Below are 576,716 nucleotides of genomic sequence, written 5' to 3'. Positions count from 1 at the left end.
ATATTGTTTAAATTATGATAATTCTCCCACTGCGTCTTCTGTGAACTTGCCATGATTGTATGCAAAGGGAGAAAGTAACCATATTTACTTCAAAAGAATAAGATTCTTTTGAGTATTTTTTAATAGCAGTGTTCCTTCTGAGTTTTACATGGTTGCTTTACTATTCTAGAATTATTTAACTTTGTGTTTTTCGAAAACTGAAGACCCAGGCACATAATTTGTTTTTGACTACAGTCTTATAACTAAATTATTCAGCTTGAATCACTTTACCCCCCCCCCACTCTTTGAGAGAAGATTCAGCCTAGAATTGAATAAAAATGAAAATTTTATCTTGCTAGGGTCTGGAGATCATTTCTGATAGCACCTTTTTAATGGTCTTTACATTGAAAAAAAAGCTGAATACATTTTGATTTGTAAGAGTTTAAGGAGGAAGAGATTAGAGACATAGGACCAGGGAAGGTGATGAGGAAAGGAGATCATGCAAGAAGGTGCTGGAAGATGCAGATAGTTCTTGAACCAGAACAAGGAGAATTATCCTATAATCATGAATGGTGGTCATAAAAATGTTGGAACCTATAGTCTTAGAGAAGAAAAAATGAAGGACAATATTTTCCTATACTTTGTTCTAGTCAAGTACTCAGAAGTAGTGTTATGAAAAGGGCCAGCTCTAATACCAAGGCTTTTATCAATCTGTCTGGACAAACTGTTGATCATATTATTGAAGTATATTATTATTGAAGTATATTGTCCTGCCTATGTCTTAATAGCTCACTCAGCCTTCTTCAATTGGTGCATGCATCAGCATCCTCCTACTGTTTTAAGTTCTCCAAAACTAACTTTTAGGATGTCTCATGTATACATTCTAGGCATTTTAGTTGTCTGTTTTGTTTGTCGCTCTATGCCTATTGCCAAGCTTAATGCATTGGACAGAGCAGGTGTTTAATAAACACTTGTTGAATGAGTGAATGAATGATGAATGAATGGCTCTTTGGATATCTTGATTGGTGGGAAAAGGCAGAAGATCTCCTACTTATAGTTTAATTTGGGCCCTTTCCTTACTCAACACACATACATATATCTTTTTACATCCCTCTCTTTCCACTACAGTTTGGCACAGACTCCTGCAACTTCATGTCTGGACTTTCCCAGAAGGACCCTCTGGCCTATATCACTCTCTTCTATTGCCTATTTAATTAACATATGCAAAATATTGTTAGTGAAAATCTTACAACCTAACTTACACTGATATAAACGAGTTTAATATGCTAGCTTATGTATGTGTAGGAGGGATTAAATTAAAATTAAGAAGATGAATTTTAACAGAAAAATTTGAGAGCTCTGAGAAAAATACTTGAGGAAGAAGTATATTCCAAAATCTTCAAAATGTATTAATGTTTTTAACTTATAAGACTATAGTGTATCTTTCAGTATTCTATTACTGTGTACAAAGTCACCCAAAAAATAAAGGTTTAAAATAAAATGTTATTATCATTTCTCACAGTTCTATGGGTTGACTGGATCTAGCTGGGCAGTTCCTACTGAGCGTCTCTCACATGGTAAAATTGAAATCATTAAAATCCTAAGTTAGATATTCAAGATGGTTCACTCACAAGGCTGGCAGGTGATACTGTGTCATCTGGGAGCTCAAGACTAGAGCTCCTACCCATGGATTCCACTTACAGTATGGGCTTCTCACAGCATAATAGCTCAGTTCCAAAAGGGAAAGTCCCAAGAGTGAGCATTCCAAGAGGCACAGAAAGAAATGGCCTCAGAAGTTTCCGAATATCAGTTCCATAGAATTTTACTAGTAGGGCAACAGGATCTAGCTTGATTCAAGAAAAAGGGAAATAGACTCAAACATTTCATGTAGATGTAATATGTGAGTACAGGGAGGAATAAAATTGATGGTGGCTATATTTGGAGACAACTTGCAACCGGAGGGACATCAGATATAAATAAACTTAAGTTTTTACTAATTCATCACTTCCACTAATGATCACTCAAGTTTGGCAGTGGTTAGAACTACCCATTTACATATAAATAAAATTGCTTAAAAAATAAAGGGCTGCCATTTATTTATTAATTTATCCTCTTAACAAGTGTTTACTGTGACATAAAATTTTAGAGCCTAGCCTCTTAACATTCATAATATACGGTAAAAAGATCAAAAAGCTCACTCTGAAATATTCACTTATATCATTTGGTGAGCATTCTTCTAGACCCAGCTATCTCTCTTTTTCTTGTTGTATATATAAATATATCCATATTATCTATCTAACATCATATTAATATATATATATATATATATATATATATAACCATGTTATTTTATAACATTTTTTAAAAGAAATGATGTACGTGGAGCATATTCCCATGTCAATAAATTTATAGTGTATTCTTTGGACTTCTGGTCATTCCACAGTCAGCTTAGCATTTGTGGAAGAAAAATAAATAAAATTAATTTGTTTTCAAACATATTGTAAATATGAACTCTAAGATTGATTATGATTTTCATAGAAGCCTTATTATGTCCTTAATAAAAATTAATGTTCCCAAGTGGTGTGCATATACTTAGGGCTGTGTTAGTTACTTGTTTCAGCTTACATTAAATTAAGTATAATTCCTGGAGAAATTATTTTCATAGCATTTGCATATTAATATTTACTTTTATTAACTTTGCAAGATTCATTGGTTACAACAGACCAGTGGGTCAAAAGTATTCGTTGATGGGCAAAAGAAATGATGAAAATAGGAGCAAAAAATCTACAATTTAGAATAATATAATAATTTTAAGTCCAGTTATTCAGTGCATTGTTGTTTTCAAACTTGGTCTGCCTCTTTATAGTTGCAGGGAATATACTTGAACAAGAGAGTGGGAAGACTCAAAGGAACTGTACAGAGGACGCAGTGTAAGAAACTGAGATTTTTGGAGGTAGTTCAGTTCCAATGATGCAAAGGTCTGGTGAAGTAAAAAGAAGGTCATCGGATCTGAGAAGAATGTTGATACCACTGATAATGGTGCCAGAAATTTGGAGTGTACAAGAATATTCTGAGGTAGGAGCTAAAATGCAATTGCTTTGAATAGTTCCTCTAAAATAATACTAAATAATATTGATGATAAGGAAAACGCTGTTTTATTTCTAACTTTAATAGACATGTTCCTAAATATAACCCTTGAACATGGTGCTAAGCATTCATTTGCAATATACCTGTTTATCTGTTTATGATCTTTTTTTTAATTGTCAAATTGGCTTACATACAACACTCAGTTCTCATCCCAACGAGTGCCCTCCTCAATGCCCATCATTCATTTTCCCCTCTCCCTCATCCCCCCATCCACCCTCAGTTTGTTCTCTGTATTTAAGAGTCTCTTGTGGTTTACCTCCCCCTTCCCTACCCCTATGGTCTTCTGTTAAGTTTCTCAAGATCCACATATGAGTGAAAACATATGATATCTGTCCTTCTCTGACTGACTTATTTCACCCAGCATAATACCTTCCAGTTCTATCCAGGCTGCTACAAATGGCATGATTTCATTCTTCTCGTTGCCAAGTAGTATTCCATTGTATATATAAACTACAATTTCTTTATCCATTATCAGTTGATGGACATTTACGTTTTTTCCATAATTTGGCTATAGTTGAAAGTGCTGCTATAAACACTGGGGTACAAGGGCCCCTATGCATCAGCACTCTGTATCCCTTGGGTACATTCCCAACAGTGCTATTGCTGGGTCATATGGTAGTTCTATTTTTAATTTTTTGAGGAACCTCCACACTGTCTTCCAGAGTGGCTGCACCAGTTTGCATTGCCACCAACAGTGCAAGAGGGTTCCCTTTTCTCCACATCCTCGCCGGCATCTGTAGTTTCCTGATTTGTTCATTTTAGCCACTCTGACTGGTGTGAGGTAGTATCTCAGTTTATGATGTTTTTAATAAGTATATTATCCCCACTTTTAAAAAATAAACTTTTTTGACATCTCATTATAAGTTCATATTTTTCCTCTTATGATCTTTTCATATTCATTAATACTTGAAATATATTGACTCAATATAACTTCCTATTTTTCTAGCTACTTTCACTAGTTGTTTAACTCCAACAATCTTTTGATCCCCACCAGGACCTATAAGACATTGATAAGGCCACCTTTTTCATGCTCATCAACCCTCTATATCATCAGTATGTTCTTTAAATTCCATAGAAAATATTGTTATCACACCCTTACTTACATGTTCAACTTCCTTAGTCTTACTCCATCCATCACACCAGAATGGCAAAATGTCAGCCAGTTAAAAACAGATGCAACAATATTGATATTAATAAAATAAAATTAAGAGAAAATGCTAGTCTTAGAAAACTGTGCAATAAAGACAGTGCTTTTGTAAATCTCAAAACAAGGAAGACCAGTTATTTAAGAATTCATTTATATTTTGGGGAACCTGGATGGTTCAGTAGGTTAGTTGTCAAACTCTTGGTTTAGGCTCAGGTTATGATCTCTTGGTATGTGAGTTTCAGCCCTGCGTTGTGCTTTGTGCTCACAGTATGGAGCCTGCTTGGGATTCTCTCTGCCCCTCCCCCACTCATGCTCTCATCTTCTCTCTCTCTGTCTCAAAAATGAATGAATAAACTTAAAAAAAGGAATTAATTTAATTCTAAAAACCCACAAAAGCAGGAGAATTATAATTACAAAACTCAGGATGTGGCTGGGGTGAATAGGTAGAGGAATGAGTTAGGATAAAAACACATTATTGGTAATGTTCTATTTATTTAAGTGGTGGGTCCATAGGTTTTTATTTATTATTATGAATTATAATTTATATATATCTTACATATTTACATATAGAAAGACAAAATATTTAATATATTCTGGTATAGTTTTGAGAGAGCTTTGTAAGCCCTTGTTAAGGGTTTGGGGATTCATTTTACATATAATATGGACTGTTTTAGGAATAGGTGTGAAATATTTATATATGTACTTTCAAGATACTGTATCACTCTGTCAGCAGTTTGGAAAATGAACTAGAAAGGGTAAGAATGGATATGGAAAGACTCAAATTTGTTGGAGTAGTGTAGGAAAAACTAGACAGTGGTTTTCAAGATAGAAGTGGTTATTATGTTTGTATAATTTCTAGTTTGAATTATATTTCTGCTACTAGAATGAAGGAAAGTTGTTCATGGTGATTTATTTGTTTAATATACTACTGTAATTTATTTATGAGTGTTTATTTTCAAATTGTGCATATATACAGAATTAAGTAATTTATACTTAGTTTGCATTATCTTTGTGAGATTTTAATATTGGGGTTATATCACCTTTATTGATATATTTAAAAAATTTAATGTTTATTTATTTTTGAGAAGAAAGGGAGAGTGTGAGTGGGCGAGGGGCAGAGAGGGAGACACCGAATCTGACGCAGGCTTCAGGCTCCAAGCTGTCAGCACAGAGTCAGATATGGGGCTTGAACTCATGGATCATGAGATCATGACCTGGGCTGAAGTCAGATACTTAACAGACTGAGCCATCGAGGCACCCCTTTATTGATATCTTTAAAAGGAAACATAGTTATGATCAGAAATTATTTAACTACATAAATATTTTTGAAAGGTTTGAAATAGTTCTTTAAGCACTATTTTCAAAGGTAGCTATTTGCCTACATTTTATGTATTTTGGCATATTTAATTTTTGCCTTTTTACGTAAGGTTGCCAAATAAAATACAGACTATCTGATTAATGTGAATTTCAGATAAACAATGAATAATGTTTTGTTATAAATGTGTCCCAAATATTGAATGGGACATATTTTATTTTTTAAATATTTTTTTTTCAACGTTTATTTATTTTTGGGACAGAGAGAGACAGAGCATGAACGGGGGAGGGGCAGAGAGAGAGGGAGACACAAAATCGGAAACAGGCTCCAGGCTCTGAGCCATCAGCCCAGAGCCTGACGCGGGGCTCAAACTCCCGGACCGCGAGATCGTGACCTGGCTGAAGTCGGACGCTTAACCGACTGCGCCACCCAGGCGCCCCTAGAATGGGACATATTTTAATAAAAATTTTTTATTATTTGAAATCCAAATTAACTTTGCATCCTGTGTCTTTATTTGACTAATTCTGTCAACCCTATTCTTAGATCAGTTTTGTTATAATTTGAGGCAATAATCTACTTCATCCACATTTCAAAATTTATCATTGAATAAATGATAAAAATCATTTAATCATAAATCATTAAAAAGAATTCTCAGACAAGCATTTCAAATTTCTTTTCATCTGTGGGTATTTATACATGGTTCTTTCATAGTTATACTTCCGACTTTCTAGTTAGTATACCTGCTGTTTTATCTTTTGCCCTCTTCCCCAAAACTACTACATCAATTTTTTCTTGCTTTTCAGTCTTCTTATTCATTCACTTTTATAATTTGAATTGCTCTTGTGCTTGCCTAGGTTTATTCTCTTTTTTATTTATTTATTTATTTATTTTTTTAATTATTTTTGGGACAGAGAGAGACAGAGCATGAACGGGGGAGGGGCAGAGAGAGAGGGAGACACAGAATCCCAAGCAGGCTCCAGGCTCCGAGCCATCAAACCAGAGCCCGACGCGGGGCTTGAACTCACGGACCACGAGATCGTGACCTGGCTGAAGTCGGACGCTTAACCGACTGCGCCACCCAGGCGCCCCTATTCTCTTTTTTAATGAGAAAGAAATAAGTTCATATTGCAAATAGGATTGGGGGAATATCAGAAACATGTTTCTCCAAAAATAGTCTGATTAAACATTTTTTGTAAAAGGAAAATGACACATGGTAGTCGTCTTTAAAATTTAAGGGGTTTAGGTAAGGAAGAAGTAAAACTTCCACTATTTGTAGATGGCATGATACTATATAGAAAACCCAAAGGTTTCCACAAAAAAAAAAAACAAAAAAACAAAAAACTGCTAGAACTGTTACATGAATTCAGTAAAATCACAGGATGCAAAATCAAAATACAGAAATCCATTGCATTTCTATACACTAATAATGAAGTAGCAGAAAGAGAAACCAAGAAAACAAGTCCATTTACAATTACACCCAAAAGAATAAAATGCCTAGGGATAAACTTAACCAACGAAGTGAAAGACCTATACTCTAAAAACTATACAATATCGATGATAGAAATTTAAGATTACACAAACAAATGGAAAGATATTCCATGCTCTTTGATTGAAAGAACAAATATTGTCAAAATGTCCACACTACCCAAGACAATCTGCAGATTTAATTTTTTTTTTCCAACGTTTATTTATTTTTTTTGGGACAGAGAGAGACAGAGCATGAACGGGGGAGGGGCAGAGAGAGAGGGAGACACAGAATCGGAAACAGGCTCCAGGCTCTGAGCCATCAGCCCAGAGCCCGATGCGGGGCTCGAACTCAGGGACCGCAAGATCGTGACCTGGCTGAAGTTGGACGCTGAACAGACTGCGCCACCCAGGCGCCCCGACAATCTGCAGATTTAATGCAATCTCTTTCAAAATACCAACAGCATTGGGCCACCTGGGTGGCTCAGTTGATTAAGCATCTGAGTTCGGATCGGGTCATGATCTTGTGGTTCGTGAGTTCGAGCCCCACGTCAGGCTCTGTGCTGACAGCCCAGAGCCTGGAGCCTGTTTCACATTGTGTGTGTGTGTGTGTGTGTGTGTGTGTGTGTCTGCCTCTCCCTTGCTTGTGCTCTCTCTCTCTCTCAAAAATGAATAAACATTTTAAAAAAATACCAACAGCATTTTTCACAGAACTAGAACAAGTAACACTAAAATTTGTATGGAACCTCAAAAGACCCTGAATAGACAAAGCAATCTTGAAAAAAGAAGAACAAAATCGGAGGTATCACAATTCCAGATTTCAAAATATACTACAAACCTGTATTGCTGAAGACAGTATGGTTCTGGCACAAAAACAGACACATAGATAAATGGAACAAAATAGAAAGCCCAGAAATAAACCCATGATTACAACATTAATTAATCTTTGACAATAGAAGCAAGAACATGCAATGGGAAAAAGATAGTCTCTTCAAAAATGGTGTTGGAAACACTGAACAGCTATTTGCAAAACAGTGAAACTGGACCACTTTCTTACACATACACAAAAATAAACTCACAACAGATTAAGGACCTAAATGTGAAACTTGAAACCATAAAAATCCTACAAGAGAGTACAGGCAGTAATTTCTCTGACATTGGCCATGGCCACATTCTTCTAGATATGTTTCCTGAGGCAAGAGAAACATAAGCAAAAATAAACTATTAAGACAACATCAAAATAAAAAGCTTCTGCACAACAAAGGAAACAATCAACAAAACTAAAAGACAACCTACTGAATTGAAGAAGATATTTGCAAATGATATATCTGATAATGGGTTAGCATTAGTGTCCAATATATATAAAGAACTTCTAACAGCTCAACAGTAAAAAACAAATAACTCAATTAAAAAATGGGTAGAAAATATGAGCAGACATTTCTCCAAAAACAGACAGGCAGATGGCCAACAGATACATGAAAAAATGCTAAATATCACTCATCATTGGGGAAATGAAAATCAAAACTACAATGAGATATCACCTCACACCTGTCAAAATGGCTAAAATAAAAAACACAAGAAACAACAAGTATTAGAGAGGATGTGGAAAAAAGGAACCTTCTTGCACTGTTGGGAAAGCAAACTGGTGCAACCACTCTGGAAAACAGTATGGAGGTTCCTCAAAATTACAGATACAATTACCATATGATCCAGTAATTCCACTATTGGACATTTACCCGAAGGATACTAAGTACAAAAACATTAATTTGAAGAGATATATGCACCCCTATGTTTATTACAGCATTATTTACAGTAGCCAAATTATGGAAGCAGCCCAAGTGTGTTAATAGGTGAATGGTTAAGGAACATGTGGGGTGTGTGCATGTGTGTGTCTGTGTGTATGTATGTGTGTGTGTATATATTGGAATATATATATTGTGATATACACATGGCTATAAAAAAGGATGTAATGTTGCCATTTGCGATGACATGGATGGATCTAGAGAGTACAATGCTAAATGAAATAAGTCAAACAGAGAAAGACAAATAACAAATACCATACAATTTCACTCATATATGGAATTTAAGAAACAAAATAAACGAGCAAAGAAAAAAAGAGAGAAACCAAAAACAGACTCTTAATCTATAGAGAACAACTGATGGTTATCAGAGGGGAGGTGGGTGGGAGAGTGGATTAAAAATGGGAGGGGAAAAAAAAATGGGAGGGGATTAAGAGGACACTTATCATGATGAGCACTGAGTAATGTATAGAATTGTTGATTCATTATATTGTACACCTAAAACTTTATGTAACAGTATATGCTAACTATACTGCACTTAAAAAAAAACATAAAATGTAAGGAATTTAGTTCGTAACACAATTTGAAAATAAGATTTATCTCTTTATATTGAGTGAAAGGGAAATTATACTCCTACACCCACATACATACACAGAGTTTCTCTCTTGCTATATCAGGTAAGGATATAATTAAATGTAGTCTTACAAAGAAATTTCTTTGATTAAGCAATTATTTTTTGTTTTTTGTTTTATATCAATTTGCTCATAGCTCATATATGGCTTAAAGGAAGCCCTATAAATCACGGTAACATTGAAAAAGTACTTGTAAATCCATGGTAGAAATCTTTGCCTTAATTGATTTCCAATAATCAAAGCTGGGTAAAAATATTCCACAATTTATTTAACTAAAGAGAGAATGGTATTTTTAAATTCTATAAGTTTATGCTATCTCATAAATGTTTACCAATTTTATGGTCTTATTTATTAATGAAACTTTCCATAATTATAAATGTTTCTATAAGTGTAATGTTAGCCACAGCCCATGTTTTGATGTTTAATATTCTTTTTATAATCATTGTCTAAATAATTTGCAAGTGAGGTTTTATATTCTTCTTGGCTCCAATATTACTTTAAGGAAAGACATTTTTCTTAACATTTCTAAGTGGTTGTGTTGGGTTGTTTATGTCTTTTTTATGTGTAGATTAATTGCACTGTCATCAGCAAATAGAGTTTGCAAAAAAAAAAAAGGAAGAAAGAAAGAAAATGTAGTTTGCATTCTATTTGGGGAATTACTTGATATTTTCTTTGTGTCCTATTATAGCGTCAATGTTTGAAATTTTCTATAAACAATTTTAAAAGTATATTTTTGTGTGATACAAACTTTTCTCTCTACAGAGCTATTTCAAGAATCTGTTATTCAGATTTCTCTTATTTCTTGGATTATTTTGCTTACTTGTTTTATCAAAGACTGAAAGAGATATTTTAAATTATCCTAGCAGTAATACTTTTCTGTGTTCCTTTTTATTTCTAGCAGTTTTTATTCATATATTTCGATTGCAAAGTAATTTATCCACTTCAATTACTAGATTTTATTTGCTTTAGTATAAAAATAGATATATTTCCAATTCAAGATCATAAACACTTCCAGAGAGACATGTGACTTACCTTTTCATCTCTGGTACCATTATGTCTGGCCAACAATAGATAGGAAAAGTTTAAATACTTGGTGAATGGCAATATTTTAGGGTCTAAGTTTATAGAGGATGAAAACTGGTGCCCTCTGGAGTTTATGCTCTTGGAAGACGTAAGGCACAAAACATGTTTGCTAAGTGATGAACCCTCTTCTTCCACGTAGTACCAGCCATTAAGTCACAAACATCTTGCGTCTATACCTCCTCTTTTGAACTCTTTTTAAATGATATTCACAAAATATCTTATCTCATGAAAATAAGGATATAGACTTACAGTAAACTTGACTGTGAGTAAACTGCTAGGAAAACTTCCCAATATTCAAAGAGCAAGAAACTGGCCTCTAAGACAGAAAGATGTCCCATTTTAGGAGATGTAACATCAGGATCTATAATTTATGCAGTTTATTTTTATCTATAGTATAAACTGTTCTTTTGGAAACTGTTTAAAACAGTTGATATATTGCCACTATTGTAATCATTATTCAATATTTACTTACTATGTGCCAGGATCTGCTCAAAAATTCTATACCCTAAGCATACTAAACAGAGAAAACAGCAGTGCTCAGCCAAATATTAACTGCTATTCCCCTTACCTTGGAATCTTACCAAGGCTTTGGGAAAAGTCATAATTTGTCTTTAGTAATATATCTGTACTGTTTAACTAAAACCCACTTAAATTATTTATCGATGAAGTAGAAACAGTGAGTTAGGTTCTCCTTGGTAATTAATGATGAAACTTTTAAACTGGATGAATATGATATGCAATAAATACTCTGGATGTGAAAACTAGCAAAAGCTCTCTCACACATCTTTTCCAAGGTAGAGGCCAGGTTGGCATGCGGTGGATTAATAAAAAAGTTTATTCTTTGTACACAACAAGTAGTCTGGAGGTGGGAAGTATGCAGTTGTGAAGTGTCTTCATGTCTTCTTCATTAATATTCTGAATCTTTTTTATTTTCCTGGTGTGCCCTCCTTTGTGGAAGAAGTTTGTCTTCTTATTGCCATCTAACTACAAAACGGAGGAAACATCCTCAGCATGCTAGCTGTTTTAGGACCAAAAAAGAAAAAGGAAAGGAAGCAGAAAAAGTTGGCAATTCTACAAATCTCATACACTCTTAGCTATAAGGTGGTTTGAGAAGCTGTATGTTTTTAACTGGACATATTGTCTTCATGAATAAATCCAGGTTTTCTTAGGAAGAAGGAGAATGGGATATCTGGTAATCATTAGCAGTTTTCCACAGGAAACCTTCTTTTTTTTATTTTATTTTTTGAATTTACATCCAAATTAGTTAGAATATAGTGTAACAATGATTTCAGGAGTAGATTCCTTAGTGACCCTTACCCATGTAGCCTATCCCCCCTCCCACAACCCCTCCAGTAACCCTCTGTTTGTTCTCCATATTTAAGAGTCTCTTCTGTTTTGCCCCCCTCTCTAGTTGTATATTATTTTCGCTTCCCTTCTCTTATGTTCATCTGTTCTGTGTCTTAAAGTCCTCATATGAGTGAAGTCATATGATTTTTGTCTTTCTCTCACTGACTAATTTCACTTAGCATAATACCCTCTAGTTCCATCCACGTAGTTGCAAATGGCAACATGTCATTCTTTTTGATTGTGTGGGGTGCCGGGCCCCGGTGCCAGGCTGAGACCAGGTCGAGCAATGTTCCCTGTTGACTTAGCCAACCTGGTGGTTCCCCCTTCCATTCCCCCACTTTCAAGGGCATACGAAAGCCTTGTCAAGGCTGAGAAAGTTAATTCCTGAAGCCTGTGGTCTGCAGGTGTTGGCAGTAATGCTACCTCCCTTTTTCTACCCCGAGTCAGATAGAAACAAACATGGGAATTGTGTTTTGCTAGCAATCTTATCAACAAGGTCTTGTTGTGACCCGTCTAGTAAATGCACAAGAAACACAGAACTAAATGTTTTGGTTGGCAGCGATTATGTGAAACCTGTTTATTCTTAGAATGGCCTGACCCATAAGAGTCTGGATATAAAAGATTGTGTACAGCAACAATAAAGCCGTCACTTGGGCCATCAGCCCAGGGGACCCTCCTGTTCCCAAACTTTCTTCTCTCTCTTTTTTCTTGCATTCCCCTACCCTCAGGACCCTGACCTTGGTGTTTGTCGCTCCGGTTGTGACAGATTGCCAAGTAATACTCCATTGTATACCTACACCACATATTCTTTATCCATTTATCCATTGATGGACATTTGGGCTCTTTCCATACTTTGGCTATTGTTGATAGTGCTGCTATAAACATTGGGGTGCATGTGTCCCTTTGAAATAGCATACCTGTATCCCCTGGATAAATGCCTAGTAGTGCAATTGCTGGGTTGTAAAGTAGTTATATTCTTAATTTTTTGAGGAATCTCCATACTGTTTTCCAGAGTGGCTACACCAGCTTGCATTCCCACCAACAATGCAAAAGGGCTCCTCTTTCTCCTCATCTTCGCCAACATCTGTCGTTACCTGAGTTGTTAATGTTAGCCACTCTGACAGGTGTAAGGTGGTATCTCACTGTGGTTTTGATTTGTATTTCACTGATGATGAGTGATGTTGAGCATTTTCTCAAGTGTCGGTTGGCCATCTTGATGTCTTCTTTGAAGAAGTGTCTATTCATGTCTCTTGACCATTTCTTCACTGGATTCTTTGTTTTTTGGGTGTTGAGTTTGATAAGTTCTTTATAGATTTTGGATACTAACCCTTTATCTGATATGTTGTTTGCAAATCTCTTCTCCCATTATGTCGGTTGCCTTTTAGTTTTGCTGATTATTTCCTTCACTGTGCAGAAGCTTTTTATTTTGATGAGGTCCCAGTAGTTCAGTTTCGCTTTTGTTTCCCTTGTCTCTGGACTGTGTTGAGTAAGAAGTTGCTGTGGCCAAGATCAAGGAGGTTTTTGCCTGCTTTATTCTCGAGGGTTTTGATAGCTTCCTGTCTTACAATTAGGTCTTTCATTCATTTAGAGTTTGTGTGTGTGTGTGTGTGTGTGTGTGTGTGTATGGTGTAAGAGAGCGGTCCAGGTTCATTCTTCAGCATGTCGCCGTCCAGTTTTCCCAGCACCACTTGCTGAAGAGACTGTCTTTATTCCATTGGATATTCTTTCCTGCTTTGTCAAAGATTAGTTGGCCATACGTTTGTGGGTCCATTTCTGGGTTCTCTATTCTGTTCCATTAATCTGAGTGTCTGTTCTTGTGCCAGTACCATATTGGCTTGATGGTTACAGCTTTGTAGTATACCGTGAAGTCCAGGATTATGATGCCTCTAGTTTTGGTTTTCTTTTTGAAGATTGCTTTGGCTATTCAGGCTATTTTCTGGTTCCATACAAATTTTAGGATTATTTCATCTAGCTCTGTGAAGAATGCTGGTGTTATTTTGATAGGGATTGCATTGAGTATGTAGATTGTTTTGGGTAGTATTGACATTGTACCAATATTTCTTCTTCCTATCCAGGAGCATAGTATCTTTTTCCATTTTTTTGTGTCTTCTTCACTTTTTTTTTCATAAACTTTTTATACTTTTCAGTGTATAGATTTTTCACCTCTTTGTTTAGATTTATTCCTAGGTATTTTATGGGTTTTGGTGCAATTGTAAATGGGATAAATTCCTTGATTTTTCTTTCTGTTGCTTCATTGTTGGTGTATAGGAATGCAACCTATTTCTGTGCATTGATTTTATATCCTGCAAATTTGCTGAATTCATGAATCAATTCTAGCAGGTTTTTGGGTTTTCCATATAGAGTATCATGTCATCTGTGAAGAGTAAAAGTTTGACCTCCTCCTGGCTGATTTGGATGCCTTTAATTTCTTTGTGTTGTCTGATTGCAGAGGCTAAGACTTCCAATACTATGTTGAATAAGAGTACCAAGAGTGGACATCCCTGTCTTGTTCCTCACCTTAGGGGGAAAGCTCTCAGTTTTCCCCATTAAGGATGACATTAGTGTTGAGTCCTTCGTATATGGCTTTTATGATCTCGAGGTATGCTCCTTCTATCCCTACTTTCATGAGGGTTTTTATCAAGAAAGGATGCTCTATTTTGTCAAATGCTTTCTTTGCATCTATTGAGAGGATCATATGGTTCTTGTCCTTTCTTTTATTGATGTGATGAATCACATTGGTTGTTTTGTGGATATTGAACGAGCCCTGCATCCCAGGTACAAATCCCATTTGGTCGTGGTGAATAATTTTTTTAATGTATTGTGGGATCTGGTTGGCTAATATCTTGTTGAGGAGTTTTGCATCCATTTTCATCAGGGAAATTGTTCTGTAGTTCTCCTTTTTAGTGGGGTCTCTGGTTTTGGAATCAAGGTAATGCTGGCTTCATAGAAAGAGTTTGGAAGTTTTCCTTCCATTTCTATTTTTTGGAACAGCTTCAAGAGAATAGGTGTTAACTCTTCCTTAAAGGTTTGATAGAATTCCCTTGGAAAGTCATCTGGCCCTGGACTCTTGTTTTTTGGGAGATTTTGATTACTAATTCAACTTCTTTGCTGGTTATGGATCTGTTCAAATTTTGTATTTCTTCCTGTTTCAGTTTTGGTAGTGTATATGTTTCAAGGAATTTGTCTATTTCTTCCAGATTGCCCATTTTATTGGCATATAATTGCTCATAATCTTCTCTTCTTATTGTTTTTATTTCTGCTGTGTTGGTTGTGACCTCTCCTCTTTCATCCTTGATTTTATTTACTTGGGTCCTTTCCTTTTTCTTTTTAGTCAAACTGGCTAGTGGTTTATCAATTTTTTTAATTCTTTCAAAGAACACGCTTCTGGTTTCATTGATCTGTTCTAGAGGGTTTTTTTTGGGGGGGTTTTGATAGCATTAATTTCTGCTCTAATCTTTATTATTTCCTGTCTTGTGATGATTTTCAGTTTTATTTGCTGTTCTTTTTCCAGCTTTTTAACGCGTAAGGTTAGGTTGTGTATCTGAGACCTTTCTTCCTTCTTTAGGAAGGCCTGGATCACTATATGCTTTCCTCTTGACCGCCTTTTCTGCATCCCAGAGGTTTTGGGTTGTGGTGTTATCATTTTCATTGGCTTCCATGAACTTTTCACTTTCCTCTTTAACTTCTTGGTTAGTCCATTCATTCTTTAGCAGGATGTTTTTTAGTCTCCAAGTATGTATTACCTTTCCAAATTTTTTCTTGTGGTTGATTTCGAGTTTCATAGTGTTGTGGTCTGAAACTATGCACGGTATGATCTCGATCTTCTTGTACTTGCTGAGGGCTGATTTGTGTCCCAGTATGTGGTCTATTCTGGAGAACGTTCCATGTGCACTGGAGAAGAATGTATATTCCACTGCTTTAGGATGAAATGTTCTGAATATATTTGTTAAGTCCATCTGGTCCACTGTGTCATTCGGAGCCATTGTTTCCTTGTTGATTTTTTTTATTAGATGGTCTGTCCATTGCTTTGTGATTAATTGATTTATATATTTGGGTGTCCTACATTTGGCACATAAATGTTTACAATTGTTAGGTCTTCTTGGTGGATAGACACCTTAATCATGACATAATGCCCTTCTTTATATCTTGATACAGTCTTTATTTTAAAGTCTAGATTGTCTGATATAAGCATGGCTACCCCGGCTTTCTTTTGTTGACCATTAGCATGATAGATGGTTCTCCATCCCCTTATTTTCAATCTGAAGGTGTCTTTAAGTCTAAAGAGGGTCCCTTGTAAACAGCACAGGGATGGATCTTGTTTTCTTATCCATTCTGTTACCCTATATCTTTTGATTGGAGCATTGAGTCCATTGATGTCTAGAGTGAGTACTGAAAGATATGAATTTATTGCCATTATCCTGTAGAGTCGGAGCTTCTGGTGGTGTTCTCTGGTCCTTTCTTGTCTTTGTTGCTTTTAGTTTTTCTTTCTTTCTTTCTTTCTTTCTTTCTTTCTTTCTTTCTTTCTTTCTTTCCTTCTTTCTTTTTCATCTTTTCTCTCCTCAGAGAGTTCCCCTTAAAATTTCTTGCAGAGCTGGTTTAGTGGTCACAAGCTCCTTTAATTTTTGTTTGTCTGGGAAACTTTTTATCTCTCTTTCTATTTTGAATGACAGCCTTGCTGGATAAAGAATTCTTGGCTGCATATTTTTCTGATTCAGCACATTGAATAATATGTCCTGTCACTGTTTTCTGGCCTGCCAAGTTTCTGTGGATAGGTCTGCTGCAAACCTGATCTGTCTTCCCTTGTAGGTTAAGGACCCTTTTTCCCTTGTTGCTTTCATGATTCTCTCCTTGTCTGAGTATTTTGTGAATTTGACTATGATATGTCTTGTTGATGGTCAGTTTTTGTTGAATCTAATGGGGGTCCTCTGTGCTTCCTGGATTTTGATGTCTGTGTCTTTCCCCAGGTTAGGAAAGTTTTCTGCTATGATTTGCTCACATATCCCTTATACCCCTATTTCTCTCTCTTCCTCTTCTGCCACCCCTATGATTCTGATGTTGTTCCTTTTTAATGAGGCACTGATTTCTCTAATTCTTAAATCATGCTCTTTTGCCTTAATCTCCCTCTGTTTTTTCACTTCATTATTCTCCATAAGTTTGTCCTCTATATTGCTGATTCTCTGTTCTGTCTCATCCATCCTTGCCACCATGGCATCCATTCTAGATTTCAGCTCAGTTATAGCATTTTTTTTATTTCATCCTGACTAGCTTTTACTTCTTTTATCTCTGCAGAAAGGGATTCTAATGTATTTTCAACTCTAGCTAGTATTCTTATTATCGTGATTCTAAATTCTGGTTCAGACATCTTGCTTGTATCTGTGTTGGTTAAGTCCCTGGCTGTCATTTCTTCCTGCTCTTTCTTTTGGGTGAATTGCTTCATTTCATCATTTTGAAGGGAGAAAAGGAATTAATGAGGTAAAAAATAAAGTAAAATAAAAATAAAACTTAAAAATATTAAAATTAAAAATTAAACACATACACATGCACACACACACACACACACACACACACACATCGAATAAATGATGCTAGATCCTAAGTGTGTTTTGGGTGTTAAAAGGAGCTTGATAAATTAGAGACAGAAGGGGAAAGAAAAAAAAAAGGAAATCGTTTGAAAATTTGAAAAAATGAATACACTGAAGCAGACTAAAATACAATGATGGAAGTAAATAGAATTTGAAAAAATTTACACAAAAGTAAAAAATATAGTAGAAAAAATTTAAGAAAAATATTTTTAATAAAAACTGAAAATAAAAATGAATTTTTCTCTTTCTGTATTCAAGGAAAAGAAAAGAAATGAAAAAGAAAAGAAAAAAGAAGAATAAAGAAAGAAAATTGAATAGATGGACAGGCGAACAGACTGAAATATGACTGAAATTATATCGTTTTTCCCTAGAAGTCAAACTATGAAGCTCTTTATAGTCCATTAACTAAGCAGGCAGAGAGACTTGTGTTCCTGAAGAGCGAGGTTGGCCCAGTTGGGCGGGGCTTAGTGTAACGGCTCAGTTCTCCACTAGATGGCGCTTCTTAGCTTACTGAGGTGCTTGTAGGTTCGTATGTGCATGTGCGGGGGTAGTGAAAATGGCGTCACCCAGCTACCCAGTCTCTAATATCGGAACTCTGTTCTCCCTGATCAGCAATTGCACACCCGTCTTTGTCTTCAGCTTCTGTCCACTCCCTGCTTTTACACAGTCCATGACCAAGCCCCAGGTAGCACCTCCCTCTTGAGTATTGTCTCTGATGTGGCTGTTTTTCCTGACCCCTTACTCTGAGGGACTGAGGCTTTGACCCATTCTGCCTCTGCAGGAGGTTCTCAGGGAGCAATGGCCTGGTGCTGGCCACACCCAGGAATGTTTGTAGGGCTGTGCTGCTGCCGATGCCCAGATCCTGCAGCCAGGTGCCAGCCCGCCGCTGAAAAAGTTCATGAGATAGTATAGCAGAAGCATTTCAGTGATTATGGAAAATCACAACACACGTCTGGCACCAGGCTTCACCCTTAATGACCTTGTTCCAGCACCAGCAAATGTGGTTGTTCTCCTGGGTCCACTGGGGCCTTGCCTTTGGGGTACCCACACAGCCTCTACCAGGTGTCTTCCCAGCGGGGGAACCACTTCTCTCCATGTGGCCTGAAGAACACCAGATTCCACTCTGCTCCTGGGGATTCACCCTTCCCACCAGAGCACTGCCAGGTATCGAGCTGCAGAGTTTCAGACTCTGTGCTCCCCCTGTTTATAATCTTAATGAAATTTAAACCCTCTCCTTTCTCCTTTCTCCCTTTTTAGTTCAGCCCCTGTAGCTGTTTCCACTTTTCCACTTTCCCACTTTCTCTCCAGCTGCTTTGGGGGGAGGGTTGCTTTTCCCATATTCTCCCACCCATCTCCATCCTCTCTCAGCACACAAGAGTGGCTCCCTGCCCTCTGTGGCTTCTCTCTCCCTCAGTTCACCTCTCCACACTACTTGCCTGCTGAATTCTGTGGTTCAGGTTGTGCAGATTGTTGTGTTAATCCTCAGATCAGTTTTCTAGGTGTGCAGGATGGTTTAGTGTTGGTCTGGCTGTATTTCATGGACACAAGACACACAAAAAACTTCCATGCTGTTCTGCCATCTTGGTTCCTCCCTGGGATCCTTCTTTTCATATCAGGTAGATCACTTCCTAGCATTAGGTAACTATTTCTATCTATGCTCTTATGGAAACAGACAGGAAAATGGGGTGCCTGGGTGGCTTAGTTGCTTAAGCAACTGACTTTGGCCCAGGTCATGATCCCACCATTCAGAGTTTGACCCCCACATCTGGCTCTGTGGTGTTCACTCAGAGCCTGGAGCCTGTTTCAGACTCTGTGTCACCCTCTCTTTCTGCTCTCCTCCACACTCCCCTCCCCCTGCTTATGCTATCTCTCTCTCTCTTTCAAAAATAAATAAACATTAAAATAATAATAATAATAATAATAAGAAGAAGAAGAAGAAGAAGAAAAAGAGACAGACAAAGCTGTTGTGACTTCATAGGGTGTCTTTGTGAGAATTTGAAAAAACTGGAAATTCTGAAGGAATACAGCCCTATGTTGTAACACTTACTTTGGGGTATGGCGCGTGGCTTAGATTCCAGCCTCCATTTAACCTGCTTGTCAAGATAACTGTGTGCAGTGAACAACCAATACAGCCATATGTGGCAGAACTAGGGACAGGAAAGAAGTAGAAGGAGATGATTAGTGATCAGTGTTGGCTTCTTTGACATAGATGCACTTGTTTCTAATGTTTTCTGCCCTTCTTTGGAAGCAAAGGTAATCATGCTCAACAATTCCTATGTACTAGCAGAAACTGGGAAGCAGATGTACGAAATTTTCCTGATGGCTTGTAAACATTTGATAGCTGATGAGAAAGGGAGGGAGAATCTACTTCCTGGGGATATTTAAGTAAAACCTTAAATCATCAAAAGGAGTTGCCAGTGAGTAGGTTATTAAACAAATGTGAAGAGTTATAATAATTATTATAGGAGTATATAAAAGGCATATCCCAAGGAAACAATATTCTCCCATGCAACTAGGAGGATATAGTTAACACTGCTGAAAAGGAGAATACTGAGGCTAAGATCATCTGTCTTTCAGTGTCTCTCTCCTGGATTTAGGATACTTTTCCCCCTCAGTGTAGAATAATGTAACAATCGCAAAAAGGAAGCACACATGGTATCTCTCCACTATAATTGTATTTACTCCATCTCTCCTGTTTCATCTTGATAAAGATGCTGTTGCCATCATTCTAAACGTGATGGTGTTTGCAGAACATAAGATATGATCCCTCTTTAAATAGAATGCTTGCCAATCATCCTTAACTGCTTTCTCTTAAGGCACTTTGTCTTCTGGGCAGGGTTATCAAGAGTAAGCTCAGTTCTTTCTTTGAAGGTGCCAGATCTTATATTACCTCATTAATCCTTGCCCTGTCCTCAATTCTGCTCTGGATACTTTGCCCTGTTTTTTCTTTTTTCTTTTTCAATTTAACAATTAGAATACATTCTGACTAAGTAAATAGCCTACAAGGTGCAGGCTTTATTTATATAACATATCAAAGCATCATAGAAAAGACTTTAAGAAGCCACCTGGCTCAGCTTTTATCCCACTTCGATCATTTGCCAAATGATTGAAATCTAATAGCCACTCTTCTTGTTTATATTTTTATACAGCCCACAATCTTTCTTGATATCATTTTGTGTCAATCATCCTTGTGTACAAAATTTTCCATATGTCCATTCACTTGTTCATTCATTATTAATTTCTGGTTTTGTTGTATTATGTTCAGAAAATGCTGCTTGTAGCAATTCTACTTTATGGAATTTACCAATGCTTTATTTTTCATCTGATAGAAGTTGATTTTTGTGAGTGTCTCTTATGCATTTGAGATGAAGGTGTGTTCTTTTCCATTAGAGTGCAAATTTCAATGTGCATTCATAAAATCTACCTTACTGATTGTTATTATTGTTCATATCTTTCATTAGTTTTGGTATACTTGGTCTGCTGAAAGTTATGTGTAAACGTCTCCCAGAAGTTCTTTTTCCTATGTCTCTGAATCTCTTGTAGCTTCTGCTTTACAAAAGTGGTTGCCATATTATTTCATATATAGATACTTGTAATGGTACATATTTCTTATGTATTTTGGCTTTCAGCACTAAAAAGTGTCCTTTTTCAGGCTTAATTCTTTCTGGCTTGAATTCTGATTTGGTTTACTTGATATAAATATTGAAACTCCAGTTTTCTTATTGTTTTCCTCTTACTAATATAATTTTAACTTTTACTTTGTTTTTAGCCCCCCTGATTTTTTTGTTTTAGGTGTGTCTCTTATACATAACATATAATTGAGTGTTACATTGTGAGGCAAATTGATACATTTTTTTTTTACTAGGTAAGGTAAGCCCTGTTCTCATCTATTGGTTTGACTGATATTTTTGAACTGAACTGTCATATCATTTTATATATCTCTATAAGATGGGTTTTCTTTTATTGAAAATTATTTTTTAGAAACTTTTGTAGTTTTATTTCAGGAGTTACATTTGTGTTTATACTTTATACTTTTTAATGTTCTTTACTATGTTTTTGTGTTTGACCACATACCATCTGGGTTGTTGATATTTAGTGTCAGTTTTTAGTGACACCCATCTATTGCCTATACAATAATCACTGAATTTATTCAACTTTTCTATTTCCATTTTCTTAGTCTCAAAAAGTTTTTCAAAGCATACATTTATGTAATATTTTTTCAATCTTGTCTCCAAACTTGTTTTCATTTTAGATCTATAATTAAATATATAATTTCTTTATCACCAGTCCTTTTGCCAAAATTTCTCCAATTATTTCTTGGTTGAATGAAGGTCAGTCTTTACTGTATTTCTGAAGAGGTCATGGGTACAGAACTCTCTCAGTTATCGAATGTTTAGCATTGTTATTTATAGTCTTGATACTTGTAAGACAGCTTAGCTGAGAAGAAAAATCCTTCAGTCATATTTTTTTTACCTCGAATTTCTTGAAAATGCTGCTTCGTTGTTGTTTTGTTTTGAATGTTGCTTTTATTTTTTTTTTTCAACGTTTATTTATTTTTGGGACAGAGAGAGACAGAGCATGAACGGGGGAGGGGCAGAGAGAGAGGGAGACACAGAATGGGAAATAGGCTCCAGGCTCTGAGCCATCAGCCCAGAGCCTGACGCGGGGCTCGAACTCACGGACCGTGAGATCGTGACCTGGCTGAAGTCGGACGCTCAACCGACTGCGCCACCCAGGCGCCCCTGAATGTTGCTTTTAAATATTTTTTTGAATATTTATTTTTGAAAGAGAGAGAGAGAGAGAACGAGCACAGGAGGGGAAGAGAGAGAGGGAGACACAGAATCCGAAGCAGGCTCCAGGCTCCGAGCTGTCAGCACAGAGCCCAATGTGGGGCTCAAACTCATGAACTGTGAGATCATGACCTGAGCCAAAGTTGGACACTCAACTGACTGAGCCACCCAGGCACCATTTGAGTGTTGCTTTTAAAGTCTGATGCCAGTATAAGGGCCCAGAGCAGGCCGCACCAAGATGGGTCACTGGCATAAATATTATTTTGATTTAAAAGTAAAAACCCAGCAGATGCAGGAAAATCCCCCTCAACTGCTTAAATCTACTCTGGAAAGAAGAGTCTGTAACAGGAAGAGAGCTATTAACAGAGACTCCTCTTTACCTAACGAATTTATCTGCATAATGGGGCAACCTTGTTTTTCCAAAGTCTGCTTTCACCTTCTTGCAAATGAGATTTCTTTACTTTGCATCCTCAGACCCTGCCCCTCTCCTTAGCTCATAAGCATCATGTTGTCTCACTGTTTTTAGAATTTCATTTCTGTGTGGATTCCCCATACATATGCCTAATAAGTTTGATTTTCTCCTGTTAATCTGTCTCACATCAATTTGATTCTAGGTCCAGTTAGAAGGATCACAGGGCAAAGGAAGTTCTTCCCAATGCCAGTCTGATTCTCCTCCCTGTGAAATTCTTTGGTAATATTGATGGGGCTTTGAGAACTTTAATCATCTTTAAAGTCCAATATTTTAATAGTATAAAACACTGAGTAGATTGCTGCAGGCAAAATATCCTAGCAACTTTGTAGGCCCTTTCAATATGTAGATTTAGGTAGTTTTTTTTTTTTAATTTCTGGAAGGTCTGTTTGGATTATATTTTTTTAATATTAGTTCTGCTCAGTTGTTTTGTTTGGCTGAAGCCAATAATTATATAAATAGCATATAATTTATATGTAATTAACATATATAATTACAAATGCTATATAATTATTGACTGGGCAATCTACCTGTTGAATTTTCTTTGATGTCTTGCTCTTTTCTCTTCCTCTTCTTTATTTTATTTTAATTTTTTAAATTCTTTATTTTTGAGAAAGAGACAGCGAGACAGAGTGCAAATGGGGGAGGAACAGAGAGACAGAAACACAGAATCTGAAGCAGGATCTAAGCTCTGAGCTTTCAGCACAGAGCCTGATGCAGGGCTCGAACTCATGAACCACAAAATCATGACCTGAGTCAAAGTTGGATGCTTTACCAACTGAGCCACCCACGTGCCGCAAACCTCTTCTTTTTTTATAAACTTATTTTACTATTTCATTTTTATCCTTTTGATTATTTTCCTCCTTTTATTCAATGACTAATATTAAACTCTCTTTGGATTTATTTTCCTGTGAACATATCTTGCAATTGTTTCATTTTTATGATATTTTTTTGTCTTCAATTTCTTTCCTGTGTTTAATCATTTGTCATTTCATTCCTTCCGTTTTTATATAATTCTGTTTTTAATTTTTGCATTTATGATTCAAGGTGTTTTAGTTTTATATCCCCAATTTCTTTTTATAAGGCTATTTCAATGTAGAGTGTTGTTTTACAGTTTTCTTCTACTTATTTATTTATTTTATTTTAGGGGAGAAGGGGTTGCTTACCAGCAGAAATGTTTAATTCCCATTGTAAAAATTTATTCATTTTAGTAGCTTTGTATAATAAATACTGCTTGCATCTCTATATTTCTTAGACTGGAGTCATAGTTTGGGGTTCCCTATGCAAGAACACATTCTGTCATATTAAAAGATTGCAGTCTCTTTAATGATTTTTTTTTTGGTCAAGATAGAGTTATTTTCTTTGAAATATTTGGTTTACTTTTGCCTTGAACTACTGTAAAGATTCCCCTCGTGCTTCTTTTACCCACCATAACTCATTCTTCAAAGAGTATCTCTCCTTTCGGTTTTACCTGTAACGCCCTAGATTATCAGGTTTCCCAGACTGACTCCTTGAATTCTGTGTGCACTTTTAAAGCCCTTACCCATAGTCAGTGATCTGATGTGCCAGGACTCTTTCTCAGTATTTTTGCATGTAAGGAAGGCTTTCTTTTTCTGGGAGTGATTTTATCTTAAACTTTTGTTCTCTATTTAGCATAGTTTTTCTGGGTCTCTTTGCCTTTCTGCAAAGACTTGCATCAGGAGCTTGCTAAATAGATATGCTGGGAATTGATATTATTTTAATTTAACTTAATGTCCTTTTTAATTTTAAAGTAATTTTAAGTTTGTTATGCTGAAATAATGGGAATTGCATGATTTATTTCCCTTTTGTTTGTTTGTTTATGTGTGTACTCTTAGATGATGGCTAGAGGGATTTGGATTTAGAGAATTATGCAGCTAGCTAGAATACCTCTATTGTCTCTGTTTTATAGATGAAAAATCCATGAAACAATGAGTGCAAATAATTACCAAAACCCAACTTAAATGTCATATAGTCACTTGACCACTATCCATACTGCCTATGTAATGACATAGTATTGTTAAATATTTTCAGGGCATCCAACCAACATGTGTTATTTATAGTAATTACCACAGGAAGAAAAATTGACATGGTAGCAGAGAAGGGTATCAAAGTGTCCAAGCTCTTTAGAGAAGAGCTTTATATTTTTTAAGTTTATTTATTTATTTATTTAGAGAGGGTGTGTGTGTGTGCACACAAGTGGAGGAGGGACAGAGAGAGACAAAGACACAGGATCTGAAGCAGGCTCCAGGCTCTGAGCGTTCAGTGCAGAGCCCAATGAGGGGCTTGAACCCAAGAACTGTGACATCATGATTTGAGCCAAAGTTGTACACTTAACCAACTGAGCCACCCAGGCCCCCCTAGGAAGCAGCTGTAAAATGATATGGTCCAGGGGCACCTGGATGGCTCAGTAGGTTGAGCTTTTGGCTCTTGATTTCAGCTCAGGTGATGATCTCATGGTTTGTAGGGTTAAGCTCCGCCATCAGGCTCTGTTCTGACAGCATGGAACCTGCTTGGCATTCTCTCTCTGCCTTTCTCTCTCTGTCCCTCCTTCGCTCTCTCCCTCTCAGAATAAATAAATAAAAACTTAAAATATAAAAAAAATATAATTATATGGCCCACACTTTAAGAGAGAATAAGTAAGTGCAAATCAAAATGAACAGATTAACTATGAAATTAGCCATGTGAAATGGACCGAAGTATACAATGAAGGAAAGCAACTTTAGCAATAGTGGAGAAGTGAAAAAGGTGGTGAGGTTAGGAGGGTGCAATTTGTTTCCAGGGAGAGAAATCCATGTAAGCGCTAACTTAAGTCCAGGATAAATACAATTAGGGAGATAAATTTCCATTTTCCTGGAAGCTTAAAAGCCAAATAAAATTAATGGGATATAACCATTTTTTAAATAATTCTCACCATTATTCTCATATAAGAAATTAAGATTTGCTATTTGCTTGAATACATGTGATCTTGTTCTGAAAATGGCAGGTTGTGTTTTTAACGAGTAGTCATTTTCAAATATTTGAGGACTGGAAAAATGAAGCTGTATACAGGACAGATAATTACCACTTGAAAGCTGAAAGGAAGTGGATCCGTGAGCATGCAGAGAGATAAGTGCCTCTGGAAGAACTAAATGTTCCCAATAATACATTGCATCTCTGGGCCTTAGATTGATTCTGAGAAATGGCAAGTCTAACCTATGGATTTAGGAGATGCTTAACGTGAAATAAGTGGGCATTCAGGATGTTTCTCAAGAAATCTTGCTCTTCCAAGGTATTAAGAGACTACACAACCAGTCTAAAACCACATCTGCCTAATGCCAGCCTGGTATGTCTCTGGAAAACAGGCCTAAAGTTTTGATGTTATGGTTATTTGTTACTTTCATATTCTGCTCAGAGGGAATCTGGCCTGTGGAGTAGGCAGACAGCCAGTAATTCTGTAACCTTTAGCCTGTTTTATGTTTTGGTGCTTCATTTTGTATAAAGAAAATGTTTCCTTCTGCACATTTCTAAAATCAGTGAATGCCTCACTCGTAAAGAACAGAGATGCAATTTTTTAGTGGGTAATGTAATTTGGGGGAACATCAGCAACATTTAAAGTTGTTATTTATACACAAATGAGGGCACAAGATTTTACTGGGAAGATATACGAAACTGTATCGAAACTTAGAGACAACATTTCTTGCAGAATGTTATTTCCTTAGTGAAATAAGTCATTTGTAGTATATGGTCATCTACTTAATTTGACATCGATGATTGCTCTCTCCATATTGAAATTCTGCTTGCATTTATACTTTCACAATTTCTTTCTCTCTTTTTTTTTTCCTCTTGGAGAAAATGGTATATTTATTTTTATTTTTACTTTAACTTAATTTTTTTTATTTTGATAAAATACCTATAACATAGTGCTTACTGTCTTAACCATTTTTAAATGTACAGTTCGGTGATATGAAGTACATTTGTATTGTTGTGCAGCCATCACCACCATCCATGTCCTGAACTCTTCGTTTTGCAAAACTGAAACTCCATACCCATTAAATAATAACTTCCCATCTACCCACCCCCTCATCCCTTGACAACCACTATCTACTTTCTCTCTCTATTTTGACAACCCTAGCTACCTCATATAGAGGAATATTACATTTGTCTTTTTGTGACTGACTTAGCATGTTTTCAAGATTCATCTGTGTTGTAGTGTATCAGAATTTCTTTCCATTTAAGGCTGAATAATATTTCGTTGTGTGTGTATACGTATACACACACAAATATACACACAGCATATTCTTATCTGTTCATCTGTCAGTGGACACTTAGATTGTTTTCATGTTTTAGCCATCGTGAATAACACTGCTTGATCATATAGTAGTTTCATTTTTAAGTTTTTGAAGAACTACTATATTGTTTTCCTTGTGGCTATACCACTTTAAATTTTTACCAACTGTGCACGAGGGTTCCAATTTCTCCACATCCTTGGCAACACTTGTTATTTTCTATGTGTGTGTGTGTGCATGTGTGTGTGTGTGTGTGTGTGTGGTGTATTTTGATCATAGCAATACTTAGTGAGGTAATTTCCTGTTGTGGTTTTTATTTGCATTTCAAAGTTGACCATTTTTCATATGCTTCTCAGCCCTTCATATATCTTCATTAGAGAATGTCTATTCAAATGCTTTGTCCATTTTGAATGGAGTTGTTTGTTTTCATTGTTGAGTTTTAGAATTTTTCTATATATTCTGGATATTCATTTTGTTCTTTTATGAACATTTCTTCCTCTGTACATCACTTAAATGAGTATCTCTCTAAATGTGGTCTGCAAAATATATTATCAGAATCACTTAGGATTTGTATTTGGAACCCGCAGTCTCTGAATCCACCACTGTACCTATTGAATCAGTCATTAGACTAGGGACCTTGGATGGTGCATTACAACTTTTTGAAATTTTGAGAACTATTTCCTATAATACTGGCTCTTTTTGGGGTTTCTTGCCCAGGTAATTGTTCTCAGTCTCATGGTTTAAGTGCAACCTACTGATACACTGACAACTTTCAAAGGTATTATTTGGGTCCTGACCATTTATTTTCATATATTCAGCAGACCTAGGCACCTCAAAGTCAACACATATAAAAGATTTAGCATCTTTCCCCACAAACCTGCTCCTCCATCTATAGTTTTCATTGATAGCACCATCATCCATGTAGTCACTGATGTTAAATCGTCGGAGAATTGGAAATTGATTTTCCCCTCTTTTACACCCCTCCCTAACCAATCAATTAATACATTCTACAGATTTTACCTCCAAGTATTTCTCAAACATTTTTCCTGCTTCTCTAACTCAATTTTAATGAATACAGTTTAGTCCTTGACCTTGTCTCAGCTGGGCCATCATCTTCTTTACGGCCTTCAGTTTGGCTTATCTAAATGCAAAGTGTATCAGCACAGGTCCCAATAGGAAACAAAGGGTATTTTCCTAAGATAATTCAAGGAAACTTTATTTACAAAGGGACAGTTTCCACAGGTTTGGTTGTAGGAACAACCACAACAGATGCTGTAATAATCTGGCCTAAGTGTGATCACCTTTAGACTCCATGAGATGAAGTAAGGGAGTGATTACTGGTATATGGGAAAATTAAGTGGGTAATGCTGTCTAATTTGAAAGAGCAGAGGTCTTTCAGTAGCCAAGGGACACCCCAAATCAAGGTATGTTCAGATCATACAAGATAAATACCCTATCCTCTCTTCCACCCCCTCTCTGATCTCCTGAATGGGCTCCCTATTAGCCAACCCATTTGGAAATCAGAAGTCAGGAGAACTCCTTCATGTAGTGTATACTGGTTAGTCTCCAGGGCAGAGCACAGAATTGAGGAAGGTGGAGAATGGATCTGGAAGAGCATTGAAACAATCCAGAACACAGATCTTACAACATAGCTCCAGTACTTGCAAACATTTTTTTTTTTAATTTTTTTTTTCAATGTTTATTTATTTTTGACAGAGAGAGACAGAGCATGAACGGGGGAGGGGCAGAGAGAGAGGGAGACACAGAATCGGAAACAGGCTCCAGGCTCTGAGCCATCAGCCCAGAGCCTGACGCGGGGCTCGAACTCACGGACCGCGAGATCGTGACCTGGCTGAAGTCGGACGCTTAACCGACTGCGCCACCCAGGCGCCCCACTTGCAAACATTTTGACTCCACATCTCTTATTAGGCAAAATTTATCTCTTTAAAATAAAACACAAAATATTCCTCAATTCCTCATTGCTTCTTTGTCTGGCAGTCTCTGTCTGGCTCACCACGTTATAGAATACAAATTGCTTGTGGTTGCATGTTAACCTCCTAGTGTTTCTCACCTCCATCTTTTGATTCAGGCCTTTCTTTCTGGAGGACATGCTCTCTTCCTCACTCCCAACTTCTCCCAAGATAAAAGCTCACCTGTATCCTCAACTAACATCCCTCTCCCTATCTTTTACAAACATCCTGACTTGGCTAGTTTCTGGTTCTCGGTATTGTGTGAATCTCTCTATCGTTGCTTTTACCACATTGTTTCATCATCTTCTATTTCTATGTTTGTCTCCCCAACAAGACGCTGAATTTCTTGAATAAAGAAATAACATCTTATACATGGTTATAGTCCCAGAGATGAGCCCGGTGCTTATTTGCTGTAAGAAAAAATGAATTAGTAATTTCTCCTCATCTCTTTTCTTTGGCTATGCATGTGCTAATAGTCAAAGGAATCGCTTTCAGATTTCTAACAAATGGTGTGCATCTAAGTACCTCTCAGTGGGGCTGCAGCCAGCATTAATATTGAAGTGGTAAGTGATGGCCAATTTTGTTTCCTCTGTAATGGGAATTGATGGAAGGAAGGTTCACTATGGATAATTAGATTGATTTTAGTTTTACTACTTTAATATCTAGACAGTTCTTGAAAGTGATTGTTGTAATTAGAGAAAGACAAGCTGATTCAGAAAACCATTCTTTATTTTTCTCTCTCCAATCTAGACTCACTGAACTGGTAAAAAGACTTTCTCAATTCTTCCTCTATTTCTCATTCTCTGCACACTTTCCTTAAAAAAGTTGTATTTTTATCTTTAATTAACGTCTTATCAGATAAATATAGATTGAAATGTGGAAGATGGAGGTTATAGTAAGGGCACAGAATCAATCAGTGTAAGAAGTGATTTTCATTTAACGTCTTTGGGGCATATACCTTGATTGTAATGTGACATACCAAGAGGTGTAAGGCAAACGTCCAGTCTGCCTTCCAAAACCTTACAAGTTGCCTCTGTAAAAAGGTAGATGGATATTAGAAGAGAGGCACCTTTCACAAAATCCTGCTTTCTGCTAGGAGGGATTTTTCCTAAGCAGGCTCTCATTCTTCTTAACCTCTTCCTACACTGTCGGCCTCTGAGGAGCATGTGGTGCATCAGTTGTTTACAGGTGTGGTTAATTTGAAACAGAGAGCTATATATGTCTCAGAAAGGCTTCGGAATATAGGGGGATATCCGCCATCCTATTTGTGATATTTAGAATGGGTAGAGCCTCTCATTCACTGTAATGCTTTCGTTAAATAAAGGGCCAAGGAAATAAATGCTGGCATCAACACCACAATCAATTATTTTTTACAATGACAGTGTTCTAGGTGCTATTCAAAATTTTAGTTAGAAACAGAAAACTCTTATTCACCTGTCTTTTTTCTTTGCTATGGTGCAAAGTAATAAAAATATGGTTTATGAAGGAAGCTATCTCTCATTTATATTGGGCAACAAAACAAATAGGAGAAGGAAAACAGGAAGCTCACTTAGAAAATAATAAAATTACTTCGGTGAATAAAAATGACAATAAGAAATCACAACATAAGGCATTGTGATATCCTTGAAGATAAAATTTGTATTCTCTATTGTTCTGGGCACAGTACTTTGCATATTATTAGTGATTAGTGAATTTTTTTGAATTGAACTTAATTAATTCAAAGCATGTTTCTCTGTGGTTCAAAAATTGTTCATGAGAAAGTCTCAGGAAGGAGCATATTGATTTAGGCATCACACTGTGTATTGACATACATGTAAATATATTTCCAAAATTATGAGGTACTTTATTAAAGCGAATTCTGTTTGGGTTTTAATGAATCTATATACATTGTTCTCTATATGAAGACCACATATTTTGCTCCGCAATGAAGGGTCTGATAGCTTGACATGGTTTGCCAGTGAAAGGGATTGGATGCACTGAAGTGCTTCCTTCCTTGCTGACACCCTATTAAAGTTTGTTCACATGGTTTTGTTATAATTAGCAGTTAAAACAAAATTTGGAAATAACATTAGCTTTTAAATACATAAGCTATAGTTGTTAGGAACATGGCCACTGGAGTTAAATCATGCAGTTAGATTCCACGCCAACTCCGTCCCTCACTAGCTATGTGACCTGGGAACAAGATACTTAGCCTCTTATGCCTTAATTTTCTCATCTGAATATGTGCATAGTAACACCAACTCTTTTTGAGTTTTATAAGAATCAAATGAGATCAAATATATGAGGTTTTTGCATGGTCTCTGACAGACTGTAAGTACTCAATAATTATAGCTAATATTATAGATAAATTATGGAAATTAACTTGTAAATGAGCAATAATGTTTTTTTTAATATTTTAAAAGTTTATTTATTTTGAGAGAGAGAGAGAGAGAGAGAGAGAGAGAGTGAGAGCGTATTAGAGGGGCAGGGAGAGAGGGAGAGAGAGAGAATCCCAAGCAGGCTCCAGGGTGGAGCCTGATGTGGGGCTCAAACTCACAAACTGCGAGCTCACAACCTGAGCCGAAATCAAGAGCCTGTCATTTGCCTGAGCCACCTAGGCACCCCATAAATGGGCAACAATTTAAAAGGTTTATCGAAAACGTTCCTGTAACAAAAAATAAAGATATACCCTAAGGTGAAGCCTGGCTGTTTTGACATTTCTAAACATCTTGAAGACTAAAAATGTTTAAATTAATTATTTGTTCATTAATGAGTTAATATGTTTAAAAAGAGAATATGTCAATATAAATAAGGGGAAATGAAAAGAACCATAGATAGTGCCCACACAGAAGTGGGAGAGGATGGGCCTTCTGTGTTCCAGACTCATCTCCTCTCTTTCACCAGCCAACTTGCATCCAAGCATCACCTGCTTTGGTAAACTTCCTTGTCTCTCTAGATTACATGTAATTCCTCATAAATGTGTTGCCTTCTCCATAACTATCTGGGGTTCCAACAAATAGCTCTCTCTTCCTCTCTTGAGTTTTGAATCAAATGAAATTTGATAAAAGGTTATGGCAAATGGAGACAAAAGGGGACAGATGGACTGCATGTCTATTTTTTTTCTCCTTTTAGATAAATTTACCTTTCAGAAAATTTACTCCTCTTCCTTAGGAGACAAATGAGTGAGAGGCAGAAAATCTGAGATTATGCCTGTCTTGGAGTTCTGCCCACATGGAAAGAAATATTGGGAGTAAGAAGTAAGTCTCTCCCCCAGTCCCACCTAACCACTAATAATTGTAATTATTTGATACATTTCCTATCAGAATGTAAGTTATGTTAAAGGAAAACATAAGTTTGATTGATTGTTCTATCATTATACCAAGTATAATGAATGACTTATGTTAGGTGCTTCATTGATATTGAGGAATCACTATGTGAAAGAATGAATGGACCCACCTGCTCCAGTCTCTTGGCTACAATTACTCTGCTGTGCATTGTATTGTATACATCAGGCTGTTATAAGCCATATCATTAATTGTTCAAATGATACTATATTTTTGCACATTTACTTGTGCAAGAAACTGTTATAAATATTTTACGTATATTAATGCATTCAGCTTTCACAACAATCCTAGAGGTAGATTTTATCATTATTGCTATTTTTCAGATGTGTAAACTAAGACCAAAAAAAGTGATTTATTTTCAAAAGTCACATGCTAGTAATTACAGAGCTAATTACTGTGATCAGTACTCACTTACAACGTGATTACAATTTGGCTCCCTTATCTTACAGAGAAAGAGTGGGTGGACCATAGGACGGGATATCTGTTTGCTTGTTTTAATTATTATTCATTATTTCTATTGAAGTATAGTTGACACACAATGTTATATTAATTTCAGTCGTAGAACATAGTGATTCGACAAATCTATACATTATTCTATGCTCACCATAAGTGTAGTAACCATCTGTCACCATACAGTATTATTACAATACTGCCGTCTATATTCCCTATGCTGTACCTTTCATCCTGAGATTTATTCATTCCGATAACTGGAAATCTGTACCTCCCACTCTCCTTCACTCATTTTGCCCATCCCCTCACCAGCTCCCCTTTGGCAGCCACCAAGCTTTATTTTTAATTACTAATTAGTATACTAGCATCCATCTGTAGAAAAATTCCTTGGTAGAAATTTGTCCCCAAGACTCACTGTCTTCTTTTCATAAGTTGTCAAGATCAAAAATCCTAGCCAGTTAAATAAGAACTCTGTTGTGTCTGTTGTACCAAGTTGATGCCAATCTGTGGGGTTTCTTGGTGTCCAACTAACTGGTTTTTCTCTGGTAACATAGGTATTTCTTTCCCAGTCTCTATAAAACATCAAACTCACTGAATATTTTAACTAATGTTTCTCTATAATTCTGGCTTCTCTACTGTACTACTGCATCCATTATAAGCAGGCACTGAATCTGATTCATCTCTGTATTGTTAGTTTCTTATGCTGAATTCAAGACAGATAATTTATTCAATAAATTTCTGTTTGAGTGAATGAGACATCCGTATTCTTTAGTCTGAAATGGCTGTTTGGAATTTGGGAATAGTCTCAGAGTTGGAACAGAGTTTAGTTTTCTGCAAAACACCTTGGTTTGACAGGAATATATGTATACCTTTGACTTCTTATTCTAACAAATGGACCAATTACCACATACATAATTTAAAAGACATTTGATCTGACAACTCATTAATCAAATAACCAATTTTGAACATTTGTTATGTACCTAAGCTGGCTAAAGAGGGACCAAAAATGCTTATAGTTTGGACAAATGAATAGAGAAAAATGTCATACAGTTTATTATCAAGAGCTAAGATCCAGGTAAAGACCATAAATGCAATGGAATCATGTGGTTAAAAAAGTTGACTAAAATTCCCCAAGAATTAGACTTTGGTTTCCTTAAAGAATTGGTGGAATAAGATAGGTTAAAGAGGTAAGAATCCCAAGATGGCTGGAAAACATGAAGAAGAACAGGAAGCATGAATAAGGGTGGCATATGTGGAGCAGCTCAGTCAAGATAAAGCATCACACATACACATGTCACAGACAGGCAATCCGATTCTGCCAGGTGTTCGCACAGCTCATGGTATCCAGTACCATAGTCATGTGATTTTCTTCTATTCACACCAGTTGGAGAGAAACATACCCTTTTGCCTTACTCTTTTTATACTATATAGAATATAAAGTATTCTATGAGCTGAGATTATAAAACATACTTTGTTTTTCTGAAGGCATATAAGTGGGAACTGTAGCATAAAGAGAACATGCATGGATATAGAAAGCAGTCCTAGGTATGAATTCTGACCTGGACACCTGGTATGCAACTTTGGTTACGCTAATTAACCTTCTCATCTTTTTTTTTTTTTTAATGTTTATTTTTGAGAGAGGAGAGACAGAGTGCAAGTGGGGGAGGGACAGAGAGAGAGGGAAACACAGACTCCGAAGCAGGCTCCAGGCTATGAGCTGCCAACACAGAGTCCAACACGGGCCTCGAACCCACAGACTGTCGAGATCATGACTTGAGCTGAAGTCCGACACTTAATTGACTGAGCCACCTAGGCATCCTTCATGTTTTAAATAAGAGAAAATTCTGATAGTTATGCATAGAGTTATAAAGATTAAATGAGAAAAAGATGGTCATAAGTGCACTGTTAACACTGGCTGTCATATGGTTGACAGTTGATGACTAGTGGCTACTAATATTATATTGTTTAGTAACCCATAGCACCTACTATTATGCAGCTTTACACATCCTAGGGTGCCAAGAGCTAATTTACACTTCTTTACTTCACTTTCCCCAGTTGCCTGTTATCATTCTCCCCTACACTTGAGCTATTGTGGATGCTTGCTCTTTCTTCATATGAACCAAAGGTGCTTTTCCAAATCCAAAATATGAAAGTAGGTAAACATCATTCTACCATGAATTACCCAAACCATTTCTTTCTTTCAGCTTACAGGTCATTAAAAAAAAAAAAAAAAAAAAAAAAAACAGTAACAAACATTACTTGGACTGATAAATCATACAGCACCCTTGTCCTGTGCAGTAAGGAATTAGGAAAAAAAGTTCTAAAATGTCTGGATTCAAGTGTTATTACTTACTGCTATAGAACTTTGATGGAGACTCTTTTTTAAGTTAAAAAAAATAATATCAAAGATTGAAGAAGGTTGTTAGTAATCTCAATGAATCAGAACCAAGATGTTTAATTCCATTCATTATAATATATTTTTAAAGCAAGGGTGTCACAGAAATAAATTATGTACATAAAAGTACTATGTGCTGAGATGGGCACATTAACTTACTTTCCATTAGGAAGGTATTGGTGAATTGTCTTACAAGTACACGGTATCATTTTAGGTTATTATTTCCACAGTGCCTCAAAAGGACTTTCATGTTCTCTGCAGCATGGAAGAATTAAAGTACTTCCTTTAGCTCTTTGTTAGCTTTTAACAGCCTATAAATGGGATATCTAAGCTTAAAACGTAATGTGGTTGCTTTATTATTTTTTTGAATGAGTGGAAAGGAGAATGTGCTTTCTGTTTACACATTTTGTTATGGACTGAATGTGTCCCCTCAAAAATTTACATGTTCTAGCCTTAAGCCTCAATGTGACTGTATTTGCAGATAGAGCCTTTATGGAGGTGTTTAAAGTAAAATGAGATCATAAGGGTGGGGCCCTAATCTAATAGGACTGATGATCTCGTAGAAAGAGGAAGCGACACCAGATCTCTCTCTCAACTTCTCTCTCAATCTCTCTCTCTCTCTCTCTCCCTCCATGCATACACAAAGAAAAGGCCAAGTGGAGACAAAGTGAGAAGGTGTCTTTCTGAAAGTCTGGAAGAGAGGCTTCATTAGACACCAACTGTCTTGGCATCGTGATCCTGGACTTTACTTTCCAGATTATGAGAAAAGAAATTTCTGTTGTTCAAGACACCTAGTATCTGGTGTTTCTTTTATGGAAGTTTGAGCAGGATAATAAATAAATAAATAAATAAACACACACACACACACACACACACACACACGTATATAAATTAAATTAATTAAATTTAATATATATTAAAGCATGTTTTAGCTTAAAGTATAGTTTTAATTGGTATATATAATTAATATCAAATTCTGTTGTTGTTTTTTTAAATTTTTTTAATGTTTACTTTTGAGAGAGAGAAAGAAACAGAGTGTGAACAGGGGAGGGGCAGAGAGAGAGAGGGAGACACAGAATCCAAAGCAGGCTTTAGGCCCTGAGCTGTCAGCACATAGCCTGATGCGGGGCTTGAACTCACGAGCCATGAGATCACGACCTGAGCCGAAGTTGGACACCCAACCAACTGAGCCACCCAGGTGCCCCTCAAATTCTGTTTTTTTAATGTCCACTTCAACAGCTTGTTTTAAAATGATGTGTTTTTTATTTTACAAAGTCTAAATATCTTCATACTGCTTAACATTAAAAATAGTATTTCTGGGGGAAAATTTATAGAATTTGATATTTCACAAGGGTCAGTATGCTTTATTATTTGTTCATGGAATTACTTCATTACAACTTGACTTCATCTAATAATGAATTACTTGTCTATTATCATAATTGCCACATAGCACAATGTTATGTTGATGTTAAATTTCATCTAGAGCCAGTACATGACTGAAACACTGTGACTGTCTTCCTAATGGTACATGATTATAATTATAATAACTTCAATTTGACACATTATCTTTTCATGAATTCATTGCAGAGTATTTATATTATCTTCTTTACTGTAGTTTAGGTAATAAATCTCAATGCATTACAAGGACCAATTTGCTTTAGAGAGTTTGTCTTTGTCTTTTTGAAGGTAAGTAAACCGGCAGCCTTCTTAGCGATGTCCAGGAGACAAATGCTCACTATTCTAAATAGATTTGCCTCATGTTTCTTCAGGATGTGCTTTGGCTGAATAAGAATAAGATTGCTGCTCCCCTCTTTTTTTTTTTTTTTAGTTTCTATTTAAAGTGCAGTTAGTTAATATACACTGTAATATTAGTTTCAGGTGTACAATATAGTGGCTCAACACTTCCATCCAGCACCCAGTGCTCATCACAAGTGCATTCCTTAATATCCATCACCTTTTTAACCCATCCCTCCACCCATCTCCCCTCTAGTACCCATCAGCTTTTTCTCTATTGTTAGGAGTCTGTTTTTTGGTTTGCCAGTGTCTCTCTCTGCCCCTTTTTCCCCTTTGCTCATTTGTTTCTTAAATTCCATATATGAGTGATATAATACGGTATTTGTCCCTCTCTGCCTGACATATTTTGCTCAGCATAATACTCTTTAAGCTCCATCAACGTCGTTGCAAATGGCAATACCTGATTCCTTTTTATGGCTGAATAATATTCCATTGTGTATATATGACCCATCTTCTTTATCCATTCATCTGTCAGTGGACACTTGGGCTGTTTCCATATTTTGGTTATTGTAAATAATGCTGCTATAAACACCAGGGTGCATGTATCCATTTGAATTAGTATTTACGTATTATTTGAGCAATTACCTAGTAGTGCAATTGCTGGATCATAGGGTAGTTCTATTTTTAACTTTTTGAAGAACCTCCATACTATTTTCCACAGTGGCTGCACCAGTTTTCATTCTCACCAATGGTAAGATTGCAGCCCTTTTAAAGAACAGCATTGCAGTCAATGATTGGTAGTTAGCATAAATGTGTATAATAAAATGATAATTTTCATTTAGTTTTAGAATAATGCCATAATAATAACCAGATCCCAAATCAGACCTTGAACACTTACTCTGTTTCCAATCCCAGAGCCCTCTGAGGTTACATCATTTCTAAGTGCTCTAGAAGCCAAGAGTTGGGGGAGTTCTGTAATAAGAAATCCACAGACAAACCCTGTGTTTGTTCTTCATTCTGTTTCTTTGAAGTTCAGTTTCAGTGTTGTGGGTGCCTCTGGCTCCTTCATGTGCTTCTGTCAAAACACTGAAAGGACACTTAAATTCCCAAATGATAATTCACATTATTTCAGGTGTTTCTAGGACATAAAATGAAAGCAATATAACACAGCAAAAATTCTGCTTAGCTCCCAGTGTGTAATGATTTGTGGTATTTCTTTCAGGGCAGTCCAATAACATGTCAGGAACTGAGAACGAAGGGGTACCTATTGTCCTTTAGATAACCCCATGTCATCTCTGAGGATTTCTCTAATAGTTCTCACCTCTATTCAGATTCAGCTCCTGTCTCCACTTCAGAACCTGACAGTTGATTTCCTGGACCTATAAAGACCATATAGGCTCATGTATTAAAGAAAAAGAGCTATTATGAGGCCATTTTGTAGGAACATGGAAACAGGCAGTGGTTGAAGCGCAATTTAAACCTGTTTCCAGAGAAAAGATATGAGCAAAATGTTATTGCATGGGTTCACGATGGCAAAAGAAGATTAGTATGAAAGGACAACAGCTAGTTCCTGAGCATTGGTCCTCTGGGGCTGTTTATAGAGAATGCTGGTCTTGAAACTCTAAGTCCTAAATGTAGGGGTGAAAACTTTGGCCTGACCTCTCCACTGCTTCACCCATAACACAAATTCAGCCTGACTTTTTCAAAATCTTCATTTTGCAACGGTACCCTTCAACAGGAGCATGGACATAGATCTTGCTAATGCAATTCAATTTCCAGCTTTTTATCAAGAGTGGAAGAAATATAGATAACATGAAGTATAAGAGCCTGGGCATCCACTAGCCCAAAAGAAAGCATGTTAAAAAAAAGGCTAAAGAAAATTTGGAGTCTATAGGAATATTCTACACTTTCAACTCATCCTTTCCAACTTTCAAGAAAAAGGACAATTTTTTAATCAATACTTTATATCAGGGATTGAAAAGCTTTTTCTGTAATGGGCCCAGATAGTAAACATTTAAGGTCCAGGCTTTCTGGACCTTATTCTCTCTAATTGTAACTACTCCACTCTGCCATTAATGGCTTCCAAAGAAGCCATTAGTACTACTTAAATGAATGAGCATGGCCATGTTTCAATAAAATTTATTGATGGATACTGAAATTTGAATTTAATATAATTTACACACGCATAGAATACTAATATTCTTTGACTGTTTTCATTCACTAAAAATTATTTTTAAAATATTAGCTTGAAAGCTGCACAAAAATAGTTGACTAAAGCGATTTGGCCTAAGGCCACAGAGAACTGACCCTTATATATTGATTCACTCAGTGCAAAGGTAGAATTGCTTCCAGTCATCTCCTGCTCTTGGATATGGAGGTTTGGATAAGTGTATGATGCTTTGAGATCATTGAAGTCATGCCTTACTTTTGTGGGAACAGAGAAGCAAGTAATAGGGAGCGCTTAAATGCCAACATGTGGAGGTCTCTGATGGCCAATTCCATACACTTCTGCTAACCTACACTGCATCATTGTTGAAATTTGAAAAAGCCATCCTCTCTGAGCAGACAGAGTAGAAAAAGGTACCATTTCTGGACAAGGAAAGTAGAAAAAGGAGTCTCCTGTAGACTAATAAAAATAGAAAAGAACTCTGGGTAGATCCACTGTGCCCCTTTCCTGTAAGTGCCCTTCATGCTTGGATCACAATTTTTGCAAGTAAGGAAAAGGCAAAATTTCAGCTCCCTCTTGCCCTTTTCCAACATACTCAGGAGATCTCCAACAATATGCTTACAAACTGTCTTTGTTCTCTCAAATAGACTTGTTCAATTTCCTTAGAAAATAACATTACTCTTTGGAGTAGAAGCCTCTTCTTGAAGTTTTGAGGGATTTGGGGGAGGGGTTGGGGGTGGAAGGGACCTGCTATTGCATGAAGAGACTTTCAAATAAAGCTTGTTTCTAGTAAACCACAACTTATTCTAAGCCTTCATTGGAATTGAAGTATTTGAAGTTTTCCATGGAAGACAGACTACTTCCCTGTTGGAGAATCTTCCTTACATGACTCCATCAAGCTTTATGAGTATCAGCAATAGCCTGATTTTCTTTCCCATCAGTCTGTTTACATCTCTCATTGAGAAGCGACTTCCCTCATTTTTATTTTGTTTATAGAAACAGAAACTTCTATTTTCTTTTCATTTTAGAGAGAGAGGGGGGAGGAAAGGGGTTTGTTATCTTCATCCGTGGAATGAGAATTTTCTTTTTGAAGTTATCAAACTGATTACAATGGAAGCAAATTGGACCACTTTGAGAAATATTGTTTAAGTGGATATGAATCCCATCTATCTTTCTGTGCCTCTCTCTCACCCAGAGCATAGGTTAGAATTTTGTCTAGACTGTCAGCTTCATCATTTTTTTAGCTGTGAGAGATTGCACACTATTCAAAGTAATTTATATTATCTTATTTAAACCTCAACAAATAAAGCTGGTAGTATTTGTGATTTTCCCCATCCACAGATGAGGAAATTCAAGTTTGTCAAGTTTGGCCAATTTAAATAAGACATTTATGGTTAGTGTAGCATATTACAATCAATATCCTATCATTACACTACATTATTTTATCTTATTACTTTGTTTTGAGTGTCAAATAGGAAATAAAGGTAGAACGTCTACTCAGCAAACAAATGGTACCCTTTTAGAAAATTATTAATCTTAAGCCTAAAACATGAAACTTGTACCTAGCCTTAGCTGTTGCTTTTCCCCACTTACTCTTCTATCTTCTGACTACTTGACTGAACCCTATTCCTGCTCCAAGATGGTTCCTTCCCTAAAGGCTGTTCTAACTAGTCTGAGTTCTGTATTTGTTCATTCTCCCAATTATTATATTTTCTTTAATCTTAGGGTAGTATTCATTGTTACTTTTTAAAAATGTGTTTTAGTTAGTATTAATACATTCTTTTAATGTAGAGTCATATAATAAATTTCTGGTGTTCTTTTAAGAGCATACAGAAAAGGACTAGGCAGAGATTACGCATTCAAATATGTATTGATAGAAGATTTGATTAAGCACAACACCTATAAGGCTCCCAAATTTACTTCTTTAGGTGTTCTAGAGAGCAGATGTATGTTTGTCATGTGACATTAGTTTTCCAGGTATTTAAATATGAATCTGAAAACCCAGAATATATATATTACATATATATGTAATACATATATTAAAATGTATATATTACAAATATATGTAATACATATATTAAAATGTATATATTACAAATATATATTACATATATATATATATATAAATGTTTAACTATATATATGAACTGCTATCTATAATAAAGTACTAAGAATTGAACTTTATAGTTACCATGCCCTTTTTCCATTCTTCATTCTTAATTTTCCCACTCCATTAATACATTCCATTAATACACTAATTCTTTTTCTGCAGTATCATGGGAAGAGAAAGAGAGAGAGATATTATAATTGATACTTTTCCATCACTTACCCTCTTTTTTTACTTCCAGGGACAACTTTGACAATTGGCTCCATTTTCCCATGCTCACCAAAGAAGAAAATTAACAGGGAGGAAACACTGCACAACTTACAGCTTTGTTGAAAAGCAAAAGTGAACTATTGGGACCTCATCAAGAAAAAAAAAAGCTTTTGCACGATGAAAGAAACAATCAACAAAACTAAAAGGCAACCGATGAAGTGGAAGAAATATCAGAGAAATGAAATATTGATATTGCAATGAAATATCAGATAAAGGGTTAGTATCCAAATTCTCTAAAAACTTGTCAAACTCAACACCCAAAAAATAAATAATCCATTTTTTTCTTTTCCAAAGGAGACATCCAGATGGCTAACAGACACATGAAGAGATACTCAACATCACTTATCATCAGGGAAATACAAATCAAAACCACAATGAGATACCACCTCACACCTGTCAGAATGGCTAAAATTAACAACTCAGGAAACAACAGATGTTGGTGAGGGTACAGAGAAAGGGGAAAACTTTGGCACTGTTGGTGGGAGTGCAAACTGGAGCAGCCACCCTGGAGAATAGTATGGAGGTTCCTCAGAAAATTAAAAATAGAGGTACCTCATGACCCAGCAATTGAACAACTAGGTATTTATACAAAGAATACAAAAATGCTGATTGAAAAGGGCACGTGCACCCCAATGTTTACAGCAGGACTTTCAAAAATAGCCAAATATGGAAAGAGTCCAAATGTCCATCAAGTGATGAATGGATAAAAAAGATGTGGTATATATACGCAATGGAATATTACTCAGCTATCAAAAAAGAATGAAATCTTGCCATTTGGAATAATATGGATGGAATTAGAACGTTTTATGCTAAACAAAATAAGTCAGATAAAAAAAATACCATATAATTTCACTCATGTGGAATTTAAGAAACACAACAGATGAACATAGGGGAAGGGAAGGAAAAATGAAATAAGATAAAAACAGGGAGGCAAATCATAGGAGACTCTTAAATATAAAGAACCAACAAAAGGTTTCTGGAGGAGAAGTGGGGTGGGGAGGATGGGCTAAATAGGTGATGGGCATTAAGGAGGGCACTTTTTGGGATGAGCACTGTTATCTGGAAGTGATGAATCACTGAATTCTGCTCCTGAAACCAATACTGCACTGTATGTTAACTAAATTGAACTTAAATAAAATAATAATAATAATAAAATAAATCTTTGTTAAGAGCAATGTAAAAGAAAGTATGGTTGATGGACATTTGGGCTGTTTCCATAAGTTGGCTGTTGTAGATAATGCTGCTATAAATATCAGGGTGCATGTATTCCTTTGAATTAGTATTTTTGTATTCTTTGGGTAAATACTTAGTAAGGCAATTGCTGGATCATAGTGTAGTTCTATTTTTAATTTTTTGTGGAACTTCCATACTGTTTTCCAGCGTGGCTTCACTAGTTTGCATTCACACTAAGTGCATCTGGGTTCATCTTTTTCCCCAACTTTGCCAACACCTGTTGTTTCTTGTATTGTTGATTTTAGCCATTCTGACAGATGTGAGGTGATATCTCATTGTAGTTTCAGTTTGTATTTCCCTGATGATGAGTGATGTTGAACATCTTTTCATGTCTGTTGGCCATCTGGAAGTGTTCTTTGGAAAATGCCTGTTTATGTCTCCTGCCCACTTTTTTTAAATGCTTATTTATTTTTGAGAGAGAGACAGAGACAGTGCAAGCGAAGGAAGGGTAGAGAAAGGGAGATAAAGAATCTGAAGCAGGCTCCAGACTCTGAACTTTCAGCACAGAGCCTGACGTGGGGCTCCAACCCACAAACCACAAGATCATAACCTCAGTCGAAGTTGGACACTTAACCAACTGAGCCACCCAGGTGCCCCATTCTGCCCACTTTTTAATTGCATTTTTTTGTTTTTTGGGGTGTTAAGTTTTATAAGTTCTTTATAGATTTTGGATACTAACCCTTTATCAGATATGTCATTTGCAAATTTTTTTTCCATTCTGTACATTGGCTTTTAGTTTTATTGATTGTTTCCTTCCTTGTACAGACGCTTTTAATTTTTATGAAGTCCCAATAGTTTATTTTTGCTTTTGTTTCCCTTTCCTCAGAAGATATATCTAGCATGAAGTTGCATGGATAAAGTTGTGGTACGCACACACACATACACACACACAAAGGAGTATTACTCAGCCATAAGAAAGAATGAAATCTTGCCATTTTCCATGAGACGGATGGAGCTAGATAGTATTATGCTAAGTGAAATAACTCAGAGAAAGACAACTACCATATGATTTCACTCATATGTATAATTTAAGAAACAAAACAAATGATCAGGGTAGGGGGAGGAGAAAGAGAGAGGCAAAACAAGAAAACACTCTTAACCATACAGAACAAACTGATGGTTATCAGAGGAGAGGTGAGTGGGGGGATGGGCTAAGTAGGTGATAGGGATTAAGGAGGGCACTTGTGAAGAGCACTGGGTATTGTATATAGGTGTGAATCACTAAATTGTACACCTGTAAGTAATATTCACTTATGTTCACTAACTGGGATTTAAATGAAAACAAAACATGAAGGACAGTTTGGTAAGGGACAACAACACTAAATTCTCAAAAACTAAATTGGACCAGAGAGAACATTAATGCTTATTAATAGAATCCTTTGAATGTTTAATTTTTACATAAAGATCCAAGTCAGTTTTCCTTATTCAGCAGAACCAAATTTATCTAAATCTCACCTTAATTAATGGGACTCCCTAAAAGAAGCCAGAAAGAATGAATGGTAATTAAATGCACAGTTTTTGCACAGTTAAAATTACTGCAAATTACATGCAAATTGGAAAACACAATCAGTAAAGGATCTTTCTCTGTGAAATTCCTGGTGCCATTGTCTGAATTTATTTTATGTTATATTCAGAGAGCATAGTCAGGACTTTGGGCAGAGAACAGCCTGTCATTTCAAGGACTTGGAGTTCACTGTTGTCATGGCCAGTAGTAGGCTTGGTTGATAAAAACTTGAAATAACAGTAATAGAAAAGAGAGAAGGAAATGAATATAAAGATGTTTTGAGGCAGAATTATAACATTTGCCAGTCAAATGAACAAAAGCAAAATCTCTAAAAGAGAAACCATGAAATGTGGGTTCTGTAGATGGAAGAAAGTCACCGTAATTTAAACAATTTTAAAAAGCAGTGATTATTACCAGGGAGAGAATTGAGCCTGGTAAAAGTGATGCAAATTTTGTACTTAAAAATTTTCATACAATATCTCTTCAACTTCCATGCCAATGTAGCCAATTTTAGTAATTATGAGGCTCTTCTAGACAAGTCTTCATTTTACCAAATACAGGTCTCTCTTGCTGTTTCCTGTTTTCCTCTCAGGTGATGAAGTACCAAGTACTGAGCAGTAATGAGTATTAGTTATTTTCCATTTGTCCTTCCAGATCAGCATCTGATCCCACCCTGCTCTGGGTGCTAGGATTCTGATGTCTGTAGACTCTATCACATACTCTCCCTTGCCCTCTGTTCAGCCAATCAAGGCACCAGTGGGAGATTGGTGGATGGGAGGAGAATGAAGTCAGAGTATGTATTTTTGCCTCCCATTTATTGGGCTGTGGTTTGGCAGTGGCTGTGCTCCTCTACCTAGCACCACAGCTGCTACTGTTGCAGACCCTCTACCACCATTACTGCTTTTGATGGTGTCCTGTATAGCAACATCTTTTTCCCTCTCCGGAATGGAAATGGGAGCAGCTTCTGGCTCTTGGAGTCCTAATGCTTCTCCTTCCCTGGTTGGTCCCTATAACCCTCCCCACAATTCTGTAAATAGTTCCTTCATTAAACTCGTTCAGTTATCAAGTCGATGTGTATACAGCCAAGGTAATGATTAAAATGATTCATATTTTTGAAGCAGTATTAAACCACTAATTTTTTCTTGAGTTAAATCTAAAGGTAATGGGTTCTCACTTTTTTTTAAATATGAATTTATTGTCAAATTGGCAGAAAACATGAATAGACACTTCTCTAAAGAAGACATCCAGATGGCCAACAAGCACATGAAATGATGCTCAACGTCACTCCTCATCAGGGAAATACAAATCAAAACCACACTGAGATACTACCTCACGCCAGTCAGAGTGGCCAAAATGAACAAATCAGGAGACTGTAGATGCCAGAGAGGATGTGGAGAAACGGGAACTCTCTTGCACTGTTGGTGGGAATGCAAATTGGTGCAGCCACTCTGGAAAACAGTGTGGAGGTTCCTCAAAAAATTAAAAATAGAAGGAGAATGGAGGAAGATGGCGGCGTAGGAGGACGCTGGGCTCACCGCGCGTCCTGCTGATCACTTAGATTCCACCTACACCTGCCTAAATAACCCAGAAAACCGCCAGAGGATTAGCAGAACAGAGTCACCGGACCCAAGTGCAGACGAGAGGCCCACGGAAGAGGGTAGGAAGGGCGGCGAGGCGGTGCGCGCTCCACGGTCTGGCGGGAGGGAGCCGGGGCGGAGGGGCGGCTCGCCGGCCAAGCAGAGCCCCCGAGTCCGGCTTGCAAAAGCGGAGGGGCCTGACGGACTGTGTTCCGACAGCAAGCGCGACTTAGCGTCTGGGAGGTCATAAGTTAACAGCTCTGCTCAGAAAGCGGGAAGGCTGGAGGACAAAGGGAGGGTGAGCTGCGGAGCCCCCGGACGACAGAGCTCAGTTTGGCGGGGAACAAAGGCGCTCTCCAGCGCCATCTCCCCCGCCCATCCCCCAGCCAAAATCCCAAAGGGAACCGGTTCCTGCCAGGGAAATTGCTCGCTCCGCGCGAACACCCAACTCTGTGCTTCTGCGGAGCCAAACCTCCGGCAGCGATCTGACTCCCTCCGGCTGCACAGGGCCCCTCCTGAAGTGGATCACCTAAGGAGAAGCGAGCTAAGCCTGCCCCCCCTGCCGCCGTGCACCTTGCCTTCCCACCCCAGCTAATACGCCAGATCCCCAGCATCACAAGCCTGGCAGTGTGCAAGTAGCCCAGACGGGCCACGCCACCCCACAGTGAATCCCGCCCCTAGGAGAGGGGAAGAGAAGGCACACACCAGTCTGACTGTGGCCCCAGCGGTGGGCTGGGGGCAGACATCAGGTCGGACTGCGGCCCCGCCCACCAACTCCAGTTATACACCACAGCACAGGGGAAGTGCCCTGCAGGCCCTCACCACACCAGGGACTATCCAAAATGACCAAGCGGAAGAATTCCCCCCAGAAGAATCTCCAGGAAATAACAACAGCTAATGAGCTGATCAAAAAGGATTTAAATAATATAACAGAAAGTGAATTTAGAATAATAGTCATAAAATTAATCGCTGGGCTGGAAAACAGCATACAGGACAGCAGAGAATCTCTTGCTACAGACATCAGGGGACTAATGAACAGGCACGAGGAGCTGAAAAACGCTTTAAAGGAAATGGAAAACAAAATGCAAACCGCCACAGCTCGGATGGAAGAGGCAGAGGAGAGAATAGGTGAACTAGAAGATAAAGTTATGGAAAAAGAGGAAGCTGAGAAAAAGAGAGATAAAAAAATCCAGGAGTATGAGGGGAAAATTAGAGAACTAAGTGATACACTAAAAAGAAATAATTTACGCATAATTGGTATCCCAGAGGAGGAAGAGAGAGGGAAAGGTGCTGAAGGGGTACTTGAAGAAATCATAGCTGAGAACTTCCCTGAACTGGGGAAGGAAAAAGGCATTGAAATCCAAGAGGCACAGAGAACTCCCTTCAGACGTAACTTGAATCGATCTTCTGCACGACATATCATAGTGAAACTGGCAAAATACAAGGATAAAGAGAAAATTCTGAAAGCAGCAAGGGGTAAACGTGCCCTCACATATAAAGGGAGACCTATAAGACTCGTGACTGATCTCTCTTTTGAAACTTGGCAGGCCAGAAAGAATTGGCACGAGATTTTCAGGGTGCTAGACAGCAAAAATATGCAGCCGAGAATCCTTTATCCAGCAAGTCTGTCATTTAGAATAGAAGGAGAGATAAAGGTCTTCCCAAACAAACAAAAACTGAAGGAATTTGTCACCACTAAACCAGCCCTACAGGAGATCCTAAGGGGGACCCTGTGAGACAAAGTACCAGAGACATCACTACAAGCATAAAACATACAGACATCACAATGACTCTAAACCCGTATCTTTCTATAATAACACTGAATGTAAATGGATTAAATGCGCCAACCAAAAGACATAGGGTATCAGAATGGATAAAAAAACAAGACCCATCTATTTGCTGTCTACAAGAGACTCATTTTAGACCTGAGGACACCTTTAGATTGAGAGTGAGGGGATGGAGAACTATTTATCATGCTACTGGAAGCCAGAAGAAAGCTGGAGTAGCCATACTTATATCAGACAAACTAGACTTTAAATTAAAGGCTGTAACAAGAGATGAAGAAGGACATTATATAATAGTTACAGGGTCTATCCATCAGGAAGAGCTAACAATTATAAATGTCTATGCGCCGAATACCGGAGCCCCCAAATATATAAAACAATTACTCATAAACATAAGCAACCTTATTGATAAGAATGTGGTAATTGCTGGGGACTTTAACACCCCACTTACAGAAATGGATAGATCATCTAGACACACGGTCAATAAAGAATCAAGGGCCCTGAATGAGACACTGGATCAGATGGACTTGACAGATATATTTAGAACTCTGCATCCCAAAGCAACAGAATATACTTTCTTCTCGAGTGCACATGGAACATTCTCCAAGATAGATCATATACTGGGTCACAAATCAGCCCTTCATAAGTTTACAAGAATTGAAATTATACCATGCATACTTTCAGACCACAATGCTATGAAGCTTGAAGTCAACCACAGGAAAAAGTCTGGAAAACCTCCAAAAGCATGGAGGTTAAAGAACACCCTACTCACGAATGAGTGGGTCAACCAGGCAATTAGAGAAGAAATCAAAAAATATATGGAAACAAACGAAAATGAAAATACAACAATCCAAACGCTTTGGGACGCAGCGAAGGCAGTCCTGAGAGGAAAATACATCGCAATCCAGGCCTATCTCAAGAAACAAGAAAAATCCCAAATACAAAATCTAACAGCACACCTAAAGGAAATAGAAGCAGAACAGCAAAGGCAGCCTAAACCCAGCAGAAGAAGAGAAATAATAAAGATCAGAGCAGAAATAAACAATATAGAATCTAAAAAAACTGTAGAGCAGATCAACGAAACCAAGAGTTGGTTTTTTGAAAAAATAAACAAAATTGACAAACCTCTAGCCAGGCTTCTCAAAAAGAAAAGGGAGATGACCCAAATAGATAAAATCATGAATGAAAATGGAATTATTACAACCAATCCCTCAGAGATACAAACAATTATCAGGGAATACTATGAAAAATTATATGCCAACAAATTGGACAACCTGGAAGAAATGGACAAATTCCTGAACACCCACACTCTTCCAAAACTCAATCAGGAGGAAATAGAAAGCTTGAACAGACCCATAACCAGCGAAGAAATTGAATCGGTTATCAAAAATCTCCCAACAAATAAGAGTCCAGGACCAGATGGCTTCCCAGGGGAGTTCTACCAGACGTTTAAAGCAGAGATAATACCTATCCTTCTCAAGCTATTCCAAGAAATAGAAAGGGAAGGAAAACTTCCAGACTCATTCTATGAAGCCAGTATTACTTTGATTCCTAAACCAGACAGAGACCCAGTAAAAAAAGAGAACTACAGGCCAATATCCCTGATGAATATGGATGCCAAAATTCTCAATAAGATACTAGCAAATCGAATTCAACAGCATATAAAAAGAATTATTCACCATGATCAAGTGGGATTCATTCCTGGGATGCAGGGCTGGTTCAACATTCGCAAATCAATCAACGTGATACATCACATTAACAAAAAAAAAGAGAAGAACCATATGATCCTGTCAATCGATGCAGAAAAGGCCTTTGATAAAATCCAGCACCCTTTCTTAATAAAAACCCTTGAGAAAGTCGGGATAGAAGGAACATACTTAAAGATCATAAAAGCCATTTATGAAAAGCCCACAGCTAACATCATCCTCAACGGGGAAAAACTGAGAGCTTTTTCCCTGAGATCAGGAACACGACAGGGATGCCCACTCTCACCGTTGTTATTTAACATAGTGCTGGAAGTTCTAGCATCAGCAATCAGACAACAAAAGGAAATCAAAGGCATCAAAATTGGCAAAGATGAAGTCAAGCTTTCGCTTTTTGCAGATGACATGATACTATACATGGAAAATCCGATAGACTCCACCAAAAGTCTGCTAGAACTGATACATGAATTCAGCAAAGTTGCAGGATACAAAATCAATGTACAGAAATCAGTTGCATTCTTATACACTAACAATGAAGCAACAGAAAGACAAATAAAGAAACTGATCCCATTCACAATTGCACCAAAAAGCATAAAATACCTAGGAATAAATCTAACCAAAGATGTAAAGGATCTGTATGCTGAAAACTATAGAAAGCTTATGAAGGTAATTGAAGAAGATTTAAAGAAATGGAAAGACATTCCCTGCTCATGGATTGGAAAAATAAATATTGTCAAAATGTCAATACTACCCAAAGCTATCTACACATTCAATGCAATCCCAATCAAAATTGCACCAGCATTCTTCTCGAAACTAGAACAAGCAATCCTAAAATTCATATGGAACCACAAAAGGCCCCGAATAGCCAAAGGAATTTTGAAGAAGAAGACCAAAGCAGGAGGCATCACAATCCCAGACTTCAGCCTCTACTACAAAGCTGTCATCATCAAGACAGCATGGTATTGGCACAAAAACAGACACACAGACCAATGGAATAGAATAGAAACCCCAGAACTAGACCCACAAACATATGGCCAACTCATCTTTGACAAAGCAGGAAAGAACATCCAATGGAAAAAAGACAGCCTCTTTAACAAATGGTGCTGGGAGAACTGGACAGCAACATGCAGAAGGTTGAAACTAGACCACTTTCTCACACCATTTACAAAAATAAACTCAAAATGGATAAAGGACCTAAATGTGAGACAGGAAACCATCAGAACCTTAGAGGAGAAAGCAGGAAAAGACCTCTCTGACCTCAGCCGTAGCAATCTCTTACTCGACACATCCCCAAAGGCAAGGGAATTAAAAGCAAAAGTGAATTACTGGGACCTTATGAAGATAAAAAGCTTCTGCACAGCAAAGGAAACAACCAACAAAACTAAAAGACAACCAACGGAATGGGAAAAGATATTTGCAAATGACATATCGGACAAAGGGCTAGTATCTAAAATCTATAAAGAGCTCACCAAACTCCACACCCGAAAAACAAATAACCCAGTGAAGAAATGGGCAGAAAACATGAATAGACACTTCTCTAAAGAAGACATCCAGATGGCCAACAGGCACATGAAAAGATGTTCAGCGTCGCTCCTTATCAGGGAAATACAAATCAAAACCACACTCAGGTATCACCTCACGCCAGTCAGAGTGGCCAAAATGAACAAATCAGGAGACTATAGATGCTGGAGAGGATGTGGAGAAACGGGAACCCTCTTGCACTGTTGGTGGGAATGCAAATTGGTGCAGCCGCTCTGGAAAACAGTGTGGAGGTTCCTCAGAAAATTAAAAATAGACCTACCCTATGACCCAGCAATAGCACTGCTAGGAATCTACCCAAGGGATACAGGAGTACTGATGCATAGGGGCACTTGTACCCCAATGTTCATAGCAGCACTCTCAACAATAGCCAAATTATGGAAAGAGCCTAAATGTCCATCAACTGATGAATGGATAAAGAAATTGTGGTTTATATACACAATGGAATACTACGTGGCAATGAGAAAAAATGAAATATGGCCTTTTGTAGCAACGTGGATGGAACTGGAGAGTGTGATGCTAAGTGAAATAAGCCATACAGAGAAAGACAGATACCATATGGTTTCACTCTTATGTGGATCCTGAGAAACTCAACAGGAACCCATGGGGGAGGGGAAGGGAGAAAAAAAAAAAAGACGTTAGAGTGGGAGAGAGCCAAAGCATAAGAGACTGTTAAAAACTGAGAACAAACTGAGGGTTGATGGGGGGTGGGAGGGAGGGGCGGGTGGGTGATGGGTAGTGAGGAGGGCACCTTTTGGGATGAGCACTGGGTGTTGTATGGAAACCAATTTGTCAATAAACTTCATAAAAAAATAAATAAATAAATAAATAAAAAAAAAAAAAAAAAAAGAAATTGTAAAAAAAAAAAAAAAAAAAAAAAAAAAAAATTAAAAATAGATCTACCCTATGAGCCAGCAATAGCACTGCTAGGAATTTACCCAAGGGATACAGGAGTACTGATGCATAGGGGCACTTGTACCCCAATGTTTATAACAGCACTTTCAACAATAGCCAAATTATGGAAAGAGCCTAAATGTCCATCAACTGATGAATGGATAAAGAAATTGTGGTTTATATACACCATGGAATACTACGTGACAATGAGAAAGAATGAAATATGGTTCTCGCTTTGTAAAGTCACTGTTGGTACAGACTTTGAATGGTAACTAGGAAAACTGGAACTCAATAAATGCTTAGCGAATATCTGGCAATGAGTTCCCCAAGAGAGGACATAGCTCTGTGGCACTAATGGTATTTTAGGATAGGTGGATCATCTCATTACCATATAACATCATGGTTATGAACATAATCTTTTTGCCCAGACTACCTTCTTTAGATGTGGTCTCTACCATTTGCACTAGTAAGTGACCTTGAAGATAACCTTTGTGTGCCACAGTTTCTTTATGTATAAAATGGTGGTTATAACACTGCTTATTTAATAAGTCTGATGTATGAATTAAAAGAGTTAAAACACATAAAGTGCTTAGGACTGTGTCTGGTATATAATAAGGCTACATAAATAGTTTCTACTAATTTTTATGGGTCTTATATAATATGTGAGGAGGAGAGAGTTAAAGTATCAAATTTATGGTAAGCGAATAGGATATTTCAGAACTAATTGCAAACTAGGCATAAATACATCACCACAATCTTAGTTCCTCCATTAAGAGTCTTGAAACACATAAAATTGATAACATGGAATTGTTGGTCAAAAATTTAGTCTATTGTTAAGTTCTTAGAATCCAGCAGAAGACCTTATCTTTTTCTTGGGCAGTGATCACAAGCCACGAGGTAACAGTCTTTTAAAATGCCTTCCATAGACATTCAATTTCAGGTAGCATTGTGTTATTATAATTAGTAGAGTATTTATATGATAGTTTCCTTTTTTTCTGAGTATTTGGGAAACACCACACTTTGGATTCCTGATTGTGGTTGGTATTCACTAATTTTCCAGGGACTTTTGAGAAATTAAAATAGGAATATGGACAAGGATTCTGGATGCCAAATTCATCAGCTGTAATCATATTATTCTAACAGCTTTTTCTATCATTAGTGGTTAGTAGCAAAAGTTTTGAAGTCAGACTTTTTGGATTTAAATCTATTTCTTTTACTAGCTAAATGACCTTGGACCGATTAGGTAAACTCTGTCATTTGTTTGTTTATTTATTTATTTAGAAACTATTTTCCATCAACCTTATTTCCATTTTGTTTGGCTTTGTGGAAGAGCAGCTTAAGACCACTCAGTGGTTGTTCCAGCCCATTCGGTGGCCTGAGCAGGTGGAGCTGCAGCCCGGTCTTCAGTGGTAGGCTGAGTGCTCTAGCCTTCAGTGGGGAACTGCTGAATAGGCCCAGCGTGCACCTCCATGCCTTTAGACCAGTCTGCGACTTCAGGATGAGTAACAGTGAACTCAGGAGCTGGAACAGTCCGTTCAGCCTGAAAGTCCTCCTTGGTCACAGCCTTTTCAGTAGCAGCCTGCTCGTCCTTTTCAACCTCTTCAGGATCTCTGTAGAAGTAGAGAACAGGCATGACCTCCCATGGGCATTCACAGGAAACGGTACCACATATGTGCAGAACTTCCCAAGCAAGCACCCACCACATCAGACACACTCTTGTTGTTGCAAGGGATGGCAATGTCCATATAACACACAGGAGAGTCTGTGTTATACAGAGCGATGGTAAGCAGGTGAACATAGGACGTTTGCAAGAGGCTTGTGGTCAGCTCTGGGATCAGTAACCATCAGAAATCTCTTCCCTTGAAGGCTTCCTGGATCTGGTTAGTGAAGGTTCCAGGAGTGAAGTGACCAGCAATAGGAGTGGCTCCAGGAGCAGCAGCAAACTTCAGCACAGTTCACTGGCCAGCATTCCTGGATCATATGGCACTGACATCAGCTGGGTTTTCAATGGCGATGATGGCACAAGCTACCATCAGAAGCTTCTCCCAGGTTCTCTTCAGATTTATAACATAGATACCATCACTTTTCCATTTGTAGATGCACTGTTCCATTTGGAAGTCAAGGTTGGTGTCACCTAAGTGGGTTCCTGCTGCAAAGAATTTGAGGACATCCTTCATTTGTAGGAGGGGCTCCAGGCATTGTAAAAGTTTCCCTTTAAATTATGACATGAACACAAAACACTACATGGACCCCTCCTTGGGTAGCACAGAAGGTGTAAATTCTGTTTTAATTCTTTTATATATAAAATGGAAATAATGGTACCTACTTCGTAAGGCTGTTACAGGAATTAAGTGAGGTAATCATATAAAGCTCTTAGAAAAGGGCCTGGCACAAATTAAGTGCTAAAATTGGCAAATACTATTGTTTTATTTTTAATAGACTTTGAGATAGTTCCACAGCAACTATTGATTTGAAAGAGTAGAGACAACCTATTAATGTAAAATTTATTTGTTTGTTTATTTATTTATTTATTTATTTATTTATTTATTTATTTTGTGGTAGTGTTTAAAGGTAATATGTGCTTTAAACAAGACTAGAGGGTTACTTTATCTTCCCTTTCAGGATGACTGAAAATGTGATTTAGATCTCCCTGATAGAACAACATTCTCCCTAATAATACCTGAGGGAATTATTTTAACTCTGGGCATTAAGACCACAGAAAGATTAATAGTGAGAAATCAGTTCTCTCAAAAAAAAATGCTCCATACTTAGTTATTTGACAGCAATAAGTTTTCCATTTTTAGTTTAGTTAACATATTATATGTATATATAAACACACACACACACACACACAAATGGAACCTAGTCAGGAGTGCATCAGGTAACATTATGAATCTAGTTCCTCCTCCTTTTTGGTTGAACTATTCCTATCTTGCCCTCAAGTCTATCATGCAGACATTTTTACCCATATTGGTTACAATTATTTCCTGTGTGTGTGTGTGTGTGTTTAATTAGACTCCATATTGAGTGAGGGTGTGGAGCCCAACATGAGGCTCCAACTCATGACTCTGATATCAAGACCTGAGCTAAGATCAAGAGTCAAACACTTAACTGACTGAGCCACCTAGGCACCTCAGTCACAGTTATTTCTTGATTTCTTTTTTTTTTAATTTTTTTTAACGTTTATTTATTTTTGAGACACAGAGAGACAGAGCATGAACGGGGGAGGGTCAGAGAGAGAGGGAGACAACAGAATCTGAAACAGGCTCCAGGCTCTGAGCCATCAACACAGAGCCCGAACCGGGGCTTGAACTCACAGACTACGAGATCATGACCTGAGCGGAAGTCGGACACTTAACCGACTGAGCCACCCAGGTGCCCCAGTTATTTCTTGATTTCAGTGTTAGAGCTTGTAGACTTATTGTAGAGTTCTCTGAGACTGTTCAAATTTCAGTCTACACTGTAGAATTTGCCAGTTGGTTTTATGGCACTGTTGGGATTCTGTTGTGTATAATTGTTACTATGCAAAACTCTGCTACTTCCTAATCTAGTGCCCTCAGGCAAGTGTGTCTCCGTCCCCTACCTCTAAATGAAGTTAATAACAGTACTTAGCTTATAAGGATTAAAAAATTTAACATTGTTAAAACCTTTAGAATATGACTTAGCACACAGTAAGCATTATATCAATATTTGTAAAATAAAAAAAGAAAAACAAAGATGTGTAAGACAGAATATAGACCCTAAAACATTTGATGATAGGGAAGTGACAGTGAGTCTTCCAATTTGGGGGGTGACTTGAGGTTCTTTTGGTTTGTAAGGTACCAAATCAAAGGCCTTCAGTACAGGAAGATCTACACTGGTTGATTTAAGGGGCATAAAACTGACTTTAACATATATAGAAAAGTAGATTCTGAGCTACTGGTACAGGTGAAGGAAGCATTTAGAAGCGATGTAGACAATCCCCTAAAGAAAGTGGTCCTCATGTGCTTTCAGGGCCAAAAAGTCAGCACAGTGCTCAAGGGTATAAGAAAGGAATTAGAAACCAATCAAAAAACCTGGGAAAGTGTTCCAGAAATGCAATCGGGCATTTCATGCTGGTCTATTGTAAAGATCCTGGGCAAACCATTTAAGGTCACAGCGTCTTGGTTGCTTCATTTGCAAAATATGTGCATGTTGCTACACGTTTACATTGTAAGATTGTTGTAGGGATTACATGATAGGGAATGTTCCTGTACTGCGTTCACTGTAAAATTATTAAAATATTAATGGAAGTGCCATTCAGGCACCCCTATATACCATATATTCTTTATGCATTCATCAGTTGATAGACATTTGGGCTCTTTCCATAATTTGGCTCTTGTTGATAGTGCTGCTATAAACATTGGGGTACATGTGCCCATTTGAATCAGCAGTTTTGTATCCTTTGGATAAATACCTAGTTGTGCAATTGCTGGGTTGTAGGGTAGGTCCATTTTTAATCTTTTGAGGAACCTCCATACTGCTCTCCAGAGTGGCTGCACCAGTTTGCATTCCCTCCAGCAGTACAAAGGTTTTCCCCTTTCTCCTCATCCCCACCAACATCTGTTGTTTCCTGAGTTGTTAATTTTAGCCTTTCTGAAAAGTGTGGGGTGGTATCTCTTTGTGGATTTTATTTGTATTTCCCTGATGATGAGGCTTTTTTTTTTTTGAGTTGACAATGATAGCCACAAGGCATTTATTTACACTTGCCTACCCCAGTCTCCCTGGGACCAAATCAAAGGTGACTGGCCCAGAGAGTCTGCTGACCTCTGAATACCGGGGAGGCCCAATCAGGCCATCAGCAGCCCTCATGGGCCCAGTACCAGATGGAGGGAGCCATGTACCATTGGTACTCCTTTACCCCTCTTCCCTCATCCCCAAGGGGTTTCCCTAGCCTCACGGCCTCTGGAGGCTGGCTCACTCATGTGTGGCTGTAGCTCCTGATGGCCATGGGCAGGCGGTACACTTCTAGGTTGACAGGGCAGCTGTAGTGTGCCTCCGGGCAGTGCTGCCACCAGGCTGCAGCACATCACCATGCTGGGACCAAGACTGCTGTTACCACTTGCCCCAGTGGTGGTGGTGGTTGGTAGTGGGGGGTGGGTGGGTGATTCTCGGATGCTTTTCAGTAAATATTCATATAGAACTGTAAATGTATTTTCTCTTCCTTATGATTTTCTGAATAACCTTTTCTTTAGCTTACTTTATGGTGATAATATAGTATGTAATACATAGAACATGCAAAATATGTGTCGACAGTTTATGTTATTGGCAAGACTTCCAAGCAAGAACAGGCTATTAGTACTTACATTTGGGGAACATGGTCACTGCCCAGTCCCCAGGTTGAGCGTGGTCGCCGCTCAGTCCTCAGGTTGTTCAAGGGTCAACTTTATTTCAGCCTAGACAGTTTGACATGACAAAGCCACCTCAGTGAATTACCTTGATTGATTCTCAAATATTGAACTGACTTTATAATCCTGGGAGCAGTCCTCCTTGATCGCAATGTTTAATTATTTAATATAATATTCAACACAAATTTAAAAATTTAAAAATCATTTAAAATAAATTTAAAATAGTTTAAAATAATTCCTAGATTTTTTTCAAGAATTGATATTTCTTCCTTGGATCAAAATTCACAGGTGAGGCAATTCGCTGAAATTTCCTTTGTGGAAAGATTTTTAAGTACAAAGTCAAATTCTTTAATAGATATAGACCTATTCTGATTATCTCATTTTGTTTTCTTGAGTGAGCTTTGATAGTTTGTCTTTCAAAGAATTTTTCCATTTCATATGAATTCAATTTATTGGCATAATTTTCAGAATATTCTCTTACTAACCTTGAATATTTGTAGAGTAAGGATGTCGTTTCTCTCATGTCAGATATTGGCAATTGATATCTTTGTAGTTCATTTTTTCCCCTGATTAATCTAGATTTTTCCAAGTTTATTACCTTTCCCCCATTTTTTTGATTTATTTTTCTCAATTTCTTCTTCGTTTTCTGTTTCATTGATTTTCACTTTGATTTTTATTGTTTCTCCTTTTCAGTATCTCATCTATCTTGCTTGGTAAATGCTTTTGAAAGTAATATATGTTTTGTTATTACTGGGCAGAGTGTTCTGTAGTGTCAATTAGATTAGGGTGATTAAAAGTGTTACTCGAGTCGGGTGGCGGCAGCGGCAGCAGCAGCAGCGGAGGCACCCCCGCCGTCACAGCCTCTGCGCTGGTGCAGCCACCCTCACTCCCTCTGCTCTTCCTCCCTTCGCTCGCACCATGGCTGATCAGCTGACCCAAGAGCAGATTGCTGAGTTCAAGGAAGCTTTCTCCCTATTTGACGAAGATGACGATGGTACCATCACAACAAAGGAACTTGGAACCGTCAATGAGGTCACTGGGTCAGAGCCCAACAGCAGCCGAATTGCAAGATGTGCTCAACCAGGTGGATGCTGACGGTAATGGCACCATTGGCTTCCCAGAAGTTTTGACTATGATGGCTAGAAAAATGAAAGATACAGACAGTGAAGAAGAAATTCGCGAGGCACTCCGAGTCTTTGACAAGGATGGCAATGGTTACATCAGTGCGGCAGAACTACGTCACGTCATGACAAACTTAGGAGAAAAACTAACAGATGAAGAAGTAGATGAAATCAGAGAAGCAGATATCGATGGAGATGGGCAAGTCAACTATGAAGAATTCGTACAGACGATGACTGCAAAGTGAAGACCTACTTTCAACTCCTTTTTCCCCCCTCTAGAAGAATCAAATTGAATCTTTTTACCTCTTGAAAAAAAAAATTCATTTACTCATTCTGTTTCTATATAGCAAAACTGAATGTCAAAAGTACCTTCTGTCCACACACACAAAATCTGCATGTATTGCTTGGTGGTCCTGTCCCGTAAAGATGAAGCGCTACACATCAGTTTTACGATATAAATACTTGTACTACCTTAACGATAAAGAAGCACTTAGTGGACTCCTTGCAGTTCCGTTTGCTAATGATTACTACACTGTTTGGGCTGGCCAGTTTTTCATGCATGCAGCTTGACGATTGAGCACAGTCAGGCCTTTGTATTAAAAACGAAAAATGAAAAAAACAAATAAAAAAAACCTGTTTCAAATGGGTTCTAGTTCAATTTGTTAGTATAAACTGTCATAGCGGGTTTACTGAAAACAAACCTTTAAAACTGGTTTACCTCAGGGTGCTGTGCAGAAAAATGGGTGAAAGATAAATAGACCGTCTAGACACAGCCCCACAGAGCAGGACGGCCCCCTGTACTTCCGTGCGCCCCCACCCGTGGTGACAGTGACACATCCTGACGGCATCCTGTGTGTGTTGGTTTAGCGTTGTCCGCATTGTACCAGAGACCGAGATGGGTGTCGGGCTGTCACCATTCACACAAATTTTTAAAAAGAAACCTTTACCAAGGGAGCAACTTTGGACTCTCTGTTTTTAAAACTTCCTGAACCCGACTTGGAGCCAGCAGAGGTAGGCTGTGGCTGTGGACTCTTCAGCACAACCATCGACATTGCTGTTCAAGAAATTACAAGTTAACGTCCATTCCAAGTTGTAAATGCTAGTCTTTTTTTTTCCAATAAAAAGACCATTAACTTAAAAAAAAAAAGTGTTAGTCAAAGCTTTTTTGTTGTTACTAATACTCTGCTGACCTGTTTATCAATTACAGAAAGGTGTATGTTGAAATTGTCAACTATAGTTGTGGATTTGTATATTTCTCTTTACAGTTACATCAGTTTTTGCATCATATATTTAGAAGCTCTGATGTTACGTGCAGAAATGCTTAAAATTGTTACATTTAAAGAATTGATCTGTTCATCATTATTATGAAATTAATCTCTTTATCCCTATAATATTCTTGCTCTGAAATCTTCTCTGATGTAAATCAGCTTTCTTTTGATTAGTATTAGCATGGTGTAACTTTTTCTGTCTCTTTTTTAAACCTGTGTCATTATATTCAAAGTAATTTTCTTTTAGGCAAATTAGTTGGGTCTTGATTTTTTTTAATTTATTTAGTTTTTATTAAAATTTATTTAGTTTTTATTAAAATTTATTTATTTACTGTGAGAGAGACAGAGACAGCGCAAGAGGGAAAGGGGCAGAGAGAGAGGTAGACAGGGAATCCCAAGCAGGCTCCGCATTGTCAATGTGGAGTCAGACGCAGGGCTTGAATTTACAAAACCATGAGATCATGACCTGAGCCTAAACCAAGAATCAGACCCTTAACTGACTGAGCCACCCAGGTACTCCAGGTCTCACTTTTTAAATCCAATCTGCAATTTCATTTAATTGGGTAATTAAGAACTAGTTGATTCTTGATATATACAATAGTTGTTACGTGAAGTCATCACGATCACTGGATTAGTGAATAACCTAAGTATCATTCCTTTGGGAAATACAAAGTTCTCTCCTAGAGGCTCTGGCTATAACTTATTTGTTAGACAATCAATATATAACCTTGTTTCATGTGTGTTTCTTGTTAGAGATACCTTACTGAATATATATTGTTGATTCATTAACATTGAGCTCATAAGCAGCTCATGCCCAGATGAAATTTGTCTAACACACTCATTGTCATGGTAAGGCACAACCTTCTTATGCTTAGGAACACTACATACGTTTTGAGTATGGTGCTTGGGGGTCATTTTAAATACTAAAATCACCAACCACAAGCACAAAAAATGGAAAAATGTGGCACTAAGTAGACTACAAAAAGGACATTTGTTCATAGTAGGTGAGCTGAAACGAGAAGGCAGAGTGTTGCCTTGTTTGACTTCATCTGTGAACTTGCATGTCTGGCACTTACATTTTTCACTGCTTTGCACAAGTCCATAGATTACTGACTAGAAAAAGACAGCAAATACTGATTTTGGGTGTTACAAATAAATGTTAGTAAGTACACAAATTTGCAAATACAGAATCCGCAAATAATGAGGATTGACTATACATTTAATGTGGTTATTGAATATGATATTTAAATCTATCATTTTTTCTTGTTTTTATCCTATTTGTCCATTTGTTTTTCTTCCTTATTTTTTGTCTTCTTCTGTATCATCCACATTGTTAATATATCTTCCTGGATTATTAGATATAATTGTTTTTTTAATCTTAAATTTTGTTTACTGGTGGCCTTGGAATTCGTAGTATATACTTTTAATATATAAATACCAATATTCATGTGATATTATAAAACTTCATACATAGTAAATGTATATTTTCATTTCTCTCTACTGGGCTTTTATGTTATCGTTGTCATGAATTTTACTCCTATGTATATCATAAAGCTGACAGTAAATTGTTATTATTTAACCCTTTAACAAATTGAAATAGAAAAAAAGTTTTTACCGACATAATTACCATTTCTTATGTTCCTTCCTCATTCCTTTTCATGGACACAAGTTTTTATCTGGTATCATTTTACTTCTCCTTTAACATTTCTTTAGCATAGATCAGCTGCTGATGAATTCTTTCAGATTTGCATGTCTGAAGGTATTTTCATTTCACTTTTGTTTTGAAAGATATTTTCCATGAGTAAAAATTTTATATTGATGAAGTTTTTTTTTTCTTTCTGTTCTTTAAAGATGTCACCCATAGCTTTGTAGCCTTATTGTTTCCATCAAGAGATTTGACATTGTACTTAGCAACTTCTTTCTACATATGTCTCCAGAGGCAAGGGAGATAAAAGCAAAAATAAACTATTGGGACTTCATCAAAATACAAAGCTTCTGCACAGCAAAAGAAACAACAAAACTAAAAGGTAACCAACAGAATGGGAAAAGATATTTGCAAATGACATATCTGATAAAGGCTTAGTATCCAAAATCTATAAAGAAATTATCAAACTCAACACCCCCCCCAAAAAAACCCCAAATAATCAATTTAAAAATGGGCAGAAGACATGAACAGACATTTTTCCAAAGAAGACACAGATGGCCAACACATACATGAAAGATACTCAACATCACTCATCATCAGGAAAATACTAATTGAAACCACAATATCACCTCATACCTGTCAGAATGGCAAAAATCAACAACATAAGAAACAAAAGGTATTATTGAGGATGTGGAGAAAGTGGAACAATTCTGCACTGTTGGTCAGAATGCAAACTGGTGGAGCCACTCTGGAAAACAGTATGGAGTTTCTTCAAAAAGTTAAAAATAGAACTACCCTATGATCCAGCAATTGCACTACTAGGTAATTACTCAAAGAATGAAAAAATACTAATTCAGAGAGATACATGCACCCTGGTGTTTATAGCAGCATTATCTACAATAGCCAAATTATGGAAACAGCTCAAGTGTCTTTTGACTGATAAATGGATAAATGTGTATTTACACACACACACACACACACACACACACACACACACACATATAGAGGAATATTAGCCATAAAGAAAATGAAATCTTGCCATTTGCAATGACGTGGATGGAGCTAGAGTATTATGCTAAGTGAAATAAGTCAGTCAGAGAGAGACAAATACCATATGATTTCACTCATGTGTGGGATTTAACAAGACTAATGAGGAGAGAGAGAGAGAGAGAGAGAGAGAGAGGCAAACCATGAGACTCTTATCTATAGAGAACTGAGGAGAAGAGAGGTGGGTAGGGGGATGGGTTAAATAGATGATGGGGATTAAGGAGTGCACTTGTGATGAGTACTAAGTGATACATGGAAGTGTTAAATCACTATATTGTACACCAGAAACTTATATTACACTGTATGTTAACTAACTCAAATTTAAGTGAAAACATAAAAAAAAATTAAGTAATTTATTTTTCTTCCTCTGTGTGTCTATTTTCTCTGGCTGCTTTCAAGGTTTTTCTCCTTATTATTGGTTTTAAGTGGTTTTATTATAATGTGCTTTCGCTTAATTTTCATTATGTTTCTCTTTCTTGAGGTTCATTGAACTTCTTGGATCTCTGAGTTCATAATATTTATCAAATTTGGAAAATGTTTAGTCATTATTTATTCAATGTTTTTCCTCCTTTTCTCTTTTGCATTTACATTTATTCATATATTAGGTTGCTTGATATTATCCCACAGCTCACTGATTCTTTATTCTTTTTTAAACATCCTTTACTCTCTGTATTTCATTTTGGATGGTTTCTACTGCTATTTTCAAGTTCACTAAGTTTCTAATTTTCCATTCATCCCTGCAAGGGTAGGTTTAATTTCAAATATTGTAGTTTTCATCTCTAGAAATTCAATTTGAGTCTTTTGTATATCTTTGATGTCCCTTCTAAACATGTCCAATCTTTTTGAACATATGAAATACAGTTATGTAACTTTTAATATGCTTACCTACTATCTCCACCATTTGTAGAATTTCTGGCTTTTTATACATTTTCTTCTTTATAGTCTTATTTTTCTTCTTCTTTTCATTCTTGATAAGTTTTGATTGGATGCCAGACATTGCAAATTTTACCTGGTGAGTGCTGGATGCATTTATATTATTAGAGAAATTTTGCAGTTTATTCTTAGATACAGTTATTTGGAACTGTTTGATTCTTTTACATCTCGCTTTTAAGCTTTTTGTATCAGATCATGGGAAGTTTGGCAAAAGACTTCTGAGTATGCCATCTATACCCTGTGAATTATATCATCATCCACTCTGGTTAATAGAAACAGGCAACTATTTCAGTTCTTGTGTGTGTTCCAGAGATTATTTCCTCTAATCCTTTAGGTACTTCTTTTCCCCAGCCTTGGATAATTTCCTCACAGGCTTGTGCTGATCAGAATCCACCTTAAGACTTGAAGTAAAATGTCTTTAGGTCTCAAGAGTACTCTCTTTACCAGCTCTTTGCTCTCTGGTATGCCTTCTTGCAAACTCTTGCCCAGACTCTCAGCTCTGTCTCCTCAACTTAGGAATATGGCAAGTTTCTCTGCATGGGTTCCCCCTTTTCTAAGCTGTAGTCTGGAACTTCTCTGTGTGGTAAGCTTGGGGAGTTTCAAAGTTCATTGTATTTTTTCCCATTGCTCAGAGCTCACTCTTCTTCACTGTCAGATTTCCAATGACTTGAGACCTATTTCTAATAGGTGGCTAAATCCTTTCCCTAATACTTTATTTTGACCAGAAGCAAAAGAAGTCCGGCACTAATGTTTTAATTTTATTGGTTTTATGGCTTTGTATTTTGCTTATAATTTTAATTTTATAGTTATACAATACCTATGAACATAAGGACTAAATCACAACTTCAATATTTTTGAGAAACAGAATATAATTACTGAAGCTACCTGTGGGATGAGGAAGGGGGAGAGAAAGAATGTCTTTGTTCTTTATAAGGTGTCCACATATTGTTAAAATTGTGAAACACAGGTTCAGTTTGAAGCAGAATATGGTATCAGTGTGTTTTAGCCTTAAATGGCTTTATATTTTTTAAATGACTCCTTTAATTTGTTGCCATGCTATTTGCATTAGAATGCCTTCCCACACTTTTTACTTCTGTGGCACTTGTAGTCCAGACATGCACTTTTTTGTGTGGGGTATATTATCTATAAATGCTAGGATTTTCACTTATAGAGACTGAGCATTAAAAGCACATGCCAGATTTAACACATAAGGTAATTAAACTTTTGAGATGGCTGGTAGTATACTGAATAGGAACAACTTAGGCGTATAGAAAACCATGGATAGTAGGAAAGCAGAGAAACACCAGTAAAGACTTCATCCTTACATTTTCCAATTCCTGATCCCCTATCGTTGGTAGGTTGTCATAGCCATGAAAAATGGGAGAAAGGTAGAGAAAATATTGAATCATCAGGATTTATAAAACTGTTATGGAAGTTTCTTTCATTGATTCTGGTTTAGGACAAGATATTTACTTTCATTGTATTGGAATATCCATGGGAGTAGCAACTATGTGTATCTTGTATCTTGTTTACTGCTGATACCAAAACTTAGAACAGTGTCCAGAACAAATGCTCAAGAAAAAATATGCTGAATATTCTAGAAATCCCAGAAATAATATAAATACAATTTTTTTCAGTTGAAAGAAATCAAAAGTATCTGTGTCTTCTCTAATTACTTTTAGTTCCCTACGAGGCCAAGACTAGGGTAAGTGGCATCTGTAAAACACGCCAGGAGCAACTGACAGACATACTAACTGACCTCTAGTTGAGTATTGCTGCTTCCATTAAGTACTGGAAGATCCAGACTATAAGTTCCAAGAGCAAACAAATTATATATCTTTTGTTTCTTCCTACAATCTGAGGGCCTTAGTATCTGTGTGACACATATATAATAGATTCTCAATACAAATGAAAAAATTATTATTTATGATATGAGATGACTATGAACCATCCTGTGATCCTGAAGGGAATCTGAGGGAGTTATTCCTTATCATCCATTATCAAGAGAGAAGAGTAGAATTCAGATACAGGATGGATGAATCCAAACATAGCAGTGGTGTAAGAAAGGGAAGGATTATTTTTCACTTACTATATATGTATATAGTTTCGTCCTACTCAACACATGCTTCTACTTAGTTTCATTCAGCATGTTCTTCATCATCTTATCAATTCCTCCAAATATATTAAATTTAAATCTTGCCCTTTAAAGTACTCGTTATTTTCCATATTGATTGAAAAAGTGACCTTGAATAAGTCACTTAAATGTTTGATTCCTATGTAGGCCACTCCTATTTTCCTCCCTAGGGTGGCATGCGTATTAATATTTGAAATGCTCTATCTTGTATTTGGTCTGGCCAAAGGGCCAAGATGACTTTGATAGTTGATTAAATTCCAATGACAGTCACGGTGAAGAGAAAAAAGGGTAACGCAAACAACCAGGTGGTAGAATTTCAGCAGAGAAAAGGGCATGTCAAAAGTTGTGTTAAATTATAAAGGATGAATTAGATGTGGTGAAAAGAATAGGGTCTTTCATCTCTACCTACCTATCATCTAGTCTTTCATTAAACAAATATTTAATGCCTACTACGTGATAGATACTTCTTGAGGTAGTTTTTTACACCAGTGAACAAATGATTTCTGCTCCCATCATACTTCCTTACATTCTATCAAGAATGGGAGCAGATAGAAGTGAAGACATATAAAAGAATGCAGTAATCCCCACTTATCTATGGTTTCACTTTTTGCAGTTTCAGTTACCTGGGGTCGATCATTGTGCAGAAGCAGATGATCCTCTTCTGACATATTGTCAGAAGGTGAATAGTAGCCTAACACTAGGTCATGATGCAGGCATCATTCACCTCACTTCATCTTAGGCATTTTATCATCTCACATCACAAGAAGGCCAAGTACATCACAATAACATATTTTGAGAGAGAGAGAGACCACATTCACATAACTTTTATTACAGTATATTGTTATAATTGCTATATTTTGTTATTAGTTATTTGTTGTTAATCTCTTACTGTGCCTTATTTTTAAATAGAACTTTATCACAGGTATGTACATATAGGAAAAATATAGTGTACGTGAGGTTCAGTACTACCCACTGGTAGTACTGGTTTAAGGCATCCACTGTTTTTTTTTTTAATTGTTTATTTATTTTTGAGAGAGAGAGAGAGAGAGCGAGCAGGGGGAGGGGCAGAGAAAGGGGAGACAGAGGACCAAAGCAAGCTTCATGCTGACAGCAGAGAGCCCAATGCAGGGCTTGAACTCATGAACCATGAGATCATGACCTGAACTGAAGTCTGATGCTTAACTGACTGAGCCATCCAGGTGCCCCTCCACTTGGGGGTTTTGAATGCATCTCCCACAGATAAAGGAGATTACTGTAGTAGGCATAATGAATGAGTGCATGAATGAATGGATGAATGAATGAATAAATGAATGAACAAATAAATAAATTATATTTTATGGTATGTTATAGGATGATATGGGCTTCAAGAAAAAGAAAAATAATAGAGCAAGATAAGGAAGTTTAAGGAATGATAAATGAAGGGATTGCTAACCGCAGTTTTAAGTAGGTGAGATTTGAACAAAGGCTTGAAGGAGCTGAGAAAATTAGATGTCTGTGGAGAGACCTTCCAGGAGGAAACAACAGCTAAGAAAGCTAAGACCCATGGCTGGAGGCTGCTGGTTTGTCAATGTGTCCCAGTGTGGCTTGGACAGACAGGGAGAAAAGTTGAAAAGAAAGTGAGGGAGAAAACAGGGAGCCTGATTATATGCAGCCTCTTAGGTCATTGCATAGAGTTTGGTTTTTTCTTAGGAAATGGGGAGCCTCTTCAGGGTTCTGAGCAGAGGTATGAGATGATCTGATTTTGGCTTTGAAACTTTACTCGGACTGCTGTGTTGAGAATAGACCTTTAGGTATGTGGGGCAAATGTAATAAAAGAGATATCTTTTAGAAAGTTTTTGCAATAATTGATGTGAGAGATGGTGGTTTTGACCAGGATGGTGGCAATACAGATGGTAAAAATGGTCAGATTCTAGATATAAAAATAGGGCAGAACTTGCAAATAGATAGGATGAATGCTTCTGAGGTTTTAAGTCTGAGCATTTAAACGGATGTAGCTTCCATTAACCAAGATGAGAAACTCTGCAGATAGAGAAGGATTGAATAACTGTGACTACGTAAGCCACCTGCCATTCCTTTGGTTCCTAATCTTTCTAATATGCAAAGCTGACCGCATTCTTAGCTAATTAAAAGATTACTTTGGATTATCACTTATTTTAGGATAAATTCCAAGTTTCTTAATGTGATATCATTTAATTTTTGCATATTTTTTCTTCCTGGTTTTTTCTCCCATACTCCCCACTCTCCTCACACAGGCTATTATCGAGACATATTTTTTCTTTCCAGCTGTAAGACATTCAACTTCCATTTTGCATTCACCCTGCATATGTCATCTTATATGTTACTTCTTCAGAGAAGCTATTATTCTTGAAAACTGCAATCCGTCCTCTAAATATACCCCTACATTAAGGTACTGGTCATATTAGAAAAGTTTTCACATTATATCATAATTGCTTGTTTAATTTTATTTATCATTCAAGCTTTAGAAGGATACAAATCTGACTTGTATCTCACTATTCCAGTTAGCTATGGCTGTATAATAAACCACCTCCAAACACAGAGCCTTAAATTAAAAAAAAAAGTTTATTTTTGAGAGAGAGAGAGAGAGAACAGGGGAGGGGTAGAGAAAAAGGGAGACAGAATAGGAAGCAGGCTTCAGGCTCTGAACTATCAGCACAGAACACAACACGGAGTTCAAACTCATGGACCACAAGATCATGACCTGAGCCTAAGTTGGACGCTTAACTGACTGAACCACCCAGGACGCCCAACACAGAGACTTAATATAGCAACGATCACATATTTAGCACACAAATATATAATATAGGCAGTCTCTGTGAGTGTCTGCTCCATGTGGTATCAGTGGGGGTGGCCCAACTCAACCTACACCCAAGGATCAACTTTAAGATGATTCATGCCTGTGACTGGCAGATTGGTACTGACTTCAGTTCCTCTCCATGTGGGCCTCTTCATGAACTTACTAATTCCAAGAGCAAGGTTTCCTAAAGATTCAGGCAGAAACAATATCGCCTTTTATGACTTATCCTCAGAAGTTATATAACTTCACTTTTACCATAATCACAAACTTGCCCAGATTCAAATGGAGGAAACATCAACACCCAAATCTCTATGGGATGAATGGCAGTTACATTTTAAGAAGACTGTGGAGAACAAGAGCTATTGTTGCCACATTTTTGGAACATCCAGTTTGCCATCCTTACTGTTGTGTCTTGCCACACAGCAAATTGTCTGGCATATATTAGAGGCTCAATAAATATCTTTGGAATAATTAAAATGTCTTTCTCAATAGCTTCCTATTCTACCCACTTTTTTTTTAATATATGAAATTTATCGTCAGATTGGTTTCCATACAACACACAGTGCTCATCCCAAAAGATGCACTCTTCAAAACCCATCACCTGCCTTTCCCTCCCTCCCACCCCCCATCAACCCTCAGTTTGTTCTCAGTTTTTAAGAGTCTCTTATGCTTTGGCTCTCTCCCACTCTAACCACTTTTTTTTTCCTTCCCCTCCCCCATGGGTTTCTGTTGAGTTTCTCAGGATGCACATAAGAGTGAAAGCATATGGTATCTGTCTTTCTCTGTATGGCTTATTTCACTTAGCATCACACTCTCCAGTTCCATCCACGTTGCTACAAAGGGCCATATTGCATTCTTTCTCATTGCCACGTAGTACTCCATTGTGTATATAAACCACAATTTCTTTAGCCATTCGTCAGCTGATGGATATTTAGGCTCTTTCCATAATTTGGCTATTGTTGAGAGTGCTGCTATGAACATTGGGGTACAAGTGCCCCTATGCATCAGTACTCCTGTATCCCTTGGGTAAATTCCTAGCAGTGCTATTGCTGGGTCATAGGGTAGGTCTATTTTTAATTTTCTGAGCAACCTCCACACTGTTTTCCAGAGTGGCTGCACCAATTTGCATTCCCACCAACAGTGCAAGAGGGTTCCCATTTCTCCACATCCTCTCCAGCATCTATCATCTCCTGATTTGTTCATTTTGGCCACTCTGGCCTGAGATGGTATCTGAGTGTGGTTTTGATTTGTATTTCCCTGATGAGAAGCAACATTGAGCATCTTCTCATGCGTCTGTTGGCCATCTGGATGTCTTCTTTAAAGAAGTGTCTATTCATGTTTTCTGCCCATTTCTTCACTGGGTTATTTGTTTTTCGGGTGTGGAGTTTGGTGAGCTCTTTATAGATTTTGGATACTAGCCCTTTGTCCGATTTGTCATTTGCAAATATCTTTTCCCATTCCGTTGGTTGCCTTTTAGTTTTGTTGGTTGTTTCCTTTGCTGTGCAGAAGGTTTTTATTTTGATGAGTTCCCAATAGTTCATTTCTGCTTTTAATTCCCTTGCCTTTGGAGATGTGTCAAGTAAGAAATTGCTGCGGCTGAGGTCAGAGAAGTTTTTTCCTGCTTTCTCCTCTAGGGTTTTGATGGTTTCCTGTCTCAAATTCAGGTCCTTTATCCATTTTGAGTTCATTTTTGGGAATGGTTTAAGAAAGTGGTCTAGTGTCATTCTTCTGCATGTTGCTCTCCAGTTCTCCCACCACCATTTGTTAAAGAGACTGTCTTTTTTCCATTGGATAGTCTTTCCTGCTTTGTCAAAGATTAGTTGGCCATACGTTTGTGGGTCTAGTTCTGGGGTTTCTATTCTATTCCATTGGTCTGTGTGTCTGTTTTTGTGCCAATACCATGCTGTCTTGATGATGACAGCTTTGTAGTAGAGGCTAACGTCTGGGATTGTGATGCCTCCTGCTTTGGTCTTCTTCTTCAAAATTCCTTTGGCTATTCGGGGCCTTTGGTAGTTCCATATGAATTTTAGGATTCCTTGTTCTAGCTTCGAGAAGAATGCTGGTGCAATTTTGATTGGGATTGCATTGAATGTGTAGATAGCTTTGGGTAGTATTGACATTTTGACAATATTTATTCTTCCAACCCATGAGCACGGAATGTTTTTCCATTTCTTTATATCTTCTTCAATTTCTTTCACAAGCTTTCAATAGTTTTCAGCATACAGATCTTTTACATCTTTGGTTAGATTTATTCCTAGGTATTTTATGCTTCTTGGTGCAATTGTGAATTGGATCAGTTTCTTTATTTGTATTTTTGTTGATTCATTATTAGTGTATAAGAATGCAACTGATTTCTGTACATTGATTTGTATCCTGCAACTTTGCTGAATTCATGTATCAGTTCTAGCAGACTTTTGGTGGAGTCTATCGGATTTTCCATGTATAATATCATGTCATCTGCAAAAAGTGAAGGCTTAACTTCATCTTTGCCAATTTTGATGCCTTTGATTTCCTTTTGTTGTCTGATTGCTGATGCTAGAACTTCCAGCACTATGTTAAACAACAATGGTGAGAGTGGACATCCCTGTCGTGTTCCTGATCTCAGGGAAAAAGCTCTCAGTTTTTCCCCATTGAGGATGATATTAGCTGTGGGCTTTTCATAAATGGCTTTTATTATGTTTAACTATGTTCCTTCTATCCTGACTTTCTCGAGGGTTTTTATTACGAAAGGATGCTGAATTTTGTCAAATGCTTTTTCTGCATCGATTGACAGGATCATATAGTTCTTATCTCTTATTTTATTAATGTGATGTATCACGTTGATTGATTTGCGAATGTTGAAACAGCGCTGCATCCCAGGAATGAATCACACTTGATCCTGGTGAATAATTCTTTTTATATGCTGTTGAATTTGATTTGCTAGTATCTTATTGAGAATTTTTGCATCCATATTCATCAGGGATATTGGCCTGTAGTTCTCTTTTTTTGCTGGGTCTCTGTCTGGTTTAGGAATCAAATTGATACTGGCTTCATAGAATGGGTCTGGAAGTTTTCCTTCCCTTTCTATTTTTCGGAATAACTTGGCAAGGATAGGTATTACCTCTGTTTTAAATGTCTGGTAGAATTCCCCAGGGAAGCCATCTGGTCCTGGACTCTTATTTGTTGAGAGATTTTTGATAACTGATTCAATTTCTTAGCTGGTCTGTTCAAGTTTTCCATTTCCTCCTGCTTGAGTTTTGGAAGTGTGTGGGTGTTTATGAATTTGTCCATCTCTTCCTGGTTGTCCAGTTTGTTGGCATATAATTTTTCATAGTATTCCCTGATAATTGCTTGTATTTCTCAGGGATTGGTTGTAATAATTCCATTTTCATTCATGATTTTATCTATATGGGTCATCTCCCTTTTCTTTTTGAGAAGCATGGCTAGAGGTTTGTCAATTTTTTTTTCCAAAAAACAATTCTTGGTTTCGTTGATCTTCTCTACAGTTTTTTTTAGATTCTATATTGTTTATTTCTGCTCTGCTCTTTATTATTTCTCTTCTCCTGCTGGGCTGTGGTGTCTTTGCTGCTCTGCTTCTATTTTCTTTAGGTGTGCTGTTAGATTTTGTATTTGGGATTTTTCTTGTTTCTTGAGATAGACCTGGAGTGCAATGTATTTTCCTCTCAGGACTGCCTTCACTGCGTCCCAAAGCGTTTGGATTGTTGTATTTTCATTTTCGTTTGTTTCCATATATTTTTTAATTTCTTCTCTAATTGCCTGGTTGACCCACTCATTCTTTAGTAGGGTGTTCTTTAACCTCCATGCTTTTGGAGGTTTTCCAGACTTTTTCCTGTGGTTGATTTCAAGCTTCATAGCATTGTGGTCTGAAAGTATGCATGGTATGATCTCAATTCTTGTATACTTATGAAGGGCTGTTTTGTGACCCAGTATATGATCTATCTTGGAGAATGTTCCATGTGCACTCGAGAACAAAGTATATTCTGTTGCTTTGGGATGCAGAGTTCTAAATATATCTGTCAAGTCCATCTGGTCCAATGTATCCTTCAGGGCCCTTGTTTCTTTATTGACCGTGTGTCTAGATGATCTATCCATTTCTGTAAGTGGAGTGTTAAAGTCCCCTGCAATGACCACATTCTTATCAATAAGGTTGCTTATGTTTGTGAGTAATTGTTTTATATATTTGGGGGCTTTCATATTCGGTGCATAGACATTTATAATTGTTAGTTCTTCTTGATGGATAGACCCTGTAATTAATATGTAATTCTTCATCTCTTGTTACAGCCTTTAATTTAAAGTCTAGTTTGTCTGATATAAATATGGCTACTCCAGCTTTCTTTTGACTTCCAGTAGCATGATAAATAGTTCTCCATCCCCTCACTTTCAATGTGAAAGCGTCGTCAGGTCTAAAATGAGTCTCTTGTAGACAGCAAATAGAAGGGTCTTGTTTTTTTATCCATTCTGATACCCTATGTCTTTTGGTTGATGCATTTAGTCCATTTACATTCAGTGTTATTATAGAAAGATATGGGTTTAGAGTCATTGTGATGTCTGTAGGTTTCAAGCTTGTAGTGATGTCTCTGGTACTTTGTCTCACAGGATCCCCCTTAGGATCTCTTGTAGGGCTGGTTTAGTGGTGATGAATTCCTTCAGTTTTTGTTTGTTTGGGAAGACCTTTATTTCTCCTTCTATTCTAAATTACAGATTTGCTGGATAAAGGATTCTCGGCTGCATGTTTTTTCTGTTCATCACATTGAAGATTTCCTACCATTCCTTTCTGGCCTGCCAAGTTTCAGTAGAGAGATTCATTACGAGTCTTATCAGTCTCCCTTTATATGTTACAGCACATTTATCCCTCGCTGCTTTCAGAATTTTCTCTTTATCCTTGTATTTTGCCAGTTTCAATATGATATGACATGCAGAAGATCAATTCAAGTTACATCTGAAGGGAGTTCCCTGTGCCACTTGGATTTCAATGTCTTTTTCCTTTCCCAGATCCAGGAAGTTCTCAGCTATTATTTCTTCAAGTATACCTTCAGCACCTTTCCCTCTCTCTTCCTCATCTGGAATACCAATTATGCGTAGATTAATTCTCTTTAGTGCATCACTTAGTTCTCTAATTTTCCCCTCATAGGATTGGATTTTTTATCTGTCTTTTTCTCAGCTTCTTTTTTTTCTATAATTTTATCTTCTAGTTCACCTATTCTCTCCTCTGCTTCTTCAATCTGAGCTGTGGTCGTCTTCATTTTATTTTGCAGCTCATTAATAGCATTTTTTAGCTCCTCCTGGCTCTTCCTTAGTCCCTTGATCTCTGTAGCAAGAGATTCTCTGCTGTCCTCTATACTTTTTTCAAGCCCAGCGATTAATTTTATGACTATTATTCTAAATTCACTTTCTGTTATATTGTTTAAATCGTTTTTGATCAGTTCATTAGCTGTTGTTATTTCCTCAGTTTTTTTTGAGGGGAATTCTTTGGTTTCGTCATTTTGGATAGTCCCTGGAGTGGTGGGGAACTGCAGGGCACTTCCCCTGTGCTGTGTTGAATAACTTGTGTTGGTGGGTGGGGCCGCAGTCAGACCTGATGTCTGCCCCCAGCCCACCGCTGGGGCCACAGTCAGACTCTTGTGTACCTTCTCTTCCCCTCTCCTAGGGGTGGAATTCACTGTGGGGTGGGGTGGCCCATCTGGGCTACTTGCACACTGCCAGGCTTGTGGTGCTGGGGATCTGGTGTATTAGCTAGGGTGGATCGTCAAGGTGCACAGGGGCTGTAGGGCAGGCTCAGCTTGCTTTCCTTTGGAGATCCACTTTGGGAGGGGCCCTGTGGCACAGGGAGGGAGTCAGACCCGCTGGAGGGATGGATCCGCAGAAGCACAGCATTAGGTGTTTGCGTGGTGCAAGCAAGTTCCCTGAAAGGAACTAGTTCCCTTTGGGATTTTGGCTGGGGGATGTGTGAGGGAGATGGCCCTGGCTAGCACCTTTGTTCCCCGCCAAGCTGAGCTCTGTCATCTGGGGCTCAACAACTCTCCCTCCCATTGTCCTCCAGCCCTCCCGCTCTCTGAGCAGAGCTGTTAACTTATAACCTTCCAGATGTTAAGTCCCACTTGCTGTCAGAACACACGCCATCAGGCCCCTCCGCTTTTGCAAGCCAGACTCGGGGGTTCTGCTTGGCTGTTGGGCTGCCCCTCTGCCCCGGCTCCCTCCCGCCAGTCCCTGTAGCGCGCACCGCCTCGCCGCCCTTCCTACCCTCTTCCATGGGTCTCTTGTCTGCACTTGGCTCCAGAGAATCTGTTCTGCTAGTCTTGTGGTGGTTTTCTGGGTTATTTAGGCAGGTGTGGGTGGAATCTAAGTGATCCACAGGACGCAGTGAGCCCAGAGTCCTCCTAAGCTGCCATCTTCCTCCTCCCAACTCTTCCTCTATCCCACTTTGAGAAACTTTCCTTCATTTTGGATAGTCTAGTACATTCTTTGTATTTTGGCTTTGTTTTATTTCTGAACAGCATACTATTCACAGGGAATAGGTCCATGTAACTGATTCTATGGGTTTCACCTGAATAGAACTTTTATTTCTTCCATTGAAATCATTTAATTTCTGAAATTATTACAAGAAAATTCCCAATATTTTTTAGTTATTCCTCATTAGGATATTACCACATATCTTTGAAAAATGTTACACAAAACAGAACCATCATTATACTAAGCAGCATTATTTTATGGAAACCAATTGACTAGCTTTTTTACACTTGGCCTTTCTATGAAACTTGGGACTAGACATTAATGTTTAGCTATTACAGTAACAAAACTAATACACATATTGATATGTAAGGTGCCTGTCCTCTGCAAAGTCCAAAGTCTTTACTTAAAATATTTTTTGTGTTGTTTTAAAGTAATAAATTAAGAATCTTCTTTGTCATTCCTGGAATGGTAGCTATTATAATTAAATAGGAGTTGTATTACCAAGCTTTCCAGAAAGTATTATTTCCAGTTTGCAAACAGTATCTTCTTTATATCTACATCTCCTCAAATAGATGGATTTTCAACATACCATAACAGGATGAAAATCTAATCTCCTCATTTCCTAAAGATTTGTAAGATGGACAGTGACATTTACTGAACTCACTGGAACTCTATACTATGTGATTTACAAATATACAGATCTCGGAGTCTCAGGTTGTAACTTGCTCAATATTTATCTGATATTATAGTCTGTCCTCTTTCCACTATGAAGAAGCTATTTTTTTTTCCCAAAGCCATACTTAAAAGTCCTTCAAAATTCCATTCATAGTTGCTTCTTTTAACCAGAGGAATGAGAGAAACTGGTCACATGATACATGTTTTCTTGATAATTTGCACGTGTCTTTAGAAATAAAACTTTAACATGAGGTGCCTGGGTGTCTCAGTCAGTTAAGCAACCGACTCTTGATTCCAGTTCAGTTCATGATCTCATGGTTTGTGAGTTCTAGCACCAGGTCTGGCTCTGGGCTGACAGTGCAGAGCCTGCTTGGGATTCTCTCTCTTCCCCATCTCTCTGCCTCTCCTCCACTTGCATGCATGCTCTCTTTCTCAAAAATAAATAAATAAACTTTAAAAAAAGAAAAAAATTAACATTTTCCAGGAATATTTTTTGAATTTCCCTAACAAAAACAACCCATTCCTTATCAATGTTCCCATAATGACCTTGGGCCTAATTTTTACCATAACATTTTCACTTAATATAATACATATTCTTAAAAATCTGTCTTACAAATCTAGGTAAAAGCTAAAAGTAAAGAAGAAACTAGATATTTTTATATGGATACATTTTTTCATAACATTTAGCACAAAGCCAGGCATATGTTTCCATACCTCAGTTGGAATAACAGACTTAGTTCGTATATTGCCAGAATTCATACCTTGATCCTCTGTTCATTAGCTCAGATTCCTCTAGAACTTAAGTTTGTACTTATCTTTCCAGTCTTTAAAAAGGAGTCCTACCTGCTAACTGTAGACTTTCTGATTATACTCCTGTTCTTGCAGCCAGATTTCCCAGTAGAATTTGTCTGTGATCTTCTCCATCATATTTTCTTTCCTTTTCTCAGCCATTGTTTCAGCCATCAGCATCAGTCTGTACCTTCTACCTTCTGGTCTTTGGAATTTCCCTAATGGTTTGTCTATTTCTGCAGGTCCACCTAGGGTTTTTTTGTCCCTGCCATCTTTGATGAGGATTGCTCTGCCTCTCTTCCAGCTGTTGTTTTGAGACCCTCTAGCTTAGATCCTGGTCCTTTATTGGGGAGTCTAGGTGGCTCAGCCAATTAAGTTTCCAACTTCGGCTCAGGTCATGATCTCATGGTTCCTGAGTTTGAACCCCACACCAGGCTCTGTGCTGACAGCTCGGAGCCTGGAGACTGCTTTGGACTTTGTGTCTTCCTCTCTCTCTGCCCCTTGCCCACTCACACTTTCTCTCTCTTAAAAATAAATAAACATTAAAAAAATTTAGAACTTGGTACTTTATGGAAGAAAAAACAAACAAGCATAACAAAACACTACTCATGTGACTTTAAAGTTTAGCATATAGAACTGTGCTTTTACCTAGGTGCCCAATAAGTGCATTGAATGAGTGCCTTTCCAAGTTTAAAACAGATTGCATGGAAATCACTTTAACAGTCTGAAAGAACAGATTTAAACAGTTGAAAATAGAAAATGAAAATAATTCATAGTTGCCCTTCATATTGAAAAGGTACTTGTGAGGTGATTACTATTTGCCATTCTGTCTCAGAGGGACATGTTGGCACAAATCCTTTGTTTAGAAAAGCCCACCCATTTCTTTTTTTTTTTTAATTTTATTTAAATCTAAGTTAGTCAACACATAGTGTAATAATGCTTTCAGGAGTAGAATTTAGTGATTCGTCACTTACATACAACACCCAGTGCTCATCCCAACAAGTGTCTCCTTAATGCCCATCATCCGTTTTGCCTATTCCCCCCACACACCTCCCCTCCAGCAACCCTCAATTTGTTCTCTGTGTTTAAGAGTCTCTTAAGGTTTGCCTCCCTCTCTGTTTTTATCTTATTTTCCTTCTCTTCCCCTATATTCATCTGTTTTGTTTCTTAAATGCCACATAGGAGTGAAATCATATGGCATTTGTCTTTCTCTGGCTGACTTAGTACGTTTAGCATAATACATTCTAGTTCCATCCATGCTGTTGCAAATGGCAAGATTTCATTCTTTTTCATCACCAGGTAGTATACATATAAACTACTACATATATATATATATATATATATATATATATATATATATACCACATCTTCTTTATCCATTCATCAGTCAATGGATATTTGGGCTCTTTCCATAATTTGGCTATTGTTGATAGTGCTGCTATAAACATTGGGGGTACATGTGTCCCTTTGAATCAGCATTTTGGTATCCCTTGGATAAACACCTGGTAGTGCAATTACTGGGTCACAAGGTAACTCTATTTTTAATTTTTTGAGGAAACTCCATACTGTTTTCTAGAGTGACTGCACCAGTTTGCGTTACCACCAACAGTACAAAAGTGTTCCCCTTTCTCTGCATCCTTGCCAACATCTGTTGTTTCTAGAGTTGTTAATTTTAGCCATTCTGGCAAGTGTGAGGTGGTATCTCATTGTGGTTTTGATTTGTATTTCCCTGATGATGAGCGATGTTGAGCCTCTTTTCGTGTGTCTGTTAACCATCTGGATGTCCAAACCCACCCATTTCTGATTGCTTCACCCCAGGATCATTGTGATACTGATGCACAGACCTATCGTGCCTAGAACAAATATGAATAATTATCTCTGGCAACACAAAGCACTGCTTTCAGAAGATGCTGACATACAAGGTTAGGTAGTTGTAACAATGATAAAAGATGCCCTTTTGTTTGCCTTTGAGACAAGTGCTCCAAAGCATGTCCAGTTTTCTGAAGACCAATGCCAGTTTGATCAGTTGAGACTAAGAGTGCTGAGCCAGATGAAGCCTGGCTAGCTTCTGCATAGAAGAGCTGCTCCAAAGCCTAAATGGACCCCACTAGAGTTCCTCACTAAGGAAGAACTCTGGGGATATGAGAGACATGCAGAATGCTGAAGAGAGAAAACAGTCTGATAGTCAGGAGACATTCTATTGATCAACAATTTGGCTGTCAGAAAATGCCAGATTCCTATATTCTAACGTAGTCTCAAAAAAATAAAATAAAATTAATTAGAAGGCTTTGTCCACAGACAATATCTCATTGTTTATCAATCCCAAACTCTGACCTTGCATGAGTTGATATATCTTTGTGTTACTGCTTTTTCCTTCTTAGACACTCTCTTCTAACCTCATTGGCGGCCTTCTGGCTCCTTGGACAAGCCAAGCAATTTTCTGCCTCAAGGAGTTTTGCACTGGTACTTCCTTACAGGCTCAGCTCAAATATGACCAAAGAGGTCTACTCTGACTCCTGATTAAAAAATTCTATACCCCATCTCATTCTGATCCTCCTCATCCCACTTTATTTTTAGTTTTCTATGTACAGTTTGGTTTATTACACATGTATGTATTTGTTTATAGTCTATCTCTCCCCACAAGCCTTTAAGTTCCACAAGAGGAGAGATGTTTGTTTCACTTAATACTACAGTCCCAGACCACAGAGCAGTGGCTGGCACAGAATAGGTACCCATTACATATTTGTTGAATGGATAAATTTTAAATTTGTTCCTTCACTGTATAATGCATTCTACTTTGTTGTTCTAAACTTCCACTGAAACCTGCTAACCACACAAATATGCGTAAATGTCTTTTAGAGGACAAATCAAGGAACAGAGGTGATTTCTCCCTTTAGACTGGCACAGGCAACAGAGAAGTGAATGGCTCCGAGGGGATGAGACATAAACGGGTCCAGGATTTCCACTGCTCTCGGAATTTTTAGCTAGAAATGACTATAAATATGTAAGTTCCCTACCAAACTCACAGAAGTCTTTGAAAGGACAGGATACAGAGTAAGGAACTCAATCTAATTTTATTTAAATTCTAAAAAATAAGATGACTTCAACTGACATCTACATTATGATTGACGATAATGGCTGCTCTGTATTATCTGTTATATGTTCTGTGGTTTGGATCAAGTGGAGTGGTGGTAGGGGAAGGGCAAATCAATCAATGAATAAGAAATGTCACTATCATCCATTCTGCTTGTTGGGTTTCTACAGTTGTTTTTTTATAATACTTACACACATACACACACAATGAGAAGAAGTATCAAATATCAAAGACCACTGCCTGCTAATTTCAGTGACACAGTACTCCTTTAAAGACATTAGTCATTCCTGTGAAAACTGCATCTATTCTGCCTCTCCAGCTGTGATGCGACCTTCTTACAGATGCAGAACATTGCAAAAGGGCTGATCCCGCTAGTGGCACATGAGTACTTTCTCTTGCTTCGCTGACACATGTAATATCCCCAACCTAAGCTCTTCAGGGATGAAATCTCATAATCAAGCCACTCAGTAAAAGAATTTAAGCTTACCCTGAAAGGCTTTATTTTAAATGTCTGGCGAACATTTGTAAGCAATTACCTAGTCATCTGAGGCGTTATAAAATCAAACTGCTTGGGTTTCATGTGCTTTTCTCTAGAAGGAAGAATTGTTCTCGCAATATTTTCTAAGTTTTCCAGTCTCTTAGATACCTTGAACATTAATGAAAATAAGTTCTCAAATGACAACTAAGATGAGCTGTGAAATGTTACACTTCTCTCCTGGTCCCCATTAAGTCTAAAACTCTTTAGTCATGATAGTCAAAGAACTGTGATAAACAATTGAAAATAGAGTAAAACCTTGGTTTGCAAGCATAAGTCATTCCAGAAACATGCTTGTAAACCAAAGCACTTGTAAATCAAAGCAAATTTCAAGAACCATGGGCTCAGTTGTGAGCATGTGACATTTGGGGTCAAGTACTACTCACATGCGAGACATCACTTGTTTATCAAGTTAAAATTTATTAGAAATGTTAGCTCATCCTACGGACCACTCACAGAACATGTTAATCACAATTCAAGGTTTTACTGTATATAAATTAAACACCTTACAAATCCAAATGGTTGGATATTTAATAATAAGTGGCAAAAAGTGGCAATTTGAACTATCACAAAATAGCATTTATCAAAAAAGAAAGAGTCCAAGATTATAAATCTATCAATGTATTCACAAGGAGGTTTAATATAAGCCTTAACTCAATAGTACTTTGAGCATAAATGGAAGACACTGATTCTTTAAGACCTGGAGTCTCAATATTTATCAAAGTAAAAGTGAGTCAGATCCCCAAAGCTTAATATTAAATCAGCACCAACCATTTGTAATTCAAACCATAGATGTCCATGGAACACTTTTTTTTTTTTCAGTTTAGAATTTAGAGACAGCTAAAGTGAATGATTATCTCTGCTTCCACAGAACCAGATTTAGAGGTAAGTGCTTCATGCATAACACATAGAGATACAATTGGAAATGGAATGCTCTCATTGGCCATTTGCATGACTAAGTTAAGTAGTGTTGTCTTTACCAAGACTGCAGAGTCATTCTAGTGAACATTCTTCATGTACAGAACATGACTTCCTGATTTATCTCTCCAGTGCCTGGCAAAAATCTTGGCATCTTACAGATTAGTGCTTTATTTCTCTAAGCAAAGTTTAGGATTAGTCATAGCTTCATCAGAAACAGCATACCTGTGTGGATTAGAAAAGTGGGCCCTGAGTCACTCAAGATGGTACATCAGGAAGAAGTGGTGAGGGACCATTGGTGGTACCTAGGTTATGGTATCAGGATAAGAAAAACAGTGAGTGGAGATTCCAGATTCCCATTATGCCACTCTGACCTTAGATGTAGCAAGATCAGCAAAGTTACTTCCTCAGCTAACCACATTTCTTCCCTATCTCTGCTCTTATCTCCTCCTCTCCCTCCTAGAGTCTTTCAGTAATCTTCAATAAAACCTCAGTAATAAAAACTTTCAGACCCTTAACGGCATGAATAAATTGCGAGTCTCCTATTTAAATAAACATCAACTTTTTCAGAATTGGTTCCTGATATTGCTCCTTTTGGTACTGTAAGTGGAAATTTGGTAAAGGACAAATTTTCCCATTGCTGGATTATTGCTTGTTATGTTTCTATGTGCTGATACTAGCTTTTTGACAAACTTGCCCCCCACCCCCACCCAAACTCATTAATTTTGTAGGGAGACTGAACAGAAGAAAGGAAAAGAGAATTTTTTTAAAAAATCTGGCCAGGGGCACCTGGGCGGCTCAGTTGGTTAAGCGTCTGACTTTAACTCAAGTCATGATCTCACAGTTCGTGGGTCTGAGCCCTGCATTGGACTCTGTGTTGAGTCCGTGGGATAGCCGTCAAGCTTGGAGCCTGGAGACTGCTTCAGATTCTGTGTCTCCCTCTCTGCTCCCCCTCTGCTCGTGTTCTCTGTCTCTCTGTCTCTCTTTCAAAATACATTAAAATTAAAATAAAAAATAAAATAAAATAAATTAAAAACATCTGGCCAGAGGTTTTGGGGGAAAACTGAACTAGAAATGAGCATTAAGACCTTTAGATCATTTACATAAAAACCCTTTGAAACTCACCTGGAACACAAATGTAAAGGATCATCATGGACCACATTCAGTTTTCCTTGTTATCTTTTTTGTGTGTCTTCTACTATTATTTAATGGAATAATCTGAAGACAATTAACTTGTCTCCTTATCATATAAAAGTGTCTGCTATGGGAGAATCTACTGTTCATCACGTGGGGCCAGTATTGGTGGTCATCACGGCTAAATAACCCAGCTTCATTTTATGAGTCATTTTAGACAAGGGAAATTGACAGAGCGATTTCAGGAAGAGAGAAAAAATAAACACAATGCCAAAAACAAAACAGAGATACACATTGAAGTCCCTTGAGTATTAACCGTGGAGTTATTTATGTCAGGGTAAATTGGTCCTGTGAAGCAAATATGATATCTGAGACAAACATGGAGCTTTCTGAGTGGTCCCTCTTGAGGGCCTTCGCTGTTTTTCCTACAGCTACCCTGGGAAGGAAGGCCCATTTACCAGGAATTGATGTCTCTTTAGTTCTAGTTGTCAAGACAGCCTTCAGCTTGGGGACCTGCCTGGGTACTGATTTATAACTCTGAAGTTTTCACAAGTTTATTTTTTTTATTTTTTTGTCTCTCAATCCAGTATGATTTTAGCAGGTAACTCCCGTGTCTCTTCTAGGGTATGCTTAATAGTAGACTTTTAAGACAGGACTGTTCTCCTTTTTATGGCTGGATAGAATATACTTCCCAATTGTGTGCTTAATCTCAGAGTTTGCTGAGAAGTGTGAGAGTTTAGCTGGCCTGCTGAATAAAGTCTTACAACACTCAGAAAGGATTAAAAAGTACAGTGAGCCCTGTTTCCATCTCCATACTCCCATTCTGAGGACTAAATTGATTCCCTGTTCATCTGAGGTGAAATATTCTTTTCTCATTATGTCTCTGATATCAGAGTGTTTTTTTTTATTCCCAAAGGCAAAAGTTATGAAATTCTAAGGGAGAAAATTGTGTATTTATTCCTAACTTCCTCCAAGATTTTACTATCTTATCAAAATAAGTATTCTCCAAAAACTGCCATCAAAATGAGAAAACTTGTGAGTACTTTCAATATATGTTTTTCCAAAAAAGAGCTATGGCGAGTTTCCTTTCCCTCTCTAAACTGCAGGATTACAAAAGAGAACATCCATGGTTCTTGAGGTCACACACTGTTTAGCATAGATATCTCTGGGAAATAGAATGGGTTATGGGAATCTCTAGTTATTTTAGGCTCCTCCTGATTCATGCTCCAGAGAAGATATGGGCCAGGATTTTTGCTAATGGTTATTGCACCCTTGTAATATGAGCAAATTTTGCTAGGTGTTGGAGACTGCTAAGTAGGAGACGTGGCGGATAGGAAAAGGCATCATGGTGGAAGGAGCATTGGTTGTGTTTTCATAGTCATCCACTTTTTGCCAGGTCACCCTGAGCAAGTAACATCTTGGACCGCAATTTCCTTATTTTTAAAATTGACAAAATAAGAGTTATAAGAATTGTTCTGAAGTTTACAAATTATTTATGTAAGGCAGTGGTGTGTGGTTGGTATCTAGTAAATGGTCACCATTATTATTATTTGGTCCTTGAACTCTAGGAAATTACTATACACTTAAGGAAAGTGATGGTACATACCAAAAAAAAAAAAAGGTGACCTGTTCAAGGCATTATATATTAAATTTCCATGAGTGATGGAAACACTTGATTATCCTCGGGAAAGAAGAAGCTACTAGGCTGTTTTAGTTGGGAAATCTTCAAAGAAGGGTGAGGGCTTAGTTATGATTTGTCTTTAGAGCATCACCAAGTGGAAAGTAAGATTGTAGAAAGAGTTTTGGGAGGGAAATATTTGAAGATAGGAGCAGGAAACCTAGCATAACAGTGAGTTTGCTTGAAAAAAACACCAAGATTAAAAAAACACAACTTAAGAGGTTTCAAACTCCAATTTGAACTCAAAGAATATGATCTAGTAGAAATACAGGTATACATTTATTCAGTGTTTACTAAACTCTTGCTATATGCCTAGCTTTACGTTGAAGTAAAGTGATGAATAATGACAATGTGATTCCCTTTCTCTATAATTTATAGTATAGTGAGGAAGCCAACAAAAAACAATAAAAAAACAGAAATTTTACAGTAAAAGAATAGAATGATTCTATCTATCTATCTTATCTATCACTTAACTATTTGTCTATCTAATATGTAGCTTGATATATTTAGAAAAAATATATCAAGCACCCACACCAGATAGGTGGTATAGTAAGGGCTTTTTGAGGAAGTCAATTCTGAACTGAGACCTGAAAAGTTAGAAGGATCCTACATGCAAAGAATAAGAAGGAAGAATTTTTGAGAAGGACGAAAGAAAAAAAATAAAAACAATAAAAAAACCCCAAAACACAAGATCTGAAAGTACTTGTTGCTTAAAGATTGATCCACAGATGAGAAGCATTACCATCACCTGGGACCTCATATGCAAGGCAGAATCTTGGGTACCACTTCACATCTACTGAATCTGCATTTTTAAAAGATGCTCAGGTGATTCATATGCATATTAAATTTGAGAAACAGACATAAAATTAACTTTTGAATTAAGCCAAATAGAAGTCTTTGGGTGTCTTTAAGGCTATTTCAATCAAGAGGGGTAGAATCCAGATGGGAATGGGCTGAAAAATGGCTGGGATAGTAAGGGTTGAACACAGTGTGTGTGTGTGGTTTGACTGGGATGAGAACAGATGATAGAGGCAGTAGCTAAAAGGAAATACAGGGTCAAGAGTGAAGTTGTTTAAGATGAAAGATGTGTATTTGTGTCTGTAAAGGTTATACCTAGATGAAAGGGAGAGCAATAATGAGAATATAGAGAGAATTTCTGAGGATGAGGTTCCTTGAGAATGCAGGACAAGGATGCAGCATGGCATATTAGCCCATGATGGGAGATGTGACATGTCCTACTCTAGAGCTAGAGGGAAGGTGGAAAGTGCACGTGCCCTGTGGATTTATTGATGGGAATGTGAGCAGCTTCTGGCACACTAATTGGCTTTTGTCAGAGAAACATAAGGCATGACCATCAGCTGTAAACAAGGGGGACACAGAGTGTTGGGATTTGAAAAGTGAGAAGTTAATGAACAAATCTCTGCAGAACAAACTGAAGGGAAAACAGTGGTAGGATTACCAGTAGTGATAACTAGATGGTGTTCAATACCTATTTAGATCCAGCAATCAAAATATATAATAAAATCTGCCCAGTTACATGATTTCTTTTTTTTTTTCTTTTTTCCTAACTGTGCTCACTTTATGAACACTGGTGTAGAGAAAGCAGATGGCTGGGTTCATGTAAGGTTGGGGTTAATAATCAGAAGTCTTCCTTTAACACTGCAATGTGTCTAAATCCAGTTCTTAGCAACTGTTTCTGTCTACAGAAGTTAGAGGTAGGTGCAGATATTTAGCTCAAATTATAATGGCATGGTGCCGATTATTCACCTTCACTGTGCTCAGCTTCTGCATGCATTTCCTGTCAGTTTTATAGCTATGCTATGGCTTAGATACTAATAGCCCCACTTTACTGATGAAAATAATATAAAGAAGTTTGGCAAACCTTAATTATGTTATAATTCCAGGAGGCACATTAAGATCTACTATTCAGGTCTACTTAATTCCCATCACAGAGTGTGTCATTATAATGACGAAAGGGATTTTTTTTAAAAAGGAAAAATAAAAAGATTGGAGGGGTTTTTTGTGCTTTTTTTTTCTTTTCCTCTTTTATCTTTTTGATTTAAAGCAATAAACTATGGGTTTTCATTGGATGTTTTTCTCCTTCCCCATGGTGTTATGAAATTGAGTGAAACATGACATGTGTTCTGTCTTTAATAACATATTAGCAAACAAATATACACCCTTGGAGACCTTGCCTCATATTTCCTTACCACTGTGTAGGAACTCTAAGAAGGTGCAAGTTAAGCACCGGATAGGGAATAGTGTGGGAATAGTCCTTATAAGTGTTTGAGAAGTCTACAAAGGATTTATCTTGTTACTTCTTTCCTTGTACAATATGAAGGATATGACATTTATTTGACTGATTTAAATAAAAGAAATGGTTTTAAACAATAAAATTCCTTGGGGCGCCTGGGTGGCTCAGTTGGTTGAGCGTCCGACTTCTGCTCAGGTCATGATCTCACAGTCTGTGAGTTTGAGCCCTGCGTCAGGCTCTGTGCTGACAGCTCAGAGCCTGGAGCCTGTTTCAGATTCTGTGTCTCCCTCTCTCTCTGACCCTCCCCCCGTTCATGCTCTGTCTCTCTCTGTCTCAAAAATAAATGTTAAAAAAAACAATAAAATTCCAAAGTAAACATCAGACAAAGTAATCAGATAACAAAATTGAATGCCCATAGAGCTTGGAAAGAAGCATAAAGGAGTAGAGAGGGTTGGGCAAAGGATAGTCAGGGCTGGGGCTCCATGCAGAAATTCCATCTCAGTTGCTGAACCTTATTATCCAGTAGAAAACAGATAATCCATAATTTTGTGAAATGCAAACACCTTAAAACATTTGTTGGTAAAGTCAAACATATCAGCCAGCATGGTGTTAAAAGATAAACTGAGGCATATTAAAATTTTTAAGAGTTTACTTGAGCAAACATTGATTCCATCAGGCAATGCCAAACTGTAAGTGATTAGGAATGCTTCAGAGATAGGAGCCAGGGGAAACAGTGCTGAAGCAAAAAAATATATATATATATAATTTGATTGGCTATAGCTGTCTACTTGGCTGCTTGTGATTGGTTATCTTAGTATTTTGATTTCATAACCTTGAAGAATTCAGAGGCTTAGATTTTGGTTTGTTTATACAGGTCACCATGACATAAGCCCATGGTCCTCCGGTTTGCCACTTCTGATAGAGATATTTTTAAATCTATGACAAGGATCACAGATAACCAATTACCAATGTTAATTACCGATGTTAATAAGCCAGATACCTATTAAAAACCTCTTTTAAATGGCTCATTTGAGAAATATGATCTACTAGGTATAATTATAATTAGACATCTTTTAATTTATTTTTTAATTTAGAGAAGTTACTTGAGAGAAAGAATTACCTTCAAACCCGATATAAGAGAAAGTAAGAAAAATATTTTCTTTGTACAAAGTCATGGGCTTCTCTTTAATGAATGGGTTATCGGTGTATAGGCAGAAAAAAAAAGTAGGGACTATCTCTATTCAACAGTGGTTCTCATTTATGCACCAACGAGTTCACAAACTTAATCAATTTATCATAATGAACTTCCCAGGAGTAGTCAACAAAAGCATTATAAGCACAGCAGGTAAGTTTTCTAACAATAATGATATGATGCTTCTTTCTGCATAAAGAATAATTTTAGTAGCTTTGTGCTTCAGATGTTAAGCCCATAAATACAAAGAAACTGCAGTGACAAAAATCATAGCCAATTAGCTAAGATTCACATGTGATATTGTCTAATTTTATCTCAAGAGTACTGAAAATGTGAATAAGGTTCACAACAAAGTGAATTTTTTTTGCTATTTCCTAAAAATACCTCAAACATTTTTGTGATTCCGCCTCTCATGTTGGATTTCTTTCCCCTTAACCTAGCCCTGGGTGCTTGTCAAAATTCTTTCTGCCTGCCAAGTCCAGGCTCAGAACAGCTCCCTCTCCCTTGATTCCAGTGAATGAGGGTCTCAGCTATATATGTATCCACTGCAAATTCAGGTAGCTAAGGTAGGTTGGTACAGGTACGGAATATAGATTGTAGACATTCTTTTTGGCAGAATGCAAGGAGTTTAATGGAAAAGAAAAACTGGCTAAACACATTGGATTTGGTGGCTAATCCATAGAACTAAGACTTATAAGGGTTTAGGAATAATGACAATGCTTTAACCTTTCATGTTTTGTCCATGACAGCATAGGATCTGACAGACCAACCCTACATAGCAAGGGACATGGGGCAGAGTCAGTTGACGGACTAGTCCTGGAACTATCAATCTGTGTTTTGACTAGTCCCATCTGGAAACTAGGGCCAAATTCCTTGGAGTGCAATAAACAAAAAGAATAAAGTAACTAAAGGAGCTTTTGCTGTGCACTAAGAGCATGTGGTTACATGAGAGATCTATGGCTTTAAAACAGAATTATTAATTTCTATGAATATGATCTTTTTGCTAGCTTGATTGCAATATTGGCTTTTGTTAAATTTGTAGTTAACTAAGGGCTCTGTGGTAGGCTAATCTTCAGAACCTGTGAATATGTTACCTTACATGCAAAACAGACTTTGCAGATGTGATTATCTACAGAACAATTGGTTTCTCTTCTTGCATGCTTCCCCTTTTAGATTCTATTCTCCATGCATAAGCTTCAGTATTCTTTTACAATGTACATCCGATCTTGTTACCATCCTCCCTAACCCCCCTCCCCTCCCCCAATGGCATCCTCCACACACACAGTAAATTCCAAAGTTCATACTTTCACCCACAAGGTCCTGTGTGATCTGGCCCCTCAACTCCCTCTCCAGCCTTTCTCCTACGATTTTGCTCCTTTTTTTCCCTATGCATCACTCACCTGGAATTCCTTGATATTCTATAAACATGCTATGTGTATACCTTCTTTAGAACTTTGCAGTTGCTGTTCACTTTGCATGAAATACTTTTCCTTCTGATATTCATATGGTTTGCTGAGTCACTTTGAAATTTCTTCTCAACTAATAGCACCACCATATCTAAAATAACGTACTTTCATTTGTTTTATCTTTGACCTTCCTGACTTTACTTTTTGTCATAGCACTTGTTGCTATCAGCCATCATATTATATATTAATTTGCTTATTTGATTACTTACTGACTTCATCATCAGAACCTTTGCCTATTTTATTCATTGCTGTGCCTCTTGCACCTGAAACAATGCCTGCCCTATAATATGGTAGGTAATGAGTTAATATTTGTATTAAATGTACTGGGAACTGGTTAATCTTTTAAACAGTTCCCCCCACTCCACCTTTAAAGGTAGACATATTGGATGTATGCACTGAGAATGAATTTTGATTACTACTTGAAGTTTCTTTTCTTAGAACATCAGGCCTAGGAACGTCTTTGTAAAGCAACTCTGTCTCTCTGGATGGTAGTGGTCAGTTCACTGCCACTCCCAAGATTACTCCAAGTATTTTGGAATAATGGGCTAAACTTAGAATTTGGGCTAAACCGTACCCTGACTTTACAAAAAGAAGGAAACATTTCCTCCACAAGTCCAAACCCTACCTCATTCAATGCCTTCAGATTGGTCTCTTTCAAGGACAAGTGACAATGGAGACATCAATTCATTTCTTGGATAACCCTACTCCTATACCCAGGATATACCCAGGCCTCCTATCTTAGGATATATATTTATATAAGGACATTTCCTGAGTCTGGTTGATTTGACTTTCTAATTCAGATTTTGCTCCATCAAGACTCTTCTTTCTTCCCAAGCCTTGCTCCAGAATAAAAGGAAGGGAAGATGAGACTGGCATACAGCTCTTGCTATACTTCTTTGCTCCCTTCTGTCTCATCTGAGCAAGTGCTTCAAGAAAATGTTATCTCCTGAGATAACTTTCAGGTAGAGAGCCCATGTTTGGAAAAAATATATAGATGTCTCTAAATCAGCTGGGATATAGATCTGTAAATATATCTAATTCATAAGACTGAATGACACATTTAATATCTCAGGCTCAATCTATTTGATGTATTTTTCTTTATTTCACTTAGGGCCTCTCCAAAAATATTAGTTGGGTACTTGCCTTACATACTTGTAATCATAAGGAACCACAAAAAAAGTCCTATTCAGAACAAAAGAAAAGTATTCCTCCATTTGAGGTCAAAATTATTTTTAATGTTTAATCTCAAAAAAAAGCATGCAAGGACATCTCCCTGACCATTTATTCCTTCTGAGGGCAGCATTACCTTGATACCAAAACCAAAGACATCCCCCCCAAAAGAAACCTACAGGCCACTATCCCTGATGAACATAGATACAAAAATCCTCAAAATATATTAGATAATCACACTCAATAATGCATTTAAAAGAGCATTTACCATGATTAAATGGAATTTTTTTTTCTGGGGCTGCAAGGATGGTTCAATATTTGTATATCAACATGATACACCACACCACATCAATACAACAAAGGATAAAAATCATACAATAATCTCATTAGATGCAGAAAAAGCATTTGACAGATTTCAACATCTGTTCATGATAAAAACTCTCAACAAAATGATTTCAGAGGGAACATAGTACAAGCCAAATATGAAAAATCTATAGCTAACACCATATTCAATGGTGAAAAAATGAAAGCTTTTTCTGTAATATCAGGAACAAGACAAGGATGTCCACTCTCACCATTTTTCCTCAACATAATATTGGAAGTCCTAGCTGCAGCAATCATATAAGAAACAGAAATAAAATGCATCCAGATTGGTAAGGAAGAAGTTATAACATCACTATTTGCAGATGACTTAACACTGTATGTAGAAAATCCTAAAGATTCCATCAAAAAACTATTGGAACTAATAAATGAAGTTAGTAAAGTTGCAGGATAAAATTAATATACAGAAATCTGTTGCATTCCTATACACTATCAACTAAGTAACAGGAAGAGAAACTAAGAAAATAATCCCATTTAAACTGTACACACACACACACACACACACACACACACACACAAAACAAAACAAAACAGAACATAACAGCAAGGAATAAATTAAATACCTAGGAAAACCAAAGAGGTGAAAGACCTAGCCTCTGGAATCTATAAGACGTTGAAGAAAGAAATTGAAGATGAGACAAAAAAAAAAATGGAAAGATATACTCATGGATTAGAAGAATTAATGGTATAATTCTCCTCAAGACAGGGAGTTTGTCTCCTCTTCCTTGAGTGTGGCTGGACTTAGTGACTCTTCTATTGAATACAATGTGGCAGAAATGAGGGATGTCACTGCTAAGATTAGGTTATTGAAAGATTGTGGCTTCTGTCTTGGGTTATCTCTCTCTCTCTCTCTCTCTCCCACCCCCACCCCCACTCTCTCCTAATCATTTGCTCTGAGTGATGCCAGCTGTTCTGTCATTTGAGCAGCCCAATGGAAAGACTCACGTGGTGAGGTAATGAAAACTCCTTTCAACAGCCATGTGAGTGAGATTCAGTGGACTGCAGCCCTGGCTGAAAAATTGTAGGAAAGCTGCCTCCAGATTTCTGACTTTCTGAAACTGTGTGAGAGAAAATGTTGATCATTTTAAGCTGCGAAGTTTTGAGGTGATTTGTAATATAGCAGGAGATAACATACTGATACAGTGTTTGTATTCTATTTATTACCTTTATCATATTAGTTTTGCTTTGTTTAAGGTGATAGTCACTAGACATATGTGGCTATTGAACAATTAAACCATGGCTCGTGTGACTCAGGAACTGAGTTTTTACTTTTAATTAATTTAAATTTAAATTTAAATTGCTACAGGTAACCAGTGGCTAACATATTACCCAGTGCTTTATTAGATAGTCTACCTACTTTTTTGTGTCATTTACCATCTGTTTCCTCCATCTAGAATTTAGGAATATGAGTTGATTTAGTGAAGAGGTTTTTGTCTATTTCTTGACTAATATGTCCCAAGTGCCTAGAATAGTGTCTGACATACAGAGGGAATTCCACAAATATTTGAAGAGTGAATTAATGATGTGGGATGTACATTTTTTTATCTCATTTCTCATATCTCTTATATAATTAACTTTGCAACCTCTCCAGGCCTTGGTTTTCCTGGATTTAAATTTGACAGAAGGGAATTGAACTTTCATTAAAACCTTTTCTGCACTTAAAACTGTGTAATTCGTTCTTCTCTGGAGTGACATTTTTAGCAATATTTTATCAGCTGTTATGGCCTTAGGTGAATGAAGCATCTAGCCTATGTCCATATAATTGAAGTCTCCAACTACTAATACTTCTGCTCCAGCTTTGCTCTCTTTATTAGGCAAGTAACAATCATACTCTGCCTGACTGACTAAACTGTCCTGAGTGTGTCACCATAATGATACCATGTCTCCTTCCTTTCACCTAATCCACCTGCTTTCAATCTCCCTTACACTGTTAGCTTTGTGAGTTTTTATACACATATCTCTTTGGCACACAGTTCTGTATCCCACTATGCAACCATCTTTTAAATTGGCATACATTCAGTTTTTCTGTTGATCATGTATCCCATCACCAGGACCTGATGACTTTTGTGGGACCAGAGTTACTTTTTTTAATTAAAATTCATTATAGATAAAGACATCCAAAGCTTTGTTTTCCTTTTTCTTATTTCTTTTAAGGATTTTTAACTGCTATCACATTGTTCTTTTTTTCCTATAATCACATCTACTTTTCATTACAGAAGGTTTTTGGAGTTTTTTGTTTGTTTGCTTGTTTGTTTTACTTGTTTATTTGAAAATTTTCCTTCTTTTTCTATTTGTAATCCACTGGACCAAATTGTGATGCCTTAGGTGAAGATGTTATATTTTAATCTTTACGATATTACCACTGACCATCTGATTTTCTTATATTAGAATAAAAAAAAGAAGCACTTTTTGACAAGTTCTTTTTAGTTTTCTCTTCACACCTTCTGTCAAATTATTTTCCAAGTCTTCAATTAAAAAAACAGAGAAAAAGCTCCCATATATTCTCTTCCCTACCAAGAACTTCAAGATCAATAGGGATGTAGTTCATGTTTATTGTGCCTGAATTATGAAATCCTTTATAAGCTAAAAGAAGCAGAGAATGGTAGAGTTTTGGCATCCTTTCCATGTGTTTCTGGTCACAATTCAGAAGGTAAAATCCCAGATTTTCTACTTTATCTTGCTGGTTTCATACCTTTTAGCATTCCATGTCTTACGCTTGTATTCAAAAGATTTATTATAGTCGATTGTATATTTGAATCCTCTTTATTGTTGTACAAGATATGATATCAGAAGTTCTGAATCAATGCTGCCTGGGAAGAGGTTATAACTTCCATTTAGCTAAAATGGTCCTAAATTTATTTTCTTCTTTTTCTCTTTTTATCACATTGTTCTACTTTTCAACTTCTTGATGCCAGTTTTAATTTCTATTCACCACCTTTGAATTTCCTTGACTTTCTGGCTTCCTTCCCAGATTTTGTTTCTGTCTAGAATCTTTTCTATTGTTTCTAGAAAGGCAGAGCCTTTTCAAGAATTCTTCCAGCATTTATGTTTTCTTGAATACAAATAACAACTTGCATCAGTAACATAACTAGTGACTTCCTCCAGCAAGAAGTCAAACATCCTACTCTCAAAAAGGTCACACATGAACTTGCAGGGTCAGTTTGCACTACAGTTTTCCCTGGGTTCCTGGGAACCCTGCACTACATTTTGCTGCTGGGTTCCTGGGAACCTGATCTGGAGATCTTCTTGGTCGTTCTCCATAATACCTCTATAACCTACATGGTTATTCTATGTTATGTCAGTGGTTATCAAACTTGAGAGTATATCAGAATCATTTAGAGGGTTTTTCTGTGGGTATAGGGTGGAGCTCGAGAACATACATTTCCCAAAAGCTCCCAGGTGCTATGTTGCTGGTCAAAGACAACACTTTTGAGCATCACCAAATCATGGGATCTCGAACTCATCAGCATACCATGCAGTCAGTGGCACTATCATGGAGTGCAGGAGAATCAGCAGTGCTTCCTAATGACTGCTGAGTCAGTGCATATTTTCTGACTTCTGCCACAGAAGTCTGGTTTCCATATTTCTTTGAGCATTTGGAGGTAGTTTCTATAACTACATTCTTTTTAAAAAAATATTTTAATGTTTATTTATTTTTGAGAGAGAGAGAGCGAGAGCATGAGTGAGACAGAGGCAGAGAAAAATAGAGACACAGAATCCGAAGCAGGCTCCAGGCTCTGAGCTGTCAGCATAGAGCCCCATGCAGGGCTTAAACTTGTGAACTGAACCTTGAGATCATGACCTGAGCCTAAGTCAGACACTTAACTGACTGAGCCACCCAGGCACCCCATATAACTACATTTTTAATCTTCCTGTAATCTAGTAATTTCAGTAGGTCAATTTAAAATTTTCTTTCTTAGCTTTAAGAAGTACAGAGGAGGCAGGTATATCCTACTGAGAAACATTCTCAGTCCTTTTCCAGCTCCTGTATATATTTGGAGCCACCTCTATTCCTAGCTGACTTGGTTTATAAGTAGGAGTCAAACAAAATAATATACTCGCAAACTGACCCCTTACATTCATTTCATTGCAAAATGTCTTACTCACTTTTCCTCCAAATTCCAGTATTAGCTTTTGACAGCTTTAGGCATATGTGTGTGTTTGGTGACTTCAGGGATGTATTAATACTAGCAAACTCAAGCAGTTTGTATGCAATTTGCATTCTAGAAAACTTCACAGAGAATTTCATTATGGGTCTGACTTAACTGATTTAGCCCCAGGACAGTAAGTTCAAGACTCAGCTAGAAATCTACCTGAGAGCTCCTTCCATAAACTAACACCAGCGAATATAGGAATATTTTATTGAGAGATCAAGAGCTTTAAAAACTTGAAAAACAGTTTGCAAGACTTGCAAACAGCAGCATCAACTAATGTAGTGAAAATAGTCATATTTTCATAATTCTGTTTATTTTTATTTTGAAAAAACTGAAAGCAGTTTTAAAAAATTAGTGAATCAATCATAGTTAATAAGAGGGCTACCATCGTCTATTTTCTCTATTTTTTATTGCCCTTTTTTTTATTAGAATGGCAGTAAAAGTTACTAATGATCCTTGACCATTTATTATTAGCACAGATTCTCGCTAAGCAATTTGTGTGTATTATCAGGTAACCCTTATAAGAGTCCTACAATGTAGTAGATCCTATACATGTTTTGCAGGTGAAAAATCTGAGACTTAGATTAAGTAAATTGCCCAAGGTCACAAGCTGCTAAACAGCAAGCAAAATAGCAAAATGGGTTGAACCAGATCAGACTTCCAACCTCAACCTTTAATCACTTTGCTGTGAGCCTCACAGCAGCGTCCCTGACCACTCTATCAATTATTTGGCACAGCTTCCAGGCTTTCCTAGGGTTCTTATAGGGCGAGAGCCAAGACATGTGGAGTATATTTGGGTTCCCCTGTAGTTGAAGCCATAGTAGGAACCAGGCAATCAATGGCACTGGATGAATTCTGGAGTGCAAGAGAATTCGCAGCAGTTCCAAATAAGAAAATCCTGATTCTGGGTATTTTGTGGCCACAGGAGCCTCAGATACCTTTGAGCATGTTGGGGTAGGTCCTATAACTATGTTCTCAATCTTTCCATAATCTAACAATTTCTGTAGGTCAACTAAATTTTTTTCTTCCCCTATTATTTCTCCTCTTCTCTCTTTTTTCCCCTTAAACAGATAACCAGTGAATTAAAGCAACTGAGAATTTAGCTTATTTTAATTCAAAGCTATTTTGTTTTGCCCGCCTGAACTTTTATCATTTAACCTATTCTTATTTTGTCTTAATGATTTTTCTCTCTGATTGCAGCCAGAATTATATGAATTTAGTTATAGCACCAGTTATAAAATTTAAAAGTGTTTCACAAAATGATTCCTTGTATAGATCAACTATTTCTAGTTTCCAACAATAAGATCAAAGTAGCAATAGTTCTTCCTCAATCTCAGTAAACATAAAGGGCTAATATGATGCAAAACTGAGTATTCACATCCCTGAACAAAAATGGAACGGTACTTTTTTGTTTGTCATATTAAAAGAATCTTAAGAGGTGAAATCCTGGTTTGTATTTTATTTACAAATCTCAAAGGTAGAGAGACCTGTAGTATACTATACCCACCATTGAAGGTGACATGAATGCTGATTTACCAATAAACTCTAAGTATGACATCATGATAGTATTGAAAAAAGACTTGGCATTCCATTACAAAGTACTTTCACATATATTTCCTAATTTGATCCATTTGATCCACTTGAGAATAGATCTATTTGAGAATAGAGCTATTTACAGAGAATCTGATGTTGAGAGGATAAATAACATGATTAAGACTATAGAACTAGTACTTAAGTACTCTGGTTTCCTTAATCCTTCCTATGTATTATACTGACTGTTTTATTCTCTAGCGAAAGCTCACATAAGGGACAAAAGATACTGGATAAAGTACCTTGGCAAATTAAATACAATGTAAATTATATAAATAAACAAATTCAATATGATATAAATTCCACATGGCATAGACTTTAAAATTTAGGGTGGTTACATTTCATATGGATTAAAATCCTAATGTCTTGAATACTCTTTTGTTCTGTTTAGCTATGACTTCATGTTAACATTAATAAATATTTTAAATGATGGTGATTTATTTTTGATTTATTTCAGGTGATAAGCATTCTAAAACTTCTAGTGAGTCTCTATTGTAATTCTTTCTAATGCCAGCTGATATACACTGGGATCTGCAAAGCCTTTAAGCACTAGTTGAAACACAATGACTGTGATGCTATTGAGTCGAATTGCAGATGTTAAAATATTTCTAAAACATTGGTTCTTTCCTTTAAAAAAAGATATATTCACATAAAATTTATCCCTTTATTGCATACTATTCAGTAGTTTTTTAATATATACACAAGTTGTGCAACCAGCACATGTAATTTCAGAACCCCAATAAGAAACTTAGTACCTGTTAGCCCTTCCACCACTGGTGATGACTAATCTATTTTGATGTCTACAGATTTACCTATTCTGGAAATTTCATGTAAATAGAATCATCCAAATGTCTAGCTTCTTTCACTAAACATAAGATTTTCAAGATTTATCCATGTTGTTTTATGTATCAGTACATCATTCCTTTTTTTTGACTAAATAATCTTCCACTCTTTATGTATAGTACATTTTGTTTAAGTGTTGTTCAAGTATTCTATTTCTTTGATAATCTTCTGTCTAGTTGATCTACCCATCATTGAAAGTGGGATATTGAAGTTTCCAATTATTATTTGTGAATTCTCTATCTTGTTTCATTTCTGTCAGTTTTTGATGTATTTTGGGGATTTGTTGTTAAATGCATATACATATATTTATAACTGGTCACAGATTGGCCATTTTATCACTATAAAATCTTCTTCATCTTTACTGATAACTTTTGTCTTAAAGTCTATTTGTCTGATAGTAGGATAAACACTCCAGTTCTCTTTTCATTATCATTCACATGGGTTATCTTTTTCCATAATTATATTTTTAATATTTTTGTGTCTTTGAGTCTAAAGTATTTTTGTTATATTCAGCATATAGTTGAATCATGTTGTATTCTTTTTCCATTCTGCCAATCTCTGCCTTTTAATTGGATAGTTTAATCTAGTTGTATTTAATGTAATTACTGATTAGGTAAGATGTGTGCCTGCTATTTTGTTATTTGTTTTCTATATGTCCTGTATATTTTGTGTTTCTCTATTCTTTTATTTTTTAAATATTTTTCTAAAATTTTTTAAAGTTCATTTATTTTTGAGAGAGAGAGACAGACAGAGTATGAGTGGGGGAGAGGCAGAGAAAGAAGGAGACACAGAATCTGAAGCAGGTTCCAGGCTCTGTGCTGACAGCTCAGATATGGGGGTTGAACCCATGAACTGTGAAATAATGACCCAAGCCGAAGTTGGATGTTTAACTGACTGACTTTTTTTTTTTTTTGGTGTTAAGTGACACTTTGGTAATGCTTTGGTGATACTTTTCATTATATTGTTTAAAACATTATTATTTTAGTGGTGGTTATTATCACTAACCACTTTATCACTCACCATTTGATTTATAATAATTTAGTCCTGGTTAAAAGCAATTTTATATGAATAATACATAAAAACTCTGCTCCTATAAAACTTCATTTCCCCACCTCATTTATCCTTCTATTTCCACAAATTTGTCTTTATACATTGTGTGCCCATCAACTTAGATTTATAATGATTGTTTTATGAACATGTATTTTAATAATATTGGACAAAAAAAGCCAAAAATACATTAATACTGTTTTTATATTTATCTTTGTATTACCTATGTAGTTATCTTTATTGGTACTTCTTCATGTGGATGTGAGCTACTGTCTAATGTCCTTTCATTTCAATTTGGAAGACTCCCTTTATTATTTCTTGTAAGGCAGATAAAATAACAAATTATCTCTATTAAAAATTAGAAATATATTAATTTCTCTTTCCTTTTTGAAAGATTGCTTTGATTGACTTTTTTTTTCTTTCAAGCACTTTGAATATATCATGCTACTGTCTTCAGGTCTCCATACTTTCTGTTTAGAAATTAGTTGTTAATATTATTTAGGATACCTTGTATATGATAATTCACCTCTCTTACTGCTTTCTAGATTCTCTTATTGTTTTTGGTTTTCAAAAGTTTCTTTCTCATGTGTTTAAGTGTGGATCTCTGACTTTACCATGCTTGAAAATTGTCAAGCTTCTTGGATATGTAGATTAATTTTTTAAAATGTTTTTTTTCCAAAATCTCTTTTATTCTAGTCCAAGGAATTGCTTACAAATGTTGGATTTACCAGTTATATGATTATTGTCAGGAGAGATGAATTTATTATCAAGTACTTTCCCAGAATTCCATGTTACTAATGGTATGCAAAGTCTTAGATCATCAAAAAAAAAAAAAAGCTTTTAGCATCAAAATGTTATCTAAATAGAATTATTTTTAATGATGAATTTTTGTGAAATAGTAGTTGGAACCCCCAACTGCATTTTGTATGATTATCAGCTAATAAATTCAACCTGAAAATAGCCTTAGATATCTGATTGGACATGAAAAGATGTTCAGCGTCGCTCCTTATCAGGGAAATACAAATCAAAACCACACTCAGGTATTACCTCACGCCAGTCAGAGTGGCCAAAATGAACAAATCAGGAGACTATAGATGCTGGAGAGGATGTGGAGAAACGGGAACCCTCTTGCACTGTTGGTGGGAATGCAAATTGGTGCAGCCGCTCTGGAAAGCAGTGTGGAGGTTCCTCAAAAAATTAAAAATAGACCTACCCTATGACCCAGCAATAGCACTGCTAGGAATTTACCCAAGGGATACAGGAGTACTGATGCATAGGGGCACTTGTACCCCAATGTTCATAGCAGCACTCTCAACAATAGCCAAATTATGGAAAGAGCCTAAATGTCCATCAACTGATGAATGGATAAAGAAATTGTGGTTTATATACACAATGGAATACTACGTGGCAATGAGAAAAAATGAAATACGGCCTTTTGTAGCAACGTGGATGGAACTGGAGAGTGTGATGCTAAGTGAAATAAGCCATACAGAGAAAGACAGATACCATATGGTTTCACTCTTATGTGGATCCTAAAATGTTTTTAAATGTTCTTTTATTTTTGAAAAAGAGACAGAGTGCAAATGGGGGAGGGGCAGAGAGAGAGGGAGACACAGAATCTGAAGCAGGTTCCAGGCTCGGAGCTGTCAGCACAGGCTGACAGCTGACAACACAGCTGTCACCACGAGGCTAAAACCTACAAACCACCAGATCATGACCTGAGCCAAAGTTGGACGCTTAACCAACTGAGCCATCCAGGAGCCCCGAGATTAATTTTTTTAACATGATTAACAGGATTCCTGGATAGATTTAATGCCACATTTGAATCCAATGTTCTTACTGTTGTTTGTCAGTTTTTATTAAGACTTTATTTGGGGGGGGCAGTTGTATGTTCACAGAAAAATTAAGGGGAGGTATAGAGATTTCCCATATACTCCCTGCCCCCCCACATGCATAGCCTCCCCTATTATCAACATCCTTTATCGGAGTGCCATGTTTGTTACAACTGATGAACCTACATCAAATATATCATAATCTCCCAAAATCCAGAGTTTACATTACAGTTCATGTTTGGTGTGGTGTATTTTATGGATTTGGATGAAGGTGCAACGGCATGTAACCTTCATTATGGTATCATACAGAGTATTTTCACCGTCCTAAAAATCCTCTATGTGCTACCTGTTATCAGTTCTCACTTTTTAACCCCTGGAAATTACTAATCTTTTTACTGTCTCCATAGTTTTGCCTTTTCCAGACTGTCATGTAGTTGGAAACATACAGCATGTATGTTTTCAGATTGGCTTCATTCTCTTAGTAATAATATGCATTTAAGTTAACACATTTCTTTTCATGGCTTGATAGCTAATTTCTTTTTAGTGCTGAATAGTATTCCATTGTCTGGACATTCCATAGTTTATTTGTCCGTTCACCTACCGAAGGACATCTTGGTAGCTTCTAAGTTCTGGTAATAATGAATAAAGATGTGTTGTACATCTATGGGCAGTGTTTTGTGTAGACAAAAGTTTTCAACATTTTGGATAAATACCAAGGAGTACAATTGCTGGATCATATGGTAAGAGCATATTTAGTCTTATAAGAAACCGCCAACCTATTTTCCAAAGTGGCCGTACCATTTTGTGTTCTTACCAGCAATAAATTGGAGTTCCTATGCTCCACATCCTTGTTAGTGTTTGATTATGTCAGTGTTCCAGACTTTGACCATTCTGCTAGGTGTGTAGTAGTATCTCATTGTTGTTTTGATTTGCATTTTTTGATGGCATATACCGTGGAGCATTTTTTTCGTATGCTTTTTGCCATCTGTATATCTTATGAGGATATGCTGTTAAAAATCTTTGGCTCAGTTTCAAATAAGGTTGTTTTCTTATTGCTGAGCCTTAAGAGTTTTTTTGTATATTCTAGTCAACAGACCTATATCAGATGTGTGTTTTGCAAATATTTTCTTCCTGCCTATGAATTGTCCTTTCACTTTATTAACATTGTCTTTCAGAGAACTGAAGTTTTTAATTTTAATGAAGTCCAACTTATTAATTATTCCTTTCATAGATTGTGTCTGTGGTGTTGTATCGAAAAAAGTCATCACCATAGCCAAGATTATCTAGGTTTTCTTCTAAGTTACATTCTAGGAGTTTTATAGTCTTACATTTTACATTTAGATCTGTGATCCATTTTAAGTTGTTTTGTGAATAGTGTAATTTTTGTACCTAGATTTTTTTTTTTTGCATGTGGATGTCTAGTTGTTTCAGCATTTGTTGTAAAGATTATTTTTGCTCCAATATATTACCTTACTCCTTTTTCAAAGATTAGTCAACTACATTTATGTGGGTCTGTTTTTGGGCTCTCTTTTCTGTTCTATCGATAGTTGTCTAATTCTTGTTAATACCATGCTGTCTTGATTACGTAGCTTAATACTAAGTCTTGAAATCAAGTGGCATTGGTACTCTAACTTTGTTCTCATTTAGCAGATTACTTTTTTAACTAAAATTTGAGATGTTTTCAGCAATTATGTCTTCAAATATTTTTTCTGATCCCTTTTCTCTCTCCTCTCCTTCTGGAACTCTCATTATTTTGGTTCACTTGTTAATGTCTTGCAGGTCTATGAAGATCTGTTCATTTTTCTTCATTCTTTTATCTTTCTGTTCTTCTGACTGGATAATATCAATTGACCTATCTTCAAGTTTGCTGCTTCCTTTTTCTATCTAATTGAATCTGCTGTTCGTCCTCTATGGTGAACTTTTCATTTAAGTTATTGTACTTTCCAACTATAGTGTTTCTATTTGGTTTCTTTTTATAATTCTTATCTCTTTGTTAATATTTTATTCATTAAATATTAAAATGATACACAATTATAATATTCCCTTTTATTTCCTTAGATATGGTTTCTTTAAGGTCTTTGGACATATTTAAAAGAGCTGATTTAAAGCTTTTGTGTACTCAAGTACCATATGATTCCATTCATAAATGGAATCTAAAAAACTAAATAAACAAAAAGCAAAACCAGATCTATATATCAGAAAAAACTGATGTTTTCCAGTGGGGGACTGGGCAAAATAGGAGAAGGGGACAGAGAGATACAGGCCTCCAGTTATATAATGAGTAAGTTATGGGAATAAAAAGAACATAAGCAATACAGTCAATGATATTGTAATAGTGATGTAATGGAACCAATGGTAGCTACACTTGTGGTGAATATAAATTTGTCAATCACTGGGTTGTACTCTGAAACTAATGTAACATTGTGAGTCTACTATACTTTATATATATATATATATATATATGTGTGTGTGTGTGTGTGTATATATATGTATATGTATTTAGTATATACTATATACTATATAGTATATACTAAATACATATACATATATATATATTTAGTATATACTATACTAAATACATATATATGTATGTATATATATAGTATAAACTAAATACATATATATATATTTTATTATAGTATATACTAAATAAAATAAAATAAAATAAAGCTTTTTGTCTAGTAATTCCAAGATCTGAATTATGTCATGGAGTTTCTAGTCATTGTTTTTTCCTCCTGTGTATGGGCCATACTTGGTTGTTTCCTTGCATGTTTTCTAATTTTTTGTTGAAAACTGGACATTTTAAATAATATAATTTGACAACTCTGAAAATCAGAGTCTTCCCCCTCCCCAGGGTTTGTTTTTTTTTCTGTTTTCTGCTGTTTTCTACTAGAGCAGAAAAGTAAAATTTTAGAAAAGTAAAATTAGTTTACTTTTCTAAACTAATTCTATAAATTATATATCTTTGTTGTATGTTGCTACTGAAGTCTCTAGAGATTTCTTTTTTTTTCTTTTTTTTTTTACATTGCATTTATTTTTGATAGAGAGAGGGACAGAGCACATGTGGAGGAGGGGCAGAGAGAGACGGAGACACAGAATCTGAAGCAGGCTTCAGGCTCCGAGCTGTCAGCACAGAGCCCCACGCGGGGCTCGAACTCACAAACCGCGAGATCACGACCTAAACTACCTAAGCCGAAGTCAGGCGCTTAACCGACAGAGCCACCCAGGCGCCCCTAGAGATTTCTTTAAATATCTGGAACCAATAAATCTCCCCACAGCTTTTTTTTCTTTCTGAAGGTTCTGTGTGCATGTTAGGACCTGTCTTGTAACTCAAGTTATTCAATTTAGGACTCTGCCTTAGCCTTCATTTCCTTCTTGCAGAGCCTCAATCAGAGGTTAGTGCTGAGAGACTTCTCAAATTTTTTCTGAGTACTCACACAACTCTACACCTGTATGTAGCATTCTAAATCTCCAGGAATATATTGGAGCTTTTCAAAACCTCTATGGACATCTCATCTCTCAACTTTTACTTTTAAGCTTTTTGGTTAGTATATTATTGTTCCAACTGTTTTTAATTGTCTCAGGAAGTAGTGATGTTAAAATATTCAACAAATGGCTGCTGGGAAGAAACTTTTAGCACAAGGTGAGTTCAGATGAGGTCAATGAAGGCAAGCCTTTCAAGTAGGATCTTTCAAGAAACTATTACTTGGGACAAATAATAACTCCTCTTTGGGAATGAAGTCTTGAAAGAATTCTAACACTGTTCTACTCCCTCTGGTATTGTGAATACTGGCTCTTATTTTTAAAGATATTGTGATGCAGGGGAGTGTGGGGTGGGGTGGGACTAGGCAGGGCAAGCGCAAAATGCCATAAATCTCACTGTTCTTACTGAAGTTTAGCGTTTTTCCCCACTAAATGCTCCTCATTCTCTGAACCGTTTTAGGGTTGTGGTTAATTTCCAGAGCTCTAACAAATTTATTCTGATATTTTTTCCCAGTTATCTTTTTACTTTTATGGAAAAGAAGCTTTCAAATGTCCTCACTCCAACATTTTTGCTGATGTCCCCCCTTAGAACATTGGCTCTTAAACTTTAGTTGTTGGTGGTTTTGTTATTCTGGGGTCTTTTTGTGAATCTCATAAAAGCTATGAATATAATTGTGAAAAAAATCCATGAATACACTCACACTACTTTGGACAACATTCCACTGGGTTTATTAATACATTGAGTTCAACCAGGGATCCCTTACCAGAAAATTCTGAAGTTAACAATTCCTGTTTTAGAGCCTCTTCTTCCTGAGCCAATATCAAACTCTACTACAAAGAACTCTAGGACAAATTATTCCACAAACGTAGCCTAATAGCAAACTTAGTAGATACATTTAATAGGTAAATTTGATTTTAGTGCCAATTTTCTTACCTGGAAAATCACACCTCATGAGATTGTTGTGAGGATTGCATGAGAAAATTAATATGATATTGCTTAGTATAGTGCCACTATATATATTCTAATCAATAATATTGTTCCCTTCTCCTTGTTTTCCTCCTATTACTCCTTCATTACTTCCCTGAGGAAATTCCTTTGAAGAGGACGACATTTGTGCTCATTCTTTTAGGGTTTTGGAAATGTATTTTCTACTTTTACTAACATACTAGCATTATTTTGTTGGAGGAGGTATTTGACCAGCAATCACCACTATAAAGCAGGAAGTATTATTTAACCACAAGATATGCCCTCAGTTGGAAAGGTGGCAAGTCTAAATATAATACAGAAAAGTGAAAAAGGGAAGAATTATGGATGACTGTGTCAAATGCTATCCAACTAGAGAAAAGGTTGTACATGTTTGATTTTTATAATGTTTTCCTTTGAATTACCTTATTTTTTCAGATATTTGTTAGATAAAATCCAGACCAATTTATGATACATAAAGTATATCCCCATGAAAAAAAAAAACATTTTTTGAGAGTCTGGTGATAATATGAAGTCTTTTTTCCATGCAAAGAAATGAAGTATTTGAGAAGCACAAGGGAAGTAATATAAATTAAAAATTAAAACCTCAAATTTAAAAACAATGACTTCTCAAATTCAGTCATCATAGTTGCTGTGAGGGCTTAGTTATAGGGTAGATGTGTCTTCATCTATAAATTACAAAATGAAAAGAGTCTAGAGCCAAATCTAAGTAGCATCTGCAAAACACCTACATGTTTCTTGTACTAATACTGTACACGGAGACCGAGATGTGGAAATCTTTAGAATTTTGTCATCTATTAGATAGTCACTACTGGACAGATGCTTAATTACATATTATACATTTATTCTAGGAATATTGGGTGTATTTCAGAAAGTTGATAAGACTAACGGAGACAGGAGAGAAGGGAATGAAATCCTATGAAGTTCTCCCTCACTTAGGACCTCTCAGTAGACTGTGGGGTTGCAGACTGGTGTATTGGGAGGGATTCTGATGCACCATGAATAGATAATGATCAGCTAAGAATTTGGATCAAATTATGTAGAACAAAGATCACCTTATTTTCCAAGGTCAGTTTAAAAAAGAGGACAACCATGAGCAACATACTACAGCGACAATGAAATTTTATGTCATAACTTGCTTAAATGTTAGAGAATGCCACAGACACTATATATGTAAATGAATTTATCTCCCTTGACTATTGAAAACCTTTGTTACTATATTCAAATTTCTAGATTTTGTTTTCACACACTGTACTTACTGAACTTTTTTTGTTTATCCTTAGTGAAGGACATTGGGATAGAAGTATAAAAATTTTATAATTCACATTTTTTCTTGTCTGGATGAATCCAAACTTTAGATTTTAATTTTGCATTTAGAGAAGCCAGGAATCTGTGTTAAGAATCAAAAGCAGCTTTAATTAAGACATATATAGATTTTAGGACTTTATAAAATACTCCTGATTACTTGTATAATATGTGATGCAAATAATTTAACATTTTTTTCTCTAAGTTTAACCCATGTTGCGGGTGGGCCAGTTCATTTGTGAATTTTGAAAGCTTGTCTAGGTGGTTTTATAATTAGGCCCTTCCAGGTAGCAGGAAATTTTGCTTTGCCTTCCCATTTAACAGCTGTGTTCCCAGCTGGGTCTGTTTGTTATAAATGAAAATGGCTCTTTAAATTTACATTCTCTGCGTGACCAAGCTTGGCATCAGATGCAGCTTCTGGATAATGCCAAAGATAAGCACTAAAGGGTGTCAGACTGAAACTCTGGATCATAGTGTGTTATATGGCATTATCAGCAACAACTGTATATTTCTATTAAAGCCAAGTGATGTGACCAGTAGATCTTTAAAAAGTGAATTGCTTCTAGTCTTTGAGTGTTTTTGTAATGTGACTGAGGTGAATCCCCCCGTTCCCCCATGGTATGTCTATGGAACATAATGAGTTATGGAATATGCAAGAATAGAAGTTGTGGCAACATAGGACACTAGTTGACCCAAGTGATGATATTACTTTACTTTAGGCCATAGGCTTATGGGAGAAGTGAATAATTACTTCAAATAGTACCCGTTAAACATCATAGACTGGAATGATGCCTTCCTATTTCTTGCTTTTAGAGTCAATGTGCTCACAGTTCTCCTTTTTTGCCTTCCTTATTGCAATCAATGGGATGTGTAGTCTTTTCACTAGACAAGTCCCTGCAGTGTCTATACCAATTTACTGAAAATCCACAAAGTTCTCTCAGTACAAAAAGGACAAAAGCATTAGAAGCTGCTTTTTTTTTTCCCCAAGCAGAATTTTTATTTAATATCTATGGAACAGGGCTGGGGAAGTAAAGGACAAAAAAGGTATGGCATATACTTTGCCTTCCCTAAAATAGTTTAAATTATTTTAAAATTATTTTCAAAGCTTTATCTGTGAAAAATCAACTGTATTCTTAAAAGTGACTTTCCCTACACCTTTGGAAGACAGATTATTAACACCAGGTACATGGAGCTCCAGTACAGCTTTAAACCCACTAACATTGTGAAAAGAAACATATGTATATTTAGAATTTGTGTATATGTACTGTGAACTTCTCTGGGGATAAAATTCTCTAGGTTTTTTTTTTTTCTTGTTTTTAAGATTCTCGAAATAATCCAGAAATGGTTGAGAACTACAGTTTTAGAGTATATTTTTCTCTAGCCCATTTTGGTAACATTTTTAATCGAATAAAGTATGTACAACCTGAAATATTTCACCTCTACTTGGCAGTCTGTAATCAAAAAGTAGCACATGAAAAAGTCTTCCACTCATTTAGAGTCTTTCTGATTGCATCATCCATTATTCTGTTTTGCACTAACTGGTGAAATTTTGAATATTGAATATACCTAATTGAAATAAAGTGAGGCATAATTTAAGTATCCTTTCAGTGAAAAATTAAACAGGCATTGTTTTTGAGCAGAGTTTTTGAGTTAATAACTAATGTTGATTTCACTTTTTCTCATTTGCTATCACAGGCATTGTGCAGTTGGATGATGAAGTTTCAAAATACTTTATTGAGATTTCCAGCTGAAGTTACGGTTTTTTTTTTTTAATTGGAATGACTTAATTTGATGGGCCTTAAGGAGGGCACTTATTGGGTGTTATATGCAAGTGATGAGTCACTAAGTTCTACTCATGAAACCAGTACTACACCATATGTTAACTAACCTGAATTTAAATAAATAAGTTAAAAAAATAATAATGACTTAAAACATAACAAAAGAGAGAAATTTTTAGATCATGTGACTATGTTTCTATGCATTTATCTTCCAGCATTGAGATCAAATCCTTAGAGACATGATCTCATTTTTCCTGGCTTAAACTAGACAAATAAAATTAGTACTTACAGTTCAACTTTCTATTTCATTTGCATTAATTGAAATTCTAGCACAAGGCCCCATTTAAAAGTTAGCACCTGCATACTTTAGTTAACATCCTCAAAATGACATTATTGATTTATAATACTTCACCAAAATCATGTGTATATTAGAGCATAGAACCCTTTATATCTGTCACTAAAACTGGTTCTGCTCTTACACAGGGAATAAGAGGAAGCAGAAATTATTCAGTCACATCTTTTACCCCAGCATTTTAAGAGGTGCAAGAAAATTCCACTTATTGTTATACTTATTTCTTTTTGCCCTAGTCTTTCTCGCATTAGTAAATTATATTTTTGATCATTTTTCATGTGCCAAAGAAACACTTTACATGCAGTTTTTCATTTAATTCTCATCTCATATACAAAAGGTTGGAGATATTGATTTTATTTCTCAGGTGAGGAAACCAAGATTTAGAGAAGACAAATCACTTTCCTAAGACCATGTAGATAGTGAGTAGTGAGGCCAGACTGATGACAGACCACAAGCCCCTAGCTACAATATTATACAGTCAATTGTCAATATTCTTGGATTTCATACTGAATTCCTCTACTTGCTAATATTTATTTCAAACCCCCAAATCCATTACTGCACCTTTGTGGCCATTTGTAGACATGTGTAAAAGATCAGAAAATTTGAGTCACCAGATATGCATGCTCCCAGCTGAGGTCCAACCAATTGACACTCTGCCTTCTTATTTGAGCTTTCACATTTAAAACAGGTGTCCTTCTCATGATCTATTTAGTGCCATGTTTTTTGAATTTTTGTAATTTTTGTTGGTGATTTCTTTTATAAAATGGCACCCAAACAGAAGCTGCCTAAAGTTCCAAAGGACAAGAAGGCTGTGATGTGCCTTGCAGAGAAAATACATGCATCAGATAAACTTCATTTAAGCAAGAGTTATAGTGCTGTTGGCCATGAGTTCAAAGTTAATCAACCATATCTATGAATTAAAGTGTCTTTAGACAGAGCATGCATAAAGCAAGATTATGTATTGCTCATTTGACAAAATGTGACCAAAGGCTTACAGGAACCTAACCCTCTATTTTTTCTAGGAACAATGCTTCAGCATTTGCTAATTTATTGTTCACAGCTTCTGTACAGAACAAAGCTATTAAAACTATTAACAAAGCTATTAACAATAATAAGAATCAACTTTACTGCTCTTCAATTATAATCAGTCTTTATTAAAGAGTTAATAGTCTCCACCCATTCTTTGGTTTCATTATTTAGTTTCTCCAGCCATTATTTATTTTCCCCTAAGTATTTTTATCCCTATTGTACAGATGGGTCATTTGAGGTATGATTGTCACCCAGCTAGTAGATGACTGTATGATATTTGAATCAGGCTATCGTCACATCTGGCACTCTATACAATTATGATACATATCTTGGTCCTTAACTCCATTAAAACTTCCAAATAAAACTACTAATATACGTACATCATTCTTTGTAGAAGTTCTATGTGGCATACGATTGTACAAAACAAAACCAAGCAAAACACAGCAATAAAGCTCTATTTAACAAAATATTAAGAATGGTAATAGCTGTGCAGCAATGCTAAAGTAGTCCTATGTATTTTCAGAATATGTGGCTATTTTTGTGCAATAATTTTGGAATTACAAGGGTTTTTCACCCTCCTGATTGCTTTCATTCCACTATCATATTTTTTTTTTAATTTCCAGATTCAAATGAAATTCATTGTAAGGAATAAAAACCTTCCCATTTTTCTTCCAATCAAAACCACCTGGTTGATAAAACACTAAGTGGAGTTAAGTGGTAGCCCTTTTCTCATCTGAAAAAATAAGAATTGAAGGGTTGCAGGCAGCATAAGGCACTTCAGGACCTGAGCCCAAATCAAGAGTCAGACACTCATCCAACTGAGCCACCCAGACAGGCAAGAAAGACTTTATATTCATAGTTTGCATTACTTTGGGGAGAAATAGGTGTTTGTATTACATGGGATGGGGGGAACATGGTACAGTACAGAATATGTTGAAGGCTGACCCTCACCCCAGGTATCTTTCTCTCTTATCTGCTCAGATGCTAAAAATCATTTTATTATAGAGTATTTTTATTCTAACCTTCTTTAGAATGCAAATGCTGCCTGGAAGAAGAGATGTTTTGAATCTAAGTTACTAATATGATTTTATACCTGGAGATGCCAGGACCAAGAAACAATATCCTAAGGTATGAAAGGGGCCCTCAGGGTGGCATACAAAAAAAGACAAATTTTGCATATTTCAACCTCGGTCTCTTTCCTTGTTAATTCGGTGACCAGAAAACAACCAATCAGCATGCAGAAACACACACACACACACACACACACACACACACACACACCCTGTGGTGGAAATTAGAAAGAGGTAATTAGTAAAACATTAGAGGAAATGGACAAATCAAGTCTTTATTAATCTGTAGCAGGGAAGGAGAAGGAAATATTGCAGCCAATGTAACACACAGAACCGTATAACTCTAGATGTCATAATATAGGAAACGATGGGGATAAAATTAGAAAGAAACAAACCGATGTTACTCGTATGCACTTCCTTTGTCAACTGATTGCTAACTATGACTAATGTCAGACTAAGAGTGGTGAGAATCTGGCTTTAAAACTCTTGGCATTTTCTTCCTCTGGTGTTTACAATGCTGTTACCTATAGTCATCTCCCATCACCTGTGACTTACCAGTGCTTCCCTCGTCAATAGCTCATCACTACTCTGCCTACGCACCACTTCTCAAAGAGGTTGCTGGCAACTCTCAGGAGAGTAACATTTCCCCTTTTTATGCCCTTAAGGCACTTTATTCATACCTCTGGGGAAACCCATATCAAATTGTATTATATTACCTTTTTCCTCATACACATCCTTCTCTATCCTAGAATGTGAACTCCTGCAGGTGTGCAAATCATTCCATTTTTGTATGCCTAGCACTTAAGACCAGTACATCATAAGCTTTCAAAAAATTGATTGCTGAGGGAATTAATATGATGACTATTAAAATTTTTAGTTTGTCAATTTCTTTATAACTCCCAACCTTTTTCCAGTTACCACTGGAAAAAGTTACTACTTTATAACTCCTAACCTTTTTCCAGTTTCCAGTTTCCAAATTACCACTCTTTTTTTCCAGCTTATCGGTGATTTATATCTTTTATTACATGTAGGCTAGTTCTTCCACTTTTATTCTGTGGTTTTAGTCAGGACTACAGCATACTTTCTTGCTTCATATGAATAATTCTGTAATTTTGGCTAGATTTTTTTCACATTCTCCTATTACTGAGCTTACTTTATTTTAATGTAAATAAGTTCTAATTTAATTTATTTTATAGGAACTCCATTGGCTATTTCTCTTTTTATCACGTTTTTCTGAATTTTCAATCCCCTAATAAAATTATTTTCTAGAATGCCAAATGTATCTTCCTTTTGTCAAAAAGTTTTAGTTGCCTTGAACAAAGAATTGCCGTTTTATCCTCACATATTATCTGGTTCATCATGACAGAATGATGTTCTCATGTTCTTCGTAAATGACACAGTAGTATAAGAAAAATTTTCCTCATTTTGAAGATTTCACAAATAAAACTGCATTATGGAAAATTAGTGGCAAATGGAAGTTTCCCTATTCTGAAGAAATTTCTATAAAGCTAATTATCTCCAATATTTGTTCTTTATTCACTCATTGAAAATGCATTTATTAGGCACTGGGCATGCATAATACATAGATTGCATAGAGATTTCTTTGTGGTAGGTAGAAGAGTTAAAAAATTACTGTCCTTATTTAAATGGATCCCTCTTAAAGTATTAGATTTAAATGTTACTCAGTGTAGTAGTATTATTAATGTTTGTGATAAAGTTTCATATTGATGTTATTTAACTGAGAGAATTTCTCTGAGCAGTGGTATCTGGTTTCATTTTTAAATCAACATTTTTATTATATATTTCAACTGTACAACATTATAATTTGACATCTGTATACACTACAAAGTGATCACCCCAAAAAGTCTAGTTACCATCCATCACCCTACGGATGACTCCCTTTACCTCTTTCACCTGCCCCTCAATTCTCTTCTCCTCTGATAGCCACCAATTTATTCTCTGTATTTATGAGTTTGTTTCTGTTTTAAAATCAGCATTTTTAATCAGTTTGCCTTCCCCACTTTTTCTTCATAGAACTTTCATTTCCTATACCCACTGGAGAAAGCACATTTTCTCTCCGCATATAAAACCTTTAAATTTATATTTCTCCAGATTCACACCCAAAGATTACTAGACCTTACTATCCTTTGTTTTTTGTTTTTGTTTCTGTTTTTGTTTTTGTTTTGCTTCAAAGACACTATCATAGAAGGATGTTTTATCCTACTCTTGGTTCAGGAAAAATCTCATTTATGTTATCTCATGCATATACATTTAGAAGGTTTCTTCTGAACACTGCCATTTTCCTTTGCAGCTTCCCACTATTCTGACATATTGCAAAGACAGTAGGGAGATGGAGAAGTTCTCCATGAGGACAGGATTGGAGCAAAGTCCTAAGGCACAACCTAGCATCATTTTTGCCAGTGGTCAACGGACCATATGCCAGAACAGGACCATAGCTCTTGAATGGGAGTTGGATGAGAGTCCTCCCTAATGTACCAACAGGAGGGACAGCAAGATATCCCAAAGACTCAGACATTTTAGGACTTCAGGTCTGAGTCCTAGGCCAAGTCTCCAATAAAAGAACAAGTGAAAGCCAAAGTAATTATTTTATTAAGATTTGTTTGTGAAATTGCTCTGTGAGCATAGTCTCATTTATGTAGGGAGTTTTGGAAATGATGGGCACAGATACCAGTGCTCTTGATTTAGGCACTTATTAACTCAAGTTATTTTGGGAATTAAGTGGATTATACATGGATTAACAAAAAAAAGCAACCCAAACAGGCAGTCTCTTAACTTCAGGGACATGGGCATCACGGACATCCTCATTTGAATGAGTCCCATCAGTGCACATTTGTGATGAAGTCATTTTTGGTGCTAGTTGCTGTAAGAGATACGATCACAGCTAGGGTGCTGAAAGAGAAGAAAATGGTGACACTAAGTAATTGTTGAGGGAGGTTAATCCACAAGGTGCACTTAGGAATCTACTAACCTACCCCAATTCTGTACCCCTGGAACTCTCTCAATAATAATTTAGTAAGTATTTTAGGAAAGGGTCAGAAATTTTTAAAAACTAATTGGGGTAGAGTCAGATGAATACATATATTTCTAATTTTATTAATTTAATTATTTTTTAACGTTTATTTATTTTTGAGACAGAGAGAGACAGAGCATGAACGGGGGAGGGTCAGAGAGAGGGAGACACAGAATCCAAAACAGGCTCCAGGCTCTGAGCTCTCAGCACAGAGCCCGACGCGGGGCTTGAACTCTTGGACCGTGAGATCATGACCTGAGCCAAAGTCGGCTGCTTAACCGACTGAGCCACCCAGGCGCCCCATAATTTTTAATTTTTTATTGTGGCAAAATACATCTAACATAATAAAATTCACTACAAGCAACATTTTGTACATTTACAGTGTTGTGCAACCATCACCACTATCTAATTGCAGAATACTTTCATCACTTCAAAAGAAAACCTCACACCTTTTAAACAGTCACTCTCTTATCCTTCTTTCCTCCCAGCTTGTGGCAACCATTAATTTCTTTCCTCTTTTTATGGATTTGTCTATGCTGGATATTTCATTTAATGGAAACATAAGTGGCCCTAGTGACGGCTTCTTTCACTTATTGTAATGTTTTAATGCTCACCATGTTGTAGTATGTATTTGTACTTCATTCCTTTTTATGGTGAAACATATTCCATTGTATGGATATATCACACTTTACCCATTCATCGGTTGGTATAAATTTGGTTTGTTTCTATCTTTTGTCTGTCATAAATAGTGAATATTCTTGTACAGGGTTTTGCTTGAACCCTTCAGTTCTTTGGAGTATATACCCAGGAGTGGAGTTGCTGGTTTATATGGTAATTGTATTTTTAACTTACTGAGGAATCATCCAACTGTTTTCCATGGTGGCTACAACATGTTATATTCCCATCAACAATGTACAAGGATTCCAATCTGATTTTTAATTAAACAAAAGGGAAATATTTGCAGGTGTGAAAGATATCCAAAGGTTATACAAGAAATTATGAAGTGCTAAATGCTAACAATTTGAAATTCTAAGGAAAAAAGATTTTTGACAATATAATACCTCCAAACTGATTCTGTAACAGAAAGTTTGCACATGTTAAAAACTACTGCTAAATCTTTACCCCTAAAACGATGCTGTTTGGGTGAGTTCTACCAAATTTCTAAGAATTATGTGTCTATTTAACACAATTTCTTATAGCAGAAAAGAAGGTGCACAACTCATGTTTTGATGTGTCACTTTGATGGCACACTCACACTAAGGAACTGAGGAGATTTTAATTAAGGGACTCTTTACATTGGCATGCACCAACTTTAGGAAAACCAGCAGAGAATAGTTTTGCACTCAGGCTTACAGAAGAAGTCAATATCACTCTTTGGCCTAAAAGGGCAATTCAAGGGTATTATTCACAAAATCCAGAGTGGAGCTAGGACCTTTGATAGAAAAATGCATCAAACTACAACCTAACAGAAAAGGAATTAGGGGAGTAAGTACCCAAACTTCACTCATATCTTCCCTTGAGTCTCCTGCCAGGAAATCATTGACAGCTACACCAGAAGCCAGAGGGGAAAGAGACCCATTGATGGAATCTATTCAGTCATTTTCCATGATACAGAACAGGGAGAAGGATATAGAATACATTGAAAGGACAAAGAAAAAATATCCACCAGAATATTAAAACTAGATGAAAACACTGTAAGAAAATGAATGCATTCGCCAATTTCTCTTTTGAGCATAGGTTAAAAATTTCTAAACAATAATTAGCCAACAATGTTCAGCAGCATATTTTAAAAAACACACGATGAATCAAAAAGGATTTATCTCAGAATTGCAAGGACAGTCAACATCAGTAAATGTAATAAGGTAATTTATCACACTAATGGATGCAGAGGAAACATCACATGACTATCTCAATATACACAGAAAAAGCTTTTAATAATGTTCAAAATCCATCTGAGATTTTTTAAAAGTTCTTTTAAAAGCAGAAATAAAAGGACATTTCCTTAATTGAATAAAATCTGTCTTTCCTCACCTCTATTGACATTTATCCCTAACTGAAATATAAAGCAAACAAATTAGCAAATACAAGCCAATACCAAATGTCATATTTAATGAAGAAATTTCAGATTTCTTTTAATATTATGAATTAGGCAAAACTCTGGAATACTAGTTTTAACATAGTACTGTAAATTCTGTCCAATTAAATACAAAAGGAACAAACACGTATGCGAATTAAAAGGAAGACGAATGCTCAGTATTTGTAATTAATTGATCATTTACAAAGAAACCCCATATATTCAGCAAACTATTAGAACCCATTGACATTGCAGCAAGATCAATATGCAAAAATCAATAGTATTTCTTTACAAGAGCAATAAACATTTAGAAATTGCAATACATAATAGGACACTATTTACAATCACAATAAAGACCATGAAGCCTCTAGAGATTAACCACCCAATTCCTGAAGTAAAAAAGCTTAGACTTTGTTCCAATGTCTCATTTTCTTTTGCTCCCCACATTTCATTTACCATCGTCTTAAATATTTCCCAAATTTGTCCACTTCTCTTTACCTCCATGGTTATTATCTTTATTGAAGCAAACCTCATGTTTAGATTTCTTTTCAATGAAGTTCCTATAGACAAAACTAATAGGTGACAGACTAGGAGAAAATACTTAGTACATTAAAAAACTTTAATTTTAGAATAGTGTTGTATTCACCAAAAAGTTGTAATTATAACAAGGAGTTTATATATGTATCCTGCAGCCAGTTCCTTCTCTTGTTAACAGATTAGCATGAGTCTCTTGTTACAACTAATGAGTCTATATTGACATTATTTTTTATATTGATGTCATTTCGATTAAGTTAATTTTACAGTTTCCTACAATTTCCTACAAGTTCCAAAGTCTCACACACACACACACACACACACACACACACACACACTCATTTGGGTGTTTAGGTGTTTTCTTTCTCTCTCTCTCTCTCTCTCTCTCTTTTTTTTATGACCACAATAGAAAGCTAGGTTTGTATTTTCTCAATTGGAAAGTATAGTGTAAGAAAAAAGATTCAGAGTGAAAAATATTTTTTCTTTCATTAATAGAATTTAGTGATTCATTACTTACATATAGCACTCAGTGCTCATGCCAACAAGTGTCCTCCTTAATGCCTCCTCTTGCCCATTTAACCCATCCCCCCACCCAACATCCTGTAAACAACCCTCAGTTTTTCTCTGTATTTAGGAAACTCAGGGTTTGTCTTCCTCTATGTCTTTATATTATTTTTGCTTCCCTTCCCTTATATTCATCTGTTTTGTATCTAAAATTCCACATATGAGTGACATTATGTGATATTTGTCGTTCTCTGACTGACTTATCTTGCTTAACATAATACACTCTAGTTTCATCCACGTTGTTGCAAATGGCAAGATTTCATTATTTTTGATTACCAAGTACTATGCCATTGTATATATACATGCCACTTCTTCTATATCCATTCATCAGTCGATGAACATTTGGGTTCTTTCCATACTTTGGCTATTGTCAGTAATGCTGCTATAAACATTGGGGTGCACGTGCCCCTTCAAAATAGCACACCTGTATCTTTTGGATAAATACATAGCAATGCAATTTCTGGGTCATGTGTAGTTCTATTTTTAATTTTTTGAGGAACCTCCATACTGTTTTCCAGAGTGAATGCACCAGTTTGCATTCCCACCAGCAGTACAAAAGCATTCTTCTTTCTCCATATCCTTGTCATCATCTGTTGTTGCCTGAGTTGTTAATTTTAGCCATCTGACAGGTGTGAGGTGGTATCTCATTGTGGTTTTAATTTGTATTTTCCTGATTATGAGTGATGTTGAGCATTTTTTCATGTGTCTGTTGGCCATCTGGATGTCTTTCTTGGGAAAGTGTCTATTCATGTCTTTTCCCCATTTCTTCACTGGATTATTTGTTTTTTGGGTGTTGAGTTTGGTAAGTTCTTTGTAGATTTTGGATACTAGTCCTTTATGCGATATGTAATTTGCAAATATCTTCTCCCATTCCATCAGTTATCTTTTAGTGTTGTTGATTATTTCCTTCACTACGCAGAAGCTTTTTATCTTGATGAGGTCCCAGTACTTCATTTTTGCTTTTGTTTCCATTGCCTTTGGAGACATGTCAAGTGAGAAGTTGCTGTGGCCGAGGTCAGTAAGGTTGATGCCTGATTTCTCCTCTAGGATTTTGATGGTTTCCTGTCTTAGGTTTATGTCTTTCATCCATTTTGAGTTTATTTTTGTGTATGGTATAAGAAAGTGGTTAGTTCATTCTTCTGCATGTCGCTGTCCAGTTTTCCCAACACCATTTGCTAAAGAGACTGTCTTTTTCCCATTGGATATTCTTTCCTATTTTGTCAAAGATTACTTGACCATATCTTTATGAGTCCAATTCTGGATTCTCTGTTCTGTCCCATTGATCTATTTGTCTGTTTTTGTGTCAATACCACACTGTCTTGATAATTACAGCTTTGTAATACAGCTTGAAGTTCAGAATTGTGATGCCTCCAGCTTTGGTTTCTTTCTCAGGATTGCTTTGGCTATTTGGGATCTTAAAACTAGGGGTTTATAAATAGCTTTGGCTATTTGGGATCTTTTGTGGTTCCATACACATTCTAGAATTGTTTGTTCTACCTCTGGGAAGGATGCTGGTGTTATTTTGATAGGAATTGCATTGAATATGTAGATGCTTTGGGTAAATCAACATTTTAACAATTGTTGTTCTTCCAATCCATGAGCATGGAATGTTTTTCCATTTCTTTGTGTCTTCTTCCATTTCTTTCATAAGCTTTCTATAGTTTTCAGTATATATATTTTTTACCTCTTTGGCAGATTTATTCCTAGATATTTTATGGTTTTTGGTATAAGTGAATTGGGATCAATTCCTTGTTTTCTCTTTCTCCTGCTTTCTATTGGTGTATAGAAATGCAACCTATATCTGTACATTGATTTTATATCCTGCAACTTTGCTGAGTTCATGTATGAGTTCTAGCAGTTTTTTTTGGTGGAGTCTTTTGGGTTTTCCATTTTTCATGTAGGGTATCATGTAATCTGTGAGAAGTGAAAGTTTGACTTCCTCCTTGCTGACTTGGATGCCTTTTATTTCTTTGTGTTGTCTGCTGAGGCTAGGACTTCCAACACTGTATTGAATAACAGTGGTGAGAGTGGGCATCTTTTTCGTATTCCCGACCTTGGTGGGAAAGCTATCAGTTTTTCTCCATTGAGGATGATATTAGCAGTGCGTCTTTCATATACAGCCTTTATGATCTTGAAGTATGATTCTTCTATCCCTACTTTCTTGAGGGTTTTTATCAAGAAAGGAAGTTGTATTTTGTTAAATGCTTTGTCTGCATCTATTAAGAGGATCATGTGGTTTTTGTCCTTTTCTTTATTAATGTGATGTATCACATTATTGATCTGCAGATATTGAATCAGCCCTGCATCCCAGGAATAAATCTCACTTGATCGTGGTGAATAACTTTTAATTCATTTATTGTTGTATCCAATTCGCTGGTATCTTGTTGAAAATTGTGTATCCATTTTCATCAGGGAAATTGGTCTGTAGTTCTCTTTTTTAGGGGGGGTCTTTCTATGGATTTGGAATCAAGGTAATCGTGGCCTCATAGAGTGAGTTTGGGAGTTTTCCATCCATTTCTGTTTTTTGGAACAGATTAAAAAGAATAGATGTTAACTCTTCTTTAAATGTTTGGTAGAATTACCTTGGAAAGCCATCTGGCCCTGGACTCTTGTTTCTTGAGAGTTTTTTGATTGCTGATTCAATTTCTTTACTGGTTATGGGTCTGTTCAAATTTTATATTTCTATTTCAGTTTTGATAGTTTATATGATTCTAGGAATTTTTCCATGTCTTCCAGATTGCCCAGTGTGTTGGCATATAATTGCTCATAATATTCTCTTATTATTGGTTGTATTTCTTTGGTGTTGGTTGTGATCTCTCTTCTTTCATTCTTGATTTTATTTATTCAGGTCCTTTCCTTTTTCTTTTTGATCAATCTGACTAGGGGTTTATAAATTCTGTTAATTATTTCAAAGATCCAGCTCCTGGGTTTCATTGATCTGTTCTACTGTTTTTGTTTTTGTTTTTGTTTTCAATACCATTGAATTCTTCTCTAATCTTTATTATTTGCCTTCTTCTGACGTTTTGGGTTTTACTTGCTGTTCTTTTCCTAGCTCTTTTAGGTGTATGGTTAGGTTGTGTATTTGAGACATTTCTTCATGGAAGAAGGCATGGATGCAAGAAGTCATGGATTACTACATACTTCCCTCTTTTGACTGCCTTTGTTGCATCTCAGAGGTTTGGGGCTGTTGTGTTTTCATTTTCATTAGCTTCAGTGTACTTTCTAATTTCCTCTTTAGTTTCTTGGTTAACCCATTTATTCTTTAGTAGTGTGTTCTTTAATCTCCAAGTATCTATGGCCTTTCCAAATTTTTTCTTGTGGTTGATTTTGAGTTTCATAGCATTGTGTTCTGAAAATATACATGGTATGATCTAGATTTTTTATATTTGTTGAGGGTTGACTTGTGACCTAGTATGTGATCTATTCTGGAGACTGTTCCATGTGCACTCGAGAAGAATGTGTATTCTGCTGCTTTAGGATGAAATGTTCTGAATATATCTGTTAAGTCCTTCTGGTCCAATTTGTCACTCAAAGCCATTGTTTTCTTCCTGATTTTCTGTTTAGATGATGTGTCCATTGTTGTAAGTGGGGTATTGAAATCCCCTACTATTATGGTACCATTATCAATGAGTCTCTTTATGTTTGTGATTGATTGATTTATATATTTGGGTTTCTACATGTTGGGGACATAAATATTTACAATGGTTAGATATTCTTGGTGGATAGATCCCTTAATTATGATATAATGCCCTTGTTCATCTCTTATTTCAGTCTTTATTTTAAAATCTAGTTTGTCTGATATAACTAAGGCTACTCCAGCTTTCTTTTGATGGCAATTAGCATGATATATGGTTCTCCATTCCCTTCCTTTCAATCTGCAGGAGTCTTTAGGTCTAAAATGGTAAAATGAGTCTCTTGTAAGCAGCATACAGATGGGTTTTGTTTTTTATCCATTCTGATATGCCATGTCTTTTTATGGGAGTGTTTAGTCCATTGACATTTAAAGTGAGTACTGAAAGATATGAATTTACTGCCATTGTGTTGTCTGTAGAGTTGATGTTTCTGGTGATATTCTCTGGTCCTTTCTAATTTTTTTGCTTTTGATTTCTTTTGTTTTCCTTTGTCTTTTCTCAACTTAAAAGGGTCCCCCTTAAAATTTCGTGCAGGGCTGGCTTAGTCATCATGAACTCCTTTAGTTTTTGTTTGTCTGGGAAACTCTTTGTCTCTCCTTCTATTTTGAATGAGAGCATTGGTGCATAAAGAATTCTTGGTTGCATATTTTTCTAATTCAGCATGTTGAATATATCCTGCCATTCTTTTCTGGTCTGCCAAGCTTCTGTGGATAGGTCTGCTGCAAACTTCCTCTGTCTTCCCTTATAAGTTAAGAACATTTTTTTCCCTTCCTGCTTTCATAATTCTTTCATTGTCTGTATATTTTCTAAGTTTGACTATGATATGTCTTGGCGAAGCTCGGTTTTTGTTGAATCTAATGGGAGTTCTCTGTGCTTCTTGGATTTTGATGTCTGCATCCTTCCCCAGCTTAGGAAAGTTTTCAGCTGTAATTTTTTTCACAGAAAACTTCTGCCCCCTTTTCTCTCTCTTCATCTTCTGGGACTCCTATGATTTGGAAGCTATTCCTTTTTAATAAGTCACTGAGTTCTCTAAGTCTTGTATTATGATCTTTTGCCTTTGTTTCCCTCCTTTTTTCTGCTTCATTACTCTCCATAATTTTTTTCTATATCATTGATTTGCTGCTCTGTTTTGTGCATCCTTGCCATTGTTACAGCCATTTGAGATTACATCTTTGCTGTAGCATTTTTCATTTTGTCCTGACTAGATTTTATTTCTTTTATCTTCACAGAAAGATATTGTATGCTTTTTTTCAAACCCAGGTAATATTCTTATTATTATGGCTCTAAATTCTGGTTCAGACATTTTGCTTATATCTGTGTTGATTAAGCCCCTGGATGTCATTTCTTCCTTTTCTTTCTTTTGGGGTGAATTCTTTCATTTTGTTATTTTGGAGGAAGAAGAAATTAATAAAATAAAAATTAAATATTAAAAAATTAAAAACAAAACAAAAAATCAAATAAAGGAAGCTAGATATTAGGTGTGTTTTGGTCTGCTTGTTGAAAGAAGCTTGGTTGAATAGAGAAAAAGGGGAAATAAAAGAAATAGAAAAAAAGGTAAGAAAAAATTTAAAAATTAAAAAAAATTATACACTTGAATAGAATGAAATAAAGAAAATGAAATAGAATAAAAAAAATTAAAAATTAATAATATAAACATAAACCGATAAAAATTAATTTCTCTCTGTATTCAAGAGGAAGAAAAGAAAGAAAAAAAGAAAAAAGGAAAACAATTTAAACAAAAACAGAAACAAAGAACACAAATAAATGAACCAGGAAAAAGAGAGAAATCCGAATGAAGTTACATCCAGTTTCCCTTAGAAGTGAACTTTTGAAACATTCTATAGTCCATACACTAAGCAGGTAGAGTGACTTGTGCTGGTCTTCTGGGGGATGTGCTTGGAGGGTGCAGTTGGGTGGGGTTTGGTGTAATGGCTCTCCACTAGGTGGCACTGCTTATCTTACTGGGGTGGATCACTGTGGCACACATTTGGGTATGTGGGAGAAGTGGAAATGGCTTCACCCAGCTCCCTAGTCTCTGACACAGGAACTTTGTGCTCTCACTGACCCTCAGTCAAGCACTCCTCCTTTGTCTCAGACCTCTGTCCACTCCCCACATCTACTCTGAGGTAGATGTGTCCAAGCTGCCTGCCAGGCGGCACCTCCCTCCAGAGTTTTATCTCAGATGGGGTTGTGTTTCAAAACCCCACACTTCAGAGATCTCTCTGGCTTGGACCCACTCTGACTCTCTGGGGGAGGGTCTCGCTGAGCAATGGCCAGGTGTCAGCTTGCCCCAGAAAATATTCATGCGATTGCATAGCAGCAGAATTTCAGAGATTATGGCAAATTACAACATACACCCGGCATCAGGATTCATCTCACCCTGGCATCTTTGTCCCAAAACCAACAAAAGTGGCTGCTCTCCAGGGTCTGTTGGGATCTTTGCCTGTGGGGAAGCCATGTGGTCTCTACCAAATGCTCTCAAGCAGGGGAACCACTTTTCCCTGTGTGGCACATGGACCCCTAACACCCTACTGCCTGCTCCTGGGATTTTCCCTCCTTTCTCACCAGAGCACCACAAGGCACTGTGCTCCAAAATTTCATACTCTGCGCTCCACTGTTTATAGAATCCTGGTGGTATTGAAACCCTCTCCTTTCTTCCTGTCAATGTTTTTGGGGAGCAGATTTCTTGTTCAGAGCCCTGTGAGTGTTTTCACTCTTTTTCTCTCTTTCTCTCCAGCTACTTCGGGGTAGCTAGCATGATCTAGATGCGCTGCATTCTCTCTCTTTCTCTTTCCCTTGCTCTCTCCACAAAACAGCTCCCTACCCTCCACAGCTTTTCTCTCCCCCAGTTCACCTCTTTGCACCACGTACCTGCCAAGTTCTGTGGCTCAAGTTATGAAGATTGTTGTGTTAATCCTCAGAACAATTTCCTGGGTGTTCAAAATGGTTTGGTGCTGATCTAGCTGCATTTGAGGGAAGAGACAAGTTTAGAGTCCCCATGCTGCTCTGCCATCTTAACTCTATATGGATATAATTTTATTAATAAAGTTCATGTTTTATTCACACCTCCTTAGTTTTTATATACTGTCTTTTTTTTTCTGTTCCAGGACCCTATCCAGGATAATACATTACATTTAGTCATCATGTCTTCTTAGGATTCTGCAGACTGACAGTTTCTCAAACATTCCATGTTTTGGATGACCTTAACAATTTGGGAGAACACTAATCAGTTATTTTGTGGACTATTCCTCAGTATGGGTTTGACTGATCTTTTTCTCATGATTAGACTGGGGTTATGGTTTTTAGAGAGAAAGATCATAGAAATAAAGTGACATTCTCAACATATCACATCAAGTATTCATTTTATCAACATGACTTATCACCCTTGATGTTAACCTTGATTACCTAGTTATACAGCATTTGTCAGTTTTTTTCGCTGTAAAGTTAGTCTTCTACTCTCACCCTCAACACACACCTTTCATATTGTACTCTTTAGAAGGAAGTCAACTCTGAGACCCCATACTTAAGGATGGGGAGGTAATATATTCCACTTCCTTGAGAGGACAGTCTCTAAATAAATTCTTTGTTTCTTTTTTTTTGTTTTTTGTTTTTTGGTTTTTTTTGTTTTTGCTTAGGAGAGTTTTCTCCTCATTAATTTATTTTTTAATCACTTATTTAAGTGAACATGCACTCACGTCTATTTATTTTATACTCTAGGTTATAATACAATACTACATTACTTATTTTGTTCCTCAAACTGTTCCAGGTTTGACCGTTGGAAGCTCTTTAGATTGGCATTCCACCTTTGACATACCCCCATTGTTTTATATTATTTTGAGCATTTTTTTTTAGTTTTTGGCACTTTTTACAACATGTTTTCAAAAAAATTAATGATTTAGAATATGAAATGATTTCTATATTTAAAAAATAGTTAAAGGTTACAAATAGGTGATTTTAAAAAATTCAATAGTTAATAAATATTGAAAGTATCCTTACATTAATTGATAATAAAAAGTAAATTAAAAATATGCAATAGCATTTTATAGTCATATAATTGGCAAAAATAAAAACATTTGATAAACCAGTGGCTGTTAAAGACAGCAGGAAATGGGGATTCTGTGCTCTATGTCTGAGAGTATAAGTTAGGGGAAGTCAATTTTAGCAGGAAATTGACTGTATTCTCATAAAATTGAGTAAGTGCCTACTCACTCTGGGACATATATACCCAAGAGACTCTCCTTCAGGTACGCAAAAAGGTATTTATCCTTATAAATACTATCGTATTGTATGAGCAAGAATTTGGAAGCATTCAATATGTTTATTACATATGAATGGGGAAATGACATGTACTTATGCACATCATAAGATATTAATCAGAAAAAAAAACCTGGATTAACATCCATTAACATACACTAGATATCAAAAACAACACTGAGTGGAAAAAATAAGAATTAGAACATAGTTTACAGAATCATACCATTTATATGTTAAAAATATATATGAAAATCACACTAAATTTTTATATATACATAAAGATAAATAAATATATAGAAATTGATCAAAAGGCCATGCATTAAACATGAACTCTGGCATCTAAGGGTGTGGTTAACTTGGATGGAAAGTAAAGATGAAAGACAATTAAATAATACATTTTAAATACACAGAACATAATATGTTTATGTTTTATTATATACTGAGAAGATCAATGCAATTCTTGAGGGTCAAAAAAACTAACAACCCACCAAAACCTCAATCAAAGCATACCAGCCAATGAACCAACCATCATGACTATCAGCAACCAAGTTATAAGGTACACATAAAACCATTTGTTATGTTGTTAGATTTTAAAATGGCAATATTTTTTGTTAATGATTACCATTATTCATTAAATAATTCAACAAATATTTTGGATCTTTCACAGTATCATATTGAGGTATTCAACTGAGGAATATAAACATGTATATCTAAATCAAACTTAGGAGTTTTCTAAATTGTTAAATCACAACAGTATGAAAAGTAGTGTGACATATGAACTGCATTTCTGAAACTCACATTACCAGCATATTTTTATGTTGTTCCTTGTTGTTGTTGGCTTTTATTTTAAAATTTACTTCTCATAGACTAAAATCATCAATTTAAAATCCCTAGAGAAAGTCCATTATTATATTTTCCATTCAGTTTCTAACATGTGATTGCCTTTTAAAAATATAATTTGGCATTATTTATAGTATCCTTGTCTGGGAAGAATAACTGAAAACAATTTTTTGTAGATACTGCTGTAATTTGAACTTGTACTCTCTTTTCATTTCCCTTCTCTGTGAAGCTTGTCAGATTTAACATTAGTCTTAGATTCAAAGCTATTATTAATTTATCATTACCATGCAGCTACTTTTTTATATGCAAAAGCTTACAATGCTAAAGACTTCTCCTTGAGTGTACTGGCTCTATTATTCTATGACTGCGATAAGGTAAATTCAAGAAAGCAGCAATAAAAACAAAAAAATTCCCTCAACATTGATTTTTATTCTGTAACTTCTATAACCTCCTCCTATGTATAAGTCTAAATTTATTTTTTTTTTCAACGTTTATTTATTTTTGGGACAGAGAGAGACAGAGCATGAACGGGGAGGGGCAGAGAGAGAGGGAGACACAGAGTCGGAAACAGGCTCCAGGCTCCGAGCCATCAGCCCAGAGCCTGACGCGGGGCTCTAACTCACGGACCGCGAGATCGTGACCTGGCTGAAGTCGGACGCTTAACCGACTGCGCCACCCAGGCGCCCCTGTATAAGTCTAAATTTAAAAAAATAATAATGTTTTTATTTTTGAGGCAGAGAGAGACAGAGAATGAGCAGGGGAGGGGCAGAGAGAGAGGAAGACATAGAATCTGAAGTAAGCTCCAGGCTCTGAGATGTCAGCACAGAGACACGGGGCTTGAACTCACGGATTGTGAGATCATGACCTGAGCTGGTGTCTGATGCTTAACCAACGGAGCCACTCAGGCACCCCTCTAAATTTTATTTGAACAGAAAATATATTTCTTAATCTGGATTATTACTGTATGTACTTTTTTAAAGTAATGGCATATCCTAGAGATCTCTCCATAGCATATATCCTGATATTCTTCATTCCTTTGTACCATGTCATAATACATGATGTGGATGTACTATTATTTAGTCAACCAGGTCCCAAAAAATGGACATTTAGAGGGAACAAATGGCCAAGATACCTTTTCTGATTCCCAGTCATCAGACTGCCCTCTTTATTGTCTTTGTGAATTGTTCAAACATAACTCCTATGCTCGCCAGCCAGTGGCCCTTCCTTACTTTCTGGACCTTCCTTTTCATTTATATCAATTGTCTTCTGCTAATTTCAGATTCTATTCCAAGGGGGTTCTCCTTTCATCCTGAAAGGAGTTCCTCCAGCCTCCTCTGCCTCCTCTGGACCTCACTGCAGGCCCCTTGTCCTCATCTGCAACTTGGAGAATGTGGAAATCCTGCCTGGTTTCTGTTTTTCCCCTAAGGCTTGCTGCTCTTTCCAGGAAGCATCTGCTGGGATTGTTTTTCCCCTTCTTATATCAGTACAATGCCTCATTACTGACCTCTCTTACAAATTTAGTTACTAACAGGTTGTACAGTTACAATGCTAGTCACCAGATTTAACAAATAACAACAAAATAGTTGCCTTATTTAACAAATAAAAATTCAGGATGCCCAGTAAATTTGAATTTTAGATAAACAATATATATTTTTCAGTATAGTCATGTCCCACATAATATTTGAGACATACTTGTGTTAAAAATGTATTCAAGTTTTAACTACATTATCTTACATTTTATCTGGCAATCTAATGCAGGTTGTTTTTATCCTTATGGGTAGACTCGGGGATACTTAAGAGCAATACCACCACCATAGTCACCAACACAAAATTCCTTTTCTTGGTTTGTTTTTGACTTTTTATTTTGGCTCTATCTTACAGTTATGAAATGATCCTTTTTATTTATTCACTTTTTATTTATTTTAATTACACAATAACAGGTGTGTTTTTCAGAAAGATATAGCTTTCTAATTTTTGCCTTCCTGTAGATGTCCAGGAATGTTTGTAACTAGAGATATTTGTGTCCCTCAAAACTCACATGTTGAAATCCTAACACGCAATGTGATGGTTTTGGGAAATTGGGTCTTTGGGAGGAGATTAGGTCCTGAAAGTGGAGCCCTCACGAGTGGAATTAGTGCTCTTGTAAAGCGACCCCAGAGAGCTCTCTTAACCATTCAGCCACAGAGGTCACAGAGAGAAAGCTGGCCCCTCCCTACCAGACACAGAATCTGATCTTGAACTTTGTAGCCTCCAGAATTTCAAGAAATAAATATTTGTTGTTTAAGTCACCCAGTGTATGAGTCTGCTGTAGTAGCCCAAACTGGCTAAGACAAGATGCATCAGTTGTAAATTCATCTAGCTCTGCTTCATAGATGTGTGGTCAGGGTATTGATTGGGTTGGTGGTAAGAGCTTTTGATAGGTTACTAATTTACAGTAAAATGCAGTTTATTTTGAAGTGATATTTCTCATTCAATGAATCATATAATGCTTTAAAGGAAGAATCACTTATGGCCTTGAAGGGAGAAAGAAATTTTAAGGTAACATTTAAAATAAAATGACTCAGTGTATTAGTGGGAAAGGACAAGAGTTCCAGCTATATCAAGAAACACTATTTGCTCATAAATGTTACAAGGGCAAATGATCAAAAGAAAGAGGATATAGCATTTCATCTCATAAGAGGAGAAAGGGATTAAGAGTCCTAACTAAAGAGGCAACAGATGTGTCTACAATTAAGAAAATGGGAAGGGTCTTTAAAATTTTTTTAATGTTTATTCACTTTTTTAATGTTTTTATTTTTGAAAGAGAGAGAGAGAGAATGTGAGCAGCAGAGGGGCAGAGAGAGGGGGAGACACAGAATCTGAAGCTCCAGGCTCTGATCTGTCAGCACAGAACCCCAGGTAGGGCTTGAACCCAAGGACTGTGAGATCACGACCTGAGCCAAAGTAGCATGCTTAACTGACTAAGCCACCCAGACTCCCCGATGTTTATTTACCATAGAGAGAGAGAGAGAGCAAGCACAAGCAGGGGAGGGACAGAGAGAGACAGAGACACAACCCAAAGCAGGTTCCAGGCTCTGAGCTGTCAGCACAGAGCCTGACTCGGGGTTCAAACCCATGAATTGCGATATCATGACCTGAGTCAAAGTCAGACACTTAACCAACTGAGCCAGCCAGGTGTCCCTGGGAAGGGGCTTTTAAGAGTCACAATAACTTATTGGAATATCAACTGATAAACACACACATGCATGCGTGTGCGCACACACACACACACTCACACACACATGCATACACACACCAGAAAATGAGGCCAAAAGAGAAGCATTAATTTTCTAGGCAAAAAGAGCTAATATCAAGATGATTTCCCCCATCCCCTAAAAATAAAATCACCTCCCACACTTAGGTAAAATAGGGAAAAATGCTTATGAATAGAATTTAAAAGAATGGTCTCATTCCAGAATTTCTGAATACTCTGAATCAGATCTTTCTCTCTCACGAATGCAGTTAATAAAACAAGAACGAAGATTATAGACAAAAAGCACATAAAAGCAACAAATAACAACAGAAAATATACAGAGACAACTTCACATGAAATGGTGTTTGTGATGGAAAGGTGTCCGTTGTGGAGGGTAGAAGGTAGTGTGATTTGAAGATCTTTGAAAGGAAAAAACAAGGGAAATATATGAGACTAATGATAGTGTAAAACTTTAATGAAGAAAGAGTGAATTTAAAATGACTAAGGCACATTTCAACTAACTACTAGCCCACAACGTACACTGCCACCATAGAAGCTCACACCACGGATGAGGAAGAGTCCAGGAAGGAATATTAAGGCACTTGCAGGCTGACTGTGACCTTTATGACTCGGCATGTCAAAAGCCATCATTATTCGACTATTGTTGAAAGTGCTGCTGTAAACATTGGGGTACAAGTGCCCCTATGCATCAGTACTCCTGTATCCCTTGGGAAAATTCCTAGCAGTGCTATTTCTGGGTCATAGGGTAGATCTATTTTTAATTTTTTGAGGAACCTCCACACTGTTTTCCAGAGCGCTGTACCAGTTTGCATTCCCACCAACAGTGCAAGAGGGTTCCTGTTTCTCCACATCCTCGCCAGCATCTATAATCTTCTGATTTGTTCATTTTAGCCACTCTGACTGGAGTGAGGTGGTATCTGAGTGTGGTTTTGATTTGTATTTCCCTGATGAGAAGCAACATTGAGCATCTTTTCATGTGCCTGTTGGCCATCTGGATGTCTTCTTTAGAGAAGTGTCTATTCATGTTTCCTGCACAATTCTTCACTGGATTGTTTGTTTTTTTTGGGTGTGTAGTTTTGTGAGCTCTTTATAGATTTTGGATACTAGCCCTTTGTCTAATATGTCATTTGTAAACATCTTTTCCCATTCCGTTGGTTGCCTTTTAGTTTTGTTGATTGTTTCCTTTGCAATGCAGAAGCTTTTTATCTTCATGAAGTCCCAACAGAGAGAAAAAAAAGCAATCATTATAACTACTTTCTAAAATGCTCTTTTTATTTACTTCTTTATTTTTAATTTTATTTGTTATTTTTAAAAATTTACATCCAAATTAGTTAGCGTATAGTGCAACAATGATTTCAGGAGTAGATTCCTTAGTGCCCTTATGCATTTAGCACATCCCCCCTCCCACAACCCCTCCAGTAACCCTCAGTTTGTTCTCCATATTTATGAGTCTCTTATTTTGTCCCCCTCCCTGTTTTATATTGTTTTTGTATCCCTTCCCTTATGTTCATCTATTTTGTCTCTTAAAGTCTTCATATAAGTGAAGTCATATGATATTTGTCTTTCTCTGACTAATTTCACTTCAAAATGCTCTTTTTTAAATATACTGTTGAATTCGATTTGCTAGTATTTTGTTGAGAATTTTTTGTATCTATGTTCATCAGGGATATTGGTCTGTAATTCTCCTTTTTAGTGTGGTCCTTGTCTGGTTTGGGGATCAAAATAATGCTGGCTTCATAGAATGAGTCTGGAAGATTTGCTTCTGTTTCTATTTTTTGTAATAGTTTGAGAAGGATAGGTATTAACTCTGCTTTAAATGTCTCATAGAATTCCCCGGGAAGCCATCTGGCCCAGAACTCTTATTTGTTGGGAGATTTTTGAAAACTGATTAAATTTCTTTTCTCGTTATGGGTCTGTTCAAATTTTCTATTGCTTCCCATTTGAGTTTTGGTAGTGTGTGGGTGTCTATGAATTTGTCCATTTTTCCCAGGTTGTCCAGTTTGTTGGCATATAATTTTTCATAGTGTTCTCTAATAAAAGAATTATTCACCATGATCAAGCGGGGTTAATTCCTGGTCTGCAGGGCTGGTTCAATAACCATAAATCAATCAATGTGACACATCACATTAATAGGAGAAAGGACAAGAACCATATGATCCTGTCAATAGATGCAAAAAAGTATTTGACAAAATATAGCATCTTTTCTTAATAAAAACCTTCAAGATTTGGGATGAGCACTGGGTGTTGTATGGAAACCAATTTGTCAATAAATTTCATATATAAAAAAAAATAAATAAACATTAAAAAAATTAAAAAAAAAACCTTCAAGAAAGTCAGGATAGAAGGAACATACCTTAACATCACACAAGCCATATATGAAAAGCCCACAGCTAACATCATGCTCAATGGGGAAAAAAAAAATGAGAGCTTTCCCCCTAAGATCAGGAACATGGAAACGATGTCCACTCTCACCACTGTTGTTTAAAATAACTTTGGAAGTCGTAGCCTCAGCAATCAGACAACAAAATGAAATAAAAAAAAGCATTCGAACTGGCAAGGAAGAAGTCAAATTTTCTCTTTTCACAGATGACCTGATACTCTACATGGAAAACCCAAAAGACTCCACCAGAAAGCTGCTAGAACTGATACATGAATTCTGCAAAGTCACAGGATATAAAATCAATGTACAGAAATCAGTTGTATTTATATACACCAATAATGAAGCAACAGAAAGATAAATCAAGAAATTGATCCCATTTACAATTCCACAAAGAACCACAAAATACTTAGGAATAAACCTAAACAAATATGTAAAAGATCCATATGCTGAAACTATAGAAACTTATGAAAAAAATTGAAGAAGACACCAACAAATAGAAAAAACATTCCATGTTCATTGTTTGAAAGAAAAAATATTGTTAAAATGTCAATACTACCCGAAGCTATCTACACATTCAATGCAATCCCAATCAAAATTGCACCAACATTCTTCTCATAGCTAGAACAAACGATCCTAAAATGCGTATGGACACAGAAAAGACCCCGAATAGCCCAAGTAATGTTGAAAAAGAAAACCAAAGCAGGAGGCATCACAATCCCGGACTTTAGCTTCTCCTATAGAGCTGTAATCATCAAGACAGTATGGTACTGGCACAAAAACAGACAGATCAATGGAATAGAATAGAGAACCCAGAATTTGACTCACACATGTATGGTCAGCTAATCTTTGACAAAGCAGCAAAGAGTATCCAATGGAAAAAAAGCAGTCTCTTTAGCAAATGGTGCTGGGAGAACTGGACAGCAATATGCAGAAGAATGAAACTGGACCACTTTCTTACACCATTCACAAAAATAAACTCAAAATGGATGAAAGATCTAAATTTGAGACAGGAAACCATCAATACCCTAGAGGAGAAAGCAGGCAACAACCTCTTTCACCTCAGCCACAGCAATTTCTTGCTAGACACATCTCCAAAGGCAAGGGAATTAAAAGCAAAAATGAGCTATTGGGACTTCATCAAGATAAACAGCTCTGCACTGCAAAGGAAACAACCAACAAAACTAAAAGGCGACCGACAGATTGGGAGAAGATATTTGCAAATGACATATCAGATAAAGGGTTAGTACCCAAAATCTATAAAGGACTTACCAAACTCAACACCAGAAAAACAAATAATCCAGTAAAGAAATAGGCAGAAGACATGAATAGACACTTTTCCAAAGAAGACATCCAGATGGCCCACAGCCATGAAAAGATGCTCAACATCATTCATCATCAGGGAAATACAAATCAAAACCACATTGAGATACCACTTCACACTGGTCAGAGTGACTAAAATTACCACCTCAGGAAACAACAAATGTTGATGAGGATGTGGAGAAATGGGAACTCTCTTGCACTGTTGGTGGGAATGCAAACTGGTGCAGCCACTCTGAAAAACAGTGTGGAGGTTCCTCAAAAAATTAAAAATAGAACTACCCTACTACCCATCATTAACACTGCTAGGAATTTATTAAAAGGATACAGAAGTGCTGATTCATAGGGGCACATGTACCCCAATGTTTAGAACAGTGCTATCAACAATAGCCAAAGTATGGAAAGAGCCCAAATGTCCATCAACTAATGAATGGATAAAGAAAATGTGGTTTATATATACAATGGAATACTACTTTGCAATGAGAAAGAGTGAAATCTTGCCATTTGCAACAATGTGGATGGAACTGGAGGGCATTATGCTAAGTGAAATAAGTCAGTTACAGAAAGACAGATATCATATGTTTTCATTCATATGTGGAACTTGAGAAACTTCACAGAAGACCATGGAGGAAGGAAAGGGTGAAAATTAGTTTCAGAGAGGGAGGCAAACCATAAGAGACTCTTAAACATAGAGAAGAAATTGAAGGTTGATGGGGGTGAGCAGGGAAGAGGGGAAAATTGGTGATGGGTATTGAGGAGGGCACTTGTTGGGATGAGCACTGGGTGTTGTATGTAAGCGATGCCTCGTGGGAATCTACTCCTGAAGCCAAGAGCACACTGTATACTCTGTACGTTAGCTACCTTGACAATAAATCATATTTAAAAAAAATAAAATGCTCTTCTTATATTATTATATACAAGGAAAATAAGCCATCCTCACATATACTATTCTATGAAGTGGGCTTTTCCCCCCTCGACTTGAAATGTAAATATTTTATAGTACCGGGCCGCAACTTGAATGGAGAATGCTGAAAAAAATATTTTCTCTAATACTTAATAGTGTTTCCTAATCAGTGTAGGTGATAGGTAGGCTCTAGATATTTTCAAAGTTTTTGTAAATTTCTTGTAATAATTTCATACTAAAATAAAAACTTATGGTAAACATCTTTTTTAGTAAGGGGAGAGTTTGCAAAAAAGTGTCAAAAATTCTCTAAAGGGTTGCCTTTATTGCACTGATGGGCATTGAAACAGAAGGGACATTAAATACTACGTAAAAGTCAGGTGCACTGAAAGTAGAAAGTAGTGACAAGAGGTAGCTCAGTAAGCATTTAGAGTGTCACTTTTAGAACATGTTGAAAACCAATATAAAAGTAACCAAAGTGTACCAAAGGTGTGACTTCATAGGTAAGGAATAGAAATTTAGACTTCAACCATTTTAAGCATCAGTTTTAAGTGTGATAGGATAAGCTTTGTAATCATATATTTCTAATAATCAATAAAAATATTAGAACACAGTGTTAGTTATGCCCACAGAAGAAATATATAAAACTTTGTTAGATTCAGCAAGGATGAGGAGAGGACAGAGCTTCCCTGCCAACTAGAGTACCCACTGGCCATAGGTAGCTTTAAAATGCTTGAAATGTGGCTAGTCCAAATGCAAATGGGCTGAAAATGTAAAATACACACAGGATTTTGAAGACTTCATCTGAAAAAAAAGTAAAATATGTCAATAATATTTTATATTGATTGTATGTTAAATTGATAAGGTTTTGGATATACTGAGCTAGGTTAAATATGTTACGAAAATCAATCTCACTGTGTGTAGTAAAGAATTTAAACTTGCTTAAAGAGAAGTCTAGCCTTTGCCCTCAGATGCCCTGACTAATAAGAGTGTCTTATTAACCTGGTAGTCCTGGGCCCTAGTTAGATAATCTAACAATGTGATTTATAATGGGGGCTTTGGGTCACATGGTATTAGCTCAAACTTGGGAGGGGTTGGAGACAGAGTTTAGCTACGTGGACAGTCAAATATGTCCATGTGATGGAGCTGCAATAAAATCTGTAGACATGAAGTCTCAGATGAGCTTTCTTGGTTGGTGACACTGCGTATTGCCATGCATTGACGCTGAGAAATTTAGAATCGTCCGTGATACATCTGGGAGACAACAACTGAAAGCTCCATGTATAGAACTTTCCAGGACTCTCCCCGTGTATTTCTTCCCTTGGCTGATTTTAACCTGTACCTTTTCACGTAATAAACCCTAACCATGAGTGTAAATGCTTTCAGTGAGGTCTATGAGCACTTCTAAAAAATTACCAAAAAATGAGGATGGAGCTATGGACCCTGAACTTGAAGTTGGTGTTACAGGTGAGGGTGGTTTTCAGGACCCCAGACTTTCAGTTGGCATTAGAAGTGAGAATGGTTTTCTGGAATGTTCCTGAACTTTCCAAGCTGTCTCTCTTTACTTTGTTTCTTGTGGCTACTGGAACAGTTAAAAGAATACATGTCTTGCTTTTCTGGCTTGCGTTATTTTTCTGTTGTGCGTTGCTGGGATAAAATCTTTGTCTAACAGGAAAAGGTAGAATAAGGCAACATGAGGTACCACAGTTCAAGGAAGTGAAAAATTCTTTCAATGGCAATTAGTTATTTAAGTACATGTATTTTACTTTGGATTCTAATCACACTGTTGAACATAGTGTTATAGATACCATGAGTTTGATCTATGGAAAGGTTCAAAAGGAAACTTCAGTGAGTTTCAAGGGAAGCAGTTAGAGGTTTCTGTAAATTTATATGAATCCTTCTGTTTATAAACAAAAATCCAAAATTAAATAAAGAAATAAACAAACAAACCAGTTTTTCAATGAGCTAGAAATTGGAATTAGTAAAAATAATTACTGTTGTAACTGCAGCCAGACTATCAGGTTTTGAAACTTACTCCAGAATTTGTTAGCTGTGTGAATTTAGGCAACATCAAATTATTCTGTGCATCAATTTAATTCTAAGTAATGGTAAAGATAATAGTGTACCTATCTGAAAAGATATTGTGAGCGTTAAATAGTTTAATATAAACAAAGTGCTTACTCTGTTGGCACAGAGTCCACAGAAATAAGTATTACAGTTACAGTGTCATGACTTACCCGACCATCATTAAATATCTTCTTGAACTCATCCCCTACATCCAGCGAATCATTAAGTACTGTTGATTTTGTTGATAAAGGTTTTCTGAATCTGTCTCTTCCACTCAGTTCTCTCTGCCACAATCCAGTTCAAGTCTTTATCTTTACTTACTTGGATCATTTCAAAAATTTCTTAAATGGTCTTAAAATGTCTTCCTGCTTATTCCCTCCATCTTCTTTTTACCAGTAGAGTAATTATATAACTCTTTCCCCTAAAGTACTCTGATAAGTCCCCGCTATGTACATAATGTGCACAAAATTACTTAACTTGGGATTTCAGTCTATGTTGGCCTCTTTATTTCCATTTACTCCCTTCCAATTCTGTGGGGTTACTCAAAATCTTCTGAGCACAGCAAGTATTTTTTTCCCTTAATAACCCACCAGCTGGCAATATTATTTTTTGCCCCAAATCCTTCTACCTTCACCTTTTCCGCCATGAAAATCTGGCCAGAATTCTTTCTTGGCTTATTGTTACCTTAGCATTTTGTTTACCTTGGTATTACAGCACTGTTACTGGATTATTGGTTTGCTCAGCATATCTCCCATTTGTCCTTCCAAGTCCACTCTTGTCATTTTAATTTTTTAAATATTTATTTCTTTATTTCTGAGAGAGAGACAGAGATAGACACTGAGCACTAGAGAGCAAGGGAGGGGCAGGACAAGAGGGGGACAGAGAATCCCAAGCAGGCTCTGCACTGATAGTGCAAGCCCAGCTCGAGGCTGTGAGATCATGACCTGAGCCAAAATCAAGAGTCCAACACTTAACTGACTGAGCCACCCAGGCATTCTTTATTCTTCTATGGCTTTCTCTGTGTTGTAGAATATTCACCTATATGGAAAAAACAATGGGCTCCCTTGCTCTCTTGCTTTTGGTTGGGTTTAACCAAGTATAATCACTGATATTAAAGTAAAACAAAATAAAATAAAAAAGCCAAATAAAGTAAAGTAAAAAATAAGTAAGAGAATAAGATTGTAGTTTTTATTGTTTTTCCCGTTCCTTCCTACTGGGTTGCTCTGGGATGATGCTTTTCTACCAAAAGTCATAGCCCCTGTCAAATAGTCGTCTCCATCTCTGAGATTCCAGTAACTGCTCCTTCTCTTTGCCCTTCAGACTTAGGCCTGACAGTCACCCTCTGCTCTTACTAGTCCAAATACTTCCTTTGTTACATTTCTTAAACTCTATGCATACCAACTCTTATCAGTAACACAACAGGAATGCGTACCATCAGTTTCCTGCCCTGTCTGACCCAAGGCTTATGATGCTTTTTGAGAAAGGAGATTGAAGGAGACAAATTCTAGGCTGGAAAGATTGAAATGGAAATAATTTATAATAAATGTTATGAATTTTATTATTTTCTCTTTTACTGGTAAAAGAAACAATTTAAATTTTGTCTTTGCCCATATTCTTTTTCCAAATTTATAGCACATTTGATATGTGATCTCATTAATCCTGGCCAGGCTCTCTCAGGCATCAGAAATTATTAGCTTGAGACACAGTTTGATGTAAGAGAGGAAGCAGAAACCAGCAACTTAGTTTAAGGGAGTCAAGATCTGTACTGAGATACAGGATTTTAAATAACAATATGAGAAAAGTGACAAACCATTAAAAAGTAGTTGGAAACAGGGAATAGACTCAAGGTTCAAGATAAACAGAACAGCCAAGGAAATGCTGCCCAAATCTGAGGTTATGCTTCATTTTTAAGGAGATTTGGGTGCTTGTCACATAGAAAGCATTGCATAAATATTTATTGAAAGAATTAGTAACAAAATAGTAAAGGAATGCCAGACTAGACAGCATTTGTCACTCTTCTATTAAGAATCCTTATCCAGCTGTCAGATATGACTATGTGAGGATTTAAGGTACAGGAAGAGGCAAACTCTCATTTATCGATTGCTTAGAGTGTGCTGTGCACAATCCTGGGTACATTTAATCCTTAATAAAATCCGAGTAGTAAATATTAAGATTTCATATTTTATATGTTGATATTGAGACTCCAATAGAATGAAAAAGCTGTCCAAAGTGAATAATCCAGAAACTGGACTGATTTCTCCAAATGTCATACAAATCTTAGGTTGGTGGCCCATCCATGGCTAATATGGAAATTTAGCTTGTTCTGATTCCCAGATTAGCATATACATTTTCAGACATGATTAATTCAATATAAGTAGGGAATGGAGTAAAATAAGAAAAATAGCTGCTTGGTATCTTATTCCTTTGCTCTCAAATGCTGGTTCCTTTAGGGTCCAGAGGGCAGCACATAAAACATTTTACTGAAGTTTAGTCTAGAGATCTAAACAAACCCTAGTTTTATCCCAAATCTACTGAGAGGCTGGTTGAGCCATTTCTTGGGATATTTAGGAAATATCATTTCTTTTATGCAGTCTGTTCAGGGAAGAATAATCCTGTCTCTCTGCCCAAAGCTAAACCCTTCCTGTTCTCTTGATCTCATCTTATTTTAGGCTTTGTTCCAGCCTCTCTTTAGGATTTTCACTTTTTCACAGGCTGCTTCCTTTTAACCTATAAGCATCCTTATTTTTCCTGCCCCCAAGGTTTTTATTTTCATCCTGATAATATAGTATCAGTTATTCTCACCACAACCAAGCTGTGTGTGTGTTTTCTGTCTCTAGACATTCTCTTGACCAATTTCTATCCTTTACAACCAGATTGAAAAATACTGGATTCAAATCTAAATTTGAACTCTGGTAGTTACCTGCTGAGTGTTCTTGGTGGTGATTGACTTACTATTAATGAATCCCTATTTTCAATTTTTTAAAACAAAAATATTACCAACATCTCCTACAGAATTGCTTTTACTAAGTTATACATTAATGTTTGGTCCTTAGCTCTCGGTCAGGATAAATAGATTTGCTACTACCCTTAATCTACTGTTAGATTTATATCAGGTATATTATTTGTGATATTGACCATTATTAGATACTCAAGCTGCCTCATATATAGAATTTGCTTTCCCAAAGGCATTAGTGATTTCTTTTTTCTTGTGGATAATTTGAGTCATGTAACTGATCACCTTTTGCTTCTTCTAGGAAGCTCACATGCCATATAAGCCCAAATTTTGGTTGGCTTTAATAGCCTAGGATATTATAAAATATAAACATGTTCTAATTTTTATTGGTCTCAATCTTATATGCTATATTTTCCCTATCCTGATATTTATATATTTGTATTTCTCTACAAGCCATCTTTCTAAAACAAGTCAGGGCAAGGATTGGTAGGTGGATATTGAATACATAGATGAGTAGATAGGTAGATCAGTGAGACAGTGTTGTTACTAACTAGACCTTTTTTAAATTTTTTTGTTTATGTTATAATTTAGATTTGAAATACTACTCTCTGACATCCAAATCTATTAAAATCGTGTGTGTTTTAGAGCCTACATATTCTACTCACTACGTGCTTCTTGAAGCATTTTCTAATCCTTCTACCAGAAGTGCTTTCGCTCTCTCTTTCTGCTGACCCTCATATTACTTTGTGTATTCTTACTCACTGCAATTAATCACATTAATCTTACTCACTGTAACTCAATCTCTGGTTATTTGTGGACTTTTCTAATTCTCCTTTCCTATGTGGTAAGTTTCTAAGGACAATGGTATATGTACCATTCATTTCTATAACCCACAATGCACTCAGCAGAATATGTAATTGATATTCAACAAATTGTCAAATTTAATTGAAATGAATTTGGTATGCACTTAGATTTTTAAATTACTTAAAAATTTATTCAAACTATATGTATGACTTAAACATAAACACCATCTTTTTTGGATATTTGTGTTGAAGTAACTAATTATATCCTTTTATGTGATTTATGTCCCTAAGATTGGGCAGAAAAATTCAAAATTTGTGGGTTCATGGATGGCCATGTAGCAAGGTGTGTTATATCCACTGTTTTTTTAATATTTGAATAAGCAAGCAACATGAGTAGTATCGAGTAAATGAGGGTAACATGGACAATAATGAGGAAATTTAGCAGAATGAGCACTGACAGACAGCACTTTTGTAAGGAGCAGAGTGAACTTTGGGACACAGAAATTGAAATTTATACAATAATGGAAATATTATCCATTACATAATGATCAGAGTCCAGAAAATTGTTGAAAAACTGGGTAACAAGTACAATTTTAAGTGTTCACAGATGTATCTGTGTTCATGAGGTTAGTATCAAAATGATGAAAAAGAGGTGAATGACTGAGAGAGAATAAAGACTTGCAGACATTGTAAGAGATGTTGAAAGAATGACGCAGAAGGGAGTTCTTGATTAACTAGAGTAAAGGCAAATTGGCTAAAGCAATTTGTTGGAGCAGAGAAAAATGATAAAAATGAAAAAAGGAGATTCTTATTAAAAATGGAGGAAATACCTGGCTATTCTTTCATGTCTTTAGATGTTGGCTTAGGGGATGCTTGGGTGGCTCAATCAGTTAAGCGGCTGACTCTTGGTTTCAGTTCAGGTCATGATCTCATGGGTTTGTGAGAGTTCGAGCCCCATGTCAGGATCTTCACTGAGCTTGGAACCTGGTTGGGATTCTTTTTCTCTCTCTCTGCTCCTCTGCCCCACTTGCATATGTTCTCTCTCTCTCTCTTTCTCTCAAAATAAATAAATAAAGTTAAAAAAATATTGGCTTAAGATCTCAGACAACCATAGCATTGTATTTCCTGCTTGTGCATGTGTGTATATCTCTCTGTTTCTGTGTCCCCATACATCACTAGCAGACTACATTATTAGGTTTGCAAAGCCTGTAAAATGTGTGTCACAGCAAAATTCTATGGCTCTATTTACAGAGCTCTCTCTACATAAATATTATAAAGGGTGTAATGATCCCCGATTTTTACAGTTTTTGTGGTAGAGTAAAACTTGTAGATATGGCCACAATAATATTTTTGATATCACATGTTCTCCCAGAAGGTTTTCACTATTCCTCCAAGCAGTAGAGTCTTTGTTTCCTCCCTTTGAAACTGGGAGTGCCCCATGGCTGTTTTGATAAATAGAATATGATAGAAGTGATACTTTGTGAATTCCTAGGTGATGTTATAAAATATGACTCAGCTTCTGCGTGGCTGCTCTCTCTTGGGTCATGCAACTTTGGATCCCTAAGTCACCATGATGAAAAGACAGCATACACAGACCACATCAAAAGAAAGAGAGGAAGAGACAGAGCAAAAAGCTCCATCTTTTCCAGCCCTCAAATACTTGAGTCTTTACACTGCAGGCACCAGATAATCCCAGTCCAGCCATTATCTGATAGCAACCCTTGAGAGACTTGATCAAGAACCACCCAGTTGAGCCCAGAACCATAAAGATAATGGTAAAATGATTGTTGTTTAAGCCCCTTGGTTTTGAGGTGTGTGTGTGTGTGTGTGTGTGTGTGTGTAGCAATGAATAATCAGAACAGTATTTCCCAAAACATAACATGTTAGGATGTATCCCTTTGACCAGCTAGGAAAGTGAACAGAAATGACATTTGCTTTGGTTCAATTAATCAACCTGTGTTATTGTTGGGGCTGGGATTAAAACTCATAGTTTCTCTTTCTTATTCAGACCTCTGGTCCACTCTACTTATGATAGGAGAAAACGCAACACACCCTAACATTCATTGGCATGAAAATTTATAACATACAATTTAAGGCTAGATTTTTAAAAAGCTGTTTACTGAACCTGAATAACATAGTGCACTATAATGGGTTTTCATTAGCTGAATTTATACCTTATATTAGTTGCTCTCCCAGATTGAAGCATTATGTTTTAATTGTGTCTTAAAAGTCTGACTTGATGGATGTACTTTTAAAAATAGAATCTGGAGATACACAAATATCAATATTTTTCTATTTAGTAGTACACAGAAAAATTAAACAATACCACTCATGCCTGCAAGTAGTCTCACTGATAATTAGTCAAGCTGTAGATAAACAACTTGCCCATCATCATTTTAAACTTCCTGTATGCAGAACACTAATTGGAAATAAAACAACTGGAGAATAGTCCCTGTTTTCAAAGAGTTGTTACCTGGGTAGAGATAGAAAATAGACACGTGTGAAGCATAATTCAGAAGACAAATAAGCCAAATATATACAAATTGTTCTTTTTACAAACTATATGTAATAATGAGGGAAGCAAGAGTAAAGTAGGAGATATAACCTTTCTTTCTGAAAAATTATGAATATTTAGCATACCTACATAGGCATGTTTAAAACTCAAGTTATGAATTATGCCTTCCTAAATATTTAAGCATTTACTGATATGGTGCTAGATTCATTGTCCTTGTTACTAAAAACTATTAATTTGAATATTATAAAATAGCCAGTTTTCTTTTTTTCCTCTGACTAAATGGCTTTTTTTTTCTTTTTCAAGTTTTTACTTAAATTCTAGGTAGTTAACATACAGCGTAATATTAGTTTTAGGAGTAGAATTTAGTTATTCATCACTTGAATGTAACACCCGGTGCTCATCACAAGTGCCTTCCTTAATACATAGCGCCCATTTAGCCCATCCCCCCTCCAGCAATCCTTAGTTTGTTCTCCATAATTAAGAGACTTTTTTCTGGTTTGCCTCTCTCTTTTTTCCCTTATGTTCATATGTTTTGTTTCTTAAAGTCCACGTAAGGGTGAAATAATATGGTATTTGTCTTTCTCTGACTTTCTCTGACTAGTGTATTTCACTTAGCATAATACACTCTAGCTCCATCTATATCCTTGCGAATAACAAGATTTCATTCTTTTTTATGACTGAGTAATATTCCATTACATATTTATAATTTATCTTTATCCATTCATCAGTTAATGGACACTTGGGTTCTTTCCATAATTTGGCTATATTTGATAATGCTGCTGTAAACATTGGGGGTGCATGTGCCCCTTCAAATCAGTATTTTTGTTTCCCAAAAGGAAACAATTCACCTGGGAGTGAAATTGCTCAGTTATAGGGTAGTTCTATTTTTAACTTTTTGAGGAACTTCCATTCTATTTTCCACAGTGGTTGCACCACTTTGCATTCCCACCAACATTTTACATTCCTCCCCAACATCTGTTGTTTCTTGTATTGTTAATTTAGCCATTCTGAAAGGTGTGAAGTGAGATCTCATTGTAGTTTTGATTTGTATTTCCCTGATGATGAGTGATGTTGAGTACCTTTTCATGTTCTGTTAGCCACCTGGATGTCTTCTTTGGAAAAATATCTATTCATGTCTTCTGCCCATTTCTTCATTGGGTTATTTAGTTTTGGGGTTTGAGTTTATGATTTTTTTTAATAAAATCATTGTTTATTTATTTTTTTTGAACTTTTTTTTTATATATATGAAATTTATTGACAAATTGGTTTCCATACAACACCCAGTGCTCATCCCAAAAGGTGCCCTCCTCAATACCCATCACCCACCCTCCCCTCCCTCCCACCCCCCATCAACCCTCAGTTTGTTCTCAGTTTTTAACAGTCTCTTATGCTTTGGCTCTCTCCCACTCTAACCTCTCTCTTTTTTTTTCCTTCCCCTCCCCCATGGGTTCCTGTTAAGTTTCTCAGGATCCACATAACAGTGAAACCATATGGTATCTGTCTTTCTCTGTATGGCTTATTTCACTTAGCATCACACTCTCCAGTTCCATCCACGTTGCTACAAAAGGCCATATTTCATTTTTTCTCATTGCCACGTAGTATTCCATGGTGTATATAAACCACAATTTCTTTATCCATTCATCAGTTGATGGACATTTAGGCTCTTTCCATAATTTGGCTATTGTTGAGAGTGCTGCTCTAAACATTGGGGTACAAGTGCCCCTATGCATCAGTACTCCTGTATCCCTTGGGTAGATTCCTAGCAGTGCTATTGCTGGCTCATAGGGTAGGTCTATTTTTAATTTTCTGAGGAACCTCCACACTGCTTTCCAGAGCGGCTGCACCAATTTGCATTCCCACCAACAGTGCAAGAGGGTTCCCGTTTCTCCACATCCTCTCCAGCATCTATAGTCTCCTGATTTGTTCATTTTGGCCACTCTGACTGGCGTGAGGTGATACCTGAGTGTGGTTTTGATTTGTATTTCCCTGATAAGGAGCGACGCTGAACATCTTTTCATGTGCCTGTTGGCCATCTGGATGTCTTCTTTAGAGAAGTGTCTATTCATGTTTTCTGCCCATTTCTTCACTGGGTTATTTGTTTTTTGGGTGTGGAGTTTGGTGAGCTCTTTATAGATTTTAGATACTAGCCCTTTGTCTGATATGTCATTTGCAAATATCTTTCCCATTCCGTTGGTTGCCTTTTAGTTTTATTGGTTGTTTCCTTTGCTGTGCAGAAGCTTTTTATCTTCATAAGGTCCCAGTAATTCACTTTTGCTTTTAATTCCCTTGCCTTCGGGGATGTGTCGAGTGATGTGCTACGGCTGAGGTCAGAGAGGTCTTTTACTGCTTTCTCTTCTAAGGTTTTGATGGTTTCCTGTCTCACATTTAGGTCCTTTATCCATTTTGAGTTTATTTTTGTGAATGGTGTGAGAAAGTGGTCTAGTTTCAACCTTCTGCATGTTGCTGTCCAGTTCTCCCAGCACCATTTGTTAAAAAGGCTGTCTTTTTTCCATTGGATGTTCTTTCCTGCTTTGTCAAAGATGAGTTGGCCATATGTTTGTGGGTTTAGTTCTGGGGTTTCTATTCTATTCCATTGGTCTATGTGTCTCTTTTTGTGCCAATACCATGCTGTCTTGATGATGACAGCTTTGTAGTAGAGGCTAAAGTCTGGGATTGTGATGCCTCCTGCTTTGGTCTTCCTCAAAATTCCTTTGGCTATTCGGGGCCTTTTGTGGTTCCATATGAATTTTAGGATTCCTTGTTCTAGTTTCGTGAAGAATGCTGGTGCAATTTTGATTGGGATTGCATTGAATGTGTAGATAGCTTTGGGTAGTATTGACATTTTGACAATATTTATTTTTCCAATCCATGAGCAGGGAATGTCTTTCCATTTCTTTAAATATTCTTCAATGGCCTTCATAAGCTTTCTATAGTTTTCAGCATACAGATCCTTTACATCTTTGGTTAGATTTATTCCTAGGTATTTTATGCTTCTTGGTGCAATTGTGAATGGGATCAGTTTCTTTATTTGTCTTTCTGTGGCTTCGTTGTTAGTGTATAAGAATGCAACTGATTTCTGTACATTGATTTTGTATCCTGCAACTTTGCTAAATTCATTTATCAGTTCTAGCAGACTTTTGGTAGAGTCTATCGGATTTTCCATGTATAATATCATGTCATCTGCAAAAAGTGAAAGCTTGACTTCATCTTTGCCAATTTTGATGCCTTTGATTTCCTTTTGTGGTCTGATTGCTGATGCTAGAACTTCCAGCACTATGTTAAACAACAGCGGTGAGAGTGGGCATCCCTGTCGTGTTCCTGATCTCAGGGAAAAAGCTCTCAGTTTTTCCCCGTTGAGGATGATGTTAGCTGTGGGCTTTTCATAAATGGCTTTTATGATCTTTAAGTATGTTCCTTCTATCCTGACTTTCTCAAGGGTTTTTATTAAGAAAGGGTGCTGGATTTTGTCAAAGGCCTTTTCTGCATCGATTGACAGGATCATATGGTTCTTCTCTTTTTTTTGTTAATGTGATGTATCACGTTGATTGATTTGTGAATGTTGAACCAGCCCTGCATCCCAGGAATGAATCCCACTTGATCATGGTGAATAATTCTTTTTATATGCTGTTGAATTCGATTTGCTAGTATCTTATTGAGAATTTTGGCATCCATATTCATCAGGGATATTGGCCTGTAGTTCTCTTTTTTTGCTGGGCCTCTGTCTGGTTTAGGAATCAAATTGATACTGGCTTCATAGAATGAGTCTGGAAGTTTTCCTTCCCTTTCTATTTCTTGGAATAGCTTGAGAAGGATAGGTATCATCTCTGCTTTAAACGTCTGGTAGAACTCCCCTGGGAAGCCATCTGGTCCTGGACCCTTATTTGTTGGGAGATTTTTGATAACCGATTCAATTTCTTCGCTGGTTATGGGTCTGTTCAAGCTTTCTCTTTCCTCCTGATTGAGTTTTGGAAGAGTCTGGGTGTTCAGGAATTTGTCCATTTCTTCCAGGTTGTCCAATTTGTTGGCATATAATTTTTCATAGTATTCCCTGATAATTGTTTGTATCTCTGAGGGATTGGTTGTAATAATTCCATTTTCATTCATGATTTTATCTATTTGGGTCATCTCCCTTTTCTTTTTGAGAAGCCTGGCTAGAGGTTTGTCAATTTTGTTTATTTTTTCAAAAAACCAACTCTTGGTTTCGTTGATCTGCTCTACAGTTTTTTTTAGATTCTATATTGTTTATTTCTGCTCTGATCTTTATTATTTCTCTTCTTCTGCTGGGTTTAGGCTGCCTTTGCTGTTCTGCTTCTATTTCCTTTAGGTGTGCTGTTAGATTTTGTATTTGGGATTTTGCTTGTTTCTTGAGATAGGCCTGGATTGCAATGTATTTTCCTCTCAGGACTGCCTTCGCTGCGTCCCAAAGCATTTGGATTGTTGTATTTTCATTTTCGTTTGTTTCCATATATTTTTTGATTTCTTCTCTAATTGCCTGGTTGACCCACTCATTCGTTAGTAGGGTGTTCTTTAACCTCCATGCTTTTGGAGGTTTTCCAGACTTTTTCCTGTGGTTGATTTCAAGCTCATAGCATCTGAAAGTATGCATGGTATGATTTCAATTCTTGTAAACTTATGAAGGGCTGTTTTGTGACCCAGTATATGATCTATCTTGGAGAATGTTCCATGTGCACTCGAGAAGAAAGTATATTCTGTTGCTTTGGGATGCAGAGTTCTAAATATATCTGTCAAGTCCATCTGATCCAATGTCTCATTCAGGGCCCTTGTTTCTTTATTGACCGTGTGTCTAGATGATCTATCCATTTCTGTAAGTGGGGTGTTAAAGTCCCCTGCAATTACGACATTCTTATCGATGAGGTTGCTTATGTTTATGAGTAATTGTTTTATATATTTGGGGCCCCAGTATTCGGCGCATAGACATTTATAATTGTTAGCTCTTCCTGATGGATAGACCCTGTAACTATTATATAATGTCCTTCTTCATCTCTTGTTACAGCCTTTAATTTAAAGTCTAGTTTGTCTGATATAAAAATGGCTACTCCAGCTTTCTTTTGGCTTCCAGTAGCATGATAAATAGTTCTCCATCCCCTCACTCTGAATCTAAAGGTGTCCTCAGGTCTAAAATGAGTCTCTTGTAGACAGCAAATAGATGGGTCTTGTTTTTTTATCCATTCTGATACCCTATGTCTTTTGGTTGGTGCATTTAGTCCATTTACATTCAGTGTTATTATAGAAAGATACGGGTTTAGAGTCATTGTGATGTCTGTATGTTTTATGCTTGTAGTGATGTCTCTGGTACTTTGTCTCACAGGGTCCCCCTTAGGATCTCTTGTAGGGCTGGTTTAGTGGTGACAAATTCCTTCAGTTTTTGTTTGTTTGGGAAGACCTTTATCTCTCCTTCTATTCTAAATGACAGACTTGCTGGATAAAGGATTCTCGGCTGCATATTTTTTCTGTCTAGCACACTGAAAATCTCGTGCCAATTCTTTCTGGCCTGCCAAGTTTCAAAAGAGAGATCAGTCACGAGTCTTACAGGTCTCCCTTTATATGTGAGGGCACGTTTACCCCTTGCTGCTTTCAGAATTTTCTCTTTATCCTTGTATTTTGCCAGTTTCACTATGATATGTCATGCAGAAGATCGATTCAAGTTACGTCTGAAGGGAGTTCTCTGTGCCTCTTGGATTTCAATGCCTTCTTCCTTCCCCAGTTCAGGGAAGTTCTCAGCTATGATTTCTTCAAGTACCCCTTCAGCACCTTTCCCTCTCTCTTCCTCCTCTGGGATACCAATTATGCGTATATTATTTCTTTTTAGTGTATCACTTAGTTCTCTAGTTTTCCCCTCATACTCCTGGATTTTTTTATCTCTTTTTCTCAGCTTCCTCTTTTTCCATAACTTTATCTTCTAGTTCACCTATTCTCTCCTCTGCCTCTTCCATCCGAGCCGTGGTGGTTTCCATTTTGTTTTGCGTTTCATTTAAAGCGTTTTTTAGCTCTTCGTGACTGTTCCTTAGTCCCTTGATCTCTGTAGCAAGAGATTCTCTGCTGTCCTGTATACTGTTTTCAAGCCCAGCGATTAATTTTATGACTATTATTCTAAATTCACTTTCTGTTTTATTATTTAAATCCTTTTTGATCAGCTCATTAGCTGTTGTTATTTCCTGGAGATTCTTCTGAGGGGAATTCTTACACTTGGTCATTTTGGATAGTCCCTGGTGTGGTGAGGACCTGCAGGGCACTTCCCCTGTGCTGTGGTGTATAACTGGAGTTGGTGGGCGGGCCGCAGTCTGACCTGATATCTGCACCCAGCCCACCACTGGGGCCACAGTCAGACTGGTGTGTGCCTTCTCTTCCCCTCTCCTAGGGGCGGGATTCACTGTGGGGTGGCGTGGCCCGTCTGGGCTACTTGCACACTGCCAGGCTTGTGATGCTGGGGATCTGGCGTATTAGCTGGGGTGGGTAGGCAAGGTGCACGGCGGCAGGGGGGGCAGGCTTAGCTTGCTTCTCCTTAGGTGATCCACTTCAGGAGGGGCCCTGTGGCAGCAGGAGGGAGTCAGATCCGCTGCTGGAGGTTTGGCTCCGCAGAAGCGCAGAGTTGGGTGTTTGCGCGGAGCGAGCAAGTTCCCTGGCTGGAACCGGTTCCCTTTGGGATTTTGGCTGGGGGATGGGCGGGGGAGATGGCGCTGGTGAGCGCCTTTGTTCCCCACCAAACTGAGCTCTGTCGTCTGGGGGCTCCGCAGCTCTCCCTCCCTTTGTCCTCCAGCCTTCCCGCTTTCTGAGCAGAGCTGTTAACTTATGACCTCCCAGACGCTCAGTCGCGCTTGCTGTCGGAACACAGTCCGTCAGGCCCCTCCGCTTTTGCCAGCCAGACTCAGGGACTCTGCTTGGCCAGCGAGCCACCCTTCCGCCCCGGCTCCCTCCCGCCAGTCCGTGGAGCGCGCACCGCCTCACCGCCCTTCCTACCCTCTTCCGTGGGCCTCTCGTCTGCGCTTGGCTCCGGCGACTCCGTTCTGCTAATCCTCTGGCGGTTTTCTGGGTTATTTAGGCAGGTGTAGGTGGAATCTAAGTGATCAGCAGGACGCGCGGTGAGCCCAGCGTCCTCCTACGCCGCCATCTTCCCTCATCCTCAAGTTTATGATTTTTTATAGATTTTGGATACTAACCTTTTATCGGATATGTCACTTGCGTATATCTTCTCCCATTCTGTTTGTTGCCTTTTAGTTTTGTTAATTCCTTCACTGTGCAGAAGCTTTTTATCTTGATGAAGTCCCAATAGTTCATTTTTGCTTTCATTTCCCTCGCTTCAGGAGACATGTTTAGAAAAAAAGTTCCTATGGCCAATGTCAAAGTGGTTACTAATGATGTTGTCCTTTAGGAATTTGGTGGTTTCCTGTCTTACACTTAGATCCTTCATCCATTACAAATTTATTCTTCTGTATGATGTAAGAAAGTGGTCTAGTTTCATTGTTTTGCATGTTGTGGTCCAGTTTTCCCAACAACATTTTTGAAGAGACTGTCTTTTTCCCATCAGAAATTCTTTCCTGGTTTGTTAAAGATTAGTTGACCATTACTTCTGGGCCATTTCTGGGTTTTATATTCTGTTTCATTGATATGTGTTTTTCTGTTGGTACCATACTGTCTTGATTCCTACAGCTTTGTAATATAACTTGAAATATGCAATTTTGATGTCTCCAGCTTTTCTTTTCTTTTTTCAAGATTGCTTTGGCTATTCAGGGTCTTTTGTGGTTCCATGCAAATTTTAGGATTGTTTGTTTTAGTTCTGTGAAGAATGCTGATGGTATTTTGAAAGGGATTGTATGAAATGTGTATATTCTTTTGGGTAGTATAGAAATTTTAACAATATTTGTTCATCCAATCCATGAGTGTGGAATGTTTTTACATTTTTTGTGTCTTCTTCAATTTATTTTGTAGCTATTCTATAGTTTTCAAAGTAGATATCTTTCAACTCTTTGGTTAGGTTTATTCCTAGCTACCTAATGGTTTTCAGTGCAATTATAAAACGGATCGATTTCTTGATTTCTCTTTCTGCTGCTTCATTATTGGTATATAGAAATGCAACAGAATTCTGAACATTGATTTTCTAGCCTGTGACTTTACTGAATTTGTGTATCACTTCTAGCAATTTTTTGGTGAAGTCCTTCAGGTTTTCTATATAGTGTACCATGTCATCTGTGAATAGTGAAAATTTGACTTCTTCCTTTCTGATTTGGATGCTTTTATTTCTTTTTGTTGTCTGATTGCTGAGGCTAAGATTTCTAGCACTATGTTAAATAAAAGTAGTGAGAGTGGAATCCCTGTCTTGTTTCTGACCATGGTGGAAAAACTATGTTTTTTCACCATTGAGGATGATATTAGCAGTGGGTCTTTTGTATATGGCCTTTATGATGTTCAGGTATATTCTCTCTGTCGCTACTTGGTTGACAGTTTTTATCAAGAATGAGTGTTGTATTTTGTCAAATGCTTTTTCTGCATCTATTGACTTGATCATATGGATATTATCCTTTATTTTATTAGTATGTTGTATCACATTGATTAATTTGAGAGTATTGAACCATCCTTGCAGCCCAGGAATAAATCCCACTTGATCATGGTGAATGATTCTTTTATTGTAATGTTGGATTTAGTTGGCTAGTATTTTGTTGAGGATTTTTGCATCCATTTTCATCAGCAATATTGGCCTATAATTCTCTTTTTTAGTGGGGTCTTTGTCTGGTTTTGGAATCAAGGTAATGCTGACCTTGTAGAATGAGTTTGGAAATTTTCTTTACATTTTTATTTATTGGGAGAAGTTTGAGAAGAATAGGTATTAACCCTTCTTTAAATGTTTGGTAGAGGGCCACCTGAGTGGCGCTGTTGGTTAAGCATCTGACTGGCTCAGGTCATGATCCTGCAGTTCACGTGTTGGGGTCCCGTGTCAGTCTCTTTGCGGACAGTTTGGAGCCTGGAGACTGCTTTAGATTCTTTGTCTCCCTCTCTCTTTGTCCCTCTCCCGCTTATGCTCTGTTTCTGTCTCTATCTCTCCCTCTCAAAAATAAATAAACATTACAAAAAACAAACAAATTAAAAAAATATACATTTGGTAGAGTTCCCCTGGGGAGCCATCTGGCTTTGGACTTTTGTTTCTTGGGACATTTTTGATCACTGATTTAATTTCTCTGCTGATTATTGGTCTGTTCAAATTTTCTATTTCTTCTTGTTTCAGTTTTCATGGTTTGTATATTTCTAGGGATTTATTCATTTATTCCACATTTCCCAATTTGTTGGCTATATTTTTTTTTCATATTATTCTGTTTTAATTGTTTATATTTCTGTGGTGTTGGTTGTGGTCTCTCCGCTCTAATTTGTGATTTTATTTATTTGAGAACTTTCTCTTTTCTTTTTGATAAATCTGACTACAGGTTTATCAGTTTTATTAATCTTTTCAAAGAACCACATCTTAGTTTCATTGTTCTGTTCTACTGGATTTTTTGTTTGTTTCTATATCATTTATTTCTGCTCTGATCATTATTGTTTTCCTTCTTCTGCTGTATTTAGGCTTCATTTGTTGTTCTTTTTCTAGCTCCTTTAGGTTTAAGGTTAGGATATGTATTTGAGATTTTTTCTTACTTCTTGAAGTAGGCCTATATTATTATATACATCCCTCTTATGACTACTTTTACTACATCCCAAAGGTTCTGAGCCATCATGTTTTTATTTTCATTTTTTTCCAGGCATTTTTTTATTTCTTCTTTACTTTCCTGGCTAACCCACTGATTCTTTAGTATGATGTACTTTTTGTTTGGTTTTTAATTTTTTTTTAATGTTTATTTATTTTTGAAAGAGAGAGGGAGACAGACTGTGAGCAGGGGAAGAGGAGAGAGAGAAGGAGACACAGAATCCAAAGCAAACTACAGGCTCCGAGCTGTCAGCACAGAGCCCAATGCAGGGCTTGAACTCATGAGCAGCAAGATTATGATCTGAGCTAAAGGTGGAGACTTTACGGACAAGCCACCTAGGTGCCCCAGTAGGATATACTTTAACCTCAATGTATTTGTGGTCTTTCCAATTTTTTTCTTGTGGTTGACTTCAAGTTTCATAGTATCATGTTCTGAAAATATGCATGGTATGATCTCAATCATTTTGTATTTGTTGAGGCCTGGTTTGTGACCCAGTATGTGATCTATTCTGGAGAATGTCCCGTATGTACTTGAAAAGAATGTGTATTCTGTTGCTTTAGGATGAAATGTTCTGAGTATATCTGTTAAGTCCATCTCGTCCAGTGTGTCATTCAAAGCCATTGTTTCCTTGTTGATTTTCTGCTTAAATGACCTGTCTGCTGTGAGTGGGGCATTAACGTTCCCTACTATTATTACATTATAATCAATGAATTTCTTTATGTTTGTTATCAGTTGTTTTATATATTTGTGTGGTCCAAGTTGGAGGCATACATATTTACAATTGTTAGATCTTCTTGTTGGACAGACCCCTTTATTATGATATAGTCCCCTTATTCATCTCTTGTTACAGTCTTTGGTTTAAAATCTAGTTTGGCACCTTTTCATGTGCCTGTTGGCCATCCGAATGTCTTCTTTAGAGAAGTGTCTATTCATGTTTTTTGCCCATTTCTTCACTGGGTTATTTGTTTTTCGGGTGTGGAGTTTGGTGAACTCTTCATAGATTTTGGATACTAGCCCTTTGTCCGATATGTCATTTGCAAATATCTTTTCCCATTCTGTTGGTTGCCTTTTAGTTTTATTGGTTGTTTCCTTTGCTGTGCAGAAGCTTTTTATCCAACGTTGCTCCTCATCAGGGAAATACAAATCAAAACCACACTCAGATATCACCTCATGCCAGTCAGAGTGGCCAAAATGAACAAATCAGGAGACTATAGATTCTGGAGAGGATGTGGAGAAACGGGAACCCTCTTGCACTGTTGGTGGGAATGCAAATTGGTGCAGCCACTCTGGAAAACAGTGTGGAGGTTCCTCAAAAAATTAAAAATAGACCTACCCTATGACCCAGCAATAGCACTGCTAGGAATTTACCCAAGGGATACAGGAGTACTGATGCATAGGGGCACTTGTACCCCAATGTTTAGAGCAGCACTCTCAACAATAGCCAAATTATGGAAAGAGCCTAAATGTCCATCAGCTGATGAATGGATAAAGAACTTGTAGTTTATATACACAATGGAGTACTACATGGCAATGAGAAAGAATGAAATATGGCCCTTTGTAGCAACATGGACGGAACTGGAGAGTGTGATGCTAAGTGAAATAAGCCATACAGAGAAAGACAGATACCATATGTTTTCACTCTTATGTGGATCCTGACAAACTTAACAGAAATTCATGGGGGAGGGGAAGGAAAAAAAAAGAAGTTAGAGTGGGAGAGAGCCAAAGCATAAGAGACTGTTAAAAACTGAGAACAAACTGAGGGTTGATGGGGGGTGGGAGGGAGGGGAGGGTGGGTGATGGGTATTGAGGAGGGCACCTTTTGGGATGAGCACTGGGTGTTGTATGGAAACCAATTTGACAATAAATTTCATATATTGAAAAAAATAAAATCTAGTTTGGTATTTTTTTTTCAATTAGAAGATCAAATAGTCAACTATATATATTTAATTTTATTTAAATCCAATTTAGTTAACGTATGTTATAATAATGGTTTCAGGAGTAGAATTTAGTGATTCCTCACTTACGTAGAACACCCAGTGCTCATCCCAACAAATGCTCTCCTTAATACCCATCAGCCATTTAGCCCCTCCCCCCACCTCACACCCCTCCCGCAACCTTCATTTTGTTTTCTGTATTTAGGAGTCCTTATGGTTTGCCTCCCTCTCCGTTTTTTTTTTCTTTCTTATTTTTGCTTCCTTTCCCTTTTATTCATATGTTTTGTTTTTTAAATTCTACGTACGAGTGAGATCATATGATATTTATCTTTGTCAGACTGACTTATTTAGCTTAGCATAATACATTCTAGTTCCATCCACTTTGTTGCAAATGGTAAGATTTCATTCTTTGTTGATCCCCAAGTAATATTCCATTCTGTATATCACATCTTTATCCATTTGTCAATTGATGGACATTTGGGCACTTTCTATAATTTGGTTATTGTTGAAAGCCTTTCTAATATATATTTAAAATGCTGATTGAGAAAGATGCCCTCATACAGGCAGAATGTCAACTTCCTGAAGGGAGTGGGTACCCCTCTACCTTCATTTGCTTAAGTGCATTCTTAGCTATTTAGATTGAACCAAACCAACATTCACAAAATAGACAATTGACTGCAAGATTTCCACAAAGAAGAGTGTAGATTAAAGATGATTCTAATAATGCAAACTGAATAAACAATAACAACATGGTGAAATGGCTTGACTTCTATTCCTACTTCTTACAGATTTGGTAGTTTAAAAAATGTATTCATATTTTTTCAGTATTTTAGAACAATTGGAACTTTACATATTGGGTATGGAGATGAATTATTACAAGAGCAAATAATCAGAAAAGTTTGGAAATTACTAAGAGAGGAGAAAGACAATCAGATTTGGAGTTAGATATGAGTTTGCACCAGGCTCTGTATTTTTATTGCTAGATGGGTGATCTATGACAAGTTAAAGAGCTTCAGAGAAGCTCAGTTTTCTCATCTGTAAAACAGGGGCAGCAATTTCAGGGGTTAAAGGAGGATAAAGTTTGAAAGCTAAGCATCTAGCTTGGTTCCTGACACAATTGGTATTCAAATCAGCTCTCTTTGTTTTCCTCTTCACTCAGTCCTACTGAACTTTATGAGATTTTCCTTTCTCTAATCCAGTATTAGGTGGATAATGTAAAGTAATATGATCTCAGGATCATATTTGTAAAAAAAAGAAAAAAATATCTGATTTGGGGCTGGTGCAGAAGGACAGTTGCACCAATGCACAGGAGCTTGGAGTGTGGAGTAAAGTGCAGCAAAAAGCAGGTGTTCAGAAAGCAGGTTGGCCACCCTCAGTAGGTATCTCTGTCCCTATGCTTACAAGGCAGGGGAGTGAAATGGAGCCTTCAGGCTCTTTTGTCCCCTGAAAGGCAATGCTATCTCTCCCAGATGCCTTCCAAGAAGGGATAACACTGTCTCCCAGTGCATCCCAGGGGATTCTTAGTTGCTCTGTCTGCAGTCCTTCTCCACAGGAGCACTGCAGCAGCTTCTGGGCTCAACACCTGCCACAGTGTGGACTTCTAAAACCAGTCTTTGAATTCCACTGGTCGTAAAAACTCATGATAATCAGCCACTCTAGTTTCCCTGTCAATGGCTTTGGGGAAGTCTTTTTCTTATGTGAGCCCCTGTGCACTGCTCTCTCTCTCTCTCTCTCTCTCTCACCTCTCTCCCTGATCAGGGCTCCCTCCCCTCTGTAGCACCCCCATCCTTTTCTTCCCCAAATCACATCTCCATACCTCCTACCTTCCACAACATAGCCTCTTCACTCCCTCTAGTTGTGCAGTTTATTCTGTCAGTCTTCAGATCGGTCTCTTTGGAGTTCAGAATTATTTGATATTTATCCAGCCTTGCTTGAGGGATGAGGCAAGCCTAGGGTCCTCCGACTATTCTGCCCTCCTTCCTTCTTTTCCTCTAAGATTGCCATTTTTCAACAGTTGTTACAAACTTGGCTACTTCATATAGTTCAGCCTGACCTGTCAGCTGTTGAATGTACTGTCTCAGGCTCAATTAACCCTTACCAAAGACCACAGTCATTTGACAAATGTTCAGTCATCATTTAAAAAAAAAAAATCTAATGATGGGAGAGTTGATTTTACTTGTAAATACATATGTACTATATTTTATTATATGAAACTATCAGCATTTCCATCCACACTATACATTTATAATTTTATAATAGTAGATTACCTGGGAACATTTATTTTAAAATTTTAATTATTTCTTTTCAGATTTAAGGAAGTTATCAAGTTTTTTCTAACTGCCAACCTTAGACTGTAGGACTAATGTTGCAAATCCAACTCTCCCTGTGTTCCCACTGGAGATACAATGGCAGGAGAAGGATAATATATGCAATAATCCTAGTTTGGATCCATTATCTCTTCCTTTGAGAAGCATCAAGTGCCTTATAATCACTACCTAACTAATCTTTTTGACAAAACCAGTAAGTAGGACAAAAAGTTAAAAAGTATAGGAAATGATTGAATTCCTGCTGTGGTTAAATTTTTGATAACGGAGTCAAACTCACCAGTTAATAAATAGTCAGTTACTGGTCAACATAATAAATTTAAGGAAAGTTTGTAATTTGGGGGCAATTCCAAGGTAAAATCTGAATAGTTATAAGAAATCAACATTGTCCTGCCTTATATTTTAGTATCTTCTAATCGGTGAGACTTTTTTTCTGTTTAATTGAAGCACAGAATTGATAAAACTTATATTATGCACATAATATCTCTAGTTATAGACTCCTGGTTTATGTTATCTTAAAGGGTATAGAATCCATCCTGGATCAGAATATTATCCCAACTTTAGAGCCTAATTTTTTTTTATCCAGAATGTCCTAAGGTTATGGGGAATTATTTTGTCATTTGCCTCAGGCTTTGGGGAATTAAGCTATGTTTCAAGGAGACAGCTAGTTCAGCAAGATGAAATACTAGACCATCTGTTGCTAAACTACTACCAATGCATACATTCCACACACATTCGACGTATTAATTATATAGCCACCTCTGAAAACATGACCTTTACCTCATATAAGTTAATCTGAAAATTGTTTACAAATGATTTTATTCACAAACAACTATTGATCACTTTTTATGTGCTAGACACTACACTAAGTGCTTAGATATGTTGAACCATAATCTATACAAACTTTCATTAATTTCTTTGGGTATTTAATTTCATGGAATTTTACATGTCACCCTAACTTTTAATTGTGCTTCTGTAAAATTTATAATATAGAATTAGAATTCATATCGCATTATGGTAAGATATTTAAATTGCCGGAATATGCTATATAACATGTGCATCAAGCACCTATACTTTGAGCTTTCCAAATACCTCATTTACAAAGTTTTTCATTTCATAACATCATTGAAATTCTGAAAACTGATATACGAGACTTTGAGTAAATTACTTTTTATACTCAGTTTTCCAAATTTCCCCAGATTCTATAGCAATTGTTGAATTTGAAGATGGTCCTTCCCATCTAATATTCAGTCTTGTTCCTACCAGTGTTGACCCTGATCTAGCAGCAAACCTTTTGCTTTTGACCTTGCAGGTGGTCATTGGCCCTTGGAGTGGCTTCCTTTTTTTTTAAAATTTTTTAATACTTATTTACTTTTTAGAGAGAGAGAGACAGAGGCAGAGACAGAGACAGAAACAGAGTGCAAGATGGGGAGGGGCAGAGAGAGAGGGAGACACAGAATCTGAAGCAGGCTCCAGGTTCTGAGCTGTCAGCATGGAGCCCAAAGCCAGCTCAAACCCACAAACCATGAAATCGTGGCCTGAGTCTAAGTCGGATGCTTAACCGACCGAGCCACCCAGGTGCCCCTATTGGCTTCCTTTTCATAAGAGTGATGTGTGTAGCAAAATGTGCCCAAGTTTCACCATGTAGGGGTATGACAGATTTTAAAGGGAAACCAAAATTCTTCCACTGGTAGAGTATATATTATTTTCTTTTTTCTTTCTACAACTTTTTCTTCTTCTTCTCCTTCTTCTTCTGGATGGAGAGATGCCTCAAAATCCCCAATCTATGTGTCAGTGATCCCACTTATGTGATGAGCTCCAGCCTCCTCCTTTTACAAGTCCTGTAAGGAAATCATTTAAAAGATATGTTATCTTACCTAATCTTCAAAACAAGTAGGTATTAGAATCACAAATGCTGTACAGCTGTGCTGTGCAACATAGTAGCCACTGGCCATATATGGCTTTTAAGCACATGAAATACAGACTAGTACAAACTGAGGTGTGTTATAAGTGTAAAATACATAGCATGTTTTGAAAACCTAGTTTGGAAAAAATGTAAATTATGCCATCATTAAATTTTTTATTGATAACGTGGAAATGATAACATTTTGGGTACAGTAGGCTAAATAAATGACATCATTAAAATAATTTCACCTATTTCATTTTTACTGTTTTAATGTGGCTACTAAAAATTTTTAAAATTACATATGTCGTTGACATAGTTTTATAGGACAACACACTGCTCTAACTGCAAAGCTCCTGGTACAGGAAAGAATCTCAGGATTTTTGATTAGAATTGCAAACACTTGAGCTTTGTTTCTTTGCTAATTTGATAAAACTTTCAACTGCCTTGACTAGGAAAAACAGGTACCAGGAAGGTTCCTGAAAATTAGAAGTGCAATTGAGCTTGGATACAAGCCTTGGTCATAGTCAAATGACTGAACACATTTTTTTTTTAAAGAAAAGAACCAAGGTAAATTAAATAATAAAATTATATAAGTATCTGGGATGATAAAGTACAGCAAGAGAGAAGACCAGAATGGATATAGACAGGGAAGGACATGCTGGGGGTAGAGTAGGGATCTTCAAGATGGTAGGACTATGTTACCTCAGGCCCTATGGGTAAGATAATTGAAAGGAAAGCAGAGCTACTATAATCATATCTAATTATAATATATCTGCTTGGGATCTCAGATACATCTAGTTAGGATGTGGCTCTGCTCACCCTCAGAACAATGGTGTGAAACAGACAAAATAAATATGGTTAACTCCATTAAACCTCAATGGGTCTGTGACTGGATACACAGTACGAAGTCTGTGATCCTTATTATCTCCACTGTATCCATGAAAAAACTGAAGTTTAGAGAGGTTAAGTAACTTGATCAAATCAAAAAGCTAGCACAAAACAAATTTAGATTTTAATCCAGTTTGTCCTGACTTTGGATTTCATTGTTATCGTCTGTGTCCTTCTTCCCCTATCAAAGAAGAAACCTGGCTTTAAGTAAATCTCAGCCTAGCGAAGATATATTTTGTTTTAAAAAAACAAATTAATTTGTTGTAATCTGGCCTCAATATATATTTTTTCGTTAGTGTGCTGTGCTTTTAGAGACACAATTTTGGACATGCCATTTAAATGTTTTAAAAAGTGTTGATTTATTTTTGAGAGAGACAGAGAGACAGAGCATGAGCAGGGGAGGGGCAGAGAAAGGGGGAGACACAGAATCTGAAGCAGGCTCCAGGCTCTGAGCTGTCTGCACAGAGCCAGACATGGGGACACGGGGCTCGAACGCATGGACTACAAGATCATGACTTGAGCCAAAGTCAGCCTCTTTTCCAACTGAGCCACCCAGGTACTCCTTGACCATGTTATTTTAAAATGTGCTATATATGTGAAGTGATCTAGTGTAGTTTCTAGTCAGAGAAGTTTGCTGTCTTATTTTTGCACAGCAACAGAAGACCTTAAGGACCCATCTTTTGGTCCTTATGTCCAGTTGGCATAGGGAGCATTACTGGTGTCTTTGATATTGAGCACAATGGTTTTGATTACAGGCATACCTCAGTGTTCATTGCTTCAGTGGATGTAAAGGTTGTGTTTATACTACACTGTAGTCTGTTAAGTGTATAATAACATCTTGTCTAAAAAAACTCCACAATGTATATGCTTTAATTAAAAATACCTTATTGCTAAAAAAAAAAGTTAACCATCACCTAAGCTTTCAACAAGTCATAATCTTTCTGTTGGTGCAAGGTCTTACCTCTATGGTGATTCCTGATAACCGATGAGGGTGGCGGTTGCCGATGGCTAGGGGGTGGCTGTGGCAATTTCTTAAAATAAGACAACAGTGAAGCTTGCATTTGGATTGACTTCCTCCTATGAACGATTTCTCTGTAGCATGCAATGAATGTTCTTCGATAGTATTTTACCTACAGTAGGGCTTTCAGAATTGGAGTCAAATCTCCTCAAACCCTGCTGCTGCTTTATCAGTAAGTTTATGTAATACAGTAAGTTCTTTGTTACCATTTCAACAATCTTCACAGCATCTTCGCCAGGAGTAGATTCCATCTCAAGAAACCACTTTTTTTTTTTTTTTTTTTTTTTTGCTCGCTCATAAGAAGCAACACCTCATCTGTTGAAATTGTATGATGAGATTGTAAGAATTCAGTCCTATCTTCAGGCTCCACTTCTTTTTATCCTCTTATCACCTTTTTCCCCCTAAATATAATTTACTGTCAAGTGACCTAACATAACAGTATATACAGTATGATCTTGGTTTGGGGAGTAGATTCCCGTGATTCATCACTTACATATAACACCCAGTTCTCATCCCATCAAGTACCCCCCTCAAAGCCTATCACCCATTTTCCCCTTCCCCCTGCCCCCCTTAAACCCTCAGTTTGGTCTCTGTATTTGAGACTCTATTATGTTTGAAACTATTTTTCTGTCTGAAACTATTTTTCCCCTTTCCTTCCCCCATGGTATTCCCTTAAGTTTCTCAAATTCCACATATGAGTGACAACATATATCTGTCTTTCTCTGACTGAATTATTTCACTTAGCATAATACCCTCCAGCTCCATCCACATTGTTGCAAATGGCAGGATTTCATCCTTTCTCATTCAGGCTCCACTTCTCATTCTAGTTCTGTTGCTATTTCCACTACATCTGCATTTACTCCCTTCACCGAAGTCTTGAACCCCTCACGGTCATTCATGAGGCTCAGAGTCAAATTCTTCCAAATTCCTGTTAATGTTGATATTTTGATCTCTTCCCATGAATCATGAATGTTCTTAATGGCATCTAGAATCCTGAATCTTTTCCAGAAGGTTTCCAATTTTACTTTGCTAAGATCCATCAGAGGAATTACTATCTGTGGCAGCTAAAGCCTTAACAAAAGGTATTTCTTCAATAATAAGACTTGGAAGTCAAAATGATTTAGCAGGCATGAAAACAACATTAATGTCATTGTACATCTTCATCAGAGTTCTTGGCTGACCAGGTGCATTGTCAATGAGCAATCATATTTCGAAAAGAATCTTTTCTTCTGAGCAGGTCTCAACAATGGGCTTAAAATATTCAGTAAACCATGTTGTAAACAGATGTGCTATCATCCAGGCTTTGTTGTTCCACTTATAGAGCACAGACAGAGTAGATTTAGTGTAATTCTTAAGGGCCCTAGGATTTCCGTAATGGTAAATGAGCATTGGCTTCAATTTAAAGTCACCGGCTGTATTGGCCCCTAACAAGAGAGCCATCCTGCCCTTTGAAGCTTTGAAGCCAGGCACTGACTTCTCTTTTCTAGCTATGGAAGTTTTAGATGGCAATTTCCAGTATAAGGCTGTTTTGTCTCCAATGAAAATCTGCTGTTTCCGTTGAAAATAGCCGCTTCCTGAATTATTTTAGCTAATCTTCTGGATAACTTGCTACAGCTTCTACATCAGCACTTGTGGCTTTACCTTACACTTTTATTTTATGGAGGCAGCCTTTTTCCTTAAATTGCATGAACCACCCTCTGCTGGCTTCCAACTTTTCTTCTGCAGCCTTCTCACTTCTTTCAGCCTTCACAGAATTGAAGAGAGGGAGGGCCTTGCTCTGGATTAGGCTTTGGCTTAAGGGAATGTGATGGCTGGTTGGATCTTTTATCCAGATCACTCAAACTTTCTCCATATTAGTAATAAGATTGTTCCACTTTCCTGTCATTCATGTGTTCACTGGTGTAGCACTTTTAATGTCCTTCAAGAACTTTTCCTTTGCATTCACAACTTGGCTAATTGTTTGGCACAAGAGTCCTAGTGGTTAGCCTACCTCCACTTTCAACATCTTTCCTCACTAAGCTTCATTATTTGTAGCTTTTGATTTGAAGTGAAACACGTGGGACTCTTCCTCACATGAACACTTAGAAGCCATTGTAGGATTATTAACTGGCCTAATTTCAATATTGTTGTGTCTTGGGAGATAGGGAGGCTTGAGGAAAGGAAGAGAGATGGGGGAGTGGCTGGTCTGTGGAGCATTCAGAACACATAGTGTTTATCAATTTTGCTTGGGTATGGTTTGTGAAACCCCCCAAACAACTCTAAATAGTACATAAATGATCACTGATCACAGATCACCATACCAAATATAATGATAATGAAAAAGTTTGAAATTTTGTGAGAATTACCAAAATGTGACACAGAGGTACAGAGTGAATAAATGCAATTGGAAAAAAAAATAGTGTTGATAGATTTGCTCAATGCAGGGTTGCCACAAGCCTTCAATTTTAAAGAATCGCAGTATCTTTGAAGTGCAATAAAATGAGGTACACCTGTATAGTACTTGGTGTTGATTGCTGAGCTCATCAAAACAATTGTTCTAATATGTAGATCTCTTTCTTGTTTTCCCTTCACTTTTAGATTGAGTTTGTTTTGATCAGATTCTGTTCTCACTCTTCCTAATTAGAATTTTGAAGGACCAAGTCTTACTCATCTCTGCAAACGCATTGTATAGCACAGTGTCTAGCACAGATTTGATGCTTTGTCATCCACTGTTCCATATAAATACGTTCATCAAATGTGAGTATATTTATGTGCAGTAAACACTCAACAAATAGAGATTTTCTCTCTCTTATGGGGTAGGCACCATGTTGGGGACAGAATAGTGCATATGGTCGTATGCCATACTTACAATCTAACGAGAGACAATGACATATCAGTGTGATAAACCTTGCCCATGTGTAAGCACAGAGTGCTATGGGAACACCTGTTTTGGTAAGAAGCTGAAGATTTCTAGGAAAAGTACTATTTAAGCTGAGACCTCAGGGAAGAGGTAAACAGGGGGAAAAGGTTGGGGAACTGGTAGAAAAGGAAAGGCGTTTCTAGAAAGAAAGAGAAAGAAAGAAAGAAAAAGAAAGAAAAGAAAAAAGAGAAAGAAAGAAAGAAAGAAAGAAAGAAAGAAAGAAAGAAAGAAAGAAAAAGAAAGAAGAAAGACAGACATTCTGGACTTGAGGTTTGTTCAGTTTGGAGTTTGGTTGTAGGGTTTAGTTATGGGAAGGAGTGAGAGTCAAGAGGAGTATGGGGAGAGAAGGGATTAAAGAGAAACGTTCAATCAACATCGAAGGAATTATTTTAAGAAGCAATGTATCACACAATATATTTCATTAAGAATTCTAAGGTGATTCATTTAGAGTATAAATTCTACACGATTTTATTTTAGAAGAATATTTTATGTAATTAAAAAATTTAAATGGATTATAACCGGATAATATTGGAGACCTCATATTCATAGATAAATATGCATATGTATCATATGTCCACCTCATTGAGATTCTATAGTCTGTACCATACTTATCATGAGGGACGTTTCCCTCATGATAAATGGGCTTCATTAGTAGTGGTTTGAGGCATTATTATTTATTCATCTATAAAGGTTATGAAGATTCTATTAATTCATTTTCCAAGAACTATTATTTTAAATTCCAAATGCTTTGCGCTGTTAGCTTTTAAATGAATAAGGTGAAAATCAATTCTACTTCTTAATTTGATCAGTTTATAAATTTGGGGGGAAATGGTCTTGAATAAGAAGTTTGCATGAAGATGCCTATCTTAAACCCAGGTTTTCAGTCTCGGTCTTTTGGAAGATATGTTGCATTCTTTCATTGGTCCACTAGGTTCTCTCAGTCTCAGGTAACCTAACTTCAAAACTGATACAACATTTTCTGCGGACGGGGCTTAGAGGGATCAATGAATTAAATATTGTTCATAACATTCTAAAGAATAATGTATTATTTATAAAAATTTGAAGTTGGTACTCTTATCTCATATCCAGTACTGTTTTTTGTTTTTTGTTTTTTGGTTTTTTTTTGGTGGATTCAGAGAAGGAATCCTAAACAGGCATTTAGAATTTTTTAAAAAAACATTAAAGTTTGTACATTATTTTATCTATTAATGGATAAAGTTTATCTGTAATATTATTATAATAATGATTGAAGCAAACTACTTTGTGCCACAGTATACTCTTTTCACTTTTGTACTTCATAAATCAATGATTTTTTAATGTTTTTGTACACAAAAGGATGCCCCAAGTGGATAGGCACAAGAAAGGAGAGTTCTCATTTGCATTTCTATCCTAACTAACTCTTTATCACAAATAATGCTGACCTTGCAGACTGTCCCTGTGCTATATACAAGTGGAAATTAAGGTAAACCTAAATTCATATAATTTTCATTTTGTGGCTTATTAGAAAACTAATAAAACAAGCCATTTTTCTTGCCCCGTGGAAAATGGAGAGCTTAATGAAGGGACTGATCGAGATTAGAACAGAGTAACTTTTCTCCGTGTTTTCGTCTTTTCCTCCATAAACATTTATTAAGCATTTACTATGAATCAAATATCGAAAAGATGAAAGAAGAAAAGTCACATTACATACAACCCTTTATTAGTTTTGTGACCTGAAATCAGATATTAAAGATTCTTCAGTTATATGTAGCGCATGCAGTTAAATATGCAATCATGACAACTGATCGTAATAGACGTTTGGGCATCTCGCCCTTCACTTCAAAAACTATGGCAAAAGCCCCTCAAGAGATTCACAGCCACGCAGGCTTTGCACGCACTGCTTGCACGCCAACATTTGTAGTAATTTCAGATTAGAAGCCTCTCAGTTTTGCTGTAATACAAACCTTTCCGCCCTGCCCCTGACGCCCACCGCTCCCCACTCCACGTTCCACCTAAACGGAGTAAAAACAAAAACAAAACAAAACAACAAAAACCAAAAAGCACCCCCCCAACTAGTTTTACTGGGTGAACAGGGGCGAAGAAGGTAAGGAAGTAAGGTGGAGAAGGAAGAGAAGGAAGGAGGGAGGGACGGATGGACGGACGGAACGAAACGAATGAAGGAGAGATGCCGTCCTTCCCGCTCCCCCCCCCCCCGTTGTGTTTTCTGTTCCCCGCGCGCTCTTCCCCGCTGGCTGCCAAGTAGCCTCTCCTCCAAGCTCGGCCCCCGCCCCCTAGCGTCGGAGCCCCGCAGCCAGCGGCTGGCGCCTATCTCTTTAAATGACAGCTGTGGCTCGGGTCCCAGTCCGGAGCTTGACGTCAGCGCCGCCTCCCCGGGCTGCGAGGAGTAGTTAGCGCCACCATCCGCGCCCGGGGCTCGCTGCGCGCTCGCAAGCTGCTAGGGCGGCGAGTTTTCTTTGCTCCGGCCCCTCCTCCAGCCCTCCCCGCGGGGAGCCGAGCGGCTGCCTAAGAGCCTCTCGCAAGTCTCCCTCACACTTCCCCGCCGTCACCCCAAAGGAGCAGCCGCTCCTCCTCGCGCCTCCACCGCCGCCGCGGCGCCCGCGGAGCCCCTCTCCCGCGCGCTTCGCTCCCCCGATGGATCCTGGGCGCCGCCGCCGCCGCCGCTGCCCCGAGCCCTGAACGGGGACGCCCCGGCCGAAAGAACGTGCCGCCCGGCCCGAGGGCGCACCAGGCGCACGCCGAGGCCGAGGGCTGCCGGGGGTGCAAGGCGCGGGCTTCGGGAAGGAGAAAGTGCTGCTCTCCCGTGTCACTTGGCCGGCGGCGGGGGGACCATGGCGTTGAAGGACACGGGCAGCGGCGGCAGCACCATCCTGCCCATTAGCGAGATGGTCTCCTCGTCCAGCTCGCCGGGCGCGTCTGCAGCCGCCGCCCCGGGGCCCTGCGTGCCCTCTCCTTTCCCCGAGGTGGTGGAGCTGAACGTGGGAGGTCAGGTCTATGTGACCAAGCACTCGACGCTGCTCAGCGTCCCGGACAGCACTCTGGCCAGTATGTTCTCGCCCTCCAGCCCCCGGGGCGGCGCCCGACGCCGGGGAGAGCTGCCCAGAGACAGCCGGGCGCGCTTCTTCATCGACCGGGACGGCTTCCTCTTCAGGTACGTGCTGGATTATCTGCGGGACAAGCAGCTCGCGCTGCCGGAGCACTTTCCCGAGAAGGAGCGGCTCCTGCGCGAGGCCGAGTACTTCCAGCTCACCGACCTGGTCAAGCTGCTGTCGCCCAAGGTCACCAAGCAGAACTCACTCAACGACGAGGGCTGCCAGAGCGACCTGGAGGACAACGTCTCCCAGGGCAGCAGCGACGCGCTGTTGCTGCGTGGGGCAGCGGCAGCCGCGCCCTCGGGCCCAGGAGCGCACGGCGGCGGCGGCGGCGGCGGCGCGCCGGACAAGCGCTCGGGCTTCCTCACGCTCGGCTACCGCGGCTCCTACACCACGGTGCGCGACAACCAGGCGGACGCCAAGTTCCGGCGTGTGGCGCGCATCATGGTGTGCGGGCGCATCGCGCTGGCCAAGGAGGTCTTCGGGGACACGCTCAACGAGAGCCGCGACCCAGACCGGCCGCCCGAGAAGTACACGTCCCGCTTCTACCTCAAGTTCACCTACTTGGAGCAGGCGTTCGATCGCCTGTCCGAGGCTGGCTTCCACATGGTGGCGTGTAACTCCTCGGGCACCGCCGCCTTCGTCAACCAGTACCGCGACGACAAGATCTGGAGCAGCTACACTGAGTACATCTTCTTCCGTAAGTTCCCAGTGTCCGCGTTTCCTACTTCTCCCCGCCCCTTCGCCGACCCGCGGAGCGTTTGAGCCGGGCTGGAACCCGGACCGGGCAGGTGTCCCCGGCGGGGGCTGGTTAGCTAGTAAGTGCGAAGGGCTTTCCCTTGTAAGGCACAACTTACGGTTTCGTCTCTTTTGAGTCCCGTCTTCACCAACTCCGGAACACGCAGTTCCCAAGCATTGCTTTTTCTTAACTTTAGTGACGGCGCCCTCTCCCCTTGCCCTGCTCCCGGAGGAGCTGGGCGCCCTTCTGCGGAGGGCGGGAAGAAGACACGCAGCACAAAGCTGTGTGCCCGAGTCCTCACCCCTCTCCCTGCTTCCGCGGAATTCCTGGGGGTTAACTTATGTGGGTCTCAGCGGGGTCCCTCCAGAGGGCAGTTTAGCATCGAGGCATTACCGCGCACCGCCAGATCACATACAGTTGGTGCCTTTCTGGAGCAGGAGCGTACAATTACGGTGTTTTTGGAAGGGGGCAACGCGAGCAGTGGCGACTGCGCCTACCGGGCTCCTCAGGGGTCCAGGGCAGCTGGTGGGAAAGAGGAGTCCATCCACTCATAGAAACCTCAGATTTCCCCCGCCAGTTGTCAGTAACTGCTGGTTTCCAACAGCGGCTGGTGGAAGGAACTAGAGTTTGGATGTCTGCTGCTGTCAGGGTTGGAGCTTAGGAAGGGACTTGGTGCGTGCGTGCGTTGTGTGTGGGTATGCGTGTATGTGTATGTGATTGTGTTTCCTTTCTGGGCACCTCACGTGCGAAAGGAGGATTGAGTCCACTTTCCCAGGGGGAATAAAATGCAGTGGTTTTCTGAAATGAGAGAATGGGGGCGAGGATTTGGAAAGGATTTCGCGTGGTGCTTTTTGCAGTGCGCTTCGGGAGGGGGCTCTGTGGATCAAGTTCAAGGACTGCACCAAGTATCACGGGGGCTGGGGGGGATGGGACCGGCACAGTAATCAGTGACGCTTATAAAGTGAGGGCCACAACTAGAGAGCTATTTGGACACAGCAAAAGCCAGCTGGGATGGCAGCAGGAACATCATTTGGCAGACGTTTGTTTTTTCTTTGGCAAGACACAAGAAGCTTTAAAACTTGCCTGTAGAGTTAAGGAAGAGTATCATTGACAGCCTATAGTAGAACTAGACCAGCTTTAAAGCTTTAATTGTATCTTTTTTTTTTTTTTTTTTGGTAATTCACTCACTGGGAACTAGACAATTTATTGTACTTTATTTTGATTAGAGAAGTGGAAAGCATATTTATTCCACCGCCCTCCCTCCCCCACAGGTGCAAGCTTGAATGGAACATGCTCTTTGTGTATTCTAGTAACCTTGGAAATAGGGTGACAAAACACAGCACACTGGGCCTTAGTATTAGATTGTCTTTTTTAATGGTGCTGGATTTCGTGTGAAAATCATTTCGCAGAGAAGCAAAGAAAATTCCCTGAAGTAGTAGATACCAATCTAATTGTCTTAATTATATCAAAGTGTTACTTGTTACACAGCAAAAAGTTTTATAGAAAAGCTGCCCAAAGGAAGGTAATATTTTATTGCTTGTATAAAATTGGGATCTCTTCAACATAAAGTAATTAAAACATTATTTAGCATCACTGTTTACATTTTATCCTTTATCAATGGGACCTTTATTACCATTTTAGCTCTTAAACATTTGTCATTCCAGTGTGGATATATTTATAAGCATTTTAGAAGATGAGATGAACTTTTGACTCTTTTGGGGTTAGTGGTTTTTATTAGAGAAGAAATGAGCATACATGTTCAGTAGTTCAGATTCTTGCATTTTGAAATCTTTCAGTGTTGGCCTTTTTCTCTGAGAGTTGTGGACTTGAACATGTCCATTACTTTATGAAGAGAATATAGGTTGTCACTCAATTATGAAAACATTCCCTTAAAATAGTGTATTGCAATTGGAAACTCATACACTTTAACTAATAAGGTAATTTGCGAGATATTTGGAATTGAGGATATTTCATTTCTGGAGCCACAAGGAGCGTTAAACAAAATAAAATATCCATATTACGAATAGCTCTTTGCAGAGTCCTCATACAACTAATGAGCTCTGAGATTCATTCATAAAAGTCCTAGAAATCTAAGCAATGCACAGCCTTCTTTATTGATTATTCTCGGGGGGAAAATACACAATCTCAGGTTAAATATTGTTCTTCTGAAGTGGTATTCTAGTCACTGACTAAGCAAATGTAATATAAAACAAGCCAATTTGCCATGTGAAATATTGTATATGCATTTACTTTATGTTTGTATAGATTGTAGCTAATTTTCACAAGTTCTTTTGCACAGGATTTCTTTTAATATTGGTCAATGAAAATACACTGTGCAATTTTTGTATCTCCATTTCCTTCAGTTTAGGTAATGATATAGATATACAGAGTATAATTATTTTGTCTAGCAGTCTCTGTTTACAAAGACTAACAGTGTTATTCATAAAAACAAAATCATTGGATGAACTTGTTTGTCCACCATGTTTTAGTGGCAGAAGAGGGTCTTTTAGCTTTTATTTCCCCCTTGACACAGGTTCTTCAACCAATATTTATTTTAGTGTGTCAGTCATTTTAACACCTCTAAAAATTCAGGCTATGTGTGAAATTAGCAGTATGAAGATGATCTGAACCTGTAGAATTGTTGTTTACAGGCTGAAATATGGATTTCAGCTCCTCCCTCCCTCTCCCCACTTGCCCCTAAGTTTCTATACAGACTGGAAGAGAGTGGCAAATGGTCTGGTAATCCCAGACACTGCCATTTGCCGAATGTGTGATCTTGGTTAAATTATTTACTTCTTCTAAGTCTCCATTCCCCTGCCTGTATAATGGGGATTGTTATAGTACCAATTTTATAGGATTTGAAAATACATGTAAAGTGCTCAGACCAGTGCCTGACACATAATAAAAGCCGAACAAATATCAGCAGTTACAATTATAAGCCATATTATACAGACTTTATTATTCTTGTAAATATTACATTGCAATTTTGTTTTATGGTAAGTATGGTTGAATTAATTATAAAGTTAATTAGAAAATTATTTTGCAATTAAATGATAGTATAATAAACTTTTAAAAGTTTGGCATGGCCAATTTAATAGCAAGTTCTTTCCCGGAACTTGGATTTTTAGGCCAAGTTCAAGTCACCTATGTTTGCCAGTCATATTACAGTTAGTGTTTTTGGATCAACTCCAACAGAACCCTTTTCTGATTCAGAGCCAAGAAGTGTTTTAATGCTTTCTACTAGGACTTGAAAGTTTGGTAATATTTTCTGACAAACACTGAGCTGGATTCATTATCTCCTTAAGTGCTTGTATCCACGTCATTGGGTTCTAATGCTCAAGGTTATATACAGGCTATTAAACATTTAATACCAACTTCATTTGGCTACATGGACACTTTTATCTGTTTTCAGCATTAACTCATTATTTTACCAAGTCTTTTAGATTCTGGAACCTATACTAATGATACCGTATTCCATATTACTCTTTTAATACTGAAGATTGTCCTTTTTTAAAAAAAAATAATATTTATTTCTGAAAGAGAGACAGACAGACAGACTGTGACTGAGGGAGGGGCAGAGAGAGAGGGAGACACAGAATCCTGAAGCAGGCTCCAGGCTCTGAACTGTCAGCCCAGAGCTTGATGCAGGGCTCGAACTCACGGACCGCGAGATCATGACCTGAGCCAAAGTCAGACACTTAACCAACTGAGTTACCCAGGTGCCCCTGTCCTTCCTTCCTTCCTTCCTTCCTTCCTTCCTTCCTTCCTTCCTTCCTTCCATTCTTTCTTTTTTAAATTTTATTTATTTATTTTGAGAGACAGAAAGAGAGAGAGAACACGAGTGGGGCAGGGGTAGAGAGAGGGGGAGAGAGAGAATCCCAAGCAGGCTCCACATTGACAGTACAGAGCCTGATGTGGGGCTCCATCTCACAATCACATCTCACAATCGTGAGATGATGACCTGAGCCAAAGTCAAGTGTTGGACACATTACCAACCAGTCACCCAGGTGCCCCTAAAGATTGCCCTTTCTTGAAGGAAAGCAGAGTGGTTTTTGTGCTTTCTGGGTTTTGGGGGGAGGGAGGGTGTCTGTTAAGTGTGCTTGTGGCTGCTTTTAGCTATGTCTGGAAGACAAGGCATTTTATGTTGACGTTGTATTATAGACAATAGATAGTTATAGGCATGGAATGTGATACATAGACTACCCATAGTTAGAATAAACATTGTATATATCCTTTATTTCTCATAATCAGTGTGTTTACAGAATGGTAATACTGCTTTTCTCTTAAAGTGCTTCCTGTTTTGTATTCCATGTGTTGGTTGAGTAATATTTGGTGTGAAAGTATACACTTCTCCAGGATGCACTTGATATTCTTTAAGTTTGGTATATTTTTGCTGTTGTTTTGACATATCTAGGGATTAATGCTATTACTGACTGACCTATGAATTCTGATTTGTCTGAATGGACTTTTATATCTATTCTTTCATGTATCCTGATTTATTTTACTGTGTTGGGTTGAAGTAGCTAGTTGAGTTGAAAATATTCAAACACCTCTTCAGTCCTATGTTGGCAGGCCTGTTGTATTAAAAGTTTTCTAGGAAATATCATTGAAAGGTTATTCTATTTATAAGCATACCTTTACATTTTTATATTATTTTCCTAGAACAGTGTTCCTACTTTTATTACAAACACTGTTGTATGGAAAATAATTTTGTTCATGACTTTTTATAAAGTTGGTTCTTTTCCTTCTAAAGACTTACTAGTTATTTTCATAATTATATTGTGAAAATTTCTTTTGCATCCACATGACTGAATGACTTTTGAGTCGGTGGAGAATAAGCAAAAGGAACAGATAACTTTTTAAAACAGCAAGGTCCTGATTTCATATAAATAGGTGGAGTGCTAAAGCAGAAAATGACAAAATTTGGGGGGTGCAAAAGGTTTGGAGGCTGTGCTATGGCATTGGCTCCTGTTTAAGGGCATTGAACTTTTATGTCTGGCATGGTACTGTCTCTAAACTTGATCATTTCTTATAGAGTTATGAGTTCATTTTTTCCTGCTACCCTCTACAGTGTCTTGTTGACCAACTATTATTCACATTATGAAGCTGAAAGACTGATTGATATTATGTTTTATTAGGTAAAGTCCTTTTTTGTAGCTTAGAATACCAGAATTCACAGTGTGTGTGTGTTCATGCGTGTGTGTGTATGTTCATGCGTGTGTGTGTGTGCCTTAGTTAAAAAAAAATCCCCTGTAAAAAGAGAAATAATCTGTATGAAAATAAGCATTAATTATTATCTATTCTACTGTTATGAGTTATTAACTGACAAGAGTTGAAACTGTGAAAATGATCAACTTTTCATTCAAAAGTAGCCCTTGTTTGATTATGAAAGTGATACATGCAGTTTTAAAAATTTTACAAAAGTAAAATAAAAAAAATCACCAACAGTAACCACTAATAATTAAAAAAAAATTTTTTTAACGTTTATTTTATTTTTAAGACAGAGAGAGGCGTGAACAGGGGAGGGGCAGAGAGAGAGGGAGACACAGAATCTGAAACAGGCTCCAGGCTCTGAGCTGTCAGCACAGAGCCCGACGCGGCGCTTGAACTCTTGGACAGTAATATCATGACCTGAGCCGAAGTCAGACGCTTAACCGACTGAGCCACCCAGGCGCCCCATAACCGCTAATAATTTTTTATTTATTTTCTTCCAGTCTTTTTTCTATTCATAGGTTGGTGGGAGACATATTTTTTAAAAGTTATGGTTGTCGTATACAAATGATTTGTATGATGTCCTTGTTTTTGACACATTCAATACAGCTAATGACACTTTTGCATGACATTAAAATTTTTATTGATGTCTTAAATAATAAAAGTATAATACATGTCCTTTGCTCCAGAAAGTATTATAAATTAATCTTGGTGTTAGAAGCTTAGAAAAAACTTGATTTTTTTTCAAAATACAGATTGTATAATGAAAAGAACATTTACTACATATCTAATTTTGTGATGCGTTTTATGTACATTACAGTGTTCCTTGAACTTGGCATTGGTTCCCTACTACTTCAGTTGGGAAACTATGACTTGAAGAGGTTAAGTACCATCCCTGGGTCATAGAGCTATATGGGGCTGAAATGGAATTTGAATGGTTCTGTCTTACTTTGAAGCCCTTCTTCCTAAACATTTAAAAATTATACCTGTTTCATTCAGTAAATTTGACAAGTATATTTCAGTGTCCACTCAGTACTTAGAACTTAGCTCTACAAGCAAAAAGAGGTAGTGTGAACTACATATGAATGAATCAAATATTTCTTAATCTATGTTAAATTTCCATAGGAATACAGTAACTACATGTTTTATGTCTTTACTTGATGAAAAGGTTAATATTTTTTTGACTAAGGCTACCATATTCATGGATGTTTTTCAAATTAAAGAAAACAAACCATTTGACTCAATTTAGCACTTTTTTGGAGAACAAGTAGTATTTGTAGGTTTGATAAACTGACAAATTTGAACAGTGCTAAGGTAGTCGTATACTCCTTTTCTATAGAAAATTCATTTTCACTTTGTATATTAGAACACATTTTATATGTTCTTTCCTTAGAAGGTGGCATAATGAAGAGGCTATTTTAGTTGAAATCAAGTTTTGGTAATTTTATATAGTTTATTGGTTCTGAATATTGCTTAATGCCATTAAGTTATATATTTGGCATAATTAAGTTAAAAACAGTATTAAATACCTGATGGGTACTGGCATTGACTTTCGGTATTTTTGAAGCCATGTTTTGGAAGTGTGTGTGTGTGTGTGTGTGTGTGTGTGTGTACGCGTGTGTGTGTATATACATATATATGTGTGTGTGTCTGTATGTATATTTATATAGTATATACAAGTGTATTTGAAGTTCTTGGGAAGTAGCATTTTATATTACCCTTCAGTTCGTATTTATTTACAGGTATCATTTCTAAACCCTCTTTTGAATTAACTTCAGGGTATTGAGTGAACTGTCAGCAGTTACTAGCAGCCACTATCCTGCAAGATGTGCTGGTGGCTTTTCTAATCAAGTTCATTGTTTTAGTAGTGAGAGGCTGTCCCATCAGAGGTTTTGCAAGGAGTTGCCTAAAGTTGAGAACAACTTTATTCAGAGGATTTCAAGCTCATTCCAATAGGTTAACTACCTTATAAGTTCTAAGTGTAATGGTGAACCTCCAGCTGTAGACTTGAATACACATGTCTTGTGCTTATCAGCTGTAAACTTCCCATCATTCATTTCCGTGTGGGAGTATTTCATGAAATCTAATTATTCTACAAGGCTAGTTGTATTTTGCACCTTCAAAAACAAAAGTAGGATAAATTCCTAGCAGTGCTATTGCTGGGTCATAGGGTAGGTCTATTTTTAATTTTCTGAGGAACCTCCACCAATTTGTCAATAAACTTCATATATAAAAAAAAAAAAATAAAGCTAAATACAAAGCAAAAAAAAAAAAAACCAAAAGTAGGTGAAATATTTTATGCTGAGCTCATATTATTTACAAGTTTGTATCCTAACCCGTTGGTTTTTTAAGTGTATTCTTTGGTATACTCATGAAACACTGAGTGACTCCTTGCTATAGAATCCTTTTGTGTTTAGTCTCTGTACTTCTCCAGGTACAGGGTCCTTATTGAATGTCCTACAATATGTAATTTCCTTCCTCTCTCTTTTTTCCTTTCCTGATAGGTTCCATTTTCCCCCCTAACTTTATTGAGATATAATTGACATATAACATTTAGTAAGTTTAAAGTATGCGACATATTGGACATATTGATTTGATACATTTATATATCGCAATATGATTACCACTATAGCATTTGCCAGCACCTCTATCATATCACAGAATTACCATTCCTTTTTTGCAGTGAGAACATTTAACGTCTGCTTTAACAACTTTCAAGCATATAGTACAGTGTTGTTAACTATAATCACAATGCTGTACATTAGATTCCCAGAACTTAATCATCTGATAATTGAAACTTTGTACCCTTTGACCAGCATCTCCCCATTTCCCCCACCTGTCAGCCTTTGGTAACCACCATTCTGTTCTGTTTCTCTGAGGTTTGTTTGTTTGTTTTTTTCAGATTCCACGTATAAGGGGTATCATGACGTATTTGTCTTTCTCTGTTTGACTTAGCTCACTTAGCATAATACCCTCAAGGTGCATCCATCACAAATGGCAGGATTTCTTTCTTTCTCAAGGCTAAATAATATTCCATTGCATATATACTACACTTTCTCTTTCTATTTATCCACTGACGGACACTTAGGTTGATTCTATATCTTGGCTAGTATGAATAGTGCTGCAATAAGCATGGGGAGTGCAGATAGCTCTTCAAGATCTTGTTTTCATTTCCTTTGGCTATGCACCCAGAAGTGGGATTGCTAGGTCATGTAACAGTCTCTTTTCATCTGGATCTTCTGCATGAGTCCTCTCCTTGAAAGTTGACACCAAGTCTTGCTTTTGTGTTCTCAGCAACCAGTGCAATTGCTAGTACACATTAAGAACTCAATAAGTATTTGTTTTTTGAATAAAGGTACAAATCAATGGATGAACCAGAGATGTTGGTGGTTCCATTAAGGTAGTTATTGAATTGAGATTTTGTATCACTTCTATTTAAATTGAGCTTATTGAGCAAATGCCAGGCTACATCATGAGATAAGACATACTTATATGAATGAAAGAGACCTTGCATTTCAATACTGATCTTAGTAAACTTTATGTAACTGTGAATTATGTTATTAGGTATTAGTGTATTAGCAAGAGGCCAGAGTAAAGACATGAGAAGTGGTTACACAGGCATTTATGAAGAATGAAAATAAAGAAAATGTTAACAAAAATAGGGGGCAGATTAAAATAATGTTATACATGAGCTTGTTAGCATTGTAAACGTACCCACACACATTTATTTCTATTTAAATGCTATGAAGGATGTTGGGCAAATGCTCTGTGCTGCAATCTATCTGCAACCACATTGCTGAGTATTTGCCTTTCAAAATATCTTAGATGTGGTGTGGCTGCTACCTCCAGATGTGGTCAGACCCTATCGTAGTGTAATATCAAGTCAGGAATTACCTGGCTATACCTGTAGGTATTTGCAAAGGTGAGGATCTGGATAACTCTATGTTGCAATTCCTATTCTTAGTTTTTAAAAGGTACCTTAAAAGGCACTTAACAGATATTACTATTTTGTGATCAGTATTGCAATATCAATTTTACTTATATTTATTAACCTCGTGTCAAGGTAGTTAATAAAAATAAATCAGCTTTTCTGGCAATAACAGCACATGTTTCATGATACTGGATAGAATGCTCATTATTTCAGTGTTTATTCACCAAATTTAGTTTGATCTTGTTCAGCAGGTAACTTAGAATGTTAGTACTACCATACTATAACCATTCTCGTATTAATGTCTATTTACGTAGGGTGGGGAGAGTAAGTTAAATATAACAAAAGAATATAAATTAAAAATATATGGTGTTGACTTCTCTTCCCCAGAATAGTGAGTGATTTAACCATTCAGTTGTGTTACCTCTATTTCTTTCACTAGTTATAATAACCAAACTTTGAGCATAGATGAAATTCATAATATATTGCTTTTTGTCATCATTTGGTATAATTATACAGCTGCAATTTTTGGTATAAGGAGAATAGGGAGAGTAGTAGTGTATTTAGGGGTAGACAATACCAAAATCTGTTATCTTCCACTCTTGAGAAGTGAAAACCTTGAACACTATGAATGGTTCAATATTCTTTGTGAGATTCCTTGACAATTTCTGGATCTGTCTTTGAGATCTTGGAAAAATAATCTCCCCTCTGAAGGGAAAGTGAGGGAAACAATAATGCTCATCGGTTTGTTGTGAGAATTAAATTAAATAACCCATATAAAACACTTAGGGGCGTCTGGGTGGCTCAGCCAGTTAAGTGTTCGGCTCAGGTCATGATCTTGCAGTTTGTGAATTCGAGCCCTGTGTCGGGCTCTGTGCTGATAGCTCAGAGCCTGGAGCCTGCTTCGGATTCTGTGTCTCCTCTTGTCTCTGCCGCTCCCATGCTCATGCTCTGTCTCTCTCTCTGTCTCTCGATAAATAAACATAAAAAAACTTAAAAAAAATAAAACAGAAGAATATTAGGCACAAATTAAATGCTCAATACATGTTACCTGTTGTCAGGGCTTCAGATCACATAACTATTCCCATTTCTCTACAGTATCAGTTCTCAGCATCAGATTTCTTTTTCTTTTTGAGGAAATTGGTAGCAATACTTACGAGATTGCTCTGAAAAGGTCCCATCATCATTAGTGAAATGTTACAAAAATTATTGACTTAATAAGCGTAAAATCAACATTAAGATACTGTTTCTTAAGCGTATTTATTTATTTTGAGATAGAGAGAATGCGCACGGGTTCTCGCACTTGAGTGGGGAAGGGGCAGAGATAGAGGGAGACAGAGAATCCCAAGCAGGAGGTTGACAGCGCAGAGCCAGATGTGGGGCTTGAACTCATGAACCATGAGATCATGACCTGAGCTGAACTCAAGAGTGGGACACTTAACCGACTGAACCACCCAGGTACTCCAATGTTAAGATATTATCAAAATAAGCTTATTCTAGTTGGTTCTTCATTGCTTAGGGGAAAAAATGTACTTTTCTAAGTTGAGTGTCAGTCACTGGTCAATTTTTACACAATTAACAGGAATACTGGTATTCACTGGTTATTGTCTCAAACTGTAGGATGTATTTAGTCAAAGCACCTCTTTTTTAAAATAATTTTTTAATATTTATTCTTGAGAGAGAGACAGAGAGACAGAGCGTGACCAGGGGAGGGGCAGAGTGAGAGGAGAATACAGAATCTGAAGCAGGCTCTAGGCGCTGAGCTGTCAGCACAGAGCCCAATGCGGGGCTAGAACTCAGGAACTGGGAGATCATGACTGAGCCACCCAGGCGCCCCTAGGCAAAGCATCTCATACTCCATATTTATATTTCTTGTGAATGCATTTAGCTTTCATTTTCAGCAGTTTTGTGTAAGAGAACAAATTGTCACAGCGCCAGGTGGACTCAAACATTGCTCAGAATCTGGGCACTTGGCCAAAAATTTTAGGCTAGAAATTGGATTTAAATACAGATTTCCACATTTTGAGGAAACTATGTTAGCTTTCAACTCATCAGCTCCTATTGAAACTAGGCTACACATTTTGAATGTAAGTTTTTTAGTTGTTGAAAGTCCAGGTATATGAAGAAAGCAGAGAGATCTAAGGCAGATGTTCATAGCCACTCAGAGGTAAGGCTCCCATATTTTGACCTCTTTTTTTCTGGTTGGTGAAAGCTGCATGTAGGATGTCTCTTTGCCGGTGCAGGATAAGGATTCATACATACAATTCCAGTGATTTCTGTTTTTTTTTTTTTTAAGTTTAAGGTGTGCGATGTGTTACTTTGATACATTTATATATTATAATATGATTTCCTGTGTAGCAATATTTATCTTATTATATAATTATAGTGCAATATTATTGTCTGTATTCATTATACTGTGCTTTAGATCTCTGCGGCTTATTTACTACTGGTTACAGTTTGTATCCTTAAACATCATCACTCTTAGTGCCTCCCCACCAATCCCCCAATAATCACCAATTTACTCCATTTTTTACAGGTTTAACTTGTTAAGATTCCACATGTAACTGATATCATACAGTACTTGTCTTTGACTTATGTTGCTTAGGATAACATGTTAAGGGTCCATCCATGTTGTCACAAACAGCAGTATATTCTTTCTCATGGCTGAGTAATATTATACTGTGTGTATGTACCACATCTTTTTTATTTATTATTCAATTGCTGGGCATTTCCGTATCTTGGCTATTGTGAATAATGCTGTGATAAACATGGACTTGCATATATCTCATCAAAATCCTGTTTTCACTTCCTCTGGGTATATACCCAGGAATGGAATTGCTGGATTGTATGCCAGATCTGTTTTTAATTTCTTCAGAAACCTACATATTATTATCCTTAGTAGTTGGACCAATTTATGTTCATACCAACAACGTATAAGGGTTCCTTTCTCCCCACATTCTTGCCAGCACCTGTTACCTTTTGTATTCTTGGTGATTGCCATTTAACAGATGTGAGGTGATGTCTCATTGTGGTTTTTATTTGCATATTTCTTTTTTTTTAATGTTTATTTATTTGAGAGAGAGGGAGAGAGAGTGGAGGAGGACCAGAGAGAGAGGGAGAAAGAGAATTCCAAGCAGGCTCCACACTGTCAGTGCAGACCCTGACATGAGGCTCAATCTCACCAACTGTGTGAACATGACCTGAACCGAAATCAAGAGTGGGATGCTTAACCAACCCAGGTGCCCTGATTTGCATATTTCTGTTGATTAGTGATGTTGAGCATTTTTCATGTGCCTGTTGACCAGTTTGATGCCCTCTTTGGAAAAATGTCTATTTAATTCTTTCCCCTTTTAAATTATAGTTTGTTTTCTTGTTACATTGACTGAGTTGTTTACATATTTTTTATATTAATCCTTTTCCAAGATACAGTTTGCAAAAATTTTCTCCCATTCTGTAGGTTGTTTTTTCATTTTGTTAATTTTTTTTTTTTTTTTTTTTGCTGTGCAGAAGCTGTTGAGTTTGATGTAGTTCCATTTCTTTATTTTTCCTTTTGTTATTTGTGCTTTGGGTATCACATCCAAAATATCATTGTCAAGACCAATGTCAGTGAGCTTCTTCCCTATGTTTTCTTTTCTTTTTCTTAACATTTAAAAAAATATTGATGTATAATTGACATACAATGTTATATTACTTTCAGGTGTACATCATATTGACCTGATTATTGTATACATTATTCAGTGCTTTCTGCAGTAAGTGTAGCCACCATTTGTCACCAGATGGTGTTATTACAATATTATTGATGATCTTCCCTCTGCTGTACTTTTCACCTTGGTGATTTCTTGGTTTTACAACTGGAAGTTTGTAACTCTTAATCTACTTGATCTATTTTGCTCATCCCTCCACCAGCCTCCCCTCTGGCAACCACCAGTTTGTTCTCTGTATTTCAGAGTCTGTTTGCTCATTTGTTTTGTGTGTTTTAGATTCCAAATGTGAGTGAAATCATACAGAATTTGGCTCTCTCCATTTGACTTATTTTACTTAGCATAATATCCTCTAGGTTCACCTGTGTTGTTACAAATGGCAAGATCTCATTCTTTCTTATGACCGAGAGATATTCTATTGTATATATAACACGTCTTGTTTATCCATTCATCTTTTGATGGACTCTTGGATTGCTTCCATATCTTGGCTTTTGTAAATAATGCTCTAATAAACATAGGGGCATGTGAGTCTTTCTGAATTAGTGCTTTTGTTTTCTTTGTGTAAATATCGAGTAGTGGAATTACTGGATCATATGGTATTTATGTTTTTAAGTTTTTGAGGGACCTTCATATTGTCTTCCACAGTGGCTGTACCAGTTTGCATTCCCACCAACAGTGCACAAGGTTTGCCTTTTCTTGACATCCTCACCAGCACTTGTTATTTCCTGTCTTGTTGGTACTAGCCATTCTAATGGGTGTGAAGTAGTATCTGTCTGTGGTTTTGATTTGCACTTCCCTGATGGTTGACATTGAGCATCATCTGAAGTGTCTGTTGGCCATCTATGTCTTCTTTGGAAAAATGTCTATTCGGGTCTGATGCCCATTTTTTAATCAGATTTTTTCTTGGTGTTCAGTTGTATGATTTTTAAATATATTTTGGATATTAACCCCTTATTGGATATATCATCTGCAAGTACCTTCTCCCATTTAGTAGATTGCCTCTTTGTTTTGTTGATGGTCTCTCCTTAATTTTTTTTTAATTTTAGTGTAATCTCCATAGTTTATTTTTATTTTATATTTTATTTTGAATATAGTTGACACCAATGTTATATTAGTTCAGATGTACAAGTGAGTGATTTGACAGGTTTACACATTATGCTGTATTCACCACAAGTGCAGCTGCCATCTATATACCATTGGATCTACATCACTATTACAGTATTATTGATGGAGTGCTGTGACTTTTTTTTTTTTTTTTGCTTTTGTTTTCCTTGCCTGGGGAGACATACCCATAACTGTGTTGCTAAGGCTGATGTCCAAGAGATTACTGCCTATGTTTCATTTTAGGAGTTTTACTGTGTCAGGTATCACATTTAAGTCTTTAATCCATCTTGAGTTTATTCTTGTGTATGGTGTAAGAAAGTGATTCAATGTCATTCTTTTGCATATGGCTGTTCAGTTTTCCCAACACCATTTGTAGAGGAGACTGTCTTTCCCCCATTGTATACTCTCGTCTCCTTCATCATAAATTAATTGACCATATAGGTGTGGGTTCATTTCTGGCCTCTCTGTCCTTTTCCATTGATCTATGTACCTATTTTTGTGCCAGTAGCATACTGTTTTGATTACTACACGTTGGTAATATATCTTGAAATCTGAGATTTTTGTGATGCTTCCAGCTTTGCTCTTCGTTCTCAACATTGCTTTGGCCATTCAAGGTCTTTTGTGGTTCCATACAAATTGTAGGATTATTTGTTTTAGTTCTATGAAAAATGCTATTGATATTTTATAAGGGATTGCACTGAATCTATAGATTGCTTTGCATAGTATAGATGTTTTGATGATATAATTCTTCTAATCCACGAGCCTGGTGTATCCTTTCATTTGTGTCATCTTCAGATTTTTTCATCAATGTCTTATAGTTTTCAGAGTATAGGTCTTTCACATCTTTGGTTAAATTTATCACTAGATATTTTATTCTTTTTGGTCTAATGGTGAATGGAATTGTTTTATTAATTTCTCTTTCTGTGACTTCATTATTAGTGTATAGTTATACAGATTTCTGTATATTAATTTTGTATCCTGTAACTTTACTAAATTCATTTATTAGTTTGTATAGTTTTTTTGGTGGTTTTAGGGTTTTCTATGTGTAGTTTCATGTCACCTGCAAATAGTGAAAGTTTTACTTCTTCCTTACTAATTTGGATGCCTTTTATTTCGTTTTCTTATCTGGTTGCTGTGGCTAGGATTTCCAATACTATATTGAATAAAAGTGGTGAGAGTGGACATCATTGTCTTCTTCCTGATCTTAGAAGAAAGGCTCTCAGTTTTCAACCATTCAGTTTGGTTTTAGCTGTGGGTTTTTTACATGTGGCCTTTATTATGTTGAGATATGCTCCCTCTAAACCCACTTTATTGAGATTTTTTATCATGAATGGGATGTTGAATTTTGTCAAAATTTTTTTCTGCAACTACTGAGATGATCATATGGTTTTTATATGTCATACTAATTTTTGATCATAAGTGTGTAGGCATGATTGTGTGTGTGTGTGTGTGTGTGTGTGTGTGTGTGTGTGTCCACACATGAAAATTCTTTGGAGGAGCATAAGTATAACTCCATGGCCACTGCAGGCAATTAAAAATGTTTGCCCTCTGAACTGTGGTTGAATAATGACTTATGTTTTATAAAAATGTAATACTGTTATTGATCTTGACGTTTTGTTGAACTTGCCTATTTACAAGTAAACTCAGTATTTTCAAAGTGATAATATTTTTGGTTTCTGTATGACACCCGAATCCACAAATTTTACCACTTGAAGAAATGAAAAGTCTTTTCAAGACTCCAGATTTTGTCATATTTCTTATAGGTGTTGCCTCTTTTCTATGAAAAAAATCTAGTCAAATTAAAATGAAGATGTCTTCTAGCCACTTTTTAAAAAATGTTTATTTATTTTTGAGATAGAGCATGAGCAGGGAGGGGTAGAGGAGTGAGAGAGAGAGAGAGAGAGAGAGAGAGAGAGAGAGAGAGAGAGAGAGAATCCCAAGCAGGCTCCATGCTGTCAGTGCAGAGCCAGATGCAGGGGCTCAAACTCCGGATCTGTAAGATCATGACCTAAGCCAAAACTAAGAATCAGACACTTAATTGACTGAGCCACTCAGGTGCCCCTACTTTTTATTTTAGTCAAGTGGACCTGTAATGGCATGATTCACAGACAGTGGTAAAAAGATACATATTTGTTTTATAACAAGAAGATATGGAACTTAACAGTTGTTAATGTTACTGGTAAGTGGAACCATGGATAAATATGCTGGGAAGTCCAACATCTAAGATTCTGTAGCTTGGCATAATTATTTACATTTCTTCTGCTAGACTGATGTATTTCTAAGGCGTATAAGAACCATTACAATACTTTAGTTTTTAGTTCCTGTGTTAGCATGTTTGGGCTGTAAGCTTAGTTATTTCAAGCTGTCTGTTTTATAGCTACCACTATCAAGCCATATTTATCATAATTATAATTTGGTACTTAGCGTTCATACTGGGAAGCTTGGTAATACTCAGTATTTGGTAAAAAAAAAATAAAAAATTAAAAAAAACAATAACAGATTTACCCTACAATTTCAGTAGAAGCACGAGGCAATAATGGCTAAAATTATAGTTAAATTGTATGCAGTATTTTATGGGTTGTATTGTGTCTCCCCAAAAAGATATGTTGCTACCTTAATCCCCAATACCTCAGAATATGTGATTGTATTTTCATTTTTTTTTTAATTTTTTTTTCAACGTTTATTTATTTTTGGGACAGAGAGAGACAGAGCATGAACGGGGGAGGGGCAGAGAGAGAGGGAGACACAGAATCGGAAACAGGCTCCAGGCTCCGAGCCATCAGCCCAGAGCCTGACGCGGGGCTCGAACTCACGGACCGCGAGATCGTGACCTGGCTGAAGTCGGATGCTTAACCGACTGCGCCACCCAGGCGCCCCAATGTGATTGTATTTTCAAACAGGATCTTTAAGGGGTAATCAAGTTAAAATGAGTTCATTAGGGTGGGCCCTAATCCAATAATACTGGTGTCATAAGAAGGAGAACATTTGGACATAGAGATATAAGCATGAATGCACACTGGTAGAATACCATATGAACACAGAAAGTGGAAATCGGGCTGATGCATCTCTAAGACAAGGAGTGCTATAGATTGCCAGTAACCATCAGCAACTAAGAGAGAACCCATGGAATAGATTCTTCCTCATGGCCTTCAGGGAGAACCAATCCCTTCAATACCTTGATCTTGGGCTTCTAGCTTCCCGAACTGTGAGATAATAAATTTTTGTCGTTTAACCATCCTGTCTATGGTACTTTGCTGCTGCAGCCCTAGCAAAGTAATATATTCCTTTCAAACTCTTTGTGTTGTAAGAAATCTGGGAAAAGTTTAAAAATACGATGATTTTTAAACTCCCCCTGTTTTGTAGAGGTGTTAGTTACAGACAGCAGGCTCCACTCTAGATAATTTAAGCTAGAAAAAACTTCCTATTAAGTATAATACAGATAGCACACAGATTGCTTCGGAAGCCTGAGCTTCCTTCCAGGAATGATTCCCAGCCACACCATAGAATAGGGCTATCAAGGATGGTGCAGCCTTGCAATGATGTGGGAGCTCAGAATTAGGCAGGTGCCATAAAGTTTCAGCGTCTAGACCCACCCCCTCTGCCAAGGTCAGTAACAGTCAAAATAAGATAATTAGCAAACTGCCTGTCTCTCCTTATGCCTCAGTTCACAGTGTCTGGTTATGCAATCAACATAAATCACATATGGAACTCTAGCGAAAAGAGACTCTAGAAATATACCTTTAAAAAAAAAACCAGTAATAACGAATCTTCACGGTACATTACCAACAGTGGTCTGTGCATGCCTATTTCTTATTTTTATTATTGTGTTTAAAATGTAAACCATTCAATTAATTGTAAGTATACTGGAATTAAAACTAAAAACTTTAAAAAAATTAAGCCATTCAGTCTCTACCACTTTATCCCCGTAGACATTCTAATGTATTTAATGTATATCTGTATATTTTTGTGTTCTTGCAAAATGTGTCTTTCTGTTTTATTTTCCTAAATTATTAATTTACATATATGTTATTTCTGATTAAGGACTTTAGTTTAAAGATTTCTTCATTTTCATGTGCATGTCTAAACGAATTGGTTATTTCTAACTGCTGCAAGTTACTTTCTGGTGGGTAAATGTACCTAACTAACATCTCCTTTCCTGATCTACACTCAAATTGCCTTCAGCCTGACCATGACCAAGTCCACGATGGTCCTGTGTGAGAAGTTTTTGCAGTATACATCTGGGAGGGAAATTACGAGCTCACTGAAGATGCATACACTGCATTTGATTGAGTACTCTCAGATTGTTCTCCGGATGAAGGCACCAGCCTTCACTTCGGAGAGCAGTGCACGACAGTTCCCTTTTCTCCAATTTCCTGCCAACACTTGGCAAAATTCAGTTTTCTAATTGTTGCAAAATAGATGAAAGGTGATATTTCATTGTCATTTTAAATTTCATCTCTTTAATGACTAATGAAAGAAGTACTTTTTAGCTCTCCAGTCTCTGTAAACTACAAAGCTATTGGAAAGATTTCAAGTATGCCTGTCAACAGGAGCCACTAGAATCTCTTTCCATGGCTGCCTTCTTTCCTTATTGAAATTCCATCCGCAACAATAGCATCATCAACATGTGCTCCTCCATGGCATGAAGAAATTGCCCTTCATGCATGTGAATATTTTACTTGCCTTTCTCACAAAGGGGAGACACCAAATCTCATTAGCCCTGCCCCCATTTTGGGTAACGTGCTGTACATTTATGAGATTTGAATGTGATTTCTTGTAGAATGGTCACCTGTGAATTAACATATTAATATATATGTTATTTGCCCTCAGCACATCCATAAACAGTATCAAATGGGACCTTTGGATGACTTCAGTAAGAACTTTTCTTCCAAGAATGGGAGGATGTGGGCACACAGCATTACGGGTCTATAGCAAACCCCACTGTGCAGACAGCGGAGACTCCCTTTACTGGCCATAGAATAAATTTCTTGTTGAGACTATGTGGTAGGACCGGGTTCTCCCACTGAGAAATAACAAAAACTCCTTGCCTCTTGTCCCTTATGATCCCTTTCTTAACTTTCTGTTGACACTCTTTTCTGTTAATAGTCCTCTGTGGCCACATCTGCAAGAGGCACTGGGTAGTACACGCTCTTTGCAGCAACACAGCCTCCACGACCCACTTCTTAACTTTGCAGGTTCAGAGAAATGAGGGCTGCCTGAAGGGTTAAACAGCCTAGGCTATTGATGGCCAGTCTTGCAGTTTCTTTGGCAAAAGAATTGCTTCGAAATTGTGGTGCACTTTTGGTCAGTTACACGAGTGAAGTGAGATCAATCAAAATCTTGTGTCGTATCGTTTTTAGTCTCTTTATTTATTTATTTTGAAGACTCTTTATTTTGTGTCCTCTGTGAGTCAGTCATTTCAAATGATGTTTTAGGAGGATGATGCCAGCTTTGTCAGCACGGCTGTCACCATTGTGTGAAAGAGTTATCTCCCCTGCTAACGCCGCGGTTTGGTAGTTCGATTTTGTTGTTGCTGTCGTTTCCTTAACGTAAATTTTTAGAATATGAACGTTTTAAACATAATGAAAACAAAACCCAGAAGTGAAAGTAAAACAAAACCAAAAACAAAAACCTCCCCTATGTTCATATTCTAGATTTAACAATAATCAAACTATCACTTCATCTCTCTGATTTTTTTTTTTTGCTAAAGCATTTTAAAGAAAATCCAATGCTTTATTTCACGTCTACATACTTTCACGTCTACATACTTTAGTATCTAAAACAACAAAAAGAGGATACTTTCTTTATTTTAATTTTTTTTAATGTTTATTTATTTTTAAGAGTGGGAGAGAGAACACGAGCAGGAAAGGGGCAGAGAGAGAGGGAGACACAGAATCCAAAGCAGGCTTCAGGCTCTGAGCTGTCAGCACAGAGCCTGATGCAGGACACGAATTCACAAACCGTGAGATCATGACCTGAGTTGAAGTCGGACACTAACCGACTGAGCCACCCAGGAGCCCCAAGGATACTTTCTTTTTTTTTTTTTTTTTTTATTTTTTTTTTCAACGTTTATTTATTTTTGGGACAGAGAGAGACAGAGCATGAACGGGGGAGGGGCAGAGAGAGAGGGAGACACAGAATCGGAAACAGGCTCCAGGCTCTGAGCCATCAGCCCAGAGCCCGACGCGGGGCTCGAACTCACGGACCGCGAGATCGTGACCTGGCTGAAGTCGGACGCTCAACCGACTGCGCCACCCAGGCGCCCAAGGATACTTTCTTATATAACCACTCTTCCAAGCTCAACTGTAACAAGACAAATAATAATTTTTGTCAAAATCTGATGCATAATCTACAATCGTATTTCCAAGATTGTCTCAAAGATTTTTAAACAGTTATTTCTTTTTCTTTCTTTCTTTCTTTCTTTCTTTCTTTCTTTCTTTCTTTCTTTCTTTCTTTCTTTTTGTTAAATGTGGGACTGTATGTGTCATTATTGTGTGCCTTATCTCCATATAGGATAGCTCCTCCTCTCTCTTTCTCTCTCTTTTTTGTCTCTGTATCTGTTTCTTTACAGGTAATGCTATCAGTTTGCAGAAATAGGGTCTGTTGACCTGATTAATGATCTGTGTTCTGGATGTGGCAGCTTGCTTTCTTGTGACCTCATTTAAATTGTTTTTTTGTCGCTACCTTTTCTGTAAATGAACAGTAACTCAAACTTGATTAGATTCTTTTTTTTTTTTTGGCAAGAGTATTCATAGGTGATTCTGTGTAACTCTATTAATATCTTAGTTCACAGGTGAGCATTCCACAAGTGCCAGGTTGCCCCATTTTTAATGGTAATTAATCTGCAGATGTGAGTATTGTCAGTCTGATCCCTTCATTGTAAGTGCCCAGGAAACATTTATCTAATAGTTATCTTTTTAATTTAAATCCAAGTTAGTAAATATATAATATAATAATGATCCCAGGAGTAGAATTTAGTAATTCATTCCTTAAATATAACACGCAGTGCTCAACGCGACAAGTGCCCTCTTTATCATTGATGACCATTGCCTGATGCAAATATTATATTAGGGGATGCAAAAATTGCGATTTTCTTATTTTATCATTTCTTCCACATTTGTTAGGTGGAATCTTATAATGAAGAACTCTCTTTCAAGAACTGCTTAAAATACAGTTCATAGAGAGAAAGCAGGGAAAATGCATAATTCTTTCTTATTTCTTGCCACTTTCCACAGTAAGGAGTTGGTTCCTAAGTAACTTCCAATGAAATTCAGTAAGTTGTTACTATTATTTTGGTATTTCAGGGCTTCCCCTTTTATTCCCCAGTTGTGGTTGTCCTCATCCTTGTCATTCTTCTCCTCCTTTGCCGCTTCTTTTCTCAATATCTCTCCCTCTCTCTGTCTCTGTTTCTGTCTCTCTCTCTTAAGAGTAGTTGTAAAACCATGGCCATTTCTTTTGTAGCAACGTGGATGGAACTGGAAAGTGTTGTGCTAAGTGAAATAAGTCATACAGGGAAAGACAGATACCATATGTTTTCACTCTTACGTGGATCCTGAGAAACTTAACAGAAGACCATGGGGGAAGGGAAGGAAAAAAAAAGTTAGGGAGGGAGCCAAACCATAAGAGACTCTTAAAAACTGAGAATAAACTGAGGGTTAATGGGGGTGGGAGGGAGGGGAGGGTGAGTGATGGGCTTTGAGGAGGACACCTGTTGGGATGAGCACTGAGTGTTGTATGGAAACCAATTTGACAATAAATTTCATATGTAAAAAAAAATAATAAAACCATGGCCATTTAATTTATTTAAACATTTACATCAATGACGTTTATTATTTTGAATGCTCAAACTGTCCAGTCTTTGACCAGTGAGAGACTTGGTGCTCTTGTGACAGCTGATTACGTCCTTGGAAGATTACCCGCCATTACGTGGCTACATCTTTTAACTGCTTCAGTTTGTGGTATGGAAATAGTTGGATTTGTCAACTCTGTAAGTTTCCAAATTCTAGGGCTCTGCTTCAAATTCTCTTTCAGGCTTTAGGCAAAGGGAGGAAAGAACATCTCCTTTAGAAGAGCTGGGTTCTCTTCTGTCTCTTCTGGAAGGTTTGCTAGGTGGGTCTCTCTTAACAGGCTTTGCTGAAAGAAGCAGGAAGCAAACACTACACACTAATATTCTGAGATCTTCTAGTATTTTCTCTCACACATACTATACTATATACTGTATATTATACTATATACTATATACTATAGCTCTAGATGGCATGTGTCTATATTCTAAGGTACAGCAGACCATAATTTGACCAAATGGTCACCATCACATAATAGTTGTTGTTGTCTTTCTCATCTATAATATCTTTATCCTGTCACTGACCACCTGGCTGCCTTCTGCTACATTAAACTAGGGCCATATTTTGGGTTTTGTTATTGCAGGAAAGATCTATATTCTCTACTCCAAGTCATATTTCTTAGCTACATAAAACCAAATGCACTCTAGTTAGTTTAAGGTGAGTGGGATTTATTACGGATATGCATATCTCAGAATCCTAGGAAGGATTGAAGAAAAGTGCCTTATGTTGAGCCCATAGGAAGGACTTCATGTCGCACTGGAGAACTGGCCACTGAAGGACCTGCTGCTTTGTTGCCATCAGGGAACCCAGAATCAAGACCCTGCCAGTACAGCAGGCCACTTGCTCTGCAACACCGTGCTGCTCCACACCCTGCCTCTCTCGAATTTGGAATGAGGGTCTGTGGGAGGACAGCTCACTGGGGCAACACCGATCACATCTAGAAGCCCATTCCAATGGAATCAAGAAATTTAGTTTTTAGTCATCTAGCCTCTTCATGTTAGTATGGACCCACTCCATCCACCGTCTCCAGCACAGCCTTGCCATATTTGAATTTGAGAGAAACATTGGAAAAAACGATGATTTTTATTAAAATACTTGCAAATGTATACATATTTATGCACATCTCATTTATGTAAGGATGTCTACACATAACTCCCCCCACGGACCTTCCTTTACATACAAATATGTGTATAATAGAAATGAGGCTGTTAAATTTAATCTCATTATTTCAGTGCAAGTTATCAATGAGGAAAAGTATAGGAAGTACGATTGCAGCTTGTATAATAAAAGATGAGTAATGTTTAAAGTATGTAATTTCAAAATATGCATGTTAGAATCTTAGATAAATGAAAATCTGCTCAACTATTAGACAACTGTATCTAGATATGCTAAAGTATACATGGATTCTGGTGAAGATTAGACAAAATCAAAGGATCTTGGCTAACTTCTGTCACTCTCTAGTTATTGATTTAATGAAAATGACTTAAGTGCTTTGAGATAATTTCTCCACCTCTCATCTGAAAAATGATCTGAGCATAAATGAGATAATACTTGTCAGGTGTTTTTAGCACATCAGTTGAATTGCACTATGTAAGAACCAGTAGTAACAAAATGTTAGTTCCTTTGAGTTAAAATATGAGAAAGAAGCTGATTAAAGCACTAGCTCATTCTCCTTAACAGGCAAGATATGAGCTGAGGGTTCTACCCTAGCTACTTGCCAGATGAATAACTTTTGTCTGACATTGCAATGTGAATTTAAGTTCACGAAGTGCAAGATATAAGGCAGTTGTAGGAAAATTACAAGCAACAATAATGCCTATACATTGTAATAAATAATCTTACAAAAACCTATGAATGATAGCAATTACTAGGTTACTTTAACTACCCAGAGAAATTCACTGTTAATCCACTGATGTGAATGTTTTGGCCAATCAAGTTAAGGGGATAATATCACATTAGACATGCTTTCCCTTCTGTGAAGTCTCAGTGTATCTGACAGCACTCTTCCTTCCTCTCTTCCTTTCTTTTTATAGAAAGAGAGAGAGAGAGAGAGAGGGTGTGCACTTGTGAGAGCATGCTTGTGAGCGGGGGAGGGGCAGGAGAGGGAGACAGAGAATCTTAAGCAGGTTCCATGCTCAGCATGGAGCCTGAAGTGGGGCTTGATCTCAGGATTATGAGATCATGACCAGCGCCAAGATCAAGAGTCAGATGCTTAACTGACTGAGCCACCAAGGTGCTTCTCTTTTTAAAAATTTTAATACTAGTATAGTTAATATACAGTGTTATTATCAGGTATATAAGTGATTCAACAATTACTATAATTACTTGGTGCTCATTGTGATAAGTGTACTCTTAATCCCCTTCACCTGTTTCACCCCTCCCCCCACCCACCCCACTCACTTGCCCTCTGATAACCATCAGTGTGTTTTCTATAGTTACAAATCTGTTTTTTGGTTTGTCTCTTTTTTTTTGTTCCTTTGTTTTGTTTCTTAAATTCCACATATGAGTGAAATCATATGGTGTTTGTCTTTCTGTTTGACTTATTTTACTTAGCATTAATCTCTCTAGATCCATCCATATTGTCGCAAATGGCAAGATTTTATTATTTTTATGGCTGAGTAATATTCCACCATATATATATACACACACACACACATACATACACACACTCCATCTTCCTTATTTATCCATCTATTGATGAACACTTGGGCTGCTTCCATAATTTGGCTATTGTAAATAATGCTGAAATAAACATAGAGGTGCATATGCATGTATCTTTTTGAATTAGTGTTTTTGTATTCTTTGGGTAAATATCCAATAGTGGAATTACTGGATCATATGGTAGTTCTATTTTTAATTTTTTGAGGAACCTCCGTACTGTTTTCCATAGTGGGTGGCTGCACCAGTTTGCATTTTTACTAACAGTACATAAGGGTTTCTTTTTCTGCACGTCTTCACCAACAGAAGATGTTGTTTCTTGTGTTTTTGATTCTAACCATTCTGACAGGTGTGAGGTGATATCTCATTGTGATTTTGATTCACATTTCTCTGTTGATGAGTGGTGTTGAGCATCTCTTCATGTGTCTATTGGCCATCTGGATGTCTTCTTTGGAAAAATGTGTGTTCATGTCTTTTGCCCATTTTGAAATTTGATTATTTGTTTTTTGGGTGTTGAGTTGTATCAGTTCTTTATGTATTTCGGATACTAAACCTGTATTGAACATGTCATTTGCAGATATCTTCTCCATCCTTTTAGGTTTTTTTACTGTTTCCTTTGTTGTACAGAAGTTTTTTTATTTTGATATAGTCCCAATAGTTTATTTTTGCTTTTGTTTCTCTTGCCTCAGGAGACATATCTAGAAAAATGTTGGTGTGGCTGATGTCAGAGAAATTACTGCCTGTGTTTTCTTCTAGGATTTTTATGGTTTCAGTCTGACATTTAGGTCCTTAATCCATTGTGAGTTTATTTTAGTATATACTGTAGGAAAGTGGTCCAGTTTCTTCTTTTTGTATGGAGTTCTCCAGTTTTCCCAACACCATTTGTTGAAGAGACTGTCAGTACTATTTCTTGATTTAAATAGTGAAGGGTGGTATGTGCTAGATATGTTTTTAAAATGATATTAAAAATTGTGTTTCTTCAGTTAGTGAAGCTGAATTTTTAAATTAGATTTACTCTCCGTGCCCCACTCAGTGAAGCTTCATACTGTGTCTGGCACCAAATTGTCACTTAGCAAATGTTTGTTGATTTAATTAGGGAAGCTGTGTGATGGGCGAGTAGAGACATATCATGAGAGGATTTAAGGCAGAGTGAATCAGTACTATGTTCATATTCCAACTCTTTTAGTTAATAATTGTGTGACTTTGGGTAAATAATCTTTTGTCTCCAAACCTTGGTTTCCTCTTTTATAAAGTAATGGACTAATAGTACATATTTCATAGGGTACACCGAGGATTAAGTGATATGATGCGTATAAATCACTTGGCACAGCATTTTATTCAAAGTTGAGGTTTTCTAAAACTAACTATTTTACCTATTATTTACAAAGAATGAAGGTAATACAGAGGACATAGCTGTTGCCTGAACTGAATGGAGGAATTACGGAAGGCATTAGACTTTGCAAATTAGTGACAGAATGGTGGGCTTCCACGTGAGAACTTGGGAGCCTTGTTAGACAATAGTTTGATTTGGCTGGATATCAGAGAATGTGTTAGGAAATCTGGGAATGCAGATACAGGAAAGATAATAAAGTACTTTGTATAAGGCAAAGGGTTTTAAATCATGAAGGGACATGGTCAAATATGCATTTTAAAGAAGCAGCTATGACAGTGGAGTAATATGATATTGGGGTAACCAAAGATATTGGTTAGTTGGTGGTTATTAGAAAGGTTCAGGCTAGAGATTAGCTGGTGTGCTCTAGAAGGTATAGGGAGTAAGGAATAAATTCTAGTGCTGTGTAGGTAATATCATTAATTGAACTTTGGGAGGAAAGACTTATAGTATCTAGCAGTTGTCCTATGATTCATTTATTCCCTTAACCTGGAGGATCCCTTAGGAGAAAGAAGTCAGGTGACTTGGTCTAATCTCCTTGTTAACTGGCTCTCCAAGTACATAGATGAATTATATTTCTAGGAAGAAGAGATCTTCTCTAATGAAGGCCTTTACCACATAACCTTGGCTAAAGGATGACTTATGGTAAATAAGTATAATATCTATAAGGCATGGCCCCAATACAAGCTGTTCATTTCTTTGGGTACCTATTTTGAATTTTTCACTGTTTATTTGGAGCCAGAGAGTAAATATCTTACGTGAGAAAGAAGGACCTGGGGAGGCATGAGGGATGCCCCAGACCACTCTTTGTTTCATCTGTGCCTCTATTCTTGAAATTGTTGGTTAAATCTAATACTTGGAACTCTCTTTCATGGGAGTCTATTTGTTTATCTGGTCCTGTGTCTTAGCTCAGACTTTGTGACCTAATGGATGTAGGTGTGAGAGAGAAAGAGATATAGAGGATGACTCCATAGTTGGTGATGGCCTTACATGAAATTAGGCATCCTGGAGCAGTGAGGCCCTGCCCCCATCATTAGGGAGAATATAATGAAGTTTGTTTTAGACCTTTTGAATTTGAGTTATCTGTGTAATTTTCAGGTAGAGATGTCTCATACAAAGGTACTGGAGATGAGATGGTCAGTAAGATTGGAGAGGCAGAAAAAATGTGCTGAGGCTGTTGAAGGTAGGTAAAGGTGAGTCTGGGAATGATATTGAGAAAGGCCAGGTGGACATTGAAAATATCAGAAGAGAGAAGTGGTTGTGGAATCTATGGGAAAAACAAATCTTAAGCACCAAGAAGTGAGTTTTAAGCCCAATGGTGTACATGCTACAGAGGGTTGACCATAGATTAAGACTGCAAACGTCAATTAGATTTACCAATTAGGAACTCATTAGTGATGTTAGAGATAATTAAAGAAAATTATAAATTTGTAGCGGTAACAAATTGCACGACTGGGAGACAGTCTCTGGTGTGGATGTGGAAGTAGAGAGGGTAGATACTGGGATTCATCCAGGCTTGTGGATGGTTAGTGTTGGTATGATGAAAAACAGAGAAGAGCTAGTTAAGGCTGCTGGTAAAAGAGAGTTGATACAACCAGTTGCTTCTTCCAGGATGAGCAAAAAAAAATCAATGAAGCTATGATATTCTAAATAATTTGTAGTAGTATCACCTGGGATGTTGGTTAAAATTGAATATTTGTTCCCTGCTGAACTAGAATCTCTGGAGAGTGGTGCTATAGAATATTCTTTAAGCAACTTTCCATATTAATTTTTAAGAGCCTGTTTAATTACAAACAAGTGGGTTCTGAGAAAGTTGCTGAAATATTAAGTGAAAAAAAACAGGACAGAGATCTGTATGCATAGAATGCTGTTAATTATATTAAAAAAGCTGTGAGTCAGTGTTCATGCATTAAAAAGGCTGGAAGGAAATGCTCTCAGTTATTTCTAGCTTGTAGGACTTTAATTCACTTTCATTTATTTATTTTTGCAAATCTTTTAATTACAGCATGTATTTCTTTCAGAATTAAAGATAAATTAAAATTATTAAAATTGGTAGCTAATAAATGATGCATTTCTGTATTCTGGGTTATAGTTACAGAGAGATAGGATACTGTCTTAAAGAGGCTGTTTTGATAAAATAGAAGGAAGAAAGAACATATAGACATTTTATACCTGAATTAGGTATAGAGGGAAAGATATCTGAGAGGAACATGGAGTGAAAGCAGAACTTTGTAGAAAATAAATTCCATGTACTTCATAATTTTGCCTAGAGTGGCCTATTTTCTAATACTCTAAAGACTGTAAGTGTTCAGACTTTTAGCTTTTACCCATTTTTTTTTATCAAGACTAAAACTGTCCAAGTGTCATGGAACAAATAAAATAATACAGATCACTCTATAGAATCAGTACAGTGATTTAGAGGGAACGTCAGTCTGAACAAAAAAGCTGAGGTCATGAATCCAGCTGTGTTAGGAAAATCCCAAAGGCCATCTTAGAGAAGTGGCTGAAATCTGCCATAGATTTCTAGTCACCTAGGAATATATCTGTCAACAACCATTCTGACAAAAATTGGGCACAGGAGACCAGAATATTCTTTGGAAGCTTAAACTACAGATCTCTCTCTTTCTCTCTCTTTTGTATTAAGAATTTGACAAAGCTGGTGTCACAGCATTGTCAGAGAAAAGTGTGTCAAATTCATAGATGTTTATCAAGTAAACATTATAGGCTAGACTCTTTGGTGAGGGACATCAAAATGTCTATATCATAAATATCCTTAACTTCAGTGAGCTTACAAGACAGATGGGGAGACAAAATAAATGAGATCTTTATCCTTAAAATAAAGGTAAATATCAAAATGCAGAGGCAAAGGAAGACATGAAAGGAGTAGATTATTATGGCCAGAAAAGCCTTCGGGAGGTGATTGCAAGTGTGTAGGCATGAGATGGCCCTAGTTTGAACTGAGCTGATGACAATGTAAAGGGCAAAGAGGGGAAGGGTATGAGAAATATGGTTAAGAAATAACCATTAGGGCTTTTCAACTGCTTATGGAATACAAGGGAGGTGGGGAGGTAGACTCAAAAGTGACTCTAATGCTTCCATACTTACTACGCAGAAAAACTCACAAGCATATAGAAGGTGAGAGGAAGGACTGATTTAGGGGAAGGAGGGAAATGATGAGTCATTTATTATATCAAGTTGGTCCTTATTGTCATAGCAATATCCATGAGAATTTGTACTTCTGTTTTCTTTATAAGGTAACTTCATGCAAAAAGGATTGCTAATAAATACTCTAGATGGATAGATTGCTAGGGGTGACACAAAGGTTGGAGATGGGCAAATTTTGACTCTAATATTTTCCTGGTCACTAACTCAAGATAACAAACAGACCATATGCTATATATTCATAGTTGCTCTACTTCCAAAACTATTGATTTAAAATCTCATGGCCCATCCATAATATCCTTTCCTGCCAGCTTGTGTGATCACTCTCTTATAGCCACTTTCTCTCAATTCATCAGCCTACTTTTGTTCACTGCCCTCATTATCTAATTTAGGTTACAGGTTTATAATTGCAGTCACTCTCCTGGAAATAACCTAAATACTCTTTTTCTTCTTTTTTTCTTTTTCTCCCCCAATCCCTTTTGTGGATCTGAGTAGACCCAACTAGCAACTTTCCCCTGTTATAAGCAAAAGACCTAGGTGATGCTGGAGAAAGCCACATAATAACAGATGACTTCTACTAAAAATCCACGAACACTAGCCTTAAATAGACCTTCAGCACCATCTGGCAGTTCCCCTTTGCTTCTCTGGTAAACTCTTCTAATCTTTACAATATATTCTTATTGCAACTTTGTTTTCAAACCTCCAGTTACCTCACCTATTCGTGACCATCACTTTGAGCAAATGTCTTTGCCTCTTTCTTTACAGGGAAAATGGAAGCCTTTACATTGATTCAGCTTCCTGCTGCCAGTGGTACAAACCTATCCATAACTGAATCCGACTTCTGTTACTGTAAGAGAGGAACTGTCATTTCTGTCTGAGGGTGGTTCTTCAGCTCTATGCTCTGGGTCCTATCACTTCCATCATATTAGGGATCTTACGTTAATGATTATTGCTGTCATTTCTTGGCATTTAACCTCTCTCTCTCAACTGCATCCTTCCCATTAGCTTTAAAACTTGCTGGATTTCTTTCGATTAAAACAATAATGAAATATTACCAAAGTTCCTTATTTTTCCCCAACTACCCACTTACATAGTTGAATTTTTGAAAGTTATCCCGTATCTTTATCCAATTAGCACCTTAATCAAGTGACCTTTTTGAAAGAACGTTCTTTATTTTGAGTGAACATTTCTATCTCTTTTACTTGGTGGTAATGTCTCAGCACACTTCAATCTGGCTTTTTGTCCTCAGCACGTCTTTAACACAGCCCCTTCCAAGGGGCCCAGTGTTTTTCATCCATACCATTAAATTCAGTAGCTGTCTTTCCTTCCTTATTTCTACCTCTTATCAACATTTGCCATTGTTGGGTATTCTGTCTCCAAACACACTTTCTCTTGGCTTCTGTGCATATGGCTGTTCAGCTTGTGCCTAACTGAGGGGATAGAATCAGATGTGTGATCCTCTATCCAAACCTTGTAAAAAAGCATGGACAAGTGCCAGACCAGAGGAAAAAGATTTTTCTGTTCTCCCATTCATAAGGATACTCTTAGGATTATTAATTTTAGGACACAAGAAGCTTATCTTCTCAGCTCTACTTTTTGTTTCCTATGTAGGATCATCATTCTCTCCCTAGTATTTAAATATTAGAGTTACTTAAGTTTTTGTTCTGTCTCCTTTCTTACCATTCTCTTGTCACTCAGAGATCTAATCCACCATGATGCAATGATCACTTATATGCTGACGGCTCCCAAATTTATACCCAAAGCAGACTTCATTGAGTGCTATATCTACTGGTAACTCAGCTCCCATTAAGAATTTCTGGGGCACCTGGGTGGCTCAGTCAGTTAAGCATCTGACTTTGAATCAGGTCATGATCTCATGGTTTGTGAGTTCGAGCCCCTCATCGTGCTCTGTGCTGACAGCTCAGAACCTGGAGTCTGCTTCAGATTCTGTATCTCCTATCTCTCTGCCCCTCCCTGGCTTGCACACTGTCTCTCAAAAATAAAGAAACATTAAAAAAATTAAAAGAATTTCTATGTGAATATGTGAGTGACATGTCTGATTTATTATATTCAAGTTAACAACTTATGAACAAAATTCATGATCTCCCTCCTCTCCCACTGCTACCAATATCTATTTCAATTTCAATGTTGTTTCTTTCCATAATGGCCATTTTATGCATTCTGATACTTAAGTCAGAAACTTGGTAATCTTCCTTCACACATTTCTCTCCTTGTTTTTCTTTTAGAGTTGAAAGGAATTGTAGGTGTTTGCTAGTTTAGAACTATTTGATCTGGGGCACAGGGACGTCTTGCAGGTCTGTGAATTTTCTGATATTTGATTCACAATTATTTTTACATAATCATCTGATATGATAATATTAATATGATAATATTAATCAAGATTTTGATTAACTTTCTTACTTTTGGATGAGGAAACTCAAAGCCAGAGAGGCTAAGTAACTTTGCCGGGGTCATAATTCTGGCTAGAGCCAGAGTAGGAACCTGAACCTAGGCTCCTGACTTCCAGGCCACTACTCTTTACCCTTTGAGGCATTTAGTGGTCAAAATCAAATTGTTTTCAGTAGAGGCCATCATCTCTTATCCCAAATCAAATTGCATTCACAGTAATTTAAGACTGAAGGTACTTGTTCTTTGCTGTGGATAAGCATTGAAAAATTCCCAGTTTATAATTTATTTCAGATTCAAATGGGTTATACTTATATGAAAAATAAAATTATATTTTCATCAAATTTCATACTTAAAAATTTTTAGAATTAGCCTCTTTTTAACTTGTTCGTGCAAATTAATTTCCATTGTTTCATGTGCCCTTATCTCTCTCTGACTTATGATTCCACTATCACCTAGCTCAATTCCCAAGGCCCACTTTGCTGTTGAATGAAATGATTAGGCTCCACTATGATCACAGGATGTCAAAAGCCACAAGGGAAACCTTGTACAAGATGTTTCTTGTATTATCTTAATAGTTTTACCTTTTGTATTAAGGTCTTTTAACCATCTTGGAGTTCTCTTTGTATGTGGTATTCAAAGGCAGGATTGCAGTTTTATTTATTTTTCTGTCTACTACACAGAAGCCTATACTTTATTACTACAAAGAAATGTATCTTTTCTGCCTTAATTTATGCTACCACACTTGACTCATTACCTTGTTTTGTGATATGACCTTACTTGTGTATTAAGTTGTTTTTTTAATGCTTTGGAGAGTCTCTGAGTCTCTGTTTTGGTCCATTTGCTTACTTTTGTTTATTCCAGTGTACTTTTCTCTATTCTTCCTTATGTTGATTCCTACTTGTAGGTTTTCTTTTTCTATTATGAAGGGTATTTTGTGTCTCATTGTATTTTTTAGTTGGTTATTTGGTAGTTTCTAGTGTAGAAAAACATTCACAATTTTTGTAAATTGATCTTGTATTGGATCAAATTCTTTTGTTGTTTTCAGAGTTTGTCTAATCTTATCATTTCTCTCTGTCGTAGACCATCATATTATCCAAAGGACAGGTTTATTCCTTGTCGTCTGGTCTCTTCTTTTTTCTTTTCTTTTTTTTTCTTTTCTTTTCTTTTCTTTTCTTTTCTTTTCTTTTCTTTTCTTTTCTTTTCTCTTTTTGTTTTCTTTCTTTCTTTCTTTCTTTCTTTCTTTCTTTCTTTCTTTCTTTCTTTCATATCTCTTGCCAACATTTATAGTACTATCTAGAGCATATATAATCTTGCAGTTACTTGGACAACCTTCAATTCTGTAAGTCCCCTGAAATTGAATATGCAGTTTTGTATGAATGCCTGTCTTAATTGTAAAAGGAATGTGTCTAAAGTTTTCCCCTTAAATGTAGTGTTTAAGCGTGTTTGCTTTAGGTATTAGTTCATAACCATCACTAACATTAGGCTGTTCCTTGTATTCCTAGGGAGTGGATGTCTTTTTTAATTATAAGTAAGGTTTAAATTCTATCCAATTTGTTTTTCTTTATCTCTTGAAATAATCATATGTTTTCTCTTTGTTAGTATAGTGATATGTTGAATTATATTAGTGTATTCTTTGTATTAAAATATTCTCATAATTCTACCTGATCATTTTGAATTTTATTTTAATATACCTTTTCATTTGCCTAATATTTTATTCTGGAATTTGCACATGCATTTGTAATTGAATGAGCTTATTTCCTTTCTGTTCTGTCTTCATCTAATTTGGGGATTAAAATTACATTAGCTGTATAAAGGGGGCTTTTCCTTGAAAAGTATGAATGATCTGCCCCTTGATAGTTCGGAGCAGCAAGGATGCACCTAAAAATCAGCAAGGCCAGAGGATTTGGGGAAGGAAGAGACTTTACTTTTACATTTCTCTAATACTTATTGATCTACTAAAGTTTTCTATTTCCTTTCATACTAATTTGACATTCTGTGCCTTTCCAGTAATATGTTTTGTTTAGGTTTTCAAATTTAGTAGCATATGGGTACTCACAATATTCCTTTATTATCATTTTAATGTTCTTTTGTGTCTATATTTTTTCTTACTTATGTCTTTTATTTGTATGATCTCCCTCTGTCCCTCTCCCCCTCTTTCTTCCTCTCCTGTGACTTTTTCCCCTTCTTCCCCCTTTCCCTCTCTTTCTCTCTCTTCCCCTTCTCTCTCTTTCCCAAAACTAACTGCTAGATTCTATTTATTAATCTCCATAATGCTTTTAATTGTTTTGTTTTTACTGATTTTTTTGTGGGTTTCTTCTCTGTTGATTTTCATTCGTGTCTTCATTATTTTTTTCCTCCTTGTTGCTCTGAATTTGCTCTGTTCTTTTTCCTACTTTCCAAATTCATTGATTGGTTACTTTTTCCAAACTTCTTCTTTCTTGATGAATGTACTTAAAATAAATTTCCATTGAAATGGAACTTTGTAAGTATTCTATATTTGTTGATGTACATTATTGAGTTTACTTTTCTAAAATAATTTTTCTTTTCTTTTTTTAGTATGTTATATTGTAGTATTGTACTTGGTTTTCCTTTTTTTCAATTCCTTTTTTTATTGATTGCTGATTTTCATTGCTTTTGAATCAGATATCTTTTTTTTTTTTTTTTTCTGAGAAACAGAGGGAGTTAAGCAGGGGAGGGGCAAAGGAAGAGGATGAGAGAGAATCCCAAGCAGCCTCCAAGCCCAGTGCAGAGCCCAACACGGACTTGATCCCATGACTGTGAGATCATGACCTGGGCCAAAATCAAGAGTCAGATGCTCAACCAACAGCCACCCAGATGCCCCGAATCAGATATCTTTGATATAGATAAGCAGCTGCTGCTGGTTCCTATCTGGCAAGTGGTGTGGAGCAGACAATGATTCTTCAAAGCAGTGTCTAGGAGAGGCAAGAGCAGAGTCTCTCCGAAACTAATCCTCAGGTACTGTGTGTAGCCACACTCTGCCACATGGTCTTATAATTCCACAACAGCTTTCTCATGGTTTTACATAGGTTCTTCAGATCTGTGATTCTCTCTGTCTTTTGTTATAAGGGTGATTTTTAGCTAAGAAGCAATACCCTGTTCTAGCTTGCCATCCTGTCAGTATCTAGTAGAAGCTACTAGTATTTTCTATTCATTGATTCTTTCAGCACTCAACAACTATTGATTAAGCAATAACAATGTCCAGAATAGTTCAAGATTCTGAGGATTAAGTTGTGAAAAAGACACAGTAAATTACTACCTGTTAGTACTTACGTTTTTATAATTAAAAAAAACATTTTGTTTCAGGCAAAAATGAAACATGTCCTTCTATTTATAAATGCAGAACTAACTGCTTTGTCAGATTTAATTTAGTGTAAGCATAGTTATGTGATATTAGGCATCAAGAGAAATGGAAGACTGGCTGACTGTAGTATCTGCTCCATTACCTTTTGTCTTTTTGGATGCAGACAGACTAAAATTAGTAAAACACATTTGAGAGTGGAAAAGCTTATGGTTAGTGGGAAGTTTTCTCCCTTTTAAAAAAATTTGTAAGGACACCTGGGTGGGTTGAGTGTCCAACTTCAGTCTTACGGTTCTTGAGTTTGAGCCCCACATTGGGCTTGCTGCTGTCAGCATGGAGCCTGTTCTGGATCCTCTGCCCCCCCCCATGCCCCCACCTCTGGCTCACCCCTGATTATGCTTTCTCTCTCAAAAATAAATAAAACATTACCAAAAAAAATCTCAAAACAATTTGTAAAATTTTAGTATTGGTTTTGTAGGACTGCCATAACAAAATACCGAAGACTGGGTGTCTTCAACAACAGAAATTTGTTTTCAATTCTGGTGGCTAGAAGTCTGAGTTTAAACAAACAAACAAACAACAAAAAAGTCTTAAATCAAGATGTTGGCAGGGTTGGCTTCTTCTAAGACCTCTCTCCTTGGCTTGTAGGTGGCTGTATTCTTCCAGTGTCCTCACATGATCTTGCCCCTGGTATGTTTGTGTCCTAATCTTCTCTTCTATTAAGGACACCAGTCATATCAGATTAGGGCCTACCCCAATGATCTCATTAAACCTTAATTACCACTGTAAAAATCTTGTCTCCAAATATAGTCATATTCTGAGGTATCAGGGGCTAGCACTTCATCATCTTAATTTGGGGGGGTACAGTTCAGTCCTTAATGGGAATTATATAACAATGAAGAGTTTCTCAATATGATCGACATCACTAAGTAGACAGTCTTTGTGATTAAATTAGCAGGACCATATATAATTACCATGTTAATTTTGTAGTTGACTTTTTGTGGTATTGCAAATGATGTAGAAAAGCTTTTCAGGGCTAATGTCAGAAGCAGTTGCTAAACTTATTTTCGGTCAACACACCTGGTTTATAGAGGAAAAACCTCACATAATGCTATCAAACGAGATTGCCTTCAACTGATATTTTCTAAACAGTATTTAGAGGTCTTTAACATTTTGTAAACGTTATTCTTTTCTGAATTTCCCATGCTTCTGTACTAATTTTTTGCTTATAAATGTAGAGGTAAAATTGATTGTCAGAGAAGAGAGAATGGCTTTTTACATTTTGTGTATATGTAGGAATCTATAAAATTATGTAGAAAAAGCAGGGTCATTTACAAAGAAAAGCTCTAAGAAAGCTGGGCTGGGAGCAAGGACAGTTAGAGGAGACTTTAGGAGCTGCTACTATAGAGAGAGTCAAATGTATATAGTGGAATATATACTGGTGGGTGACCAGAGGTATGGTTGGAGGAGTTGGTGGGAGACCCAGGATAGTCTCCTTATGGCCACAGGTGTGTCTTTAGAAAAGGTTGACCTACCAATATTGGTTAACAGTGTCTCTCTGGACCTTCAGAGAAGACAATGTTCATTGCATAAGATCAAACTAGAACCTATTTGTTTGGGTTAAAAATGGATAGTGTCTGATGAAACCTGTATAAATTATCTACTCAGTACTATGCTATGAGGTATAGTTCAGGGTGAAATTACGATATCATTTATATTGTTTTTACCATCAGCAAATGAAAATCTGTAAGTTCCTTCTGAATGAGTTTTACTATTAAGTCCAGTCACAAGGCTTATTCAGAAGTTTCATCACCTGCAGAAGAAAGTAAATTTTTCTTTAGGATAAAACTTCCAGATGTATAGAAGGCGTATGGATTGTTGATAACCACACTCTTCCTTTTATGTTTTAAGCAGCTCACCTTGTGTTCATAGCTAAGTGTGATAAAAAAAAACATATTTCTTTATCGTTCTTGATTCAAGTAAACAATAATCTCGTGGTACATTTATTACTTACTTTTTTTTCCCTGCTAACTTTTTAGTCTTCCTTTATCTTTAGAATTATGGGTTTGCTTTGAAAGGGAGATAAAGTTTATTGTCTCTTGTGGACCATTCTCAAGAACTTTTTCCAGTTTAAATTAACAGAGGAATTGGGTCACTTTTTATTAAGCGGACATACTCATAGACATTCCCAGGAATCACAGCTGTGTCAGTAAATGAGCTGCGGAGAAGCTCTTTTTCATTGATGTCTTGACAATTAACAAAATAATTAACAGCATAGCTATTTTACTAATGGAATATTCTGCGTTCCGAGTGTTGTGACTGTTTACTTCAAAAATTGCTAAAGAGTGGAAAAGCATGTACCCTGCATTGTGTAAAAGATGTTCACTGGAAAAACAATGCAAATGTGTCAAATTAATAAAGGGCGGGGTTTCTCAGCTTCAGTACTATTGACATCGTGGGTCCAATAATTCTTTCTGTGGGGTTTGACCTCTGTAGGATGTTTAGTAGCATTCCTAGCCTCTACCCAATAGATTCCGGTAGCACAGCCTCCTGGTCTCCCTGGCCCAAATGCGACAACAAAAAAATGTCCCCAAAAACTGCCAAATGTCTTCCAGTGGACAAAATCCCCCTAAAGTGAGATTCACATACTTGGATGTTAACATTTACCCGGAAAATGAAGCAATCAAATTTATGGTTGGTAAAATAGAGTTGTAGGCCAGTCTCTTGCTTAGCCAAAACCAACAGCAACAGAAATAACAACAGCCGTTCCTGCCACCATGCCCATGAGGACATGGAAAGGAATATTTGCTGGATCTGAACCAAGTACTAGGTACTATCTTAGGCCCTTTATGTTATTTCATTTACGTCTCCTAATTGACCTACGAAGAAGGACATTATACTTCTCATTCTTACTACCACAAGAACTGAGGTGTTATTAAGCAACCTACCTGAGGCCAAATATCTGCTCAGCAGTGCAGTTGGGATGAAACCTAGACAGACCTACCCTCCAAACCCTCTTTTTTTCTGTCTGATTCTACTGTACTTTTCAAACACTTTCTTCTGTAAGTTCTACTACTCTGTTAATGTAACATGATTCTAGCATGCAGAGTTGTGTTGTTTTATTTTTTTTTCAATTTTTATATATTAATAAAATTATTAGCTCTAATGCAAATGTGATATGGCTTTCTTTTTTAAAAGCACACAATACAAATTTGGGGGGAACTTCTTTCAACTACATCTCCTCTCCAAGGAATTCTAATATAGGTTCTTTCTTGGCTAAGAGGTTGGTTCAGTCTCCTCCCCCTACTCCTGCATACCCAAACTGAAAATCACACTAATAATACTTCTCAAAGCTATTAATATTTTTTCTAGCAATTAACAATGGAGACAAATATTCTCATATTATAAATACTTTAATTCTAAATTAAAAGTCTTTCTTTCTAATAGCAAAATGGTAGATTTAAATTTAATACTTTTTATTGTTCCCTTGGAGAGACAGGTCTGATCAGCAAGCAAATGGCTAATAAGTAGACAGGAAAACTGAGGAGAGGCAACGTTCTAAGCTAAGGATGTGAAAGTTTGAGATTCCTATTTCGTTGCTAAAGAATGCAGTGTATTACATTTAGCATAGACATTTAGAAAGATATTTCTAAGTAGCAAAACTAAGAATGAATGGCATATATTTTAGGAGCAGTTAATTAATGCCCATGCTCAGATTATGTAGCTGCTGTTAAGTGCAGAATACTTTAAATAAAGAGAAAAAAAAGGAGATCCATAGTTAAAATTGGAAACTATAGCACTATTATGAACAGGCCATTGTGACTTTTTTTTCTATAAGGATTCTGGGCTTTCTCCCAACAGTGGCTACATCAAACATTGAAACGTCTGAAACAGATGTTGCATGTTTTTTTCCCCATAATTTCTAAGGACTTTATTAGAAAAGGTAGGTAAGTGATAGGGACTCATACCATACGTCTATCATGCATATATTGTGATGGGACTTTTGTGAACTGTTTGGGGAGGTTCTGAAAAGCCTAATCTTCAGAAATTTGTCCTATTTCTTGGAAAGAAACATATACCATATGTCACTAAATATAAAATCAGGGTATGAAGAAACATTTTGCTTTCAGGGAAACCCACTTATACTATCTCAGTTATTTGAATCAAACAAGGAAGAAAACAATAATTCGTTCATGAAGAGATTCTACAAATTTCTTGTCTTCCTGTTGGAAATTCACTGTCTATCACTTTTTTCCCCTTCTACACTCTCCAAAAAGCAGCTGATTTTTGTTTCTGGACAGATGCCATCTTAAGGACCATGAACCCTGCTCTATTTTAAATGTTTGATTGTGGTTCCTTTAAAGCCTTCATTTTCTGACTTGTTCTAATTAGCTTCCTGATGGTTTTATAATCCTTCCCTATCACTCCAATCATACTATCTGAGTTTCTCTGGTAGGAATTATTATTTTATTCCATGAGGGAGGCTTTCTCAGGATTTTCCTGATCTTTTCTCCGAGTGCCTAGGGGAGAAGCCGGGAGGAAGATGTGAACTCTGTCTATATTTACAGCTCTCAGGGACTTTACTCTCTCTCAGTCTCTAGCAGTTGACCAATCATCTAGCTGATGAGTGACAAATCATGGTCTGCTCTGTATTTTTATAAGTAAACTTCTATTGGGATACATCCATGCTCATTCATTAACCTATTAGCTATGTCTATTTTTGACATAGCTGAGTGGTTATGACCCAGTCTGTATGGCTTTCAAAGGTGAAAACACTTGCTGTCTGGCCCTATGAAGAAGTTTTCTGACCCTTTATCTCTTCTTTCTACTGTCCAGATGTATCTTGGTTAATTACATCACTGCTCACCTCTTGTCTCTTCCTGTCGGCACCTGACTTTCCTTAGATTTTGGGTCAGGGGCTTTCCCTGTTACTTCAGCACTACACTAAGTTCAAGTTGTCAAGTTGCTGTTTGTTCATTGCTATAGAGTGAATATCTGTGTCCCCTCAAAATTTATATATTAAATCCTAATGCTGGATGTAATGGTATTTTGAGGTGGGGTCTTTGGGAGGTGACTAGGTCATGACGTTGGAGCCCTCATGGATGGGATTAGTGTCAGAGAGCTCCCTTACCCCTTTCACCCATGTGATGACACAGGGAAAAGATGGCTGTCTGTGAACCAGTGAGTGGATCCTCACCAGACACTGAATCTGCCAGTGCCTTGATCTTGCACTTCCCAGCTTCCAGAACTGTGAGAAATAAATTTATGTTATTTATAAGCTGCTAAATCTATGGTATCCTGTTATGGCAGCCCAATGGACTAAGACACCCATCACATTTTGTTTAAAGTTGGGAGTGAAGATATGTCAACTCTATATCTCTAAGTGATATTCAGAAGTCTTCATTCCTCTTCTCCTCACTTTTTTTTTCACCCTCACAATTTATCTGTTAATGAACCTGGATAATTTTGCAAATTTCCCAACAGTCTGTAGCTTTTGTCTATAGCATTACAATAATATGGTGTCTTACTTTCTGAGAATTCCTGGCTTGGTTCCCAAATGCTGCTTTTTTTTCTGGGCTTTCTTGTTCTGTTCCCCCTTTTGCCTCTATCCTGCAGTATTTTGATCCCATTCCCAATTTTTCCTCAGTATGGAGTCCTGTTTAGTAAGGCAACTTAGAAGGCCCCTTTGTAGAAACCACATGCAGTAAACTATTCCAGCTCCTTCAGCTCTTATCCTGGGACCCTGTTGGGACCCAGGAAGGTCTTGTGGCTGTTAGTGGCTTGAACCCACCCACTTTTACTTTGGGGCTTTGCAAAATATCTTGTTACCTAGTTTGGGTAAATATTGCCCATGAATTTGTAGTTTTGCTATGTACTGACTCTGTATGTTTTTATATGGATATTCAGAAGATATAAAATTATGTTTCCACAGCTGCCATCATTTTCCCTGAATTCTTGGTTCATTTCTTTGGCTAGTGAAGAATATTTGAATGTATTACGTTAGAGTGTTTGAGAAGAAGGATAATGAAATAATTTGAGTTTTATTAAGTACAGCCACATTTGGATATATACAAGATGGTTGTCACATGAAGAAACCAGATATTCATCCATTTAAAAATTGCAGTAGTGATAACTACTCCTTTAGGATCATTTTCTGTGTGTCATGTGCTTTCCATTTTCTTAACTAACCTTAGGAGACACACAGTATTTGTTTTTACCATTTTACAGATGAGGAGACTGGGACTCAAGGAGATTAAATCTGATTTGCACAAAGTAACACGCTAGTAGTTGGGGAGTTGGAATTCTAACCCAGGCATGTCTAATGCCAAAGACCATGCCTTGACCACTGTACTATACTCGGCAGATGTTCAGCAAGGCCTGTTTTTATTCTTTGCTCTCTTTTCCCTGAACTTCAGCCGCTGCTTTAATCCTCTCCAATAGCTTCTAAACATATCCCCACCCCCACCCCCAGTTGTTTCCCACCTTCCTTCATGACTGCTGACATTGATCTGGCCCCTTGCTTACCTGTAAGAGTATAGAACGAGAAATCTTAAGACTTCTGTGATGAGTTCTGATTGGTCAGAGATATATGGGAATGGACTCTATTACAGTTCGTATTTCAACTGTTCCACCATTGGTTCTTGCTTATTTTTTGCCCTGTTTCCGATTATTGCCTGTTACAAATCATTGTTCTGGCCACGTCCATGTATTGACCGTCTGTAGTGCTGCCATTTACTTTTAGCCTTGTGTTTGCTCACACTGCCATCTATTCATGTAGGGTCCCCTCTTTGCACTGCCATTCTTTAGTGACAGATGCTTAGGATATATATACAAGATGGTTGTCTTGTATGGATGGATGCCTGCTCTGGAGAGCCTTCCCTGGTTTCCTCCAATAATGAGCGAATTTATGGTTCCTTAATGGTCCTCACACAGACATTGGAAAAGAGCTCTATCATAACATTCATCAGAGCATGTTTAAGTGAGATATTTGTAAACCTGTCTGTTCTGCTAGACTCTGAGTTTACCGAGGAGCAGGACGTATCTACTCTTTGTAAACCCAGAGCCACCACAATGCCTGGAACACAGTAGTTAGTTAAATCAGTTTCGTTAGATAAACCCAATTTGTGTCATTGACATTATATTGCAAACAAGAAGGTTAATTGTGTGCGTCTCTGTGTGTGTGTGTGTGTTCTTTTTTAAAAATTATTACTATTTTTTTAACCTGAAGTATAGTTGATACACAATGTTACATTGGTTTCAAGTGTACAACATAAGTGATTCATCACGTCTGTATGTTATGCTGTTCATACTAGGAGTGTAACTTACATTTGTCACCATGTAATGCTATGACAACACCATTGACTGCATTTGCTATGCTGCAATTTTATCCCCATGACTTATTCATTCCATAGCTGAAAGCCTGTTATAAGACTAATTTTAACTTCTTGATTAGAAAACAAATACTTGGGCCGCCTGGGTGGCTCAGTCGGTTGAGCGTCCGACTTCGCTCAGGTCACGATCTCACAGCTCGTGAGTTCCAGCCCCGCGTCAGGCTCTGTGCTGACAGCTCGGAGCCTGGAGCCTGCTTCAGATTCTGTGCCTCCCTCTCTCTCTGCCCCAGCCCACTCACATTCTGTCTCTGTCTCTCTCAGAAATAAATAAACATTACAAAGGAAAAAAATAAAACAAATACTTAACAATTGCACACTTATTTTGCCTTACCGTTATGACATATCTAATAACATATATTCAAAACTATACCTATGTGAGCATGGCCAATCAGGCAAAGAGCATGTTATTACCTAAATTTGCCATGAAATTAATCTTTTTTTCTTGCGTGGCAGTTCTCTGAGAATTATCTGAGTGTGAATTTATATATTTTCATGTAGCTCATCATGCCCAGCAAAATTAAATATTTTAATTAACATTTGTAATCAGCTTTTCCTGTTCTTGGGTCTACTGGTTTATATTCATTTAAACAAATTGAATTGTAAAGATAAGTTAAATACAGCCTTTACAACACCGACTTCAGATTGATTTTCTTTTCTCTAATGTCACGTACTTTATCAACTTACGTTTTCATCATTCATTTATTTGTTCACTCATTTAATAAATCAGATGTGTGTTGAAAGCTAATAACTGTCATCTCTGGATAGGTCTAGAATTTGTTCAAGTCAGGGTGATGGATTTTCTGGAAAACACTGTGCTTTAATTTTTAAAATCACAGTGAGACAGAAATTTCAAGACATCAGGGGATACAGACTAGACCAAATAGTTTTACTATTCATTTATTTTTCTGATCAAATAGTTGAAACAGTATTCACAGGTTAATTGAGCTTCTGGTTCTCTGCCTAAAAGTGACATTATTCAGTTGTCCCAGTAGGTCCAGGCTCCGGGTTATTATTATTCTTTCAATGACTAAGATTAATGAGTGAAGATGTCTTACCTCGCAGACAAGTTAAATACTTTATAGGCTTAGGGGCTCTTTTAGTAAGGGGATAGGCTTTTGACTCCTTTTTCTCAGAGTAGAAATTAGGGATCTTTGAATGGCATTTGAACATAATTTTTTAAACTCACGGCACTTCAGAGAAAATTCATCTCGTTTCACACATAAATATAAGAGCAAATAATTTCCAGGAAACTAGAGGATATTTGATGTTCTTCTTTCTTATTGTACTTTGTAGTCTCTAGCTTTGGAAAAAGGCACATAGACCTTAGAGAAGCCTCTTTAGGACAATAGATACTGTGTAGACAATCTGCTAATGCTACCAGCTTCCCACAAGTAAGGAGACTTTTTTTTTTTTTCCAGTGGGTGTTGGTTTTTCAGGCCTCAGGGAGAAGATGTTTCTTAAGGATATGTTATAGACAGGGATACAAACCCAAATAGAGCATGGTGCTTTCTCTTAAGTAGTTTATAATCTAACCAGAATAACATACACCCAGAGAATCCAAAGCAGTGTGACACATTCTTTTGAGTCACCAATTTACTAGGGTAGATGGTATTATTGTTTTCAAGGCTGACACTTCTGCAAAAGACTACTTGTAGATAAAGTGCTCTCCTAGACAGTAGTAGCCTATGAGCTATAATTTGGACATACCTTTTAATAAACTTTGTTTCCTAATTTCTGTGGGAGACATAAGTTAAATTCTGATAACAAGGTAGGAAAAACTGGTAAAGACACCAAAAATGAATTTCAAAAATCTAGCTACAGGGGCAATTTGCTGTGTGAGTGAAAAGCCAAAAGTAGTCCCTAACATCATTGTATTACAGTGATCGTCGTTCAGATCTGGGAGCTTTGAAGTCAGACACACAGGGATTCAATTTCTGGTTCAATATTAATTGTGTGATCTTGGATAAGTTACTTAACTGCTCGAAGTATCGTTTCCTCATGTGTGTGATGCCTTGGAAATTTTTTTGAGGATTGGAAGAAATTATGATTGGAAAAGTTTATAGTATAGTGCATGGTAGGTAACAAGCCCTCAAAATATAGTTACTATCTTTATGTTGCTGCAGTAATGCCCCCAAAGCAGTTTCAAAATATTTCAAACTATTTCCAGTATATCTATTCAAGGAAGTATCAAGATAAAAGGAAGTGAGAGAAAGGTGTTACAAAGGGCACGGAGACCCCAGAAGGAATGGCTATCAATCTGATCCTCAGTCATGGCTGGCCAAACAGTCTCTTTGTCAGGATGCATCTTTTATAATGGACTCACAAGAATCAGGGGACACTTCCTACTTTGGTCTCACTTATAGTGGAGACCATGCTATTTCTATGTTACATTTCACCAGACAGAGCACTTTCCCCCCCCTTATTTCATATCCTAGAAACAATTTTGTCATTAGTGGTTTGCACGGTGAGCACAGAAGCAGATCAAAAGTAATTACATTATCTTCTGGAATTTTTTATCCAAGTTTTTTAAAAGTGCAGTGACACCTCCAGAACAAGAAGAGCGTACCTTTCTGATAACCAGAGTACTTCCGGGTCTCTTTCCTTTGGCCATACGGAGTAAAAACTCTTCCCAATCTTTTGCGCTTTCTCAGTTTTCTTTTTTCAGTACTCTGAAGAACACCAGACTAGTTTCCTGTTACAACTGTAACAAATTACTACAAACTTAGTGGCTTGAAACAATGTACATCTCACAGTTCTGGAGGTCAGAAGTCTGGATGGGTCTCACTGGGCTAAGATCTAGGTGTCAGCAGGGCCGTGTTTTTTCAGGAGTTTCTTGGGGACAATCTGTTTCCTGCCTTTCCCACCTTCTAGAAGCTGCCCGTATTCCTTGTTTGCTGGTTCCTTTCCATCTTCAAAGCCAGCAGAGTAACACTGCAGAAAAGTCTCTCTATTTCTCTGTCTTTGCCTCTCTCTGTCCCTTTCTCCTGCCACTTTCTTTCACTTTTAATGACCCTTGTGATTACACTAGGGCCTACCTCAATAATGCTTGATTATCGGGGCGCCTGGGTGGCGCAGTCGGTTAAGCGTCCGACTTCAGCCAGGTCACGATCTCACGGTCCGTGAGTTCGAGCCCCGCGTCAGGCTCTGGGCTGATGGCTCAGAGCCTGGAGCCTGCTTCCGATTCTGTGTCTCCCTCTCTCTCTGCGCCTCCCCCGTTCATGCTCTGTCTCTCTCTGTCCCAAAAATAAATAAACGTTGAAAAAAAAAATTAAAAAAAAAATAATGCTTGATTATCTACCTCCCCCTGTCCCCTGTCAAGATTTTTAATCACCTTTGCGAAATCTCTTTTTCATGTAAGGTAACCTATTCACATGTTCTGGGGATCAGGGGGTGGACATTTGGCCGGAGGCATTATTCTTTCTACCACAAGTACCTAGATAATCTTTCTGTGGGTATGGCAATACTGTTGATTGCATAATGACATTTTTCACATGTAACAATGCTACAATTAGATTTCCAGACTGCTCTTTAAGCATTGATTTGGGAGAAACCTAGTCCTTTCGGCAGATTTCTGTAATAGCCCATCTTATTCCTTATGTGGCTATAACCTTAGAGGTTAATGTTATACTGAAGTTTAAGTACTTCCTTTACTTACCAACTAGAAATCACAGGAGGAGGTCATATATTTCAAAGATTTCCATCTGTAGGAATGAGAATTCCTTTCCCAAATTTTAATCTTTTAAAGTCGCAAGTTTCAGTTACCTGGGAAATGCACTTGCATACAATTACTTAGTTTTTAAGGATGCTAATTCAGTTAGTTATTACTATAGCATATGTAGGAGCTTCTTAAAATTTAGCAAGTACTGTAGTCTGCCTCCTCATTTAGAGGTACTCATGCTTTTCACTGTCCTTTTAGGTAAATTATGCCATAAAGCTTCCTTTTTGAGGGTCTTTCATATATTGATGCAATATACTGGCATGGACTTGATGAGATATAATAGGTACAGTTTTTAAAGGGTACTGTATTAAACAGCAAAATGTAAGAGCAGAGTAAGCATCTTCTACCCAGGAGTGACTTCTAGATGGCATACAGGCAATATTTTATTGCATTATGTATTCATTTTATAGGTCTTGAACTCCTGAATAAATTGCAATAGCAGGGAAGCATGACCATGACAAGGTAAGAAACCTGGAAGAAAGGGCTCAGAAGAAAGAAAAGAGATAATTTTTTTTGTGTGTCTTTTGGACAAGCCCTTTGAATAAATAGAGATTATCTGCATTAAGTCTTAGGCAAACATCTTTACATTATATTAGATAATTTGAAAATATGCCTGGAAAAATGATGACATTAATTTTACATTGTATTTTGAATGTCATGGTGGTAAGTGCTTTCCTTTTCATTCCTGTTCTATCCAATTAAACACTCTTAAAATTTGTAATCTTAGGCCAAGGTCTGCCTACCAAGTTAATCAAAGAAGCAGATTTTCTAGGAATCTCTTTCATGACAGGCTAATTTTTGAAGATGTATGGCTCTATGCTGTCTTCCAGTAAATGTACTGCTTTTAGAAGTTGTACTAACTCTTCTGAGCCATTAAGCTAATGCATAATATTTTATGGATACTACATCTGAGAAATTATAACTTTGGGAACCTATTTATAATATCTACTCTTTCTTCACTAAAATAACAGTTTTAAAATGACTTTGTGGTTTTCTGAGGTAACTCAAGGCTGGTGGTTGGAGAAATAATATTGATAGTAGAAAGTAGCTAATGTAGGAATTTATCTTGCTTGCTTTTCATAGACTGTGTATCCTGGTTAGTCACTATGATAATCTTACAAGGTTTGAGCTGGTAACCCCATTTTCCAGATAAGAAAATTGAGTTTCAGATAGATGTTACATTTGTTACTCTAGATTATCTTTAAAAAATAACATAAACAAGTAAATCTCTCATCTGACCACATGCATATCTGCTCTCAAGTTTCTTTTCAAAATTATTTGCTCTGTCTTTTTATAAAATTTTTTTAAATGTTTTTATTTATTTTTGAAGGACAGAGAGAGACAGAGCATGAGCGGGGGAGGAGCAGAGAGAGAGGGAGACACAGAATTCGAAGCAGGCTCCAGGCTCTAAGCTGTCAGCACAGAGCCCGATGCAGGGCTTGAACCCACCAACTGTGAGATCATGACCTGAGCCGAAGCCGGACCCTCAACCGACTGAGCCACCCAGGCGCCCCTATTTGCTCTGTCTTATTATTAAGGGTGCTTTGCTAGAAGTATTCTAGGGTTTATTTTTAAAATATTTTTTAATGCTTATTTATTTTTGAGAGAAAGAGAGAGAGAGAGTGTGAGCAGAGGAGGGGCAGAGAGAGAGGGAGACAGAGAATCTGAAGCAGACTCCAGGCTCTGAGCTATCAGCACAGAACCTGATGCAGGGATTGAACTCAGGAACCGTGAGATCATGACCTGAGCCAAAGTCAAACTGAGCCATCCAGGTGCCCTATAAATATTCCTTTTATCCCATGTTCAATGTATTACAATTTTATCTCATTGTAATTCATGAATGTTCGTTTCTTCAGTTGCTGTAACAAAGTACCGAAAACTGGGTGGCTTAAAACAACAGAAATTTATTCTCTCCCATTTCTGGAGAAGTCTGAAATCAAGGTACTGGCAGGACCATTCTCCTGCGTTGGGGTTCTGAGTAGACTCCTCACTTGCTTCTTCCTAGTTTCTGGTCTGGCTGTCACAGTCCTTGGCTTGCAACAGCAATACTCCAGTCTCTGTTTTGGCTGTCACACGGTATTTTCCCTGTGTGCTTGTGTGTTCGCATGACATTCTTCTTCCTGTCCTCTTCTTCTCTTTCCTCTTTTTATAAGGATACCAGTCATATAAGAATAAGGGCCTACCCTACTGCACTATGACTTCATTTCAACTAATTACATTGGTGACAACCCTATTTCCAAGTAAATTAATATTCTGAAGTCCTGGGGATTGGAATTGCAATGTATCTTATTTGGGGGACACAAGTCTATCCATAACACCATGTGTTGGAAAACATTTGGAAAACCATAGAGTTATTTTTGTAAATTGTGTTTTTTGGCATTATGTTCTCAGCTTTATATCAAAGGATGTCACAACTAATGATTGTAGGAAAATAATTATTGTACTTTATAAATAGGCATTTCTCCAAGTTCCAAGAAATACTAGTTTTTCAAGATGTTTTAAGAAAAAAATGGAATGTGTGGAGAACCTGGGTGCTTAGTCTGTTAAGTGGCCAACTTCGCCTCAGGTCATGATCCCACGGTTCGTGAGTTCGAGCCCTGCGTTGGGCTCTGTGTTGACAGCTCAGAGCCCTGGAGGCTGCTTTGGATTCTGTGTCTCCCTCTTGCTCTGCTCCTCCCCTGCTCACACACTCTCTCTCTCTCTCAAAAATAAATAAATGTTAAAAAAATTAAAAAAAAAAAAGAAAAATGGAATGTATTATCAAATAATTGTGGAATATACTGAACATTATTCTACATTTCATTCACCCTTCTTGGAGACCTAGTGACCCTTAGGATGTTAAAGTCACTTGGAAGTCCTGTGTAAAATCTGTTAAACCGACCCTATGTTTCCTAAACATGTTTGATGTCGGAAACTATTATGTCACACTTGTTACTTTGTACAGCCATGTTGGAAAATGGCACATTTGGGGATCACAACATACATGCAACTGTCCCTTTTGGTTAAGAACATGGGCAGGTTGCTTAACCTTTGTATGCTTCAGTTTTCTTAGCTGTAACATGAGAATAGTAATTCTTGTTATATTGTAGAAATCTTATCATGAACAATGAGATAAAACAGGCAAAGAGTATGATCCAGTGTTCAGCCATGGAAAGAGCTCAATGCCTGTTTATCATTATTGTGATTAGTATTATGTTTAGTCAATATTTGCTCACAAGGCATTAATCCCGAGTGGTGTTGAGCTCTGTCAGACAAGAAGGCCATAATTATTAGCTTGAACACACTTTCTATATAATTTACAGAGTAAAGAGATCAGACTTTTTAAGAACTTGAATTTTTTACTCATTTTGAGAGAAAGAGAAAAAGGGGCAGAGAGAGCACGAGAGAGTGCGTGCTCTGTCAGTGAGGAGCCTTATGTGGGACTCAAACCCACGAACTGTGAGATCATGACCTGAGCCAGAATCAAGAGATGGGACGCTTAACCAACTGAGCCACCCTCTCCTCCAAGAGATCATACTTTATATCCTCAAAGTGCTTAGTACTTTAACTGTTTATAACAATGTCTCAGGAAACAAAGAAAAACAGACTACATTAGAATTGGTGTAATATGTATAGTAAGAAGGAATGTGTCGTACAGTTTAGAATTTTTGGAGAATGATTAAAATTAAGGTCTCATTAAGAATACTTGTCAGGGGAGCCTGGGTGGCTCATTTGGTTAAGTGTCTGACTTCAGCTCAAGTTATGATCTCGCAGTTCATGGGTTTGAGCCCCATGTTGGGCTCTATGGTGACAGCTTGGAGCCTGGGACCTGTTTTGGATTGTGTGTCTTCTTCTCTCTCTGCTCCTCCCCTGCTAGTGCTCTGTCTCTAAGTGTCTCTCAAAAATGAATAAATGTTAAAAAAAAAAAGAATACTAGTCATTTTATTGTGCTATTAATAAAATGATGCCACAGGAGCAGTTGAAATACATAAGGCTGAGGGAACTTGCAGTAAAAACCCCCGATAGTTATGCTTTGGATTCTTATGACTTTTCTCCTATCGACTTTTATGTCAGACGTTCAGTTGACAGTTTTGTTTGTTTGTTTGTTTGTTTTTCCTATTTCTCAGGTACTCTATTCTATAATTTATTCTAACCACTTGCTGTTTTTTTAAAATACACTATAAACTAGAAGACTGATAATGAAGGTTATTCAGTTGTTTCTAAGTTAATAAGATTGCTGAAAGCTTTTTTCCCCATGCAGATTCATTTTGGTTTGTGTGTGTGTGTGTGTGTGTGTGTGTGTACGTACGTATGTGTGTACATACATATATATATATATTTTTTTCTTTTTTTAGAGGGAGAGAGAGTGCCAGCAGGAGAGAGGGGCAGAGGGAGAAAGAGAGAGAATCTTAAGCAGGTTCCATGCTCAGCGTGGAGCTGATGTAGGGCTCAATCCCACAACACTGGGATCATGACCCAAGCCAAAATTAAGTTGGATGCTTAACCAACTGAGCCACCCAGGTGCCCCGGTTTGTTTGTTTTTAAAATAATTTATTTATTTGAAAGTTTATACAATTTAGTGCTTAATAATTGTTTTGTTTAATTGACTCACAGAATTCCTGAAAATTGAACAACTAGGTTCTCAGCATGCCACACGTTGATATTTTTTAATATAATTGTGTTTTTTTGCTTTTATTTTTATTTTTATTTTTTCAATATATGAAATTTATTGTCAAATTGGTTTCCATACAACACCCAGTGCTCATCCCAAAAGGTGCCCTCCTCAATACCCATTCCCCACCCTCTCCTCCCTCCCATCCCCCATCAACCCTCAGTTTGTTCTCAGTTTTTAAGAGTCTCTCATGCTTTGGCTCTCTCCTACTCTAACCTCTTTTTTTATTTTTTTCCTTCCCCTCCCCCATGGTTTCTGTTAAGTTTCTCAGGATCCACATAAGAGTGAAAACATATGGTATCTGTCTTTCTCTGTATGGCTTATTTCACTTAGCATCACACTCTCTAGTTCCATCCACGTTGCTACAAAGGGCCATATTTCATTCTTTCTCATTTCCACGTAGTATTCCATTGTGTATATAAACCACAATCTCTTTGTCCATTCATCAGTTGATGGACATTTAGGCTCTTTCCATAATTTGGCTATTGTTGAGAGTGCTGCTATGAACATTGGGGTACAAGTGCCCCTATGCATCAGTACTCCTGTATCCCTTGGGTAAATTCCTAGCAGTGCTATTGCTGGGTCATAGGGTAGGTCCATTTTTAATTTTTTGAGGAACCTCCACACTGTTTTCCAGAGTGGCTGCACCAATTTGCATTCCCACCAACAGTGCAAGAGGGTTCCCATTTCTCAATATTTTTAAATATAATTGTTAATATTTATAACTGTTTTCTTTTTTTTAAGTTTTAAATCCAGTGTAGTTAACATACAGTGCTGTATTAGTTTCAGGTGTGCAAGACACTGATTCAGCACTTCCGTGTACCCAGTTCTCATCAAGACACCCTACCCTGCACATTCTTGAACACATTTTCCCACATATTCAAATCGTTGGCTCAGTGACTTCTCTCCACTTGGTAAAATGTTCCTGTGTTATGTAATAACTTCACCGTTATTTCTTAGTGTCGGAAGGCCTCTCTTTCCCCATCACTTTCTCCAAATGGGTGCTGAGCTGGCCACCGCCATGCCTTTACAGCTAGACCTCTTGAGTCAGAACCTTGTCTTCCTGCCCAGGAGAGGGTGTGAACTGCTCCCCCAGTGCGGCCTTGTCAATGCAGTGCATCTGCAGACAATGCGTGGGGTCCCCTGTGGGTAGATACAAATGTCACTTTATTCAGTGTCGGTCATTTTACTTAGAAAGATCGTAATGCTAAAATGATGGTTAGAGATTTTCCATTCAGGTCTTTTTTTTTTTTAATTTTTTTTAATGTTTATTTATTTTTGAGACAGGGACAGACAGAGCATGAATGGGGGAGGGTCAGAGAGAGGGAGACACAGAATCCGAAGCAGGCTCCAGGCTCTGAGCTGTCAGCACAGAACCCGATGCGGGGCTCAAACTCACAAATCGTGAGATCGTGACCTGAGCCTAAGTCAGAGGCTCATCTGACAGAGCCACCCAGATGCCCCATCCTTTCAGGTCTTTCTGATTCAAACATATTCACACTAATTTCTCCATTGTTAAATATATGAAACCCTGCCTTGCTGTTTGTGTATATGTCATTTGAGTGGATTATTTTTTGTTTTTGTTTTCTGTTAACAAAGAATTATAGTTAAACATAACATATGTATCAGGTATATATTATCAATTTTCAAGGAGTTCATAGAACATAGAATGTGTAGGGAGAATGAAAATATGTAACAGATTTCCTTTTTGTTTAATACTTAGGGATCATTTAGTGAGTCAAGGTTATAGTTTTAACAACTACTTTGTGCTTATATTTAGAAATATGAATTAGTATTTGATATACTGCCAAGTAAAATCACTAGTCTGTGCCAGTACTTTATATACAATGTTTCATTTCATCTTTTATTGGCCGTGTTAGTTTGGCTTTATTATCCCCTGTATTGTAGATAATGAAGTCAAGTCTTGCGGATTTAACTTGTCCTTCACAGTGGATAGATGACAGGGCTGGGATTCAGTCTCAACATTGCCTGAAACCTCAGTGTGTATGTTTCCTACTCTACTGTTCTACTTCTGATGACACAAGGGTAAAAAAAAAAAAACAAAAAAACAATCAGAGAAGAGGTGAGGTGAGACCGGATTAACTTTTGAAGCAAGAGAATTTGTTAGGCACTGAGTAGGACATCCCTTGTGGGTGGAGAGTGGGGTATGGAATAGAAAATCAGCAAGTCAGAGACCTAGGGTTGTTTGTAGAACTTGGGCAGCATATTACAATTATAATGGTGGAATTTTATCAGAGAGAAATTTAGGTAGTGTTATCTTCATAACAGACTGGAATGTTTAAACTTCTTTCAGTAGGTGATGGAGAATTGGTCCAGGCTGATGGAATGTCATGATGAAAGTGTTGAATTAAAAAAAAAAAAAAAAAGTAATATGATGACTATATCAGGGTCATTGAAAAGAGGTAGTCTTTGAAGCATTAAAATGAATAAGGAGTTTGTTGTAACAAATGAGATGAGAATGATGAAAACCTAAACTAGGTTAATAAGTTAGTAGGAGATTTTTTGAAGTCAGTATCCTTTGAACTTGGTTGAGAATGAAAGAGATGACTGAAAAAAGGGAGATGTTGAAATTTTTTTTTTTTTTTAGAGACAGAGTGGGTGCACAATGGGGGAGGGTCAGAGGGAGAGAGAGAGAATTTTAAACAGGCTCCAAGCTCAGCACAGAGACAGACACGGGCTCAATCCCATGGCCCTGGGATCATGACCTGAGCCTAAATGAAGAGTTGAACGCTCAACCGACTGAGCCACCCAGATGCCCCTGAAATTTGTGTTTTAAATACGTAGAAGGATTGTGATAATATTGATTGAAATAAGGGCAATATAAAGCAATGTAAACCTTTTATGAGGAAGAAAAAGTAATGCATTTAGAAAATTGTGGGTTGATAGTTGGAATATGAAATGCATATGTCTAGAGGGCCATATGAGACAAATGGAACCGAACTCAAGTGTTGGCTGAAGATTAAGGAGAAAAATTAGATAGTCATCTATATATATTTAACATCCAAGATTTGTGTTCTTATATTTATTTAGTTGTTATGCTTAATTCAAACATTTAAATACCCAACTTGAGCTCTTAAAATTAACCTGAGAACAGAAACATTTGTAAATACAATATGTAAATTTAAGAATAAAAATAATGTGACAAGAAGCACAGATGGGATCTTCTTCACTAGAATCATAAATATGTTTTTTTTTCAAAAATTATACTTCAATTTTTTTTGGTTAAAGCTGTCATTCCCATAGATATTTATGCTCCTACATCCTTTTCTTAGGTTTGATATTTTATAGATCATGTTTGACTTAAGAGCAGAGCCATATCTCTCAATGCATGAAATTATGTTTCGAATTGAATATCCCAGCTATACTTAACTCACGAAAGATAGGTGTTATACACTTTGAGTACTGTGCTGACTCCCAAAAACTTGTCCCTTTTTTACCTTAACCTGAGAACTGAAAATCACTGTATATTCACCTCCTCATTCTTGGATGCCGTTCTAGTGTGAGAGGAAGAAGCCAGGGTCCGATGAAGAAAGCAGAAATGTCTCAATCTAAAGGAGACATGATGCATTTTTTTATTAGCTGTAACTCTACCAAGAAGTGCAAAATTTAAATGTTGATTTCAAAGAAAGAAGGGCTGCTAAAGTATCATGCCAGTCTTCTGGCATGGCCACTCCTTTTTTCTAACTCTTGTTCAATTCCCTCCAACCATACCTTGTTACAAGAATGGGTCAGAGAAGGGCATCTGGTCAGTAGTTGAGCATCCAGTTTTGGCTCAGATCATGATCTCTTGGTTCATGAGTTTGAGCCCCGCATCAGGCTCTGTGCTGACAGCTCGGAGCCTGGGGCCTGCTTCAGATTCTTTGACTCCCTTTCTCTCTGCCCCTCCCCCACTCGTGATCTGACTCTCTCTCTCTCTCTCTCTCTCTCTCTCTCTCTCCCTATCAAAAATAAACATAAAGAAAAAAAAAAGGATGGGCCAGATTATAAAGACATGCTTTGGGATGATAAAACTGTCTTACTGTTTATTATCTGGAAGAAACCAGGCAGCTCCTTCAAATACTCATAGCTAGAGGGATGATTGATCAATTGACCCCCAAATTAACCTTGACTGCCCTTCGAAAAGTTCCTAGTATTTTCCTTGGATGAGGATAAAACTGGGGAACACCCTTTCCTTGGTTTGTAGTGCTGTTTGAGTAGAAGAGATCCTGAGAAGAAAATAGAAGAGAATTAGAAAAGTGGGACACTTTTAGAAAGGTGGGACCACACCTTCTTTTACTCTTCTGTAATTATAAAGACCTGGCTGATTAGATCTTTCACCCTGAAGAGGAGCCCATTTTGCAAGTGATTTTGTTGTTTGAACCTAAGACCATGTATGAGCATTTTAAATCCTTTTTCTATTGTTGTTTCTGTTGGAACAAAAGCTGGTATGTTTGGACATGAACATTAGATCCCCAGAAGGTAGAAATTCAGATCTAAATTAAGAAGCCTCATGAATTTTAAATTTAGAAAAATAAAATTGCAGTTATCTACTTGGAACTATAAATTTTTTAGGCTTTTCAAAGCAGCTTTGTCCGAAGAAACCCAAAATATTTTTCTTCAGACGTTGCCGACTGAAGGTGAACTGTGATTATTAAGAAACAAGAGAGGCATTTAGCAGTCGAAAGTCTGACCTAAATTCTTCTCAACATTTCAGGCAATGTTGAAAGTGAGATTGCTTGACAAGCTTCATTACTTTTATGTGACTTCAAACATGAAATTAAGTGCGAAATGATAGAATGTCGAATGAGTGTGAGTTAGGAGGTTTCTTGAAATGCAAAACATGAGGATTTTATCAATTAGATACCCAGTTTCTGTATCACCTTATTCCCCTGGGTGTCTGTCTGTCAAACGGGCCAGCTCTCGAGGGCATTCAGCTTATTTCCTCTTCTGGATCCTGTCTCCTCAGGCTGGAGGCAAAATTTAGATCTTACTCAAGGACATGCTGATGTTCCTGGAGAAACTCTATACAGGGTTTGCACAATTAGTGTCCCATTAAAGAATGATGTATAGACTATAATACAAAAAGATAAAATGTCATACTTATTTGTCCTGTTGGCAAAGTCAGGCTCATATAGACATTGTTTGTGTCACCAGGCAAAGTTTTCTCATTGGTAATTTAAAATTTGTGTACTTATGACCTTTCCAAAGATACAGAAACAAGACATGAAATACAATATAATGAGAACACAGCATGGAATTTAATGTCTGGATTTAAGGACAGTTAAATATTAGGAGGGAAAAAAAAAACCTTTCTCTTTTGGCCTTCTAAGGAAAAAATTTCAATATATGACATTTCATAGATGACCATTTCTTTTCAAAATGTAGATGTCTTGTATTAAAATGGACACAACTTATTTTTCAATGTCAATAAAATGATTTCTATTTTAGAGATTAATCCTTTGAACTCTGATATTCTCCGAAGACACTGAATCTATGAGATGGGGGTATACCTCAGTTTTGCGGGGACTGAATAATGCAGTATCGGGGGCAGGCAGCTTTCCTGAAAGAATACAAAATAAATTATGAGTACAAAACCAGGTACAAAAATGAATCTATCTTTCACACGAGAAAATAAATTACAACAAACCGCACATTTAAAAAAGGTGACAAATGACAAAAAACATTTCAAAGTCCATAAAAATGACATACTTCTATAGATTCCTTTTTTCCCCCACTTCATTTTATGGCTGTGTACTCTTAGTGTCTATTACAGGCTGAATTCTGTTCCCCCAAAATTCTTATGTTGAGATTTTCACCCCACATACCTTAGAATGAAGACAGGGCCTTTTAGAGATAAGTAAGTTAAAGTGAGGCCTTTAGGGTAGACCTTAATCCAATCAGATTGATATCCTTGTAAGAAGAAGAAGGACACTCAAAGGGACACCAGACATACGTGCTCACAGAAGAGACTGTGTGAGGACACTGTGAGAAGGTAGCCATCTGCAAGCCAAGGAGAGAGGCCTGAGGAGAAATTAAACCTTGAGTTTGGACTTAGAGACTCCCAAACTGTGAGAAGATAAATTTCTGTTGTTTAAGCCCCCAGACTGTGATATTTTGTTATGGCAGCCCTAGAAAAGGACCTCACACCTTCCACCTGTGAGAAGGATTTTACAATATTTTTATAGGAAAAAATAGATAATCCAGGTGTTTTCTTGTGTGATTGATTGAAATATATTTTTTTCATTATTGGGATGCATAAAGCATGTGACTTTACATGCAGATGTACTGACTTTATGGCCAGCAAATGGAGTCATTGTGATGAATTCTGTTTTGCTCAACTCCAATCCCTCATGCATTCATAATTGCCCATGCTGCATTGTTGAATATGTTCATAAGAGATATCTTGAGCTTTAACCGTGTGTTGAGAAATTTTCCATTTTCAACTACACGTTGAAATGTTTGAAAAATGAAAAAAAAAATTCCCACAGATTAGCTTTTAGCTCATTCATTTCCAATCTTGTTTCTCTTTCACTGACCACACACTTTTTAAATTTTTTTCTTTACATTTATTTATTTTTGAGAGACAGAGAGAGACAGAGCACAAGTTGGGGAGAGGCAGAGAGAGAAGGAGTCACAGAATCTGAAGCAGGCTCCAGGCTCCGAGCTGACAGCATAGAGCCCGATGCGGGGCTCGAACTCACAAACCGTGAGATCATGACCTGATCCGAAGTTGGACGTTCAACCGACTGAGCCACCCAGGCGCCCCTGACCACACACTTTTTAGTGTTGGGTGCAAAAGGACACATTTATATCAGTTTATAATCTTCAGTCTCTGCCTTTGTGTTTCAGAGCTAAATAAGTTTTCCTAGTTAACAGGAGTGTTTTTGGAAGCCATTTGTACACTGGGATGGCTAATGTAATGGAAGCTATTTAAGATCATTTCAATATATCCGACTACATGTATTCCCAATTCATCTTCCCCTTAGCCAGATTCCTGAAATGTTTCCAAACACCCCAGTGCCAACTGCCATAAGAAATCACCATGGGAAAAGACAGCAATTATGATCAATGTCACAGGAAATATATTTTGCAAATTTTATGAAAATTTAAATGTAAACACATGGCTAAGGCCACTCCTCAGACCCGGGAAACAGCCTTGAAGCTTAAACTTTATTCACAACTGGGTAAATTGGCTTTTGAGACTCAATAGGTTTGCCTGAATTCACATAGTAGTTAATGGGAACACTGTCATATGTCTCTTTCTCTACACAGTTTTTTCTCTTTATTTGGCAAAGCAGAGATTTATGCATTTTTGTTCTTTCTGGCATATTTAAATGTCATATGACAATTAATTTCAATTAAATAGTAATTAAATACTGATATTCTGTTGAGGACTGTAATGCCAAGAGGAAATTGTCTTGGAATATTTGCATTAATAGATTGTTTACATTACTCTGTTGCGCTAAGGCCTGTGCTTAAAAGAGAAAATAAGCATTTGAAGTTGAAAGGCTTAAATTCAGAGATACTAAAATGAAAAATCAAATTGCAGCATGACTAAAATCTAAGAAGTTAAAAAAAGTGACTGAGTTGTCCTTTAATCTGTTGCTGTTCTCCAGCTACTTATCTTTTTCCTGTATACGTAGTCATTCAAATGCCAGGTTTATTTTGCCTTTCTGAATTCAGTGTTCATTCTAGAATATAGATTTTTATTCTAAAATTTAGAATTTTTTAAAAGTGTAGAAACTGAAATAATTAGGGGAATCTTTGTTGGACTACTTTATGCTTCATCATAGATTTATGTTTGTGGAACTTCATAAAATTTGTATAAAATTATTTGTATAAAATTTGTATAAAATTATTTGGGGAGACCTATGTTACTCTTGATAATGTAAAAAATAAAATTTATTTATTCAGTGTCATGTTAAGGTCGTAGTTTCTGGGTAGAGCAGTGTATGAATGGACATAAGAAGGGATGCCTAAATAGAATAGTAATTTCTGCCACTTATTTAAGATTTAGTATGACCTTGGGGCACCTGGGTGGCTAAGTCAGTGGGGTTGAGCGTCTGACTCTTGACGTCAGCTCAGGTCATGTTCTCACGGTTTGTGTGTTTGAGCCCTGCATCAGGCTCTGAGGTGACGATGCGGAGCCTGCTTGGAATTCTCTTTCTCCTTCCCTCTCTGTTCCTCCCCCTTGTGCTCTCTCTCTCTCCCTCCCCCCACAAATAAATAAACTTAAAAAAAAAAAAAAAGATTTAGTATGGCCTCTGTCCAGTGTTAACATTCTGCATGTATTAACCTATTTAGTCTTTAATAAAACAAATATAACGTAAGCGTTATTTCCATTTCCATTTTATAGATGAGGAGACCAAGGCTCAAAGATGTAAAATAACTCAGAGAAGGCGACTTAAACTCAGATATTTCTACTTCACAGCCCATGTGCCTAACCACTGGCTTATACTGCTGTTTTATCTTTGAGTGAGTCATTGCCAGCTGTAGGAAGATGCACACCAAGGAAACACACTAAACACAAGCAAGGCTGAAAAAGCTCTATTCATTCCAGAGAGTTCTTTTTTTAAAAAATTTTTTTTAATGTTTTTATTTTACTTTTGAGAGAGGCAGAGAGACAGAGAGAGTGGGGGGGGGCCGGGGGGGGCAGAGAGAGACACACACACAGAATCCGAAGCAGGCTCCAGGCTCCGAGCTGTCAGCACAGAGCCCGACATGGGGCTCGAACTCACTGACCATGAGATCATGACCTGAGCTGAAGTTGGATGCTCAATCAACTGAGCTACCCAGGCGCCCCTCATTCCAGAGAGCTCTAAAGAATTCTTACTTCTGATATGGTGACTAGAGGAAAAGTACTGAAACTAGGCATCATCGCCTTGTTGGAGAGCAGTCAGTGCCATTAACCTACTGCATTTACCCATTTGACAAACTGTATCTTAAGAAACTCATGATCAAAACAAAATATCATGGAATTTATCCATTGAACTAAAATAAAATAGTCATATGTGAATTCCCATGAGATTGATTGAGCTGGCAGAGTTGAAGGTCCTCAAAGAACTGCTTTTGATGCCTTTTTTTTTCTCCTCCCGTGAGAGCATGGTAACAGCCTGCTAGAAGAGATGGAAACTGAGAGACAGGAACAGGAGTCTGACCCGACCTCACTATCTGAATGAAGCAGTGAGAAAGTAGATGAAACCCCATGCTTTAAAATATTTTTGAATGTCTTACGTCTGATTCATACATTTAGTAGTTGTTATTTGACAGGCACTACAGACCATTATTTTAAGACTTGAAGCAACTTTACAGAAACTTATTATCAGAAATTAAATAAGACTGAGAAAAACTTAAGCCTATCTTCTTCTAGGGATAAAATAATGCAGATTTATTTGAATAGAAACAGACAGTTAAAGTATCAGTCACACAATTTGAAAATGTACTATGATGAGTTGAGTTGATAGTAACAGGAAACTGTCAGGGCGCCTGGGTGGTTCAGTCGGTTAAGTGTCTGACTTGAGCTCAGGTCATGATCTCATGGTCTGTGAGTTCAAGCCCTGCGTGGGGCTCTGTGCTGACAGCTTTGAGCCTGGAGCCCCTCTCTCTCTGCCCCTCCACCACTCATGCTCTGTCTCTCTCAAAAATAAACAAACAAACAAACAAACAAACATTTAAAAAGTAGTAAACTGTCTAGTTTCTAAGTAATGTGAGGTCTCTTTTTATCACAGAAAAAAATGCTGGATGAAAGAGTGATAGAGTGAAATTCAGAGTTGTTTCAGAGGACATTTAAAAATGTGATGATTTGGCTTACCTACAAAAATATATTTATTTTCAGTACCATCTAGAGTAGATGCTCTGTAAAAGATTTATCCCATCCACAGTTAGAGGGAGATAAACACAGCCCCACTTATGCTTCGACCTTTTTCTTCTGTTGTGTGATTAATGCTGTCGAACGTTACTTGCATCCTTATTTGGACTTGTTTGCTCTTTTTCATTTCGGGAGGGAACTTGCGATATTTAATAGGATATGTTCTACCAATTTTACTTTCTCCTCAAGTCCCCAAGCCATATACTCATTGCTCTGTTGGTTGTTCTTTATCCTGCTGGGGGACCATCCCATGTGAATTGTACTAGCCTTTTCTGTCATTTAAAAATGGCCGTTGATCTTTCCTTAAACCCTTGCCCAGGGCCACTCTTTCACCTCTGACTCTGATCCCTTTCCCTTCTGCCTCCCCTGCGATCTACTTGCATCCCCAGTCTCTCCCTGATCCCCTGGCTCTTTTGCCTCCGCTAGCATCTGAACTAAAATTTCCACATCCCAACAAAAACTTCTTTCAGTATTCTATCTGAGTGGTCTCTCTTCACTGATGCTTCTCTTACTCCCTTCACTTGCAAAATATTGCCTGGATTCTTTCACTGGTCAATTATTTGTTATCCTCCAAAATCTGGCTTCTGCCCTTTCAATATTTTATTGAAAGTGCTCTCATCTAATGGATAGATGGAATGACCTCCACGATGTGCCTGTAGTGTTCAGCAGTAGTGATCAGCTCTCCTTCCCCACCTGAAGTTCTCTCCCTTGGCTTCGGTCTCATAGTTCTATCTTGATTATCTTCATTGTGTCCAAACTTGCTAGTTACTTTTCTTTCTCCTCTGTACCAAATGTGTGAAGGCAATCTGGAAGGTTTTATCATCGAATCTGTTTTCTCATTTGTTTATTGATTTAAAATGAAATCCATTCTCCTTACCATGGACCCGAGGAGTCTGCATGAGCTAGGTCTGGCTTAGTTTCTGACCTCAATTTATACTTCTTTGGTGCAGTATGCTCCAATCATTCTGGCCTAGAGTTCGTTTTGAATTTTTAATTCTGTGATAGACCTAAGTAACCTAAGGTGATAGAGATAAAAGACTGCTTTAAGCTGAATACCTTCAAGTATCCCCTTCATCAACTGCGTGTCCGCAGCAGCTAGAGTATAGTTGATGCACAGTGGATGCTTAATGAATAAATCATTTGTCACCATGTGACTTAGGGTAAGTCACTTCTCTCTGTACTTCAGCTTTGGTGTTTATGCTTCAGTTTTGCTTTCTTTTATTTCTTGTGAGAAGTGACACAGAGAATCTAATCCTTTCAGGACGAAACAAGTGTTACAGAGAAGACATTAACGCATATACCCTGTCATCATTTTCTTGCATCCTTGATTAATGAACTATAATAGTTGACTTTTTAAACTTCTAAGGAATAAACTTCAGGCAATAAGGAAAATAAATAAAAGACTGACCTCTGGGGGCATAGAACTGTGTAAATTTGTTATTTACCTGACAAACATCATTTTAAAGATTTTCTTAGGACTCCTATAAGATGAAATACACTTTTTGAGTTTCAGTCTCTGAACCCATGAATAAATATTTCAGCTTTCTCTCAATGTTTTTACTATAGAAACATGGCTGTAAAATGAGTCCTTTGTACTAAAAAAAAAAAAAAACATCTAAACAAAAGGAAATTTAGTATCTTTTTAAAATGTAGATTTAATGTACTTCATTATGCTGCAACTACTTTTAACCACAACCAAATTAATTCCATTTGTAAGATACTATAATTGCAATAAATTGTGCTTTAAATAGCACTTCAAAATTCTTGTTATGTGTTCTTACATAGTAAGAGCATTTAACAGTATATTTTAGTTTTAACACATTAGCAATAATAAATCCTAACTTCTTTTTTCTAAAGAATGATTTTGTTCCTTTTGTAAGAAAAAGATACAAGCCTGTTATTAAAAAAAATAGATAAGCTATACAGTAACATTCAAGACTATAAAAAAGTTATTCAAATGTAACCACCCAGAAAATACTATTACCAATATTAAGCCTATGACATTCTAGTTATCTCTTTATATAACACTTGACTTCTTAACTTCCACTTTGAGCCAGGAACATAAACTCTTAGGTACCATTGATCACTGTCTTCTGCATATATGTTCATATGTGTATGTGTGAGTGGGTGTATGTACTACACATGCACACATAAGTTTTTTATCTTCATATATATGAATGTATGTATCAATATATGTATGTATGTATCAATGAATGTATGTATGAATGTATGTATCAATATATGTGCAGGTATAATCAATGTATATATATATTTAAATAGATAAATGGGCTTAAGATTTGCTATTTATAGTTAAGGTACTTATAAATCAGTAGAAAAGGTTTTACTAATTGGTATGTGATCTATATAGAGATTGTTGTTTCTTAATGTTTCTGTGGTCCCTGTTTTTATATAAACTGATTCACTCAGGTTTGGCACAATACCTTTATTTTATGTCCAATTAATAGAAATTCAAAATCTAGCTAACAGAACTTGAAAAACTATGGCTTAACAAAATTAAGGGTGGTTTTTTATTCACGTGAAAGCCCTAGATGGAGGCAGCCTCAGAAGGTTATTGAGGCCTCCTTGTGTCCCCAGAAACCGGACTCCCCTTAGGTTTCTCAGCCTGTTCCTGAGAATGTGATACTTCTCATATTTGCAAATTGGCTGCCAGATTTCAGCCACCAGGTTTGAGTTTCAAGGTGTAAGAGAAAGACAAAGGGCAAAATGGGAGATGCCAGCTGAGTTGGTGTCTTTCTTTTGAGGAGCTTTCTTAAAACTCCTTCCAATGATTTTATTTCCATTGCTGGGCTTGAAATGTGTCATGAGGACGTTCCTGGATGCTAGAAGTGGAGACAAGATGCTGACATGCAAGTTGTGGACTCTGCTACAGCTATGTTCCTAATCAGCTAGGCAGAGACTGGCTTGGCTTTTTTCTTAGGCTTTAATAAAATCATTCTTGTGTTTGTTTGTTTCTTCAGAAGTTTCATGTTGTAAAGCAGATCCATGAAAAAGTTGCTAAAGTTGTTTTCGATTCTGCGACCCAATTTTCAGGATAAACAGAATCGCAAGTATCTGTTGTAATCACAAAATCCTTCCTTGTAGTTCCGGAGGCAAACCCTGTAGTTGGATCCCACAACACCCTTTCACCTCTTCCTTCTTTCATTTCTGTCTTTTCCTTAAAGGCTGGAGAGCTGAACACTTCTTTCCCCCGCGTTTCTGGCTGGTAGGGTTGGAAAGCTCACAGTGTTTTGGCTACTGGACATAGGAAGAAGTGTGCTAGGAATGTGTATAAGAAGCTTTACTTTTTCATTAAAGGAAGACCAGGGAGAGACATTACCTCTTTCTCCTCATTCACGCCCTAAGTACAACTATGATGCCTGCAGCCTGAACATCCGCGTTGAGAACATGAAAGACAACGCATGCAGGAAAAACCTAGATAATCACGGTCTTAAGCCCTAATTAATTGTGGAGTCACTGGGCCAAGGTCTATGTCAGAACCTACATGCCTTGTTAATGTGAAAAACTGTTTGTCACTGTCAGTTTTTCCATTATTTTCAGGTAAATTCTTGCCCACTTGATGCTTTATTGATTTCTTCACTGAATCAAACTAAGGTTTTTGTTTTTGTTTTTGAGTCTTCGGCCAGGTTTAGAGTTGTGATCAAAAACCTCTACAGGGAAGGCTTCATCTGTCTAAACCTTGCATGAAATAGCAAAACGGTGTGTTACCTGCTTGAGGCTCAGTGTGGTTTATGTTGTTTGACAGACTTATGAAGCCAGGATTTGATTTTGAGGAGTTAAATCCAAAAGAGGAATAAAAATGACTACATCATGAGGTTTTCGCAACATTGAATATTATAATATGGGAATACGTATTGCCCAGACATTGGCTTTCTCTTGGAGTACTTTCAAAAAAAAAATTATGTTCATTTATTTTTGAGAGAGAGAGAGAGAGAGAGAGAATACAAAGCAGGCTCCAGGCTCTGAGCTGTCAGCACAGAGCCTGACATTGGGTTCAAACTCACAAACCCTGAGATCATGACCCAAGCAGAAGTCAGACGCTTAACCCACTGAGCCATCCAGGTGGACACTTAATTGACTGAGCCACCCAGGCACTGCTCTTAGAGTACTTTCAAAAAGACCAAAGATTTCCTTTTTGCTGAGATTCAGTTTTCTTTGAGACACTATGATTTTTAGTTTGGGATCACAGATTTTGGAAGCTCAAAGAAAAGAAGTACTCAAATTGCACTTGTATGAATTGTGAGCTTGAGCTGGTTACTTGATCTTCCTGAACCTGTTTCTTTGCCTGCATTGAAGGGTATAGAAGCACTTACCCTCAGCTAGATGAAATGATTCATGTGAAAACTCCTAGTCTTTGCCATCCTATTGAGCAATTAGTACATGCTATTTTTCTTTTGTTTCATTAGAGTTTGCTACTCAAAATTATATTTTAGAGTGAATACCCTATATTTTGAAATAAGTATTCCTTTTGATACTTTCTAATGACTTAAGAGAAAGTAAACTAGTGACAATAAGCAAACACACAGAATTGTTGGGAAATATTATATTCTTCTGAACTCTGTATTCTCATTGACCAAAACCATAGATTATCAAATTCAAAGTATACATATAATCAATATAGGCATAATACCACCTACTTTTATATTAATGATTCATAAGATACTTTCATATCTTGACAGTTACTATCAAGAAACTCCATTGTTCCTTTTTTTTCAATATATGAAGTTTATTGTCAAATTGGTTTCCATACAACACCCATTGCTCATCCCAACAGGTGCCCTCCTCAATATCCATCACCCACCCTCCCCTCCCTCCCACCCCCCATCAACCCTGAGTTTGTTCTCAGTTTTTAAGAGTCTCTTATGCTTTGGCTCTCTCCCACTCTAACCTCTTTTTTTTTTCCTTCCCCTCCCATTGTTCTTATAGTAGATTTTTTTAAATGCCATTTGAATTTATGACTGGGATTTTTAAGAAATTAACTTTAATATTTATCATGTTAGGTAGGTAGGTTCATGTCTTTTCTTCAGAGTGGTGTTTAGTAGCTACTGTTTTGAAAATACAGTATATTTATTAATGTTATTGGTGTGATTTTGATTTTCTAGTTTTTTAATTACCTACTTTTTAGCCCCATGGTGTATCAATGACTGTTAAATATAGTTTCAGACAAAAATGTTGACAGTAATTTTCTAAGGAACATAGTATTTGCACAACCAAATCTACATTCTTCATTTAACTTTCTCTGTAACTTTAAGAAAATAACATAACCTTTGTTTTTGTCCCTATCAGGTCTCTTTACTGAAACCTGATCCTACTTTTGAAGAGCCAGCAAAGCTATAGTTTGCAGTTATAATGCTCCTAAAAATACTGTGTTTATCTTGTGCTCACTACAATCAATGCTTAAATATGGAAAGAGTACAACTCTGCTATTGTCACAATATTGCATCTTTCCCACATTTTATGGCCTATTTCCAGCAGGAATGGGGATTCAGTGTCAGCAGTTTTCCCAACTATGACTTAGCACTGATCAGTATTCTTGCTTTGTAGGCTGGGAAGAAAGTGCTTCTCTGTCCTTATCTGTTCTGACAATTTGATATATTTAGGTTTATCTCATGAATATCATTTGGCGTTATTTTTGGCATTTAGTAAAAATAGATGTTTTTCAGCTGTACAGAGCTATAGTTTATAATAAACTTTATATTGCCGTGTTCAAGGAAGAAATTATGATAAATTGAGACCATTCTCTGCCTGTAAGCCAAATCTCTCCATTTTTACACTTCTCATTTAGCTTGGAGGGGAAGTTGTATCCACCATTTGGGATTATTTTACCTGGCTATTCTTAGCTCCAGAAGTTTGTCATCATCCGCATGATTAAAAATACTTACCAAGCATCTTTTTAAATGATCCTTTATATGAGTGAATCAGCCTCCAACTTTTGGATGGTCATGAGTATTGGCAGGGAAAACCAAAGTGGTTTGGAGCAATTCAAAGTCTTCTCCAAGCACGTGGAAACCATTTAACTAAGGTTTGACTTTGATGTTGTGGGCGATCTGACTCAGTGGTAGTTGAAATTATGTAATGATAATTAAACTACCAACCCACAAGCTCAACTTGTGTGTTTTGTTTTGTTTTGTTTAAGACTTGGAAGACATGGTCAACAAATAGGCCATTTCATATACATTTAACGCTTTGTTTTTGCAGAAGGCCATGCACATTACTGAGAGAGGAAACGGTCCCATGATATACCCATTTAAAGGACCAACTATCTTTCCTTCCACAAACCTGAATGTCTTTTTTCAACACAGCTTACATAAGGAAGATGTTTATTTAAGTTTTAAGGACAGTAAGAACCTATAGGTTCAATTCTATAAGTTAATGGATTGAGCGCTAGTGTGAATAATATCTGTGTGGGTTGAGAGCAGGCAGGCAAGGGGCTGTTTGACCAAAAATTTGTTCTCAACCTATCTGCCAAAGTTTCTGAAATCTTCACATCAGCAAGACTCTTTTCAGCTTGTCCTGAGGTTTGGCAGAAGCCTTGACATTTAGACAACACAGGTTGTTGGCTTTAGTTTAGGTTCAGGGTTTGGAAGACTGATTTGCTGAATGCCATCTCTGTCATTTCCAGCAACCTGCAATTTGTGTGAGATTATGTGGATTAAACATCAGGTGATGATACATCTCTAATCAGTGTAACAGTAATGTAAACCAAAGTATGCCATTTGTATTGATTCTGAAAATCTGAATGTATTTTTATGACTTAAAAATTTTAAGTGTAGTGAAATACATGCAACAGAAAATTTACTATCTCAACTATTATGTATGCAGTTCAATAACATTAAGTACACTCACATTGTTGTGCAGCTGTTGTTTAGGCTTCTATGATATGAATCCATAGACTGACTGACTTATAAGCAACAGAAATTTATTTCTCACATCTCTGGAGGCTGGGAAGTCTATGATCAAGCCACACGCTTATTTCGTGTCTACTTTTGTGTTCTGTTCTCACTGGTGCAAGGTGCAAAATTGCTCTCTGAGACCTCTTTTAGGAGGGCACTAATCCATTCATGAGGGCTCCATCGTCATAACCTAATCACCTCCCAAAGGCCCTACCTCCTCATACCATCACACTGAGCATCAGTTTTCAATATATGAATTCTGTTAGGGCACATACGTTCAGACCATACCAGCAACCGATCTCTAGAATTCTTTTCATATTGCAAAATTGAAATTCTGTGCCCATTAAACTACTCCTTATTCCTTCCCCTGGCCTCTGGCAACCAGCATTCTACTTTTGTCTCTATTAATTTGACTACTCTAGATACTTCATGTAAATAGAATCATATAGTATGAGTATTTTAGAATGGCTTGTTTCTCTTAGCATCATGTCCTCAGGGATCTTCCACGTTGTAGCATGTGTCAGAATTGCCTTCCTTTTTTATGTTGAATTATATTCCATTGTACATATATATCACATGTGGTTTATCCATTCCATATTTTAGCTATTGTGAATAATGCTGCTATGAACATGAATGTAAAACTATCTCTTTGAGACAGTTTTCAGTTATTTTGGGTGCACACCAGAAGAAGAATTGCTGGATCATATGGTAATTCCATTTATTTATTTATTTATTTATTTATTTATTTATTTATTTATTTTAATGTTTGTTTATTTTTTGACAGAGAGAGACAGAGCATGAGTGGGGGAGGGGCAGAGAGAGAGGGAGACACAGAATCCAAAGCAGGCTCCAGGCTCCGTGCTGTCAGCACAGAGCCGACGTGGGGCTCGAACTCACAGACCACGAGATCATGACTTGAGCCGAAGTCAGACGCTCAACCGACTGAGCCACCCAGGCCCTCCAGTAATTCCATTTTTAATTGTTCTGAGGAACTGCCATTTTGTTTTCCATAGCCACTGCATTCTAATTCAATAGTACACAGGGCTCCAGTTTCTCCACATCCTTGCCAATACTTGTTATTTTCTGTTTTCTTTCTCTTTCTTTCATTTTTAAATAGTAACTATCCTCATGGATATAATATGGTGTCTTATTTTGGTTTTGATTTGCATTTCCTTAATGTTTAGTGATATTAAACATTTGGGTGTTTGTACTTGTTGACCACTTTTATGTCTTCTTTGGAGAAATGTCTTTGCCCATTTTTAATCAGGTGTTTTTTTTGTTTGTTTGTTTTTTTTTTTTTTTTGGTGTTGAGTTACAAGAGTTCTTATATATTCTGGATATTAACCTTTTATCAGTATATGATAAATATTTTCTCACATTATGTGGGTTGCCTTTACATTCTGTTAATTATGTCCTTTGATGCACAGAAGTTTCACATTTTGATGTAATCCAACAGGTACTTTTTGTGTTGTTGCCTATGATTTTGGTGACGTATCCATGAAATCATTGTCAAATCCAATGTCATGAAGTTTTTCCCTATGTTTTCCTCTAAGACTTTTATAGTTTTAGCTCTCATGTTTAGGTCTTATATCCTTTTTGAATTAATTTTTTTATATGATGTAAGGTAAGGGTTCAACTTCGTTCTCATTCCTGCACTCTTCATTCATTCGTTTGCATATGGATATCCAGTTTTTTCAACACAATATGTTGAAAACACTGTACTTTCTCCAATGGAGAATCGTGACATACTTGTCAAAAAAAAGCATTTAACCACATGAGTTTCTTTCTGGGGCATCTCTTCTATTGGTCTATATGTGTGTCTTTATGCCAGTAGCACAGTGTTTTGATTACTGTAGCTTTGTATTAAGTTTTGAATCAGGAAGTGTGAGACCTCCAACTTTGTTCTTTTTTGGAATTGTTTTGGCTATTTGGGGTTCCTTAAAATTCCTTATGAATTTTAGAATGGATTTTTCTGCAGAAAATGCCTTTGGGATTTTGACAGAGATCACAGTAAATATGTAGATCCTTTGGGTAGTATTGACATCTTAATTATGGTAGGTCTTTCAATCTAGGATCACATGAATGTCTTTCTATTTACTTGTATCTTCTTTAGTTTCTTTCAGTGTTTTATAGTTTTCATTGTACAGGTCTTTTGCCTCCTTGGTTAAATTTATTCCTATAAATGCAATTGTTTTCTTAATTTTCTGTTTGGATTATTCATTATTGTTATGTAGAAACACAATTGATTTTTTGAGTGTTGATTTATATAATGCAGCTTTGCTGAATTTATTGTTTGATCTAAGAGGATTTTTTTGTTGATGAGCATTCATTTTTAAAAATAGGCAAACATATTATGCTAAGTGAAATAAGTCTGAGAAAGACACATATATGATTTAACTTATATATGGAATTTAAGAAATAAAACAGATGAACATAGGGGAAGGGAAGGAAAAAAGATAAAAACAGAGAGGTAGGCAAACTATCAGAGACTCTTAAATACAGAGAACAAACTGAGGGCTGCTGGAAGGGAGGTGGGTGGCGGGATGGGCTAAATGGGTGATGGGCATTAAGGAGGGTACTTGTTGGGATGCGCACTGGGTGTTATATGTAAGTGATGAATCACTGGGTTCTGCTTCTGAAACCAATACTACAGTGTATGTTAACTAACTTGAATTTGAATAAATAAATTTTCAAAAAAGGAAAAAAATAGGCAAACATTTGAGAGATAACAGTGAAAAATCTTATGTGACTTACACATTGAAATATAAGTGTATGTTAGCGTAAGTGTAAAATGTTACATTGAGGAATAATTGTAAATATTTTATTCAGAAAAATATTGGGGCACCTGGGTGACTCAGTCAGTTAAGCATCGATCTTCAGCTCAGGTCATGATCTTTCAGTCTTGGGTTCAAGCCCTGCATTGGGCTCTGTGCTGACAGCTCAGAGCTTGGAATCTTCTTTGGATTCTGTGTCTCCTCTCTTTCTGCCCCTCCCCCACTCATGCTCTGTATCTGTGTCTCAAAAATAAACATTAAAAATTATAAAAACAAAATTTAAAAAGTACTTATCAAAAGTTTCCATGTACATTGAAATCTAATGGGTCTATTAAGAGTGACTACAATGGGGCGCCTGGGTGGCTCAGTCGGTAAAGTGTTCAACTTCAACTCAGGTCATGATCTCCCTGTTCATGGGTTCCAGCCCCGCATTGGGCTCTATGCTGACAGCTCAGAGCCTGGAGCCTGCTTCCGATTCTGTGTCTCCTCTCTCTGCTTTTCCTTTGCTCATGCTCTGTCTCTCCAAAATAAATAAATGTTAAAAAAATAGAAAAATTTAAAAAAGAGTGATTACATTAGATAGCTTAGGAAGATGGTATATTCTTTTTGAATCCAAAATGTTTATAGAATTTTAATAATAAAAGACAGAATATAGTTACCTGACCTTGTAATAATAATTTTTAAGAATTAAACAAGTGAAGTTTTCACGTTGAAATTCTTCACATCTTTTAAGCAAGAGTGACAAAGCATATCAACATTGTACTTCAAATTCACAAGGAGAGAAACCTTCAAAATCATTACATAGGATTCATGATTAATCCTCTTCAATACAGACAATATAGGAACTGTAAAAAGGTATGAAGAAAAGAACAAATTATACAGAAGTTGAGGTATGCCCTAAACATATATATTTTTTTACTACACAGTGAACATGTAGGATTGTAGATGTGAAAATGGGTGACCATAGGGAAAATGTGGCCATAGGGACTCTCTATGCTAAGAAATTGTCTGTCCTGCACTAATAATGTCGAACTTTTAAAATATGACCATCAAATATGTGCATAATAAAATTGTATTAATAAGTAAAATCGTTTAATAACATCTCAGATTTATTCTTGTATATCATAGGTTCATTGTATAATTAAAATATTCACTTTGGCCTTCGCCTTGGCAAAATATTGATTTTTAACATGTGCTCATTCAGCATTTCATTTATAATATGTAATTGGTTCGCCTATCTTGTGTGGATAAGTATGTTTACCTGAATTATAGAAGTGAGCTGAAAGACTAGAACCTAGTGTAGCTTCATTTGATAATGCTGTTGCTGAACATTAAGAGAGTGGAGGTGCTATGGGGAAGGTTCAGGATGATATACATGATGTGTCTCGTGATAGAACAATAAAAGGGAAAAGGTAAATTTTACTTATCTTACAGATTGTCTACGGCTGTTCCGGAGTGTCACAATTATTGATAAAGTGTATGTTCAAGTATGACACTTTAGAAAACAAAGCAATATATGCGAGGAAACGTGCAATATGCCAGGAAGTTTGTGCCTTTATCAGACAATGCTAAACTTACCATTGATATAAAAGAGAAATATGAAATATTATAATAGATTTTATTTAATTGAAAAGGAAATGCCTAGTACATCAGTGGATTACAGAGTGAGCTAATACAAATTTTAGACTTTGAGCATACTTTTAAAATACAAATCAGGTTCTGTGTAATTGCTAGATTATTGTGTATATAATGGTCATGCAGTAGAATTGAGTAAAATAAAAAAATAGTAATATAAAAATTAATGTAATTTTATATAGCAATAATACATAATTCCATTACCTAGATTAATATGGTATTTCAGTCAAATTAAAAAGCTAATATCCTTTGCAATGTACTATCTCACAGAGGATATTTTATAATAAAATATGAGGAACATGGGATTTTGATTCTTAAGCAATTTATCCATTGTGATATGTCATTGCTCTTTTCTCCCCAGCATGTGTGTGAACATGCATACAGACACAGAACAGTCAGACAGACCATACACACACGTGTGCACACACCCACACACACCTGCTTTTACTCTACTTATATTAGTTTTCATCAGTTAATTACATGACTTACACAGGATTTGTCAAAGACCTAATATATACAATGGTAATGTTCAATCTTCATATGCAAAAACCTAATAGTAGGTCTCAGGAGTTCATTAGCTGGTGTGCTGTAATCCTAAAGTATGCCCACTTCAGATTAGGAACAGTGATAAACAACTTCATTTTGTTTACTTTTTTTTTTTCATTTACATTCTATTGTCAAAGAGTAACATGCATATGAAGTGTTATTTTGGTCTTTTATGCTGGTGGCTACTGAATGCTACCCCCCAAAGATATCCATGTCCTAATCCTGGAGACCTGCAAGCACATTAATTTAAAGGGACTTTGCATATGCTAAATTAAGGATATTGAGATGGACAGATTATCCCGGGTTATCTGGGTGGGCCCAATGTAATCACAAGGTCCTTGTAAGAGGCCAAAGATTCAGAGTTGGAGAAACAGATTGGAAGATGCTGTGCTACTGGCCATGAAAGTGGAAGAGGGGACCACAAGCTAAGGAACGAAGAGTGCAGGCAGCCTCTAGAAGTCAGAGAAGGCCAGCAAGCACATTCGTCTCTAGAGACCCTAGAGAAAACCAGCCCTGCTGAAACTTTGATTTTAGCTTACTAAGACGGATTTGGAACTTCTGACCTCCAGGATTGTAAGATAATAGGCTTGTGTTGTTTCAAGCCACCAAGTCTGTGGTAATTTGCAGCCATAGGAAATTTGTAACAGCAACCAATAGGAAACTAATGCACCCCAAATATTTGTATGAGTATTTCTTTGTGATTGCTTTATTAGTAAAATATGATCACTACATTGTTTATTGCAGTAATTGATAATTAAAAACCATTTTTTAATCAAGAAAATGCAAAGGTTATCTTAATATCTTATTCATTCAATGATACACACACACACACACACACACACACACACACACACACACACAGCCAGGGTGGGAAGAGAGGTGGCATTGCCCAGAGAATGGAGGCTGGAGGCTGTGTCTCACACACTATCATGCTCTGGGGTGAAATGTCAAGGAATATAAGAATTCTAAATTTCTGGCCTCCCGGTTGTTAAGACTGTCTATTTGTAAATGTAGAAGGCTAGAGCACAATTTATATAACAGTAGGTTAGCTTAATTTATATATTTCAAATATTTAGACATACGGTAGGCAGGCTTCTTTTCATTCTGGGTCCTGCAAATGTTAGTGTCAGGTATTTCTGCAATATCATTTTCTGCTGGTTCTCACTTACTCTATGTGCTCCAGATTTAACTAGTCAAGTGTGGATTTCTCAGCCTTCCATGCTACTTGATACTTTTGCATGCATTACCTCCTTTGCCAGGAGTGCCCTTTCTTACTCTTTCACCTAGGAATCTGACAAGTATTCTTAAAGACCTAGATCAAAAGTTACCTCCAACCTCCTCTGGTCACAATTAACCATTTCACTATTGGTGGTTCTTTTGCTTCTTTTATTCCTAGTACAGTTCTCATATCCCTAACTTGAATGTGAGTTTCTTAGTTGAAAGGACATTTTAATTCACATCTGTATTCCCACTGCCTTGCTTATAGCCATTATTACTTGGGGGGGGGAGGGGGGAGAGCCTACTCTGTTTCTTACATATGTTGATAGTGTGAAATGAAAATCACTTAGTTCTCTTCTTCTTGTTGGTCCCAGTTGATAGCACACATCCATACTAAATGCATAGATATTTAGGCTGAGAAAAATCAGTTTTATAAATTAAGACCCCAGAGGCCCAAAGTTCATTCCTCTCTGGTGAAAGTGTGTTGAGAGCATGACTATATCTTGAAGCTGAAGTGGGACTGGGGCCCTACTGCCTTTTTTTCCTAAATCTTCACCTTAGGACTTTTTGTAGAGAGAGGCTCTGAATATGTTTACCATCCAGCTGTTGGGAGCATTACGTGTCTTCATGCACTCATGAGCAGGTGAGGTAGAGAGCTCCATTGAACACTAGAGGAGGACTCCAGTATCACCTCAGGAATGAAGGCTTCGGGCCTGATCCTCTGTGCCTTCTTCATGGGTTGAAGAAGTGTGTGAGGAAGGCTGGTCCTGATTCTCTTATATGTCATCAGGCAGTTTGTGTGGGGTTATGGGTGGCGAACCTAAGTCTCTTTTCTGAGGAACAATAATCATAACCCTTAGCAGCAATCTTTCTAATAACATAGTCTCTCCAATCACATGATCATTTATTTTTGATGTGGAGTTAGGAGGACAGAGAAGTAAAAGAATGAGTGAAAAGTGGAGGGAGAAAGATGCAAAATATTCACTGTAATATTTCCTGAATCATGAAGGCAAAGAATGTTTCATCCTGTGTAGAAAGGAGAAGCTAGTGCTTAAGTATAATCTCCTAATGGTAGGAAACCGATATAATTTTATTGAGTGGTCCATTGGTTGTCATGACTGAGAAATCATGCATGAGGGCTACCCTTTGTTCTGCCTTCCCAGTAGGCTCTCCACTCTGTTCTTTGTACCAGGAAGCTCATGTTGATGGATTGTTTCAAAGCATTCTCTTCCTTTCTGGCTACTGGTTGGATTTCACAATAGGAGGTTTCCTGTAGACAGCTGCAGTGCATGTGTGCTCAAGAGAACATGGGATCTAGACACATAGGTCCTGAAATTATTAGCATTTTGTTATTGTTGAAGCCTAGGGAGTCTTTAAAATCACCTAGTGGCAACTCAAGAATGCAGAAAGAAATCTCACAACACTCTCCCAATGCCTTTACACTGTGCTTCTTTCCTGACCCATTGACTCTTATTTTACCTCCTGTCCCCAATCCCCCATATTTTCTTTTTAAATTTTTTCTTAACGTTTATTCATTCTTGAGAGACAGAAAGAGACAGGGCACGAGCAGGAAAGTGGTAGAGAGAGAGGGAGAACTCTAAGCAGCCTCCAAGCTCTGAGCTGTCAGCACAGAGCCTGACACTGGGCTCAAATCCATGAACTGTGAGATCATGACCCAAGCTGAAGCCGGACGCTGAACCGACTGAGCCACCCAGGTGCCCCCCACCCCAATATTTTCTTATTTCACTTCAAGTGCTTCCTTCACTTATATGTTCTTTTCTAGGCTACCTCAATTTCTGTATTTGTCAATTTTGCTTAGAATTGCCTGGCATTTTTATCCTGCCTCAAACATCACCACCACTTCCTGGGCTTTTGTGTTTCCTGTTTCTTACCTCACTCTCCCAGTATACACCCTCTGTTCCCTGGCCTGTTGCTTCTGTCCCTCTCCACTGACCATGTTGTCTGTCTCTCCTGTTGTCTTACATCTTCTGCTTACATGGAAATAATTTATGTAATGTTTAACTCTCCAATTTTGAGGTCTCAATGTAAAAGAAAATTCAGGCTAGTGAATGTGATAATATAGTTAAATTATAAGGAAGATGTTGGTTTTACCTAATATACTGTGATTTTAATAAGTTGTTTAGAGCATTAGGATTTCAGGTCACAAATTCCTGCTTAGTGCACTAGATGGTATTTATGAATGGAAAGATTGCACCATTTCTTTGTCTCATAGCTCATGTGGGGAACCTGCCTCATTTATTTGTTTTTTACTTCCAATGGTCCTTTCATTGGCCGCCATTTTTTTCCTACTCTTTTTTTTTTTTTTTAATTTTTTTTTTCAACGTTTATTTATTTTTGGGACAGAGAGATACAGAGCATGAACGGGGGAGGGGCAGAGAGAGAGGGAGACACAGAATCGGAAACAGGCTCCAGGCTCTGAGCCATCAGCCCAGAACCTGACGCGGGGCTCGAACTCACGGACCGCGAGATCGTGACCTGGCTGAAGTCGGACGCTTAACCGACTGCGCCACCCAGGCGCCCCCTTTTTTCCTACTCTTGAACATTGGTCTGTAAGAAGTTACAGAAAATATTTAAGATATGACAAAAAGGTATCAATGACTCACCATGCAGTTAGAATTCCTTAGCAGAGATTTGAAGAAATGAAATAAATTCCACCTAAGACTTTCCTGGTCAAAATTATATGTACCAATTTATGTTTTGCTCAGTATTAACTTAGAGATAACTCTATTCTAAATCACTATATAAGATATTCATTTTTAGAAAACATATGTAAACATATTTCCAGATATGTTTTCTTTCAGATGAATAAGATTATTGTATGCAACTAAAAGATAAAGAAATGAGAAACTGAAAATGTTCCCAGAAAGCACAAGTAATTTTGTAGGGTTAGTTGTCTGACTTACCTACAATTTATACTTGGTTTGTAACTTGGCAATCTTTATTTGTTAAAAGGTCAAATATTAACCATAACAACATTTATTTATTGCTAGGTATTCTGTAAGGGACACAGGTTTTTTCCATTTATCTATCTATCTATCTATCTATCTGGATCTATAATCACAGGTTTTTTTAATATACAATCAAATAAATAATTATTTATACTGAATCATTCTTTATTAATCCTAGTATCAAAGTTGATATAAAACATCTAATATTCTCTAAACTCTTCTGAAAAATAAGATTCTTTGAGGACCTATAAATACTGATAGTCTAAGGTGCTGTTTTAAGTATATTCACCACATGTCTTTGAATGTGAATTTATTTCTGAGTAGTACATGTATCTAATATAATGATATGTTTGGATATGAGAAGATTATCCTAATTATTTTGGTTGCCTTGTCTAAGGAAATCATTAGAAAGCATAATTTTAAAACGATTTGTCATTAATATGATTGCCCATGTTGAATTGAAGACTCAGAACCTGTCAAGGCTTGAAGCCATTTGCCTCTCCTTGAGAACTATAAGAAAATGATGATTTGGAGAATTATAAATTCTCATTTATGACTGGTCAAAGTTATTATTATTATTTAACCAGCATAAAACAGTGGGAAAATATGACCTTTGAAGTGAGACAAAACCAGGCAAATCCAAGCTTCAAGTAGCTTTTTGACTGTAGGAATATCAGGTAATCTCATGAGGCTTCACCTCCTCAATATTGACATGGATTCAAAGATAGATAGCTCACTGATTTTTTTTTTTTTGGTAGAGAACAAATGAAATAACAAATATAAAGAGTTTCTAATATAAAACCTGGAACATATTAGGTGCTCAGCAATTAATTAGCCCCCTTTTTAAAAGTTTATTTATTTTGAGAGAGAGAGCGAGTGGGGAAGGGTCAGAGAGAGAGGAAGAGAGAATCCTAAGCAGGTTCCACACTGCCAGTGCAGAGCCTGATGTGGGGCTCAAACTCATGAACTGTGAGATCATGACCTGAACCAAAGCCAAATGTTTAACCAACTGAGCCACCCAGGCACCCCAATTAATTTTCCCTTTAAAAAATATTCATCATTAGCTTTCTCACTGTAGCCTCTAGGTCTGCTAATGTACAGGTAAATTGCTTCTTATCACATGCCAGCACTCCTCTCCATTTTGATTGTCTTTTCCTGTCTAGGAGCACTTTTATATACTTCTTTGGCTTAGTCTACACTTTAAATTTGGGCCTGCCATCCATGTTTACATAGTAAAAACCTGTGCGATCATCTCAAAGTTGCAGGTAATCTTGACTAACAAATATTGACCATTATCCACATATAGACTAGTTTTGAAGATTGCCTAAATTCTGGAAGACCTTAATAGCTGTCCAAACTATTTTGTGTTAGTTATAAAGAATATTACTTGGGGAGAAATAGATTTAGATATTTTTAATCAAGACTGACCTTTCAATGCAACAAAGGAGGTGTGTGAAATGTCACAGTGTCTAATGTAAGGATTTTATAATGACTTGGAGTATTGACTGGCTGTCTGAAATGTGAGTGAGAGAGGAAGAAGGAAGAGTGAATAAAAAGAGTCTTGGGGCTGGGGAGGGAGGCAAGAAAATAGGGAAGAGTCAGACAGGAGAACAAAATCTGGTCAATGACTTTCTTCTAATCATTTATTCAACACATACTTATTATCTGGTGCCAGGAGTCATGTGAGTCCTGAGCTTATGGTGATGATTGAGTGATAAAAAATAGTGAAACTTACATGGTACTTAGGGTGGATCAAGTCTCAGAATAAATGCTTTAACAATATTAAATCGTTTTATCTTCATAATAACCCTATGGGGTAGATATCATTGTGGTCCGTTTTACAAATGAGGAAACAGAGATATAAACAGGCTGAGTACATACAACCATAGGGAACCTGAGTGGCAGAGCTGGGATTTGATCCCAGGCAGTCTTGATCCCAGGCGGCTCGGAGTCCTTCCTTTTAACTGCAATACTGTACTGAGCCTTCTTGGGGGTCTACAGTCCATGAACACTGTAAGTGCAGTGAAGGAGAGGGCCAATTAGAAGACATTTGTTAGAATAAAGAGCATAGGAAGATAAGGGAGCCATCTAGAAACACTTTTCTCTCATGGTTTCTGAGTTAGGAAGAGATTCCCAAGAAGGTGAGGTTTCTGACTACTGTCCATGGTTGAGTAGAAGGCAGTCATTTGAGGGGAGGAAGAAGGAATCTCAAGGAAGGGTGAGCTCCACTAGTAAAGGCAAATATTTTGCATTTATTTTATACAAAAGAAATGGTATTTGCAACAGAGTATCATTTTGTATTATTGAACAGAAAACTGTCCTTCATATTTTTCCTGAGCTGCTAAAAGCTCTCAGGGATTTCCAAAACCATTGATACAACTGGGATTTTGATTATCGTTGTGCCATAATGAAAGATAATGTGGAGTGATTTCTATGCCCCAAGCATGCAACTTGTAATAGTGTCCCAGGTTTTTGAAAGAATTGAAGCAGTGTCTCTGAACTGTGATCTGGTTTTCAGAAGCATAAGTTAAGATGCAAATCTGTGCCTGGAAAGGCATCCTATTGTTGGCTTTAAGACCTTCTCTTTCCAACACAGTGAAGGATGTTTATTGATCAGAAACTCCCTGGATTCTGAAGAGAGTCTGTGAGTAAAGTGATAAAAGAAAAAAATGCCCCAAGTTTCTTTCCATAGAAATGAATAATCCTTCAAAAGATGTTCTCTTTGCTTTTCTTGAATGCTTTACCTCCCTTCCCTCCCCTTCAAAGCCCACTTGTTTCTGTGATGTGAAATATGTGTTACCTCCTCCTTAAAGTCACCTTATGCTTCCTCCCCCCTAGATAGATCCTGTAACCTTCCTCCAACTCGGACACATACCCTCACTATGGCGCTCACATCACCAGTGTGTGTGCCTCACATACCTCTCATTCTTAGTACATCTGTTTGTTTTTCTCTAGACCATGAGCTCCCTGAGAGCAGGAACCACATTCCCTTCAGTCTAATGGATTGCATGACTGCTTATTAAAAGGCTGAATCACCTAATACCACTAAAATATCTAGTGGGGGAATAATGCTGTTTCAACTAGAAAAAGGAAATGCATGGCTCCCTAGAAATACTGGACGTGTCACCAGAATTTCCTTTGTTTTTAAACCACTTCATGGTCAGGTTTGGCCTCAAATACAGAACCAGAAGAATGTAGCTGTAAACCTGCCTCAGTTCTCTGGAGCAGGAAAACAATGTTAAAGTAAAAATTTTTTAAATGGCTAAAAAGCTAGTCAGAATAGGGAAGGAGAGAAAGCAGATTCTTTTAGATAAGTAACAAGTAAGATATACTGCTGTCATTATCATAGCAAACTTGGGATGTTACTCATCTTACAGTATAGATCTAGAGCACAGCAGGATTATAATTCTCAGTCATACTAACTAAAGAGATCACTTTTAACAATCTGGAATTATTTTCTTTCCTTTTTTAAAAAAATGTTCATTTATTTATGTATTTATTTATTGAGAGAAAGAGAGTGAAAGGGAGGGGGGGAGAGACAGACAGACAGAGAGAGAGAATCTCAAGCAGGCACTGTCAGCGCAGAACCTGATGTGGGGCTGGAACTCAGGAACTGTAAGGTCATGACCTGAGCCTGAAATCACGAGTCGGATGCTTAACCAACTGAGCCACCCAGATGCTCCTGGAATTTATTTTCACTCTTGCTTTTTGTGTATGTTTCACGACTGGGATCACAGAATATATGGGTTGCCTACTGCATTCTTCATTTAATACTTTGTTGGGAACAATCTCCAATGCGGTTACTAGTCTTTTGACAATATACTTTTAATGGCTGCCTGTATTCTATTAATTTACCAGTCCATTCATTTATCAATCACTTATTGAACATTACTAGGTGCCAGGCAGTATGCTGTACCTCAGGGATACAAATGCCAACAGATAAAACCCCTGCTTTCGTGAATTTATTTTAAAGATTTAATTTATGTGGCCAATACTGGTGGTCGGCTAAATAGTATTCATTTCCACCTCCTCCCCTCTATTTACAGGAATTGAGGCTGGAAAAGGAATACACTTTTCACACTTCTCTTTCAGCTAGGGCTGGCAATGTAACCTAGTCATGGTCTGTGGGATTTATGTAGAAGGCTCCTGATGGATTTCTGGGAATTTTTTGCTTTTTTTAATTTTTAATGTTTATTTATTTCTGACAGAGAGAGACAGAGCATGAGTGGGGGAGGGTCAGAGAGAGGGAGACACAGAATCCGAAGCAGACTCCAGGCCCCAAGCTGTCAGCACAGAGTCCGACGCAGGGCCCGAACTCACAGACTGCGAGATCATGACCTGAGCCGAAGTCAGACGCTCAACTGACTGAGTCACCCAGGCGCCCCATTTTTTGCTTTTTTTGAGAAAGGGGGTGAGCATTTTCAGGTTTGTTTGTTTGTTTTTACCATTTTCCCTTCTGAAAGAATACGTGATGTCTGAGCTGTGTCTTCCATCTTCCAGCAATGAGAATACGGGCAACGTTCTAAGGATGTCAGAGCACGATATGGAAAAATCCTGGGATCCTGGTGGCATGGTTGAGCACCTAAAGCAGTGGCAGCAACTTCTTATCAATAGACTTATTATGTGAAAAAAATGAACTCTTACTTGTTCAAGCCTCCATTAGTCAGATTTCCTGTTATTTACAGCTAAATAGAGTCCTAATGTTACATATTATTTAGCCAACCTACTATTTCAGTGTCATTAGGTTGATTTTCACTTTTTCCAATTTTTAAATTACCCTGTAATGAATAACATCTTGCAGAATTTTGAGCCCATTTCTAATTATTCTGATGAAATACATTTCTAGGACGTAGAATTGTTGGATCTAAGAGTTTGATTCTGGATGCATTTTAGCCATATTTCCATCTTGAAAGTTTGAAACATTTTATATTCTCAAAGATGTGAGAGCACCCAATTCAAATGGCTGGTACTTCTTAACTATATATTTTCAACTTATTGTACCCTTTCAATGATAGTAAAGATTTGAGTTCAGACAATGTCCCCGTGTACTCTCTGTGAGAAAACAAGGTTAAAAGAAAAGCAGTGGAATACTAATGGGTGCCCAGGCGCCTTTTGTAAAAGGAGAATATTTCCTTGTGTAAACTCTGTACGTGGAAAAAGAACCCAATCTTGCTGTTTAAGATGTAGAAACAGAAAGAACTGCAGTATCAAGAGACACTTGTTCTCATCCAACTTGTCTTTTATTCACTATTCTGAAATATCTGTGCAAATTTTAAGCCAGAAAACATGTTGAGAATTTGTGTAAATTCCAGGGATAATCCAGCCAACAGGTGTGGTATTATTAAAAAAACAAAGCAAAACAAACAAACAAACAAACAAAACCCTGTAAGTACTCAGAAAAGAAATGCCAGTAAAAGCGTTTGTGCTCATGTATTATCATCTTACCCATTTTATTAAAAAAAAAAAAAGTGATTATCAGCTTAGTTCAGCAAAACTCAAATGCTCTCACATTTATGTGCTCTACACGTTGCCAACTCCTTCATATAACATATGTTATTCCTGCTAGCAGATTGGAATGGTTATTTTCTCTTAAACATACTCTTATCTGATTTTGGACTATGGAGTATATACTGAACTAAACGTTATGCACAGCTTTCCTATATAGAACACAACAAAAGTTTCCTTTGGGAATTGTTTTCTGGAAGGCTAAACATGACCTAATTAGAAGTACAGATAACCTTGAAGGAGCTTAAATAATCTCTCTCCAATCAATTACTACAGGCTATGCTAGGAAAGTACTTCTCCCTCTTCAACGCAGTTCTATTCCTGTGTAGAGCCCTTCTATGTGAGTAAGAGCTCTAACTTTTTCCCCTTAGCCAGAAAGGAATGTTTTCATTCCGTGTCTTCCTTACAATGGTGTATATTCAGCTACTACATGAGTAGAGTCGCTGGTGTAGAAAACCTGGACGGCTAGGTTGCACGTATCTTTGCAAAAAAGGGCAGAAGGAGCTGAGCAGAGTCTATGCTGATGACTCACTGAAGTCCAGTCGAGTGTAAAATCAAGTTAGAAGCAGTCCAGTCCAGATACTGGAATGTGCCAGAAGGCAAGATTTCTAGAAAGTGTGTTTTTGTGATGATTATGGAAACTTTAAAGCTTTCTCAAAATATCATCATTGCCCTTCATATTTAACCCTAACCCTGGTCTATGTTGCTTTCTCTGGAGCAAGTGCTTTTGAAAATACTGTGGGGTAAAGATGAATTTAACAGGATTTGTTGTTTGTTGTTTCTGGGCTCACCTCTTTACCTTATAGTTTACATAACCGCTTTTCCCTTCAAAAACCTGTTCCCCTTCTGGGTACCAAAATCCACATTTGTCTTCCTTCTACAAATTCCAACAGTCAAAGGATCTAAGGCATGGCTTATTCTATCCAGATTTATAGGGGTTCTTGGTACATCAAATGTGGCCCTGCACTTAATCTCACCAAAAAATAATTTTGTTTTGGGCATTCTGCTGTTAGCTTAGTGTCACTGCATTTCAGCAGCCATTGGCTGAGTTCCACAGTATGGCTCACGCAGAATCTGATTTGCCTGTAAGAAAAATATAAACCAGACACTGATGAAAATGTTCAAAAAGCTCAATGAGATATGTGTGAAATCCTGGTTTTATCCTTAATCTCAAAGATTGGGCATGACTGCTCATATCAGAGATTTCAGCTCAATACCATCTTGATAAAGCAAGCACAAAATTTTCTAAAGAAAAAGATTTTTTCCCCTACTCTGTCATTTCATTTTGTGGGGGTCCTTGTCACAGTTATGAGATAGTAACCAGCAGCGATAGCTTTAAAGATTTTATAAAACCATGAATATCTTTGGCTAGGTGACGGTTTCTGTGGTGCCACTTGCTATATTTATACATCCAATAACTGGAAAGATATTTAAAAGATCATCTGCCTTACAGTCAATAAAAAAAGGGACACTGCCCATCACTTTTTCTGTAGCATCAATATAGTCAATTGAATAGTTAGAGGCATTAATTCTAATTTATTTCAAGTCTGCTGAGGTCCCTCAAAAAGGTGACTATTGGGGCGCCTGGGTGGCTCAGTCGGTTGGGTGTCTAACTTCGGCTCAGGTCATGATCTCGCAGTCCGTGAGTTCGAGCCCCGCGTCGGGCTCTGTGCTGACAGCTCGGAGCCTGGAGCCTGTTTCAGATTCTGTGTCTCCCTCTCTCTGACCCTCCCCCATTCATGCTCTGTCTCTCTCTATCTCAAAAATAAATAAACGTTAAAAAAAATTTAAAAAAAAGGTGACTATTGAGAGAAAATATCTTTTACTTTCATATTTAAAAATACTTCTGGGGGGCCTGGGTGGCTCAGTCAGTTAAGAGTCCAGCTGTTGGTTTCCGCTCAGGTCATGATCTCATGGTTCGTGAGTTTGAACCTTGTGTCGGGCTCTGTGCTGACAGTGCTGGGCCCGCTTGGGATTCTGTCTCCCTCTCTCTCTGCCCCTCCTCTGCTGACTTTCTATCTCTGTTTCTCATAAATAAATAAATAAACATTAAAAATAAAAAAAAATAAATAAAAAGGCTTCTTTTAAAAAAAAAATTCTTTGTAAGATAGATCACTGATAGTCTGACCATACCTGATTCCTTGTTGTAAACTTAATGCACAGGGGAAACATTGCAGTCTGATGTGCTAAACTGGATCCAGTAATGAAAGATGAACCTCTAAGAACTTTGCTAACTTTGAGATTGATTGATTGATTCATTTATTTATTCATTCAATGAGTGATTTATTGGGTTCCCTCTGGATATCAGGCTGTGTGCTGGCAATGTGATAGTAAACAAAAATAGACATGTTCCCTGTCCCCTTGGAGCCAACTGTGGAGTAGAGGAGAGAGGCATTAATCAAATATATCACATATTGCAGCCGTGATAAGAGCTTCCAACGAAGATGATGCTATGTGATTGCTTAATGAGAGAATTTCACCTCGTCAGAGAAGTCAAGATGGGCTTTACTGAGGACTTGGTGGTTGAAAGGACATGTGGAGGAAAAGCAACTGTTACCAAGGGAAAGAAGAAAAGGAAGAAGCAGCAGGCTGTCCACAGAGCCTGTGGCAGAAGGGAGCCCAGCAAGTCTGAGGGACTAAAGGAAGGAAGACAGGGAGAGGAGTGTAGAGAATGCAGCTCACTGTGAGGCTGGAGTGGATAGGTAACAGCCACTCACGCTGGTCTCAAAGTGTTTTACCTTTATCTGAAGAGCAATAGGAATTCATTAAAGGGTTTTTAAGCAGGTAGTTCAGGGAGCAGAATAGGACACATATTATATGAAATTCCAATTAGTCTCTGGTGGGGGGTTGGGGGGGTAAAAAAAGCTGGAAGACAAGGAGCGTATGTATACCTGCTGTCTGGTTAGGGCTTTCGAGGACTTTACAAATGACAGAAGGGCAGTAAGTGGAACGCTGTGTTTCTTAACCAGGTTTCCAGAAACTGGTAATGATGGTAAGTCCAAATCCTGTTACAACAAATTATGGATGCAACATTTATTATGATGATAATTGTTAGTTGGTAGGGTAGGCAAATCCATATGGCTAATCTTCCCTCTTGGAGGTCTTCATAAGCAGGATGTCTGTTTTGGTTTTGTTTTCTTGCTTGCTTACTTATTTTAATTAATTATTTTTCTAGTTCCACATTCTTTTTTTTAATTTTTTTTTAATGTTTATTTATTTTGAGAGAGAGGCAGAGCATGAGCAGGGGGAGGGGCAGATAGTGAGAAGGAGACATAGAAACTGAAGCAGGGTCCAGGCTCTGAGCCCTCAGTCCAGAGCCCTATGCGGGGCTCAAACTCGCAAGTGGAACCGTGAGATCGTGGCCTGAGCTGAAGTCCAAGCGTCAACTGACTGAGCCACCCAGGCACCCCTCTAGTTCCGCATTCTTAAGATGTAAAAATAAAAGCAAAGATTCGCTCCCAGCCCTCTCTCTTTGCACACACAGCACACACCGAAACACATACCAATGTATATACATCAGACGGCTTATATGTAGTTTTATATAAATTGTGCTAGAAATTTACAGCCTGCGTATCAAACTCCATTTATAAGGAAGATATCCCCATGTCAGTGAAACATATAGCAGCTCCACCTTGATAACTGCATCATCATCTACTGTAAGGAGTGACTAGAATTTTGTAGTAATTTCCCTTTCGATGGACATTGTGTGTTACTTCCAGTTTTCGCTATTATACAAGACTGGAATGAATATTTTTGTTCATAAATCTTTTTATCCTTGTGTAATTGTGTCCTTAGGATAAATTTCTATGTGAAATCACTGGGTCACTTGGTATACACACTTACTTATTTATTTATACTTTTATATATCTATTTATTTTGTTTATTTGAGTATAGTTGATACACAGTGTTACATTAGTTTCAGGTGCACCAGGTAGTGATTCCTCAAGTTTGCAAGTTATGTTGGCCTCACCAGAAATGTAGCTAACATCTGTCACCATACAATGCTATTGTAGTATCATTGACTATATCCCTTGCATTGTACCTTTTATTCTCCTGATTTATTCATTCCACAGCTGGAAGTCTGTATCTCTCAGGGCCCTTTCACCCTTTTTGCTCATCCCCCTCTCCCCTCCCCTCTGGCAATCATCAGTTAAAATTTCAATGTGTTTATGAAGTATCTGCCCTCCCCCAAATTTGAAACAATTTGATCTTTATCAGTTTTGGAGACGATTTCCGTCTTATCACATCTTTGTCAAGGCTGCATGGGCATATTTTTATTCTGATTATAATTTTTGGCCTTTCTGGTAGGTTACAGGTAATGCGGTTTTGTTTTGTTTTTGCTGTTTCCATTTGCTTTTTAAAATTTTAATTGACGTCATCGTTCTCAATGGCTCTGTATCACATTTTGGTGTGTTCATTTCACTTTTAGTAATTCACTTAAAATAAATATCCTTACATTAGTGTTTACTGTGACATGTCCTTTCTTTGCAGACTTTGGAGTCATTTTTCTATTCAGGGAAGTATAAGAATTTTGATGGAACCAGATGCAATCAACATGGAAAAGACACATTTCCCTTGATGCTGTTATGCAGAGCCCTGTTTTTCTCCAGAAGAAACACTCCACAATTTTTTTTTATCTAATCTTTCAAACATTAGTAGACTTTATTTTTTTTAGAGCAGTTATGGGTTTACAGAAAAATTGTGCAGAAGATGTAGAGTTCCCATATGCTCACTGCCTTCCCAACAGCATTTCCCCTCCTATTAGTTGGCATTAGTGTGGTACATCTGTTCTCGTTGGTGAACCAATATTGATACATTATTATTCACTATTGTTTGTAACATATTAACATTCACTCTGTGTGTTGTACAGTCTAAAGGTTTGGAGCATGTATCATGTCACATATCTACCATCATAGGTTCATACAGAATCAGTTTTACCACCTTACAAGTCCTCTGTGATCCGCTTACACATCCCTCCTCCTCCCCTGACGCCTCACCTGAACCCCTGGAGGCCATGGATACTTTTACAGTCTTCACTGTTTTGCCTTTTCCGGAAGGTCATATAGTTGAAATCCACACTATATGTAGCCTTTTCAGATTGTCTTCTTTCACTTAGCAATATATACTGAAGATTCCTGCATGTCTTTGTGTGGCTTATTGCTGAAGAGTCTTCTAAAGTACAGTTTATCTGTTCACTTCTTGAAGGACATCGTGGTTGTTTCCATAATTTGGGGAAAGTTATGAATAAAGTATTTCCATCTGTATATCTTTTTTGGTGTGGTGTCCATTAAAATGTCTTAAGCCTTGGGGCGCCTGGGTGGCTCAGTCGGTTGAGCGTCCGACTTCTCACAGTTTGTGAGTTCGAGCCCCACATCAGGCTCTGTGCTGACTGCTTGCTCAGAGCCTGGAACCTGCTTCGGATTCTGTGTCTCCCTCTCTCTCTGCCCCTCCCCCGCTCACGCTTTGTCTCACTCTGCTTCTCAAAAATAAATCAATGTAAAAAAAATTAAAAAAAAATAAAATCTCTTAAGCCTTTTTAAATTGGGTTGCTCATCTTCATATCACTGAGTTATATTTTGGGTGCAGTCTTTTATCAGATATGTATTTTGCAATTTTTTTTCCATGGACTGTCTTCACTCTCTGCATAGTGTCTTTCACTGAGTAGAAGTTTTTCATTTTGATGAAATCAAATTTGTCAATTTTTCTTTCATCATAGTGCTTTTGGTGTTGTATCTAAAACATCATCGCCAAAATCAAGGTTATTTAAATTTCTTTTATCTTCCAGGAATTTTATAGTTTTGTGTTTTGTATTTAGGTTCACAATCCAGTTTGAAGTTATTTGTATGAAAGTTGTAAGGATTGTGATTTTATTTTATTTTTTGTTTATTTATTTGTTTTTTAAATTTAAATTCAAGTTCGTTAATATACAGTGTAGTCTTGGCTTCCGGAGTAGAACCCAGTGATTCATCTCTTACATATGACACCCACCATCCATCCCCAAAAGTGCGCTTCTTAATGCCCATCATCCATTTTACCCATCTCCCACCCACCACCCCTCCACAACCCTCAGTTTGTTCTCTGTATTTAAGAGTCTCTTAAGGTTTGCCTCCCTCTCTGTTTTATCTTATTTTTCCTCTCCTCCCTTATGTTCATCCGTGATTTTATTCTTTCATTTGGATGTGGGTGTCCAGTTGTTCCGGCACCACAAATGGATTTGTCCATGCTTGGGACCCTCAACTACCCCTGTGTTATTGATATTAAGACTACAGACTCAGATGTAGGCATGAATATTTTGCCACTTCTGAATAGCTTGCTTGAAAGCCAAGCACAGTAACTTATATTTATTCTAAGAATCTTTAATTTACGATGATGTCACTGGCAGGAGCACTTCCATAATGTCCAGTTTTAATAGAACTGGTGTATTGTTTGGGAACACACAAAGGACTATTCAAAAGCTGGTGCAAAATCATAGGTGTGCCTAGAGGAGAAATTATGTTTCTTAACATCTCCCCTGTCTGCTCTGGTTCTTCTTACAGCTTCTCATTTTACTCAAGTCTGTGATCTTTGTCTTTGTTGGCTTGCAGTGAACCTCACTCACTGATGCTGGAGGCAGGAGAGTTTTCAGCTAGGTGCCCTCGCTCCTGATCCATACCCTTGGGGACTGGCTCTCGTCTCAATATTAAAATGTGCAGGAATACATCAAAGATACATTTTTTAAATATCCCCCTTTAACCTTAGAATATATAACTTGGAAGTATTTCTTTTAGTTCCTCAGCTTTGATATGACTTACAATGGGATAAAAAGACAGGAGTTTCAGTTCCTTTTAATGCTTCTCTTCTAATAGTTCTCTGATTTCATACCACGGTGACAGGCATCAGGAATTACTTAGGATTAATGATACTTGCAGTTGATTTGAAAAAGAAATGTATTTTTAATTCCTCTAGCTTCTTGGTTAAATTGCCATCTTGCATACAAACTCCTTTCTGGCATAAATGAATTGAAAATAATGGGGCACCTGGGTGGCTCAGTCAGTTAAGCGTCCGACTTCAGCTCAGGTCACGATCTCACAGTCTGTGAGTTCGAGCCCCGCGTCGGGCTCTGGGCTGACGGCTCAGAGCCTGGACCCTGCTTCCGATTCTGTGTTTCCCTCTCTCTCTGCCCCTCCCCTGTTCATGCTCTCTCTCTGTCTCAAAAATAAAAACGTTAAAAAAAAATACTGATTTCAAGAATTGTTTTAATTCATATAGCACCATGCTCATTTCTGCCTAACTTTACCAGGTTATTTTAACCCAAATTATAGAAACAACAACAAAAGAAAGAGTAAAGCAGATGGTTTAAATATTACAAGTACATCCTATAACACTTTTGGTATTTAGAAAATTACATTTAGAATTGCTGAGCTATTTCTTCGTATTTAAATGTCTGCTATTAAAATGTTGTTGGTCTTCACTGGGTTAAAGTTTTAATTTTTTTTTAATTTTTATTATTATTTTTTCAATTTTGAGAGATAGAAAGAGCAGGGTAGAGGCAGAATGAGAGAGAGAGACAGAGAGAGAGAGAGAGAGAGAGAGAGAGAGAGAGAGAGAATTCCAAGCAGGCTCCATGCTGTGAGCACAGGATCCAACATGGGACTTGAACTCAGACACCATGAGATCGTGACCTGAACTGAAATCAAGAGTCAGACTCATAACCAACTGAGCCACGCAAGTTCCCCTATTTTTTTAAATTTTACCTTGAATGCAGAAAGAAATAGCCACTTGAAGTTATCCTAGTACTGCCTTTATAATACACCAAGAAGCTGTGTTGATTGTTTGCAGTGTCCTTTGATATATTTTCTTCTCATTATTTTCCTACTGCAACCATTGCAGGTTTCCACTTCATCTCACCTGGACTGTTTTTATAACTTCTTGATGTCTCTGACTTCAGCCTTTTCTTGTACTTCTTTTCTTGTACTGTTTTGCCCCACACTCTACACACTATTTGATCTTCTACAAACACTGTACTGCTCATATTATTGTAGAAATTGTTCTGCATTGTGATGTAGAAGGAATATGGATTTTGGAATAAGTGCTACTTGTTATCTCTATGCTTTTGGACACACTATCTAATCTCTCTAGGGCTCAGTGCCCTTAACGGTAGAGTATTGTCAGCACTCTCCTAGAAGTTGGCGTTATGATTAAGTGAGAACAATGCTCGTTCCCTTAATACTTCTCATGTATCTAAAGAAAACAGTCCAAAATTCTTATCTTGACATATGAAATCAACCAAAATATGCATCAGACAAGCTTTCAACACACATTAACTCACCTGTATGTGGCCAAAATTTTAGCCAACACTCATACAGAACTCTCCTACCCCATTTTTGTCTTCCCTCTGCCTGTTCCTTCACCACTGTTTATATTTCTGCTGCTTGGAATTTCTTTCCTCTTCCTTCACTGTTTACTGAAATGCTCTCATTTCATTAAAGTGACCTGAAATGACATGTCCAGATTCTTGATCAAATGTAGCCAGGCTAAAATGGTCTTTTTTTCCTCCTGATATTTGTAGGGCACTGACTGTTGCTTACTCACAACACTTAACAATGACTGCTTTGAATAATAGTTATTTGTGCAGAGATCTTTTCTAAGAAGTCACAAGGGACTCAACAGCGAAGCCAATGTTATATTCATGCACACTTATGGCACTTAGACCACAATCGGACATGTAAAAAAGTTTTCAATAACCATATGGTGAATTAAGGTATCATTTACCTTTTTAACATTCATCATTATCCTATTATTTCAGGATTATCTCTCATAGAGATATTTTTTCCTCATTAAATCATTAAAAATTGTCAACATTTGAGATAATTTGTGGCTCAAGAGGACTTACTAGACCATTTCAGCACTGCAGAGTGCATGCATATCACTTTGAGTTTTTTTATTTTTATTATTACCTAGAAAGTTAACTCAAATTGACTAACAGCAGAAATGTCCCCTAATGTATCAGAGTTTGACAAATCTATCCCCATTAAGGAAAAAAAATCCGAGGCATTGTTAGTTAATACATCATATTTTCAAATATCTAGGTTATTTTTGACTCCAAGCCTTCTGAACATATAAGACTCTATTGTATTATTGAATTAATGTCCTTTTTTTTTTCAGAAGCATATGTTAAACAATGCCTCAAATAATGCATAATATCTCATTAGACACCATAAGGCTAAGGAAGACTTCTTAACCTAATACATTTTCCATATTTTCAGTCTAGTTTTACCTAAACCATTTCTGACAGGAAGACAACTTTTCTAGTCTTAATTATCCCAAGGGAAGATGATTTCACAGCCTCCCTTATAAAATAAAGATCTTCACAAATGAATGTGGTAAATGAACTGTAGAGCTATTGCAGTGACAAATAAAATATGTCATTGAAAAACTTGGAATTAGTAGGGACAGCTGGATGTCTCAGTCAGTTGAGGATCCAACCCGACTTTGGCTCAGGTCATGATCTCACAGCTCATGGGTTCGAGCCCTGTGTGGAACTCTGTGCTGACAGCTCAGAGCCTGGAACCTGCTTCAGATTCTGTGTTTACCTCTCTCTCTGCCCCTCCCTCCCTCTCTCTCTCTCTCTCTCTCAAAAATAAATAAACATTAAAAAAAAAACAACTTGGAATGACTAACATCAAGGAAGAAAATAATCTCACCTTGCCTGAGATCAGGTAAACATAAGGCATATATAATGGCTTTTAACGATGCCTCTCAGGATATCCTGCTTTGCAATAGAGAATGAAGAGAGGATAACTGACTTTGATGGATAGGGAGAAGAAAAGAAAAGAGCATTTGAGGAAACTGAAAGAGAAATATTGGGAATTAAATAGAAAAGTGCCATATGGAAAGGAATATACCCATAAAAACTATAACCTGTGCATGTATATTAACTGTTAATCTTTAAAAAAAAATAAAATCTTTAAATACTAATTTTTATGATTGCTTTCCTAGAAGTTTTCGTCAGGAATTTCTTTGTTTTCACTTTGGTTAGTTTTTCACAAGTTAATTAAATATAAGGATTGTCTTTATATTCTCTTCTCTTGGTACTCCTGGCTGTTTGAAAAAGAACACTCAATTCACTTAATAAAGAAAACACTTGTTCATTGGTCCACTTCTCAAGACTTCCAGCAGATGTAAGGATAATTAAAACCATCCATTAGTATAGTTGTTGTTTTCCTCCTGGAGCACAGTTCTATTTTTCTTTGACTACATCTAAGTTTTCTTTAAGAATTTTATGAAGTTGTCCAAGAAAGGTCACTTTAGGATCCTGGGATGGCACTGATAGATAGAAAGCAAGCCATACATAGTTAGTGTAAATCACAGGGAGCAGGGGGTCTTGATTTCTTTCATCCTTTCTTTGAGTGTACTTAAAGCAAATAAAAATTTTGTAGTTTCTTAGAGAATTTGGATAGTGTTTATGAAGCAATCTGGATAGTCTACTTTTTGTTATATTACACTTATAATTTATATGTTCCATAAATCCATTTTTATGAGTAAAACGTTTTATTAAAACATAAAACATTTAGTTGTTGGATTCCTGTAAACTTCTATCTACTGAAAAAAATTCACTGAAGTATTCCCAGTTCCCTTTATCATAAGGATAAATACTTTTGCTCTTGAGAGGTGTGTGTATGTACCCTTGATGGTAATAATCAGCTGTGTTTTTAACCCTGGTGAAATAATGCAGTATTCCTTATTTTTTAAACGAAGTCACGTGTATTGACCTATTCACTCTGCAACACATAAAGATAGAATAAAAATGTATGATTTTGTTAAGCTGTATTGCCTCAAAATTTAAAGGGAGGATTACATGTAGATTTCTTCTTCCTATTTTTTTTGAGATAGAATGTGTGTATGTGCATGCACACACAGGTTGTGGGGAGGGGCAAAAGGAGGGGTAAATAGAGAATCTTAAGCAGGCTCTACATTCCACACGGAGCCCAACATGAAGCTTGATCTCACAACTGTGAGATCATGACCTGAGCCAAAATCAAGAGTTGGATGCTTAACTGACTGAGCCTCTCAGGTGCCCCTACATGCAGATTTTTAAAAATAAAGTTTTGTCTGGTCTCAGTCTGGTCTTATCTGATCTCAGTCTGATCAATGTTGAATTTATTCAGAATGGTCTTTAGAGATTTTGCCTAAGCCTAGAGAAAATATAACCGTTCTACATAGGTTTAAGCTTTGAATTAAGCCTCACAAACAGCAAGACCAAAATAACAGGGTTAAATAACTAAATAGATGATAATTACATAAAATGAAATAATTATGTTGAGTGTCTTGAATTTTATATTACTTCAATAAAAGAATATACATACAGAAACTGTTACACAAGTATTTCGTATGTATTTCATTTCCTGCTTGGTCTCTGAGGTTTGCTTAATGTCCAGTCTGCAAATAACTGATGATGTGTATGATCAATATATTTCATAAATGATATATGGAAAACTTAATTCATTTTATTCATATCACAAGCTTCGACCTGCCATTAATTTCAATAAAATATCAATAGGGTAAGAAAATCATATAATTTCATGTGTTAGGGAAAGCCAGCTAGTAGAAGAAGGAACAGTGTATTAAAATCTTGCTAAATAAATGAGTCTAGGAAAGAAAAATATCATAAGAAAAACAAAGACATATATAACAAAAGCTTTTATAGTACTATTAACATATGTGGGACCTTCTAATTTAAAATATATGATTTGGAGAATAAAATTTTTAATTTCATTTATTTTTTGAGTTTTTATTGAACTGACATCTATTCTGGAAAGTCTCTAAATCAGACTTACACACTTTATTTAGCTCTTGCAAAGCCAACACCTGTGCAACCACATCTAGGACAGGAAATTGATCTTTAACCCCTTAATCACTATCCGTGTGTTGACCTCACAATTTTTATGTGGACTTTAAAGTTACTCATTTAATATTATTAATTTCCTTGCTTTTCTTTATAATTTTAATTCTTAAGTGTGCATCCATAACCACAGCTAAAATGGTTTAGTTGACCATTTTTTGAAGAAGTGGAATCATGCAATTCGCATCCTTTCAAGCCGAGCCTCTTACTCCCAGTGTGGTGCTTGTGATACTGAGCCATGTGTTTGGCTGTATACTATTCCCTTTCATTGCTTTAAAACTATTTATTGTTTGGCTACTTCAACAATTTTAAATCTATTCTACTGTTCACGGACATTTGAGTTGTCTCTTTTGATCTGCATGTCTCTTGGATGTGAACTTAGATGCAGAAGTGCTAGGTACACGTATCTTTAACGTTAGTGGATAATGCCAAACTTTCCACAGTGGTAGAAAACTAGGCACTGCCACCAGCCATTTGCCATTTTCCCCGTTACTTCACCTCCCTATCAACCTTTGGTTATTTGCCAAGCTTTTAAAGTCTAGCCACTCTGGGGTGCCTGGGTGGCTCAGTTGATTAAGAATCCAACTTGGGGCACCTGGGTGGCTCAGTCGGTTGAGTGTCCGACTTCAGCTCAGGTCATGATCTCATGGTTTGTGAGTTTGAGCCCCGCGTCGGGCTCTGTGCTGACAGCTCAGAGCCTGGAGCCTGCTTCGGATTCTGTGTCTCCCTCTGTCTCTGCCCTTCCCCCCCCCCCCGCCGTCTCTCTCTCTCAAAAATAAATAAACATTATAAAAATTAAAAAAAAAAATAATGTCTAGCCATTCTGATGTGCTCTGGTATCCCAGTGTACTTGTAATTTGCATATCTGACTAATTAGGTTGAGTTCCGTTTGGCCATCTGTGAAATATTTTATTTAAATCTCTTGCCTTATTTTTCTACTGGGTTATCTTTCCCCCTCCTCTACTGATTCGTATGATTGATACACACACACACACACACACACACACACACACACACACATACACACTGTATAAAATCCTGTGTTGGTTCCATTTGTTGCAAATATCTTTTCTCAATGTGTGGCTTACCTTTTTCCTCTCTTAATGCTATCTGCTAGGAACATAAAGAATTAATTTTTATGTGATCCAATTTATCAGTCTTTCTCTTCATGGGTATTGCTTATTGTGTCCTGTTATGAAATCTTTTTCTGCCCTGTCATATGCTTTCCTGTATTATATTCTAGAAGCTTTATTGTTTTGCCTTTTACATTTGCTCTACAGTTTACCCAGAATTGATTTTTATGTATTATGTGAGATAGATGTCTAGTTTCATTTTATTCCATGTGGATATTAAATTGTCCTAGAATCATTTATTGAAAGAGACTGTCCATTCCCTACTGTATAAAATGATATAAAGAGATAAAAACCAATTGTCTGTATATGCATGCATCTGGTGATGAACTCTCCATTTCATTCCATTTGTTCACTTGTCTGTCCTTGTGCCAGTTGTTAATTGTATTTTTGTAATAACTCCTGATATCCCAGAGAGCAAGTCTTTCTGCCTTGTTCTTCCACAGTAGTGTCTTAGCTATTCTTGGCTCTTTGCATTTCCACATTTTACTATCAACTTGTCCAGTTACACACACACGTGCACGTGTGTGCTCATACACACACACACACACACACACACACACACACACCACAAAGTTGCAGTTTTTATTTGGATTTATTCAATTGCTAGAGTAATTGGGGAGAAATAATGTCTTAAAATTTTGAGCCCTCAAATCCATGAATGTGATCTTCCTCTCTAGTTTTTTTAGATCTGCTTTGTTTTCTGTCAACAGAATGTTATATTTTTCTGTGAGGAGATCTTGCACATTTTTTATTAGATTTAACCCTAGTATTTATTGGTTTTTCTACTGTTGTAAATAATGTGCTTTATAAACATTTATATAACACCCTTATAAAACTATGTATCTGGCATCTTTGTAAATCTTTATAAAATTATTTTATATCAAGGTTTAGTAATTCTCACTGTATCTAAATTCAGTACTTTAATTATACACTTTGTCACTGCCCTCAGATAATCTATGGATTTGGGCTGTCCACAACAGAAACTAATTTTGGTTAAGCTATGCAAAGGAGAATTTATAAGAAGAATGTAGGTGAGATCACAGATTTCTGGGTTTCTGGGGATATGTTTTTGAAAACAAGTGAGAACCAAGGTAGCCCCAAAGCCCTCAGAGTGTGAACTAAAGTTTGAAAACGTGATGCCTTTGTGATGGCTTTCCTACACCTGTTCCTGCTTATGCCAGCATCTTGTCCTCAGTTGCAATATTCACAGCACAGAGCGCTTAATTCACCAAACATAGGTTACTTCCTGATTCCCTTTATGTAAAGAGAGGGGAAATCTGGTCTTTGGGCTTCTTTAGTGTAGGAGACATTTACTGAGAGTTATCTTTCCACCAATGCCACACACATTGGGCAAGAGATAGCATAATAGAATTCCTCAAAAGAAAATTGGGTGCTTTTAAGAAGGGGCTTTGAATGTTGGAGAGTAAAATGAACAAATAATCATTTCACGTAAGAGGAAGATAATAGACAGTCTGTTGCCCGTCAGGCAGCTTTTTCTAAAGTTTAGTAGCAAATACTTTACTAAGTATGGGTATCTACTGTAATAGGATTTCCAAATTGTGATTGTTGTTCTAACTCTCCCCCTCTTCCTCCTCCTCTTTCTCCTCCTTTTCCTCCTCCTCCTCCTTCTTCTGCCTCTTTTTCCTTCTGTATCTATATTCCACTATTACCCCTTATTGATTTTAATCTATCCAAACATGCTAATTTATAACAAAAAGATTTAGTGAAGCAGGAGATTAGAGAGTTAGGAAGCCAAGTCTTGGTATAACTATTTAATTTTTTTCTGGAGAAATTTTTACTTTTAAGTGAAACGTACCCTATACCTTAATTTCTCCAGGAGTTAAAATAAGGTGTAGAACATTTATTCATCTGTTACTACTACAACTACAGGTTAGTATTTAACCCTTTTTCCTTTCCCAGGGATGCCTCTAACTTCAGACATGTTACTCACAAAATTAGTAACTTGCTGTATAGGTGTTTCTAGATGTTTTAGGCTTGTGGGGATTAATCACATTTGGAGTAATGTTTATGTATGCGCAGGATTAAATGGTACAACGACATGGTAGTTTACTGTACTTCAAAGAGACTTCTGAGATCTTTTGGTTCAATCCCTACCTAATAAAAGAACTTGACCTATATATCTCTGTACTTTATTGTCTAGTATCCAATGGTAGCTTCCTGGGATGAAGAAAGGTACTCTGTGAGGCAACCTTGTCAATTTTTGGATAATGCTAAAATCACCTTTTCTATCAATTTTTTAAGCCTCAATGGCTTTACTTACTTTGTATATACTTCTTCCTGCATGTAATTTTTAAAACTTTAAACATAATCGATGTTTCTTTTCATTTATAATAACTTCTTTTAAAAAATTTATGCAGTTGGTAGAAAATTATATGAATTAAAAAGTAAAAATTTAAGAGTGTCTTATACTGCTAAAGTAATTCTTTCTCTATGAGATTTCCCCACATCTAAGTTCAGCCTTTTGGAGCAAGAGAATGTGCATGTATCTACTCTTTCTTCACATAAAAACATTGCAGGTGTTTGAATGCAGTTATCATGACCTCGTTGTTTCGTTTTTTCCCTTTCTTACTGTGCCATATATTTTCATAGTTAAAACAGATATTGTAAGCATATACAAGACATCTTTAAAAGAGAAAATGGAATTGTTCAATATGTTTTTATAGAAACACTTGTATGACATTCATGCAATTTGATTTTATTACTAAAATTTAGGACAGTACTGAATAAAACTGACTCTTCACTGCTGAGTTTTCACATGAAACCTCAGTATGAATACCCATTTGTACCCTTTATATATCCAAAAGGTATTTTTGTTTGGACATTCATTCAATAAAAAGAAACATAATTTTGTCATTAATATGTTATATGTCTAAATTCTCAAAAATTTCTAACAAATAGAACTGGTAATAATAATTCTTCCTTTAATAAAATAAAATCCAAAGATAGCATTACTTTAATTTATAAAATCACTGCGTTGAAAGATCTTTAGAGTGCCTCTGTCAGTACATGTATCACCTTTTTAATGAAGAAAAAAAAGTGTCTTGTCAAGGTCACATGAATGTAATCTAGTTCCTGTGCAAATAATAAATAACAAATATTATCAACTCTTCTAGTTAAGAAAGAGGTTCTTATCAAGAAGACTTAACACAGCAATAGAAAGAAGAAAAAAAATTAATGCATGCCCATGATTGTGTCACTGAGATATATTTCTTAATATTCCCCCCTAACTTGTATAACTTAAAAGAAAATGATTAAAATATATAACTACTCAGCAATTTTTAAGCAATGATATATATTTGTATTAATACAGCTATCTTTAAAAAAAATTAGCTGCTTATTGTTCCATACCTTGAGTGTTTTAAAATTAATTTATCCTTTCCCCTTCTAATGAGTATACAAGTATTTTGATTCTTTATAACAAATAATGTTGCAAAGAGCTTCTTTGCAAATGTGTGTGAATATTTTTATAATAGATTCCTTGAATTGGAAATACTAGGTTCAGAGTATGTGATTTCAGTTATTGACAGAAATACAAATTGTTGTTCTCTAATGACATTGTGATTTCCATTCACATCAGGTATGTTGCTTTGAAGAATTAATTTCCTCACATTCTCTCCAGTAATGAATAATAATCATAATATTTTTAATTTGGGCAAATTGATAGTCAAAAAATGACATCTCATTTTAATTTTTCAATTTTTTAGTTAAGGAGGTTGTAATTTGGCACCATTTGAATATCTTTTCCTAGGGCTATCCTTTCCTTATTTTTAACTGGACTGTTTTAATTATTGTTGATTTATTGGAACCCTTTTAAAATTAGGGCTGTTATTTTTTGTCTATTACATATGGTGCAAATATCTTATTCCGGTGTGGTATTTGTTCTTTAACTGTAGCTTGTAGAAATATTTTTTGCAGAGGACTTTTTTTTTCTATTTTTAATCTGTCAGTTGTTTATAATGTATGGTTTTCTTTCATGTTTATGGCAGCCTTTTTTACCCCAAGATAATAAACTGTTATTCTCTATTTCTCTTACTGATAATATTTCTTTTTTTTTTTTTTACTGGATATCAAAATAGAAAAAGAAGCAATGTAATAATTGTTAATACACATTATGGCTTGCGTAATGTGGCAGGCAATTTCCTAAGATGTTTACCTTCACTAATCCATTTAATCTTAAAAACTATCTGATCAGGTCAGGTAGGTTTTTCTGACACTGTAGATAAGGACACTGAAGCACAAAGAGATGAAGAGGTCACTCGGCAGGTATATGGTGAGTCAGGAATCAGCCCTTTGGAGTTTACCACTTCACCCTGTTCAGTAAACCATAATGAATTAGTTGCTAATGCAAACAGGTTTACTTAAGAATTATGTTTGAATATCTCTTTGTTTCCAGTACTACTGCATTGCATTCTGTGGGGGAATATGGTGGAAGGTTAAGTGCTTCTTTCTTCTCCACGGAATGAGAAACTAAGAAAGTTGTATTGTAACTTGAAAGGAAAGGAAAACAAGTACACCAGGCAATCAGAAAACAAGTTGCATACTTCAGAAATGGGAGTTTTGGGTGATAAAATTCACAGGTCATATAGCATGAAGGTTTTGGTTTTGAGAGTTCTCCTTACCTCTCTCTGAAAAATCAAGACTATATTGACTCAAAGGAGAGATTTGAAGGAACAGAGGTCACTGCATTTCTGATAGAAAAAGAAAAAAGAATCTTCTCAAAGAAGAAAAAAAAAATTACAATAATTCAATCTAGTACATTATGGCACCTAAGGGATCATCTGAAACAATCACCTTATTTTAATAAAAAGGAAAAAGAACTTTATTGAGGAAAGTGATTTTACTTGCTACTGGTTCTGGAACTAGAACTCAGTTTGCTAGCTCCTAATTCAGTATACTTTCCACTACCTCCAGTTTTTCTGCTTCATATCCTTTATAATGTAATGGCTTTGATTGAAATAATTTTTAAACTGCTAATTAAGCAGTGACCCACCTTGATATTTTAAGGAACATATTTATGCTCATATTAAATTACAAGAAGTGTGTAGCTTCCAGAGAGGGGGGAGAAAAACAACCCTGACCTTGTAAAGTCCTTCCTGTATGGATTTGGTAGAAATTTCCAACTCCATTTCATCTTCTATATTTAGATACTTTAATAACATTCAAGGTTATAGGAAAATATTTCTGGCAGTGTTCCTTTTCTTTCATATGTTGTTTTTTACTCTATCGTGAAATGGAAAAAACAAACAAATAGAGCAGATGAAATCCAGAACATCCAATTAAATAATATTTACTGTGTAGAGAGGATCTTGACTATTTTGCCAGATAAAATTATTCATTAGCTTTAATATTTCCTTTTATTTGGATGATACCCAAGGAGAGCATTTATTCAAGCAAAAGGTACAACGTATGAAATGAAATATCTACTTAAAAATATATACAGAAGTCAGTTGAATTTTTTTCCTTCAATTTTAGGTTAGTTACAGAATGGTGGCCATTATGCGTAGTGTTCCCACTCACATCCTCTGAAGGATAAGTCCAATTCTGGTGACTCCTTTGAATAGAGTTTCTCATGGACTCTAACTTAATATTCTTTGCTCCTTTCAGTTGGGGCTTTAGGAGGGGAATCCTCTGACCTAAATATTCTTGTAATACACTTCAGCTGTTTGGTCTTTTATATTAAGAACTAATGTAGTTGTTTTATGAAATTGGGTTAATCTTAATCAAGAGAAGAAAAATGCATCCATTCATTCTTTACACATTCAGATATTCATTCCTCTTTGTCTGTGGCAGTGATTAGTGATGATGGATGAGAGGGAAGAGAAGGATAAAAGGCTGGACTGAGGAAGGAAGAACAATGGCTGAATCCAGAGTAGTCTCAGAAGTGAAGCTGCCTGTGTTCCTTCCAGCACTTTCCTAATATGACATTAGTCAAATTATTTCACCTCTTTGCCTCTCACTTTCCTCATCTTTAAAAGGGGGACAAAGTGGTGTGGTAAAGAAAGAGATATCAAATAATAAAGAATGTAATGTGAGTGTTAACTATTTTTATATCTTTGTTTTGAAGATTTTGTTTCTGTTTTCATTTTAAATGTCTTCTTTTCAATAACTGCCCTTAAATTGAGTTTTGTGAAAAATGGCATGACATCTTACAATGGAGGACCATCTGTGAAAATAATATTTAATAATTTTATACCATTTAGAGTTTTCAAACTAAAGTTCTAAATGTGGAATTATTGAGTGTTATGGCAATTTTATTTTTTAATTTACTTATTTTTTGAAGTTTATTTATTTATTTTGAGAGAGAGAGAGTGAGAGTGTGCAGCATGAACCAGAGAGTGGTGAAGAGAGAGGGAGAGATAAAATGTTAAGCAGGCTCCGTGCTGTCAGCACATAGAGCCAATGTGGGGCTCAATCTCACAAACCATGAGATCATGACCTGGGCAGAAATCAAGAGTCGGACACTTAACTGATTGAGCCATCCAGGTGTGCCAACACTTTTATAGAATAGCCATCATGGTCATTAATATCCTCATACAGACCAAGCCTATTAGTCTAAGTTACACAAAGAGCAAGCTGAGACAGAAATGAAATATGAATCACATAAATTTTGCTCTTTTCATTTGATACTACCTTGCTGAGGATGTAGGTCCCTGATGGGGATAGAGAAAATGGGAATTTAAGAACATGTTAAGAGAAAGGAGCAATTACTTTCATAGCTGTCAGCTAATAATGCTTAGTCTTTCTTTTTTATTTTGCCAAAATAGAAACAAAAATGATGCAAAGAAAGCAAAGAGGTGAGAATATATCCAATACTCTTAACTCACAGCAAACTGCTTGGAATCTTTAGGATCTTAATGAATTTTAGGTAAAATAGGTAAAGATTAAAATTAAGTGAGCGATAGTAAAAAATACTTTTATTGTAAAGCTAAACAGTCTTAAGCTGTAATAAAAATCAGAAAATTAGGAAATATTCAGAGTAAGAAGGTTGTGTACCACTCAACGGTAAGGGGCAAAGCCAATAAGGGATGAAGAAGTTATGTACAGCGTATCTATATATAGGGTTAAATATGTGCATTCATGTGTTTGTGTAATTATTTTCCAAGTTTAGATAGTGATTATTTTACAAATTATTGTTGATGATAATACTCAGATTTTTAATTTCTTTAACCTTTATTATAATTTGTATTGATTATTTTCTATACTTCTGTGAATTTTCTTTAATGATTATATTTAACTCTTTCAGTAGCTTTGTTCATTTATTGAATATTTTACATAACTTCACTGTACCACATGGAATGTAAAGATGAATAAATCCCATTCTTAGAGACTGATATTATCAAATGGAGATGTATGTTAACCTGGGTTTCTTTTTTTTTAATTTTTTTTCAATGTATGAAGTTTATTGTCAAATTGGTTTCTATACAACACCCAGTGCTCATCCCAAAAGGTGCCCTCCTCAATACCCATTACCCACCCTCCCCTCCCTCCCAGCCCCCATCAACCCTCAGTTTGTTCTCAGTTTTTAAGAGTCTCTTATGCTTTGGCTCTCTCCCACTCTAGCCTCCTTTTTTTTTCCTTCCCCTCCCCCATGGGTTTCTGTTAAGTTTCTCAGGATCCACCTAAGAGTGAAAACATATGGTATCTGTCTTTCTCTGTATGGCTTATTTCACTTAGCATAACACTCTCCAGTTAATCTGGGTTTCTTGATTGTGTCCATACCCTCAATATGTAGACCAAATAATTTTTTTTAATTTTTTTAACGTTTATTTATTTTTGAGAGAAAGAGACAGAGCGTGAGGGGGAGAAGGACAGAGAGAGAGGGAGACACAGAATCCAAAGCAGGCTCCAGGCTCTGAGCTGTCAGCACAGAGCCCGACGCAGGGCTTGAACTCACGAACCTTGAGATCATGACCTGAGCTGAAGTTGGACGCTCAGCCGACTGAGCCACCCAGGTGCCCCTGTAGACTAAATAATTCTCACTGAGCCACTGGATAGTAATTTATTCTAGTTATGTTAAATACTCTATTTGTGTAGAAGTCACATTCTGACAGCTCTAGCAGTTAAATTCACTAATACACAAATGAAAACAATTTCTTACTGGAAAACATATTGCAAAGTCCATAGAGGATTACAATAGGATTAGAACCACCCATAGTGCCAGGGAATATTTTTAAAATTATGTGTAAAGTTATGTTGACTAATTTAGTAAATTTGACATCATAAACTATTAAGAGCAGGGATTAGAGTTACTAAAAATGGAAGCAATGCGTCATGGTTCCTAATGAGGAAGAAAACACCAGAAGCAACATGCCCAGCAATAAAGCAAATGTCTTCATTGATCGCACTAACTCCTGAAGGCATGACCTTATTACTGAATAGGTCAGTAATCAATATTTCTAATGACTGTACTATAAAGAAAAAGCATACATTATATTTGGGTATTCCCTGTTTTAAGACATAGGAAAGCTTATAAGATATTTCTCAACAATGTTAGTAATTTTAAAAATAATGTTTTATTGGATAAAAGGGTAAACTTTAGACTTATCTGGAAATAAGGGCAGCTGGGTGGCCCAAGCAGTTAAGTGTCCGACTTCAGCTTAGGTCATGATCTCACGGTCTGTGGGTTCCAGCCCCACATCAGGCTCTGTGCTGACAACCGGAGCCTGGAGCCTGCTTCAGATTGTGTCTCCCTCTCTCTCTGTCCCTCTCTGTCCCTCCCCCACTTGCACTCTGTCTCTCTCTCTCAAAAATAAATAAACATTAAAAAATGTTTTAATTAAAAAAAAAGAAATTGCAAAATTAAATAGGATTAAGCCTGGAAGCTGATCCGATTAAAATTTTATCATAGAAAATTAGTATAGTTTGTTTATAAGAGGTTGGAGGAAAAGAGGCAAGTTGTATGTTATTGGGGGGAAAAACCCAAAACCAAAAAACTGACAAATAAAGAAGTAGGTTAGTGATGAAAAGATTGGGAAAGATGGAGTTGTGTATGAATGTTAGAAAACTAACTTTTGTTGAGGTTGACTATATCCAAGATATTTTTAATCTTAGTGTGGGTTGCAGGATGACTAATAAAAATGCTTACATAATCCAAAGCAAATTTTCCAGTCATGATAGCATGACTGGGGCTGGAGTAGCTGTGTCTCAGTAAATCACTAGAGCACTGGATAAAATAGGTTAAACATTGGGCAGTGGGAAATGCAAGACAGTGATCACAGAAAGAAGAGAATACAATGAGGAGAGCCCTATTATCTTGGGCATTTTCCCTGAAAACATGTTCCTAACCATGATGCAAGGAAGAGAAGCCAAGACATAATCCAGTGGTCTCTCTGGTTGAAGGGACACAAATAGTATTTGGAGAGGTCCAGACTGCTGGAATTTGCAAGGCAGGAGGGAGGTATGGAGCAAAAGAGCTCCAGAACTCTAATTAGTGGTATCATTGGGTCTGTCCTTGAATACCAAACTGGTCAGGTGTAGAGGGAAATTCCATGAGGATGACTTGGGAATGAGTAGGGAGTTATAAGTTGATCAACTTTCAGAGTCACCCAAGACTAGATGTTTCAAGGCAAGAGTAGGGAGAACTGTTTGAACATCTGAGACATTCATAAAAAAAACCATAAGGGTGACACCTGAGAAACAGATGTAAATTTAGCCTAGAATAAAAGCTACACTACCCCCTCCCCAATAAAACAACCCTAAAACAAGCCTCAAAAGGATTAGCTTGATCTTCACATAACTGCCTATCAGAATATAAGTCTAACACACATTTTTTAAAGTCAGCAAAAGGCAGTACTCAATAATATAACATTCATGATGTCTAGAAATAAACAAACAAAAATTACTAGATATGCCAAGAAAAATATAACTCTTAATTCCCTTAGGAAAAAAATCAGATAATAGAAAGTAGTATAAAAATTACAGAGATATGGAAAAATCAGAAAATGACTTAAATCACTTGTAATAAAAAGACTCAGGGTTTAAAGGAAAACATGAACATAACAACAATAGGCATGGAATCTATAAAAGAGAATTAAATGGAACTTTTAAAGCTGAAATATAAAAGATATGAAATGAAAATTCAATGGATTGGATTAATAGCAGTTTAGAGAGTAGAGAAAAAGATCAATGAATTCGAAGACATAGAAATAGAAACTATCAAAATTGAAGCACAAGGGTAAAAAATAATATAAAAATAAAAATAGACCCCCAGGGATCTATGGGATCTGTAAGACACTATCATGTACTCTAAAGAGGAGAGGGGGAAGAAATTTTTCTTAAAAAGTAACAATCAAATTTTTCCAAATTTGATTGAAATTATAACAAACATATCTACAAATATCAGAGAACCCAAAGTGGCATAAAAACAAAGAAAGGCAAAGCAAAGTACATCATAAGCTAATTGCTAAGAATCAGAATTAAAGAGAAAATCACAAAAAGAGTAATAAAAGGAAGGCATGTCATATTTGGGAGTGGGGTGGGGAATATCAGATTTATTACATATATTTCATCATAAATAATTCAAGATAAAAGACAGTGGAAAATATTTTTAAGAATGATGAAGAAGAGAAATAAACCAAATCTAGATTTCTATATCCAGCTAAAGTTTCCTTCAGAATGAAGGTGAAATATAGATTTTCTTTTCCAGAGAATCAAAACCTAAGAGAATTTATCACCAACAAACCTGCACTACAAGGAATGTAAAAGGAAATTTCGAGCTGAGGGAAACTGATATAACGTAAAGAAAATGCTTGTGTTCCTACCGGTGACCAGACAAGAAGTTCGCTGGATTCCTAAGCCCATTTGTTCCTTTCAACTATTTATTCCAAAGATAAAAGCAAAAACTATAATCTATTTCATGTTTTATTTCTTTTTTAGACTATGGCTTTATAGGCAAAGAGGAATGGACATATAATGGAATTTAAATTTTGACCAAATAAAGTGAAACTAAAATATTGAATAAAGAATAAATGATTCTTTTCAGCTCAATCTAATAACTATAATTGATGCCATGCCTCCGTATTCAGTAGAGGTCTAGGCAGAGAGATAATGTAAAGTTACTGAAAGGTCAGATTCATGTTTTAAGGATCTTACAAACTTTTTGTCCTATGAGAACATACTGATACTTTACATTAATGATATTTTCTCGATTGTTATACTGTCAGAGTAACAGAACCTCATTTTTTATATCATGCCATCTAAAGGAAATATTGGGTGGAATACCAGTGTATAAAATTAATGGAAAATAAAAAAGGCAAGTGTGAGGGGATGTGAGCCTGAAGCCCTTGAAACTCAGAACTCAGTGTTTTATTTATTTCAGAAATCTCCACAGAGGTCTAGGGCTCCTGCTGAGATCCCCACACCTCCTTGGAACCTTAGATTCATGAGCACACAATTAAAGGTCGATAACAAAGATAATTTTGCAGCAGTCTCCATTATTTTTTTCTGAACAAATGGCCAAAATGATACAGAAATCTAACTTGGTTTTGATGCTAACTAAAGGGTTTGTTTAGATACTTTTAATGCACAAAATATTTTTTAATAGCCAAAAATTGAACTAATTTCAGTCCTGTGGTGAAAATATCACATCATCTAACCCATAATAATATCTTCAGAACATCATTTATTCATGCATGCCACAGTTACTTCTAAGAGTCAGGAGCTGTTCTAAAGGCTAAGGATAAAACAGCAAATAAGATAAAGTCTGTGTTCTTATTAAACTTGCATCGTCGGGAAGGAGATTTAAAAAAACATTGACCAATTTAAAAAATCAATATGTATGTCAAGTAAAATTATATATGAGGGCAGAGCACAGTAAAGGCATGGATAGGGGATTGGGAAAGCTGAGGAGCTATATTTGAACAGATATCTGAATGAAATTGATATACCAAGTGAATCAAAATTTACCCTTTGAGTGTTCCAGGCAGCCCACATGGAGTTCATTGGCTGTGATAATGGTTGTATGCAAGTGATGGGGACAGAAGTCTGCAGCGGATAGGATAGGAGGAGAGATAAGGAAGAAAGTAGATATTGACAGCTGTTTCAAGGTCTTTGACTGAATTAGAGCAGAAAATCAATGTTTGTTAAATAAATGATAGAAAGGATGGGCTAGTTTTCCTGATTCATTTTAATGCCATTTTTACATTGATGGCATTTCATAGATTAGTGGCTATCAAAATTTTTCTAAACAACAAAAATGTTTTATTCATTTTGGCAAAATATGAGCCATCATCCATAAACAGATATCCTTAGAACATCACTAAATAATCTCATGAAGTTGTTAGCTTGCATATCACCAGATGATGTTACCTTGAAATATTTAATGAGGATTTACTATTGCAAAGACTAGCATTTATGTTTATATATAAATATATACACACGCTGTCCTTAACCTGATGATACATTTACTCTAGGAATAAATGAAAACAAATGGGCGCGGAAAACAAAGGAACATGTGACTTTCCATGAGTGTTCCCCCAATTGGTTGGTTTCATTCTGTTTTTAATCTAAATGATGGAGCAACATTTGCTGGGGTGATCAGGAGGAGGTGGACTGTTAAGATTTCACATAATGGGTACAATTTTAATGGCTGAAAAAGTATTGGGAGAATGAGTATGTTGTAGAGAAAGAATTTAAAATAGGGTCAGAGGTAGGGCTCGTGGATGGCTCAGTCGGCTCAGCGTCCTACTTGGGCTTAGGGCATGATCTCACGGTTTGTGAATTTGAGCCCCGTGTTGGACTCTGTGCTGACAGCTCAGAGCCTGGAGCCTGCTTTGGAGTCTATGTCTCTCTCTTCTCTCTGCCCTTCCCCTGCTTCTCTATCTTTCTCTCTCTCTCTCTCTCTCTCACAAATATAAATAAACATTAAATAAATTTAAAAAGGGTCAGAGGTAAGGCATTAGGCAGGATAGTATGAGACATATCCAAGGAATGGTAAATGATCTGATTGGATGAAGGCAGAGGAGAAATAACAGTAAAAGGAAATTAAAATGTATTAAGTGTTTTTGTGCCCTAAAATTATCTCAATAAACTTTTGCAAAACACACCTCTGGCATTCTTATTTTACTAATGGGGAAATAAAGATGAAAAAACATACCTAGCAAACGGTAGATAGAAACAGCATTCTAAATCTTCTCTGGCTCTGAAGTGCCTTTTCTACTGCACTTTACTATTTGGATAAACCAATAAAGAATGACCGGACTCAGATTTTGGTGCACTTTCAATGCTGAGTTAAAGAATTTCAACTTCATTTATTAAATAGTAAATATGTGGAGTGCCTGGGTGTCTCAATCAGTTGAGCGTCTGACCCTTGATTTTGGCTCAGGTCATGATCTCACGGTTGGTGGGATAGAGCCCCAAGTCGGGCTCCACTCTGACAGCATGGAGCCTGCTTGGGATTCTCTCTCCCTCTCTCTGTGACCTTCCCCTGCTTTGCTCGCTCTCTCTCTCTCTCTCTCTCTCAGAGTAAATAAATTTAAAAAATATGTAGTAAGTAATAATATTAAATAATATTGAAGGCTTTTGAATAGACATTGGTATAATCAGAATTGTGCTTTGGAAAATTAATCAGGTAGCTGAGTAGAACTGAGTGGTATGAAGAAGGCAGGATAGAACCCACCAAGCATAAGTCAAATGTAGTCATGTCAGTGGAAAGTATTGAGGGGATGGCAGCCATGGGGGTGTGCCACTCAGCTATACTTTCCAGAAAGAACCTGCTGGTCAGCTGCAAGTTATAGAGTTGGTGGACAATTCCTACTGTTAATGCTTTCAGGATCCACACCTGGTTTTGAACCAAGGCCATGCTTTTCTTGGGTGGCTCTCTGCCAATGGCTGAGCATGTCAGGGGTTCTAGAGCTTGGCCATTTCTGAACAATGTGGAACTCCTATAATAGGAGGTCCTTGCTCCAAAGTTTTGTGTAAACCAAGACTTTGTTAGATCTTAACTGTGTTTTGAGGCTTTCTTTGTCCAATCCTGCATCTCTTCTCCAACCAAAGCCTTTTCTTAACATTTTACACATCTATATCACACTCTGAAGTCTTACCCTACCCATTGTTTCTTCCCCTTTTATCTTTCACAGGTATTATCCCCAACAAATCTCATGTGCTTCTAACTCTATCTCAGAGATGTTCATCCCATGATAGTTAATGTGTGAACATCAAAATGCGAAGACAGATGCTAGAACTGTTGCTGGATAATGATGATGATATAATGATGATGATTATGATGATGATGATGGTGATAAAACTGACTTTAACATCACTTAAGTTTTTCTGTAGTAGCAGCCAAAAATGCAGTTTATAAATGTACAATTTCAGGAACTGACAATGTATCCAAAGAGATGGACTCTGAGAAAGAGAGAAAAAGAAAAAAAATAAAGGAGGCTCAAGGGTAGCAAGAGGAGATCTGTGCCAGCAGAGAAGAGTTTCATTGAGGAGACGGGAATCAATATCGTAAATGCTGCCAAGCTGGCAAGGAGGGTGAACACAGCCCAAAGGTCCTGTAACCTGCTTTGTGTGTGTGTGTGCTTTGTTTTTGTTTTGTTTTGTTTCTTTCTGGAATGTTAACTATTATTTTTTAATTATTTTAGTTATTTTTATTTTTAATGTGAAATTTATTGTCAAATTGGTTTCCATACAACACCCAGTGCTCATCCCAACAGGTGCCCTCCTCAACACCCATCACCCACCCTCCCCTCCCTCCCACCCGCCATCAACCCTCAGATTGTTCTCAGTTTTTAAGAGTCTTATGGTTTGGCTCCCTCCCTCTCTAACTTTTTTTTTCTCTTCCCCTCCCCCCATGGTCTTCTGTTAAGTTTCTCAGGATCCACATAAGAGTGAAAACATATGGTAACTATTCTTAATGTGAGCATAAATGACTACAAGCAACAGGGACTGAGAGGGGTCACTAATCTAAAATCTTGGGTTTAGAACTTAATGATGTGAAAATCCCTGAGGAAATATCTCTTCCCACGTGAAGCAGTAGATGTATCTTTTCTTATAAGTAATTTTGATAAGGAATTAATATAAGAAACATAACCCACTGTAGTTAAGACCTACAGATACTCATTATTAGAAAACCATTGATCAAAAGTACAGAAACTTTGAAGATACACATACACGTACACGTTTAGTTTGCCTTTGTCTTTGTGATTCTGGCTGGTTTGCGTGCATTTTCTACCCTGGGTGAAGCAAATGGAACTAGACATAATATCTCCTTAACTTGGGTCACACCTATATTTTCTGGAGTGTGGCTTCCAGATTGGTGTTACATACGCCATCTGCATTATTGCAGTTATTTAAAACTGTGTTAAGAAAGGGGAAGTTAGAAAAATAGAGTTTTGGATAATGGCTTTACTTATCTAATATTTAGACCAATTAACTGTGTCATTTTCTGTCGTGATTTTCGCAGCTGACCTACAATCTTTACCATACAAAGTTGTGTGCTCATTTTTATGTAATACAGTCATTTTAATTATGTTTTTAACTCTGTCCTTCTATGTTATTTGAAGCTAGACACACTCATTAGGAAGGAATAGTATATTTCCAAGTAAAATTGGGCTATAATTCCTGTACCTGCTGGGTGTATTCAGGGAACAGTTCTCCAACTGTGCTATTAATATTACATTATTTATCATAAAGGAAACTTGCTGACTTATTTCAAGTGAAAGGCCAAGATTATGCCCTACAGGGATAATAATGGCATTTATTATTTTTTTTGGTATAAAAGTATTGATATAATTATTTTGTTAATAGTATCAGGAGAAACATATGGCTGCCTATATTACCATTAGCATGATTCTGGTTCATACATGTAATATTAACTTATATTTAAAACTAATTTTAAAGTCTTACAACTGAGAAGATTTGTGTAAACTTCTTATATTGATCATAAATGTCAGAATGTTGATAATGCTGATATACTTTTATATAATTCTCTCATTAATTCTACTAAGGATGTATACAAAAATTGTGACATATTTGTTAATGATTTACTGAGTTTTAGGGCTAAGTAAGCATGTTTGGTTAAAAAAAATACCTCAGGAATGCTGCATTAAACAATGGAGAATTAATAGTCAAACTGAGGAGTTTCTCCACAGAACTGTTCAAAGTTCAAATTTAAGGATGGAAGCTGGAAGGTCTGCATTGGCCAGTAGCTCTTGCTGTCTTCAGGAGTGCATGCATTCTGGCTTTGGTTGCCACTGATTAGTACCCAGAAAAAACTGGGTCACTTGCATCATTTTTGCTTTATGCTGCCATTGTTTTGGTGCTGTCGATCTTTTAATTTAGCCAGTGTAGTGAGTTTTTGCTGGTATCTTGTGGTTATTTTTGGTTATTATTTCCATGAGGATATTGAACACCCTGTATATGCTTATTGGCCACTTGTGCTTTTTTTAATTTTTAAAGTATCTTTTCCAGTTGTTTTTCCATTGGGGGGGCTATCTTTTAATTATTTTGAATAATGCTTTTATGTTTTGTACAAATATTTTGTCAGGTGATTATTCAACAACTGGTTAATTTCCAAGTAGTTGGCAATTATCTGAAATACAATTTTTAATTGAATGTTGCTGTGGTCAAATGGCATATCATATATGATTTAAATCCTTTCAAAGTCTTGATCTCCTTTGGTATATGTTCCTTCTCAACATTTTATTGTATTGTTCTCAAATTGTCAATTACTTTAAGTTGGTTGATAATGTTGTTAAAATATTTTATATCTGTAGGGATTTATCCTTTCTCCTTGTTTTATCAGTTACTGAGAGAAGAGTTTTAAATCTTTCAACTATAATTGTAGAACTGTCCATTTCTCACTATAATTGTGTAATTTTGTGTTATGTATTTTGAAGTTCCACTATTAGGTACATATACATTTAAAATTGTTCTATCTTCCTGATAAATTGATCCTTTTATTGTTTAAATCATCTCTGTTTTTTTTTATAGTACTCCTTAATCAGAGATCAGTTTTATATTTGCCACTACAACTTTTTAAGGATTAGTGTTATCAAGTAGTAACTTTTACTATCTGTCTGCTTTTAAACCATCTCTGTATTTATATTTATTTTAATGTGTGACTGTTAAGGATAATATGTGCTCAACTCTTGTTTTTTTTTCAACTATTGTTTTTTAATCCACTGTGATAATTGCTCCTTTTAATTAAGAGAGCTAATAAATTTATGATTAAGGTAATTATTGTATGGTTGATTGTCAGCCAATTTGCTAATTTTTTCTATTTGTGCTATTTTATCTTTGTTTCTTTGCCCCTTCTACCTTGCTCTTTCCTGAGTGGCTGTAAATATTCTATAATATATCTCCTGTTGGTTATTCTTTTTTTTAGATTTATTTATTGTTTAATTTACATCCAAGTTAGTTAGCATATGGTGCAACAATGATTTCAGGAGTAGATTCCTTAATGCCCCTTACCCATTCAGACCATCCCCCTTCCCACAACTCCTCCAGCAACCCTCTGTTTGTTCTCTATATTTAAGAGTCTTTTATGTTTTGTCCCCCTCCCTGTTTTTATATTATTTTTGCTTCCCTTCACTTATGTTCACCTGTTTTGTATCTTAAATTCCTCATATAAGTGAAGTCATATGATATTTGTCTTTCTCTGACTGACTAATTTCATTTAGCATAAAACCCTCCAGTTCCTGCCATGTAGTTGTAAACAGCCAGATTTCATTATTTTTGATTGCCGAGCCATACTCCATTGTATATACATACCACATCTTCTTTATCCACTCATCCGTTGGTGGACATTTGGGCTCTTCCCATACTTTGGCTATTGTTGATAGTGCTGCCATAAACATTGGGGTGCATGTGCCCCTTCGAAACAGCACACCTGTATCCCTTGGATAAGTACTTAGTAGTGCAATTGCTGGGTTATAGGGTAGTTCTATTTTTACTTTTTTGAGGAACCTCCATCCTGTTTTCCACCGTGGCTGCACCAGTTCGCATTCCCACCAGCAGTGCAAAAGAGATCCTCTTTCTCTGCATCGTTGCCAACATCTGTTTTGCCTGAGTTGTTAATGTTAGCCACTCTGACAGGTGTAAGGTGATATCTCATTGTAGTTTTGATTTGTATTTCCCTGATGATGAGTGATGTTGAGCATTGTTTCATGTGTCAGTTGGCCATCTGGATGTCTTCTTCGGAGAAGTGTCTATTCATGTCTTTTGCCCGTTTCTTCACTGGAGTATTTGGTTTTGGGGTGTTGAGTTTGATAATTTCTTTATAGATTGGATACTAACCCTTAGCTGATATGTCATTTGCAAATATTCTCTCCCATTCCATCGGCTGCCTTTTAGTTTTGCTGATTGTTTCCTTTGCTGTGCAGAAGCTTTTTATTTTGATGAGGTCCCAATAGTTTATTTTTGCTTTTGTTTCCCTTGCCTCCAGAGACGTGTTCAGTAAGAAGTTGCTGCTACCGAGGTCAAAGAGGTTTTTGCCTGCCTTATCCTCTAGGATTTTGATGGTTTCCTGTCTCACATTCAGGTCCTTCATCCATTTTGAGTTTATTTTTGTGTATGGTGTAGGAAAGTGGTCCATGTTCATTTTTCTGCATGTCGCTGTCCAGTTTTCCCAGCACCACTTGCTGAAGAGACTGTCTTTATTCCATTGGATATTCTTTCCTGCTTTGTCAAAGATTAGTTGGCCATATGTTTGTAGGTCCATTTCTGGGTTCTCTATTCTGTTCCATTGGTCTGAGTGTCTGTTTTTGCGCCATTTACAGTTGCACCAAAAACCATAGAATACTTAGGAATAAACATAACCAAAGAGGTGAAAAATGTATATACTCGTTATTTATTTTTAATTTACATAGTGAAATTTACTTTTTTATGGCTATATAGATTTTTAAAAAATGAATAGAATTATGCCACCACCATAATCAATATAATAGAATGTTCTATTAATTCCCTGTATAGTCAACCAGTTTTCTCACAGCCATTCATCTGTTCTCTATCCCTATATTTTTGCCCTTTTCAGAATATGATATAGATGGAATCAGATAGTATATAGCCTTTGGGTCCAACTCTTTCACTTGAATATGCATTCAAGAGTCATTTGTACCGTTGCATGTATTGATAGCTCATTCCTTGTTATTGAAAGTAATATTTCATTGTATGGATGTGCCAGAGTTTCTTTAGCCATACCTTGGGTAAATTACATTAAGGTTATGGTAACTATGAAAGAATAAGTTATAGATACTCATCTAGAAACTATTGTGTGCACATAAATTTTCATTTCACTTGGATAAATACTTGTGCTATGTCCACAGTGCTTAGAAAAGTAGAGCTGCTCTTAAATATTTTTACAAGAAATTTCAGGATCTTTCTTTTAAATTTCTTTTAAATTTCTCCTTTTATTTCATTCTTATTTATGAACATCAATGTTTGAAGTGTTTTATAATGACACTTATATTTAATTTAAAAATTCATATGCCATTATGTTTTATAAACTTCACGGGGCATTGATTATTCTATGAAAGTCCTGGTTCTGAGTGTTTGAGAGAGCCAGTAAAATAATTAGACCTTGGATCCTGCAAATTATTCAAGTGCTCAAATAACACAAGGATTAGGGTTTGAGTTTCATCTCTACTTTTAGTAGCTAGATGATGTTAGGGAATTTACTTTATTTTTCTAAGTCTTAATTTATTAATCTGTAAGCTAGGAATAAAAATAAAATCTACCAAAAGGGCTTCCTGAAAGTTACATATGATAGTCAACTATTTAGGATAACACCTGACATTCTATATGTCTTATTGTTAGTATTAGTATTAATTATACTTTTTTAGGTTTTATTATTTAGTGACACTCTAAAAAATTGGTATAAATACTTTATAATCAGTTAACAATCTAATTATATTGAACAGAACATGAGAATTTTATGACTGTCATTTGTTCCACCAAATGAGTTTTAACATTTTCTCTAAGTGTATGATTCTGTATTAGCTTCCAAATGTCATAACAAATCACCATAGATTTAGTGGTTTGAACAACATATATGTATTGCATGGATCAGTGGCCTAGTGGGGGTTCACAGATCAGAAATCAAGATGTCAACAGAGCTATATTCCTTTCTGGAAGTGCTAAGGAAGAATCAATTTCCTGCTCATCTGGGTCTGTGGCAGAATTAAGTTCCTTGCTGACTGTAAACTGAAGCCACCAGTATTCCAGCAACAGTGGATTCAGTGCTTCTCATGTTGCATCTCTCTGACCCACTCTTTTCCACTGTCTTCCATTTTCAGAACTGGTTTGATTAGATTGGGCCCACCCAAATAATCTAGAATTATCTCCAAGACTTTAAACTTAATCATATCTGTATAGTTTCTTGTCATTGAAGGTAAATTGTCATAGAATCTGAGGGTTAGGTCTAGGGCTATTTTTTTTTTTTTTTGGTGGGCATGGGGGAGGGGGAGTCATTATTCCACCTACCACATATTCTAATCAAGGGAAATTTCTTTTAGTTCAGGACCTACATATAGGACAGAACACCTCAAAGATGTCAGATTTTGTCTTTTCACATCCATTACAACTTCAAATGCTAACCAATGCTCTATGTCTTATTGGACAGGAACCAATAATTTTCTGCTTTTGTTATTTCAAAGGTTGGCTAAGCAGTTACTGCTGTGTAGTAATAGCTGGGGGAGAGAAAAGATCAAAAATGAGATGAACTCACAAAATAAAAAGGGAAAAATATATGTAAAAGAGGCCAAAGAATTTGATTGTTTTTGTGATCTTGTTTTAGCAACTTAATCTTTATTTTCCTTTCAGTAGTTTTTTTGTTGTTGGTTTGTTTGTTTGTTTTTTAGTTTTTGTAATGTTTATTCTTGAGAGAGAGAGAAAGAGACAGAGGGTGAGCGGGGGAGGGGCAGAGAGAGAGAGGGAGACACAGAATTTGAAGCAGGCTCCAGGCTCCAAGCTGTCAGCTCAGAGCTTGACACAGGGCTGGAACCCATGAACTGTGAGATCATGACCTGAGCCAAAGTAGGATGCTTAACCAACTGAGCCACTTAGGCACCCCTTCTTTCTGTAAATTTTGAGCGAATGATGTCACACACACGCATACACACACAATTTTTTAATTTATCCAGTTTTCACCCTGATTGAAATAATGGTACTTTTAAAACAGTCTTTTTTCTTGCCACCATTATTATGCTTGGGTTTTTTGTTAGGGTTTTTGAAAACTCCAGAATAATCATTAGTTCTCATTTTAAAATTTACTTTTCGGGGCGCCTGGGTGGCTCAGTCGGTTAAGTGGCCGACTTCGGCTCAGGTCACGATCTCACAGTCCGTGAGTTCGAGCCTTGCGTTGGGCTCTGTGCTGACTGCTCAGAGCCTGGAGCCTGTTTCAGATTCTGTGTCTCCCTCTCTCTGACCCTCCCCCATTCATGCTCTGTCTCTCTCTGTCTCAAAAATAAATAAACGTTAAAAAAATTAAAAAAAAATTACTTTTCAAGTTAAGGACTCTTTTGGCTATACATCCAACACAAATACCCAAATTTCTTGTTAACATGTTATTGGATAGTGTATTTCTTCTCTCCTGAATTATAGTTAAATATTTTGAATATTAAAAAGTTCCTTTTGCAATTTTTAAAGAAGGAAACCATATAATAACTAGCAATCACTTTGTTAACTATAGATTCCTATATCACATTTGGTCTTACAACAACTCTGCTAGGTAAATTGGTCAGGTAATATCTCCATTTTGTAGACAAAGTCAATAAGACTTAATGTCACCTAGCATAAACTATAGATTCATCTGTTAAACTACAGTTTCATGATTTTAACCTGTTTTTTCCTTTTCCCCAAAATCTAAATTCCCCTGCTGTGCAAGATTATTGAAAAATTGAAAAAAGAAATCCCATGTTTTCTCCTTTAAATTCAGAATGTGCTCTTCTATTCAATAAAGGCCCCAACTAGCTCTTTCTCTATTTTCTTGTGAGTGTAGATATATGTAAAGTATAAATATGTATGTAAAGTATAAAATATAAGAGATATTTTTCTATTATAAATACAAACTTTTCCTCACCAACTTCCATGTCATTTCCTTCTAAAAATCCAGTTCTAAATTTATACTTTAGAAAAATCCCTGATTAGCTCTACAGTAGTTAGATCCATCTATAATTTGTTTTACTTTGTAATTAATTATTAGTTAGACTGCACATTTTGGAGGTATTTATTACCTATGTGCCTTTCTTCTTTTATGATCTATCCATTGAGATTCTTTCTGGGATTAACTCCTTTTTGGACAAATTACTCTAAATATTTTCCCAATTGTCATTTTAACTATTTAATTTGTTTTCATGTATCATTTCTTCAAACATTTTTAAACATAAAATGCTTCTCTGAATTAGAGATTTGTTATGTAGCAATTTTATTCAGTGTTTCTTTTGACATACAGAATGGGAATATAATTTTATTCTTTTTTTTTTTTTTTTTTTTTTTACAAAGTGCTCATCAACTCTTTTTACATCTCCCAATAAAGGTATGTAGGTTTCTCCAAACAGATGCCACACATTTATTGTTTGGAATAGTTTAGTTTCATGATATTATGACTTTATATGTTTTATTTTCTGTTACTGCTACAGAGAAAAGTTAGTGATTTTTTCATGTTTATCTCCTTCCTAGCCATTTGAATGAAATGTTTATCTTTAGTTTTTCAGTTGATACTTGGCAAATAATCATACTTTCTCTTATAATTATAGCTCCCATTTATGTTTCATGGGTTTTTTGTTATTTTATAGATGAGAGATAGTAGCATTGTGGGGTTTTTATTTGGGTGCCTTCGGTGAAGGCATAAAATATCTATTTGAGTATGACATGCTTTTTGACTTTAAGAAAATATTCCTCATTCCTGGCTTTTTAATTGGATGGTATTAAAACTTACCAAATTAAAATTTTGATTCTATGATGTTCTTTTTTCTAACTTGTCCTATTGATAAGATATATTATTTTATTAGAAATTCTAACATTAAGGGATTTCATATTTCTGAGATGAATCTTTATTATGTATTTTTGACTATTATTTTAATACTCTATTAATTAAATTTGCTAATATTTTATTCGTATATTTAAAACTTTCTTTTATAACTTCTTTAAATTTTTTTTTCTGTTATGGTCAGAGTTCCTTTGAGGTTGTATTTCTTTCCTTGAATCAGAAGATGCTTTTCTTCAGCATTCTCCAGAAAATTGTCATTTTTATTGTATCTATATCTATACTGTACCTATAACAGATATCATCTCTTCCTTGAAAGCATATTAATTCACTAATAATTCTCAATTCACTAATAAAACTGCCACTTTTACAAAAGATTCTCATCATTAAGGTATTTTCTTTAACTAATAGTCTTTTTCATGGTTTTCAGGATTTTTGTTTGCTTATTTCATTTTGTTAAGAAATTCACTTAAAAAAATTTTTCCATTTCATTGAGATGATCAATTTTGTTAGCATAGAATGGCACATGGTATCATAATTTTCAAATATTTTTTATATGTGATGTATATAAGTTTTTTTTTTTTTATGAAGTTTATTGACAAATTGGTTTCCATACAACACCCAGTGCTCATCCCAAAAGGTGCCCTCCTCAATACCCATCACCCACCCGCCCCTCCCTCCCACCCCCCATCAACCCTCAGTTTGTTCTCAGTTTTTAACAGTCTCTTATGCTTTGGCTCTCTCCCACTCTAACGTCTTTTTTTTTTTCTCCCTTCCCCTCCCCCATGGGTTCCTGTTGAGTTTCTCAGGATCCACATAAGAGTGAAACCATATGGTATCTGTCTTTCTCTGTATGGCTTATTTCACTTAGCATCACACTCTCCAGTTCCATCCACGTTGCTACAAAAGGCCATATTTCATTTTTTCTCATTGCCACGTAGTATTCCATTGTGTATATAAACCACAATTTCTTTATCCATTCATCAGTTGATGGACATTTAGGCTCTTTCCATAATTTGGCTATTGTTGAGAGTGCTGCTATGAACATTGGGGTACAAGTGCCCCTATGCATCAGTACTCCTGTATCCCTTGGGTAGATTCCTAGCAGTGCTATTGCTGGGTCATAGGGTAGGTCTATTTTTAATTTTCTGAGGAACCTCCACACTGTTTTCCAGAGCGGCTGCACCAATTTGCATTCCCACCAACAGTGCAAGAGGGTTCCCGTTTCTCCACATCCTCTCCAGCATCTATAGTCTCCTGATTTGTTCATTTTGGCCACTCTGACTGGCGTGAGGTGATACCTGAGTGTGGTTTTGATTTGTATTTCCCTGATAAGGAGCGACGCTGAACATCTTTTCATGTGCCTGTTGGCCATCTGGATGTCTTCTTTAGAGAAGTGTCTATTCATGTTTTCTGCCCATTTCTTCACTGGGTTATTTGTTTTTCGGGTGTGGAGTTTGGTGAGCTCTTTATAGATTTTAGATACTAGCCCTTTGTCCGATATGTCATTTGCAAATATCTTTTCCCATTCCGTTGGTTGTCTTTTAGTTTTGTTGGTTGTTTCCTTTGCTGTGCAGAAGCTTTTTATCTTCATAAGGTCCCAGTAATTCACTTTTGCTTTTAATTCCCTTGCCTTTGGGGATGTGTCGAGTAAGAGATTGCTACGGCTGAGGTCAGAGAGGTCTTTTCCTGCTTTCTCCTCTAAGGTTCTGATGGTTTCCTGTCTCACATTTAGGTCCTTTATCCATTTTGAGTTTATTTTTGTAAATGGTGTGAGAAAGTGGTCTAGTTTCAACCTTCTGCATGTTGCTGTCCAGTTCTCCCAGCACCATTTGTTAAAGAGGCTGTCTTTTTTCCATTGGATGTTCTTTCCTGCTTTGTCAAAGATGAGTTGGCCATATGTTTGTGGGTCTAGTTCTGGGGTTTCTATTCTATTCCATTGGTCTGTGTGTCTGTTTTTGTGCCAATACCATGCTGTCTTGATGATGACAGCTTTGTAGTAGAGGCTGAAGTCTGGGATTGTGATGCCTCCTGCTTTGGTCTTCTTCTTCAAAATTCCTTTGGCTATTCGGGGCCTTTTGTGGTTCCATATGAATTTTAGGATTGCTTGTTCTAGTTTCGAGAAGAATGCTGGTGCAATTTTGATTGGGATTGCATTGAATGTGTAGATAGCTTTGGGTAGTATTGACATTTTGACAATATTTATTTTTCCAATCCATGAGCAGGGAATGTCTTTCCATTTCTTTAAATCTTCTTCAATTACCTTCATAAGCTTTCTATAGTTTTCAGCATACAGATCCTTTACATCTTTGGTTAGATTTATTCCTAGGTATTTTATGCTTTTTGGTGCAATTGTGAATGGGATCAGTTTCTTTATTTGTCTTTCTGTTGCTTCATTGTTAGTGTATAAGAATGCAACTGATTTCTGTACATTGATTTTGTATCCTGCAACTTTGCTGAATTCATGTATCAGTTCTAGCAGACTTTTGGTGGAGTCTATCGGATTTTCCATGTATAATATCATGTCATCTGCAAAAAGCGAAAGCTTGACTTCATCTTTGCCAATTTTGATGCCTTTGATTTCCTTTTGTTGTCTGATTGCTGATGCTAGAACTTCCAGCACTATGTTAAATAACAACGGTGAGAGTGGGCATCCCTGTCGTGTTCCTGATCTCAGGGATAAAGCTCTCAGTTTTTCCCCGTTGAGGATGATGTTAGCTGTGGGCTTTTCATAAATGGCTTTTATGATCTTTAAGTATGTTCCTTCTATCCCGACTTTCTCAAGGGTTTTTATTAAGAAAGGGTGCTGGATTTTATCAAAGGCCTTTTCTGCATCGATTGACAGGATCATATGGTTCTTCTCTTTTTTTTTGTTAATGTGATGTATCACGTTGATTGATTTGCGAATGTTGAACCAGCCCTGCATCCCAGGAATGAATCCCACTTGATCATGGTGAATAATTCTTTTTATATGCTGTTGAATTCGATTTGCTAGTATCTTATTGAGAATTTTGGCATCCATATTCATCAGGGATATTGGCCTGTAGTTCTCTTTTTTTACTGGGTCTCTGTCTGGTTTAGGAATCAAAGTAATACTGGCTTCATAGAATGAGTCTGGAAGTTTTCCTTCCCTTTCTATTTCTTGGAATAGCTTGAGAAGGATAGGTATTATCTCTGCTTTAAACGTCTGGTAGAAATCCCCTGGGAAGCCATCTGGTCCTGGACTCTTATTTGTTGGGAGATTTTTGATAACCGATTCAATTTCTTCGCTGGTTATGGGTCTGTTCAAGCTTTCTATTTCCTCCTGATTGAGTTTTGGAAGAGTGTGGGTGTTCAGGAATTTGTCCATTTCTTCCAGGTTGTCCAATTTGTTGGCATATAATTTTTCATAGTATTCCCTGATAATTGTTTGTATCTCTGAGGGATTGGTTGTAATAATTCCATTTTCATTCATGATTTTATCTATTTGGGTCATCTCCCTTTTCTTTTTGAGAAGCCTGGCTAGAGGTTTGTCAATTTTGTTTATTTTTTCAAAAAACCAACTCTTGGTTTCGTTGATCTGCTCTACAGTTTTTTTAGATTCTATATTGTTTATTTCTGCTCTGATCTTTATTATTTCTCTTCTTCTGCTGGGTTTAGGCTGCCTTTGCTGTTCTGCTTCTATTTCCTTTAGGTGTGCTGTTAGATTTTGTATTTGGGATTTTTCTTGTTTCTTGAGATAGGCCTGGATTGCGATGTATTTTCCTCTCAGGACTGCCTTCGCTGCGTCCCAAAGCGTTTGGATTGTTGTATTTTCATTTTCGTTTGTTTCCATATATTTTTTGATTTCTTCTCTAATTGCCTGGTTGACCCACTCATTCGTGAGTAGGGTGTTCTTTAACCTCCATGCTTTTGGAGGTTTTCCAGACTTTTTCCTGTGGTTGACTTCAAGCTTCATAGCATTGTGGTCTGAAAGTATGCATGGTATAATTTCAATTCTTGTAAACTTATGAAGGGCTGATTTGTGACCCAGTATATGATCTATCTTGGAGAATGTTCCATGTGCACTCGAGAAGAAAGTATATTCTGTTGCTTTGGGATGCAGAGTTCTAAATATATCTGTCAAGTCCATCTGATCCAGTGTCTCATTCAGGGCCCTTGTTTCTTTATTGACCGTGTGTCTAGATGATCTATCCATTTCTGTAAGTGGGGTGTTAAAGTCCCCAGCAATTACCACATTCTTATCAATAAGGTTGCTTATGTTTATGAGTAATTGTTTTATATATTTGGGGGCTCCGGTATTCGGCGCATAGACATTTATAATTGTTAGCTCTTCCTGATGGATAGACCCTGTAACTATTATATAATGTCCTTCTTCATCTCTTGTTACAGCCTTTAATTTAAAGTCTAGTTTGTCTGATATAAGTATGGCTACTCCAGCTTTCTTCTGGCTTCCAGTAGCATGATAAATAGTTCTCCATCCCCTCACTCTCAATCTAAAGGTGTCCTCAGGTCTAAAATGAGTCTCTTGTAGACAGCAAATAGATGGGTCTTGTTTTTTTATCCATTCTGATACCCTATGTCTTTTGGTTGGCGCATTCAATCCATTTACATTCAGTGTTATTATAGAAAGATACGGGTTTAGAGTCATTGTGATGTCTGTATGTTTTATGCTTGTAGTGATGTCTCTGGTACTTTGTCTCACAGGGTCCCCCTTAGGATCTCTTGTAGGGCTGGTTTAGTGGTGACAAATTCCTTCAGTTTTTGTTTGTTTGGGAAGACCTTTATCTCTCCTTCTATTCTAAATGACAGACTTGCTGGATAAAGGATTCTTGGCTGCATATTTTTGCTGTCTAGCACCCTGAAAATCTCGTGCCAATTCTTTCTGGCCTGCCAAGTTTCAAAAGAGAGATCAGTCACGAGTCTTATAGGTCTCCCTTTATATGTGAGGGCACGTTTACCCCTTGCTGCTTTCAGAATTTTCTCTTTATCCTTGTATTTTGCCAGTTTCACTATGATATGTCGTGCAGAAGATCGATTCAAGTTACGTCTGAAGGGAGTTCTCTGTGCCTCTTGGATTTCAATGCCTTTTTCCTTCCCCAGTTCAGGGAAGTTCTCAGCTATGATTTCTTCAAGTACCCCTTCAGCACCTTTCCCTCTCTCTTCCTCCTCTGGGATACCAATTATGCGTAAATTATTTCTTTTTAGTGTATCACTTAGTTCTCTAATTTTCCCCTCATACTCCTGGATTTTTTTATCTCTCTTTTTCTCAGCTTCCTCTTTTTCCATAACTTTATCTTCTAATTCACCTATTCTCTCCTCTGCCTCTTCCATCCGAGCTGTGGTGGTTTGCATTTTGTTTTCCATTTCCTTTAAAGCGTTTTTCAGCTCCTCGTGCCTGTTCATTAGTCCCCTGATGTCTGTAGCAAGAGATTCTCTGCTGTCCTGTATGCTGTTTTCCAGCCCAGCGATTAATTTTATGACTATTATTCTAAATTCACTTTCTGTTATATTATTTAAATCCTTTTTGATCAGCTCATTAGCTGTTGTTATTTCCTGGAGATTCTTCTGGGGGGAATTCTTCCGCTTGGTCATTTTGGATAGTCCCTGGTGTGGTGAGGGCCTGCAGGGCACTTCCCCTGTGCTGTGGTGTATAACTGGAGTTGGTGGGCGGGGCCGCAGTCCGACCTGATGTCTGCCCCCAGCCCACCGCTGGGGCCACAGTCAGACTGGTGTGTGCCTTCTCTTCCCCTCTCCTAGGGGCGGGATTCACTGTGGGGTGGCGTGGCCCGTCTGGGCTACTTGCACACTGCCAGGCTTGTGATGCTGGGGATCTGGCGTATTAGCTGGGGTGGGAAGGCAAGGTGCACGGCGGCAGGGGGGGCAGGCTTAGCTCGCTTCTCCTTAGGTGATCCACTTCAGGAGGGGCCCTGTGCAGCCGGAGGGAGTCAGATCGCTGCCGGAGGTTTGGCTCCGCAGAAGCACAGAGTTGGGTGTTCGCGCGGAGCGAGCAATTTCCCTGGCCGGAGCCGGTTCCCTTTGGGATTTTGGCTGGGGGATGGGCGGGGGAGATGGCGCTGGAGAGCGCCTTTGTTCCCCGCCAAACTGAGCTCTGTCGTCCGGGGGCTCCGCAGCTCACCCTCCCTTTGTCCTCCAGCCTTCCCGCTTTCTGAGCAGAGCTGTTAACTTATGACCTCCCAGACGCTAAGTCGCGCTTGCTGTCGGAACACAGTCCGTCAGGCCCCTCCGCTTTTGCAAGCCGGACTCGGGGGCTCTGCTTGGCCGGCGAGCCGCCCCTCCGCCCCGGCTCCCTCCCGCCAGTCCGTGGAGCGCGCACCGCCTCGCCGCCCTTCCTACCCTCTTCCGTGGGCCTCTCGTCTGCACTTGGGTCCGGTGACTCTGTTCTGCTAATCCTCTGGCGGTTTTCTGGGTTATTTAGGCAGGTGTAGGTGGAATCTAAGTGATCAGCAGGACGCGCGGTGAGCCCAGCGTCCTCCTACGCCGCCATCTTCCTAGTATCTCCCGTATATAAGTTTTTAATCCTAACTTTATTTGTGCTTTCTGCCTACCCCATTAAAAAATGTTTTGAAAAAATATAAAATAAAAATTAATGTTTTGCCAGAGTCAAGTGTATTTAATTGTCTATATGACCAATTTTAATTTCTACCTAAAACCATTTTATGTTGTCTTTTGTCTAATGAAAATTTAATCATTTTATGAATTTGCCTATTATGTATTAACATTAAAAATGTTTATGTATGTTGTTCCCATTTTGGATGTATTACAGATAATCTGCAATTGTATATTTGGATTTCACTTTGATGGCAAAGAGTTGAGCAAAGTATTTCAAAATTTCCAAGTCATATTTAACTTGTAATCTTCCCCAGTTTCTGCTCTCAGCCTGTAATATTTATGATTGTCAATTGATGTTTTGTTCCTTTGTGATCATATATTAGTTTATGTCTTGGGTTTTTTGTTGTGGTTATGTTCAAGGATCTTCTGATATTGTTAATGTATTCTCCTCAAACCTGTATTTAAGTAGTTGCATATTTTTACATAATATAGTTGTTTTTTAAAAATTCCATTGATTTACAATTTAATCCTTATGAGACTTTTTAATAATGTAGCTAATTAATACCTTGATAAATACCCTTTTAAACAAATCTGTATGCCTATCTCTAGTTATTTCTTAGAATAAATTCTCAAAAGTAGTATTACTGTGTAAAATTGGCATAAACATAAACATATAATAGTAATAATAACTGGTGAGGATTTTGTTTGAATATGCCCAATTTAATTTCTTCCTGTGTCATGTTGTGATTAGAAAATGTATCCTGTATAATTTGTGCCTTGGAATTTATTGAGGGTTTTCTGGCAGCTTACTAAAATAGGACGTGTGCTGCATTATGAAAAGAATTTCATCTTTTGTTCTTTGCTGTGTCCCAGTTACTAGAAGAGTGCCTGGCACATAGTAGACAACCAGTGTATCCAGTGACTTTTAAAAACCCCTTCGTGGTTTACTGGAATAAAAATTATATCCTTCCAAAGAGTGCTAAGTTCAATATACTATAGCCATTAACTATATTAATTCTATTCTTTAAATTCTGTCCTAATTTCTATCTTCTTAATTGACAATAAGTTGGTAGTGATATCTACAGTTATAGTTTGTTCAATTTTTCTCATACTTCTAACAGCCTTTATACCAGTTATTTTAATAATAGCATTTTAGTGTAAAGGGTTATGAATATTATATCATTTTATGAATATTAACTTCTAACTATGTAATCAGCCATCTTTTCCTTTATTTCTTTGGCAACTAATAATATAGCCATTATTCCTTTTTACATTTGGATATATCTTACAGTTTTGCCTTTCATTTTTGAAATTTTTTGTCAAAAGAGTGCCCATGTTCATATTATCAATCTCATTCACCTCAGTACATCACATCCTTAGCTCAGCTGCTATATTGTCTTATCCTTACTTTCTAATCTCTTACATATTACCAGATAAAAGGATCACTTAAAAAATGTGTGAAGAAATAAATGAGTGATGGGATCGGTTAGGAGCAATCATTAGGACATTCCTTGAAGGTCTGTCAGGTATTGTTACTATAAGTAAAAATGGAAGACTTGATCTTAATTATATCTACCCATGTGCTCAGTTCTGCCCTTGCCTACTGTGAATCACCTGGAGGATGTGGGAAAAAAACATAGTACTTGAGAAGTGTTGAGTTTTGTCCTTAAGATGGTAGCCAGGATTTTATCCAGAACATCTCCAATAAAATTCTTGGTTTGCTGGTGACTTATATAAGTACTTGATATTCTGTATATAGTCTGTTATTCTATGTAATTTGAGACAGTAATATCAGCTATTGGCCTCACATCTTTCCTAATTTCTGTATTAATATTCCTATATTTATCTTCAATACCAGTGAAGAAATACAGTGTTTTCCAAGGCTTAATCAAGTACCTGTATTCAAGATTTAATCAAGTACCTGTATGAAGAATTAATTCCACTGTTTCCTTATGGTTAAAATGAGCAAGCTCCAAAGTGAGTTCGCTGTTTGGGCCATTTGAAAACAGGAATGGCATTTCTCTCTGTTCAGTCTGGACAATTGTGCTAATCATTGGGGAGAATATAACCAGCATATTGAAATGAATTGGTCACTCACTGCATTTGACTTCAATGTTTGTCTGTCAAGTGGTTCTCACTTGAAAGGTGATTTTGTCCTCCCCTCCCAGGGGACATTTGACAATGTCTGAAGATATTTTTGCTTTTCTCAACCGGGAAAATGCAAACACCACATAGGGGATAAAGATCATGTGTAGTGGTAAGTGTCCTGAAGTTCACAGGACAGTAAACCACAACAGAGGATTATCCATCCTTAAATGTCAGTAGTGCCATGGTTGAGGCTCCCTGCTCTATCATATCAAAGAAAAGGCATTTTTGAAAGAGCGACATGAGTATGAAACATGTGTGATAAGTGGTGGCATAAAATAGAATCATTCATGATGAAATTAGTGTGATGAATTTGTTTTTTCCTAACTATTGAGGTTTTTTTTAAGAGAAAGACTAATACAGTGAGAAAAAACCTACTCCTCTTTCATTTATACTTGTCTTGCCTGTTTCATTAAAATTTTTTGTAATGTTTATTTATTTTTGAGAGAGAGAGAGAGAGAGCATGAGCAGAGGAGGGGCAGAGAGAGAGGGAGACACAGAATCCGAAGCAGGCTCCAGGCTCCGAGCTGTCAGCACAGAGCCCGACGCAGGGCTCGAACTCACGAACTGTGAGATCATGACCTGAGCCGAAGTTGGACGCTCAACCAACTGAGCCCCTCAGGGGCCCCTTGCCTGTTTCATTAATGGTAAAAGCAAGCAAAATAATGTGAGAAACTGAAAAGGCTTTGCATAAGAAGTGAAATAGTACATAAGTGTAAGGTAGAATTGCAAGTGAAGACATTCAAGTCAATAACCCTTTATTGAGCACTTATGCTGCGTGATTCTCCTGGGAATAAAAATGTTGAATAATATTCCATTCTCTTTTGTGTTGAGAGATTGAAATTTACAGACTGGGGATTAATACTTTTTAGAAGTGGGATGTTTGATTTGAAACAGTGTTTAAGGCATGACAGCCATGTGGGGCAGCTGAGCCTGAAGGTCCTGGACCATATTTCTCTCGTCTTCATTCCAACAGAGCAGACCCACGGTCAGCTGTTGGACACATACTGCAATTCCATGTAGATTGTGATTGGAAAAGAGAAGTCAACTGCTAAGAAGATTAGTTAGAAAAATTCTGGCTGAGCTACAGCTCCTTCATGGCAATTAAGAACACTTAAATTTACAGGATGGGTGACTTACTCAAGATTCTGTAGCCAGAAAATAATTGAATGATCAGTGAAATTTAGGTCTTCTGACTCCTCAGAGTACTTCCTTTAGCATATTGTATTAAACTTTATGTGCTAAAAGGTGGTGATCTCAGAGAAAGTTGCTCTGTGTTTTAATTGAAGGTATCAGTTTCTGTGGAATAACTGTATAATCATTTCTAATTAAGTGTCTCTTATTTCAGGTTTTTGAAAAATTGGTCTCAGGATGTTACGGTTATTTGCATGGACTCTAGTAGGATTGCGTGCACTCTTTCTCTCCATATGTAACACACACAAACACACACACATCTCTATATAGTATGTCATATGTCCTGTATATACCTTATATGTCATATATATGTATATATTATGCACCTATATATAGTATTATATATCTATTTGTATGTCATATTATATATCTATGTATAGTGTGTATTTGTATATATAGACTATATATACATATATATGTGTGTGTGTGTGTCCCCATATGTGTGTCCCCAACCTCTGCCATTTTTGAGTAGAAAATTCACTGCTAATATTTGGCAGAGGTTGGGGATGCCTGGATGGCTCAGTCAGTTAAGCGTCTGACTCTTGGTTTCTGCTCAGGTCATGATCTCTTGGTTCGTCGGTTTGAGCCCAGTCTTGGGCATTACACTGACAATGTGGAGCCTGCTCAGGATTCTCTCTCTCTCTTCCTTTTTCTCTTCCCCTCCCCTGCTCTCTTTCTCTGTCTCAAAATAAATAAACTTAAAAAAAACATTAAAAATGGCAGAGTCTTTCTTGCAGATTGATTTGAATTTACATTGTGTCACATTCATTATATCAAGAACAATATAATCATCCCATCACTAAGACCTTATCATGATCTGTTTTCTCTCACTGATAGCAAATCATTTTCCCAGTGCTTTATAATAGAATAAAGCGTATTATATTGAGTGGATATATTTTTCTAAAAGAAACTAATTTTATAATACTATGATTGTTAAAGTGTGTAGGCACTTTTATTCCTATCAACATTGAATTAAAATATCTTCAACACTAGGTGTGTCTGCATGTAATTAATATTCTGGTCCTAATTTATTTTTAGTTTGCATTATTAGAGGTTATAAAATTCAGAATATGTACTTATGGCCCAACAATTAGAACTTTTTTTTTCTTCAAAGATCTGCCAAGCTGGGAAGCAGCAGATCACTTCAAAAATGTAATCTTCTTAAATATTTCATGTTTTCGTGGGCTTTCTTTAGAAGTCATGTGAAGCTATCATGCCTTCTTAGTTTACAGTGTACCTGGGGTTATAGGACAGTTTCTTCATTGACAAAGTAAAATTTTTTTGTCATGTGATGAAGCATCTCTTAGATCTTAGTGACATGTGATGAGGATGGGGTCGGGAGATGTGTCACCATGCGGCATGCCTCTTCTGTGCTCTAGGAGAATGCATTTGTGCCCAAGCCCTCCCTTCTCCAGCTCAAATGGGAAAGTGATGGAAACTGAATCAGCAGCATGGACACATTGTCTTCGTCGGCACTGTTTGCCATCATTATCATCACAACCGATTCCAGCATAAACTGAGTACCTTCTTTTACTGTGTACCATGTGTCTTGCATATATATCCTATTTAATTTTCACAGCACCCTTTCTGGTAGCCATTTTCAAACCTAACGTAGGGACTTATTACTGAGGCTCAAAAGTGTTACGTAATTTTACTCAAGTTCGGACCTCTGGTAACTGTCAGATTCTGATTGGTAGATAGGTCTGTCTGATTTTAGATTTTCCGGTTTTTTTCTCCATAACCGTACACCACAATCAGCCCCTTAGTTTTTAACCTAATAGCTGCTACACACTGACTGGAGCCCCTGCAAAATAGATAACATCTTGGGAGACTGATACCAGCCATGAATCACAAAGCACTGGTGAAAATGACCTATGAAACTAAGTCCCAGAGATACAGACTTTGTAAAAATTTATAAAGAAGGGAAATCAATGTATTTCGGAAGGGCAGAATTAAATAAAACACGAGAATGATCCAGTGGCAGGGTTATGGAAAATTAAGGACAGCATTGGCCTGAGGTTGCAAGCTAGTAGTCAGTGTGGGTATAATATTTGTAAGTGAACTATCTGTCTCAGATAGGACCCATGTTTGTAAATCTTACAGGAAGTTCAAATAGTACAGTACTGACAACAGAAAGACTCACCCAAAGATCCACCTAACCACTGTGGTTCAGACATGTCTAGTCTGAAAGATGAGGCTTTTGGTTACACTAAAAGGTAGAATGAAAGTAGAAAAAGCTGAGAGGCTCATGTATATTTTTTCCCTGAATTGTTGGGGCTTTTCTATATTGAACATAAAGTGGGTGCAGTGGCCAGATTGTGAGGTATTGAGCCATGAAATTTCGTGTTCTATTTATCGTGGCATTCCTGGGAAATTCCAGGAGGTGAAAGCTGCCATGGTCTTAAGTGAAAAGTTATAGTTACACTCACTGTTGTCTCCTGTAAGCTGAAATCTACGAGGTCAAATTTAGAATAAATAAATTTATTATTTACCTGTTTATTTTTTTCTTTTTTTTAATTTAACTTTTAGTTAACATACAGTGCAATATTGGTTTCAGGAGTAGAATTCAGTGATTCATCACTTACATACGACACCCAGTGCTCATCCCAACAGGTGTTCTCCATAATCCCCATCACCCTTCTAGTCCATCTCCCACCCACCTCCCTCCATCAACCCTTAGTGTGTTCTCTATCGTTAAGGGTCTCTTGTGGTTTCTTTCCCTCTCTTCTCTGCCCCCAAACACCTTCCCATATGTTCATCTGTTTTGTTTCTTAAATTCTACATATGAATGAAATTACAGTATTTTTCTTTGATGTATTTCTCTTAGCATAATACATTCTAGCTCCATCCACGTTGTTGTATAGAGTGGACATAAATGTTACATGGAAAGGCTTTTTCCAAGATACATACATGGCTATTTATTTGGAATATTTAAAATGAGTTCCAGATTTAGTACATACACTCCATGAATGTTTCCCTGCATATATTTACTGTGTAGAACATATTATTGATTTTAATTACATTTTTAAAGTTTATTTATTTATTTTGAGTGGGAGGGGAGGGCAGTGAGAGAGGGCGAGAGACACAATCCCACACATGCTCTTCACTGGCAGCGCAGAGCCAGACATGGGGTTCGAACTCACTAACTGTGAGGTCATGACCTGGGCCAAAATCAAGAGTTGGATACTTAACTGACTGAGCCACTTAGATGGCCCAATTTTAATTACATTTTAAAATCTACCTTCCTTTTTCTCTAGCTGTCACAACCTACCCCTGTGAGCATTATGCCATTGAGAAACAGAAAGTAGTGATTTGAGCTCTTTGCATCTTAAGAAAATCACGTTGATAGACTATTATTAAGATTATGTTTAGAACTGATGCTTTACATTCTCATCTCACTTTTGTTTCCCATTCAACAAGTTTGTATCGATTGCTTATAATCTCGTACAAGGTTGGTGTTGGGTGCTCACTTTTAAACATCTGATTGCACAGAGAAAGCTAAGGGTTCATTGTAACTCTGATTAGAATTAAGAACATGAGATCGATGGATGTGTTACATCTCTATAGAGCTTTATAGTTTGCACACTGCTTTTGTAGTTGTTAAAGTTCATTCTTGTAACATTTTTCAAAGTTTGATGTCTATAGAGATCGCTTGAGGATTTTATTAAAATGTCAGTTCTGATTAACAAGTCGGGGCTGTAGCCTGAGAATCGGCATTTCTGCAAGGTCATGTTTTACCTGCTGCTGGTTCACTTCCAGTTGCAAGGCCTTTTGCACTTGTTCCCCTTTTGCTGCACGTGAAGCAACTTAGAGTAGACAGGCTGAATGACTAGCTCAATCACAGGGTGAGACCCTGCCAAGCCAGAGCAGTACCCGAGAGGCTTGATTCAGACCAGTGCGAGCGCCACCTTCCCTGATGTCACAGAAACTAGTGCTTACAGAGAGACCCTCTAAAAATAATTAGGAGAAAAAGTAACACAAACTTATAAAGAAATGTGCAAAATGAGACAGGCTTCTTTTGCCCCTCAAGATTTTCAGAATACTGCCTCAGAGACTTCATCTTTTCCAGAAATGAAAGTGATTTGTGAATGATCATTTTTTGAGATTTCCATATGTTTTAAATAGAAACACATTTTAGAAGAAAAACATGGTGAGATTGTTTGCTCTCTTAAAAGAAAAAACAGAAAATAGCGAATCTATCTTTTAAACTATTGAAATGCATTAATTTGTACAAGTCCCTAAGGTAATATTTACTTCTCTGATATTGTGTTCCAAAAGGACCACTCTGTTTCTTCTGGTACCTGCCCATGACCCCCAAATTTAGTAAGATCTGAAAAGAGATGTTTTAGTGCCAACATGTAAATGGAAAAACAAAAGCCATGGAAGGATAAGCCACTTACACAATATATTATCTAAGTGGCTGTAGAACAGGGATCAGAACCCAGTTTTCCCTTTCTCTGTACTCTTCTCCTTAGGTGCCTGGGAATGATAGACAAACCCAGTATCTACTGACAGTCAATAATGAAGTAAATCTCAGAGCTCACTAAAGATTAATGGATTTTCCAAAGTAACTTCTGGGTAGTTAAGATTTGACTCAATAAAAGCTGGAACCATCTTCTCTAGCTGAGTTCAGCCACATCTATTACTTGCTGAAGCTTAAAAGTATTCTCTGGATGCCACTGATTATATAGCAGTTTGATTCTTTGCAAGCGCAGAATAGTCCATAGTTTTGTGTTCTTAATGGCAAATCACCTAAAACTGTTTTTATTGAGTACTTACCACGCGCAATAATATCTGTATATTTTATGGATGCCTGTATGGAGTGAAAATTGCTGTAAACCAGGAGAAGATACTTGTATTAAAGCCAAATCAGCAGGATTGCCAAAGAGTATATTTTAAGAAAGCAGTCATGCAATTCTCAGTTAGGCTAAGATCTCTCCCTAGTTCAAATCTATTTGCTGGAGTCACAACAACGTATTTAGTAGGTGTTAGGAAATATCCTTTAATTCACTTACAACATGGTTGCCTTTAGTATCAACACATTTAGCAGCCATGTGGTTTATTTTTATGTTGGTGCTTTGTGCAAAGTGCCATCTACAACCAATAAATCTAATTATTATGTGTTCCTATTCAAAAATGAACGCAAGGTTTTGTATCTATATATGTACATCAGCTAAATATTAATAAAAATATTAAATACGTACTTGTTGTGAAATAGTGGCATTGCTTAACTTACTTAGAAAAGAAGTATCCCTGAAGGAGTGTATGAATTACCAATGTGCTTTGTAAGTTAATATTCTAAAACTACTTGAAGTTACCAGTTTTTGGTATTATAAATCGCTTGGAACAGTGTCTGATGCAAAGCAAGTGCTCAGTAAATGGCAACCCTTTCTAATGATTCATTAACCTTCACAACGTTATTTTATTTGTACCTTCCCCCTCACCACACAGGCCAACAGATGAGGTTACCAAGGCATAGATATGTTGAGTAACTTGCTCAAGATCACACAGCTAAACAGCTAGGCAGTTGTAAAATTGGTCAGTGAATACAAAAATTTATCCTCAGATACCACATATTCTTAATCCCTCGCTTCTGTAAGCATTTAAATAAAATAATAACAATAATAAGTAACTTTATTTCAAACTCTTGTGTTTTCTCTGAGCCTTGTTTATTTCACTATATCCTTAGGGTTTGCTCTCAGTTCCAATATTTATAAAATCTTTTGCAGCCAGAACTACTGTAGAGAACATTATACAGACATTCTTTATTACCCCATGTATTAACTAGGAAATATTTCATTTGCCAGGAAATGTAAAACAAAGACCTGTAATTAAAAGAAAATAGAGACGGTGAGGCAGAAGTTAACGTGCTTAATTCTTACTTGGAAAAAACATGGGATGCTGAAATTAATATGCATCAAAAACTGCCATATCAAAACCTGACTTAATTTTAAGCCGTTTTTAGATGAATTGCCCAAATACTTAGAGTTAAGTCACAGCCAAAGTTGTGTTTGAGGTTTCACTTCATACAGTTTGAACTTTCTTGCTATAGATATAGAAAAGTCTTTTGACCCCTGACTTTTTATGCTTCACTTATTTGAACTGCATTTTTATTTTCTCACAAATTAAAAACCATATCTTTCGGCAAAGAGCCTATTAGGGGAACAAATCTTCCTTGAAAATGTTCTGAAACAGGCTTCATTTTCATCCTTGTGTAATTTTATTTCCAAACTGAGAGCCAACTGGAGCATGTCAGAAACAGCTGATGAGTAGATGAAGTAATGACTTCTTACATAACAAGATTAGTTTTCTCATTTGGAAGAATAAAGGAATGAAAAATATGAGGTGGTTAATTCCACAGTCAGAATACCTGTTACTCATGCATGGGAATCTTTCTGGAAAACAGCTTCCTTTCAAATGTTCAGATATTAGAAAGACAGGAGTATCAATCATGGCCATACGTAGTAAATAACAAGAAGAGAGAAAGGGCTCATGAGACAAACAACTAAGGCATAAAGCAGAGGAATAAAGACACAACTTATTTATACGAAAAGAAAAAAAGAAAAGAGCTAATATGTGAAAGATAAAATGGTGCTTAAGCTTTAAACTGATAAGACAAATGTAATAGAGAGTGGAGGCAATTACCTTGGTAACTCAGGCCCCAAAGTCTGCAGGTAAGTAAAATGTATGGGAATAGACCTACATTTTTTCCTACTTTGGGCTTTCAGTAATCACTTTCACTCATCAAACTGCTGTAGTCACATTCTGAATCCGATGGGATTAAAGGCATATGGCACAAAATAGAATCCTGGTTTTTAGAAAAAAATAATCCAGATGGTGTAGACGGCTACTAAAATATATGCACGTACACACACACACACACACACACACACACACAGAGTCATGTTTAATTATAGTGTAATTGGTGCTGTGCTATTGTTCATGAAGGTAAAAATGACCCAGAGTATGAAGTGTTCAATCTTAAAATGTACAGAAGGCTCATCACACGTAGAAGATGCTCAATTTATTTAATGAATGAAACAAACAAAACACCAAAATAGTACAAAGTTGTGAACATAACAGAAAAAGCAAAGGCATACAAGGATATGCATTTCAAACTGAATATTTTTGAGCACGTCTTGGATCTGGTTATTTGCACAATGGCTGCCTTGTTCATATTTGTTTTCCCTTTATATTCAGAAATTCTATTTTGAGAAGTTATGCATTGAGTCTGGATTTTTCCCACCTCACCACTCTTTGAAGCAGATGAAAGGCATATCTTCTATCTGTACAAGTTTCTTCCTGCCCTGTTTTGGATTTCTTATGCCTTATAACACTAGGTTAATTATATCCCCTATGAATTAAGGAGATGTGGATACACTTCCTTCTGCAGAGCTATATATAAATATTTTCTACATATGGAGAGAGTTAAGACTAAGCAAGCCTCCTGCTAACATTTGCAGGCCTGGGGCAAGAATATATGCTATATGTATGACTATTTATAATTATACATCAAATTAGCAAAGTATTAAATAAAACAGATTTATTCATACCTTGACCAAGATATTTTTCATAAAATTCTAGAAGGTTAGTTTTAAACTTAGAATTCTTAGATTCCTGAGGTTTCTATTCTAGAATATGGCAGTGGGGGGGGGAGAGCTGGTCCTCAGCCCCCCCCCCCATGCTGTTTTTATCCCATTGTCTTCCCTTTGGATTCCTCCTGTCTTTTCAAGGGCCTTACCCACATGTGAGATATCCCAGCTTACAAACCCAAACTTCTGCCAACCCTCCCAAGAAACCGCTCTGGCTAGGTATCTGCACTGCAGACATTCAAACAGACAATTGCATTGAAAGCTCTTCTTGCCCAGAATTACAGACATTTCAAGTTAAACAACACTTAGAAATTCTTGTCTTAATGAAGATTATTCTTTGCACTCTACTTTTTCTTATGCCTATGAAATGTGATATTTAAAACAATGGTATAATGATATCTCTTGGTAGATACGTGAATCTGATGAAGAAAATTTTCTTCAGATGAAGAAAATGAAATTCAGGGATGTCAACATTCATAACTTTTAAAAATTCATAGGTTAAGAAAATAACACAGTTACCACAAGTCTTCAAGGGAAAGCCAATATCAATACTGGGACATTAGCAGAAGACTTCTCATTCCTGAAATACTATTAGGAACAATTACCTAGCCTAAGGTACAACTGAGGGAGAAGCTCATCAAACAAACTTTGAAAAATATTTTATGATGAATATTTATTAGTCGATTTTAAGATTGCAAGCTAGGTATGGCCTATTACAGACGTTCTTTGTCAATATTTTATGACTATGCTGAAATGTCCTGGGAGAACTTGGGGGAAAAAATGGAAATGAAATTGCTTTCTGAGAGCTAAACTGTGAAATCAACACATAGTCGATCAGATCAGAGATCTGCAAAGTTGCCTTAAAGAGAGAGATTGGCTTCCTGAATTGCAAAACTAAACAATCTAATTGAATGTAGTAAAATAGCAAAAGAAAGAATTATGCCCATCAGGAAGAAGTTAGTCAGAAAATGCAATATAGAAAAGAGAGGGTCCCAGAACTGAATTGACTATGTCAATATAAATGTACTCTTATTGGGGGCGCCTGGGTGGCGCAGTCAGTTAGGCGTCCGACTTCAGCCAGGTCACGATCTCTCGGTCCGTGAGTTCGAGCCCCGCGTCAGGCTCTGGGCTGATGGCTCAGAGCTTGGAGCCTGTTTCCGATTCTGTGTCTCCCTCTCTCTCTGCCCCTCCCCCGTTCATGCTCTGTCTGTCTCTGTCCCAAAAAAAAAAAAAAAAAAAAAAAAAAAAAACATTGAAAAAAAAATTTTTAAAATAAAAAAAATTAAAAAAAATAAATATACTCTCATGGACAAGATGGCTTTTTCAACAAATTTTGAATATTTCTATCTCAGTGGAAAGGCCATCCCTAATGTGGGTATGTACATGTCAGGCTGTCTGATCCTGCCAGTAAATATTTATATCATTTAGTTTTCTCTCTTTGTTCTAACTCAGTTCTTTCCAGGCCTTCTTCTTATAAAGAATTTGTTTCTGATGTAGTTCAGTCTAAATGGCTAATTATGCCTGCTGGGAGGATACAAATTATGTGCGATGATTTTGTTGTTATATATTAATCAAGAGGCATTGTAGTGTGTGTAGGAGAATGTTAATTCTCTGCTCAGACTTCGTATTAACAGAACCCTGATATTTTTGTAATGTTCCTAGTCTCACCAAATAAATAAAAACTACATTTTCCAGCTTCTCTTGCAGTATACAAAGGCTGAAATAACAGAAAATCAGAGGATCCCGTGGTAATGTGGAGTTGCCACACCTCTCCTAAGCTACTTACCTCTGAGTATTTTGTTATATGGAAAAACAAAACAAAACAAAACAACTGTCCCCTTCAGATAAGCCACCATAGAATCCATGTTGCCTGCACCCAAATAACAGTCCTACGTGAGAAACAGAGTCTTCTCGTCAGCCTTTGCAAAACTGTTGTCATAAAGCTGAGGATGGTGAATTAATTAAGTCAACAAGTAATAATCAAGTGCATACTGTGTGGGAAGTTCTTGGCAGACATTTGGACTTAAACCAGCACTGTTCCCGATCTAATTGCCCATGCGGTAAAAATGGGGCTTAGACAGAAGACAGAGAAAGTAGGAATCGACATGTAAAAGTAATATAATAAATTATAGTATTATTATAAATATGCTGAAGGAAATGGACACAGTGAAGTGATGGGCAAAACAAGGTAGAAAGCATTTACCCAGGGTGGTTGTTAAAGCTGCTGCCAACAAATGCACTTTTGGAAGAAAAGTGACATAAATGGAGCATGAGCATTGGAAGGAGCGTCTTCTAGGCATATAGAACAGCAAGGGCAAATCCACCTGGGAGTGCCATTTTGTGAGGCCTCCTGGTTTTGTTACCAGCCTTCTACTGTCACTGTAATCTTGTCCCTTTGCTTGACGTCTTGAGGGGTCTTAAAAGAAAGTACATTAACAGAGAGGAGGTATTAGCTAGGGGTTCTTGCAGAATTAGGAATAAACCACACACTTTGTTTCATTTCCTTCTTCCAGTCACCGTTGCACCATTGCTTGGAATTTATTATCAATTCATTAACATTGTCTCCATTTTCTCATACACAACTATGGCTTTACTGTGGTGCATCTCAGTCTCTCGATTTCAAAACCTTTCCTGAAAATGAATTCTAGCAGAGTGCTCTAAAGCTGTAATTATGCTTCCAAAATAAAAATGCTTTATTTTTCAGTGATTCTCCCTACATCACCAAAGCGTATGAAGTCTTATTTCAAAATATTTACAGGGAAAAAGCACCAACGACTAGGCATAGCTATATATCTGAATCATAACATGTATTCTTGTAATTTAAAGCAGTACCAGAATCTAAAGTGAGATTCTACTGAAGAGACTTTTGAAATCTCCCTAAGTATACTTGAAAAAAGAAATTAGTTGCAATAAAAAATTCCCTCCAGATCTGGGGTTCTCAAACTTTTCTACAACAGGGTCATTTTCTTTACACGAAATGGTGTCTGGAAGGATGGCTAGAAAGTGTGGCAGGAGATAAGAGTAATGTATTCCGGGATTTGCTACTTCGTGGGAACAGGGCATAGAACTAACTGTTAGTCTCTGCTTATCCCCCTGTCTCTGGAAATATTATTGAGACACAAGGAGAGCTTGAAGAACATAGGATTGACTGTAGAAACACCTGCACTTCTCAAATTTCAGATCTATCACTTTTGGGCATTATCTAATGTCACTTTGCAAGTTGCTGTTCTGAGACTTGATTTTCTCCTCCGAGAGGAATTGAGTAATAATTTTTCAGTGTGAGAATTTAATTAGATAATTCATTTCCACAACTGCAGGAGGGATGGATCACATCATCGAAGTGTTTTTTTTCTATTATTTTCAACTTAAACATTTTTTCTCTCTAATTGCTGCTTCTTTTCCTGCAACTTTCTCACTCTATAATTTTACACAATCTTGTATTTTTTATCACACAGTTCCTAACTCCTCTACATTTTCTCCCTATCAGTTACCTCGTATTTTAAACATCATGGTCAAATTTTATTTAGTCTTTTGCTAATCTCCCAGTTATGCACTGTGAAAAAAGCCCTGAATTTCCGTGACTCCAACTGTGTACTTTTCTGCACCTCTATTCAGATTGTGGAAAGCTGTTACAGAAAATTACAGACTGAAGCCTGTGTCACTGCAGAAGAATGAGAGCTGCCTTCAGTTGGAGCCTCAGTACTTCCTTAATAGTCAGTGTATCCAAATCTCTCTCTCTCTTCCATTATCTGTGGCAGCTATTCCAACCCTCTGGATGTCCTAGGCTAGTGAACACCCAACATACATGATCAGCTGGTACCTCACATGGAAAATAAAAGTGATAGGACAAAATCTTTGTGAACTACTGCTATCCGATTCCACACCCATCCTTTCCTCTTCTCCTGTCCACCATCTTATTTAAAGTATATTCTTCTATTCATGTGCAGGATTTTATTTTTGTCTGCCTCTTCAAGGATGTGTTTCATAAACTATTTTCTCTCCTTCACTCTCTCTTCAACTAAAATGTCTTTCTGGGGCGCCTGGGTGGCGCAGTCGGTTAAGCGTCCGACTTCAGCCAGGTCACGATCTCGCGGTCCGTGAGTTCGAGCCCCGTGTCAGGCTCTGGGCTGATGGCTCAGAGCCCGGAGCCTGCTTCCGATTCTGTGTCTCCCTCTCTCTCTGCCCCTCCCCTGTTCATGCTCTGTCTCTCTCTGTCCCAAAAATAAATAAACGTTGAAAAAAAATTAAAAAAAAAATAAAATGTTTTTTTCTGTCTCAAAGTTTCAGCCACTGGACTTTAAGTTTGCTAACGGTAAACAAGCAAACACAGGTCTACTATTTAGTCACACATTCCCAGTCTCATACCAGCCTATTTCTCCCCTCTCCTTCACTAGAAAGTTGGATGTGTTCACTGTATCCATTTCTTCAAATCTCCATCTTTCTCCAAGCTCGTGCTCTTTGCCCTCTTCCCCGCCACTGTTCCACTTAATCTATTACATCCAAGGTCAGAAATGCCATCCTTGTTTCTATATCTAGAGCCATCTTCCCACATCTCATTTGGAGTCTCTTCAGTATTTAGCAATATTGATTATTCCTTCTTGTACAGCTTTTTTTCTTTTGGAGTTCCGTGTACCAAATGATAGCTTGAGCACAAGAATGTAGCTCACTTATTTCCAAAATTGTCCTGGACTTATAAGAAATTTCATGAAAACAGGGGATACAGTTACAATGATAATAAATAAATACGTTATGCCAATAATGGATCAGAAACTTTCTGGTAGTTGGGATATAGAAAGCAGATAGCATAGACTTGATTCAGAATATACTGCAGACATCAGAAATAAGCAAGGATTTCCCACGGAAGTCCAGAGGTGCTCTAACTTCACGGTCAACAAATGCGAAGACTATTGAGAATCAGCCAGGTACTTTATTAAGTAGACAGTATTAGAATACCGGAGACAGATGCTTTTCTTCTATTTTCCTGTTGTAATCCAAGTATCTAGCATTTTGAATTTCTGACATCATGGTACTGAGAATTGTTCTCTAAACACTGAAAGGGATCTACCTGAGGATAGCTACTAGTGATACCAGAGGACGAGAAAGAAGTATTGAAGAGCTTAAGGGTACCCTAGACCAGAAGTTGGCAAAGATTTTTAACAAAGGACCACATAGCAAATATATTAGGCTTTGCAGGCCTTATAGTCTCAGAACTACTCTACTCTGTTATTGCAGTGTGAAAGTAGCCGTAGACACTCTATGAGCAAATCAGTACGGCTGCGTTCTGATAAATCTTTGTTAATGTATGTCAACTCATGCTCTAGATCAACCCCCCAAAACAAAGAAATAAAACAAAATAGGAGCGTCTGGGTGGTTCAGTCGTTTGAGCATCTGACTTCGGCTCAGGTCATGATCTTGTGGTCTGGGAGTTCAAGCCCTGCGTCGGGCTCTGTGCTGACAGCTCAGAGCCTGGAGCCTGCTTCAGATTCTGTGTCTCCCCCTCTCTCTGCCCCTTCCCTGCTCATGCTCTCTCTCTCTTTTTGTCAAAAATAAATAAACATTAAAACAAAACAAAACAAAAAACAAAATATAACTTCATCTAGTAGTGAAAAAAATGGGGGGGGGTGCCTGGGTGGCTCAGTCAGTTAAGCATCAGACTTTGGCTCAGTTTATGATCTCACAGTTCGTGAGTTCAAGCCCCATGTCAGGCTCTGTGCTGACAGCTCAGCTCCTGGAGCCTGCTTTGGATTCGGTGTCTCCCTGTCTCTCTGCCCTTTCCTTGCTTGCACTCTGTCTGTCTCTGTCTCTCAAAAATAAATAAACATAAAAACATTTTTTTAAATGTTTCTCCACTGTCAAATTGCTTATTCCTTACTCTGGCAAGTATAAATGTCTGACTTTCTGTTTCTGATCTGTGCAACTTATAGGATGATTAACCTGTTGACATGTCCAAATATTTATATAAAAAATTGCAGTTGGTCTTCCAATTCAAGAAAGAGATCACCTACGGGAGACCTACACAACTGGTGAGGAAGCAAATTTTAGACATGCCTAGTAGCTAACCTAGTACTTCATTTATATTTATGAATGGACACAGTCCATCTGACATCTGAGAAAAGTCAACATCATGAGAGATGGACCAAATTAAACTAAAAGAAAAACCAGCCCTGGAGGATTAGAAATCATTCAGAGAACAACAGAAATCTTGAAGATAACTTTAATTGTCCTTATAAAGATTTGGTATAAATTGCATCTACTGGAAAGATTAATAATAAATTTAAACAGTGAATATGGAGATAAAAAGATGGTCAAATCTGGATGGTAAAAATGGACATAGTTGAGGTGTACAGGTAGAAGAAGTTATCCCATCTGAAGGAAACCATCTGAAGGAAAAGTCAAGGAAATCAGAAAGAATTCAGACAACCCCCCCCCAAACAAACCCCACTGGAGATGAAAATTAAGAGCCAAGAAAGCTAGATCAGAAAAATCCAGTACATTTCTAAAATGAGTTTTAGAGGGAAAATAGATGCTGACTTGCATTATCTGATGTTCTGAATAAACATGGATTAAAAAAAAAAGTTTTTAATTGCTGAGCAAGATTGATGAAAAGAACCAAAACAGTAAAATTTTAGGATATCAAATTTAAAAAGAAAATCCTAAAATCATCCGGAAAGAAATAAACAAAACAAAGTAATTATGTTAAATTATGTTGATTTCAAAAAATTGGCGCTCAGAAAGACATCAGACTTTTCATCAGCAACATTGAACTGTACAACAATGACTTCCTAAATCTGAGAAAAAATGTTTTGCACTTAGAGTTCTGTATCCAGATATGTTATCAAACAGCTGTGAGGGTAAAATACACACTTTTTCATATACAGAGTAACTCATAAAGTGTGCTATACATATTTACTTATTAAAAGAATTACTTGAAATTTTCCAGAAAATAAAAGGAAATTCCCCTCCCCACCTACTCCAAAAGGGGGAAAATATGGAATACAAAAAGTCTTGTAAAGATGAAAAGGAAGCTAGAAACAAGAGTTTAAATGACATTATCTTATATCTTTATGGGTCCAATCCCACATTTTGATTATGTGATACATAATGTTTACCTGATCGTATACCTTACATTCTCTATAAATGGGTAAACATTTTTAGTATTAAGCTATAGAAATAAAGAAAATTCCCTTTAGAATTTATATTTGAGGAAAAGAATGCAAAAGTGGTAAGCCTTAAAACATAAAAGCATAACTTCTACCTAAAATTTTTGAGAAATGGAAGAAAACATGGACAGAAGCTAAGTATCTAATTTCCATTTTTTTCAATCCAAAGGAAAACTGGATAATATTAAAAGTGATAACTCAAGAAATAGAGATTACAATCTGTTATATAAGTAAATAAAAAATAAATTCAAACCCTAGAGAAATTAAAATGATTAAATAACAAAGATTTGGATATGGGGCAAGGGAAATGAGGGGTTGCATAAATTGCTTAAATTTTTCATCTTTTATAGGTAGGAAGTAAAACAGCTACAAAATTGATGAATTATGTAATACAATTTTAAGTCTAATGTTTATAAACTTGACCTCCAAATATCCTAAAAAGTGAAGAGACTAACAGTAATTGGTTCTGGAGGAGAGAAAGAAAATTTTAAGTTTTCAGTTTTATTTTTATTACTTTTTTCACAATGTCTCGAATTATTTTTATTATAAGCATTTAAATATAAATTTAAATAAAGTACTCATGATATATTCATAAGATGGAATATGGTACAGCCATTAAAATGCATAGGATCGATCCCTATATACTCATAGTGAGATATATCCACAATTTAATGAATAAATAAGTTACAGAATATAGAATATGACCCTAGTGTGTAAATATGCATAAATATAGAGATGTATATATTAATATATGCATAGACAATGTCTGGTGTAATGCACACCAAAATGTTACTAATGACTTCTGAGGAGTGAGAATGCATTGGTAAAGGAAGCAGGATTTCTTTTTTACTTAATGCACATTTTACTGCTTGTATCAGATTATGAGGAATGTAAATCATTTATACAATCAAGAAAATAAAAGCTACCACTTTGCTTCCATGATGCTACCTTTTTTTTTCTCGCTGATTTTCTGTCCATTTTTTTTTATCAGCCTGCTTCATCTTTCAACTATATTCTGATGGTTACAAATCTAATTCACCAACCCAGATATCTTCTGGAATTCGAGTCTAATATACCCAACTACAACCAGCTGCATCAACTTGTACGTCTCAAAGCATTTCAAACTCACATTTCCAAAGTAGAATACATGATCTCTGTGTTTCTCCTCAGCAACCTAAAGCAATCTGTATTGTCTGCCTCGCCTTTCTTTATGCATGAGACCTCCATCCCACCAGATGTCCACAGTAGACTTTGAGTTCACATCAGTAACCGTCCATCTTCATGACTGGCCATATTCAATCAATCACTAAATCCTGTCCATTTAACTTGTTATTGCTTGAATTTATCAGTGTTCCTTTTTTCTACAACTCCACTTTAGTTTTGGCAAAATGCTTACTATATTTACATGATCATTCATCCTCTGGCCACTGGTTTATTTCTTCATTCAGTCTTATGACTCCTTCCTCTTTTATTCAGTTTCATGTAGGTGGAGCTACTTTTATTTGTCTTATTTTGGTAGGTCTACCTTCCAGGCCTTTGCAAATGTTTTCTGTGTTTGGAATTTCTTTCCTCAAGTCCCTCCCTGGCCAACTCCTGATTTACTCTTCAGGTCACAAGTTAGATATTCTTCCCAAGCATCCTGTGCCTATCCCTGTTTTCTTGTCTTATAGGTATTTATCTATGTCTCTTACTAGGGTATTATATCTCCATTACATAAACCAGGGTGTAGTAAACTGTAGACATACGATAATTTTGTGGTAAATGCATTAGTGAATAATATGTAATTCTTCTAGGCAGAATCTGACTTGTAGATGTACCAAATAAATGGTAGTTTTATTAGTGTTGAATCACTTTACAAATCAACTCATTGCTAAGGATTAACAAGTAAGAGGGAACGTATTTTCATTGAGTTTACTGTGACCCAGCATCTACTGGTGCTTCAAAATAGATAAAGTACCAAATTAGAGACTGATTTTAAGATTATAGGTGCCCTATCAAGGCCAAATGACCTACCAGTTTCAAGGCATTGCTAGATCACAGGTCACATGACCATATGGCCATTACATTCACTATGACTTGCTTTAACTCTCCCTGCGTTAATGCTCCTTCTGTTGGTGTGCTTAGTTCAATGCTTTTGACATGCGCAAAGTCATCATTATCACTGATGCACAAAGTTTTGGGGACACACACTAAAGTGTGTCGCTTTACTCTGATGGGAGCTCATGGGCAGATCACAGATAGAGGTCCCCAGTTTTCTTGAAATGCCACCGAAAGCATGCTTGGGTTGGGTACAGCTGGCTCCACATAGGACTGTGTTACAAGAAAGTGACCCACCACCTTGCTGCTCTCATTTTGAGTATGAAAATGACTTAAAAAATGGGACAAAACTGTCTGATTTTGGAAAAATAGTCTGAACCAGGATATTAGCCAATAATACAGTTCAGAAGATGCCAGCTGCCTGCCAGTTGGAGGCTTTGGAGAAAGTAAAGATACTACATAGCACTCCTTGTTGGGAGAGAAACAAAATCTTGTCCCAGCTAGCTCATTGCCAGTCGATTTCAGGACAGTACCTGGATCATTTACTTAACAAACTTGTTTGCCTTTCCATAAACATTGTTGCATATGTAAAGTACCAACAACAAATAAAGGAATCAAATCATCAGTCTACAATGTATGTGTGTAGAAACATATTAATGCATAAGGAAAATTGTGGAGGGATGTGTATCAAACTTCAATCTTAAAGGAAGCAAAGGGTGGGCTATAAGTAGTGGTTTCTTCATACATTTACATAAAATTTAAACTTTACTTACTGGGTGAATCAAAATGCATTTAGAAGTTATTTCTGTATCCATATAGTAGTTATTTCTTCTCTATTGCCTTATTTAAGGTTTTATACTTTGGATAACTTTCATTTAATACTGAATTGAAAAACAAGTAAATGATTGAAAGGAGAAAAAAATAACATGAATATTTAATCATATGTCTTTATTATAACCTAAAAAGATAACAGATTATTGATCCTGAGTGATTCAAGCCCTGACCTGAATGCCCTTTCTGTTTGCAAATGCAATTAGAAAGTCTGTTCAGTTCCGTTTAATAGTCCATTCACGTGAGTTACCTGGCTTAGAACCTTCAACACTTTTTGAGCACCTAAATGTGTTTGGGGAAACAAAAATAATTAAAACACTCCCTCCACTCTAAAGGAGCTCCCAAAGAGCTATCTACATCATTTGTAAAATCTTTGGAGAACATTTTCCAAGATCGAACTACTTCCAAGTCTGAAAATATACTCCTCCTCGTACTCACATTTTATCTAACTTTTTAAAAATCATAAATCAAGATTCCCAAAGCTCAAAGAGAATGTGGGTTTTGGAATGGAGAGGGGAGGGCAAAACACGGAGGATCACGTGATCCTTCAGCTCTGCTATGCGTCTACAGAAAAATGAGAAGGTGGTCTGGTTATGACCACAGCTCAGTTTCTTCACTGAATTCCATACAATTAAGTATCTTCTGTGATGATGACGTAGGATTAGAACATGACAACAAGGAAACTAAGAGGAAAAAATATAACATTTAACCTTTAAAATCCAATTTAAGGGTTTAGAGATTCCAATACATTAAAGTGGCTTTCTGTTTTGCAGATCCTGAATCACTTGTATCTCAGATTCATGCTATAAAGCACATTTGTTATCTCCTCCCTTTGGGTTTTTTTGGTAGTGCCATGTTTTGTTCAGTATTAAATTTTCTATGTTTTCACTTTGGTCCCAACATTGTAACAACAGGCTCTCAGTCTGATCAGCAGAGGGATGGGTGTTTTTATATTGCGTTAAACATGCTGTGTTATCTGTTGGAGACTCTTGGGTTTCAAAATATAATAAAGTGAAAGGGGATAACATTGTTTTCTCTATATAAATATGGCTGGAGGTTGAGTGAGCAGTTTTCATTTTCATCTGACCAATGTGAACGTGATGGATAGACAAGATGATTATCTACTTTTGCGGTAAAAGAAATTCCTTTTATTACCACAGAAAATGATTTGGAGTTTGAAGGCAACACTAGATGAGACAGAAAAGTAATGGCAGTAAAGAGCTTATTGCAGATATGATCTTTATTGTCATTTAAACTGTGGATATAAAATAATTTTGAAAAGTTTGGAAGAGGAAAATGATGGGAGAAAGAAGATATTGGAAGTAAAGGCTATTCATGTCTCTAAGATATTGGTTGAAATGTTATTTATGGAAGAATTTGAAGGCCTCTGTCTTTAAAGGAGAGATTTTAGAAAATTATTTAAGAGGAATCACCAAGCCTGAAATTCATAACTATATAAAGGTAATACAAGGGAATGGGAAATAGGTGTAGAAGTGTGTCAAAGATGAGTATAGAACAACTGTGCTTTGGAAAACTGAGGACGTGATCTCTGCCTACCATTACAGGCAGTGGGAAGGGAATGGGCTTATCAGTGCTAATCTTTTCTACTGAATCCAGGAAATAGTTGACTTATACATAATTACGCAAATATGCACACACAAGCAAAATTAAATCCCTCATAATTTCGGAACTGATCAAACTGAAAGATTTTCACAAATGAAAGTAGGATTTATAACTGAAATGTCTCAATCACATCTACAATGTGTCTGTGCACTAACAGTAACTAATTGTGTTGGGATCACCGTTCCTTATTGTGCAATTAATGTTTCCTAACTGAAACATTTCAAAGTTTAAACTTTTTATGATAAGATATGGAGCGTATGATAGCGAAGTAGTTTGTTTTTTCCTCTGAAAGTGATTAAGCAGCAATATCAATGGTTTTAGAGCATATCAGGAAACATTAGGACTTAGTTTGCTGAATATGTATAAAAATTTGTATTTTTTATTCTCATTTTAAATATTTTGATTATTTCATAAAACTCTCGGTTGCCCTTTTTTATTATAGCACTAAAAACTATTCAATTCAAAAACACTTCATTGCACTTAGTGTCTCTAGGCCTAGAAATTATGTAGTAAGGATGTTTTTATATTCAAAGCTAGATTATTCACAAAGTCTCCATTATACAACCAGCATCTATACTATCAATGTATTTATTTCACCAGGCTACGTATAATTTTCAGACTGATCTCTAAAATGTTAAGTGTTTCTAAATAGTACATATAAACAAAAAAGACTCTTCTCAATTGGATCTAAATAGTAATACCCTATGCTTTTAAGAAATATATAGGTTTTTTTTTTTTCTCTCTTTCTTCTTGAAGGCTGGCTTCAGGGGCTTAGAAGTCTCAAAATGATACAAATCTTATGATCAGATCTCCTTCGAAGACTCAATACACTGTTAGGCAACTCTTCTTTACATTGCTAGATACAATTATTTTAATAGATACAGTTATTTTGACTGTATTTGAAATATCAAACATTGAGAATTGGGAAAAGAATATTAAGGATCTTGTGAAACTTATCTAACATTTTGAAAGTCATAATTAGCGCCGTTTTATCTCAGCTATACAATCCAGTAGTATGAGTCGCTGACTATTTTATGAGTAAGAGAATTAAACATAGTTGTAAGAATGTACTGGATTTCCAGTATATTGTCAATGCTCAGAATAATGCAATTTGTTAGGTTTGTACAGATATCCCCCGCTATCCAGAAGTAGAGCATCCTATAGAACATATCATAAACTAAACTGGCATACAGGGAAGAGTATCCCCTGCTTTCCAAAAGTTCATGTTAAGCCAGCTCAGTTTTGCAAACAACCTATACTAGCAGTTGGTTTCGCTAACCAAGAGAAATCTGTGGGGGGCGCCTGGGTGGCTCAGTCAGTTGAGCATCCTACTTCAGCTCAGATCATGATCTCATGGCTCCTGAGCTCTGTGCTGACCCAGAAGCCTGCTTTGAATTCTGTGTCTCCGTCTCTCTCTTCCCTTCCCCTCCTGGGGCTGTCTCTGTCTCCCTCTCCCCAAAATAAATAAAAGCATGAACAAATTTAAAACAAAAGGAATCTGGAAAGGGTTGTCACTTTTCCATAAATAGCCATTGCTGTACTAATGTAGGTCTTTTGTAAAAGCGAAGTGGTGTAACTTGAACTTTTGGAAAGCAGGGAACACTTGCATCTTCCAAGGAGACTGTAAATTCTGTGAGATATTATTTTTAGGTTATTGTAACTAAGGTAGGTGGAATTGAATTTAATTGAGGAGTTCAAGCACTTGCTTTTAAATGTTAGAGTTAAATTCTTTGATTTGGTTTGTGAAAGATGAGTGAAGGTAACTTTGACCTGTATTTGATTAAGATCATTCATTATTCAATATAATTATCTACTTTAGGTATTGAATATCAGTCATTGCCACTCCTGCTCAAACTAAGATTAAGGTGCTGTTTTGGGACAAACTCTTGGAGTTTCTAATTATAACTGTATTGTGAAAGATACATGGCAGTAATTCAACTCTTATTTTTTCTTATTTCACTTAAAAATCGTTTTAGTGTCTTAGCGAATGTTTTTGTTAGTCTGCATTTTTTGTTGTTGTCGATTAGTGTACTCTTTATTTTTAAATTGCAATCTAAGTTTGATTATTTTTATCTTTAGCTTTGTAAGAGAGGGACTGTAAACATTAAATATTTGCATAACTGTAAGACATATTTTCTGTCAATAAGTATATATATCCTTGTAAACATTACAACCTTATTTAAAAAGATGTATCCATAAAATCAAGCTAAAATATAGACAAAATGAAATATTTCAATATTTATATTATATAGATCTTGACAGGATGGATCAAATTTCACCTTGTTTTCCCTTATTTCCTCCTTTCATATTTATATATGACTCTGCTGGCTTGTGATTGATATACAATCTATTAAACCAGGAAAATGAGATTTAAATAATCTTAATGAACTACCTGAATGTGGAACAGGTTGTACTGTTTTAGGGAAAAAGAAGAAGGTTTATTATAATGTAATTTCTACTAGGGGCATAGATTTAATGAGCACTTTGGTTGATTGATTGATTATACTATACTCATATCAGTTTGAAAGTTTTGTTGCCATATCCAGCTATGAGATATCACATGTACTTAAACATTCTCTTTTTCATCTTGACCCATAGAAGATATTATTTAACTTATAAATGTGGATCACCAAATTATATATATAGGAGCACCTGCATACAATGAAAAAATCTTGTATTTACATATAATTATAATTTAATATATGAAAACTAGGCAGGGAATATATTTCAGGATATGGAGCTAAGCAATAGCGTCTATAAGAGTGGGCTATATTCCCTTGTTTGTAAGTTGCTTAAAGAAGTGTTATTAGCCTTTTTGTAATTAATGAATCTGTCTTCTGTCTGAATCTCTAAACTGTTATGCACTGAATTTCTACACTATTTTAATTTTATGTATTTTTTACCAGAGGTTTTATTTCAGTACATAAGTTTATAAACCGTAAGACTATGCATTTAAAAAAATATGTACACTGGCCTATTTCATGATAATTTCTACTTTACTCGTCATGTCAGTTGATATAATGAAAACCACTGGCCAATATGCAGCTTGAATCAGTGTTTTCTCCTGGAGTTTGAAATTTGATTATGCAATTAATTGGAAAATAAATTACAATGGAAGTAATCTTGTGTTAAACCCAATAGTCTATTATTTCTTTTGTTAAAGTTCACATCGTGTTTGTGACATACTGACATCATAATGGCAGTATGTTGAACTTTTATTAAAAACGTGCATGGGGTACCTGGGTGGCTCAGTCGGTTGAGCGTCTGACTTCAGCTCAGGTCATGATCTCACAGTTCGTGAGTTCGAGCCCCACATCGGGCTCTGTGCTGCTGGCTCAGAGCCTGGAGCCTGCTTCAGATTCTGTGTGTATGTCTCTCTGTCCCTCCTCTGTTCACACTGTCTGAAAATAAATAAATAAGACATTATCAATAATAATAAAAAAGAAATAAAAACGTTTCCTTTATGGGGCATCTGGGTGGCTTAGTCAGTTAAGCATCGACTTCAGCTCAGGTCATGATCTCACAGTTCATGAGTTTGAGCCCCGTGTCAGGCTCTGTGCCAACAGCTTGGAACCTGGAGTCTGCTTCAGATTCTGTGTCTCCCTCTCTCTGTCTCTGCCCCTCCCCAGCTTGCTCTCTGTCGCTCTATCAAGCAATAAATTTAAAAAATTTTAAAAATTTAAATTAAAAAACCTGTGCATCTAATGTTGTACTATTTTCTAAAAATGATATTACCCTTGTAAATAATGATAAATAAACAAATATTGGATGACTTCACAGTGTGAGTGTTTTGGCATTTCCCATAATATAACATACCTGTGTTAGAAGACGGGTGTCGATGAGCTAGCTTAATCTATCTATGTAAGTTCAATTAATTCTAAGTATCATACACAAAGAAAGTATGTGGTCATCATTGCTAGAATCTAGGTGTGGGCTTGGAAAACCTCTTCCCTTTCTCTTAACTTCATGTTCTCTTAGACAAATGGCTCTTCTACAATATTCCTAACATTCATTCTGGTGAAATTCTTTAGGGATGGGGACTTCTTAACTGGCTTTGCTAGTTTTTTGATTGGATAATTCTTAATAAAATATTCTTCTTCTTCTATTGAGATCTTATTCTATTCCTTCACAACTCTTAATGACTATTCTTGTGGTTAAATAATTTATCATTTATTTGAAGACGGCTGTCAAGTTACTTTTTTAAGTTGAAATGTCTCTAACTATTCTTTTCTTTTGGTTTTTCAGACTCCCTGGCCATTCTAGTGTTCTCCTTCTGCTGAAGATAATCTTAGTTTGTTAACTAACAGCTTCCTTTTATGCTTTTCTTTCTTGTTCTTTTTTAATAATCTATGGCAGAGAATGCTAGTTGTGTATTAAAACTTACTTTCACCATTACTAGGAGGTCAGTTTTATTGGAGACATATCCAATAAAAATTCACATTTCATAGCTCCCTAAGATGGCAATATACGATGGTCAATCACATTTAAGCAGGAAATGTTGGATATATTTTCTATAAAAAATGCCTTCACAAGGGGACTGACTCACATTGATGAGCCTTTAACCCTTCTCCTTCTTTCTGGCTGTAATTCACAAGCAAGAGTTGGATCAGTCATCTTCTGTCAACGAGGCAACAAGCACTTACTAAGAAGGGCTGACAGAAAGCTGAAAGGACAATAGATCTCTGATGATATTGTAGAACTGGTGTACCATCTTTGAATTGCCTATTTCCAAATTGGTCTTGATATAAGAGAAAAAGAATTCAGTAACTTGTTCATGATTTTTTGTTAGAGTTTTTGTTTCATATAGCCAAACTCAATACCTGATGCACCTGTTTAATATATAGCTCTGGAACTAAAGTAGCACTGACGGTATAGCCTAAAATGGTGATCCTGCCAAAGTATGCATTTGGCAATTTTAGGGGTGCATATATAATTTAAAGTGTTACATTACACTGCATACTGAGGTTACATTTATTATCTATTAAAATTATCTGGTTTTTTTTTTACATGAAATACCGTCCAGCTTTGTCTTCTTACATGTAGATGTGATTTTTTTAAATTCAAAATACAAGGTGCATACAAAATGCCTTGATCATTTGGTGTGAGTATTCCACATTATTCTTCATACAGATACAATTTTAGATGAATAGTGAGTTATTTATAGCAGTTTCTTAAACTTTAATATGCCTTTGAATGACCTGACCTGATCATCTTGTTAAAATGCAGTTTCTGATGCATATATTCAAGGGTGGGCCTGAGAGTTTGGATTTTTACCAAGCCTTTAGGTAATAGCAGTCCATGAATTATACTTTGAATAGTAGCAATATGGGTAACTTTGTAATTTAGGCCTCCATATTCCAATTTATGAAAAATGATTTATGTATTTTTTATTTTGACCATATGACCTATGAGGCTGGCAAAGCATGAACTAAGAAGACTAGAATTCAAGAGATATCATTTTTGATAAAGACATGTGAAGCTGTTTAATGTGTATTAGAAAAAACCAAAGGCTTTGGATCTGGGGAAACATGCATTTTTATCTCCACCTTAGTAAGTATCTAACCTTGGGCAAGTTATTCAACAGGCAAGTGAGGACATAATGCTTGACTGACCTAAACATTAAATAATAGTATCACACTAAGAAGCAAATAGCATAGTGGCTCTTGCACATTAGAGGCCTAATAGCTATTACTCTTTTTCTTTTAAACTGACATTATCTTCCTATTTTATCTTCATTTTTAAAATAAGTGTTTGGTTTTAAATTTGTTATTTCATTTCTCCCACTTTCTTTGCATTCATTCCTGTATTCTTTTTCTACTACTGTGTAAGTTAAATACTTAGTTTATTAATTTTTAACCTTCTTTTCTAATATGAGCATTTTTTTTGGACAGGTTTCCCTCGAAATGCTATTTTGATACGTAATAATATTGTACATCTTTAAGTATTTTCTAATTTCTGTTATTTTTAGGTATCTGGAGAATTATTTATTTAGAAATGTTTATTGTGTTTAATTTCTAAATATTTCAGCATTTGTTAATAAACAATTTAATTGCTTCAGGGTCAGATATATGATAGAAGTGTTGTGATAGCAAATCTGAAAATTTTTGAAACTTAGTTTGTGGTAAAGTTGAAAGATCAGATTTTATATGTGTCCAATGTATACTTGAAAACATCCATATTTTCCATTTTGGGGTAAAGAGTTATAATATACATATTTTAAATCAATCATATTAATTGTATTATTCAGTGCTTTATAGCATTACTGACATGTTGTATTGTTTCTTTCTGCTTGATCAATTATTAAGTCAGAGAGATATAAAATCACCCAGTGTGACAATAGTTTTGTCTGTTTTTCCTTATTCCATTGTCAATTTTTGAAAATATATTTTGATACTGTGTGCATAAAAGTTTGGAAATATTACATTACACTGGTGAATTTAATTATTTAATCACCATGAAGTGATTCTCTTTATCTCTGATAATGCCTTTTCTTTTAAAATATAATATTAATACAGCTGCACCTCCTTGGTTTTTACATGTCTGCTTTGTTTTTTAAAATATCCTTTGACTTTCTGTGTTTCTAAGTCATTAAATTTAGGATTTTTTTTTTATAACCGGCACATAGCCAGATTTGACTTCCAAATTATCATCTTCATCTTTTAACTCAACCGTGTATTCCATTTATAATTAGCTTGATATTTTAAATGGAGGTAATTCTATCACAAATCTTGTTAGTTATATCTCTGCCATCTTTCTTGGCTCCTCTGGCATTGATTTTTTAATTCATTTTTTCTTTCTTGTAGATTGCCGTATACACAACCTATTCTGTTTTTTATGTGTTTGTCCTACTCATGTTAATATGAATATTTACTTGAGTAAAGCATATGTTTAACCAATGGGGCATTTAAAAGACATACTGTAAAAGTGGTTAGGGTCCTTTTTTGGTGCTAGTTATCACATACGATAGTATTTTCTCTTGTTTTCGTGTAGATTGCAAAACTGATGATTCTTTTCTGCACTCTTTTACTAGAATATCACACATAAGTTTTCATTTAAAAAGAGATGGCAGGGGCGCCTGGGTGGCGCAGTCGGTTAAGCGTCCGACTTCAGCCAGGTCACGATCTCGCGGTCCGTGAGTTCGAGCCCCGCGTCGGGCTCTGGGCTGATGGCTCAGAGCCTGGAGCCTGTTTCCGATTCTGTGTCTCCCTCTCTCTCTGGCCCTCCCCCGTTCATGCTCTGTCTCTCTCTGTCCCAAAAATAATAAATAAAGGTTGAAAAAAAAAATTAAAAAAAAAAATAAAAAATAAAAAGAGATGGCAATACAAAGAATGATTTTCTCATAAAACATGTATAATGTGAATATAACCTTTTTTCTGATATCCTGTTTGGAATTAAATTTAGTTTGAAAGGCACTCTACGTTTATTATTATCTAATATTTCTACAGTAAAAATCATGATTAGAAAGCAGAAACTACATCCCTAAGAAATATCAGCCTTTGGAGGATTATAATCTCTTCTAATTTTTACATAAGAAGGAGGACTTAATTATAATCTAAAACAATGTGTTACGGTATACCTCTGTAGGTCATTTTAGACAACTCTGAATTTCCGTGACATATTAAACATAGATTAGATTTCAGCCTTTTCTCTAATTACCCACTAAATTTTTATGCAAGAAGAAAGGAGCACGCAACAGTTTGCTGTCTTACTTTCAACTTTTAGTGGGAATATTCTGGAGTTTCATTACTTGAGAAGGCTGCTACATGGAAGAAGAACTTGTAGACAGTAAGACATGATAACATACCTACTTTTTAAAGAGAAACAAGGAAGAGTGTTTCTTCAAAAATGAGACTGAGAAGATCCTTGCAAACATCTGTTCCAGTGCTAGCTAAGGATTTTAGCAGTGCATATCTTTAGGTTATGTAGCTATTTAGCTTTTTAATATTCTTTGTCACACTTTTTTTTAAGCTTCCACAGCATGTATTCACTTCTATAATGGGAAAAAAGAATGGTACCGAGCTAATTTACATTAAAATAAATTATAGTGATGTTTATGTTTCTAACCTAGCTGCGTGGCAATTTTCAAAGAGGCTTGGAATAATAAGTGGTTGGATTTTATTGCCATTGGAAACTTGAAATTAATTCGTTTGCCGCTATGTGTATTTTATCATGTTTTCACCTTTGCAGTCTGCCTGTTTACATGAGATCTATGCCTTTTTCAAAAGGTTTTATTCACTCATTACTTTATTTGCTGTCATTTAATTAATATTTATTCCATGTTTAACTTCTGTGCTGTTGTACTGTTCTTTTGAATCTAGTGAGGGTTATTCAGACCAGAAATGTTGTCACCTGTCTTTAAGAAGGTAGCATTTTGTCATTTGGATACCCAGTGGGAATGAACTCTAAACTGGTGGCTATTCTCTATACTTTAAAATTTTTTTTTTCAACGTTTATTTATTTTTGGGATAGAGAGAGACAGAGCATGAACGGGGGAGGGGCAGAGAGAGAGGGAGACACAGAATCGGAAACAGGCTCCAGGCTCCGAGCCATCAGCCCAGAGCCTGACGCGGGGCTCGAACCCACGGACCGCGAGATCGTGACCTGGCTGAAGTCGGACGCTTAACCGACTGCGCCACCCAGGCGCCCCTATACTTTAAAAAATAAAGTTCAGTCAGTTCAGTCAGGGACTTTGTTTCACACTGTGATGTCAGGATGACTATCCCGAAGCAAGTTACAGGGAACTTCTCCAGGAAGCTACTTCCTATTGTTTCTGTGGGCCTGTCAGCTCTTCCTCTGAGGTTATTTTAATGTATATTTATACTTATTGCTGCTAGAACAGAAAACAAATTTAGGAAAAGTCAGTGGTGGTGATGATACTCCCCCCCCCCATTCATTTTAGTTAATTTTATCTCACAAAAAAAAAAATAATAAAGAGGAGGGCAGCTCATTAGTGTGCGAGCGCTCTGTGAGGAAAAGTGGAGGCTTTGCCATTTCCCTGCAGGAATCTGGATCCGTGTGGGATATATTTCACTCAAACAGATCATCTTCTAATTCCCAAACCAAGGAAGCCCTGAGAGACTAGTTGTGGGAAATGAGGCGGTCTTTAGTGTCAGTAGATCTGGAAGGACTACTATAAATCCTCATCTGAGCACAGAAAGAGAACGAAAAACTTTGGACCGCGCATCCTTTAATTATTTCTGTGGCACCTTTTTGTATATATTCTTGTATACACATCTTCTTGTGTATATTTTCCATTATAGCTTCCGTTTCTGTTTTCTTCAATACTGACACTCTCTGTACCAGGCACTGTGCTCCTTGTTAAGGGAAACAGATAACTTGGACAGTTGTGGATTTCACCAGGTGTAGTCTAGTGCAGGCTCAGATATGGAAACACGAATTATAACATTGGACAATAAAAGGATGTTCAATCTGGAGCGCCTGGGTGGCTCAGGCAGCTAAGCATCTGGCTTTGGCTCAGGTCATGATCTCACAGCTTGTGAGTTCAAGCCCCGCGTCGGGCTCTGTGCTGACAGCTCGGAGCCTGGAGCCTGCTTCGGATTCAGTGTCTCCCTCTCACTCTCTGCCCTTACCCCTCGCACACTCTGTCTCTCTCGATAAACAAACAAACAAACATTAAAAAAAAAATTTTAAAGGAGGTTGAATCCGTTGTGTACTTTTAAAGCCAGGACTGACCTCTAATTACCAGAGATAAAATTCTATGCAGAACCATATATTTTTTTCCATGTAGAATTACTCACAAGTGTTAGAAAGGCATTCCACAGGGGCGCCTGGGTGGCTCAGTCGGTTAAGCGTCCGACTTCAGCTCAGGTCATGATCTCACGGTCCGTGAGTTTGAGCCCCGCATCGGGCTCTGTGCTGACAGCTCAGAGCCTGGAGCCTGTTTCAGATTCTGTGTCTCCCTCTCTCTGACCCTCCCCCATTCATGCTTTGTCTCTCTCTGTCTCAAAAGTAAATAAATGTTAAAAAAAAAATAAAAATAAAAAGGAAGGCATTGCACAAGTGTTGTGTTCCTGGACGTCTTAAACTTACCATGGAGAATTGTTTACATATATAAAATAAACATTTTCTCTTGGACTGCAAAGAGGCTAAGACATACCATATTCCTATTTTGTATCTTGGAAAGTTCTGCCTGGGAAGAAGCAGGTATGGTATTCTACTTATATATTATTAATAAACGCCATCTTTTTCAAGATGCTTTTAGGGTACCCATATTTTTTAATTAAAAACTTATGTTTTCAGAAGCAGTTTTAGGTTCACAGCAAAATTGAGGGGAAATTATAGAGATTTCCCATTAACTCTTGCCCCCATACATGCAAAACCTTCCCCACTATCAACATCTCCCACTAGAGCAGCAATTTGTTGCAAATGAACCGACATTGACACATCATTATGATCCAGAGTCCATAGTTTACACTATGATTCATTCTTGGTATTGTACATTCTTTGGGTTTGGAAAAATGGATAATGACATGTTTCCTTCATTATAGTATCACACAGAATATTTCCACTACCCTAAAAATCCTCTGTGCTCTGTCTATTCACCCACTCCGTCCCCTGATCCCAGGGTAACCACTGATCTTTTTACTGTTTCCATGGTTTTACTTATTCCTCAATGTCATATAATTGGAATCATATAGTGCAAAGCTTTTTCAGATGGCTTATTTCGTTGATTTAAAGTTCCTTAATGTATTTTCACAACTTGGTAGCTTATTTCTTTTAGTGCTGAATAATATATTTCATCATCTGATGTAACACAGTTTATTTATGCATTCACCTACTGTAGGGCACCTTGGTTGCTTCCAAGTTTTAGCAATTATAAATAAGGTTGTTATCAATATCTGTGTGCAAGTTTGATGTGGACATAAGTTTTCAACTCCTTTAACTAAATACCAAGTGTGTGATTTCTGGATCATATGGTAAGAGTATGTTTAATTTTGTAAGGGACCACCAGACTGTCTTCCAAAATGGCTTTGCCACTTTTCATTCCCACCAGCTATGAATGAGAATTCCTGTTGCTCCAGATCCTTACCACCATTTGGTGTTGTCAGTGTCCCAGATTTTGGTCATCCTAATAGGGGACATTATTTTTTAAAAGATGTGTTAAAGTACAAGGTAATGATAAATTACTGTTTGCTTTAAAAAAGAAAGAAAACATACATATATACTATATTTCACTGATCCTAAAGTTGCTGTTTAATTAATAGTTTACCAGAGGAAAAAAGATCTAAGAATACTATATTAAATGAAGACATCTATTTAGATACAAAAAAAAATGTGCATCATAGAAATACAGAATCATGTTATGGAAAAAAAATGGGGGGCACAAAAACAGTAAAAAATGTAACAATTTGCAATGTGATTTGAAATTTTAAATGGCTACCTTATTTTTACAGTTTTGTTGAAAATGTTACTACTAGGCCATTTTAATTTAATTTGTTCTGTTTACTGAATATACCTATTTGTTGAATGCCTTTGGTTTTCCTGTATTTTAAATTATGTTTCAACTTAGTACTTTACATTGGTAGCATGTTTTATGTGTGTTAGTGTTTCAATTGAATTATTGAGTGTGTTATTTGGGATTTTATGATATCAACCCAGTGCTTGGCACATAGATATGCCAAGAGTATTTGTGAAAGTACATTAAATATACTCTTTAGCTACTCTGTAGCATTAAATATACTCTTTAAAATATGGAGTGTTAATTTGGAGAACCTAATGTAGTATGCCTTACTGACGTAAAAGAAAATGGAAAGGGGTCATTTTCCATTATTTAATGGAGTATTTCAGATTATGTTTCACATAACTTGGACTATGTGACCCTTTGGATAGAATGATCCTTGGGTTGTCATTCTTGAAATTTTTAGAAGTCATTTGTATCCTTTAATTTTAGCTCACCACCAAGGCACGTACTTTTTTCTTTAGTGTTCAGAAAATCATAGAAACTAAAGATTGAAAAAGGAAACAAATGCCCAGCTTTCTGATGTCTTTATGAGAACTCAGGGGAAAAAATATTGGTGGAGCCTAAGCGATATCATTCATCACTATGTTATCAGCAGAGTTAAGTAATTTTGTGAACTTGTTAAAATCAACAAAATCATATGCAAATTATATTGGTATCTGAGATATTCTGTTTTCAGCAATAGAACTGATTTGTGGATAATGATGTTCCATAAGTCATTAATGTAAAGATTGAAACATTATAATAGCATTATAAATGATTTCTTAATCCCTAATCCTGCTCAGAAATGGCTAATTAACCCATGTGGATAGGAGTTGGAAATCAAACTAAAGAAAATCATTATTGATGGCTATATAGTTAAGGGGGAATGGGGAGAAAGTAGTTTCAATTATCTGGGGATTTACACAATTAAAAAAAAATAGTGTTTATTTTTGAGACAGAGAGAGACAGAGCATGAGCAGAGGAGGGGCAGAGAGAGAGGGAGACACAGAATCTGAAGCAGGCTCCAGGCACTAAACTGTCAGCACAGAGCCCGACAGGGGCTCGAACTCACAAACCGTGAGATCATGACCTGAGCAAAGTTGGACACTTAACTGACTGAGCCAACCAGGCTCTCCTGGAGTTGCACAGTTTTAAAGTTATCTACTTAAAGACTAGGCCAAATGTTTTACAAAAATAAAAACTATTAAAATAAAATTAATATTTAGTGAATCACCAATATTAATAATTATATATCAAAATAAAGGAAAAGTAATACCTGAAAACCTAAAGAGAACAAAAACATACTATTACAAATAATACAAATAATACATATTTATCTGCAACATTTAAAAATTGTAAGCTTTTTCTTTGCTCTTCTTCCCTTTCCCAGAAACTGTCTATTAAATGAGAATGAGTTCAAAGGACCTGACAGGAGGGCTTTCCTGGGCCTCATATATAAGAGCTACTGAGCTGGCCAAATGCCAGCATCTTGGTTCTAGAAGGCCCCATTAGAAAACATGTGGATGAAGGCACCTGGATGGCTCAGTAGGTTGAGCATCCAACTTTCGTTCAGGTCATGATCTTGCAGTCGTGAGTTCCAGCCCCACATCGGGCTCTCTGCTATCAGCCTGTGGAGCTGGCTTCTGATCCTCTATCCCCCTCTCTCTCTGCACCTCCCCCACTTGTGCCCTCTCTCTTCTCAAAAATAAATAAAACCTTAAAATAAAATGTGTATGGCCTTTTGGTTTCTCTGTCTCAGATGGCCTTTTAACCCCTCTTGTCCTAGAACATTTTGTCTCAGCCTTTCCCTAGTTCTGTGGTGTTTTCACCTTCTCTTGGCATTGAGATTCAGTGGACGTGCTTCAGGATTTTGCCAGGGAAAAGTGGGACCTTAACATGAAGGGTGCTGGTTTCTCACCCTGCTTTTAGCAATCCAGCTCCACTTTCATCTGTTCTGTATATTGGGCTTTGCATAAGATTAACTTAGGAAAGCCAGCCCAAGTGAAAATATGTAAGTTCAAAAAGTTGGGTTCAAATTGATATAGAGGATGTTATGCAGAATCAGCAATCTTCCGTTCTATTGATGATGGTGTTTGGTGAGAAACCAAGTAAAACCTCAGGGACACGTTGTCAAGAAAATCAGTCTCCGTCAGGAAATTGTTTTTCAGTATTCTTGAGTAGGTGCTCTTTATCACATTGAGACAGTGCTTTTATAAATCAACACCAGATAATCTCACCAGTTTCTATGGTGCTGAAGGGTGATAAGGAAATGAATTTGAACTAAATGCCATGAGAAAAGAACATATTTTCTTTTAAGAAAATATTTTCTTGTTACAATGAGAAAATCCGGTCTATAAATCTTTATTCGGAATGTGCTCCCCTATCATGATCATGCCAGTGCTTTGATAGCTCCTAGGTAAAGCAGGCAAGTGAAACATACAAAATCTACTAAGCTTCTGAGGGTTAGACCAGCTTCCATCTTTGGTTGGCTTTCCACGAGCTGTTTGACAGTGTTTTCATCCTAGATCGTGTTAACTCCTAAATGCTGAAAGAATTTTTAAGTAGCTATCTCTGCTATTTTTTACATTTTTATTCCATTTAGAGGGAGTAGTAAAAGGGTTCTTAGGTCTTTTTCTTTTCTTTATGTCATCAAACGATTAAAATACTAACAACCGACGTACCCCATCAGTTTCCTAAAAAAAAAATAAAAATAAAAATAAATAATAAATAATCAAAGCTTTGAAGCCTAGCATATGAAGTAATACATATCATTTGCTTTTCCCTGACTTTTTCTTGTATGAATCAGATTTCTTTATGTTCTTAGTGAGTTGCTACTCGCTATTATACCTTTAGAGTTTCCATACTTGAATCTATAGATACTGATGACTGTTTACCCACATCCAACATAAACCAAGATGCAGAACTGAGTTCAGAATTTTGGCAGTAGTTCAGGTTAATATTGTCCAGTAAGCATGGGGGATATATTAATCTACTTTTAATTTGGGCAAGCTGAACATTGCTTTTGAAATTACTGTGAACTCAATAATTTGGTGGATTATATTTCATAACTCTGGCTGAAGGAGGAAAGCTCATCAACTGAGGAAAAAAACTTTAAAATTACTTTCAAAAGAAAAGTATATAGAAAAAAATCAAGTTAAAAAACAGAAGTGTTAGTTTTCATAATGATTCTTTAGATAAAGTTTCCTGTCTGTTCAGATTCTGTTGTTTCTTTTACTACCTAAAAATTTATTTACATTTTCTCTGGGGTGTTTTATCAACATCTCTTAATAATACACAATGACTTTGTACTTAATAATTATGGGTTTGTTTGCAAGGAGGCTTGAATAGGACTTCAACCATAGAAGATGCAGAAAAATACTTTCCATAGTCCCTGTGTAAACATGTAGCAAAAAATCAGTTGAACCACTTTAGAATTAAAAAACTATAATTTTTTTAAAAAAAACTTGTTCGCAAATGGCTGGTATTTCTAAGATAAAATCTAATCCTGTAAAAGTTTCTATAATAGGAAAATTTAGGCCCTTTCAGGTTGAAGAATTGTTACTAAAGACTGAATCTTACCTGATACTTCTTTAACTTTCTCCCCCAGTATACCTAATCCTGATAACTAGTCACTAAAGAAAAATACACATCACAATCTAATTGTATTTGAATGATGGATAGGTGGGATCTGTCTTGTTTTACCTGAGAACAGTTATACCAACTTTGTATTTTAACTTGTATTTAATTCTTCTTTTTACTTTAGCCTATGATTACTTATGCCAAGGTGATTATATTAATATACCGTGAGAGATTACTACCGAGGTGTATTGGCTCATATAATATTAATATTATTATTTCAATATACTATATATTATTATATAGTATATAATTATACTAATATATATTAGATTAATGTAAAATTCTAACATACATTATATAACATATTTATAAATGATGTGTATGTATGTATGAGTAGGAAACAACAGTTCAGAGAGCATTTTGTATGTATCAATTTGTTTGAAGTTCACAACAATCTGTAGGAGAGATAGTATTTTTATTTTATAGCTAGGAATTCTGAAGACATTCAGGTAACAATACATTAAGTCTAAAATTAAAATACAGACTTTTAAACTGTATTGTTTTTTAAAGTATACTTGGTTAATGTTTTTCTTAATGATATATACTCACTAAAAAATTCAGAAACTCAAAATCTGAATTCCCAACAATAATCATTACCCATATTCTCTGAATGTATTCCATCTACATCTTCCAATATACAGAATGAGAGGGGGCAAGTTAGATGGCTAGTCAGAAAGAAATAACTTTTGAAAATTGAATGATACAATATATTTTCATATAAAGATAGAAAACTGATTAAATTTTACTTCAATGTAACTGAAATAAAAGGAACAGAAGTAAAGCTGAAGGAATTGGTCAACTTGAACGCTTCTTCATAAAAAGAAAAGCTTACCTCTAAATTTAAAATGGTCATGACCGCAGGTGCTTGGTATGTTTTTGACTGTTTCAGTTATGCAAAGTATCCACTGACTCCCTGCTAGAAAGGAAGAGGAAATTATCACCTTACAAAACCCATACTTGCTTACTTTTTTTTTTATATATGAAATTTATTGTCAAATTGGTTTCCATACAACACCCAGTGCTTACTTTTTATATTTAAATAGATTCAGTACTCATCACTAGGTATTTTTGATTTATCACGTTTTTCTATTTATTGAGCTATTCTGATTAATTTCTTATTCTGAAATCTCTTGATTTCATTGTCAGTTTGTATGTCTGTGTGTTAAAAAAAAAAAAAAAAACTTACATGAGCTAAGTTGACTAATGCCTTGCATAGTGTCGGTGTTTCTGTTGATTATAGATGAAGCAACACTTGGCTGAATATACAATTTTTGATTTATACTTCCACATTAGAACGGTGCAGTCATTTCTCAACTATCTCCTAGTGTTAATTATGTGCAAGTCATATGTATCTTCATCAAAAAGGATTAGAAATATTTTCTTAATATGCTTTAACATTTTCTTTTAGCACATGGGCTTGAAGATACCAAGGACATTTAGCCTGGAGAAAGGAAACAAGAGACACATAATATTTATCCAACTAAAGGGCTATTAGCAAGAAGGCAAGTCTTCCTTATCCTGTTTAATCTAGGCCAGGTGTCCTTTTTCTCACTTTCATAGTATTCTGTACTTCCTTTTAATACACTATTTATGAGGTTGTTTTATGATCATCTGCATACAAATCTAGACTGAATTCCTTGAGTACAGAAACATAATAAGCACTCTCTCTCTCTCTCTCTCTCTCTCTCTCTCTCTCTATATATATATATATATATATATATATATAATTTTATTTAGAAAGATTAAGTTCATCTTGTATTGATTTGTAGTGACTGCCAAGAATACTATGTTGAGAATGATTCTGAGGCCACTGCTGGATCAGCAGGGAAGGGTACACTGATCAATTAGCAATGTCTGTTCTTGGCAGAAGAATGAAAAGTGGTGCCAAAAGTGACAAGTATTGTTCATCTTAGATTAGATATGACTTATTTACCACAAATAGCAGAATCAGGACTATTAGATAAATACGCTAGGAGGTAGATTTTGGCTCAGTATAAGGAAAAGTGTTTAAATGATTCAATATGTTTAAATGTTGAGTTCGGTGCTCAAGTCACTGGATAGGTGAGTTTCCTCTCCCTGGAATTTTTAGCTCATAGGTTAGCCAACTATTTGAGAAATATGAAACATTATAGATACTTTCCCCTGTATGATTCTAACCTTGTAGGACACAGTTTATCAATGAGACCAATATGTGGTCAAGGAATTCATTTCAAAGCGGAAAAGCATTGTTAGGTATATGAAATAATTTTTAAATCTCAACTTTTATTGAACTTATGCAATTTATATGGTTTAAGTCTGTAGAGTATTTAAGTGAGAATAAACAGTCCTTGAGTTATATGTTTGAAGATGCCATGAAACCATACTAGGAGAATATTTCCTAACTTCATAAATAAAACCACCTATCAGGCTGCTTAAGCTAAGAACCAGATGGTTTCATTAATTCCTCTTTCTCTTGCCTCCCCTCAGCCAGTCCATCAACAAACTTCATGGTCTCTACCTCATTCTTGAACCTGCCCTCTTCTTGCCATATCATCTCCCCTGGTCTACTGAAATGCCTCTTATGTGATTACCTCTGTTTTTACCTTTGTTCCTATGCCAATCATCCTCCTTCCAGGCACAGTTAGCTTTCTTAAAACATGAGTTAAAACATTTCACTTTCCTACTTAAAATATCCCAGTAGTTTCCTATCACAGTAGCATAAAATCCAGGCTTTCTATATTTACCTAAAAAGCTCTACAGAAATTTATCTCTGGCCTTTCTTTATGATACCTGCTCTGTTACTTCATCCACATGCCCAGCCATACTAGACTTTTTGCCTGTTAGGAGACTATTGCATTATTATAAGTGAGAAACAAGGGCAACAGTATAGGAAATGATGAGAAGTAGTCAATTATGGATGCGTTTTGAAGATAGAGCCTACAGCAATCCTTAACAGATGTGTTGTGGCAGAAAGAGGATTTAAGGATGACTCTAAGGTTTTTGGCATGAACAACTGGAAGGACAGATTTGCCATCAATTAAATTGGGAAATGTTAAGTTTGGGGTAGATTTAGAAGAGAATGTCAGGAGTTCAGTTTTGGAGATGTTGAATTTGAAATGTCTAGGAGTTGGATATTATGACCCTGGAGTTGCAAAGAGAGGTCTGGGCTGAGATAAAATTCAGTGAGTGCGTCATTGGAATGTACTTGGTACTTAAAGTCATGAGACATCCCATATTTACCAAGAGAATGAAAATGGACAAAAATGAGAAGAGGCCAAGAACAGACCTGGGGAGTACTAGACTACTAAGAAGTGTTAGAAAAAGAGTAGAAATCCGAAAATGAGACTGAAAATGAAGTAGGAGGAAAACCAGGAGAGTGTGGCGTTCAAAAAGTCTAATGAAGAATATGTAACAAGAAAGGAGAAAGATTAGCCATGTCCAATGGTGCTGACTAGTCAAGTAAGATGAGGACTGAGAACTGACCACTGGGTTTGGCAACAAGTATGTTCCTGATGACCTTGACAAGAGCAGTTTTGGTGTAGTGGTTGGTGGAGGTGAAAGTATGAGTAGGTTAGGAGGACAGGAATTGGAGACAACAAATGTAAACATCTCTGTCAAGGTAAAGAAATGATGTAGGTTGTGGATGGAGCAGGAAATGGAGTCAAGTGTTGTTTGTTTCATTTTAGGCAGAAGAAGTTACATCACATTGATGTTGTTTTTGTGTTGATAGAAATACACATGGAGAAAGCCAAAGTTGATGATGTAGAAGAAAGATGACACATGCGTGAGTAAAGGATGTGAGTACGTGAGAGAGAATACGATTTACTGTACCAGTAGAAAGAATGGCTTTAGACAAGAGCATAAGTGGCTCATTCCTAGGAAGGCAGAGAAAGTGGGTACAGTCACTCATAAGGGGTAGATGTGAAATGGCGTGGAAATCTATGGAAGTTTTTCCTTTTTTTTTTTTCCTAGAGAAATAGAAAGCAAACCCATTAGCTAACAGAAAGTCCCAATTTTCTCTTCTGTTTAATGGGAGGATTTTAAGGAGAACTAAATGAGAAAAAGTAAAAGAAAATTGTTTTGCAAAATCAAATCCAGTATATAGCTCTGCATACTATTTTTAATGGTTATAGTCTCTCTAGTCTTATGTTAAATGGAAAACTTTTAAGTAATGTGATATCCTTCCACTGCTATGAAATAGACAAATGTCAAAATACCTTATAAACAAATGTCAAAATATCTTAAATTGTAAAATTTTAGGTGTTGAAATGATTGACTAATAAAAAACATTGCTCTTCATAACAGATTCTATAAAATACTCTCAGACTAAAAATATCTTTTATTCTCGAAATCCAGCAAGTACACTGGAACTCATTTCTTACCATCTGGCATTATTGCCTTGCTAGATAAAGAGAATGATCACTCTGCTCTATAATAAAGATTTTTTTTATAATACAGATTTTTAGTTGATTTTTCTCTTAGTATATATGTGAAGTTTAGTCAGAAATATATTTACTTTTTCTATATGCTAACTAACTTGGATGTCAATTTTAAAAAAATAAAAGCTAAAATTAAAAAATAAATAAATAAACACAAAAAAAGGAAATGTATTTACTTTTTCTTTGGTTTTCATAGATTTTTTTCAAATTTATTCAGTTTATTTAAAGAAAAAGAATCATTAACCATTTTGTTTTCTCAGGTTCTCTGTGAATCAGATATTCATATAACTAAAAAAATTAAACCCCTCTATTTCAATTTGCTGGGATAAAACTATTTTCACCTCAGTTTAGCTATATAGCTTGTTCATTGTTACATTTGAATTAATCATGATTGACTTTCAGATTTGTTAAAAACCCAAACTGAAGGCATTATGATGAATCTGGTATTGCAATTTTATTTGTATGTTTCCATTTACATGCCTGAGAAGCAGATATGTAATTGATAGACTGTACCTTTTTGATCTGTGTGCTATTCACTGCTTGTCTCTAATTTTTCACTGTGCTAAAGAGAAAACTAAAGAACATAAATGCAGAAGCATATATTTTTTTCTTACAAAGGACTCAATGCATTTTGACTGCCAGACCAAAACACACACACACACACACACACACACACACACACACACACACACACACACAAATCCTGTTTTATTTGCTTACAATTATTCACCTTTTAGAGGTATCTTCACTTACATGGTCAGGTGGAAAGTTCAAAAGAACCATAATTTACTAAGTTTTTGTATACGATGTCTCAAAATCACTATGCAGTTCTATAGCATATTATAGTATCCGTTTCATATTCACTATGGCCTCAATATTTAGTATTTTATGGTACCATGAGTCTTTAAATATTGCTAATTCTGGTTTAAATGTAATAGTGCATCAGTCCTTAATTGTTACCATAATTTCTCAATCATTCCAGATGAATGATTGCTATATGAAATGCAGGAGAATAATCCCAAATATGCTTGATATTTGTTAAGAGATTAGATACTTTACTGAGTGCATGAGGACTTATAAGAATTAAGCTGTGGTATGACAAGCCATATGTAGTTAAGCAAGTTCAGATTTACTGCTTTGTTTTGGAATTACTTCTCATTCTTTTTAGACAATTTGTCCACATGCTATTCATCCTCAGGGCCACTTTCTTTTAGGATATCATTTTGGGGATGAATGTTTCAAATGTGTTGGTCCAGCATCTTCATTATACAGATAGGGAGTGCAGACCTCAAAGAGCAAAGGACGTCTGCTTCTAACTCTTTTACGGTAAAGGATTGCTCCCATTATTGATGGTGTTTAATACCTGTGCTGTGCTATTAAAGTTGTCCAGTCTTGGTGCAAAGTTCTTTATAGCTGCTCTCAATCTTTTCTCTGCTGGTACATTTTTAAGACTAATTTCTAGTAGGATTCTGGGCTAATTAAATGATAGTGGAAAAGCATTTTCCATCATTACCGTTGGAATAGGAACAGTAAATCACCAGAGGTACAAATTGGGAACTCTGTCTTAATATCATTAGACAGAGGAAGGCACACAGAAAATTCTTATAAGTCAGACCCTGCAATTTAATGATTGTACACATCAGTTCTTTCGGAGTAGTGCCCAGAAGATGCTGGAAGCAGGTATCTCTGCAGCTTGAGCCATTTGTAGTTTAATATGTGGAAGAGAGAGAACAAGATACAATGTCTTCTAAATCTAAGTAGCAAAATATGTACTCTTTATAAAATGGAAACCAATCATGTGCATTCTTTTTGAAAAGAACAACCCATAAGTTTCACTCTGCTTCAATCAATAAATATTCAACAACCAGTAATAGTGTTGTGATCAACATTGATTCATTTGGGTGTAGATATATGGAAATAGTTTTGAAAACTGACTGAGGTTACCAAATTTTGAACAGAGTCAGTCGTGTGGTATAGTGGAAATAACATTGGTGAGCCCTTCCTTGTGCAAATCCTCCATAGTCTCAATTAAGCTGTACTCCTCTAGGCAAATTACTTAACTTCTCTTAGCCTCAAAGTACCCATTTTTATTTTTTTAATTTTCAAAGTTTATTTTGTGAGAAAGAAAGTGGATGCACAAGACAGGAAGGGGCAGAGAGAGAGGGAGAGAGAGAATCCCAAGCAGGCTCCACGCTCAGCATGGAGATCAGTGAGGGGCTTGATCTCACAATCATGAGATCTGGAGCCCAAATCCAGAGTGAGACACTTAGAGTGAGCCACCCAGGCACCATATTCATTTTGAAAACACCATATTTGGATTAGGTAATCCTGAACCTCATAGCTCTGAACTCTTTATATGTATATATTTATATGTATATACATATATATGTATATATGTATATACATATATATGTATACATATATATATACACATAAGTATATACATATATACATATATATGTATATACATATATACATACATATATATACATATACATATATACATACATATATACATATAAATATATATGTATATATATAAATATATATATACATATACATATATACATACATATATACATATAAATATATATGTATATAAATATATATGTATATATATTTGGGGAGAGATACCATCTCACTTTTCACATTACTTTTAATGAAATACTGCAACCATACTTCCTTGTTCTCTCAATTTAAACTTAATAGTACTGATATGATGTTTATAAGCCAAAGGAATCCAAGAAGAAAGCCAAAGTCACCATGTCTGTAATGGGGGGCAAGAATTCATCTAGATTTGGTAGGTGAAATGAGTTACAGGATCATAATGGAAGAAATATATGTAGTACAGAGAAACTTTCAGAGAGTACAAAGACAGAACCATTAGTATTTTTCTGGCTAGCTAGAAGGACGGCTGCATGTTAGGAAATGTATCTGTCTCCCTCTACAGTTTGATTCCTTGAGATAGTCTCCTTCACCAAGGGTAGCTGTGAGGGGAGGCATACAATGGAGGTTGTGGATCCATCCTAATTCTTGGTAGTAAGATTAGTAATTGCCATCATTGATATCTGAAGACAGGATGCTACTTTTGACAGTGATAGAAGAGTTGGGTGTTTGGGAAGAAGGGGAGATATAACCTTAATTGCTTTAAAACCTTTATTAATCTGCTAAGCAAAAAGATACCCCAAGGTTAGCAGTATAAGTTGCCCATTGCCCAGTGGCTCCCACCTATTTAAAGAAACTTCTGGGCACCTGAGTGACTCAGTCAGTTGAACATCCAACTCTTGATTTTGGCTCAGGCCATGATCCCAGGGTCCTGGAATTGAGCTCTGTGTCAGGCTTCCTGCTGTGTGTGGAGCTTGTTTGAGATTTTCTCTCTTTCTCTCTCTCTCTCCCTCTCCCCCACTGTGCTCTCTCTTGAAAAGAAAGGGAAAAAAAAGAAAAGAAAAGAAAAGAAAAGAAAAGAAAAGAAAAGAAAAGAGGGACAGAGGGAAGGGAGGGAGGGAGGGAGGGAGGGAGGGAGGGAAGGAGGGAGGGAGAAGATAGAGGAAGGGAAGGGAAGGAAATGGAAGGGAAGGGAAGAAGGAAGGAAGGGGGAAGAAAGAGGAAGGGGAAAGGAAAGGAAGGGAAGGAAAGGGAAGAAGGAAGGAAGAAGAGCAGAGAGTCTGACAGTGAACTGCAGCATAACAACAAAGAAAACACTGAGGAAAGCATGCAAAAGGTTTTGGGAGTGAGTGGAACTTGTCTCCACAGCAAAGAGATAATGGAGACAGAGTTGTCAACTCTTTTGAGTCATGGCTGAGAGGTCAGAAAGGATGAGAACAGAGTTGAGGCCTTGGATTGGCTCTGAAACAGGTCACTGTTACTCTCATCATTTCTGTTTCCAGACCCTTTTCATTTTTTCAACCTGAATGCTATTGATCACTGCAGGTGTGATAGGTTTTCCAACTCCAACAGAATTTTAAAGTATGCTTGGATGACTTCCCAGGATAAGCCCAGAGAGCCAATGACTATTGACTGTTTCCTCTACAGTTTCTAAACTGTTTCGTCATCACCTTTATAAATATGCTGCCCCTTCACTTTTCACCATTGCCCTTGTAATCAATATGAAAGTAATTACTATTATACCCTATCAATATTCTGACTTTTTAATAAGCATTTCCACTATAAAAAGCACTTCACAGCTATCTTTCTTTCTCCACAATAGGAATGAAAAGAAAGTGAGGTTAGTTAAGGACAAATGTGGGATAAAGGAAGTAACCCTGACACTTACTGTGGACATATTGAGGGAGGAATACAGAATATAAGATTAGGTGTAGACTGGAGCATCTGGGTGGCTCAGTCGGTTAAGTGTCTGACTCAATTTTGGCTCATGTCATGATCTCACAGTTTGTGGGTTTGAGGTCCACGTTGGGGTCTGTGCTGGCAGTGCAGAGCCTGCTTGGGATTCTCTCTATCTCTCTTTCTCTCTCTCTCTCAAAAATTAATAAATAAATAAACTTTTAAAAAAATTAGTTACAGAATACAGCATATTTGTAAATGATCAATATTGACTGATACAAAGAATTATTATGTATTTGGAATTTTTCTCTAATATTCCATGTATTACTTCCCCAGTGGACTTGGCTTAATATATATACATGTCTGTGTAAAAACACTGCTAGAAGTCAAACATTTGAAGACAGAAGAGGAAACCCAAATTAATGAAAAATAGAGAGGGTAATGAGTCTCCAAAAATTAAGGTTTAAATGAGCTATTACAACTGAGCACATTCCTTAGCTTTGAAATTTCTAGAAGGTGAGGCAATAGAAGAATATTTAAATAACTATGGTTTTACCAGACAGTAAGCTCCTTGAGGAACTGAATAAAATTTGTGTACGAATATAATGGTATAGTAAGAATGCATATTTTGGAGTCAGGAATATCCTATTCCAAAGTCCTATTCCAGATATGAAGCCATAAAATTCCTAGAAGAAAACATAGGCTGTAATTCCTCTAACATGGAACTTGGCAGCATTTTCCTAAACCAGTCTCTTCAGGCAAGGGAAACAAAAGCAAAAAGAAACTATTGGGACTACACCAAATAAAGCTTTTGCACAGCTAAGGAAATCATCAATAAAACAAAAGCAACCTCCTGAATAGAAGAAGATATTTACAAATGAAATATCCAGTAAGAGACCAAGGTCCAAAATATATAAAGAACTTACAAAACCAAACACCAAAAAAACCCAAATAATCCAATTAAAAGTGGGCAGAGGACCTGATAGACATATTCCAAAGAAGGCATACAGATGGCCGACACACACATGAAAAGATGCTCAATATCACTCATTATCTGGGAATGCAAATCAAAACCACAATGAGATATCACTGTACACCTGGAAAATGCATAGAATCAGAAAGACAAGAAATAGTGTTGGCGAGAATATGAAGAAAAAGGAACCATTATACATTGTTGGTGGGAATCTAAATTGATACAGTCATTATGGAGAACAGTATGGAGGTTCCTCAAAAAGTTAAAAATAGGGGCTCCTGGGTGTCTCAGTCAGTTAAGCACCCAGCTCTTGACTTTAGTTCAGGTCATGATCTCATGGTCCATGAGATTAAGCCCTGCATCAGGATCCACACTGACAGCACTGAGCCTTCTTGAGACTCTCCCCCCCACCCCCACCCTTTCCTCAAAATAAATAAAAATGAACTTTAAAAAAATAAAAAATAGAGCTACCATATGATCCAGTGATTCTGCTACTGGGTATTTACCCAAAGATGAGAGAAACACTAATTTGAAAAGATTTTTGAACCTGTATGTCTATTGCAGCCTTATTTACAATAGCCAAATTATGGCAAAGTTTTTTTATTCCCTTATTACAGATGAAGAAACTTAATCTCTTGTCCAAAATCACGAAGACAGTAAGTAGCTAGATTGGAATCTAGACCCAAGTACTCCATCTCAATGGCATACCTACAGTATTTAAATATGTGCATCATGGTAGCATAATCTGGTTTTAAATGGAAGCCACCACTTCATTTGATGTGGATCAGTGTTTTAACATCTCATTCTCTATCTGACAAAGTTATTTTCAGTAAGATTCATCTAATAATCAATTACAGCCCTTTTCTCAATTCACTCTTTAATTTGAAGATAATTGAACTCTTGGAAAGAACAGTAAATTTGAACTTTATTTAAATTCAGTAGTTAATATATAAGATAAAATGTGCACTTACCAAACAAAAATATGACACCTTGTATTTCTCTGTTTCATAGTTTATAAAGTTTTAAAGCCAGGTGGTCACATAGAATGACAATTCAAATAACTCAAGTTTGCTTTCTTTATTTTTATAATTATTGTGCCATTATTATTTATTCGAATTTCTGTGTAAACTAAGGAATATGTATTACCACTAGGATAAAGCCACAAAATGTGACCTAAGAAAGTTTGAACAATTCGGCATCCTTGGGAACTCATTTCAAAAGAAATGCATATAGCTGAGTCCACATGGGTCAGAGGCCAATTGTATAACGAGAAATTCTCAGAATTAATTTCTATATAGAATACTATGTCATTGAAAGATCTATAACACAAATGTGTTAATTTGGAGCTTATATGAATAATGAAAACTTGGTAGAAACTGTAGCAATTATTTGGAACATAGTCAACTAAAAGATGTGTTCAGGGAGGAATATTTCATCATGGAAATCGCTGAGAATTACCCAAGCAAGGTGGTAATAAAAAGACAGTCTTTTGTTTGGTATTATTATTTTTTTTAAATTGTCCACAATGTATCCACCTTATTTCCCACACAGGGGTAGATGCTTTCCACTGTGTCACTGTTGGTATCCCACTGTTGGGGGTCCATGAGAGCAACCACCCCTATATGACTCTCATGGAATAAGAAACCATAATTGAAGCAAGTTCAATTGCATTTTGATTCAGACCTCTTAAGAAATGTTTTTGTAACTGATATCAGTTGGTTAACTGATGACTAATGAAAAGTTGCTTTGCTTTTCTGTTGCTTGCTTTATGGGATAGAATTCTTCCTGTCTTGAACCCTTCTCTTTCTTCACACTACCACACTACTTGCTGGGAGCGCCTTCCCCTAGTCTCACGTTGATATGTGGGCATGCTTACTGCAGCAGTGGCTTCCACTTAAAACCAGATTGTGCCACCATCATGCACAAGAAATAAGCTGGTAAAGGATGCAATTAAGAGGGTGTTGCTTTTACATTTTATTTTATTTTCCTTTCTTTGTTGCTTTTACATTTTAAAAACATACTGTATATTTTAGTCTATTCTTGACTTTGGTTAAACCACATTTCAACTTCTTCTAGTTTATATCCATAAGCCTGATGTCAGCTTGTATCCTTATTTGTATAGTTATGGATAGTAAAGACTCCCTCCTCTAAATGTCTAGAAATTCCCAAAGATTCTTGATCTCTTCTGCTTTCGTGCCTTTATGCCTGCTATGGGTACTTTACACCATCTTTTTAATTTAGTTGTCACATTAAAAAAAAAGAAGAAGAAGAAAGGAAAGAAAAGGTAAAAGTAAGTAAGTAATGGAAAAAAGGAAAAATATCTACTCATAGAGATATGATTCATAAGTTACCTTATGTTCATACCCCACCACTTAGAATATTAAGAACTAATCTTTTACATTCCTATTTTCCAACATTTAGAGTTAGAAGCTACTTAGACTTATGTTTTCCAAGTGATCTCTGTCTCATTCCCATGTTCTTTTTGTAAGAATACTTTCCCTGTATGTGCACACAGTTTAATCAAGAAGCAACATAAAGTCTTCATCCTGCCCCATAATAGATTTATTGTTTTCACAAGAGCTTCAAATATTAATTTTTATTCCAAGCTCTCATTAAGACATATTTTCTCAGTAAATCACTTCACCTCCTAAAAGCCATTCTAGGTAATAATAATGGCTTTACAACTTTGTATATATGTAAAACACCTTAATCAGCGCAAATTATAAAGAAGCATTAATAGACTATAGTGGATCACATTCCAATCTCTAAACTGATTAAACTCCATTTTGAAGGTAAAAGAATAGATATTTATTCTTTATAGCAACCTGCCTGGCCAATGTAATTTCAATTTGAGACTATTTTAGAAAGCAGAATAAAATTTATTAGGGATGTACCTCCCAGTTCAGACCTTAAATTCTCACCACGAATGAACAAGTAATTTTCAACTAAATTCCTGGCATGGACCAAGGAATGACTACATAAACATTAACATAATATAATTAAGTTCAGATATTCAGATATAATGAAATGCAATCCAATCTGATAATGTACCATAGAAGAATAGTGTTTGAGAACCAGAAGACAGGCTCACAAGAGCTAATATGCAACCTCAGTATAATCTTATAATTAGCATTTTGTCTGACACGGAGCCTCACAATATAGTAGTGCAGAGGAAAAACTGAAGTCTTTATACAGTGATAATGAAGATTAAAAAATGAAAATACTAGATTAATTTGAATACCATTGAGGACAAAAAGAAAAAAATGAGATGTCAATGAAAAGCACCCAACATCATTCAAAAGAATGACCCTAGATTCTTAGACTTTCTTGAGTCTACAAGGCGAGTCTCTGATATTACTCCAAGAAGCATCACACATATTTGAAATTATTAAGCCTATGAGATATCTCTGTCAAAAGCTAGCATTATAAAATCTTTGTTACCGTCTCTAAAATTTGGCCACAGGGGCGCCTGGGTGGCTCAGTTGGTTAAGTGACCGACTTCAGCTCAGGTCATGATCTTGCAGTTTGTGAGTTCGAGCTCCGCATCAGGCTCTGTGCTGACAGCTCAGAGCCTGGAGCCTGTTTCGGATTCTGTGTCTCCCCCTGTCTCTACCCCTCTCCTGCTCATGCTCTGTGTCTCTCTGTCTCTCAATAATAAATAAGCGTTTTAAAAAAATAAAATAAAATAAAATAAAATAAAATAAAATAAAATAAAATAAAATAAAATAAAATAAAATAAAATAAAATTTGGCCACATATTCAGTTGTATTGAAATAATCTCTGGAGTTAAACTTGAGCACAGGGAGTTTTGACATTGGCAGATAGATCCAATAGGGCTATATAATCTTTTTCAATTTAGAAGAGTAAGCTGAATAAGTCTTTCTTTTCCTGTTGTTGCCTGTTTCCATGATTTCAAACAGCAGAAAGACTTATACAAAGATATAGAAGTTTTTAGATAGCAATAATCTAAGTTTTTCTGAGAATTGGTTGGTGTTTTTAATAAACATAGCTATGAAAATCCAGTTTAACATCCACTCATCTTGACAAGATATTTATAAAGTATATTATAATGATAGCATTTTTGGATTGTTATTGATCATTTTTATCAGTCTGCAAGTGTCCAGATTATTTGGTTTACCTGATAGTGTTGTATTTGTTCTGTTACATATATCTTTGGCTTTTAACAATGTTATTTATTAAAATGCATATTTCCCAAAAGAATTCTTAAATTATCAGTGGAAAAATGAAGAAATGCCCATGTGTGCAGTATCCTGGCAATATAGTTTATAAGTTGCTTTCTGAGTTCAGGAAAGGCGACCCCTTTTCTCTGAAATCTTCATCTTTTTCCCACATGGTTCAATGATTGGATTGAGAGACATTTTCTACCCTTCCTAAGATTTCTAATTCATATTCCAAACCTCTGCACTCTTTCAGTCATGAAAAATTCATTAAGATTTTATGATGCTAACATTGAAAATGTCTTAGTTGTTTTCTCATAGAAAATATTTATGTATAGGTCTGTTAATATACATATGACAAATGTACACACATGCTTTTTTTGACTACTCATTTGCTACTGGGAGAGTAAGCTTTTAAATTCAAATGGATAGTTAGCATCCTTTCAATGTACTTATTTTTTACCTGTATAATGGAAGCATGGAGAAAATCATGAATTATATATGCCACATGGAAAGAATATCACCTTTTGAATATTTATGAACACTTGATTTTCTGAAAATTGGGAAACATTTCTTTTTAGGGAAGAAGCCATTGAAGAAATGAACTGTCATATAACATTCAGAATTCTTTAAGCAGGTTTGTGATTCACCTATTATTCTTCCATTTTCCAATTTTGTTGTTAGCTTTCTAACTCTTCAAGTCAAATAAGAGGTTTTGTGGTTCTTAATATGTGATGTGACTCATAAAAGAAGAGGGATAATCTTCTACATAAGAACAATTTACTCTCTCGTTTTCAGAAATATCAACCCTGGCCCTCCTAAATGCTTACAGTGAGAAAAGGAATATGGATTTTGGTATTTGAAGAATTTGTGATTCTCTGTTTTGATGACTTTGCAATGATAACTGGAATCCAGCAGTTCCAGTGGTCTGTGCCTAGTTGACGGCAGAGACCCTGCCTGCCTCATTCACCACTGTGTCCCCAGTGCCTGAAACCCTACCTGATGCAACTGACGTGAACATGGATCTGTAGAATTAACGCGTGAATCAAAATGCACAGTGCTCTAACTTGTGCTACCATTCATACAATTCGTATGCACACATTACACATATATATGTGAGCTTATGGTAGCACAAAATTTTAACAAACTTTTAAAATGTTAATTTCAGGTATTGATTACCTAAAATAGTATCCTAGACAGATTGTCATTTTTCAAAGAATATAAATGCATGGGAATACACTTCATTCTACACATACTTTAAATATCTGATCATTTATGGTTTATAAAGTTTAAGTTCATGAAGGGTCTCATTTTGAATGGTCATTATTCCTTACTTTACACATGAGTATGAGCGAAAGGGAAAATTTATGCTGTTTAATATATCCTTGAAGTAGCCTGATTAGTTATTTATTTGTTTATTTTTTAGTTTGGCTCATTTGCTCATCATTTGTCCTTCTGAAAAGGTCGATGGGGAAACATGTTCCTATTGCTAACTTTTGTGGGGTTTCTTTCAAAGTTTCTAGAAGTTCAGTCTTTGTGTGCATTTATTAGATTTAACTATATAAAACTTCCAATAAATGATAGACATTGACAAAAACAGTAGTTACTTGTGGCTTAACCTAGTATATATCCATGTTAATAATATTATGGCCATTTATTGATGGCCCATTATTATGTATAGGCACTTAATATATGTCTTCTCATTTCATACTGACAATATCCCATGAGGTATAGGTAATTGTATTGTCTGCGTTTGATAGAAGTATTAATAGGGTCATACACACAGTAAACTATGGCACTGGAATGGAAAATAGAAGTTGGAATCCAAATCTGTGGACTCTTAATCATTATTCTCTTTTGTCTCTCACAATAAAATAATTATTTGCAAATTAGTTATCTGGTGTAGTCAGTATATCCCAGCATGATTGATTACTATTCATTAGGTTGAATATTCCTTCTGGAAGACTGGAATTCTATGTAAATATTGATTGAAGATGAACTCCAAATGAAAGAACTTTGAAGTACATTATTTCTTCTGACAGGCAATAATTGGTATATTAAATTAAGATTTTAATTAATTATATAAATGTAGACAGTTGTATAACTTGCTGTTAATCTTTATGGATTTTAGCCTCAATTTAGCTCCTGAGTTCATGCCTTTATATAATGTGCAAAGGGAGTATAGTGTACAACCTTCATCATTTTTCCTAGCTCCTTCCATAACAGATATAGTCAATAGGTAAGTTACCTATTTTCATATTCTTAAAGTTTGAATAAAAGGAGAAATGAAAGACGAAAAAGGTTGACAGAGGCATACTGGGAAAAAGGAATAATAATCTGGGAATAAGTGGGTTTAAAAGAAGAACTCTGATATCACAGATTTACAGAGAAAAGTCTAATCATCTTGACATGGAAATCATATGGAACAAAATAAGTATGTGTGTGTACATATATATGTATATATACATATATGTTTGCATACATGCACATACATATATTTTTTTGTAAAACAAAATTATTGATAAAAATATGGTTGCCAACAAACAATTTGTGATTTTAAAGTTTCTCTTTATGTGTAATACACCACTTATATTCCCAAAGCATTTGTTAAACCCAAGTGCTAGGACGGAAGTATATAAAAGTTTCCAAAAAAGAAAGGCCTGATACTGATTCTAGAACTTTATATTTAATACAGATACTCTGTTGAGGCTTGACAAGTGCCGTTGTCTAAAGAAAATAAGAAAATTTAACACTGCCTTATAGAAGTGCTAAGAAGTAGTTTTGATTTTATATTGGCTAAAGGGGACAATATTGATTTCTGGCTCAAATACTAGGGCAAACTTTGAGTAAGTTTCACTTTTTGAAAAAGAATGATAAGAAATGTCTCTTCTTTGTTATTGTAGGACTAATAGTAATATTAACAATAATTAATGTTTATTTAGTGTTTAAGATATGATAGATACAATTTAAAGCAACTTACCCTTTTTTACTTCATTTAATATCCATGATAACTTTTTGAGGTAGAAACTGATATTATCCCAGTTTTACAGACAAGACAATTTAGGCAAAAGAAGATAAGTCATTTTCTCTGAATTAGTAAGTCTTTGTGGCACAGTTAAGTATGGCTGCATATTCCAGGCACTTGAAAACAGTGGGAGAGATTGGAGACAGGGTCCTGCAAAGAAAAGAAATGCCAACTGATGTCATAGTGTTAGGGACACAAGAGTCTTCTTTGGAATGCTTTCAGTTTCTGCTAAGGAAATGATGTTGCTAGCAAGTGTGCTGATAGATAAATATTCTACTTTCTGTCTTGCTGTTGGATTCAACTTCTCATGCCATTTGAAGGCTGTTGACTAGGGATGCATTTTAAGACATCAGTAATCCTAATAGCACTTTTCAGTATTTTAAAACCATTTCCCTGGGTATTCCCTTCCCTTCCCTTTGTTTCTCTTCCCTTCCCTTTTTCTTTCCTTCTGTTATTTTTACAATTTTCAGTTTTTCCTAATATCAAAGTAAAACAAAATGGTAAACTGTATAGTAATCCGTCTGTAGACAATAAGAATGCACAGTGTTTATATTTGGATTTAGAAGGCTTGAAGCAACAGCAAACAATTAAGAAGTAATTGTTTTTAGGCCCCAAACATCAGTGCATTCACACAAAGGCAACACCATTAATATTGATTTGAGGTCATGACATCATTGGTGTTCCACTTATTCTCTTTGAAAGAATTCAGAGATTTAGTCATGGTTCATGTAACCTGTATTCTTTGAAAAATAAAGCAACTCCATTTCTTCATCTACCTAGATTTCCAACCAGAAGTTCATGTTTGATAGAGGGAAAGAAGCAGATTTTCAACTTACTTGTTATGCCTAAAATGTGACAAAGATTATAAAAATATAGACCTAAAAAGAAAAACTACCATATGCTTTCCATTGCTGCACTGGCAGAAGAAAGAACACATCAGAGAGAAATTCAGAATTGTCATGGGCAGAGTCAAAACAATTACACAAAAATCTCATATAGCAAACAACCCCTTGCCCTAAACTGATCTCTTATTATGGTAATTTAACATATGTTGAATTTCATAATATCAGCTATTCTACTTTACTCAAGTTTTCATACAAACTACAACATCAGTAAGTCTCACTTTGAAGTTTGAAAGACATCCCGGAGAATATTGAATATTAATTTTTGAACAAGCTGTTACACTTTCATTTGGGAATCAAGTATTAGTCCATGTTTCATTATTCTACTTGTTTGCAACCTTCATCCCACTAAATTAATATTTGTAAAAAACCGAAAGGGTGAATGTAGCCATTACATAAATTATTTTCTTTTAAGGCTATATCAGTTGTCTTTATCTACCATAAGACATTGACAAAAAGACATTGATTCTAATAAACTTTAATGCACACTTTCTAGAGGCTTTCTCATTAAAATATCTCTAATAAAATATCTCCTTAATATTAAAGAATAAAGCATTTTTTTTACCTTAAGGCACAGGTGACTTCTGTCAAGAAGGTTTAATTTTTCTTAAGTAAGCAGTGTCTTTCTATAATTAATATTAATTCCATCCTTTATTGCTTTTTCGGAGATTTTGTTAATGCAGCTGTTCCTCCTCTCTTCTTTGTCATCAGTTATCTTTTCTGTTTTGTAGATAGATAGATAGATAGATAGATAGATAGATAGATAGATAGATAAGATACTAACCTTGATCTTATAGCCCCCTTGGCAGTAATGGCTGCCATTTGTTCTGCTTAGGAAAAGAATACTTTGAAATCTCTACTTCTCATCTCCCATTCTTCCTGAACCCACTATAACCAAGCTTTATTCCCTATCACCCCACTAAAAATCAAGTCAAGATCTTGTCAAAGTCACCAATGACTTCCTCATTGTCAAATTCAATGGACACTTGTTCACAGATTATTTTTTTAGAAGCATTTGACAGAACTGTTCATTTTCTTCTTAAGTACCTTCCTTCCTTGGTTTCTAGGACACTGTACTCTTCTAGTTTTTCAATCTCAATATGACTCCTTCTCAGTCTCTGTTACTAGCTTATTTTGCCAATGGAGAGATTGTTGAGTGCCTGAGGGCTCAGGGCTAAATTCTGAGACCTCTTTTTTCTATTTATATTAGCTTCTTTGGTGACCTCGTTCATTCTCCTTGTTTTTAAATCACCTCTATTCTCTGATGATGGTTAAATTTTGGTTTACAGAACAAAACTTGCTACTGAAATCTAGTCTTGGATGTACAACTACTTACTGGAATTTTCTCTGGATATGCTGGTATCACATGGGCATTTCAAACTTAACAGTTGATTTTTGCTCCCAAACCTCTTCCTTCTGCAGTAATCCCCAACTCATTGAACACCTTGCCCAGCTCAAAAATCTTGGCACCTTCCCTGAGTCCTCTGCTCTCTTTTTATTTCTCCTGTGCAAACCATTAGAAACTCTACTAGCTATACTTTCAAAATGGATCCCAAATCTTACCACTTCTAATCCCTACCACCAAGACCCTACTCCAAACCCCTTTCATCTCTTCCATGCTTTAGCTCAATAGGCTCTAACTCTCCTCGCCACTTCCCGTCTTATTTCATTGAAGAAGTCTATTTATCACACAGCAACCAGGGTGATTTTTTTAAAAGCAAAATGTGTATCATGTCACTAATCTGCTGCTAACCTTCCTAAATTCTTGGCTTATCTGTCATGGCCTAAATGATCCCGACCTCAGTTGGCTCTCATCATGCATTCTCCGTCACTCTTCTTCCTCACTTAGCTCCCCGCCACACTGGTCTTTCTGTTGTTCTTTGAAAATTCTAAACATGATGACAGGAACCACAAGAATTTTTGCCCTTGAGTTAGGAAACTCTTCTTACATATGTTTGCAGGGGTCAACTCTCAATTCTAGCCCTTGCTAAAATGATAGCATCTCCAAGAGCATCCCTTGAGCACCCTATCTTAAGTGGCACCTGTCCTCACTCTATCCCCTTAACCTGTTCCATTTTCTTTCTTCAAAGCATTTATCAGTACTTTATGTTTTATATAATTTTATTTATTATTTTGTTATTACTGATCTTTCTGCTTGGCAGGTGAGTCCCATGAAGGTGAACACTTTTCTTCCTTTGCTCAGTGCAGAATTTCTAGTGCCTAGAACATAGTAGGCGCTCAGTTTATGTGTTAAATAAATTATGGTTATAACTTCCATTCCCCCCTACTTTTTTATTTTATTCCAGACATTTTCTAATGTTAACCTAGTTACTTTTCTATTTGCCACTCCTCTTATTAGTTTAATAATTTTTAAATTTTAACATAAAGTATTTATTTCTATTTGATGTTATCTCCTTGTGCTTACAACCAGGTTAGACTTTTCAATGTTTCAGATGCTAGTAATTCATTCTATTCCTTTTCTGGCTGGCTTCCTAATACCTAATAACTTGTGGAAAACGTAAGTATATATAGAAATTGAGTCTTCTTGTCAAATTTGTACTTAAGATATGCAATTGAGCATGTAATTATATGATCAAAATGGTCAATTTGCAATTGGAATAAATACTTAAGGATGTTTTGGGGTAAGACAAACTATAAAAACTCAATATATCTCAAAGAACATATCTCTAAAGAACAATTTGCCTTTAGACTTTTTTGCTTCTATCAAAACTGTCTAGCATTAATGGCTTCAAACATTTCACAAAAGTCATGATAAAATTCAGGCAGCTTCTATGGAAGAAAAAAGTCAGGTATAGAAAAGAACTGGAAATAGAAATGTGGTCAATTTTTCACTCCTGAACTGGCCTTAGAAAGAATTATTTGACCATACAAATTATAAGAAATTAGAAGAAATTGCCAAAGAAAATACATTTCCATTTCAAGAGGTTTGAGAAACTAAAATAGACTGTTACTTTTTGGGATGGCTTAGGTGTTTGGATGTAGAAGGATAAACTAACTAAATCTTATAATTACTTTCTGCTCTATTGAATCTCTGTTTCTATAATCCTATGTCCATTTCTGCTTGAAAAGAGAAGTAGAAGCTTTATTTGCCAGATTCAGAGTGTTAGTGTGATATGTTTATACTTGATATATAGTGGGAACCTGGCCATGATATTTGAGGAATACCGAATTTCCTTGTGACACGGGAAAGATAAATGTAATTACCCTCTCTCTACCTAACCTCTACATGTATAAGATTATGTATTATCACTCAGAAAATAAGTAAATAAATCAATCAGACAAAACTAAAGAATCTTCTCTGTAAACAAAACTTTGCAAACAAAACTTTTGGAGGCACTATCTCAGACCTAGAAGAGAGTCCTTAGCTGGATGTTTAAATGGTATTGGTATTGGGAATTTTGAAAAGGCTGCTTTCCCTTCCAGAGTTTCCTGACTCACTTCATTAGTTGTGAAAACCATGTATTTATAAATTATTGCCAATGAATGATATAGTAATAGTTAACATTTGTGAGTGCTATGTGTCAGGTATTTCACGCCAGTTTTACAGTGTAGGTATCCTTGTTATTCCCGTTTTACAGATGAAGAAACTGAGACACAGGGAGGTTAAATACCTTGCCTGGGATCACACAGTTAAGTGGTGGAACCAGATTGGAATCCAAGCAATGTAGCTAGAGAACCCACATAAACTACTTGATTCATATGTCAATGTATAAGTATTGAAGACTATCTTCACAATCAATTTAGATGAAAGGGAGTTGGGCCAGTATGAAAATAGGGTGAGGTATTATCCAGCAAAATGTAGTAAATATTCTGTTTGGGTTTTAAGGAAAAGAGCCTTCATAATAACTGTGAGGCCAAGACAAGCGGCCCTCTATCTGGTGTGGCCAAGACTCTGATTCAGGTGCTTTGAGAAATCATTTGGTCTTCACGATAACCTTTTCATTCTCCAAGCTGGGACAAATGTGACTCAGATATCAAGGAACCGAAGGACCATCAACTCATAAGAAGTGGCGCTGCCAGTCTTAAAACCTAAATCTGTCTATTTCCAGAGCCACACAGCTGTCTCGTCATTAGACAGCAAAAGAATAGAAAGAAGATAGGAATGGCTGGTGGCAGAAACATTCCTACCCATGATCTTCTCTCATCCTCCTGAGTACCTTCCCGTAAGTTACGATCATTTCCTATAAACAATAGCTTCCCACAGGACACCATTCTACTATACGGTTTGCTCCCAAGGAGTGTACTCAGTGCCCCTGCCTTTCAGTGGCTTTTCTCTCTTCCCCTATTATCACCCACTTCCTAACTATTCCCAGGTAGAGCTAGTAGATAGAATGTAAAATGTCCATGCAATACTGGGGACATACTTATACGATAACCCATTCACCACGATGGCCTGGAATTCAAATTTGACTGAGAAACCTGTATTTCTACTTGTTAAATCTGACAACTCTATAATCAGGAGACATTAATTTAAGCAGAATATCCAAATTCTGTTATCAGTAATCTTGCTCTCAGAACTATAAATTGGTTCAAACTTCCTTTTCCTTGGGCATCATCTCCATATTCAAACACAAAGATATTTATAAGAGGCTGATTTTTCATCTTCTTTTCTTATTATTCTGAAATTGGATAGCAGAAAACTTTTTTAACATGCGCATTTTTTCCAGTTTTTTTCTCAGAGTGAAATAAATACGTCCCAACATCTCCCTCTTTCCTCTAGCAGTTCCTTAAAGTGGCCAAAAAATGAGCACAAACTGTTTGAATATGTGACTTTCAAAACTGTATAAAACATGTCCGCAGGTCGCCTGGGTGGCTCAGTCCGTTAAGCGTCCAACTTCACTCAGGTCATGATCCCATGGTTTATGACTTCAAGCCCCGTGTCGGGCTCTGTGCTGACAGCTCAGAGCCTAGAGCCTGCTTCAGATTCTGTGTCTTCCTCCCTGTCTGCCCCTCCCCCAATCACTCTGTCTCTATCTCAAAAATAAAATAAACATTATTTTTTTTTTTAATTTAAAACATGTCTGCAAAGAAGTGTTTTGGGTGAGGATAATGAGAATAGGGGATAGTATAGCCAGCTGGTTTTCTACAGAAGTGAAGAGAGAAGGGAGCCTGTAAATTAATCTAATACTCCTCAGGATGTTTGAAAATATATATAAGACATAGGTATCCCTAAGGTGGGACAGAAAAATGTGGGATATAGCATGCTCAAAATAATAGAAGAGGCTGAGTTTGGCAGCTAATTATCAAAATGTATGTAACTATTCATGTTTGGAAACCTCAAAAAATTATCTGACAGAAAAGCAACAAACTCTTAACACCTAGCTAACAATGTACATGGAATCTGAGTTAACATACATGTATATTCTTGCATGTTTTATGGCTATTACAACAGGTATTAATGTGAAATTTTTCTTTAATTTTCATTAGGAAAAAATAAGATATAAATAGAAAAGAAAGATAAGATTATTCTCATAATTCAACACAGTGATAAAGGAAACTATCAAGAAAATGAGATTAAGAGTGTGGTCTAATTGGTGTTCAAATGTCAATATCCCAATACCCATATGCCAGCACTACAGTTAACTTAATTAGTATATTTTCTTATCAAGCAATAAATCAAGTAGAAGACTGATTACAGAAGAATCAGCTGATTCTTATGAAACATCATGGAATTGGTTTTCCTTTTTTAATATTTATTTATTTTGAGAGAGAGAGAGAGAGAGAGAGAATTAGCATGGAATCCAATGTGGGGCTCAATCTCAGGACCATGAGATCATGACCAGAGTTGAAATCAAGAATCAGACACTTAACTGACTGAGCCACCTAGGGGCCCCTGTAATTTGTTTTCCAAAACCAAGATACCTCCAGACCAGGTCAGAAAATGCTTGGAACATTGTGAATAATTTAAGGATTCAGTACATAATATATAACCTGTATAATCCTCACAGTGCTTTTTACATATGCTTCCAATACTTTAGCTTTTCATATTTTTTTTAAATAGTGAGAAGATAGTAAACCCTAGATCAAGCAAACAAAAACAAAAACAAACAAGCAAACAACAGCAAAAACAACTCCACCATCTCTTATTAGTTAGTGGCCATATTGAAAGAATCATATGATGATTACCCCCCAAAATGGCTGATTCAGAGCTATGATAGATTCCAATAAATGAAGACATCTGTACAACATACTTATTTCTGTCACATGGGAAATCCTTCTAATTTGTTTTGACATTCAGTTGGTTCAAACTAAGTAGAAATCCAACCTGAACCTTTGCAACAATCCTCAAGATAAACGAACCTCAAATGCTTTCATTCCTGGCAAATGATTCTGTCTCCTACTTAAGAAGGAATTTTAAGTCATTGGGTATGAACTACAATTCTTCCAACAATCAAACTCATCTGCATTTTCTCCTGTTTTTCTCTCCATCTTTCACAGTATAGTATCTCTCCTCTTGTTTCAAGTTAGTCACCCCACTTATGGTTTTTAACCCATTGTTTTCCACTTTTTCCAGAAACATTCTCCATTGATCATATCTAATTCTTCAAGATCTTTCATCTAAAAACATTCTTCTTTGAGAGGAAGCAGGTTTAAGTTTCTCCTATTAGGAAAATAAAAAACCCTCTTTCGGCTTGGATCCATTAGTTAAGTGTAGCTATTCCTTTTTCTCTTTCTCAGTTTTCCTATTTTATCTTCCTTAAAGCACCATCGATCCTTCATGTTTTTAATTCCTCACTTCACATTCACTCTCAGGGATCTGTCCTTCTTCATCCCCCCCTTCTCCCCCACACCCTCCCTTAGAAATACCCTTGCTAAAAGCAACTCTGAAAGACTGTTGCCAAATCCAGCCACCATTTCTCAGTCCTTATATTTCCGTGTGGCCTTTGAGAGGGTACATAGTTGGCCTCCCTGCCATCTTCCGCCCCTGTTTGTCCTACTTGCTGCTATTCCCTTTTGATCATAGCTGGATCTTATTGCTCTCTGTGTCCTCACCTCATGGCTTTCCACAAAATTGTGGTACACGCCCTTTGATTTTTTTTAACTTGACGATTATTTTTTGTAGTATTGTTTGTAGAGTGGTCATTTCCATTTGATGTCCATAGTCGAGACATCTTGTAGGAATTCCAGAATAGAGCGAGCATATATCTGCCACCTGGTCATCATTATCTGAGTGCCTTACAAATCACTGAAATCAACTGGTTCCAAACTTACCATCCTATACCTCCCCTGCTGCCTCTGCCCTTCACTTCCTCAAAACTGCTTTTTTGTTTGTTTTTCTATATTCCTTATCTCTTTATGGTGTCAGTGGTTGCAAATGGGGCAAAAATAATTTTAGATCCATTTTTAGTGACCTATGCTCCCACCATCCAAGTAATCGCTCACTTCAATAGTTACAATTTCTAATTATTTCCTGATTATTTTTCTCTTTTATTATCTACACTGTTATGGTCACTATTCTCTCTGTCTCCCCCCCCACCCTACCCTCACACACAATTTCTTTATTGGACTATTCAATAATTGCTTTAAATTTTATTTTACCGTGGTAAAAACACTTAATATGAGCTCTGTCTTCTTAACAAATTTTTAATTGCACAGTACAGCAATTGTAAGCACAATATTTTACAGCAGATTCTGGAACTTACTTATCTTGCATTACTGAAACTGTATACACGTTCAGTAGCAGCTCCACATTCCCTCACACCCCAAACCCAACAAACATCATTCCACTCTCTGTTTCTATGAGTTTGACTAGTTTAGATACCTCATACAAGTGGAATCACATAGCGTTTGTCTTTCTGTCCCTTGCTTATTTCACACAGTAATGCTGTCCTCCAGGTTCATCTATATTGCTGCCTATGGGCACAATCCTCTTCTTGCTTTAAGGCTGAATAATATTCTGTTGTATGTATAAACCACATTTCTGTATTCAGTCATCGTTAATGGACGTTTAGGTTGTTTCTGTATAGAATTGGCTATTGTGAATACAGGTTTGCCCTGCTTCTGTGAAGGGTTTTGTGCTACTTTGCTTTTACAAATGACCTATATTAGGTACCTGTTTTCGCTAACTGGAAGAAATCCAAAGAGGATTTTTGCTTTTATGAAATGGTAATTGCTTCTTCAACTTTGTGCCATTTTGGCTTATGAAATGTTTCACGGGAATGCTCTATTTTTGGGTGCTACAAGAAACCTATGTTACTATAATGAACAGGGAGGCTCCTCAAAAAATTAAAAACAGAACTATCATATGCAGCAATCCCACTTTTAAGTATATATCCAAGTGAATCGAAATCAGAATTTTGAAAAGATACAATAGTCCTTTTCATTTTTTTTCCTGGTTCTGGTGTTATCCTTTTCAAATCTATATTCCTTTCTGCTGCCAGCATGACTTTCTGTAACAGTCAAATGACCCTGACTTTCATATGCTGTCTTCAAAACCATTAAATGACCCATCGTTAGAAAAAATTAAAAAATAAAAAATGAAGGACCCATCATTACCCACCAGAATGAATATAAGCTTTCTAGCATGGTATGACAGAATTTCATGATATGTAGCATTGCCAGATTTAACAAATGCAATTATTGCACACAACATACTTAAATTAGTCATTATTTATCTGAAATTCTAATTTGATCAGGCATCCTGTATTTTACTGGCAGCCTTGTGATAGGGAACTGGATTACTTCTCTAAGTCATCTCCTCCTGTGCTCCACCCATAACACTATCACCACTTCTGTACATTATAATCCACCCTCCCAACAGAAAGAAAGAGAAAGAAAGAAAGAAAGAAAGAAAGAAAGAAAGAAAGAAAGAAAGAAAGAAGGAAGGAAGGAAGGAAGGAAGGAAGGAAGGAAGGAAGGAAGGAAAATTTACTGGCCAACTTCACTCTTTCTTCTGGTCCTTTAAAACATTTTGCTTTCCTGCCAGAAATGTCTCTTCTGTATCTGTCATGTGTTCCCCTTCTCTGTAATAGCTGTACCTATGTCTGTCCAGCTAGATCCCGGTTCTCAAATGGACTTGTGTCTAGGTGTGGCCATATGATCAAATGATCTCCAATGAAATAGGACCAAATGTAATAATGTGCCGTAATCTAGTCCTGTTTCGTAAAACCTCCAAAGAGTACCCTTCAATGTTCTTTGGGGTTATGAATGACATGGAGAAGGATCTTAAATCCATATATGCTGGATCCACATATCTGGACCCATCTCGATCCCTCTCGATCCAGCTACCGTCAGCTTGAATCCCTGAAAAACTCCATGGAGTAGAGTTTCTCCATCCCACTCGAGCACCTGCCTCAGACTGTTTTGTGACCAAAACCGTCTATTGAGCCATTACATTCCGGATCTAATTAGCCTATCTCACTAATTCACTATTTTCCCTTATATTCAAGTCTCAGCTAAATAATTATTTTCTAAAATGGAAAGATTTTCTGGCCTCCAAAATACTGGGTGAAGAAGGTGTAGAGTAGATAGATGAAGGAGGTTTCGCAATTCTGAGGAGTAAGAGCTGTAGGGAGAAAAGTAAGATGTTCATTAAATTTAATTTAGGGCATGGATTATAATGTATGAGGCCTAGATCCTCATTATTATGAACAAAGAAATATAGATTAGTGAATCTTTTTCTCATGGCTAAATCTGAGCTTTTCTGACTTTCACCTTTGAAAAAACAATTAGAATTTCACAAGGCTTACCATTAAAGAGGCTTTTGAATAAAATCACTCCAAAGTCAATTCCCTTTACAAGTCACTGCATTCTATTACATGTTTTTATTTTATTTATTTATTTTTTTTTCAACATTTTTTTTATTTATTTTTGGGACAGAGAGAGACAGAGCATGAACGGGGGAGGGGCAGGGAGAGAGGGAGACACAGAATCGGAAACAGGCTCCAGGCTCTGAGCCATCAGCCCAGAGCCTGACGCGGGGCTCGAACTCACGGACCGCGAGATCGTGACCTGGTTGAAGTCGGACGCTTAACCGACTGCGCCACCCAGGCGCCCTTGCATTCTATTACATGTTTTTAATATATTTCTTTAATGTTTTGCTTATTTTTGAGAGAGCAAGAGACTGAGTGGGGGAGGGGCAGAGAGAGAGAGGGAGACACAGAATCTGAAACAGGCTCCAGACTCTGAGCTGTCAGCACAGAACCCCACGCAGGGCTCGAACTTGTGGACTGCATGATCATGACCTGAAGTCAGATGCTTAACCGACTGAGCCATCCAGTTGCCCCAGTAAATGTCTTTTTTTTAATTAAAAAAAAATTAATGTTTATTTATTATTGAAAGACAGAGACAGTCAGAGCATGAGCAGGGGAGGGGCAGAGGGAGAGGGAGACACATAATCTGAAGCAGGCTCCAGGCTCTGAGGTGTCAGCACAGAGCCCGACGCGGGGCTCAAACTCACTGACCGTGAGATCTTGACCTGAGCCAAAGTCGGACGCTTAACCGACTGAGCCACCCAGGCGCCCCAAATGGTGTCTTTTGAAATTTAACAGTGTAGATTAGTTAGTGCATTTTCACTGCTCTTTAATATTTGGATTGCGTCTACAGTTCATTCACCACTCTGCACTGGACAGTTTGTACTGTTGTTTTTTAACTCTAACCAACATTGTGGCTATAGGTATCTGTGTACATTTGTACAAAATGTGTAAGTGTAAGGTTATGCATGTCCATGGGTGAGATTTTCATTTAGACTTTTCCAAGTGGAAATGCTGAGTACTAATATTACATATATTTTCAATTTTGCTATTGCCAAATTACTTTTTAAATTAGAAGTTATGTTGTTACTAGAAATATATTAGTTACCGTTTCCTTATACCTTGCTACTCAAGAGTGTTATCTAACTTAAAATTTTGCCTGTTTGATGAATGTTAAATGATTTTCCCTTGTTGTTTGAATTATAACTGCTTAGACTTATCAAGTGTGTATGGTTGAACGTGGTCTAAACGGTTACTATGTCCTAACACACTGTCTCATATGAAGAAGGTATTATTTTCACTTCCATTTTACAGCTGAGATATCACAGGCTCAAAGATGTAGGGTCGCTCGGCTAGTAAACGATAAAACCAGAAATTGATCCTAGGTGGTTTGATTTCATAGTCAATGTTCTTTACCCACAAAACTAATAATTCTCTCTCCAGTTTGCTTTTCTCTGACAGTGAGGTTGATGACCATTTTATATGTTTACTAAACTTCAGATTTCTTCCTAAGAGCTACCTGGGTATATGGTGGGCTCATTGGCTCCTTATTACTTAATTGTGCTCATTTTTATTGGTTTGAAGAGGTTTCTTTATATATTCTAAAAAGTGAACCATTTAGTTTATATAGGTTAAAAACATTTTCTCTGAGTCAAAATCTTGGCTTTTCCTTTTTTATGTCATTTTGAGTTTTTTTTTAATTTTTCACGTATGAAAATGGATCACCCTTTATTTTTTTTTCCTTCATGGTTGTCTTTTAAATTCTTATTTAAGAAATTCTTTCCTATTTCAAGGTCATAAAGATATTTCTTTATGATTTCTTTTTTATATGTCTTTCTTTTTTTCCATATGGATAGTTGATTTTACCAGTAGTATTTATGGAAAAAGCCATCCTTTGCTCCACAGAATAGTAATGTCACCTGTGACATTTCCCATTTTTCCTACATGTAAAATTATTCAGAGGCTTTTTCCATTGAAATATTTATCTCTTCACAGATAACAAAATATTTAACTGCAGTATCTTTTTAGTAAGTCTTATCTAGTGGAGTGGATTTTCTCCCACATTATGAAAATACTAACACTTGGGTATTTTCATCTCTGCAGCTTCCCATGTAAATTTTAGGGTCTGTTTGACAAATGCAAAAAGAAACAAAACAACAATAAAAATCAAACAAAACCAGCTGCTGGGTGGGGGATAATTTCAATACATGGATTACTTTAGGGAGAACTGACATTTTATTGTATTGAATCTTTGCAAACATAAACATGTCCAATCTCTCAATCTTTTGTGTCTTTCTTATGTCTTTCTTTGAGATCTAATATATTTTTTTGTAAAAGTTCCACATAACTTGGGGTAGATTTATTCTTAAGCACCTTATTTATTGTTATTATTATAAATAACTCCATTTTATACTTAGATTTTTTAATTATTTATTGCTGGAATTTATGACAGCTATAAATTCTTATAGTAGTAGTCTTCCTTATTTTGTTGCTCCTTTAAAATAAAATGTCTTTGGGGCGCCTGGGTGGCTCACTCGGTTGAGCGAACGACTTTGGCTCACGTCATGATCTCACAGTTCGTGGGTTCCAGCCCCGCAACAGCACCGCTTGCTTAGAGCCTGGAGCCTGCTTCAGATTCTGTGTCTCCTTCTCTCTCTGCCCCTCCCCCGCTCACGCTTTGTCTCACTCTGTTTCTCAAAAATAAATAAATGTAAAAAAAAAATTTAAAGAAAAAAAGAAAAGAAAATAAAATGTCTTAAACATTTCTTCATTAAGAATGATATATGTTATACATTTTGGAAGACAATCTTTAGTGGAGTTAAGAACATTCTTTTCTATTCCTAATTTACTAAGACTTTTTTTTTAAGTTTTTATTTAATATCCAGTAAGTTAACATACAGTGTTATATTAGTTTCAGGTGTACAATGTAGTGATTCAACACTTCCATGTATCACTTAGTACTCATCACAAGTGCCCTCCTTAATCCCCATCACCTATTTAACCCAGCCCCCCAGCCACCTCCCCTCTGGTAACTGTCAGTTTGTTCTCTACAGTTAAGTGTATGTTTTTTGGTTTGACTCTATCTCTTTTTTTCCTTTGTTCATTTGTTTTGTTTCATAAATTGCACATATGAGTTAAATCATATGGTATTTATCTTTGACTTATTTCTCTTAGCCTAATACTCTGTAGCTCCATTCATGTCACTGCAAAAGGCAAGATTTCATTCTTCTTTATGAATTAATAATATTCCATTATACACACACACACACACACACACACACACACACTACCACTTTATGCATGGTGGACTCTTGGGCTGTTTCCATAATTTGGCTATTGTAGATAATGCTGCTATAAACATTGTGGTATCCCATTGAATTAGAATTTTTGTATTTTTGGGGAAAAGCCCTAGTAGTGCTACTGCTGGGTCAAAGGGTAGTTCTATTTTTAACTTTTTGAAGAACCTCCATACTGTTTTCCTGAGTGCCTACACCAGTTTGCAGTCTCCACATCCTCATCAACCCCTTTTGTTTCTTGTGTTGTTCATTTTAACCATTCTGAGGTGATCTTTCATTGTAGTTTTGATTCATGTTTCCCTGATGATGAGTCATGTTGAGCATCTTTTCATGTATCTGTTGGCCATCTGTATGTCTTCTTTGGAAAAATGTCTATTCATATCTTCTGCCCTTTTTTTTGGATTATTTGTTCTTTGAGTGTTGAGTTTTATAAATTCTTTATATATTTTGAATATTAACCCTTTATCAGAAATGACATTTGCAAATATCTTCTCCCATTCCATAGGTTGCCTTTTACTGTGGTTGATTGTTTCCTTTTCTTTTTTTTTTTTTGATGAAGTTCCAATAGTTGATTTTTGCTTTTGTTTCCTTTTCTTCAGAAGACCTATCTAGAAAAAACTTGCTGCACCTGATATCAAAGACATTACTGCCTATGTTCTCTTGTAGAATATTTATAGTTTCATGACTCATATTTAAGTCTTTAATCCATTTTGAATTTTATTTTTGTGTATGCTATATGAAAGTGGTCCAGTTTCATTCTTTTACATGTTGCTGTCCAATTTTCACAACACCTTGAATATTCTTTCCTGTTTTATTGACTATTAATTGACCAGATAGTTGTGGTCCCATTTCTGGATTTTTTATTCTGTTCTGTTGATCTATGTGTCTATTTTTATGACAGTACTGTACTGTTTTGATCACTACAGGTTTGTAATAAAATCTGAAGTCTGGAATAGTGATGCCTCCAGCTTTGCTTTGCTTTTTTTTTCCCCAGGAGTGCTTTGGCTATTCTGGATCTTTTGTGGTTCTGTACAAATTTTAGGACTGTTTGTTCTAACTCTGTGAAAAGTATTTTGGTAGGGATTGCATTAAATGTGTAGATTGCTTTGGGTAGTATAGATATTTAATCATATTTATTCTTCTGGGGCTCCTGGGTGGCTCAGTTGGTTAAGCGTCCAGCTCTTGATTTCAGCTCAGGTCCTGATCTCACAGTTCATGGGTTTGAGCCCCACATCAGGCTCTGTGCTGACAAACGTGAAGCCTGCTTGGGATTCTCTCTGTCCCTCTCTCTATCTGCCCCACCCTGCTTGGGGTCTGTCTCTCCCTCTCAATAATAATCATTTAAAAAACCCAATATTTATTCTTCCAAATGCTTTTTTGCATGTGCTAAGAAGTTATTTCCCCTTTATTATTTACCGTTGAGAATTTCAGTAAGATTTTTGTCATGCTAAGCCACTCTTGGTTTACTGAAATACATTCTACCTTGTCTCATTGAATTTTTAAAAGTATACTCCTGGATTGGTGTTGCTAATGTTTTATTTAATATTTTGATATTTACAGCCCCATGTGACATGGTTTATGGTTTTCTTTCCATAAGAGATACTTAAAAAATTTATTGAGTTATATCAGTCTCACAAAATGAAAAAAGTTAGTTTCCCCTGTTTCCTGGAATAGCTTGCATATTATTGGAAGTGACAATTTGATGATTTACTGTAACCTAACCTTCAAAACCTCCTTAACCTAGTGTTAGTTTTGTATTTGAGGATATCTTTTTTTTTTTTTTTTAATTTTAGAGAGAGAGAGAGAGGAAGAACACGTGTGAGCAGGGGAGGAGCAGTGGGGCCCAGTATGGGACTGGATCCCACGACCCTGGGATCATGACCTGAGCTGAAATCAAGAGTTGGTCACTCAACTGACTGAGCCATCAAGGCACCCTGAGGATAGCTTTTAATGTATTGATTTTGCTCATTTAGTGACTAAATTTTTTTTCAGATATTCCTTTTTTTTTTCTTGAATCACATGTCAGAGTTTCACAAACATTGGAATAAAATTATGCATAATAAAGCATTAAATGCTTTTGTTATTTTTAATATTCTCATATTCCAAAATTAATGACTTTTCTCCTTTGTTCTTGTTAAATCTTGCTAGCAGCTTTATAGTTCATTAATATTTTCAAAGAATGAGTTATGGTTTTCTTGAACTAACTTTCTTTCTTTCTTTCTTTCTTTCTTTCTTTCTTTCTTTCTTTCTTTTTACAAAATTTACCAGTGACTCCATCTAGGTCTGGAGTTTTCTTCATGGGAAGGTTTTGTATTACAAATTCAATTTTGGGGGGGGGGAAGATATGGGCTAATCATATTTTAAATTTTTTCTTCCTTGAGTTTTAACAAACTGTGATTTTGAGAGTTTGTCTCTGGTGGATTAAAAATGGCTATAAATTTTTGTCACTACCTCATTTATGGCATTTGTGCCCTCCTGTTTAGATCTAGATTGGTTTGGCCAAAAAGAATCCAGAGAACATGGCATGAATGATGTCATGCCAATTCTAGACTTAGCTTTTCAAAGGGCTCACAGTTTCCACTTTCTCCCTTATTGTTTGACTCTTGGAATCTAGATGCATATAAAGAAGCTACCCTCATGGAGAATCTAAATGCATAGGGAGAGAAGTATGAACCTTTTTGTCTGTTTGTTAGTTCTTTCTAATTCTCCTGACATATAAATGATTGAAGCCATCTTGACTTTTTTAGCCCTATCTGCCTTCGGTTTGCAGCCATATAAGTGAGCTGTATGAGATTAGGGGAATAAACTACTTGGTCAAACCAGAAATTTCTGAGATAGCAAATGATCACTTTTGTCTTTCGCCATTGGGTTTTGGAATTCTTGTTACATAGCAAAAAGTAACCAAAATAGAAATTGGTCCTGCAAAGGGGTTTGACTATGATCAAACCCTAAAATATGTGCTGTCGGTAGTGGGTAGAAGCTAGGACAATTTTGAGGAAATTGTTGGTGCATAGTGTAAGGACAATGAGGAAATCTTATTGCAGGAAGTAAAAAAGACAACCTGTGTTATGCATTGGTAGAAAATGTGGCAACACTGTCACCTACAGTAATATGAGGGATAGAAAACATACCTAATGAATTTGTGGATTTGGCTTGAAAGATTTCCATGCACAATACTGAAAAGACTGGTTTCCTTTAGCTGTATGTGCTAAGCCATGGAGACAGGTGAAATAAATAGCAAACTATTCACTTGTTAAGCAGAATTTAGAGAAAGTATTTCCAACTGAGGGCTTGCAAGTATAAAACTGTTTCTAATTCCCAATCTCTCCCAGAAAAAAAAAAAAAAGATTTCCAAAATAAGTAATGGTCTTAGGGGGGAAAAAATTAGGGGTCCTTGGGTGACTCAGTCAGTTGAGCATCTAACTCTTGATTTATGCTCAGGTCATCTCAAGGTCATGGGATAGAGCTCTGCATTTGGGGTACATGCTGAGCATGGAGCCTGCTTAAGATCCTCTCTCTTTCAACTTCTGCCCCTCCCCCACTCGCTCTCTCTCTCTCTCTCTCTCTCTCTCTCTCCCTCTCTTTAAAATAAAAATTAAAAATATGAATGAATGAATGAATGAATGAATACATGTAGGAAAACAGGGTCTTAGGATCGGGATGCTGATGATCCCTTGTGCTGCTCAACCTCTGATACCTGCATCCAATTCTCAGCCTGCAACATTCAGTCATTGTCGGGTCTTACAGAGACTTATCCTGCAGGTGCATAGCCCTGCCCTTGGCCAACTGTCTGTGGCGAACACCAACCTAGACTTCTAATTTCTCCCAATGCAGTTTCTCTTCTCCAGTTCTTTTCTGCAAATTTCAGACACTTCAGCAGCCCTGAATTCTGATCTACGTCTTCTGTGCTCCACAGGTCAGCCAACTTCTCTTCACTGTGGTAAGACCATTTGGAGCACCTGGGTTAATAAGAAGTTCACTTCATGTATTTCCCTTATTTCCAGAATCTCAGCATCTCTGCCTGTCATCCAATAACTGAAGACAGTTTTGTTAAATCTTGCTCAGTTTTGTAATTGTTATGGTGGGAGGAAAGGTCTGGTATCATTTACCTTGTCATGGTGAGAGGCATAACTGTTTTCAGCCTATATTTATGTGTGCTTCTTTTTTTTAAATCTTTGTTAATATTTATTTATTTTTGAAAGACAGAGAGAGACAGACAGACAGAATGTGAGTGGGGGAGGGGCAGAGAGAGAAGGATACACAGGATCAGGATCAGAAGCAGGTTCTAGGCTCTGAGCTGTCAGCATAGAGCCCGATGTGGGGCTCAAACTCACAAACTGCGAGATCATGACCTGAGCCAAAGTCAGACACCTAACCAGCTGAGCCACCCAGGTGCCCCAACGTGTTCTTCTTTCTTTATGCAAGAATATTTTATAATTTGGGTGATGGAAAATCCCCCCTAATCAATTTTGTACTTAATTTCTGCCAGTGTGCTAAGGGTTTTACCACCTCAGAAATAATTTCCATGTTCAAGAGTAAAATTCAAAACTTAAAACCAATGAATGCACAGAGATTTTTTTTTAACTCAGCGCCCACGCACAAAAATATAACAGCATCTTACCTGTGAGCGCCCATGCACAAAAATATAACAGCATCTTACCTGTGATGGCAAACAATCTTTCTACTAAATCATCCTGGCATTATTTGCAGCTTTTCTCAACTAATGAAGAATCTGTGGCCTGAGCACCTCAACACAAGCAGAATCTGTGCCTTTCCTTCTGTTTTGCTGTGGGTGCTAAAATCTACTGAAATTCCATAGGCAGAAAACCCTTTTAGTCCCCAACCATCCCATTCTTTCCTCAAGGAACCAGCAATATGTCCATTTTGGGCATCCGGCCTCCAGAACTGTAGATAATCAATTTGCGTTGTTTTAAGCTACTAAGTTTGTGGTAATTTATTACAGGAACAATACAAAATACACTTCAGGAAACAACTATTACTTTCTTCAGTATATGCTTAACACAGAATGCATTCATTAAAAGAAGTGCTAGAATATTCATACCAACACTATTTGTAATACTGAAAGCTAGAAACCAGTGGCCCACCAATGGTAGAATGGACAAATAAATTGTAGAATATTCACATAATGGGATACTATGTACCCATCTATACATATATGAAACCATCTATACATATATGAAATAATGTGGATAATGTCACAGTGTTGACAAAGGTTCAACACACAAAAGTAAATGCTGTATAATCTAATTTACATAAAATTTAAAAATAAAGAATACTGCGCTTATTGAAATTTGAATAGTGGCTATCCCTGGGGGCAGCATAGAGCCTATGTGGGAACAAAAGCTGTGTTTGGGTGGTGTTAATGTCTGTTCATTAGTCTAGGTGATGGTTATAAGAGGGTGTTCAGTTTGTGAAAGTCCATCACTTTACTGTGTATACTTTTATGTTTATGATAGTTCAATGAAAATAAATTTAAAATATGTCCCAGATTTTTCTTTTGATTGACAACAATGAAGATTAAAACATGTGAAAAATTTAAAATACTTTTTAAATTAAAATGATTCAAAAGTCGCTTCAGATAAATCCATCAAGAAACATTAACCAAGGTCTTTTTGAGGTCTTATTTAAAAATTGAAACATTCTCTCAAGGCCTAAGGGCCTAGCCAGAGGCTAGGACACTTCCCCAGAGCACTGTCATGAGGCCATGCATATTTAATTGAATAGTTAATTGAAATACACACAGAGAAAATTTTTCCCAAAGCTGACACAATGGTAACATTTTTCTTTCTAATTATTTGTTCCCGTGTCTCTATTGAGACTAAAATCTTAATGTAGGCTGAACTTTTCGCTGCAGTCACTTCTGGTTAGATGTCTTTCAATTCCTAGTAAGCCTTGTGTACTATTTCTCCTTAGCAGACAGACTGATGTCATCAGCACCAGCTGCTCTCTGCTTAGAGAGAGGATGGGTGAGAATGCAAGGCAACCAGAATCTGGGTTTGGAAAATGAGTTGTGAGTAATGGACAAGGCCCCTACTTTCCCTTTGTACCTCCATGGAGTAAAAAAGGACCCCACCGTCAAGGTACAAAAGTCTTGAATCACTGACCCGAATTCTCATTTTCTAAAGAGCCAAATTAATGTAATAAATACAGGAGATAAGCCTTGTACTCTCCATGCTCTGCACACTGAGTAGTCAGTGATACGGAGGTGGGCAGCTGAAGTGAATGTGAAAGGCAGCAGGGGATTGACAAGGCGCAGACTAATCCAGGGAATGGCAGTGATATCCCCTTGGGTAGAAGCCTACCTATATGATCACAGCAGTTGAAGTGAGGGGCACAATCCACCATTACGGTTTCACTATAGACATAAAGAACAGCAGGTGTTTTTACGCCCTCTCTTTTGTATAACTCAGAAACAGTGTTCATAACAAGGTTGCTTTACGTGGGCTGGACTCCGGGCGTATGCTTTCAGAGGTTTGGATGTGGTTTACTAGACATCTGATTAACTCTGCCTCCTGCCATTCAAGGGCTAAGTCATTTGTTGGCTGGGACCTCTGACTTCATTGAACTGAGAATTCAATACTATGTAAGTTATTTATTTGCTTTCTATAGGCGGAGTTTTTGAAACAGAAAAGATTACATAAATAATACTTATTCTGTACCTACCCAGTGCATATAGTATGTACTCGTTAAATATTTCTTTAATTCATTCTGGAATCAGACACCCTGGGTCCAAAACCTGACTCTATCATGTTTTTAGCTATTTGACCTTTGGAAGTTACTTAACTGTTCTACGCTACAGTTTCATTTTATGAAATGGAGATAATCTTAAAGGTTTTGGCAAGGACTGAATGAGTGTGTGAGTATATATTTAATTAATATATATGAGCATATATATATGTATATATATTCGTATATACATACATATAGTCTGTCGTATTAAATATAACTTCCTAACTTTTCTTTCAGAATTCTGATAGAACATTCCTGAGATAAACCTCTTTATCAGTCACTTATAGCCCTATGTGTTTTCAATCGTTTATGAAGCGTACCAATATTACAAACATGATCTGGTTTTCTTTTTCCTGGATAAAAAAGAGAAAATGCCTGTAAAATTCATAATCAGTGCTTGACACCTACCCTGTTGGAAAGTGAAGGAAATGCAGATTAGGGATTTCATAATTGTCAAAAAGAGGACAGGCCACCCTTGAGCTTTGCAATGTAGAAGGGAAAGAGTTGGTAAGGTGGGAACGACAGGGACGTGAAGCATGGGTTTTGAACCTGAGAGACTGTGGTTCTGACCAAGATCATAGAGAAGGGAATCAAGAGTAGAGACCTGTTGCGGGGGTCTCCCTCTGAATGCTTGCAGACGCATTCGTTATGGAAAACACCAGAAATTTCTGTTTATTCCCCTGCACTTGAACAACAGCCTCAAAGGCTATGTAGACTCTGCACGTGTTTTTAATTTTTTTTAAAAGAGAGAGAGAGAGAGTGCAAGGAGGGGAGGGGCAGAGAGAGAGGGAGGCAAAGAATCTGAAGCAGGCTCCAGGCTCTGAGCTGTCAGCACAGAGCCTGATGTGGAGCTCAAACTCATGAACCATGATATCATGACCCGAGCCGAAGTCAGACGTTTAACCTACTGAGCCACCCACACATGCGCCCTTCTGCACATTTCTAAATACATTGTTTTGACCGTGGCCAGTTGATCTTTAGAACTGTGATCATGTCAGCCTTAAAGGTTTTTCAAGTTGCTGTAGGGATGTCTTTCTCTGGGCTCCATTTCCTGTCACAGCCCTGGGAAGGATGATGGAATCTTTCATGAACACAAACAAGGATAAAAATCTGCTGCTGATAATAATTCTGCTTCATGGGTGGAGTTGAAGACGTATATTAAAATATGCCGGGAGCAATACAAGACAGCGATGAAAAGCGTGTGTGGGGCTTCACAGTCTGCCTCTGGCAATCCCCGACTCTCAAATCTCTCTTTAATCTCTGCAAAATAAGGGAATAGGAAAGGAGTTGTCAGCATCTAGAGGGTAAAACAAATGTGAACAATGAAGACCGTGGGCTCCTAAGAGCAAATCATGCAACACTCACTTGATTGCTGTTTCGGTGTAGGGTTACTGTTTGTGGCTGCCAGGAAGGCACTAGATCTATCTTAATTTCAGCGAATCATCTGTTAGACTCTCAGGCATTTTTACAAATTGGTTTAAAGGGGATTCAAAGTGAATTTGCTTCACCTTTGGTGACTGGCAGTGGGGTCACGATAAATGGCACTGTGCAAAGTTCTCGTGGTTTCTGAAGGAGTTGGTATTTAGTGGCATTGCTAACTTCCTTATGATTAAATCCATATGGGGAGGCAATTGGCATGAAATGGGGAAGAGAGCTTACCAAATCTCAAAGTAAAGTACCCTCCAGACCAAGAGAAACTAGGTAGCAAGGTTAGAGGCCAAATTACTTTGGAAAATGTGGAGGCCTAGCCTGAGAGATTAAAGTGCAAGGCCATCAGAAGAACCAGGCACTCCTCCCACTGGGGAAGGAGAAGACCGAGTAAAAGTGAAACAGAAAGACAGTTAATTTCCAACTACTAAAGTGAGTCTCCTTTTAAAAATATCTCCGAAGTGTTAAATGGACAGAGGATTCTTTTTTCAAATTTTACACCCAGAAGGCTGCAGAATCATGTGGTGAACAGATTAATAAACTGCCACCACCCACACCATGCAATATAGGGAACTAACAGGCTAGACAGTGGATTGTTAAAAAGCACTAGTCCTGTGAATCATCGTTAATACTTAACCGATGCCTACTCTGCGGTGGCCACTGTTCTTCGGGCTTTCCATGCGATACTTCATTTCACCTGCATGATAACACTATGTGATATATGGTATTACCGCCTGCACATTGCTGCTGAGGAAACAGAAGCACAGAGAAGTTAAGGAACTTCCCTGAGGTCATACAGCCAGCAAGTGGGGAAGGTGAAATTGGAGACCAACCATTTGGCTTCCAGACTGTGTTCTTCACTCCCACACTTCTTGGTCTGGGAAGACTATGATGGAGCTTCAGAGACCTCCACGACATCAAAATCCTTTCTAAAGTACTGTAGCTTAAGGATAGCCTGTGATTGTCTGAGATTTGAACTGTGCTTTGCATTTTACCAAGAGATGAGACTGCATTATTTTATGTAAAGAAGGCAGACTAGACAGCTTTCCCCTCATTCACACAGATGTTCAGGTTGCTTAAATTTACCCCTGCACATGACAAGCAATTTGTGGAATTAACTAGAAACCAAGTGCTCTATTTTTTTCCCCCCAAAGCAATCTGCTTCACAGCATCTTACGATTTTCTTTTATAAATCAAAGCTAAGATAAGACTGTTGAATTTGCAACATTTATTTTAGAACTAATTTATAATGTTAGAAAATTCACTGGAGTGTCTTGATAGTTAAGATAATATGTAATAGTGCTACCATATACATGAATTAAATAGACTTTTTTTAATGGGGTAATTATGTGAACAGTAAGAGAATAACTTCATTGTACCACTGTAACTATGCAGAGAAGACTTTTTCCACTTACAGCTACTAAAATAACATGAACTTTTTTTTGAGAAACAAAATATACTATGAAAATCTAATATAGAAAACAATTGACTTCTCTATATGGAGTATGTTCTTGAGATATACTGAAATCATATATCCTATAACCCATAAAAGCTATTTAATCCACATTTCTGCATATATACACATGGCGTGTTTACATACTTACATATATATTTTTTATTTGCATAATTTGCATTCCTTCTTTTACTAATGATTTCAATTCTACTAAACTCTATCATAAATGATAGGTATAGGAACACCTGGGTGACTCAGTCATTTGGGCTTCTGACTCTGATTTCGGCTCAGATCGTGCTCTCGCGATTTGTGTTAGAGCCCCACATCAGACTTTGCACTGACAGTGTGAAGCCTGCTTGGGATTCTCTCTCTCTCCCTCTCTCTCTGCCCCTCCCCTACTCATACTCTCTCTCTCTCTCTCTCTCTCAATAAATAAATAAACTTAAAAAATAATAATAGGTGTAGACTGTATCAGAAATATCTTCAGGAAGCTGCATTCCAGATTAAAATTGTCATTAGTGAAATAATCCCCATTGGTAAATGAAACATCATAACTGGAATAAGTTGTGGTGGAGTTAGAGAGAGAGAGAGAGAGAGAGAGAGAGAGAGAGAGAGGATGAAGCTGTGAGAGTATGTAATAGTAAGAATAACCTAAGCTAGAGGGTCAAGAAAGCTTCCTTGAGGAAAGGAAGCTCAAGCTGAAATGGGAAACATGAGTAGCGGTTAAGTAGGATAACTGGTGGGGAGAACATTCCAAATAAAAGAAACAGCATATACAAAGGCCCTGTGGTAGGAGGGAGGATGTTAGGTTTGCGGAATAAAAACATAGAAAGTGAGGAAGATTGTGTACAAGATGAATCCTTAGTGGGAGAAAAGTCCACAGCTCTGATCTTGTCAAAGATTTCAGACTTCATTCTTCAAACAAAGGAAGATATAGGAGGGTTTCTGTTTTTGTTTGGTTCTGCTAATTTATTGCTGTTTTGAGTTGGATGCTTGGAGAGGGAGTGGTGACAGAAGCAGATCTGGGTGATATGTACACACAACTGAAAGCTGTGAAATTTGGACCTCAGCTGTTTCATTGGTTTCTGCATAATCTCTCAGCAGTGTTTCTCCCCTCTAACACCTGAGATTTATTTAACGAGTCATCCTATTTTAATGATGTTTCTACTCAAACCAAGCTGGCAGAGTAAGTCCTACAAAAGGTGCATATGCTCAAGGTTAAACAGACAATCAGATAAGAGAGATCTCTTATGTTATTTTGTTCTTCTGGTTAGTTGTTGCTGGACTTCTTTTCAGGATGGGGTAATAAAGATTGTCCCTCTCTTCTTCTCCTAAGTTGCAAACCAGTTGAAGTGATATGTAAGTTAGACAAATGGCGATCAAAATGTTCGTTTTATCGTTGGTAAATCTGAGTAGGATAATACAGTTTACATCTGCATCACAACCAGTCTTCCTGACACTCTTCCCGGAATTAATTTTACTCACCCAGAACTCCAGGCCACACCACCCACGTCAAACTCATTTCTGTCTCCCAAATAGCAACCTGGAGGGTCAGAGTCTGTTCTGTATGCTTAGCCCAAAGAAGCAATCTTGTGTATCTCGACAGAAAAATGGGAAGAAAGAGAAGAGGGAGGGAGACTCTTTCAAACCATTAACCTGTTAACTGTAACTCTTTCTTCCTTGAGGAGGAGCAAGAAGGTATGGAAGAGAGAGGCGTAAAGGATCCCTCCCATATTGTTCCTCTCAGGAATACAGTGGAGATTCCTTCCACTGTATTGGATTGTTGAAGCACAAGGCAAGGTGAATAAATGTTCACCCTCCCCCCTCGCTATTTAGCTATACTGTCTTTCTTTTTGTTTGTCTTATTTTGTTTCTTCAATATCTTCCAAAGGATCTGGCCCTTTCTTTTTGTCCTCCCTGCACACACACATATATATCAATGTGTACCTTTCAGACAAATTTAAACACAATATCCCAGGTGGAGAAGAGTAATTGTGGGTTGTTTTTGTTGTTGTTGTTGTTGTTGTTGTTGTTGTTGTTGTTGTTCTTTTTGTATATATAGCCTCAAAATTACATGCTTACAAATGCACAAATGAAATACTATCAACTCACAATTATTAAAAACTCTAAAAGAGATGGGAAGAAATAAACACTGCTTCCAAAATGGAACTCTTTTTAAAGTAATATACTTGATTTCAAAATGAACTCCTCCTCCTTTTCTCCTTGATTCCTTTCTGAGTGGGGGCTACAACCACTACCCACTGAGTGGCCAGCAATCGTGGAACCAACTTGGATTCCCACTGATACCTCACCCTTCAAACTCCAGGAGGCTGACCTTTCCAGCCTACATTATGGCCACTCACACTGTAGCCTCCCACAGGGCTCTGGCAGTGGGGTGCCCTGCAGGATGTTGGGAGAACTGGAGAATAATGAGGTCTGGGTATTGATTGTGCTGGCTCCCTCTCTCTCACAGGCCCCATGTGGGCGGTGGCTGTGTTCTTGGACCTGGGGCCAGAGCCCCTGCTGGACAGCTCTCCTCTCCATTGCAGGCTCTTCCCAAGCTGAGGTAGCTGCACTCCCCTCTTGCCCTTCAAGTCTGGAGACAATAAAGATAACCCTCCGTTGCCAGCCATGTAGTGCTTCAACGTCTACATGGGGGGTTCCCTTTTTTCCCACTCAACCTTTGTCCATAATCCCTTCATTAACTTTTACTCCACCAACACCTTTGAGTGCCCTGTGTCCTGCGATGACCTTGATCATACAGGAAGCCATTGTAATAAAGAGGAACTGTGTATAAAATCAAAACCTAGAATACTTAGGGGATGTTTTGGAGAGAATTGATTCATTAGACTCTTTGGATAGATACGGACATATGCCACACAATTGAAATATGTATGATATTGTTTCTCTATTACATTTGGTATACTAATTAAAATAATGTAATCACAAAATACTAAAAACGATTTTGACGGCAGACTGAAAGCTATTTGGTCCATTTCATCAATCTATCTATTTATCAATCTACCCTTATACATAATGATAACTAAGGATCTAAACCTTAGTTTTGCCTCTTACTTAACTAGGTAACCTCAGACTGACTATTTAGCTCTTCTAGGTCTCAATTTTCTCATGTACAAAAGGTTTTGAGGGTTGAGTGAAATACTGTGTATAGAAAACTTAGCACACTGCCTCACAAGTTTTAAGGGCTCCGTCATTTTTCTATTATTATTACTAGCATAGCGTTATCACTATTATTGTTCAACAGTGGTCAACCAACTCATGTTTTGATTCAATGACTTTGTGGTCATGATTTGTTATAATTAGAGTTGGACAGCAAGCCAACGTCACTGTCTGCTTCACAATTTTTCATAGGTTGTATTCATTCTTTACGCCATTGCTCCAGACTAAACTCATCTGCTAACTCTGTCATTAAAGGAAATGCCAATCAGAACTGAGCCTGAGTCTGTCTTTTCTAGAATATTCATTTTTTAAAATATTAATTTTTAACGTATTTTTCCCTGAACAAGAGTGAAGTCTTTATTCTTGTTAGGTTCACAAAGAAATGTAAGGGCCGTGTGGACTCAGACTGTGTCTGTAATATTCCCTACTCTTTCCCAGCAGGGCCTGGCATATGTGGTCTTTTATATGTTCATGGACTGAAAGGAGGTAGGGAGGATAGGTAAAAGGAGCGGCTTTCCGTTCTGCGCTCTCTCTCTGAGAGTCAGAGCAGAGACTAGTCACAACCTGCTGACTGCCCTTGACCAGGACTGGACTCCTCTCTGCTAACTTTGCCCATCCAGCTGACACTTACAAATAATATTAGAGAAAAAAGAGCTTCACCTTTCTTCCATTCATCCTAAAAAGCTTCTCTCAGCTCTCTTCTTTGATACCCATTTACCCAGGGACACCTGCTGAGGCTATCCTTGTCATCTTCAGAACTCTCCTGGAGTGTAGCTTCTACTACTTTATCAAATGGGGCCAGCTCTGCCCTGAGGGTTTTTCTTCACCTTCGAGAATAGACGGGAGCCTCCTGTTGTCTCCATCCTACCTCCCACTTGTCCATGCCCAGACACTAATCACACTTGATTTTAATTATTTTCTGTATTCTACAGAAGCTCCCCGAGATCAGAAACCATGACTGTCCTCAGTCGTAGATACCACCGTATCTCAGTCCCACAGCATCACTTTCCTAATCTATAAAATTCAGACGTTGTTAAGAGTGACTCTCTCCTGGGTTGTGTTGAGGATTAAATGATGCTTATACACAAGGGGCTTTAAAATAGTTCCTGCCACATGTTGAGTGTTATGCAGAAGTGTTAGCTTTATTATTAAATCAGTTAGCCTTATTGTGGTGATAATAGCTTAAACTTTATTTTATAGGAGAGAAATGTGAGGCACAGAGAAATTAAACAATTTTCCCCAGGTCATAATGCCAGTAGAAAATAATGTATAAATCAATAGGAAAATATTTGAAGTCATCGTATTTACACACAGACTTTTTATAGAAATGCTCTACAGTGTGTTTATGTCAGTAATACACAGTATTAAAGAAACCCCGATGCTTAGGAAAAAATACATAAAATTCTTAAAGACCATATAAGATATGCTTTTTGCTTTTTAGAAACTAGAAATCTTGCGGTAAATTGTGTTCTTAATCTAAATGTTGACAACCTTTGATATCCCACCCCAAGATACAGAATTTATATGAAAAATAAAACAAGGTCAAATCAACATAGTATACCTGACATTTCCATATGACAGTAACCTGGTTTCTATCCTTCATTTCATTGTATCTAAACCTGGGGGCAATGGTATTTGCTACATTAAAGCAAGTTTAAGCTTAATGAAATCGGGGATTGACAGATTCAAATGCTGTCCAGATTGCTGAGTGGTAAACAACCCAGTGGAACTGGAACACCACGCAGCATTGAGATGAATTAGGAAGCTACTTGAAAAAGAACAGATTATATTTGTGATTATTAGATTCCCAGAAACAGAAACACTCTGAATTGAAATGAACGATAAAAATGGTAAAAGAATTGATCTTTAGTAAAATAAGATCTTGAGGCTTTAAGACACTGAAAAGACAGAAAATATTCAGGCGAATGAAAAAACTCATAAAATAAAGAACCCAAATCATAATGGTGTAAAGATAACAACTGAAATGAATAGGAAGGAAAACACACATATCTTTCTTTCTTTTTTTTTAATTTCTCTCTAGAAAGAGTTTTGTAAGGTAAGCACCTAAATGATTCAGCTTGCTTCTAGAAAACAACGAAACAAAACATTTTAAGCCCAAACCAAACAAATAAAAACATTAGCTAAGCTAGTATCCTTTAATTTTCTTCTTTAGGTTTTGCACTTATGTAATTGTACCCAACACAGTTGCAAAGGTCAACTCATGCTATAAGATTTGTAACGAGAGTTCCCTGTACCTTCCCCCACTCAGTTTAGCTCCTCTGAGGCAACCATATTCTACTTATTTCCTCGCTTATTAATTACATCATTTACCTCCATGTTTCAATGTAAATGTGTGACACCATCTCATTTAAATAATTAAATCAAACAGGCACAAACAATAATGGAATGAACCTGTATTCCAACTTTAGAGATGAAACGCATCAGCCAGAGTTGGACTGCCCCTTCCCCGAGGGTAAAACTAATACAAAGTTTCTTCTTCTATTATAGAAGGACAAATACTACTGAATTACTTTTTTTTCTGTAAATTGAGTGGAATGTTATGGCCACTTCATTCTCTGGCTATGCAGCTACCTTGACAACTGTGGTATGCTAATGACTCTCCCAGTCCTTCCAGTCAATCAGACTCTGTGCTAAGTGGACTGGATCTATGACAGGGCAGGTGACATGATGGAGCAAATGGAGTGCAGAGTGGTTTGAGTCAGCTCTGCTGCTGAAATTTTTGACAGCTCCCCTAACCACTCCAGTCGTTAATAATGGAGAGGTGAGATCTGGGCCCTGGGGAAAATAAAGCAAGACCTTGAGAAGGTAATCAGTAAGAAAGATAATGAAGGAATGTTTAGGCAAGATGAAAGAGCCTTTTAGTCTAGAAATAGTTGTTCCTGAAACTGCCTTTTCTGGATACCTCAGCAGTGAAGTGACCACTAACACTCATCTGGATATTTTCAAAAAATAAATCTCTATTTAGATGTATTGAGTCAGAGTTTCTATCGTGGAGGCCTAGAAATTTGCATTGTAACCAGCACATCCTCTCCTCAGATGATTCTAATAGATACAAAAGTTTGGGAATTAGTAATAGTGACAATATTATCCAATTTCAAACTGCTCACTTCATTTTGTACATACCTGAAGATACTGAAGAGGTTTCTCTTTCGGCCCTTGACTTTTACAGCAACCGCTCTCATTTCATTTCTGGAGTCACTACCTAGAATTAACCTGGTAGCGACTTGTTATTCCATCAAACAGACACAGGAAAAGAAACAGAGAGAGAGAGAGAGAGAGAGAGAGAGAGAGAGAGAGAGAGCCAGGAAAGAGAGAGAAGAGAAAGGAAAAGAGAAGGGAAAAGAGAAGAGAAGAGGGAGGCGAGGCGGGGCGGGGCGAGGCGAGAGACTGATTCATTCCAAGACAAATTTTGTATAAGAAGTTGAAATTAAAAACATATATAGTGAATTGTTTAATATGCCTTTCTTATACATGAGAAACATTAAAATGATTATCAGTGGGGTGCAATATTGGTTTTTTATTGCTTCTAAGATAATTCTGAAAATATTTAAGCTACATATACGAAGATAACATTTCATTTTGGTCAAATATAGCTTCATCATAATTGTTTGAAAAAATAAGATAAAGGCTATGTAGTATTTCAAATAAATGAACTAAAAACCAAGGTCTAAGCATCGACCAAGTCAGTACTGGTAAATGTCACACGTGATTTTATACACATTTTATTACAAATAACCCCCTTCCTGGAGTTGAGTGTTCTGCCTCAATATCTCAGGCTTATAGTGTTTGCTAATTATAGTGTTCTGAATTGATTTTCCTTAAATACCCATTTAATGTCGTTATAGCTTGGATTAAAACAATTATAGAAAGACGTGAAAATCAGAGATAGGGCCTGTGTGGGGACAAACTGGGTGAGACATAGGATCCTTTTCTATCCTACGTATGAGACAAGTCACATGGCAGCTGGGGGATAACTGGGATTATTGAATAGCGACCAACTCTTGGCTCAGGTGTTTGGAATCCAATGTAATCAACTAAATATGCACATCTGAGTTTGTCATTACCACTTAGCATCTCTGTTGCCCAGTGGAGGAACACTAAACAAACAGAAAATTCAGAACCAAATTTATAAATTTGCAAGCAAAATCAATTTTTTCAGGGTGTTTGCTTGGAACTGCCTGGCACAGATGGCCAGATGGGTTCAGAAACCACTCTCTTTCCCATCCATTATGCTTGAGAGTCTGGATATTCCCAATTGGTAGCTGATGAAAATGGTATGTTCTAATAAGATCTCTAAATCCTGAAGATGAGCCTTGAATATTAAGAGATTTTAATGGCAAAGCTGAACTGAAAGTTTGGCTCAAGAATTCCCCCAAGAGAATGAACACTCCAGAGTAAAAGGAGCATTTTAATACTGAATTTTGGGTGCCTGCTGAGAGGCCCTGAAACACCCTGCTTTCTGCTATAGATTTCTGCTAGTCACTGGGTCCCTCCATCCTTAAAGAATCTTTTTTTTAGAAATACTTTAGGAGGAGTTAATTCGTAAAATCTAATGAAGTCCCTTTTAAATAATGTTTCTTGGAACACAGCTTTGTAATCAGGTGACAAGAAATGGTGAAGTCGGTACTAAATAGTGTGATTTCTTTTGTATTAACTATATGATGGACAATCTTGCTAATCATGCTTATCATAATTATTACCCCAATATTACATTTTATGTTTATCTTATCTCATCTGCTTTGAATTAGTAAATTGAATTTTATTTGAATAACTTAACTTCTATAGTCTACCTAACTATATAGTAAAGTCCTTGTAGGCAGAGACAATGGCCTTAATCTCTTCTTTATCAACTATAGCAAATAATACTACACCATGTATATATTTACTAATAATAATAAAATAACAACGGCAAGTATTTATATGGCATTTACCATGTGCTGGGCATACCTCTAAACACTGTATGTACAATTCATTCAATCAGAGTAATGATCCAGTGCCATAGGTATTAATGTTACCTCCATTTTGCAGATATGGCAATTGAATAACAAGGAGGCTATTTATTCACTTTGCCCTCATTCAACGCTATGAAATGACCAGGCTGGTTTTGAAGCCCAATAAGTTTGGCTTCAAAATCTATGTATTTTAAATCCAGACAATGGCAAGAAGTTTGAAACTATTGGATGACTTATCTGACTAACTTTCCTACCTTCTGTAAAGCAAAAGGAACAATCATTCATTCATTCATTCACCAATTGCTTCTTGAGGCCCTGTGAGATATGAGTTACTATGCCATGCATGGAGCGACCAAGGCAAGAAATGAGTGATCCTAACACCCTGCCCTGATGTAGATTATATTTTAAGGAGAGACACAAACAATGAATATGCCAAACTACATTATGAGGGGGTAACAGTGGGCAATAGTGGTGCTTTAGGTTTGTTGACAAAGAAAGACCTCTCTGAGGAAGTGACAATGAGAATAAAAAAGAAAGAAAAATCCAGATATGCAAAGAGTAAAAACAAAATTTACTGTCTCACATTTCTGGAAGCATGAAGTCCAACACCAAGGTGTCAGTGGCTCCATGCTCCCTCTGAACCCTATAGGAGAAAGACCCTTCCTTGCCTCTTGCAGTTTCTGCTAACCTCAGATATTTCTTGGCTTCTGGAAGCATTACTTTAATCTCTGCTTTATCTTCACATGACATTCTCCTTCTGTGTCTTCACATCATCTTTCTTCTGTGCGAGTTTATCTTTGTGTCTGACTTTTTCCTTTTTATGACACCAGTCATATTGGAATAGAATCTACTCTACTGACTGCATTATAATTTGATTCTCTCTGTAAAGACCTTATTTCCAAATAAGGTCACATTCTGAAGTACTGGTGGTTAGGACTACAACTTATCCCTCTATTTTGGCTGAGGGAGGAGGAGCACAATTCAACCCAAGACAGTTTCTAGAATTGTATAGCCACATACTTTCTAAGACTATCATGTATTTGGAGTAGAGACCATCTATGAATATTACCATCACCTCAAGGATATTGTCTCTCTGGAAACATTCACTGAGTCCATTTCCTCCTGTGTCATCCAAATATCAATCTTGGTATTACAGGGATAAGGAGATTCTGGGTGCTTTACTCAGAAAAATAATTTCCTGAATAACAAATTCAAAATTAAATCCAATGCAAGGATTTTTCACTCATCACCACAGTGGATACAAAGAGTATTAGGAGTAATGTAAAGGATATTATCAGAATAGTAAAATGGGAAATAAAGTAAATACAAAGACACGTAATAAATACCTGATAGACCATGTTCAGAACCTAATAATAGATTTTTTAAATACTACAAAGGTTGGATGAGAAATAGTGCTTATTTGAATAGTAGGGTAGTATGGAGATGTGCCATGAAAGATGTTTAGCAGAGACTGCTAAGTGCCCATCAAATATTCGTGCTCCGAAATGCTCACATAGACTTTTTGCTGAGGAGTAGATGCTTAACTAGGGACTGTATTTCTCACTTTCTCTTGAAATTATGTGGGGCCATATAACTAGCTCTCACCAATGAACTGCAGGCAGAAGCAAGGCATATGGCTCCTTTGGGATTAGGAAGTGGTGCCCCTTCTCTACCATCTCTTCCCTTTCTGTTGGCTGGACATTAATGCCTGGGTTGACCTTGGATGGCTTGAAGATGGGTGGTCTTGAGTAACTTTATGATGTAAACTACCACTTTCACCATACCTCACCCCATGCCATTGATGAAGAAACACCTGTATTGAACTATTATGGGAACAAGAAATAAATTTTAATTGTGTTGTCACTAGAGTTGAACAGTTTGTCTGTTTTAAGAGCTAACATCTTAATAAATGCTGATGGATATCATTGAAACGGCAAAGAGAGTGGCAGAAAGAGAGGCTTTCTGGTACAGGGAATGGCATATGAGTAAAGGCACAGAGAGGAGAAATCACAAAGGAAAGAGACCAATTTGGCCGAAGCACCTCTACTGAGGTGTAATTGGAGATAAGCCTAACTAATTAGGCCTTTATCATATAATGGAGGCTTTCAAATGCCAGATTGGGTTTTTTATATTTAATTCATAAGGTAGTGGAGGTCTGTGGAGAAATTGAGTGTGGGTGTTATATATTCAAAGGCATTTTTAGAACACTTTTTCATATTTATTTAAGTATACCATGTCTCATTAAAGAAAGGATTATAGCAACCTTTGAAATATTAATTTAGCAGTGATGTTTAAGAAAGATTGGATTGAGGAAAGAGAGGAAACAAAAAAGGGTATTGCGATACTTTAGTCTAAATCAGGGATCTGCAAATGTCTCTTAAGAGCCAGATAATAAATATTTCAGGCATGTAGGCCATGGTCTGGATTGCAGTTACTCAACTCTGTATTTGTAGTATAAAAACAGTCATAAACCATACAGAAATGAATAGGTATAGCCATGTTCCAATAAAACTTTATTTACAAAAACAGTTGAAAAGCCACGAGGCTTTAGTTTGTCCACCTCTGGTCTAGATGGAAGAGTAACAAGGCTTCAAATATGGGGGAACGGAGTGGAAGGACAAAAGAGTAAAGACATGTAACACAAGAGAAGTCAATCAAACAGAACTTGCAGAGCTAATGTAGCACTTTCAATGTTGACTCTGTAAGTAGCATACCTCATTTCTGCTACTACTAGACTAGGATCTCTGTGAAGTAAAGGCTCAGTTGTATTCATCTTCATATTGAGAACATACAAAGTAGCCAATGAAATATTTACTTAATTAATTGGATAAATCTTGACTTACTGAATATGTAGAGTGAGGAAAAATTCACAGAGACCCAAATGTTTCAGAGTGTCTATTAAGCTTGAGTTAATGTCAATACTAATGTCATTATAGGAAATATTCTTGACGTTTACAAGTTATTTAGCCCTTCCATACCTGAATGTCCCAAAGGCATTTCAAAATTAGCAGGTACAGATACCACATTTTATTTCCCTTCCTCCTTCAGCCCCAAATCTAATCTCCTAGGGTTCTCCATTTTCACCAATGTCTTTGCCATTTATCTAGTCAGTAGAAACAGAAATCCTATGAGCCATCCTTGTCTCCTTCTTTAGAGGAATGCAACTTGGGAGAAAATGTCCTGTAGAGCCTACCCCTGAACTAAATTTATAAAAAGTCCATCAATTCCTCTCCACCATCATTCTTCATATGGATTACTGCAGAACATCCTTGATTCCAATATTGATACCCTCCTTACAATCTCTACATAAATCTGTAATTTTCTATTGAATTTGTAATAAATCCATACTCCACATCACGACCCGCAAGTACATCCGTAATTACTCCCGTGTTTATATGTCCAACCGAGCATCAAGGCCACTCTCTACCTTACCAAATAGCAACCAGTCATTGTTGCTATCATTTCCTAAAAACTCTCAAGCTCTTCTTTGCCTCCAGGTATTTTTGCTCTACTTTCTTTCTGGTTCTTTCCTCCTCTGTTTGCATGTTAGGCAAGTATAGTGCCTTTGTGCTTGGTCTGCCAAACTAGGATACCCAGAATTTTCTCCTCTGCGTAGATACCAGTTAGCCTTGGACCCAAAATATAATTTGTATGAGATTCAGAAAGTGGAAAGTGAAGCGGCAGCCATATTTTTTTAACTCTCTGAATGATGATGCAGAACATGAAGACCTCTGGCATCTCACTGATATGGTGGCTGGTGTTTAGGTATGTGGCAGCATCCCAACGCACAGTTCCCCTAACCTTGGCCAAAGCTCCAACCTTAGCTTCTCTGTGTCCCAGGCATATGTGTGTAGCTGTGGAAACATGGGCTGCTATTCCTGTAGGTTACCCACAGGATCAGGGTTAGAGTTCTTTCAAGACAGACCCAGTTTTAGTAGTCCTTGTTTTCCTTTTGTCCCTGTAGGTTCCATTTTGTTGTTGCTTTCATCTACATTCAGCTTCCCCTCATGGCTTCCAATCTTCATGATTTTAAGGCAACTTTAGGTTCCACCCTGCAAACAGAGTTCAATAGGCTACCTGTACTGTCCCATCAGCTCCCACACTCACATGAGGGGTAACCCCCTTTTAAGTTGCTATAGAATCATGAAGGCGGGAAGTCATGAAGGAAAGCCTAGGGTAGATTTCACAGATCCAAGGTTAGGGGTCTGGTATATAAATCCAGGCCCTATCTCCTCTAACAGACGCATGATGGAGACCAGTTCTGCACAGAAATTTCATGTAAAACTTTCAGGATGAACCTTTCTAGCTTATACACAGATAACAGCAGCTCTCCACTCTATGTCTATTCATTTTCCTATGTTCCAACTCACAGACCCTTTTTGGCCAATCTGAAATAATACCTCAAGATAGATTTAACAATTCCTCATAGAAAATGCTTTATATCTTGTGTTCAAAGCCCTGCTTATTTTCTAGTCCCATAGAGTTAATTGTCTCTAGCATGTTATCTCTCTGACCCTTAATTAAAGATTCTAGCTTATTAAGAAATGGACTTATATTGAGTCTTAATTTAAAAAATTGAATAATTTCACTAGGGATTTTTGAAAAATTCTTTATTTTTGAGACATAAATCTCATCCTCCAATAAGAACCTCCAGTTCAAAATTGAAGTCTCCAAAAATTATTTCAATTTTAGCATGCTCTCCACAGTCTTTTTTAGTTTGGGTCCAGTTAAGAATCAGAAACCATAAATCACTTTAAACAGATTTAATATGAAGATTTATTAAATATGATACAAGAATAAGTATAAAAATGTAGTAAGAACTCTAAAAAGTAACTCCTTAAGGCTGAGAGAGGGTGTCTAAGGAAGGACACAGTTGGAATAAGGCCCTTCCTCCTTGTTATGGGTCAAATTGTGTCCACCTACATCTTGAAGTCCTGATCTCCAGTATCTCAGAATGCGTGACCTCATTTGGAATAGAGTTTTGCAGATGTCATTAGTTACATTAAGATGAAGTCATACTGGAATGGGATGGGCCCCTGATTCAACATGGTGGGTGTTCTTATAAGATGACCATGTGAAGACAGAGACACACAAGAAGAATGCCACGTGACAATGAAGGCATATATTCGAGCAAAGCTGCTGTAAGCCAAAGCAGGTCAAAGATTACTGGCAAACTACCAGGAGTTAAGAAGAGGCCAGGAAGGATCCCCCTACAGGTTCCAGAGGGAACATGGATTTCCCAACACCTTGATTTCAAACTTTTAGCCTCCAGAATTGTGAGATAATAAGTTTCTGTGTTTGTAAGCCTCCTGGATTTTGGTACTTTGCGATAATAGCCCTAGGAAACTAACACACTCCCCAAATCTGATATCAGACCTCTTTGAATAAGGTGAAATTGCAGCCGCAGGATGGAGAAGTTGCTCAGAAAACAGTCCCCTGTGGCATAGATGAGCAGAAGCTGGTGGGTAGGTGTGCAGAGGACGTAGGGGCACGAGTCTGGGCATGAGTCCTGACTCAGGCATTGTTCATGTTAAGAGGGCAATAGCAGTGACATCTGCAGTGCCTCTCTGGCCACATGGCTAAGACAGAGCACCCCTGGATGTCCCTTCACACACACATGCACACACATACACCTGATGGACCATGGAGTAGAAGCAAGGAAAGCAAAACAGAACAAACTAGAGCTCCTCCATTTCTCCTGCAGAATCCCCCCTACCACCACCCTGAGCTAACAGTTCTGAACATTATATCCGTTGTAAAGGAGAAATACTCAAAATGCTTAAATAGTCCAGTCTGTTTTTACAAAGAAGGTACTAAGGGTGAATTTGGAACTATGAGGCAATAAACCGATAACTGCTACAGAGCCCTTTTGGTATGTTGGTAGCATTTCAAGGACAGTCGTGGAACTCCTGCTGACATTTCCCCCATTTGTACACTTTTAAGTCCAGCATTATGCGTGTGTGTGTGTGTGTGTGTGTGTGTGTGTGTGAGAGTGTGTGTGTGTGTGTGTGTGTGTGTGTGCTGGCTTTTGATCCTTAGGTCCAAAATCTATTGCGTGTCTCCCAAAATAGAACAGGCAGAAAGCCAAGGAGCTCAGGGTCTAGGATCAGAATGGTAATATGGTCAAAAGCCTTCAACCAAAAGTAATTTCCCAAACACTGTGAATGGATGTACAGTCCGTGTTTAATTTTCATTTTTCATCTTCAGTTTATTTTTCTCATGTACTAGAGGAGTGAATCCTTCACCCCAAATACTTCTGAAACTTTCCAACTTTGATCCCAGCTCCAAATAACTATTGTTCTTCTCCTTTGACTTCATTTGTCTCTGTTTAGAATTAAGATGCCTCAAAGAACTTTGCATAACAAGGCACATCCCCTTGTGGAGTCAAAATCAAACTGCTCCTAAGTGGATAGCACGAGCAGAATGTCTAGTATGACCGACTTCATTTTGATGATCACATCTTTATTAAAGAAATGGAACAGGGGCATGGAGTGGCGTTTGGGGTACGATCGGGAGTAGAGTATGGTCTTGCCTTCCACCACACCTTGTCACTAGTCAGACCTGAGTTGACTCTTCAAGGATATTTCTTATGCGTCTTTTCATCAATGCGTGTTTTACTGCTACTGCATCCTAGGTGTTAGATAATATTACGTGTACCCTTCACAGACCTACTTGTACCTACTCCCTATTGTAGAAAAAACAAGTGAATATTTCAATGTCACTCTGGTTATTTGCAACCTATGAGGATACCCCTATTTTCCATCTCCAAAAAAAAAAAAATCCAAATATCCCTTTTTTCTATAGGTCCCTACATGGTAACCACTCTTTAAAACATCACCATTTGGGGATTAAGCTATATAAAGGGGGGACCTGGGTCCCCATTAAAATTCTTTTAACCTCCTCTGCCTTGCCATTGCACTATTACTTTTTAAAAGAAATGGGCATGCTGTTTTATAACACTTGTCATGGGTACTATTGATTGAATTTGTGACAGTACATAGTCTTTCAATACCGGTTTCCCTAGGATAGTAAATAATTTAGATCCATCACATTGGTGGCATGGCCTCATTCTCTACCAGCGCATCAAATGCAGGCATTCCCCTACATAGTGTCATACTAGATACTATTATGTTATCAGTCATCACTGGGAATGCCCAGTCCCACAAGGAAATCCATAGTACAGCTTAGAGATTTAGGAACAACAGACAAGTAGCATTTTATTTCTAGCTTTATGTATTCTTTCAAACTGCTACAAAAGCTATATGGCAAGCTATTAAGAATTTATCTTTTAACTTAGATAAATATGGGATAAAATTCTGAACTCATCTTGAATCTAAAGGCAAGGTTCAAGGCGCAATATCAATAAACAAGCAGTAAAGCCAGTGGAATCATTGATGAAAACATTTTGTGTACCAGATGTGCTTCTTTAATTCATGTATGTAAAATCTTTGTGCTTTCCTTCAACACGAATGCAGAAACCAAGTCTTGCAATTGCTTACACCTTCCGTATCTTTTTTACACTTCGATTTTGACTACATAAACACCCAAATAATACTTTTCACTTGCAGGAAATAAAGTAACATTTTTATATTTATAAATTACACATTGTTTTGGTCTGAATCTTATAGATAATTGGCCTTTGACCAAATTTTTAAATCATCCTAACTTTATTTTCACGGATGTAGGTCACTGTTGGAAACATGACTATCAACTTTATTTCTGTACAGATATGGTGACCACAAATTGTGTGTAAACATCACTACCATGACAAATAATTATAAAGTGATGAATTTCCTAGGGCCACCGTGATAAATTACCACAACTGGATAGCTTAAAACAACAGCAATTTATTCTTTCATTGTTCTGAAGCCTAGATGTCTGAAATCAAACAGCCATGCTCCCTCTGAGACTCTGGGTAGAATCTTCCTTTGCTTCGTCCTAGCTTCTGGTGGTGGCCTTCAGTCCTCAGCATTCCTTGACTTGCAGCTATGTAACTCCAGTCCCTGCCTTCATCTCCATATGACATTCTTCTTTCTGTGTCTTTGTGCCCAAATTCTCCCCGTAATATAAGGACACTGATCATCAGATTAAGGATCACCTTAATAATATGACCACAACTTAAGATGACCAATCTTAAGTTGATTCGATTGGCACAGACCCTATTTACAAATAAGATCACATTCGAGGTATCGAGGTTAGGACTTAAACATATCTTTTTGGGGGGTACCTAACTCAACCCACAATATAAACTAAACATTTGTCGTTTTTTTTGCCTCATGTTGGCATTCCTATTTGCTTGAGATGATCAAAATTTGACTTGCAGTGTTTAAACAATTTGTACAAATAATCTAATCAATAAAATCATGGAGTGGGCATAAACTCAAAAATCAGTTGTGACCCATACTATTAAAGCCTTCTTCACCAAGAGTGTTTTGCGATTTGGTTGATCTGTAACACTTCCTGAGGTTGCTGAAAAGAACCAGTGTTAGGCTCATGTTTGGGTGATGGTGGATGAGCCAAGAAAGCATGGAGTCGTGCCCTACAGGATGAAACAGTGGACCATGGCACTGTGAACAGAGGAGAATGAAATTGCCCGTCTAGGCACGTTTAGGAAAACACAGTTCCTGTGTTATGAAAGCCAATGGCCACTGAGCCTTGGCTGTGGTTTTGTGAAGCAGACAAAGTGTAATCATTATTTAACTCGGAATCTCACGTTTTCTTGTATCTCTAACACTTGTTTCACTTGGCTACCCTGACCCAGAAAGAGTGGAAGATGGGGCTCGAGGAAGGAATTTGGGGAAGGTCTTTGACTTAGAGACAAAAACAAATACAGACATGATGGTACTTCATGTTTCTTGCCTTTTGAAACTAGTTCAAATGACTCCTACCCACTTCCATGTTGGTGCTAATGTTTTGTTGTTTTTCTTGCTTTCCGTGGATATTTCTCTTCTGGCCAATAATAATTGCCTACAGACGAACTTAATAGTCCCTTTTTTTTCCTGTATTCCCTCCTTATTTGGAGGGCAGTAGATCATAATCTTTGTGTCCTGTCATTTCATTAGACTGCTTCATTTATTTTGCAGGAGTCTTAGAGATTCTTAGGGAAATGATCTGTGGGTGGTTGCACCAGGAATCTGCAGATTAAAAAGTCACTTTGCTAATAAGGATAAGAAAACTGAATTGTGAAATTCCAAGATGTGTCTACTGTTAATCTTTATAAAATGGCAAATTCTTTCTAGTGTCATCAACTCTAGTTCAGAATTGCCACTCAGAAAAATTTAGTGGCAGAGGTAGTTTTCGCCAATACTAATTTCCTGCTCTGTGCTATTTTCTTTCATTCAGCGTCTCTCCGTATAAAAGTCGAAAATGCCTTTTGGCTAAGTGAATGTTAGCATTTGTCTCTTTCTGCACTTCACCGTCTTATCAACCTGAGTACTTTTTAAAGCTGTGAATAAGACATGACACTGCCCAGGCGACCTGCTTCTAGTTTTATATTCTAAGAAAGACATATCAGTTTAGGCAGGCACCCTGCTCTTTTCACATTTGTGGGTTCTTTCCTTTCAGGAGAACTAGAAAGATTAATACTGACCTACTAGTTTCCAAAAGCCCCTTTGTATTATATAATTCTGGATTCATTAAATCTCTGTATAAGTTCAATGAAGCATTACAAATTGGGAAGATAACCAGATCCTCAAAGCAGTCCTGGGCTAAAATTCATGACCAGTTCTATGTAGCATTTTCTGTTACTTCTCTAAGAATCTGAATGAAGGATTTCACTTATTTAAAAAAAAATAACATTTGTTTTTGAGAGAGAGAAACAGAGCATGAGTGGGAGAGGGGCAGAGAGAGAGGGAGACACAGAATCCGAAGCAGGCTCCAGGCTCTGAGCGGGCCGCACAGCTGCAAACTTCGGAGACCATGACCTGAGCCAAAGTTGGATGCTTAACCAACTGAGCCACCCAGATGCCCCTAGGGACTTAACTATTGACCTCCTAGTTAAATATCATAATCAGAATATATAAACCTGAAATTTAAATGTGTTTAGCTTTCCGGGCGTGTGGGTGGCTCAGTCTGTTAGCTTTGGACTTCAGCTCACATCATAATCTCGTAGTTTATGAGTTCGATCCCCGTGTCGGGCTCTATGCTGGCAGCTCAGAGTTTGGAGCCTGCTTTGGATTCTGTGTCTCCCTCTCTGTCTACCCCTCCCACTCCCCTGCTCTTGCTCTGTCTCTCTGTCACTCTCAAAAATAAACATTTAAAAAAATTTTTAAAAAAACCTCTTAAATGTCTTTAGCTTTCAACTAAAATTGACAAAAGTGTTTCCATATAAAAATTATAAACTATTTTTAAAATGTTATCTAAAGTTAACTAAGTAAATAATTCTATTATTTATGTAAATTTTGCTTAAAAATGAATTATGACTCATTAATATTTTTAATTGAAAAAATCCTAAAAATAAAACAAGTTTATATCTGGGTTATGATATTTATTACTTTATTTGATAAATAGTTTAGCTTAGATTTAATATTACGCTGGTCAATATTAATTTGTACAGCAGCATTCATATTACTATTATGTATGGGTAATTAAAATGCATGATTTCCATTATAAGTAGAACTGAGAAGGCTGTTGATAAGGAGAAGACTGCATTTTTGTATACTTCAGACACTACCCCAAGCAGAAAGAGAAGAGAGACCAGGTAAAGAAAGTAGGAACTGAAGGGTTCACATGGATCATGTTGAGTCATAAACAATCACTGAACAAGTGTTGATTTTTAGAATTCACTTGATATTCAAAAGGTAAAGGGATAAAGCGATAAGGGCAATACCATTGCCTAACTGCAGGGATTTTCCAGTCTAAGGAGATAAAATTGATATTCATTACAAATAAATAAACCATAAAAATGAGTATAAACTAAATGATGATGAATTGGATAGTTCATATTATGCTACACTTTGAGTTCAAAGGAGCTGATAATAACGGACTTCATCAATGAGAGCCCATTATACTTTTATAACAGATGGAAGAAATATTGGAATTAGAGCTGGACATCATACTATAATGCCACCTTTGCCACTTTTTACCTGTATTACTTTAGAAAATTTGCATGACCTTTCTTTTAGTTCTTATGTGTAAGATGGGTTACAGGACTTGGTGTTTTTGTTGTTGTTGTTTTTGTTTGTTTTTGTTTTTGTTTGTTTTTTGAGAGAGAGAGAAAAAGCAAGTGGGGGAGAGGGTTGGAGGGAGGGAAAGAGAGGGAAAGAGAGAGAGAGAGAACCTTAAGCAGCCTCCATGCTCAGTACAGAACTGGACGTGGGGCTCTATCCTACACCCCTGGGATCATGACCTTAGCTGAAGTCAAGTCGAACACTTAACCCACTGAGCCACCCAGGCGCCCCAGAAATTGTTTTGTTGTTGTTGTTGTTGTTGTTGTTGTTTTACAGCAGTAAAACCTACTATATATTCTAAAGAATATTCTAAATAATAATCTTTCTACAAGAAGATCATTGATAACCTACCATAAATAATAATTTAAAGACTTTTGGACTTCCAGGGAAATCCCCAAGGGTCAAAAAAGGAAGGAAGAGGAGAAGAGGGAGAAGAGAATTTGGATAGTCTCTATAAGCCAAATATAGCCAAGCCCTGTATGAGGGCAGACACCAATAAGGGAACTGAGATAGCCAAATTGGAAAAGAAGGATAGACTGTATTATCACAAATCAGGGAAGCCAAGCTGATATTCTGCATTAGTCTAGGGCTGATAAAGGTAAAAAGTGTCAATTTGGGAAAACCTGGAACAAAGTAAAAGGAAACCCAAATTCTCTTTGCAAGAAAGTCATTTATACAGTTAACAAAATTGATAAACCCCTAGCCAGATTGATCAAAAAGAAAAAGTAAAGGACCCAAATAAATAAAATCACGAATTAAAGAGGAGAGATCACAACCAACATCACAGAAATACAAACAAAATAAGAGAATATGATGAGCAATTATATGCCAACAAATTGAAAAATCTGGAAGAAATGAAAAAATTCCTGGAAACATAAAAACTATCAAAGCTTAAACAGGAAGAAATAGAAAATTTGAACAGACCCACAACCAGTAAAGGAACTGAATCAGTAATCGAAAATCTCCCAACAAACAAGAGTCCAGAGCCAGACGGCTTTCCAAGGAAATTCTACCAAATATTTAGGAAGAGTTAACACCTTTTGAAGCTGTTCCAAAAAAACAGAAATGGAAGGAAAACTTCCAAACTCATTCTACAAGGCCAGCATTAGCATTACCTTGCTTCCAAAACCAGACAAAGACCCCACTAAAAATACAAACCAATTTCCCCGATGAACATGGTTGTAAAAATTCTCAACAAGATACTAGCAAACCAAATCCAACAATACATTAAAAGAATTATTCACCATGATCAAGTGGTATTTATTCCTGGGATGCACGGTCGGTTCAATACCCACAAATTAATCAATGTGATATATCACATTAATAACAGAATAAGAACCACGTGATCCTCTCAATAGATGCAGAGAAAGCATTTGACAAAATACACCATCCTTTCTTGATAAAAACCCTCAAGAAAGTAGGGGTAGAAGGATCATACCTCGAGATCATAAAAGCCATATATGAAAGACCCACTGCTAATATCATCCTTAATGAGGAAAAACTGAGAGCTTTCCTCCTAAGGTCAGGAACATGAAAAGGATGTCCACTCATCACTGTTATTCAAATACCATTGGAAGTCCTAGCCTCAGCAGTCAGACAACACAAAGAAATAAAAGGTATTCACACCAGCCAGGAGGAAGCCAAACTTTCACTCTTTGCAGATGACATGATACTTTATGTCGAAAATCTGAAAGACTCCACCAAAAAACTGCTAGAACTGATAACATGAAGTCAGCAAAGTCGCAGGATATAAAATCAATGCACAAAATCTGTTGCATTTCTATACACCAAAAATGAAGCAGCAGAAAGAGAAATAAAGGAATCAGTCCCATTTACAGTTGCAACAAAAACCATAAAATACCTAGAAATAAACCTAAACAAAGAGGTGAAAAATCTATACACTGAACACTATAGAAAGCTTATGAAAGAAATTGAAAAAGATACAAAGAAATGGAAAAACATTCCATGCTCATGGATTGGAAGAACAAATGTTGTTAAAATGTCGATACTACCCAAAGAAATCTTCACATTCAATGCAATACCTATCAAAATAACACCAGCATTCTACACAGAGCTAGAACAAACAATCCTAAAATGTGTATGGAACCAGAAAAGACCCCGAATAGCCAAAGCAATCCCGAGAAAGAAAACCAAACCTGGAGGCATCATAATTCCGGACTTCAAGCTGTATTACAAAACCATAATCCCCAAGACAGTATGGTACTGGCATAAGAACAGACACATAGATCAGTGGAACAGAATAGAGAGCCCAGAAATGGACCCACAAATGAGTGGCCACCTAATCTTTGAAAAAGCAGGAAAGAATATCCAAAGGGAAAAAGGCAGTCTCTTCAGCAAATGGTATTGGGAAAAGTGGACGGCAACTTGCAGAAGAATGAACCTGGACCCCTTTCTTACACCATACACAAAAATAAACCCAAAATGGATCAAAGACCTAAACGTAATACAGGAATCCATCAAAATCTTAGAGAAGAAAACAGGAAACAACCTTTTTTTTTTTTTTTAATTTTTTTTTTCAATGTTTATTTATTTTTGGGACAGAGAGAGACAGAGCATGAACGGGGGAGGGGCAGAGAGAGAGGGAGACACAGAATCGGAAACAGGCTCCAGGCTCTGAGCCATCAGCCCAGAGCCTGATGCGGGGCTCGAACTCACAGACCGCGAGATCGTGACCTGGCTGAAGTCGGACGCCTAACCGACTGCGCCACCCAGGCGCCCCAGGAAACAACCTTTTTGACCTCAGTCACAGCAACTTCTTACTTGACATGTCTCCAGAGGCAAGGAAAACAAAAGCGAAAATGAACTATTGGGACCTCATCAAGATAAAAAGCTTCTGCATAGTGAAGGAAATAATCCGCAAAACTAAAAGGCAACCAACAGAATGGGAGAAGATATTTGCAAATGACATATCAGATAAGGGTTAGTATCCAAAGTGTATAAAGAACTTATCAAACTCAACACCCAAAAAACAAATAATCCAGTGAAGAAATGGGCAAGAGACATGAATAGATAACGTTTCCAAAGAAGACACACAGATGGCTGACAGACACTTGAAAAGGTGCTCAACATCACTCATCATCAGAAAAATGCAAATCAACCCACAATGAGATACTACCTCAGAACTGTCAGAATGGCTAAAATTAACAACTCTGGCAACAACAGATGTTGGTGAGGATTCAGAGAAAGAGGAACCCTTTTGCACTGCTGGTGGGAATGCAAACTGGTGCAGTCACTCTAGAAAACAGTATGGAGGTTCCTCAAAAAATTAAAAATAGAACTACCCTATGACCCAGCAATTAGGCTACTAGGTATTTATCCAAAGGATACAGAAATGCTGTTTCAAAGGGGGCACATGTACCCCAATGTTTATAGCAGCATTATCAGCAGTAACCAAAGTATGGAAAAGAGCCCAAATGTCCATCGACTGTTATATATATATAATGGAATATATTATATTCCAGTAATAATGGAATATTACTCAGCAATCAAAGAGAATGAAGTTTTGCCATTTGCAACAATGTGGATGTAACTAGAATATATTAGGCTAAGTGAAATAAGTCAGTCAGAGAAAGACAAATACCATATGATTTCACTCAGATGTGGAATTTAAGAAACAAAATATATTAACATAAGGGAAGGGAAGCAAATATAATATAAAAACAAAAAGGGAAACACACCACAAGAAACTCTTAAGTACAGAGAACAAACTGAGGGTTGCTAGAAGGATATTGGGTGGGGGGATGGGCCAAATGGGCAAGGGACATTCAGGAGGACATTTGTTGGGATGAACACTGGGTTTAATATTTAAGTGATGAATCATTAAATTCTACTTCTGAAATCATTATTACACTATATGTTAACTAACTTGGATTTAAATTTTTAAAAGTAAGAATAAAAAGTAAGAAAAAAGTTTGAAAAAAAAGAAAGCAATTTATAAAAATATATATATTTCAAGTAGAGAGAAAATCATTCTAGCAGAAAAGCTCAATAGCATAGAAATTAATTATCCTCTGCATTCATATGTATATATATAGTTAAATATAAAAATGACAATATCTAAATTACAGAATTACAAAAAGTTAAAAATAGACACTACCAGCTAACAACAGCACGTACTTAGAGAGGGTGATAGAGTTCAAATTTCTACTTTCTTGTTTTGTTCAAGAGGGTGGCCAAAATATTGATCAAGCTTAGGCCTGAAGTCTAAAGATGTTACATATTTGTGGTAAAATTTCATACTAAAAAGAATAAAAACAGAGATCTCAAATTTATAGATCTCAAATTAGTTGAAGAAAAAAATATGAAATCAGAATGAAAATATAATTTAAAATTTCAATCAATAAAAAAAGAAAATGAAAGAAATGGATGAAAATGAAAGTGAAAAAAAATAAAAATTGAAAAGTAAGAGGTTAATAAAATTTCCAGCTAAAATTCACCGATTTTCAGTTAAGATTAAAAAAAAACCCAACTAAACACTATTTACAAAAAATCACTTAAAACATAAGGAAATATAAAATTTGAAAGTAATGTAATGGACAAAACAAATACTAGGTTAAGTCTAATAAAATTTGTATTTTTTTTAAACTTCAAATGTTTTATTTTGAAATCATTGTAACATCACATGCAATTGCAAGAATGGTGCAGACCGCTCCTGTGTACCCTTCATTCTGTTTCTTCCAGTGATCAATGTTTTTTTATAATTGTAGTTCAATATCACAACTGGGAAATTAACATTGAGGCACCCATTTGACCTAACTTATATCTTACTGGTTTTATGTGCACTCATTTCCATGTGTGTGTTTATTTCTATGCAATTTTGCCATGTGTGTAGGTTTATGTGACCACTACAAGAGTCAAGACACAGAACTATTCCTTCACCACAATTATCCCTCTTGCTGTCTTTTGATAGCCACACCCTAACCCCTATCTCTAACCCCTACCAACCATCAGCATGTTCTATTTCTATAATTTTGTTATTTTAAGAATGTTATAGGGGCGCCTGGGTGGCTCAGTCAGTTAAGAGTCCGACTTCAGCTCAGGTCATGATCTGAGTCCGTGAGTTCGAGCCCTGCGTCGGGCTCTGTGCTGACAGCTCGGAGCCTGGAGCCTGCTTTGGATTCTGTGTCTCCCTGTCTCTCTGCCCCTCCCCTGCTCATGCTCTGTCTCTCTTTGTCTCAAAAAATAAATAAAAAACATTAAAAAATTTTAAAGAAGAATTTTATATAAATGTAATGACAAATGAATTTTTAAGCCCACAAATATATTAAGTAAAAACAGGAATACTATAAAATTATAAAAATTTGAATTTATCAGGAATATATAAATACTATAAAACTATAATAATAAAATACAAGAAAAATAAAATAATAAAATAACTGATAAGTATGTAAAATATATAAATAAAATGCAGAATTTTACAGATTACCTTATGGGAAAATTTCCACTTTTAATTATATTAAAGTCAAATGGACAAAAATAATTAGTAAGCTAGGAAGATGGAAAAAGTAATATGACATTATCTTACAAAGTTAAATTATTCCCTCTTGTAATATATTCTACAGACTTTGTACATGTGTGTACTAGAAGACATTAGTCCGAATGCTCACAAAAGCAATGTTCATATTTGCAAAAAACTGGAAACTACTCCATCATACACTGATGGAAGGATAGACACACAATGGTATAGTATACAGCTGTGAAAAAGAATTAACTTCAGCAACTCACAACATGACTAAATCTTAGAAATATACTATTAGATTGAAAAAAGACTAATAAAGTAGGACAGCATTTTCAGAAAGCTCAAATATAAGAAAACCCAAAGCAAATATGTGTGTGTGTGTTCATGTGTTCTAAAACTATTTTTTCATTTTTTTTCAATGTTTATTTATTTTTGAGAGACAGAGAATGAGTGGAGAAGTGGCAGAGAGAGAGGGAGACACAGAATCCAAAGCAGGCTTCAGGCTCTGAGCTGTCAGCACAGAACCCAATGCGGGGTTAGAACCCACTTGAGCCAAACTCAGATGCTCAACCGACTGAGCCACACAGGCTCTCCCTAAAACTGTTTTTTAAAAATAACGTAAATTAATTTAAAAAGTGAAAGATAATAGCTAACTTTAGGGGAAACTCGGAGAAATGACATCAGAGAGAAGCCACAGGTTTTATGAGGGACACTGGTGAAGTGTTACTTTTTGAGTTTGGTAGTGTGATCACAGTTATTTGCCGTATTATGTTTCATCACACAACACATACATTGTATGTGTTTTTGTATGTATGACAGAGTATGTAATAAATATTTTAAGTAAATAAAATGAGCCTAATAATATTCCCCCATATTATGATGGTATTTTAAAGATATTTTAAGGATATACGGAACTAATGTAAGAGGAAGCCGCTTTGCCAAATAAAATTGTTTACAGACATCAGACAGAATCATAATGAATACAGTTCTGCTTCTAGATTACTGGTGAGTTTCATCTCTGCTACAGTCCCAACTTGCCCGCATCCCTAGTTCTGCTCTTACTCCCGTTGATGGTGACAGTGAGTCTCTGCTCACCTCCGGAGAACAAGCTTTTCTACTTCTCTCTTTTAATTTCAAGTGAAAACTCTCCTAGGACCTAAACTGTTTAATATCTGGCTGCAAGCCCCAGCCTCCAAGCCCATGTTAAAACCAGAACGAGTGGTCCCCCCATTCCCGTCTTCCCATCAGAGATGGGATTGTACCCCATCTCTATATGCCTACAAGAATTTTATTATCCCCTTCTTCCAAGCATTTGTTGATCAGATTTAACTGAAATCTCATGGGGGATTTTTAGTAAGACTTTTTTCCTGTGTGGTTATCACAACAAGTAATGGAGAGGTGCTCTCTGAGGCAGACAATAACCGTGAAATAGCAGTGAGAGAACTACTCGTTTTTACACCAAACTGCTTTATAATTTCCTAATCACGTAGATATATATCCTCATTTGATGAGACTTCTTTCTTGGTCATTTTATAAAAAACATTTTCCAGATTATGTTTTTCTTGATTTCAAAACAAAATTACTGTGACTGAGAGGGGGTAAATATGCAAGATAAATGCTTAGCATTTTCCTTTTGCTGTAATCAGGAAACCTCCTCTCTGTGATCCTCTGACTTCCTAAAACCCTCTCTCTTTTTTTAATGTTAATTGTGGTAAGAACAGATGACAAGAGATTTACTTTCTTAACAATGATAACTCCCCATCCCCATAACTCTTTTTTTTTAATTTTTTTAATGTTTATTTCTGAGACAGAGAGAGACAGAGCATGAGTGGGAGAGGGGCAGAGAGAGAGGGAGACACAGAATCCGAAGCAGGCTCCAGGCTCTGAGCTGTCAGCACAGAGCCCGACGCGGGGCTCGAACTCACCAACCTGAGATCATGACCTGAGCCGAAGTCGAAGTCGGTGGCTCAACCCACTGAGCCACCCAGGCGCCGCCCCATCCCCATAACTCTTAAAGGATTCAGATTCACTGAGGACACTTTAGTGTTATACAGGCGGCGGGGGGTTGGGGGGGGTGGTAAACACTTCAGGGAAGGAATTGTGAAGCAAAGGGCAGAGATAAGCGCTATCTGGTTGACTGTTGGAATATTTACATAGTGCCAAGAAAAAAATATATGATAGGCATTCACATAGAGAAATCTCAGACTGAGTTCAGAGCAGTTAATTTGCCTTGTGGTCTATTTTAACTCTGCTTTTTATTTTACCATTCCTCTGTTCTAGAACTCAAAGCAGCTTTCACCTCTTGGAGTTACTTAGCTAGAACTCCACAGTGTATGTCGGTCTGTAGGGTATATACCCCTTCCACTTTACATTCTCACTGCTCAGTCCTTCCAGCCTCTTTAACGTACCTCTGCTCATACATTCATTTTTGTTCTGTGATTTTCATTCACAGTCTTGAGTTTTCATTGTATATGTAGTGAAAGAAGGAAAAGGAGACCCCTTTTTCTAAAGTCTATCAAATAAAATGTTTACTTTTGATTTTATTGGCTTAAAGAGTGAACTCAAAAGGATGAAAGTCATATTTGAACCTGACATTCCCTAGTGGGTATCTTACCTTTGAGTAGGAATCCTGAATTTCCTATTCTTCTATTAGGTTCCCTGCTCTATCACATCTCTTTTCTCTGTTTCTCATTGCAAGAAAAGCCATTTTAAAGCAAGCCCTGCTATGGATGCATAATAAAAACCCTCCACAACAAGCCCCATTGTAACAGATCATTAAATTTATTGCTTGTGATGGGGTAAAAATCCAAGATTCCAGAACAAACACATTTTTATTCCTTTTGTTTCAATTTTTCTATTAGGATACTTAAACAGAAAGCACATGCCATTTCTAAAGTAACAAATCCTCAAGTAAAATCCACATACAAGGAAACTAAATGTCTCCTAATAAACAAACACATAAAATCCTCCTATATTGCTAGAGATTTAGATGGTAGATTAAAGATGGATCTTCAGTTTGGTGATTTTTTCTGTCTTGACATCACTTATCAAGTCAGAGATGATAAGCACCATAGAAGTAAACAAATCCTCCTGGTCTTATTTCGAATTCCTGTATGATGATGCAGCCTTCACTTTATTCAGTAGTTGCAGTATTTATAAGTGGGGGAGTTTCCAGTTGAGTTTTATGAGGACAAATGAATGTCAGGGCAGGGCAATATATCAGGGAGAGTTAAGAGGCACAGGGCTTCCATAACGGTAGCTCAATTATTCTACTCCTAGACAAAAGCTTTCTCTTTAGGATGACAAATTTGCATACATTGTACTTTTGGAGCATACCAAACTTCTCATTTTGGGTTATTGTGCAGTTTTCAACATACTTCGTAATGCCTTCTTGTGGCCCCATACGATGACCCTCATTAGGGAATGACTCATTGTACGTAAGTAGCGATAAGAGGTGGAGGGGCAGATTCAAAGGCTACTCATTAAAATGCATTCTGGAGGGGCTACAGTTCTCTGAAGGTGCTTGTGGCCATGCTCCCCGGTAATTACTTCCCTACTAGCTGGCCCTTCACGGCTCCAGGATACACAGGAGCAAATTGGAGAGATGACACCAATCAGTATTGACTGGGGAAAACCGTTGTAAAAATAATTACCAATAGCGCCTTTGGCTAAACGCTGAATGCAATTACTATATTACAATTATTAAGGTAGTGATCAGAAACTCTGTTTCCACAGAGAAAAGAAATGAATAGGAGAGAGATCATTGCTGGGGTAATTGAGAAATTTTCTTTTCTAAGGAAAGAAATTTTCTTTTCTAGGCATGGAAACTTTTCATAAAGGTTGTGTTCACTGCTTGTACTCAAAAAGTAAAACATTGCAATGGATACAGGCTTTCTTAGCCTGTCACAGTTTCCTGGGACTTCTTTAATCCTTGTCTCTTGAACTCCACAAGAAGTCCTGATGTCACTAAATAGGTCAAGTGTGATCTTCCTCAGCCTGGTCTTTGTACCTCTGATTCCCATCCCTGCTTACTCCGCCAGTGTTTTTACTGCTAGCAACTCAGCAGCAAGCCATTCCCCATGCTTTGGAACACCTAATAAACCTCCTCAGGCAAAGCAATTTCATCTTTCAGCATTATCCTAGGCTTCCTGTGGAGAATAGTGTTGTTGGTTTTTTGTTGTTTTTCCCCCCTCTGCAAAGGAGTTTTTAATATAGCATGTTCAGTGCTTATGTAGCAGTTGAATGGGTGACATGTGCCAGCAGGTTTTCACCCCCTCCACAGAATTAAGGAGATCCATGTTTCTTTAAAAATGTCAACTTTACAAGTTGACACACACATTTGTTGAGAAAGCAGTTTTGTATTCTGATAATATAGGACAGAGGAGAAGGATGGGTGAGGACTTTCCATTCAGGATGGGAATCAGGAGGACAGAAGTGGACGTGAGTTATCACTTAAAAATACGGTGGTCAGAGTTGAACTCACTGATTGAACACACGGAAGAGATTGTGTAACATGATGTACCGTTTATACCCTACTTTACCATTTGCATTACATTTAAAGATCTAATCCGTTATTTCGTTAAAAAATATTTTGGAGTATTTACTGAGTACAAGGCAAACATTTTGTGAAAGACATTTTAATCTCTGTTTTACATATAAGGATTACAAGGGATATGGTGAGTTCCAGTAGCTTGTTCAAGGTTACACAGCTGGGAAGTGACAACACAAGTATTAGAATCAAGCCCTCTGCTATCTCCAGTATCAGGTTTCTCATCTGATACTTGGGCACAAAATAGACTATCTCACGTCGTAAGTACAGCTGTTAGAAAAGCACCTGACAAATAATAAAAGTTCATCTTGAGTGATTATTAGTATTTGTATCTTCTAACTCTTAAAATAATCATGAAAGCCTACTGTATGAAAATGCAGTATCTGTATAACATGTCTTATGTAACTTTACAACAACCTTCATAGATGGGAAGTCTCTGTAGACAAATGTTTATGCACCTTCCCTAAGGTGGCCTCCAGCCAAGAAGTGATTAAGCCTGTGCTTGAACTCAGGCCTGTCTTGAAAGCATGGGCTTGTGGCAACTATCCCAGACACAATTCCTTTTCAGTTAGAAGCGTCCAGTCCAACTGGAGATGAACAAAGATTCATGTGAATTTAGATGAGATGACCTTGCTCTGGCGCCCAGAACAAAAAGAACAGTCAGCAGGTTTATCTAAGGACCTTTGTTGCAGTGCTTAGGTCACTGGATAGATAGCTTTCATTCCCTTTCAGTAGTCCACACGAGGTCCTAGACGGACGCAGCACTGACCTGGTTATTTAATATAGAACAGTTTCATCTTGGTCGCCAGCAGCTCTGAAAATTGGGTACACATGCTGTGGGCTTGTGGCTGGAGGCTGTTTTCAGTCAAGGGGATGGATACTAGGTCTTGCCAGTGGGAATCAGTGGGTCCCAAATCACCATCTCCTTCAGCTGGGATGTTTGCAAAATTCAGAGCTGAGAGGGATCACCTGGTGGTTCCCTTGTAATTGTTTTCCAAATTGAAAATTGGGGCCCAAATTGGTGGAATTCCTTCTCAAAATCCCTGCTGGTCTCTGGCAGAACTGAGACTTGAAGCCATATCTTCTGTCATGTGTCCCTCAGGCTCTTTTACTCACCAAGTAATGGGAACATACTCATTGCAATAAAAATAAAAAATTAAGGTGTAGGAGGAAAGCCCCTCTTCACTGCTCTCACACCCAGGCTCTTCTCCCTGGAGAAACTACTCTTATCAGATTGGTGTGCTTCCTTTCAACTTTTTAACCATCTTTTGTTTGGGACCTTAACACTTCCAGGAAAGGTACATTTGCTTTGCGGCTCTACGCCATGAACTTTAGAGAGGCCAGGCCTCCAGGAGATGTGTGTGTATGTGTGTGTGTGTGTGTGTGTGTGGTGTGGTGTGGTGGAGGGGCCTGTAATTGTCCAATTCTGCCTATGACATGGTAAGTTTAATTCTGCAATGCAGTGATAACAAGATTGTCCCTCACACCTCACCTCATGTCTTCCAGTGGCTTTATCATGGATACATGTGTCATTTTGTCCTCCATCAGCCTGACTACTTGGCTTATCTTTCAGTGGAGTCAGAATACATTATATTTGTTGAGTTGTTTCCCCACTTTGTCGCTAGTCTTTAATTTTTCGTTGGTAACTTTTATCCTATAGAGATTTTATATTTTTATGAAACAAGTCCTTCATGCTTTACCTTTATTGGACTTGTATTAACTAGCATAAAATTATTTTTAAAAAAACTATATTTTCTTTGAGTACATTAATAGTTTTATTGCTTACATTTGTTTTTTTTTAATTCATCTAGAATTTGTTTTTATATATAATGTGAGGTATAAATATATGTGTTTTTCCAAATGGATGGCCGGTTACTTTAACACAATTCATTGAATAGAAATGCATTCTTTATCCACTGAACTCAAATTCCAAATTTCTATAGATATATGGTTTAATTTTTGCACTTTCCATTCCATTTCATTGACATAATTTTCCGCATTGTTACAATCATGATAAAGTTTTAAAATATAATTTTATGTCTAGGAAGGCCAGACTCTCATTTTTTTCTGTTTCAAAATAGTGTAGGTTATTCTTGCATATTTCCTTTCCCAAATTATTTTAACATCAGTTTGACAATTTACATAAATACCTTGTTGAGATTTGTGTTAATCTTGCATTGCATTTATACATTTATTTGGAGATAATTAGACCTTTACAATATTATTCTAACAGGGAACATACTTTTTCCCTCCATGTATGCCATGTCTCCCAAGTCTCTCAATAAAGTCCAGTAGTCCCAAAGTTTCATGCTTTTCTTCATATATCTCTTACACAGTGTGAGACAAGAAAGAAATCAAATTATATATGATATATATAAATCAAATATATGATATTTGGTATATATTTGATTAGCACTGCCGATACAGAGGAAAGCAGTTGGTTTTTCTGTGTTGATCTTCTACCTAGCCTTCTTATGAAACTCTCTTAAAGAGTTTTCAATTGTTCCAGATCATATCACCTGAAATAACAATGCCTATTTTGTCCCTTCCCAATATCACTACTTATTTTTTATTACTTATTTTATTGACTGTACTCTTCAGGAAAAAAATTGAACAGTAGTAATAATTACAGGTATTTGGGGCTGAATTTTGACTTTAATAGGAATGATACCGCACTATCAAGTTAAGAAATTATTTTTCTTCCAATTTCTAATTTACTACTAAAAATTAAACCAGGTATGGGTATTGGGTTCTATTCAATGTTTCTTCATATCTATTGTGATGATTACATAATTTTTCTCATTTTGTCTGATAATGTAATGTATTATATGTTTTATGGTGATAAAGTCTCTTTGATTTTTGAGATAAATATCACTTGGTCATGATACATTATCCATTTGATATATTGTTGGGCTAAATTTGTATATGTTTTATTTAGGATGTTTACATCTAAGTTCAGAAAGTACATAGACCCACAGTATTCTTTTTGGTGTGTATTTTTTTCTGTATTTGAGGTCAGGATTATGATGTTTAAAGAATTAGTTATGAAACTTTCTCTCATTTTCTATTCTTTGAATCAGTTTCTATAGCATAGATCTTATCATTTCCCCCAGAGACCTGAAGGACCAAAGGAAAAAGAACTATGGATTTCCCTCTCTTTCCCTTTCTTTCTATGCCACTGTGTTTAGTATAATGATGAGTAAGAAAGGATATGATGGGATTCTTGGTCATTCTTGCTACTCAGAGTGTAATTTGCTTTCCTTCTGAATTCAAGCAAGTTCTGGTTGGAACAGAAGGCGTGGCCTCTGAGGGCTGTAGTGCCCCCCCTTCCTGTCCCTTTACCTAGTGTTAAAGTAGGATGCTTATACTTACTTTGAGAATCTCTGAAACACAAGTTCAAATAAAAGAACCATGCAGCCTTTCTGAGTGGGAAGCCCTACACAGGTTGTGAACCCATGAAGTCAGCCCTGTTTTTGTTTAATTATTAAATTATACTTGCATACAATGTTTTATTAGTTTTAGGTATACAATTTATTGATTTGACAATTCCATACTGTTCTCCGTGTTCACCACAATAAATGTAGTCACCATCTGTCACCATATAATATGATTACAATATTAATGACTATATTCCTGATACTGTACTGTTCATCTCCACAACTTATTTATTTTATAATTGGAAGTTTGTACCTTTTAATCCCCTTCATTCACCTTTCTCCAACCTCCCATCACTCTGGCAAACTACCAGTTTCGGGGTTTTTTGTTTGTTTGTTGATTTGTTTTGCTTTTTCAACTCCACATATAAATGAAATAAAATGATATTTGTCTTTCTCTGATTTATTTCACTTATATAATACCTTCTAGGTACATACATGTTGCAAATGGCAGCATATCATTTTATGGCTGAATAGTGTTCCATTATATATGTATATATATATATATATATATATATATATATATATATATATATAATAAATATAGAAATATATAAATAAATATATCACATCTTCTTTATCCATTCATCCACTGGTGGACATTTTGATTGCTTCCATACCTTGACTATTGTAAATAATGGTGCAGTAACCTAGAGGTGCGTGTATCTTTTTGAATGAGTGTTTTCATTTTCTTTGGGTAATACCTAGTAGTGGAATTATTGAATCATATGGTATTTCTATTTTGAATTTTTTAAGGAATCTCTGTATTCTTTTCTACAATGGCTGTACCAATTTACATTCCCACCAACAGTGCACAAGGGTTCCTTTCTCTCCACATTCATAATTTCTTGTCCTTTGATACTAGCCATTCTGACTGGTGTGAGGTAATATCTCATATCTACTGAATGGGAGAAGATGTTTACAAATAATATCTTTAATAGGGGGTTAATATTCGAAGTATATAAAGAACTTCTATAACTCAAGACCAAAAAAATTAAATAATGCAATTTAAAAATGGGCAGAGGTTCTGAACAGACATTTTTTCCAAAGAACACATGCAGACGGCCAACAGACATATGAAAAGATGCTCAGCATCACTCAGGGAAATGCAAATCAAAACCACAAATGAGACATCACCTCACACCAGTCAAAATGGCCAATATTGAAATATGCCCTGTGTTTTTTTTTTTTAAACGTTTATTTATTTTTGGAACAGAGAGAGACAGAGCATGAACGGGGGAGGGGCAGAGAGAGAGGGAGACACAGAATCGGAAACAGGCTCCAGGCTCTGAGCCATCAGCCCAGAACCCGACGCGGGGCTCGAACTCACGGACCGCGAGATCGTGACCTGGCTGAAGTCGGACGCTTAACCGACTGCGCCACCCAGGCGCCCCGAAATATGCCCTGTTTTTAACCTAAAAGCTAGTTAGGAACTATTCAAATAATAAATATATTTTGAATATTTAAAATATCCACACATGTTGAATAGTTAAAATATTTGAATAAGAAAAATGATTAAGTTATTTTAACTCTGTTATTTAGAGATTTTACATCACAGTACTCATCTATTAATAAATATCCTCCTTTTATTTTCAGCTTACTACTTTTTTGGCTTGATATTTTTGTCTTCATAATTTATAGTATATTATGTTTTATTGATCACTTATGTGTTCCATTTTATTTTTTACTTCAGTTTTTCCATGCATGCTTTGTATTTTTATTCTGTTAGTATTTTAAAATTTTTAACACATGCTTCACATATTTTCCAACAATATATAGAATTAATCAGCATCTATTCTCCTTCCCAATATCCTTAGTATACACTTACTTCCTCTCAGGCCCCTCACATTCCCTGTTGTAATCATTTGGATCTTTGTTCTAGATTGCCTAATATAACCATATGTATGGGGTGCCTGGGTTCTTGATTTTGGCTTAGGTCATGATCTGACAGTTCTGAGATTAAGTTCCACATCAGGCTCTGCACTGAGCATGGGGCCAGCTTGGGATTCTTTCTCTCCCTCTCTCTCTCTCTCTCTCTGCCTCTCCCCTGCTCACACTCTCTCAAAATAAATAAGCATTTTAAAATATATATAATCATATTTATATTATGACTTAGTGATTTCTTTTTTCAAAAGTTTTTTTCGGCTCTCTGCATTCTTTCTTGGACTCAGGGGCCTTATTTTTTGAGATACAAAGAGAATATGTTCCGAAGCATACCTGAATTTCTACATGGGTATGTTAAACTGTCTATATTCAATAGTTTCGACCACAAATGAACTCATGATTTTTTTCTAATACACCTAGTTCTCTACCAGTATCTACCACCTCAATATGGCAGAACCATCCAATCTATTATGAAGGCCAGTAACATAAGTGTCATCATGATATATGTACCTTCCTCATGACGCTCTCCTTACTCACCACCAGTTCATTACTATATTCTATTGGTTTTTCCGTTCTAAATTTCTATGCTATTTTCACGTGTCTCCATCATCATTACCACCACCACTAAGATTCTACTCTAATGTGTCTTCATCCTCATCTGGAAAATAAGGAGAGGCATCTAGTTGCTATTGCCCTATCTGCCTACAGTCCCCTCCCAAGCCATTCTTTCCCATTTCAAGGTGGTGGTTACAAAAACATATTTGATCTTGTTCCCAACTTCTTCTCTGTCTTAAATTGTTTCGCTGTACTCCCTTTACTCATTGCACAAATGCCAAATTTCTTTTTGGTGCCTTATAAGAACTTGAATGATCTACAACCTCTGTGGTCTAACTTGGGCCATGTTGCATAAGCGTGCTGCCTTTATTGAGTTTTACGACTTTTCATATTTGCATGCAAATGGCACCTTGCTCGTGCTAAGGTATCTTGCTTCTCTCTCCTAGTCATCCAGTACCTGCTATGATTTCTTTACCTTCGTGACTCCTTCCTGAGAGAAGCCCTTCCTTTACATTTTGGAAAACATAACTTCCTAAAATATCATGATATCAGTTAACGCCACTGTTAATGCAGTTACAGTTCAGTATTACTTTGTGTGATTGTGAAATAAATGTTTATCATCGTCGTTAGATAAATTAAACATAATTGTACATTTTACATATTTCTCCCATTGTCTGGCAAGATGTCTTCCATGTATTGACTCTCAATAAATATTAAATATATGAATCAACAAATGAAACTTGATATTCATTTTGCCTGGAGTGTAACCTTGGCAAACTATTTCAGTGAGGACCCTTGGATAGTAAAGTATTTGTGTGTCTCCACAAATAATTCCTACATTTGAATGCTAAGATAGCTGGTGACAAGTCTCTAAGTTCAAACTACTTTTTTTTTTCTAAAACCTTCAAAGGTTTTTGACTCATGGTCTTCTAGAAATCAGGAGTAATCACTGAAACTTTTCCCTAATATTTTGTCTGTAGGATGTTTTATTTTCCTCTGGAAGTGTTTAAAATTCTGTCTTTACCTTGAAATTCTGAGAGTTCATGGAGATACATTTAGGAGGTGACTTTTTTTTTACGTTGCTTGAAAACTCAGTGACTCTTTTTTTTTTATGCTTATTTATTTTTAAAATAAATAACATTAAATAAATATAGATAAATAACATTAAATAAAAATAAATGACATTAAAGTGGCAGAGGGGCAGAAAGAGAGGGAGAGAGAGAATCCCAAGTAATCTTCATGCCGTCACCGTACAGCCCACTGCAGGGCTCAATCTCACGAACCCGTGAGATCACCACCTGACAGAAACCAGGAGGTAGACACTTAATCACCTGAACCACCCAGATGTCCCAACTCAGTGACACTTTCAATCTTAAAAGTATGCCTAAGATACTTGATGGACATTTTTCTTCTATAATTTATTTTGTTATTATTGCCGCTGATTTCATTCTGCTCTTTTTTTTAAGGAATCCCTATTGTTTAGATATGGACATGCTGGATTGATTATTCTTTTATACTCCATCTATGTATCATTTTGCTGCAAATTCTAAGTAACTATCATGACATTTTATTCTAGACTATTAATTTTATTTTTAGTCATGTTCGTCTATGTGCTCATTTTATCACATCCTACTTTTATAATAAAATATTTAGTTCCCCCCAAATATACTTTCTTAGTTGTCAGCTCTTTAAAGACTTAATATCCTCTCCTTTCTCTCTGAGGATTCTAAATAGAATTTTTTTTTAATTTTCTTCTAATCTCTGAACTATATTTGTTCCAGACAACAATATTTTTGTTGTTTATCAAGTCTCTCTCTCTAATGCTCTTATTTATGTAAAATGTCTATTTTTTTTTTGTTTTCTGATATATTAATGAGTGAATGGCTAAGTTATACAGTATAGGTAGATGGCATATGCTTAGCCCAAAAGATTTTCAAGTATATTTCTCCAGCAGGACACTGTAGTGCTTAGGCTCTGCCCTACTGGGGAAAGGGGGTAGTATATGTTGACTGGATGACCTTTAGAATGTGTTGATATTTAACTAGTATATAGACTGAGGCCATCCCAACTGCATGTACACAGTACCCACTTCTTACCTGCAGTCAAATCAAAGAGAGGTTTTTTTGTTGGTCTTTTACTGGGTGGATCGCCTTTCTTTTACAAGTTCATCCATCTACCCCCTTGCTTATAGCAGACATCTGAAATTACCTTCATCCATTGAAGGAATTATCCCCAGAGAGACAGTTGATTGAGAACAGTTGGATTTTTGTCGTAGGATCAGTGCTTCTTCTGCCTTCTGTTTAGGGAAATGGATCAGCCCAGCCATATAAACAAGGCCCAGGTCTTCTGGTAACTGACCCAAGATTCCTTCCATTTCTTTTTTTTTTTAATTTTTTTTTCAACTTTTTTTATTTATTTTTGGGACAGAGAGAGACAGAGCATGAATGGGGGAGGGGCAGAGAGAGAGGGAGACACAGAATCGGAAACAGGCTCCAGGCTCCGAGCCATCAGCCCAGAGCCTGACGCGGGGCTCGAACTCACGGACTGCGAGATCGTGACCTGGCTGAAGTCGGACGCTTAACCGACTGCGCCACCCAGGCGCCCCTCCTTCCATTTCTTTTAATTAATTTACTCTGGGCTTTGAGTTCTACTAAATTATTCTTTATTTTTTATTTTTTCCTGTGAGCACGTCAAGCCAATGCTTTCTCTACTCTTCTTTAGACTGATCACATCTGCTTTCTGTAACCCAGTATTTTCCCAGTATTTGTTCTGTTCATAATGGTTGTTTTGTTTTCTAACACTTTCAGGGATTTAGTTCATTTGTTCTCTCTCTTTCTCCTTCACTTTCTGGCCATAACATTTTAAAAGGTTTTATAAGAGATTGAGCAATTAAAAAAAAATGGGGCGACTGGGTGGCTCAGTCGGTTAAGCGTCCGACTTCGACTCAGGTCATGATCTCAGATTTGTGAGTTCAAGCCCCGCATCAGGCTCTGTGCTGACAGCTCGGAGCCTGGAGCCTGCTTCCGATTCTGTGTCTCCCTCTCTCTCTGCTCCTCCCCTGCTCATGCTCTGTCTCTCTCTCTCTCCTTCAAAAATAAATAAAAACATTAAAAAAAAGTCTGCCATCTTGATTCAATTGCCTCCATTTCTTTTTCCTTCTAGACTATATTACCCTAGGGTAGAATATATTCTGTAGTCTCTATGACATCAAGCATGATGCCATATTCCCTGATGATTTTCAAAAATACGTAGTACTAATAAAAGTGATATGGGTTTAATTCATTTTTCCTTTGAGTTTTATAGAATGCACTGTGCTAAAAGGGAATATTTTTAACAAATATGCATTACCAAAAACGGAATTATGAAACAACCTTTATATTATTAATTAAATACTTAAGTTTAGACAAATTGGACACATCATATTGAAGATTTTGATTATAAAGTTTTATTCTATGTATATGTATATTTTTACTATTATAACCAAAAAGGATAAATTAATAGAACAAATGCAATAAAAACAAACATTAATAATTCTCATTTGCTTTTTGATCTACACACTCCGAATCTTCTCAGTCTTCTATATGATCTTTGACCTTGACCTCAGAGCTCTACTTGTAAAACAGTTCACAGCACATTAAAGACAAGTGGAATAGCCAGCCATTCAAGCAAAGGAGTTGTGAATCTTTAATCATTGGCTAAACATATTAAACATATTGTCCTTCTCTAATATTGATATATAGTCACAGTTGTATTAAAATGAATCATAATGTTAGTCCTAATTTCCAATTAATTAGTGATCTTCGTGTACATTTCTTGTAATTGAGAAAATGTAGCCCTAGTTTAGTTCCTTGTTATGGAAAAATTTGCCCTGAAAAGACTATATATATTTGAATTTTCATTCAAACTGTACACAAGTTGTTTAAGTAAGTTTTGTGAAGTGAGTAAATAGTGACTACCCCAGATTATATTCCCTGAACTACATGAAGTCAAAGCAGAATATTCATTTCTGTGAATCCTGTGTTCTCAGAGCTTTATGGAGAGTTCTTTAATGCATCCTACTGGGAGCAGACTCTATTACTAATGCTTCGTATATTAAAAAAATTCTATCTTCGAGCTTTAATAAATGTCTCTTAGTATATCTTGTAATTAAACATGCTTTTCCAAAAGTATTCCCAGTGCAAATTCTTCCTTTACATAGCCATTTTGATTGATCCACATAGAAAGTATTACCAGTACATCTTTTTGTCTGGTAATGGTTTCATTAACACCATTTCACAATCTTTTACTTTTAATCTGTGAGGCTTTAATGTCAGAGAGGGAGATTGATATTACTGCTGCTATTGAAATATTAGGTTTAGACTAAGTGCGCTATAAAGTGATATGAGAAGTTCAAGGTGTCTCAGTCCTGACAGAATCTACTCATTATTTAATTAGGCTCTGAAAGCTCTGAGCAGAAATTTCTGGCCTTATGTGAAAATGTTTCCTGATCAAAAGGTGCCTATCATTGAAAGGCTCAGTTTTAAAAGTGCCTAATAGTATAAATATAATTCTGATATTTTGGAAATTATAGTATCTGACAGGTCATGAGTCTTAAGATAATTCCCTCATCCTCTCTGGTTTTTCTCTGCTATAATTCTACATCTGCTTATCTAATTTCCTGATTATTTTCACCCTGTAAATTTTATAGTGGGATTCAAAACTTTTTTTTTTTTTTGAGAGAGAGAGAGAGAGAGAGAGAGAGAGAAAGAGCATGCACATGAGTGAGTGAATAGGAGAGGGGCAGAGAGAGAGCAACAGATTGAGAGAGAGAGAGAGAGAGAGAGAGAGAGAGAATCCCAAGCGTGGCTCAAATTCACAACTGTGAGATCATGACCTGAGCTAAAATCAAGAGTCAGACACTCAAACAACTGAGCCACCCAGGCACCCCTCATATCTTACTTATATATTTTTTCCTTAAACCCTATTTGCTTTTTGACCTGTGTTTATTTAATTAACGTAAAAGAACCTTTTTTTGAAATTGGCCTAAATTTTCAAAATTATGCTTTTCTGAGGATATTGCAACATAAACATTTGTTTTAAATGTGGGGAAATCTTAAATTTGATAAATAGCGATTGCCTGGTTAAAGGGCTTTGGCCCCAGTAATGGTGACAAAGAAAGGGGTTAGAAGGCATGGTCTTCATTTTCATCTGTTTAGACTTTTTAATTTATTTCTTATTAAAACAGCCAGGTATGATAGAAAAAATAGTATACTGTAGATGATCTAAAGAAATTCTAACACTTAGGTAAAGTTAAGCACTTTTATTCTCAGATTTTTATAGCTGTGCATCACGATTTAATCTTATCAGATTACTTAAAGCTCCTGAGTAATTGTAGCTCTAGTTTACAGTTTTAGAGAAGCTGATTTAAACAGCATTTTCAGGTTTTTGAAGCAGTGTATCTCAGAGCTTAACTCAGCATAAGCTCTGAAGTCTGGCAGGTGAACCTCTGAATTCTGTCTCTGCCACTCCTAAATGTGACCCATCAAGTCACATAACCTCTCTAAGCCTTGGTTTTCTTGTGAGGAAATAAGGCATGATAGGCCCTTACTTTATAAAGTTATTGTGAGATGTAAATGAGATGCCATGTATAAGCATTTAGCATGGTGCCTGGCCCATAGTAAGTGTTCAGTAAAAGTTCGATATTACTATAGTGTTGTACTCACTTGGGAAAATATGAACTAAGAGAAACGGTCCTGGTTGCATTACTTTGTTTTCCTCAGCTCATTATCTCCTTTAACTACTGGCTACACAGAAAAAGATGGCATATAGTGATGGCGTGAAACACTTATTTCACTATAATACATCTTGCTCTCTGCATTTGACCATACTTCTGTAATGAAGTATAAATTGGCTTGTGGGTCTGTGTGTATCTTTGTGTTACACACTTATTTACTTCTTGAGATAGATCTTTTCTCCCAGGACACAGGAATCGATGAGGAACTTAGTATAGGACAATAGTAGTATTTTATCCACACTAGTCGCAGGTTCTAAGGCAGGGATGGGAGCCCATGGCCCTGTTAAGTAAAATAAAAGTATATCCCTGAGATTCCTTAAATAGTGTATATTCCTATTATAATGATATGCTCATAAATGCATACTGATTTTATAGTTTCTATAAATTTCTCCCCATTTTCTGATCAGTAACATAAAGTGTATATTAAAATTTTAACGTTATGCATTTACCATTAGGTTTTAGAGTTCTCCAATGACAATACAAAGAACATGTAACTCACCTTGCTTAAGCAAAGAGGTTTCAGTTACACTTCAAAGTTATGTGCATCTAATCAAATACCTAAACAGGTGTATTAAAATGATTTTTCTGATAAGATTAATATTTTATTTGGTCTGAAATCCTTGTCTAACAGGTGAAGCTGGCCACCTATTAGAGGGATTATGGAGTCAGACACCCAAACTCTGTTAAAACTTGCTTTCTGCTCCTATTCTCATCTGTATCATTGGGGCTGGGAGACTTAGTCATTGGCAGTCATATCTGAGAGCTTTTTTGGCCAGATACGTAAAAGCCTTCTCTTTCTCTCCCCTCATCAGTGGTTTATTGTTCTAGGGATTTCCTGTTATTAATCCACCCAGATTACTTGCCTCCCAGCCCTCATCCCTGACTTAGATTATGGACATCGTTGGCAAGGCATTATGATTGGCTGAGTCTACCTTATAAACCCATGCCTACAGCCTGGGGCTTGGGGTCTGTTATATAAGATAGATAGGATCACCAAATGTATTCTCAGACAAACATACACACACAGCCAATAAAGACTTTACTCAATTTAGGGTACTTGGTTTGAGCATCAGACTCTTGATTTCAGCTCAGGTCATGATCCTAGGGTCATGGAATCGAATCCCAAATCAAGCTGAGTGTGGAGCCTTCTTAAAACTTTCTCTCTCTCTCTCTCTCTCTCTCTCTCTCTCTCTCTCTCTCTCTCTCTCTCTGTCTAAAATAAAAAAAAATACTCCATTTATTTAAGTATGGTACAAAATAGAAATCAACCTACAATTTACAGATGTGAAGAATTGAAGACAAGAATACATGTAATAGGATGATATCAATATCTCCAACTTGGCTTAAATAGAGAATGGAAGCAATAGAAGAATGAGTTTGAGAGTTTAAGTTAAGAACACACCATAGAGAGTCTTATTCATGGGGCTAGGAGATTTGGATTGTTGTGGAAAACCTTTGATATTCTCTGAGAACAAATACTGTAATAAAAGCTATGTTTCAGTGCTTATGTAGCTGGGATTTTAATATGGATTGTAGGAGGTTGATATTAGAGATGAAAAGATCTCTAGAATGTCATTTCAGTAGATTCAGGAAGAGGTTGGAAGGTGATTACAATAGACTCAATACGAGTTAATGAGGATCACAACTGTGGGGAGGAGACTGAAATGAGGGAATGACTGTGACATTATCAAAGTATGCGCGACAGGATTAGGTGGCTGTTACATGAGCAGGAAATCAATAGGGGGGGTAGGGATAGAAATAATGCAGAAGACTCTAAAAGCTGACTGATTACAAAGATTGTGCTGCTTTTATAAAAAAGAAAAATAGAAAGCATGAGAGGAGGAACTCGTTTACAGGGAAAAGAATATTGAGTTCATTTTTTTGCATGTGGTATTTGAAGCTTAGGAAATGTCCCAAAGGCAGTCAACTCATGGTGCTAGAACTTCACGGAATGATCAGGTGCTAGACATGTATGTGGACAGACAGTTCTCTGGTTATGTAGATATACCACGTGTATATATGTGTGTAATATGATGTGTGTATATAATACATAACATATTTATATATACCGTGTGTGTGTGTACATATATATATATATATATATATAAATATGTGTGTGTGTGTGTGTGTAATATGTGCATGAGGGTAGGTGAGTGTGAGTGTATGTGTGTGTAGAGAGAGAAAAAGGGTATTTTGTGGGAACATTACTTTGTAGGGTATATTGGGATGTGACACTAGGAGACTATAAACCTCATTATTGCAAATAATGGTTAATTCATATAATTGGAGAAAACAGACTAGAGATGATAACAGTTTTCTAAAATCTTATGGGCTATTAGTTGAAAGATAAATAAGATGACAATCTGGCAGGACTGCAAGAGATTGTATTTTATTTTATTTTATTTTATTTTATTTTATTTTATTTTATTAATGTTTATTTATTTTTGAGAAAGAAAGAGAGCATGAGCAGGGGAGGGGTAGAGAGAGAGGGAGACAGAGAATCCCGAGCAGGTGCCATGCTGTCAGCAAAGAGCCCAATGTAGGGCTCGAACCCATGAACCGTGAGATCAGGACCTAAGCTGAAATCAAGAGTCAGACAGTTAACCAGCTGAGCCACCCAGATGCCCCAAGAGATTGGTTTTTAATAGGGAAACTTAGATCCTGTAATGCAAATCAAATAACATCCAGTTGTTAAGGATAATATTTTCACTTAAATAAATGTCATAACTTAACATCCACCGGGGGCCAGACATCAGACTAAATAGACTTGTATTAGTTTCCAGTGGCTGCTATAACAAATTACCACATCCTTTGTGGCTTAAAACAACAGAAACTTACCGTCTCACAGTTCTAGAGGCCTGAAGTCCAAAATCACTCTGACTGGGCTGAAACCAAGGTGTCAGCAGGAACTCCCTGCCTCCAGATGTTCTAGAGGAACCTCTGTTGCTTGCCTCTTACAGCGTCTTCCTGGTGGCTGCTGGCACTCCTTGATTTAATACTGCATCATTTCAATCTCTGACTTGATGGTCACACTGATGCCCCTTTCTCCATGTGTACTAAATGTCCTTCTACCTCCCCCTTGTAAGAATACCTGTAAGTGACTTAAGATCTAATTGGATAATACAGAATAATTTCACCATCTCAATATCCTTAATCACATCTGCAAAGATTTTGTCATACAAAGTGACATCTACAGGTTTAAGATATTTGGAACTGATATATTTGGGGGGGGGCTGCTTTTTAGCCTAGTCTAAGGCTGTTCCTCACATACATCTTGACTTAAAGCAACTCTAGGAGGGAGGCACCATATTTTTTAAATATATATTTTAAGTGTATTTATTTATTTTGAGAGAGAGATAAGGGAGAAGCAAAGAAAGAGGGAGAGAGAGAGAATTCCAAGTAGGTTCTGCACTGTCGGCACAGAGCACAACACAGGGCTTGAACTCACGACTGTGAGATCATGACCTAAGCCGAAACCAACAGCCAGAAGCTGAACCGACTGAGCCACCCAGGCACCCTGAGGCACCATATTTTTAATCCTTCTTAAGCAGGATACGAAAATGACCTTGGAGATGCCCATAGCTACATATAGCTAGTAGGTGTCAGAACTTCACTTGAAACACAGTTTTGCTATTTCCAAAGGTGGAGCTTTTTTTTTTCTTTTTTTTTTTTTTTTACTGTCACACAACTTCACATTAAACTCTGCTCTGAGCTTATATGCTTCCATTTTCCTTTCACTGTAGTGCTTTTGCACGAAGCTGCCTCCATAATAGGCACACTTTTATGAATCTCAAAGTGAAAAGAGGTGGCACTCACATTAAATAGTATGGCAGCTACAAAATGTTACATCTCACTGACCATTGTTAGAAGTACTTGAAAGTACTTACTGGCAGGCAGACACTCAAGATCTGAAGAGATCTGACAAATAAAAATCCCTCAACTGTGACTTTTTGTCTGCAGTTGCTACTGCTTCTAGAATCCAAGAGTATTACCCTTTTTTTTTTTGCCCCGTCACAACCTCTTCTTTCCCTGTTGTTGTCAAGAGTTTTTTCTCAAGCCTGAGGCAGCTGTTTAGTATTTATAATAGGCAATGATAATTTACAGCCAGCATGGTTTTATGTTCACATAAATGTGTTACACACACAGCACATCGTAAGTGTACCCCCAGCCTATATTTACAGAGCGCCTTTCTTTCCCCTCCCAGGGCCATCAGATGCGTTGTAGATACAACCTCTCATTAATCCTTGCCAAGCACCATGTAGGTGTTATGATCCACAGTTTATGGATGTGGAATAAGCAAGAGTAGGCTTGTGTTCACAAATGTGAAAAACAGACAAATTATCCCTCTTATACAGAATGTGACTGTGCAAAGGGAGGTCATTAGAAGGTGACCACCTAGGCAGGTGGAAAAACACTCTGATAATATCAATTAATAAGGATTGACATATTTGGAAGTGGGAACCTGGAAATAGACAGGTTCTTAATGACAGGGTCCAAGATAAGTGTGAGCATCTTAATGGAGGGTTTTTTGGGTGGGGGTGGAATTGAAGGGGAATTTATTTATTTATTTATTTAAACACAAAAATAATGAATGTGCCACAGAATTCTAGCTCCCATGAGTGAAATGTGGAGGGATGTTTTAAATGTAGACCTGTTACAAGGTGTCTGTAACCATTTCGCATGTGATAGAGCTTCCGAAGGGGCAAGTGAATATTTAGATGCAAGAATCCAGTGCAATCACATAAGTGATGTGGAATTCTTCTGCAGAGAAAAGGAGATAGATTTTCCTCATTATTTATGGTTCCCAAATTATTTCCTTTTAATAATCTCAAAGAAATAATATAGGAACCTTCCCAAAGGAAGATTTTTGAATAATTAGAGAGACTATAAGGTCCATCTTATAAATCACTGCCAAAGGCTCATCTCCTTTGTTTTTTGCTTGTTTTTGTTACACCTGGTAAGCTTAGTTATACTTGGGTTTATCTTTTTTAGTTAAAAGAAAACAGAAAAAAAAGAATCTCTTGGGGAATAAAATAAGTCCCTGTGTGTTTAGACATTCTTTTGTAGGTAATACTAATTTTATTTAACTCAATTCTATAAAGAGTTACTGAATTGGTGTGAGCCCAGTCATGGGGTGGTGCTTCAGGAATTTCTGTTACTAATGTAACAGAAATACACTATAGTGTATTCTGTACACTACAGTGACTAATGTAGTTTGTATGTGTGTATTTGTGTGTGTGTGTGTATGTGTGTGTGCATGTGTTGTGGAGCAGAACACAGGGATGAAAGTTAAAATTAGCATAGAAGGGATTATTATTTAAGACCAAATAGGCTCAGTACTTTGAGATAGATTCAAACAAACTGCTCAGGGTCATTAAGAGAGCAAGAGATTATATCCAAATGTGAGAATGGAAGGTTTTATGCTGAAAACACCATTTGGAGCAGGTTCTGAAAGGTATGGAGCAAGGAAGGAATACAGTCCAGTCGAGGGGGGGAGGAAAACCGACATGAATCGAGCAAGGCGTTTACCAGAAACAACAAGTATATTTTGGCTACTATATAGGGAGCACTACAAGGTGGGCGGGGATAATCATGTGGGTCACACTGAGGACAATCCTCAATGTCAAACTGTGGTATTCAAGTTTCGTTCTGTCTGCAGAATGAGCCATTTAGAAGGTTTTGTACAAGTCAGATACTTGATGAAATTAGACTTCAGGAATATTTATTCAGCAATGTTGCAAAAAGGGTTTGAAGTGGGACCAAAGTGACATCAGAGAACTGGTTAAGAGACACAGTAAGAAGTGATGAGAAACTTGTTATAAGTTGTGGAAATGGGAGCAGAAAGGAAGGAATTGATTCAGGAGCCACTGTAAGGGTAGAATTAACAGGACCTGGAAGTAATGGGAAATAAAAAATGAATCCATTGGGTAGCCAAAGGTGACCTGGGGTGTCATCTACAGAAATAACTAATAGGAGGACGCAGATGTGTAAAATGGAAGGCAATAAGACCACTTTTGAAAACCTCCTCAAGTATATGTTCAATTAAACATATATTTTCTCCCACTTTTTTTTCTTAATGCTACATTACATTTACTTACTTTATTAGCACATTAGGTGCCATGACAAAACAAATCAGTTCCTGAACTGAGTGATATAAGGAAACAGAAGATACAGTCCCTGCCCTCATGGAAACTATAACCATTTTGAGGAAGAGAGGACACCATTGGGAAAGATATCTGTATGGGGTTCATGGGAGCTTTCTTAACACTTGATGGTCATCTTGGTGAACATTTAGGAACCTAAAAGAAACTGAATGCTCAATTGGTAATGAATGGTAGAAACTGTAGAAATTCAGGGAGGTGAAGATCAGTTTATTAATTTGCTCAAGCAATTACTCTGATTGAGGCTTCATAATAGGCTAGAGAGGTAGTTTCTACCTTTAAGGCATTTACAATTTAGGGCTGGGAGACATACTGTAAATAAATAAGTACAGTAAAAAGTTAACAGGTACAGGATGGATCAGAAGAATGGACTAGTGACTAATCACGTCAAGATGTAAAAAGGAATAGTGCAGTGTGTTTATCTTTTCACACACAGTGGACAGTAGAGTAGAGATAGTAGAGACTATAGACAGTAGAGACTGTAGAAAACATAAAGAAGAGTTTAATTTTTCTCATGTAGAAACTAATTTTTATTTTTTCAAATAGCCCTTTACTCTAAGATGAACCCATCTCCTATGTGAACTCTAAATTTCAATGAAGTGTGAGAATTTAACCAATGAATGAAAACTAATGCCCACTCCTTAGATCACTCCAATCACAATTTAATGCTACTCCCTCCTCCTGTCCTAGTCAAACTTCAGATACAGCTGCATTACTGTCACCCTAAGCCTGACCTGTGTGTGTGTGTGTGTGTGTGTGTGTGTGTGTCCTTCCTCTTGTAACTAACACTATGCCTGGTACACGGTAGGTGTTCAACAAATGTTTAGCAAATCAAAATGGAGTTTTTTCCCTTTTGATTCAACCGCTTAATACTTAGAGACATGTGGTGCTAATATTTAAGATGGATTGTTTCATTCTGTTCAAGTGCCACATAACCATTCGCACACCATTGGATTTAGTACTACTAAAGGGTAATTTCCCTTCTGGGAATTGTGCCTGTTGCAGATATAATTTACATATTCTGTCTTTTTTATCATCACTAGGCAGGTAAAGAGATTAAAATAAAAGGTTTTTTCAAGTGTGCAGTTGTACACATAGACTGCCTTTGGAAATGCCTGTGTATTCCCAGAAAAAATATGGAATCCCTCTTACTGAACATGCCCATGCCCAGAACTACCCAGAAATCACTTGTCTTTTTTGAAGATGAAAATATTAACATTTAATTTCTGTACTACACTAGCCACCCAAATGACTTAGACAAGCTGTAATTTCCGCCCTTTCGTATCAGTGCAATAAAATTCAATGGAATTAATTGAAAGCCCTGTTTCGCCCTATGTTACAATTTTGGCCCATTGTGATACTTTCAATTTATTTTATTTTGTTTAATGTGATGTTTTTACTACTGCCTTTAATTCACACATCTTAATAACTTAAAAGAGAGCTTTTGTGCTTTATTTTCTCAAATAAATTCCTTTTCGGGCATGAAAATTTAATACTTCATAGCCTCTCAGACCTATTGTGGAGAACGTCACAGCGGATTGCTTCAACATGCAGTATCTCCTTTCTGATTATAGCCCTGTGACTAGGTATTACTATATTCTTATTTCATTTTTATCAGACACAAAACTGAGGCCTAAAGAAGCTGGAAGACACCTGCACTTTATGTGTCCGTAGGTAGCCTGTGTAAAGCCAGAATTCGAGTGGAAGTATGTGGGTTCTTCTGTTAGCCCTCTCAATATTCAGATAAACAAATAGACCATGCTATGGCCAAATAGCATGGGTTGTTTTTGCTAGTCGTAGTAATTAACGTTTTGGGCATTTATACATGCCAGGCCCCTCCTAAATGCTTTACATGTGTTAGCTCATTTAATCCTTGCCACATCTCCGAGAAGTTTAAATGTAAGGAAGCAGAGGCCCAAAGAAACTCACCCAAGGAAGTCACACCTGGTAAGTTGTTGAACTAGGATGTGAGCCCCGCCAGTCTGCACTGTGTTGCTTTACATGTTATTCTCACTGCTGTGTTTCCACGACAGGAACAGAGTTAATGAAACAAACAAACAGCAACAACAACAAAACACTGATAATGTCTTCTAAACTACACTTCCTATCAGTAAACTTAGAGAAAGTTATCCTTGAACCCTGTACTGCTGTGAAGTGCTTTAGGGGAAATTGAATTTGTTTCCACATTTTAAGAGGTAATTTTTATTAGTGGTAACTCTTTAGTGTTTGTTATATGTTAAAATCTGATTAGAATTTTATTGCCTGGAAAAACCCTTCTTATTCATTATATAATTTAGAATTATTGAAATTTATACCATAAAGGATCTTAGGGACAAACCCCAACATTTTAACCAAAAAAAAAAAATCAAATTTTAGAGTGGTTACATGATGGGCACAAAATACTTTCTTAGAGTGGCTTAGCCAAGCTCAAACACAGACCTTCCGGGCCTTTCCCACATTGAAAAAAAATGTGAGTGTAATAAATGAAGATAATGTGTGTATGTGTGTGCATGTTGTACACTAACTGTTCCTTAAAAAATAAGGAAAAATTGAAAAATAATAATTGTGGAGAGGCATGCATGACCTAGTTAGCTGACCTGCAGGTAAGTCTGTCATTACCACTGAAAGATGATCAACTCCTAGATGAAAATCCTAATCTATTTAATGTGAAATAGCCAAATGAAAAGATTTATCCAAATACTTTTTAGAAAGTTTCTAGGTATACATATGTAATGTATACTTATAAATAATCAACTCCTTTTAAAGATTAAATCCTCAATAAGTTAAAGATTGGCTTATTCATTGATTTGTTGCTTATTCTAATAATTACTGGTGAACTTATTTATGTGATGGGAGAAAGCCCACCAAATCATGTTTCATTTTCTTTTCTTAAACTAAATCCAATGCGTGCTTTAAGTCAGGACCAAAATGCTTTTAGGAAGGTCATTTAGGTATATGTTTTATTCTATTACTAGTTGAAGAGACCACAGAGAAGTTTCTGAGACATATGCTGTTCCCATATATGCAGGACTTAGTGCTATTTAAATTACTTTTCATCTTGTACTTAAAGTATTTCATGTGGCTTTGGATCATTGAATGGAATGATATAAAATAAAAGTTTTAAATTATCCCTGGAAGTCTACAATTAGCAGGCATTCCCAAGCAAACTAAGAAACTTGGGGCACTTGGGTGGCTCAGTCGGTTGAGCGTCCGACTTCAGCTCAGATCATGAACTCACAGTCCATGAGTTCAAGCCCCGTGTCAGTCTCTGTGCTGACAGCTCAGAGCCTGGAGCCTGCTTCAGATTCTGTGTCTCCCTCTCTCTCTGCCCCTCCCCCATTTGTGCTCTTTCTATCAAAAATAAGCAAACATTAAAAAAAAGAAAACTAAGCAACTAGAGTAAATCATTATTTCCTCTTAATTTATTTAAATTTTCTTAAATTTCATGTCATAAAAAACCCATAAATCATTGTTATTTTATCTTAGCCCCAATTTGAATCCACTAAGTTATCAGTAATTACTTAAAGTATGCTTAATCAAATAGCAATAATAATACATAATATGTTATGCATTATCAAAAATTCTGACATCAATTAAAAGGAATCTATTTGTTACTCCCATTGATTTACACAGAGAACTGTCATAGTATTCTGTACATTCAAAAGTGTGGACAAAATAAAGTTAAGCACTTTTCTTTAAGTCATAATATAAACATCTGAGCCACTTTGGTCTGCTGATGTGAGCCCACATTACCTAAAGATAGCTTATGAAACGGAAGGAATGAAAAACACAAGTGTATATTTGTTTCTGGTTAATATCTGTACCTATTCTAAGTTCTTAAAAAAAAAGAAAAAAGAAGCTCCTAAGATAAATTCAGGTTCCCACTTCCTTCTTTTCAGAGTTTAAAATCTATAGTGGGAGATACTCTAAAGTGTCCATGCATTTCAAACACTTAATGTTATAAAATATCATAAAATAGACTTCGAACTTCACCAGAGCACCTGCTATGAACTTCCTCTAGATCCAAACACAGTGCCTGGAATATAGTGGTAACTCAGTACAACTCCATTGGCCAAACTGATTAATGCCTTCTTTAAAGAAGTCTTCCTGGATGTTCTGTCTTATACTACAAGAGCAATTCATTTGCAACATACATACATATATTGCATCTGCTGTATTGTGGGGTTTCTATATGTGTCTGTGTGTGTATTGGAAAGACAGGGAGGAAGCTTATTTCCATGAATAAATTGTAATGCCATTAGGCATAATAATTGTTTGTAATTTATTTAGCTAACACTTGGACTTTATGTGACTCTGTACCCTCCCTAGCATATGTCTTTCAGCATCTTCCTTCCAGTGAATCAAAATGGAATGAAGCATTTGCTCTGGTGGTACCTACTACCCTTTCTCTGTCCTGTTTTCCACTCTGATGTTATTACTTTTCTGCTTTGGTATATTTATCAAATGGTCTATTCCCCTGCCTCTTAACAGAAAATGATTTCTCATCATTCAATTATCCTTAGATATAAATTGGTTTTCCCAGGCATTTGCAGTTAATCCTTTAGTCATTATTGGGAACGAAATCATAGATTCTTCTGTAGGGATTTCAGGTTGAAGTAATGAAGGAGATTGACAGGAAGGGTAAAGAGCATTTATTGATATCCTATTTTGGAGTGGCCTAGTGGGCATTATGCTAGTTTGAGGTCACACTCACCCATAAAGATAATTATATAAATAGACTCTGCACCTCCTCCACCACCCAGAGCTCCTTCAGCAAACTCAAAATCTCCTGAGATGGCCTGGAAATCAATGATACACTCTCGTTGTTGAGATTTATTGCACTACACCCTTTTGTAGGGTATTTCAATTAATCTCAAAATAACCCTATGAGGAAAGTACTACTACCCCATTTTACAGATAAGAAAATTGAGGCTTAGCAGAGCTATGTATCTTGTTCAAGGCCACTCTATTTTCCAGAGAACTAGAATTTGATTCCAGGTCACTAGGACTTTAAACCCATATCCTTTTAAATATTATTGCCACTAAAATCTGATGTCACTAAAATACTGATCCTATAAATAATGCTGGAAAAGATGGTTAGTTCCGGTGTGGGTCTAATAGTCAGGGTCCCAGAAGAAAGAGAAGGGATATCGTATTGGGTAATTTTAGGAACGTTAATTACTGACAGTTTACAACAGAGTGGCAATACCCTCATGTCGATTACAGTGGACATGGTTAACGCTTGTCGACCTGAAGATGTGAACCTCTGTTTAATAGAATATGGAAATAGGAGTGGAAGAGGGAGGGAGAGAGGGGAAACGTGAAGAGAGTTGCTAGACAGGGCTATGCCTCCTAGTCCGGGAAAGCACCCAGGTCAGAGAAATCTTGGGGGTGGGATGGGGTGAGGGCATGGTCTTGCCAGTCTTTGTCACTGGCTGAATTCGACTGACCGCCAGAAGGCAAGGGAGTCTGAGGACATAGTTTGTGCCCATCAACTACTAAGGACAGAGGAGTGTTCAGAATGAACCTGAATAAGGCAACAAGGAATGCTACAAGTGTATCTTCTCTGTCCCCATCCCTCAGATCCACTCCCATTCTCTCTTAGCATAAAAGAAAACGACAGAGGCTTAAAAAAAACTGCTTGTTTTTGTGTTCTTTAATTCATGGTTGCAACGTTCTTGAAATGTATTAGTATGCTTTCTTAGTAAGCTTTCACAAGCATCAGCATTTCTTATACTTTTACTGTATTGCAAACGAAGTATGAAATATTAGTTAAGACCTTCCCTCAAATAGGTACATATTCTTTAAGGGTTTCTGTTTGTTTGCTTTTGGTTATGTCAATTGAGATATAGTTTACCTACCAAAAGACACCCATTTTAGTTATAAAATTCTATCAGCTTTCATAAATGCCTACAGTCCTATAACACTACAATCAAGGTATAGAGTTTTTCCATCATTCCAAAAAGTTCTTAAGTATTTTAAATCTTTAATCCTACCCAACTCAAACTTCATCCACTCAAATGTTCAGTATCTCCTTTTGTTTCTTCTGATTTTAAATGGGAAAATTGGCAATGACACCCAAGAGCATGTTGCCCATAGTACATGCTTTTATGAAGAGTATTTTTTTTCAGTAAAGTTGGTTTGTTTCCTCACTTTTCTGAGTAGTATAAAGTATTCATACTGCTTATGAACTCATTTAATTATAGTAGAATGAGGAAAGGTTCATAATTTTGCTACAGGTTGAAATCACCTGGATCTATTAAATGGCCCGATGGCCATTAAACTAGGGTGCCATCTCATTAAACTAGGATGTCTGGGGTTGAGACCAAGGCATCAATAATCTAAGCTTTCCAGGTAATTCCATATGTGGCCCAGGTTGAGACCCTATGAATTAGACCAATTGTTCTCAACGCTGTAGAATCGTCTGGGCAGTTTTGCTTAAAAACACTGATGCCTTTCCCCACTCCCCATTCTGATTTATATAATGTGTTTACAAAAGTTGACTACAAGAGAAAAATAAGATTTGAATAACCTAGTTTTCAGTGGTTGGGCTTTAGTTAATCAAGGTTTTATTATAGTTCTGGGTATCTGGTAGTGTTCAGTAAATGTTAAATGGAAGTCCTAATCTCACAGCAGAATCAAAAAGAATAAGATATGCTCCCACTTGAAAATAAACCATTTGTGTGTTTGAAATAATTATCTTCGCAAACTATCACTTTCTGAAAATTGTCCTCCTAGGCAATTTACCTCAAATGATAAGCCTTGTATTTTAAGAAAATACTATATTTCTGCTGGATTTTTCACCATAATAATAGGCACCTATATATCTTACATCACTTTCATAACCCTCTTCAAGGAAATACTGGAAACAAGATTAAGAGACTGAGGATAAGATTTAAACCAGTCTCCCACTTGGAAACATAAACAATGCTGTTGGACCTCTGGCCTCAAGAATACGGCTACTTTGTAAAATAGAGCAATGGTACTTTCTGCTTTTATAGTGCAAAATATATACACAAAAGACTCCTAGCCCAATAATTAGAACCGAAATGAACAAAGTGTCTAATGAAACAGGTATGGGACTAACAAAATATTTACATATGATATCTGGTTGGATTTCAGGATCTAGTAACTACAATAACAAAAATCGTTTTAGTATAAAGTTATTGATGATCTATTCTGGCAGAAATACTCACTTAAGAAAACCTCCCACACTTGATTGTATAAATAATTAAACAGGATGCTGCATGTTTCAAGGTGCATTACTAGACCTAGGTGTTGTATTCAATCCCTCAAATATAAACGGATACAACATAGAACATTTTTCTAAGATAAATATTCTTGGTTTAAAATTTTAAAAATATAAAGCTTATTTAATTTAACCTTCCCGCTTCTTATTTAGTTGTTCTACTTTTTCTTTTTTTCTTTTTTTCTCATTTTAGGACCACCTCAGAAGATAGTGTCACCTAAACAAGAACATGAAGATAGGAAACATGACAAAGTCACAGATAAAGGCAGTGAAAGTGGGACTTCCTGTAATGAGCTCTCCACTTCCAGCTGTGACAGCCACTCAGAGGCGAGCACTCCCCAGGACAACCCACCCAATGCCCAGCAGGCGACAGCTCACCAGCCCAACACCTTAACATTGGATCGCCCTTCCAAAAAAGCACCTGTGCAATGGATGCCCCCACCCGACAAACGCAGAAACAGTGAACTCTTTCAGACACTCATCAGCAAGTCCCGGGAAACAAATCTGTCCAAAAAGAAAGTCTGTGAGAAGCTGAGTGTGGAAGAAGAAATGAAAAAGTGTATTCAGGATTTTAAAAAAATCCACATTCCAGATTATTTTCCAGAGCGCAAACGCCAGTGGCAATCTGAACTGTTGCAGAAGTACGGGTTATAGTAATAGTCACATTCCTGCAGTATTTCAATGACATTCGATGTTCACTACGGTGTCGCCACCTGACTATATCCTAACAACGGTCAGTGTGATTCTTGCTGCTCTTCCTTTTTGTGAACAGTGGATGTGGGACAGTATTTTCTTTCATTCTTTTTTGTTGTTGTTGTTGTTTTTAGAAGTATGATTTTGAAAAGAGAAAATAAATAAATAAATAAATAAATGTTTAACCAAAATGGCATATCGGACTCAAACCATTTGCAAGAATGAAAGTAAAACGTGCATGATCCAGAAGCTTAGAATCTTGATTTTTTGAACTGTGGTCAACTGGATATGTTTGTCATTTTGTAACTCACCGAAAACAAATCATCATATCACTCCAACTAAAATGACAATATGGATGAAGCAACATCAAGTAAAATGTTAGATGATGGTTTTGGGACCCAAATCCAAAACTGTTTAAATGTTAATGCAATAAAACAAGTATTATTTTTGCATGAACACAATGTTACAAATAAATCACATGACATAGGGAAGATCTGTTTGTTGCTTGGAAAGAAAATTACAAAAAAATAAAGTAAAAAAAAATGTTTCAGGCAAAGCCTATAAATGTAAACTGTCTAAGAGATTGATTTTATTTGTCTGGATCTGTGACTTTTTGTGTATGTGTATGGTGTTCTGTATGTTAAGATGGTGTAAATATGCCTTATGCTGTTGTGTTATGGCACTGACATTCATCTATTAATGCTAGTCATGATTATTTCTGTGAAATGAGTCCTTACATCAGGCTGTGAAAATTGGTATAATAATGCTCTGAAAGATACTATTATCATGTTAATCAAAATAATTGAGGGAAATGGTAAAAAGCTTTATGTATTTATTAAAAAAAGGAAATATATTGGAATTCCTTGATTTCTATTGACTCTTCTTTGAAAATACTCAATTGTCACATTGTCTTCAATATTCCTTTAAAATCTCAAGCTGGAGAATGATTTCGTTCAACCGTGATGTTGACAGGTTAGAGTTTTAACATAAATCAAAATGGAGTCCAATCCAGATAGCCCTGGGATTGATTAATAAACCCTTAGCCTGCAAGAGAAAAAGACTTCATCTAAGAATGCACTAAAATTTTATTTTAGCTGACAACCAGATTGAAAGCTTCCCCCAAAACAATTGGGAAGTTACCTCTTGCAAATTAAGAGACAAAAACGTTAATAGCAAGCTGAAAGGTCAGCCTGAATGACAAGTGATTTCTTTCTGATTGCATATGTGGAAATAAGCTTTCACAGTTTTTGCCTCACCATTTCTACGGAAAGAAATACATAATATCATGGAATTTTACTAAAGAATAGGATGAGAGATGGTAAAAATATCTTCAAGAATTATAGAGCTCATCTCCTCTGTGGTTAGTTTATACAAGCTGAGCAGCACTCGTGGTATCATTTCTTTAGTATAATATAGGGAGATAAGCATTACTGACTTCAAATTCTTTTATCTGCATACATTTTTTAATATAGCCTTAGGTTTCACACTTACTATTAAATAAAATATCATCTACAGTGGACTATTGAAGAAAACCCAGGCATATGATTGACCTTGAATTACCTGTAAGACTTTAGGGAGTTACTGACCAATTCTGCATTTTATTTTGGGAAGGTTGGGAGTCCTGCCATGGCTTGATGTAGCTGCAACATGCTGGTTAAATGAATAAGGCTTGGTGGTTAGGTTGCCACAGTTTAAAATTGTTTAAAGTTTATTTATTTTTGAGAGACCAAGTCAGAGCACAAGCAGGGGAAGGGCAGAGAGAGAGTGAGACGCAGAATCCGAAGCGGGTTCCAGGCTCTGAGCTCCGAGCTGTCAGCACAGAGCCTGATGCCAGGCTCAGACCCACAACCCATGAGATCATGACCTCAGCCAAAGCAGATGCTCAACTGACTGAGCCACCCAGGCGCTCCTACACTGCCACAGTTTAAAAGTCCCTCCTCTTATGACCTGTGTGGTCTCAGGGATAACGGGGATGATATCATAGAAAAGACTTAACTGAGGTAATTGAAGAAAAGCATCACCACCACTCCTGGAGATTGAGGGAAAAGGAGAAGTGGTGGTCTTTCTAGAACCCAGGAACCAAGGCTATCAGATGGGGAATGTAGAATAGAGAGGAATAAGCTGTCCAGTAAGAACTGTAAGCCACTAAAGAATCACAGTCACTTCCCAATGCCTCCCGAAACAAAAAGAGGGTGGGGGGGGGAATTATCCTGGCTTCCCACATTCCAATATCCCATCAGTGTTCTCCATTGTTCCAATATAAGTGGAAGCCAGTTGGCAAAGGAGCATAGGAAATGTAATTTATAAAGGTAATCATCTTGCTATACAAAGCCCAGCAATGGAGGGCAGGGAATAGAGCTGAAAAACACCTTACACCCTGCTCTATTTTTTCCAAACATAGAACTTAAAATAGAATTGCAATGACAAGAACTTAGTAAATGTGGACTATTTCAGATCTTCTTATCTCTATGTCACAAGAGAAGTGATGACAGTAGGAATGTCTATCCTTTTAGTCCTTAGTAAATCAGAACCCATTTCAATAATAGTGTACTGAACACTTGCCATACACCAAGTTGCTCAAAGGTTAGCAACACATTCAAGAAATATGAATTGCCAGCTGTTACCTTTGGGAAGAAACTTAATGGTCTGATTCTCCCAAACCATTGTGTTTTCTCCAGAGGCTAGAATCTGACTAGCCCCAGTTGGGGTTACAAGGGTATCAAGAAAGGTGGTTAGAATGGGGACACTTCCCTAAAGAAAAGGAGACTCCAGATTTAAAGATGAGTAGGGCTAAAATTGATGGGTAAATCTCCCTTAGCAAAGAATCAAGAGATAAAATCTGGAGAATCACCAAAAGTCCAAAGTGCTGGAAGCTGGTACTGAAGTTGAGTATTTATGGAGAATAAATGTATTTTGGAGCTCACATATATATTTTTTGAATATTTATGGAGTTCACATGGTATACCTTTCTTTGGTATAGATACTCAACTTGTGACCTGATATCTTATTGTTGTTATTTTAAACAGAAATATATTGAATACCAAGATGAGAAAAGGAAATGAAAATTAATTGTGAGATTTTCAATTTTGGAAAAATGGACTAGACACACTTTTCCCTATTCTGCCCACTAAGTACAACTAAAAATCCTAGACATTATATACAAACACACTTAAGAGGCTCTGAAAGGCTGAGAGAAGAAGGAAGGCTAAGTAAGGATATTGCGACCCAAAGAACAACAGGGTAATGAGTTTCCTGGGTTTTCTTTTTGCATCATATATCCCAGTCTTGGAGCTGAAAAAGCACCTAGTACCCCAGAAACAGTAACAGGTGCAGAAAACACATACACACACACACACACAATCCTGCTCTCTCTAGCCACAGTGCTAGGAAAAGTACAGCTTAGCAACATAGCAAAAGACAAAACTTTTAGATAATAACTACTGTGCCTTTTCAGGTTGCAGATAAATTGACACAATTGCATTACACACCTATTTTAAGGCTCCCCACTTTCTAAAAGACTTGTTTAGAGTAGTTTTAGGTTCACAGCAAAATTGAGAAGGTACAGAGATTTCCCCCACACCACTACTCTCATACATTCCTAATCTCCTCCATTATCAACATCCTCCATCAGACTAGTACACCTGTTGCAACGAATGAACCTACATGGACACATCTGATCTGTTTCCTACATTGTTTTTCCCTTTCCAGATGTTGTACAGTCAGACTCGTACAGTACATAGACTTTTCAGATTAGCTTATTTAAGTTAGTAATATGCATTTAAGTTTCCTCCATGTCTTTTTGACTTGATAGCTCTTTTCTTTTCAGTGCTGAATTAATTATATTCCATTGTCCGGATGTCCTACAGTTTATCCATTCACCTACTGAAGGACAACATGGTCACTTCCAAGTTATGGCAACTATGAATAAAACTGCTGTAAACTTCCATGTACAGGTTTTGTGGGACCCAAGTTTTCAGCTCCTTTGGGTAAATACAAAGGAATGTGATTGCTGGATCATATGGTAAGAGCATGTTTGGTTTTGTAAAGGATCCATCAAATCATCTTCTGAAGTAGCTGTGCCATTTTGCATTTCTATCCATAGTGAATAAGAGTTCCTACTGCTTTACATCCTCACCAGCATTTGGTATTGTTAGTGTCCCAGATTTGTGCCATTCTAATAGATTTGTAGTAACATCTCGTTTTAATTTCCATTTCACTGAAGACATGTAATGTAAAATATCTTTTCATATGGTTTTTTGCCACCTGTATAACTTCTATGGTGAGATGTCTGTTAAGATCATCGGCCCAGTTTTTAATCAGGCTTTTTGTTTGTTTTTTATTGCCAAATTTTAAGAGTTCTTTGTCTATTTTGGATAACAGTCCTTTACCAGATATTTCTTTTATGAATATTTCTTCTAGTCTGTGGCTGATTTTATCATTTTCTTGACATTGTCTTTAACAGAGTAGAAGTTTTAAATTTTTTAAATATTTTGATGAAATCCAGCTTATCAACTATCTTTCATGAATAGTGTATTTGGTGTTGTATCTAAAAAGTCATTACCATACCTAAGGTCATCAGTTTTTCTTCTGTGTAATCTCCTATCCAGGAGATTTGTCATTTTTCATTCTAAATTTAGGTCTGTGATCCATTGTTTTTTTTTTTTTTTTGTCTGAGACTCATTTGAGTTAATATTTAAGGGTATGAGATTCATTTTTTTATATGTAGATGCCCAGTTGTTTCAAGACCATTTGCTCCATTGCATTTCTTTTTGTTTATCAAAGATTAGTTGACTATGTTTATATAAGTCTATTTTATTCCATTGATTTATATATCTACTTTTTAAACCAATACCATACTGTCTTCATTACTATAGTTTTATAGTAAGTCTTAAAGTTGGGTAATGTCAGTCCTTTTCATTCTTCTATAAAATTGTGCTGGCTACTGGGTCTTTTGCCTCTCAATATAAACTTTAGAAGCAGTTTGTTGATATCCACCAAAAAACAAAACAAAACAAAACTTTTCTGGTATTTAGCCTTGTATTACATTGAATCTATAGATCAAGTTGGGAAGAACTGACATCTTGGCAATATTGCATCTTCTATCCATGAACATGGGATATCTCCTTCTATATCTATATCTATATCTATATCTATATCTATATCTATCTATATCTAATCTATATCTATACCATCTGTATCTATATCTATTTTTTTAACTTGACAGAGAGAGAGAGAGAACATCAGTGGGAGAGAGGGGCAGAGGGAGAGGGGAAGAGAGAGAGAGACAGAAAGAGAGAGAATCTTAAGCAGGCTCCACTGTCAGCTCAGAGCTGACTTGGAGCTTGATCCCATTACCCTGGGATCATGAGCTGAATTCAAGAGTTGGACACTCAACCATCTGAACCACTCAGGCACCCAGGATTATCTATTTAGTTAGCTTGTATTTAATTTAACTCATCAGATTTTTTGTAGTTTTTCTTATATAGAATTTGTACCAATTTTGTTGGTTTTATATGTAAGCATTTAATTTCAAGGGTACTAATGTAAATTGCAGTGTGTTTTTAATTTCAAATTCCATTTGTTCATGGCTGGCATATCAGAGCCCCCCACTTTTTGGATAATAAAATCCAAACATTCTAGTATCACATTATAGACCCTCAATAAAGTAGTTTCATATCAGCTTAACTTTCTTGGGCAACAAAGCACTCCCAAAACTTAGCAACCTAAAAACAATAACCATTTATCAACTCACCATCCTGAGGATTGACAGTTTGGGCTGAAATCAGCTGAGCTGTTCTCCCACTAATATCACATGGCTTATTCACCTGGACAATTTACTGGTAATTGTCAGTTGCTAGATAATCTATAATGACCACACTCCATATTTGGCCTTTGACAGGCTTCAGTCAGGGTGCCTCAGTTCTCTACATATCCTCTCCAGTGGTCTAGCTCACATTTATTCACATGAGGCCAGAGCTTGTAAGGCCTCTGGAAGCCAAGCTCCAAATTCATACTATATCACTTCCCCTGCACTCTATTGGTCAAAGTAAGTCTTCTCAAATTCAAGGGATTTGGAAATATACTCTACCTCTTCATGAAAGGAAAAAGGAGTTTCTGACCATTTGTAATCTAGTCTGTCCTTTCCAGGTTCCAGTCTGTCCTTTCCAGGTTCACAAACTCTGAACACCAGTTACTAGTGATTTGCTAAAAGTAAAACTTATCACCCTCCGAACACACACTCATACACACATACAAAGTTCATTCACATTTGAAATCTTATCCATATTACATGTTTTGGTTCCAGTGACACCTACTCTCCAAAACTTTCTTTAGTCCCTCAGGACAGAATTATTAATCATTCTATTTTCAGATATCTCAGACCATTTACAAAACATCTTGACTCGATGTATGTATTATGTTTCATAATATAAAAGGGTAACAATATACATTTGTATTTCCCATTAGTTTGAGAGATTTTTCATGTAGGTTAAGATCTTACTTTTCTTTGAATGAGAGGAAACAATCAGTAGACAGTTTCTAGCACACAGTGGTTATTAATAATTTTGGCAAATGAATAAACACACTTTTCCAGGTAAGAATCTCTTCAGCAATCCACAATAGACACCACTGCTGCCTCACTATATGCTAAAAGCCATTTTGCAATGTTTTCAGGCCAAATCCTACTCACTGGTCCTCACTGCTAATCCCTCACAGAGAGATTACTCAAATGAGTATTTAAAAAATATCTCAGTTTGTTCCAATTTGGATGAATGTGATTTTAGCACCTCCTGCTAGAGATTCAGCAACTAGGCCTTAAAATTACTTCTCCTCCACAGGGTTTACTTTTTGTTTAGCACATAAGAAACATAACCTGTGACTGTGTATATTGGTGTTTGTTTGTTTTTTTAGTTTAGGTTAGTTAAGCAAATATTATGAAAGAATAGTTATGTTTTAGTAGTTTTAAAAGCATGCAATTTGAAAGAGTTTACTAGAAAGCCCTGAAACATTAAATCTATTTTTTTCTAAAGTATTCTCCCTGTCCATTACATAGTCCTAAAAACCTGAAGCGTAACATAACATAGGTTAAAAGAATCCCACAACCACAGGGTCAAAAGAATCTTAAAAGTCATGTACAGTTTTCTATATAAATGAACTCAAAGCAATCTGTGCCTACTTCCTGGGTGCCTACTATGGGTAAGGCATTTTACCAGATATATTGGAGATAGAGCAGTAAATAAGCAATAATAAAAATGCCTAAGAGCTTATAGATTTAATTTCAACCAGACGATGTATACACAATCACTATGATAAAGTGTAGGAAGCAGTGTGGTCTATAATAAAAGTACAAACATTGCGACATAGATTTAGAGGAAAGAGACAGTTTTAAGGTAGAAGTAGAATTTGAGCCGGGATGTTAAAGAAGGGGGATTTGGATTTGTACACACACGGAAGTTGCAAAGGAGACTCTGTGAGGAAAGGAACAAATCCCAAATAATTAAGAAGACTGGAGTAGGTGAAAATATCATAGGAAATTTTTCACACAAAAATACCATTGAATATATTTCTGAATACAGCTTTTTTCAGTGAACATTCTTATGCTGAAGAACATATCAATCAAGACTATTTTAATAATAATTTTCATATTCAAGATTATGTTCTCATAACTTAATTCTTCTTACATCCGCCCTGTCTGTTTTTCTCCAAGGCCCTCAGTCTCTGCAGCAGCAGGAAGTAAAGGTAGAGGCAAATTAAGTTTCCTTGAAATGTTGTTAAGAGACTGAATGGAAACTGGTTAATTAAAACTAATGAAAAGAAACAAGGGAATTAGAACTCAGACCAACAACATGCTTTTTGGGGGGGAGGAGTATTTTAATTTAACATTGTTTAGAATGGTGGCTGAATGATGATAATAAATAGTAGATTAATTTTAGATAATCAAAAAGTAGTTGGTTTTATTGGCATTTAAAAATTATCTACTTTTATTGCCTGCACCTGGGCAAATTGGTCCCCTCACCGGTGCTCAATATTCATTGCAGTTCAATGCAGAAGACAAACTAGAAATTATGGCATAGTTTAACAAGCACCAAACTAGAGGCATATAAAAGGACCCTCTCTACTGCAGCTACAAGTTCACTCCGTCATCATTTTCCACTTTGGCTTCAGTCATAAGGACTACACTAGCCTGCCTTCAATCATTTTCCTTCTAGTCCATTCTTCACGCCGCTAGAAAAGTGATCTTCCTGCAACACAAATTTTTCATTTTCTCTACTTAAAACCCTTCATCTCACTGCCTCTGAGGAAAAAATTTACACACCACTTTGTAAATTAATGAAGCCTCCATTTTCTGCCTGCTCACTTGATCCAGTTTTGTCACCATGTATCCGTGTGTACACCTGTATACACACACACGCGCGCGCGCGCGGGCGCGCGCGTATCCTTTTTTTGTGTGTCCACCATTGTAATATTTATTACGACAGGGACAAAATTCACTAACTGGCATAAATGTTCCCTCTGCCTCTCCCAAACTAAAGATAGTCTTCCAGTTCAGTCCTCTGGTGATATAAAGCAAAAAGAGGTTGAGAATGAAAGAAACATAGTACACAGCCCTTTCCTACCATATTTTTCTTCTTTCTTTTAGGTTTTGTTTTCATAGCAGAGTAATAAAAAGAAAATATCACCATTTTGCAAACCCTGATAAAAAAAAAAATGGACCTAAGCAGTAGTTATCCATGGCTGCCAAAATGATACATGAAAAGATAAAGGGAAACTTTACAATGGGTGGATCAGGCTGCTGGTATCTGATCCCACTGCCTAATCTCAACCTCACGTATAGAGAGACCCGAGGCATTAGTGTGCCTCTTGATGAGAACCAATAGGAAGCTTATAGCATCAGCTATAATGTACTTTACCAAAAACATTACAGCCGAATCTGATAGGTCTCTAGATCTATGCTAGTGAAAAGATGGACCTTAAAAACTCAACGGGATTTAAAAAAATAAATAAATAAGTGAATAAAAGAGAAAGCAATATATTGGGGATGGGGGTGGATAATGGAGTGAATACTAGGCTGGAAATCTCATGAAATCAAAACATGATCTCAGAAAGAGTAGTTGTATATGCAAACTAGAAGGAATGGAGAGTGTGGTCATAGAAAGGATTATGTTAATTAGTGATTTTAACAGTTTAGGTTTAAAAAGAATCCAGAAGTGCCAAAATCATTTGAATCTACTTATTCGAACTTTATTTGCTAAGGGATTGACTTTCATAATTCTAACATTATTGCATGATACCTCAATACCTGAGGGCTATCCCTAAATCCTAAGTAAATAACCCATAATTCTACTCCCTACTCAAAGCTCTCAGTGGCTCCTGTCTGCCTCCAGATTATATCCAACATTCCCAATCTGTTATCACCAGTCCTCTCTCCACTGGCCACATTTTGTTCATTTTACTTTCCTGTCATTAATTCCTATCAGTCTCTGTTCCGATCAAACATATCCTCTTCCTATTTGTTTCTGCTCTTTCTAGTCTCCAAATTTGGAATTCCCTTTTCCCTCTAAGGTTTTTCATAACAAGTCAATAATCCCATCAAAGTCCAGGGAAACACAGCAAAGATTGCCTGGGTTTGAATCCTACCTCTACCACATAGTAGGTGTATGTAATATGGTGATAATAATAGAGCCTATCCTAAGAGTTGTGAGGATTTAATATATGTAAGACACTTTAAACAATGTTTGGCATTGGCCAAAAACATTTTCAAGTACCTACAAAAGGATCTCCTGGCCATGAAGATATTTCCTTATTTGAATGTCTTTAGTAGAAATATATATAATTGCTATACCTCCAAATATTTTCACATGTTTCCTTAGATAAATTCTATAATTACACAAAAGAAGAGTTATAATCTCTGCTATTCTTGTATTTATTATGTTTAAGTGGTATTTCTCACAATTAGCTATTTAATAAATGCTTATGAATGATTAAATATCAAATATACAAATTAAATCAAGTAAATATACAAATGAATACATTAATGAATCAGTAAATGAATGAATGAATGAGAGATTAAACAAAGTAGCATGAATTTATAAGGTGAAACTTCAGAACAAATGAATGATCTCCGTTTCCCAGCTTATTCTACCATAGGATGATAATTCTTTACTTAGGCTGTAACTGTGAGATTCTGGGTTATGGCCTCCCATTAACTATTAGTCAACTTTCTGATTCAGAAAACCAAAGTGTATCTATTTTTTATCATTATAGCTGCTCCTTGTTTGTTAGTAAAGTTAAATTGCTGTACAAACTTTTGAGAAAATGCTATTTTACAGAAGTTTCAAAAACATAGCTAAACTTCATAGAGAACTTCTGTGTGCTGAGGTAATTTTAAAAAATAAATGCCGGGGTGGCTCAGTCAGTTAAGTGTCCAGCTTTGGCTCAGGTCATGATCTCCCGGTTTGTGGGTTCGAGACCCATGTCGGGCTCTGTACTGACAGCTTAGAGCCTGGAGCCTGCTTTGGATTCTGCGTCTCCCCTCTCTTCCCCTCCCCTGCTCACCTTCTGTCTCTATCTCTCAAAAATAAATAAAAATGTTAAAAAAATTAAAAATAAACTCTGAAGCAAATCAATGTTGACATTTTAGATGCTTATCCATGTAAGGGTTTGCTGTATCTAAGATTTAAATCTATCTTTATCAGTGTAGTAAAACTGAATTATCTGAATGCAAATATACTTTGAGAATCTGCTAAAAAGCTTTTTGGGGGTGTTCTTGATCCAAAAATAACATTTATTCTAAATTTTGCTTATTATTAAGATACCTTATTATCTGATTATCTTTGATGTACATAAAAATTGATATCAAAATGAATTTATTCTCTCTCTTCTTAAGTGAACAAATGTGTTCAATGTTTTTGTTAAGATACAATTCACATACCATAAAATTCACACTTTTAAAGTATTCAATTCAGTGGTCATTAGTATATTCACAACGTTGCAATAGCATCACGAGTATCTAACTCAAGAGCGTTTTTATAATTCCATAAAGTCCATACCCATTAGCGTCATTTCCCAATGCCCTTTTCCCCCCCACCAGCCCCTTGGCAATCACTGATCTACTTTTAGTCTTTCCAGATTTGCCTATTCTGGACATTTCATATATATGGAATCATACAATATGTGACCTTTTGTATGGAACTGCTTTCATTTAGCATAATGTTTTCAAGGTTTATGGATATTATATCATGAATCAATACCTCATTTATTTTCAAGGCTGAATAATATTTTATTGTATGGATATGGGACATTTTGTTTATCCATTTATCAGCTGATGGACATTTGGGTTGTTTCCACTCTTTGGCTATTATAAACGATGCTGCTATGAACATTTGTATACACTTTTTAAAGAAAATAATTATATTCCATTCTTGAGGGGATACACGTAGGAGTGGAATTACAGGATCACGTGGTAACTTTATATTTAACTTTCTGAGAAATGACCCAACTCTTTTTCACAGTGGCTGCAACATTTTACATCCCTACAAGCAGTCTATGAGGCTCCAATCATGACATCATCAACTAATGTCATGGGATGGGAATCATGATATTCATTGCTGTCAGTTTTTCTGATGATAGCCATCCTAGTAGGTGTGAAGTGGTATTTTGTTGTGGTTTTGATTTGCCTAATGACTAATGATGCTGCACACTGTTTTATGAGCTCATCTGCCATTTGTGTGTCTTTTTTGGAAAATGCTTAGTCAAGTTCTTTGTTCACTTTTGAATTGTATCATTTGTCTTTTTGTTGTTAAGTTGTAAAAGTGCTTAATATATTCTGGATACTAGATCCTTATCAAATAAAGGGTTTGCAAGCTTTTGTTTAAATGTTTACACCGTAAGTCTGCTAGTCATTGCCAAGAAGCTTTCTGTGCATGCTAGAGCATGCCTTGAACATTCAAACAGATTATTACTCCATTTTGGTTTTCACTTACAGATTGCACAGAACCTGAAAGTCAGCCAATGGTGAGAGTTTAGGACATTTTCAGGTCTGTCCTAGGCATCTACACAACCCCAGGACTGCACACAGCCCTATAAATTCTTGAGATCTTGTAGGTTCCCAGAAATACATTGCAGCTTTTTATTTTCTTTCTTTTTTTAAATTTATTTTTATTTTTATTTTTTATTTTGTAACTTTTCAAAGTTCCCTATGGGTATATCATTCCCTAACTTTTCTTTTTAATTGGTTTGGTCAGTTGGTTGTTTGCCCCAACTATTATTGCCTTAGGTAGCTATGATAATACACTATTGCCACTCATTATTTTCAACAACACTTTCAAGAAAAGACTGTTTACACTAGAAGAAGTCTGAGTCAGGTCAAATAAAAACAAGTCTTGCCAGTGGGATTATCCAGGAAACCAAGGGGATTGTGTTTTGGAAGAATCCCAGCCCCATCCCATTTCCCTCTGGAAGATGTTAGGCTTCTGGTTTTCATTTTGATTGTGAGTTGTTGGTTTTCAAGGTCAGCACAGACCTAGGAGAGAGGATTCTGGGACTAGGCCATGTTGAAATGCCATAAAACTCACTTTGATTGCCGAGATTCAGTAACATCTTGAATAAAGACTCCCTAAGTTGTTGCAAAGTTTATTTTCACCCCTTTTGCCAATTTTTTCATTGCCTTTTTGGAGAGAAGCCATTTTAAAAGTTCTTATCCATTCCTACTCTATCAGTAGGTTTTTTAAATATTTATTTATTTTTGAGAGAGAGAGAGAGCATCTGGAGGAGTAGATGGGCAGAGAGAGAGAGAGAGACAGAGACAGAGAGAGAAAGAGAGAGAATATCAACCAGGCTCCACGCTCAGTGTGGAGTCTGACGCGTGGCTCGAACTCACAAGCAGTGAGATCATGACTTGAGCTTGAAATCAAGAGTCAGACGCTTAACTGACTGAGCCACCCAGGTGCCCCTGTATCAGTGTTTTGAAATTCCTTAATGTTTGTCTTTTCTGAGGAAATTTTTCACAAATAGGAAATTGCATATTTTCTATGCACAGAAAATCTGTGCTTATCCAGTGGTATCATATAGACTCTTACAGGGTCAATCCATTCCCTCCACTGTCTTCTCAGAAGTCCTAATTCAAATACAACATAATTTGACGCTTACAGAACAGAAACCACAGGAACAATCATTTTCCTCTTTAGTCATATTTTTGCTTCTTGATTTTATCACTCTGAGATTGTATTATAATCCTATGATGAATTATGCACCATGCAAAGTAAGACTACAGTGGAATAACATAAATCAAAGAATACGTGATACGTTGAAAGTTCTATTTCTCATCACTGAAAATACTGGCAGTTCTGATCTAATGATAATAAAAACACTGACTGTTATATCTAGGTTTCTTTTCCTGGACAAAGATTGATAGTGATCAGTAGAAAATCCATTTTTCATAACTGCCTTCATTGTTCTAGAGTTTCCTGCATTCTAAATGGCATAAGAATCACTTCCCTCAGTACCTAGAAATCATGTGCCCCTGTGATAAAGACCAAGCTGGATGCTGCCACACTAAGTAATCAAGTCAATCACTTCAGAAGAGCTCATATCTTAGTCATGATCGGATAAGACCACAGTAAAAAGTTTGCTGTTTAAAATAGTTACCTTGCTCACAGCACGTGTCAGTGGAGGTATTATTATTTAAGCTGGAAAGTTCTGCTAAGAGAGCAAGATAGCCCCTCGCCAATGAAGGTGCAGGTTCAAAGCACTGGTGAGCACCTGTCTCACGTGGAACAGGATGTGTATGGTTATGCATGGACTGGCTTGTAACAAGATAGCAGGGTATCCTTTTAGAAACTTATTGGTAAATAGTCCTCTCCAGGGTGCCTGGGTGGTTCAGTTGGTTGGGTATCTGACTTCGGCACAGGTCATGATCTCTCGGTTCATGGGTTGGAGCCCCGTGTCTGGCTCTGTGCTGACAGTTCAGAGCCTGGAGTCTGCTTCGGATTCTGTGTCTCCCTCTCTCCCTGTTCCTCCCCTGCCCGCACTCTGTCTCTCACTCTCTCTCAAAAATAAAGATTAAAAAAAATAGTCCTCTCCAATTTGAAGTCAGAACAAAATGCTTTTGATATGACAGTAATAAAGTCTCAAATGAATTAAAGAATTAGCATATTTTATAGATTGCCTTCTCACTTCTCCCTCATTACTTCAACACCCCCAGACTTTTTTCTGTTTGAACTAGGATGGTGCACAAGCAGGGACACAGCAGCCATTTCATAATCACATAGAACCGTTCATAGTCGGTGTCAGCAATATTTCAGGGTAAAATTCTGAATATACCTATACACAAAACATAATTAAATTAATTGAATATTAAACTAGAATCTTGCCAATAGTAAATAAATTGTCACTGAAAATGCTACTTCTTGCCACTGGGGATCTGAAAAAAAATGAAGTGTGACATAAATACATTACTTTATATTCAGCAATTTTGCTTTTAATAATCATCCTTGAAGTCTTATGTAAAGAATATCTCAGGGGCACCTGGGTGGCTCAGTCGGTTAAGCTTCCACCTTCGGCTCAGGTCATGATCTCATAGTTCATGGTTTCAAGCCCCACGTAGGGCTCTGTACTGACAGCTTATAGCCTAGAGCCTGCCCCAGATTCTGTGTCTCCCTTTCTCTGCCCTCCCCTGCTTGTACTCTGTCTCTCTCTCTCTCTCAAAAGTAAATAAACATTAAAAAAATTTTTTTAAGAATATTTATTATCTCAAAGAAAGGAGTAGGTCACTATTCCTATAGTTGAAAAAAACCACAAAATGAATAAAGCATCATTAAGTCTTTTAATGCTCTAAGTGTTTCACTGAAAAAACTCAAATGGTTTTGCTAACTTATTTTTAAAGCAGAAATTCCTAATTTCTCCATTTGATAGTGGAAATCACCTATAGATACAGAACAGACAGGATCTGTGTTCCACTTAAGATGAAATTTCCATTTCACATGTGCTGTTGTCAGTATCTATACTGAAACAGATGCATGTATAACACAGTTAAGGATATAGTTGAAATTTAGATTTCAGATAATCAGAGTTTCCTAGACTGATATAAGTATGCCTTTACACCATATCCACCACTATCTCTTTTCATTATCTATTTGCAAACTATGAATTCTCTTATTTTAAATAGTCATTCCATAAAAAATTATTAGCGTAGAAAACACCCCATAGGTTGGCATTATGCATTTATCATATTGGTTTTCAAAGTATTTGGCTTTTAATTGGGTAGTTGAAAAAAAAAAGAAGGTAACTGGAACTCTGGCTGGAGAACCATTCATTTTTTTATTCACATCTGTACCCACCATTCCATTTACACATTCATTCATTATAAATTTTTGCTTATTTTGTTTCTGTTTTTTTTTTCTGGCTATCAAATTAAACACCAATGCTACAGTCATGGGTAAGAAAGACGTGATGGCCTCACAGAGTTTGATATCAATAAATAATATGGGTGTAAAGAAAGCTTACAAAATGGAAGCACAGATGCCATAGGAGATCATGTGGATCTCAAGTGATCTGAGAGAAAAAGAGGTCTCCCAGAAGACATCTGGCCTGCATCTGAAGAATTAGTTGGATTTTAAAAATTAAAAAAAAATAAAAGGAGGGGGTACCTGGGTGGCTCAGTCAGTTGAGTGTCCAACTTCAGCTCAGGTCATAATCTCACAGGTCCTGGGTTCGAGCCCTGCCTTGGGTTCTGTGCTGACAGCTCAGAGCCTGGAGACTGCTTCAGATTCTGTGTCTCCCTCTCTCTCTCTGCCCGCCTCTGCTTGCACATTCTCTCTCTCTCTCTCTCTCTCAAAGAAAACAAACATTTTTTAAAAATTAAAAAAAAAATTAGATTTTTCTAGATAGGAAGTGAAGAGGCTGACCCAATGCTTTTGTAGAGAGAATAGTATTTTCAAATTCAAGAGAAAGGCTTGAAGGAATAAGAAAAGAAATCTTGAAGACAGAATGCAGAAAGATGAAACTGTAGTTGTCAGTGGAGACTTGAGCCTTCTGAGCTGGGTCAGACTATACATTTTTCCTGGGGACAATGGAAAGCCAAAGAAATTGTGGAAATCGGAGAGTATGTGAAGGTTTTAGACTGTTCCTGTAGTTGACAGAGGAAGGAAGGTAAGAGTTTGTATATGACCAGATGGAATTCTATCCCAGTAATCCAAAGGGGAAATTTCTATTTAAACAGGTTGCTAAATACTGGGTATGGAGAGCAGTGAAGTAATTGGAAAGACTCGAGGCTATTAGGAATACACTTTTTCTTAGAATATCCCAGCACATCTGATACAAACGCTTCCAGTGAGCTTAACCCTTTGATAACCTTTTTATAACCGTTATAACTTAATTGTCAGTGGAAGTTAGAACTAAGTAAAAAGCATAGCAATTGGAATTCCGATTCATTATTCACTACTTACTGGCAAGTCACTTAGTCTTTTGGAATTAGCTCTTCCTTGACTAGATAGTGGAGATCCTCAATATTTAGCACATAACACAAGTATTTTATAAACTACAAATATAAATAGCATTATTATTAGCAGAAAGCATATTCAAGTAGGTGGCAGCAATAATTAGGAAGATAGGAGCATAGAGATGGGGAATAAACTATTCTTTAAAAGACAATGGGAATGGGAAGTTTAATGCTCCATTACACATTCTAAGTCACAGCCTGTTGACTACTTCATCCGTTTGTCACATCAGACATCTGCAGAAATCCCATTAGCCTGTAAAAACCAGTTTAGGGGCCAGGTTTGCAACTATAATGCCAATATCTCTTTTTATCCTATGTTATGTGAATATCAGACATTTTCTTCCCTTCCTTGTGAAGACCACCAGAAAGCTGACCCAGCACTGTCCAGCTGTTATAGGTATAACACGTATATCATTTATATCACATATCTCCAGGGCCAGAAACATGGGTGTCCAGTGCCTCAAAGTGTTCCAAGTTCATGAAGCATACTCTTCTCATATTTTTATTTACCAGCAAAATTCATGCATCTTTGATAATAAAAAAAAATACATTTGCCTCCAAATTAAATGACTCTACAATTTCTTGGCATGAGTCCGTACTTTCGGAGTTCCCAATTAGGAAATAACCTCAATAATTACGTATTGCCTTTGAATCTTTTCATTTGAATCACTCTTTGTTGCAAGAGTAATTCTAAATGGCCATATACAAATATCCTCTTACTCTGAGGCCCACTGGAGTGTTTCATTGGATTTAGATCAATTAAATCCAACCACTAGATATATTTCAAAAAATGTCAGTGTTTAGATACGGGATGTCAGGTTGTGCATAGAGACTATTTTATTGCCAGAGACTGTCTCTTTCTTGCTGACGGCTTGTGTGTTTGCTTTGGCTAGCAATTCTTTAATTCACAAGCTAAAGACAGACATGCCTTTGATGCTAAAAATGCTTCAGTTAATGCCATGAGAGGTAGTTGTATAAAGAGCTTCTTCCATGTGTTTGCTTTTCCTCCCCTGCTTGGCTTTGCTACATCATTCATGGTCACTTTTAGTCCATCTGACCACATTTTCTTCTTTATTCCTAGCTCTACATACATGAGATATCATTACCAAGCATGATGATGTTTGACTAACATCATCTAGTACAAAAAGCAACTGATGGAAATTGTTTGGTAGAATCTCACTCTCCTGTCCCCCTGACCACCCTAATATCAGTGCAAGTTGCTTGAACAGCAGTGCCATTTAATGTGCTATCGTTTGTGCTGCTTTGGCTTGTTCTCAAATATGACTTCGAGTTTTATTCCCAGACAACCAGAGCTATTTAATCTTCATTAAACTTTTGTTCTGATTATCGATACTAAATAAAACTGAATCTTACTATGTGAATAGTAGTGTGTAGATAAATAAGAATTCTGGCACATGTATTATGGCAGTGTTTCATTATTTTGCATCTCTGATGAATTTAAGGTGTTAATTAACTGAGCTAATTTAAGTGCCTCTTATATTTTAGACTCTGTTGCTATATTTGTGTTTGTTTAAATTTTTTAAAAATTTTTATTTCTGAGAGAGACAGAGAGAGAGAGAAAGCTCAAGTGGGGGGGGCAGAGAGAGAGGGAGACAGAATCCAAAGCAGGTTCCAGGCTCTGAACTATTGTCACGGAGCCCAATGTGGGGCTCAAATCCACAAACCGTGAGATCATGACTTGGGCCGAAGTCGGACGCTTAACCTACTGAGCCACTGAGCCACCCCATTGGTTTTTAAAGAAGTCTTAAAAAGCTACTTTTCTGTCTTACCAAGTACGATAGAATATGATTGACACACTTTCTCATGAGAGGATCTTGCTTCAGCTTTAACACTCTTAAAATTTCAGCTATTTATATAGATCTATGTAGACAAGCAAGGATGATCATAGTTATGGGCCTCCTGACATATACTGAAAGGCATGATTAATTTGCTATAATTTTTCCTTATGTTAATCAAATAGGTTACCATAAAAGTTTTTATATAGCTATTATTTTGTCCTCTTTGCCAGAAGCACATAATGAACCCTGAATCCCTTAGTTGTGAACAAAAATACATTTTTTTTTCTACGGGGCATTTAGAATGTTGGTCATGGGCTATGGTGGTTGAGAGCTGAAATGGAGAAATAGGAATCAAAATGCCCCTAAAGGAGACTTGATCTGTTCTACAGTGTTTCCTGGTGCCAGTCTTCAATTCTCTATCACTTTTCCATAAATTGAGTGCCTATCACTTGGACCCAATGATAGCAATCTACGTCTGCATTCAAGTTAAAAAAAAAAAAAAAAAGCGCCAATGAGTTTGCTGTCAGCTATTTTTAGCCTTCCCTGGAAAATCTCCAGTTCTCCCAGTGAAGATTTAATAGCTTCTTCAGTAATAGTTAACCTATCATCTTAAAGTTGAGCATAATCAGATCCTGCATTGCCCTTGCCTCATTTCAGAATATATTTACAGCTTGGGTCCTGGTGCCAGAAGGTCCTCAAACGATACAGCTTGAGTAAGCAGAGAGAGTTTCTTGGACATTTGTCTTGAGATTATGTTTACTTCAACTGTGAACACATGGACTCAGCAAACTATCTTTATGAGTCCAAGTGACTACATAGCCTAGGCCGTTCCATTTCCAAGAAACAATTTATATAATCTGTAACAGGGTGAAAAGAACAAAATAAAGCATAATATTTCTTCACTGTTTCCATCTTTCACAGTCAAGAGACAGTTTTGCTTGCTTGCAACTCTGTAACATCTCTGTTAACAAATAGAAGAATCCTCCTTCTTCATGCACCAAATAATAGAGAAAAAGATGTAACTAGACTTCAGGATTGTCATTTTGGAAAACAAGGAAGGAAACAAGTCACTGAAAAGGCAAGAACAGTGACTAGAGTATGTCCTTTGTCCTTGCTTGGGCTTTTGTAAACTCCTTGGAAGAGGTATGAAAAAATGGTAGGTAATATTTGATTATTACTTAATGTTACCACAAATAGAAAATAAAGGGACTTTACTGATAATTTCCTTAAACTGGTAACCATTGCTTGGATAAGTGAACCTTTCATTCATGCTTTATTAAAAACTAATCAATTTGAGGCCTCATCAAGACAAACAAGTCTTCTCTGATTTGGGGGAAAAAAATCCTAAAACAAAGTCTTCTAAGTAAGTATATTTATTGAACATTCATTGTAACAGCTGTATTTATTTTCTTTTAGTATTTTCATCCAAACGAATTGTATGCTACTCCATTTCAGAAATTTACATGATTTCCTTTTATTTCTACAACATGATCAGTTTCATCTCTAGGGAGTTGATAATTAGTAATTTTGCCAGAGTATTTCTGAGGACATTTATTATCGCTCATAAGGTAAAACCACTTGCTTTTCTTCTCAGGAAATCTGTGAAACTTTCTCCTTCCAGTTTTGCACCCTCTGGAGAAATTAAAGTCCCAAATAGCTAGAGACATAGTATTAATCTCTACCTTATTGGCTTTATATGTTAATTTTCCTCTCTGTGCATATAATATTCCCATTAGTCTAGAAGAATCATAGAGCTGACATTTTACAGGTTTTGAGATTGACAATCAGTGTTGAATGATCACTTGGATGACCTCAGCATAAAGACAACACATATTCCTCTCACTTAGTGTCTTCTCTGCTGTTTCCTGATTGAAGTTGTTCTCTGGCAAGACACAGAAGCTTTATATCTCCGTGTCACTGAGTTCTCACCCCAGATGCACCCAAGAATTGGGAGACCCGAGACCAGAATGACGAGATAGGGTTTATGCAGTAGGTAAGCACAGCTCTTTTTCAAGAGAGAAAGCAGACCACTGCTGGAGCAAGAGTGTCAGTGGCCCTGAGAAGCCCTCGCTGCACCCCCTTTTTTTTTCTTCACTAGGCTTTATGCCCAGCCCCAAAGCAGAGCCCAACATGGGGCTTCAAGTAAGGATCATGACCTGAACTGAAATCAAGAGTCTGACGCTTAACCAACTGAGCCACCTAGGCGCCCTGCTAGCTGCATCCTTTTAAACCTGTTTTTAGTGTATGTAAATTTGGCTTTGACTGACATTTTTTATTGACAGCTGGTGGTTATATAACATTTTGGTTTCTGTGCATACACCTATCCGTGATGCATTCTGTTATAATTGTATTTATTTGTGTATTGTATATTTACGAGTTTCTAATGAGTTTTATTGCGACCTTAAGGGCAACTTGCACCTTTTGTGGGTTCATGCTCAGCTCTTGGCAGTCTCTTTTTGGCTTTTGAGCCAGCTCTGTGGCTAGGCGCTTCCTGTTCTATTAGATCTTAGAGGTGGCTCTCAAGGTGTGGCTGTTAGCCCTCAGGGGATGGCTTCCAGGGATGGCCAGCATCTGTTTTATCCCCCTCAATCATGCCTAACTAACTGTCTCGCGCCAGGAAGCCCTTTTATCCTTTTTCAGCTCCCATACTTACCATTTTTATACACCTGAGGCTGTAGTCAAACTAGATTGATCATCATTTCACAAATAACCCTGGGTTTCTATCATTGCTTACACTATTTTACCATCTGGAATTTCCTTCTGTACTCATAAAGAGATAACTGTTCTGGGGCGCCTGTGTGGCTCAGTTGGTTAAACATCAGACCCTTGATTTCAATGCAGGTCTTGGTCTCACCATTCTTGACTTTGACCCCCACATCAGGCTCTATGCTGGCAGCGGGGAGCCTGCTTGGGATTCTCTCTCTCTCTCCCCGTCTCTCTCTGCCCCTCCACTGCTCACTGTTACTCTCTCTTTAAAATAAATAAATAAACTTAAAATAAAAAGAGATAACTGTTCCTTCAAAATTGTCTCAAATTTTTCTCCTACCTCCTGATTGACAACACAAGACCTAACCTGTCCCTAATGCAAATGCCCACAGCACCTGGTTTGTCCTCTATGATAATTACAGATTCATATGCTTTATATTAATAATTATTTATGTGCTTATTCCTCTCCTGATATGTAATGTTTCTAAAATCCCAGAATGAGTTTCTTCTTCTTCTTCCTTTTTTTTTTTTTTTTTAGAGGGAGAGAGAATAGTCAAGAACATGTGAGTGGGGGAGGGGCAGAGGGAGAGGGAGGCAGAGACTTTTAAGCAGCCTCCACACCCAGCACAGAGCCCCACATTAGCCTCTATCTCAGGACCATGACGTCATGACCTGAGCCAAATTCAAGAGTCAGATGCTTAACCGACTGAGCCACCCAGGAGCACCAAAAACTTTATCAACTCTGTATCCATGTAGCACCTACTATGTGTGTGTGTTTGTATGTGTGTGTTTGTGTTTGTATATACATATTTACATATATTTGTATTTTGTTATTCTTAATGATTGTATCATATTCCATAATTCATTGTTTATTATAAGTTATTGATGAGCATTTTGCCTATCTTCAAATTTATTGTTACAAATAAGACTAACATGAATATCCTTTTGTGTATATAATAATAGTCTCAAATTTTATTTCTTTGGAATAGCTTCTTAGATGTGGGCTTTCTGGTCAATGAGTATACCCAATTACAATTTAAAAAAAATTTTTTTTTCAACGTTTATTTATTTTTGGGACAGAGAGAGACAGAGCACTAGCAGGGGAGGGGCAGAGAGAGAGGGAGACACAGAATCGGAAACAGGCTCCAGGCTCTGAGCCATCAGCCCAGAGCCTGACGCGGGGCACGAACTCCCGGACCGCGAGATCGTGACCTGGCTGAAGTCGGACGCTTAACCGACTGCGCCACCCAGGCGCCCCCCAATTACAATTTTAATATAGCATGCTAAATTAATTGCCGTGGAGTCTATAGTTGTGTGTAATTGTATCTGTTACCTCACTATTTATCCATATTTGACATGGCTAATATTTTGAACTTATTTCTAATCTGATGGCAAATATATTCCATTGCATTTGAATTTTCATGTCCATTGCTATATTAACTCAAATTTGTCTTTAACATAGTAACTCTCAGTACTTTTTCTAGGCCATTAGTAACATCTTTTATTTCTCAGGAGTTATTTCTTCAGTATTTTGGCAGTGTCTTTGTGAGTAAGGCTTATGATCATTTGTCTAATATACAAATGAAGAGCGAATTCATTTACATAATTAGTAACATAGTAATTTCATTTTGTCCATCTCATCGTCAAAAATATGGGGTAGGAAAAGGTGCTTGCTTTGTCATTTTTTCATATGTCACAGAAGAAAAACATAAGTCTGTGTACATAATTTCTAGAAAGTTGGAGGCTTATTTACCTGAGACAGTGGTCTCCTGGAATATCATTATTTCTATCCCCACTCTTTTGCCGTAACTGCTCAAAGGATATAGGAAAATAAAATAATTGATAAAGTGTAATGTCCAAGATTTAATCTGTGCACATGTCTAAAATACAAATATATATCGTATTTGTAATGTTATGTATTTTGTAGGACCTATATTTCATAAAATTGTATGTTCATTTTCAGATGTGTTAACAATTTTTAAACTATAAGTATAGACATATAGAGATAGATTCAGCAATATAAACATGCAGTGTTGTTTTAATAGCATTATACATTTAGATAGTACTTCCATTTTATCTCCAGTATTTATGCACAAACACATTAAATGTAGACAACTATGTTATATATCACTAATACTCTCCATTTAATTATACTTTAATCTCTCCTCTTCTGTGCTTTGCATCTCAGAGTCAATAACTCTTTCCTCCTCCCTCGCATGCCCTGTCAACTTTCCTGTATCTGAGTAATTTTAAATGAAATCCTATTTATCATTGTTGACACATACCCCTGTTGACACCAAGATTATTAGACTTAATTTTTTATGTATAAAATAAGAAAAAAAAAACCCTCATAACACTACCCATTAAAACCAGCATCGTATCTCTATTATCTTTTGGTCTTTAAAAAGTGTCTAGGGGCGCCTGGGTGGCGCAGTCGGTTAAGCGTCCGACTTCAGCCAGGTCACGATCTCGCGGTCCGTGAGTTCGAGCCCCGCCTCGGGCTCTGGGCTGATGGCTCAGAGCCTGGAGCCTGTTTCCGATTCTGTGTCTCCCTCTCTCTCTGCCCCTCCCCCGTTCATGCTCTGTCTCTCTCTGTCCCAAAAATAAATAAACGTTGAAAAAAATAAAATAAAATAAAAAGTGTCTAACAAAAATTCCTAAAACTGTCGGTACTGTTTTTTTCTGCTACAACTGATAGATCTTAGTTTTTAGAGCTACTTTTATGTAACGTGTTTGTAGAGAGGATAAAATTTATGAGAGGAATCAAGGTTGCGTCTGAGGATGATAGCAAACCATCATCACGAGCCCCCAGAATTTGCAACGGATGCTGCACTGGTGCTGACTGGTGGCAGAGCATCTCTGAACACATCTATGTAATATTTAAATGACAGTTACGGTTAACACATGAAAAACCCAAACGATGATGTGTTTTATAAACACAATGTTAAATAATCTCTTCAATAACATATTTTCCCTAAAGGGTTTCTATTTTCTCCCCTTTGGATCATATACATAGTCTAAGCTACCAAAACTCATCAGCAAGGCTAAATTATCATTTCCATCTAAAAAGCTAATTCATTAATTATTAATGCCTGAAACTACATTTAGCAAATACAAAAAGTGGAAAAGGAAGACTCCTAGTGGGAGTGATATAGTAAACATCTGGCTAAAATTGTGGATTATGTAATAAAATGCCAAAGAATTTCTAAATGTTTCTGGCCAGTGTATATATATATTTTTAAGTTTATTTATTTATTTTGAGAGAGAGAGCACGAGTAGAGGGACAGAGGGAGAGAGAAAGAATCCCAAGCAGGCTCCATGCTGAGCACGGAGCCCAATGCAAGGGCTTGATCTCACAATCCTGGGATCATGACCTGAGCCAAGATCAAGAGTAGGATAGACGTTCAACCGAATGAGCCACTTGGGTGCCCCATTTTTTTAAAAGCATATATCTATCTTTGAAGAGAAAATTGCCAGTAACCTGGTGTTGATAAGTAAAAAGTCTCTACCCAAACTTTCTCTTAGGATTTTTGTTTAAATTTGACCCTCCTTTTGTTTTTAAAGGGATTTTTAACCATCCATGAAAATATGCCTAACGTTATTTTCATATCACATGTAGGAGAGAAATAAGAGGGTGTTCTTTAATCAAGTAGATTTATAATTGTGTTTTCCTAATAACTAGAAATTTTTATAGTTTGGAAGATAGGACCACTGTCTTCCATGCGTGTTCAGAATCCTTGGTGTCACAAGTATTGACTCCTCATAGTTTTGTCGTTTAAGACACTGCCATGGCTGTATTTCCCAAAGGTGTGCTTTAATAGTGTTTAGTATAGGTGTTTTTGGTAGCTTGCTACTTTCAATCATTTTAGAGACCTAAAATATCTGAGAAGACTAAAGTGTTTGTTCAGAGACATGCCGGAAATAAAAGCTTAGCCTGTCTTTAGATTCCGTTATTTTGACCTCACCTAGTTGCTATTGGCCACCATGTATCTAATGAGGACACTTAATAACCATGAATACTCACAAAAAGAGGACTTATTTCCCTAATTCAGAATTTTCTTGGCATAAACCTTTCAATGTTAGCAAAGAGTTTAATTTTTCATTACCTCACAGACACAGGATTCTTTCTCTTCCTTCATTTCTCCCTCCTTTCCTCTTTCTTTCTCTCTTGCTTTCTTGCTTTCTTGCTTTTCTTTCTCTTTTATAAATTTGGCTTCCCTGTTTTGCAGTAAAGCTGGTGCCTGAGTTGTTAAGAAGGTCTTCTGTGATTTTTGGTTTGTTATTACATGGTTCATGGAGCAGAGAAAAGAGAAGTCTGAAAATAAAAGAATTTTAGAAGACCTTGTCCCAAGCTGCTTAACTGAATATGAATTATAAAATGAATCCTAGAAAAAAATATTTCTGGTAAATTTATCTTTGGCTCTGATTGGCTATGGGGGTGGGGAGTTCCCATACTAAATTGTTCAAAATTTACTTTCTACTCATTACATTTGGAACATTACACAGATTTTATTAATGACACTATCCTTGACTATCACAGTGTTATATTCCTAAGCAATGAATTGTAAAATCCAGTACAAAAATAATCATTTGAGGGCTGAGAGAGAGAAAGGGCAGTAATAATGCATTACAATGAGGCTGGAGTAAATAAAACCTTAGTATTATTTTATATGATAGGATGATAGACAGGAAAAGGAGAGTGAGAGGAGAATTCAGCAAAATGTAGAAAGCACGAGAAAAAAGAAACTGTTGAGAAAAGACAGTACAACAGAGAAAATGCAACTGGGAAAATGAAAAAGATAAATGCAGAACACAACAGTTTAAGGAGAACGAGAAGAGTAGAAAAAAAGAAAAGTTCAAAAGTGAAGGAAAAATAACCAAAAATGTAACTAGTATGAAGAGAGGGAAAACACGAAAGAAGGAAAGAACAGATGAAATATTAAATTAATCAAATCAAAGATGCTTTAATGAGATACAAATGAAAAGAATGATATAACATTCCAATCCTTTTTATTTGAGTTTGTATCAGAAGTGAGTGATTAGCATACTCAAAGTCATTTTGATGTGATTTGAAGTGTTGTTGTTCAGAGTCGATGGCCAAGAAAGAATTCTTGAGGTATCTTTGGTGCAAAAAGGTGGTTTTATTAAAGCACAGGGACAGGATCTGTGGGCAGAAAGAGCCACACTGGAGTTGTGACAGGTGACTGATTATATACCTTTAGGTTGGGAGGGGATTAGGGATAGCGTAAGTCTCTAAGGAATTTTGGAAGCAAGATTTCCAGGACCTTGATGGGCTAGCTGTTGTTAGGAAAAGGTCATTTATTACTGTTTAGTAAAACCTCAGTCATGAGACCCTTCAGATATATATCCAGGGGGTTCTTTTGTTTGGAGTATGATTGCCAACATATATTTTTGGGGGGTTAGAGACAAAGGAAGTTTCCAAAGGAATTTTTATATGTTAAAGTAGTTTCAGAGGATCCTGGGGAGAAGACGGGGAGGGATAATGTTAAGCTAAGCTTGCCTTTGCCCTTAGCAAGTGTCAGCATCAAGGCAGCTGAGGTCTGAGAAGAAGGTCACTCTGCCTGTCTCAAGGAATTGCCAATGGGCTGTAGGCCATAAGGAAATTTAATTTTTTTCTTCTGCCTTTGTTTCCCACATCAATTTCACATGGGAAAAAATCAGCAAAATGCAAACCATTCAAATGCTTTTTATGAAGACTAAAATTTGCTTTCATCTTTTATGATTCTCCCAGTGTTTCATGTGTGTGTGTGTGTGTGTGTGTGTGTGATATGTGTTTGTGTATTTACAGATTCAAGGCTGCTTCCACTGGTAATTTTCAGTTATATCTTTATATTTAACAAAACGATTATTTAATTGGACTTTTCTCAGGGAGTTAACATAGAAGAAGGGAGAGATTAATATTCATTTCAATTCTACAATTTGAGGTTTTGGAAAGAGGGACTTGCCTGATTTGAAACAATTAAATGATTAATTAAGTTTTCCCAATAGAGTGAAACCTCTGCTATTAAAATTAAAATTTGCTTTATCAGGGAATAGCTGTCTGTAACTTCTATAATATTAATAACCAAATGCAAAAGGAAATAATGGATGAAAATAGCCCACAGGAGAAACCGAAACCATTTATATCAGTGGAGGCTGAGATATAGAGCTTAAATTATTTCACAAATGCAATATAAAACATCTATATAATGACAGAAACAAAGCAAGTTTCAATGGTCAGAAAAAGGGTTGCTGAGGTTTTATGATTAGCTATAGGATACATTTAAGTTTTTCTGTTGTTATGTAGTTAACACTTGCTAATGACTTAGGATCAATGTGATTAATGGACCATCCTCTGCAAATTTGTTTTCTGTGCTGCAGGAAGAAATACCAAGCCGTAGCGGTAAAAAAAAAAAAAAATAATTAAGGCAAGAACAATGACTTTACAGAGAATAAAAGCAAAATCTGTCAAAATAGCTCTAGAGCAAGTCCAAGAGGAGCCCAGCTCTCTTTCTGGATGTTGCCTCTGACAAGAAACAAGGGGGAAAGCTTTACCCGTACTCACTGGAGATTTTAATTTATTTTAACAGAAGCACTTCCAAGATCACTGGTTTGTAAAATGTGCCCAGAGCTGAGCCCTTAGGAGCACTTCCAAACAACAACGTATCATTTTCCTCTTTGCCAAATCTGTTTATTTATTATTGAATACACATCCCCTTGGCCTCAGAACAGATTTTTTTTTTTTTAGCCACTAAAATGAATCCCAGTTATTTTGTCTTTATACAGTCACAAACACAAAAGCCTATAATCTCCAAGAATAAAGTATTTGTAAAACCAGATAGACTCCTCCTGGTGCTAATGCAGGAGGTGATGCTTGTGGAATGGCATTGTGTCTGCCATCAGGGTTGGTGAGCAAAGAGATAGAAATTTGAATTCTGCCTCCCAGATACCTGGTGCTGCCTGAGTTAGAAAGCTTGGGTTGTTGGGGCACCTGGGAGGCTCAGTCAGTTAAGCGTCCAACTTCGGCTCAGGTCACGATCTCGCAGTTCATGAGTTCAAGCCCGGCATCAGGCTCAGAGCCTGGAGCCTGCTTCAGATGCTGTGTCTCCCTTTCTCTCTGCCCCTCCCCCACTCACACTTTCTCTCTCTCTCTCTCTCTCTCTCTCTCTCAAAAATAAAGATTAAAAAAATTAAAAAAGAAAAAAAGAAAGAGTGGGTTGAGTTAAGGAGAAGTGATTGCCCAAATCATCTGTCCTACCACAAGAACCAGCTGGCACAACCATAGCACAGGGTTGCCTGTTCCCACTGGGTTAGTGGGAATGGCTGTTGAAGCTCAGAAGGAAGAATTTTGAAAACAAAAATACAGTTTCTGTTTTCCTCTTCCCTCTTCGTCTCTCAGATATTTGCAGGGAATGAGTTTAAGCCCATTGGTTCTGCCTAGATCCCTTTACTGAGCCCCACAGTAACTTTGCTAGTTTTCTCTTTTCTCTAAATGTATCTATCGTTAGATCAACAGGCTTCTAGAGTTCCATCACTGCAAAGGAAATTAATAAAACGAAGCAAACTATTGGTTTGAGTAAATCACACTATGTATTCGTGAACACTTGACAAATGAGGAGCTCGCAGCCAAAGAAAACAGCTCTGAAATGCAACCCAGTACTATTGCCTGCTATCTTGCTATCTCCCCAAGAACCTCTTGGGAGCTGGCCTAAATCCTAGACCAAAGGCAATCAGGGAGAAGAGAAGGAAGGGAGCCCCTAACTTGAGCCTTTGGCACCAGTTCTGAATTCAGGGCCTGATGAGATACAACACTGCCTTGTATTGTGTCTCCCGAAAATTCCTATCTTGAAGTCCTAACTCCCAGAATCTCAATGTGGCTGATGGGGTCTTTAAAGAGAAAATTCAGTTAAAATTATGTCATTATGCTTGGGGGTGAGATGTGAGTGGATGGAAAATTATCAACAGGAAGCATCAGGGACAAAGGGGAAACCTGGCTAAACCAACCTTTTAGGATTCCTACTGAAGGCAGGCCAAGGTGATCAAACACCACCTGGAGGATGACAGAGGATGTGGAACCCCATCTAGGTTTCTAGGTATCTAGGGTACCTAGATATCTAGGGTGACCAGGTATCAAGATGGGGGCGGGGGGTTCTGGCTAAACTGATTCAACAAGATTCAGTATTCTTTTTTTTTAAGGAAATGTTTAAAAAAAAAGTTTATGTTTAGTTTTGAGAGGGAGAGACAGAGCATGAGTGGGGGAGGGGCAGAGAAAGAGGGAGACACAGAATCTGAAGCAGGCTCCTGGCTCCGAGCTGTCAGCACAGAACCCAACGTGGGGCTTGAACTCACGAACAGCAAGATCATGACCTGAGCTGAAGTCGGATGCTCAACCGACTGAGCCACCCAGGTGCCCCAGTATACAATATTCTTGCTAAGACTGGACGATGGAGAGGCTAACACAGAAGCCCCAGAGTCACAAACTAGCTGAGAAGACAGTTCAGGGGAGCTTAAGTAGAGTTTGGTCAAGAGACAGTCTTTGTCAGCCCTAAGCCAATGCGGCTGGTGTCACGTTGAGGTGATGAGAACACAGACTGTGACAGGAGGAAGATCCTGTGAAGACACAGAAAGAATCTTGATCAGCTGTAAGCCAAGGAGGGAACCCTCAGAAGAAACCAAACCTTCCAGCACCTTGATCTTAGACTTCCACCTCCAGAGCCTTGAGAAGATAAATTTCTGCTGTGTAAACAGTCCCACCCCCACCCCAGTCTATGTCCAGTCTATGGACAGTCATTACACCTTATAATGCCCAACTCCATGGAGAAACCACACATCTGCAGTTTCTTGTTCCATACCTTTCTGAGAAGCAGTGACCAGACATTATGCTGAACAGCAAGCTCCTTCAGGATACTTCAGGATATTTTCATTCTTTGGGACTGTGGGTGGAAATCTCTCTAAAGGGGCTAAATGTGCCACAGAGCGAGTTGAGAAAAAAAGAAACATTTGGGGGAAGCATGAACTTGTGGTTTAGATATGACCTGAAACTTTGTTATCTCTGGTTTGGGTCCGTAAATGCAGCAGAGTGGGCTAGGTTTTAGCGGCACCAAAGGGAGCGAGAACAAGCTGGGTGAAGGAAAATAGATTAGCAAGTGGGAAGCCATGCATTGTTTACAGCAAATTCACAAAGGAGTCACACTTCCTGACAACTACATTCTATTCTAATGACCAGTAAAAATAACTTGGGGTTAAGAAGAAGTTTAAGACCCCATTTGTTCGTTTATTTTACTGTTGCCTGGCTCCTCCAAGGCACTGATTCACTTAGTCAGTATTTATCTCTAGAAAAGTCTATTTTCCTCTCTTTCCTACACATACTCATTAGTGTTTTTGGAGCCTCTGTGTCTTAAAACTGTATAAGAGTGACTCATGGTGTGAGTCCCTAAAGATAATGGAGGAAGAACAAGTTCTGAGTGCTTTCACCGGGTCCCTCCTTTGTCCTGTCACTTCCATAAAATTCTGAGTGTAGATACTTGCTGTGGGCACATCTAGTGTTGAGGGAGCCATGGGGCAAGCTGAGGGCAAAATAGAGGCTAACAACAACCCCCCCCCCCAGGTGGAATATTGGTGATATTCCTTGGACACTCCTGGTTACCCAAGAGCAAAGGAAAAGGGTTTAAGTGTTTGCCACGGTGATGTGGGAAACTAAGGCAAATGAAAAATTAAATTCTGTACTGTCTACAGCCCATGGACAAGTCCTTGAAACCGCAGCGTGACCTGCATCTAAAAGCTCAGCCGCCACAGTGATGACAACTTGCTGGGAGCAAAAGAGAATCTTAGCTTAACATTATCCCAACCTCGAGGATCCTGTAAGTCTACTTCCTTTACCTCAACTGCCCCAAGATATACGCTGGCAATCATACTCCAGGCTTATGGCTCCCTGATATACATCTGAGGGGTCTCATGACTGAGGTTTTATTAAATAGTAGTAAATGTCATTTCCCTAGCAACAGCTAGCCCCTCAAGGTCCTAGAAACCTTGCTTCCAAAATACCTTAGAGACTTACTCTATCCCTAATCCCCTCCCAACCTGAGGGTATATAATGACTTACCTGTCTTGACTCCAGTGCAGCTCTTCCTGCCCTTGGGTCCTGTGTCTGTGTTTTAACAAAATCCTTTTTGCACCAAAGACGTCTTCAATAATTCTTTCTTGGCCGTTTCTCCGGTCCACTCCACCATCACCCCAAACTAGTATAGCACTTACTGTATGACATTGTGCCAAAAAGCTGATGTATTTTTTTTAATGTTTATTTATTTTTTAGGGAGAAAGAGAGATCTAGAGGGCCAGCGACAGAGACAGAGTGTGAGTGGGGGAGGGTCAGACAGAGAGGGAGACACAGAATCTGAAGCAAGGTCCAGGCTCTGAGCTGTCTGTTGGCACAAAGCCTGATGAGGGTCTCAAACTCACGAACTGTGAGATCATGACCTGAGCTGAAGTTGGACACTTAACCAATTGAGCCATCCAGACACTCCCTGAAGATGTATTTTTTAAATTTAATCTCATAGCTTGGATGAGACAGGTTTTGAATTCAGGCACACATCACTTTCAATGAAGTTTTTGCTTTTTACTAGCTGTGAGACTTTGAGCACAGCTCTGGGTCTCAGTTTCCTCATCAATACAATACACATCATGGTATTGTTCTGAGAATTGTATGAGATGCTGTATAGAAAATGCTTAGTAGAGTCTTAGTAAGACGGACTAATATCTCAAAATATGTTAGTTGCGATGATGAATATGATAAAGATAAAATAAGGATGGGTTGATGTCCCCACTTAATAAATATAAATATTGAAGCTCAGAAGAATTGTGTAATTTGTCCAAGGTCATGCAACTGGTAGGATACATTACTGGAATTTTAACCTAAGTCTGCAAGCTTAACCACTTCGTTATATTGCCTCTTAACTCATGGTTACTGGACCTCCACCCTGTAGCAGCAATGATGCTAGCTTGGGAATTACAAAATAAATTGTGATATGAGCCTCCAAACTAAAGGAACTTATATCTGTGACTTATCCCCCTAAATACTGTGGCCACTAATGTTGAGAAGTATGTTATACTTTCATTCTTACCGTAAATGGGCACAATCACTTCTTTAAGAAATCAATTAATCCTATTTTCATCTTACATTACTTATTTCTTTCTGCTTTTTTGGGAGGGTATGCCCTGAGGTATCATGTGAATTGATTCTAGACAAAGCACTACATTTAATAGTACTGGGTTTCCTTTTTAGCTCTTGGAGTTCCATAGCATATTTCTTTTGTTCTCACAGGATGGCTTAATTTACTTGATATCTTCAGGTTGCATTTGGGGGTATGGGCCAATAAATGCACGATGGTTATATACTCAGAAAAGCCAGACAGCTATCTGCAGAGAATATGAAAGAAGAAGCTTTCGTATTATTAAATATTAAAAACATAAAAATTCCAGCAATACCGTAACAAATGAATTAAAGGAAGGCAACTGAGAATTAAAACTTCAAGCCTGCCATTAACTCACCCCAAGAGAGATTCCAGCATTCTCTGTACACTGAACAATGAGACACAACACAATTGCTTCATTCTCAAGGCACAGTGAGTTAAGAGAAGCTGTGACCCAAAGTTATAAAAACAACTGTTTTGTTGTTTTATTTTTTTCTTCTTTAACAAAACATAGGAAGAAGCCTAACTTTGTAACTGACATCGTATTACTTTTAGAAGCTGAAATTTAAGAATTATTTCGAGAGGAATAATACATCTGGTACCAATTTGATATTGCACTAAAGAATTTTTGGTTTAGTAGCAAATTTAGTGTCTCATGCATAGTAAACTTTCAAGTTCAGGACTGAATAGGTTTTTAGATAATTTAGCAAATAAAAAAAAGAACAGAACTGTTTTTCAGATATCTTAATGGTATAGGAAGAAAATGGGAAGATGTTGGGCCTAGATATTCTAGACACTTTGCTTCTTTGGGAAGATTACTCTACCATTTTCTTTCTCATGCAAAGGAGTGTAGTGAAATCAAAGTGTCATTTATAAATAAAAACGATCTTAAAACCACTAAAATTTAAATGAAGCCGAGACAAATTCCAGTACTTTATTATTGGTAATAATTAGTTTGCAAATGTCTACCGTATATTGTGCCTCACCAGTATATCCAGACCCAGTGGGAGAGAACCACTTGACAATAGGAAGTATTTGTAAACAGGTAACACTTAGGTGTTGTGACAGATGTTTGTATAGGGCTCAATGCAGGCACCCGAGTAGTGTGGTCATTAAAAAGATACAAAGATACTGAGTGGAGGCTTTTTTTTTTTTTTTGCACAAAACTTTGAAAGTGAATTCATTTTCTTTGATGCATAATCTCTGAGTCTCTATAACAGCTATGATGAAGTATTAATTTTTTTTTTCTTTGGAGGAAGTGATATTCCACATCAGGCTGAAAGAAGAAGAGATACTTACCAGTAGAAATTGGGGAACACCAGGTGAAATGGGATGTCAAAATTCTTCCAAGGAAAGGAAGCGTGAATATCACACATACAAAGCTTGGATATCACATCACAAAGATATTGAGAGAAATGAAGTAACACGACTCACTTGGACATCTCCGAATAGCTTAGAGTGCCGGATACTCCTTCAGGGATGGGTAGAAAAATGTGTGGAAGATAAAAATGAGCTGCGCCATTATGATTGGTTAACAATTCGCATAAGTCTCTTGTGTGTCAGCACGTCTTGTAGACAAAGACACAAACATACTTAGTTGCAGACTATCTTTTTAAGGATGTTATCAAATAAACTTGAAACAGAAGTAAGGTTTGTTTAGTGCCCAGTACAATAAAGAGAGTATCTTTCTCTATTGCAAACGTTTAGCAGGTTTTCTTGCAGCCCAGTCTGAAATACTGGATTTGTCTAATCTTGGGTTTTGTCAGGTGTGATACAAACCTATGTGTGCAACAACCTCCTGGGCCCTCGTCAGTATTGTCTCCATGGGACTCAGGGAGCAAGAGGAACCAGAGGCACAGGAAGCTCACACTGTGTGCTGCCCCACAAATAAGAAAACCTTTGTCCATCACCCAGAAGTCTCATTTCTTCTACCAGGACATGTAAAACTATAATAGACTAAATTGTCAGCTTGTAAATAGGGCAAGATCTCAAACCCTTCGCTGTTCTTAACAATTTATTGTTGTAAATTTATTCATCTCTTCCAACAAATATTTTTAAATGGCCCTTATGATCTCATAGGTGTTCCAGGCTTCTAAAGAAGAAAAAGGAACATTTTCTGCACTCTCATGGATCTTACATTCTAGTGTAATTGGAAGAAGATCAGAGAGGACACCTCAATAAGTAAGATATATGATATATTACATAATGATTAGTGCTTTGCCGTAAGGTCAATGAGAAGCGAGTTTCAAAGTCATGACTGAAGTACGATACCTTACAATCTTCAATAGGATCCTTAGGAAAGTTTTGACTGAGAAGGGGATATTTGAATAAAGATCTTGAAAAGTTAAGGAAAACTTTGGAAGGTTATTTGACGGTTTCTTAAACAACTAAACATACTCTTACCATACAATCTAGCAAAGACATTCCTGGTTATTTTCCAAAGGAGTTAGGAGCTTATGTCCACACAAAAGCCTGCAAACAAATGTTTGCTGCAGTTTTGTTCATAATTGCCAAAACTTGGAAGCAACCAGATGTCATTCAATAGGCAAATGTATAAACAAACTGTAGTTCATCCACGCAATGAAATATCATCGATCAAAGAAAAAGAGCTATCAAACCATAGAAAGACATCAGAAGAATCTTAAATGCATATTGGTAAGTCAAAAAAAAATCTGGAAAGTCTGTGGACACACCGCGTGATTCCAAGTATATGGCATCTGGAAAAAGTAAGACTTGCAAGCAAGTAAAAAGATAAGTGGTTGCCAGGAGTTCAGGTGGAAGGGGGAAGAGATGAATAAGTGGAATCCAAGGATTTTTAAGGGCAATGACACCATTCTGTATGATACTATCATGGTATATTCCTGTCATACATTTTTCAAAACTCACAAAATTTACAACACAAAGAATAAAACCTAATGTAAACATGTAAACTATGGATTTTAGCCAGTTATATTATATCAATATTATCTATTAACTATACAAATGTACCACATTTAATAATAGGAGAAGCTCTGAGGGCTGGGTAAAGAAAAACAGGAGAACTGTACTTACATTCCACTCAATTTTTATGTAAACCTAAAATTCCTCCAAAAAATAAAGCCCATTAAAAAAATTGTTTCTAGGGGCACCTGGGTGGCTCAGTCGGTTAAGCATCTGACTTCAGCTCAGGTCATGATCTCACAGTTCGTGAGTTCGAGCCCCGCATGGGGCTCTGTGCTGACAGCTCAGAGCCTGGAGCCTGCTTCGGATTCTGTGTCTCCTCTCTCTGCCCCTCCCCTGCTCATGCTGTGTCTCTCTCTGTCTCAAAAATAAATAAACTTAAAAAAAAACTGTTTCCAACTTAAGGAAAATGCCATTCGGAGAGATAGCACAAGAATCTAGTCACAAGGCATAGCAAATCCAAACATCCTTAAGCAGGAACATGCCAACATGTCAAGAGTGAGGAGGCCAATGTGACTGGAGCAAAAGGTGAAAGGGAAAGACTGGTAGCAAATGCGGTCAGAGCACTAATAGCATCACACTGTGTAGACAGGTATATACATTGGCTTTTCTGAGTGAAATGGGGGGCCAGTGAAGGTTTTCAGCAAAAGAGTAATACCATCAGTGTTAAATTTTAAATGGGTCATGTTGGTTTTAGTGTTGACTATATTGTGGGGAATACAAAGATAGAAACAGGCAGACTAGTTAAAAGTCTTTTGCAATAATCTTGGAGATAAATGATGGCATTTAGACATTTTGACCAGGATTTCCGACCTGAGCACCTGAAAGGATAGAATGCAACTTTACATAGATGGAGAAGATGTGAGGAAGGCACACTGGAGGACAAGAGGAGGAAGTGGGTTTTGATTGGGATACATTACAGATACATAATAGACATCATAGCAGAGATATGGAGTAGGTGCATGAATATTCAATTTTAGGTAGAAGTCTGACAAGAGATATCAATTTGAAAGTTATGAAGGATGAAGCAACAGCAGTTAGAAATTTGAAGAGAAAGGAAAACATTATGAAATAATTGTCTAGAAGAGCCTGTAAATATAGAATAATGCAAGGTGGCATTAAAGACCCACTTGAAATTTGTGGTCATAACAAGTCAGACCAGTCAGCATGGATGAGTGCTCTCTCAACAACATTCAACTGCTTAGCTGTAGGAATCCAGAAGGCAAAGAAGCAAATTCAATGCTTCCCCTCCCCACAGCCCCACCACCATGTTACTAAGGACTCGTTTACTGCAATTCTTTTTACTCAGTATGTCATTTCTGTATTTCAGCAAAAAATCACAAGGCATACTAAAACAGCAAAAAACGCAGTTTGAAGGCACAGAGCAAGCCTCAAAACCAGAGTCAAATGTGGCAGGAATGTTGGAATTATCAGGCTAACAAGTAAACGGAACTATGATTAACATGCTAAGGGCTCTAAAGGAAAAGGGGATAACAGGCAAGCATAGATGGGTGATGTAAGCAGAGATGGAAAATCTAAGAAAAGACTCAAAAGGAAGTGCTAGAGATAAAATAAATGGTAACAGAAATCAATATCTTTGATGGACTCTTTAGTAGACTGAATACCTTTGAGGAAAGAATCTCTGAACTTGAGGATATATCAGTAGAAACTTCCAAAACTGAAAGGCAAAAGGGAAAAGATGAAAAAATGGAACAGAATATCCAAAAACTGGTGCTGTACTCCGAAAGGTGCTACATATGTATAACAGAAATACCAGAAGGAAAAAAAAAAGGAACAAAAGAAAAATTTGAAGCAATAATGGCTAAGAGTTTCCTCATGTCAGATGCTAAACCACAGACCCAGGAAGCTTACAGAACATCAAACCAACAAACAAACAACTCTATCCAGGTATATCATACTCAAACTGCAAAATCTCAAAGACAAAGAAAAAATCTTTGGAGCAAAGATAAGAATTATATCAACTTCTCAGAAACCATGCAAACAAGAAGAGAGTGGAGTGACATTTGTAAGTATTGAGAGAAGACAAAACAAAACAAAACAAAATAAAACACCCTCCTGTCTAGAATTCTATAGCATATGAAATTATCCCTTATAGGTGGAGAAATAAAGACTTTTGCAGATAAACAAAAACTCAGGTAATTTGTTGCCAGTTGGTCTGTCTGACAAGAAATATATATTTTTTAAATTTTTTAACATTTATTTTTGAGAGAGAGAGAAAGAGACTGAGCATAAACTCGGGGTGGTGTAGAGAGAGACTGAGCATAAACTCGGGGAGGTGTAGAGAGAGAAGGAGACACAGAATCCAAAGCAGGTTCCAGGCTCTGAGCTGTCAGTACAGAGCTGGCTGGGGGACTTGAACTCAGGAACCGTGAGATCATGGACACTTAACGGACTGAACCACCCAGGCACCCCTGGCAAGAAATCCTAAAAGAAGTTCTTCAGAGGGAAGGAAAATGATAGAGGTCAGAAGCTCAGATCTACATAAAGTATGGAAGACTCCCTCTCTCTCTCTGCCCTTCCCCCCCCCACACCCTGTTTCTCTCTCAAAAATAAATGAACATTAAAAAAGAAATTGGGGTGCCTGGGTGACTCAGTCGGTTAAGTGTTTGACTTCGAGACCCTCATCAGGCTCTGTGCTGACAACTCAGAAGCTGGGGACTGTTTCAGATTCTGTGTCTCCTTCTCTCTCTCTGCCCCTCCCCCAGTCACACTCTGTTTCTCTCTCTCAAAAATAAATAAGCATAAAAAAATAACAGAAGATATAGTGAAGGTAAAATAAGGAAAGACTTAGTGAAGGTAAAATGAAAACTTACTTTTCTTATTCTTAATTGATCGGTTAACAGCAGTAATAATAGCAACTATGTATTTGATGATTACATTGCTTTGAATGACAGCAATAATATAAGGGACAGGAGGAAGGAATTAGGAAAATTCTGTTATTATAAGGTATGTGCATTTCCTGTGAAGTGGTATAGTGTTATTTGAAAGTGGATTTGTATTAGTTGTAAGTGTGTATAAACAACTCTAGGGCAACCACTAAAAAGGTTTAAAAAAAGAAATATAATTGGTACACTAAGAACTGATGGGCCCGGATATCAAATTGTCATCCACATGAATACTGAAATTGTCAAGAGCAAAGACAGAAGTTATGCTGAGAAAATAGCCTTGATCCAAAAACTTAAATATTCAACAGATGAGAGAAAATAATCTTAAAATCTGTAGGAGTTACAAAAGGGATAGTAAGTGGTATTGTTTGACGAAAGAGAATCAAAGTTGGGAGATTTTAGGAAGGAGGGAAAGAACACAATCTGGAAGCAGCAGATGTGTGAACTTTGTGTTATAGATAATAGCGAGCAATTTAGTATATGGCCAAATTCACATTTTAGGGAGACCACTCTGACAACACAAGGCAGTGAGGATTGGATTGATGGAGGCTATTGGGAGAGTCCTATTCAGAGGTATTGGGAAAGCCTGGAACAGTAAGATAAGAAAGGGGAGAACAGATATTAGAAGCTAAGAAAGGAGAAGCATTTGGATTTGGTCACTGATTACATATGAAGCATTAAAATAGAATAAGGATCCTAGGATCATTGTCAGTTTCTAAGGTGACTGAGTAAATGATGACCAAAACAGGAAAAGAGGTGGGAGATTCTGAAAATATTTGGGAGAAGGATGAAGAGTTCAATTTTGACCAATTGAATTTTGGATTCTGGTGAAACATTGAAGCAAATGTGAAGAGGGAGAAATTCAGGATGACCTCTGGATTCCTGTACTGGTTAACTTAATAAATGAGAGTTTTCTAAACTGTGATCAGGAATATACAAGAATGATCAAGTTTGGAGGTATATATAATAAGCTAATTTTAAGAAAGAGAGAGTCTAGTTACCTGTAAATAAAATATTCTGTGTAAGGTAGGATTAAGTTCAGAAGACTATAGCAGAAATTCACCACAAAATGGTGAAATCCACAAGTTAGTACCTTCTTTCTCTCTTACGGTAAAGAAACATGAAGGTAGGTAGTCCAGGTCTGAAAAGTCACTTAGTCAACCCAGATGTACCATAATTATGAACTGTTGTCCAGCTTTCAATTGTTAAAATATCGAAAGACAAAAGGCAAACTTGCAAACTTTTCTGTGACAATCTAATATATTAGGCCCAGATTAGTTATTTGCACATAACAAATCTTTTCCATATTTCTGAGGTGAAGTTACTTTTATATTCATTTTATAGATGAAGGAAAAGACTCAGAGAAGCTAAAGCTAAAAGATCAGTTGTTAGCAAAAGACAGAAACAAGTTTTCTGACTCTATATTCCATGTTCTTTCTTGGTAACCTACTTCCATTCTTGGATTTCCAGCATTGGCTGTGGAGTTTTAGGAGAAGGGCAGTGCTAAAAAGTGAGAGAATTGAATGAGTATGGCTAAGACATTGGGTATAGAAGAAAATAAATTATTGCAGAAGCCTAGAGAATTCAGGAGTGGAGAGTGAGGATGGTAATGATTGTTTCTATAGTGATTTTGCTACATTATCTATTAGGGATGTTTTAAATTGAAACTTTCATTGTATTTTTCAGTGTGTGTTCTAAAGCAATTAAGGAAAGATAAAGTTTACCTTTCCAAGGCAAGTGTATACAGATGTGTGTATATATATAAATTTCTTAATGTATAATTTTATATAGGTTTTCTAAGTTTGAAGAGGTTGAAGCCTTCCATATACTCACAACTTTCATTGATAGAAATTATTTTTCTCCCTTAAAACTGACAATGCTTAAGCTTATTTTTATAGTGAGAGACTGGTAGAGTGATAATTTTCTGCTGGCTCATGTTAAAAAGAAAACCATGGACCCAAAATGGCAAAATGGCATCACTTAGGTTAAAGCCCCAAGTTAGTCAACCAAGACTTAATACCTCACTGAACTGCAGTTTCAACTCCCCAGGAATCTAACCTTTAACCCTCAGTCAGGAATTGTCTAGTTAGCACCAATATGATAATCTGTCAGATGGATCTTCTTCATCCCCCCCCAAAGGAAGTTGAGACAGTTTTCCTACTAAGATTCATTTGTTCCGGAATGAAGGTGATATCCTTTGAATAATCCTTTTTTTCTGTTTATGACTTCCTTTTCCTACCTTTATTATTTTAATATTTATTTATTTATTTGGAAGACCACAAGTTGGGGAGGGGCAAAGAGAGGGGAACAGAGGATCCAACAGCAGTGAGCCTGATGTGGGACTTGAACTTACAAACCATGAGATCATGACCTGAGCCAAAGTCGAATACTAAACTGACTGAGCCACCCAGGTGCCCCCTGTGCCCTATCTTTAAAAACCTTTCCCTTTCCATAGCACTTTGGAGCTCACCTCTACTAGTACATAAGATGCTATCCCATTCAGGCATTGATTCCTAAAATTTACATGGTTTAGGGGTGCCTGGGTGGCTTAGTTGGTTAAGCATTCAACTCTTGATTTGGGCTCAGGTCACGATCTCATTAATGTGAGATAGAGCCTCATATCAGGCTTTGTGCTGAGCATAGAGTCTGCTTGGGATTCTCTCCCTCCCTGTCTCTCTCTCTGCCCCTCTCCTGCTTGTGCTCGCTCTCTCTCTCTCTCAAAATAAATAAATAAACAAACAAATAAATAAATATGATTTACATGGTTTAATTTTTGTTATTTAACACTAGAAAACTACTATTTACATACATATAAAAGCTACACTTTTTTCATGCAACCAGAAGACATGGTCTGAAACTCTAGTCTAGAAACAAATGTTGGCATATGTCAGACTTCATGGAATGGCCATATTCTGATAATAACTGGCTGTTATGCAGCATCTTATAAGAAGGAAAATATTTTTTTTACTTATGAAAGTTGTGAATTTATGTAGGCTAAGCTCTAAGGTTAATAGAAGAGCTATAGTAACTAAAAACTTATCTGACTATGAAATTAAAATAATTAAGATATTATCTGTATTATTAGCATCTGCATCATTTAATTTGTCACTTAGAAATTGCCTAAAAGAAGAATTGGTTCAAAGTGATTGGAGATATTTGAGAAAAAAGCAGCTAAGTTATTTTTCATTTACTGAAAACCAACAAGAAAATTCTAATTCCTTTTAAGGAAAGAGTATTTATTCATCCATTGTTAATCCATTCATTTATCCATTCTTTAATTTATTCAACACCCATTAATTTCCTTCTTTACACTACATATTGGGACTGTGGGATAATGGTTTTTAACCAAGGATAATAGCACCCACTTAATGGGCATTTGAAAATTTGATTTATTCTGTTGGAGCCATGAATGGACATTTCACGTAAAGAAGAATAATTCTACCGAAAAAGTTGTTAATAGCACTTACATTAAGAAATACCGTGTGCACAGCAAAGACCTTAACTTTAAGGGACACACAGCTTGGTGGAAGAGTTCTAGAAATAAATGATAATATGTTATCCTGGATGGCAAGTGTTCGTATGCAGCCATTCATTTGTTGTAATAGGAGAACAGCCCAGCAGAGAGGCAAGAGGGGCCTGGAAGCTTTCTCAGGGAGATAATCCATGAACCATAAGGACTCAACCAGGAAGAGAAGAGAGGTGACAAGTATTCCAGGAAGAACTGTGATGGCCAAGGCAAGGAAGCATGAAAGAGGAAGGAGAATGTGTTCTGCAAAGTAAAAGCAGTTGGTTGGCTATTCATAGGTAAATGCAGAAATGCAGAATTGCAGAATTATGTGGCATAATAAATCCTGAAGAGACAAAGTACAGGTCAGGTTGGAGATGAGGAGGCAAGTTAGGAGGCTGTGGTCATAATCCGGTGAGTAACTGGCCAGGGCTCCAACTGCAGAGGAAGGAGTGAGGGGATGGAATTGTGAAAATACCATAGATTCTTTGCCTAATACCTATACAGGTTTGCCCCAGTATCTAAAAGCCCAGCGTTCTGTGAAAACTTTTGTAAATTGAAATGGCATAAAATGAAGAAGCAACTATCATTAATTTACATGGAAATTTTTTGAGTTTTCCCAGACCCAAAAAATAACCTCTTTTACCCTTTTCTGATACCTTAGGACACATTTTACTAACAGATGCAAAATAAATGGAGATAAAGCACGGACGCTCACAGACACAGCTCAGAGCCACTGCAGCTTGATGCTGAGATGCGGAGTGTAATTCCGGGGAAGGAGCCTGAGGGGGGCCCTCTGGCTGCTGCGCAAGGGTGTATGCTGCAAACAGTGAATGCTATTTTCGCTTTCACCTTTTTTCATAAAAGCGAAAATCCTCTTTGGATTTCCTTTGGTTAGCCAAAACAGGTACTAATGTAAGTCTTTCATAAGAGTAAAGTGGCTGAATGGGAACTTTCAAAAAGCGGGGGATACCTGTGTATCAACATACAACCGAACATCTCAAAGCAAATATCCCAAAGACCCTTTTTTGAGGACCTGAGGAAGGCGGATTTGTCCTAAATATATGTCTTAATGTTTCCTGTCGTCTGAAATACCTTTAACATCAAATGAGTAAATTCATTCCAGCAGGTCTGTTTGGAATAGGAAATCTATTGACTTGGATAAGGATGGTATATCATGTTTAGCTAGTAGAAATAGCAAGTATTAAGTCAGTGCATTTAGGGGAGCATGTACAGATCACCACAATGTTAGAGAAAATCAGGGTAGGATAAAAAGGAGAGAAGACTACAGAATGCTTGCATTCTTGTGATTCCCAGAGTCAGATGAGCCCAGATGAAAGTAGTAATTTGAAAAAATGAAAGAGCGTATCCAACTGAGCCCGAATTGTTCATTACTACACTTGGAGTGACTCCAAACACAGGTGAAGAATAGTATAGTGAAAAAAAATATTTACAGTAAAACCTTAGATTGCAAACAATTGGTTCTGCAAATGTTCCTCAAGATGAGCAAACATTTCTAATAAATTTTAACTTGATAAATGAGCTATGTCTTGCAATACGAGTAGTACGTGAAGCTGAATGTCACACGATCACAACTGAGCCAATGGTTCTTGAAATTCCCTTTGATATATATGTGCTTTGGATTACAAGCATGTTTCTGGAACAAATTATGTTTGTAAACCAAGATTTTACTGTATATGTATATAAATTAATTCAACAGAAAACAAAAAATCTACATTGAAAGATTTTTTTCAGTGATAAAAGAAGATCATTCTAGTATGGTCTAGGGTTGGATCACTGGAATTGTATGGACTCCAAGTTTTGGAGGACTTCTTGGGACATTAGACTTACTGAATTGCCTATTGAGATAATAATCTTTTGAGTAAATAAATTAATGTTTTAAGGATCCATGTTGTGATACCTAACTTGCCCCATATTGTTAGGGAACAGAAGAGAAACCTAAAAGACACAGTGTAGGTGATTCAACTATTCAAATGCAATTACCTTTAAGGAGGAGGCAAGGAATTAAATTATTTTCAAATTTAAATTACTAGTATCAGAACAATTTTTGAGGACATATTTTGATAATGGAAGAGAAATAACCAGATTTTGTTGTTGTTTGTTTTTAAAATGGGGGAAAAAAAGACAAATGGGATTCTGAAGTCAATTTTCACTTATAATAATAGTATTATTCTTACATTACTGCTTGTGAGGGAGAAATATTAAATTATTAGATAAAGCATTGATAGTAAGTTATCTAAAATTTGCTTGAGATGTAACATGATGACAGCAAATATTTGCATATGGTCTGGTCTACTTTTTTTATTTATTGTTTTAAGTTTATTTATTTTGAGACAGAGAGAGTTGGGGAGGGGCAGAGAGGGAGACAGAGAATCCTAGGCTGTCAGTGCAGAGCCCAATGCGAGGCTGTAACTCACGGAACTGAGAGATCATGACCTGAGTTAAAGTTGGATGTCTAACCGCCTAACAGACTGAGCCACCCAGGCACCCTGTGGTTTGGTTTATTTTATATTACATATAAAACCAGAGGGTTTTAACAAGTAAAAATGGATATGTGATCATATTTTATTAAAATTATTTTAGTATTGTGGAGAGTCACAAAAATGATTAACTTAAGCCTTGATAAATCAGAGATTATGCATAGATTCATGCATATTTCATATCTACATGAAAAGATTTTCCACAGAAGTATTTTCTAGAGAAGTCAGACAATATGTCTAGCTCATCTCTTCTCTTTCAAAACAGTCTCATATTTGGAACCATCATAAATCCTAAATTAAAAAAAAAAAGTTGGTTCTTTTTATATGTGGGTAATCACAGCAGTCATTCCTATATAGAAACTGAAATAAATGTTAATGTCATGGCTACTGAAGAACCATTTGGTAAATTTGTATTTGATAAAATTTTGAAGTTTTCTCTTTCACACTCTAACTCAAACAATCTTTGAACATATTCTTGTTTTTCATGGTTTCTCAACCATGGTGTTGGAATAACTTTTGCAACCCCCTCCACAAGTATTCCAGGCCTTTTGGGTTATGTTGAACTGTCAAGCTTCACAATCCCTTCTGGGGACCTGGGCCAGAACACTTAAATTTATTTCAAATGTCGGGGTATTTGTGCTGTAAGTTTTCTTACTGAGGCTTGATTTCCTTTTAATGATGTTTGCTTTAGCATTTCTTATTTTAAAATCAACCTCCTTGGTTAAGAATTCCAAGGTTAGATGGGACTGCCTTCTTTATACTAAAACAGTACCTGACTCAAACAGTTGTCCTCTTGCTTTCTTTGTCTTATTTTTTAAAAAATGTATCTTGAGTTTTCTTTTCATTGTTATAAAATTGTTCGCCGCTGAAAATATTAGTGCCAAGTCAAGTCTCTATGAATCACTGACACATTGAATCTTGGACATTATTTTGTGATATTATCCTTTCAATGTTCAGTCTTGCTTATCACACAACTTTTTTGGGCATATGTTCTCTGTAAAGTCGTGCTCTTCAGAAAATTCACTGAACAGCCACATTTATCTGTCAGCCAACTCCTTTTTTATTCTTTATTTGGGTTATCAGCATTTAACAAAATTTTTAAAATGTCCTCTAGCCTATTTTAAAATTCTTGTTTAGGGGTGCCTGGGTGGCTCAGTCTGTTAAACATCGGATTCTTGGTTTCAGCTCAGGTCACTATCTCATGATTTGTGAGTTCAAGCCCTGCATTGGGTTCTGTGCTGACAGTGTGGAACCTGCTTGGGATTCTCTGTCTCCCTCTTTTTCTGCCTCCCCCAGCTCATACTCTCTGTTGCAAAAATAAATAAGTAAACCTTTTTAAAAAATTCTTGTTTATAATATTAACTAAGTTAGGCTTTAACATTCCCCTCAGCTTAACTAAATTTAGACAGGTTTTCTCCTGAGTGGACCCCTGACCTCCCTTTTTCTAGAACGTTTGATTTAGAACATTTTCTTCTTCTGCCTCTTTGAGATGCAAATCTTTTAAAAAAGCCTCTAGCCAGTTTATAGCACAGAAATGTCTTTCTCAAGGACCAGAAAACTGACTTTGAAATGTAATCATCAAGGAAGATACATCCCTAGCTCCTAGTTTCTATGGGAGGTTAGGAGACTAATTTCAGGGGAAACTTGCTCCAAGCTATGAAACTACCTCTCACCTTAGTTTACATTTCTTAAGCTCAGATAGTCTGCAGTCTCTCCCATTCCAGTTTTTAAAATGCCCTAGTCCTTTATATCAGAAGAGTTGGGTTCAGACTGAGTTCTGGCCTCTTTTCCCATTGCAGTAGCCTTGAATTAAATCTTCCTTGCTGGTTTGATTTTGTCTAGGGCAGTTATTGCTTTGACAATAAATTATTTTTTTTTAAGTAATAAATTGTCTTCTTTAATTCTTAAATGGATGGAATACATCTCTAACTATTCTCTGATTTCCCTCTTTTCCAATTATACAATTATAGTAATTTTTTTTTCATGATTTATCTTCCTTCCTTCCTTCCTTCCTTCCTTGGACAAAGAATATTAAATCCTATAATAATCTTTGTCCAGAACTGTGCTGTTAAAGTTATAGGAGTGGGTGTAAATTTCTTGTTTCTATGAAACTATTTTAGTCTTTTGCCTTATTAGACCAATGAGTGGTAAGTATCAATTCCTAACCATTTCTTCATCAGAGGAAGAAGGAAGAGAGCTTTTCCTCCCACATCCTCAGATTTTGCTAATGGATTTCCATCCCACTCTTCAGAGGAAGTAGTGGTAAGGTATTTGCACTTTCTGAACTCCTCACAGGAAGATTCCGCCATCATACTGGTGCTTTGGGACACATTAAGGTGAACGATTACATAAGAAGCAGTACTGGCTTGTCTCCTTCCTCTTCTTGTGTTTTATATCTTGTACCGTCATGTGAAACGGACATATACATACAGAGTTTGCTGTGCAAACACGACTTTTTCCCAGACAGAATCTTCCTAATCTGGATTTTTACCAGAATCTAGATTAAGGACATCTTTGGGCTGGGGGCGGGGGAGGGAAGGAAAGTAGAAAGAAACATAACAAGTTCTGCTTAGGATGTACTCTTAAACAGTTTCTGTGCCATATTTTGGGGTAACAAAGCTCAAATATTCTTTAAACCGTGAGCTCATTTTTGTGCTGTTTTTTTCAATTAGTTAAACACTATAGGGGAGAAGGCATCGATAGGCAAAAGCTTTGAAATGTGAAACAAATCCCTCCTTTTTCTGAGTAATGAAACTATCTTTAACACAGGAAGTTAGAAGATAAACTGCTTTGAGTAGAATTAGTAGCATTATTCTAGATCCATATTCGTGGCATACCTAGAGTTCCATATACAGTGATACGTACATCATTTTTACTCACTATTTCAGCGCTGAATATATTCCAATTCTAAGTCTGGGTCCTAGGATTTAAATATTTCAATCATTAAGGTCTTTCTGCACCAGGAGAAAAGAAAAAGACAAGAAGGAAATAATTAAAATGTGCAAACTTTATCCTCTATTTTCTTAGATATGTTGGTTCAACCTTCCATAATAATATGGTATCTGATTCTCTCCTATTCTCACCTTCCTGTTTCCATTCTTAGGTTTCTGGATTGCTTAGCATAAAAGAGATCTCAATGAAAATAAACACGCAGCTGTCTTTGTAATGTACAGCATCTGAAATTAAGTTCAACCCAGAGTGGCTCAGGTTCTGTCTGGAGTGTGAAGTCTTCTTGCACTGGCAATATTTTAAACTATTATAGTTATATCATCAATTTGTTTCCTACTTTTTCTCAAGTTTGACAGTGAACTTGCTTTTCTAAAGTAACAAACCTTCTTATCTCTATCTCCCCAAAAGACACAGCTGTGGGAGGAAAAGGAAGAGGAAGGAAGAACAGCTTATTTATATTTATATTTTCCATTCTGTACATCCTCTCTGCTTAAATAGATCTTGCTTTCCTGGTGGGTGTTTGCATTGGTTCTTAAAGTCAGCCTCCTGGGGCTGGCATTAATGACTCTCCCATAAGCCCTATTTCCCTAAGGCAATGGACAGAGAACTTCAATGAGACATTAGCATCTGAATAGGTCAGGAGTCCTGATATTTAGTGTGCCAAAGATTGGTCATATTTATTCATTTAATTATAAATCAAAAGTGTCTAGGCTTTTATCAGCACTTGAGGCTCACATACAATCCAAAGTTTCCTCTCTTAAATCACATAGCTACCATATGTGTTATTCAAGCAGTAAAGACACACACACACACACACACACACACACACACATATATATATATATATATATATATATCTTTAGGTATATATTTCTCTCTATATATGTCTCCCTCTCTCTCTGTCTGTCTCTCTCTCTATATATATATATATATAGACTATATATATCGGACTGTAATAAAAAACTCATAACTTCGCTCTGTAGAGGTCAAATCTGATTTTACAGAGTGATTGCACACTAGCTACCCTCCTTTTTCTGCCATATATTTATGCCAAAAACCTGTTGTCCCTGAGTGTATGACCTATCATTCTGTCTATATGCCTTTTACGAGCCTATCTGCTCCTTTCACAAGCTGTCACATTTTTAGGTGATTGTCACCTGAAATCCCTGGGTACCGAATTGAAACATGTAGAAGACAGCAAGAAGAGAGATTCATTTCTCTCTGGGTATCACTGCTTTACTGTTATCACTCCTGATGGCTATGAGGACTGTTCTTTGTCATATTTTGTGGCATGTGAAATCTGCAATGAAGAAATATAAATAAGAAATATGAATGGCCTCATTTGCAAAAGGCAAGGAGAGATAAATTAAGCAAAGGTTAAATGATATGCCTCATTGCATTTATCTACGATAAACACCTATTGAAAACTTGCTACATGCAAGATACTCTAATGTGTGCAACTTGAGGTAAAATGTGACACTTGACACCTTAGGCAATATGCGTAAAAAAGAGAATATGTATTTTTAAAAAATTCTTTTTAATATTTATTTATTTTTGAGAGAGAGAGGGAGACAGAGTGCAAGCGGGAGAGGGGCAGAGAGTGAGGGAGACGCAGAATCCCACCCAGGTACCCAAGAGAGAATATATTTTAGATTCTACCCTCTCACTTCTTGCATAACTTTGGGCATTATACTTAACCTGTAGGAGTCTTTGTCTCAAATCTGTGGCCTGAAAAGGTTGGCATTTCGCCTGCCTGCTTCAGAAGATAGTTGGGAGATTCAAAAAAGATAACTTGTATAAGAATGTCACTAGAACCTGTGGTCTTTAATGAGGACAAGAAAGGGGGCCCCTGACTGGCTCAGTTGGTTAAGGTCTGAGTTTGGCTCAGGTCATGATCTCGTGGTTCGTGCGTTTGAGCTCTGCATCGGGCTCTGGTCATGATCTCAGAGTTCATGGGTTTGAACCCTGTGTGGGGCTCTGTGCTGACACCTCAGAGCCTGGAGCCTGCTTCGGATTCTGTGTCTCCCTCTCACTCTGCCCCTCCCCCCGTTCACACTCTTCTCTTTCTGTCTCTCAAAAATAATAAATAAATGTGAAAGGAAGAAAGAAAGAAAGAAAGAAAGAAAGAAAGAAAGAAAGAGAAAGAGAGAAAGAAAGAAAGAAATCCTTTTTAAAAATGAGGACAAGAAAGTTTCATAAATATTTGTACAATTGAAGAGACTAAAATGCAATATGAACCTATTTATTTTTAAATGAGAGAGAGAGTGGGACAGAGAATCCAAAGCGGGCTCTGCACTAACAGCAGAGATCCCGATGTGGGGCTCAAACCTACGAACCAGGAGATCATGACCTGAGCCAAAATCAGACTCCTAACCAACCGAGCCACCCAGGTGCCCCAAAATGGAATATGAATTTAAAGAAGTCAGATTAATGTGATGATTAAGACCACAGATTGTGGGTTTAAAACTTGGGTTTGCCATGCATTGACCGTGTAATCTTGAGCGATTCATTTCATCTGCTTCACCTTCCTCGTATGTAAAATTGAGATAGTATTATATCTAGTTCACATTAATATTATGAGGGGTAGATCAGTTAGCCTTTGCTACAAAACAAATTATACTTAGTGGCTGGAACCAGCGGGGTGATTCCCCTGCCACATTTGCTGGAGTCATTCATGCAGCTACAGGCATCTGGTGATTTCACTGAGGATATTTGATGTAAGAACTTCACTTAGCTATGTGGAAAGTGGGTGTAGTCATTGACTGTCCTGTTTCTCTGCACAGTCGCTGACACTCCGGGAGGCTGGTGTGGGTCTGTCTACCTGGCCATCTCAGGGCAGCAAGAAAACAAGAGAAGCTGAAAGACTTCTTTCAGCCTAAACTCTCAACTCACCAAATGTCACTTTTGCTCATTTTACTGTCAAAACAAGACACGAGGGCAGTACATTTTAGAGGAGATTTGAGAGGTGTGGCAAGGTCCCGTTACAAAAAGGTGTGTAAACCGAGGTGGGAGGAGTCGTTGCTGTATTTTGCAATCTCCCACAAGCTTACGTGAAATCATATTTGCGAAGTGCTTAGAGCAGAGCTTGGAACACAGGCAGCACTATACAAATGTTTATTGAATAAATCATTAATACACTTTACTGGAGAATAAACATTTACATTTTCATATGAAGTAAAAGTCTGCAAAACTGTCATGTGCACGCTAACACAAAGGATGACTCGAGAGATCCTCTACTTTTGATAAACAGAAAAACTTAGAGAAAATGGCATTTGAGTGTGGCCTTCAAGGAAAGGTAAAAAATAAATTGGCAAACCAGGTAATGTGAAGAATCCTCTCTCCTCTGAGCTAGAATCTCAGAGTTATTTTACCATCTTTAGCAATATGCCCACATGATTCCTCCTCCATTTTAAGGGTAAAACATCAGATTTTAGAGGAGAAGCAATTGTGCAAGTTAATAAGATTGCTTTGAGAAACTTTAGATGTCCCTGCTTACCCTTTTCTGATGTGGAGTGAATTGCTCTAATCCCCATGGGCTGTTTTTCATTTCTTTTTTCTAACTTAAGCAGGTGAAGAAAATAATAACTAATATTTATTGAACCTGGGCCAGACACTGTTCTAAGTCCTTTATATCTATTAATTAATTTAATTATCACTCCAGCCCTATGAGTTCAGCACTGATCCCTAGATGAGAAAATTTAAGCACAGAGAGGTTAAGCAACTTGCCTCAAGTCACACACTTAATATAGGTCGGTGACATGATTTAACCACAGCCAATCCGGTCCCAGCGTGTGCCTATGACCTTGGCAATGCCATGATGGGCTTTCTCTCCACTGGTATCTAGCTCCTTCATAATATAATAGATTCTAAGGTTGCGTGTTTTTTTTTTAACAAAATGAAGTTTCTAAATACCACCCAAGTCTGAAAATCTAGAAGAACTCCATACCAGTGAGTCACAGAATATGGAACTATAGAGTTTACAGCTGGAAGATATCATAAAGCTCATCATCTGATGTGACTACCACTTTTTATAGTTAAGGAAGTGAGTAATGTTTTATTTATGATACATTGTGAACTATAGGCATTGGCTAAATGCCAAAGAATGTTCCTCTCTTTGTACATGTCCCTATGTGAACTTAGAATCAGGGCATCTGGAAGCTGGAAGGGATTCAATGATTGCATTTTGTTCACTTTTTATAGACCACCTAGATCATTTCAAATTCTAATGCTTTGCTATAAAGCTTAATTTCCCTAGCTTGGTTTTTTTCTGATTCTAAAAATAATAAAATTCATTTGAATTTGCATGCTAATGAACAATATAAATATATAAAAGTACATAAATGCAAAAGAAAAAGCCTGTTTAAAACAAAGATTACACATAGTCCCACTGTCTAGAGCGAAGAGCCGCTAACACACTGGTTTATTTTTTCATGTCTTCTGTCTGATTTTTTTTTTTTAACAAAATAGCCCTCAGACTAAGATCCCACTTGTTTTCACTTTAACCACTGCTAATGTTTCCTAAAGTCATTAAATATTTTGAAGATAAAATCTGTAATAGCTACATAGTATTTCATTTTATGGATATAGCATAATCACATAGTCTTCATTTAATGACTCAGCTCGCTGTGCATTTTCCATGATCCCGGTTTGGGTGCAATGTCCTATTTCACCGTACAATTTAATGCCAATGCAGATGTCACAATTTCTATTCAATCTGAAGGTGTTTTTTTTTTTAAGTTTATTCGGAGGGAGACAGAGACAGCACGAGCAGGGGAGAGGCAGAGAGAGGGAGAGAGAATCCCAAGCAAGGCTCCACGCTGTCAGCAAGGAGCCCGATGCAGGGCTTGAACTCATGAACCATAAGCTCATGACCTGAGTCGAAACCAAGGGACGTTAAACCGACTGAGCCAACCAGGCACCCTCTACTTGATTTCAAGTTTTGATCCTGCTCAGGCCACCTGGATTGAGGCTCCAGAAATCAGAAAAAAAGAAAGATTATAAAACCTCAGAGCCAAACAGGAGAAAAGCAAGAGGGGGTATTTTGCATTTCAACCCAGAGGTGAAATAACATTTTAAGATGTAAATTTTTGGTCAGAATGAGTTGTTGTTGCTGTTGTTTTTCATATGAAAGCTTCGTCAAGATCTCTGTACCCTTGTCATGTCGAATAAAGGAATGCTAACACAATATTAAACATACCTAGACTTGGATTTCAAACTAGCCTCCTCACATATTCACTCACTCTGTATTCTACTCAGGCTTTCTAGGAGGGATGTTACATTCTTAATATATCTCAGTCACTATTTTCTTACTGCATACGTAAACTTACTGTTTCTTTCTTTTGTTAATGCTGTTTGGAAATTACAGTGCTTAGGCATTACATCGGGTATCACTTATCAAGTAGCATTCTCCAAATGTCCATTTCCAGATTGCCTTCTATCTGCCATATTTCAGAGCACAATGCCGTGTCGATTTCTGAATTCTTCCTCTAGGAAATCCTCCTTAATGATTAGCAACACAATGTGTATTGTTTACATAAGGCTGTAGGCCTGGGGCCACTCTGAGCTGTTAGAGGCAACCTTTGGGTCCCTGCCCTGTGCCTCTTCCATAATCCCTCCCACAACCTGGCAGCTCGTTTCTTCAAGGCCTGCAGGAGAGCACCTCTGTGTTGAAGGAAGGTATCTATTTTTTTACCAAAGGGCTCACCTTCAAAACTCAGAAAAATCTCCATTGGATTAATTTAAAGCACTGATAAGAGTCCTTAATTACATTTAAAAACTCTCTTCACCTTACCACGTGAATAGAGATACCCCATCATATTCACAGATCCCACCTCCACAAAAGAAGTGGGTTATGTAAGGGTAGAAGATCACTGGGAGCCATATTAGTTTTGGAACGGCCGTAGCATCCTTCTCAACCCTTTCCAGTTTCCCTACCTTATCTTCCCTCATCTTTGACTTTGACTGAAAATAAGACATAAATTTGATCTGTGGTTGCTCTTGAAATATTTCAATGGCATATGTGCACGATTTTGAGTAAACTGTAGGTTTAAACCTTGTGTTCACCATTCTTTGGTTACTAGGATAAATTATTTAACCTCTATAAGCCTCATATTTCTTCTCTAAAACTGGGGATAATAACATCACTTCCATGGACTGTTGGGAAGACTAAATATGATCATACATGTAAGGCATCAAATTAGTATCTGCTATACAAAAAAACTCTAGGAATTATTGTTAACACTTAAAGCATTTTATCATTATGCTTTTACTTTGGCATACTGAGTGCATCACTTATCCGTGTGTGATAATAGTACGTACCTTACTATGTAAATCTGGATTGGATACCTATCTGTTAGTTTGTTCTGCTTGTAGGTACTTTTGACTCAATGAGATCGATACTTTCTTTAAATCAGACATAAAATATTAAACAACTAAATCAGTGGTTCTCAACCTGTTTTGTTTCTAGAAACACAAAACTCATGACATTCATAAATGAGACATATTTTCCTAAATATACCTAGGATTATACACAATTCTGGATACAACAGTTATATTTTCAATATTTTTTCTCCTCCGTGAATTAGCATAAAGCAAATCTGTGAGCGTGTTATTATTGTAGAGCTACATTGAATTCATGTTAATTAATGGAAGAAATAGTAAACTAATAAAACACCAGTGACATTTCTCACAAGTGATCTGGAGACATTCTTGTGGTGGGGGTCTGCTGAACTAAAATATCAGTTTTGGTGAAGAAAATGTTTTCATATGTGATCTTTTGCTTCAAATTAATGAGGATTTACTTTATGTATAGTTTAGAACTGAAGGCTACCCAGAGGCTAAATGCCCCAGCAGGAAGAAATAGTTAGTAAATTCATTCATTATCTGTTTACATTTTAATAAGGAGTAAGGCTCTCTGCCTTTATCACAAGTGTGAATTAAGGGAGAATTGTTCATTTAGGCTGAGTTTGGCTTCCTACTGTGAAACGCAAGATTTGTGAAATTCCAAAAGAGTTGCCTGTATTATTAAACCAATGAGCCAAGGAGAGTCTATTCCCTAAACAATTAGCTTTCTTAAATGAAGTAAAGAAAGGCAGCTCATGAATTCATTACTTGTTCTTCCTGGGTGCAGGCATTAGCTGGCTTTAAGGCTCTTTGAGTTGTGACATATGAGGTGTGATTCAAAAGGAAGAGACCAATTGCTACTAGTCACCCAGGAAATCAGTCACAGCCTTTTATAGTGACATCCACATGTTCATTACTCATTATGGGGAAACACATTTTACCTTAAAAGTGGAAAGCTGTGGTCTCAGTGCTGTGTTCCCCCTACCATTCTTTGTACCTTTGTACCTTTGTTCTCAATTATCAATATGTTTTATTAGCCATCCTTTGAGATATTTTACAGGAATATCCAGATGCCACCCAAATGAAAACTGGCAACTCTCAAATAGTGTGACTATTTCAGTGACTATAAATCATAACCTACAGCTGCAATCCCGGTTCATTCTGTTGTCTGCGTGTTGCTTCGGGTGTTATACCTCGTGAACCCGCTTTCAGGTTCCGTTAATGGCCTCAGCCAGATGAATTAACTTGAGTAAAGCAAATGGCATACTTTCATTAATTTAAACTTAATTAAACAGTGACAGGTAAAACATTTTATAAAATGTTCAGTGTGATATTGAGAAGTATTGCATTAGAAACACAGGATTTAGAGTCCTAGGTGAAAATACTATATCTGCCATTTCCTAGGAGCTTGACTTTTAAATCATTTAACATCTGTGAGGCTTAGCATCCAAAATTGGGGTAGGAATCCTATCTGAGCATTAACGTTATAAGATAAATGAAAGAACTTGTCAGTTTCTGGCATGTGGATGTGCATAAGGGAAAAGTGGTGACGTTGTCAAGCATACAAACTGTGGAATCAGACTATTTGGATTCAAGACGCAGTTTTTGCACTTACTGGGGATATGATCCTGGTTACAAAGCCTTGCCCTTTATTCCTCAGTTTTCTTGTCTATGAAATGGGAACAAGAATCATAACTATCCATAGTTAAGACTGTATGTTACAGAAATCACTCAAAAAATGTCCAGAACATCATAATAATTATATACATGCTTGCTATTAATATTAATAATGTTATTTTTTATCATCATCATTATTAGATGAAGCTTTTCAAAATATTTAGTCCATAATGCAATCAATACGAGGTCATAATAATAGAATTCTGGTTTTTATTTTTACTTCTTGTGATACTTCATAGTGCCTGACTCTTTTGGGGGTGGGAGGAAAGAGAGAGAGAAAGAGAGAGAAAGAGGGAGAGAGAGAGAGAGAGAATGAATGGGGAAGGTGCAGAAGAAGTGGGAGAGAGAGAATCCCAAGCCATCGACGCCCTGTCCGCACAGAGCCTCATGCAAGGCTTGATCCCATGACCCTGGTATCATAAGCTGAATTGAGATCAAGAGTGGCACACTTGACCTACTGAACCACCCAGGCACCCTACCTGGCTCTTCTTAAACAATTTAGCACTGGGAAATTTTTTCAAGTCTGGAAAAATTATTCAGAGGAGAAAACAAGATATTGATCTTTGTATCATCTAAAACTGTCTTTTCTCTTATAATATTGGCCACCCCAATTATTCTTTATGAAATAATAAACTTCAAATTAAATGAGAACTCATTTAAGAAACTTCTAATGTACATATTTGCAGACCCATATGTGTAGTCTATACATGTGTATATGTTGAGACCTTAACAGATACCATCTTGTTTAATTATCTATTTATATTTTACACCTATAGCAATCCCACGAAGTAGGCAATATTATTTTGGGGATATAGGACACAGAAAACAAGACAGTAGTTCAGAGTGTAATGTCTTTCTCAAAGTCACACAACAGGATGAATCCCTTAAGCCACATGTGCCAGAATCCTAAGTCCTGGTGTGCCCTGTGAAGGTTGTCCTGTTTGTTTATGACTAGAGTCAATTGTGACTGCTTGCTGGGTGCCCAGGCCTGATTGGCTATTGTCCATGTTGAACCCATTGTTAATTGTCTATAGCTACCCAGCTCTAAGGCAGCAGACGATATTGCTAATTTTTTTTTTTTTTGAGTGCCTTGTGTTGGTTCCTGAGTGGGTTTTCAATAATCATCTGTTCATTTCTCTTTTAAGTTCTAAAATATTTCTGTTCTGGGATATTGAAAGAGTCAGTCATTCTTATCTTATTTTTCAGAAGTCAGAAGGAAAGGATCCCAAAAATTCTGTACCTGAACTCTTTGAACTAGTGGCCCAAGTATGTAGAGAAATGTTGGAGACAAAAGAGGGGCAAATTTGCTCCAGGATCGTTCACCATCTTCTTGACATTAAAAACTTGTCATGACCTGAATTCCGTAATAAAGATGCCCCAGCAGGCAGGCTTGGAAATGATTAGTTTACTTATAATATAGTTGTCTAATTTCTAGATGTGCCCAATGAACCAATTGTTGGCAAGCATACAATATTTTAAAATCCCCAGTTTCTCACCTTGAATTTTTATAAAAATAAATCATTTGATTTAAACTCATTTCCAAGAAAAGTATGTAGTTGAGAATAGAGGATTGGAAACAACACAAAACCCAACAATAGTCTGCTTGAAGCCTCCTAAGTGCCCTTTAAAAAAATCAGTTGATAAAAAAAATACAACAGCAATTTTTGTATGTGCTCTCAGGCATTTATTCAGCTTTCAATGGCCTGGGAAAATTAAAAAGTCCAAGGCCCAAGAGATGAATAATCAGGATAAAATTTTCAATTCAGCATTTTTCAGCCAATTTGTTTTACAAAACAGCAAAGGTAAGAGTGTAAATACAACTAGGTACAATTTGGATGGCTCTAACCTTCAGTGCATAGCAATCTAAGTTTGCTCTAGGTCTAAGTCACCAGTTAGACACTCTTTGGAGAACTATCTAACAGATTTTTAAGTATTTATTTATTTATTTAGAGTGACATGAGCTGAGGAGGGGCAGAGAGAGAGGAAGTGAGAGAGAATCCCAAGTAGGCTTTGCACTGTCACTATGGAGCCTGACACAGTTCGAACACACAAACCATGAGATCATGACCTGAGCTGAAACCCAGAGTTGAACATTTAAGCAAATGAGCCACCCAAGTGCCCCTCTAATAGATTTTGTTTTAACAGTATTCCATATGATGGAGTAAGCTAGTAGTGAATGTGAAAATGTCCCAGGACCTGAATGGTGACTGAATGTTTAAACCTAGTGCATTTTATTTATCAATGTATCCTTCCATGTTTTCTCCTCTCCCAGCCATTGGTAGACACTCATTCACAATATCTGTAGTTTAATTAAGAATCAATTGTATTTTAGATTTATAATATTGAATATGAATTAGTGACTGTTATGGGCTGAATTGTGTCGTTCTTTCCTTCTACCTCAAATTTGTATGTTGAAGTCCTAATTCCCAGTACCTCATAATGTGGCCACATTTGGAGATAAGATCTTAACAGAGGTCACTAAGTTAAAATGTCCTAACTCAATACGACTATTCTCTTTATAAGATGAGGCAATTTGGATACAGGCATGGACAGAAAGAAGATACTATAAAGGTACAGGGAGAAGATGGCATCTAAAAGCCAAAGAGAACAGCCTGGAAGAGACCCTTCTACCACAGTCTCCAGAAGAAAGAAATTCTGCTGACCCCTTAATCTTGGACTCCTGGCCTACAGAACTATAAGAAAATAAATTTCTGTTGTTTAAGTCACACAGTATATGTTATGTTGCTATGGGAGTCCTAAGCAACTAATTCAGTAGGCTAATCTTATAAATTTTTTAATGTTTATACATCTTGGAAAAGATAAATTTGGAATGCATATTTAATCTCATCTAAATTAAAATTCATCTATGTGTAGTACATATGAAATCTAAAGTTTTAAAATTAAATTGAAAGCCAACACTGTTGATTTTAGAGGCCAACTGCACGGTATATCAGGTAATGATGAGTGCTACATAGAGAAAAACAGGAAAGTGGAAAAGGAAATATTGGGGGTGGGGTGGTTGTAATTTTAAATCCAGAGTAGGAAAGGCTTCATTGAGAAGGTAACTTGAAGAAGGTGAAGACACGAGCCATACAGAAATCTGAGGGAAGAATGTTTCGAGAAGGAGTCACAAGAGTATAATGGAGTGTATGTAGTTTAGTAAAGTGTCTAGTGTGGGTCTGAGGAAGAATTGTATATACAATAGTAGTAGAGCATGTGGAAAGAGATACAACAAAGTAAAGAATCTTTTGAGAGCCTCATGGTTCATTGCAAATATTATGAATTTCACTCTGTAATATAAGATCCCACTAGAGAGTTATAATAGATGAGAATCACAATTGCATTTATATGTTAATGGGATCAATCACTCTTTCTACATATTTGAAGGTAGACTTAAAAGGAGAAGAGTGTCAGTAGAGACCTGGTGAGAAATGAATGAAGCTAGGACTTGCGTGGTAGCAAAAAAAGTGACGACAAATTGTCATATTCTGAATGTCTTTTGAAGGACTTAACATTGTTTAATAGTGTATGGGAAAGACAGGAGTCAAAAATAACTATTGCTTTTTATCTGAGAAAGTAAAATGATGGAGTTGCCATCATTCTGGATAATACTGGGGATGGGAAATATTCAGGGGGATATTCAAGAGCTCATGATGATGAGGAAAATGTAAAGTAGGAAGATACACATGTGAGCCTGAAGTTCAAACAACAGAATGGATTAAAGGAGAAATCAACATGTACGTAATATTTAAAGCCTTGAAACTGATAAGGTTATCTAAAAAGTTGAAGGTAAAAAATGAAGGCATTCAAAGGATGAGTTTTGGGATAAAACAAAACTTCAAATCATATTGAAGAGTTGGAGTGAGCATAGGATACTGGGGAAGAATGGACAATAAATAAGTTAAGAGGAAAAACGAGAAAAAGAATGGCCTGGTTGGAAAGTGAGGCAAGTATGTCAAGAAGGTTTGATAATTGGGGCATCGGGGTGACTCAGTTGGTTAAGTGTCTAACTCTTGGTTTTGGCTCAGGTCATGATCTCACAGTTCATGGGTTTGAGACCCATATCGGGCTCTGTGCTGCCAGTGTGGAACCTTATTGGGATTCTCTCTGTCTCTCTTTCTCTGACCCTCCTCTGCTCCTGTTCTCTCTCTCTCTCTCTCTCTCTCTCTCTCTCAAAATAAATAAATAAACTTAAAATTTTTTTTAAAGGTTTGATGATCAAATATATAAAATGCTAAGATGTGTCCCTTATAGTGAATTCTATTAAAAGATGTTTTTATTTCCATAACACTTCCATATATACAAAATCCTGATTGTAAACATTTGTTTATTCATTCATGTATTCAGAAATGCAACATTTATTCATTCTTTTAGAATGGCAGTGAAAGTTATCTCATTTAAATTTCCTCTGCTATTATCCACCCTAAACCAGAAAACACTGGTTGTTGAGTGAGGCACTCTGAAGAAGGATTTTGGTTAGCTTTTGCTACATAATAGCCACAAAATCTCAATGGCATTCTCATTTAGGTTATTTGTGCATCATGTAAGGGTTGACTGATCATGTTCCATCCAGGATGATTGTGATGGGACAATATGATTTATGCCCATTTCACCCTCCTTGACCTTGCGGGTCCAAGGAGAGCATATTCTTCTCTTGGCAATAGCAGAGAAACAAGATTAAATCCAACCATCGTGCAATTTTCAAATCTCTACCTGTGTTACATAGATAACATCTACTGGCTAATAAAGCAAGCCACATGGCTATGAGCAAGTTTAGAATCAATATCTGGAAGAAACAACAAAAAAATTACTGAATAATAATTTAATCAATGATACACACACAACAGTAGCCAGGAAAAAAGTCTTCTGGATGAACTAATAAATTTTAAAAGTCCATTAAAACAATAAATACAATTATATGGAGAGTAAAATTTAACAAGAAAAGAAAAAAATAGAATGATTTTGGAATTAGATAAATTAATGGAATTTAAAAAAATATTGGCTATATTTAATTCTTTACAAGTCACTTACTCTGGCCACACTTAACATGCGGGGAACCTGACTCCATTTTGTAAGAAGAGGAATGTCAAAGAATTTTAAAGCATAGGTAAAAAACGCCACAGCTAAATAATAATCGCAATAAAAGAATAACGCCATTTACCTGCAAAATTATCATATTTTTTCTCCAAGTTTTTGTTTAATTTTCAAGTTTTTTCTCCAAGTTTTTGTTTTGCTTTGTTTTGGTTAACATAAAGTGTAATGTTAATTTCAGGTGTAGAATTTAGTGATTCATCACTTACCTACAACACCCAGTTATTATCACTGCTAGGGCCCTCCTTAATGCCCATCACACATTTAGCCCATCCCTTAGCTCCCCTCCCCTCCTCTCCAGCAACCCTCAGTTTGTTCTCTACATAGGTAGTTAAAAGTCTGTTCCTGGTTTGCCCTTCTCTCTCTTTTTTAATATGTTTGTTTTGTTTCTTAAATTCTACAAATGAGTGAAATCATATGGTATTTTTCTTTCTCTGATTTATTTCCCTAGCATAATACTCTCTAGCTCCATCCATGTGTTGGCAAATGGCAAAATTTCATTCTTTTTTATGGTAAGTAATATTGCATTGTAGGGATATGTGTGTGTGTGTGTGTGTGTGTGTGTGTGTGTATGGATATGTATATACGTGTGTGTGTGTATCAATCACATCCTCTTTACCCATTTATCACTTGATGAGCATTCGGGCTCTTTCCACAATTTGAGTATTGTTGATAGTGCTGCTATAAACATCAGGGTGCATGTATCCCTTTGAATCAGCGTTTTTGTATATCCTTTGGAGAAATACCGAGTAGTGAAATTGTTGAATCATAGAGTGGATTGATTTAAAAATTATTGAGGAATATCCATACCGTTTTCCACCATGGCTGCACCAGTTTTGATGCCCACCAACAGTGTAAGAAGGTTCTACTTTCTCCACATTCTTGCCAGGATCTGTTGTTTCCTGTGTTGTTAATTTTTGCCATTCTGCCAGGTGTAAGGTGATATCTCATTGTAGTTTTGATTTGTGTTTCCCTGATGATCAATGATGTTGAGCATGTTTTCAAGTGTCTGTTGGTCATCTGTATGTCTTCTTTGGAAAAAATATCTATTCCTGTCTTCTGCCCAAGTTTTAATTGGATTATTAATTTTTAGGGTGTTGAATTTGGTAAGTTCTTCATATATTTTGGATACTAACCCTTTCTTAGGTATGTCATTTGCTAATATCTTCTCCCATTCTGTAGGTTGCCTTTTAGTTTTGCTTATTGTTTCCTTTGCTGTGTAGAAGTTTTTTATTTTGATGAAGTCCCAATAGTTCATTTTTGCTTTTGTTTTCCTTGCCTCTGGAGACATGTCAAGTAAGAAGTTGCTGTGAGTGAGGTCAAAAAGGTTGTTTCCTGTTTTCTTCTCTAGGATTTTGATGGATTCCTGTCTTATGTTTAGGTCTTTCAACCATTTTGAGTTTATTTTTGTGTATGGTGTAAGAAAATGGTCCATGTTCATTTTTTCTGCAAGTTGCCGTCCACTTTTCCCAATACCATTTGCTGAAGAGATCGCTATGGCTGATGCAAAGAAGTTACTTCCTGTGTTCTCCTCTAGGATTATTTATAGTTTCAGGTTTCACTTTTAGGTCTTTCATCCATTGTGAATTTATTTTTGTGTATGGCATAAGAAAGTGATCCAGTTTCATTCTTTTGCATATTGCTATTCTGTTTTCCCAGCACCATTAGTTGAAGAGACTTTTTTCCCATTGGATATTCTTTCCTGTTTTGTTGAAGATTAGTTGACTAAATAGTTGTGGACTTATTTCTGGGTTTTCTATTTTTCTTTTTTTTAAGAGAGAGAGAGAGAGAAAGAAAGTTCATATGAGCATGGAAAAGAGGTAGACAGAGAGAGAGAGAGAGAGAGAGAGAGAGAGAATCCCAAGCAGACTCCAAGTTCAGCAGCAGCCTGATGCGGGGCTCCATCCCACAACCCTGGGTTCATGACCTAAGCTGAAATCAAGAGTCAGACACTCAACTGACTGAGTCACCCAGGCGCCCCTGGGCTTTCTGTTTTCTGCTCCATTGATCTATGTGTCTGTTTTTGTGCTGGTAACTTGCTGTCTTGATCACTCCAGCTTTGTAATATAACTTAAGTCAGGAATTGTGATACCTCCAAGCTTTGTTTTTCTTTTTCAAGACTGCTTTGGTTATTTGGGGTCTTTTATGCTTCCGTACAAAATTTAGGATAGTTTGTTCTAGCTCTGTGAAAAACGTTGTTATTTTATAGGGATTGAATTAAATATATCGATTACTTTGGGTAGTTTAGATTTTAACAATATTTCTTCCTTCAACCCATGAGCATGGAATGTTTTTCCATTACTTTCTGTCATCTTCAGTTTCTTTCATCAGTGTTTTATAGTTTTCAAGGTACACATTTTTTCCTCTTTGGTCAGATTTATTCCTAGGTATCTTATGGTTTTGGTGAGATTGTAAATGGGATTGATTTCTTGATTTCTCTTTCTGATGATTTATTATTGGTCTATAGAAATGAAACAAATTTCTGTATGTTGATTTCACATCCTGCAACTTTACTGAATTCATGTATCAGTTCTAGGAATTTTTGGGAGTGTTTTGGGTTTCCTATATAGAGTATCATGTCATCTGCAAATAGTGAAAATTTGACAGCTTTCTTGTCAATTTAGATGCATGTTATTTCTTTTTGTTGTCTGATTGTTGAGGCTATGACTTCCAGTACTATGTTAGATGACAGTGGTGAGAGTGGACATCCCTGTCTTATTCCTGACCATACAGGAAAAGCATGCAGTTTTTCCCTTTGAGGATGATGTTAGCCTGTGGGTTTTTCATATATGGCCTTTACTATATTTACTATGTTCCCTCTACTTTGTTGAGGGTTTTTATCATGAATGGATGTTGTACTTTGCCAAATATTTTTTCTGCATCTATTGAGAGGCTCATAAGATTCTTATCCTTTCTTTTATTAGTGTGGTGTATCATGGTGATTGATTTGTGAATATTGAACCACTCTCTCAGCCCATTGATCATGATGAGTGATTTTTTAATATACTGTTGGAATCAATTTGCTAGTATTTTGTTGAAATTTTTTGCATACATGCTCATCAGGGATATTGGTCTGTAGTTCTATTTTTTAGTGGAGTTTTTCTGGTTTTGGAATCATGATAATGCTGGCCTCATAGAATGATTTGGTAAGTTTTCCTTCCATTTCTTTTTTCTTCTTTCTTTCTTTCTTTCTTTCTTTCTTTCTTTCTTTCTTTCTTTCTTCTTTTTTTTGGAATACTTTCAGAAGAATAGGTATTAACTCTTCTTTAAATGTCTGGTAGAGGGGAACCTGGATGGCTCAGTCGGTTAAGCCTCTGACTTCAGCTCAGGTTATGATCTCACAGTTTAAGCCCCACATTGGGCTCTATGGTGACAGCTCAGAGCCTGTAGCCTGCTTCAGATTCTGTGTCTCTTTTGCTCTCTGTCCCTCCCCTGCTTGCGCTCTGTCTCTGTCTCTGTCTCTGTCTCTCTCTCTCTCAAAAATAAATGAACATTAAAAAAATTTAAATGTCTGGTGGAATTACCTGGGGAAGCCACCTGGCCCTGGACTATTGTTTCTTGGGAGATATTTGATCACGGATTCAACTTTTTAGCTGATTATCTGTTCAAATTTTCTATTTCTTCCTGTTTCAGTTTTGATAGTTTATTTGTTTCTAAGAATTTATCCATTTCTTCCAGATTGTCTGATTCAGTGGCATATACTTTTTCATAATATTCTCTTATAATTGTTGTATTTCTGTGGTTTTGGTTATTATTTCTCCACTTTCATTTGTGATTTTATTTGGGTCCTATCTCTTTCCTTTTTGATAACTCTGTCTAGGGGTTTATCAATTTTATTTTTTCAAAGAACCAACTAATGATTTCACTGATCTCCTGTATTTTTTTTTAGTTTCTATGTCACTTATTTCTGCCCTAATCTTTATTATTTCCCTTCGTCTGCTGGCTTAAGGCTTCATTTGTTGTTCTTTTTCTAGCTCCTTTAGGTTTAAGGTTGGGTATTTGAGACTTTTCTTGAGATACACCTGTATTGGTGTATACCCTCCTCATGACCGCTTTTGATACATCCCAAAATTTTGGACTATTGTGTTTTCATTTTCATTTGTTTTTGTGTATTTCTTGATTTCTTCTTTAATTTCCTGGTTGAGCCATTCATCCTTTAGTAGCATGTTCTTTAACCTCCATGTATTTGTGGTCTTTCCAAATTTTTTCTCGTGGTTGACTTCAGGTTTCATAGCTTTGTGGTCAGAAAAGATGATTGGTATGATCTCAACCTTTTTTTATTTGTGGAGGCTTTATTTGTGACCTAGTATGTGATCTATTCTGGCAAATGCCCCATGTACACTGGAAAAGAATGAGTATTCTGCTGCTTTAGGATGAAATGTTCTGAATGTATCTGTTGAGTCCATCTGGTCCAGTGTGTCATTCAAAGCTTTTGTTTCTTCGTTGATTTTCTGCTTAGATGATCTGTCCATTGACATAAGGGGGTGTTATTGTCCCCTGTTATTATATTATTATTATCAATGAGTTCTTTTATGTTTGTTAATTGTTTTATATATTTTTGTGTTCCAAGTTGGGGGCGTAACTATTTACAAATGTTAGATCTTGTCAGATAGTGACATTTATGATGACAGTGCCCTTCTTCTCTTGTTACAGTCTTTGGTATAAAATCTAGTCTGTCTGATGAAGATATTGCTATTCCAGCTTTCTTTTGACATCTGTTTGCATAATAGTTTCTCTATTTCCTCACTCTCAATCTGAAGATGTCTTTAGGTCTAGAATGAGTCTCTTCTAAGCAGCATATATACGGGTCTTTTTTTTAAAATCCATTCTGACACCTTATGTCTTTTGATTGGAGCATTTAGTCCATTTACGTTCAGAGTAATTATTGATAGACATGTATTTATTTCCATTTTATCACTTGTTTTGTCATTGTTTCTGCAGATTTTTCTCTGTTCCTTTCTAGTTTTTGTCACTTATGATCTTTTCTTTCCACTGTAAGAGTCCCTTTTAATATTTCTTGCAGGACTCTTTTAGTGGTCATAAACTCCTTTAGTTTTTATTTGTCTGGGAAACTCTTTATCTCTCCTTCTATTCTGAATGACAGCCTTGCTGGACAGGGTAGTCTTGGCTGCATATTTCTTATTCAGCACACCAAATATATCATGCCACTCCCTTCTGGTCTGCCAAGTTTCTGTGGAGAGATCTGCTGCTAACCCTATTTGTCTTCCCTTGTAAGTTAGGGGCTTCCTTTGTCTTGCTGCTTTTAAGATCTTTCTTTAACATTGTATTTTGCAAATTTAACTACAATACGTCTTGGTGTTAGCCTGCTTTTGCTGATTTTGATGGGAGTTCTCTGTGCCTCTTTGATTTGAATGTCTGTTTCCTTCTTTAGATTAGAGAAGTTTACAGCTTTTATTTCCTCAAATAAACCTTCTGCTCCTGTTTTGCTCCTCTTCTTCTGGGACTCCTCTAATAAAATATTATTACGTTTTATATAGTCACTGAGTTACGTAAGTCTACTCTTGTGATCCATTATTCTTTCTCTTTTTTGTTCAGCTTCTTTTTTTCCACAATTCTATCTTCTGCATCACTATTCATTCCTCTGCTTCTTCCATCTTTGTTATCATAACATCCAATCAGTTTCAAATCTATTATTGTATTTTTCATTTCTGCCTGATTGTTTTTAGCTCTTTTATCTCTGTAGTAAGACATCTCTGATGTCTTCCATGCTTTTCTCAAGCAAGTGAGTATCTTTATGATTGTTGCCTTAAATTCTGCATTAGGCATATTACATATATCTGTTTTGATTAGATCTATGACTGGGACTTTTTCTTGTTCTTTCTTTTGGGATGTATTCCTCCATCTTGGCATTTTGTCTAGGTCTCTGTCTTCTTCTCTGTGTTAGAATATCCTGTCATGTTTTCTGCTCCTGTGAATGATGACTTTCTGAAGAAGGGGACATATAATGTCCAGGGCCTGGCACTTCAGGAAGTGTCTCTGGTGTGTGCTGTGCACACCCTGCTGCTGTGTTTTGGCTTCTCTGTCCCTCAGACCAGTCATCTTCAGAGGTTCTCCTTGCCTTCAATTGCAAGTGTTTTGACCTTGGCCAGAGTGTGATGAGTTGTAACTAGATGTGCTCTGGTCTACTTGTTAAATGCAACCTGATGCTATTGCCACTAGAACAGAAGCTTTGCTGAACTCTATGGTTAGTAGATATGGTGCGTGTTGAGGGTGCTGGTCTTCTAGGGGAGAGGCCTGCTGCTTTGATCCTTAGGCACCCTTGTCTGAGAAAAGCAGCACCAGCACAACACAGTGGGGCAGCACTTGGTATAATCAGGCTAGGCAGCCGGTGTTGGTGCTGTGCTATTTACTGAAGTTGGTTTATTCTGAAAAGCCAGGGAGGGAAATGGTGCCAGCCAGGTCCTTTGTTCCCAGAGAGAGTCCATGCTTGCTGCTCTCAGGGAAGCCCTCCCAGTAGAGTATATAATTTCCCCTCTTGCATCCTAGGCATTTTTTAGATCGCTGTTTTCACACTGTCTGTCTGGGTTGCTTCTCTGCCTGGAGTAGTGCAGTGTACTTTGGACTCTGTACCAGCCACACCTGCTAACCTTCAAAACTCCAAACTCTAGGGACCTAGTATGGCAGGGACCTTCACTGATCTTCTGGGAGAGGGTCTTGCTGGATGGTGCAGGTTTGACCCAGAAAGGCAGTAGCACCAGAATGCAGGGGTGTGGGATTTTGAGCAAAGCAGGCTAAACAGCCAGTGTCCTGGTTAGCCGTCCTCAGCAGGTGTTTCTTTTCTATGCTGAGGGGCAGGAGAGGGAAATGGCACCCACCAACTCCTCTGTCCCTAGAGAGGCAATGCCACCTTTCACAGATGCACTCCAAGAAGAAGGAACAGTCTCTCCTCGTGTACCTTAGGTGATCCTCAGATTGAGTAATCTTCCCTGGGGATGCTTGCCTGCCTTCTCTCTAGGAGTAGGGCAGCACCCTCAGATGTCCATCCCAGCCAAGCCCACAAACCTCAAAACTCTAGTCATTGAGTGTCAGTGGCTGCAAAAACTCACAAAAATAAGCCCCTCTCATTTTCTCAGTCAATGACCTTGGGGGATACTCCTTGTGTGTATCCCTGTACACTCCACTCTCTCTTGCCCTTTTCTGTGACCAAGGCTCCCTCCCCTCCATAGTTCCCACGCTCTGTTTCTCCCCAACACCATATATTCACAGCTCCCACCTTCCTCAGTTTGACCTCATCTGCTCTCCAGTTGTACAGTTTGTTCTATCAGTCCTCAGGTCACTCTCCAAATAATTCTATCAGTTGGCAGGTCAATCAATAATTTGAATACAGTTATCTAGCTGTATTCAAGGGACAAGGCAAGCCTAAAGCCCTCCTACTATGCCACCATCTTAGCTCCACAAACCCAAATTATCATATTTTAAATGCTGCTTTTGATGTTAGGTACTGTGCCTCTTCCTTGACCATATTTGCCAGTATGACTACTGTAATATATAAGTTCAATTAAAGACAATAGTCCTCCAAATAGCTGCAAGTTTTCTTGGTTATTCACTTCAGTGATTAATTAGAAATTGTCTCAAGTTAATATGTTTAGGAAGGAAGCACATTTTAATTTGTTTTCAAGTGTTAGAGTATTTAATCCAAACAAACAAACAAAAATGCTTTTTTGTTTTTTTTAAGTTCAGATAGATGCTGAACTATGTATTTTGTCTCACATTAATTGTTTACCTGACTGAGACGTGCCTAAAGGATCTGGTAAACTTAAAAGCTTCTCTTTATATTTCTCTTGTAAGGTCTTCTGAATTTCCTTCTTTCTGCCATCCTCTCTTTCTCTCAGGTATTTTTAGTTGTATGTGGTCTTCAATCCCACTCAGTTTTATTTTGCATTTTAACCCTAGGCCCTTTTCCAGGGCTAGTTTGGCTACAACTGGACTGGTCCATAAGTAAAAGGGGAAAGAAATACAAAGAAAATCCAAAACATAACTAATACTTACAGGTTGAAAACTTGAAATTAATTAGGAAATTCAGAGGTGCAATCAATAGCACTTAATTTTCTCTGTAATTAATTATTTTGGAATTGTAATCAAGACAGACACAATTACCTTGAGCAATTAAGAAGCGACTTTTCCCAAGTTACTCAATAGATTGCAATAAAAATAGAAAATAATCCATATACCCTGTTAGCAGTTTATTTTTATGCATTTCAGTGGAATTTATTTAAAGTGATGTTAAAATAAGTGCATTGATTTTATGCAGAAAGAGAGCCAATTAAGTGTAATTCTTAATTTCCCTGGTACAATTTATGGGAGTAGTTAATCCATGATTAAAAAAGAAAATGTTAAAAAGAAAAAAAAATCAATTTTTTATTGAGTGTCCAAATTATTTGAAGAAACACATTGCCTATGCTCCTTCACAGTGGTTTTTGTATCCTTGTTTTTGTGTGACAAGTCACTGTATTCCTTCCGAATTTTTGTCAAACATGAATCAATCTCTTCATATTATGTGAACTGAGCTATGAAATATATGTTTCCCTCAGACCCCCTTCTAATCGATGTGCAACTTCTCCTATAACCAGGAAAAGGAATCAGCACTCTCCTTATTCCTTCCTACCACGCTGTATGTCACAAAATAGTCCCTCCATCCTTCCCTCAGTTCTCCCAACACCACCCCCTCTCTAGTTCATGCCATAATTTGTCCTTCCTCAATGAAGGGCATAAATAAAATAATTGATTCATCATCTTCTCAAAAATGTCACACCTTCAACTTCCTGAACTCGATAATCTCTATCTCTCCTCTATTTCTGCTGCCCAAATCTTAAATAAATTATTCTAAAACTATAGTATATATTAAGATTGCATAGGAGAACTTGGTAAAAATAATTCAGAGGATATAGGTTGAGACCCAGATATGTCTTTTTTGTTGTTGTTTATTTATTTATTTTAAGAGGCAGAGAGAGAGAGAGGGAAAAAAGAGAGTCCCAAGAAGACTTCATGCTGTCAGCACAGACCCCAATGCAGGGCTCAAATTCACAAACTGTGATATCATGACCTAAGTCAAAATCAAGAGTTGGTTGCTTAATCAACTGGGCCAGCCGGACATCTCTCTCTCTCTCTCTCTCTTTTTTTTTTTTTTTTGTAAGCATCCAAGGTGATGTTTCATGCACAAATACCTCTGTAAAGTACTTTATGTCAAAGAACTTATGCTATGAATACTATGTTTATACCAGTAAAATCCTGCTCTCCTGCCATTCTAATTTCTTCCTTCCACATATCCTCTTTTCCAACTTTGCCATGACTTTAAGCCATATCCCCACCCTCTGTTTCCTCTAATTCTTACCTTGTTTCCCACATGCATACTTTGGTTTCACTAATCCCCATGGATCTGCTGTCTGCTCACCTACACACATGGATCATCACCAAATGATAGCTGTAATCGTATCTTAGAAACTTACTTACCAGAACTTTTCTCATTTTTTTTTCTTTCCAAGACAAACCTTTGAGTTATTATATTGTCTTTTAAGGAATAAATAACATTTTTTTCTCATTATAATATTGTAAATTTTCATAATAAAATGTGAAAAATATATATCATAACACAATATTTTGAAAAATTATCTCAGTGATAACTTTATTACTAATTTTCTAGTATAAAATCAGCAATAATTTCTCTAAACATTTTTGTTTCCTGAAAGGATTCAGCAGGCTTTCCCTAGACACTATAAACGTTCATTCCTTGATCTTGGATTTTCTAGCCTTCAGAACTATGAGAAATAAATGTTTGTTATTTAAACCACCCGGTCTATCCTTTTGTTGTTGTTGTTGTTGTTGTTGTTGTTGTAATAACAACTCATGTTGACTGAGACATTTACAGATTGTTGATGTACAATTTTGGTAACATATATAAGATCTTAAAAATGAACATACACTTTTACCCAGCAATTTCTCATCTGAGGATTTATTCCACCAACCAATAATGGTCTGAGTCATACAGCTCAGATGGCTGGGTCCACAAGCAATTGTGTTCTGCATCTCTATTCGTTCTACTGAGGCTATATAACCTTTTCATGCACCTTTGCACACTTTTGGATTCATGGCCTACACAATTTTCAAACTTTTTGCTCTCCTCCAACCTGTAGTCTGAATCACATTTCCTCATTCTCCTTTTTAACCGTATTATGAAAATGAAGTCAATCCAATGTGCCAACCTGTTTAATATCTCTTCAACATCTGCCTCTATTTTTGGCAATTTACTGTTTCTCTCCCCTATTGACCATTCTGGGACTTTTACATTCTGGGAACTATTACATTTTATTTATTTGCATTTTTCTCTTTTCTTTTTTCCTCAAAATCTAAAAAATAAACAAACAAACAAACAAACAAACAAAATAAACAAAGGGAAAAGCTTCTTGATGCTTGGCCTTTGGCAGTGATTTCTTTAATATGACACAGGCAACAAAAGCAAAAATAGACAAATAGAAATGAAAAGCATCTTCATTGCAATTTTGTGACTATTAAAAAATAGTATACTTTATAATAAATATATAATAAATTTACCAAACTCTACAACTTACAGAAGAAAAAAAGAAAATAAGTTTTTTAAACTATTAAAGGAGGTAAAATTGCATTAAAAATTCCCCAGAATGAAAGCTTCTACAGCCCATTCAGTCACCCAAGATATAATATCAATCTTACACAAATTCTTTCAGAGAATAAAAAACACTGAAAATCTTCCCAACTCACTTTATGAAGCCAGCATAAACTTGATACCAAATGCTATATAATATATTGCAAAGAAAGGAAAATCATGACCAAATCCACCTTATGACATTGTGGCAAAAATCATAAATGTGGAAATGTATAAAAAGTATAATTTATTTTGTTAAAAATTGTATACTATTGAAATATAAAACTGGTTTAATATTATAAAATAAATTACCCATTTGAAGATAAAAGGAAAAAATATAAAATTATTTTAATACAGACGGAAAGATAATAAAATTAAATATCCATTTATGATATTAGTAAATGTCAATTCTCAAATAGGTAGATTCAATTTAATCCCAACAAAATTTTTAGTATTTTTTTAGGACTTACTTGAGAAGAATAACAACAAAAAGAATTCTAAAGTGTTCATGAGAATGCAAAGGGCCAAAACTGCCCAGACACCCTTAAAGATCAGGTTGGAGGACTTGCTATTCTAGAAAGCAAGATGCACTATAAACCTACAGTAATTAGTCAAGTTTAGAATTGATGTAAGGATAGACAGACCAATAAAACAAAATAAAGAGCCCAGAAACAATTCCATACCTATGTGGACAATTGGTTTAAAACAAAACTAGCATTTCAAAACAGCAGGGAAAGGATTGCTTTATTTTAAAATGATACTGAATCAATTGGGATCCACATGAGGAAAAAGAATACTTGATCTCTGCCTCATAAGATACATAGAACAAGCATCCTCTGCTTTGCAAAAGTTTGTGTTGTGCTACTTTGCTTTTTTAATTTTTTTTATGTTTAAAAACATTTTTTAATGCTTATTTATTTTTTAGAGAGAAAGAGAGAGAGAGAGAGAGAGCGTGAGAGCATGCAAGAGCAAGCTGGGAAGGGGCAGAGAGAGAGGGAATCTGAAGCAGGCTCCAGGCTCTATGTTCTGAGCTATCAGCACAGAGTCCAACGAAGGGCTTGAACTCACAAACCTCAAGATCATGACCTGAGCCAAAGTTGGATACTTCACTGACTGAGTCACCCAGGCGCCCCTGTGCCACTTTGCCTTTGTGAAAGACCTATATTAATACCTGCTTTCTTAACAGAAATCCAGAGAAGATTTTTGCTTTTATGAAAAAAAGGTGAAAAGAAAAAACAGCATTTGTTTTGCAGTGAGCTGTTACAGATCCCGTAGGTACCCTGAGCCGTGAGAGGGGACCCACCAAGCTCCTTCCCTAGCAACTACAGAAAGCCTGTCAACATTAAGCCACAATAGCTTTGAACTAGGTCATGGGCATCTGTGATTTCTCTTGATTTATTTTGTTTATCCATCAGCAAGATTTGTCCTAAGATATCAGAGAAGCCTAAGAGAAGTTTATTTTTGGGGGGGGTGGGGATCTGAGAACACTAAAAATTTCCATATAAATTAATGGTAGTTTCTTTCTTAATTTATGCCATTTTGCCTTACAAGGGGGTTCAAAGGAAGGCTCTTCTTTTGGGTAGAAGAGGAAACCTATAAATCAATTCTAGGTGCAATGTTTCCTATATATGAATTGTAAGATAAGGAAATTAAAACTTCATTTTCATAACATATATTTCAAGACTTACAAGATGTTTTGAGCATGGCTGGTAATAGAACGCATGACAAAATCAATACATGGTAGGTATATTGTCTCAAAATGTTTGCTCATTTTGCAATAAAAAAATACGGTATTTGCCAACTGAACTGAAAATGACTTTTTGATTGGTCCTGGATTAGTCAGTCATCTCCTCAGCCACCATTTCTTCTTCCTTCCCTCTTTTTAGCAAAGAAGTCATTAGGAAATCCACATCTCTTAGAGCATTTCTCTTTTCCATGTAATATGCCTGGGTACATATAAATTGACATAGTCAGAATCCCTGTTGTTACATCATGGGTTCAAGGATGAGCAAAAGCCCAAGTGTAAGCCAACAACCATGAAATATTTGCTCTGATCACATTTATTGGTTTCTGTTAGTGCAATCAAAGGGAAACTCAGAACTCATTTGATAGTTGTGGAAAGTCGCACCATTGCAACATAAGTGTGAATGAGAAAATCTGTAACTGGAGTCTGTAATAACTGTTGGAAAACATTTTGCAAATGAAGGAAGCCAACCTCGGGAAGAAGCCAACATAAAAAAGATAATTTAGCCAGGAGAATTACTGGGAAATTGGTTACTTGTCTTGTTAAAACAAGAAAAATTAAAATCCAGAGTTATCCAGCTCAGCCTCTTTCATGTCTGCACTGTCCCTCAGCCCTCACGTCTCCCCCACCTTATATCCCTCGCCAAACCTCGCTGAAGTGTGTTTCCTTCCGTTTAGTTTGCTATTGCTTTCCTGGGAAACTCAAACAACAGCTTTCTCTTTTCACAATGAGGATGACTTTTCCCTTCAGGCCTCAGCTTGGCTAAGGTAAAAGTTACTTCTGCATCTTTGCTAGTCCAGTGGAAGAAAGCCAGAGGAAGCTGGCTATTTATTTGCAGAACTGGCTTAGAATTTCAAAGCACAGCAGAGAGGGCAGGGAAGGTCACTTAGTAAAGTTATTTGGGTTCCTGAGATCTAGACGATTTAAATAACTTGTCTAAGATCACACACAGTAATGAATAATAAGGAAAACATAGGGGCACCTGGGTGGCTCAGCTCAGTTGATTAAGCATCTGACTTTGGTTCAGGTCATGATCTCACATTTGGTGGGTTTGAGCCCTGAGTTGGGGTCCTGAGCCCTGAGTTGTGTTGATACCTCAGAGCCTGGAGCATGCTTAGGATTCTTCGTCTCCTTTTTTCTCTGCCCCTCCCCCACTAGCACTCAGCCTCTCAAAAATGAATAAACATTAAAAAAATTTACTTTAAAAATAAAGAAAACATCATAAAAATTAGTGATTTGAGCTTAATAAAAATTCTCAATTACTTTGGGGATATTCAAAAGTTATAGCCTTTATCATGCCTTCCAGAATTCAAATAATTCAGGTAAATCTTTTCATTTGCAATGAGAATAGCAGTCAAGAATAATTATTTGCTATATAGATATTTCCATCTTCCATTTTGTCTTAGATTCCAAGAATAAGCCATGCCTTTTGGAACTGATACTACTCACTCTAGACAGGATTTAAAAGAAACATCTTTCAAAAATAGACTTGCCCATTCTCAGAGTTAAAAAGAATTTCAGCAAGTTGATTGCAAGAAAGTGTTGAATAAGGGAGTGGAAGAGAAAAATTAGACGAGTTCTAGGCTCAGATTCATGTCTCTACAGCATCCTGCTGAGGACTTTTTATATGGAACTTTCTTATGTGCAAGTTGCTAAGCTTAAGCATAAAAGGTACCTCTGTTTGTGTACTCATTCTCTCACTTTATTTGTTTTAAATGTTTATTTTTGAGAGAGAAAAAGAGAGCAAGCAAGTGGGGGTGGGGCAGATAAGGAGGGGGGCAGAGGATCCAAAGCAGGCTTCATGCTAATAGCAGAGAGCCCCATGTGGGGCTGGAACTCACAAACCAAGAGATCAAGACCTAAGCCAAGTGGGATGCTTAAATGACTGAGCCACCCAGGGGCCCCTCTGATTTTTAAAACAAACTTATGAGGTTGTTGGAAGCAGGTTTGTATTGCTGTTTGTTTTTTTACTTTTGCAAGAGAGGACACTAAACTTCCAAAATCACCCATCTAAGAAGTCAGAGAACCTATCAGAATTCTTTCACCTATATTGAATTTCCCCCAAATTTAGGCAGATCTATTTTTAAATAAAAATAATAAATATCCTCAAGACAAATAAAAGTGACATTTGTGTTATCTCTAGTAATGAAGAATGCATGAATCAATTCCCCTATTCTGTTCTATTATGGTGAGGTCTAATCTACAAAATTACCATTCATTCAGACAATAAAAATTTGAAGTGATTTTGTTTTGTAAGAACTGTTCTGGGATTGATGTAACAAGAGAAGTCAAGCTTCATTTCATAATGGAGAATAATAATAATCAAACTAATTTCTCTTCCTTAAATTCAATGGGACTCTTTCAGTAGACTGCTTCTCTGGAGAAGGTTAGTTGGTTTTCCAGACTATAAAATAACGAGCAAAACTTTTTCTAAAACTACTGTTGCCTGGGTGATTTTATTTCCTTTCAGAGACCTTTGGGAAAGAAATGGTATGAAGGAATTATCCACTGAATTGGATTTTTGGAGTGTATACAACTGAAAGCATTCAATAGGCTCTAATATTTCATCTTTGGGAGTGGAATACCCCAAGTGATTCCATCAACATTTATTGATTGTCTTTATGTTTAATGGTTTGTGTTTGTTCCTGGAAGGCTTTAGCTTGTGAATATACAAAGACATATCACACAGATTTCCCATACCCAAAATATTTATAAACTTGCTGGAAACTTCCTTTCTCTCTCTGCCATTTCCCAAAGTGTAGCAGAGAGACTGTTTTCATTATGTTTAAATAGAATAGACATTCAACGTTCAGTAAAAAATTCCTATTAGAGTGTCTTCTATGTGCCAGACACTGTTCAAGATCATGGAATATAGCAGCAAACAAAATTTTAAAATTCCACACTTCTGAAACTTAGATTCTTGTATTAAGAGAAACTATTTGCCTGAAAAATATGGAGAATGATGACCAGAAATGGGTTTATATCAATGAGGTGACAAAGGATGATTAATTAATGTCAATTCAGAAAACAAACATTAACTGAGCATTAGACTTGAAATCAAAGAAGCCAAATCCATTTTGATTTGCCCTTTTCTCCATATGAAGTATTATCTTCTCTAGAAGAATCTTTATGGTTCTGAAAGCCTTTTGCAAGGAGCTCATTTGCATAATGGTTTCTCTGTTTCCCCCCACCTTTTTTTTTTAACCTAGTTACAGATATTTATTTATTCATTTATTTATTTATTTATTTATTTATTTATATGTTTATTTATTAAGGGGCAGAGGGTGAGAGAGAGAATTTCAAGCTGGCACCATGCTCTGTGCAGAGCCCTACATGGGGTTCTATCCCATGATTCTGGGATCATGACCTGAGCTAAAATTAAGAGTTGGATATTGAACTGACTAAGCCACCCAGGCACCCCACCTAGTAAATGGATTTATAATATTCCTATTATTCCCATAATATGTTAGAAATCAGTCTTTTATGATTCAGAAAGCATAAGATAATTATTTAAATCTTAGAGTATTTTGACTTATAAATCTTTGTGAACATAGGTTTCTGGAGTCCGGATGGAACCATGACAATGATTGACTCAAACAAAAATCCACAAGAATAGTGACAATAGTAAACAAATAACAAGAAACAAAACAATGAATCTCTCAGATTCTTCAAATACATAATATCTATTCCTTTAAGCCACCCAGGATTCTAACATGTATGGACTTCCAAAAAAGTAAAAGATGGCCTTTAGTAGTTTTACCAGTGATCATTTGAATGGCTGCAAACATTTGTTGTTGCAAAAGGATTCACACTTTGTTTGCTACAATAAGATTTCCTTTATCATTTGAAACTGGCTTAAATTTGAATATTACATTCATATATTAAGTTCTATTTCTTCTTGTGGCAAAAAGAACATTTTATCAGAGTTTTTCTTAGACAAATGGTAGATTTCTTGGAAATCTGGTATCTCCTTTTTACCAGGGCTTTGTTTTTTAAAACATTTACAAACTGGTATGGAAAATAAGCTATTTTTTTTAAAAAATATATGAAATTTATTGTCAAATTGGTTTCCATACAACACCCAGTGTTCATCCCAACAGGTGCCCTCCTCAATACCCATCACCCACCCTCCCCTCCCTCCCATTCCCCATCAACCCTCAGTTTGTTCTCAGTTTTTAAGAGTCTCTTATGCTTTGGCTCTCTCCCACTCTAACCTCTTTTTTTGTTTGTTTGTTTCCTTCCCCTCGCCCATGGGATCCTGTTAAGTTTCTCAGGATCCACATAAGAGTGAAACCATATGGTATCTGTCTTTCTCTGTATGGCTTATTTCACTTAGCATCACACTCTCCAGTTCCATCCACGTTGCTACAAAAGGCAATATTTCATTCTTTCTTATTGCCATGTAGTACTCCATTGTGTATATAAACCACAATTTCTTTATCCATTCATCAGTTGATGGACGTTTAGGCTCTTTCCATAATTTGGCTATTGTTGAGAGTGCTGCTATAAACATTGGGGTACAAGTGCCCCTATGCAGAAATTGAAGAAAATAAGCTATTTTGGTGAGACAACAGATAGCCACCTTCTGGGAAGCAAATAGCATTTTTGATAAAATGCATATATTATTTGTGAGGGAAAATAATGAGACAGACTCCTTTTCTTGGAAAGCAGTAACTTAGCCATCCAGAGACTAGACCTTTAATCAGACATTTTTTTCGTTTCCTATCAATTGTAGCAATAATTTTCCTAATTATCAACTATATCAATAACTTTTAAAATTCTACTCCCACAAATATTTCAACTAAGATAAATATTCTTTCAATGAACGGTCTTGGGACAACTGGATACTCACATGCAAAAGAATGAAGTTGGACCCTTACCTCACACCATAGGCAAAAATTAATTCAAACTTGATCATAAACCTAAATGTAAAAGCTAAAATTATAAAACTCTGCAAATAAATAGGTATAAATCTTTGTGACCTTGGTTTGGGCAATGGTTTCTTAGATATAACATTGAAGGTACAAGTAACTAAAGAAAAATTTCATTGAAATTTAATTTCATTGAAATTAAAAACTTTTGTGCTTCAAAGGAGGTCATCAAGAAATACCACCTGCAAAATAGGAGGAAATGCTTTCAAAACAAATCTCTGATAAAGAACTTGTATCAAGAATATATTAAGAATTCATACAGCTTACCAATAAAAAGGCAAAAAACCCAGTTAATAAGCAGACAAAAGATCTGAGTAGGCATTTCTCCAAAGAAGGTGCCGAGGGCAAACAAGTGCACAAAGAGTTGCCATCCGGGAATGCAAATCAAAGCCACAATAAGATCCACTTCATGCTCACTAGAATTATAATTAAAAAAATATGTGCAATAACAGTATTGATGAGGATATGGAGAACTTGGAATCCTCATATATCTCTGGTAGGAATGCAGAATAGCGCACTGCTTAAGAAAGGAGTAAGGCAGGTCTTCACCAAGTTATAACAGGATTATCATATGACCCTGTGATTCTACTCCTAGGTAAATATCCAAGAGAATTGAAAATTTATGTGCGCACAAAAGCTTGTGCAAAAATTTTCCTATAGATATTATTTATAATAACCCAAACGTAGAGAGACCCAAACCTTCATCTACTAATGAATGTGTAAACAGAATATGATATATCCATTCAATAGGAAATTATTCAGCAACAAAAGGGAGTAGAGTATTAGTACATGTTACAACTGAAGTGAACCTTGAAAACGTTATGCTAAGTGAAAGAAGCCAGTCACAAAAACCACATTTTGTATAATTCTATTTATGTGAAGTGTCCAGAATGAGCACATCTATAGAGACATAAAATATGTTAGTGGCTGTCTAGAACTGGTTCTGGGATGTGAAGATGATGGGAAGGTAGTCACTACTAATGGTCACTGAGTTTCTTTTGAGGATGATAAAAATATTCTAAAAACAGAGAGTGGTGATGGTTGCACAACTTTGTGAAAATACTAAAACCCACCAAATTGTGCACTTATAAGGATGGATTTCATGGTCTGTGATTTATATCTCATTTATATCTCAATAAAGCTGTTAAAAATGGGAACTACTTAAATTGGTTTGTTAGAGGCCATTTACTTTGAAGAAAGATTATATTAAAACTTTGAAATATAATTATAAACAAATTATTTGTCTTTTTGAAAACACTGGTCCTAGTATATAAAAAAATTGTATTGATATTCCTTAGTCCAATTGCTTTGCAGATTTGTTATTTGAAGGGAGATCATTAGCTTTCAGAAAAAGTAATCCAAAACATCTTTTTAAACAAATGATGGAAAAAAGTCTTTTTTTCATAATTAATAAAAATCATACTTAATTTTACCTCTGGCTAATTATTACCTATGATTTTTTTTAGTCATCCCCCTGAAAACTAGACAGCTAATTAGAAACTAGGCTTTGCTGAAGTGACACCTATTCATTCCCAGTAAGCTTAAAAAAAAATGAGAGAGAGGCACTTTTTTAAGTAAACAGAAAGTACATCTCAAGCCTTGTTCTTTTATCACCTTCAATTCATATATCCTGAGATCCCATATTTTAAAGAAAACCAATCTGACAAGGTGAGTAATTCACTCTCTTATCTGCAGACTCAGATGTGCAGCCCTAACACGTGTTCTTCAATCCTGACTAGAACTTTGTCCCTCTACTAATATCTCTCTAGTCCATGATAGTCCTATTCTAAGAATTCTTCTCCTCCCCAGGCAGCCATATTTATGAGGTATGGCTCCATCCTCCTGACCATAAGTGATTGTCATGGGGTGGACATGACATAAGCTGAGCCAATTGCATTTTCCAAGTGGTTTCTTTGGAGAATTCTAATTAGGTGTGTTATGTGATATTTCATGATTAATGCATAGTTCTGCGGAAACACAAAGTATACGTCCTAACCCAGGCACTCAGGGAAATGTATGACCAGGCCCAAAGGACACTGGAGAAAGAAAGAAAAGAAATCTGCAGTATTGGACTCTTCCAGAGTCCCTTTTGCTCCAAAATGTCTGATTTTCACTGAATCCCTTTACTCTTCTGGAAGTTTCTGTACTCTAATACAATGATGCCTAGAGAGTAGGGTGATGCTCCAGAGTTGGGCATTCTTCCACTTTCTCAAAATATTTTAAACTTCTGATAACTTTACCTTACTCGGCAAGATTTACCTTCTACACCTAGAATAGTCCAGAGGGAGAGGAAAAGAAGAAAGCATATGAAGAGTTTTGTGGAGGATTTTCATTTTTGATATACAAAAGCCTTAAAAAAACTGTAGTGTACTTATTTTGTTTTTTTTTTATTTTTATTTTTTATTTTATTTTTTTTTCAACGTTTATTTATTTTTGGGACAGAGAGAGACAGAGCATGAACGGGGGAGGGGCAGAGAGAGAGGGAGACACAGAATCGGAAACAGGCTCCAGGCTCTGAGCCATCAGCCCAGAGCCTGACGCGGGGCTCGAACTCCCGGACCGCGAGATCGTGACCTGGCTGAAGTCGGACGCTTAACCGACTGCGCCACCCAGGCGCCCCTAGTGTACTTATTTTGAACACATGACAAGGAAAGTGACATTAGAGCTATAGTAAATATTATTTATGATTTATAGTGCACTGACACTAACAAAAGGATATAAAAATTAAATTTTCTTCTTGAAATGTAATCACAATTAGTTTAGGAATACAAGAAGGGATATGACTTTGGGGGAAAAATAACCTTTTGAGAATTGGAACACATTTGAAAAGTCAAGTTACTCAAAATACTCTGATTCCAGTAATAAAATACACTTGTTTAATTACATACCTACTCAGCTCTTTTAGAAAGTAGACTTCTTTGACAATTGAGAAAGCCAAAAATTGGACATCATTAACCTTGAATGCCAGAGGGCATATGTTATTTATGCTTAGTATAAAATAATTGAATCCAAGTCTAGACACTCGGGAACAATTAGAGAGCAAGCTGTTTATTTTCCATAGCCTCTGATACCTTTTGGGAAAGCTAGGACTTCTCATCTTAAAAACAAACAAAATCCTCTTTAGATTTTTTTGTCACATAGTTTCACCTTTTATCTCACCTTTTCTTCATTATCTCTACATGTGTACCTCTGTTCATTAGCTGAAAACTAGTAATATTTTTTCAGACATAATTAGTTTCTCTGAAGTATTTGACACAGTCATTCCTTTACCTGGCTTCCTTAACACCAATTTCTCACAGTTTTCAGGGTTTTTTTTTTCCAGTCTTGGCATATTGCATATTATTTCACTTCAATTTAGTTCAATTCAATTACTTTCCGGGAGAGCTACTATATTATGTGCTAGGCAAAGTGCTAGGTGTTGAGAATATTATGATTGGTAAATGGGTGTTTCTCATTAAGAAACTCACTGTAATTAGAAAGATAAAATGTCAACAGACAATTGGCTATGAGAGCTCATAATAGGGCTGCTTCACCATGATTTATAGGGTCAAGAAAAATCTTTCTGTGCAGATGTCATATAATCTGAGTTTTAAGGACGAATAAGAGTTAACAGTATGTGGCAAATCTGTCCATCATAATCTAGATTTTTCCTTCCATGGCAATGCTGTTGTATCTCAGGGATAGTTGTCCAAGCAGGAACTATAAACCTCAGCCCTTTGGAGACAGATAACATCATATGATTAAGCTCCTAACAAAGGAGGATAAGCAGAAATCATGCCTGGCTCCTTCCAGGAATGGTTCATAAAATTTGGAAGTACCCTCTTCCACAACTTCCTGCCTCCCATGGACTGAAATGATGACAATGGCAAACACCTTAGAAACAATGTGTCTATGGCAGAGCAACCATCAGCCGTGGACTTTGAATGATGGTGCAGAGAAGAGCTCTATCCCCTGATTTCCCTGTACTGAAATGCCCGTCCTGGACTATTGCGTGAAAAAGAAAAGTGTTTATAATGTTTGAGTCATTACGTTATATTTTTGGATCCATTTGCTCTTGTCGTTTAGTCTACTTCAACTAATACACCAGGCTATAGGATTAAGGAAGACAGTCCTGTCAAAGACAGACACCTAAAGTAGTTCATTGTCACATGAGCAGAGACTATGAAGGAAAATATGGCAAAAATGAGGTGGAATTGAGAAGTGAGCCAAAACATGGCAGACCTCACTGACCCTGGAAAAGTGAACAATTCAATATTTTAAGAAATGTGAAGGCATTGCAGGATTTTAGAAGTAGGGTGACATGACTTAGATTTGACTGCCGTATGTTATAAAGGCTTGGAGGGCATCAATGGAGGAGGAAGAAGGCAGTTAAAGAGCTACTGCAAAAACTGAGGTGGGAATTGATGTAGACCTGAAGTCTTGAAATATAGGTTCTGGTGTTGGATGCTTGGAGTTAAAATCCTGGCTGTACCATGTACTAAATAAATGACATTCTATAATATGAAGATACTTTGGAACCTAATTTTACAAGATTCACATGTGGATTAAATGTGACAATCTATATAAAGTGATTACACACAAATGTAGACAGACAGTAATCATTGCTACTGTTACCGGTATGACACTACCACTATTTTGAAGGTGGCAAAGATGGATAGAAGGTCATTTTAAAGAAATATTAACCTGGTAGTATTCATTGGGTTTGGGAGCCAACTGGACTTGTAGAGCAAGAGACAGGGAATCAACAAATCTTCCCAGAATTCTAACTCAAAGGTCCAAGTGAATGTTGGTGCCATTCTAAAACATTAGGAAAACTTGATATTCTTGACATGGGGAATGGTGAAGTCACATTGCAGAAGAGAACATGGCAGATATCATTGGTCACATCTTTGGAAAATGTAATCTTCCATATCTGCTTTTCCACACTTACAAGTTCCCAGACTTTGAACTTTATTTTCTTCTATTTGTACTTTTAAACTAAAACTCTCTTTTTCTTTTTTAAGTTTATTTATTTTTTTCAACAGTGAGCATGAGTGGGAGAAGAACAGAGAGAGAGAGAGACAGAGAGAGAGAACCCCAAGCAGTCTCCATGCTGTCAGTGCAGAGCCTGATGTGGGACTCAAACTCAAGAACTGTGGGATCGTGACCTAAACTGAAACCAAGAGTGGGCACTTAACGGACTGAGCCATCCAGGTGCCCCACTAATTCTCTATTCTAACAAGCCACTTGTAATTGTAACAACTAATTGAGATTAATAACAAAATGGCTTTCCCATTTCTTCCTGTGAGCCACCTACGGTGAGCTGGCATTTTTAAGTCAGAGAGACTTAAACCAGAAACATTGACTCTTCATATGAAAACTGATAAAATTAGATATAATTATCTTATACCACACACATAAAATTCACAAGACTCTAAAATTATTAAAAGAAACTATAGAAAATTAGCTCTCAGTTGTAGGAAGGGAAGAGTTTCTAAAAAGCATAAATTATAACAGTAAGAGTAACGGATTACATCCTATTAAGCAGTAAAATAGAAAATAAATGTGAAACATAAAAAGATATGCAGTTTAAAAGACCTGTGACAAACTGGGAGAATTTATTTGGAACAACTTTATTAAGTTGTTTGTATTCATAACTTATTACAATTTTTATATGTCAATGAAGAAATATGAATAATTCAAAAGATAATTGGGAAATACACTGAGCTAGAACATTTAAGAAAAAAAAAAGTCAATTTTTCTCCTAACAAGGGACATGAATTTTTTTTTAAGTACCATTTCATACATGTCTAAATGGGGGAAATATCTGACAATACGAAGTACTGGAAGAATCTGGGATAAATAGAAAATTTTGATGGGTGCCTGGGTGACGATTAAGTGTCTGACTCTTGGTTTTGGCTCAGGTAAGGATCTTGCGAGTTTGAGCCCCCAATGGAGCTCTGCCCCGACAGCATGGAGTCTGCTTGGGATTCTTTTCCTCTCCCTGTCTCTGCCCTCCTGCTCTCTCTCTCTTTCAAAATAAATAAATAAACTTAAAAAAAGAGAAAATCTTGAAATCTACTGGTGGAATCGTAAACATAACCACATTGGAGAACAATTTAATAATCTCTACTGAAGATAGAAATACATAATCACTAGGTCCAGAAATTGTTATTAGCTATACATAAAATTATTTCTGGTAAATATTTATAAAGATATGTCTAATTTGACAAAACAAAACAAAAAAAAAACAAAACAAAACAAAAAAGGGACGTACCTAAAAAAAATTTTTAGTGACCCAAACAAGTATTAAAACATGGAAAATAATACTAAAAGCATAATTAAAAGATGCATGTACCTGCATATGGCTTAGAAGAACAGGATTTATATTCTGGTTCTAGAATTTGTAACTTGTGTGAACTTCTGTAGTTTATTTAAACTCTATGTGCCTTAGTTTCCTTATACATATTTTTTTAATGTTTTGTTTTATTTTTGAGAGAGAGAGACAGAGTACGACTGGGGAGGGGCAGAGAGAGAGGAAGACAGAATCTGAAGCAGGCTCCAGGCTCGAACTCAGGGACCATGAGATTATGACCTGAGCTAAAGTCAGCCGCTTAACTGACTGAGCCACCCAGGTGCCCCAGTTTCCTTATATATAAAATAAGTTGTTTTGATGATTAAAGGAGTTAAGATGTGAAAAACACTTAGAAGATTCCTTACTTTACAGTGAATGCTCAACAAATATAAAAAAATGTCATTACTTTTTAATCCTTCTTCTGCTCCTCCTCCTTATTAAAATATGGACTAAACAATATCCACCAATTTATAATAGTGCTTGTTTCTAGGGACAGAGATAAATGGGACCAAGCATAAAGCGTGAATGGACTTCAACTTCATCAGTAATATTTTATTTCATTTATTTAAAGATATAAAACAAACAAAAAAGAAAGTATTTACCATTCCATGAAATGGGCACAAGTATATTTATATATTATTCTCCAAACTTATTTTTGAAAAAAATAAACCTTTAAAATATGATGAGGTATCTGAAAATTTTAAATATTTGTTTCATAACTGGACCTGTTTTGCGATAGTGGATAGGGGCGCCTGGGTGGCTCAGTCGGTTAAGCATTGGATGTTGGCTCAGGGCATGATCTCACGGTTTGCGGGTTCAAGCCCCGCACCTGTCTCGTCGCTGACAGCTCAGAGCCCGGAGCCTGCTTCAGGATTCTGTCTCCCTCTCTCTCTCTCTCTCAAAATTAAACATTAAAAAATATGATAATGGGTTTTTTTTTAAAGATTATTTGTTTATTTTGAGAGGGAGAGGCAGAGAAAGAGGGAGAGGGAATCCCAAGCAGGCTCCCCGCTGTCAGCACAGAGCCCCACGGGGGTGGGAGGCTTGACTCCATGAACCATGAGATCAAGACCTGAGCCTAAATTGAGTGGGTGGCTTAACTGACTGATCTACCCAGGCACCCCGATAGTGGATAGTTTAAAAAAAGAACTTAAGCAACTAACTCGTTGGAGAGTTTACAGAGTATTGGTACTTCCTGGCATCCAGGTGAGCAGGGTTAACCCTGAGTCTGCAAATACAGTATCGTATGTGGTTTTGCACATGTTCTGTTGAAGCAAGTATGGGCGCATCTTGCCAAGCTGGTAAATGGAAAGCCCCTGAAGGTAGCATTTTTAGAGGGGAAAAAAAGTGACATTTGTTCCCCATGGTCCTTTAAAAAATTAAAATAGCATGGAAAGAGAGGTGCGCGTTCTGGTCAGCAGGAAAGGCAGAGCTCAGCCAGCTGGTCCTGTCGGTCTGCCAGAGACATTTATTCTCTCTTCTTATCTTGCTCTGTGGCGAGGGGCCTTTCTGTTCTGGAATGTAAGATGGACCCTGATTTTAATGAACTCGCCCTAGTCTCCCTGCAAATATAATTGTGTTTGTCAGAATTGTTCCAATTGTAGTTTTCAGAATGATCATCGACAATGTGTCTATTGTAAATAAAAGTTGCAATAATAAAATGGTTTACTAAGAATGTGTAGTAAGTTGATTAATTTCTCTCCTTCTGTGTTATCTCACTTTATATATTAGGGTGATCCTGAGTCATTCTATGTCCCTTCACAGTTTCCCAGGAGTGTGTAGCGTAAATGTTACTAGTGTTTATCTAATGGGTGTGTGGGTGTGTGTGTGGGGGGGTGTTGGTGGTTGAGTTTAGTTTCATTAAGAATTTACTACAACCTGATTATAAAACATTGGGTCAACTGTAATTACACAGTGCATTTAGTCACTCAACCAGAAAGCAGAACTCTAGCTTGTAAATAGACTAAGAAATCAATGATAACGTCCAGTACTCTTACACTACATCTAAATGAGGTAAACAGGAATATGTGTTTTTTGGAAAGGCGAGGTAAAAGAAAAAAAGAAAAAAAATTAAAGTCCTAAAGTGGGCTTCCAAACCAACCAAGTCAGTGTTTACAAAGAAAACCAAGAGTAGAGACCACATATTTGATGAGTTAAAGCTTTCAAGGAAAAAAAAAATTCCAAATGGTTTACAAAAAAATAAAATTAAAACAAGATATTTTAGACATGGAAATTATACAGAATAAATAAGGCTTTTACAATGATATTAAGCAAAGAGAAATACTAGAGAGAAAATACATGAGAGACATGAAAATAATATTGGGTCTAAAGTTTCTAAGAGCTCCTAATGATTTAATTCTCTTTTATACTTACCTTCAAATGACACATAAGAAGAACTTGGCCAAGGTAACCATGTTAAAATAATAAAGATATATGAAAAATAGAAAGATGCTTTAAGGGAAATGCACATAAATCTTGAGGTTTATCTAAATAAGATAAAAGCTTTGCAGTGAAAGGATCAACACACTCTAAAAAAATTGAATGTCTTTTGATTTTAGAGTTATGAGTTATGAATTGAGGTAGGTGAAAAGAATTATGCTAGTAGGAAAAAATGAAAATACCAAGAATATAATGAAGTAAATATACTGTGATGGGAAAAAAAACTTTCAATTTCTGATATGATCATGTAACACACAGAATGCTAAAAAAAAAAAAAAACCCTCCAAAATCCAAACTTATTAAACAATGTATCATTAAGTGAAAATGCACAATATTTGGATTTTTAAAATTATTTTGCTATGAGAAATAATTGTATGACATTTTTCTTTCACTTGAAGTCTAGTTATCACAGGTTATAAACAACACAGGCTATAAACTTAAGTGAGGATGTAAGTTCAAAATAAAGTTAGTAATGAGAAAAGAGCCTACTTATGTTTTAAGACCCCAAATTGCTTAGAATTGATTAATTTGCCTGAGATTAAAGAGTCTTACTTGGTAGAGTGATAAATAAGAGTTGATGCAGAAATTCTCGAATAAATACTGATAATGCAAAATTAAGGGGTAAGTGCTTGTGCCCTAGATACTGAGAACGGCAGATTTATAGACCAAGCTACTTTATGATAACATTATTTCTTTTCTTTCTCATTTAAGATGAATCCTATTCTGGCTTGAGCAACTGACAGCAACTGGCTTCAACAGGGGGCTTCGAAGGAAATGAAGTCCTTACATAGAGGACAACCACAATAATTACTAGGGAGAGATGAGCTTAGGAGCAAAGGTACAAAATCGAGGTGCTGTTTGATGTTGCAGGTGGGAAATGAAGGAGGAAGGAATAAAAAGACACTAAGTATTATAGAAATGGAAGTGGGTATGAAAATCAATGTGAGTTATTTGATTAGATTTCAATTCTACACAATTCAATTCAACCCAAATAACTTATACTGTGGATTTGACTCTGTGCTAGGCACTGGGTTTGCTTTTAAAGAGTTTGAAGTCCGAATTAAGGAGCACAAACTAAATGACCATGGGACTAGAGTAGGTTAAAAAACTAATAAAAGGAAAATATGCCCGATGTTACAGAACAGATAAAAGAGTAGATTATAGCAAGCTTAGTGGGCAGATGCCTTCTTAGAGAGAACACCTGCTACTCAGAGGACCCAGTTGTTACCAAGAGACAATGTTGGCCCAGAGATACTGGTATTCTTCTCTCTTTCCCCTGCCGACCTGTCCCCTGTCTGCTCTTTCTCTCCTCTTCCCTCTTCTCCTCCCTATTCCTTTGTTCTTTTTTTTTCTCTTCTCTTAACTTTTATTCCTTCCCCTCTCCCTCACCCTCTCCTACCTTTTCCTCTTATTTCTTCTTTTCCTTAGTTTCCATATTTTTCAATAGAGGTCAGAAAGCCAAATTTCTTGCAAAGCTTCTCAATTGTCAATGCTGCCAGTTAACTATGAGAAAAGAAACACTGGAAAGCCACATGTGTCTGGGGGTAAATACAGTTCATTGACTGTCATTTTCAAACCCTGGTCTAAATAGTTTGAAAACTAGAGTTTAAATTATGCAATTAGTTCTGGATTGAGGACAATCCTAAATACTGCTAGTGAGTTTCTTGTTCCATGAAGACAAGCACGTCTTAATTAAATGGAATGAAGATAATTTATGGGAGTGAATCTCTCTCTTTATTCTCTGGTGACAGATTTAGGGAATGGTGCTTATGGTGGGTGCACCTGTTAATAATGTTTTACTCCACTAGCTATTAACAAAAGATCATGGACTTTTTAAATTACCCTTATTCAATTTACTTTGTGGCTTTAAATTGGGAAATTGTCATAGATACATGATTAAGAGAATGAGGAAATTATACAGAATATCTTCAAAGATTTCCTGACAGTGAGATCAATTGTGCCAAGATTGCCTTTTGCAAAGGACATTGCCTTTTGCAAAGGAAACCCTACTGCTAGAAGCATATGGAGATAGACTGCACAAAATCAAAGACATTAAATTGTAAAGAATAATCTGGCTGGTACCCCAGGGTATGGCCTAGATAAAGCAATAGTTAGTTTTCATCTTTAATTTAGGTATTTCTAAGACAGGGTGAAATTCATTATTAAAATCTTCATTGTAGCTCGATTTTAAACTACACATTTAACTAAGATGGTTACTCTAAGTGCGAACATGTAATTCTACCCACTGTTATGAATGCCCTTGGAAATATGTATCCTTTGATTCATCTTGTGTTATGGAAAATAATTAATCATATTCTCAATCATTATATATCTGCTTCATGTCTACAAGTGCAAAGAGTTTTGCAATTTAACTTGATAAGTTTGTTCTTCATAGGCCTAGTTTTCAACATCTTTTTTGGGTCCCTCAGTCTAGCACAGAACAGAAAACATCTAGGGACTTAACAAATTTTTATCATACTGAATTAATTAAAACTTAGCTTGTGAAGCAGTTGGACTCCATGTGAGTCTAAGGATAGATCAGAGATGAAATAGAAATAAAGATACTATTCAGGCTCCTGGGTGGCTCAGTCAGTTAAATGTCTGACTCTTGATTTTGGCTTGGGGCATGATCTCACGGTTTGTGAGATTGAGCCCCTTGTTAGGTCTAGTGCTGGCAGCGTGGAGCCTACTTGGGATTCTCTCTCTCCCTCTCTCTTTGACCCTCCCCTGCTCTGCGTGCATATTCTCTCTCTTTCTCTATCAAAATAAAAAAAATTAAAAAAAGAAATAGATACCCTTCTGCATATTGAGATAAGACATGTTTACAGAAATTAAAGTATCAAGCATATTTAATTTCCCTATAGAAGTTGAAATTTCATAACTTCTGTTTTTAACTACTGTATTTCACCATTTATAATTTATAATTAAAAATTAAAATGTTTAATTTTGTAGTTTTGAGGAAAGGGATACATCCAAGGTGATAAAGTACGACATGTTTTGTTTACTTTGAATGGCTCTTCCATTGTAAACTCAACTTCCTAAAGAGGCATAGGATAGAATAAAAAGTATTAAGAAAAACTAAATGAAAATATGGATTCTTATCCTTGTTTGATCATACTTTAATGATGTGACCTGGCTATGTCAGTCATCTTTCTGAGAATTAATTTCTCAACGGCCTAGAAAAATAACATTTACTATTTCTGAAATGATTGTTTAAAATGGTTGGGATGTGGATCAAATGAAGAATTCATACAAAAGTAGTTTCACTATGCAAATATATAATTGCACTTTTTTTCAGAGCCCTATTGTAGATACAATTGTGTAATTTTTTAAATGTTTGTTTATTTTTGAGAGGGGGGGACAGAGTGTGGGTAGGGGAAGAGCAGAAAGAGAGGGAGACACAGAATCCGAAGCAGACTCCAGGCTCTGAACTATCAGCACAGAGCCCGATGCTCGGCTGGAACTCACAAACCATAAGATCCTGACCTGATCCGAAGTCAGATGCTTAACCAACTGAGCCACCCAGGCACCCTTATAATTTTTGAGAATATTTGCTAACTTTAATAACCTCTGAGCACAGACATGCAGAAGTCACAGGTGATGGTGTATATACATAGCCTCCAAATCCCTGTGGCTTGAACAAAACACATTTATTTTTCTCAAACCATGCAAGTCATGGGGACCATATTCTGCATCATACTTCCTCAAGGACTGAGGCTGATGAGGCAGTACTATCTGGACTATTTCCTGTATTCTTGGCAAACTGGAACACTGCAATGGAAAAGCATGCTGGAAAGGCAGATCAGCAATTTAAGGCTCCCAGTTCACAGGGACCAAATTAGATTAAGACTGCCATTAAAAAGTGCTTAAACAACAGGAATTTATTTTCTCACAATTCATCAGGCTGGAAGTCTGAGATGAAGGTGTCAGCAGAGTTGGCTTATTATGAGGCCTTTTCCTTGGCTTGTAGATAGCCATCTTTTCCCTGTCTCTTCACATGGTCTCCCCTGTGCACCTGCCTTTGTCCTAATCTACCCTACTTTTGGGTACATCAGTCATATTGGATTAGGGTCTGACATAAAGACCTCATTTTAGCTTAATTACCCCTTTAAAGTCTCTATCTCCAAATACAGTCACATTCTGAGTTACTGGGGATTAGGCTTCAACATTTGAATTTTTAGAGGACACAATTCAGCCCGTAACAGGACCTCCTCAAATGAGGGGGGCCAGGAAAGACAGCATCAGTGGCTACAACAGCTATCTTTTCACTGCTCTATTAAAGTATACGGCCCCCAGTTGGTACTTAATACAAAAGAAATATTGTTAATAAAGAATATACCAGGCATCTTTTTTTCTGAAAACATATGTATAATTTCACATGTAATATAGACACATAATTTTATATATAACATGCTATATGTCATCTACTTTAATAAAAATATATTCTATAAAGCTTTAAACAAAGGTATGCAATAATTTTTTCCCTCTTTGGAGTAAAAGTGCTGGAATGTATCCTATTTTGTTTTTTATTTTAAATCGCCAGAGGACTGTTTCTGTCTTCCTATTATACCTAAACTTCTACCCACCTTTTCTTGATTATAGAACTTAAGCTCTCCTTGAATATGATTTCAGGAAATCACATGCCATTGATAGAAAGAAATCTATCTATTTCCAAGAGCACCCCAAAACAGAAACCATCAGTAAATCAGTCTTACAAGGGTCATATATCACCTGGCTCATTAGAACCCACACTTGCTCAACTTAGAATTGAAACGAGACTACCTCAGTGGGGTTGGTTCTGGACAGAGGTCAGGGAGTAGCTCTGTAGGACAATTTATTGTCTCCATGTTCCATCTCAAATATTAATATGATGTTACATGGGACAGAGGATGTGAAGCACATTTTCTTACCTACATGGATAACTTTGTTGATAATTGGTACCATCCTTTAAGGAAATTAGAAGCTTTGGGGAATTTTTTTGAATATTTCAATGCAAAAGGCTCATTACCTATCTGTGGCTCATTTACAATAATATCATTTGGGCTCCAACCATCAGAGGATGGAAATGGGTATCGATCAGTTGTTTTAGCAGTGGAATAAGAACTTCAATTTAATGGTTGCATAATAACATTATAATGGCAATGGTTATGAACAAGATGTTCATTATTTCACACACAGGACAAATAGCTTAGCTTCCTTATAGTCCTAATGTCCATGTAATTTAATTATTATGCTCTCTTCAATATAAACGAGCTGCAGCATACAGATAACTCAGTTCTTTAAAAATAGAAAAGAATAGCCAATTAAAACAGCCCTGTGGTCAAGACCTCTATTAGGTTTTTTTTTTTTAATATTAGTCCTTTAATTTTGTTATGTATTGGTATGCATTTTCAAAGTTGCAAAAAAAGGTATCCTAAGAAAGGAAACTTTCTTTGTCTCTGTGAAAGTGAATGTAATTTCTACATCAAGATCACATTCTGCATGCTGGCAGAAAAAGTAATCTAGTAAATGTCAAACTTTATAAGTCAGTTTGGGGTTTTGTAAATCATTTCAGGTTTAAACTAAGTCAAATCTGGAATCCCTAGAAGGCACGAGAAAGTTTCACCTGCTCTGTGCCACTCAACTGGAGCCTTCAGGGGACTTGTAACTTTCATCAGACCTTCTTCCAGGCCCGTGGACATTTCTCCTCTTACACAAAAAATAGATGTCAGATTTAGGATTAGCACAAGACTAGCTACGAACTGGAGTTTCAGCAGTACATCTTGTGGACAAGACTTTTCCTTGTGGCTTGGTATTTCCTTGACCTTAACACTGGAAGCTAGGCATAGGTTCTTTGAAGCATCTATTGTATTTTTTTTAATATGAAATTTATTGTCAAATTGGTTTCCATACAACACCCAGTGCTCATTCCAACAGGTGCCCTCCTCAATGCCCATCACCCACTTTCCCCTCCCTCCCACCCCACTTCAACCCCCAGTTTATTCTGTCTTTCAGAGTCTCTTACGGTTTGTCTCCCTCCCTCTCTAACTTTTTTCCCCCCTTCCCCTCTCCTATGATCTTCTGTCTTAAAGGGATTCCCAATTAAATGTTGATTTGGGTTGAAGGTCAGGGTGTATGACCCTCAGGTGCATTTACGTATCTGTGACTGACTTTATAGCTCCTCTCTCCCTGTCCTCAGAAAATATTTAGACTGAAGGGGTTGGGTAGATCAGTCTGGTGAAACATTTTCTGTCTGTTAATATAAATGGAGGCTTTTGAAGACAAATATAAAAATGTGATGCCACTGTGTTTGAGTCATGCTGTTTTGTTCCTTCCTTAGGATAGTGGCTGTGGCTGTGTCTGAATGAATGGAAGGTAAGAAGCCCACCTCTGGCAACAAAGAGATTATCAGTGTTGAAAAGCAAAAGCGACATTGTAATAATGCCTCCCTACTGAGCCACAGATTAGAAATTGGGGAGGGGGTATTCTTCTATTTGGCAGCAAGAAGTATAATAGGAAGATGATGAGTTTCAGAGTCAGATGTTTGCATCTGAGTTTGCCACTTCTAAAATTCTTAGTCCTGTGTCTTTTTTTATATATAATATAAATATATATAAATATCAAATATATATAAATATATGTATATATTTGAAACTACTGAAAGATTGCAAAAATATTTACCCTTAGGATGATAAATGAATTATTAAACATTTTTTAAATGTTTATATTTATTTTTGAGACAGAGAGAGGCAAAGCATGAGTGAGGGAAGGGCAGAGAGAGAGGGAGACACAGAATTGGAAGTAGGCTCCAGGGTCTGAGCGGTCAGCACAGAGCCTGAGGTGAAGGGGCGGGGGGGGGGGGCTCAAAACGATAAACCGTGAGATCATGACCTGAGCCAAAGCTGGACACCAGTGGAGCCACCCAGGCGCCGCAGATGATAAATAATTATTAACGCGGTGTTTAACATTTAATATTTGGGGGAAATATGGTTGCTGTTATTATTAGCATCAGAACAATTTATGATACATGGTGACTTTTAATATTTTATCTACTTAAATCCACTTTGGCTCCTATATCTATAACTTTAAAATGCCATTTCTAATGTCCTCATTTTACTGTTTTAAATCTATATTTTTCTATTATCGTGGATCAGATAGAGTTAAGCAGATTTCCTTGAATTCAATTTCTTTTACATTAACTTTTCCTTACTCTCATTTCACTGCTGAAAGCTATGCTCTTATGGTCTAGGACAGTTAAGTAGATTTCAAAAGCCCAATTTTCTTTTTATCAACGTGGTAGTATATTTGAATTCTATAGTAATGGTCTTTCATCACACTATTTTGTTTTAATTCTTTCCTTTTCTGCTTGATGTAAAATACTTTGCACAAATGCATTTGCATGGAATTTGAAAATAGTTTTCCTCTGGATGAAATGGTATAAAGTAGTGGGTAAAGGCTAAGCTAAAAAAAGGTGATATAGGATCTGGGGTCTGTTCTGTCTCAGTTCATTGGGTAACCTTGAGCAAATCACTTCACCTGTGTGGGGTTCAGTGACCTCATCTGCTAAATGCTTAAGTTCAATTAAATTATCTCCAAGAGTTTCCTTGCAGATCCTAGTTGGGGTCCACTTGGATCTGTATGAAGGCTAACAGTATTAACCAGCTCTGTTTTAGGCATTATGCTAGGCATTCCGTAGGTGAAACGTCATTTATTATTCACTCTAATATATATATGGTATTATCTCATTTTGCAGATTGGGAAACTAGAGATCAGCGCAGTTATGTGACTTGCAAAAGATCATATGATTGGTAAGTAGTAGGTTTTTTATTTGAAATCAGGTCTTTTTGATTCCAAATGTTTTTGTTTTTATCAACTATTGCCCAAGTGTTCTAAATTTAGGGAGAAAAATGAATATAGGAAGGTCATGTAAATTGTCTGATTTTGTCATAAAAATTGGGGAATGAGTATTTTCTGAAAATATGGGCTTGGTATTAGCCAAACAAACTATTTCTTTTTTAATCTTTTTTTTTTTTTTAATTTTTTTTTTCAACGTTTATTTATTTTTGGGACAGAGAGAGACAGAGTATGAACGGGGGAGGGGCAGAGAGAGAGGGAGACACAGAATCGGAAACAGGCTCCAGGCTCTGAGCCATCAGCCCAGAGCCCGACGCGGGGCTCGAACTCACGGACCGCGAGATCGTGACCTGGCTGAAGTCGGACGCTTAACCGACTGCGCCACCCAGGCGCCCCATCTTTTTTAATCTTTTCATGTACAAGAATTCCTCTCAGTGGTATAATTCGAGTTTTGACAGAATTAAAAAAATTATGTTTTATATTAATCTGTCCTAGAAAACCCAGTTTTATTTACTACTAACAAATTATGCTTACGAATGAAACTATCAATAATACTTTAGTTAACACTAAACCATGTGTTTAAGGATGAAGTTGGAAGCTAGTGCAGAGAAGGTTGAGGAAGCAGAAAAATAGAATAGATGGTGTGATTCCACAGGTTTTAACAAAACCTAGAGAGTGGTTTTCATTGCAAATGCTCTGATTGGGACGCCTGGGTGGCTCAGTTGGTTAAGTGACTTAGGCTCACGTCAGGATCTCACAGTTTGTTAGAGCCCACATCAGGCACTCTGCTGTCAGCTCAGAGCCCACTTTGGATCCTCTGTTCCCCTATCCCTTTGCCCCTCCCCCGGCTCACACTCTCCTGTTCTTTCTCAAAAATAAACATTAAAAAAAATGCTCTGGTTAAGTAGGCTTCATGTCTATATACAGAAACACTGCCCTCTTTATGTGTTATGCTAATATCTCCTTTCAAAAAGAAACAAACTTAGTTTGAATGAATGGGAGCTTCCATTCTTTAAAAAGCCAATTGGAAGTCCCTCTGAGTAAATCTAGATACACAAGAGAAGTGGAAGAAGGGACACACAGAACAATAGAAACACACACACACACCCAATGTGGAAGGCACAAAGGAATGATAAGCTTATCCTAAAAGCTCATAAATGGGCTTACGTCTATTATTCATTAGTAAATAAGCAAAACAGCTACATGTTGATAGATTTGTTACCTACTTATTGACAGATAGACTTGATTTTGCATCTAAGCTCTGCTCCCTACCAACTGAGTGTTCTTGTAAAAGTTATTTAATCTCTCTTAATAGTACCTGCCTCATAGGTAGGTGAAGAGCGAATAAAATGAAACACGTTATGCATAGCTCTTAACATAGTGTCTTGCATAAAATTAATTTAAAAGTTTCAGTTGTTGATGCTACTGCATTATAAGCAAAAATAAAATAAAATAAAATAAAATAAAACAAAGGAGTGGGCAATGCTATTTTTTAGAGCCAATGGAGTAACAAATGATAGATAAATTGGAAAACTACATAACATCTATTTAGTCTGTCTCCTCCCATAAAAAAGAACGATTTCAAAATTAGAAAGGAGAAGGGGCATCTGGGTGGCTTAGTTGGTTGAGCTTCCCACTTTTGATTTTGGCTCAGGTCATGATCTCAGGGTTTGTGAGATCGAGCTCAATCCGTGTTGGGCTCTGCACTGAAGGCGTGGAGGCTGCTTGGGATTCTCTTTCTGCCTCTCTCTTTGCCCTTCCCTCCTCTCCCACTCAAAAAAGTAGATAGGAGAGAGTAAACAGTAAAGAGTACTTTGAAGCCAGTGATAAATGAGGAGCTAATAAAAGGATCGATGACCTGTTTGAGAGACATCTTCTCCCTTTGCCACACTGAGAGTCTCATCATCTGTCATTTGAATTATTGATTGGCAATAACCATCTGGCCTCTAGTCTCACTGATTCCAATATTCCATTCATGCTGCCAACGCTCACCAGAAAAGAATCTCCATGCCTTGTATAATACCCTTCTCTATTGAAAATCTTTAGCTGCCTTTGATTCCTATAAGATAGATTTAGAATGGCATTTATGGCTTTTACCAAATTGCACTCTGTTTAAATCTAAAAGCATGACTCTTTTTTTAGTTCTAATTTATGCCTTCGCATATGTTATTATCTTACCGAGAGTACTTTAACCACTCCCCTTTTCTCTGATAAATAATTCACTTTCCTTCAGAATTCAGTTTAATATTACCTTTATAAAGTTTTTCTCAAACCTCCAAGGTTTAGTTAATTTAATCTTATTCTTCTCCTAGGTTCCTCTGTATATAATTCTGTTAATGCAACTTGTTATATTTGTTCAAAAGTCTATCTCCTTCATAATATTTTGAGCTCCTCAAGGACAGGGACCGTGTCGTGTACTGATTTTCAAAACAGCAAGGTCTAGTGTGGTGTCTGCACCACTTTATTAATGTCTGTTGACTGGATGAATAAAATAGTAAATAAATGTGTTAGATTTTAGGACATATCTAAAACATATTTAAAGCAATGCAATAAGTTTACGTTTCAGGAATCAGTGGGACTCACTGGAAACTAGTATATGAAACTGAACTTGTGTGTTTTATATTTATAATGTATTTTATATTTATTTGTAGTGGAGATTCACAGTTGTCTCCCCAGATCCATTTTTTTTTTTATTCCATGGTAACAGAATACCTAAATTTTTACTGGGCACATGGGCACACAGAATTTAAAAAAAGAACTTTCTAGATTTCTTTGCAGTGAGATATGGCCATATGACTAACTTTTATTTTTTATTTAAATTTTTTTCCATATGACTAACTTTTAGATAATAAGATATATGTGGAAGTGTCATATTATAGCTGCCAGAATCCTTTCCTAAAGCAAATTTGTGTAGTACATTCTTCTTTACCCTTCCTTTCTGCTGCCTGGAATGTGAGTGTAATAATTGGAGCTTGGAGCAGTCAACTCATGAACGAGGAGTTGACCTTGAGATTGGAGGCCATGAATGATGAAGAAATAAGACAGAAAACCTGGGATATTGAGAATTGCAAAGAACAGAGCATCTGTACTAGCTTTGGACAACTATTTCAAACTTTTAAGTGAAGAACAGATATATTTTTATTACATGTTAAGCACTTTTATTCTGGTTCTCTGTTACATATACTGTGAATTAGCAGACAGAATTCAGGGTATAACCAATTACCCAGGGCTGAGTATGCAGTTTGAAATGTGTGCATTGCAGAGATCTTAAGAGACTTGCTTAATGCCACAGGGCTGGTAAGTGGTGACTTATGGAAAAAGAACGTTGACCCCTTGCCTTCTAGTTTTGTGATATCACATACCTATATAACTCCCTAAGTCTTTGTGCCTAATTTGTAGAGGATAAAAAGACCATCTCAGAAGGTGGTCATAAATGAGATGATGCATGTTAAAGGCTTAAATGTTCAATAAATGTCCACTGCTTTCCCCAACATAACTGTCTCTGCTAGATCTGTAAAAGTAGAAAAATATTCTTGACACAATTTATCAGAGTTCGAAGAGAATACTTGGTAAATTCCCTTGGGTATGAAATACTTATAGATAAGATAGAGAAATGTGCATTAAGTGATAGAGCAATTCAATAAATGCTTAGCCACCCCCAAATGTGTTGTTTAATAAATGTTTGTCACCTCGAGGGAGGTATTTTGTGGCATGTCATAAGATTCTCTACTTAGCCTTATAAATTTTCATCAGTGACTTGGCTGAAGGGACGTTTGTTAAAGTTATAAGTGATGCAATGTTGGCAAGGGAAGCTAATGTTTTAGATGATAGAATCAAGGTTCAATACTTTTCCCCAACAACCTTAACTTGTAGACCTAATTTAACAAGAATCTTAACATAAAAATTGTAATTTACAACAAAAATATCAGTTGCACAAGTACTGGACTGGGACAGCTGGCTTTACAGAAGCTCAGATTGAGTTTACTGTAACAGGAACCAATAGTAGTTAAGGAATGTAATGAATGTGTTGTTTATAAGTCTATACCAAGGGTTTTTCCGAGTACGGTTTGTAGACAATTCAGGTCAGAATTCTTTGGAATGTTTCCTTAATAATCATACTACTAATAATTTCTGGGGAAATACATTTAAAATATGTGTCCCAAACATTTCTTGGGAGAGAAGGGCTTTAAAAACTGAAAATCCTGGTTTGGATGTGTAAAGTCCCACTTTTAGAATACTCTCTTCCATTCTGGAAACTGAATATTAAGAGAGACACAGTGATGCTGGGTCCATCCAAAATCAGACCTCCATATGACAAAGGATTAAGAGGCCATGGCTTATAATGACACAAATGAGAAATTGAGAATGTTTATAGTGTGGAAAATTAGACAGGTTGTTTAGAAGCAGAAGGTAGAACTTTATATCATGGGGTCAATACTACAGTATCACCTAAGCAGAAACCTAGATTGAATCAGATAAAACACATTCAAATTTGAGGCTGTCATCTTCCTGTAATTATTCAGGCAGATTAGAAAACATCTTGCAAGAGGACTTCCCATTTTGGCAGGATTTTATTAGATGATATCTAGTGTTTCCCTCTTTTTGAATAACCTTGGTACCTTCTTTTAGCTTTCTGTTTCTTCCAATGACTCATTGATAGAAAACCTGGAATTTCTATGCTTAAGATGAAGTTTTGGGGTAATGGGGGTGTTTGTGGGGTCCAGAGCTGAAGACCAAAACAGAATTTTTGAAGACGTCTTTGGTGCAAAAAGGTGATTTTATTAAAGCATGAGGACAGGATCCATGGGCAGGAAGCGCTGCATTGGAGTCATGACAGGTAAGTCATTATATACTCTCAGGTTGGGAGGGGCTCAGGGATAGAGGAAGTCTCTAAGGTATTTTGGAAGCAAGGTTTCCAGGATCTTGAAGGGCTAGCTGTTGCTAGGGAAATGACATTTATTACTATTTAATAAAACCTCAGTCATGAGACCCCTCAGATGTGTATCGGGGAGCAATAAGCTTGGAGTATGATTGCCAGCATATATCTTGGGGCAGTTGAGATAAAGAAAGTAGACTTACAGGATCAAATTTGGGATAATGTTAAGCTAAGATTCTCTTTTGCCCCCAGCAAAGTGTCATCATCGAGGTAGCTGAGTTCCTAGAGGGAGGTCACTCTGCTGGTTTCAAGGACTTGTCAATGGGCTGTGGGCAGTAAGGGAATTTAATTTTTCATTTGCTTTAGTTTCCCACATCACCATGGCAAGCACTTAAACCCCTTTCCTTTGTTCTTGGGTCGCCAGGAGCGTCTGAGGAATATCACCCATATTCCACGTGTGTGTGTGTGTGTGTGTGTGTGTGTGGGTGGGTGTGGGTGTGTGTGTGCCAGCCTGTATTTTGCCCTCAGCTTGCCCAAAGCTCCCTCATCACTGATACATAAAACAACAAGAATACTTTACTTCTAAGTACTAGGGTAATTTAGAGCTGTTTGACCTGAAGAAACAAACTGTGACTCTCTCAATTTACCTGGAAGGTTTAGGTAATCACTCAGTCTAAATACACTTCCAATAAAAAAAAAACTTTGTATATTATTGATTTTTTAAATCAATAAAAACATTAATACATATTTTAATTATTGATGAAAAATATGAATGTCATATTTACTTTCTAGTGTTAAAAATATGTACTGTCCACTGAACATATCCTTGGTGCAGCCTTAAAACTCTCCTAAAATCTCAGTGAAAATACAAATACTTAGATTTGGGCAGGGGGTGGGGAAGGTTTTGCTAGTGTTGATCTTAAAGTCTGTTCATAGATAGACCCACTGCTAATAGATTTGGTCGGTATTTGCCAAGGAATTGTACAGTGTGAGTATTAGTGCTGAAAAGAGATATGGTGTGTCCAATTCCACACGGGGTGAAATTATTGATTTGTGTAAGCTTTCTCCTGTTGGTGCCTTCAGAACTGACTGAGCTAGCAAGAAATACAGAATCTATTTTACCATATCTTCATATGATTGCATTTATTGCCCTTGGAATAAGGTTAAAAATTAATTGAGCTCTGAGGTCAAAATTTTTATCAACATTATTTTTTAAATCAATTTAATTCTTAAAGAGTTACATTTTTACAGAGCTCCTAAGCTAATAATTCTTTAAACTCTTCATGGCATAAGGGAAATTATTTTTTTTAGATAATAAATCCCCAAGTTATTTAATACTGTTTGCTTGCAAATGTAATGTATAAAGCATTCAGCAGATAACTATAAAAATATATTTAAAAATTGTCAATTAATTAACTTCTACTTGGAACAGAGCCTGTGCATTGTTAAAGTGTCCTAAATACACAGATGCAAAATCCCTGCACTCACATTGCTGAGAAGAGAAACATTAAAGTGGAATAAATTGCACATGCCTCCAAAGAGCATAGATCTTTAAGCATGAATTAATGTGTTTAAAACAGGCTGTTAAGAAGTAAGTTACAGTGATAAGTAAGGATATAACTTTTGAATCAGGGTTGGCAACTTTTTCTATTTTGAAGGAGCAGAAGGAAGTATACTTCAGGAAGTTAGTATTCAGTAAATAAAATGCGAAAGTGAAAATATGATCATCTTCACATAAGGATTAGAGCACAAGCTTGCAAAAAAGTACCCCCTTAGAGACAGAGGGACTTCCTCACCTGGAAGGTTTGCTGTGACATGATTAATGTATTAACATATCTAAGGAAAGATTATATCATTTAGGAGATGTGCTGCCTGTCATGGAGATCTGGAAGGTAGGTGTCAGAGGCAAATGACCTTTACATAAGGCAGTCGTCTCTTACCATCTCCCTTCAAGCCCGGCTTTTAGCAAATCCTCCCTCTGTATCCCTGCCCCCTTCACCTCACCTTCTTAGCCGATGCCTTTGGCATTTACATCCACATTAGTTTGTATTACTGTTTCTTATTTATATCCTGATGTGTTATATGTTACCTTCCTGTTAAGGACGATGTTGATTTAGCTCTATCCTTACCACAGGCATTTGCATTACCCACCCTCCATTACAATTATGTTATGATTTTGGTTTGCTATCACTACTCGGTTGTTATGATGACATAAAAATACCAACATCTGATAAACGTAACAAAAACAGCAGCGGCAACAACCACACAAACTCTTCTTCAGCATTTACTCTGCGTAAGACACTAGTTTCATTTCCTTCCTCTGACATTTTTAATTGGTGAAGCTCAAAATTATTTCTTACTCTCCCTTTTAGAATTATTCATCTATTTTAAACTTTCTAGTACAATTGGCCTCCCAAGTACGTCTCCTCTTAGTACATGAAAAAAAAAAAACAACCCACAAAAACCCACACATCAAGTATATTACTAATTTCATCTTTTTCTTGCATATCTCTCCGAGAGTCTTACCTCCATCTGTTTCAACCTGGCCACTATCTGGGTCCCCTGGGCAAACACTAAATTGGTAGCTACCGCCATCCTGTCGGTTTCCTTCACGTGTCTCTTGGTATATCCTTCTAATTCTAATGTTGGCGGTCCTAGATTTTCCTTTCTTTCTTTCTTTTTCTTTTTTTTTTTTATTTTGGTTTAATTCGTCATTTTGCTAAAGCGTATCTTCAAGTTACTTTCTGAGAAGTATTAAGAAGTGACTTTTGACACATTGATTGTCTGAAAATATCTTTATTCTCAAACTTCAGAGTTTGCTGTTTACAGTTTTATGAAAGAATTACTATTTTTTTTCCAAAACCTGCTGGTGATGGTCCATGGGTTTCTAACTTTCAGTGTTGCCATTGAGAAGCCTAAAACCGACAATCTGATTTCTGAACCTTACTGTGTTCTTTTTCTTTTTCTTTCTTTCTTTCTTTTGTTCTTTCTTTCTTTCTTTCTTTCTTCTTTCTTCTTTCTTTCTGTCTTCATTACGGTGGGCAGCAAAAATATCTTTACATCTAGCAGCTTGGCTCCTTTGGGTCTGTACTATTTTTCTGTATTATTTAATTGATAGTTTCTTCCCCTCTATTTCTTTCTATTTTAAAAGTTGCTATTGGGGCGCCTGGGTGGCGCAGTCGGTTAAGCGTCCGACATCAGCCAGGTCACGATCTCGCGGTCCGTGAGTTCGAGCCCCGCGTCGGGCTCTGGGCTGATGGCTCAGAGCCTGGAGCCTGTTTCCGATTCTGTGTCTCCCTCTTTCTCTGCCCCTCCCCCGTTCATGCTCTGTCTCTCTCTGTCCCAAAAATAAATAAAAAACGTTGAAAAAAAAATTTTTAAAGTTGCTATTATTTTAATATAGACCTCCTGCTAATCTTTTGAATCTTTTTTTCCTACTTTGCCTTTTCATCTGTTTTCTAAGAGGTATCTTCAAACTCACGTTTTTATCTGTAAAAGTATCTATTTTACTGTTATATTTTTAATTTCTTAAATCACTTTTCTTCTCTGCATGTTTGTCTGTTAGCTCCCCATATATATCTGTGCTTGTTTCAGAGTGACAATATCTTCTCTTTTATCCCTTTGGATATTTAATAAAGTGTTTTGAAGTCTTTTTATCCTCTCTGTTCTTCCTGGTTCCCCTGACTTCCTTTCTGCTGATTGTCTCTGTCTTTCACATCAAAGCATTTTTTGAAGTGTCTATTGATCTTTGATTAGATATTTCTGTTTAAGACATTGCCTTCAGAATCTTTGTACGTGCTTTAGGGAAAAGGAGACTTGTTAACAATATTCATAGTAAGGTGATCTCCACCTGGTGGAGATTTACATAACTAAGGGTGTGTTCTGTTGGGATAATAAAATCACCTTGTCTGTCACCCGGGAAATGTACATCTGGCTGCCAACATTTTTGAAACTAAAGGAAGAAGAGTACATGTGGCTGATTTTCAATATGGTGTCTTCTGGGGATGCCTGGGTGGCTCAGTCATTTAAGCATTGAACTCTTGGTTTTGGCTCAGTTCATGTTCTCACAATTTTGTGAGTTCAAGCCCCACATCAGGCTCTGCACTGATAATGTGAAGCCTGCTTGGGATTCTCTCTCACCCTCTCCCTCTGCCCCTCCCTCACTTGTACTGTCTCTGTTTCTCTCAAAATCAATAAATAAATACGTATGTATGTGTATATATATATATATATATACACACACACATATATATATATTTTTTTACATATATATATATAGTAACTTCTGGTCTCTCTAGTGCCATGTTCCCCCCAAAGTCCAGTCCTTTTAGATTAATATCTCCAGAAAGGAAATCCTGGAATCCAGTAACTACTTATATACATTTTCAAGTACTCCTCTTATTTTTTTCCTTACTGCCACTCCTACTTTTAGAGTTATAAGTTTCTTCCAATTTCTTAGTCTTTCCACATTTCTAAAGATCAGTTTGTTTCTTGATTTCTGCACTGCATAATTGAGTTTCAGCTTTAGCAGCGCTGGCACATTATTTATCGTTTACCCATGTGCTTTATTTTTTTCATTTTGACTTTGTGGGTTTTACTCTTTTTTGTAATTTAGTAGGATTTGGGGATGGAGAAAATGTAAATCAATCCTTAAAATAATGTAACAGAGGAAGTTCTAAATAATTTTATTTCAGGAGTGACAAAATTAACTCTACCTCTTCCCAAGATATAATCTTAAGAAAAAATATGAATTGTTGCTACTTCTCAGATTATAAAGCAAAGGTCATTGACATTGACCATGGCTGCCCTTGTAATGGTATAAACCAACATTTGGCCAGAGTCAAATGCTAGTTTGTACATTCCATTGTGTGACTTTCAATGTTCAAAGAGCTGGTTAAAGTTAAGAGATTATAATAATGGTTTTCCTGAGCACCCTCTGTGTAACAAGGAAATATATTCAAGTAGAAAGTAAGAGCTCTTTGGTTTGAATTCCCATGAATATCTTTCTTTAAGTCAGAACAGGTGTTGCCTGAGGACACAAGAATGGTAACTTCTGAAGTCATCATCACTGTAAACTAACTTTCCGTATTTGTGGATCACTCTTATGAGCTTTTCTTAAGCCTACATGTCCTCTTGGTGTGTTGACAAATCAGGTTTAGAATATGCAAGGTTTATGGACAGACTCTGGACCAACACAATTTCACAAGATAAATGTGGTGCTGAGTTGGAGAACAAATTTCAGAAAATAACCTTCAAAAAAAGACAAATTGGGCAGTCAATATTTCAAACATAAAAATGGTCCAGTGAGGAAACAGAAGATACTAAGATGTAAACAATAGTGACCGAAGTCAGCACCTATTTTCACTATGGCTCTTGGAAGCCAGGTATATTAATCTGGAACCATATAGCAAAACAGAGAGGGCATATGGATTCCAATAAAACACTCCATATTGTACATATAAGGGACTTACTGCAAAAACTCTGGAAGAGCCTGAAAACCAGACAGGATTTCAATGAAGCAACCAGGGGATAGTCAGCACATGCCCCCTTGGGGCAGGGGGATGCAAAGGAGGATTGACTGTTGGAGTGTAAGAGCTGGCCTGCCTGGCAGGAGCTGAAACTACAGAGGAGATCTATCTATTATGTACAGATTCCACTAGAGGTGAAGAAAAAGAGAGGGACAAATACTTTGGTTTTTCCCTTCCTCATGCCCTCCAATATCCTATCAATGCATTCCATTGACTGACCTTAATTAGAAGCTAATATCAGAGAATCCTAGAAAATATAATTTTCAGACCAAGGCAGCAGATGCAATTAAGAACAAATGGATTAAAATCTGCACTTAGGGTGTGGAGACTCTCTCCATAAGTGTTGTGTTTATAAACCCAGCAAATGAGCACTGGATTGGCAGAGGATAACAACACTAACTTTCTGATTGGATCCTTTTGAATACCTGGATATTAACAAGCAGGGCAAGCAGAGGAGGGCTGAGAATTCGAAGCAGGCTCTGCGCTGACAGCAGAGAGCTCCATGTGGGGCTCAGACTCGCCAACTGGGAGATCACGACCTGAACAAAAGTCAGGAGCTTAACTGACTGAGCTACCCAGGTGTCCCAGTAATTCAGTCATTCTTAAAGACCCATCAATCTTTAAAAATGGCCAAATTTGAGAGTTAAATGGGCTGTGTTATAAACCGTTACTCTTGCATTTTTTTGCCTTTTATGTTGGTAGTCATCTCTGACTTTTCATTATTGAAAAGTATTCGGTATTGCTTTTTATTTACAATTGTTTTAGACAGGATGAACTGTAGCAGCTTGGCACCTCCTTCTATAATAACTCTTACTAAGGATTCTGTCAACTGGTTACCTTATTTCCAGAAACCATGCACTCTGGAACTGGGGGGAGACAACCGCAGGTTTTATCATCAGGTATACAATGAGGTGGCCATGGGCCAAAATTACATTTTTTTATTTGATCCTCAACAACATCTTTGCTTATTTTCCCAAGAACTAGTATCAATTCAGAGGCAGTGCCTAATAGTAAATTTGGCAGGAACTTTTGGAAAAGGCCAGGAGATACACTCTTAGCATTTATTTATGATTTCATTCTGGTATCTTTCCTCATGAGTACCTGACATCCTCTTAATTCAAGGGTACCAGGTCTGTTATGGGATTTAGGTCTGGAAATTCAATAAGAAGTTATGGCTTTCTACTGAAATGACACTCCAGACTTCTGCCCATCTCATTTGAATATTTTCAGCTGTATTAACAAAGTATGGTCTTTCTGTACATTCTATATTAATGCTGTGGTCAAGAAACTTGCTATAAAGGTCACTGAGGGGGTTAAATGATATTAATAATCATAATTTTCTACTGCCTGACGTGGCTAACACTGAAAATCTGCCTCTGGCATTTATACTACTCCTTTCACTCACCCACTTGGTAACTTTCTGCCCATGGAAATCAGAGAATCTATTTCAACTGCAGCATGGAAACATCTCTAACCAACATCCTAGCCCAACAAAATTACACAGTTAAAGACTTTTAAAGTTACTGGTGATATCATAAGACTTCATTCATATGAGGACTTTAAGACCCACAATAGATGAACATAAGGGAAGGGAAGCAAAAATAATATCAAAACAAGGAGGGGGACAAAACAGAAGAGACTCTTAAATACGGACAACAAACAGAGGGTTGCTGGAGGGATCACGGGAGGGGGGATGGGCTAAAGGGGTAAGGGGCATCAAGGAATCTACTCCTGAAATCATGGTTGCACTATATACTAACTCACTTGGATGTAAATTAAAAAAAAAAATTAAATTAAAAAAAGAAAAGAAAAGAAGAAAAGTTTCTGGGGCTCCCAGCAACAGCGTATTTCTTAGGACCTTAATATAGGGTATACCTTCTGATAAACAGTTAGGAGATACATGGATGGGCTCTAACTGACAAAAACATTCTAGTGTTCCTCTTTCACAGAGCATTTGAGTTTCTTCTTTACATCATATCAAGTCATTTCTCTGACATCCCAACTCTATTTAGAAAGGGCAACTCTTCAGCAAAGACTTCCGTTAACCCAGTTGAAAAAGCCATTAGAACCACTTTCAAATGCTCAGGCTGACACATTGATCCTGAGATCTGCAGTAAGTGCACTCATGTTAAATTACAGCCTCACCTAACATTATCTTCACTCCTCTCTCTGGTGTCCGGAAATTAATTCCTCCTCTAGTTACCCAAGTATTTGCTAATATAAATGAGAAAAGTTTTAAAAAATTTGGCATGCACTTCTTAGCCTCCCTGGGCTGGTGTTTCGACTGCCCCCTTATTGGTTGCAAGTAGGCTGTGACATGATGGTGGTTATGGAGCTAGAGATAATGGGGAGGGCAAAGATGGGGCACGGAGAGAGCTGGCTCCCTCTTGTACAGTGACAGGGTCCCCTGCATGCAGGACTACACTCAGAGGAAGTCAGAGACAGGGCTTTTTTGGCTGATTGGGTTTGTGGGTACAGGGTGTGCCAGCTCTTCTGAATTCCCCCATATGTAGGTATCCAATTCTGGTTTCTAATTCCCTATCCATGCCATAGTCCTCACATAATAATCTTGAAAGCATTGTAAACTCACTTGATGTCAAAATTTGTCAGTCTGTAGGATAAAATAGTGTGCTTTTAAATTTTGAAATATCTCTGTCCTTTGATATTTTATTTAATTTTGAGAGTCAGAGTGTGAGCAGGGAGGGGCAGAGAGAGAGAGACAGACAGACAGAATCCGAAGCAGTCTCCAGGCTCTGAGCTGTCAGCACAGAGCCTAATGCGGGGCTCGAACTCACAAGCCATGAGATCATGACCTGAGCCGAAGTCAGACACTTAACCAACTGAGCCACCCAGGTGCTCCTTGTCCTTTGATATTGAAAGTTTGCCAATCCTTTTAACATACCTCAAAGCTTCAACTGGTACCTTGAGCCAAAATTTTAGGTATTTTGGAGACTGTACTTTATGATTCTCTTTTCGTATGGTATTCATTGCTGTAGAGGCAACTGCCTCATCCCATAGTCCTCTACTATCTAATGGACTTTATGTTTTAAAAGTAGCAATGCTTGCCTTCATTTCAAAGAGATCATTTGATTAAATGTTTTGTCACCATTCACCAAGGTGTTCCAGGTTATGATTCCTCACTAGTGGATTTTCACTGTCTTTTGGTCAAATTAATTGCTATCACTATAGTCTGTTCAATGGTGCCTCCTAGAAATTCACATCCACCAGAAACCTCAAAATATAACCTTATTTTGGAAATAGGGATTTTGAAGATATAATTCAAGTATGGATAGAAATTAGATCATACTCGATTATCGTGAGCCCTAAATCCCATGCAAATGTCCTTATAAGAGACAGGAAAGGACACAGAGATACAGAAGCCATATAAAAATGGAGGCTGGGGTAGGAACTATGCTGTCACCAGCCAAGAAATACCAGGAGTCACCAGAAACTAGGAGACAGAAGAAAATATTTTCCCCTAGAGCCTTTGAAGGGAGTACAACTCTGTCTACACCTTTAATTTTAGCCTTCTGGCCTCTAGCACTGTGAAAAAAATAAATATGTGCTGTTTCACGCCGCCAAACCTGTGGTAATTTGCTACAGCCCTTGGAAACTAATACAATCACAAATTACATTTCTCTTTATGTATCAGAGTTATGTGCACTCTTCTTTTATCTATTTCTTTACTAGTTGGGATTCTTAGTTACAGGCAAAAAAAAATTTCTTTCTGATAAAAAAAAAAAGCACACTTTATTAAGGATATGGATGATTCACAGAACCCCCTTGAATGCTTGGGAATGAAACTAGGAAAATGGTTAGAAAGTCGATAGTAGTCTAGGCAGTTAGAAACATCCCCGGTCGGGACCCAGGTTCAGTCTGGTGAGCCCAGCACTGCCACAGCCGTGGGACCAGACCAAAGAGCTGTTCCTCTTCAGTAGGTCTGGACCCTGCATAACACCACTGACCCTGGTGCCACCGTCCTAGGCCACTGAACACTGTGATGCCTCTGACACTACCACAATGGAATTTTCTCTCTCTCTGCTTCTTGGCATCATTAGATGCAGAGTTCTAAGAGGTCATATGACATTGGCCTAACTTGGGTCAGTTTTCCAGTTTGCAGGAAGACAAAAATAGAACCTGGACCTGCAAACATCCACCCTCAGAAATGGATGAGGATTCTGCTTCCCACTAGATCTCATAAATCCTCGCCAATACATATTGCACGTGTTCATCTAAGGCCAGTTCCATTGACTCTATACAAAAACCCATCCACACTCTGTCAAAATTTGACATATAACCTGAAAAAGAAGTAGGAGATGTTGCATTAGGTTCTGTTACCCAAATGCTGTCTTTCTAGTAGAGAGAGAAAAGAAGAATGGCAAACACACAATTGTTCTTTGCATCTCACTGATTACAAGTTTATAAAACTCTTGGAACAATAGTATATTTACCTTTCTTGTTTATCTCCAAGAGATCTTTGCCCATATTTTACCATTATGTTATTTTTGTCAGCTCCATATTCAAAATTAAACTCAGGTGGTAAATTGATGACATTTGAAATGAATGAAAATGCCATGTTTAGGGATGATATTAAAGAAACTCGAGGACTTGATACTCTGTTTAAGCTGCTTTAAATGTCAACTTATGATATTATTTCAAAGGAAATTTATTTCATATCGATCAAAAAGAAACCACTCAAAATGAGTTTAATAGATCACTTGAGATGAAGGAAAATTTAATGACTATGACAATATCTTATTGTCTAGGAAAGTCAGATTCATTATTGAAGTTCCCTAAAGAAACTTATTAACCAGTTCAAAATAAAAATCAATTTCCATGGTTTCTGCTGTCACCGCTATTGAAGTTTGAATACATATGACTGAATGGTTTCCCTTTGTGTCTGTGGAGTACTATGTGAGAATAAGTCACCAGTGTAGCATAACATTTATCAAAGATTTGGGAATTGGAAAAAAAACACAAAATGTCATGTCATGTTACTTTATTCCATCACTCTGCTATGGAATGAACTTCTGGTAAACATGAGAAAGAATGGGAATCTGAAAAGGTTTGGCAAATATTTTCATTCCATGAATTCACGCAATCTAAAATTAAAAACATTCTCTTCTACTACCTTTATTTGAAGATGAGAAGACTTGTCTTGAATCTGCCTTTGTGGTTAGGTACTGCAGATTGCTTTGCACTTCCTCCATTCTACCAGTCTTCTAGTATATTTTTCTCATGCAGATGTTGCAAAACTAAAAATTACATTTTTAATACTTCTTTGTACTTAGGTTCCAGATGCTAACTGATTTCCACTAAAAATATTTTCGCCTATATGAGACATAGAAAGCTCAAGTGGGAATGAGGCCGTCTTTGGGTGTTTGACCACACCCCATGGGCAGCCAAGTCCATGGAGATAGGATATTTTTCTGCAGCAGTCAGTATTCCAGTTTCTCTTCTCCAGCTTCCTGGTGATTAAGAAGCTGTTGCCATGTTCCAGAATCTAGACACTAGTTTTGTGAGCTGGGAGACATTTGTGGCTTCTTGACTCTGGATTCCTGATGTCTGTGATGCACCTCAATGGTTTTAGTGGTCGTTTCGGTGGAGCCAATGGAGCTCCCGTGGAAAGCAAGTTGTCAAGTTTGGGGGTCACTCCTGAAATCCCAATTCTATATTGCATTCTTCTGACCCTTGCAATAATTCTGTGGATATCTATTTCCCTACCAGAAATCTCTTTCCAAATGAACATATAGTATGCTTTAGTGTTTTCTATTTCTGGACTAGAATGTTGTTCTATAAAACATTTAAAAATAATCCTCACCAGACAATTTCATCCATCTCCTCAACATGAGTGATGGAATCCAACAAAGTGTAGACAGCTCAATTTAAAGATGGACACATCTTTGAGAGGCAGCCAGTCAGATGTCCTCTCCTAGAAGACTTTGGCTTCGGCTGAACCATGACTTCTTTAAATATGCAAGACCTAGAAGGGTGAAGAACAGAACAAACTGCAAGTCTCTCAGGCAGTTAGTTGGGGAAAGATCTTCATCCTCTCTGTGACCTTCAACCCCCACTTCCCAAAGCTTACCTTTCACTAACGTATTCATATCCTTGCTGCTATCATACCTTCACTCGAAATCTGGACATTAAGCAATCTAACAGGTACTAAGATTGTTTCAAATTTCCAAAGAGAGATGGAAAAAAATATTTTTATCAGTCGGGTTTTCTAGTTAGACTTCATTTAGCTATCATGAGATATACTGTTTACTTTCTTCCGCTTCACTCAAAATAGGGGCACATCTACTTCTCAGAGACGTCTAGACTTCACTTAGTGATAAAGAAAAGCATTGCCATAGCTTTCCTGCAGACTTGTTTTCTGTTCATTTGTGTTAATTTTTATGGAGATGGTAATTAGTGAATTACTTAACTGAAATATCTTCCCAGTAATCAGGAGTTCATATTTTACAATTATTACCAAGTTCTTCAACAATAAATAGTGCCAAAAAAAGCATTTGAAGCCATAAAAAATGTGCCATTTAATGAAATTAAAACCCTGGCTTGCCAGAGTATTATACATGATGACATGTTGCTTGAAGGAAGTCCATTTTACTAGGAATAAGTAAACACTGGTGGGAAATAAATCTCTGTTTTAGGTTTCAAATGCGGTTGTTTACAATATTGCACCTAAGGGTGAGAAACAAATGAGGTAAATGAATTTGTATATACATTCCATGATTTTCCAGCAGTGTTATAATTAAGACTATAAAACACTGCCTTTAGCAAATAGCTATTGTGGGAATTCTTTCACACAGCCTTGCGCATGGCAGCCACATTTTGTTTGCCTTGATTTCCTCTGACAATGATTGCAACTGTCTGCTGAAGGAAGGCAAAATGTAATTGTTATATAGAATTTGTTTACAAGAGAGACAAATGCTAACAGGATTAGCTTACCCCGATTAGCTTCTGAAAAATAGAGACAATTCTAGATTCAAAACCAGTTTCCTTCATAGAACAGAGAAAAACCATCCTTGTGTTTTGAATGGAACCACTGAGGCCCAGATGGTCAGGGGTCAAAGGCACGGAATATCATAAGTCATACATAGAATTGCACAAATTCTAAGATAGGTGGGTGGATATAGTTGAATCTCTGCACTGTCAATGTCTTTGTCAATATTTGGTACCTTATCCCTAATGTGACTGTATTTACCTCATTTTTAGCTCAAAGGCAGACTGCATAATTAATCCGACATTAATAGCCCACTGCCACGCCTTGATGTGATAGTGGGAGCCAACTTCCCAAAGCTCCTGGAAGTATTCCCTACTGCATCTGAGTTGCCTCCTGCCCTGCACACTGCTCCTTCTAAGTCTCTCCCATTGGCTCTTCAGCATTTTCCATCACTCATTCCTTGTGCTTCTTCTCTTCTCCATCGACACTCATACTTTGGGTAATTTTATGCAGAAAGGCCATGACCATAAATACCATCCCATGATTGCCAAATGAATACCACCAACCTCAGATATCCCCTTGGTCCTAGACTCCCCTATCTGACCGCCTACTCACCATGGCACATAAATTTTACATGTTTGCAAAAGGACTCCTGATCTGTATCTCCAAACTCAGTACCTTCCCCTGAGTCTTCATATTACTTTTCACTAGTAAGTCAGGAAAAATTCTAGGATCATGTTTATTTTTTTTTCTCTTATCACAGTCCAAATCCAATGCATGAACATGCCCTGCTAAAATACTTCAACATATATCCGGAATATACTGTGTTCGAGTTGCCATCGTGTCGACAGTGACAACTACATCTCCCAAATGGTCTCATTCCTTCCATCCCTCCTCTTACCCTCCCCACCAACCTCACCCTCAAGTCTATTCTCCATATAGTTTAAAAATGTTTATTAGAGCACATTAAATTTAAATCCCTTCAATGATTTCCCTAGCATTTAGAATAATCAAAAGTCTTCCTCAAGGCATAAAAGATCCTCTTGGTTCTGAATTTATGACTATCTGAGTACTTGATCTCCTCTGAATTCTCCTGGCTCACTCGCTTCCAGCCACACCAAATGCTTGACTGTGTTTTGAGTACTAAACCTTGCTTTGGAGACTTTAAATTTGCTACTCTTCTCCAGTGTCACCTCATTTAAGAGACCACGACTGATTCTCCAACCTAAATAGCATAAAAAACTTACATGCTCTATTTCTTACTCTGTTCTGTCTTCATATCTCTTAAAATTTTTTTTTTAAATTTTAATGTTTATTTTTGCCAGAAAGACAGAGAGTGTCAGAGCATGAGCTGGGAAGGGGCAGAGAGAGAAAGAAGGGGAGACACAGAATCCAAAGTAGGCTCCAGGCTCTGAGCTGTCAGCACAGAGCCTGACACAGGGCCCAAACTTAGGAGCTGTGAGATCATGACCTGAGCCTAAGTTGGATGCTTAACTCACTGAGCCACCCAGGTGCCTCATCTTCCTATCTCTTAGAAATTCATCTTTAGGAGATATATATATATATATATATATATATATATATATATATATAAATTTTTTTTTTTTAATTAGCCTACTTGTCCCTCTCCCTCAATAGAATGTTAAGTACCACAAGTACACATTCTTTTTGTTTGCCACCGTGTCTTTGTGCTTAGACTGCAGCCTGGCAAATAGTAGATGCTCAAATACTATTTATTAAGAAATAAAATTTCCTTTTTCCCCCCTTCTCTAAGTCAGCCTTCTCCTGAGTATAGCAATATCAGCATGAAATCTAATCTCCCTTTGAAAAAGATTATTATTAATCCTTACTTGCTTACTCTGAGCCACTATTACTCCTAAGTCTCATCGAGGCATACTCCCTGAACCTGATTCTCCTTTTGGTTGTCCTCACTTTACTAAATATTTAACATTAAAGAATTATTGTAACTTCAAGAAAGAAATTATTTTTAGTCTGAGATTATAGGTTCCATTTGGATTACATACTGTTACCAGGAATTAAAAGCAGAATAATTTTAATAAAAATTTCCCAAACAAAAACATAGCTTTAGTTATAATAATTTTATTTAACATGATTCTTGTTTATTACTTATTTTTTCTTTTTCTTTACTCTTTGTACTGAACATAAGCTTATCTTTGTCTTCATTGCAGTTATAGAGTGAAACAGGAAAAATCTATAATTACTATCAGTGTTTTCAGATTACTATGTTGTTTTTAGTTTCTTTTGTGTCTATGATCTTTTGATATTTAGAATTTGGTACCTGCACAAATACCAAGATGAAGATAGTGTGAAATACTAAAGTAAAGATGATATATACATTTTTTTTAAATTTTTTTTTATTTTTGATGTAGAGAGAGAGACAGAGCATGAGTGGGGGAGGGGCAGAGAGAGAGGGAGACACAGAATCCGAAGCAGCCAGTCTCTGAGCTGTCAGCACAGAGCCCGATGCGGGGTTCGAACTCACAGACGGGGAGATCATGACCTGAGCTGAAGTCCGACGCTTAACCGACTGAGCCACCCAGATGCCCCAAAGATGGTATATTTTGTTCAAGTTTGTAGATCTCAGAACTGAGCAAAGTGCATTTATGTTGAATTAGTATTTTTGAATTGGATTAATTTGACTTGCTCATAAATTGATGGAATACTAAGCATCATTAAATATTTATTATAATTCCATTATTTATGACACAAGCTGTTTACTTGTGGTTTTCTTCTTAATACTTGTTTTCTATTGAATGAGTCATCTTCATAATGATATAGATTAGTGTTCAAGGACCTTTGGATATTTGGTTTCCCTTTGACAGTTTATGATTCTATCAAGTGTCTTCTTGTCAATGAGCTATTGAATACATGGAAAATTAGCATCTTTTATTGTAGTTGAAAAAAATCTCTATCATTTCTATGTGATAGTCAAAGACTATCACAAATACTATTTAACTTGTTCTTAACACTACCACGTTAGGGTTGTTGATGTTCTTGCCAACAACCTCTAAAGAAATAGTCTCTGAGGTGCTCGGCAACTCCTGAAGATTATAGAGCTAAAGAGAGGCAGGATCAAAAGTTTAAATGCGGTTCAACTAATTTCAAATCCCAAGCCATCTTTTTGTAATAATTTAGAAGACAGCTTTTTTAAAGAAAAAACAAAGTGATATGCTGCTGTATTGCTTGTACTAGTTTAGTAGATTTCACTAACAGTAATATCAGTTTCTTAAACTAGGATCATGTTTCCTGTTCTCAGTTAGAAATACAGCTGATCCTTGGACAACATGGGAGTTAGGGGTAGGAGAAACTTTTTTCATCAGTTTTTCTCCTTCATGGTTGTCTCTCTGCTCTGGTCAGATTATAGTGGGTTATTCATCTTTAAAATTATTATTATTTGTAAATTCTCAGTACGATTAAAGTTGAATTCTTTTTTTTTAATTTTTAATGTTTATTTTTGAGAGAGAGAGAGAGAGAAGGAATGAGCGGGAGAAGGGCAGAGAGAGAGGGGGACACAGAATCCAAAGCAGGCTCCAGGCTCTGAACTGTCAGCACAGAGCCCAACACGGGGCCTGAACCCACGAACCATGAGATCACGACCTGAGCTGAAGTCATATGCTTAACCGACTAAGCCACCCAAGCGGCCCAAAACTGAACTCTTCATCAAATCCTTGTTTATTGGAGGATATAGTGGGGAAACAGTTGCCTCAGAGAATTAATACTTTGCAGAAGGCCCTAACTAGACATATGAGTGAAAAGCCCAACATGTAGATTTGTACCTGATTATAAACTTTGTGACTGATGCTTAACTGTGTTCACCGTTATAATAAATAGAGCATATGATGCTCCTATTCATCATAGTAGTACTTTATTTCTTCTGGGATGTGTTGGCTATGGTAATTGAGCCACTAATAAATCAGAAGGAAATGAGAAATAAAAAAAAATATTAAAGCATTTCACAGACATTAATATAAAGTCCTATTCGTATATTTTTTAAATGGCAGAGATTAATCATCGAGTATAGTTTCTTCCATCAAACAGCAACATGTGGGATCAGGTTCCCTGACATAGCTGAACTTTAATCAGAGGAAATAATTAGAAATTGCTCGCTGTAATAACTTATTTCTCGCAATTTAGAGTGTGTCATATATCAACAGAAACAGACCAAGAGAAGGGCAATGGAGATAAATTATGTTCATAAAATGTTCATAATATTAGTAAAGGAGTAATGATTCTTTTAAGTACAGATGTAAAAGCAAAATTCTAATTATGCCTTAACTTTCTCACCAATTGTAAGGTGCTGAACCTCTACAATCTCTAAATAGTTTCCCAAGAAATGCTTCAATACACTAATTGGATTGTTTGGAGGTTGTTAAGACACACGGTTCTTACAGCATTACAAGTATGCTCTTGAAGGCTGCAGGAGACTGGGGAGACTTCTCCATAAATCCACAGTATTGGTTCTCAGTGTTTTGCTTGAACAACCGGACGACGGGAAACGATATCTGTTATCTACCATCCAAGATACCTTTCTCAGGAAGGTATACTCCAAAGGTCTCTTTGCTGAGTGGCAAGATGGGTGTGGGGACACAGTCTCAACTACTCTACATAGCAAATGAGAAAGATTACCCTGTGGGTTGGGAGGGGAAGTTACGTGATCGATGACCTCAGTGGCTTGAAGAAAGGGACACTGAGTGAGATTGTGCAGATTGTAATACTCCTCCATGAAGAAAACCTTCAGTAAAATGCAAATCGCTCTGTCACACAGTAGGCCATGGCCAGGGCTGTTGCACTACAATGACAAATAGAACTCATGCTTCAGTACAAATTAGAGTAAATATGTGTAACTGTGATAGGTCAGGAATTCCCTTCTGTGAGCTCTTGAGTGCTGACATGGTCCAGCATTCTAGTTTAAAGGAACATAAAATGTCTGGGCTTTTCTGACCTGGCTGATTCCTCCTTCCACGTCACACACTGAGCTCATCCAATTATTGGTGTGCCTCCCGGAGGAACAATGAGGGGCAATGAGGGACTGTATGCACTCTATTTTTTTTTATTCTTAACTGTAGACACCTTGAATTGCTTTTCACGAAGTGAAAGTAATGAGTCAAATCTAAGTCACCTCTCACCAGGATCCTCAAACCTGGAATTGCCTTTGTGGCCTGCCCTACTTTACCCTTACATTGGACACTCTCTAGAGAAATATAAACTTTGTGTCTCTGTTTCAGGTGTTGAGGTGTTTTTAGGGTACAAATAAGGATGCAGCTGGTGACGGTCAAAATGTGGAGCGGAGCACCAAGTAAGGTGAGTAGAGCATATCAGCAGTATTTCCAAAGCCCATAGAAATACAGAAATAATAAGTAAATCTACAGGAAGAACTAAGGAAGACCGTACTTACTAAACTACCATAATGAAAACTAGAGAGAAACAAAATATGGAGAAGTATACAAATTATAGAGAACTCTGTACTCAACACTCTACACTCAAACTCTGAACAAACTATAGAGAAAACTATAGAGAAACAAAGAAAAGTGTACTTACAATTTAACTCTGTCCCATCTGAGAGAAGTGTACAAAAAAAAGATGAAGCAGGAGGAGGGCTATTCATTATGTTGAGGTATGTTTTATTAAGAGGTTTTATCATCTGTTTGGTTGAGAGGTTTTCCCATTAATGGATGTTGATTTTTGTCAAATGCTATTTCTGAATCCTTTGAGATGCTCATAAGGTTTTTCTCCTTTATTTTGGTGATGTGGTATACCACATTGATTCATTTGTGGATGTTGAACCATCCTTGCATCCACAGAATATATCTCACTTGATCATGGTATATGATCCTTTTAATGTATTGTTGAATTTGGTTTGCTACAACCTTGCTGAGGATTTTTCATCTTTGTTCATCAGGGATATTGGCCTATACTTTCCCTTTACGTGGTATCAGGGCAATTCTAGCTTCATAAAATGAATTGAAAGAGTTTCTATTTTTTGAAAGAGTTTGAGAAGAATTGGTTTTAATTATTTTTTGAATATTTGGTAGAAGTCACCAGTGAAGCCATCTGGTCCTGTACTTTTGTCTGTTGGGAGCTTTTTGATAACTGATTCAATCTTGTTACTAGTAGTTGGTCTGTTCAGATTTTCTATTTCATCATGATTTAGTCTTGGTAAGATGCTTGTTTCTAGGAATTTATTCATTTTTTTCCTGGGTCACCCACTTGGTGACATATAATTGTTTATTGTGGTCTCTTAATAATTCCTTGTAATTATGTAGGACCTAATTGTAACATGTCTTCTTTCATTTCTGATTTTATTTATTTGAGCCCACTCTCTTTTTTTCCTGTTGAGTCTAGCTAAGTTTTTGTTTTTTTGTTTTTGGTTTTGTTTTTAAGAACCAGCTCTTAGTTTCATTGATCTTTCCTGTTGTCTTTTTAGTCTTTATTTCATTTATTTCTGTTCTAATCTTTGTAATTGTCTTCTTTCTACTAACTTTGGGCTTTGTTAGTTCTTCTTTTTCTGGTTCCATGAGGTGTGAGGTTAGGTTCTTTATCTGACTTTTCTTATTCCTTCAGGTAAGCATGTATTGGTGTTGACTTCCTCTTAGAACTGGTTTCGCTGTGTCTTATCACTTTTGCTATGTTTTATTTCCATTTTTGTCTCAAGGCATTTTTTAATTTCTATTTTGATTTTTTCTTTGACTTATTTGGTTGTTCAGCAGCATGTTGTTTGATCTCCACATATTTGTGAATTTTCTAGTTTTCTCTGCATAATTTATTTCTAGTTCCATACGTTGTGGTTGGAAAAGATACTTGATATGATTTCAATCCTATTACATTTATTAAGAATTGTTTTATGGGGCTTCTGGGTGGCTCAGTCAGTTAAGCGTCCAACTTCAGTTCAGGTCATGATCTCACTATTCATGAGTTCAAGCCCTGCATTGGGCTCTCAGAGCCTGGAGCCTGTTTCAGATTCTGTCTCCCTCTCTCTCTGCCCCTTACCTGCTTGCTCTCTCTCTCTGTCTCTCTCAAAAATAAATAAACATTAAAAACATTAAAAATAAGAAAAGAATTGTTTTATGGCTTAACATATAACCTATTTGGAAAATGTTCCAAATGTGCTTGAGAAGAATGTGTATTCTGTTGATTTTGGGTGAAATGTTCTGTATCAGTTAAGTCTATCTGCTCTAATGTGTTATTTAGGGTCGATGTTTCTTTATTGATTTTCTGTCTGGATGATCTATCCATTGATATAAGTGAAATGTTTAAGTCCCCTACTATTATTATATTGCTGTCTTTTTTTTCCTTTAGGTCTGTTAATATTTGATTTATATATTTAGGTGCTCCTATTTTGGGTGCATAAATTTTACTAATGTCATGGCTTCTTCTTTTTTTTTTAATGTTTATTTATTTATTTTGAGAGAGAGAGAGGGAGAGCAAGCAGGAGGGGGGCTCATTGAAAGAGAGAGAACCCTAAGCTGATGTGGGGCTCAGCCTCACAACTGTGAGGTCATGACCTGAGCTGAAATCAAGTCAGATGCTTAACCAACTTAGTCACCCAGGTGCCCGTAATATCATGTCTTCTTATTAGATTTACTCCTTCATTATGTAAAGCCATTTTTTGTGTCTCATTGCAGACTTTGTTTTAAAATCTATTTTATCTGATGTAAGTCTAACCATTCCAGTGTTTTTTTGGTTATTTTGCAAATGGTTTGTTTCCATTTGCATGGAAAAAATATTTTCCATTCCTTCACTTTCAGTCTGTGTATGTTCATACATCTAAAACAAATCTTTTGTAGGAAACATATAGATGAGGTTTTCTTATCCATTCAGTACTCTATGTCTTTTGTTAGAGATTTAACTTCATTTACATTTAAAGTGATTGTTGATAGGTGTCTACTTATCGCCATTTTGTTCATTGTTTTCTGGCTGTTTTTGTAGTTTCTCTCTTCCTTTCTCTCTTCTCTTGCTTTCTTCTTTTGTTGTTTGATCACTTTCTTTAGTGGTATGCTTATATTACTTTCTCTTTATTTTTAATGTACTTACTATAGGTTTTTGCTTTGTGGTTACCCCAAGGCTTACATATATAGCAACTTATTTCTATAACAGTATTTTAAGTTGATAACAACTTAAGTTTAATCTCATTGTAAAGCTCAACATTATTATTCCCCTTCACCTTTTGTTTTTGATGTCACATTTTATACCTTTTTATCTTGTGTATCACTTAAATTATTGTAATCATAAGTTATTTTTACTACATTTGTCTTTTAATAAAGCCAGTAGGCTTTATGAGTAATTAATCCACTACCTTTACTATTTACCTTTCAGTAGGATTTATTCTTTCTTGTGTGTTCTTGTTGCTAATTAGCATCTTTTCTTTTCAGTTTAAAGACTTCTTAATTAAAATATTATCCAACAGTATGTCAATATACTTTCTGGAAGAAAATGCAGCATAGAAAATCGGTCGAAAGGAAGCTCACAAGTTTTCAAAGTAAGAACATAACATATTCCCTTTCATTTATTTATTTTAATGCCAAGGGGTGCCTGAGTGGCTCAGTCAGTTAAGTGTCTGATTTCGACTCAGGTCATGATCTCGTGGTTTGTGAGTTCAAGCCCTACATCAGGCTCTGTGCCGAAGCTTTGAGCCTGGAGCCTGTGTCCAATTCTGGTCTCCCTCTCTCACTGCCCCTTTTGCTTGTGCTCTGTCTCTCTGTCTCTCAAAAATAAATAAACATTAAAAAATCATTGGCAGAGCAACAATAAATGAATAATTTGGTTGTTCATTACTTCCACTTTTTTTCAACATAAAATAAAATTAGTATTTTAAACATCCATGACCCTGCATATTACCAAACTAAGCTCCTAAAATTTTTTAGCTAACTTGGTAAAATGAGGAGTTATAAGAAGTAAACCCAGGGTGAGTGAAGTGATTAGGACAAGAATCACTGGGAATATTAGATTTGTCTCCATTCTAAAAGAGCTCTTGGGGATTCTTCTGTACAATATAGGGGTAGGAAAAGTTGATTGGAACTCCAGTGGAGAGTTAGACCCTGTGAGTTCTCTTGTAATTTATGATTATTTCATTTTGAGACAAATTTGAGTAAAAAGTAAATTCCAAGTTCAGTGAGTGCATCAATCCATTCTTAACTTGATTTACATTTAATGACAATTTTCACTGCCACTTAGATTATGATCAGTCTTAGTAGAGACGTTTGTTGATATTTGAAAATCAAAATTCAATCTTATCTTTGAACAAGTGAAAAATGATGAAAAAGCCAACGTTATATAATATCTTAATTATTGTGCCTTTAGTTTTGTTAGTTTTTATTTGTATATAAGGGCAAATAAAGAATTACCAAATAATTCCATAAAGTTTATTAACCAAAATAGCAATACCTCCTTCCTCTTCCCACCAATACTCTTTAAAAGCAATCATTTTCAACTCACAGGGGACTTATAACCTTCACTTAGTTACTTTTCAGTTATACAATTTATTAAATTTCCACCATGGAAGATAAGAAAGATTTCAGCTCGATTTAAACACCACTGCTCACTGCTAACAGTGCAACTCTCATATCTATATTCTCTTAATATAGTTAATTTATAATTTTGATCAAACTAAGTATTACTGTTTACATAAATATTACTATGCTGAAGCTAGTGGGAGTTTATTTGTATAATACAATATAATTACTTTTCCCCACAACTTTGTATTGTCATTGGTATTAAAATTTTTCTTGTTTTGTTTGCTTATACTTAAAAAATACTTATCACTAATTCATCCATAAACTGTTCTCCAGTTGTTTACATTCTTTCTTGCGTAAACCAAACAATAGCTATAAGCTTTGGATATGCTACCATTATTATCCTCTCTTTCAAATGCCCCTAAGCTACCAGTTTGGATCCATCATACTCCAGAAATGCTGCATGGAACTTACTTATTTTCCATCACAATCAACCAGAGAATTCTCAACCATCTCTCAGTGAGATCACCTGTTTCTTAGATCCGATGTCTTTTACTTGGTTGGGTTATGTTCTTTTTTTTTTTTTTTTCCCTTCTCCTTGAATCACCTATTCCACCAGATTCCTGAGAAAATGTGCAAGAGAGACAAGTTTTTAAACCATGATCTGAAAATACCCTTAATCCAGCCTCACACTTGGTTGAAAACATGGTTAGGTATAGACTTCTAGGTCTCTCAAAAGTTAAAAGCATTTTATTAATTAATTCTAACTCCTGATGGCATTATTAATACACCCAATGCAGTTTTTATTTTTATTCTCTCAGTAATGTATTTGTTTTATTTTTTTATTTTGTTTTTATTCTCAAAAGTATATCCTTTCCACAATTTCTGAAGGTTCATTAAAATATGCTTTGGGATGGATATATTTATATATTTGCATAGTCTGAAGCACTTTAGGGGAATTTTCCAATGAAATGCATTTACTTAATTTTCAGGATAATATTTTGAAGTATTTGTTGATATTTTCTTCTATTCCATTTTACCTTGTTACTTCTGTATTTCTTTGCCTTATATTTTGCTGTATTTTTTGAGATTAAAAACATTATAATTTTATCAAATTTTTGTAAGTATATGTATATGTGTGTCTTGAGTGTTTATATATATTTTTTTCAAGAGCTTTTATTTGTTTCCTGATGATTTCTTCCTTCCATTATATTGAATAATTAATATATTTTTTCATTTTAGTAAATCAACATCATAAAAAGATTTACCATGAAAAGCATTATTCTTCCACTTCTCACTTATGTATCCAGTTCTCAACCATAAAAATCAGCACTTTCATAAACTTTACAGATTTTTTTTTTTAATTTTATTTTATTTTTGGGACAGAGAGAGACAGAGCATGAACGGGGGAGGGGCAGAGAGAGAGGGAGACACAGAATCGGAAACAGGCTCCAGGCTCTGAGCCATCAGCCCAGAGCCTGATGCGGGGCTCGAACTCACGGACCGCGAGATCGTGACCTGGCTGAAGTCGGACGCTTAACCGACTGCGCCACCCAGGTGCCCCAACTTTACAGATTTTTATACAAATTAACTTAAAATGTTTTTTTTCCTCTTTTTGACACAAAAAATGGAATATTACCTTTTTCTCTGCCTTTCTCACCTAATATTTGGATGCCTTTTTTTTTGTGTACAGTTCATAGAAATCTCCTTCATTCCTTTTTATGTATAATCATTTATTTAATGAGTTCTCTCTTGATAGGCATTTGATTAATTCCCATTTCTTATTCTGACAGTAATGCTACATTGAATAACCATGTTTATAGGCCATTTAATGTATGGGAAAATATACACTTAATGCATGAGCAAACATAAGTTCCCCAAAATGCAATTTCAAGATCAAATGTTATACAAATTTGTAATTCTGAAAGATAGTTCTAAAGCTGCAAACCATCATCAGTTTTTGACTTTGTTAATTAAACAGGTGAAAAAATATTCCAGTGTATGTTTTTTTTTATGAAATTTATTATCAAATTGGTTTCCATACAACACCCAGTGCTCATCCCAAAAGGTGCCCTCCTCAATACCCATTACCCACCCTCCCCTCCCTCCCACCCCCCATCAACCCTCAGTTTGTTCTCATTTTTTAACAGTCTCTTATGCTTTGGCTCTCTCCCACTCTAACCTCTTTTTTTTTTTTTCCTTCCCCTCCCCCATGGGTTCCCATTAAGTTTCTCAGGATCCACATAAGAGTGAAACCATATGGTATCTGTCTTTCTCTGTATGGCTTATTTCACTTAGCATCACACTCTCCAGTTCCATCCACGTTGCTACAAAAGGCCATATTTCATTCTTTCTCATTGCCACGTAGTATTCCATTGTGTATATGAACCACAATTTCTTTATCCACTCATCAGTTGATGGACATTTAGTTTAATAAACACATTTTTTCTCATGATGAAGGAAGATTTTTTTTTAATGTTTAAGAGACATTTGTATTTCATTTTCCTTTTTTTTTAATATTTATTCATTTTTGAGGAGGAGAGAGGGTAGGGGCAGAGGGGCAGAGAGAGAGACACACACACACACACACAGAAACCAAAGCAGGCTCTAGGCTCTGAGCTATCAGCACAGAGCCTGATGAGGGTCTCGAACCCAGGAGCCACGAGATCATGACCTGAGCCAAAGTCGGATGCTTAACCAACTGAGCCCTCCAGGTGCCCCTGTACTTCCTTTTCTATGAACTGTTTATGTTCTTTGCCAAATTTATATTTTGCTTTTTGCTTATTTCTTATCAGTCTACAGATTTTTATACCTATACATTAAATAATTTTTTTTGTCTTTGATATGATTTTCAGGTTTGAAAACATTTTTCTCATAGTTCTGGGAGTTGGAAGTCTGAGATCAGGGTGCCAGTGTGATATAGTTCTGGTGAGAACCCTCTTCCTGGCTTGCAGATGGCTGCCTTCTTATGATATCCTCACATGGTGGAAAGAATGAGAGAACTTCCTGGAGTGTCTTTTATATGGACTGTCATCTCATTCAGGAGGACTGAATCTTCATGGCCTATTCACCTCCTATTCATCAGGAGGGTTTAAACATAAGAATTTTGTGCCAATGCCAACACTCAGTTTGTAATAGCCCATCCTGGCCCCTCAAAATTCATTCTCTTCTCACATACAAAATACATTCATTCCATCCCAACAACCCCAAGAGACTTAACTCATTCCAGCATCACTCTAAAGGTTAAACTCCAAAGTTTCACCTAAATATCATCTAAAACAGATATGGGTGAGATTTGAGGTATGATTCATCTTGAAAGAAGATTTCTGTGAAATCACACAAGTTACGTGCTTCCAAAATACAATGGTGGGACAGCCATAGGACAGACATTCCCATTCCAAAAGGGAGAAATAAACAAAAAAAGGAAGGAGTGACAGGTGCCAGGTAAGTGTAAAACATCACAAAGCAAATTCCGTTATATCTGAAAGCTGGGGAATAATCTTCTTTCACCTATTTCTCTTCCCTTTAGGACCTTTGGGTTGCAGACCCATCTTCAGGACCAGCTGGGGTGGAGGTCCCACCTTTGGGGCCCATTGAGGGGATTGATCTGCCCCTAGAGCTCACACTCCCAGGGCTTTGCCAGGGGACCCTGCCTCAACTTGGATCAGCTGCTGAGATAGGATCTGTTAGGGTTTGCCACTGTAAAGTTACTCTTTTCCCTTTTCCACGCTGTACTCATTGAAAGACTGTCATTATGCATGGCCATGATGGAATAGGGAGCTATTTTCCACCTGTCTTAGTTCAGGCTGCTGTAGCAAATTAGCATAGACTCAGTGCCTTAAGCAACCATGGAAACTTATTTCTTGAGGCTCTGGGGTCTGGATGTTGGAGATCAGGGTGCCTGCATGGTCAGGTTCTAGTGAGATTCACCTTTCAAGTTGCAGATTGCTGACTTTTTATTGTATTCCATCATGGCAGGAAGAGTTAGCTACCTCTCTGACTTTTTCTCTTAAGGACATTAATCTTATTTATGAAGGCTTCAACTTCAAGTTCTTATCACATCCTGAAGGCCTAACCTCCAAATATCATTGCATTGGGTTAGGGTGTCGACATATAATTTTGATGAGGGGACATAAACATTCAGTCCATAATACTACCTCCTTATAAGTGTGTATCTACAAAAATTATTAAGATTTCTTTTGCATGGGAAACTTTTCATGATGTTTTTAATCCGCATGAATAACTTTAAAAAATGTTTTGTTCTATGTAGTTCTCTATTTTTTTTTAACATTTATTTATTTTTGAGACAGAGAGAGACAGAGCATGAATGGGGGAGGGTCAGAGAGAGGGAGACACAGAATCTGAAGCAGGCTCCAGGCTCTGAGCTGTCAGCACAGAGCCCGACGCGGGGCTTGAACTCACAGACCGCAAGATCATGACCTGAGCCGAAGTCGGCCGCTTAACCGACTGAGCCACCCAGGCGCCCCTAGTTCTCTATTTTTAAAAATTTTTTTAAATATTTATTTATTTTTTAAGAGAGAAAGACAGACACAAGTGTGGGAGGGGCAGAAAGAGAGGGAGACACAGAATCTGAAGCAGGCTCCAGGCTCTGAGCTGTCAGCATAGAGCCTGACGCTGGGCTCGAAGTCAAAAACTGAGAGATCCTTGAGCTGAAGTCAGGTGACTGAGCCACCCATGTGCCCCTGTAGTTCTCTATTTTTAAGCATAGATGATTTGCTTTTTTTTTTTTTTTTAAGTTTATTTATTTTGAGTGAGAGAGAGAGAAAGAGTACAGATGGGGCAGAGAGAGAGAGAGAGAGAGAGAGAGAGAGAGAGAATCCTAACAGGCTCTGCACTATGGGGCTCGAATTCACAAACTGTGAGATCATGACCGGAGCTGAAGTCAAATGCTTAACTGACTGAGCCATGCAGGTGCCCCAGAGGATTTTCTTTTAAATATGGTGATCCTTGGTTGTCTGCTAATAAGTAAGGGCTGGGAATAAAAACTAAAAACTAATAATCAACTTTCTGTATGGGGATGAGGCATATTGGCTATCAGCTTCACTGTTTAGTGTTGCCTGGCTAGATAACTCTATGTCGGTATCATCAGGGTTTTGTTGTTGTTGTTGTTTGCTTATTTATATGTTACTTTGGGGTGGACACATTCTGCAGTCAATAATACATTTACAGTCTCCTACTGAGAGGGTATAAGGAAACTTGGCTACCAGCTTAGTGAGTTTCTGAGCTGAGGATCTGAGGAAAGTTGGGGATAGAGGTGGCATTGTCTCTGGGGATGACTCAGCCCTTAGAGTACAGACAAGTTTTCATTAACTCCTGTGAGACTCTAATCCTCAGTCCTTAACTGTGCTATCTCTAAGGCGGGGATCTCTTACTCTGCTTTGCATTAGGCAAATGAGATCAGGGGGATTCTAATTGCTTCTCTCCTCACCCTTATTTTCCATCTCTTATGTAAACCTCAGGTACATGTGAATTTAACTATGAAGCAAATATCAGTCAAAAGATCTACCTTTATTCCTATTTCCAGAAGCACCTGGCTTCTGGAATCCTGAGCCTTTCATTTGTTTTGGTTTATAAATCAGGTTGCTTTTCTTTTTTCTTTCATTTCTCCCAAACTGGCTTAGGATTCAACTTTCTTAGTAATATCTGCCGGTTTCCTTTGCTTTGAGATTCTAAACTGCTGTTGCTACATGTTTTTGATTTCTTGGTCTTAGGGAGTTTATGATTTTAAAAATTCACTTACTGTTTGTTGTTGTTGTTTTTTTTAGTGGAGCTTGGGAAACAGATGAAAGTAAATGCATGAGTAAAATTTCTTACCTGTGATGAGCTAGGTTTTATCTTCATAGTGATATAATGAGTTGAGAATATTATTCTCCATCAATGTTTCATAGTATCTTTCTAAATGCTGTCAGTAAAGGGGAGGGGAGGGAACATGGAGATGCGGTCTCCTACAGCTAACCTGGAGTGAGATAGTCTTACCAGTCATTAAAAGCTGAAGCATGGGAGGCTACATTCAGTCAGGAGACCATGGATGAAGGCTCTTTAGGGCTAGGGGGAGGCTGGAGCTTTGATGAGAGCAGAGAGCAGCAAGACAAGAGAGAACAACAGGGAGTGAAGAAACTAGAGGTTAGAAAAAGTTGAGTGAAATTAAAAAAAATGTTTTTTAATGTTTATTCATTTTTGAGAGAGAGAGGGAGACACAGACTCTGAAGTAGGCTCCAGGCTCTGAGCTGTCAGCATAGAGCCTGACGCAGGGTTCGAACCCACGAACTGTGAGACCATGACCTGAGCTGAAGTCAGACACACAACCGACTGAGCCACCCAGGCGCCCCAGGTCAAATTTTAATAGTTGTCATGAGTTGGGACAATGGGGAGAAGATGTAGATCAGTGTTTATGAATACTTTCTGTGATTTTTTTTATCTTTTTTTTTTTTAATTTTAAAGAGAAAGAGCATGCAGGGTAGAGAGGCAGAGGGAAAGAGGGAGAATCTTAAGCAGGCTCCATGGTCTGTACAGAGCTTGATGTGGGACTCGATTCCATGACCCACGGATCATGATCTGAGCTGAAATCAAGAGTCAGATGCTCAAGCTACTGAGCTACCCAGGTGCCCCTTTTTCTGATTTTTAGATGTACAGTTTCCTTTTTAGTGTCCCCAGGATTTAATTAATCAGCATTAATTATGTTTGCTGTTCTTCTTGGAGTCATATTTATGTTTCTTTTTACGTGACTTTGTTGAGGAACTATGCGTATTTTCTAGTCAAATACGCATGCATTTAAATTATAATACACTTGCTCCTTCCAAAATCATTCTACATAACTTACATTAAAAACACAGACATATTTACATACTACATCTGCAAATACAGAGTAAAATTTAAAAGAGATAATAAGTAGGCAGGAAAAACATGTGGTTGACGTTGTAAAATCTCTTTTTGAGGAAAATATGATGTAAGGCAATCTCCCCTTCCCAGGTAAAGGAGTACAATGTTCATGGACGTTTTATGGTGAAGAAAGCAACAGACATGTTTCTGAAAGACATAAAAGGAGTTCATGAGCACACCTGGGTGGCAGAGTCAGTTAAGTGTCTGACTCTTGATTTTGGTTCAGGTCATGATTTCCCGGTGGTTTGTAAGATCGAGCCCCACATGGGGCTCTGCACCCAGTGAGGAGGTTACTTGGGATTATCTCTCTCCTTCCTCTCTGCCCCTTCCCATGCTCATGCACGCATGTGCATGCTCTCTCTTTCAAAGTAAATTAACAAACTTGAAAAAAAACCAGAATTCATGGACACTATATTAGTTTCCTGTTGGTCCTGTAACAAATTACCACAAACTTAGTGGCTTAAAACAACACAAATTGATTATCCTAAAGTTCTGGAGGTCGGAAGCCCTAAAATCAAGAAGTTGCAAACTTCATTCCTCTGGAGGCTTCAGAGAAGAATCTGTTTCCTTGCCTTTTTCAGCTTCTTAGAAGTTACCTATATTCCTTAGTTTGTGGTCTCATCATTTTCAAAGCTGCAAAGTAGCATCTTCAATCTGTAGTCTCTAACCTCAGTCCTGCTCTTATAAAGACCCTTGTGATTGCATTAGATTCAACCAATAATCCAGGATAATATCCCCATCTGAAGATTTCTAACTTAATTATATTTGCAAAGTTCCTTTTGTCATATAAAGTAATATATTTAGAGGTTTCAGGGCTTAAGGCATCTTTGGTGGAGAGATAAGGCATTATCCCACACATGGATACATAAAAGGTGAAAAAAAAAAAAAAACAATTCAGTCTAGGGAGTAGGAAGATATACTTTGTATGTGTCCAGGCAAAAAAAAAGTCAAGGACAATAATTCATTTCATCCTTTCAGACATCTGCTCATTTCTTTGCTCATTAATAATATCATTAAATCATAACAAGCAAAGAAGGGAAATGGAAAGCACATGAGAAAAGACAGCACAGTGGCAGGAATGGGCAGTATACGGTTGGGCAGGCTGTGTATGTGTGTGTGTGTGTGTGTGTGTGTGTGTGCGTGTGTGTGTTGCATGTGTCTGTTGCATTTTAAGCATGTTATTAGAGACACACAGAGGGTTATAATCTAGGAATGTAGCATTCTGACTATATCTGGTTCTATAGAAATATTTCCACCAACTGTAGAGCAGAATTGTTCTTAGTATTATTTTTGATTTATGTACCACGTTGTAAGATTGGAAATATGCCAAAACAATTTCCCTCTTTCAAATAGGAAGTACAAAAAAATAAACCAATGAAAATTTTCCAAAATAACTCTTAGCAAAAACAGTAAGTAAGACATTTTTGAGAATGCATTGAACGAGAGGCTTAGAACTAAGTATGAATGATTTAGAAATAATAATTAATCTTATAACCATCATTTGAAAGTACTTATGGCCTAAAGTGCCTTTATTTATAAAGTCATCAAACCACCTCATCATTTAGGATGGGTAATTACTTATATTGTTCTGTGATTTGGCAAATGTGCGAGTGTGGACTGCTTGCTAAGATGAAAACAATATTCAGCAGTGGTTTCCACTGATATAGTGTCTTGCTTTTGAAAGAAATACAGACTGTCTTTCACTAAGTTTAATAAAAATTCAGTTATTGAAATGACTATTAGGTTTGTTCCAGTACCCAAAAAGAATTAAAAAAATAAGAGAAGAATATTTACATTTCTGCCTCTTTACATGTTTACAGATAAATATCCGTAAGTACAGACCTTAGTCATGGAGTCGATGCCCAGCCATGTGTGAGGATAACAGTCCTAAAGGAGGAAGCCAGAAATCACATTTCATCTAACCTTGAAAATCTACGTGCAGAAAACTTGGGGCATCTAACCATTTCTTAGTCAGTTGTCATTCCTGTTTATACTGCAAGCATCTGAATAAATGCAGACTTTTTGGGGGACTCTTTCTCAAAATAGAGAGAACCTATAAATTATTTATGTTATTGTATAATGGTTGCATAACCCAAACTGATCAAACGAAAACATCTTTAGAGTGTGTCAGATGTAAATGAAATTCACCATGCCACATTAACCAATAATCTTACTCTTTTGACATTTGCTTGGGTATTTAAATATGATGCTTGATATTGCATCCAAAACTGCTGTCAGTATAAGTAGGTAATAAGTCTATATTTGCCATCCTTGGAACATTTCTCACAGGGTTGGTAAACAATCGTGGGTGTTAACTTCCTCCCTTGGTTACATAAAGTTAGATAAAAATACTCTTTTCCTGTATATGTTATTTTTTTCCTCATTTTATTTTCCTCCTCAATAGTTAGGACGATGCTATCATCAGTTTGTTCAAAAGAATCTTTATTGTTGTATTTCTCTATGTGTTGCAGTGCCCTGTATTATCGTATTGCATTACTTTTCCTTTCTTCCTGGTCTTCTTTACTCCTGTTTTCTCTAGCCCACTTTACTATATAACAAATTTTCTTTAATATGTATACAACCTTAAAAAATACATAGTTTTTTTATCCCCTTTTTTGTTTTTATTTATTTTTACTTTTTTTAATGTTTATTTATTTTTGAGAGAGAGAAACAGAGTGTGAGCGGGGGAGGGGCAGAGAGAGGGAGACACTGAATCCGAAGCAGGCTCTAGGTTCCGAACTGTCAGTATAGAGCCCAAGACAGGGCTGGAACTGATGAACTGTGAGATCATGATCTGAGCCGAAGTTGGACGTTTAACCACTGAGCCACCCAGGCTCCCTCCCCTTTTTTGCTTTTCTAATATTTGAATTTATCTAAGAATAGTGGTTTGTTTGAGATTCCCACTTTTTCCTTTTTTTTAAATTTTTTTAATGTTTATTTATTTTTGAGAGAGACAGAGACAGAATGCGAGTGGGTTGCGACAGAGAGAGAGGGAGACACAGAATCTGAAACAGGCTCCAGGCTCTGAGCTGTCAGCACAGAGCCCCACGCGGGGCTCAAACTCACGAGCTGCGAGATGATGACCTGAGCCGAAGTCAGGCGCTCAACCGACTGAGCCACCCAGGTGCCCCGTGATTCCCACTTTTTCAAATTTGGTATTTTATAGTGGTTCCAGTAGTTATTCCTCTGGTCTATGTTTTAAAATTCATTGATACATGGTATTTAGATGCTGTTTCTTATTTTGCTTATATTATTTGTCTTATTTTCTTGTTCTCATTTTGCTTTTTTTTATCTTTCCTCCTCTTATTTTTTGTTCCATCCTAGAATATTTTCTGTTATTGATTTTTTTTCCAAAGATTTGCCTTTTCATGCTCTTCTAAAAAATACGTCATTAATTTTTATTCATATTTACTCTTTCCTTCTTTTTACTCTTCTGCTTTTCTCTGTTGCTCTATAACTATCTTCTTAAATTGAAATTATTAGTTTTCAGTTATTTCATGTTTTTTTCTGATAAATGTGTTTAAAGCTACAAATTTAAAGGATGACTTTAGCTATATTCTATACATTTAGTTGAGTTTTTTAATTTTAATATATTCCTGAGTGTTTTGTAATTTTCTTTTTGATTTCTTATTCAATATAAAGTTTATTTATTGATTAGCTTACTAAGTACACAGATTTTTTTTTTAATTTCAAGTTTGATTATATAGCGTTAGAATACAAAGCCTGAGTTCTGAAACTTTAGAATTCATGAAGGTATCTTTGTGGACTATATTATCACTGATTTCTGCTCATGTTACATCTGTAGTTAGTGTTCTCTGTTAATCAACTATAAAAGTTTATATACATGCATTCACACATGTAAAAAATATGTATGTATGTATGTGTGTGAGTTTATTAGTTGGGATTTAAAAGCCTAGTATAATTTTGTTTAATATTTTTTCTATATGTTTAATATTTTTCGTTTAATACTTTTTCTATATTTCTTTCAGCTTCTGAGAGGAATACATTAAAAAATTCTAAACACCAATTTGACTTATCCATTTCTTCCTTTGGTTCTGTAAGTTGTTGCTTTATTTAATTTTGAAGCTCTATTATTGTGTACACATAATTATGATCATTACATTTTATTAAGCTTAATAATCTTTTGTAAGTCCATATTTTGATGCTTTATGATACTTTTGCCTTAAATTTTATTTGATGTTACATGAAAGTCTTGTTTTCTCTTTCTTGTGATTTATAATAGCCTGGCATATCTTTTCTTCTTTTCCTTTATTTTCATCTTTTCTTCACCATTTTATATATCTTTTATAACACATATTCCTGGATCTGTTTTAAAAGTTTTCTCTAAGCCGAGACTCCGCGTTTTGATAATTTAATCCACTTGCATATTTGGAAATACATTACATTCAGGAAGATCTTTTGTTTTATTTCATTTCTTTTTTAGTACATTTTAAAAAATCTAGTTTAATTTTATCTTTCCTTCCCTTGGGTTAGATTAAAATTTCCTCTTCTGTCTTCAAAATAATACTGTCAAATTAGTTTTTTGTATGATTATCTGTTACTTATGAGACGCAGTCATGTTCACATTTTCTTACAGATTTCTTACAATTATTGACATCTTGACCTTTTGACAAAAGAAATACACGTTTTAGAACACTACTCTTTTTCGGTTGTGTGCCCTTGGCAATGTTTTCTTCTGTAGTATCTCCAGGATCAGGCTGAATAATAGAACTACCTTCCTGTGCTAGCTTTCCTGTCCCCTCCCCACCATCGCTGGAAATCTGTGAGGTCTCAAGTTATCTGAGAGGTATTAGAAGGCTTTAAACAAACAAAAAGACAATCAAACAAAAAATAAGTAAGTAAAATAATGTCTCTCTCTTTAAAATTCCTTATTAGAAACATACTTTGGATTTGAGCAACATATATATAGTGACGTATTTTCCAGAATAGGCATGTAAGAGATCACATGGGCTATTAAATGGAAGGAGCCTAAAGGCTTAGAACTTTCATTCATTAATTTATTTTAATTATAATTTCTCTTTGGCATTTTATGTTATCCTTAACCAATTAAATGGAAAGAAAATGAAAACTTGGGCAAAAATACGATAGAGCCATAACTAGGAAATCCATAACTTACTGGATATATATGTGTGACACATACATACATATGCGTGAGTAGAAGAAAGGTGCACAGGAAGGCAAACTTTACCTACTGGTCAATTGAAGAAGAATTTCTGCAACAAAAAGTAAAGTCATGATCTTAGCACCCCTGTGCCCATCGTTGATTTATTTTATGCAACATGAATCTTCATAAATATTAGAACTACTTGTATAACGCCAGTATATAATATAAATGCAAAATAACATTATTAACAATTAGACCATCCAGACAATCTGTCAACTAGAATTAACAAAGGGTATGTCTAAATTGTTGCTAATGGTCCATAATAGTAGTGATTTATCATCTGAATTAATACAAAAAATCCAGTCCTGTTCTTTTTAAACAAACAAGCAAAAAAAAAAAAAAAAAAGGCCATCTATCTTCCTTCCATTTACTGTTTTTATAGTGAATGGATTATTTTTATTGTATCTATTTAGTTTCTGTCTGGTCAGCATTAGCTCCCTTCTCTTGTTGTCCCACTTCCCTCTTAACTTAGGGGCTGCTTCTTTTTCTTTTCTAGCCACTCAAAGGGGAACCATTAAATACTCACGTAGGCTCCTCTTTGGCCACCGTTGACTGGAGCTGAGGTGGATAGTTATCAGAGAGCAATTGTTGGTCTTCTCTGGGACTGTAAACCTGGGAACCGAGAAGTCAACCTCCTGGTGGAAGAAACCATGGGATGTGAAGTTCTCAACTATTTGTGCCCATGTTTCCCACTGTGCAGAGAAACTCTGTGGAGAAACAAAATTGATATACTCTAAAGAGACAGAAAGGAAGAGGACTCTGATGGAGGGAAAGAGAGATAGAAAGAGAGTTGCAGAATCATGAAAGAAATTCACACTATATAAATAAGCTGTGAGTGTGTGTGTGTGTGAGTATGTGTGTTTGAGAGGTTTAATAGTCCTCTACATAATAATTGTTGACAATCCACATTCTGACCTAGAATCGTGAGTCAAATTTCACTTACCAGGATGGAAACAGGTGAGTTATTTGCCTTTTCTGTGCCTCACTATCCTCCACTATTAGATGGCAACGATTTGAACACTTTTCTAGAATAGCCATGAGGTTTCAATGACTGGGTAGAAAGGTATGGATATGGATATAGATATAGATACATATCATTTAGAACAATGCTTTGGAAGAGAAAGTGCTGAACAATATTATTTGTTACTTTCAATAATTGCTAAATGCTAGCTTTTGTATTTTTCTCTTATGACAGGAGCTACATGAGTATCAAACAATCACCATTCTTCTCTCCAAAAGCACACTTAGAATTCCCATCAGCAATTCTTTCCTCAGCTACACCATATCACCGCTACCCGAGGTAAACCTGTTTCACAAAACAACAAAACAAAATTGGCAATAATAACCAAAATTGCTTTTGTGTGAAGGTTACTACAGGGTAGTAATTTTATGTTTAACTCGGTTTTTTTGTCATGACCAGTTCTTGCATTTGCACTACAGTGATTTGTATGATTTATCCTTCTAAAATGTGTTAATAATAAAAGATACACACACACACACCCATACATACATACATACATACATACATACATACATAATTTGTTTTGTAAAGTTACAGGGAACAGAATTCACATGTTCAACTTTCGGTGTATGATATGCAGCGCCAATGGAACTGATGGATATTTAATAGGTTGTACTTAACAATGAAAACATGCTAGCGCTAGTGATTGTATTTTTTAACCAAATTCAGAGCAGGATTCACTTAATATGTGTTATTTAAAGTGTAAAATACATTTTGAATTCGCTAAACATAAGTAACTTTATAACGCAATTTTAGAAGGTCATCTTAGTCTCAGGACATTAATTTTGTATTGATATAAATCATGACACATTACCTTCTATCTAGTTAAAATGCAGCAATAGGAAAAGGTTTAAGCTTTATCATTACATGGAATTTCATTAATTTTATAAGAGTTGAAATAGAATATGAGTTCTTGGGTGTGTGCACACATATAAAAATGCATACATCCAAAATATGATTTTATGTCATTTTACGTGCACATTTATATATCAAGGACATATATTTCTGTGAACTCATGTTAAGAAGTTTAATATAAATATGGTTAAATTAAGGAAAGTGTTAAGTGATTTTTAATAGGTGAAAATAAAAACTAAATAGAGAAAAAGAAACTAAGCAAACAAAGCAAAACAATTTAAAAATCTCCGGAGAAAGAAAAGAGGGAACAGTCAACAAATCTATGATGAAATGTGTCATTATTAATGTTACAATGTTTGGAGAAGTGGTTTATAGAACCAAAAAATTAGAGCTTTAATGATCAGGATATTGAGTGATCTGATTTATTTCATTCTTGATATTTTCAGTGAGTTTTGAATATAAAAATATGTGACTAAGGAAACATTCATAAATAGACTGTGCATACCAGAACAGCACCTCATAGATTTAACCGTGGAGCCCCATTTGCAAGATGGAGTCTATTTTTAGACCAGTGAAACATGCACATCTTCTTACATCATATTTGTGGAGTAAAAGCCTCACAGACCCCTAGATTCTTTCCTTATAAGTAAGTAACTTTCAAGTCTCTTCCTTTCAACCACATATTACCTATTAGTTCCCTTTGAAATTGCAAAACATTATTTTCCTATATATTATCCGATTATTTCAGCTTGAAGTGATTTCAGAACATGAGAGAACTGCAAAAATTCTCTTTTCCTGTTAAAATCATATAATCTTCAGTAACTTTGGAAACATTTACTTTAGAATATTCTCACCCAGTTAGATGCATTGCTAATTCTCCCAATGTACCCGACACACCTGTACCACTCTGTGTGATAAGAAAGTGGAGAAGTATGTACAGACCTGTATTTAAATACCCACTGTCAATCTAATATACAGGCTGGGATGAGGATAATTGATGTGTGTAAGGCAATGAGAATCAGCCCAAATACTAAATTATGTATTTGTTGCTGCCATGCCATAAAGTCCAACATATCTGGTGTGCTTATAAATTTTAAATTCTATTTGCAGAGAAGATGCGCTTCTAATAGCTCTGGCTTCACGGTGAAATGAGTCTTTAGAAACATGATTCCAATATGTACTTACTTTGGACCCTACATAAGAAGATAATCTTTCTGTATCCTGGGTTAAATATTTCTTGAGTATTAAGTATTGAAAAGACTGTATTTCTTGATAACAAGGAAAGACAGAAAACTGCAATGGTTCTAGAATATTTTCATATGAATGCTTAGTCCCCTTTTCATCATTAAATTAGAAATCGACATGGACTTGAGGGCATTTAAATTTTAACTGGTTAAAAAAGATAAATTTTAACTGGTGAATTTATGGAGATCATGAAGAGATGTACATAGGGACAAAGGGCTGAAGGGAAAGAGAGAAGGCATAGTACATGGTTTCATGGTATCTTAGATCTAGCTCTCCCTCTAGCCAGTGAATTTCTAAGTAGAAATGTGGGGCAGAGGAGGGCTAGAGGGTGAAGAAAGTACTATTTTAATTTGTATATCCCCAACAGCCACTTCTGAAATCTCCTCTACTATGAAATCAGTCTACCGCCAGCATACCAACAAGCTAGATTAGCAAAGTTCATTGTGGTATGTTTGGGTGTTTTAAAACACAAAACACATTTTCCTATGAAAATATAATAATGGCGTTCTTATGTTCAAAGTAACAACTTTCTAGCCCAGGCAATATTGTCATATTTAATCTCTTAAAGTTGAATGATGGGACTAAAGAATATTATAACACCTGGCTAAAATTTATAAAATTAATTGTACAGCAAGCGTTTTCAAGTGCTAACCTGATCTTCGAGAAGCATATCTTGGCAGTGAAACATCTAGATTTGGTAGTTCCAGTGAATGATCTATAGATTTGTATGATCTATAGATCTGCATGTTTAAAGCGATTTACAACCAGAAGGAAGCATGAATGAATCAACTAGAAGGCAACTCATTATGTTTCCTCCTGCTACTGTGTTTCCTATCAAGAGAATGGCTTTTTCAGTTGGCACCATTGTGTAACAGAAAACATAACCCACAGTTTACAGAGGAAGAAACGAACTTAGAGTGATTGAGTGATTTGCCAAAGATCATACAGCTACTAAAGTGGTAGATCTGGGATCAGGGCCAGCTACATAATTTGAGGGCCCAGCAGAAAATGAAAATTCAAGGTCCCTTGTTCAAAACTCAGGAAAAAAGATTTTTCCTTTCTTCCACAGTCTGTCTCTTCAGCTGTCATATTTTTTATTTGCCATTTGATGTAACGTTCCTTCCAGCATGAGGATATGGGTGGGGTGAGTACAGCGGACTCGAATGGAGTCCCACCCACTCTGTATGTGAGGCAGGTGCCACTCCTCACCACCCCCTCATGAGTGAAGGATGACAGCAATTGCTGGGTGGGGGCAAGTGGCAGAGAACCCGCCCAGGAGAGACAAGGAGGTGTGGTGGGGGTGGGAGGCAGGGCATATGTGAGCCAAGACTGTAAGTCCCCTGTGCATGCACGCTCCCTTGTTCCATCAGACTTCACTCACACACACAGATGAGAAGATAACATTATCGAGAATTTCAGAACCACTTTTGCAGACCATTCGCCGCCGGGTTTGGAGCCCCCTCCTGGTCACGGATCTTGGTTTGAAAGTCACGTGCACTTGAAACTGATCTTATTCAGGACTCTAGACCCAGGTCAATTTATTTCAGAATTTCGTATTTTTCTCCATACTAACTACCTTTCTAGGCTGAAGTTTATTTGTAGCATGGCCTTCTTAAAGTGTAGCATTTCCCCAGAGTAGGCTTGAAATTTGAGATCTTAGAGAACCCCGGACAAACGGTTCATAGATTTTGGCTTTAGAATTGCTCCAAGGGCACACTCTTCATACAAAGTGCATGCACTTCACATTCTTGCCAATAGCAACAGTTGACTCCCCTTAGCAGAATAGCCCCTGTGCTCTTGATGTCGTAAAACTCACTAGACACAAAATATGTATATTCCACTGGTGATTTCTTGACAATTAGTGACTGAAAGCATCAGAAGTAGAAGTTGGCTTTCAGTTGTATGTATCTTGCTCTTTTTCCTCCATCACACAACCCTTGCCTCCTCTGGACTTGGCATTTGTTGGCTGGTTTATTAGCTGGTTTATTGAAGTATACTAGATCCACCAGGTACCCGGTCCATGTCGTAGCTTTTAGTTATAGCTGTGTATGCGATGGGACTTAGGCGCAAATTGGGAGGAATATGAAATGGAAATGCTATTCATATCAATCCTAATAAATGAACCAATTAACAGACTTTCTCAACAGGCTATTGATAAAATTTATATTGTTGTTTGTTTTATCAGTTAAGGTTCAAATTCAGGCAGAAAGGATTTAAGATAATTGTGCTTGGTTCCATTAACGGAAACAGGTGTTTATATTTTTTTTTCTAGGAAAATTTTTGGCTTTTGAAATACCAAGTATCTAAATGTACTGTCAATTTGCTTACCGATAGTTTCTCAGCTACATAAGCAGTTTGTGCTCATCTTTGTTTTTATCTTAAGGGTGACAGGCATTTTAATGGTCCTGGCTTGATCTAGAATGATAGTTATAGCTTTTTTCCTATCTCTCAAAAGCACTCTAAATCTTTGTAAGTAAAGGAAGATAGTTAAGATTGACTGTGTTTTCTCAATTTGCTGAGATAGAATTTTCTAAATATTTTATGTGCTCAGGTACATGTGAAAAGTTGTAGGGCTGCGGTATTTATTTGGAAATGACTTAAGGAGTCAGCTCCATTTATGATTGATTCTAATTATTTCTATTTAACGAAGGTAATATGAAGGTGGCACTGCTCCTTCATCCTTACATCATTTTTTCTCCTAATTGCCCAATTGATCTATCTTAGTTGTATAAAAAAGAAGTCTCTGCTTCAAATGTTTCCCCTGTATTATCTTTGCAGATTCAACAAAAACAATTAGGAGGGTGGAAATGAAGTGTAAATGATTCTCACTTTTTCAGATTTATTCAATCAGCATATTCAAGAGTAAAGAACCAGGAATCTGGGTAAGTAATTAATTTCTGTAATGATTACGATGCAGTCAGTCCAAGTCTAACATATCTCTTCAGTCAAATTCCTGGAGTTTTTCTTCTATTCTTTCCATGATCATCACATGATTGCTTTCTTATATTTTGCAGGGCTCAAATCAAATGTTCCTTCTGAAGCAGAATTTTTTTCTGAACAATCTAGCTAAATGGGTGCCTTCCTTCTGTATCCTATCCCTGTCAGTCTACAACCTGGTTAACATTCCTTTTTCTTTGGTATTAATTTGAAATTGTCTAATTTATTTATTTCTTAATGTAATGCTAATTGCAATGGAATGTTAATTATAAAAAAAATCTCACCAGACATTAAGCTTCATGGAAGATTTCTCTTTATTATTCATTGATGCATTCCCATAACTAGAATAGATCTGGTTCATAGTAATTATTTTTAAAATAATTAATATTAATTAAATTAATCTTATTTTTTTTATTTTTTTAACGTTTATTTATTTTTGAGATAGAGAGAGACAGAGCATGAATGGGGGAGGGTCAGAGAGAGGGAGACACAGAATCTGAAACAGGCTCCGGGCTCTGAGCTGTCAACACAGAGCCGGACGCGGGGCTCGAACCCACGGACCGAGAGATCATGACCTGAGCCGAAGTCGGCCACTTAACCGACTGAGCCACCCAAGCGCCCCAAATTAATTTTAAAAATAGTTATTGAGGAGGGTCAGCACAATGTCAGCATCACGATGGCATAAGAATCAACCAAAAAATGTCGGAACTAATCAAGAAAGTTGTAGGATATAAATTCAACATATAGGAGTCAGTTGCATTTCCATACATTAACGATGACATATGAGGAAAACAAATAAACAATCCACAATAGCATAAAAAATCAATAAGATATTTAGTAATAAATGTAACTAAGGAATTGAACATCTGTGAGATGAAAACTACAAGGCTTTGATGAAAAAAAGTGAAGAAGACACAAATAAATGGAAAGATAGCACATGTTTGAGGATTGGAAGAATTAATACTGTCAAAATATCAATACTACCCAAAGCCATTTATATATTCTATGTAATTCCAATGAAAATTCCAATGGAGGGGCGCCTGGGTGGCTCAGTCAGTTAAGCGGCTCAGGTCATGATCTTGTGGTTTGTGAGTTTGAGCCCCACGTTAGGCTCTGTGCTGACAGCTCAGAGCCTGGAGCCTACTTCAGATTCTGTGTCTCCCTCTGTCTCTGTCCCTGCCCCACTTATGCTCTGTCTCTCTCTGTCTCTCTCTCTCAAAAATAAACATTAAAAACTGTTTTAAAAATTCCAATGGAATTTTTCATAGAACTACAACAACTAATTCTAAATTTATATGGAACAAATACAAAACAAACAAACAAAAAATCCCCAATAGTGAAACTTGAGAAAGGACAAAGCTAGAGGTGCCATGCCCCCTGATTTCAAAATGCACTTTAAAGTATAGTAATCTTGACACCTGAGTGGCTCAGTTGGTTGCATGTCCTACTTCAGCTCAAATCAGATTTCATGGTTCAGTTCATCAATTTAAGCCCTGCATTGGGCTCACTGCTGTGAGTGCAGAGCCTTCTTTGGACCCTCTGTCCTCCAACCTCTCTGTCCTTCCTCTGCTCTCTCTTTCTCTCTCTCTCTCTCTCTCTGTCTCTCTTCCTCAAAAATAAATAAACACTAAAAAATAATGCTATAGGAATCAAAACATTATGGCACTGGCATAAGAATAGACACATAGACCAATGGAACAAAATACAGAGCCCAGAAATAAGTTCTTACATATATGGGGTACTAATATTTGACAAGGGAGTCAAGAGTGCTCAATGCAGACAGAATAGTGTCTTTAATAAATGGATTGGCAAAACTGGATAACCATATTCAGAAAAATTTAAATTGGACTCCTTTCTCACTCCTGTCTTACCGACCAAACACACATACATACACACACACAATTCCAAATGGATTAAAGACTTAACCACAGGACCTGAAAGCATAAACCTCCTAGAAGAAAACATAGGGCAAAGGTCCTTCACACTGGTCTTGGCAACAAGCTTGTATTTGACTCTAAAAGCACAAGCAATAAAGAAAAACAATCAGCAACTGGGATTACATGAAACTGAAAAGTTTCTGCATAGTAAACAATCAGCAAAATGAAAAGGTAACCTATGAAATGGAGAAATATTTGCAAACTGTATATGGGATAAGGGTTAATATCCAAAATATATAAATAACTTCTACAACGCTATAACAACAACAGCAAAATTCAGTTAAAAAATAGGCAGAGGAACTCAATAGATGCTTTTTCTAAAGAAGATATCCAAATGGCCAACAAGTACATGTAAAGATGCTCAACATAATTAATCATCAGGGAAATGCAAATCAAAAACCACAAAGAGATGTTACTTCACACCTGTTAGAAATGCTATCATAAAAAAAGACAAGAAATACCAAGTGGTGGCAACACTGTATGTTAATTATACTGGAATTAAAATTAAAAACTTAATAAAAATGAAATATTTTACTAGGTAAGAAAAAAAAAGAATGTGGAGAAAAAAGAGCCTTTGTGCACTGTTGATGGGAATGTAAATTTGTTTAGTCACTATAGAGAATAGTGGAGGTTACTCAGAAACTTAAAAATATAACTTCCAGATAATTCAACAATTTCACTATGGGGTATATATCCAATGGAAATGAAAACAGGATGTTGAAAAGATATCTGCACTCCCATGTTTATTGCAGCATTATTAACAATAGCCAAGATTTGGAAACAAGCTAAGCAGATGAATGTGTGTGTGTGTGTGTGTGTGTGTGTGTGTGTGTGTGTCTTTCAACAGATGAATATATATGCACATCCACATATATGTATGTGCAAAGAAGGACATCGTGCTATTTGGGACAATCTGGGTGGATCTTAGGGCATTATGCTAAGTTTGAGAAGTCAGATAGAGAAAAACAAATACTGTATGATATCACTTGTATGTGGAATCTAAAAGAGTCACACCCATACAAAGTAGAATGGTGGTGGAAAAAGTATGGAGATGTTAGCCTAAGTGTACAAACGTGCAATTAGAAGATGAACAAGTTCAGGAGATCTAATGCACTGTATTGTGATCTTAGCTAACATACAGCATTGCGTACTTGGAAGTTGCTAAGAGAGTAGATCTGAAATGTTCTCAGAACAAAAAAAATGATAATTATATGATGGGATTGGGGTGTTAGCTTATGCTATGTTGGTAATCATATTGCAACATTTTAGTGTATCAAAGCAACAGGGTTTATACCTTAAACTTACACAATAGTATATGTCAATTATATCTCAATAAAAAATAGTTATTGAATGAATGAGTGAATTGTATAAGTGTATTACATTCTCGGCAGTCATAAACAATTTTTTAACATTCATACAAGGCAACCCTACTTCACTGATTTCTCTACCTGGAAAACAGTGCGATAAGGATAGCAAATGGTTTCTTTACTATCTTCTCTTAGAGTTAGAGTTATATATTTATGTAAAAATAAAAGCCCCATCAAATATGCCACTAAAATGGAGATTGTTAGAACAAGAAGGGAAATTATGAGATCCTTTTATCATATTTATTTAATAGATTATAAGCTAGGTTCTGAATGAATAAATGCCTGATTTAAAGAGACAACGATCTCCAGAGGAATAATGTCTAGACTTAGGTTTATCAATCCACCAGCCAAGGAGTATTGTCATAGCTTCCTTTTGTTTAATGAGAATTCTTAGTTTTAGAAATCCAACTCAAACAAGGGAATTTGCTTACCACACAAGAGGAAGGGAAGTACTAACTTTGGTCTCTTCTTGATCCTAGACCTCATATAGACTTGTACATGATTTCTATGTCTGTATCCGTCTCTTCTCTGCTGACCTCACTGTGCTGGGCTTAGGTTTCTCAGCCTAGAGATATGCATCTCATTCAGGCCAGTAATGACAACAGATAAATCCCAGGCTCACCCTATTTTCCAGGATTTCAGGTTAGGAATGCCAGTGAAAGACAGATAGCGTTTTTCCCCAGGACCATATATACACACAAGGCCTCTGAAGGTCCCTACTTGAGTGTGTGCACTTCTCTGAACCACTCACTGTGAAAGACAGATTGATTGTGATTAGCTCAGAGAGAATTCTATCTGAATTTTTGTATCCAGGAGAACAGAAACTTATCAATAAAACTAGAAGAAAAATTTCATTATCAATAAAACTAGAAGAAAAACCCATATAGTTACCACAAGCTATTATTCACAATGAATTTTTTTTTACATTCCAGATGAATTTTATACATATAAAGTTTATATAAAATGCATTTTACAAATGCATTCTGCTTGAGTATTTATCAGTTCTAAATTCAGTTATTTCTTTGTGTCTAAAGCTTCTGACATCTCTTTTGAGATTATTATATATTTTCTTGGTGCTCCTTTCCAAGCTACATCTCAAAATAGAAAAAAAAAGGCTTGTATTATTTGAATATAAACCATAATTCAGAAAGAGGAATTGAATGCCTTGATAGAAGAGAAAAAAAATTGTAAAAGCTAATTTCAGCTAGTGAACAATCAATTTTCGTAAAATTATTATCCATAGCTATTATGAACAGTTTTCCATACTATTCTTTTAACTCTGCTTTTTTTTTTTAACGTTAATTTACTTTTTAGAGATAGAGCATGAGCAGGGGAGGAGGAGAGAGAGACAGAATCTGAAGCAGCCTCCAGGCTCTGAGCTGTCAGCACAGAGCCTGACGCAGGGCTTGGGCTCATGAACCATGAGATCATGACCTGAGCTGAAGTCTGACACTTAACTAACTGAGCCACCCAGGCACCCCGACTCTGGGTTTTTTTAAGTTTATTTATTTGAGAGAGCATGTGTGAGTGGGGGAGAGGGGCAGAGAGAGAGGGACAGAGGATCCAAAGCAGGCTCTGTGCTGACAGCAGAGAGCCTGATGCAGGGGTCGAACTCACAAACCATGAGATCATGACCTGAGCCGAAGTTGGACGCTTACCCGACTAAACTATCCAGGTGCCCCTCCATATTACTCTTAAAATGTGTGACTTCTAGAGTAATTGCTTGACCCAAATATGTTCATAGTATTTAAGAAAAAAATATTCCATGTGAAAAGATCAGGTTTTTTTTTTACTTTCTTGCCATGTCAGACCCCTGTGCCTGATCTCTCTGCAAATCTTGTCCTTCTCAGAAGTAAAGGTATCCTCACTATTGCTAGAAGAAGGAAATATTACTCTTTTCTTTCAACTATGTCTTGGACAAGGAACACATAATCTCTGTAATTTTCCACAGGACAGTCAATTTTAGTCATCAGAATTAACAAGAATTTCCTAAAAGTTTAGAATTTTGGAGGGAAGTAAGTACAGCTTGTAAATTCTGTAAGATTTCTAGTTTTAGAGATCTTTAATGTGCCACCTCCTTGCTTGTTCTTATACCACAACTCTGTGGCATTGGGAGGGATCTGTGCATTGCTATGTTTCAGAATCCAGAGGAAAAATTACTCCAATACTTAGAAATGAAGTTCCTTTCACTTTGGTTGAAACCCAGTGTCCAGAGTCTTTATTCCCTGGATAATTTCCCAGGTAATTTGCAATGGATAAATCTAATCCTTTTAGGGAAATCTCAACTCCCATCCACAAGGTTGCAGTCAGGGCTTTATGTCCAGACCCCATGTTTGAATTTGGAAAAGGCATCTCATTCAGGCCAATATAAGACAGTGCTCCTCAGAGGGCCAGATCCACAGAGTTCTACTGTGTACAAACAAAACAAAACAGGCCACTTTTTCTCAACACACAAATTGCACAGTTGTGTATAGCACCAAACGTATGGTTTTGCAAAAGTTATCAGAACAATAATTCAACGTGGTACATTTTCTTATTATCTAAGAAGTTTAGTCAGAAATAATAGCACGAAAGAAAGAGAAAGAAGAAGAAAGGAAAAAGAAAGAACTAATGAAAGAAAGAAAGAAAGAGAAAGAAAAAGAAAGAACTAATGAAAGAAAGAAAGAAAAGAGAAAGAAAGAAAAAAAGAAAAAACTCATGAAAGGAGAAAGAAAGAAAAAGAGAAAGAAAAGAGAATGAAAAGAGAAAAAGAAAGAAAGAAAGAAAGAGAAAGAGAAAGAAAAGAAAAGAAAAGAAAAGAAAGAAAAAGAAAGAAAGAGAAAGAGAAAGAAAGAAAGAAAGAAAGAAAGAAAGAAAGAAAGAAAGAGAAAGAAAGAGAGAAAGAGAAAGAAAGAAAGACAAATAGCAACAGTGTCCTCTGGGCCAACTATGTCATCATTCTGAACCAGGTCATGCTCTGCATCCCTAGTCCAGATTGTTTTCATCAAGTCACCTATGCTAGAAGGTGGAGAACTTACCAGGTCTGGATATCCTATTGTTTTAAAGGTCTACATTTCAGATCTCCTAGGAACAATTGTATAGTAGCTCACCTCTGCAGGAATACGCCATATAAGATAGTCTAAATTCTTCCTTAGAAAAAATACGAGTCTAAAACAAGGCTATGCAGGAATATAAATCTACAACAATAAACAGTAAATTTACATTGCTAAATATAGCACTTAAATGCTTGATCCATAAATTCTTCCTTTCAGTTGCTTTCCTCCATTAAGGTCTTGCCTAACTCACAAGATTCTACTGAGTGATTTATCTTTCACTGTCTGAAGGGAAATGGCACGAAGATAAATTTAAGTTTTAACACTAGGTAAACAGAAATTTCTTTCAACTTTTAAATGACAGTCATCATAACTTAAAACAACAGCCACTTAGGCTCAGTTCCCAGCTAGGGAAATTTCTATATTGTCAGAGAAAATCTTGATTAGAGACATAAAGAAATAAGGTAAGAACAGAGCTCTGTTCTTTGTCCCCTCCTGTCTCCCTCCCTTCTAATGCCAGAAGCTATGGAGTATTCTCTTCTAAAATTTTGTCAGCTTTCATGAATATGCATCTAAGGAAAACACTCAAGATAATCTTGAATTCAATAAGAAATAAGAAGAGGAGCCTAAGATGTGGATTCAGTTATTTCCACGTTTATAATATAAACAGAGTCACATCTCTGGTTTATAGTTGATCTTTGGGAGCTCATTGCCATAATGAGTGTGATTTGGCATTAGTGGGATAGAAATTATTTTTTCTAATGTGCATTCTACACAAGTACTTTAGCGATAAAGCCCAATTTGGCTTTTCCCATTTTGATTGATAAGAGTGCTAGATTGTCAATGGAGAAAGGGAAGCCAGATTCTCTAGCACCTTACTTTATGTAGGCCTTCCTATCTGAAACTTTAAAAAAATCTGTTGGAGGATTTTGAATTTCCCTTAAAATATAACTATTTCCTCCTTTCAAATTGATGAATACTGCTAACTACCAAATTTGTGCAATTTTTATTTAGAATTTAATATTTTCACTCATGTTTTTCAGACTTCATAATCTTGGGTAACAATTAGCTAGTTTCATATTATGGATATCAGAAGAGGCCAAGTTGCTCATATTTTAATCCATGCTTCAACTATTGCTTTATCAATAGAAGAGAAGGACATATAAAATTTAGGAGACCCTTGATGATTGAACTAACATTGCTGGTTGGATCTATACAAAATTATTAGCCTATTTTTGTAAAAGAGAAACACTAAGCTTGCCTTTTTTATATGCGTAGTGCCAAGTGAATTATTTTTTATTAATATAAAACAATATTGAAAGAGGACCGTCAAATTACATTTAAGAAAAACAACAATTGGGGACTGCCGGTTTCAGCAAATTCAATTGTAAACAGTTTTAATGAACTCTTACTGATTTATCCTATTAGTTATTTTCCTTATCTGTAGAACAAGAATAGTAAAGTTATTTTTAATTTGTTAAATGGAAATACAGAAATAGAGTACGAGCCCAATTATTTTCTTGTATATTATCCACATTTGTTGCCTTCATAAATTTTTCATCAGCTGAGATTATCTCATTTATTAATTTTGTATCTGTTTATATTCTGCTTTTACCAACAGGAATGTAAACTAACAGGTCACTTTTCTTCTCTGTTTCAACAAAGTGTCCCTGTCACCTATTACTAGACACATACTAAACATGTCATAAATGTTGTTTGAATAAAACAATGGATAATGAAATGTATTATATTCTGGATACATAAAACATTCATTCATTAAATTAATGCTGATTTTCACCTATCAGATGCAAAATATTCTTATAAAATGAAATATTATGTTATCTGGCAATAGACATGCAGAAAAATATCACATACACATAAACTTAGTTTTCAACAATATGGGGACTTATTTCACTTGGATAAGCTTAGATTTATGATTTAGGAATCAAGAGAGGTCAGGGGAAAAAAATCTACTAAAGCCAGATATTCTAATATCAACTCTGAGTTGAGGAAGTGCTAACAGAATGGAAATACTCTCTCTCTCTCTTTTTTTTTTTAATCTAAGGAATTCTTTAAGAGACAATGATAAAAAATATTGCTACTTTGAAAGGGTAAAATCTCACACACATGAGAAGAATGTTATGACTACCAACTTTAAGAAAGGACTAAGAAGTTATGTCTGCATTAAATTAAGGAAAAACAACACTGTTTCATTTGAGATGTCTGGTTTACATTCAATTCATTTCAAACCCTGGTCATTTAGTGAAAACACAAGTAATTAACATTCTGTTCATTAACCAACTAACTAATGAACTACTCTCCTATGAGTAATTGTTTATAGGTATATAGCCACACAACCTCTTGTGTCAGTAAACACTAGTCCTACTTTCCAAATCTATAAGCTAGCTAAAAGCAATTGCCCATAACTTGGTAGTATCATGAAAAGAATGAATACATTTTAACATGCAAATATCCCTGTGTTATCCTTCATTTTTCCACTTACTGCTGTCCATACATTTACTGAGTGCCTACCCTGTGTCTTCTTTTTCTTTTCTTTTCTTTTTTCTTTTCTTTTTTTGCTCTGTGTTTTCTATGAGCAATAAATATAATAACTGTATCCTGCAACAAAATCCTTAATCTTACATATTAAAATAAAACTCGGTGATTAAAACTTAGTATACTTAGCATGCTCTGAAATAAAGAGGGAGTATCTATTTACAATTTACTGTGTTTTTCCAATGCGTTGAGATACAAATTAACCTATTTTAGCTCTGAATATTTTGGATACAGTTGGTCAGTAAAATAATTTCTACAATCCTAAAAAAACTGACTATATGTAAGAATTTAATGTATTTTCAATATTAGACTCTTGTTCTTCATTAGCTTTTCCTCAGTTAATAAATGCCTGTTGAAGAGCCAGTAAAAACTACCTATCAGTACAACACAGATTTACATCACTTGTAAGTTTCTTCACTGAATGTAAATAAGAACTCTCTTTCATTGAGGTTTATGATTTGCAGTGGTTACTGAAGTTATAAAATTGATGTCATTGGATATTGTTAAAAATAGGATTCTCAGGAAATGCAGTTTATGTGTGATGTTCTGTGGGAGAGGGAGACATCCATGTCATTTTCCAAGGTCATGTCTACTCTCTATGTATGGCAGGCACATTTGTAATATACCATAACTCTAAAAAGTGCTGGATCAAGGTTTTACCAGGTCACAATTTCATCATCCAAAGTCAATGGCTGCTGTCTAAAGATTTGCAACTACAGCAGAGACATTGAAATTTGTTACAGATGTCTAACAGTTCCCATTCCAACTTCTGCCATATGAAAGGATTAATGCTGTGCCATTTAAAAAAAATGTTTTATCTTGCATTAACTTTCTTGATGATTAGTGGAGCTTTAATCAAGTGGGATAGAAAGACCAGCTATTCAAACTACTGAATACTGAAAAGGTCACGGTATTGCAGCACACTCCCATAATTTACTGTCTTCTATTACATACTCTAAAAATGATCACATTCCCTTCTCAAAGACAAAATACTAACTATCTGACATAAAGTCACCATATCACTGAATTCAGATTCATTTAAGGTCAAAGCTAGTAACACTATGTTACCTGTATAAAAGCATTACTTTGAAGAATATAGCATAGTAGAATTATACCAGAACATATTAGATTCAATTTACAACTACACATCATTAGGAATATGAAATTCTAAGTATCATCTGTTTATAAATAATCCAGAAATTGTTTTTAAAAATCGTAGGTGGTAAATACATACTGACTAGAACCTTTCACCGTCCAATGCAACAGTCATCCAAGAGATTCCCACATATGTCTTCATGTAAAAGTTAGTTTTATCTAACCAAGACATTGAAGATTTCCACTGGATCCCATTCTTGGGATGATGTCCCTCACATTTTTTACTTTTGACTCTTCTTCAGAGAGGTGCTTACAGCATACTCACATAATAATAGAGTACAACTTGTGTGTGCTGTTAATTTCCATGTTCATAGTCTCATTTCTTAAAGACACATTATCCAAACCTTTAAAATTACCTTTTAATCTTTACTCCTAGAGTAATTGATTTTTTTTCTTCTTCACTGGAGCATTTAGGCTATTTCACCTTTCTATTCTCCAATTGTGGCCTCTGATTGTGACTGTCTTCTTTGCCACATTATAGACCCAAGACAGGGAGTTCAGTGCTTTCCTCAATACTTCCCAGAAACTTTTCATTTTATCTCTTTCTGAGAAATCATCATTTTGTAAATTATTTGAGAAGATTTTTTTTTATATTTCAAATAATTTAGGAATATGTGTTTCAAGAAGAATCATAAGTGTCCATCTTACATTGTAAATAAATGTTTAGTGCAGATGGAGTTTAAAAACACAACTCTGTTTTCAATTTTATCAGAGGGTCACAGAAGGTTTATAATGAAAATTTGTAGTCCCCTCCCTTACCATACTACTCTGAACAAATGGTTTCTATCCTCTTAAATCTTCTTATTTTCATATCCCCCCCCCCCCCGGCATATCTCTAACTAATATGCTGGTATTGGTCTTGCTTGATTTGGGAACTTGAGAGTTTATCTACTGATTTTTACTGTGGTAGATCATGATTAAGCACACTTCTACACCCTTTCCTTTCCCCTTCTAATGATTCATTATATCATTATTTTAATTCCTCTATTGGTTACTTCTCCCACTCTGAATAATACATGTTTTTAAAGTGTATGGCACCATCACCTCAAAATACCATCTCTTGACCTCATATTTTGGGAATATGCAGTGAGCTCTTACATCCCTTCATTTTTCTTTTTTCTTTACTGGTCTCAACTCCTTTGCTTTGTGTATATCTATATATTTCTAATATCATGGGTAATGTTTTCCATGTAAGTATTCAAACTTTGACTATATATTAATTCTGGAAGTTAAAAATCAATATATAAGGTCTGCATAATAATGACCATACAAATATCGTTTTTTGTATACTCGAATAGTATCGTCTATATTTCCTTTTTGTAATGTTCAGTTTTTATTTTCATGTGTCAGTTATTAAAGATAGTAAAATCTCTCTCTTTTTTCTCATTCTCTCTCTCTCTGTTATTCCCTCATGGATGTATCTCCCTCTTTCAGTTTTCCATTCTCTTGCTTTCATCTGGAGTATTTGATTTTTAGACTGTTCCTAGTGACTGGCCACCGCAATAACATTCCTGTCATGCACAGCCTGGCTCATCAATGTCAAAATACCATAACCTTTTACTTCCTCATGGCCATGGTATGAAAAAGCACTTCCCTTTAACTCTGTGTTCCTCACAGATCTGTCTCCTTCTCCTGCAAGTGATCTCCTTTTAAGACATTACATGAAATCTCTGTGGCCTGTCTGAAAATTCTGAATTAGTTCTTAAGCAGGGCAAATGGTCAACACCTGAGCCCAACGATTATGCACTCTGCCTATTTCTTTTAGATTTCCTTTGTGGCTCCCACTTAGACATTCCCAAGGCAAAGTGGAAGATTTCTAATGATCTTGGGTGATTATTTGAATAGATATTATGCTGTGTAAAATTGAAGAAAAGAAATCCACTGCTCTTTTTACGGTGTGATGAGATAAAATCTTATACAGATTAGTGTAAGTCCTTATTGGACATTTCAATTAGTTATCTGGAAGACAATCTCAATAAGATTAGTAAATGAATTAGGAGACATTTGAATCCTTAATCATGAATAGTAGTTTCAGAGTTACAGAATTTAGTAAATGAACATGATTGAATTCTCAAATTAGGGTTCTTAATCAAACACTTTAAGTAGGAATAGAATGTTACAACAAAATAGACTGTTGTTAAATGTTCAGTTGGAGGAAGAAATGTCAAGAGATCTATTTTAAATATGTATATTGATTTAGTGGAAAAACTAGGATTGCAGCAACAATGAACACAATCGTTTAATTCTACATTAAAAACAAAATACTCTTTTGGGACCAATACATGCTAAAAATTTTTGAATTAAATTATCAGTAAGACTACAGTGAACATAATTTATTCTATTTTGGGTACCTTATTAAGAAAAGTATACAAAAGAATTAAAGCCACCATATTATGAAAAGGTAAAAAGCGCCATACATTATTGCAAATCAAATCTATAAATCTGTTCATAGCATAAAAACTACCTGTAAGGAACAGGTCAATTCAATATGGTCAATATAAAATCAATTTGAATTTAGTCAAGAATGTTGGATATCATGTTAAAGAAAATTAAAATAAAACAATGCCTTCCTAAAGTTGATGTCAGATGTGAAAGGAAGTTAGTTTTTTTATTACTACTATTTCTCTAGAATATATATATTTTCAAAATGTTTATGACCATGCATTACAGAATTTATATAAAGAGCTATAGGAAGGTGTCCAATGGCCTGACCAAAGACATTCCAAAATGACACTCCAAAGATGTTCTAAAATCCAAAAATGGTTAGTCTACAAAAGGACCTTTGGGCATTAAATCTAACTTCACTTCCTGTTCTTCTCCCCATTATTGCCCCTTCCCACCACACTGCCTCAAACCCAACTAAGCTGATTTTGGCTCTGCCCTTCATTCTTCCTCTTCTCTTTGCTTGGAACCTCTAGATGTTAGCGTAGCTGGTTCCTGAGCTCAAACATCTTTGATGAGCTCATCTAAAATAGCCACCTCTCCCTACTCCCCATCATCATCCAGACGTTGACCCTGCTTTATTCTTTTGCAAGAAATTTATTTGATATTATATACTTGGTTCTTTTTCACACTCATCTCCTCACTAGAAAGGCAGATATTTGTCTGTTTTTTTTATTAACTTATTTTCCTAAACACTTTATTGATGTATCATTTGCATATCCCTTTATGTGTAAAATTCAATTGTTTTTAGTAAATTTGCAAAGTTGTGCATGTATCACCACAATCAGATTTAGAATATGTTTTTCACCCAAATACAACCCCTTGGGTCTCTGCTGTGAACCCTGGCTGCCACCTCCAGTCCCAGGCAAACATTAATCTGTTTTCTGGGTCCATAGATTTGCCTTTTCTGGACATTTTATACAAATAGAATCATATAATATGTAACGTTTTGCAATTTTGTCTGTTTTATTTATTGCTGTACCCTACTTAAAACAGAGCTGGGCACATAAATGGCCCTCAATAAGCATTTGTTGTATAAATACAAGAATGAATCAATGCAGATTTGGGGCTAACATTCCTAAGGCTGCAATATATAGCTCAGATGTAAATTATCCAGATTAGCAGCTTTAATAGTTTAAATTTAAAATTTCTTAATAAAGGGAAAATGGGAATGAGAAAGAGAATAGAGGAAGCCATAATTTAGAATAATAAGTACTGTTTGGTGGAATAAATTTATTAATCTTTAATATTCATTAAAATATGTAGATTCAAGAAATCTTAAAGACATCAATGTGTATTTTTTGACTCAAAGTCTGAGACTATATACAGGCTGATTTTTTTTATTATAACAATAGAAAATGCTAAGAGCTGCTGGTATAAAAAGGAATATTCCCTGGTTTACCTAGGTAATACTTAGCATGGACAAATAAATTTTATGCTTCTGCTGATAAATATCTCAAAAAATAAGCACATCTTTATAATGAGGCAATTCAAAATTTATTTTATGTCACTCACCATAGTTATAAACTATAATTATAAATTATTTTGCATGCAGGGTGGGTAAAACAATCCTTTGAGCTCCATTTTAAATCTCTCTTAATTAAATATGACTCTTAAAAATATCTTTTGTAATGGCTAAAAGAGAGAGAGAGGCAAACCAAGAAACAGACTCTTAACTACAGAGAACAAACTGATAGTTACCAGAGGAGTGGGGGGGGGCTGCGGGAAACGGGTTCAATAGGTGATGGGGATTAAGGAGTGCACTTGTGATGAGCACCAGGTGTTGTACATGACTGTTGAATCCTTGTATTGTATACCTGAAAATAATATAACTCTATATGTTAACTAGCTAGAATTTAAATAAAAATTAATATGTGTGTGTGTGTGTGTGTGTATAATCTTTTGTGTCTATGATTGCCTCTGAAGTGTAAAAATTTATTTTATACATTGGAGAGTTTTTAAAAAATGAAATTACAGGGACAGTTGGGTGGCTCAGTCGGTTAAGCATCAGACTATGGCTCAGGTCATGATCTCGCCTTTCCTTATTTCGAGCCCTGCATGGCATCAGGCTGTCTGCTGTCAGGGCAGAGCTTGCTTCAGATCCTCTGTCTCCCTCTCTCCGCCCCTCCTCTGCCTCGCACATACTCTCTCTCAAAAATAAATAAACATTAAAAAAATAAAAAATAATAAACACTGAAATCACACTCAGAACAAGACCTGTGATGATATTTTTAATACCTTCTGAACAATATTCTAGTTGCAAACAGTTAAGTTATTTTTCTGCTTTTAGCTTTTTTCAAGAACAATGGGCAAACAATTGGTCCATGGCTTTGGAGAGCTGGAGTTTGAATTCGGGTGAGCGACTCACAGTCGTTTTCGGCAAATCCCTTATATCACTTGAGAGAGATTAACAAACTTGTTTGTTTCTTATTTATTTTTCAAATTTCTGACACATCCTTTTTGCTTTCATGCAGCTTAGGAGGAAAACCACGAGATGAAAAAGTTCATATGCTTTTCCTATTGTCCAAGAATTCTACTTGTTTGGATATGTGGGATGCTTTGCTGTTGTTTTATTTGAAAATATTTCTGCTTATAGGAAGTTGGTAAAATATTGTTAGCTGTGTTGAATTTTTTTAGAGTCTATTTCAGGGAAGGAATTTGAATAGAAAGCTGAGATACACGATGGGCAGGAAAGTTGACTGGTATGAATGATAACTTGGCTCTTCTAGTATTGGTCAGACGACATAACTGCTTCAAGTTTATTGTGGTTGTTTTTGTTTTTGTTTTGTTT

The 576,716-nt window shown here is 36.7% G+C and overlaps 1 protein-coding gene and 2 pseudogenes across 1 annotated transcript; 2 read left to right on the top strand and 1 right to left on the bottom strand.

Moving 5' to 3' along the window:
* Positions 1 to 53,026: 53,026 nt before the first annotated feature.
* Positions 53,027 to 56,744, bottom strand: LOC124521046 (40S ribosomal protein SA-like; annotated as a pseudogene).
* A 1,136-nt stretch (positions 56,745 to 57,880) lies between these two features.
* Positions 57,881 to 58,577, top strand: LOC124520874 (calmodulin-like; annotated as a pseudogene).
* Positions 58,578 to 163,830: 105,253 nt separating this feature from the next.
* On the top strand, positions 163,831 to 422,414 carry KCTD8 (potassium channel tetramerization domain containing 8). The gene is made up of 2 exons (XM_047090476.1): positions 163,831 to 164,791; positions 421,954 to 422,414. The coding sequence occupies exons 1-2, from the start codon at positions 163,831 to 163,833 to the stop codon at positions 422,412 to 422,414; spliced, it is 1,422 nt and encodes a 473-aa protein (XP_046946432.1).
* The last annotated feature ends 154,302 nt before the right edge of the window (positions 422,415 to 576,716 follow it).

The sequence above is a fragment of the Lynx rufus genome, unplaced genomic scaffold (assembly GCF_022079265.1).
Source record: "Lynx rufus isolate CCGP_SWC_20201006 ecotype Redwood Valley unplaced genomic scaffold, mLynRuf1.p SCAF_3, whole genome shotgun sequence".
Lineage (NCBI taxonomy): Eukaryota > Metazoa > Chordata > Mammalia > Carnivora > Felidae > Lynx > Lynx rufus.
The sequence above is the reverse complement of the archived record's forward strand: the minus strand, read 5'-3'. Positions and strand labels throughout refer to the sequence as shown.

What these genes read in the sequence shown, in the direction of transcription:
- KCTD8 (XM_047090476.1), top strand. Translation starts at nt 163,831, where the DNA reads ATGGCGTTGAAGGACACGGGCAGCGGCGGCAGCACCATCCTGCCCATT. An exon ending in CACTGAGTACATCTTCTTCC is followed by an intron (nt 164,792 to 421,953) that starts GTAAGTTCCCAG and finishes TTCTCATTTTAG; the next exon opens with GACCACCTCAGAAGATAGTG.